At 38.9% G+C, this 576,716-nt stretch overlaps 6 protein-coding genes and 1 pseudogene across 9 annotated transcripts in view; 3 read left to right on the plus strand and 4 right to left on the minus strand.

Moving 5' to 3' along the window:
* The window catches only part of LOC101611943, a 19,720-nt pseudogene extending 16,992 nt beyond the window's left edge, over positions 1-2,728 (minus strand).
* Positions 2,729-87,514: 84,786 nt separating this feature from the next.
* On the minus strand, positions 87,515-322,635 carry Shroom4 (shroom family member 4). Of its 3 annotated transcripts, XM_045140084.1 has the most exons (10): positions 322,519-322,635; positions 212,874-213,025; positions 140,074-140,208; positions 133,250-135,713; positions 125,028-125,089; positions 104,467-105,270; positions 99,401-99,550; positions 98,401-98,581; positions 93,289-93,558; positions 87,515-92,392 (listed from the first exon to the last, which is right to left on the minus strand). In XM_045140084.1, exons 1-10 carry the CDS (start codon positions 322,633-322,635, stop codon positions 92,123-92,125), a joined length of 4,605 nt encoding a protein of 1,534 aa, XP_044996019.1. In that variant the 3' UTR covers positions 87,515-92,122. The 3 variants fall into 3 exon arrangements, with proteins under 3 accessions (XP_044996019.1, XP_044996021.1, XP_044996020.1); XM_045140086.1 differs by lacking the exon at positions 212,874-213,025 and having other exon boundaries at positions 322,519-322,622; XM_045140085.1 differs by lacking the exons at positions 212,874-213,025; positions 322,519-322,635 and adding an exon at positions 145,016-145,286.
* A 78,775-nt stretch (positions 322,636-401,410) lies between these two features.
* Bmp15 (bone morphogenetic protein 15) lies at positions 401,411-408,899 on the plus strand. The gene is given in 8 exon segments (XM_045139867.1): positions 401,411-401,554; positions 401,556-401,620; positions 402,546-402,703; positions 407,725-407,905; positions 408,047-408,152; positions 408,154-408,218; positions 408,427-408,849; positions 408,851-408,899. Coding segments are annotated over 8 exon segments (1,191 nt in total).
* A 44,890-nt stretch (positions 408,900-453,789) lies between these two features.
* Positions 453,790-454,132, minus strand: LOC101597562 (60S ribosomal protein L37a-like). The gene has a single exon (XM_004670056.3). It carries the CDS (start codon positions 454,125-454,127, stop codon positions 453,849-453,851), a length of 279 nt encoding a protein of 92 aa, XP_004670113.1. The 5' UTR covers positions 454,128-454,132; the 3' UTR covers positions 453,790-453,848.
* Positions 454,133-465,273: 11,141 nt separating this feature from the next.
* LOC101597259 (diphosphoinositol polyphosphate phosphohydrolase 3-alpha) lies at positions 465,274-471,158 on the plus strand. 2 transcript variants are annotated; one of them, XR_006634648.1, is made up of 3 exons: positions 465,274-465,918; positions 468,639-468,718; positions 471,090-471,158. XR_006634648.1 is itself a non-coding variant. In XM_004670055.2 (2 exons), coding segments are annotated over exons 1-2 (498 nt in total). In that variant the 5' UTR covers positions 465,274-465,421; the 3' UTR covers positions 468,640-469,784. The 2 variants fall into 2 exon arrangements, 1 of the variants encoding a protein (XP_004670112.2); XM_004670055.2 differs by lacking the exon at positions 471,090-471,158 and having other exon boundaries at positions 468,639-469,784.
* An 81,974-nt stretch (positions 471,159-553,132) lies between these two features.
* On the plus strand, positions 553,133-555,061 carry Ezhip (EZH inhibitory protein). Its single transcript, XM_045139868.1, has one exon. It carries the CDS (start codon positions 553,133-553,135, stop codon positions 555,059-555,061), a length of 1,929 nt encoding a protein of 642 aa, XP_044995803.1.
* Positions 555,062-572,368: 17,307 nt separating this feature from the next.
* Nudt11 (nudix hydrolase 11) overlaps positions 572,369-576,716 on the minus strand; it is a 6,863-nt gene continuing 2,515 nt past the window's right edge. Inside the window, exon 2 of the mRNA XM_045141105.1 lies at positions 572,369-574,063. Within this exon, the coding sequence (XP_044997040.1) occupies position 574,063 (1 nt within the window). The 3' untranslated portion in view covers positions 572,369-574,062. The remainder of the gene's footprint in view (positions 574,064-576,716) is intronic.

A 576,716-nucleotide genomic window follows, 5' to 3' on the forward strand; every position in this document is an offset into this window, starting at 1 on the left:
TTGTATGTTTCACATCATGATAATCTTATCCTATATGACTGTAATTCTATATTTATTTATCTGTCTCCAGGCTATGAGCTCTAAAAAGCAAGAGACCATGTCTTGGTCACAGTAAAATCTCCAGTACTTTGTACAGTGCTATCCACATAAAAAACACCAAGTAAATATGTGTTGAGTAAATGAGTTGCCCAAGTTTCTAACCCATGTGGCTTAAGACATCGTTTTGCTATTCTGAACATACAAAATAAAAATGATGAATGTTTTTTGTTTTGTTTTGTTTTGAGGTAGGGTCTCTCTGTAGCCTACATACATACTGTCTCAGGGTGGCCTTGAACTCAGAGTGATCCTCCTACCTCAGCCTCCTGAGAGCCGGGATTAAAGGTGTACACCACCCTGCCTTGTCTGAAGATGAAGATTTTTAAATGAGGACAGACCTAGGAAATATAGTTCCTTTGATGGCAAGTTCACTTGTTTGAGCGGTTTCTTACATGTACAGAGAGAGTTCCTTTGAGAGAACAAATTAAGTACTGTAATTCACTTCTGTTTCGCATCACCTCACATAGTGTGCAATTCATAGAAACGTTTCAAATAGTACTTTTGATTTATAGCTAATATTGGAGACGTTACAAAATGATAGATAATATTGGAGAATTGTTTTTCCCAAATGTAATTTGATGCTGCATCCTCTTATTTCAGTGAGATGGAGAGCCCATGTTTCTCGTCTTTTTTATGGCCCAACCTTTCTTGCAAGCACCTCCACTTTTGCTCATTATACATTTCAGGAACTCTCTGCTTCCTGACTCTTAGAGATGGAAATTGAGGTGGCAGATTGATTCTTCTCAGTTTTCAGCCCACACAGATGGTACCAGAGACCAAATGTGGAGGATGAGTATGGGCTCCTGGCCTAACAGCCTGGATCTCATAGTAATTCACTGGAAAACTCCCTTTCCTTTATGAACCATGTTAAGGAGAGGATTTAATTAGATAATTATTTTTTAAATAATATATGAGCTTAATAAATGCTGTTTATGACTTCTTCAAATTTACATAGTATCCTAACATATGCCTTGTAAACTACAAAAACGCATCCTAATAATTTACAATAAGTATTATTGGTAAACAAAATGGAAAACAAAAATTTACAATTGTTAGAATCACAGATATTCATATTAAGGATATATTGACCTCTATATTCATTTACTATTTGTCTCCTTAAGTGCCTTGCAACCTTGGAATGTTCATTGTGAAAGGCACCAGTGCACAGTATTTCCTAAATTCTTACAGTGTTATTTAATTTCTGATCCATTTGGTGAACTAGGATGGGGAGATGGTCAAAGGCAATGTGTCCTCCTCTTGTCTGACTAAAACGTGAAACAATCACATCCACTGGCAGGCTCCCTGTAGCCTCTCCTTTTCCTCTGAACTGGCCTACTAACCTATAACCTACTAACCCTATAGTATGTATCTCTTCATTAATATGCATGCCTTCTCCATTGTTCAATTCCCTTATATCAGGGATTCTTGTGGCTGAAGCCAGTGTAAGGCCAAATATATCAATATCAAAACTCAGATAGAATAGCCTTTGTCTTTTGCCAATATTTAGATCAAATGTCTATTCCATGACCTTCTGGGTACCAACTCAATCAATGTCTCATGAAAAAATACTGGATGCCATAGTTCTTTAAAATAAAATATTCAGGAGGACCCACATCTCTTAGGCCAACGTATATAATACTTAGAGAAGAAATACAAAGTTTGATCTAGGAAAATCCTGGGAGTTGTGATGCCTTGTCCTGTACTTCTGTGAGGGGAAATGAGACTGGTTGTCATTGGAGATACCCTGATGAAATGGTGAGGGGTTGTTGTATTAACATTTTCTGAGGAGACATGAGAAAAATATCTATTCACCCCAGACCAAGCCCTGACAACAGACCAAAGAAATGAGTCTGCCCAAATCTATCTCAGTGAACCAGTGAGTTTATTGGCGTGGATGACTCTAAGGTAGCTACATAACCATAAATCCCATCTCAGCATAGGTGAAGCCTATGTGAAACCACATCCTTGGAGCTCACTGCAGGACTTCTAGGCAGCTCCATAGTTGGGAGTATTCCTCTCCCTAACAATTATTTCCTGCTTATATAACCTAAGGGAGGAGCCTTGTGAATATTGCAATTTTCTGAGCTTCCTGAAACTTGTGAGTTTCATTAGCCTCCCTCTTCCCTCCAGAAGGGAATGAATGTTTCAATTAGGAGGAAATTTCTATAGAGAAAGGATGTATTGATGTCTGCACAAACATCAATTCAGATGACACATAGGTCTGGGCAATGCTGGGCATGGTCACTAATGGTACTGATTGCCAGACTGTGGTTTTCTCCCATGGTGACACAGCTGTACACAGTTGACCCAGATTTACTAACACATCAGCCAGTTCCTGGTTGACAAGGTCCACTGAGCATGATTCACTATCTGCTTGTTGTGGAGACCATACTTGGGAATTAGAGCAAAATTCAAATCTCCAAAATCTTTTATGTGGCAACCCAAACTATAGAACCTCTTCAACAAGCCAGCATCTCTAATGGCAGCTGGTCTGTATTTCACTATTTTCCTTTTCTGCCCTTGAGATAAGGAGGCTCCTACCACAGCCACAGAGTAATGGCTTTCTTCAGGAGGGATGCACTGGAGTCTGGAAGAGACACATCAGACTTCCCCTCAGAGAATGATTGGCAGTTCAGGGATCAGCAGAGAGCAGTGGCTCAGTGTGAGTCTCAGGATCAAGTGCTTGATGATTCTTTTAATCTATTTTGAATCCGATTCTCTTCTTTATATTTTTATAAAAATTTATTTATTTGCAAGAGAGAGAGAGAGAGAGAGAGAGAGAGAGAGAGAGAGAGAGAAAGAGAGAGAGAATGGATGCACCAGGGCCTTTGCTACTACAAATGAACTGCAGATACATGTGATGCTTTGTGTATCTAGCTTTACATAGCTACTGGGTAATTGAACCCAGGCCATTAGGTTTTTGCAAGCAGGCTCCTTTAACCACTGAGCAATCTCTCCAGACCATTTTCTTTTGTGATTTTATTTTTCACAGTACAATATGGAGCTGTCCCTGGGGCTTCCAAGTTACATCAAATTCTGTCACACCTCAGCTTTTAATCATAGCAAATAGATCCCTGGGAAGCCTCTTAGTATATATGAATTATTAATTTTTCCACCATACATTCTCTACATGAATATTTACTTATATCACTGGGTATCTACTCCTGATAACAAATCATCATTTAAATGGTTTACTGGTTTTTTCTTCCCCTCAGTGATTCTGCACATGTCTTTCTTTAACCTTGAGGATTGTGTGATTCTTTCTTCTCCAATAAGACTCTGACACTGAATAGCAAATAGAATGTCAACATCTGAATTCTAAATCCTACCATTACTGGTCTTCCTATTTCCTTTAGAGATTGTTGGATTTCCTCCCAATTCTGTATGTTCTTTCAACCCTGACTGCCTCAAATCATTTCCATATCTAGGAGTTCAGATTTTGCCCTCCCCATTCCATAGTTCCAGGAGCTGTAGCCACAGTACTACTCAACAAGGTTCTTAATATGCTCATTGATCTACTTATTCCCCAAAGTGGGGAAAATATTTTCAGATATATCAGCCCTGTGTTATGGGACTTAATAAGCAGCTGCTCCATCCTGCACACTTTCTCCCTGGTTTTGACTCTTCAATATTTATCCTTCCATATGCACATTTATCTCCTTCCTTCCATATCTCCTTCTTCATTTTATTTCCCACAACCATTGCTTGTTTCCTTAGAACTATCATTTTCACTGCTCATGGGAGAAGCCCCTTTATTCTCTACTAAGCCCTCTGTGTTAACCTGCCTTTAGTGCCTCCATCTTGGCTGAGTTTGCACCACTTTGATCTAATTAAAGATGGAATGAAGTCAAGCTGCAAAACGTTTTGAAAGGTAATTCTCTGGCTTGTTATAAATCACTCTCTGGACTGCCTTGCAAAATTGAAATTGTAGGGGATCATGTAAATGCTTCATTTCTTATGCACAATAGAATTGTAGGTGCATGCTTTCAATTGCTGTATGCTTTTCTGTAAGTGGGGAAAGGGGGGTCTCAACCATCTTCATGGGGGGTCTGTTATAATAAACTCAATTCCAAATATGTACATGGACCTGAGTTGGATGACATTGAGTGGCATGTCAGTAATTACTGCCATGATAGACAGAATTGCATTTTGGAGAAATAGTCTGGAACAGAAGTCATGATAAAGGCTCTTGGTCTCCTCCATTTGCCTATCCATTAAAATCAACTAATGGACAGTACTGAAACAATTTACTAAAATAATACTAAAAACATCTTTGTTTATAAACAAAACCATTCAACAGAAATGAATGGTAAGTAAGAGGGTATGGTTAAGAGGATATAAGGATTTGACAACCCACATCAGGACAAATCAATTGATCTGTTGGCGGAAAGACTGGAAATTATAATGGAATTGGCTTTGGTCCAGAATATTTTTTCACTTCTTAAATTGTATCTTTACAGCCTAAAAATAGAAATGTCACCCCTTCCCTACCCCAGCCCATGCTCTATTCATCAAATGAGGATGGAATTGGGACTGGAACTGGTTCAATCTTCTCAGCCCAAGACTTTGTTCATGATTAGCCTAGTGGGCCTCCTGGTTTCTCAATCTGAGATATATATATATATATATATATATAGATATCTATCTATATCTTTTTTTCCTGGAGATTCATCAGCCCACTCCTAATCTCTTCTGTTTCCACTACGTGGAAGGCAGGATTACATTACACCTGTTTGGGAAAGTTAGGGATAGCTACTAATTCATCAGTTCTCTTCCATTCTTGCAGTGGAGACTGCATATACCGTTCTTGTAGTTACCTTTATGTCCTACTACAGTTTGACTGTGGCTTTCAAAAATCACATTATATTTTGGGGACATTGAAAATAGTATTATAGGAACACATTTAACTATGATCCTTAAAGGGGATACTCCCTCTGTTAACTAGTTCTCTTTGGTGTGATATTCATTGTAGATAGCAAATAGGATAATTAAAAACAAATTTAGAGTCCTAGCATGAATACTTATGCAGTTTAGGATGCAGGGAGGTTGTCATAGTGCTATTCCCAAAACAATGATAATACCCTTGTTGCACTCATGAACAAAAATTTATGAGTTCTATGAATGATAACCTGCTATATATCTACCATTCTAACCTCAGAATAAAGCAGAGAAATAAGAGTTAGTAAGACATGCTGATTTTCTCTGATGATTCCATATTTCATTTTTATCTTTCAAGTCTACTTACCCTAACCAGTCACCTTTACAGGAAGCATTTGTGCTAATGGCTGGTAGGAGTACGAAGGCAAATGTCTCCTAGATAACTGGGTTTTAAATGGTAAAGCAGTAATGGATATGATTTAAAGACAGATGACTTGTATTTGAATTTTGTCTCCATTTTTTTGTTATGTTGTCTAGAGTATATCATTTAACTTCTTTGTCTGTTTATTATCTATAAAATAAGTGATAATATAATGTTTAATTGGAGCAGTTGAAAGGACTAAATAACAGTATAAATGTAATACCCTAAAACATATTTGCTACATAATAATCTGTATATAAATATTGGCTGTTAGTATTCATGGAAAGAACCCTAAAACTGAAGTCAAACTGAATTTTGTCATTTGTAAGTCCCTTTGCCTTCCTGTTCTCCCTATTCTTGCCATAGAAAGACAGGAAATACTCATATCACATGATTCCTTTGGTGTCTAAATGAAGTAACACACATAAAACATTTGGCACTTAGCAGGCATTCTATACCTGGGAATTCTTTTTATGTGTGTTTTTGAGGTAGGATCTCAATCCTGGAGTTAACTATATAGTCTCAGGCTGGCCTTGAAGTCACAGTGATCCTCCTACCTCTGCTTCCCAAGTGCTGGCTTTAAAGTGTGTGCCACCATGCCTGGTAAATTCTCTTTTATTACTGTTCCATATTTTACATCTTATAAAAAACCTCTAATTCAAGTCCTGGTTATTCTATGTCCCTAAAACCCAAGATCTTGTTTCTAACTTGCTTTCATAAAGATTTTATAATTAAATTATCTCTCTTAACTCTAATCCCTTTGTAAGATATTTATTTAGGTAGTGACATTATTGCCAACATATATGCTTACACTTACTGAAATCGTACCACAGAGAAACATTCCATAACACTCTCCCCCTGCCCTCTATCTCATAGTCAATTATTTTCTCTGTGCTCTCCCAACATGCTATGCATATATTTACCTCAATTAGAATGTGTTGGGTGAAAGAATGGTAAAAGAAAGACAAAGACAAAAAGGAACATCTCAAGTACTAGAATATGCAGACCTCACCCTGTTACTAATGGCTAATGGAATCAATGATTGTTCCACACTTTTTAAATATAATTTCTTCCATAAACACAATTCATACTTGTTTCTGTTTTTCAAGATGAAATTGTTGCTTAAATTGGAATCCATTTCTTGTGAAACAGGCACTTTATGATGCTATTCCTTGCCAAATCTATGCTACTAGGTACACTCGAAATATGATAAGACCATTTTTTCCTTGACATCTTCTAATCAAATGGAGTAGATGAGAGAAATGTATGAAGAGAGGCCCAACGACATGAATCAGTGGAATGGAATGAAGTGGAATGGGGTAATGTCTTGGGATTTTGATGTAGACACCGAGACTTCCAGAGTACAGAGACAAAGAAGTCAATGTATGCAAGAGAGCAAAGCATTATGGTTTCATTTTACAAGGTAAAATTTCATTTAGGCCCCAATTAAGGGAGTGATAAAGAAAATGAAATGAATGTACAGAATGGAATAAAGTGTATGGAAAGGTAAGTTGGGGCATGGTAAATTTAAGAGACAATGAATATAAGAATGAAGGAGGCAGTTCATTCAGATGAGAATTGGACAATAAATGAATGGGAAAGAAACCTCTAAAAAATACATTCAGACTGTTCAAGTCCTAGATCTATCACTGCCTTAGTCTTATTGGTCATTCTGAAAGGCACTGTTATGAGGATTTCTTATGAATGAACCTACCTGATCCCCACAATGACTTTATCATGAAGGTCCTATTATTTCATGCTTATTATAAGTGGATAAATTATCATAGAAAGGTTAAATAACATTATTAATGTCATATAGAGAATAAGTGATGGAAGCATGATTGAACTCAAGCAGTATTTGTGGACTTGGAAGCCCAAAGAAAAGCTTAAAAGTTATGGCTACGTGGTCTTAAGTTTAGGTATACTTTATTTTAGCAGGTATATCTACTTAGACTGTCCCTCAGCTAAATGAAGAAGCATAATTTTTACCCTGTATTAAACATCAAAATTCTATGAACTGGACACTTTTAAATCCTTCATATACATATTTTCTTTGTCATTGAATCTCTAGGAGGTATAAGGGACTATTTTTCTCCTCCATTTTACAGAGGCAGAAATTGAGACTCAGAGAGGCTCATATGGCAGAACTGAGATTAGAATACTGCTGATTTTTCCATAACCTGGGACAGTTCACCAGAGAGGGATTGAGCTTTGGAGAAACCTTAGGTCTGGGAAATAAAGCAAAACCAACCTGAGTGGTGACAAAACTGGTCTTTTGTGCTTTTTCTGGGTCTGTATCCTATTTCTCTTCCCTGATTACATGTTTGTATTCCATTATCTATCTACTGGGAAGCATTTTAATATGTTCCTCACATGTTAAAACAGGCATATAGGAGACTATAAGCATATGAACGGAGGTCACCTTTACAACATTCTGTTTGCTACAAAGAATAAATTTACAATGTCAAGACAGACCCTTGCCAGCCATCTACTCCGTACCCACACAGTGACTCACTGAAAGACTGTTTTTTTTTTTTTTTTATTATAACTGCCTGTCAGCTCTGTAAGAGCATCCTGACAATGCTCAGTTGATATCTTACAAGAATGAAGGAAAAGACATTCACTGCCTTTCCTCTTACTGTTGGAAAATATGGTTTTCCAACTAATAATTGGTTTAGCTTAAATTCATATTCACATAAAAATATCAAAGTCTGGCTATTATATCACATAATTATTATTCTACAATATTATATTAAAGAAGCTTGAGAGATCTCATATCTCATGGAAGCACAAATAAATACAACATACTGAAGGAAAATTGAAATCTTTTTTGCCTATGTTGTGTTCGGTCTCTAATTCTTGTTGTGCATTCTGAGGCCTCAGACAATGACTAGATTAATTCTAGGGGCTCATCAGTGATATGAATTATGAATTTTGTAAAGTTGTAAATTGGTTACAACATTTTTTTTTCTAGTAAACAATTTTCATTACAGTATTATTATTTGGGTCCATTAGGCAGAAGTACTTTATATTAGAAAATATATCTCTATTCTATTTCTCTGTTAGAATGACTTGCTCATCTGTACAAAAAATCAGCATTATTATTTATCTAAGAATGTTCAACTGCTCTTTTTATTTTGTTCAATGTAGGATCTCACTGTAGCTCAGGCTGACCTGGAATTCACTATGTAGTGCCAGGGTGGCCTTGAACTCACAGAGTTTCTCCTATTTCTGCCTCCTGAGTGCTGGGATTAAAGTAGTATGTCACTACACCTGACCTCAACTACTCTTTCTAAAGCAACCATTACAATTCCATTCCTTCCCATGGCTTCCCATATTTCACAAAGGAGAGAAAATGGACAGGAGGCATTGGTTCCCCATTGGAATACAAAGCTTCAGGGCTGGAGAGAGGACTCAGCAGTTAAGGCACTTGCCTGCAAAGCCTAACAATCTGGGTTTGATTCCCCAGTATCCATGTAAAACCAGATGCATAAAGCGGCACATGTATCTGGAGTTTGTTTGCAGCAGCTGGAGGACTTGGGGTGCCCATTCTCTGTCTCTTCTTCTCCCTCTTTCTCTCTCTACTTTCAAATAAAAAAAAAGTATTTTTTAAAAATATAAAACTTCAGAAGCATTTTCCTAAGTGAAGCCTGTTCGATATATTTTGCCAACAGTGAATCTGTTCTAGAAACAAGAGGGAATGGTGCCTTTTTCTTGAAGAATTGATACTCTTTAGTAATTGAGAAGACCAGACAAACACTGTGGTGTTTCATTCACGTGTCCCCCCCCCCCCGCATTAACTTAAGTATTTTGAATGCTAGTCTCCCCAGCTGGTGGCAATGGGAAATTAAAGCCTCCTTGAGGCAGTGTATTGTTGGGGGCAGACTTATGGATGTTATAGCCAGTTTGCCCGTGCTAATGTTTGGCACACTCTCCTGTTGCTGTGGTCTATCTGTTGTTGGCCAGGGGGTGATGTCCACCCTCTGCTCATGCCATTGTTTTCCCCCACCATCATGGAACGTCCCTTGGTGTCTATAAGCCAAAATGAACCTTTTTTTACCCAAAAGCTGCTCTTGTTGTATGACTTCTGCCAGTAATGTGAATCTGAGTGAAATAAACACATATAAGAACAAATTTCAAGTAAATGCCAGATTATTATGAGAGGAAAATAATATAATTAGAAGCATCCTTCACACCTAAATTTGATAAACTCTCTGAGGGACCTAAGGATAAGTTACCCATTAGTAGAAGTTCAAAAGAGTCTCCAATATTCATGTGAGGAGACAGATACTTTAATGTGCTCGGTTGTGGCAATCATTTCACAATGTATGTGTATGTAAACATCACATAGTCCACCTTCAATATATATAATGCTTTATGTTTAAAATTTAACAGATATACATGTACATATATATGTAGTGTATATTGTGATATTTCAATGCATATATTCATTGTGTAATGGGAAAATCAAAGGTTATATAACTTTTCTCATGCATATCTCAATAAAGCTGAAAGAAAGTGCCCTCAAAATAGTAAGTCTTCTACCACCTACTCCCTATGAAAACTGTTCTAAGTATCTGCTCACTAATTCTCCAGTGATATTTATTTTTGATGGTGTTTCAAATTGTCCTATGTAGTGGTGTAGATAGCTTTGGTCAGGTGTCTGGAGTAATTGATTTTTCCCAGAAAATATTTATTGAGTATTAGTTACATTTCAAGTACCATTATAGGCACTGAGGCTATAATAGGAAAGAAAACAGATCAATATCCCTGCTCTCACATGGCTTTTCATCCACTGAGCTTATGCTAATAATCCTGTCACCATATAGCAACATTATGTGCAAAAGTACATATCACAATCACATGCTCAAAGAAGAGTTATTGAGGCAGAGACCTGAGTAGTGTCAAGAAGACTTGAAGTAAGAGTTCACCATGCAGAAGGAAGAGCAAATGCCAAAGTATTTGCACAGAAATATTCAAGGAGCAAGGTAGGGGAACAGGGTCAGTCTAGTATGCCTGGAAGTGCAGAGAAGCAAATGGATGGATTTATAGTTTTCTTGAGTACCCACTATATGTTATTCACTGTTCTAAGCCTTAGGGATATGGTAGAAAGCAAAATAAAACTAGTACCTGACCTATTTGGGCTTATAGTCTAATGAGGGCAATAGACATAAAAAATAGATGTTAACATGTAGGTCCAACTTTGAAAAGTGCTAGGAAAGAAAATGTAGACACCATGTGAAAGAATAATGCAAGGGCATAATTTAGACACACATATCAAGTAAGGCTGCTCAGAGGGAATTGCTATGTAGTAGAGATACGAAGAATGAGTGGGAGTTAACTGAAAGGCCAGTGTAATTTAGTGCAAAAATGGGGATGTCTGTTTTGAGGTCATTATGCCTGTGGTGTAGAGTAGATGGACTGAAGGTGGGAAATATGCATGTGGGAAGATCCTGAGGTAGTACAGATGAAAGATATTGATAGTTTGAGCTGGAAATGGATCTTTTCAGGGTATGTTCATTGCAGAGAGCTCACAGAATTTTCTGATGCCATGTATGTAGGAACAAAAGGAAATATGTTAAGGAGAAGTAACCATTCTTTTACCTGGTGCAGATGGGTAGGTGTTGTTGTTATTCACTAACATTAGTAATACACTAAACTGATGGACCATAGTTTAAAATGGAAGACCTTGAGCTACACACACACACACACACACACACACACACACACACACACACACACATTTCTGTGTATTATACTTTTTTAAATTTTATTTATTTGCAATGAGAGAGAGAGAGAGAGAGAGAGAGAGAGAGAGAGAGAAGACAGAAGAAGACAGAGAGAATGGGCATGCCAGGGCCTGTAGCCACTGCAAATGAACTCCAGACACATGTACCCCTTGTGCACCTAGCTTACATGGGTCCTGGGGAATCGAACCCGGGTCCTTTAGCTTTTCAGGCAAATGCCTTAACCGCTAAGCCATCTCTCCAGCCCTGTGTATTATTCTTTATTCAACTTGATTGAGAGTGCTACCACAGAAGATCATATACATTTAGGTCACTCCCATATTTTCTATTTATGGTTATGAAATTCTAGACCCTCACATATGTCTATAAATCTGGCTCCATCTAATACTTAACATCCAAGTTATTCATTCTAGTAATGTTCCCTTAAGTGCAGTCTGGATATTTTTTGCATTAATGCTCCACTTTTGGTATTTTACTTGGCCAGGATGCTTTTCTGTCCTATCCATAAAGCCCTTTGCAGAATTTTTAGTATGTATGACTCTCTTCATCTGAATTCCAATAGCATTTATTGGTTGCAAATTATCTGACATTTATCAATCACAGACATGTCATGGTTAATTTAAAAATGACCTAGGTTTCAAATTCATATGAAGCAAAGAATTAATTTTACTATAGAAAATCTTTTATAAATTGTTATTAGTTCTAAGTCTAGCCATAAAGCCAGCTCAGTCTACAATGTGGCTAAAGAATGGAGATATTTGGGGCTGGAGAGATGGCTTAGCAGTTAAGTGCTTGCCTGTGAAGCCTAAGGACCCCGGTTCTAGGCTCGGTTCCCCAGGTCCCACGTTAGCCAGATGCACAAGGGGGCGCACGCGTCTGGAGTTCGTTTGCAGAGTCTGGAAGCCCTGGCGCGCCCATTCTCTCTCTCCCTCTACCTGTCTTTCTCTCTGTGTCTGTCTCTCTCAAATAAATAAATAAATAAAAATTAAAAAAAATTAAAAGAATGGAGATATTTGTAATTACAAAGGGATAGAAAGTAACAGTCTTAAATGAATAAATAAGAAAACAAAATTGAATGATAAATTATTTTATGTAGTTTGGATATTAGTGCTTGAAGAAAATCAGGTGTAATTAGAGGAGGATGACATGGTATACTGAGAGTTTTGCAGAAATTCAACAGAGCCCTTCTGGAAAATTTTTTGTTTGTTTGTTTTTTCAAGGTAGGGTTTCACTCTAGCTCAGGCTTTCCTGGAATTCACTATGAAGTATCAGAGTGGCCTTGAACTCACGGCAATCCTCCTACCTCTGCCTCCCGAGTGCTGGGATTAAAGGCGCATGCCACCACACCTGGCTCCAATTCTTTACTACACATAATTTCATTTTAAAGTTTACCATGGCACAGGATTTTTTAAAAAGACTAACCATGTATCTGGAGTTGTTTATAGTTACAAGAAGCCCTGGAGGACCCATTTATCTCTTAAATAAATAAATAAATAAATATCACCTCAGGAAGTCTCTTACTTTTCATTAAAAAACCATTATAAAAATTTGTGTTCTAAAGCCGGGCATGGTAGTGCATGCCTTTAATCCCAGCACTCGGGAGGCAGAGGTAGGAGGATTGGCATGAATTCGAGGCCACCCTGAGACACCTTCATGAGATCCAGGTCAGCCTGGGCTAGAGTGAGACCCTACCTCAAAAAAACCAAAAAAAAAAAAATTGTGTTCTAGTTATAAGACAATTGCTGATTACTCCAGAATAAAAAGTTTGGAAATTACAAAATAACTTTTCTGAGCATAAGGACCTGTTTAATACTATTGCAAAACTTAGTGGCTATGCATGACTTGACAATTGGGCTTCATATGATGTCAGTTGTAGTGGATGAATAAAAGGTCAATGATCTCGTTCATATAACTGGTAAATTGGTGTTGGTTGTTGGCTGGGACTGTTAGCCATGGACTTGGTTTTCCTTCATGTTGACCTCTTTATATAAGTGCTTGGGCTTTCTTGCAGCAGGTTCAAGAAGGGATGCCCAGGTTTGAAAGCAGATATTTTGGGATTAAATTTCAAAAGGTACAAAACATCATTTCTGTCACTTCTATTGGTATAAATGAATCACAAGAACACTATGAATGAAAAGTGAGAAAGGCTATACAAAAATGTTGACAGTGGGAAGTATGGTTCACTACACATATTATTTGCAGACTACTTTTACAGAAAATTTTCTACCTTTGATTTTTGCTTTTCTGCAGCCATAACTGAAATATTTGTGGAACAAGAATTGCTTGCACTTTCTCTCTCTGTGTGTGTGTGTGTGTGTGTGTTGGGGGGGGTGGTCCTTGACTCTATTAATTACTTTATGTATATCCATGCTACCAAAAGAAGACTGTCTCTCCCCATCACTCATTTACTCACACACACACACACACACATACACACACACACACAATCACAATAATCCAATTGTACCTTATAAATAGGAAGCTCTTAATAACTATCTTCCCCAAATCTTTGAGAAATAAGAAAGTAATGTAGAGAATTTCAATCCAACTAATTTCTGTTGTGATACTCAATTTCTAGAAGAGTAGGCTATTTCCAGATTCTTTATTAGAAACTTCAACTTCATTCTCAAGTTTTAAAAATATTTTTTAATTTTTATTTATTTATTTGCAAACAGAGATAGAGAGAGCAAGAGCGGGAGAGAGAGAGAAGAGAGGCAGACAGAGGATGGACGTGCCAGGGCCTGTAGCCACGCAAATGAACTTCAGAAGCATGTGCCCCTTGTGCATCTGGCTTACGTGTGTCCTGGGGAATCAAACCAGGGTCCTTTGGCTTCACAGGCAAGGGCCTTAACAGCTAATCCATCTCTCCAGCCCCATTCTGAAGATTGTAAAAAATTTTGTTTATTTTTATTTATTTATTTGAGAGTGACAGACAGAGAGAGAAAGAGGCAGAGAGAGAGAGAGAGAGAGAGAGAGAAAGAAAGGGAGGGAGAGAGAAAGGGAGGGAGAGAGAAAGGGAGGGAGAGAGAAAGGGAGGGGGAGAGAAAGGGAGGGAGAGAGAAAGGGAGGGAGAGAGAAAGGGAGGGGGAGAGAAAGGGAGGGGGAGAGAAAGGGAGGGAGAGAGAAAGGGAGGGAGAGAGAAAGGGAGGGAGAGAGGGAGAGAATGGGCACGCCAGGGTCTCCAGCCACTGCAAACAAACTCCAGATGCATGTGCCACCTTGTGCATCTGGCTTACATGGGTCCTGGGGAATCGAGCCTCGAACCGGGGTTCTTAGGCTTCACAGGCAAGCTCTTAACCACTAAGCCATCTCTCCAGCCCCCCATTCTCAAGTTTTATACCACTATGTCAAATAGCCTTCAATTCCCACCTAGGTGCTTAATGTTTGCATTTGCTACAAATAGTCTTATTTTAGTATTCTAAACTCAATCACATTAACATTCCATTATCTACCAGCAGTACTATAATTCACCCAGTTACCAATCCCCCATCATCTTTGTCCCTCTGATAATCTCTTCTATATCCAGCCTTTCACCCAAGGGCTGATCTTTCTTCTATTTTCTATTCTTGTGGCTGCTACCATAGGTTAGATCTCACTGATCTTAACTTTTTTAAAAAAATTAATTTATTAGTTTTCTTTTCAGCAAATACAGGCAGTTTGGTGCCATTGTTTAGGCTCATCCATGACCTACCCCCTCCCAATGGCCCCTCCTTGTTGATGTAAATGGGTCATGCACTAGGGAGTTAGCCCACAGTTATTGGTAAGATAAATGTCTCTGCATATCATGACCCAACATGTGACTCTGGCATTCTTTCTGCCCCCTCTTCCGCAAAATTTCCCTGAGCCAAACTTTTAAATCTCTCTCTCACTGTGTGTGTGTGTGTGTGTGTGTGTGTGTGTGTGTGTGTGTGTGTGTGTATGTGCGCATGTGCATATGAATACACACATGCCACAGCATTCATGTGAAGGTAAGAGAACAACCTTGTGTGTTAGTCCTTGCCCTCCACCATGTGGAGGGTTTCTTATTATTTGCCTCTACATATGCCAGACTATCTGGATCACAAGCTTCCAGGGATGCTCCTGCTTCTACCTTCTATCTCACTGTAGGCACAATGGGATTATAGACTTATAGACACAGTACTGTATTCAGCATTACATGGGTTCTGGTGTTCCAAACTAAAGTCCTCACACTTGTGCAACCAGTGCTTTACCCACTAAGCCTTCACTATAACCCTCTTATTTATGTACCAAGTGGGCAGCCTAATCTCAAAAAGATGTCAAATTTCTTATGTTCTAAAAATCTTACATGACTTTTCCCCCTACCACTTATCCAGTTACATTTCCTACTAATTCTTGCCTCCTCCAATTTTTCCAATCACGTATACACTGAGCACTTACTCTGTGCCAGCTGCTGAGGATACAAAAGTGCTTATGACCCAGTTTCTGTCTTTGCAGAATTAACAGTCTCATTGAAGGCATATAATGGTTGTGTTATTGGAATCTATTAGTTCTATCAGAGGTAAGGTGTTAAAATAGAGGTTGGGTTAGTCAGGGTTCACTAAAAGATCAGAAATGATAGAATGAATATGTAATATAAATGGTGTTTACTAGATTAGCTTACAGGCTGTAGTCTAGACAGTCCAAAAATAGCTATCTGTAGGCTTGAGAGGCTGAGAAACTGGTAGTTACTCAGTCCACCAGGCTGGATTCCTCAGCAGTCCCAGTATGACACTGAAGACCTGGAAGATTCTTGGTGAGCCATTGGTCTTCAGTCTATATGGAAAGGAGCCTGATAAGAGCAGTGAAAGGCTATGGCATTTGAACTAGGGACTGCAGCCATTCTGACAGTTCTGTCATGCACAGCTGTTTCAGCATGCTTGGCTGCCAAATGGCTATCTTATTTTACCTGACCCCCTAGGTGAAAGAACTATTTTGGGTGTCCTTGGAAATTGATAAATATTGTCAGATCCTGTTTTCTACAACTCTGTTCTGAGGAAGGTTTATACTGAGTTGGAAGAGGCAGTCCTGTAACTCCCGCTATGTAGGAAGGAGGCAGACAGAGTAGCTAGTGAAGGTAATAACTCCCTATCCAATTTGCTGCACAGGGTTATGTTATTGGAAAGATATTTCTTTGCATTTGGCAGTGAAGAGGTAGCTCTTATCTTTCCAAGATTTCCACGGAGGAACATGTATTTCTGGTGGAATAAATGGCCAGTGAAATTGTAAATCCCATCCTTCCCAGACTTGTTATAGAGCATACATAGTAAGCAATGTCAACAGCTAGGGTGGCACTAAATTCTCTTGTGCATGTGTATATGTGCATGTATGTGAATGCACATGCACATGTGTTGGGGTGGTCTGCATGACCATCCAGTGAAGTCATCAATGGTGAGAACAGTAGACACTGGAAGTCTCAAGTTTGGCCAGGTAGGCCAAATGAATGAATGAGTGCAATAGTGGCATGTCTGCTCTGTTGGAAACCAACTGCTTTCTAATTGTACTGAAGGTCTTCTCTATGGGAGGGAAAACATGCCTGGTACTGAAAACCTAATCAAAAGCCTATGGCAGGGGAGGTCATGAGACTTAGGGGTATAAAGCCTACTCTTGTCTGGATAAATGTATATATTACTCTCACCAAATTGCCCTGAAAGCACTATACTTAATGTTCATATTCATATATTAATGCTACTCTCACTTCTGGTTAGAGCAGCTTCTCTTTTCAGATGGAAGTGACCACTGGGTTAATCCAAAAGGCCACAGAGTGCTGAGAAAGGATGGAGGAGTGCCCATCACTGAAACATTTCACACCCTCCAAGGTTCAGGGTCCATTGTGGAAGAGGTGGCAGAAAAAAATATAAGAGCCAAAGGAAAGGTACCACTTCTTACATACAACTGTCTGGACAGAAATTGCCTTGATATCTAAGACCTCGCAGTGCCTAGCAATACCTACACCAAGACCCTCATAATTGGAGAAAAAGATGATGACATTAAATTAAAAGAGAGACTAATGGAGAGAGGGAGGGTATATGACGGAGAGCAGAGTTATGAAGGGGAAATTAAGTAGGAGTGGGGGAGGGGAAATACCATGGTTTGTTGACTGTAAGTATAGAAGTTGTCGATAATATTTTAAAAAAATCAGACAATAGAATCTCTCTTTGAAGTGACCAGATACTGACTTAGTGTGGGAGGGGAGGAAAATACCACGGTTTGTTGTTTGTAAGTATAGAAGTTGTCAATAATATTAAAAAAAAAAAAACAACCAGACAATAGGAACTGCCTTTGAGGTGACCAGATACTGACTTAGTAGACAAAAGCTTCAAAGCAGTAAGTAATTAGAAGTAAAATAAATTTTCCCAGATGGTTAGCCCATGTAGTGCTGGAAAGCATTACATGTGCTGCTGGGGGAAAATGGCCAACAGCGTTGTGAGAAATCAAGGGATGCTGCTATACCAAAGCAACCATCCTGACAAGACATGCACACTGTGCGATGGTGGCACCTAACCTTGGTGGGTAACCAATGGCTTTCTGATTGCTGAAGAGATCCACTTTGTGGAAGGAACCCACAGCTGGAACTGAAAACCGAGTCAGAATCCCATGGAGACCAAGATTATGGACTCTAATAAGAAGTTTCCACTAGCTTTTGGCCAAAAGAGGGGCTACATCCTTCAAAATCTTTATAAATTAACAATGCTAATTCCCTTTAACCTATGCTGATCTCCTCTCTGTTGGGGGATCTATTTTTATTTTTCACAAGGCAGTGAGAACTGAAGACAACAAAAATTTATCAACAACACAAGAAAAGATAGCTGTGACCCTGGCAGAAGGTGAGTCACCACTCACACATCAGCTAAGGCCCAGGTGAAACCACAGAGGAATCAGTGAGATGAGAAAGAGTTCTGCTTCCATGGTGAGCCTGACAACCTGGGACAGTGTAAAGGAGACAGACACTGAGGATACTCAATATGTACCAAAGCAGAAATCCATAGCTTCTGAGAGCACAACACTAAAGCAGACTTAAAACACACCTACTACAGTTCAGAGATTTTTGTGGAAGAGGAAGAGAAACATTGTAAGAGCCTCAGAGTGTGAAGGAATATTCAGGGTATTGACTCCCCTGCACACACACAATGATTGACTACTACTTTCACAACTCGTAACCCACAATGCCAGGGTGAATTCCAGCAACCCCACTGAGGAGGGCCCTAAGTGGAATGGGAAAAGGGAGGAGGGAAATGATGATAGCAACACATGATATGTTCATACAAAGTCTCTACTTAACAAAAACATTAATAGAAACCTTACAAAGAATTAAAAGAAGGTATGATGACAGTATCTCACAAAATAGAGAAGTCAGTTAAAAGATGTTAGAGGGATGAAATTTAATTTATGCATTTGAAAACTCCTGTGTTCAAAATGAAAATTATTCAGCAGTAAATTTGAGTTGACAAAAGGATTAGTGAATTTGAAGATAAGTTAATAAGTATTATACAATCTGAACATAAAGGAAAAACAATAAGAGAGAAGAAATTCAGATAAATGTAAGACTTAACTATAACATCCTGTATATAGTAGGGAGACAAAATATAAAGAAATGAACAAAAAAGTTAAAAAGTAATGACTGCAAGTTTCATGATTTTGATGAAAAACATTAATCTACACATGCAAAATTTCGAACTGCAAGAAAAATAAAAGCATAAACACAAAGAAACAACATAGTTAAAATAGTGAAGCTAAAGATGGGAAAATTTTGAAATGAGTAAGAAAATGTACTCATTAAAGACAAGGGATAAACAATATAATCAACACATGACTTCTCATCAGAAACAAAGATGGACAACAGACAGTGGGGATATCTTCACACTGCTGACAAACCAAACCTACCAAACAAGGACCTCATACTTGGTAAGAATATGTTCTACAAACCAAGAGGAAATAAAGACATTCTCAGATTAACAAAACCATATTTGTTTTACTGGATAAAGTTCTTCAAGCTGGAAGCAAGTGTCACCAGATAGTAATTCAAATCCACAGAAGTAAGCACTATGACTAAAATTAATTGAGTGGGTAATTAAACATAGCAGCATAGCTGATTTATATACAGTTGTAGAAAACAGTATGATTGTATTTTATACTTATAAAATACAGAAAGTACTCTATTCCATAATAAAAAGAGGAAGGATGCAAGTAGAATAAGCCCTGATTTGGAGTAAGCAAACACTACCAGACAATCAGACACTATTTGAATACACAATTGGAGACAAGAAATGAAGAAAGCTATAATATTAAACTATATAAATATGTATATATTTGCTGTCCTTTCAATTTCTTTCAAATGTATAATATGAAATAATTATAATAATCTTTTTTATTTTTAATATATAGATGAAATAGGTATGATAAAAAAACAGGGATACATATAAACCTATTCTAATAAACTTTATATAACATACTGAAATTAAATTTAAACAAATCTGAAGCAGAGCAGATTATGGTAATGTAGCCACGCCTAGCCTAAGTTGTATATGGTAAGCCCTAGAGAAAACATAAGAAAATAGCTATATATGTAAATATACATTTATAACATAATTATATGCACAATTAAACTGTTGCATTAGTAATACTCAATGAAAACTATTAAAAGAGGAATAAAAATATAAAAGTGAAGTACAAGGAACAGAAAAGATCTAAGACATACAGTAAGGAAAAAGCAAAATGGCCAATATAAATCCAACCTGTTTCTACAATCATTCAGTGTTAATGAATTCAAGAGTTCAATAAAAAGTAAGATCATTAAGCAGGGCATGGTGGCGCATACCTTTAATCCCAGCACTCGGGAGGCAGAGGTAGGAGGATCTCTGTGTATTCAAGGCCACCCTGAGACTACATAGTGAATTCCAGGAAAGCCTGGGCTAGAGTGAAACCCTACATTGAAAATCAAAACAGAAAAAAAAAAAAAGTTCATCATATTGTATTACAAACAGACTTGCACAAAGTACCTAAATCTTAAAATCATGGAATGCTTTTCCTTCCCTTTATGCCTAATCACAGCAAAACAGTGTCTCATTATACTATAGTGAGGTATAAGACAAAGAATTTACAGACTCTTGGTACAATGGAGTTCAAGGAAAACAACAGAAGAAACTAAAGCTCATGATACCTATAACTACAGAAAAATGTTAGGCACAGCCTAGTTCCTCATCTGATAAACATAAAATTTTATACTAAAGTCACAATTACTTCTGCTCCTATTATTTTTTTCAATGAAAAATTATGAGGAAAAATAAAAACGAATGCACAAAACATCATCAAAACTAGACTCAGATATGGTAGAAAGTTTAGAATTATCGAACTGCAAATTTGAAATAGCCATGCGCAATTTTCCAGGGTCTCTAATGGAAAAAAGTTGACACAAACAAAAAAAAATAGAAAATGTAAGTAGAGAATGAGAATCTAATAATGAATTCTAATAGGAAAAAATAAATTCTAGAATTCAAAAACACTAAGAGAAATTAAGTGTATCTTTAATGAGCTCATTGGGAGACTAGACACAGTCAAGGAAGGAATCAATGAACTTGAAGTTATATCATAATCAAACTTCAGAAAATGAAAAATGTAAGTCAGACAAAAAACAAAATGTCATTACTATAGATGGAGTAGAAACAAGACTCGCCAGGTTCTTCCCTTCCTAGAGAAGGGTTTAAAAAAGCTATGGACAATGAAAACGATAATTTGTTTGACATTGCAGGTTAAATTACTGTTATATTTAGCTTTATTGCATTTAATATAGATAGAGTTTACCAGATCATGAAGAGACATAGAGGGGATATTTAAATTTAAAACCTATACTTGTACATTCTTCAAAAAATAAAAGAGATGGGTTGAAGAAATTGCTTAGTGGTTAAGGCACTTGCCTGTAAAGCATAAGGACCTAGGTTCAATTCTCCAGTACCCTAGTAAACCAGATGCACATGATGGTGCATGCATCTGGAGTTCATTTGTAGTGGCGATAGGCCCTGTTGTGCCCATTCTCTCTTACTCCCTCCCCTTCTCTCTGACTCTAATAAATAAATAAATATATTAAAAATAAACAAAAATAAAAGAAATAAATACTTTATCTGTCCAATTAAAATTATAGGAGCAGGCTGGAGAAATGGCTAAGTGATTAAGGTGCTTGCCTGCAAAGGCCCAGGTTTGATCCCCCAGGACCCACATAAGCCAGATGCATGAGGTGGCACATGCATCTAGGGTTTGTTTGCAGAGGCTAAAGGTCCTGGCATGCTCCCATTCTTGCATGTGCACTCTCTCTGTCTCTCTTTCTCTCTCTCTCTGCCTCTTGCATAAATAAATAAATACTTAAAAAATTATAGGAGCTTGTTACTAATAGACTCACCTTGCAAGAAATGTTATAATAAATTTTTCAAAAAAATAACAGGTCTAGGGAAATAACTCAGTGGTTAAAGACACTTGCTTGCAAAGCCTGCTGGTCTGGATTTGACTCCCCAGTATCCACATAAAGCCAGATGCACAAAGTGTATGTATTTCCTTTGCAGCAGCAAGAGGCCCCACTTTGCTCATAATCCCTCTTCTTGTCTTCTCCTTTCTTTGTTCTCCTCTCTCTCTTTTGCAAGTACATAAAAATTTAAAATTTTTTGAATGAGGAAAATTATGTAGGTTAGAAACTCAACTCAGATTTGCATAAAGAAAGAGAATTATTAAATATAGGTGATATAAATTTACTTTTCTATTTATTTTTACTATTCCTAGTTTATCCTAGATGTTACTGTTCAAAATAACAGTAGTAGCAATATATTTGGTGACTGTAGCTTATGAGTGAGTGACAGCAATGTTATAAGGGATGAAAAGGAGGAATTGAGATTAGTCTGTTTTAAAATAGCTATACTGCTGTCAGTAGTATACTGTTATTTGAAGACAAGTGCCTTAACTGCTGAGCCATCTCTCCAGCCCTTATACTGTTATTTGAAAGTTGACTTCACTGTAAATTATATTAAATTGGAAATGTATCAAGTGCATTACTAAAATTTATAGACAATTGATATGCAAATATGAGAGAAAATAGAATTTTGTAATTCATTTGATTGAAATTAAAGAAGTGACTACTTGGCATGGTGATACATGACTGTAATACCAGTATTTAAAAAGCTGAGTCAGAAAGTTCTTGAAATAGATGTCAGTATGGGCTACAAAGTGAGTTCTATATAATAAGACTGTATCTCACAACAACAAAAAAAAAAAATCAGAGAAGTCAAAAAACAAGGGATTAGTAAAACATTTACAGAATAAGTACAACAAATATAAAGGACCTATCAGTATGCTAATTGTATCACTAATCACCTTAAACATGCATGGCATAACTACATAAATTAAAAGACGGAGACTAGCAGAGATTAATTAAAAATGTTATAGCTGGGACTATAACTGGAGAGATTGTTTAGTGGTTAAGGCACTTACCTGCAAAGCCTAATGACCCAGGTTCAGTTCTCCAGTAGCCACATACACCCAGATGCACAAGGTGGTGCATGTGTCTGGAGTTTGACTGCAGTGGCTAGAGGTTCTGGCGCATCCATTCTTTCTCTATCTGCCTGTCTTTCGCTCTCTCTAAATAAATAAATAAAATTTTTTAAAATGTTATAGCTATATGTTTTAAAAGATATCTTTAAATATAAATATACCATTAAAAATAATGTGGTAGAAGAAGATATTACAAATAAAAGAAAGCTAAGTTATTAACACTAATTTCAGAAAGCAAAGTTCTTAGCAAAGAATTATTTCAGGGGCAAGGATGGCTATCCTATAATTATAAAGGAGTAAATTCTATAAGAAGATAAAACATTATTGAATGTATATGTACACACAAAGGATCATAATACCTTAGTAATAAACAGACAGGCCTAAAAGGAGTAATAGATGAATTCATTATCATAACTGGAGACTTAAGCAACTGTTTATTAGTAATTGACAATTTCAGTTGGCAGAAAGCCAATAAAAAATATAGTTTAATTCAAAAGCACCATCAATCAACTAGATGTAGCTGACATATATAGAATACTTCATCCAAAAATAGCAAAAAACATTTTTTACTCAATTTTACATGGAACAATACTAAGAGAGGGAATATTCTAGTCTATAGAACACATCTTAAATTTGGAAGTCCTTACAAACTATGCTTTCAGTCCACATTGGAGTTGTACTAGAAATAAATAACCATAAGATAACAGAAAAAACATGGAAAGTATTTGGAGATCAAGCAACATGCTTATATAAACAAATCATTGATCAAAGAGAGTTCTAAGAGAAATTTTAAAATATTTGGAACTGGATTTAAATTGAAAATAAAACTTGTCATAACATGTAAAAAGATACATTAAAAGCTGTGTTTAATTTCAGGCTATCTCCAAGGCTGTTGATTGCCCACCATAAGTAGATGGTTAGATGACCCTATTACTGAAGACTCTACATGGTTGGGCTGCAGTTCACTGAAAAATCAAGTTGGAACTGAGGTAGAAGCCTCCTTCCTGTTGTCTAGTTGTCAGGATGCTGGAAAGAGCTGTGCAGTTTGTTGGGGGAGAAAAGTCATCAATAGTCCTAACCAGCAGTGGACCCTGAAAGCTCTACTGCTGGCCAGCCAAGCCAAATATATCAACTGGTGCAATGGTGGCATGTCTGTTATGAGGGAAACCAACTGTTCTGATTGGATTTGAGGCCTGCTCCACTGAAGTTTGACTATTTGTTTTTTTTTTTTTTTGACAAATGCATAAAAGCAATCCAATAGGGAAATGAATGATAATGTTTTCAACAAATAGTGCTTGGACCTTTGTATATTCAAACATAAAATGAAAGAATGTTTACGTAAGACACACACAAAAGTTCAACTAAAGAAGAGCATAGAACTTCTGCAAAATTTTAAAATAGAATAACAGGTAAGAACTTTAGTGACCTCAAATTAGGTGGCAAATACCTAGACATGATACCAAAGGTACTATCAATAACAGAACATAGATAACTTGGAATGCATCAAAGTTAAAAACTTTCACTCTCTTAAAAACATTCTTTTGAAGCTGGGAATGGTGGTGCATGCCTTTAATCTCAGCACTCGGGAGGCAGAGGTAGGAGGATCGCCATGAATTCAAGACCACCCTGAAACTACATAGTGAATTCCAGGTCAGCCTGAACTAGAGTGAGACCCTACCTCAAAAAACTGAAAAAAAAAAAACAACCATCCTTTTGATTATGAAGACAGAAACTTCAGATTGTGGAAATACCTTTTAAAATCACATATCCAGCCAAATACTTGGATTCAAAATTTATAAAGGACTCTCATTCTCAGTAATGAATCAAAAAAACTCTTAACTAAAGGGGGAAATACTTGAACAAACACTTCACCAAAGGGATATAAAGAAGTTCAATTAGCACAGAAATGTTCAACATTATTAGCCATTATTAAGGGAGTTTCAAGTTAAAAACCATAATGACATACCATTATACTCTTGTTAGATGACTACCAGAGAAAAGTACAACACTGTATTAGTTACTTTTTGCATTGCTCTGACAAAAGACCTCACAAAAGCAACTTAATTTCCCTGGAAAATAAAAACAAACAGACAAAAAATACCCTCCCCAAATTTTGTTCATGCAAAGACCTGTACACAGCCATTCACTGGAGTTCTATTCATAATATCCCAAACTTCAAAGAATTCAGATGACTATCCACAGGTAAACAGACAAATCTTTATTTATGCAGACAATGAAATACTACTCAGTAATAAAAAACCAACCAACCTGGGATATATAGATTTTATCTCAAAAATGAGTTAACTAGGCTGGAGAGATGGCTTAGCGGTTAAGGTGCTTACCTATGAAGCCTAAGCACCTATGTTAGACTCTCCAGGTCCCATGTAAGTCAGACACACAATGTGATGCAAGTGTGCAAGGTCACACATGCACACAAGAAGGTTCATGTATCTGGAGTTTGATTACAGTGGGTGGAACCCCTGATGTGCCAATTCTCTCTCTCTTTCTCTGATAAATAGCAATAACAACAATAATAAATGAGCTAACTATTGAAACATGCAACAATATGGAGTAATTTTAAAGAAGTGCTAAGTGAAAGAAACCTAGTCTTAAAAGGTTACATATGATGGCTGGAGAGATAGCGTACTGGTTAAGCACTTGTCTGTGAAGCCTAAGGAACCCTGTTTGAAGCTTGATTCCCCAGTACCCATGTAAACCAGATGCACAAGGTGGCACATGCATCTGGATTTCTTTTACAGTGGCTGGAGGCCCTGGTGTACCCATTCTCTCTCTCACTCTCTCTTTCTCTGTCTGTTGCTCTCAAATAAATAAATAAAAATAAACAAAAAAGGTTACATATTGTAGTAATCCATGCATACAATATGTTTAAAATGTAAGTGTAATGGTGATTAGTAGTGTAATGGTTCCCATGGGTTAGAAATGTGTGTGTGTATAGTATATATGTTGGTCTAGATGTGAAATTTGCGTGTGTGTGTGTGTTTATATAAAGAGATAGACTAGACATTTTTTTGTGGTGAACTATCTTACATTTTGGTGCAGATAGATGCATACATTTCTTAGAAGTAACAGAATAAGGATGACTTCAATCTCCCTGCTGCTCTACAAGAATGCAATATGCTTGTCACACTCATGAACTAACAGCAAATGTGTTCTCTTGCATAATATTGAACCTGTTAATATCCCATAATATGTGGGAAATGGACTCATGAGACCCTACATCTCCCAGAGTAGCTAGTGACAACTGTTGATTGCTGGGAGAGGGGAAGTCTTTCAGTGTGATAGCCACTAGTGAGTTGCCCATACTCCAGTAAATAACCTACCACCCATAATCATGCAAGTGACCCTCCTTTAACTCAGTGAATGAAAATTTGGCATGAAAGTAGGATGGAGATTAGATGGGGGAAGGAAAGGTTGTGCTGAAAGGGGGGAAATGAGAAGTTAATTGGGTGGATTGGATCAAAATGCATTTATGAAAGTATCAAACAATTTAAAAATATTAAAAATAAAAGTTTATTTGGCTTATGAGTCTAGAAGCTTGTAAGTACAAAACCATGACACTAGCATCTGCTGAGGGCCTTGAAGCTGCATCATAACAGAAGGGCAAGCATGAATGAGACCATACGTTTCAGTCACTTGGCCACATCCTTACATTGTCTCCCAACCCATGTTTTCTTCTTATTTATATAGTCAGGTGGGGAATTTTTCAAATTTGCCTTTTCTGCTCTTCTGTATTCTGTCTTTAAGTCATGTCTTTCCTCTCTCATTTCACTATAAAAATTTAAAGGTAGCCATGTTACTACTTCAGTATTGTTTTGATTAGAGATTTCTTCCATCAGATGCCCTAATCCCTAATTTTGTTTCAAATTCAACTTCATTAACATCATCAGGAATAGACACAATTCAAACAAATTCTCTGTTGCCTTCAAGCAAGAATGGTCTTTACTCCAGATTTACATAGTTCGTTCCTCATTTCTATCTGAAACCTTGTCAGACTTGCCTTTGCCATTCATATTTCTATCAATAGTTTGATCATAAGTACTTAAATTCTAGTTAAGATGTTACAGATATTTACTACAGATCTCCTCTTCTGAGTCCTCACCAGAATCACCCCTAATGCCTAATGCTGTGTTCATGGCAACACAAGCTTTTTCTGGCCTGGTACTCTAAAATCTAACAGCCCCTATTCATCACTCAATTCCAAAGTTATTTCCATATTTGTTATACAAATCATCCCAATACTCATTACCAATTTACTAACTGGTGATAAATGTCACAAACCAGGCAGAATTTTTATGTTTATAGACAACAGAAGTTTATTGGCACACATATTAGTGGAGCCTGACAAGGTCCTTCATATCATATCATATCATATCATATCATATCATATCATATCATATCATATCATATCATGGCATGACAGAAGGGCAAGAGAGCATGTATGAGATGAAGAGAGGGGACAAAAGGAGGCCTAATTTGTAACAAACTCATTTTTTGGATAATGAATCCACTCTTATGATAATGATGTTAACCTATTCATGAGGGTATAACTCTTGTGACCTAGTCTCCCAAAGATAACACTTCTAAATTTAAATGAGCTTTAAAGGGGAAATTCAAACAATAGAAGATGATAACTGATTTTTAATAAAATAAGAAAAAACCTAAAGTACCTCTTAAAAAGATTAGCCCACTTCTTACAGATGCTTTTGAAGGTTTGAATAAAGGCATCAAGTGTAACAGTATGGGAACAGTCTAAAAATGCTGATAACCTCTACTAAGGTAATAACAGTGGACATCTAAGTGAAAGGTGGTTGAATTTGTAATATATTTTGGAGACAGAACCAAAGGACTAGATAGTTGATTTGATGTGTTGATGATAGGTACGCTTTCATTTATTCTTTCCTTTGAACTTTATTTTAGAAATCAATTGACTTCAGTTTTTCATTTAGTATCTGTCACTGAGTAACTTATTGTTTTCAGGTTTTGTCCAGAAGGTTAAAGGCCTAGAAATTACCAGGCGAGAAAGATGACTCATGCACAATTCTTGCTTTTGAGGATCTCAGAGTTTAGTAGGAGACAGACTTATCAAAGGGAATTTCTAGTCTACTAAGAGAAGATTTATATGATGGAACTGAGACCAAGGAGTTGTGGAAGCCCAGAATAGAGGAAATTATTTCGTGCTTGACTCATCTGAAGCCTCACAGATGAGGCTTCCTATTTACATAGCAAGGGAAAATAACAAAATTGTTAGTAGAATATGTTTTATTTAATGGTCTTTACTATAATTATACATATCCTCATTTGATTAATAAACATTTCAATATTAATATTAATTTGGAGCAGTGTAAAACATTCAAATGTGCATAATATGTCATTTCTCTATTCAAGAAGCTTGCAGCCTAATATAGATAATGATATAATTTGAAAATATATACAATGCATAGAATAAAGAACATTATACACGATGCAAGACAATAGAGTAGAATTCTGAGCTTCCTTGTCATTTGCTTGACTTTGGGCAAGTTACTTAATACTGTATAACCCTTGTTTCTTGAATCTTAAAATGAGGATAAAAGTACTTACCAAGTGGGATCTTTGGAAGGATTGAATGTAGTAATGCCTATCTTAAAGCCTACCATAATACTGAGGTAGCACTCAAAAAAGTTAGGTTGCCAAGGAAAAAAGTTTGTTGAAAAGATGGCATGGAGATTGTGAAAATGGAGCTTGTCACTGACAAATAGGGAATATTAGAAGGTAAGAATAGAGGCAATGTCTTTCATGACATTTAACTTAGAACAAGCTAAACCACTTAAGTTAATTTTCTACCTATAGAACTACCTTGACACATTTTGGGCATTTTTCAGCTTTAATAGTTCAGTAGGGATGTAATCCACGTACAATAATATCACCTACTAAAAGTTCACAATTTGGTGATTAATATAAACCAAGACTTATAAGCCATCAATAGTATTTAAGCTTAAAATATTTTTCACCACCCTCCACAATGAAATGTCTTGGGTTCATGCTTTTGAAAATATGAAGACATACATTTCTTTACACTTCCAATTATAAGCAGATAAAAATGGTGGGCATAATATGTAACACAAATCTAAAAGTATCTAAAAAGTGAATAAAAGATGACAGAAGTATTAGGGACATTGAGACCCAATGAGTAGCCCAAATGCCACTGATCCTCACCCCCCACACACATACAAAATACCCAGAAGTAACAATGGGTTCTTTCCCACAGTGGATCAACAGAAGCCAAATGGAGAACCTGATTTCTCTATCTGTCTGTAAGCTCTAAAGCCGCCTCATTCACCTCCAGAATGGTGTTAGAGATGAATAATAAAACACAAGATTTAAAGAATCCAGACTTTTATAACATAAGTGAACGACCAGATTGTCACTGAAGTTATTGATATAACAAAACTCATGAAGATTTGTATTTGTTGGGTGTTTTGTTTTGTTTTGTTTTGTTTTGTTTTGTTTTGTTTTGTTTTTCTAGATAGGGTCTCACTCTGGCCCAGGCTGACCTGGAATTCACTATGTAGTCTCAGGGAGGCCTTGAACTCATGGTGATCCTCCTACCTCTAAGGCATGTACTACCACGCCCGGCTGAAGATTTATATTTGAATAACAAAATCAATCAGTACATGCTAACAGAAATACTAGAATTATATGACAAAAAATGAAGCCACTATCATAAAAATATTTCAATAAGCAATCATTAATACACTTGAAAAACATGAACAAGTAGAAAGGCCCAACAAAGAAAAAGAAACCTTAGAAATGAAAAAGGAAAATTCAAATTATAAAGCTGATAACCAAAATTAAAATCTCAAAGTTTGCCTCAACAGAAGAAATGATAAAACAGCAAAAAAGAACTCAAATATAGAATAATAAAAAACTCCAGTGTAAAAAAATAAGGGAAAATTGGGAAAAGTTCATAACCTTAGGACCCATAGAACTATAACATTAGAACTAACACTTTTTTGTTTGTTTGTTTTTTGAGGTAGGGTCTCACTCTAGCCCAGGCTGACCTGGAATTCACTATGTAGTCTCAGGGTGGCCTTGAACTCATTGCAATTCTCCTACCTCTGCCTCCCTAGTGATGGGATTAAAATCGTGCACCATCCCGCCTGGTTCTGAATAGAGGATTTCTGAGTTAATGCTAACATATAAAAAACTCAGAAGTTTTGACTCCTTCATAATAAAAAAAAAATAGCTGAAATTGACTGAAAATCAATGATTGTTCTTAGATCCATGAAAACATTGAAGTTATAAGGGCAAATTGTCACCAAAAACTTGAGTAATAAGTAATAATTATTAGAAGGTTGGTATGGACTATCTTGAGAGTCAAAAATGCCCAGGGCACAAAAGATGACTACATATGTTCTGGGTTTTAATTACAAAATCCTTAATCCTCTCACTGTGAAAGAAATGTCTACCTTTTTTGGCTAGACAGAGGAGAAATGCAATGTACTGGTTTTCTAGGGTTGACCTAACAAACTATTATTCCATCTTAGGTGGTTTAAGTAGTGGAAGCTAGAAGTCTGAAATCAAGGTGTTGGTAAGTTTGGTTCTTTCCAAGAACTGTAAGAGGAGAATCCATTCCATGATGTTCTCTTTAATATGTAGATTTCATTCTTCATAGTCTCATAACATCTCCCTTGAATTGTCACATCCTTCCTCAGTGCATGTTTCTGAATTCAAATGAATAAGGATACCATTCATATTAGATTAGGGCCCAATCTAATGATTTCTCTTTATCTATTTATTTGTGTGTGTGTGTGTGTGTGAGAGAGAGAGAGAGAGAGAGAGAGAGAGAGAGAGAGGATATGAATGAGCACATCAGGGCCTTCAGCTGCTACAAACGAACTCCAGACACATGCACCACCTTATGTGGGTCCTGGAGAATTGAACCTGGCTCCTCTGTTTTTGCAGGTAAGCAATTTAACCACTCAGCCATCTCTCCAGCCCTTCTCTCCCTCTTTTTTTTTAAAAAAACCTTTTTATTGATAGCTTCCATAAGTATAGACAATGAAACCATGACAATTCCCTCCCTCCACTCCCATTCCCACTTTCAAATCTCCCCTCCATCAAATCTCCTTCCCCTTCCAATTAGCCTGTCTTTTGTTTTGATGTCATCATCATTTTTTTTATTATTAACAAAATACCCTCCTCAGTGGGGTTGCAGGTATTCCCCATGGTATTGTGGCTTATGCATTATGGGAACAGCAGTCAATTTCTTTGGGAGGGGGAATAAATGCTTCTGGCCATGACATCCCAACATGTGGCTCTTACAGTCTTTCTTTCTTTCTTTTTTTTTTTTTTTAAAAAAAGGAAGCACGCTTTATTCATTTTTATTTATTTATTTGAGAGTGACAGAGAGAGAAAGAGGCAGAGAGGGGTGAGGAGAGAGAGAGGGAGAGAATGGGCACGCCAGGGCTTCCAGCCACTCCAAACGAACTCCAGATGCATGCACCCCCTTGTGCATCTGACTAACATGGGTCTTGGGGAATGGAGCCTTGAACTGGGGTCCTTAGGCTTCACAGGCAAGCACTTAACCACTAAGCCATCTCTCCAGCCCTCTTACAGTCTTTCTGCCCCCTCTTCTGCAAAGTTCCCTGAGCTATGGTGGGGGAGTTTTAAGTTTACTTCAGTGATGAGCTCTTAGGAACTTCTGGATCTCTGCTTTGGTAATTATTGAATATCCTCAGGGTCTTTCTCCTATACCCTGGCACTGATTGTCAGGCTCACCATGGAAGCAGCACTCTTGCTCTGATATCATCATCTTTTCCTCCTGTTATGAAGGTATTGTGGAGGTTGGGTCAGGGAATGCCAGGTCATGGATATTAAGGGTGTTATGCATCTGAATGATTGCATTGTAAGTAGTCCTGCCCTTCCTTTGGCTCTACATTCTTTCTCCCACATCTTCAGCAGTGGACCCTGATCCTTGAAGGGTGTGATAGAGATTTCTGAACACTCGACTGTCATTCCTTCTTAGAACCATGGTGACTTTTGTATTACCCCTGTGATTACCACCATCTGAAAAGAGAAGTTTCTCTAACCAAAAGAGATAGTAGCATTAATATATGGGTATAAACATTTTAAAAAAGCGCTTAGAGGGTACTTCAGTGGGCAAAACATGCATTTAGCCAGACAACAATAGGCGTTACTCCCCTAAGGCTCATGACCACCCTAGCCATAGGCTTTTGTCTAGGGTTTCAGTACCAGGCATGCATTGCCTCCCATGGAGCAGGGCCCCAGTCCAATTAAAGAACAGTTGATTTCCTCCATAACAAACATACCCAATTGCATCAGCTGACACATTTGGCCTGTCTAGCCAGTCTTAAGGCTTGTAGGTTCCACTGCTGTTTAGCATCATTGATGAGTTTTCTTCTCCGTAGGGTTGCATGCAGCATAGCTCTTTCAAGCTGACAGCTAGTCAGTAGGGAATAGTTTTCCAGCTCAGCTCCAGCTTGCTTTCTCAATGACCTGCAGCCCCAGCATGTGGAATCTTCAGCAATAGGGTCTTACCATGTAGTTCTGGCTTACCTCTTTAAAGTCCCTATCTCACCTGGCTTGCCAATTGTGTAGCTCCCAGAGTCCATTGCTAATGACTTTTCTTCCCCAACACAGGTAGCCAGCAGGAAGAAGACTGGTGATCAGTTCTAGTTTGATTTCTCAGTGTCCTGCAACCTATGCATGTGGTGTCTTTAACAGAAGTATCTTACTGTATAGCTACAGTAGGTAACCATGAGCATTGCCCATAGCTTTTATTGTTTTGTGAGCCTGATGAGATACTCTGACCAGGAGTTCACTGGGTGATATTCCACCAGCCTTCCAGACAAAATATTGGTGCATTAGTGGCCTAACTATTATGCAGTTAACTGATTGCTCTTTGGTTGGATTTGAGGCCTGCTCCATAGGAGGGACTTCATTCTTAGTACTGGAAACCTAGTCAAAAGCCCTAGTGGGGAATGGGCTATTGTTTGGCTAAATGGATATGTTGTGCCTTCTAAAATATTGTCCTCTAAAGACCTGGCTGGAATCTGGAAAAAAGCCAGATTCCAGACAGCCCATTTAGTGCTGGAAAGTGCTATATGAGCTACTGAGGGAAAGTGGACAACAACAGTCTGAGAAACCAGAGGTCAAAGCTACACAGAAGCAAACACTCTGACAGGTTGTATACACCAGTATAATAGTGGCACACAGCCTTGGTGGGTAACAAGTACCTTTCTGATTGGTTAAGAGATCTGTTTAATGTAAAGGAACCCATATCTGGAATTGGGAACCAGATCAGAATCCTATGGGGACAAAGGGTATGCTTTCCAGTGTCAAGCTCTCACTAGTCTTTGGCTAAAAGACGGGTTACATGCATCAAATTCTCCCTAACTTAATAATGCCTGTCCCACTTAAACTATGCTGACTTCACTCTCTGTTGGAGAACCTGTTCTTTTTCAGAAGATAGTGATACAGGAGGAGATAAATTACCCCTCCAACTTCAGCCAAGCCATAGCTGAAACCACAGAGTAATTGGAGAGAAGAGCAAGAGTGCTGCTTCCATGGTGAGCAGACACCACCAAGGTGAAGGAGACAGACCCTGAGGATACTCAATACTCGACACCTACCAAAGCAGGCTCTGGATCCTCCTAAGAGCTCCTCACTGAAGTAGACTTAAAACGCCCACCACAGCATAGGGAATTTCATCAAGAGTGGATGGAAAAAATGTAAGAGCCACAGGGTGAAACATCATGTCCAGAGGCATTCCCCCCCCCAAAAAAAACGGACTGCTGCTCCCATAACACATAACACAAAACCCCATGGGGAAGACCTGCAATCCCACTGAGGAGGGTCCAAGTAGAATGGGGGCAGGGATGAGGGAAAAGAGGGTGCCAACACATGATGTATCCATATAAAATATGTTGGTAATAATAATTAATTAAAAATGTCCTCTATATTTATGACCACATATTAGTGCTGCTCTCACTTTTGATCATAGAAGCATTTTTTTGAAGTTGGTGGTAACAAATAGATTCAAAAGTTGCCAAAGTGTGGAGAAGAAGTGACAATTGAGTGCTCAGCACTAAATTAGATACCTCAATCACACACTCCAAGGCTCAGGAAACATTATGGAAGAAATGGCAGAAAGAATGTAAGAAACAAAGGATAGGGAAAAGTACTTCAGAACACTGACTTCTTTATACAAAGTAGCCATTGCAGTCATGACCTCATAGCTGCTATAATTACCTACTTAATATTTAACTTAATATTTAGGCCATCAGCATGTCATCATGCTTGATGGAGGAAAGCAAAACTATACATCAAAATAAAAGGGACTAGTTGGAAAGAAGGGATTCAGTAGAAGAAGAATGGGGGAGAAGGGACAAAAGAAAATAATGGGAAGGGGATATGATCAAAACAAATTATGTACATGTATGGAAATTGTCAAATATGTTAAAAATAACCTATCTCAAAATAAATTCACATCTAAGATACTGAAGTTAAAGCTTCAATATATGAAATAGACATGGGAAATATAATTCAACTCATTTTAAGTAACAATTTTAAATAAGTCCAAAATGTCATATGTTCCATAACAAATGACTTTCCTAAAGGGGAACATCTTTACTAGAGCTTTATCTCATATGAAAGAAAGGTAATTAGACAGTTGCAGCCCCCTATATTCTTATAGGCTCACTTAAATTAGAAAAAAAAAACCAGTATGAACCTATAGGAGTAAAGGACAATTAAAAGACCTAGTTATATATTATTGAATGCTTCCCTTCCTACAAAAGTTAACACAATATATAAAGTTAACATTCACTAAATGCCTAGTTTTTTTTTAATGAGAAAAAACTATTCTATAAGCTACAAATATTTCATCACAGTTATAGTCCCTAAAAATCCAAACAAAGTAGGTATAATTACTCCCATTTTATGGATGAGAAAAATACAGTTCGTAAAAATTACTTGTCTATAGTCATACAATTATCAGGAAGAATTGGAATTCTATATTGTTATTATTATATCATTTTAGTTAACATACAGCATAATGTGTTTCATTATAGCATTTTCATACACATATATCATTGTACATTGCCCATATTCAACCCTCATTGCCTTTCCCTTATTCCTTCTTTTCTCTTTTCATTGATGCTCTTCCTTCCTTTCCCCCAGTAATTCCCCTTCTACTTGCCTGTTAAAAAATGTGGGCCGGGGAGATGGCATAGTGGTTAAGGCCCTTGTCTGCAAAGCCAAAGGACCTAGGTTTGATTTCTCAGGACCCACATAAGCCAGATGCACAAGGTGGCCTATGCATCTGGAGTTCGTTTGCAGCAACTGGAAGCCCTCGTGTACCCATTCTCTGTCTCTCACTCTCTCCTCTATCTCAAACAAAAATATTTAATATATATGTGTATACATATATGTGATATGTATAATGTACATATGACATATGTCATGTTATATATATATATATATTTGACTGGACATATGAAAGAAAATGATATGTTTTTCCCTTCCTCCATTAACTTCTCTTTTCCTTACTCCTTTTATTTATTCATTTTTCTTTCTTCTTTTTTCTTTTGGTTTTTCAAGGTAGAGTCTTGCTCTAGCCCAGGCTGACCTGGACTTTACTATGTTGTCTCAGGGTGGCCTTGAACTCATGGCAATCTTCATACCTCAGCCTCCAGAGTACTGGAATTAAAGGCATGCACTACCACACTTGGCTTCTCACTCCTTTTAGATTTTCTTTTTCTTTACAGTGACCCTTCTACTTTGATGCAATATATATGTAATATACATAAAATATATAATATGTATTTGTATTTAAATGTAGATTCCATATATAAGATAAAACATGTGGTATTTGTCTTTCTGAGTCTGGCTTAGCCTTGACATGATGATCTCCAGTTTCATTCATTTTCCTGAAAATGTCATGATTTCATTTTTTATGGCTGAATGAAATTCTATTACATGTATACAGCATATTTTCATTGCCCATCCATCTGGTGATGAGCATCAAGCTGGATCCCTATCTTGGCTGTGGTAAATAGTGTGGCAATAAAGTTGGATCTTTGTGGTACACTGACTTTGGGTATATACCCAGAAATGCCATAGTGGGATCACATGATAGCGCTAGTTTTCATTTGAAGAACCTCCACACTGTTGTCCAAAGCAGCTGTATTTTTCATTCAGTTTAACTCTTCTTTTGCCAAATCCTTGTCAGCATTTGCTGACGATTCTTTTCCTAATGATCACCTTAATGGAGTGGGATAGAATTAAAATGTAGTTTTAATTTGCATTTCCATGATAACTAAGGATGTTGAACAGTTTTCAATTTCTACTGGCCACCTGCATTTTGGGTGTTTTTAAATTTATTTTCAAAGTCATTAACTGGATGATTTGTTTGGGGATATTAATTTTTAGAATTCTTTATAGATTATAGATATTAATTTCCTGTTGGAAGATGTATAGGTGGCAAAGGATTTCTCCCATTTTTGTATGCTGTGTGTTCACTCTAATGATTGCTTTGCTGTACACAAGTTTTATAATTTCATACATTTACATTTCTCAATATTCATTATTTCCTGAGCCATTTTAAGAATGTTTTTACCTATTATCTATATTTTAAGTCTATTATTTCTATTTTCCTCTAGTAGTTTTAGAGTTTAAAGTTTTATATTAAGAACTTTAAACCATTTTGATTTGATTTTAATTACCATTGAGAGATGAGAATCTATTCTTTTACACGTGGATAGCTAAATTTTCACAGCACTGTTTGTTGAGGGGGCTTTCTTTTCTCCAATGTATGTTTTTGACAACTTTGAAAAGGTATATTATTTATTTCTGTATCCCATATTCTATTACACTGGTCTACACATATATTTCTTACCAATACCATGATGTTTTTGTTATTATAATGATGTAATATAATTTGAGATCATGTGTTGTGACACCTCCAACATTGATATTTCGGCTTAGAATTTCTTTGACTATCTAGGGTCTTTTGTGCTTTTATACAACTTTTCAATTTTTTTTGTACTCTATTAAAAATGTCATTGAGACTTTTATGTAGTAATACATTGATTCTGTAAATTGCTTTTGGTAATTTAGGCATTTTAATGGCATTTATTCTGTGAATTTATGAGTGCAGGTCTTTCCATATTCCTTCTTTTCTTTAGTTTTAAAAAATATTTATTTATTTGCAAGCAGAGAAATAATGTGTATATGTGGTCTCTCTCTCTCTCTCTCTCTCTCTCTCTCTCTGTGTGTGTGTGTGTGTGTGTGTGTGTGTGTGTGTGTGTGTGTGTGTTCATGTTCACACATGCATGTGCATATGGAGCCTCCAGCCACTGCAAATGAACTCCAGATGCATGCACTACCTTGTGCCTCTGGCTTACGTGTGTGCCAGGGAATTAAACCGGGATTGTTATGCCTTGCAGGCAAGCCCATTAACTTCTGTGGTGGTTGGATTTAAGTGTCCCCCATAAACATATGTGTTCTGAATGCTTAAGTCCCCAGCTGGTAGCAGTTTTGGAATTGAAGCCCCCTGGAGGCGGTGTATTTGTTGGAAATAGGTTTATGGGTATTACAGCCAGCTTCCCCTTGCCAGTATTTGGCACACTCTCCTGTTGCTGTTGTCCATTTGATGTTGGTCAGGATGTGATGTCCACCCTCTGCTCATGCCATTGTTTTCCCCTGCCATCATGGAGCTTGCCCTCATGTCTGTAAGCCAAAATAAGCCCTTTCCTCCAACAAGCTGCTTTGGTTCAGTGATTTCTGCCAAAAGTACAAACCTGACTACAACAACCACTGAGCTATCTCTCTAGTCCCCTCTTTAGTATTTTTTTTTTTTGAGGTAGGCTCCCACTCTGGCTCAGACTGACCTTGAATTCACTATGTAGTCTCAGGGTGGCCTTGAACTTGAGGTGATCCTCCTACCTCTGTCTCCCAAGTGCTGGAATTAAAGGTATGCCCCACCCTACTTGGCTTCCCTCTTGAGTTTTTTTTTTTCTCTTTAGTTTTTTAGTGTTTTATTTGTAGTGATCTTTCTCTTCATTGGCTAGGTTAAGTGTCATGTATTTGTGAAACTTATGAATGAGATATTTTTTCATATATATTTCTCAGCAAGTATTTTTATTATGCACACAGAAAATATTACTGATAGTTGCATGCTGATTCTCTATTCTGTTATTTTGCTGAAAGTATTTATCAAGTCTAAGAATTGTCTGGTGAAGTCTTTCAAGTTTAGGATCATGTCAACAGCAAATATGGATAGTCACTTTTCCTTTTCTATCTTCATCCACCTTGTTTCTTTCTTGTGCCTCCTTGCTGTAGCTAAGATTTCAAATACTAATTTGAAAATGAGTGAAGAAGGTAAACATCTTTATTTTCAGGTACACTTATTTCCTTCTTGATTTTAGAGGAATTACGTTCAATTCCCCCCTCTATTTAGTATAATTTTTTTTAATTAATTAATTTATTTATTTGAGAGTGACAGACAGAGAGAGAAAGACAGATAGAGGAAGAGAGAGAATGGGCGCGCCAGGGCTTCCAGCCTCTGCAAACGAACTCCAGATGCATGCACCCCCTTGTGCATCTGGCTAACGTGGGACCTGGGGAACCGAGCCTGGAACCGGGGTCCTTAGGCTTCACAGGCAAGCGCTTAACCGCTAAGCCATCTCTCTAGCCCAATTTAGTATAATTTTTGCAACAAGTTTGTCATATGTAGCCTTTATTATGTTGTGATATTGTCTTTCTTTTCCTACTTGATTTCAGGGCTTGTATCATGAAGGGGTTTTGAATTCTGTGAAAGGCATTTCCCATATCTATTGAAATAGTCATGATATTTATGTCATTATGTCTATATATGTGATATAGTCACATGTATTGATTTCAGTATATTAAACCACAATAACATGGTATGTTCTTCCTAACATGTTTTTAAATATGGTTTGTACAGTGGCTTGCATGTAAAACAACCCTCACCTCAAGTGTTTGTGATTAAGTTTCATAGTTGGTCCCCATCTGGTGGAGACTTTGGGAGGTGGAGACTTGTTTGAGTAAGTGTATCATTGGTGGGAGACCTTGAGTTTGCTAAGTCCAGTCCTACTGGATGGTGATAGCTAGCTTGCTCAGACTATTCTTTCTGCTGCAGCTGCTGCTGTAGTATGATGTAAGCCATTTGCCATGCTTTCCTAGCCATGGTGAAGCTTACCATTAAAACTGTAAGCCTGAAATTACTTCTGATCAGGTATTTTGTTCTAGCAACAAGAAGGTTATTGTTAGGTTGGGACAGGCTCCCAAAATGGAGTCACCAAGGCCACCAGGATGGCCACAGAGACTTATTCACATTTCCCAAGAATCTGCCCACCCATTATCCATTCCTTTCAATGCCCCCTTATATTGTAAGTCCTCTACTTACTGTTCTGATATCACACCCTAGCTATTTGAAATGGCTAATGTAAAAATCAAAGGAGTTCTTTTCCCTTCCTCACCTTCCCCCAACTGAGGAAGCTCTATAAAGCCCACTATTTGGGAACTCAGGTGGTCTGCACTCCTCTCTTGTGAGCCAGCCCTGACAGATAGTGTTTTTTTTTTTTTCTTGAATAAAAGCTTTCATCTTTGCCTCAGCATGGTTTGTGTGGTCTTGGTCACTCCAAAACCTTACATCTGGTACAGTGACTCATATAGGAGGCTTCTGGTTGCCATCTTGGACAGCAAGACCTCCTTTCCCTAGACCAGACCACCGAGCTGCCGTTGACCCTCTGAAGGCTTCAGACCATCTCTACCTGGTACCAGTTTTCACACCCACCACAATTTGGCTTCACTCTTCTTCCCTTCTCCATCTCCTCCCTCCTTCTTGGTAAGTGTCCTTCTTGGGGTGGCCTGCTCTTGGGTTTAATCCCTCCTCATGGAAGTCATGCTGGCATGACAGGCTACACTTCTCAGCTGCTTTTGGGCCCCAACCTCAGGTCTCAAGAAAGATGCACTCTCGACACCTCAGGTCTCTCACTCTCTGGTCTACTGTACCCTACGGGGTGGCTTTTGGTTCAATTGCACCATATCAGGACACTCTCCCCCTCCCTCATTAGGTCTCATCTTTCACTGCCAGCCACTTTCACCATTGGGAGCACAGTCGCCCACCTTGCTCATTAACGGGCTAACAAGCTGACAATTTCAGCCAGGCATGGTGGTGCACACCTTTAATCCCAGCACTTGGGAGGAAGAGGTAGGAGGAACACCATGAGTTCGAGGCCTGAGACTATATAGTAATTTCCAGGTCAGCTTGGGCTAGAGTGAAACCCTACCATGAAAAAAAAAAAAGGCTGTACAGTCTCTATCAATGTGGGAGGTACAGGCCCCATTCACCCTAATGGGCCAGGGAGTCATATTGGTGTTCTGTGTAAACCCAGATCAAGCCCTGGTTTCTTTCTCTAACTCTTGTTTTTCTCTTTCCCTGTATCCTTAAGAACTTACAACCTCTATGACTCTTGGATGACATCTTATCTTTCTCTGCAACTCTGTCTGGCTACAATATAAGCTAGACAATGGGTACACTGCATGCACGTCCTTATCTCTGTTCTACCAGCTCTTCTCATCAGGTCTCTCTAGCCAAGTTCTCAGGAATGTGCTCTCACTCATCCCCTCCTCCATACTTGTCCTTACCCTCTGCTTTTGACCTGGAAGCCATAGATGACCTCACCCCAACAGCTCCTCTGCCTCCTCTAGCTCCCTCAGCCTCTCCTGCCCCCCTGCCTGGTAACAAGGTTTGATTTTTATCTCTGGAGCTGTAAATAGAATAGAAATTTAAAATGGGAATGTATAGCTTCTGAATGAATGAATATATAAATGGGAAAATGGTTGTCTAGCGTCTGTATGTATAAGAAAATTCTAAGCAAGTTATGTTTTGATTTAAGATGTAATTCCCCCAACAATCAGTCTTAATGTTTTAAATTTAACTTACCTCATTACTGAACAAGTTTTCCAAAGTACCACAACCAGAATTATAGAGTTAATTAAGGTTTAAATAGTTATAGATTGTGTCATGAAATTTTTTGTATATTTGGAATTCAATATAGTTCTATAAAATTAATTTGGAGGAGATTAGAAATATTTCTTTTTGGCTCAGCAGGTAAAGGTGCTTATTTGCAAAGCCAGATGTACATAGTGGAGCATACATTTGGAAATTGTTTGTAGTGGCAAGTGGCCCTGGCATGCCCATTCACTCTCTTTTCCATGATATTTGTCTCCTTTTTTCATTAGATCATGATAGTTTAGTCCAGTTCCTCTATTCTTTGGGTATGTTAGATATAGCTGAATTAATTTCAGAAACTGACTTATAGATTGGATGGACATCTTATTTGGCTTTTAAAAGTGCTAAATCTCCTCATAAAATGTATAAATATTATATAAAATAGCCCAATTCTGATAAGCTTTAAAAATTGTAAAATTTTTCATGTCTTCATATTTAAGCCAAAATGTTGCTACATAATATAGGTTTCAATTCTCCTAGCAGATCTTTTGTTCATTGTTTACTCTCTGTAGCCTCATATGCCTTAAATATGTGAACTGTACTTTTTGTAAATATCATACTTTTACAGATATCAGAATATTGGAATTTGGGTTATGCAAAGTCCATGATGTTTGGCTCTCAATAAGCAGGCATCACCATGCATGGCTTAAATTCTGTAATTTTAAGATGGTTCTTTTCTTGTTCATGCTGGTTTTACTGGGTGATTATCACTGAGGTTATAATCTAAGTCTTATAAAATGTGGCTTATTGTGATTTTGTTCTTAAAAAAAAAACTGAAGAAGTTCCCCATGTCTTAGGGAATTCCACTATATACAAATAATATTAATATAGTTTGTCTGAGCTTCATATAACAGTCATATTTCTTTAGTTAAGCCTTAAAATTGTTTGATGGCAAAAGGTACTTATTGAAGAAATTATTTTGTGTCTGTCATATTGTCTCTAATGTATGTTATAATAGGGCTTGCTTAACTCAACAATGACCAAGTTTTATTTTATTCTTGAGCTATGTATGAATAATCAGTCTCATTCAAGGCTTCACTTAATTAATTGTCTCATTTCTGGTATCTTTAAGTTTATTGCTAACAGAGATATTGATACTTAAGACATGTTTCCTGCCCTAGAAAAAATAATCTTAAATTGCTGTTCTACTTCCAGTTTGGGGAGTAATTGGTACTTACATTGGTATACAGAATAGCCAAAGTTGTTTTTAAACACAGATAACAGGTTTTTATACTGTCTTGTCTTTTTTTTTGTGTGGGGGGGTAGGGTTTCACTCTAGCTCAGGCTGACCTGGAATTTACTATGTAGTCTCAGGGTGACCTCGAACTCATGGCGATCCTCCTACCTCTGTCTCCTGAGTGCTAGGATTAAAGGCATGTGCCACCACGCCCGGCACTGTCTTGTCTTTTTCGTGGCATACAATTTCTAGATTAAATAAATTGCCTTAAAGTTACTGATAAAATAATTTATAAAATGTTTTCAGGGCTACGAATATGTTCTGTCTAAACTTATAACTGACAGATACCTAAAAAAATAAAATGTGTATGGTTTCTCTGGTCCAGATATCACTTATACTATCACCTGACAACTAAACTTAAATATTAATTAGAATGATTTTAAACTATTGTGTCATTCTCTAACCAGATCTGCTTTGCTAACCAAATAGATTCTACACCTTTTTAACTAATCTGTTTTGCTACTCGATATGTACAGTCTCTCTGAGTGATTAATAACCATATATAGAAGCCAAAATCAGTTGGAGACACCGGAGTTAAAAGGAGAACCAAAATTTTGGTTCCTGCTCCCAGGTTAGAAGGCCACAGAAGATGATGGGACACTTGCTAACCTCTAGCCTCTGATAAGTTACCTGTCTTCTTGATCAGAGAGGATATGGAGACATAGACATAAATTCCAAGTCAGTGTATCTGCAACAGGAGAGTCACATCAGAGGAAAATCAATCCTCCAGGCTTCCCAAAAGAGGGAGGGCCACTTGGTCAGCACAGCCTTGACTTATCCTAGCAGATGACAATGCTGAAAGTCATAGAACTCCTCACAGGTCCCTAAAAGTCTCTTCTACAGTGTCATTATTGACCTCCAAAATATACAGCTAATTCTGGAAGCCTACATGGTCTTAATCACCCAGCAAGATAAATATAACTACAATATAAACAAAAATTCAGACTAATGGGCTCCCCTGCCTGATGCTGGCTTACAATATTAAACTCTCACATTAACTCATGCCTTCTGCATGTCCCTGATTCCTTCTGAACTTCATCTACCCTGGCCCCACCTCCTCCCACTTGCCTTAGCCAGAATCAGAACTATTCCTTGGGCTCTCTCTTTCCTTAGCCTTACCCTACCTCATCCAGTGATAGGTACACCATCACCCCAATGGACACTCTCAAACTTAAACTCTCTCATGTTTCTATTCTTCCCCTGATCCCAAAATGCTCATCTTAAATACTCTGATGCCCCTCTGCCTCTGCTGTCTTGCCCCAAGCCCTCTATCCCTCACCTCTGAGTGCTCATCCTCCCCTTGCACCTGGTGTTTTGATGTCATAACTGTTGACAAGTGTAACAAGCTCCTTAATTCTTCCTTCTGTCCTCTCATGGGTATGTAAAACCCATCTCCCTCACATTTTCTATAACAGATTTTACCAGCGACTACCCTGAAGCCAGCTCAATACAGGAATGGTACAAGAGAAGTCTCTGTTCATTGAAGACCAAGTCATAACAGCATGCTACGCTGGTGCTATCGATCTTACCACTTTACCACCTCTAGCAACCATGAAACTGTCTCCCCATCACCTTCCCTGAAGGGAAACCCATTGACCACATTATCCAGCCTCTCCCATAAAAACTCATTGCCCATATGCTCAGCATGAAAAAATTAACCTTCATCTCTTATCATTAACAAAAGGCTGAAATGTTAGGTCAGGACAGGCTCCCAAAATGGAGTCACCAAGGACAGGAGGATGGCAACAGAGACTTACGGACATTCCTCAAGAAACCAACAAGCCATTATCCCTAACAATGCCCCCAGGGTTATGGTTTCCTGCCCCCTTATCCCTTAAGTTGCCTGTTCACTATCCTGGTCTCAAACCCTAGCTATTTGAAATGGCTAATGTAAAGAACAAAGGAGTTCATTTCCCTTCCTCACCTTCCCCCAACTTAAGAATCCCTATAAAGCCCACTATCTGGGAACTCAGGTTGGCTCTGTTCCTCTCTTGTGAGCCAGCCTTGGCAGCTCATGTTTTTTCCAGAATAAAAGCTTTCATCTTTGTCTCAGAGTGGTTTGCATGGTTTTGGCCACTCCCGAACCTTACAATTACCACCTCAGATAATTGGTACCAAAAAGTGGGGTTGTGGGCTGGAGAGATGGCTTAGCGGTTAAGTGCTTGCCTATGAAACCTAAGGAAGCCGGTTCGAGGCTCGATTCCCCAGGACCCACATTAGCCAGATCCACAAGGGGGCGCATGCATCTGGAGTTTGTTTGCAGTGGCTGGAGGCCCTGGCGCGTCCATTCTCTCTCTCTCTCTGCCTCTTTCTCTCTCTGTCGCACTCAAGTAAATAAGCATAAACAACAAAAAGTTGTTTTTTTTTTTTTAAGTGGGGTTGTTATAACAATGAATCTGGCTATGCTTTTTGGTCTTTTGGAATTTGTTGGCAGGAGGAATATGAAACTTTATAGTAGAGAAGACTTGCAGCACTGTAAGCAGAGCTTTAACTTGATGTGCCATTATTTGATAGTTTGATTTTTTTTGTTTGTTTTTTCGAGGTAAGGTCTCACTCTAGCTGAGGCTGACCTGTATTTCACTATGTAGTCTCAGGGTGGCCTCGAACTCATGGTGATTCTCCTACCTCTGTATCCCAAGTGCTGGGATTAAAGGCATGTGCCACCATGCCCAGTGAGTTTGAAAATCTTAAACGCACAGAGATGTGTAGACAGTAATTGCCTGGCTTATGAAAGGAATGTAAGAATTTTGTTGCAAGTGGCAAAAAGGCTAAGTGCATTATTCCCATGTCCTAAGCATTTAAGAAAAGTTGAATTTAGAAGTAATGGAATTGTATTTGACATAAGAAATTATAGAGCAAAAGATGTGAAATATGTAAAGTCTAAAGTCATAGGCACAGAGACTAGGTTTAGTCCACTTAAGGTATAATTGCTAAAGAAATTAGCACCATTAAAGATGAGTAGCTGTTATGCATTAGGATAATGGAAAAGATACCCTAAGGCTGAAATCTAACCCACTGAAAGCTCAAACTAGTAAGAATGCAAATTGTTTTGAAAGAAGGATTCTAAAACATGCTAAAAGAATATCATACTTCTCAAGGTAAAGCTATATCCCCCCCCCCTTGATTTACAAATTTGGCAATGTCACCCCCAACATACTGGTTTTGGAAGCATGAGAACATCAGGAGAGTCATAAATTGCATAAAGTTTTGAAGATGTGAGGCAGAGTTGAAATCCCTTCATGGAGATGCCAGGACTGTGGGGAGATTTCCAAGGAAACCTGTTTTCTCTGACTGGTGGATTGGCATGGAAAACAAGCAGCGCAGTGGAGCATCATATTTTGTCCTTTTGAAGCCAGAAGACTTCATAAATGGTCCCATATTCCAGACATGGAGTTGCAGGATTTTATGTTTGCTTTGTTGGTCATTGATCTTATGTTGGTCCATGCTTTCTTTTTTTGCTTTTTCTCCCCGAGGCTGCTTTGGCATGGTTCCTACGCTGCCATCTTAACCGGAAGTTTGGTTCCTTCTTTAAACCCCATTCTTTTTTCTATTTTTTAATTTTTATTTATTTGAAAGTGATAGATAGAGGGAGAGAGGGAAGGAGGGAGGGAGGGAGAGATTGAGAGAGAGAGAATGGGTGCCCCAGGGCCTCCAGCCACTGTAAACAAACTCCATATGTGTGCACCCCCTTGTGCATTTGTCTAACGTGGGTCCTGGGGAATTGAGCCTTGAACTGGGGTCCTTAGGCTTCACAGGCAAGTGCTTAACCACTAAGCCATCTCTCCAGCCCCCCATCCTTTCTTTATTATTATGCCTTCTTGTTGTGATGGGAATGTTTGCTCTGTGCCATTATATGTTGGAAGTATGCAACTTGTGTTAATAGTTAACACTTAAGAGACCATCTTAATCTCAGGTGAGATGACTGGACTTTTGATTCTCTTTATTTTATTTTTGCTTATTTATTTGAGAGAGACATATATAGAGAGAGGGAGAGAGAATGAGTGTGCTAGGGCCTCTAGCTTCTGCAATCAAATTCCTTATGCATGTGCCTCCTTGAGCATATGGCTTACATAGATTCTAGGGAATTGAACCTGGGTCCTTTGACTTTGTGGGCAAGCCCTATAACTGCTAATTCATCTCTCCATCCCTGAGATGACTGAAATTTTGAATGGTATTAGGATTGGTAAAAATTATGGAGACTTTCAAAGTTGGACTGACTGCATTTTGTAGTGGGTGATGATCATGAATCTATGGGGGTCAGAGAAAGTATGTGATAATTTGAATATAAAATGCTCCCTATAGCTTCATGTGTTTGTAATTTAGACTCATAGTCAATCCTTAGTTCATGGCAATTTGGGAGGCAGAGCTTTGCTGGAGGAGGCGTGTCACTTGGGTTTGGCCTTGTGGTGTTATAACCCAAGCCCCCTTGTTATAATTCCAATTATTGTATGAAATTAAATGTTATAGCATATTCACAGGTATATGAACATTTAGAAACTTTGTACACTTTAGATATCACTGGCCTGCCCCAAACCCTCTACATCCTTGTCCCTAAGCAACAATTATATATTTCCTGTACTTCTAAAGTTCTATTTTTATATTAATATAATTACAATCATATAATACATGATCTTTTGTGACTGACTTCTTTTATAAGGCATAATGATTTTAATATTCACCTGTGTTATACTGTGTATCACTATTTCTTTTCTTTTAAAGACTGAATATTATTCGATTTCATGGCTATAACATTTTCTTCATTCTTCAAGTAATAGACATTTGTGCTCTTTTCACCTTTGTCTCTTGAGATGAATACATATTGTTTTGTGTAGTATGGTATTGTATAGATGTTATGTTGGGTTGGTTTAGATTTTGTTATTATCTTCTGTTTAGTTGTTGGTTCATTATTGATTAGGAGTATTACTGAGTTGTTTATCTCTCCCTTCATTTCTTCAGTTTTTGCTTCATGTATTTTGGTAATCTATTGCGGCATCATGAGCATAATTAAAAGATAACTGCAGTAGTTTGAATGTGAAATGTTCCCCATAGTCTCATGTGTTTATGATTAATCCTCGTATTTGATATATAGCTGGTAACAATTTGAGGGTTAGAACCTTAGTAGAAGAGGTATGTCACTGAAGGTGGACCTTAAGGTTTATTAGTACAGCTCTGGGCCCAGTGCTGAGACCACTTCCACCTATATATATGAGCCAGCTCATTTTTACAGCTACCTCCCAGCTGTCTGCCATAATTTCTCCACCATGATGAATCTTCGCCATAAAAATATAAGCTGAGCCAGTCATGGTAGCACCTGCCTTTCATCCCAGTACTTGGGAGGCATAGGTTGGAGGATCATCTTGAGTTCAAGGTCAGCTTGAGACTACATAGTGACTTCCAGGTCATCTGGACTGCAGCAAGACACTACCTTGAAAACTTGTATGTATGTATATATATACAAACCCTTTCCTTTCATATGCTCTTTTTGGTCAGGTATTTTATCCCAGCAATGAGAATCTAATTATAACCATAATATGTGGAATGAGAAAAAGTGCGAGTTACCTAATTGTTAAATGGTGTGTGTATGGAATATATAAAGGACATTTGATAATACATATCAAAATAGTGCCATTAAAATGGGAAAGAGATCTGAATAGACATTTTCATAACATATATATGTATACATATACATATATATGTGTGTGTGTATTATATATATACGTGTGTGTGTGTGTGTGTGTGTGTGTGTGTGTGTGTATTCTAAAAGGGACTAGGAGATAGCTAAGTGGGTAAAGTGCCTGCCTCATAAGCATTAAAAACTGAATTTAATGCTTTATATTCATATAAAATGTCAAGTATGGTGGATTGCACCTATAATCCCAGAATTGGGGAAGCAAAAACAGGAGGATCCCTGAAACTTGCTGGCCAATCAGACTAGCTAATTTGTGAGCTCTAGGAAAGTGAGAGACCCTATCTCAAAGGTAATGGATATTGTTCCTGAAGATGACACCCAAGGTTATCCTTTGGCCTCCATATGCATACATAGTAGCATATGCCACACACACATACAAACATGTATGTACTGCACACATACACATGCACACACACACACACACACACACATTCAATAAAACCCAGAAAATAAAAAACCTCAAATGACCAATAAGTATAAGCAAAAATGATCCATATTATTAGGCATCAAAGAAAATGCAAATTAAAACCACACTAGCTAAGCTGGATAGAATAAAAAAACATAATAACTTCTATTGATGAGAATATGGAGAAACCAAAACCCAAATACACTACAGGTAGTATTATAAATTGATCCAACCACTTTAGAAATCTGTCAGTTCCTCAAGTGACTAAACACAGAGTTATCACATATATTCAAACAAAACTTGCACATGAACATTACAGAAGTATTATGTGTAATGACCAAATATGTAAACAACTGACTCTCCTATCAAGTGATGAGAGAGAGCCAGTAGTTAAACCAGTTTTGAGCACATTACCACATGGAAATCATTAATGGGAAGGCAATAATTGATGCTCTGTGAGTGAAGGTGATTAAGAAGATAGGGTACAAAATGAGATGAGAAGAAATCCCAGGTATTGGATTATGAAGAGAAAGCTTCAAAACTTCAAATAAGAATATCTCAGTGTCCCATGGGTCAGTTTTATTTTGGTTTTCAAATGGAAAGGTGGGTTTTTCCTTCTACATAGCTAAGGAACCTAGTCAGGAAAGCAAGGCAAATGATTGTTCATTGGCTTCCCAGAAACCAGGGAGAGAGTGAGAAATGAGCAAGTTTCTGAGGCAAAAAAAAAAAAAAAAAAAAAAAAATCCCTCTGAAATACAAGTCTTGTTCATGTACAGGAGAGGAGTGCATGGAGAGGTCTGGTGATCATAAATATCTTAGGAGAGGGGAAGTGTTGAAGGTTAGCTAAGAAGTACCTATGTGCTGAGATGAGGGAAAGAACTATCTTGTAAATAAAGTATATTAAGTAGGAAAATAAATAGGAATAATAATGATTCTCACTTAAAAAATTCTTACTTGACATGGGCATGGTGGTACCTAGCTATAATTTTAGCACTTGAGAGGCAAAGGCAGGAGGATTAGTGTGAACTCATAGCCAGCCCGGTTTACATAGTGAGCTTCAGGCCATCCAGGCCACATGGTGAGACCTTGTCTTAACAACAACTAAAAGGAATTCTTAAGATATGTGAAACATTTTCCTAAAAGGATTATGTACACTATCTCATTTAATTCTAAAAAGAGCAATATGAAGTAGTTACTATGACGCTAATTTTACATCATAGTTAAGAGGTAGTAAATGTGCTATGCATCTAAGCAGTCAAACTCTAGAATGTACAATTTTAACTAATACCCTATCTACCACCTAGAGTTCACAGGGTGTTTATATGAGGGTATGTAAAAATAGAGGCCCAACAGGAATACAGTGTGCTAGTCATTGGATGGGAGAGTTTGATTGGTAAGGAGGGAGTTAAGGGAACTTTAATTCTAGAGACATTTGCACCAAGTATTATAGAAAAAAAAATCATAGCAGGCTCAGCTTTCTATTGGGAATACTAATTCTGTTGATTAGTTATGTGATGAGAGACAAAGTCAGGGGTGACCTTTCTTTCCTCATCTTTCAAATGGATATGTCAGCTGTAATTTTGTACTGTTGCAGAGATCAAGTGAATAAAATTGTGTACATTTTTACAGAGTAAGTCACATAGGAGGCAATATTTATTATTTCTTTATGGCTTACAGAGTTCTCAGCATAGCCCTCAGAACAATTATCTTAGTATTCTCAGTCAATGATTCCTCAAAGGCCCATCTAAATGGAATTCTTTGTGAAAATACATTTGTTATTTAAAGTTACTTTCTCACATGGTGGTGTATAGATCAATTTATTAGGCATTTTATATCTTAAGGTTGCTGTTTTTCTTCCTGTTAGCAAATACCATTGAAAAGTAATACGGGGGGCTGGAGAGATAGCTTAACGGTTAAGACACTTGTCTGCAAAGCCAAAGGATCCCAGTTCAACTCTCCAGGACCCACATAAGCCAGATGCACACGGAGGCACATGCATCTGGAGTTAATTTGCAGTGGTTGAGACCCTGTTGTGCCCACTCTCTCTCTCTCCCTCTGTCTCTCAAATAAATAAATAAAATATGTTTAAAAAATAAAAGAAAGGTAACATGGGTTAAAGAAGCTATGCCTAGACTGGAGAGATGGTCTAATGGTTAAGGCACTTGCCTGCAAAGCCAAAGGACTGAGGTTCAATTCCCCAGTACACACGTAAAGCCAGATGCACAAGGTGGCATATGCATCTGGAGTTTGTTTGCAGTGGCTGGAGTCCCTAGCATGCCCATTTTTTCTCTGTCTCTACATAAATAAATAAATAAATACATAAATAAATAAATATTGTTTGAAAAAGAAGCTATTCTTAAATGGCTAATGTTCCCCATGTGGTGCTACCATTGAGCTGGGAACAGCTAAAAAAGAAATAGTCATTGGTGGTTAATATTATCAACATGAAAGAACCTAGAATCACCTAAAAACCAAATTCCCTGATTGTGTCTGTGAGAGATTTTCTAGATTAGGTATAAATTGAGGTGGGAAAACCCACCCAGACTGTGGGCAGCACAATTTCATGGGTTAGGATCCTGGACTGAGTAAAAGGAGAAAGCTATCTCAGCACCATGATTCATTGCTCTCTCCTTCCTGGCTGTGAATTGAATATGATGACCTGCTTCATATTCCTATTGTCATGTGCCCTACATTCCCCCATCCACCATGGGCTGACTGTATCCCCTTACACTGTAAGCCAAAATAACCCCTTCCTTCCTTAATTTGTTCTTGTCAGGTATTTTGACACAACAAAGAGACTAATTAATACAATAACAGTAACTAATACAAAAGAACTATATGCCAAGTCCTCTTTCTGCTATCAGATATATGTCATGGGTGGACTCTGGTGATGCACACAATAATCAGTCATTTTCATCTCTACCAGTTCATTTCTGGACAGATAACATTGAATAACTGGTACACATGGTCCAAACACCCTGCTGTGACACTGAACTTTCCCTATTTCCTAGTATACCTTTTTTTTTTTTTTTTAAGATGAAATGTCACACCCCACTCCTTTTAACCTACGGAGCTGCTAAAGAAACTGAGCCTGCATGATATCTTCCTGGGAATGTAATTGTTAGAGTCATGTAATTAAAAGCATAGCTAGGATTAGCTGCTATCCTCAAGAATCTTGAAGCTGTAAATCCTGGTAGGGCACAAAAAGCAGGGAAAGGGGAGGAGCCAAACCCTTGACTTTTCACATATCTGCAAATGTCTGGATGTACTACAGCTGTCACCTAAAATAGAAAACCAGTGTTTTCTCTACTAGCTTGTAAATATCAGCCTTTGGGCCTGCAACACCTCTAAAAAGTAACCCACCACAGGTTCCCCTACCTGGGGTCCTACCTGCAGGTTACAAAGGAGGCCTCTGGTAATTATATGCAGTAGGGGCCAAGGGAGAAACACTATTCTTTGTTGAGGCTGCAATGGTTGCATTACTTGGTGGTAATTGAATGTCTGTAGCCTCAATTTTTCTGAAATGTATCTTTTCTTGCTGTAGTCTTGGAACAGGAAATCAGATTGGGATTGTCAAGCCAAGTTGCCTGACATCCACAGTGTCACAATGACTGCTGCCTTTCACTCTTTCCCATAATTGCCTAGTAGCACATAGGCAGCCAGCTACACACATGCTCACAATTGGACTGAAATAAGCATGGGAAGAGAGAATGAAAATGGATGCTTCTTGATCAAAGCAATTCTCGAGTTCCATAGGGAGACTGAACTAGAAAATTGTGACCTTTCTCATTTTTAGAATACCTCACAATTATTCTTCTCTCAAGACTGGGTCTATATTGAAAACATGTTTTAATTTTTCTCACCACCACCATCACTTTGTTCCAAGCCACTATTTACTTACTACAACCTCCTTATTCATCCTCATGTTTGTACCTTCTCTTAAAGCAGCCAGAGAGAGAGGTACTTCTAATTTTCATGTCAAATCACATCACTTTTCTGCTCCAAAGCCTTGGATGTTTCATTCACAGTAAAAGTGAAACCCTTACAGGGGCTTACAAATCACTGCCTGTTTGTTTCTTCATTAGCTATTGCAATATCATGTCTTACCACTTTGTTTAATTAATTAATATATTTCCAAGGAGAGATGAGAATGGGCATGCCAGATGCTCCTGCCACTGCAAATGAATTCCATATGCATGTGTCTTTGTGCATCTGGCTCTATGTGGGTACTGGGGAATCATACCTGGGCCATCAGGCTTTGCACACAGGTGCCTCCAACCACTTAGCCATCTCTTAGGGCCCTTACTTCTCTGTTTTATGCTCACTTTGTTTCAACCATATTGACCACTTGCGTGGGTAGACATGCTTCAGTCCCAGGGCCTTTATAAGATCTGCTATTTTGACCTGGAAATATTCTTCCTCAAAACACTCAAATAGGCCGGGCATGGTGGCACACACCTTTAATCCCAGCACTTGGGAGGCAGAGGTAGGAGGATCACTGTGAGTTCGAGGCCACAAATGAATTCCAGGTCAGTCTGAACTAGAGTGAGACCCTACCTTGCAAAACAAAACAAACAAAAAACCCCAATAAACAAAAAACACTCAAATAGTTCATACCTTTGCCTCCTTTAGATCGTAATTAAATTATGTCCCTTTTCAGTGAGATTTTCCTACTACCCATACTCTGGGTTTCTTTCCCATTTTATTTGTCTCATAGTACTCATCAATTTCTAATATACTATATTTATTTCATTAATTTATTTATAATCTCTGTCTATAATATAACTTCTATGAGGGAAAGGATTATTGTTATTGTTGTTTTCTAGATCATTAGGTATCCTCAACATGTAGTACCAGGCCTAGCTTTCTTTAGTAGATGTTTAATAAATGTGGATTAAATGAATCTTCTCAAAAGATGTCCATGGCTAAGGAAAATGCTCTTTTTTCCTAGCTAAATCTCAGTTTCCTTCATTGATAAAATTGGTAGGTTGGATTGGATGATATCTCAGGCCTCATGGATCTCTTGGATTAAATTTGGAATACTGGTTACAGTCATAGTTTCTGAAGCCAGATTTCTTGGGCTATTCCATTTGGAACCTTAAAGCTTACTTCATCGCTCTGGGCTTTTTGATTTTGTATGCAAAATGAAGATGACAAAAATAGATTCTGTCTCACACGGTTACTCTGGAGATTAAATAAGATCATCCATATATAGCAAATAATGTAGCACATGGAATTCAATCAACATTAATTATTGCTTTTAGGGTAATCGTGAAGAAATAGCCTTCCTTAGACTCAAAGTCAGCTTCAGTTGCTAAAGGTATGAAAATAAAATCTAAGCAACCTCCATAACAACAATCTCACCCGAAGTTCATATGCAGCTTGTACGCAAGTCATATGCATACAGCTGTCCTTCCCTCTTCCCCCACCCATTAGTAGGACAGAAGAACAGTTTGTTCTCTTGTAACCTGATGTCCCTGGATAAGAGGGAGGGGAAGAAAGGCAACATGTGATTGCCATGGCCACCCGTGGTGCCCCAGCATCTGTACAGCAGCAGAGCATAGGGGCTTATTTCACAATCACCCCTAAGATTGACATGAGTGGCTTTAACCAGAGAGTGTCGAACACAACTTGTCTGAGTGCTAGTGGCAAATTATACAGGTTCTTCTAGATTAACAAAGAATGCAGTTCAAAGCCACCACTAGCAGACATGATTCAGATAGCCAACTGGGACTTTGGGGCGGAGATACATGTGTAGGCTTGCCAGAGGAAGGCAGGTTGTGGGGAGGTTACCAGAATGGAAACTAGAAAAGGTACCAATGAATAATCCTAATAAGATGATAAGAATATTAATTATTTTACACTTCCTGTGCATTGGGTGTGTACCAGCTGTTTTATATGTTTTAAATTCATGTAATTCTCCAGTGAATTGAGTATTTCTCAACTCTATTCACACATTGGAATGCTTCAAGAAATATCAAGGTCCAGGCAACACTGTACCAATTACATCAGAATTTCTGACAAAAAATGTTCTTTTGAAATTTTCTCAGATAATTATATTGTTTAGCTAGGTTAGAGAACTACTGTATGGAGAAATGAAGTTCAGAAATGTTTCTCCAGATTATTACTTTAATAATCATTACCAGATATCATGAGTCTTGTTCAGTATCACACACTGGAAAATATATAAAAAGCTGTATTGGGACTTGGAGTCAGAACTTAAAGTGATATGTTCTGATACATGATGGGGCCACATACGGCTTGAAATGGATTACTTTTGTGATATAGGCATCCTAGGTTCAAGTCTGAATGCCATCTTCTAGAAATTGGTGAAGTAGTAGTATGGACAACTTCTGCTGCTTGGGAGAACTGTTTTATTGGCAGTTTTCATACATGTACATAAGTGTATTTTGATTATAATCCCCTCTCACTGCTTTCTTTTGCCCCCACCCCATCTCCCTTCCACTGAACTTCTTCTTCCCAACTAGTTTCTCTTCTACTTTGATGCCTTATTTTGCTTTCTTTCGTGTTATTTCTTTAACCATGGCAGATCTATTGTTAGAGGCACATGTGGTGATTTAGGAGGTAAAATAATTGTTTTTAACTTCAACAGCTTGAAATGTATTAAAAAAAATATATGTATCTCCAATACAAGCAGCCCATGATTTCAAAGACATTAAAAAACAAGGCTAAACTGGTTTAAAACGTTGACAAGTTAGCTATGTTACAGAAACATATTAAGTAACTAATCATAATCAAGGTGGTTGACCCAAGAATATAGCTCTGAAATTCAGAATGGGACAGATAAATAGTTGAAGTGGAAGCAACACTGGAGCCATTTATTTGTTCACTCATCATTTATTCATTTAATAACTATTCACTGGATGATAGTTGTGAATCAGGTAGCATGTTAGACACAATATAGGGATGAATAGAGAACAAGAAATAGTTCCTTCCTTCAAGGATCTCATAGAAGAGAAAATATCTCAAGGCAGTTCTGAATGAATAATCACAGCATATAGCAGGTGTATGTTGTTGGGTAGCTAATAACAGATTTAATAGTATTTGGAAAGATTTATAAGAAAGGGTAGCTTAGCCATGCAAATGAGAGGAAGGAAGAGAGTTATCATGATGAGGGTAGTAAGAACAAAACACAGAAGTGAGGAGCAGCGGGGTGTAAACGTATAATGGTTAGTTTCAGGGGAAGGTAATAGAAGAACAACTCAATTACTAGAACAAAGAAATACAACACAGAGGTGTAGAGATGTGAGGAGAAAAAAATGCTGGAAAGATCTGCTGGGACTGCATCATTGTACTAAGAAAAGGAGCTTGAGTTCTGTTTTTCATGAAGACTTAGCTTGGTATCTAGCAAATCATATACATATCCTGGGTCTATCATTTTTATTGTCAGTGGGTAAGTTATCTAATGTTTCTGAACTTTGTTTTTCTCATCTTCCAAGCAGGAAAATCAATAGTACATCTTTCCTAACCTTGATTATAAATAATTATAATTATAAATAATTTTTGTGGTTCTTGCACACAAAGTAAGTCCTATTTCTTGTCTGTTCTTCCACAGTGGAAAAAAAGAACATATCCTTTGCAGTTTTCATCTTTAAAGATGTCAGCAGCATGGTGTTTACAATATGAGCCTGTCTGTATGACTCTCTCATTTCATTTCCATATTCAGCAAGCTATTAAAGAACATCTGCTGTGCAGCAAGACCTTTTACCTATTTTATTTTACTTAATTTGCACAAGAGTTCTGATGACAGGATGGCTGTGTTGTGAAAAGTCCAGCGTAAAGGGCATAGCTCCTATATTATTCAGATGTCAACTAGAGCAGTGATTCTTTGGTTTTCACACACTTAAGGTGCAATAGGTGTCACACTTCTTTGTTAATTCTTCTTGTTGTATTTATTTATTAATTTATTTGAGAGCAAGAAAGAGGCAGAGAGAGAGAGAGAGAGAGAGAAAGAGAGAGAGAAAGAAGGAGAGAATGGGCACGCCAGGGTCTCCAGCCACTGTAAAGAACTTCAGATGTGTATGCCCCCTTGTGCATCTGGCTTATGTGGGTCCTGGAGAATTGAACCCAAATCCTATGGCTTTACAGGCAAATGCCTTAACCACTAAGCAATCTCTCCAGCCCATGTTAATTCTTAATAAATGAAGAAACATCATTGTTTCTGACTCTGGGGAAAGAAAAGTAGCTGAAGAGTCAATATGCTAGAAATTAATTCCAGCATCTCTGCTAGCCTGTGAATCAGGAGACACTCTTGGCATCTTCCAGAATTAGCTGCTTTATCATGTATGATTCTGTTTTTATAAAGTTTTTTAAAATCTATTTATTTATTTGAGAGAGAGAGAAAGAGGCATAAAGAGACAGAGTGAGAATGGGCACGTTAGGGTCTTCTGCCACTGCAAACATATTCCAGATACATGTAAAACCTTGTGCATCTGGCTTATATGGATACTGGGAAATCTAACCTGGGTCCTTTGGCTTTGCAGGCAAGTGCCTTAACTGCTAAGCTATCTCTCCAGCCCAAGATTCTTCTTCATCATCACAACAAACCCAGTATAAGATATAACATCTTAACAACTTTATGTGTACAATTAAATAATATGAATCATGTTGACATTGTTATGAAATAGATTTCTAGAGTCTCACTTAAAAATATTTTATTTCTTTATTTATTTGAGAGAGAGAGAGAAGGCAAAGATAGAGAATGGGCACACCAGGGTCTCTAGCCACTGCAGATGAACTCCAGACACATGCACCACCTTCTGAATCTGACTTATGTGGGTACTGGGAATTGAACCTGGATTCTTCTTTTTGTTTTTGTTTTTTGGTTTTTGTTTGGTTTTTCAAGGTAGGGTCTCGCTCTAGCCCAAGCTGACCTAGAACTCACTATGTCATCTCAGGATGGCCTCGAACTCATGGCGATCCTCCTACCTCTGCATCCTAAGTGCTGGGATTAAAGGCGTGTGCCATCATGCCCAGCTTGGGATTCCTTGACTTCAAAGGTAAGTTCCTTAACTGCTAAGACATCTCTCTGGCCCAATTCTCAACTTTTTTTGTTGTTTGGTTATCACACTGTTTTATTTTTATTTAAATTTTTTCTCTTTTAATTTTTTTAAAATTTAATTTATTAGTTTTCTTTTCAGCAAATACAGGCAGTTTGGTACCATTGTTTAGGCTCATCCATGATCTACCCCCTCCCAATGGGCCCTCCTTATTGATGTACATGGGTCGTGCATTGTGGAGTTAGCCCACAGTTATTGGTACAATAAGTGTCTCTGCATATCATGACCCAACATGTGACCCTGACATTCTTTCCGCCCCCTCTTCCGCAAAATTTCCCTGAGCCATGTTGGGTTCATTTTTGGTGTGCTTCAGTGCTGAGGTGTTGGGGGCCTCTGAGGCTCTGGCTCTCTGATTTGGTAGGAGTTGATTTTTCTCTGTGTTGGTCTCCTTCCCCTTTGTGCTGGTATCCGGTTCATCAGGAAAACATCACCCTTGCTTGTTTTGCCAATTGTCCTTAGTTTCAGTCGGGCCCCTTTTGAGGTATGTTGGGGCAGCTCTCTCCTTAGGATCTGCATATATCTGAAAAAGAAGCAGGTTCTCCAACGGAGAGTAAGTTAGCACCTGGAAAATTGAGATAACAATTACTTTTTTGATAGAGAGTTTGACAGGTGTAGGCCCTCTTGTACCCCATGATTGATGGTAGCTTGATAATGGAGAGTGGGCTTATGTTTGGGTATGGTTCTGACTTGTTTCCCAGCTCCAGCTATGGGTCTCATACCACTGAGGGAATCAGTTAGCCAAATCAAGAGCAGTTGGCTCCCCATCATGGCTGTGTGCCACTATTGCACTTGTGTGGGCATCACATCAGGTTATTTGTTGCTAATTAGGGTAGACAATGAGTTGCTTGGACAGATATTGGTCCTTTCCCCCAGTCGCCCATGTAGCACCTTCTGGCACTAGACATGCTGACTGTCTGGGGACATTAGGCTTAAAGAAGCTAAGAGTTTTTCTTATGATCACATTATGAGCGTCCAAGAGCACATGGTATCAGGCCTTTCTTTGTATGCTTGTGTGAGTGTGTGTGTGTGTGTGCAAATGCATGCCACAGGACAGCCTCCAGTGTCCTTCCTGAGGTGCCTCCCACCATTTTCTTTTAAACAGATTCTCTGTCTGGCCTGGAACTTGCCATGTAGGCTAGACCGGTTATCCAATGAGGCCCAGAGATTCTCCTGCTTCCATCTCCCTAGTTTGGGGATTTTAAGCATGTATCATCACATCCAGATTTTTGTTGTTGTTGTTTTTAAAATATATTTTATTTATTAATTTGAGAGAGAGAGGCAGACAGAGAGAGAATGGGCATCAAGACCTCTAGCGACCACAAACAAACTCCAGTCACATGTACCATCTTGTGCATCTGGCTTACATAGGTACTGGGGAATTGAACCTAGGTCCTTAGGTGATCCTACCTCTGCATCCTTTGTGCTGGGATTAAAGGTGTGTGCCATCATGCCCGGTTTAGGATTCTTTGACTTCAAAGGTAAGTTCCTTAACTGCTAAGACATCTCTCTGGCCCAATTCTCAACTTTTCAAACCCAAGGTAATATTATACCAATGTGTTCATTTTGTGATAATTAGTATATTTTACGTTCATTAACTTTTTATGTAATTATATTACACTTCAAAAAAGTTTTTTGAATATATACCATTGGCTCAACCAGTTAATTTTTGATGAATAATCCAGTTCTTTATAGAAATTAGACATGACACAAAGTTTCTTAAGAACGATTATTTTATAATGTTCTATGCAATTTAGTAGATGTAGATTAGTTCAATAGTAATGAATTTAACTGGCACAAAGAGAATGAAGAGGTCTTCTGTATCACATAGATGGCATATATACACTCATTTCTGCTCACTCTTCTCCATAATGTATAGTTAGCTATACATTCTGGAAATAAAATCCTTTGTTCCTGTGGGATGTGCAACTCCCTTGGACGTGCAACCAAGAGACACTTGCTATCTTGCAAGCATCTTGATCGCCTGCAAGGGGGTTTCTTTCAGAATATGTGACACAGTCTGGAAGAAAATCTTTGTGATCGTGGGCCTGAGAATCTACCCCAACAAAAGCCAGGTTTCCCTGAATGGGTTGTGGAAGAGATTGAATTATGCACAATAATGGTCAACTATAAGAAGCTTTCCTCTTCTAAGAGATTCACTTTTTCCATTTAGAGGTACCTCACAACCTCTGCACTACCCCTAGAGCATCGTCTTCCTCCATAGATAGTAGGCACTTCAGAGGCACAGGTAGATGAACAGCTCAAGACATAGCAAAGGCTCTGGAAATTAAACTGTCATTGGAACCACAGCACCAATAGTAGGCCAGAAACTGCAAGCTAAGGAATTCTCCTAAGCAAGGAGAATTTCATTAGGACTGAAGAGGTTAAAGCAATAGCAAAAATGTAGGTAATTTTGAAGAATGTATTAAAAATCACTTGTCACACCAAGGACTAAGAAAATATAATGAGTCAAACAAATGACACTAATAGTGAGATGAATCATGTTAGAATTATCTGGTAAAGATTTTAAAACAGCCATCATAAAATATCTAAATGTCACATCAAGTGCATGGTAGGAACACAGGAAAAATAGAAAATCTCATCAGAGAAATAGAAGTTAAATAAAAAAGAACAAAATGCAAAATGAAAGGTGCATTAATGAAATAAGACACTGAAGATAATTATGCTGAATGAAAAAGCTAATATCAAATGTTATATACTCTATAACTCCATTTATATAGCAGTTTTGAAATGACAACATAATTGAAATTGGGTAGAGTTGTGAAGGTGTAGGTTATTCTGGGGAAGGAGATGGGGTGTGGTTAGAAAAGGACAACATGAAAATTCCTTGTAGTGTCTTGTAGCTTGACTGTCAAGGTAGACATACAAATCTACACACACACACACACAAACACACACACATATATTGAACTATATAGAGCTAAGGAGACAGAACACTCAATGATCAGAAATGTTCTTTTATGTGTGGGGGGTATATATGTATATTTTCATCTGCATTTGCTTTTAAAATGCAATAAAAATAAGGCTGGAGCGATGGCTCAGTTGTTATAGGTGCTTGCTTGCCTGATGGCCTTGGTTTGATTCCCCAGCACCCACATAAAACCAGATGTACAAAGCTGCACATGTGTCTGAAGTTTCTTTGCAGTGCCAGGAGGCCCTGGTGTGCCCATATTTATTCTCATTCTCTCTCTACCTCTTTTGCTCTGTCTGTATTTTTCTCAAATAAATAAATAGAAATATTCCTCAGATATAATAATCTGTATGTATTAAGTTAGAAAAATATACATTTTACGTTAGTTTCCACTCATCAGAGCTGTCTAGAAACTCAATATCAATTGTTTTATGTAATCCTTTTGTTGCTGATCACCTTGCTGGGTTCTTTTTACTCTACCTGGATAGAAATTGTGTGTTGGTGAAGAGCTTCTACTGTTAACATTCCTAGGCCCTTGAGTAGGCTGGATAGGCCTAATATAAGTTAGAAATGTGACCAATCACATTTGTAGATGAACAACATTGTGTTTCTACTTCCACAAGCTAGATATCCTTGGTAGAGGATATCCATCTGGCAGACCCAGATGCTTGCAACCCTAAGTCTGAAGGCTAGGGGCTTATTGTTCCAGTCTTTAGAAACCAGAGACATGGCTTTAGACACTCATGTTAGAGGCTTATTGTTCTGAGACTGAATTACCAGTTGACCTGTCACTTGGCAGCTATTGTAATCTTTGACTTCAGGAGACAATCAACGGCAGCAGCAGCAGGCAATGCCTACTTGTGTTACATGTCCTGAATGAGCTTCTGTTCTTGGGATCCTCATTTCCTACAGCAGCTAGTGTTATAGGTTTCCAGACGAGGGTGACAAGACCTTTGGCCCTTGAAGTGACTCGTGTTACACTTTGTGGGCTTAGGGTGTTAAGGCTTGACAGCTACATAGAAATCTTATCAGTGACTGGCACCTATTACTAATGATAAAGATTAAAAACACAAGAAAAAATACTGGAGAGAAGCTTTTAAATAAGAATAATGTGCTGGGCATGGTGGTTTACACCTTTAATCCCAGCACATGGGAGGCTGAGGTAGGAAGATTGCTGTGAGTTCGAGGCCAGCCAGAGACTCATTCTAGGTCAGCCTAGGCTAGAGCAAGAGCCTACCTTGAAAAGCGCAAAAAAAAAAAAAAAAAAAAACCCACAAATAAAGAACAATGCCACAATACCAGAGAGAAGCACATGAAGATATCTCTGGAGCTGACTTGAAAAATGAGCTGAACAGCCCTTAATGCAAATGAAGGATTTTGGTTGGATGAACTGGAGAACAAAACCCTTCATAGAAGTGAATGATAATGTTCTTCAGTCATGGCACAGCTGTACAATCAAATGAAGGATATGCTTTCAACAATCATTGTACAGCCTTCCATGCAAATGAAGGATTGTCCTTCTACCAATCACAGTACAGCTTTCCATGCAAATGAAAGATTATAACTATACCAATTATGGCACAGTTCATCATGCAAATACATAGTTCTTCCACAAATTACAGTATTGCTTTCCATGCAAATAAAAGGTTATAAATGTACCAATCATGGCACAGCTCATCATGCAATGAAGAACCCTGCTTCACCAATCACAGTACAGCTTTCTACGCAAATGAAAATTATAACTACACCTATCATGGCACAGCTCATCATGCAAATGAAGAATCCTGCTTGCATCAGTCACAGCAGAGACCTTTACACGAATGAAGTACTTCTTTCCTGACCAATCCTGGCACAACCTTTCATGCAAATGAAGCATCATACGTCCACCAATCACAGCACAGTCCTTTCTGTAAATGAAGTGTCTTCCCTGAGCAATAATGGCACAATGCTTCATGCAAATGAAGACTCCTGTGTCCACCAATCCCAGCAAGTCATTTATGTAAATGAAGTGTCTTTCCTGACCAATAATGGCACACTTCATGCAAATGAAGAATCCTGCATTGACCAATCACAGCACAGCTTTATATGTAAATGAAGAACTGCTTATTAACCAATCATGGCAAACCCTTTATGCAAATGAAGAATCCTGCTTCCACCAATCACAGTGCAATCATTTATGTAAATGAGGAGTTGCTTATTGACCAATCATAGTAAAACTTGTATGCAAATAAAGACCTCTGCTTTCACCAATCACAGTGCAATCCTTTATGCAAATTAAGTGCATTTCTTGACCTATCATGGTAGACCTTTTATGCAAATGAGGAATCTTTCTTTCACCAATCACAGCATAGCCCTATATGTAAATGAGCTGTTTATTGGCTAATGATGGCAAACTCCTTATGCAAATGAAGAATTTTGCTTCCACCAATCATAGCACAGTCCATTATGCAAATGAAGTGCTTTTCTTGACCAATCATGGCAAAAACCCCTTATGCAAATGAAGAATCCTACTACCACCAATCAGAACACAGGCTTTGTGCAAATAAAGTGCCCTTCTTGATCAATCAGGGTAAACCCTTCTTGCAAATGAAGAATCCTGCTTCCACCAATCACGGCACAGCCCTTTATGTAAATGAGGGGCTTATCGACCAATCATAGCAAACCCTTCATGCAAATGAAGAATCGTGCTTCTACCAATCACAGCACACCCCTTTATGTAAATTAAGGGCTGCTTATTGACCAATCATGGCAAACCCTTCATGCAAATGAAGAATCCTGCTACCATCAATCAGAACACAGTTCTTTATGCAAATAAAGTGCAGTTCTTGACCAATCATAGCAAGTCATCCATGCAAATGAAGAATCCTGCTTCCACCAATCACAGCACATTCAATTATGCAAATGAAGTGCCTTTTGACCAATCATGGGAAACCATTCATGTAAATGAAAACTCATGTTCCCACCAATCACAGCATAGCCCTTTTTGTAAATGAGTTGTTTATTGACCAATCATGGCAAACCTTTTATGCAAATGAAGAATCCTGCTACCACCAATCAGAACACAGTCCATTATGCAAATTAAGTGCTTTTCTTGACCAATCATGGCAAACCCTTCATGCAAATGAAGAATCCTGCTTCCACCAATCACAGCACAGGCCTTTATGTGAATAAAAGGCTGTTCCTTGACCAATCATGGCCCACAGTTAGATTGGGTTGCCCCACTTCATTTGACATAATCAATAAATTTCCTCACAGACATGTCTAGAGATTTGTCCCATAGGCAATTCTAGGTCTAATTAAGTTGACAAGAGTTTAACTGTAATCTTACAGAGTCAACTATAAGTTACCAGTTCTATGCTGGCAAAAGAAATTGATTTAAAGTAATCATTGCTGTAATGGTGCCTTTTGGAGCCAGACTTACATGTTTGTAGTAACTGGAGGTAGTTGTTATGTAGCTTCCTAAAGGTATCCATGAAGTGTTTAAAACAGCTATGCTGACTAGAGAATAGTCTGGCTGGCTGACAAAGAGTAGTTGGCTTGGCAGATACTTCTCTCTTCAAGGTGGTCAGACATAAGGGAAGCGCCCATCAAGTAGCATGCTCTTAACAGTTTTATTCATTCACAAAAAGCATTAAAAGGTTATTTATAATGCAGATTTAATGAAAATTCAACAAAGAACTAATAAATCCATCTCATTTAACATTACTTAACAGTACTATCTCAATGTCCCAGGGAGAGGCGGATCTCTCTGACAGGTTTCCCTTTCACTTCCCTTCAATTATATCAGAATGATAGTGTTTTTATAGTTCAGGATATAAGAGAAGGGTCCTGGTTATCAGACTCAGATAACAAGGATCTAGTTGTATCTATTCCAGTCCAGTGTGGTTGACTGTAAGATAAGCTATGTTGTTCTCTTTGTGCAGAGTTCTTCAATGGCGCACAATACTATGTTCTTTACACTATATGTATGTTCTTTACATTATAGTACTTAATACATAAACATTTAGACTATCTGTCACCCTTGATGAGCTTTGTGTGAGAAGAGGCAGAATGAAAAACCTGGTGGTTTTAATTCACTGTTTATAAGATGCACATCTTCCTGCCTTTGACAATACAGCTCCATCTTCATGATGAGCTTGGATGAAACTTCAGTGTATTTCAGAATCACATGGGAGCTTTACTGAAGTGTGCTAGAAACTGAGACTTACTCAAAACCTCCTAATTCCATATGTTGTTTATTTGTGCATTCCATTAAAACATAAAATATCAAGGACAAGAATTAGGACTATATTACCATATATATATATATATATATATATATATATATATATATATATAAAATTTATTTGAAATGAAATGAAATGTAATACACGCATACAGTAGGATATGACATATATCCTACTAAAAAGAATGAAATGTTTTCATTTGAAGCGACATGGATGGAACTGGCTATCATTAGATTCAATGAAATACATCTGAAACAGAAGGACATTTATTATTTTAGAGAGAGAGAGAGAGAAAAAAAATTGGCATGCCAGGACCTCAGCCACTGTAATCAAGCCCCAGACTTTTGCCCCACATAGTGGGCATGTGTAACCTTAAGCTTGCCTCACCTTTGTGTGTCTGGCTTACATGGGATCTGGAGAGTCTAGCATGGGTCCTTAGGCTTCACAGGCAAGTGCCCCAACTACTAAGCCAACTCTCCAGCCCAGAAGGACAAATTTCTATGTTCTTTCTTATTTGCAGAACTAGTTGATTTTGTAGAAAGATTGGAAAATACAAACTGGAATGGATATGGGTAAGGTAGACAGAAAGAGTTCATTAAACATCACAAAAACACAGAGTGAAAGAATTAGTATTGGTTTTAAATAACACACTAGGGAAATTATATCTGTTATGTACCAGCCAGCTGTGGTGGCTCAAACCTGTAATCCCAGCATTTGTGAGGTTGAGATAGGAGGATCACCGTGATTTTGTAGCCAGCCTAGGCTGCAGAGTGAGTTCCAGGTCAGCTTGGACTAGAGTGAAACCCTGGCTCAACCGCCCCCTCCTAAATATCTATGTTATATTTCAGAGTGACTAGAAGAATACAAAATTCCCAAGACACAAAATTTTTAACAGTTGAAGAGATAAAAATTTTTATTATACTTATTTGGTTATTACACATTATATACATGTATGAATTACAATAATGTACTCCATAAAGAAATACAAATACTTGTTTTCAATAATTGTTTTGTAATTTTTTATGAGAAAAAACAGAGAGAGAATTGGTGCTCCAGGGTCTCCAACCACTGCAATCAAACTCCAGACATGTGCACCACCTTGTGCACATGTGTGTCTTTGAGTATTTACATGGCCTTGTGCATCTGGCTTATGTGGGGTGTGGAGAGTCAAACATGAGTCCATAGTGCCTTAACCACTATACAATCTCCCTGGCCTAGTTTTCAATAATTGTTTAGGACATACAACTGTGACTCATGGATCCAAAGCCAGAGAATGCTAAATATCTTCTTTGCAGCTTACTCTTTTTTAGTGGACATTTGGTTATTTAGTTTAGGATCTAAGCTGAGTAATGATGGGTCCTAGACCCCTCTCTCTGTCTCTCATAAAAAAATCAAAAGTTTAAAAGAGAGAAAATGTTCTTATTTATTCTAATTATTTTCAGCTAGAAAGAAGAATGAAATTATGTTGAAATTAGAGATAATCTTAAGTGAATTAAGTCAGACTGAAAAAAATATTGCATGTTTTCTCACATTTGTGGTTTCTAGACTTTATAAATATATAAAATCATATATGTACCGATATTATTAGAGTAGAAGCAAAACTGTCTACAGAAACAAAGGGAACTAATGGGAAGGTATAGTGGTTACTGTCTCATTGCAGTGACCCATACCTGACTAGAAACAGCTTATGGAAGAAAGGATTCATTTTGGCTGACAATTTCAAGGGGAACCTTCATCATGGCAGAGAAAATATGACAAGAGAAAAGTCAGGTGGGCATCACATCTCAGCAGCAGGAAGGAAGAAATAAAATGAGGTAGCTTGCATTGGAAAGTCGGAGCTGGATTATAAAATCCCACTGTCCACATCCAGTAACATACCTTTGCCAGCAATGCCCCATCTCCCCAAGGCTCCACCAGGTAGGGCTCACATATAAGGCTTAATCATAAATACATGAGGTCATGAGGGACATTTTACTTTCTTTTGACACAAGGAATGATAAGAAAGAGAAAGATGGTGGGTTATGGGAGGAATATATTCATAGTATTTTTAATATTTTATTTTTATTGATTTATTTGAGAGAGAGAGGAGGCATAGAGAGAGAATGGGAACTCCAGGGCCACTAGCTACTGCAAACAAACTCCAGACGTATGCACCATCATGTGCATCTGGTTTACATGGGTACTGAGGAATTGAACCAGGGTCATTAGGCTTTTGAGGTAAGCACCTTAACTGCTAAGCCATTTCTCGAGTCCCACAGTGTTTTTATTATTGTTTTTTTTTTGTGTGTGTGGTAAACTCTTGCTGTAGCCCATGCTGACCTGGAATTCACTATGTAGTCCCAAGCTAGCCTTGAACTCACACTGATCCTCCTACTTCTACTTCCAGAGCACTGGGATTAAAGGCATATGCCACCACACTGGCAGTTCATGGTATTTTGACTAGCTCTTTTCACTTTGCATGATTCATTTGACATTCATCTAGACTGTATGTATAAATAATTTCTTCTTTATGTTGATGTGAGTGGTATTCCAGTCTATGGGTGTACTATTATTGTCTGTTTGCTCATTCTTCCTCTGAGGGATAATTGTCTGTTTCCAGTTTTGAGCAATTATGAATAAATCTACAACAAATATTTGCATATATATTTTGTATGGATATAAGTTTTATTTCACTTGGTAATTATCCATAAGTGAGATTATTGGGTCCTAAGGTAAATACATATTAAAAAGAAATTATCAAGTTAGTAGTATAGGAAAGGATAAGATAGTATAGTATAGTAGTATCTTTTATTTTACTTTAAGTACGGTCAATAAACCATGACAATTCCCTCACCCACTCCCATACTCCCCCTCTTAAATCTACCCTCCACTGAATCCCTTCTTTCCAATTAACCTCTTTTCTAATTTGATGTCATCATCTTTTCCTTTTAGTAAGGTAATGAATATCAATGAATATCAAAGCCATTTTGTGTCTGGAAGATTGCATTATAATCAGTCCTATCCTTCCTTTGGCTCCACCACCTCTTCCACAACAGACCCTGAGCCTTGGAGGGTATGATAAAGATGTCTCAGTGGTAAACATTCCACTGTCACTTCTTCTCAGTACTATGGTGACTTCTGAGTTATTCCAGTGGTCACCACCATCTTCAAAGAGAAGGTTCTGTAACCAAAATGAGAGTAGCATTAATATATGGGTATAAACATAAATAAGTGCTTAGTGGTAGTTTGGTGGGCATAATATATACATTTAGTCAGACAACACCAGTTGTAACGCCCATAGAGCTCATGATGTGCCCATCCTTAGACTTTTAACTAGGATTTCAGTACCAGGTATGCATTCCCTCTCATGGAGCGGCCTCTAGTCAAGTTAGAGAGTACTTGGTTCCCCACATAATAACCAGTTGGCATATTTGGTTTGGCTGGTTTGCAGGGTACACTGGTTTCTAACACCATTAATGATGATGACCAAAATGCTGCATGCTGTATAGCTCTTTCTAGAATTCTGAAAACTAGTCAACAGGAAAGAGGTTTCCAGCTCAGCTTCAGCTTGATTGCTGAGTGACCTGCAGCCCAAGCATGTGGAGTCTTCAGCAATAGGGTCTTAAGTAGTATCTTATTATAGTTTTAATTTTCATTTCCTTAATGACTAATGGTAATGAAATCTATTTTTACTTTGCCAGTCATTTGTGATTTTTAAATAAACTTTATCTTTAGAGGAATTTTTATTACAAAGAGTTGCATAGATAGCACAGAGAGTTCCTATATCTCCCACACTCAATTTCTACCTATGATTAATGTCCGATATTAGTAAGGTAAATTTGTTATAATTACTGAATGATAATAGAATACTATTAAAGTCCTTAATTTATTCATATTTTCTTGGCTTTTGCCTAAATCCTCTTCCTGTTAATGGTCCCATCCCTGCTATTACATTACAATTGGTTATCATTTCTATGGAGGCTACTATTTGACTATGGTGGTTTCTTTTATTTTAATGTTTATATTTTACTTATTTATTTATGAAAGAGAGAGAGGCAGCTAGAGACTCAGTGGGAATAACCAGGCCATAGTGCCATTGCAAATGAACTCTAGATGCATCTTGCTTTATGTGGGTCCTGGGGATTCAAACATGGGTCCTTTGGCTTTCAGGAAAGTTCCTTAACTGGCTAAGCCATCTCTCCATCCCTAATGGTTTCTTACATGTTCCTTGTTTATATATTGAGAGTTTTGAAAAATGCCAGTTAGGATTTTTAATTTTTTTTTTATTTAATTTATTAGTTTTCTTTTCAGTAAATACAGACAGTTTGGTACCATTATTTAGGCTCATCTGTGATCTACCCCCTCCCATTAGACCCTCCTTGTTAATGAAAATGGGTCGTGCATGTGGAGTTAGCCCCCCGTTATTGGTATGCTAAATGTCTCTGCAAATCATGACCCAACATGTAACTCTGACATTCTTTCCGCCCCCTCTTCCGCAAGATTTCCCTGAGCCATGTTGGGTTCATTTTTGGTCTGCTTCAGTGCTGAGGTGTTGGGGGCCTCTGAGGCTTTGGCTCTCTGATTTGGTAGGAGTTGATTTTTCTCTGCGTCGATCTCCTTCCCCTTTGTGCTGGTATCCGGTTCACAGGAAAACATTACCCTTGCTTATTTCGCCAGTTGTCCTTAGTTTCAGTTGGGCCCCTTTTGAGGTATGTTGGGGCAGCTCTCTTCTTAGGATCTGCATCTATCTGGAAAAGAGAAGCAGATTCTCCAACGGAGAGTAAGTTATCACCTGGAAAATTGAGATAACACTTACTTTTTTGATAGACAGTTTGATAGGTGTAGGCCCTCTTATACCCCGTGATTGATGGTAGCTTGGTGTTGTAGAGTGGGCTTGTGTTTGGGTATGGTTCTGCCTTGTTTCCCAGCTCCAGCTAAGGGTCTAGTACCACTGAGTGGATCAGTTAGCCAACTCAAGAGCAACTGATTCCTCACCATGGCTGTGTACCACTATTACACTTGTGTGGGCATCACATCCGGTTATTTGTTGCTAATTAGGTTAAACAATGTGTTGCTTGGACAGATCTTGGTCATTTCCCCCAGTCACCTATGTAGTGCCTTCTGGCACTAGACACGCTGACTGTCTGGGGACTGACTCTCTCCTGGCTTCTAGCCATGTCATTCCATTTTACGCGTCAGCTGCGTATGGAGTCTTCAGCAATAGGGTCTTACCACTGGCCTTTGGTGGGTCATCAAGTACTCTGACAGAAGTCTGTCATTGTTTTGGGAAACCTTGTAGGTTTCTCTGATCAAAAGCTCATTGTGGATGGTAGGCCCAAGCTGGAAGTGGGGGTTACAGGTCAGTGTCCACTATTAAATTGAGGAAAAAGATAACTAATATACAAGAGTTAGAGAAGAGAGAGAGAGAGGGGAGAGGGGGAGAGGGAGGGAGGGAAGATGTAGGAGATTTAGGTCAGTCTTGATCCTACCCTCTCCAGTGTCTTGTGGTTCAGGTGTTTCCTGTAAGGGTCTAGTGAAGGTTCAGCCATTTGGTCTGTCTTTTAGGAAGTATAATTTTATGGTACCATTGCCACTTGGGTCCGGATTACTGTTTTCCACCCTTTTTAAGTGTAAGTGAGTCAGCTTATGTTTCCTCTCCCCTGCCCATATTCTAGTGAGGTCCCTCCTCAGTGGGATTATCAGGATTCACTTTGAGTTCATGAATATACTACTCTATTGGGGGGATGGTGCCTCAGGATATTCCTTCCCACCCTGTGGCTCTTATAATCTTTCAGTCCTCTCTTCCACAAAGTTCCCTGAGACTTGGAGGGTGGCTTATAGGTTCCCTTTAGTGTTGTGCTCTCTTCATCCTCTAATTTTATGCTTTGATGAGCTTTTGAGTCTCCTCAGTGTCTACTGCTGGCTCCCTGGAGGATGTTCTCAGGTTAGCAGTGAGAGTAGTACTTGTGTTTAATCTGCCATTTTCTCTGTAATGATAGAGTCTTTGTAGAATGTTCCTCAATTGGGATGTTTTTTTTTCAATTGGGATTTTTGAAAGTACTTTTAAAAAATATAAGAAATAAAGCTAAAATTTATTTCAAACATTATTCTAGGAAGAAATATCAAGTAGATATTAAAATTGTAATTGTCAGCCAAGCATGGTGATACATACCTTTAATATCAACACTTTAGAAGCTGAAGTCCCAGGATCACCATGAGTTTAAGGCCAGCCTGGACTAGTGAGGCCCTGACTCAAAACTTATAGCTGTAAGGAATATTTAGCAAAGTGGAGGAATGAGTCATACTATAATAATAGCCTGTAAATTATACATGTATGTCTTATAAATGTAATTTGGATTTTATGAAGCTATTGTAATAATTGTATCAGAATTATTGATTTTTGGAGATAACTAAAGAGGGCACAGAGGCCTCATAGATACTGTTGTCGTGACTTTTCAGTTGATGTTAACTTTGATTACATAGTTGAAGTAGTGTTTGTCAGGTTTCTCCACTGTAATAGTACTCTTTTAAGGACTCCTTTCTATGTAATAATCTTTTGGTGGGAAGTCACTATTCATAGGCTATAATTAAAGAGTGGAAGAGTGATGTTCCATCTTGGTGGTGGTGGAGCACTTACAGAAATTATTTTGAGTTCTCATGCAAGGAATATTTGTCTTCCTTCTACTTTTTATCACTTATTTATATCATTATTTTATACATTGATTTATAATCTAATACTAGTTCACTTTCTTGCTCAACTTTTTCCTTGTCGGGGAATTGGGAGCTCTTTCAACAGGTTTCTTTGTCTTTTTTTTCTCAATTTTTATTAACATTTTCCATGATTATATACAAAATATCCCATGGTAATCCCCTCCCTGCCCCCCCACTTTCCCCTTTGAAATTCCATTCTTCATCATATCTCCTCCCCATCTCAGTTACTCTTTTATTTTGATGTCATGATCTTTTCCTCCTCTTATGATGGTCTTGTGTAAGTAGTGTCAGGCACGGTGAGGCCATGGATATGCAAGCCATTTTGTGTCTGGAGGAGCATGTTGTAAGGAATCCACCCTTCCTTTGGATCTTACATTCTTTCCGCTACCTCTTCCACATTAGATGCTGAGCCTTGGAAGGTGTGATCGAGATGTTACTCAGTACTCCAGTCACTTCTTTCCAGCACTATGATACCTTCTGAGTCATCCCAAGGTCACTGCCATCTGAAAAGAGAAGATTCTCTACCTAAAGTAAGAGTAGCATTAATATAAGGGTATAAAAATTAAGAGAAGTGCCTACTGGGCAGTTTGATAAGCATAGTATATACACTTATCCAGACATCAGCAGATGTTACACCCCTAGGGCTCATGACTACCCCTGTTTTAAGTTTTCAGTATCAGGGATGTATTCCCTCCATGGAGCGGGCCTCCAGTCCAGTTGGAGGACAGTTGGTTTCCACCATGACATTGCACCCGTTGGCTCATTTGACTTGGCTCGCCAATATAAGGCTTGCAGTGTCCACTGTTGAGTATCTTCACTGGTAGTATCTCTTTCTCCCATTGAACTACATGTAGAATGGCTTCTTCTAGCTCTCTGTCAGCTGGTCTACATGGAAGAGGTTATCAGCTCAGGTCCAGCAGGATTTTTCCGTGGGCTTACAGCCCAAGTATGTGGAGTCTTCAGCAATAGGGTCTTACCATCTATTCCTCGTGGGAAACCAAGGACCTTGGCAATGGCCTATAATATTTTGGGGGCATCATGGACCTCCCTGGCCAACAACTCACTGGAGGTATCCCATCCCTGGCATTGAAAATTTTCTAACAACGATCTATGGCTCCTGAGTGTTCCATTGTCCAAAACTGGAGGATTCCATATGATTTATTTGCATCCTCTTAGATTTTGATTAGCCCTCCCTCCACCTTTCCTTTACACAATCTCTTCCCTTGACCTCACTTTGGGCCTTTTCACATCCATTAATCTATTCTTCTACTTACATATATACAATAACAACCTATTAAGTACCCTCCTCTCCAGCTGCTTGTGCCACCTAGTGGGTATGTGCAGCCTCCCACTTGCCTCACCTTTTTCTGTCTGGCTTACTTGGGATCTGGAGAGTCAAACATGGTTCCTTAGGCTTTGCACGCAAGCAGCTTAACTGTTAAATCATCTCTCCAGTTCTTTAGTTTATTTTTGTATAAAATTATAAGAGTTCATTTTAAATATATAGGTGTGCAAATTTTCTAGCACTATTTGTTGAAATGAAAACTCTATTAAATTGCCCTTTGCATTTTTGCCAAAATTCAGTTGGCTCCATTTGTTTTATTCTGCATTTTCCATTTTGCTCCATCTATGTATTTGTTAATATATTTGCCAAGAAAATAATTACCTTGATTTTTGTAGCTATAGGTGATGTCTTAATATTCAATAGAGTGATTCTTCCAAATGTCACCATAGTGAACTAAGATATTGTGAGTTTTTATTTTTTTTAAAGTAATTTGGTTATTTTAGGTCCCTTACCTTTTAGTATGATCATAAGAATCAATTTGATAATATATAGAAAACTATGTTGACATTTTAATTGGATTTGCATTAGATCTATAGATCAATTCTGGGAGAATTTACATCTTAATAATATTAGATGTTCCAACCCATGAACATGGTTAATTTTTCAGATATGTTTCCTAAATATATAGTTTTTATTATATATACTCTTATTTTGTCATTTTTCTATTTTATTTTTTTGATATTATAAATTGTACTTTGTAAAATTTTGTTTACTAGTATATAGAAATATGATATATACATATATACACATATATCCATGTTTTATTCAAAGAGCTTACAAAAACTCATTTTATTAGTCCTAGCAATTATTCCATAAATTTCTTATATTAACAATTATGCTCTTTAAGTAAAGATAGTTTATTTCTTCCTTTGCATCTGATATTTGTTTTAGGTCTCTTTCTTGTGATATTGACTAAGTAGAATTTTCAATATATAAGTAGGAGTAGTGAGAATGTGGTCATAAAGGGAAGGTATTTAATCATGCAGAGTATTAACTATGACATATGTATATATGTATATATGTATATATGTATATATAGTTGGGCTAAGGAAGTTCCTTATGCTCCTACTTAGCTGTGAAGTATTTTGAAAAATAATTTTATTGGGCTGGGTATATAACTAAATGGTAGAGCATTTGCCTAACATGTGCAAGGCAACTAGAGGAGGTTTTACCCACTGGTTCTTTGAATCCCAAGTCCCAGGCAACTTGTTTCCTTTCCTAGTATATTATCTTTCCCTGGATGATTAATGCTCATGTTTTTGGATTCAGTCACTTGTTGTGGTGGGATCTCCCTCTTCTCAGTGAACAGTTGATACAGCTCATCAACCATTTAAAGACATTGTGAGCTGAACATGCACTGACAGAATGGAAAGGGAATCTAAAAAGTAAAAGGATGACTCAGTGGTGTTGATAAAGAAGCCATTCTTTGTACTAGCATCAATCTGCATAGGTGAGTGATTTTTGTTTGTTTTTTTGAGGTAAGGTCTCACTCTAGCTCAGAATGGCCTCGAACTCACAACAATCCTCCTCCCTCTGCCTCCAAAGTGCTGGGATTAAAGGTGTGTGTGCCATCAAACTCAGCTTGTCTTTTATTTTGTTTTATTTTATTTTTAGCAGCTTGGAGTAAGGGCAGTTGGATGCAGCACTTATAGGATAAATTTATTAAAAACTTTAATGTTTTGTTCTTGTCTTTTCTTCTATTACTTACATACCTACATTATCTATTATTTTATTACAAAAATAAGGAGAAATATCCCAAGCCATAGCTATCAGTGTCTATGGACATATCAGAGTATATTAGGGCCTCAAAATCTATGCTTGGTTAAATGGGAGAATGTTAAAGAGAGATGAAGACAATGGTGCTTTCCTGTAACCCCAACACTTTCAAGGTTGAGGGAAGATCAAAACTTTGAGGCCAGCCTTGGTTACATACTGAGTCCAGGCCAGCCTGAGCTACATAATAAGAACTTGTCTCAAAAAAAAAAAAGCAAAACAAAACAAAAATCAGGTAAGGATCCCCTTGATCATTAGATATTCACTCCTCCGTCCAAATCTCCAAATGTGATTATTACAACCTGGGGACAATGACTTTTCACAGTGCTGCTTTGGTCAAAGACTTTCAGGATGAAGCCTTGATCCCAGCAGTTGCTTATAGATTATTAGCAATTGGGAATGATTGGTTTGTTCTTTCCATCCTTTAAACACACTGAAGCTTACACAGATGAAGAGAGAGAAGGTTCTGGTAGCATATTTTTATATTCCCAGCAGTTGGAAGATAGAAGCAAAAGGGTTACCCAGACAGACTGGGCTGCATAATAACATCATGATTTAACACAAGCTTGGGCTGTAGGTCACTGAGAAGTCAAGCTGGAGCTGAGCTGGAAGCCTCCTCCCTGTTGACTAGCTGCCAGGATGCTAGAAAGAACTATGCATATGCAGCCTGTTGTGGGAGAAAATGCAGCAATGGTCTTAACCAGTAGTGGACCCTGAAAACCTTACAGCTGGCCAGACAGGCCAAACATGCCAACTGGTGCAACGGTGGCATGTCTGATTTGGGGGAAACCAATGGCTCTCTCACTGGATTGAAGGTCCGCTCCATGGTAGGGAATTTATACCTGGTACTGAAAACCTAGTCAAAAGCCTATGGCTGGGGAGGTCATCAGCCCTAGAGGGGAAACAACTCTACTGTTGTCTGGCTTAATGAATATGTATATATGTATACATACATATATACATATGTGTGTGTGTGTGTGTGTGTGTATAATATTCATTTGTTTGCTTAGGCCATATATATATATATATATATATATATATATATATATATATATATATATAATGTATATAGTTTGCTAGACAATATATATATTGCCTAACAAACTGTCCTCTAAACATTAATGTTTATGCCCATGTATTAATGCTACTCTCACCTCATTTTTGGTCAGAGAAGCTTCATTTTTCAGATGGTGGTGATGTGAATGACGCAAAACTCACCATAGTGCCAAGAAAAAGTGACAGTGGAGTGTTGAGCACTACGTGAGACATTTCCTTCACACCCTTCAGGAGTCAGGGACAATTGCAGAAGAGGTGGTGGAAAGAATGCAAGAGTCATAGGAAGAGGAGGAGTCCTTACAATACTGTCTTCCAGATAATGGTGGCCTTGATATTCATGACCTCACAGTGGCTGACACTACCCACAATACATATATAACAATGACATTAAAATAAAATTAGAAAAGTGTCTAATTGGAAAGTAGAAGGGGTTCAGTTGAGGAGGGCATCTGGGAAGTGGATATGAGGGCCATTTGGAGAGGATTATGATCATGGTATATTGTCTCTACTTATGGACGTTTTCAATAAAAAGTCAAAAGAATGGATCAAAAAATGAGCACACACAAGAAAGAAATTTAATACACAAACACTAATCTAGACTATATCAAAATAAATCACAAAAACAAATTTCTCAAACTTTCAAGATGGAACAATCAAAACTCCTTCAATGGAAAAAATTAAACTTATATCTGGCTTCTTATGAGCAATACTAAATACAACAATACAATGAGTAGTATTTTAAAGAAGCAAACTTATGTTATTCAATGACTTTAAGCCAATAATTTTATATTCATCTATTTTCCTTTAATTTTTTATTTTATTTACTTATTTGAGAGAGAGGAAGAATGGGCACCTCAGATCTACTTGCCACTGCAAATGAAGCCCAGGTTCCACTTTGTGAATCTGGTTTTATGTGGGTACTAGGAATCAAACCTGGGCCAGCAGACTTTGCAATCAAGCACCTTTAACTGCTAAGCCATCTTCCCAACCCTATTTTTTTGTTTTAAATATATAAGATTAATTTTCAATATCTCAGAAAGCTTGCTACACAAAACCCTCACTGAAGACAATACTGAAGAAAGTAAACAAATTAGACAATATATGAGAATCCATGAGACAGGGAAAGTAACGAGAACATATATATATTATCCTGTCTTAAAAAATTAAAAACACAAAGAAGAAAAGAAGAAATATATATATTTATAGATTGAACAAAATGCCATTCAATGGGAAAGATATGGTGGGAGCTAAAAGACATTAGAAAATTTCTAAGTACTTGTATGAAGCAGAAAACATATTAATTAATACTATAACATGTTAACTATTTTAGTGAAGTAATATATTAAATTACATATTGATATTAAGTACAACCACCATAAGAACAAAAGTTGAAAGTATAACTTATATACCAGGAGAAGAAAATTTAATCTATCCTGTAGAAATTAGGAAAAAATAAAGATAAATGAGTCAAAAATTATTTGCAATATTTTCTTCTCTAAGTGGTGAAACCATCATGGATGTCACTGTCTGAAGGAAAGTAGACTTTAGGCATTCAATGGAACTGAGACTGTAAGGTGCTGGTGTCATTTGCATAGTTTCATTGTCAGAAATGAAAAAAAAAAACTTCCTTTAAGACTTCCATCTCTAGGTTTTTCTATCTTTTTAAAAACACCATAATTTATGAAGAATGAGAAAATGAACAATTTTTTATCAGGAAGGCTGCATTGAAAGTATATTATTCAAGGTAATTACTAAATCTAAGTTAAGGAAGGATATGGACAAAATGTTCAAATAAGAGGGGCCACAAAAAATTTTATGCACATTTTCATGGCTAGAAATTGTTTTTCTGTGCAAAAGTTCCAGGGATAACTGTGGAAAAGTTGAAAGAGGGAAACTGATAATTAGGTAAACAATTCATGATTAGTTTATGAGCTTAGAAAGATGATAGACCATGGTATGAGAGAAACTTGTCTTTGAGTGATTCCTGGGGATTTTAAGTATGAAATTCACAGATGCTACTGGCTTCTCATGAATGCCAAACATTGCTTCATTTTGTTTCGTATCCAAAATAAACGGAATTGTTAGGTAGTAATCAACCTGCTACTAATACTGGGAAGCTTCCAATTCCTAGAAAGCTTGCTGTGTCCAAATCATAGATAGAGTCCCTTGTTATCGCCATCCTTGTTCTGTCATTTTTATTCCTCTCCACCTCTTCCTTCTCCCTCACATCTCATATCACATCTCTACTTGGGACAGTTAGGTGGTTAGACCATCAGATACACTCAGTGTAACCATTGGTCAACTCTAGGGACGTAAGTCAATGGTCGCCACCTTGTGGTTGGAGAAAAATTAGCCAAGATGAGTCGGGTGAAAAAATGATGCGTATTGAATTTAATCTCAGATTTGAATGCACATTACAGTTGCAAAGAGATCTTGTTGAACACCAGCGATGGACTTTTCTCCCATAGTTTCTGATTTAGTAGGCCTGGGTTGAGACTCAAAAATTCACATTTCTAACATGTTCTCATGTAATACTAATGTTATTGCCTTAAGGATCAGACTGCATTGTAACTTGGAAATAAAAATGTTACTGTTTGGGCAACATCTCATTTGTTTCTACGTCCCTAGTGGTAAATACTTAAATATTAGAAAGAGTGACATCCATTCTCTTTACATGGGGTGGATGTACCATGATGCATTAAATAGAATATTTCCTTTTCCTGTTGGTCATGTAGGTTGCATCTTGGTTTTCACAATTATTAGAAATTGTAAAGGTAGTTCCTTTGTTTGTAAAACTAATTCCTTTGTTGTTTGTTGATGACCTCTGAGAGAACAATTTTAATGAAATCTTTTTTCCTTAATGCTAAAATCTTCTTCCCATGAGGGGTAATATGGGTAGTAGTGAATAGAATATGGGAGTCAAGAAACCTGTTCTACAAACAGTAGCACTATGAACAAAACTGGACATAGGCTCCTGTTCCCTTGCAAATTACAATTTAGCACAAGATTGAAATATTAACAAGGTAGTCATATGAATAAATGTGCCTTTGTTTTTTTTAAAAAATGCTATGGCTGAAAACTGAAAAACTATGGTAACCGGTATGGCAGTATTTAGAAATAGTTTCCAGGTTGTAATGTTAAACTTTAAAATAATTTTTCTATGATTAATATTTTGATGTAATTTCAAATTTATGTCTGCATACCACAAATTTAATGTATAATGAGGACTTTGGGATTTGGTTTCAGCTTTGATTGAATATTAATTTTGAAGCCTGGCCAAGCAGTATTTGGTCAGATTGGAGATTAGGTGAACCTTTACCACCTACGTTGTACCATCATGCCTCTTTGTGAAGGACAAATTTTGAGGTTATCTTTATGTTTTTCATCTCCTGAAGTTCACACTTCTGTGTAATCTTGAGTGAAAGTGAGACTTAAGGCAAGTTTTTAACCAACAGACTAGGGCAAACACATTCATGATTATACTATAGAAGACTGTCTCTTACTCATAAACTTTCCAGATTCTACTACCTCCCTCCCTCCCCTTCTTCTCTTCCTACTTTCCTCCATTGCTGGCTTGGCAAAAGTAAAATATTATCATAATTCCTAAAGAACAAAGAAATGATTTTATCCAACAACTAGAGCTAGCTTGCGGGCTCTTTAAAACTCTAGATGAGGATTAACCCTGGACAGGACCTTGATGGCATCATTCCTGAGGACCCAGACAATCTATTCCTATAATTTTCAGTCACAGGAACTGTGGTATTAAAAAAAATGTATGTTTTAATCTCGTCTAGTCATTGTGGCATAGTAAACAAATATACACTCCCCTCAGCACCTACACCTCTCTCATTTGTGTTCGGTATCATTGTTTTACATGTCACCCCTTATCCCCAAAAGGTTTTCCCTGTGTGCTGTTACACTTTTGCTAAGCTGACTCCTTTGGTTTTTTGCTGCATTGTTACCTCCTCTGGAAAGAGCCTTTTAACTTCCATTTTAGATATTTTTCTTCCTTGAAAAATTCGAGGTGACATACTGGGTTGAAGCCATTTTTCTTGAGATGTAAAACATTGGCAACTAAGACATGTTTTTCTTGAATGAAACATGGGAATATTAACTAAAAACAAAGTATATATTGAAAGGTTATATTTATTTATTTATTTATTTATTTATTTATTTATTTATTTATTTATTAGGTGAAAGAGGCAGATAGAGAGAGAGAGAGAGAATGGGTGCACCAGGGCCTCCAGCCACTGCAAATGAACTCTAGATGATACATGCACCACGCTGTGCATCTGGCTTTAGTGGGGAATGGGGAATCAAACCTAGGTTCTTAGGCTTCACAGGCAAGTGCTTTAACTGCTAAACCATCTCTCAAACCATATTGAAAGGTTATTTTGATGTTGTTAATGCTGTATCTCAGACAAGTCAACAATTTAGAATTATAGAATATAGAATTATATATCCATCTTGATAGTGTTTTGACTTTTTTCAACTTCACAGTGGTGCTAAAGTAATACTTATTCAGATAAGTATAAAAACACCTCTAGGGGCTGGAGAGATGGCTTAGAAGTTAAGGCACTTGCCTGTGAAACCTAAGAACCCATGCTCTATTTCTCTCCAAATCCCATGTAAGCCAGACATACAAAGATGATGCACGTGAAAGGTCGCACATGTCCACTAGATGGTGCAAGTGTCTGGAGTTCAAATGCAGCGGCTGAAGCCCTGGCGTGCCAATTCTTTCCCTCTCTCTCTCTCTCTCTCTCTGGAGAGTTGTCTAGGATTGTGTGAAGAATTATTGTGTTAATCCATGTAAAGTACTCATATAAGTACTTAGCAAAGTAAGTACTCACTATTATAAAGATAAAATAGGAAGTAAATGAGGTCCTTGCTAGAGCTGGACATTTTGTACATCTTGTGCACATGGTGATTTCTTTCTTCACCCATCCTGCACTGTGTACCAGACAAAGATTTTCCTTTGGACTTGTATATAAAACATTCCAGAATCGGGAGTTCCTCATAGTAATGAGAATAGTTCTTACAAACAGCATTAATTATCAATTCCTTTACTCTTACAAGAAGAGGCATATTTATTTTTCAGTTGGTTGATCAATTAAAACATATGAGATTTTTCTTTCCATGTTATATCTGGAAAGTATATTATATATATATATATATATATATATATATATATATATATATATATATATATATATATGATATCTTTATTTGAGAGAGACAAAGAAGCAGACAGAGAGAGAGAAAGAGAGAGAGAGAGATGGAAAAAGAGAATATAAGCACACCAGAATTTCCTGCCACTACAAATAAACTCCAGATCTATGCACCACTTTGTGCATGTGGCTTTACATGGAAAATGGGTTTTGAACCTGGGCCATGAGGCTTCACTAGCATCACTTTTAAATGCTTAGCTATCTCCCTAGCCCCATGAAAGCTACTTTTAAAAAATCAAATGCCGCCGGGCATGGTGGCTCACGCCTTTAATCCCAGCACTGGGGAGGCAGAGGTAGGAGGATTGCCATGAGTTCAAGGCCACCCTGAGATGACAGAGTTAATTCCAGGTTAGCCTGGACCAGAGTGAGACCCTACCTCGAAAAACCAAAAAAAAAAAAAAAAAAAATCAAATGCCCAGGGCTGAAGAGATGGCTTAGTGGTTAAGGCACTTGCCTACACAGCCAAAGGATCCCGGTTCGACTCTCCAGGACCCACATAAGCCAGATGCACAAGGGGTGCATGCATCTGGAGTTCATTTGCAGTGGCTGGAGGCCCTGGCACACCCATTCTCTCTCTCTCTCTTCCTCCCAAATAAATAAATAAAATAGATTTAAAAAAATCAAATGCCCAGTGCATAATACAGCATTGCTAATTATAGTCCTCCTAATGGATATTAAATCTATAGATGTGTTAATCCTATATATACACATCTTTGTGTCCTTTGACTAACATCTTCCACCTTCCTGCCTCTGGTAGCCACCATTCTATACTCTGTTGTTATGCATTAAACTAAAGTCTGCATATAAATGAGATCATGCAAAATTTTTCATTCCATGTCTGATTCATTTTATTGGTAATAATGTTCTTCAGGTTTATTCATGTTGTCAGAAGTGGCATGAATTTACCTAAAATATTGAAACAATGTTGGTGAAGTTATACAGAAAAGGGAACCCTTACATATCATTGGTGAAAATGTACATAATACAGCCAGCCATTTTAGAAAACAGTAGGAAAGTTCTTTAAAAATTAAAAATACAAAATATGACCCAGCAATTTCAATTGTAATTAGGTAACCCAAGGAAATTAACTTAATATCTTGAAGAAACATCTGTATGCCCATGTTCTTTGTATCCTTCTGTGCTAAAAATTAATGTAAAATATTCTAGTTATTTTATAACAAAAAGATTCATGAGTTTAGCCAAGTGCTAATAGCTGTGAAAATTAAGAACGTGTTTTTGTTGCTGTAATAGAATAAAAATAATTATGTATGTATATACAGCTTTATATAATGAATGCACAATTGTAGATTGACTTCTTTATATTTATTTACCTCTCTGATAGGATGGAAATTCCACAAGAATAGGTGCTTTGTCTATCTTGTCCATTGCTAAATTCCTGGAGTATAAGACAATACTTGATATCTTTAGTCAATGAATGGGAACAACAAGGAGTTATTTTATTTCACTTTCAGATTGCTCATTAAATTTTGTGTATTGCTATGGTTTAATATTTTTTTTAATTCAATCTCTATTGCAGTGGTAATGAGAGGTGGATCCTAATATGAGGCATTTAGTTCATGAGGGTTCTGTCCTCATGGCTATATTAATATTGATTATTAAAGGACTTATGGCTCTGAGTTTGATCTTTTGCTTTCTCTTTCAGTGCTTCAGTCAGGGAATGGTACAGAAAATAACTCACCAGCACTTCAGTGATCCTTGATTTTGGGTTTGCTGCAGTCAGCTTCATGTTGCTGGCACAAGAACCTGACCAAGAGCAGCTTGTGGGCATCAAAAGGTTTATTTGGTTTACAGACTCAAGGGGAGGCTCTATGGTGGCAGGGGAAAATGATGGCATGAGCAGAGGGTGGACATCACCCTCTCACAAATATCAGATGGACTATAGTAAGAGGAGAGTGTGCCAAACAGTGGCAAGGAAAAGTTGGCTTTAACACCCATAAGCTCTACCCCAACAATACTCTGCATCTAGGAGGCTCCAGTTCCCAAATTGCCACCAGCTAGGGACCTAGCATTCAGAACACATTGAATTTATGGGGCACACCTGAATCAAACTACCACAGGATTGTACATTTTTGTTTGTTGTAAATTATCCAATCCCAGATATTTTATTATAGCATCACAAAATGGACTCAGAAATGCATTAACCTTACATCTTGCAATATTACATAATTCATCTCAGCAGACAGCTATGAGAAATATGAGAAAAATAAGTAAGGGCAGAATAAATACTGTAACCTTGGCTACCCTTCACTAAGTATGTTTGTAACATGCTAGTGCTTTCCAAATTTTAAATTTTAATATGCATGTGAATCTCCCAGAAATATAGTTAAGATTAAGAGTGTTATTACCAGCTTTTGGGAGTGTGGTATTCTACCTTTCTAACAAGACCTCAGTAAATAGCTAGAAGCCTTTATTTATTATTTTCAAGTTAAAACTCTGCAATATATTATTTCCATTTTAGAGATAAGAAAATGGAGCAAGTAACAATAGTTTTTATGGTTAATCTTCATTGCTAGCTTCACTGGACTTAGAATAACCAGGAAGACACACCTCTAGGTGTGTCAGTAAGGATATTTCCAGAGAGGTTTATCTAAGGAGAAAAGACTAACCCTGAATGTGGGTGACTATCTCATGGACTTGGAACCAGGATAGAATAAAAAGGGAAAAACGAAGAAGCCAGCTGAAGGCTGGTATTCCCTTCTTTGCTTCCTTGTTGGTAGCAAAGATCAAGATGCTCCTGCTACCATGTCTTCCTGTCTTCCCCTCCATGATGAGCTACTATGAACTGTTCCTTCCTTTGTCAGGTATTTGGTCACAGTGACAAAAAGGTAACTAATATACAGCTTCATAGAATGTAACTAATATACAGCTTCATAGAATATGCAGAAGAATAATTTAAATACAGATAACTCAAATAACAAAGCTGAGCTCTTCCCACTCTACCACACCAGATATCTGTAGTAAGAGGAGGGGATTCCAGGTATAAGCCAGACATAAGTCACATAAAAAGCAAGTTTAACCATATAATTGGTGCCTAGGATATATTTGAGTCTAAATTTTGAGGCTGTCCTGCATTGTTGGTCAGCAAATCCTTTGTTTTTCATGGAGCTGAAGGCATGACACTTAACTATTAGCTAGAGAAAAGGCAACATGAGTATATAGAATCAACATAGAAGGCCCAGGTGTCTTACTTCTGATGTGGTTTGATCCAAAACTGGAGTTTGTATACTGATAAGGTCTATATCTGAGATTACCCCTATTGCTGGATCTTTTGAATTCTAAATTTTGGGAGAGACTGAGGTGTTGCCATTGACAAATGCTATATTTCAGATATGGTGTGAGTTTGCCTCCTAAAGGTTAATGTCTTTGTAGCTTGATTCTCAGCATGGAATTATTAAAACATGGAGCTAGGTGGAGGCCCTTAGGTCATTGGTAAATGCTCTCAGAAGTTATTAAAGTAGTTTTCATGAGACCCTTCAATTATTCTTTGGTTTTCTATAATAATCATATGGTCCTTCCTTCTTATACATACTCTCACCATGTGATGACCTGATGGCAGCACTGTCTATAAAATGTCAGAACTATGAACTAAATAAACTTCATTTCTTTTTTTAAAAATGATTGTTATTATTATTACCAACATGTTTCATATAGATTCATCATGTGTTGGTACTCTCTTTCCCCTCATCTCTGCTGCCATTCCATTGGGGATGCTCCTCAGTGGGTTTGCAGGTATTCCCCATGGGGTTGTGGTTTATGCATTGTGGGAGCTCCAAACAGTTATTTTTGGGGGAAGGGAATGCCTCTGGGCATGATGCTTTAACCTGAGGCTCTTACACTCTCTTTGTCCCCTCTTTTGCAAAATTCCCTGAGCCGTGGTGGAAGAGTTTAAGTCTACTTTGGTGATAAGCTCTTACGAGCCTCTGTATCCCTGCTTTGATAAGTGTTGAGTATCCTCAGGGTCTGTCTCCTTCATTCTGGCACTGATTATCAGGTTCACCATAGAAGTGGCATTCATGCTCATCTCCCACTATTCTTCTGTAGTTTCAGCTGTAGCTTGGCTGAAGTGCGAGGGGTAGTTTATCTCAGACTTAGGTTTTGTGCTACAGTGAAAGAAAGGTAGATCACTGCAACTATTCAAAGAAGAAATGTGTTTCTAAACTAAAGGTTAGAGTTTGTGGTCAGAAGGATGGAAGATATAAAGTTTACCACAAGGAAAATGAGGACTGGATTTAGGCTGCTTAACTATAATTGTTTAAGATATTGTCACCATTGATGGGCCAACTCTTTTGGATTGGGAGACTATAACAAATGCTGATTCTTTAGAAAGGAGAAGGCCTGGAGAAAGAATGCTGAAGGGGTTTCCCATTCCTCAAAAACAGGCTCATCCCTACTGGATTATTAAGTCTACAGTGTTCCTGCCTTGTGCTGGTTTTAGAAGTATGACAAATTCAGGAAATAGAGGGTCATGCATCTGTGATTCCTGGAAGCTGCTTAACCTGGACAGTGTGGGGCAGGGTCAACATTTCTTCAGGAAGGCCCTGAAAGGCCATTGTGTGAAGCTGTGAAAATGAACTATAGGTTGTGGTGAAGGTGTCAGGATTTTAGAGATGCCAGGAATATAAAATAGCTGTCAAGGAAATCTGCAGCCTCTGGTAGATCTGTTTGAGCTGCAAGCAGCACAACTGGAGTGATGGAGTTGCCCAAACCTTTTCGTTTCCAGAGGATTTCATCACAAGCACAAGGTAATAGATGTGGAGCAACAGGATTATTTTTCCCTACTGATTTTTATCTTACATTTGTCCATCTTTCTTTGCTGTGCCCCCATTTCTCCCTTTTGGCATGGCCATGCTCACTCTGTATCATTGTGTTGGAAATGTGTAACTTGTTTTGATATTATAGGGATTATAGTGAAGAGATTGTCTTGAGTCTCAGATGAGATTTTGAGTTTTGAACTTTTGAACAGTGCTGGGGGTTAGGCTTATCACAGAAAGAGATGAAAATCTTGGGCTGGAGATGGTAACTGATTCAGCTGCAATTGTTTGATAGATTATCACCATTGAGGATGGGTCAGCTGTTCTGCACTGGGACAAGAGGAGTAGTGCTGATTCTACCAAAAGGAGGGGCCTTATTAAAGAATGCTTAAGGATTTTCCTGCTTCTTAAAGTCATCTTTATTTCTCATTGTATTAACAAGATTGGTAGCTCACCTAGTATTTATTTTGGAAGTATGACAAATGTAGGAAAGAAGGATCAGGAGGTGCATATGGTTCTGGAGATGGCCAGTGGGCAATATGGGACAAGGCTGAATTGTCTCCATGGAGGCCTTATGAGGCCAGGATATGTAGCCTTGAAGAACCATGCAGTACAGTGGAGACCACAGGACTTTGGAGATGCCAGGACTATGGGCCTGGCAATAAGGAAAGCTTCTTACTGTGGATCAGGTGCATCTGCCAGAAAACAAGCACCCAAAGCTAGAGGGGCAGAATTTGGTGCCTAGAGGTTTCATTGTATCAGTTGTTGGGCATGGAGCTGCAGGATTTGATGTTTACCCTGCTGGTTTTATATCGTGCAATATTTCCTTGCTATACTAACTTTCTTCAATAGGAATGTTTACTCTGTGCCATTATGTGTTAGAAGTAGGTGACTTTTGTTATGATTTTATACAGATCAGTCAAAAGACTGTTTTGAGTCTCAGGTGAGTCTTTCAACTTTTGAATAGTTCTGGTATTGGTAAATCTGTAGGGACTTTTAAAGTTGGGCTGAATTTATTTTCTATCTTGAGATGGTTGTGAGTCTGTGGGGATTAAGAGTGTAATGTGGCAGTTTGAATGTAAAATATCCCCCATACTCTCATGTGTTTGTGATTAAGCCTCATACTCAATCTCCAGCTGGTGGCAATTTGGAATATGGAGACTTGCTGGAGGAGATGTGTCACTTGGGATTGGCCTTTTGGTGTTTATAACCCAAGTCTTCCTGGCAAGATCTAACTCACATTTGCTGTATGCACCCAGCTGCTGTGAAACGGGATGCTCAGTCTTTGCTCTGCCATGCTTTTCCCTACCATGATAAAACTTACTCTCAAAACTGTAAGTTGAGTATACTTTTCCTCCCATGAGCTGCTTCTGATTGGGGGTTTGTCCCAGGAGCTAGAAGGCAACTGCCCCATAGGTCTATAGGAAAAGATTGGTGGGCAATAAGAAGTATCAGCACTAACCTGCATGACATCACTTTTAGGGAAGGCCATTGGTGTTTCCATAAACAATGCAGAATTAATTCCCTTAGGAATGGCAGAGAGGGCAATATTGCAGGCATGGGGGTGGGGATATATCTTCTGTTAAAGGTGAGGGAACTAGGGCTGGAGAGATGGCTTAGCAGTTAAGGTACATGCCTGCAAAGCCTAAGGACCCAGGTTCAATTCCCCAGTACCCATGTTAAGCCAGATGCACAAGGTGGCCCATGCATCTGGAGTTCGTTTGTGGTGGCTAGAGGCCCTGGAGTGCCCGTTCTCACTCTGTCTCTCTCTCTCTCTCTCTCCTTGTCTCTAATAAATAAATAAAAATAAAACCTTTTAAAAAAGGTGGAGAAACTAATTCCTCTGGCAAAATAAACCCACTAGAATCTGTATTTTCTGCCTCATCAGGGTTCTCCTATATATCTCCATCACAAATTATAGGATCCCACAATCTTCTAATCAGTGTCGTCATGTTAACTGTGGACATGGCTCAAGGTTGGGATTTGAACTTGTGTTGTAAGTCGGACATTCATATGATGAGGGATTGGTTTTTATTTTTTGTTGTTTGTTTTTGGTTTTCTTTTCCTTATGGCTGCTGGAGAAAAGATTCTCTTTTAAGGCATATGGAGATACCTTTAGATTCTTGTGTGTATCTGGAAATTGGAAATTCATCTCAGAGCTCATTCTTTTCCTTTGGTATTTTATCCAGAGATGCTAGAAGCAACTGTACATCATGATATTTGTTCTTTTCCACAGATATTCAAAATTTTTATATCATCACTAAATCATTTGCTCTTCCAAAGAGGTGGGTCAGGAATATTAAATACATTTATCTTGCATACTTTTAAAAATAGTGCCAACTGTGGATTATAAGAACTCCTTAGTAACTGTAGATTTAGTTGGGGTGTCAGCTTTAGGTACTACCGAGCCCACTAGAGGAATTCATCATTATAATTCTATTTCTCTAGAGCTCCACCTCAGGTGCTACACTCTGTATTAGTCAGAGTTCTTTAGAGGGACAGAACTGATAGAATAAATACATATTCCAAAGGAGATTTATTAGATTGGATCACACAATATGGGATGGGCAGTCTAGCGATGGCTGTATGCATGTTAGAGTGTCTGAGAATCTGGTAGCTGCTTAGTCCATGGGCTGGATGTCTCAACAGTCCCAACTTGGCATTGAGACCTGGGGGATTTCTGGCAAGCTGCTGATCTTCAGTCCACAACTGAAGGACAAAGGTGGGTTCTGATGTCAGCAAAAGAAGGCAGGAACAGGGTAGGTGTATTCACCAGTAAGGAATGAAGGCAAAGAGCCAAAATCACTACTATTTTTCTCTCAGATCTCTTAACATCTCTGCTGCCTCCAGAAGGTGCTGCACACTCTGGAGGAGGGTCTGCCTCTCCTGTGTTTATTCTTCCTAGAAATACTCTCACAGACCAGCCCAGAGTTACTTGATTCCTAATATAATCAAATTGGTAATTGAGATAGCTAGCGCACAGACCTTACTATTTTGCTGGAGATAATGAACAACATAGTATTAATATCATTCCTAAGGGGTCAGGATAGAGGTTTAGGAATGCAGACAAGGCTCTGATCATATAGCTATCTGTGAAGGACTGTGGTTGTGTGACCAAATTCCACTCATTCTTTTTAGCAGAATATTATGGAATCTCTAGTCCCTAAGTCAAAATACATGAGACAATTATTTTTGTCCTTAGCACCTTTTATTGAAATATGATTCTTGATGACAATCTGGTAGGCATATTAATGTCAGCCAAGAAGGAAGTGGTGGAAGAGCCAAATGGTAAAACAATAAAATTCAGAAAAATATCATATGGGATAGCTAAACCTCTAATGTTGTACAAAGCACTGGATCTTTATCTATACAAACTGTCCCATGCCCTATCCCCTCTAAAGATCAACTAATCTTCAAATAATATAATATGCTGCTCACAGAAATATTATTGTCATAGACAACTCCCCTGACAGAAACACAGGGAGATGCCCAGCTTCAGATTGGTGAAAATGACCAGAAATGTGTGCAACTTCCTCCATCTGAGGCTTGCTACTAGCAGAATAGATTCTTTATGGAGGCTAGTGCTAGGGATGTGGCTCTGGTACCCTGTAAGTAGTCTTTCAGCCATGAGGTTAAATGGAAATCTGAATGTGAACCAGATTTTGAAAGAGGTTTTTCATCTTTTAACCCTCTCTCCTTTCTTCTGCTTTCAAACTCTCCCTTTCTATGGCTTTAATTTCAGTGGTTGTGTTTCGTTCTTTTGGACTCCAGTTCGGCATTTACTTGTATATCTTATCTGAATCTCTAGTGGTGAGACTCAAGAAGACTCAACTATCTGGGGATAGGGGAAAGTAATAGGGGACATATGATAGCAATCTTTCACCAATTCCCTTCTATTTAATCACCACCCTACTTACCTATTATTCGATGGGGTTTACGTAAGTATTTGAAGAGAAAGAGTGGAAGACTTTGGCAAATCCTTTGGCTTACCTTGCATACTGAATTCGCCTGGAGGCTTTGGAAGAGGGCTGAGCCCCAAAACCAACATAAGGGAGAGTTATTTCAGCTCGAGTAATACTGGCAACTTTGTAGCACTGGCACTGTCAATGGGACTTCCACAGCAGGAGTGTAGCATGTCATTCTATGTTTAGTAAATCACCTTGTCTATTGAGCTTCATTGCTCAGAATAGTTTTGAGGTTATGCTTTAAATACTTTGGAAACTGAGTATCCTTGTATTCTGAATCCAACTCTAGAAATCCATTTGAGGTGTGATGAGTGAAAAATGTGAGAATTAAGGCTGGGGTACAGCACATTGGTATAGGACCAGTCCAGTCATACAATACTTGCCCAACATGGATGTACAAGGCCTTGGGTCCTACCCATAGTACATCCCAAACCAAGAACAAACAAAAATGGCTTAAGTAATAGTATTTTGCTACCATAAACTTAAAGTATATTTAACCTAACAATGGCTAAGCAATATCCAGACTATTGCCATGGTGTTCAGTTAGGTGACCATCCTTTCCCTAGACCAATATTCCCCCCAAATCTACTCTTTTCACCCTAAATAAAGTATGCTTATTGTTTGTCCTAGGACCTGTTAATAAAAGAAGGTAAGGCGACTGTGGTCTTCATTCAAAGCATTCCTCCACCTCCTTCAATATTCCTTTGGGTAAACCTAGCCTTTTCTAGGCTCTCAGTGTTGCTGAATATAATAGAATAGAAGCCACTGAGCTTAACTGCTCAGAAGAGTTTTGAGGTTATATTTTAATTACGTTGGAATCTTCCACTGGAAGGGAGAACGTTTGACATACTAACAGTGGTTCTGGTAGTGGCAGCAATACTAAAAGCATACCCAGGGCCCCACAGAGAGGGTTACCATCCCTCTAGGACACCCTTCTGGCCAAAACTACTTTCTCATACTTTTCAGGCACAGTAGAGAAGAAGTAGAAGCTAATTAGCAGTATTTGTAGTAGCAGCAGCAAAGTTCTTTGGCAAATTCTTTGGTTGAATGAGGTTCCCCTGCTGCTACAGTGAACCTCCATGGACCCTGAGGAACTCAGCAGTAACGAGTAGTGATGAGATGGTTTGGCTGTGCTGAACTTGGATGATATGAGGAGATAACACCAAGGATTGATCCAAGTTAACAAGGATGAGAGAATCGAGAGAGATAAGAGATAATTCCCTTCTTGCCATTGTCCACCTGAATGCTTTTCCAGGAGAGAAGCTGGTGTCAGGGTCTTAGCAGTAGTAGAAGCCTTAGTTCTTTGTACATTAGTCCCCCATTATGTGTGTGTTTTCACTTTCTGTAGCTTCAGTTACATCAGGACAATCATGGTTTGACAATATTACAGGAATATTATAGAAATAAACAATTGGCACATTTTATATTGCATGTCATTCTGAGAAGTGATAAAATTTTGCTCCACAACGCTCTGTCACACATGGAGTATGAATTATCCATTTGTCCAGTGTATCCAGGTTGTGTAGTTATTCTCTCTTTAGTCATTTAACAGTTTTCTCATTTACCAGATTAACTGTAGTGAAATATACATAGATATGTATATATCTATATACATATCTACATATACAAAAATATGGGCTGGTATTATCTAAGGTTTAAAGTATCCACCAGGTAAGGGGGTGTCTTAGAACATTACTGTCTTCTGCACCAAGGATAAAGAGGGCTACTGTGTGTCTAAGCTCCTGGCTAGATCATGATTTGCTCGGGGCCTGGCTTTAGCTGCAGATGCCAGCTGCCATAGTTTGGGTTCCCTGAGCCTGGCAACAGGCTGAGGAAGCAGTTGAAGAAGCAGAGGAGTACCTCCTGAGCTCATTTTCACTTATCCCACATGGTTTGGAGATAGTAGAAAAAAAATGAATGACCCTTGTAAGATTTAGGAGACTTCTTTGGTTTCAGAAATAGCATGCAAAAGGTAAATACTACTCAGGAATGCTAGGACATGGCCATCCAAACCTTTAGGGAAGCCCAGAGCCAGTTCATGGTAGGGAGGCTAGGATATCAAGGGGAGAGCTCCTTTTTTAGACAATTGTATTTATGGTGGGAAGAATTCAGTGCCTTGGCATTCGCATATCTAGGCAGGGTAGATTCATGCTGATCAACTGAAATTTTTTCCTTCTGGGCTAACTTTTCCCTCTTCATTTCCTCCTTACCTCATTAGTTAAAAAAAGAAAAAAATATATATAAATATACAAAAATAAGAACCCTCAATAATGAAACTATATCCAGATGTCAGCTGTAATAGAGCTATGAAAGGCTTATCATATGAAACTCTGGTTTGTGACTCCTAGAAGTCACAAGCAATATAAAGTGGCAGGCCCCAAAATCTTAGGATAGGAAGAAGGCTGTGCTAGCTAAAGCTGAGTGTGACTTCTTCCCTTTAACCTACCTGCTAGAGAAGATACAAATGGAGCCATTTTGTTTGAGCCTGGCTTTTCTTGCATGGTGACATTAAAACTTTGTTCTCACCCTATTACATGTGTCTTTCACCACAAAGCTTTTGTGAGGCCCTGAAATAGGGGGCAGGTGAATGTGCTCAAGACAGCCAGATCTTTATGAGAAATACCTGAGCCCTGAGCCCTGGATAAGAGGAAGATGCACAGGCAGCTTTGTTCTGAGCTTCAAGGGCAGTTATGGCTTGGAGGTTTGTGAAGTCTTTGGTGTCTTAGTACAGAGATGAAGGCACTTTTGTTGGTTCTGTGAGCATCAAGTGCTTCCTGTGCACTCTAGGAAAGAACATGGTTGGTCTGCACTTTGCTATGGCTCCCTAGTATGGAAGTTTGTGATCTCTTCAGGCTATACTAGCTGACTGACCAGGGTAGAGGCTGGAGCAATCTGCTAATTGTTATCTGCTTGCTTACAAACTGCTACTGAAGACTGAAAGCACTTCCCACTGAGGCTAGGCAGGGGTGCAATGGCAGACTGTTGGTAGAATTAGAAATTGCTGGGCCCCAAGAGTAGGCTCTCCCTGAGGCATTTGAGCTGCTCTTCCCCAAGCTTGATCTTCTCCTCCAGTTCTCTCTGTTCAATGATGAGAGCAGATTTCATCTTCACAAAGTGCTGGTAATCTTGGAGCTGGTCTGGAGGCAGATAGCGGGAGACCATGCTGAACACCAGCTTCTCCCTACGGTCCACGTGTTCCTTCAGCTCCTTAGCATCTGCCAACTGGCCTGTCAGCTGTTGCTTCTTCTCCATCAGCATCAACTGGGGAGAAAAAGATCCAATTAAGGGCTGTGTCAATCACAAACCATCTGTCCCATAATGCTTCATCAGGGAGGTAGCCACAGAGCAGCTATCCCTTTTGTTCACTGATCAATCCTAGCTTCTTTGCTCTGAAGTCCACCTGCATGCAAAACCCAGTAGTTGGAAGATTAGCATGACAGTGATCTTGGACAGGGATAAACAATCACCGCTTTCCACCTCCAAGACTATCTTTAATCTGTGGACCTCCACTGGGTTTGGCATTATGGAAGGCTCTGACAAAGCCCTCCTGTGTCCCTTCCATCTACTGCACACTGTGCTGATTCCTTCTATATGGTGTGTGTCTCTGCATGAGTGGACATGAGTAAAGGTGTGTGTGTGTGTGTGTACATGTGAACACACATGCATTCTTAGGGTGGATTCAAAACCACTTATTTAGGGAAAAGTAAGGCAATTTACTTCAGGATATGGTCATAAAATGAACCAATTTGTGAAACTGAATGCCTTCTTCCAACTCTAGGGAGACCACAGGCAAAACTACTGCTGCTGTTGCTTCCTTTCCTACTCCACTGGCACATTGCACTGATTCCATATTTGCCCTGCTTTAGGCCTTCTTTTAAGTCATTAACTTGGATTATCTAAATCCTCATAGCAACCCCCATGAGGTAGGTAGTATATTCATCTCATTTTACAGAGGAAGCAATTAAGACAGAGTGAGTTTAAGTGAATTGACTATAATCACACAGATAATATGCAGTAAAAGCAGAATTTCAGGGTACTTAAATGCCAGTGTTCACACTGCTTCTCTGTACCTTTTAACAGCTCAACTTGAAAGAGGTAGATGACAATAGGTAGATGACATATTTTTCCAGCTATAACCTCAGGGACCCCAACTCTACCTTCTCCTGGTTGGCCTCTGAATCGATGCTATTGAGAGCATTTTCCACTCGGGCCAGTCGTCCAGAGAGGGACAGCAACAGGTTGACAACTTTGTCCAGGTCCCCAATAAACAAACGGTACTTTTCAAATTCATTGGATTTGCAAGAAGCTTTTAAGTTGGCCTCCACTTCTTCTCCAAGGGCAAAATTGGCATTGATGTCTTCCAGCAGCCCTCGTTGAGCCTCCCTCAGGACAGAAAGCTTACGGCCAATGCTTTCAATAAGTTGAACCTGGGGTCATTAAAGAGAAGAGGAAACAAAAGATGAGCATGGGCACCCACACAAACCAATCTGAGCCTAGTTGGGAATGGTGGTACATACCTGTAATTCCAGTACTGAGAAGAAAGAGGCAAAAGGGTTGCAAGTTTCTAGCCAACCTGGGATATACAGTGAGACCTTTTCTAAAATAAATTAAAAAGGAACAAAGGGAAACGAGAGGGAGAGAAGGAAGAGAGGGAGAAAAAGAGGAGGGAAGGAAAAATTGATCTTTGGTTGTAATCTCCATTTTGGGATCCAAGTGACAGATTTTAGGCTATACTTTGGTCACTGGAAACAGGAAAACTTGGAAGTGCAGGAACAATTCTAATTTTCTGGGTAGGAACCTTATCCACCTATGTGGTAGGCATCTTCATGTCACCAGTAAGTGCTACCTATTGACTAAGCCACCTTTGCAAAATGCAACAGCATAAAAAAGCATAAAATTATGGACTTAAACATGCATAGCTCCCTCGGGATTTTTGTGAAGATGAATAGTCAAACAGTTTTAATAGCTAATCACATATTTGAAATTACTATGGAGTACTTGGAGACAAGAATCATTTTTTCTTATCCTACCCCAACAGAAAAAGAGCTTTTACTGTAGACAAATTGTATTTGAAAATGGTGTAAAAAATTAAAGACCAGCATAAGAAGAGGGGAAAATGATGACATCAAAATAGAAGAGAGGGGCTGGGGGGATGGCTTAGTGGTGAATGAATTTTCCTGCAAAGCCACAGGACCCAGGTGTGATTTCCCTACGACCCACGTTAGCCAGATGCACAAGGGGGCACATGCATTTGGAATTCATTTGTAGTGGCTGGAGGTCCTGGCATGCCCATTCTGTCTCTCTTCCTCTCTCTCCCTCTTTATCTGTCAAGAAATAAATAAAAAGAAGGCTTGGAGAGATGGTTTAGTGGTTAAGCGCTTGCCTGTGAAGCCTAAGAACCCTGGTTTGAGGCTCAATTCCCCAGGACCCATGTTAGCCAGATGCAAAAGGGGGCGCACACGTCTGGAGTTCGTTTGCAGAGGCTGGAAGCCCTGGCGCGCCCATTCTCTCTCTCTCTGTATCTGCCTCTTTCTGTCTCTGTCACTCTCAAATAAGTAAATAAAAATGAACAAAAAAAAATTAAAAAAATTAAAAAAAAAATAAAAAAGAAAAAAATTAAATAAAAATAAAATATTTTTTTTTAAAAATGGAAAAGAGAATAGTTGGAAAGAAGGAATTCAATTGGGGGACAGAGGAGGATGGTGGGAGGGGGTTATGGTCATGGCATATTGTGTAGGTGTATGGAGGTTGTCAGTAAGTTTTAAAGGGTCTGCAAAAGTTCTCCTGTGACAGTCATGGGCTGAAAATGTGTTGGACAGTGATTCTAATGAGGGATAGCATAGCATAAATGAACCCGATTCGCCACACACACACACACACACAGTCCGGAAAAGATAAAAAGTACTGAATCTGCAGTGAGCTTGTGTCCAAAGCAGTGGTACATGGTTCTCTTTTAGCATAAGGAAAAATTAGGAGAAAGTGAGGGAACATAAGAATATAACCCAGTGGAAACATGAACAATTTGTAATATACTAATATATTAAAGTTCTCAATAAAATGAAAAGTAAGGGCTGGAGAGATGGCTTAGTGGTTAAGTGCTTGCCTGTGAAGCCTGAGGACCTCGGTTTGAGGCTAGATTCCCCAGGACCCACGTTAGCCAGATGCACAAGGGGGTGCACGCATCTGGAGTTCATTTGCAGTGGCTGGAAGCCCTGGCACGCCCATTCTCTCTATCTGCCTCTTTCTCTCTTTGTCTGTTGTTCTCAAATAAATAAATAAAAACAAACAAAAAAATTAAAAAAAATAAAAAGTAGTTGTTGGTGTTTAATGTGAATATTATGCATCTGTCTTCTAATACACCAATCAATACAAATAAATATTTCTGCAAATAACATGCATGCATGAAAATGTACATGCAAGTTTGTTTATATCTGTTTGCCAACAACATGCATGGCTTTCAGTTCTTAAATGAAGATGACAGGACTGATGTGTATTATTTGTGTGAATGGTTTTGTTGAATACACTAAGAATAATTTGAATTTTGTTTAACATAAAATATAAAAATAATTCTTTGAAAGCATTGTCAAGAGGGAATAATGCAAATGGAAAATGTTTTACCTTGCAACCATTAATTGTAGAAAAGTTAATTTTAGGATAAAGTGGTTGATACAGCTAAAGTAAAACTTAGGAACTTTCAATGATCTTTTTTGTTTTTGTTTTCATTTAAATATGTGAAAACTATATTCAAACCATTTACATAAGATCTGTTATAGTAATGTCACACTTAATAGAAAGTTTATTGCATTTAGAATTGGTATTCATTACATAATTTTGATACTTTCTTCTTAGTAATTTATTATAGTTACTCATTTAAAAGTCCATCAACCAAGGATATGAATAAAGAAAAGTCCTACATTACTAAAAGAAAAAAAGTACCAATTTCATAAAGTAGGTATGAGAATTAAATGAGCTAATACACATTACATGCTTAGAATAGCACTCCTACATAGAGAGTTTGCTTCTGTGTTTGATTTATTATTATGCTAGCCTAGACACTATGCAGTTTTCTAGAATGTGTTCCTCTACATTAGTTTATTTAGAAATGTCCAAAGTGATCATGACTGAGGAAGCATCCTCTGGGTTTCAAGGCCTGCAGTAACAATTTAGAACTATTGGAGAATCAGGAGATAATCACGATTGTGTTCTGAAGTATAACAGATGTTCATATAGGGAACCTTCTAAAACCTACTAGGAATTGGAGCTCAGTGATATGAATGAGGAAATGTAATTAGATGGCAAGACATTCCCAGTTACATTGCCACTTTCTACTCTCCGAAATAAAATTCAGTGTCAGGGTTAAGGGATGAGCCACTTGGATTATCACCTACCCATCAAAGATCAAAGGCTCGGGGGTTGATGAAAGAATAGAAATGGAGAAAACCCTTTATTTCTCACCACCTTGGCTCTCCAGCTTGAATTTCAGACCTGAGGAAGGTGTAGCATATTTACAGTTGGGGAGTCATCACAGAGTCAGACAGAGCTAAGCTGTTTTCTGGAATATTACAAATTGGTGATCTTCTTCATCTTTATTCCCCTCAAACACAAAAACTGTCCTACACCACCCACAGTCAGTTTAAATCACTCTCTGTTATCCTGTCAGTTGCCATTTCTAATCACCTCTCTCCTCTTGCCCAGATGTTTATTGTGTTTGTCCCTGGAAAGGCCAGGTTCATGCTCAAGGAACACAGAATCCAAAGAAGAGCATCTAGGTCAATAAAATGCCAGATCCTCCATGCTTCCAATTCCTTTCCTGACATTTTTGCTTCAGATGGGAAATTGGAGGGAGCACTTCTGCAAAAGGGCTTATGTTTTCCTATAGCTCATGTCCTGAGCACGAAATATGTGTACGAGAGCAATTCACATGGAGTTTACATGTCTGCAAAATGAAAAATTGGACCTTTGATGTTGCCATAGTAATCCTATTTGCTTATGAAATAAAATAGGTAAGTGCAGGGAGGGGAAAATGATTCCAGGAACTTGATTAGAAAACTAGGCTACTGGTAGTTAGAAGAAGAAAGAGAGGCTTGGAACAACAACAATAACATCTCCATTTACCTATTTTGTATTTTTAAGAGATAATTGACCATCATTGCAAATAAATAATAAAGTCTGCCAGCCTGTAATTTGTCCCTATTTTCCTCAGCCAGTCTGTTCTCTCTCCCCAAAAGTTACAGAGAATACAAATTAATGATACTGATGTTGGCTAGAGCTCAGTGGCAGAAAGTCTGATGTACTCTGAACAGTAAGTTTACTACAAGGATTGCTTAGGTCAGAGGAACAACGTGGTAAATTAAAGAAATTCAGTGTCTTAACATCAAGGTTGGGGCCTATCAGTTAGTTTATAATCCTTGGGGAAATTAGTTCCTTCAACTGGTAAAAGCAGGAATAATAATTTCTTTCTTTTTTTTTTTTTAAATTGAGGTCAGGGTCTCGATGTAGCCCAGGATAACCTAGAGCTCACTCTGTAGTCCAGACTGGCTTCAAACTCATAGTGATACTCCTACCTCAGCCTCCCAAGTGCTAGGATTATAGGCTTGAGCTACCACACCTGGTAAAAAGGGGGGGGGATAGTAATACCTACTTTCCGGGGCAGTGTTAAAGCACTAGCCTGGCATATGCAAAGTTTTTGTTCAACCCTTAACACACACACACACACACACACACACACAAAATGAAATCAAGGAAGGAAGGGAGAGAAGGAGGGGAGAAGGAATGAAGGAGGGAAGGAAAGAAGGAAAGAAGGAAGGAAGGAAGGAGGGAAGGGAAGGGAAGACAAGGGAAAGGAAAGGGAAAGAAGGAGAAGGGAAAGGAAAAGAAGGAAAAGGAATAAATGGTGTAACTTAGTTTCAACACATTGTCTGATACATGTAAGGCTCTGAGTTTGGTCTTGAATGCTACAAAACGTTCTACTGTGAGTCTTTCAGATTGAGGATGTAGATCAGTGGCCAAGCATTTCCTTAGCATGTATAATGCCATGAGTTCAATTCCTATCACCACAAAAAAATTATACTTTGTTGGGTTATTCAAAGAATTAGTGAGAGAGAGAGAGAGAGAGAGGGAGAGGGAGAGGGAGAATAAGAACATACAGGATGTTTGATTTACATAATAAAATATAGGAGTGAGAGATATGTTAGAGGCATAGGGGCTGGTTGCCCTGCAGACATATTTAGCTAAATGCTGAAAATATCTAGGATATACCAAAACCTTACCTTCTTATGAGCCAGTTCATGGTCAACTTCCTCCTCACCCAGGCCAATCTCTGCCATATCAGGCTGGTCTTTTAATTTATTCAGCAGCTCAGCCTTGGCCACAGAAATATTGTAATATGCTGAGTAAGAGGTAGGAATTCCTGGGGCTCCTGGAGGAGGTGAAAAGTGCTGAAACTCTTGTCTGTGGAAACAAAGAATGGCCATATGAATACTTCTGATTCCTTAGTTTCTCTACCTATAAAATGTGATCCTGTATTACCAAGAAGTTGTTTAAAAATGGACCAGATGGCACAGCTCAAACAAATAGGTCACATGAAGGCTTTTGAGAAGCCAAGTAAAGAAAAGCAAACTTTAAAAACGTAAAAAGCTATTTCTATGCCCCTGACTTTGATAGCTGGTAAGGCTATTTTAGCGATCACTTGGTTTGGTTGTTAATACACTATTAAAATCCAGAAAAACTAATAGTCTTTCAAAGCTCTTGGCTTCTGATGATAAATGATTCCCCTTGGTTCATGGTCCCTAGGGAGGGGCTAGGTGGCAGAGAATTATCTGGGACCCTAGCAATCGGTGCTTCAGGCCTGTTGCCCTCCCTCTTATCCATGCACAGACTCCCACCCAGCCAAGCTCTATGTAATCTACTTGCTTTGCAAAGGCACCCTGTGGCTTTCCTGAATACTCTCATCTTTTCTTCTTTTCTGATGGCACTCCTGCTTGACATGATCCCTCCACTGCAGTTGTCCCACAACAGAGGTCACCCATGACCTCAGCCATGTTGGAGGCTGGGATCAGCCCCCCTGCCAAGGACTGGCCCATCACATCTCTCATGAGCTCTTCTGACACTGTCTCCTATAAGGCAGCCCTTTAGCCCAAGAAGGGATCACATCTCTCCACTTCTGTTATCATCCCCAATGGTCCCAGCCTCCTTCATGGTTGCAGAATGAAATAGGAGGGGGGAATGGAACTAGTGACACCCAGGATCTTGACAAGCATAGCAGCAGACCCTGTAGTCTTGGGTTCACCAAAGCCTGTGGGGCTGAGGTGTTGCTTCTCCGAGCCCCAGCCCATGAAAGGTAATTTCTCCTCAGGAAAGAAGTAGTTCTGGCTCCATGCTGGCTTGGTTTTGGTCTCTTCTGTCATCGAAGCTTCTGGTCTGGTAGAAGGAAGAAAGGAAAGAAATGCTATGATGTCAGGTTTTAGTAATGGAGGGGTAAATAATTCTACTCAAGGTTTATGCAAGGGGAAAATCCACCCTGATTGACAATATTCTTTTTGCCTACCAACCATTCTAAATCTCTAGCTGTCTGTGTCACTAGCTCTTTGCTAACCTCTAGCTATTTGAAACAGAAAATAGAAGAAACTCATTAGTCATTTTTGCAGCTATTTGCAGCTCTTAGATAAAGGTTAAACATAATGGCTAAAAAGGCTTCATAGCTATTTACTGCTCCATGTTACACTGTTTCCTAATTTATCCCACAAAAGCCTGGGCATGACAGTATTCCTCACCCTTGAAAAATTTATTTTACATGTATGTATTCAACCTCAGAACTGTAATAATATTAATATCCACACAGTATATACATACCATCCCCCAAATTGTCCTAGGATAGATAATATACATGGGTACAGGACATGTCCATGTACACACACATACAACTGTAGGTGTAAAATAGCCACTTTACAGATGAGAAACACGAGGCACCAAGAGTTAAAGTGATATTCCCAAGGTCACCAGCCAGTAAATTTCAAACCTATGATTTCTAACTGGGCAAACTGACTCCACAACCTGTGTTCTGAGCTATCATATTATGTGATACTACAAAGGGGCCACTTGATATCCTACAAACTCCTATGTGTAAGAAACTGTCTGTATGGTGTATGTTTATGTTAGCAGAAGAGAAGAGAAAATATTCTGTAGGGAATATGAAAGTAAGAACACAGGGAATTCTTATGCATAAGAAAACTTTTAGGGCATGTATTGAAGTTCTGACTCACAAATGGTAAAGAATATAAAGGATATGTTACATGGAAATTAAGTTCCTCAGCAGTCATAGCTTTAGGGTTCTTTCCCTCATTGGCCCCATGAACAGAAAAGGGAGATTATAGGAGATCTACAAGAATGTAATCTTGGGCTGGAGAGATGGCTTAGCATTTAAGGCACTTGCCTGTGAAGCCTAAGGACTCATGTTTGACTCCTTAGGTCCCACATAAGCCAGATGCACAATGACTCAAATGCACAATGTCACACATGCACACAAAGGGGCACACACATCTGGAGTTCTACTGCAGTGGCTGGAAGCCCTAGCATGCCAATTCTCTCTCTCTCTCTCTCTCACACACACACTTACTCACTATCGCATAAAAAAAGAATGTAATCTCTGTATTTGAACAGAACTATCAAAGCAAAGATTAGAAGTCCTTCCTCAGAGCACTGAGAGGAAGTTCTCAGAATCTATAAAGCAAGCTCAGCCTACATGGGAATCAGAGTTATTAGACTTGGTCAAATTTGTTAGTTCTAATGGCTTTCTTTTACGTCTATTCCAGAATTTAAAATGAATAATACATGGATTGTAGAGATACTTTGGTTTACCTTGGATGAAATTTGGATGTCTTTGTTTGTATTTTAGAGTAAAAACATTACATGTCTCCTTGCGCTAATATTATTCTCCCTTAAAAATCACCATTTTGGGCTGGAGAGATGGCTTAGCGGTTAAGCGCTTGCCTGTGAAGCCTAAGGACCCCGGTTCGAGGCTCGGTTCCCCAGGTCCCACGTTAGCCAGATGCACAAGGGGGCGCATGTGTCTGGAGTTCGTTTGCAGAGGCTGGAAGCCCTGGAGCACCCATTCTCTCTCTCTCCCTCTATCTGTCTTTCTCTCTGTGTCTGTCGCTCTCAAATAAATAAATAAAAAATGAACAAAACAATATTTAAAAAAAAATCACCATTTTTTTGTTTTGTTTTGTTTAGGATTCTGTGCTCTTCTAGAGCCTGGAATGAAATCTTCAGGATCCCAGAAGTCCTGACATAATGCTGTAGGCATAGTTAGACAGAAGTCCTGGGTTCTGGTTACTTGTGGTCTTATGATAAAGTTATATTAGTTCCCTGGGCTTTACTTTTTTTTTCCTCTAAAAATGGAGGGGAACAACTGCAACTATTTCATATGGTTGTTAAATAGAATAAATCAATTATATAGATGGTCTTTAACTTAATGTGGGGTTATGTACCAATAATCCCATTTTAAAGTGAACATATCATAAATTGAAAATGCATGCAACATACCTATCTGCCAAGCCTCTCAGTTTAGCAACACAGCACATCGTAAAGCATCTAGTGTCTCCCCTCATGATCATGGTGCTGACTGGGAGCTGCTGACACTGCCTGGCATCTTGAAAGTGTATTGTACTGCCTCTCCCTACAACCTCAGGAGAAATTCAAAATCCAAAATATAAAGTATGCTTTCTCCTGGACGTATGTGATTTTAAACCATCATGAACAAAAAAAGGAAGTAGAATCATTATCATAAATCAGGAAATGTGTGTGCATGACAGTGCTTAAAGATTCCAGGCACAGCTGGGCGTGGTGGCACAAACTTTTAGTGCCAGCACTCAGGAGGCAGAGGAAGAAGGATCACCATGAGTTCGAGGCCACCCTGAGACTACATAGTGAATTCCAGGTCAGCCTGGCCTAGAGCGAGACCTTACCTCAAAAAAAAAAAAAAAATTCTGGACACATAATAGGCAAAAAAGTCAGCTATATTGGGGATGGTGTTGTTTCTTAAACCTCCATCAGTCAAAGAAGTATCTATAATTGCTTTTTTGTAGCTAGAAGCCAAGGTTGTATGCAAATCAATGTTTCCCAAAGATCTCTGGAGTGGGTTATAATAAAATGTCTAGTAATAGCATTTTTTTTCTCATCAGGTCAGGCATATTACCTGCATTTTCAATTTATGATACTTACAATAGGTGCCAGGATGATGGAGGCATATAAAAGAAGAAGGTCCAGGGCTGAAGAGATGGCTTAGTGGTTAAACGCTTGCCTGTGAAGCCTAAGGACCCCGGTTCGAGGCTTGATTCCCCCAGAACCCATGTTAGCCAGAGGCACAAGGCGGTGCACGTGTCTGCAGTGTTTTTTGCAGGGGCTGGAGGCCCTGGCACTCCATTATCTCGCTATATATATCTGCCTCTTTCTCTGTCTGTCTGTCACTCTCAAATAAATAAATAAAAATAAACAAAAAAAGAAGAAGGTCCAGGGTCTGTCCCTGCTACCTTTGGTACACACTTCCATACAGGTAAGAAGGTCTCCTAGAATTTTGGCCTTCTTCAAGAACAGCCTCTCTCGGAGAGGCTGCTGAAGAGGCAAAGCAAGCCTTGATCTCAGACAGATCTGGCCTTGAAGCTTTGCTGGGGTACTGAATTAGTTAGTCCCTTGTTCTGCTAAACTTCAGCTACTTCATCTGTTAAATGGAGATAATACTGGCCAACAGGGCCACTGGAAGTAGAAACTGAAGTAATAGACATAAAATAACTAGCAGTGTCTGGCACATAGTAAATGTTAAAAAATAGTTGTTTATTTTGTCTTCTGAAGTATTCATTCAGCGCCTACTATGTGCTAGGTCACCTTCCATTCTCCTAGTTGTGATATATAGCAATCACTGTACAGTTACTTTCTGAAAAAAAAAAAATCCAATTGCAACAAGACAGACGGCTTGAGAAGCAGCTACATGGGATCTGAAAAGAGCTTTTTCCACAAGTTCCTAGAGGCCAGGATCTAGAAAGGCTATGCTGTAGCACCTCAGAAAACTGCTCGATCAGCTCCAGATAACCAAGTAACAAGATGTGCCTGCAACATCACCAAGACAAAAATACTGCTAATAGCAACTCCTCCCAGGCAAGATTCTACTACAAAGGGATTTACAGAAAGCACTTAGGAGACACATACCCACAGATGAGCTCTCTGAAGGAGTGCAGGCAGAGCTGAGAGCCAAAGCACTGAGCAATCGAGGTCCTAGAGCTTTAGTTTGGAAGCCAAAAGTACAAGCAGGCACTGTGATACACAGATGAGCACCACACAGTGGACAGACAGCAGCACTCCATACTCCTGCTTTGACCTACCTGCCCAAGCAGTTTACCCTGCCAACTGCCGCCTCCTGCTGCCAAACAAATACAAAGAAAAAGAGAAACAAGGGGATGGAGGTGGAACAGATGAACAGTGCCTTTAGCAATTATAAGGAATAGTCAGAGCATGTGTGCCCTGCCCCAGGAGCACCTTTGATACTGGGGTTGGCCTAAAAGTTTAAAGGACATAGCAAAAAGAAGAAAAGATACTGTTTTAGGTTGATGGGAAAGGTCCAGTACAGGCAAGAAAGGTTTAATGTTTTGAGGATCAAGGGCCAGATAGTGATCTTAAAGAAACTTTGAGAAGTAATAGCACATTTTAATAATGATATTTAAGTATAAAAAGATAATGTCTCCATTTACAGAATACCTACTATGTACTAGGCATGTATCTAAATCTTTCACACACATTATCTTTTTTTTTTTTCCTTTTTTTGGTCTTTAGAGGTAGGGTATCACTCTAGCTCAGGCTGACCTGGAATTCACTATATAGTCTCAGGGTGGCCTCGAACTTACAGCGATCTTCCTACCTCTGCCTTCAGAGTGCCTGGCTCAAGGAGGGAAGAGGAAAGGAGAGACAGGGAGGGAGAGAGAGGGAGAGAGGGAGTGAATTATTGAGTGTAGGGCCTCTAGCCACTGTAAATGAACTCTGAATGCATGCACTACTTTTTGTATGTGGCTTTATGTGGATACTGGGGAATCAAACCCAGGTTGTTAGGCATTGCAGGCAAGCACCTTAACTACTGAGCCATCTCTCCAGCTCCATCACACATTGTTTTAATAGTCACAACCAGGTGTAGTGGAACATGTATCATCTGGCTAATTTTCCAGTTAGGAAAACTGAGGCTGGAAGTAGTTTAATTGACCAGCTCCAGGTCAGACAGTTAGCAAATTGTAGAGATGAAATTCAAGTTCATGATGCCCATCTTCTGAGACCCGTCTTTCACAAACACTTACTTGGGGGACTCAGTAGCTTCCTTCTCTGTGGTCCTCCACAGCCCACGAGTTCCATAGCAAGGAGGCTGAACCTGCTCAGGTTGGGATCCTCGGTGGCCCCTTATAGGAGGCAGGAATTCACTGGTATGCAAAGCAAAGGACTCTTGCTCTGGGAGGCTTTGTGAGCCCTGACTTGATACCTCCGAGTGACCCTGCCTCAGGGTTTGTGGCTGCTCCAGGCTCTCCTCAGGATTGGGGGCACAGGAAACAATGGTTTCTGAACTAAAATACTGAGGTGGTCGCTCCTCCTCTTCTCCTCCTTCCTCCACTTCCTCCTCTTCTTCCTCTTGGTGCTGCTGTTGCTGCTGTTGCTGTTGCTGTTGCTGCTGCTGCTGCTGCTGCTGCTGCTGCTGCTGCTGCTGCTGTTGGGCTGCACGGAAGAGTCTATATTTTTCCCAGTTGGGAGGAGGAGGGCGAGGAGGAGGAAAGGCCTTCTTCCGGGCCCCAAGAAGATCTGACTGAGTCTCATCACTTTTAGTGAAAAGGTCCCTTCTATGCTGTCCCCAGGCCCGAGTGCTCTGAGGCTCTAGGCTGATGTGACTCTCTGAAAAGGCTCGGCTACGCAGTGGACGAGACATGGAGGCAAGGGAACTCGCATCGTCATAAACTGAAGATTCTTCTGTCTTTTTAAAGGCAAGTTTGAAGTCTCCGAGAAGGTCAAGGGAAGAAATTGCTCGGTGGCTTGACAAGTCCAGTGCTGGGTTCTCAAGGCAAGTATGGAAGGGATTGGTCCACAAAAAGCTGCCTTTAGGATGTGCCATTTCCCTGCAAAACAGCAGATGAGGGTTGACTCAGACAAGTATGTAGTGGACAGGTCTATATTTTGGATGACACCATTTATGTAAAATTTAAAATTGATGTAAGACACTAATTAGTGTAGAAAATGAAATGAACCTAGTAATAACAATATAATAATGACAACTCATACTTTGTAGATACTAAGTGCCAGACATTATCTGAAGTGTTTTCCATGTCTTCATTTATGTAATCTTCACAATAAAACTAGGAAGTGGCTATTACAGTTCAGATTTTACAAGTTGGGAAACTGAGACAGAGATAGGCTAAGTAACTTACCTGGGGACAGAAAGCTCATAAGTGCTAGAGCTATAAATCTCCAAAGTCTACACATGTACACACTCCTCCAGTCTGTATATAACACTCAGACTGGATATGCTGTTCTGGTGTTTACAAGACTGATTATATCTATCTGTTCATTTCCCTTTTTATTATGACAAATTTCTATTGTTTAAAAAAGTACAGAGGGGCTGGAGAAATGGCTTAGCAGTTAAGGCACCTGCCCGTGAAACCTAAGGACCCAGGCTCAATTCCCCAGTACTCACATAAGCAAATGCACAAGGTGGCAAATGTGACTAGAGTTTGTTTTCAATGGCTAGAGGCCCTGGTGTGCTCATTCTCTCTCTCTTTCTTTCCCCCTCTTTCTCTCTTTCCCTCTCTCAAATAAATAAAAAAAAATTAAAAAGTACAGTTAGACACATTCCCACTGGCCATCCAGAATTAGCACATTTGAATACTTTACTACCTAAGGTTCATGAATTTTTCATAAGAAATAATACCTGTTTGTGTCATTTTTCATGTCCATTTCCCTACTGCTTGTCTAAATGCAAACTACATCATGAATGAGATACATACAGTGCCTCTGTTCTTACATTTCTAATAGACAAAAACATCAAGCAAGCCATTCACAAGTATCTGCTACTGTGGATTTAAAATATTTTATTCTGATATATGATAATTAGAAATGTTAACAGGAATCATTATAGATTTTTGTGAAAATTAAGTTAAAACAAGGCAGAGTATTAAAGAGTAACCTGCTACAGAAGAATTGAAGCATGATAAAAAAGGGATTAAAGATATTGTAAAATAATTGTAATTAGAAGTAGGCTATTGAACAACAGAACAAAATAAAAAACCCAGAAACAAAACAGACTATCTATAAAAACATAAATATGTATTTGTATAAAATAAGAAGATAAAGATTATATAGTAAGTATTTTTGAGATAACTGCAGATATCCATGCCATTTGGAGTTACATTAATTATATAACAGAATAAGTACATGATTAAGAGTTAAGGAGATATATATATATATATATATATATATATATATATATATATATATCCACACACATATATATTTAATATACTATATGTATGTTATATGCCTATAAATATTATATGTATAGATGTATATTATGAGGAATCTGAAACATTTTAAACATGATAACATAATTTTTTAAATTATTGAAGAAAATTTCCAAAGAAAAAGTCCAAGTTTATGAATATGTATAAAATGTCAAACGTGTACTTAATAAGAGCTATCAAAGTTAAATGACATCTCATCAGCTAAGTGTAAAGAGGTAAGCCATCTAAGCCTCAGATCCAGAGGTTCAACTGGATCACCAGGCAGAATATTCATTTAATGATCAGTATGAAGACTGGGAATATTTCTTTAAAATTATAATATACATAGTACTAGCCAAGCTCAGAGTGAATGGAAAGCGAATGTCCTTCTCTCATGTCCACCTCCCACACTAGCTAAGTCCTTACTCACGTGGATCAGAAATTTATAGCAAGATACCTCTATTCTCTTCATTAGGGCCTTAGCCTACCTGAAGAACCCTTGTGCACAAATTGTCCAACTTGGCCTATTACCTCAAGGAAAACATATAAACAGAAAGTAGTGAGTAGAAAGTTAAAGGAAGACAAATAAATACCAGGCACAGACTTCCTTCCTGATTACAGATGACTTATCCTCAGTTGTACTTATTCTACTGTATATGCATCCCTGAAACACATACTATGTCACAAAACTAGTTTAACTTGTTAGTTTTGCATTCTTCTCTCTAAAATGTAAGCTCCAAGAGAGCAGGGTTTTTGTCTGTTTTACTTTCCTGGTCTTCAGGGCTCAGTAAGTAGTAGGTGTTCAATAAAAATGTTTGATAAATGAATTAATGTCAACATTTTAAAAAACAAGTTATGACACTCATACTATTAAAAAAGTTGAATTAAAGGCAAAACCAGTAAGTAAAACAAAGAAGTAGAATACATAATGAAGATTATCCTGAATTTTCCCCCCTTTTCCCCTCTCTCTTTTTCTTTCTCCTTCCCTCCTCATTGTGGACCAAAGGGAAAAAAAAGAAGGGGATGCTGGAGAGATGACTTAGCAGTTAAAGCATTTGCCTACAAAGCCAAAGAACCTTGGTTTGATTCCTCAGATGCATAGGCTGGTGTATGTATCTAGTGTTTGTTTGCAATAGCTGAAGGCCTTGGCATGCCCATTCTTTCTGTCTCTAATAAATAAATAAACATTTAATTAAAAAAACTCATAGCCAGATGTGGTGGTGCACGCTTTTAATCCCAGCACTTGGGAGGCAGAGGTAGGAGGATCGCCATGAGTTCAATGCCACCCTGAGACTACAGAGTGAATTCCAGGTCAGTCTGGGCTAGAGTGAGACCCCTCCTCAAACCACCTCCTGAAAAATCAGAAAGTAGGGAATATGCTTGGCTAAAGCAGTAGTCTAAGGAAAAATTTCAGGCTTAAGTACTTATGTTAAGAGATAAGAACAAATCAAAATAGGTAAATTGCTGGGCATGGTGGTGCACACCTTTAATCCCAGCACTTGGGAGGCAGAGGTAGGAGGATCACTGTGAGTTCGAGGCCACCCTGAGATTACATAGTGAATTCCACGTCAGCCTGGGCGAGAGTGAAAGAACCTGCCTTGACAAACCAAAAATAAATGAATAAAATAAAATAGGTGAATTAATAAAATGAATACAATAAGGGGCTGGAGAGATGGCTTAGCGGTTAAGCGCTTGCCTGTGAAGCCTAAGGACCCCGGTTCGAGGCTCGGTTCCCCAGGTCCCACGTTAGCCATATGCACAAGGGGGCGCACGCGTCTGGAGTTCGTTTGCAGAGGCTGGAAGCCCTGGCGCGCCCATTCTCTCTCTCTCCCTCTATCTGTCTTTCTCTCTGTGTCTGTCGCTCTCAAATAAATAAATAAATAATTAAAAAAAATAAATACAATAAGAAAGCAATCTAAAAGTTAACCTAAACAGAAAAATATTAAAATATAGCAGCTTATGCATATTTTATCTTAGTTCATTCTCTTCATATTTTTTCAAAAGCCTTTTTCACAAGATTTCCTTTAAAAGTTATGTTTTGTTAAAAAATATTGACAGAAACAAATACAGTATCAAATATGTAACAGAACTAATAATAAAAACCAAAGCTAGTCTTAAAAATACAAAAAACATACTATGTTACAGATGGAGAAATAACTACAATGACAGAGTAAATACACAAGAGGATACTTTTTAGCATAAATATAAATTTGAAAACTTAGAACAGTTTTCTAAGCAAATATAAATTACATAAATGGGTGAGAGAAGGGACTACCCAATAGTTATCATAGAAAAAATAATGACAGATTAAACCAAATTACTGCACCTTCACATAGCCTTAGGTTGTACTATCAACTTTCAAGGAACATTAAACATTAATTTTTTTATACTTTCTAGACTCTAAAATATTAGAGAAGAAAGATCCCTGCCTAATATTGATTCTAAGTGGTAACAACTTGGAAATAAACAAAAGAAAGCTAAAGACCAAGTTCATCTAAGAATATTGATGCAAAAATTTAAGAACAATACTGGCAATGTGAACCTGATGCACCATAAATAAGCAGATTCATCTTAGAAGTAAAATATTGGCTTAGTTTTCACATAGTTGGCAATACTAATAAATCAAAGGATAAATTCCATAAGACAATTTTCCTAATTCTAAAAATATATTTAATCACAATTCTAAAACACTTCCATATTTTTTAAAAATGCAACTAGCATGGAAATATGGTTGTTTCTGTAAAATCATCATTACTATCATACATTTTTAATTTTAATGCAGTACTAAGGACTTATATCCAGGACCTGTATATTCTAGGCAAGTGTTTGCCAATGAGTCCAGCATCATATTTTTTTTTAAAGTCAACATTCTGTTTAGTGGCAAAACATTGGAGACATTCCTATGAAAACTGAGAACAAGGCCAAACTGCCTACTTTCCTTGCTAGCATTTAATATTATTTGGAGAAAGTATATATATATATATGTATGTATATGTATATGTATATGTATATGTTTATGTTTATGTATATGTATGTATAATTTGACATGATAAATATGTAAGAAGTAGAAGATAGTATTATAAATAGATAATATTACTTATTGAAAATTCATGAGAAATAACTGCAAACCTAATACCAACAGCAGGAAAATTCAATAAGGTGTCAGGTTGCAACATGAATATATAGAATTCAACAACTTTCCTATGAATGCACCAATCAGAAGGTATAATGCATGGTAGAATCACATTTGGTACAACAAGTAAAAAAGATAAATTGCCTAGGAATAACTCTAAACAAGGAATATTCAGGGCCTACATTCAGAAAACTTTAAAATTCTGTTGAGGGGCATAAAACAAGATGTACATGAATGAAAAGATACACATTTTCATAGCACAGATGACTTGGCATTGTAAAGATGCCAACTCTACCTAAATTAACCACCAATAAACTTAATGCAAACCCAATAAAATTGTCAACAAATGGTATGTTATAACATTATTCTAAATCTCGTATGGGAAAAGTAAAGTGAGAATTGCCAGGAACAGTAGCAGATGAAAAGTGATAAAATAAGACATGTCCATAAAGATATTTATCATAGCTTTGTGTGCAATTACAAGAGCGGAAAAACACTAAATGCTTTTCTATAGTTACTAATTAAGTAAAATAAGAATAACTAAGGGCTGAAGAGGTGGCTTAGGGGTTAAGGAGCTTGCCTATGAAGCCAAAGGACCCAGGTTCTTCCCCAGTACCCACATAAGTCTTATGCACATGGTGGCATTTGCATCTGGAGTTTGTTTGCAGTGGCTAGAGGCCATGGCATGCCCATTCTCTCTGTCTGCCTCTTTCTCCTTCTCTCAAATAAATGAATAAAAATAAAATATTTAAAATAGCCAAATATGAATGATATAGAGCTATTCAGTTAATGTAGATCTGGATGTGACCTATAGAAAAATCACCAAACTAAAAAAAGATATAGAATAGAAAAATGTGTAAACATATTTATATACATTAATTTTCTGGAAATACACACAAGGACGTGCTAAAATTTTCTGTACAACGTTGTACTGATGAAGTTCTTCTAGCTAGTGTGTGAGAGCACATGTGCTTACATCAAATACTATTTTTTTCAGTTAAATGAGATCAAAGTACCTAATATACTTGAAATAAATCTTCTGCATGAAACTCATCTCTATGTACAATAAATATATGTCAATAAAAAGAAACATAGAAATCCCCAAAATTAGTAATATTCAGGGATAAAATAAAACATAAATCTGATTATATATTTCCCTGCATAAATCTATATTATTCATAAAATACAGACCCCTTTTATGGTTTTATAATGTCCTTGAAGATTCTACCATTCCTATACCTCACGCCTTTTGTGCTTTTGAATGTTCTGTTTTTTTAAATATTTTTTTTAACTTATTTGAGAGACAGAGAGGCAGATAGAGAGAGACAGAGCCAGGCATGTTGGTGCACATCTTTAATCCCAGCACGCTGGAAGCAGAGGTAGGAGGATTGCCCTGAGTTCAAGACCACCTTGAGACTACATAGGGAATTCCAGGTCAGCCTGGGGTAGAGTGAAACCTTACCTCGAAAAGCCAAAAGAGAGACAGAGTATATGAATGGGCATGTCAGGGCCTCCAGGCAGTGCAAACAAACTCCAGGTGCATGCGCCACCCTACTCATCTGACTTATATGGGTACTAGAGAATCAAGCCTGAGTCCTTAGACTTTGCAGGCTTGACTTCAAAGCCATCTTTCCAGCCCTCTGGATTTTTTGTATGCTTGTTTGTTTTGGCTTTAGTTTTTGAGGCTGATCTCTGCCCAGCTGAATTCTCTGCTTGTCATGAATTATTTTCTTTCCATTTTGTGAGTATTGGGGTATTGAATTTGGTTGTTAGGCTTTGCACGTAAGCACTTTAACCACTGAACCATCTCTCCAACCCAGTCTGAGGTATTTCTGATTAAGCTTACAACTTCAGACTCCAGCTGTCTGCTGAGGAGGTGTGACTGGGGGTGGATCTTTTAGTCTAGACCTAAGGTATATAAAGAGCGATTTTGAGCTCTGGCTGTTTGTGCTTGTAGGGGCTAACTGTTATCTCTTTGCTATAGATCTGCACAAGTGAACCAGCTTCTTCTGCCATGATGGAACTTCTCCTGGATTCTGTAAGCCTGAAATAAACCCTTTCCTCCCATAAGCTGCTTCTGGGCTGATGTTTTCCCTGTGACAAAACAGGTAACTACAATCACAGGTAAGGTAGACAGTAGCTTCCAACTTCTCTAGAACCTACCTAATTGAGGTGCAGGGGGTAGTTTGTAGGCTGGCTGTGTTTGTAGAAAAAGTATAAAAATGGGATTTTTTTAAGTTGATGCAAGGTCATAGAAATGAGTTCTTTGATCAATGTTATCATACCTTCTCAATTTATTACTGGGCTGATGTCTGATATGGCACTCAAACAGCATTGTATTCCTTCAAATGAGCTCACTGTGTGTCATTGCTATGATCAAGGCTGGTGCCTTTTGGAAGTCTTTCTTAGCTACACTTCCCAAAAGATATGTTGCTTCCATAAGACACCTCTTTCTAGTTGTTATGGTTTGGATATGGAATCCACCCCAAAGGCCCATGTGTTAAGACTTAGTTTCAAGCTTAGTGCTTCAGATAGGTGAAAACTTGTAGAGGTAGGGCTTACTAAGAAAACATATGTCATTGGACATGTGCCCTCAGAGGAAACTATGGGATGCTCATCTTTTGCTTTTACACCCAAGATGAAATGAACAGCCCTCCTACATCATGTGTCCCCACCATGATATACTGTGCCACCAAAGGTCCAAAGCAATGGGGTTAATTGATACTAGACTAAAACTTTCAAAATTATGAGTCAAAATAAAGCCTCATACATTTTCTAATGTTTGTTACCTAAATCCTGAGGATTGGATCATTATTAACAATAACACTGGGACCTTTGTGGTTCTCTTTTCCTCCACTTCAGAGTATAAGTCATCTTCCCACTGTAGTTAGGCTTTTAAAATGTGATGATATTCCTTCTTCAAACTAAGATCCAAACACTTGCCCTGGTGGGCCCATACTTACTCACTCTCTCTCTCTCTCTCTCTGCCTGTCTGTTTCATAAATAAATAAATAAATAAATAAATAAATGTTATTTTCTAAAGAAATTAGGCTGGGCATAGTGGTGCACCATGGGGGGCAGAGGTAGGAGGATCACAGTGAGTTCGAGGCTACCCTGAGATTACATAGTGAATTCCAGTTCACCCTGGGCTAGTGAGACGCTAACTTGCAAACCAAAAATAGAAAAAGAAAGAAAGACAGACAGACAAACAGACAGACATTAGTACATATAAGAAACATGTTGAAGGTCCAAATTCAGATCCATCTTTATGAAAATGGTGCATGAGCCAAAAGTTGAAAACTCCTGGTCTTGGACAGAAGTCCTTAGTCAATGTGACTCCTATTTTGAATTACCTGGGAAGTTGTTTAAAATGTAAACACCTGGTCCCCATCCAAAAAACTGGGATTTCAAATCTTTGTCATAGGCCTTAGAAATCTGAATTTTAAATAACTGACTAAAAATATTTTAAGAAAGTAGTTCAGGGACCATGTAACATAAACAAATGTCCATAGTAAAAGGGTGTAAGGGTTGTTGTTTGGCCACACAGCCATTTGTTCCAATTAGGCTGGTTTCCAAGCTATTAATCCTGTCTCCACTCTTCACTACACATACTGAGTTGCTCATTCTTACCTTCTGTCCCTGCATCTCTCCCCATTTTCTACCTTTCTTTTTGCATTAGATCATATGAAATGCAGCAGTATCTTCCAAAGTGTCCCATTTCAACACTTTTTTTCTTCAGGTACTAGTGCCAGGAAGACCAAAGCTGTATGTGGCTTTGTTCCCTTTTGATCTGGCCATATTATAAGATATTGATATATTGATTATAAGATAATGTTTGGTGAGAATCTATTGAAGCAATGTCTTATCCATATATTGGCTGAGATAACATGATTAAGGGTGGCTCTTTCCATTTCTAGATTCACTCCTGTTTCTGCCACTCTGATGTAAGTGGCTCTTCAATATTCAGGATGGTTCTAAACAGGCCAAGTCAATTGGAAGCTCTGTTCACAAGGAAATGGAATCAACCTAGATATTCAGTTCATTACTTGATAATGAAAATGTGATACACATACACAATGGAACTTTACTCTGCTGTAAATAAAAGTGAAGCCATGAAATCTTCAGGAAAATGAATAGATGCGGAAAATATAGACTAACTGAGGTAACTCAGGTCCAGGAAGACAAAATTCACATGTTCTAGATCCTAACTTCTGTCTAAGTATGTGTGTGTATATATGAGAGAGAGAGAGAGGGATGTGATTGTGAGTATAGGTTATGAATCTAGATAGAAGAGCACAAGAGGGGGACAAGAAGTGTTTAGAAAAGAGGGGAGAACAAAAAGATACATGTATGAACACAGAAAGTAGGCTACATTGGGGGAGGGCACAGGAGTGAAGGGATGGAGTGGAAAGTCACTTCATGCATGTATTTCAATTAATCTTCATGACAACACATGGAACTAGGCACTATAGCCCAGTTTATAGATGGAAACCCCGAGGCTTAGAAAGGACAAATATTTTGTCTGGCAAGTAAGAAGGCACAGTGTCCAGCCTGGAATTTGCCTTGTCTGGCTCTGAGGGACAGTCCCAACACAGGTAGACCAGAATAAAAGGGACTTGCAATACACCTGTCTCCAGGTATCTATGAGGACTTTACTTCCTCACTGAAGAAAGGAGAGAAAACATGTTAACTAAATTAAGAGGAAAGGGCTTTGTTGATACCAGCAAAGAGACTACATCTCAAAAACAAAAGCAAATTTCCTGCCAAGGCTTGGGCTGTTCTCTTTTCCTCTTGGCACAGGTTGCCTTTTCTCCTGACAAATACATTTTCCCCTTTGTTAAAAGATTTGAGGGGGCTTAATTAAAAATAAAGACCATTACTGGCAGAAACAAAAAAAATTTTCTCCTGCCTCTTCCTCATCCCTTTTGAAGTTTTCTTGCTTGGAAGTTTTATTTTTAAGCTCACCACAATAGCTTGGCATTCCAGGATCCCAGTAGTGAGCACACAGGTCCAATCCCTCTCCCCCTTCCCTTCCCTCAGCAGCCAAAAGATAAGACTGCTCCAAAAGAAACAACCACTCCCAGGTTATTGCTGAAGGAAATACTTGCAAGATCCAGGAAGTGAGACACCAGGAGGAAGGAGGACCCAGAGAGCTTGATGCTGTTGTTGCTCCTTGCTCTCGACTCCCAGTAAAGAACAGTAAACCCAGCAACAGCAAATGCAAGTGGCAGGACTCATCCTGATCCTTCTCCAGTCCCCAAGAGCTCTTGTTTTGTTGGAGCTGTACTGGTAAAGTTTAGTTCATTCCCCACCCCCAAGGAACCCTTATCTCTACTTGTGGTCAAGGTATCCATACATATACAAGTTACTGAGGTAGAAAGAAGGTGTTTCTTTGTCTGCAGGGTGCTGAAATACAAACTAGTGCTGGTGATTGAAGTGAAAAGAATGAAAAATTCCCAAGAAATTGATGATGCTGAACCAGATAATACAATACAAATGTAATGCAACAGTGATAGTGGTGTTGACATATGTGGAGATACACAAAGGTTCTCATAGATTTAAATACCAGGAGTGCTGGTTGATGGAGAAATCTAGCAAACCAAATTCTAGGCAGCAGTGTGATCAAACATGTCTAGAAAGAACTAGTCTGTCATTGACATAGGGATTTTTCCAAAAGCCTTTGAGCTCTATCTTCCTTGACCTAAATCAAATTAATGTAGTTTGCCACTTCTCCAGATTTTTTTTTATCAATTCAAACATTTTGATATGTACCAAAAGAATACCATGTGCATTCATGTACAGCTAGCTGAGTCCTTCCTGAATTTTTCTTTGCATATAGGTACAATTAGATTCAACGTGTGGTTTAGCGATAAATTTTCTAGGGGTTAATGTTAGGATAAGTACCCATTTCTGTGTCAGATTTAGTATTTGTATATCTGTAATTGTGAATGGAAATTCTATCCTACCCTATCAAGATGGAATAACAGATTAGTAATCTCTTGCAATGGTTATAAGTACCACTGGTATGGAAATCTTTAAAGAAATTAATTTTTCTTAGAGGGATGCTGGATCAGAGTATGTCAAGTATTGTATTCTTTCCACATATTTTCAGAACTGCCCTCTAGGGTAACTGAACTAATTTGTACTGCTTCCAGTATGGTTCCCATACAGCATTGTCAAAGAAAGGTTTTGTAATTTATAGTCATCATTTCTATTGTTGTTGATAATTTAATATGAAGATGGCATTGCCTTGAAGCAGCTTTTCATTTGTATTTATTTAATTGATGGGAAGATTGTACTTTTCTATGGAATGATTTTACTATCTTTACTTCCAAATGTGCACAGCCAGTTGTTTATTTTTCTTGCCCACTTACAAAATCAAATCTTCAAGCCCATTCTCCATACCTGTATCCATTGTTGATATATTTTGGACAGGCAACTGATATTGATGATGTTGATCACAGACATTTCCCCTCATTTTGAAGTTTATAGTTTCATTAAATTTTGTTGTACAAGAGTGTTTTTCTAGCTTTTCTAATACTTGTCTCCGATGAGACCTGCTATTTAATAGATACAAATTTCTCTTGTACTTATGACTGGAATAAATATGCTATTCCACTGGCATTTCTAGACACTATATGCTATGGACTAAGGAAGCTATGTGATATGGAAGTTGATTATTTTCCATGTTGATACTTCGGTGGTTAAGAGCACTTCCTGTGCAAGCATGAGGGTCTGGGCACGCTCAATAGATTATCAGAACCCACACAAACAGCTGGGTGTAGTCATGTGTATTTCTAACCCAAGCATGGTCTGTATCTTCCAAATCGCATGTTCCTAGAATCTCTTTCTACTTCACTATTTGACATTTTTTAAAGTAAGCCAATTAAAAACAATTATTTGTGTGTGTGTGTATGTATGAATGTGCATGCCATGGTGCATGTGTGGAGGTCAGAGGACAGTTTCGATGGTGCTCCACCTTGTTTGAGACAGGATCTCATGCCACTTTTCATCTGATTTTGTGGCTCTCTCTGGTTGCTGGGGCATTGAACCTGGGCTGGCAGACTTTGCAAGTAAGCACTTTTAATCATTGCGCCATTTTCCCAGCCCCTGTTTGACATTTTTTAATCCACTATCACATGTTTTTCATTACAGTCATGTTACAAGGGGCTTTAAAATCTGAGAGTTACAGTAAGTCCACTATCATTACTTTTGGTATTATGGCCCCCTTCTTACATACATATTTCACTATGACCCTGACAAGTTCTATAAAGTATTCCATGCTGCTTCTAATTGTAGCACACTGAATTTGTATATTAGCTCAGGCAAAACTGAATCATTATCTTATAAAGCCTTTCCAAAATGAAGCAGTATATAGATATATACTTATTTTTTACTTTATTTCTCCCATTAGAATAAGATTCCTTAAATAAGCTTTGTGGGCCTAACGTTAAATTACTACCCAATATTTAAACACACTTTATCACACTTGTGAAAAAATCCTTCATGCTTTTAAAGGTTACATTCTTATGTAATAAATATGCTCTTCTTCATATAATCAGATTCAACTTAGAATTATCCATTTCCTTCTATTCAGATGCAAATAGGAAGTACACCCTGTTAGGTCAGGATAGGCTCCCCAAATGGAGTCACTATGGTCAGCAGAATGGTGACAGAAGCATAGGAAAGTAGATTATCCACATTCCTCAAGAAACCACCCAGTCTTTATCCCCACCTTGCCTAACAATGCCAGAGGTCATGGTTTCCTGCCCCCTTATCTCCTAAGTTATATGGTCACTGTTCTGGTGTCACACCCTAGCTATTTTAAATGGTTAATGTAGTGATCTCCCCTGAAGGAACTTTTCTATTCAACTTAACAAACGAGTTCTTTTTCCTTTCTCACCTTCCCCCCAACTAAAGAATTCATATAAAGCCCACTACCTGAAAACTCAGGCTGGCTGTGCTCCTCTCTTGTGAGTCAGCCCTGGCAGCTCATGCTTTTCACGAATAATAGCTTTCATCTTTGCCTCAGAGTGGTTTGCATGGTCTTGGTCACTCCTAAACCTTCCATATCCCATACTTGACTCATGATGGAGCACGACAAAGGAAAGGAAGAGAGCACTTTAGCTGAGAGAAACTGGATATAAACCCTTGAATCTGGTGTCTGATGGCACCTAACCCTGGACACTTTGTGAGCCAGTTTATTCATCTGAATCCTAGGTCAATTAATTGTAACTATTTCATGGAGTCATTAGGAATAATAACTAATGTGATTAATGTAAGTGTATATAAGAGCTTGACATTTAATAAATAAGAAATGTCAGAATAAATGTGTGTGTGTGTGTGTGTGTGTGTGTGTGTGTGTGTGTGTGTGTATTTGGTTTTTTGAAGTAGGGTTTCACTCTAGCTCAGGCTGTCCTGGAATTAATTGTGTCTCAGGGTGGTCTCAAACTCACGGAAATTCTCCTAACTCCTGAGTGCTGGAATTAAAGGCATGTGCCACCATGCCCGGCATTTTTTTCTTTTTAACATTTTATTTATATATTTTCTTTATTTATTTGAGACAGAGAAAGGGAGTGAGAAAAAGATAGAGAGAGTGAGAATGGGCATGCCAGGGCCTCCAGCCACTGTGCACAAACTCCAGATGCATGTGCCACCATGTGTATCTGGCTTATGTGGGACCTGGAGAATCGAACCTGGGTCCTTAGGCTTTGCAGGCATACACCTTAACTGCTATGCCATATCTCCATTCCAGATATTATATATTTTTCTTGCTTGTAATAGTATAATGATAGCTTTCCTGAATTTTAGGTTCCTCACCAGTAAAACAGGAAAAATAAAGCTTCATCTTAAGATGTCGTTAGGATTAACTGTGGCTTAGTATATCAAAAATACTCTATACATTATAAAGTACAATAATGGAAAGAATAACAGCAGGCAACTTTAAGCACAGAAGACCAAGAGATAAACTCCATAAAAATGTATCATTACTTTAAAATACCTAGGATTACATATATCCCCCCCCCAATATATCCACTCTCAAGTTTTCCCTCTCACCAGTATAAAAATAAGCTTGCATTCTCTATGTGTTAACCAAATAACAGTGGAAAGAAACAACCACAAGTATAACTACCTACAATTGTCAGTTCTTTGTAGAGCTTCTAGTTAGTGTGGCTCAAGATTATACTTTGAGAGCTGGAGAGATGGATCAGCATTAAGACTGCTTTCTTCTTAAGTATGAAAGCCTCTCGGGCTGGAAACTGCACCAGAACTCAGGAAAAACAGTGAGCTTGGCCACACATCTGTAATCCCAGTCCATAGGGGACAGAGATCAGAGAATCTTTGTGGCTTGCTAAACAACAGCAGTTCTGGGTTGAGGAAAAGACCTCTCTCAAGGAGATACATAGGTTAAGTGATAAGCACAGCCAACATTCTCCTCTATCTCTGCATGCCTGTGTGTGCAATACACACATTTGCATAAACATGTGCATACATTTCACAACACCATCACACACACCACACTACACACACAAGCATGAAGACATTTTACTGCCCACATCCATCATTCAGGTTGTGATAGAAATGATACAATAATGCGAAAACACATGTGTATGATGGTGAGAAAAAGTGAGAGGAAATCCCATCAGTATGGTTCCTACCAAACATCATCTTCATCCCTGGATTAATCTCTCTTAGTGCTTTTGATCTTGTCTGAAATAATTTTTCTCTTTAAAATTAATTTTAGGGTCATGTGTATGTGTGTGTGTGCGTGCACGCAAGTGCATGTGCACATGACATATGGGAGAAAACATGCAATAACTGTCTTTCTCAGTCTTCCTTATTTTGCTTGCCTAGGCTCATTCTATAACTTATCTGTTGTGAATAGTGTTGCAATAGACATGGATGTGCAGGTATATCTCTTAGGCATGCTGACTTAGAATCCTTCACATATATACTTAGGTGTAGTATAGATTGATCATATGGTAGTTTTTTTTTTTTTTTTTCGAGGTAGGGTCTCACTCTAGCCCAGGCTGACCTGGAATTCACTATGTAGTCTCAGGCTGACCTTGAACTCACAGCGATCTTCCTACCTCTGGATGTTTATAACAGTAATACTCACCAAAGAAAGTGGAACCAACCCACATGTCTATTAATGGATAGATGGGTAGACAAAATGTGGTCTAATCATACAACCAAATATTATTTCACAATAAGGAGGAATAAAGTACTGAAACATGCTACCACTTGGATGAGCAGCTTAAACATTGTGCTCAATGAAAGAAGTCAGACTCAAAAGCTCACACTTGGGTGTGACTCCACTTAAATGAAATATATAGAAAAGACATGTCAACAAAGACAAAAAAAATAGATGAGTGATTGCTTAGGATTAATGGTGGGAATGACAGGTGACCACAAGTGGGCATGAAGGAACTTTGTAGAGTGACAGAATTGTTCTACAGCTGGTTTATGGTAGTGGGGTACATCATTGTGAGTTTATAAAAGTCTTCAAGTTATACACCTAAAACAGGTGAATTTATGTTGTGTAAAGCTATTTCATTTTTCTTTCTGAATTCTTCTTCATAAGCCATTATACTGTGTAATGTCTATGGTAGCCGCTGTTCTAAATTTGCTTTCTTGATGGTAATTTGTGATTCCAAACAGTCAAAGCCATTAATGGTCACCTCTTCTCTTCCATGATGGTGGTGCATTGGCAGATTTCTTCTTTTACCACCAGAGCTGCTTGGTAATTTAGCTTTCCATACTGTCTACTCTTTATATCACCCCCTGGCTGAGTATTGGCCAAGTGTCATCCAAAGTATCTGCTTGTATACCTCCCTAACTTCATCTATAACATATCTCAATTCTAATGTATTATCTTGTCCTCCAAACCAGTTCTCTTTACCAACTGCTCCATCTATGTCAGCAACACTCCCCAATCACTGGGACTCAGAGGTATTTTTGCTTAATCTCCTTTGTTCTAAACCTCCTAGCCCACAATTTTTCTCTTAAAGGTATCCTATATTTGTGAGGAAATAATCTGAAGTAACCATTCACAAGAGAAGCAATGCTAATATTAAATAAATACATGAAAAATGTTCAAACTGGAATCATTAAACATAGCAAATTAAAATGGTAATAGCTACCATCTATACCTATTACATGAGGGAAAGAAAAACATTTTCATGGCAACAAAATTGGGAGGAAAGTAGTATCCTGATATATTGCAAATGACAGTGTAAAATGCCTTCTGGGGAAAGCAGTTTAGTAAAATATATGAAGAGTCATAAGAATATTCATATTCTTTGAACTAGTAATCCTAACTCCAGATAACTGTTTTATGCAAAAAATAAAAATGACCTAGTTATCCAACAATTTATGAATGATTAAGCAAATTAGAGCACAATAAGCTGATAAAATATTATATAGCTATTAAAATTATAACCATTGAGGAAGCCTAAATAGTTACAGAAAAATTATTTATCAAGCAATGCTTAGTGTGTGTGGGAAGGAGGAATCAGGACACAAAACATAGTTACATAGTTATTATAACCATGCCAAAAATGATCTCCATGCCTAAAGATAAAGCTGATAAGGAAATGAAAACAATAAGGATATTAAGAGAGTAGAAATAAGGCTACTTTTTGTGTTTTTAATTTCCTGCAATTATTTTTAGGATAAATACTTTTTTTCTTCAAAAACATCACACTTATGTGTCCTCTCTCCTCCATTTCTACTGCTCCTCCATGACCTCTGCATCACAGCTCCATTGGTCTCCCTCAAACTCATGTACTTTGAAAATGCTGCCAAGTTGCTTATAGAGCCACATTTATTAAGTCACTTACATGACTGATAACTTTTTAAATTTTATTTTGACTGATACATAAAATCCTGAAAGTTACACCTGTTAAGGAGGCATAAAACAGGGTTGGTCTTTACAATGCATAATGTTTAAATCAGGTAAAATAATCTATCTCCTCAAACTTTTATCATTTATTTGTGGTGGGTACTCTTAAAAGCCTTTCTAGCTTTTGGAAATATACAGTTTATTACTGCTATCTGTAGTCACCATGTTGTGTTATCATACAACAGAGCTTCTCACCAATAGTAACTCAGTATCTATTGCTCATCAATGATTGCGATTTGCTCCCATGTTTGCAATTTTACCTAATTCTCAAGGATTCCATATCCTGGTCCAAGGTTTTATCAGTCACCTTTGTTCTCTACACTTGTTACTGAGGCTCCTCACTCTCCTAAGAACCATAGCTAGCATTGATGATGTTTTGTTTTGCTCTGAACAGTGTGTGTGTGTGTGTGTGTGTGTGTGTGTGTGTGTGTGTGTAAAAACTCATTTGGTCCTCATAACAACCATTTGATGTAGATGCTCTTATCTCATAAAGAAGACATAAATATAATGAGATGGAGCAGAGAGAGAGGTGTGGAGGAGGGGCTCTGAGAAAGGGGTGGAAGAGGGGCTAAGGAGGAGAGTAGGCAGGTACTTATTAAGGCCACATTGTTCACAAATAGAATAACTTGAATGGAATTCAAGCAGGACTAACTTGCAGGCCAGAACATAAGCAGTCGAATTGATTCCTTTAATACATCTTGCTTTGTCTCCTGTCTGTGCCTTCCCTCCTGCAGCTCCAAATACTCAGTTTTCTTATATACCAGAGAACTGCTAAAAAGCACAATTAATACTTATCATGTATTGACCCCTTACCACAGACCAAGAATTTCTTGTTTAAACCATGTGTTTGATGGGGTTTCATCTTCTGGCATCTTGTGTAAGGAAAAGCTTGCATGAAGTCTGGGCTCTTCCCTTTATCAGCTCTCAGATGTTGCATGGATAAGTTAGCCTCTCTGAATCTCAGATTTTTTTAAATGAGTTAGTAGTTCTCAAAGTGTGATCCCAGGACCAAATGCACCCACATCACTCAAGAAACCTGCTATCAATGCAGATTTTGAGCCTTACTGCATACCCACGGACTCAGACTTTCTGTAGGCGAGGCCCAACTCATTCCTATATTTCAACAAGTTCTCCAGATGTTTAACACTCAAGACTGGTATACCCTGGTCTAGTAGTTTGTACCTCCCAGAAATGTTGGGAGGTTAAACATAACGTAAGTTGTATAACTCATTTCATGGCAAATGATAATATGTTATCACTTCTGCATAATTTTGTCTGGGCTATTCTTCCCTACAGGGCAGATAGATACCATGCTTATAGCCACTTTTCCCATCCCACCAAGCAAAGGCAATACAACAAGGCTTTTAAAATGACTCCTCATTGACTTGTCAGTAGGAGAAGCATTTTTAGAGAACACTGTAGTGTAGAATAGTGTCTCTGAAGGCAGAATGCGTAGTCTAGTTAACTTACTAGCTGAGAAATTTTAGGCAAATACATGTATCTCTGTGTTCCTTTGTTTCTTCTGTCAGAGAGAGAGAGAGACAGAGAGAGAGAGGCCAATTATACCTACCCCACAACCTTATGGTGAAAATCAAGACTTCTAGAATGCTTTGAATGATGCCTAGAATAAAGAACTGAGTTGAAAAAGAGTTAGTAACTGGGGGGTGAGGCTTAGTGCTGGAGCACTTGCCTAGCATGCACAAGACTCTGGGTTGTTCCAGAAATGTTAGTTAGCATTATTGCTTTTGTGCCTTTTTACCCATTTAGTGGTGGACAGGTTTTGTTTCTTCCTTTGGCAAGTAAATAATAAATATCACTTGAGTAACTTCTCTGTTAGGCTCATAGAATAAGGCTATGCCCAAAGTATGATCTCCTTTTTTGAGGGTCTCAGCCTAACATATTAAACTGGATAGTATAACTAGACTGAAATGTTTTTCTAAAGGACATGACATAAATCATTACAGAGCCAGGGGATTAAAATGAGTCATAGAATCACCATCCATAGCCTAGACTCCTTAGACATAAATGTTGAGGGATCTGCTGAAGGCTTTAATTGTAGATTATAATTGAAGCAGGCATAATGGGAAAAATGTATGAACTTTGTAGTCAGACAGTCTGAAGCCTAGGACTATCATTTGTTGTCTGTGTGACCTCAGCTGAATTATATAACCTCTCTGGACCTGATCTATAAAACGGGCAGCAAAATGAGAGAATAAATGTGATTTTGAGTATAAAAAGGTCCAGTCCAATGACTGACAGTAGATGACTAATAAATATTTGTCTCTTCATCTTTCACACTACATAGTAAAACTAGTAAGTTCCCAAGATATTGGAGTCAAAGAAAAGCCAAAATACTTCCAGACTATACCATCAAATCACAGGACATAATACAGAACCCAGAAAGAATTCTGGACTCTTCCAGGACCAGCAGAACAAGCTTCTCACCCATATTCTTAGGGCCTCTACCTTGGAGGACAGAGGAACAACTAGGAACTTTCTCTTCTGTCTACTTCTTTATTCTGGAGTGTGAATTAAGACTCAATATATTTGAGGGGTCTCTTTTTATCATCTGGCCTGAGGGAAAAAAAATGGCTGAAATGTTCCATGAAAAAGCTCCAGCCCAGATGAAAGACAGTAACCTAGGAAAAGGTGATTTATATCTCTAAGTTATATAGGGCCATCAACCAATGGCACCTTACTTCTAGGAAACATTAATTTCAGGTGCCATGATCCCCACATTATAGGAGTAGATTCTCAACCCTGGGCAAAGTAGTCCTTTTCTTTTTATTCTAGGCCAACTCCTGCAAGAATTGTAACCTCTGGTTATTGTAATTCGTTCTAATGGGAAGTCTTAAGTACTCAGCAAGCCCAACTTATAGAATGTTGGCAGATCCTAAGAAACAGGTCCCTCTAACAAGCATGAGACAAAGACACAGCAGTAGCAGCAGGGCCATGTTCTTTCTTCTCCACTTGCTCCTATTGCCTATGGCCATTGGGAAGGCAGGCAGTTTATTCCTTCTTACTCGTTCCAATACATTCTGATCCTATATGTCTTTGGGTGTGCCTAGTCAGGGATACCTTATGCCTCTAAGACAGTATCACAACTTCCCACAACAATGCCAGACTACTGCCTATTCCAAGATATTCACACAATCAATTGGATCTGTACCCAGCAATTGGGAGGGCAGGGTGGTACACTAGATTATATCTATGGCACCAAGTCCTTGGTGTGGATACCAGACCAGTTTCCTCAAAGGAAATTAAGCAAACCAAAGATCATGGCAATTTCTATAGAAACCCCAGAGGCACAAAATCACCCCAACTCCCTGAGCAGTTGCTTACCTCCCTGACGGGCTAGTCTTCCTGTTTCCTGTTATTGGTTTCCATTTGTCCCCAGGAAATTCCTGCAAAGGAAAATTCTGGTAAGTTAGGGGGTTCTGAACAGCCAGGTAGTTAGACCGTTTCAAAAATATCAGTCAGGAGCCTGTTCCTGGCCAGGATCTCTGTCTATACCATGTCCCCTTCCAGAAAGGCTACAGAAATGTATACCTTGACGGCTGCCTTTCTGCTGGGGAAGGGGCTACTGAGCTACTGTACCATAGACACCTAGAAAGCACTTAGGGACCTGGACACCATAGGCAAGAATCACTGAATTTCCCTCTTGCTCTGTTACCCTCCTGAACCATGGCAAAAACCAGTTTAGCATGTTTGCTGTTTGTTCTGCCTCTTTCCTGCATTGAGGGATGAAGGGCTTTTTGTTTGTTTTATGGAATGAACCTGCTCATTCCCTTTACTTCTACTAATACAGAAAACATCTTCTTTGAAGCCTTGGACTCAAGGGGGCTTTGAGGGCAGAGTTTCCTACTGAAGCAACCTTCTTTCAGAGTGAGCAGAGGGCAGACATGCCAGCTACCTTCAGTCGCTCTTCCTCCTCTGCCCTTATCTGTTGGCAAGGGCTGAGGTGGGTTCATGTCTAAAGGACCAAGTACAAGACTGCATTATTTTTTATACTATGGGAGGAGAATCTCCAACCTGGGCATGTTTTCTTTAATCATCATGCCCAAACAGCTCTTTACTCCAAGACATATGTGACATTTGTAAAAAATTTTCTACCTTATTTTTCAAGTCTACTACAGGATGCATATTTGCTTTGCAGATTCTTCACCCTCTACCTAGAGGTGTATTCAGCACCCTCTACCTAGAGGCTCAGAGCTTAGCCTGTGGGGATGCAGTGTTTCCTAAGCCTCACTGATCTTCCAGATGCTTTCTTTCTCTGGCACGATTATCACTAGGGCCCTTCTAAGCTTTCTTTTTTTTTAATTTTTTTCACCTTTGCTCCAGCAAGCCTCCCCTTTGAGGTAAGATATCTGCTGAAGCAGAATGAAGCATGCCTTTGGTGTCAATCATACTGGCTAAAACATTTATGAACTGTATTATTTAAGGGGCATTTTGTCACCTCCCTGAACCTCAGTTTGCTTTTTGTCAAATAATGATGTCAGGGTGATCAAATGAGCTATGAGAAAGGAATACTTGGCACAGTGCTTGGCATGTAGAATGCTCTGCAGTCCCAGCACTTGGGAGGCTGAAGCAAGAAGATTCCTTGAGCTCAGGAACTTGAGATCATCCTAGGCAAGACTCTGTCTCAAATAAATAATTATACAAGAAGATTCCGGATATTTGTAGCCTTGAAAAAGGTGAGACATATGCCCTGACTCCATCTTTCACAAAACCAGAGTGCAGCCTCTACTTGTTTCTGGGACGTCTGAGCATCTCTAATAATTTGTATTTTATACTGTCTCTTAACCCTAGAGAGATCTTCTTGCCAACAAAGGCCCCATAACTTGTTCAGCTACAGTGTCAGGATTTTCTTTCCATACGATAATGTTCAGAAAACAGCAGTAATCAAACCTAATAAAACCCTTTACTCACTCATATCTGCCTTCCCAAATTCCCAGTTCCACCTTGCTTCCATCCTCCAGCCACACAGGATACTATAAATTGCCTGCCTGTCTTCGAACCCAAGAGGCAATAATTCCAAGAACAGGTAGCAGGTGAGGATTGTGGTGGAACTTGCTGCCTGCCTGGTGGAAGTGGTACTGCTAGAAGATTTCTTGCCTACCACATAAGAGAGCCTGAGCTTTGCACTCACTTATGGAGAGGTAGTATAGCACACTACAGAGCAAGGTCTCTACAGTTAGAGGTGAGGCACAGCTTCAAACCCCATAGCAGCCCTTCACTGTGTGGTGTCAACTTCTTTTCATCTTAGTTTCTCCAGCTATACAGTAGTGTATTCACAAACAGAGTATTTATTTCTTGATCACTGGAAGACTCAAATGGTTGATACATCTAAAGCACCCAGAAATATACCCTATGCCCAGTGGACACCCATATGCCAATTGTTTTGATGTTCAAATGCTAGCTTAGCCAATTGTGAAATGTGTGACCTTTCTGAGACTTAGGTTCCTAATTTGTAAAGTTGCCTCATGCAAGTGTTAAGTGAAATGATGTGGTAACCTATGCAAAATTAATTTGCATGAAGTGTGTAGGATATGTGTGCTGATTTTAATTCTCTGAATATCATTGAGCAGAATCCAGTTAGTTCTCCACCCTTGTCCTTACAGAAAGACCAGGATTTGCTGACTAGCTGCCACAGTTCTGAAAAGTACTATGCAGGCTGATGAGGGAGAAAAACCATCAAAGGCTTAACCAGCAATGGACTATACAACTGGCCAGCCAAGCAAAATGTACACAGTGATATAGTGGTGGCATGTCTGTTATGGGGGTAACCAAATGTTCTTTGATTGGATTTGAGGCCTACTCTATGGAAGGGAATTCATGTATGGTACTGAAAACCTAGTCAAAAGCCTATGGTTGGGGTGGTGGTTTGATTCAGGTGTCCCCCATAAACTTAAGTGTTCTGAATGCTAGGTTCCTATCTGATGGAGATTTGAGAATTAATGCCTCCTGGAGGCAGTGTGTTGTTGGGGGTGGGCTTATGGGTGTTATAGCCAGTGTTCCCTTGCCAGAGTTTGGCACACTCTCCAGTTGGTGTGGTCCATCTGTTGTTGGCCAGGAGGTTGATGTCCACCCTCTGCTCATTCCATCATTTTCCCCTGCTAGCATGGAGCTTCCCCTTCAGTCTGTAAGCCAAACTAAATCTCTTTTCTCCACAAGCTTCTCTTGGTTGGGTGATTTCTTCCAGCAATGTGAACCTGATTGCAACAGTTGGGAAGATCATAGGCCATAGAGGGGAAGCTAATTACTGTTGTCTGGCTAGAGAGTATACTGTATACATCAAATCTCTCTCAAAATATTTATGTTTATGACCATATATTAGTGCTGCTCTCACTTTTGGTCAAAGAAGCTTCTTTTTGCAGATGGTGATGGGATATGCTGGGAAGACTCAAAACTTGTTAAAGTGCTGAGAAGAGATAGTTGAATGGTCAGTATTAAATGAGACATCTCTATCACAAGGCTCAGGGAACATTGTGGAAGAGGTGGCAGAAAGAATGTAACAGCCAAATGATGGGAAGGAGAGCTCTGAAATGCTGTCTTCTGGACATGAAGTGAATGCTGCATTTATAAACCCACAATGTCTGCCATCACTTGTATAAGACCTGCATAATACTGGTCCCATCAACATGTCATCATTGATAATGGAAGGCAAAAATGACATCAAATAGCAGAGGGACTAGTTGGAAAGAAGAAGGGGTTCAGTGGTAAGAAGGGTTCAGAGGAAGGAGGAAAAGAAAGTAATGGGATTAAGATGAAAATACATTATGTTTATGGATGAAAACTGTCAATAAAAAGTTAAAATTAAAAAAAAACAAAGCAGAATATCAGCTCTATTTCATATAGCCATAACCACAACTACCTTCTTTAGTCATGAGAGAGAGTGTCTGAATATACGCTGTAAGTATTCCCCAGATTTTGCAGAGTTGGGGCTAGAGGGTTCAGCTGGCAAGGGTAGGAATGAGCACACCGTGGCTCTGAGGCAGCCTCTCACATATCAGAAAGCCTAGTATCAAACAGACTGGCTTAGCCAGTCTAACAGGCATTAGGAATCCATTATGACACTCCCTTCAAATACAAAAGGGATGGCTTAAGCACAGGCTTACCTGTATCGCTACTGCCAACTATTGCTACCTGCAATTACACCTCATTCCCTTACAGGGATGCTAATTCTAGGATGACATTTTTCTAGCCATCATAGCTCTTCTTCTTCTTCTTCATCATCATCTCCTTTCCCTATTATCTACTTGTGAGTACTTATATTAGCCAAGATTTCTTAAGATAAGCTCACATTTTCCTTTATCTTAAAAATATATTAAATATAAGATGATTACTGTTTGATAGTCATTATTTTAAAGGCCTTGCACAGGTTACATCATATAATCCTCAAAATCAACTTATGAAGCAGCTGCTGTTTCTACTCTCATTTTTAATTACTTTAATATTACTTAAAAGTGAGAGAGAATGAGAGAGAGAGAGAGAGAGAGAGAGAGAGAGAGAGAGAGAGAGAGAGAGAGAGAGAGAAAGTATGGACACATGGACACACCAGGGCCTTTTTTTGATGTTGCAAATGAACTCCAGATGCTTGCGTCACTTTGTGAATCTGGCTTTATGTTAAGTACTAGGGAAACAAACCCAGGCCAGGCAGGCTGTGCAAACAAGCAATTTTTGTGTTTTTTTTTTTTTTTTCGAGGTAGGGTCTCACTCTGGCTCAGGCTAACCTGGAATTCATTTGTAGTCTCAAGGTGGACTCAAACTCACAGAGATCTTCCTACCTCTGCCTCACAAGTGCTGGGATTAAAGACGTGTGCCATCATGTCCAGTGCAAACAAGCACTTTTAACTGCTGATCAATCTCCTTAGATCTACTCTCATTTTTAGATGGAGAAAAATAGGATCCCAGGCAGTCTTGCTCCAGCTCCAAAAACCTTTAACCATTATTTTGTATTTCTTATTCTCTTTTTAAAGCATTGAGTATATTTTTAAACATATCAAAAACTTCTTACCAGACCAGAGATACAGAGGCTCCTAAGAGCTTACCACTGAAGTAGACTTAAAACTCACCCACCATGGCTCAGGGAATTTTGCATAAGAGGGGGCAGAAAGACTGTAAGAGCTAAAGGTTGAGACATCATGCCCAGAGGCACTCCCCCCACCAAAAAAAACTGACTGCTGCACCCACAACACACAAACCACAATCCTATAGGGAATACCTGCAACCCCACTGAGGAGGGTCCCCAGTAGAATAGGGGCAGGAATGAAGGAAAAGAGGATACCTACACATGATGAATCTGTACAAAGTATGTTGTTACTACTACTACTACTACTAATATTAATAATAAAAGAAAAAGTTGAAAGCAGTTTATAGTGCGATCCCATATGCATACCACCTAGATCCTACAATTAACATTTTGCTATATTTATCTCATCATATATTTACTTCTCTACTCATTAACAATTTCATCTTAAATTCTTGGATGTACATCAAAGTAAGTTCCAACAATTTTATCTACATTAACATGAAAACTTAAATGAATTGAAATAAGTCCTTGAAAGACACAAACTACCAAAGTTCACTCAAGAAGAAATAAGACAATGTAAATGACCATGTATCAGTTAAGGAAGTTCAATTTGTAGCTAATATTTCCAAGAAAATTTCAGACCCAAATGACTTTAATGATGAATATGAGATGCTTAAGGAAGAACTAATACCAATACTATACAAACTGTTTCTGAAAATATAACAGGAGGGAAGGTATTCCAATTCATTCTTTAATGTCAGCATTACCTAGACACCAACTGCAAAGATTTTACAATAAACTACAGACTAAAATCCCTGATAAATATAGATGAAACACTCCTAAATAGTAATAAATCAAACCTAGGAACATATAGAAAGGGTATTATATCATGGCCAGGAGGGAGTTATCCTGGTAATGATATGCTGTTGATTAGAACTAATCAATTTTATTCACTATATAATTAAACAAAAGAAAAACTATATGGCAATCTTAATAGATACAGAAAAGGCATTTGAAAAAAAATCCAAAAAGGACTCCTAATGAAAATTCTCTGGAACTAAGATTGAAAAAGTAGTTTCTCAACCTGAAAAAGGACAACTATAAAACAACAACTCTATGACAATTAATGTTCATGGTGAAAGATTTAAAACAAAGCACAAATGTTTGTTCTCATCATGTCTTCTGAACACTGTATTGGAGATCCTAACCACTACTGCAAAGCCCCCTTCCCCAGGAAAGTACATACCTAGAATAAAGTAAGTTTTCAGCCATACTACCCTGAACATGCCTGACCTTGCCAGAGTATAAATAAAGGTGAAATTCCTTCTTTTTCTTTTTTAAAAAAAATTACTTTTTATTTTCCAAGGTAGGGTTTGACTCCAGCCCAGTCTGACCTGGACCTCACTCAGTAGTCCCAGACTGGCATCAAACTCACAGCAATCCTCCTACTTCTGCCTCCCTAGTGCTGGGATTAAAGACATGCGCCACTATACCTACTTAAGTTTTTTTTTTTTTTTTTTACAAGTTGATGCGAATGCCTATGTACAAAATCTTCTGTAAGCTACCAAAAAGCTACTAGACTTAATCAGTGTGTTTGGCAAGAGTGTAGAACACATGGCTAATATACAAAGTTCAATTCCATTTCTATGTTGAAGTAACAGAATTTGACCTTGACACTATGAAAACAATGTTATTTACAATACCATCAAAACCATGACTTCTTAGGGATATGTATACCAAAATATATGGAAGATTTGTATGCTCAAACTATAATTTGTATACGTCAGTATATGTCAAGAGCACTTCAACATTCAAATACCGTTCTTATAACTTGTTAAAGCAAAAATTGCTTCTTGTGACATGAACAAATATTAAGTATACATTTGTTGGGTTGATATGCTCATGTAAATCTAACCCCTATCATGATACTGAGTATGCTTTCATGCCCTTTGGCTGTTAAACTCTGTGCCATTCCATGCTGGTAAACACTGTCCTGCATGTTTTGTTTTGTTTTGTTTTTCCAACAGAAGAGCCATTTTATACATTCACCTTTTGATGAACATCTAGACTGGTTCCATTTCTTAGCTATTGTGTGTAGTGTAGCAATAAACATGGATGTGTAAGTATCTCTGTGGTAGGACTTTTAGATATTACACAGAATAGAATTTTATTCAGCTATAAAGAAAAAAATGAGATCATGACATTTGCAGGAAAATGGATGGAAATGGAAATTATTATGATAAGCAAAATAATTCAGACTCACAAAGGTGAATACTTCATGTTCTAATGTTTTATGTTATATATGGATCCTAGTGATCTCTCATATTCTCTCTTTCTCTGTCTCTTTCTCATCATAAGCCAAGAAAAGGTACCATGAGAGGGAAATAAGAGATATTAAGGTATGAGGAAAAAAGAGAGGTATGAAGAAAAAAGAGAGGGTATCATAATACATGTGACATTAAAGCAGAAAGGGGGCTGTTAGGGGAAGGAAAGGGACCAGTGGGAAGGGAGTAAGGGGATGGGAGAGAGAGTGAGGAAGAACAAGAAGAACAAAGTATGTATAAAAATGCCATTACTTTGTATGCTAATTTTAAAGACTAATTAAAAAATTAAAAAGATTACTTCTAAATGAAAAAGAGATATTTTAGAACATGTTATAAAAGGAATTTAGGAATTTTGGAGTGTCTACTCTTTGGTATAAGACTTAATTACACTTCCAAAGTTCCTTTTATTAAAGATTATAGATTGAGGGGGTTCAAACACAAAGCCATCTCAGAAGTATTTGTCTGTGAAATAGCGAAATAGCACTTCAGTATGAGAATTAACATTTGATTTGTCTGCAAGAGCCCAAAGCTATCACTAGAGAGGCCATGGCAGTAAGTAGGCAAGGGCATATGGGAGCCTCCCAAAAGTACCCTGAGGGATGGCAGGATATTGTGTTTAGGGAGGTAGGTTATGAATAGGGTAGAACAGCAGCCAGTTTAAGTCTCCAACAGAAACAGGCTAGAGAATAGGGAAAACAGCTGTCTTTGAAAAAATGAAACTATAAGTATAGTCTCTATAAGCAAAGTCTGCTATTTGTAAATTCTAAAGCTCCAAATGTTTTTTTTTAAGTAGTAAATACAAAGCAATAAGTGCTGTTTCAAACCATGCACTGACAGACAATTTTATTTTATTTTAAATATGAGGTAATAATACTTTTCTTAGTGCTGCCTATTTTATGAGATGAACATATTTCCCTTTAAAAATCATATAACTTAAAATTATAATTGGTTGCATGACTTGTTTAAGGTCACTAATACCAATTTTACACTCAGGAAACAAATTCCATTTCTGTTTATTTATGGGAGCAAACATTACTTTTCTTGAACTCTCAAGTTGCACAGGTATATTACAATCTTGGTGGAGGAGTCTAAAGAAAGGGCTACAAATTTTAAAGGAATTATAGTTATTATAATCTCAGATGATTTACCTAGCCTCCTTCTCACAAAGAGACTAATAAAGCTCACCCACCCAAGAACCAAGTCCTCACCTGTACTGCTGGCTTCCTGGGTTTCCAAGCATTGCTAGGTGCCAAGCTGCTGTCTTCCAGGACACTGCGCTGAGGATTATGATAGCAAGCTGTGCACTGGATGCACTGGTGATGGTGGCACCTGCAGTTGTAGCAGTTTGGCATCATATTTCTCTTTAGCAAGGCAGGGCAAATTTCTCCAGAACAATAAATGCAAGAGTCGTGGACTATAGCTCCCTGAGCACTGCAGGAGTAAGAGCAGGTCCTGTGGTAATCAAAATCACCACAATGTAGTGGTTTACAACACAAAGAATTTTCTAGGCCTTTGCTAGCAAAACATTCTGAGTAAGTGGGAGTTTCTGACCGAAGGGATGACATGGAATGATATGATTGGTCTGTAACAAGATATGATTGGTCCAGGGGATGGTGTCTTAATTCCCTATAGCTAGAACTCATTGACTGGAAGTTTTGGTCTATAGCTTTTGGTCTTTGGGTAAAAGTCTTATTGCTATGAGTGGTTAAACCTGGTAAATGAGATGTAGACAAGGATTTGCTACTCTCCTCAAAGAACTTTCTTCTGTCTGCAAAGGGCAAGAGGATGGCTTCCTCCCCACCTTGGGCAGTAGAAGCCTTCAATTCTTTGTTGTCATCTGGGCTGGAAGGGCCTTCCATAGATAGTGTCATATTTGGCTGAGAGTTATGCTCTGGCGACCATCTCCAATGAGTTCCACAGACTCCATGGTGAATATTTGCCTCAAAGTCTGAGGGGGCTGGGTCAGATGCTTTCCACCAAGTGTTCAGGCCCAAGGAGGACTGACCAGGCCTCTGGCCAGGGCTCATTCGTCCCTCTAAGCCTACCCTAGATTTTGGGCTCTCAGGGGCTTGGCTAAGACATTCTGAAGACCTAGCCCTAAGGAGCATACTTTCTTTGAAGTGCTTGTCTCTGCGGCTATGCAGATTTTTATATGAAGACACAAGAGATGGGTTAGAGGCAGGGAGTGGAGGACTTTCTGGAGGCTCCTGGGTCTCTTCCACTGGTTCCTTAGTGTCACAAAGTTGTGACAAAGGACCCTTACTCTTCTGAAGCTGGGCTTTCCTCCTCTGAATTTCATTACGCAGATTGGTAGCAAACCGCTCGCTCTTCCGCCGGTTTTGGATGGAGCGGCCCCGAGGGCCTCCACTTTTCCTACCACCCATCCGACCACATTCCTTGGGCTCATTGTTACCTTCAGAAGTTGTCTTTGTACCACATGCTATGTTTGTGGTTGAAGAACAGTCTCTGGTTTGTTGAATGAGGGAGCCAGAGGCTGAAGCCTGCTGGCTAGCCAATTCATTGCCTTCTCTATTTGTTCTGCTTGGGCTCAGGAAAGTTTGTTCTATAGGGTGTCCATCAGTCTTTTTGTGTGCAGAATTGCTTTGGCTCTGGTGCCCTGAACCCAAAGGCATATCATCCATTGGTGTGTTCTTCCTTTCTTTGCTGGGATGGTCCTGGGTGCCTCCAGGGGCAAGATGTGGACTTTTCTTCCCTTTGAGGTGTAAAGGGGACAACGTCCATTGGTGTCCATCCTGCACAATTGGTACCTCTATCCCTTTGCTGCTCTTAGGATCCAAGTGCACTTGCTGTAGGTGGGATGCCAGCAGCTGTTCAGGAGCACTATGACGATGTTCTATGGGTCTTGGGAAGTGTGGAGGGCTGCCAAAGGATGAAGTCTTAGCCAGGTCTGTAGAAGCCTCCATAAGTGGGCTGAACTCTCTGCTGGATGCTTTTTCATGGGCTTTTGAAGAGCTGGAGGCTTTGGAGGAGGTTTCTATCAGAAGATTCTCAGAGTCCTGGTGGCTGGATTCAGGAGGCTGGTTGAGCTCACAGTTCTGATGGTTTTCATCTTTCAGTTGGTCTTGCCCACTGAGGCAGCAGAACCGGTTAGGGTTCCTTGGTGGTATCGATGTCTCCAAGCCTGTTTTTTCTTTCTGTTGTATGGGTTCCATAGGCTCAGAAGCCTGGAGCTGCTCTCCATTGAGGAGTTGGGCTCTTGAGGCTTGAAGGCTGTCTCGCCTCACTGGAGGTTGTGGTGGGCCCCTGACCATCATGGCAGGCCCTGAGTGATGGTCCTCCTGTTGGCAAGGTGATGTCTGGGAGGTAGGGGTTAGATGGCCCCCACTGATGTGTTGGCTATTTCCTGAGGTCTCAGACACATTAGGTCGACCATTGATGGCTTTAGTTGGCCCCTGGCTTGGTGTAACACAGTCTGCTGAAGGTGGCTCCTCTGGCCTGAGAGAAAGGGCACAGTCAGAGGCATTTGAGCTAGCTGAGAAGGAGCTGTAGGCTGAGTCACGCTGGTTAGGGTACATGTTCTGGTCAATGGGCAAGAGGTGGCCCTCATAGGTGACTTGGCTTTGTTGCTCAAGGCTCTCCATGCTGCCAATGGAACTGCTTTTCTCAGTGCTGCAGTGCCGAGAGATGGGACACCACTGTACACACACGTCACTGTAAGACACAGGGCATACTCATTAGGTAGCCAAGCAATCAGACCCCTTTTCCACATTAGTCATTCCTGCCAGGGTAAAAGGCAGGAAAGCCCAGTGCAATACATGTCCCAAGTGCAAGGGCAATGGGGCAAAAGAGGAAAAAAGAGAAATAGGTAAGGAAATTGATACTGGGACACCAAAGGTACATGAGAATATAGGTAACAAGATGAGAATCAGAACAAGGATGAACAAACATTGCAAAGAATAGGAGAGTGCCATGGATTTATGAACTATGTTTCTGCTAATATCAAGCCTGAAATTGCTTTTGAGCTGTCCCTATGTCAGTATTAGAGGTGATACCTATAGCATGGATGCAATTTTAGCCAGTCCATTTCATGAACAGGGATTCTTAAACCTGAATGTACATCACAAAAACATGGAGGGTTTGTTATACTATCTTAGACTTTCAGGTCTAGCTACATCCTGAAAATTCATACAACTAGCGATTTCCCAGGTGCTACTTGGGCTTCTGGTCCAGAGATCATACCTTTGAAAGCTACTGGTGTCAATAAAGCAAGCTCTATAAAGGGAAGTGACTTTGAGAAGGTAATTTTTACAAGCTCTAACTAGTGGCATATTCAGGGTTGTGATTTCAGCGTTGCTTTATACTATTTCTATTCTATTTGTGGAGTTAGGGAGGAAACAGAGGCCTGGTACATATTAGCCAAAAGCTCTACTTCTAGGCTATATCTCTAGATAATTCTATTTTTTTCTAAATAATTGTGATCCTAGGTATTTACTGAGAACGTACAATTTGTCAGACACTTTGAAATCTTTTATTTTAAGCCAAGGTGGGGAGATTATTACCCTCACTTAATAACTGAGAATACTGACAATTAGACAGGCAAATCAAACTGACTAGTTTATCGTAGTTCACCTCTGCTAAAGAAGCTGAACTGCAATTGGAACCCAGGTCACTGTGTGGTAGTTTGAATAGATGGCCCCCAATATATTCAGTGTTTTGTTAGTTTGTACTTTGGATCTGCAGCCACCTGTCTGAAGGAGGTGTCACTGGGATAATCTTAAGGTTTGGTGGTGGGTTTAAAATTCCAATCTAAAGATATACAAAGTGCCTCGTTTCACCTAGGAGATCCTGAAGTGTGCTGTGTGGGTTTTGGCTTGTGGCTCCTCTCTCTCTTTCTTTCTCTCTCTCTCTCTCTCCTTGGACCTATGAAAGTGGACCAACTTCTTCTGCCATTATGGGACTTCCCCTGGATCTGAAAGCTTCAATAAATATCCCTTCCTCCATAACTGTACCTGGTCTGGAAGTTAATCTCAGTGAACCTAAAGTTGTCCACTACAGAAATTGGTACCACAAGCAGGGTGAGATGAACCTGAACATTTGGATATTGGTCTTTTAGAACTTTTGTTTTGGAGGATGGTCATGGACTTGGTATTTACAACTAAATACACCTTCTGGAGTGGTAAGCCAAGTATCATAGACTATTCTGATGGGACTTTGAGAATGCTAAGTGCAGACAGTATTGAACTTCAAGGCTTGGCTTATGAGCTTTCTAAGGGGAAGGAAAAACTACAGGGGACTTTGTTGAAAGTGGGCTACTGACCTAAGGGCTGGCTGCATTCTGCGGCCCAGGCACAGATTGTTTGATTAAGGTTAAATTTGTAATGGGCTCATGTGCTTGGCTGAAAAATATTAGACTGAGAGATTTAAGATTTTAAGTTTGAGAACTTCAAGCAAGTTAAAATTACAGGAACTAAGACTGGTTTTAGGTTACTAAAGCTGCTATTATCAACACATTAGCAATCTTAAGGAATATCACCCAACTACTTTACAGTAAAATAATAAACAGGATGTCTGAGGAAAGACTATAATAGAAATGCAAACTCTTTTGGGAAAGAGTTAAGTGGAAAAGAAATCTGCTTTTCAAGGTTACAATTTATTTTGTCCCTGAATTAAGAATATGGCTGTGTCCTACACACATGGTATTAGTTTTGGGAAAAAAATACATGGAGTGAGTCAAAATGTACACACACAGCTCCAGGAGCCACTGCTGATATGCAGAATAAGATAGGGCATGATAACTCTGGTAGACTGAAAGAGCCTTTGAGAGAAGGACCGTGGTTTACATGGAGGTCTAAAGATGTTTTGGATATACCAAGACTGTACAAGGGCTACCATGGAGGCTGTTAGCTAGGGATGGAAGTTCTCCCTGGATACAGCTAGAGGGGTGGCATTGGAAAATCCGGAGACTGACAGTCACTGGACTTAAACTACAGAAGTTTGATGTTTGCTTGATGTGGTTGAGTTTACTTTATTCTACTTGCTCTTTGCTATGCCTTAAAGCAGTTGAAAATTTAACTCTGTGCCTTTGTATGCTGAAAGTATATAACTTGTTTGATTTTACAGTACTTGCAGCTAAGAGACAATCTTAAATCTCAGATGAGACTTGGGACTTTGTTACTATCTTAAGTTGGTAAAGATTTTGGGGACCTTTGAAATTGGACTGAACACAATTTACAATATATTATGGTTTTGAATCTATTGGGGGCCAGGGGGAAAATGTGGTAGTTTAAATAGATTGCCCTCGATATATTCTTTTTTTTTTTTTTAAGTTTATAGTTTGTAGTTTGGATCTGCAGCCAACTGGCTGGAGGCAGTGTCACTGGGATAATCTTAAAGTGTGGTGGTGGGTTTAAAATTCCAATCTGAAGATATGCAAAGTGCCTTGTTCTACCTGTGAGTTCCTAAAGTGTGCTATATGGCTTTTGGCTTAGGGCTTCTCTCTCTCTGCCTGATCCTTTAAGAGGGGGCCAACTACTTCTGCTATTATGGAACTTCTCCTGAGTCTTTAAGCTTCAATAAATATCCCTTCCTCCATAACTCTGCCTCTTCTGAAAGTTCTTCTCAGCAAACATAAAGCTGTTCACTACACTCTGTGTCCAATATTTTGGTTCTTTTTAAAAAAATCTATTTATGTATTTGCAAGTGGAGAGAGATAGAGAGACAAAGATAATGGGCACACCAGGGCCTCCAGATGTTAGAAATGAACTCCAGATGCATGTGTCACTGTGTGCACCTGGGTTTATGTGGGTTCTGAGAGCTGAACCCAAGTTGTTAGGCTTTGCAGGTAAGTACCTTAACTGCTGAGCCATCTCTCCAGCCCTTAGTTCCTTTTTGATACCATCTTTTAAATGGGACAATAGTAATATGTAAAGCCAGAAGGTTGCTGTGTAGATGATATCAGATAATAAATACAAAACCCTTGTCAGAGCACGGGCAGCTGGTAAGGGTTCATTACATGTAGTAGCTCCTCTCTTGTTGCAATTATTCTCTATGTCCTCTCTACTAATAGGACTAATGCTACAGTTGTCTTTGCTCCTCCAAAGGTAGATAATTTCTCTCAGAAAGCCTATAGCCCAGCTATAACCACAGCTGAGCTAAGACAGCATCTCATAAGACCCTCAGACTAGCTCCCTTTTATTATTGTTCAGTACATGGTCCTTTAGTCATCGTACTCACTTTTGCTCCGGGATAGGAATACATTAGTTTCTTGTTGGCAAGGAACCTGTTGCTCACCCCACCACCCTTCCTGCTGAACAAACTCACACTCAAATGCAAGCCAAGCCCCAAATGTATTTCTGTATGTTCTTCTATAATAAGACTGCTACTGCCCCAAATTCTTGACTTCCAATGCCAAATAAATTCACCAAGTTGGGACAAATGTGAGTTTCCCTTGCCTTTCCTAAACTTCCATAACAGAAAGCCCTTCTTGGATGGAAGATTTAATATTGAAGGGAAAAGGCAGAAAGCACTTTGCCTGGCTCTTAGTTGGCTATAAAGTGGGCTTTCCTTGAATAAGTGTTTCAACAATAAGAGGTAACACCAAGGTCCCTGGATTGAGGTAGAACAGTGACTCAGAGAGGTCGCTATTTTGGAGGCTTTTGCTCTGTGATGAAAACGGGAGCATGCTCCTAGTGAGTGACTAGATAGAAAAGAGTTCCAGAAAAGAATCCTGGGTTTGTCCTACACTAAGAGAATAGTGAGAAAAAAGCAATGAAGAAAAGAGAACACGTCATAAAATAGGATATAATAGGATGAAAAGGGTAGTGTGGTATTTTTCAAGCCAAATGAGATATTTCAAGGAACATTTTCAAGAAGTAAAAGTACAGATACGGATTGGTACAAAGTCACATAGTTAGCAGTATGCTTACACAAGAACCCAGGGACTCTGGGTCTCCATACCATTTTCCATTATATCACTTTTGGCTCTAAAATATCCAGAAGGGATCAAATCAGACAAGGAGTGGTTAGGTTGTCCACATTCCAGAATATCTTGAGGGAAGGGCCCTAGACTCACCTTGTGTTACAACCAGAATGCCAGGACAAACTGAAGGTTTCAGAAGGGAAATTCATGGTGGTGGCCACTTCAGGGCATCCCTCCAGTAGCTTGGCCACATGCCATGAGTGTGGCCTACCGACAGGGGCGTTCCTCCTACAGCAAGAAAAAGACAGGAAGTCATCTTAAGGAACCAGCGCTGAAATCACTTCCCAGGCATCTTCCGCCTCCACCCTTTCTTTTGCTTCAATGAGGTAGAATACCATACAAGCAGCTAGTGTGGGAATCTGAGTGTCCCCCCAACTCTAGTACTCCAATCTTCTTCATTGCATGGATAATTACTGGAGATATAGAATGTCAGTTTCATAGTCATATTTTGTTCATGAAAGAATCCTAAGTGTATACACTAATGCTAGATTACATATTATATTCTCAAATATGCTCACATATTTTATAGATATATATAGTTGTAGAATATTAGCATTGATGACTAATGAATAGTTAGCCTACCCTCAGAAGAAAAAACAAAAAACAATCTGACCAATTTTCCCATTTTATTTTCTCCAAAAGGTAGAGGCAAAGAAGTTTGAACAAGTCAACATTATACTGTGAATTCTCCAATATTTCTGCATTCATTCTATAAGTGTCTGTTATGTGCTTATTATATACCATCTGCAGTTCTGGAAGTATAGACATGAGCCAAACATAAACTGTGCCCTTTAGAGCCTGCAGATTCATGAGTGTGATTGAGCTAATTGCAATAAAGCATGGTAAAGAACTTAAGTGAATGAAGGCTAAGATGGCACAGACATGAGACACTTATATTTGTAGGCAAATTTGCATCAAGGAGGTCCAACTTTTTTTTTTCAAGGTAGGGTCTCACTGTGGTCCAGGCTGACCTGGAATTAACTCTGTCATCTCAGGGTGGCCTTGAACTCATGGCAATCCTCCTACTTCTGCCTCCCGAGTGCTGGGATTAAAGGCGTGCACCACCACGCCCGGCTGAAGGAGATCCAACTTTTGTGAGGGGACACAGAACAAAGTGATGAAGAGCAAAGGGAGACTGAAATGGCTAAAAGAGGAGACTGACTGCTCAACAGACCAAAGGTGAGGAATAGGAAACACGTCCGAGGCCAAGGCTCCAAATGCAGTCAGAGATTCTGTCTGGTGCTGAAGACAACGGTCATGATTTTTGTGCTGACTTGCTTATACATGAATCATTCTTGTCCCTTGGCATACTACACATGATATGGTTAGTTGCCACCCCTGCAAGTAAGGAAGAGCACATCTGGAACATGGTAAGGTCAGGAGAAAGAGATGACTGATAGAAGGGAGAATGGGAGAGGGAGAAGGAGGACTCATGAGAACAGGGAGAAAACAGCAGCAGGCTAGGTAGATGCTACAGATGAAAAAGAGGTCATGGTGGAAAGCATGGGAGAAAATTCTGAGAACACTTGGGGGAAATATATAGCAGAGGTAAATAGATGATAGACTAACAGCAATGTCAAAGAAATGGGTGTAAAATAAGTAGATAACAGGGAGATAAGTCCATGATTGATTATTTACTAATTTATTCAAAGGCTCCATATTAGACACTGATCGTATAGATAAAGGTTCCTGTTGTCAGCAAGCTTGCTACATAGTGGGACAATTGAGCTGTCTACCTCCAAAAGCCTGGTGGGCAGAGTCAACAGGAAAGATCCCAGCTCTCTGGAAATGGCACTCCTTTAGAAACACAACAGAAAATCCAGGCGCTGTATGACCAAGGCCTAAAATGATAATCATGAGGAGCAGGTCTTGCTAGGGCCATAAGATTGAATGGTAATGGGCCAGACAGTGACAAAGTAAAGGAAAAATGACAGAGAAAGCTATTTGTCAAAGGTCAGAGCCACAGCAGTAATGGGTAAATTTTTGGGGGGAAGAGATCTAGGGCAGCAAACTATCTTCATAATCACATTGTTCTTTTATGGAATAGAGCACACAACAAGGTGGTTGAAGGTGACAGAAAGCCACGTAGGTTGTGCTTGCTTTGTATTTGCTTGGAAACTCACACATAAAGCTATGGTACTGGGAAATCTCTATAGGTGCTTACCCAGTAATCATGTGGCCAATAAATGTTGATCAAGCATGTACCAGTATAAAAAAGGTTTACTACTATGGCTATATGCTATGTGCATCTACTATGTCCTATGCTTCCAAGCACTGAGATTATAGTAAGAAAGAAGATACCTGTCCTATTTTGAGTCCTTTTCCCACATAAAAAACTGAAGCTTTTCTGGGTCCTATATTGTATAAATAGTCAGCATTGATTCCACTTTCTTCCCAAGCATCTAACCCAATACCAAATTCTATTAAATCATCTTTTATGATTAGCTCTGCTTGAATGCCCCATATCCATCTGATCATCCTCACCCTGTATTTCTCTCCCTCTTTCTTCCCTCTCTCTTACATTCTGTGACTCTTACACAAAATCTGAGATCTCCTCCCAGAATCCACCACTACAACCTTGTGTTCTAGTACATGCCCTCAACATGGTGTTCAATATACTATGCCAATATGCCAGACAGTCCCTCCTTGTCCATGTCCAGTCCCAGATTTTAGATTCTATCAAGTTATATACCACCTGGACTAGGGGCACTCCCCTACTCAAGAATCTTCACTAGCTCCCTCTTTGTCACCTTGTTCTCCTTCAAATAGAAACTCTGTTAGACATTTAAAGCCTCTATAGCACACCTCTATCTTATAGCACAGCTCAATCTCTGGACTCCAATCACACCCTGCAGCTGTTTGCCTACATTTCTAATTCTGTGCCTCAGCTTCTAATTTTCCAGTAGAATTTATCCTAGGCTTTGAGGCTAGAATTCTTTGGTTTGAATCCCATGTCTACTACATACTAACTTCTGTTCCACTAGACAAGTGGCTTACTTCTTAAAGTGCTCATTCCCATGGAAGTCTCATTGCAGACCCATCTCCATTTGTCATTAATTTGTATATCTTTATAAAAATGAGACCCTGAAGTTATACAGATTACAATAAATAAACACAAGCTGCCCAAGTGCAATGTCTTCCAGCGAGTTTGTCCTGTGTAATCTAGCCTTCACAATTCAGTCCACAATAACTTGCTCTTTTGCATTATTCACTATCATTTCCATGTGTATTAGATGTGTTTTACCAATTATCCTAAATCATAAGGCAATGAGACAACGACAAATGAGAATGATTTGGTTCAAATTTTAACTCTTTAACATTTCAGATGTCTAATTCTATGTAAGTTAAAATCATCTGAGTTTCAGTTTTCTACTTGAGAAGTTATTATGGGGATTAGAGAATTCTCATCTGATTAAGTTATTGTAGGAACTAGAGATAGTATTCTTAAAGAATCCAGAGAACATCTTGGTGTAAATAGCAGGTACTATCATAATGACTATTAACTCTCACATCGTTTTAAAAGGCTCAATGTTACTCCCGCCAAAGGTACTTAACCATCTACTATCAATAGTCTGCTGGACCATTCCTTGTCAGACTAAAACATAGACTACAGGGCTGGGAATATGGTTCAGTGGCTAAAAGTACTTGTTTGCAAAGCTTTCTGGCCCGGTTTTGCTTGCCTAGTACCCACATAAAGATAGATGCACAAAGTGGAACATGCTCTGCAGTTAAGCTTGCAGTGGCAACAGACCTTGGTGTTCTCTCTCTCTCCGTCTTCACAAATAAATAAAAACATTTTTAAAGTAGCTTTCAAAGGTCACTTACTCTCTCCATGAGTAAGGAAACAATCACAAAGGAGTCAGAGGAGGCCAGTGAGGACTTTAGGGATACGAGGGGAAGAAAAAGAAAGACTCAGAGGAGGAAAATCCCAACAGAAAGAAATGGAACCAGAGATGAAATTAACTCTAGTTTGGGAAAGAGAAGAAACTCTCTTGTAGGGTCCAATATTTGGCCTCTTATCATTTATTAATTGCCCTAGACTCAGTCAGCTCATACTTATGTTAAAATCCTAGTTGCATGATCTTAGATAAGACATTTTTCTGAGTTGCATCCTTCTTTTGGGGCTGGAGTTGGAATCCAGGGCATTATACATGCTTAGGGAAGTGTTCAACTACCAGTCTTTTCAGTTGCAAGTTCTCTACACGTAAAATGAGGGAGACGAGAATATATTTTTCATGAGCTATAATTTAGATAAAATGTGTCCCATGGATAAAATCAATCAGCACAATGCCTGACAAAGATATTCTATAAACTTACAAAAAGACAACAGTGGCACTTACTGAACACAATGAAGAAGTGTGAGGTACTAAGTGCTTTGCATATATTAGTTTGTATAATCTTTACTCCAACCTCATGTGTAAGAACTATTTTTTACACTCAGTTCACAGATAAAGAAACAGACATGCAGGAAAACAGCTCGTGACCAGTAGAATTGAGATCAAAACTCAGATCCTCCAGCTCTTTCTAGATTATCACATGATGCTTTCTGCCAAAGGGATCTATTTTAGAAAGCTTACATGTCTGAAGCTTACTATATCAATTTCCTCAAGAAGTGGTCATAAAAATGAGATCTCTGGGGGAGGGATGGAATTACCATGGGTTTTTTTTTTATAATCATGGAAAATGCTAATAAAAAGTTAAAAAAATAAAAACCCAAAACAAATAAGTAAATAAAACAAAAAAAATGAGATCTCCATAGTCTTGGACTTGAAAATATCTTTTGTAGTGGATAAAGGGGATAGTGAGAGATAAGGAGAGTCAAGAGAAAGTTTTGACCATCAATCATGCAGCCTAGGACCCAAAATAGGGATGACTCCATCCCTAATCCTTTCTCCTAAGGCTAATTCAGGCACTATCACTGAATATACTCTATCATTTATTACTCCAAAATGCCTGTATTATGAAGAAAACAAAGATATTGAAGAATGATAGCAGGAGAGGGCAGGAAAGTAGGAGCCAAGGTAGCCATACCTACCATGGAAGTTGCCCAAGGTGGAGAGATGGCTTAGAAGAGAACGAAGAATCCAGTTAGCTTACACTTTCACCATCATCTATTCCAGTCAGCATCTTCTCTTAGCTGGGACTCATCTGCTCTCTAATTAAAACCTCCTAGGGTACAAGACCAGCAGTCTAAGATCCTAAATGTCAACCAAGGTACTCAGGCACAGCCAGGTTCCCATTCCAAGAATAGTTACGAGTAGCATGCACAGCAAGGTATGACTATCAGCCTGCTTGGGCCTTGCTGTGGCCACAGCCTTACTGAATGACAGCCAGTGTCAAGGGCTCAATAATAATGAAGACAGTGCTCCAGAAACCAGAAACCAGCCAGTTCTCTGATGGCAAAGGGAAAAAGGAAAGGCAGTTCTAGCAGCATAAACAGCCCCCTCCTGTTCCTGACTCCCACCTTCTCTGAGTTCTGGCCCACCCCTTCCACAGCTCAAAGACCAATAAGGAAGCTGGACCCTCAGCTACTGCTAGAACTCAGGAAAGGAGCAAGGAAATGATGTTTGGGAAAGATAAAGCGGGTGTCTAAAAGGAATTTTTAAAAATACACGTAAGTGAGAGAAAAAATACTCCAGATACATACACTTAAAAGAATTCCTGAACTTCCTGGACTGAGTTGACCCCACCCAGCCATCTCTTCAGGTCCTCGGAGCCTCAGAAAAGGAAAGCTCAGAGTATCCAGGCTTAGCAGTTCCCAATTCCAAAGGAGTGGCACTACAACTGATTTTGCAAAGCTGGGGACCAGTGACTTACACATTTTCCAAGGTGAACTTCCTCTGGAATATAAAATACTTATGAATGTTCTGCAGCATATTTATAGGCTCTTCACTTACAAGAGACAACTGAACATCTGCTCTTTTCCAAAGAAAACTTAGTTTCACACTGACTTCTGCTCCAGAAAAGGTGTCCATTAGCAATGTAAAATAGTGGTGTTTGTGATAAGCATCCCTAGGATCTGCCATGAAGTTACTCTGACGTATGGCAATTCCTCTCCTTAGGCATTCTGTTTCCTTTCTCAAAAATACAACCTTGAAATCAGTTGTCATGAGCAACCCTTCCAGCTATAGCATAATATAATGTACTGGTTGTAGGTTCAAGTCTGGTGCTCTTAATGATATGCTCTCTGATCAGTGTGCTAGCCAGAACCAAGAACAGTCCTATATATACTTTTTTTTGTACCTCTAACTCCAGGCTCATATATCAGAATTTAATTTCTCTTGGGGATATAGAGTTAGGGTTTTCCTGTCATAATTCCCTTTATTCTTACTCTAGTTTCTCTTGGCCTTTGGCTCTAAATCCAGTAATTTATGGTTCTTGCAAGAGCTTATGCAAGCTTCTTCAGAACAGAAAGTATGTTGGGGCCTTTCTCTCTGGGGAAATTAGGACTGGGTACCCCTTCCCCTTTATTTCCTCTGTACCTCTTTGGGAAGTCTTGGTTAGCATTTATCTTCTTATTTTAGGGTAGCATTGAGGGGAAATGTTGAGGCTTTCAGGGGCTTATAGATTTGGCCAGGAGCATTGGCTTTACTTCTCACTGATTGTTTGTCTTGGGCATGTCACACAATTTCAACTTCATCATGTATAAAATATGCCTGGCATGTGGCAGGCAAATAATAAAGGATAGCTATTATTAATATTAAACTTGACCAAAAGATAATCATGGTTATAATACTGTTAGCAGAAAAAGAGAGGACTTTTAAAAATCCAAAGAGATGAAAGAGAAAGGACTAGATAAGAGATGGCTCAAAGCCAAACTTAGTACTCTCAAGCAGCACTCTTCAAACTTTCTTGAGCATATGGGTCATGGGAGGTCTTGTTAGAATCAATATTCTCACTTAACAGGTTTAGAGCAGGGCCTGGACTCTGACTTTATAGAGTTTGACAGTGATACTATAATCACATGTTAAGTAACAATATAACAGCAAATATCCCTTGGTCCAGAAAAGCACCAAGAGAAGTAATCTATTCTTATGTCTGGCCTCAATGCCTATCCTTCCATAGTCTTCTGGAAGCCAAACATATTCCTTCTGCTACTCAGTAACCCAGGCCCTGCAAATGCTTGGCAGATGAGGCAAGCTGAGCTCTATGACTGAGCAAAATAAAGAGGAGTCTGACACTGTAGATGGTCAGTTGAGGCTGAGGGAACAATGACTACAGGTACAAATAAGTATGCTTCTAGGAGTGGCCAAGGTAGGGAGGCAGGGTGGGGACAGAAAGTTTCCAACTGAAGTGATAAGCAGGTGGGCATAGACAGAGAAATCCTTAGGCAAGGGAAGATAAAAGAAAGTAAGCCACAGTTTAGGATTTTGTGAAGAGGTTAGAAGATGGGTGGGGGAGTGAGCAATTGAGCACTTGTCCGAGTAGCATTCCAGAAAAAATAAAATAACCAAGTATAGATACCTCTGGGTCAAAGAAAGGAAGGCCACTTCTTTCCCAAGTGCTGAGACAACCAGAATTTGGCATGGGAGCAGAGAAGGATGGGAACATGCAGGTAGAAGCTGAAGATCATTCAGGACTTGGCTCACAAAAGAGTCCTTTGAAAGACTAATTATTGAAAGAACAAATCTCCAGCTGCCCTAGTCAGCTGTCATCTCAGTATCTTCTTATAGTACCATCTATCTCTGGAGCTGGCTTAGTAGACCCCTGAAGAGACAGTGGATGGGAAGGGACAATCAAAAGGAGAATCATGGCTCTGTTGTACTGAGAGCAAGAAGATAATGTGACCCCTGTTACTTGGGGTTGTGCTTAGCCTGATGTCTGGGCCATAATGTAGTGTGGGATCTTTCCTTTTCTGAAAGTAGCTAAGAAGCACAAGAGTGTCCTTGATTAGCCCTATTTAGTTTCTGTGGCTCTCCTACCCTCCCCCCATCCCAGCATATTTCACCTGCTCCACATGAAGGAGTCCAAGCACATTCTGGCCTGCTAGGCAGGAAGAGAAGTCTACAGATGAGGGGGGAGAGGGGTGGTAGAACAATGCATGGCTTGTTTATCAGACATAAGCAAGGAAAAGCTGCTTGGTCACCATGGATGCACACAGAGCTCTGAAGGCCTTCCCCCACCCCATTGCTGATTGGGGGAATTTGTAGCCTGGTGATTCAGAGACTTTTCCTTACTATAGACCCAACCAAGGAAGGAAAGTTTGTGTGTGTGTGTGAGAGGGTGGGGGATGATTTTAAAGAAAACTTTTAGAAGAATAACTTTGCCATTAGCCTGTGAAAGTTATAATCTGTGTCATCTTGGAGATAGTTACTTTTTGAAAAAGGAGCTTTTGTCACTCAGTTTTGCTTCCACAACTGCCCTCCTCCCCTCTGAATAGCCTGGACAAGTTCTATGTAAATCTTCTGGATCTCCATCTGCGCTTTGTACCTCAGGATCCATCTCTATTTATAAACCCAGGGTAGGACATGAGAGAGGATGGGGATGTTGGGGTAAAAATAATGACTTCAAATACCAGAGTATGTGTATCAGGAAGGTAGATTTTGCTTTCCAAATGGGAAGCAATAACTTCACTTGACTGGGACCATTACATTGAAACTTCTGGTTCTGTTACTTCACTTTCATGATAGAATCTTTAAAACATGGGATACCTCTTTCTTCCAAAGAAAATTTGAAGAAGCAACTGTACAGATGAGCTAGGAGAGCCTTGTAAGTTTCAAGGGTTAGAAAGAAACGTAGAAGTTTAGAAAGATAATACTTATAATTCTAGGAACAATGTTTAGCTTTTCTATATTGACTTATAAAACATATTCATCATAGTATCTCTTGTCAATGATCCTAAAGGCAGAGATGGGTGGTATAATTTTTTAGCTTCTAGAAGGAGAGGCCCAAAAAAATCTGAATAAGGAAAGAGGGCATTTTCCTCTCTTTCTATACAGAAAAACTAAGGGTATGATATGAGAGAGCCAAAGAAGACCTCATAGGAAATAGTGGTAGTACACAGACTACCATTTAACTCAACATATGGTTGTAAAGCTTTTGCCAGGATACCCAATTTCCTAAATCAACTCCCAAAGTGATAAATAAGGTGGAGGCTGTTTGTTCTCCAGTTCTGGATTCTATGACTACTATTTTTAGTAACTCTTGAGAAAGAGGCAGCTAGAATAATAGAAGTATTCTTTTAATCCCCTTTTAGGTCTATCATTTCCTTTAGCTCACACCTACTATTTGGCACACCACTTTTTAGACATCCAATGAGACTCACAACGGTTTTTCCCAGACATAAGTCTTAAAGTCTATATAAGTACTTTTGGCAACTGCATGAGTCACCTTTCCTACTGAAGACATGGAGCCCAGGGATACTAGCTAACAGTGATGATCCTAACAGAAACAACAGAACCTATCCACACTGCTTTGGGCAAACATGAGGAGGAGGAAAAGACATCATTGAGCAGAGCTGGAGCCCCATGAGAAAACTGAACATTAACAGAGATAAGTGGGGAGAGGGAATAAAAGACAGGTCATGGAATTTTCCAAAAATTTAAAAGTTGCTTGAATTATATTCTCAGTGAAATAGGAAGCTGCTTGAGGTTATAAAGTAGAGGACTAGGAAGGGATAAGTTTTACAAAGATCTCATTGAGCTGATGGATTTGGGAGGGGAGATAAGAAGCCAGGGATCTGTTTAAAAGGTTGAAGTAGGTTGCTTTGGTTGCATGCAAGACACTGAGAAATCAAGCTAAAACTGAGCTGGAAGGTTCCTCCCTGCTTACTTGTACTGGAAAGTGGTATACATCATGAATTATCATGAGCTTTAACCAGCACTGGACCCTGCAACCTACAAAACTGGCAACCTAGGCAAGATGATATCAATAATCATTGTGGGGACATGGATGTACCAGTCAGTTCCTGTGGGGAGGACAATGCCTCCCAGTATACCTTCTTACCCTATGGCTCTTATATACTTTCCACCCCATCATTTGCAATGTTTTCTGAGCCTTGAAGGGCATATTAAAAGCTACTTTAGTGTTGAGCTTTTGGCAGCTTCTTATTTTCTTCTTTGATGAGTTTTGAGTCTTCCCAGTGTCTATCACCATGTCCCTGGAAAATGTTCCCTGACTAGCCATGAGGACAGCAATCATTTAATCTACCACTTTCTCTAAAATGTTTCCTGGGTCCCAATGGGTGTGATACAGGTGACTCATCCCATGCTAGACACCTTTCTTTGCTTGCTGTACTGATGGGAATTGGGTTTCTCCCAGTATTCACTGTCATCTATTAAAAGAAGGTTTTCTAACCAAGAGTGAGAATAGCATTAAACAAAAGAGACCAATATGTACGTTTAGAAGACTTTGAAGGGCATAACCTCTCCATTTAGCTAAAGAACAATGTGAGCTTCCCTATAGGGTCTATGACCATAGCCTTCTGACTTGATTCTCAGTACTAGGCAAGAATTCCCTCCCGCTAAGCAGGACTCATATCCCATTAGAGAACAGCTGATTGCCACTATTGCACCCATGGGTACATTTTGCCTACCTGGTTTATTCTTTAGTTTACAGGATCTACTGCTAGTTCGAATTAATGGTCACTTTTATTTATACATTTTGATTATTTACAAGAGAGAGAGAGAGAGAGAGAGGGAGGGAGAGAATGGGCACACCAGGGCCTCTAGCCACTGTAAGTGAACTCTAGGCACATGTGCCACCTTGTGCATCTGGCTTTACATGGGTACTGGGGAATCAAACCTGGGTCTTTTGGCTTTGCAGGAAAGCACCTTAACTGCTAAGCCATCTCTCCCACCACTATTGGTGACTTTTGTCCCCCCAGAAATTCATAAAGTATTTTCTAGTGCTGTCAGCTAGCTGGCAAGGAATTGGCTTCTACACGAGTTCAAACTTGATTTCTCAATGCCCATCAATCATAGTCTGTGGTATCTTCAGCAATACGGTTGTATTATCTAGTTCTGGTGGATAACCAAGTCTTTTAGCAATGTCTTTCATTATTTTGGGGGCCTCATGGGTGTCCCTGACCAAAAGTTCACTGTGGGGGTAAGCTAAGTCTGGCACTGGGATGTACCAGCCACTGCCTATGCTTTCAGGTAAAGCTTTTTCACTCTAGCAGCATACTCCTGTCCAATTCATTGCTCTTGTGCTCTCTGTCTCTTTAAAGAGAGTTTTATCTTTTAATTAGCTAACGGAGTAGGATTCTATAGTACTAATTCATGCCATTTTTATCCCTGTTTCCCCAGGCTCTTCCATTCCCTGTATTCTGTCCCTTCACTAATCCTTCCCCACTTCTTCAGTCTCCAAACATCATTCTAGCTTCCTAACCAGTTATACTGATGCTGACTACAATTTTTAAACAAATCAACCTATTTCATGCTAGGATCTGAAAATGAGAGAGAACATGTAGTATTTGTCTTTATGAACCTAGAAAATCACACTTATAATTTTTTCCAGGTCCATCCATTTTCCTGTAAATTTTGTACCTTCATTTTCTTTACAGGTGAATAGAAATCTACTGTATATATGTACCAACTCTTCATGTTATATTCATCAGTTGACAGCAGTTGATTCCATTTACTAGCTACTGTGAATACAGCAGCAATAAGCAAGGCTGAGCAATCATCTCTATAGCAAAGTAGAGCCTTTAGGGTACATAATAGAGTCAAATGGTAGATGATTTTAAAATATTTGAGACACCTCTATACTGATTTCCATATAGCTGTCCAAGTTTGTACTCCCATCAGCAGCGGATAAGGGTTCCTCTTTCAGCATACCCTCACCAGTCCTTGTTTTCATTTTATTTTTTAAATATTAATTTTATTTATTTGAGAGACAGAGAGAATGGGCATGCCGGGTCCTCTAACCATTGCAAATGAACTCCAGATACATGTGCCACCATGTGCATCTGGCTTACTTGGGACCTGGAGACTTGAACCTGGATCCTTAGGCTTAGCAGGCAAGTGCCATAACCACTAAGCCATCCCTCTAGCCCTCATTTGATTTTTTTAATGGTAGTCATTCTGGCTGAAGTGAGATGGAATCTCAAAGTGGTTTTAATTTGCATTTCCACAATGGCTAAAGACATTAAACATTTTTAGATGTCTATTGGTCATGTATATTTCTTCTGTTAAGAAGTATCTGTTCAGCTCCTGTCAAATGTTTTGATTGGGTTGTCTGACTTTTTTTTTTTTGCAGCCTGTGCTACTGAGTTGACTGACTTTTTTATTGCTTATTTTGAGGTCTTTGTATATTCTAGATATTAAACCTCTGTCAGATATATAGCTGGTGAAGATTTTCTCCTAGTCTCTAGGTTGTCTGACTCTGTTGATGATTTTCTTAGCTGTACAATAACTTATTCGATAAGATTCCAATGGCTGAATGTCTAATCCCTTAGGCTACTGTAATCTTATTCAGAAAAGGATACTTTGCACCTATATTTTGATGTGTTTTCTCTACTATTTCCTTTAGTCATTTTTCACAGTTTCAGGTCTTATAATGAGGTTCTTGGTCCATTTGGATTTGATTTTTGTGCAAGGTGAGATAAAAGGATCTAGATTAATTCCACCACATGTGATTATCCAGTTTTTCCAGCACAATTTTTTTGAAAATGCTGTCTTTTCTCCAGTGTTTGTTTTTGGCCTCTTTGTGAAATTATCAGGGGGCTATAGTAACTAGAACTTATATGGCTTTGTAATATATCTTGAAATCAGGTATGGTGATGCTATAGCAGTATTCTTCCTAGTGAAGACACTTTTGGCCTTCCAAAACAACTTTTGTTCTTCCATAGGAGTTTTGATATTATTTTTCTACTTCTGTGAATGATGCTGGTATTTTGATTGGAATTGTATGTTGCTTTTGGAAGGAGGGCTATTTTAAGTTATTAATTCTTCCAGTGCATGAACATAGGAAATTTTCTATCTTTTCCAGTCTTCCTCAACTTCTTTCTTAAGTGTTTCATTTTATTTTTTTCATTGTAGGTCTTATACTTCCCAGGTTAAGGATATTCCAATATATTCAATTTTTTTGTGGCTATTGTAAATGAGATGGTTTCCTTGATGTATTTCTTAGTATGTTTGTCATTGGTATATATGAACACTACTCATTTTGTGTGTTAATTTTTATACTCTGCCACTGTTGAAAGTGTTTATCAGCTCTGGAAGTAATTTGATGGAGTCTTTAGGGTTTGCAAAGTACTGAATCATATCATTTACAAATAAGGCTAGTTTGACTTCCTTTCCATTTTGCATCTCTTTTATTTCTTTTTCTTGTCTTATTGCTAAAGCTAAGACTTGAAATATTATGCTGAAGCCAGGGGTGGTGGCTCACACCTTTAATCCCAAAACTTGGGAGGCAGAGAGTTCAAGACCACCCTGAGACTACATAGTGAATTATATAGGTCAGCCTGGACTAAAGTGAGACCCTACCTCAAAAAAACATATATATATATACACACACACACACACACACATACATACATACACACACACACACACACACACACACACACACACACACACACTCATAATGCTGAATAGCAATGGGAAGAGTGTACATCCCTGTTTTGTTCAAGATGTAAGTGCAAATGCCTAACTTTTTTTCATTTAGTATGATATATAGGCTGCAGATTTGTTGTATGTACCCTGTACTGTGTTGAGACGTGATACTTCATCCCTATTCTTTCCAGTCTTTTTATCATGAAGGGATACTGAATTTTGTTGAAGGTGTTTTCTGCATCTATTGAGATAATGATGCAATTTCTGTCCTGAAGTTTATTATGTTCACGAATTTCCTTATGTTGAACCTTCCTGCATCCCTAGGATAAAACCTACTTGATTAATCTGGATAATAGTTTTGATGCAGATTCCATTTGTAAGAATTTTATTGAGAATTTTTGTGTCTAAGTTCATCAGGGAAAATGGTCAATAACTTTTTTTTTTTTCTTATTGTGACCCTGTCTGGTTTTGGTATTAGTGTAATGCTGGCTTCATAGTAGGTAGTTCAGGAACAATCTCTCCTTTTCAATTTTATGTACTACCATGAGAAGCCATCATTTTAATTTTACTATAAAAGTTTGGTAGAAATCAACATTGAATCTGTTTGTGCCTGGAATTTATTTTTGGTTGTTAATTACTGCTTCATTCTCATTAGCTATTATAGCTATGTTTTGATTACTTACATCATTTGAGTTTAACTTTGGTGTCAAGGAATTCACCCATTTCTTCCAAATTTTCCAATTGGTGGAATATAGGGTTTGGTAACATGTCCCTTTGAATTTTTTTCAATTTTGGCATGCCCATTCTCTCTCTCTCTTCCTCTTTCTCTCTGTTTGTCTCTCTCAAATGAATAAATAAAAATAAACAAAAATTTAAAAATAAATTATCATAATATTTATAAATTTTGGAGACCTGCTTTTATACCTAATATATCATCTATTTTAGGGAAGGTTGCATGAGCTACTGAGAAGAATGTGTACTCTGTAGAGTTTGTATGGAATATCCTGTAGATGTTTGTTATGTCCCTTTAATCTATGGTGTCATTTAGCTCTATGATTTCTCTATTAACTTCTTGTTTAGATGATCTGTCTACTAGTGATAGGGGTTATTAAAATTGTCCACAATCAATGTGTTGGGATTTATGTCTGATTTAATGTCTAATATATACTGCTTTATAAAATTCAGTGTATCTGTGTTTGGGGCACAGACATTTAGAATTGTAATACCCTCTTGTTGACTTGTTCCCCTGATGAATAATAAGTGGCCTTCTTTATCTCTTTTGATTCCTATTGGTTTAAAGTTTATTTTGTAAGATAGTAGTATAGCCCCACTTGCTTGTTTCCTATTTCCATTTGCTTGGAATATCTTCTTCCATTCTTTTACTCTAAGGTGGTATCTTTTTATGATATGGTGTTTCTGGTATGGTGGATTTTTTGAAGACACAAAATGAATGTTTTCTGACCCAGCCTACTACCTTGTGTCTTTTGACTGGGGAGCTGAGACCCTTGATATTCAGAGTTATAACTGAAAGGTATAAATTAATCCCTGTCATATTGAAGATTTGTGCAGTTTGGTGTTTTTTGATCTTTATTTGCTTTTCTAGCTTTTATTATTGTTTATGCCCTCCTATAGCCTCTTGAGTATGTTTATTGTCTTCAGTATACAATATTCCATTTAGCATTCTCTGCAGGGCTGGCTTAATGCTCATGTATTCATATAGCTGTCTTTTATCATGAAAAGTTTTTCTTACTCCTTCTATTATGAGGGATCATTTTTCTGGGTATAGTAGTTTAGGTTGGCAGCCATGGTCTTTTGATATACAAAACATTTCATTCCGAGTCCTTATGGCTTTGAGAGTTTCCATTGTAACATCAAATGTTATTCTGATGGGCATATCATTGTAAGTGATGAGTTAATTTTCTTTTATATCTTTTGGTACTCTTTTGTTTTCTGTGTCTCCTGTTTTAACTATAATATGACATGGTGGAATTTTTTTCCTCTGGTCCTGTCTATTTCTTTTTCTGTATGCCTCTTGTACTTGGATGGATCTCTCTTCCATAAGGCTAGTAAAATTTTCATCTATAACTTTTGAAGAAATTTTACATGTCCTTTATCTGTACTTCTTCCCTTCTTGTATGCTCATGATTCAAATACTCGGTCTATTTAACACGTCCCATATTTTTCTGATGTTCTGTTCTTATATAATTTTGAAATGTACATTGACTTTGGCCTTCTGATCTATTTCCCCTTTTTGTCCTCATGTCTTGATATTATGTCTTCTACATAATCTATTTTGTTGGTATTACTTTGGAGCCTTTTAACTTAGTTATTTAATTTTTATTTCTTTATATCTTTATTTTAAAATTATTTATTTGAGTTAGAGAGAGAGAGAGAGAGAATGGGTGCTCCAGGACCTCCAGCCATTGCAAATGAACTCCAGACATATGCACCACCTTGTGCATCTGGCTTATGTGGGTCCTGGGGAATTGACCCAGGGTCCTTTTGCTTTGCAGGCAAATGCCCTAACCACTAAGCAATCCCTCCAGCCCCTAGTTATTTCATTTTTTAAAAATATTTTTGGGCTGAAGAGATGGCCTAACAGTTAAGGCACTTGCCTGAAAAGCCTACAGACCTATGTTCAACACTTCAGATCTCATGTAAGCCAGAAGCACAAAGGCGAGGCAAGTGAAAAGTTGCACATGCCCTCTAGTTGGCACAAGTGTCTGGAGTTCAATTTCAGTGGCTGAGGTCCTGGTGCACCCATTCTTTCTATGTGTCTTGCTCTCTCTAAAATAAATTATGTGTGTGTGTGTGTGTGTGTGTATTACTTGAGAGAGAAAAAGAGAAAAAGAGAAAGAGAGAATGGGTATGCCAGGGCCTCTAGCCACTGCAAATGAGCTCCAGACACATGTGCCACCATGTGCAACTGGCTTATGTGGGTCTGGGGAATTGAACCTGGGTCCTTAGGCTTCATAGGCAAGTGCCTTAACCACTAAGCAATCTTTCCAGGTTGGTTATTTCATTAAATTTTTTGGCACTTCTGTCCCTTTATTATATTCCATTTTTTTTTCATTCGTTTTACTTTCTCATCACATTTGGTTGATTGTGTTTTCTTGGAATTCATTCAGGTGATTGTTCATGTCCTCTTTGAATTCACTGAATTTATTCAGCTGTTTATTGCATCCTTTTTGTTCATTCTCTAGTTACTTCATTCAGTCATTTGTCCATTTCTCCTTTTTGTTGAATATGCTTATAATAATTGCATTTTGGAATGCTATGTCTGGAGTTTCCTCCAAGCAATTCTTTTTTTAAATTTTTGTTTATTTTTATTTAGTTATTTGAGAGCAACAGACAGAGAGGGTGGGAGGAGAGAGAGAATGGCTGTGCCAGGGCTTCCAGCCTCTGCAAGCAAACTCCAGACACGTGTGCCCCCTTGTGCATCTAGCTAAAGTGGGTCCTGGGGAACTGAACCTCGAACCAGGGTCCTTAGGCTTCACAGGCAAACACGTAACCACTAAGCCATCTCTCCAGCCCCTCCAAACAATTCTAAATGGAGGCTTCTGTACATTCTTGGTGAGGATATCTTGCCTTGGTTTCTTGGGTTATTTGTTTTTCACTAGGGTTTGACCATCTGGAGATGATGAGAATGTATGCAACAGTAGCTCCACTGAGGCCTCTGTTGAACAGCCTGTTTTACCTTGCTTTAGGAGAGTTAAGAGTATGGAATGGTGCTATACCTGAGGGTTTGGGAAGGGAATGGAGTGAGCCTATGATCCTGCTGTCTGGGGATCTAAGGATCTAGTTTGCCTTGCTTGGGGTAGCAATGTGCCAGAGGTTGTGCCTGTCTGAGTTGGGCCTATAGGAGCTCTGACCATGCATGATGTTCTGGGTGGGTGGACTTGAGAGGTTTACCTGCCTGTATGGAGTGTGGACCAGGCTTAAGAGTGAACCTGTGGTGATCCTTTTCAGGTGCCTGTGGTCTTAGTCTTCCATGCTCAGGGCCTGATTGTTGTACCAGTATGTTTTAGCTGGGTGTATTGTGGATCAGGACCAGACTTCTGTATGGGGGTTTTGGGCAGGTTCTTTTTTTGCATGGCTGGGCTGCATACAGAGGGAGGGCTCACCTAGGCCCTGTGGGACCTAGCCCACCAAGCACTTTGGGTGTGCTTGGGCTGTCTACACATGGATCCAGGCAGGGCATGGATTTGAGTCTATGGTAAAGGTTGCTGCAGACCTAAGGGCCTCGTCTGCCTATTTTTTTTTTTAAGTTTCACGAAGGGGTTTAATTAATTAATTAATTAATTAATTAATTAATGAGGAGCGAGAATGGGCACACCAGGGCCTCGAGCCACTGCAAACAAACTCCAGAAACATGCACCACCATGTGCATCTGGGTTACATGAGTCATGGGTAATCAAACCTACATCTTTAGGCTTCACAGGCAATTGCCTTAACTGCTAAGCCATTCCTCTCGTCCACCTATTTTTTTTTTAATAAAGCCTTTAAAAAAATAGGTCTGGAGAAATGGCTTAGCAGTTAAGTTGCTTGCCTACAAAGCAAAGGACCCAGGTTTTTTTTTAAAAAATTTTTTATTATTTATTTATTTGAGAGCGACAGAGACAGAGAGGAAGACAGATAGAGGGAGAGAGAGAGAATGGGCGCGCCAGGGCTTCGAGCCTCTCCAAACGAACTCCAGATGTGTGCACCCCCTTGTGCATCTGGCTAACGTGGGACCTGGGGAACCAAGCCTCGAACCGGGGTCCTTAGGCTTCACAGGCAAGCGCTTAACTGCTAAGCCATCTCTCCAGCCCAGGACCCAGGTTTAATTCTCTAGGAGCTATGTAAGCCAGATGTACAAGGTGGCACATGCATCTGGAGTTTGTTTGCAGTGCCTGAAGGCCCTGGCATGTCGACTCTCTCCATCTGCCTCCCCCCCAAATAAAATAATAAAAATTAAAGCTTCATGTAGGTAAAAGAGGATGGTAACTTGGCACTATCAAGGTGGAAGTAACCATAGAAAAAGATTAGAGACAGAAGAAGTAGGTTGACTGTATCTCTTGACAGATTAAATGCAGCAATCAAAAGAAAAAAAAGTAAGAGTTATGACACTTGGGTTATCTGGCACATGTACTACCTCAGTATAGTGCCCTTTCCTGAAATGAAGTCATTAGTAGCTCTAAAAAAGGCAGTCAGAAGTTGTTGCCATTATTTTATCCAAGCTTAACAAAATGAAGAAAATATAATCCCTGTCATTAAGTAATTTATAGCATCATGGATGGTGGTAGAACAAAAGACTTAAATAATCACTAAATAGAACAGAATGGCCAAAGCCTAAGAAAATAATTGATGACAAAAACAGAGTTCTGAAAACATGTAACTGTTTGAATTTTGGAAGACTTGGTAATTTTTCAGCTTGAGAAGACTATGAGAGAGGAAATTTGAGGTTTACATGAACAAATGTGGGAAAGGCATAAATACAGTAGTGGAAGAACACAGTTTCCCATCCAACTACTAACCAAACCTAATCCTGCTTAGCTTCCCAAGATCAGATGAGATCAGGGATGTTCAGGGTAATATGGCTGTAGACAAGAACAGTTGCTATCTGGCACATAGGAAGTAAAATTAGAATGACTCAAGAGCATGGGAGGCCTTGAGTGTCATACGGAAGCACTGGCTTTTATATATTCCCTTGGTAAAAAAAAAAAATGCCTTGGAATTTTCAAAGTATAAGCAGTATTTCAGGAAGGTGATTCTTGTAGTTATATACAGATATAAATATTGGAAGCATGGAAAATTTTGTGGTCTACTGTAAAAGACAATAAAAGATCTAATTAGAGTAATAAGAGTGAGGTTGGAGCAGAAAGGAAAAATAGGAAAGAGAATCACCAGGATAGGTTTACTGGGGAAGAGTGAGGAGATGGTTGTGAAGCACCCCAATAGTGGTGGTATCACTGATCTATGTAAGAAAGTTGGGAAAAGGAGTTAGCTTCAAGGAAATGGGAGTTTGATTCTATCCATGAGCTTGTTATGTTGAAAAATGATATAGGCAGGCATCTCCAGTGAGCAACAGGGCAATGTATGGACAGGGTATGGACATACAGTCATTATCCACAAAGACAAGGCTAACATATTAAGTGAAATAAGTCAGATGCTGTGGAAATGGTAGTGGATGTGAATGCCAATGATGAATGTTTGCAAAAGAAAGAGGAATGATGGCAGATTTCTGCAGAATATTTATACTTTAGGCAGGAGAGGAAGAAGTGAGACAAAATAGTAAAGCATCATCTTCAGTGATATTGGTATAATTTTTAACAATAAGTTTCAGCACCCAGTCAGAATGGCTAGCATTAAGAAAGCAAACAACAACAAATGCTGATAAAGGTATGGGGGAAAGGTAACCTTTATTCACTGATGGTTGGAGTGTAAACTAGTACATTCACTATGGAATTCAGTATAGAGTTTGCTCAAAAAAGACTCAATATTGGACTAGCATATGACCTAGTCTTACCACTCCTGGGTATATGCCCAAAGTAATTCAAGTCAATATATAACAGAGATATTTGCTCATCAATGTTTAGTGTAGCAACATTCACAATAGTCACATTATGGAATCAGACTATGTTTCTGTCAACAGATGGGTAAAGAAAATACATATGGAATATATATACTGGAGTTTTATTCAGCCATAAAGAAGAATGAGGGCTGGATAGATGGCTTAGCAGTTAAGGTGCTTGCCTGTGAAGCCTAAGAACTCATGGTCAAATTTCTAGGTCCAACATAAGCCAGGCGCACAGTGACACAAGCACCCAATGTGGCACATGAGCACAAGGGGGCACCATCTGGAGTTCATTTGTAGCAGCTGAAAGCCATAGCAAGCTCATTCTCTCTCCCTCTCTTTCCTTCTTTCAAATAAATAATAATAATAAATACTAATGTAATGGCTGGGCATGGTGGTGCACACCTTTAATCTCAGCACTTAGGGAGACTGAGGTAGGAGGATCACCATGACTTCAAGCCCACCCTGAGTCTACACAGTGAATTCCAGGTCAACCTGGGCTAGAGTTATACCCCACCTCCAAAAAATGAAAAGAAGAAGGAGGAGGAGGAAGAGAAGGAAATAGTGTCATTTGCTGGAAAGTGGATGTAACTGGAAATTATGATATTAAGTGAAATAAGCCAGATGCAGAAAGGCAAATATGCTTTGTTTCTTTTATGGACCAAAGAATTCATTATTTATATATAAAACCTGCTGAGATGAACATCTAAAGCAGACACAGTTTAGGGGAGGAATGGATTTATTTCAGGCGTAATGATCCAAAGGAAATTCCATCAATGGTGGAAGAAGCTGGCTCCCATTCATAAATCCAAGGAGAGAGATAAACCACCAGCAGCCAGAACACACCAAAAAGTAACAAGCATGAGCCAGCAGTAAGCAGGACCCAGGAGCTCAGACCTCTCAGCATACCTTTGGACTGGAATTCAGATCTACTCTCAAACATACCTTTGTACTGGACCCCAGGATCAGCCCCCAGTGACACCTCATCCAGTCAGATGGCTGAAGACCCAAGTTACGAGCTTAATAAAACAAACACCTGAGTCTATGGTGAACACAGATTCACATTCAAACCACCATATTGAACATGTGTACATACATACATACATACATACACACACAGACACACACATATGAATGAAGCAGAAGGGAGGAGACTAATGGGGAGTAGAGGAGGAATGAGGATTAAAGGAAGAAAATAGGTGGAAGAGAGTAAATAGGTCAAAGAACATGATATGCTTGAAAGAAATCATCTACATGAAGTCTAACAGTATGTATGATGAATATATGCCATTTTTTTAAAGGAGAGATACATTAGTGGCAGAAAGTATGTGTAGAAATAGGCATCTTTATAAATTGTTGGCTAGGAATGGAAATTCATACAAACTTATTACTGGTAATTTTGCCATATTATGAGACTGGGACAGATGTTCCTTCTGTGTTTACTTTGGCTGACATAAACTGTTATTTTGGGAGGGGGATAGTGGAGGTTGAACCTGGGATCTCAAACATGCAAAGCACGGGCTTGATAACTCAGTTACATCCCTAGACCCCCAATTGATGGGCTTTTATTTACAGTATTAGCATTAAGAACTGCTCTTTGCTATAAGATTAAACCACTGCTAGAAGAACAAGGAGAAAATTTAAAGGTGGCATGCCAGAAGAAAAGGGAAGTCAAGTCAAGGACACAATGAAGGTTATTCTCAGGGGGCTTAGTTCCTTTCCAGATGCCAGATGGATTGTGACATAAGATGGGTGGAGAAAGAACAAAATACAGGAAAAAGTGGTGGGTGGTGACATCAAGTACCATTTGTGAAGCTGTCAAACAGCTAATATTTTTATGTGATTGTTGTAGTTCATAAAGAATTTTCATAGATATAAACCCATTTAATTCCCACAATGACTTCATAAATTCTGCTTTAGAAAAATAAATTAAGGCTTATAGAAGTGAAGTAAACTATGTATGACTTGAACACAATTTTTTTTTGTTTCTAGATTCCTGTGTTTTTTTTGTCTAAACATTAGTTCTCAGATTTTTTTTTTTCTAAAGACTAGCATCAACTTCTCCAGGAAATGTGTCAGAAATAAAACTCTAAAGCCCCCCCTCAGAACTTTTGAGTCATAAATTCAGGAGTGGGGACACCACTTTGAGTTTTTTTCAAGCTCTCTATGTGATTCTGATGCATGCTCATGTGTGAAAATTATTACTATAAATTTTAGAATGGATATTCAAATTGTTTTTTCAAAGTATTGTAGATGGCTATTGGCTCCTGTTTCTCAGACATATGTGAAATTGTTATAGGCATAATGGACAACAGCTGCTTGTAGAGTACTGGGTCTCCAGGGCTAGAAATGCACTCCTTTACATCAAGGAATGTTTCAGAACCAAAAAGATAATTCCTGGGCCACAGCTGTCTTTGTCAGGAGGACATGTGGCTGGTGACCTACGAGTCATGCATAAGCTTCCCTTGTGAAGTCTCACCTAGTTCAATAATAGTCTGTGCCCATGGAACATTTTGCAGTCAGATGTATTTATATTTACCAAACTCTAGTTCGTTAAGCTTTCTATTACCTTGGTTTTCTTTCTTTTTTCATCTTATTAAAATTTAGTTAGCAAACACATTATATATAGTATACATGATGGCTTACATATGAAAGCATTATGAAATGCTTGAATCAAGCTTATTTATGCATCTGCTACCTCACATAGTTTGTGTGTGTGTGTGTGTGTGTGTGTGTGTGTGTACATCTGCTAATATTTGAAATGCTATTATATTATTGGCCCAGTGTGGAGGCTGAGACAGGAGGATCTTTTAAATATACATTGTAAAACCCTGACTGTGGATCCTGCAAGCTATAAAATCATCCAGCCAGGCAAGATGTACCCAGGATAATAGTGGTAATCAACTGCTCTCTGACTGGATATGAGGCCCACTTAGTGAGTGGCAGGAAATACACTGCCAAATTTTATAAGACCTTTAAAAAAGATTTAATATCAACATTCCTCAAAGTATTTCACAAAATAGGAAGAGAAGGAATAGTATCAAACTCATTCTTTGAAGCCAGCATGACCCTGGGCAGTAGTTTGATTGGAATGACTTCCATAGGATCATATGTTTGTGCACTTGGCTCTGGCACAGTGGTGTTATTTGGAAAGGTTGTGCAGCCTTTAGCAAGTTATAGCCCAGCCCCACTTGCTGTTCCCTCTCTCTAGGTCTTCCCTGCTGATGTGAGAATGTGATGCCAGTTTCCTGGACCTGTCATGCTTTCCCCAGTACCATGTGCTCTATCCTCTGGAACTGTAAGGTAAAATAAACTCTTTCCATCCCCAAGCACCTTCTGGTTGAGTATTTGGACACCAAAATCATATAAAAACATAAGAGCAACAAAACCTAACAGATTATAGGCCAGTTTCCCTGATGAACACAGACACAAAAATTCACAACAAAATACTTGCAAACTAACAGCATGTTAAAAATATACAACATGATTAAGTTGGTTTCATCTCAGGGATGTAAGAATGGTACAACAACATATGCATCAATACAGAAGATATAGTACATATGGACAGAAATAACATGATCACCTAAATAGATACAGAAAGGCCTCTGATAGTGATTAATATCTCTTTATGTTAAAACTACTGAAGAATAGATGGGCATAGTGGCATGTGCTTTTAATCCCAACACTTGGCAGGCTGAGATAATAGGATTATTATGAGTTTGAATCAAGTCTGGGGCTACAGAGTGAGTTGTAATCAGCCTGGGTAAAAGTGAGACTCTACCTTGGGAAAAAAAAAAAAAGAAAAGCACTGAAGAAACTAGGGATAGTAGGAATATACCTTAACCAATTAAGGCCATATATGACACAACTATAGCTAACATTACTAAATGGGGAGAACTTGAAACCATCTCCCATAAATTAGAACTGAAAGCCAGGTATGGTGGCACATGCCTTTAAAACTAGCATGTAGGAGGCTCACCATGATTTCCAGGACAGCCAGGAGCTACAGAGTCAGTTCCAGGTCTGCCTGGGCTGTAGTGAGACTGCCTTGAAAAAAAAATGTAAAATTAGAACTATGTCTAAGGTGTCCACTCTTTCCATTCTTATTCAATATAGTGTTTGAGGGGCTAGAGAGATGGCTCAGTGGCTAAAGGTACTTGCTTGTAAAGCCTCACAGCCTGGGTCTGATTCCTCAGTACCTATGTAAGCCAGATACACAAAGGGGCACATAAATCTAGAGTTCGTCTGCAGTGGCATGAGTCCTGGTGCTCCCCCTCTCTCTGTCTCTCAAATAAATAAATAACATAAAAAAGAAAAAAAGGCTGTGGTGACATGCACTTAGAATCCCAGCATTGGGGAGGAGACAGGTAGATTTTCTGGGGCTCACTGGCCATCCACTGTAACCTATTTGGAAAGTTCCAGGCCAATAAGACAGCCAGTTTCAAAAATAATGGGTGCCACCCATAGAACAACTGAGATTGTCCTCTCTCTCTCTCTCACACACACACACACACAGGCACATAGAAAGAAAGAATATAGTGTTTGAAGTCATAGCCAGAGCAAAAAGGAGAAAAAAAACAAAAGGGATGCAGATAGGAAAGGCAGATGTTAATTTACCCCTTTATACAGATGATGTGATATACATAAAAGACCCTAAAAACTCCACCAGAAAAGCAAATACTTTCAACAAGTTATCATAATAAAAATCAACATACAAAAGACAGTAGCTTTTCATTATGCCAATGACAAACATTCTGAGAAAGAAAGCAAGAGAAACATTCTATTCACAATCATCTTAAAACCTATGACAAACTCAGTATTGTTCTTGGCATCAACATTTTGACATAGAGGATGGAAGAAGAGGACAAAGCAAAAGAGATATCAAAACAGAAGAAGTATTACTTGGAAAGTCGAGGATCAATGGAAATGAGGGTATGAGAAGGAAAAAAAAAAAGAAGATAATGGGAGAGGAATGATTGAATTACAGATAATTTATTCATAAAAGTTTTCAATTAGTAAAAGAAGAAAACTATTTCAAATAATCCTAAGGAAGTGAAAAACTCTACAATGAAAACTTAAAAATTATTAAGAAATACAATGAGTGCCAGGTGTGGTGGCGCACGCCTTTAATCCCAGCACTTGGGAGGCAGAGGTAGGAGAATCAGCGTGAGTTCAAGGCCACCCTGAGACTACAGAGTTAATTCCAGGTCAGCCTGGACCAGAGTGAGACCCTACCTCGAAAAACCAAAAAAAAAAAAAAAAAAAAAAAGAAATACAATGAATAACATATGAGAATATGGAAAGACTTCCTGTGTTCTTGGGTAAGAAGAATTAATATTATGAAAATTGCTATCTTACCAAAAGCAGTCAACAGATTGAATGCAATTATACCAACATTCCAATGACATTCTTCACATGACTCAAAAAAATTCTAATATTCATGTGGAAACATAAAAAAAAAATTCCAGGCAGCCCAAACAATCTGGAGCAGAAAGTACAATGCTGAAGCTATCACAATACCTAATTTCAAATTATACTATAGTTATACTAACAAAAACAGCAAGATACTTGCACAAAAACAAATGTATAAGGTCTAGGGAAATGGCTCAGCAGATAAGAGTGCTTGCTAAGCAAGCAGAAGACCTAGGTTTGATTCCCCAGTACTCAAATATAAAAGGTGGACATAGTCACAACACTCCTGTAACCCTAGCTGGGTGGTGGGAGGTGGTGGGGGGTGGTGTGGGGTGGAGGCAAGAGGATCACTGAAGCTCCCAGGTCAGCTAGAATAACTAAAAATCAGAACACGCTAGGTTCAGTGACAAACTCTGTCTCAAGGAAATAAGCTCAATAGTGATAGAAGAGCATACTTAAAGTCTTCTTTTAGCACAAGCATTGTGTACATAGGGCACAAGTATCTGCACACACATGTGCATACACGATATGCATACACACACACACACACGATATGCATACACACACACACACACACACCTCATTCCACACAGACACATCAAAAAATGTCATTCCACACAGACACACCAAAAAAAGTACATACTCCAATGTAATAGAACAGAAGATCCAGAAATAAACCCATGCAGGTATATTCAATTGATATTTGGTGAGAGGGACAAAAGCATGCATTGGAGGAAAAGAATATCTCTTTATCAAATGGTCCTGGGAAAATTGGATATGTATATTTAGAAGAAAGAAAACTATTTGGCTATCTTTTACTTTGTACAAAAATCAATACAAAATGGATCAAAAACCCTAATGAAAGAAATGAAACTTTAAAAATGCCAGAGGAAAACTTAGATAAATCATTTCAAGATATAAACATAGGTAAATTTTTTTCTTAAAGGACTCCAATAGCTCAGGAAATAACAGCATGGATTGACAAATAGGGTTGTAATGAAATTAAACAGCTTCTGGAAAGCAAAAGAAACATTCAGCAACATGAAGAAACAGCATACAGAATGGGAGAAATTGTTTTGCTGGCTATAAGTTTGACAGGGTATTAATATCTAGACTACAAAGGACTCCAAAATTAAATGTCAAATCATTTGATTAATAAATTGGTAAGGGACTGCCAGTACCAGAAATTGATTGCTACCCACATTGAGCTGTTATCAGAGAGACCTACGAGGTCCCCAAAACAAGACAAGCTTCTGTCGAAGCACTTGATTACCTGCCTGTGGTAAAAGCTAAGGCCTTATTACTGAAGACACCATATGCTGCTGACACAGAATACCGAGAGAACTGGCTGGAATCTGGAAGAGAGCCAATCCCCAGACAGTTAGCCCTTCTAATGCTGGAAAGAACTACATGAGCTACTGGGGGAAAGTGAACAACAACTTTTTGAGAAAGCAGGGTTCTAAGCTACTCATAAGCCACCAGCCTGACAAGAAGTACACACCAGTGCAATAGTGGCACTAAGGAGTGGGTAACCAGTGGCTTTTTGATTGGCTAATACAGCTGCTCAGTGGAAAGGAACCCATATCTGGAACTGGGAACCAGGTCAGAATCCTATGGAGACAAAGATTAGGGTCTCCAACGATAAGCTCCAACTAGTCTTTGGTCCAAAGAGGGGCTACCTCCATCAAAATCTCCAATTAACAATGCTTATCCCATTTAACCTATACTGACTTCATTCTCCCTTGTAGAATCTGTTTTTCTTTTCCAGAAGGCAGTGAGACCACAGGAGATAAACCACAACTCACACTTCAGCCAAGGCCCAGGTGAAACCACAAAGGAATTGGTGAGATGAGCAAGAGTGCTGCTTCCTTGGTGAGCCTGACAATCAGCACCAGGCTGAAGGAGAAAGATGCTGAAGATACTCAACACTTACCAAAGCAGGGGTCCAGAAGCTCCTGAGAACCCATCACTGAAGTAGACTTAAAACATACCCACCCACCATGGCTCAGGGAATTATGCAGAATAGGGGGTGGAAATATTGTAAGAGACACAGATTTTGACTTCATACCCAGAGGCATTGTCCCCCTAATTACTGACTGCTGCTCTCACAATGCATAACACACAACCCCATGGTGAATACCAGCAACCCCACTGAGGACAGCCCTCAGTGGAATGGGGACAGGGAGGAGGAAAATGATGGTAATAACACATGCTGTATCCATACAAAGTATGTTCTTAATAAAAAATGGTAAAGGAATTGGAAAAATAGTTCTCAAAAGAAGGAATAACAAGGATCAGGAAATATATGTAAAACACTTTCAAAAGCCACCAGGAATATACAAGTCAAAACTACATTGAGATTACATCTCACCCTGGTCAGAATGGCTGCCATCAAGAAAACAAACCACAAATGCCAATGATGATGCAAGGGTAAAAGAATATTTATATATACCTGGTGGTGAAGTGAATAAGTGTAGCCACAATGGAAATAGTTATGGATATTCCTCAAGAGACTAAAAATAGAAATAACATGAGTCAACTATACTTTTCCTGGTTATATACCTGATGGAGTCCGTGTCAGTATACTACAAAAATACCAGCTTGTGCATGCTTACTGTAACACTATTAACAGTATGCAAGATAGAGGATCAGTCCAGATCTCCATAAACAGATGAATGGATAAAGAAAATGTGGTACACATGTGTATGTGGAAATTTATTCAGTCATAAAGAAGAATGAAACTATATCATTTGGAGGGAAATGGATGGAACTGGAGATTGAAGGTAAGACTGTGGGAGTATTGAAGATGAGGGATAATAATGGAAAGGGGACAGCATAACAAGAATGGGAAATTGGAGTTGGACGTGGTGGCACGCACCTTTAATCCTAGCACTTGGTAGGCAGAGGTAGGAGGAGCGCCATGAGTTCAAGGCCACCCTGAGATTACATAGTAAATTCCAGATCAGCCTGAGCTAGGATGAAACCTTACCTCAAAAAAAATATGTATATAGAATTAGAAAAGATAAATTTTGTTTTCTCTCATAAAGTGGAATGTTGATTTAACAATAAATCTACATTTTGCATATAAAAGACACATACACATATGGGTATGAATATGTTCAAAGTATAATGATATACATGTATGAAAATATTATAATGCTAATTTTTGAATGTTAAATAGCCCACAATACACGACCCATATTCCACAACAAAGAGGGTCCCTGCAGGGCGGGGCAGTCAGGGAGGAGGCTAGCAATGGTGCCAACTTGACTGTATTCACTGAGTACAAAACTAAGAAAAAAATTAATATATATAAGAAAAGACTACTTGGGAAAAATCTTTAAATGGACCTAATGATACAATGCCCAGGGGAAAGTATAGAATAATGTCTCTCAGCTGACTCCAAAGGTAATCCATGTGGCTGGGAGATTGCTAAGTGGTTACAGGATTGGCCCATCTTTAATTTCCCACCCACCCACATAAAACCAGACAGATATTTATTTGTAGCATCACAGGACCCTGGCATGCCCCACCCCCACACATGTAAATAAATATTTTTTTTTAAAAAAAGTAAGCCCAAAAATCTGTTTACATGGCAAAGGTGTTTGTGTTAAACATTGCACAGTCCTTCACACAAATGAAGGGTTATGTTTTCATTAATCCAAGAACAACCCTTCATGCAAATAGGGGATTGGTCTTCACTAATCACAGTGCAGTCCTTAATGCCAATAAAGAACTTGGTCTGTACCAATCATGGCCCTGACCTTTGTGAAAATGAAGGATTGTGCCTACACCAATAAGCATACAGCTCTTCATGCAAATGAAGCATTTTTAACCAATCATGGCACAGTTCATCATGGAACTTTAGGATTGTATTTGCACCAATCATAACTATGCTGATTTACCAGGAAGGAAAATTCTACTCCTCTGGCATTGGAAAAAATCACTGTAGTCATCTGGAATTCATAGAGGTTCACTATACTGGGAAATAAGTCAGAACCATGTACAAAAATCAAGTCTGCTCTCCTATATCAAGCTCCCACCAATCTTGGGCTACAAGAGGGCCTACACATACTAAATTCACTCTAAAATAATAATGGTTATCTCATTTATCTGGTGCTGACTTCACTCTCCACAGGAGAATCTGCTTCTTCTTTTCAGATGGACACAGAATCTGAGGAGAGATTCAGCCCATTGCACCTCATCAGGGCCTAAGCTGAAACCACAGAGAAATTGGGGAGATGAGCAAGAGTGCTGCTTTCTTGGTGAACCTGGTACCAGCACAAGGGTGAAGGAGATACACACAGAGAACACTCAACTCCTACCAAACCAGGTATCCAAAGACACAGAGGTACCCAATACCTCATTATTGAAATAGACCCAAAACAAACCCAACATGGCTCAGGGAAATTAGTGGAAAAGGGGGCAGAAAGATTGTTAGAGCCACATGTTGGGATATTATGCACAGAAACATTGCCTCTCCCATAACTGATGGCTACCCCCATGATACATGACCCACAATCCCCAAAGACGAGGCTCCCTTTGGAGGGAGAAGGACAGGGAGAAGGCTAATTATGGTACCAACATGGCTGTTTGCACATTGAGTATGCACATAGCTAATAAATAAAAAAAAAAAACCCAGAACAGAAAAGAAGAGGTAACAGAAACAGAACATGGGGAGGGTAAATAAAAATATCTCATATTCTGTAGAATCTATACTCAATATTTGTACATATGTGTGTATATATTATAATGCACACAGATATACACATAAATACATATATGCATATACATGAGACGAAAGTAGAAAGGGGAATTATTGTGGGTGAAGACAGGGACCAGTGAGACAAGAGATGATAATGGGGGCATGAATATGAGTAAACTACAATGATATATATATATATATATATATATATATATATATATATATATATATGAAGAAGTCATAATGAAATCCATCATTTTGGGGTCTGGGAAGATAGCTTAGTGGGTAAAGTGCTTGCCTTGCAAGCATGAGGACCTGAGATAAATCTTAAGTACACACATAAAATGCTGAGTATGGTGGCACATGCTTATAATTCTAGTACTAGGGAGGTAAAGATATGAGGATTCGTGGAATTCATGGGCAAGCCAGTCTATCCTAATTGGTGAGTTCTAGGTCAATGGGATATCCTGTTTCAAAGATAGGCAAACAACATCCCTGATGATAATACCTAAGTTTGTTCTCTATGCCCCCACATGCATGTGCTCACAGATGTATGCATACGCACATGCAGCACACCCACAAATGTGTGCCCACACATGCATACACACTTGCATATTACATAGACACATACCCCAAAAAGGGAGAAATCTATCATTTGGTACATTAATTTAAAATGTTTTCTTTTTAAATTTTATTAAGTTAGTGTATAGCAATCACACACAATGATGTGTTTTATTGTGACATTTACATATGTTCCTGTAAATTACTGTAGAAAAATGGATGGAACTGGAAAGTACTATAGTGAGGTAACTTAGCCAGAAAGACAAAAATTGCATGCTTTCTTTCCTATGAGGATCCTCACTCTTAATGCTAATATGCTGTAAATAGCTGGTGTGCAAGTGAGTCTAGGCTATGAAACAAGATAGGAGACCACAAAAGGGGAACAAAAAGTGTTGCAAAAATGGGAAAAGGCAAAAAGATACCTGTGATATGGAAGCTACCAGTGTAAGGTATTAGGAGAAAGGGGAATGGAAAGAAGGGAGGAGGCAAATAACAAAAATTTCAGAAAAATGGAGGGATCTGGAAAAGATTAAATGAGTTAACTCAGGCTCAGAAAGTCAAAAACTGTATGTTCTTTTTCATATGTAAAACCTGGCTTTGTGTGTGTGTGTGTGTGTGTGTGTGTGTTAGGGTAATAACCAGTAGCAGAGGCTGTGAAGATAAAAAGGGACCATTAGGGAAGAAGGAGAGGGGAGCACTTAAAAGGAAGAGATAGTAGATATATAAGCAGAGGGCTGAAATATTGTGAATAGGATGGTTTAAGTGAGGTTAGGGAGGTGGATGGAGGAGAGGAGGGTTATAAAGTGGGTTAATCAAAACTAAATATGTTGGGCTGGAGAGATGGCTTAGCGGTTAAGCGCTTGCCTGTGAAGCCTAAGGACCCCGGTTCAAGGCTCAGTTCCCCAGGTCCCACGTTAGCCAGATGCACAAGGGGGCGCACGCATCTGGAGTTCGTTTGCAGAGGCTGGAAGCCCTGGCGCGCCCATTCGCTCTCTCTCCTTCTATCTGTCTTTCTGTCTGTGTCTGTCGCTCTCAAATAAATAAATAAATATTTAAAAAAAACCTAAATATGTTATATATAAGCCATATGGAAGCCTACTTCTCTGTTAGCTATTTAAAATTTTATATGTGTTTATGTGTGCACACACACGTGTTTAAAAAAAGTCTCAGGACACGAACATAACATCAAGCCTCACACAAAATGCTAGCCCAGTCCAGGCAAAGCTTTTTCTCACCCTCATAAGCCAAACCTTACAGTTCATAGTTCTTACTGCATTCAGGTCTCTCAAGTCTGACCAGAATAGTCCATCAAGCTGTACTTCCAGCACTGCAAGGCATCTCTGAGGCCAAGGCATCAAATCCTCCCACATTCCTCTGGAAAATCAGCTCCAAAAGGCCAAAGCCACACAGTCAGGTGTCTAGCAGTAATCCCACTCCTTGATACTACTTTATGTTGCAGTCAGGTTCGCATTGCTGGTAGGAATCACCCAACCAAGAGCAGCTTGTGGGAAAAAGAAATTTATTTTGGCATAGAGGATGGAGAAGGACAAAATGTGATAGCAAAATAGAGGAAAGACTAGAATGGAGGTGAGGGAGCATGGAACATGACCAAATTATAATATGTTCATATATTAAAGTGCCTAATAACGTTTTTAAAAAGAGAGATAGAGAGGTTGGGCAGAAGTACCTTGTGTGTGTGTGTGTGTGTGTGTGTGTGTGTGTGTGTGTGTGTGTAAATGCTAAATCTAGAAGCCTTAAACTGTTACTGAAAAAATTCAGTGTCATGGTTGGGATACCTCTCAGTGTGTTATTGGTCAGAGAGGTCCTGGAGGTCCCCAAACATTAAAGGCTATTGCTAAGGCTCCTGGTTGCCCACCAGAACTAGATGATCAACTGTATTAATAAAGACACCATGTGATCTGGTGGCAGAACATTGAGAAATCAAGCTAAAACTGAGCTGAAATCCTCTTCCATGCTGAGTAGTGGTCATACTGCTGTAAAGTGCTATACAATATAATGTGGGAACAAAGTCCTTGGTGGTTGTTGCAGTCAGGTTCACATTGCCAACAGAAATCACATTGTCTCCAAAATTTATTCTACATAAGTGAAACTATGAACTATTTAACAACCATGTTCCCATTTCTTGACTCACCCTGTATGTCCTGGTACCACTACTTCATATTAAGTTTCTGTGAGTTTGCCTTTTTATTTTTTAATATTATATTTTTATGCCTTTATTTGATCAAGAGAAGGAAGAAGGAGGAGGAGGAGGAGAAGGAGAGAGCGAGAATGGGCCTGCCAAGGCTTCCAGCTGCTGCAAAAACAAACTCCAGATGCATGCACCACTTTGTGCATCTAGCTTACGTGGGTCCTGGGGAATTGAACCTTGGTCTTTTGGCTTTGAAGGCAAGTGCCTTAACCACCTTCTATCTAGCCTGAGTTTGACTTTTTTAGATTCCATGTAGAAGTCTAATCATCTGGTTTGTCTTTCCATGCCTAGCTTATTTTATTTAGCATAATGTCCTTTCATTTCATTTACATTGTTGCAAATGAGAGAATGCCCTCTGTGTCAAGGCTGACTTGTATCCCATTACACACATATATTTCTTTATCTATTTATCTATCAAGGACATTCAATTTTATTTCATATATATGATTATTATGAATGATGCAGTAGACATGGATATTTTCTTGAGACATTCATTTTATTTGCTTTGGATCTATATCCAAAAGTTTACTTTGCTAGACTTATGATAGTTTTACTTTGAAGTTTTTGAAGAGTCTCCATACCACTTTACATGGTAACTATGTTTATTTACATTATCATCAAACAGTATATGAGGACTCTCTTTTTTCCACATTCTCACTAGTAATTTTTTTTAAAAAATATTTTGATTGTAGTCATTTTAACAAGTGTAGGTGATATATCACTATACTTCTGATTTGTTAAGCATGCTGTTACATGTGGGTTTTTCATATATGTTCTTATACATTTTTCAAAGTCTATATTGTTAAAATTCTTTTCTAGTGGAAGTATTTTGAACTTTATGAAGTTATTTTATGTATGTATTGTGCTATCATATTATTTTATTCTTTAAGTTGGTGTGATATATCACATTAATTTGCAGATATTGCATATGACTAAGTGAAGCAATTGTGTAAGGAATGAATTAATGAGGTGGATATAGAAATAATATTTTGTTAATAGTGGGTTAATTCTGGGGTGTAATGGCAATCCTTTTTGCATTTTCTAGGTCTTTGCATTATTTGAATGATGTTTGCATTTTGAGAGAAGCATTACTTTAAAAAACATACTTGAGCCAGGCGTGGTGGTGCATGCCTTTAATCCCAGCACTTGGGAGACAGAGGTAGGAGGATTGCCATGAGTTCAAGGCCACCCTGAGATGACAGAGTTAATCCCAGGTCAGCCTGGACCAGAGTGAGACCCTACCTCGAAAAACCAAAAAAAAAAAAAAAAAAAAAAAACCTTGAAAATCAATCTGTCCTAAACTGAACTAATTCTCTGCCCTACTTTACTGCTGATGCTAGTGAGAAGTTGTACCAGTTACTAAGGTATCTCTTAGTGGCTATAAGATGGAGACTATACAATTCTCAAATTTGGCCCTTCACTTATCCCTGAATCATAGAATCTTCTATGAATATTAGAATTATAGAATATTAGAATCATAAAAATTTCAATTCCTAACTGGCCTACTGTATCTCTTATCTCCCAAAATGCCAATAGATATACTTTTCCAAAATAAGACATGATTGTGGTGATTTGATTCTGGTGTCCTCCATAAAATTAGGTGTTCTGCCATACCTGATTTTAACCTATACTACAGAGCCATAGTAACAAAAACAGCATGGTACTGGCACAAAAACAGACATGTAGATCAGTGGAACAGAATAGAGGACCCAGATGTAAGCCCAAGTAGCTATAGCCACCTGATATTCGATAAAAATGCCAAAAATACTCATTGGAGAAAAGACAGCCTCTTCAGCAAATGGTGTTTTGAAAACTGGATAAATATCTGCAGAAGGATGAAAATAGATTCTTCTCTCTCGCCATGCACAAGAATTAAGTCCAAATGGATTAAAGACCTTAACATCAGACCGGAAACTTTGAAACTGCTAGAGGAAAAAGTAGGGGAAACCCTCCAACATATTGGTCTTGGCAAAGACTTTCTAAATACAACCCCAATTGCTCAGGCAATAAAACCACAGATTAACCACTGGGACCTAATGAAATTACAAAGATTTTGCACCGCAAAGGACACAGTGAAAAAAGCAAAGAGGCAACCTACAGAATGGGAAAAAATCTTCGCCAGCTATATATCGGATAAAGGATTAATATCTAGGATATACAAAGAACTCAAAAAGTTAACTAATAAAGAATCAAACAGGCCAATCAAAAAATGGGCTAAGGAGCTAAATAGAGAGTTCTCAAAGGAAGAAATACGAATGGCATATAAGCACCTAAAAAAATGTTCTACGTCACTAGTCATCAGGGAAATGCAGATTAAAACTACATTGAGATTCCATCTCACTCCTGTCAGATTGGCCACCATCATGAAAACAAATGATCATAAATGTTGGCGGGGATGTGGAAAAAAAGGAACCCTTCTGCACTGCTGGTGGGAATGCAATCTGGTCCAGCCATTGTGGAAAACAGTGTGGAGGTTCCTAAAGCAGCTAGAGATTGATCTACCATATGACCCAGCTATAGCACTCCTAGGCATATATCCAAAGGACTCATCTCATTTCCTTAGAAGTACATGCTCAACCATGTTTATTGCTGCTCAATTTATAATAGCTGGGAAATGGAACCAGCCTAGATGTCCCTCAACAGATGAGTGGATAATGAAGATGTGGTACATTTATACAATGGAGTTCTACTCAGCAGTAAAGAAAAATGAAGTTATGAAATTTGCAGAAAAATGGATGGACCTGGAAAGTATTATACTAAGTCAGGTAACCCAGCCCCAGAAAGCCAAGCGCCACATGTTCTCCCTCATATGGGGATCCTAGCTACAGATGACTGGGCTTCTGTGTGAGAATGAAAATACTTAGTAGCAGAGGCCAGTAAGTTGAAAAGGAGACATAAAGGGTGGAGAAAGGAAGGGAGGAGGATACTTAATAGGTTGATATTGTATATATGTAATTACAATGATTGTAATGGGGAGGTAATATGATTGAGAATGGAATTTCAAACGGGAAAGTGTGGGGGTGGGGAGGGAGGGAATTACCATGGGATATACTTTATAATCATGGAAAATGTTAATAAAAATTAAAAAAAAAAAATTAGGTGTTCTGAATGCTAGGTTCCTAGCTGATGGAGATTTGGGAATTAACCCCTCCTGGAGGGAGTGTATTGTTGGGGCGGGCTTATGGGTGTTATAGCCAGTTTCCCCTTGCCAGTGTTTGGCACACTCTCCTGTTGCCATGGTCCACCTTGTGTTTGTCAGGGGGTGAAGTCCATGCTCTGCTCATGACATCGTCTTTCCCTGCCATAGTGGAGCTTCCCCTAGAGCCTGTAAGCCAAAATAAACCCCCTTTTTTTTTCCCACAAGCTGCTCTTGGTTGGGTGATTTCTACCAGTAATGCAAACCTGACTGCAACAGTAAAGTGGTACTGAGGAGTGGGATTCCTGCTAGACACCTGACTGTGGCTTTGGTCTTTTGGAGCTGATTTTCCAGAGGAATGTGGAAGGATTTGATTCCTTGGCCTCAGAGATGCCTTGCAGTGATGGAAGTCCAGCTTGATGGACTATTCTGGTCAGACTTGAGAGACCGGAATGCAGTAAGAACTATAGACTGTGAAGTTTGGCTTATGAGGGTGAGAAAGAGCTTTGCTTGGACTGGCTGGCAGTTTGTGTGAAAAGCTTACTGTTTTGTCCTGAGAAGTTGTATAGGGTTGCTTTGCGTAGAAATGAACTGGTGTGAGCAGAGGGATATGGCACAGAAAAAAAAGAAATTTTTGGGTGAACTGCTGCCCGTTCAGCTGCAATTGAGAGATTACAATCTTTGAGATTGGGCCAACTGATCTGCACTGGGGCAACAATAAGAATGTAACTCTTTTGAAGGGGCCTGAGAGCTCAAGGAGTGTCTTGTTCTTCAAAGTCTACTTGATCCCCCCCCCACCCCCGCCGATTAACAAATTGTCACTCTTTCTGGTATTGTAGAGTATAAGCAATGCAGGAAAGAGAGGGTCATTGAGTTTGCAACACGGTTTTGTGTTTTGGAAATGAAGACGCCATGGGCAGTGTGGAGCAGGTTTGCTGGATACCTGCATGGAGACCCCAAGGAGGAACTCTAAGTAGCTTAGCTGGAGGGGTGGAATTGGAATGCCAGAGACTTGCTGGTTAGAATTATCAGACTTGGAGATTTGTCACTGGCTAGACTTGTTTGACTTGAAGCTTCAGAGTTTGATGTTTGCCCTGGTTGTTTAAAATCTTGTATTGGTTGAATATTTCTTTGCTATGCCCCATGCCATCTTTTGCAGTGTGAATGTTTATTCTGTGCCATTGTTTTTAAAGGGGGGAATTTTTTGGGATTATAGCTCAGTTAAAAGATATTTGACTAGGGGGATGTATGAACTCATCTTTGGAATTGATAAAAACTATGGGGAATTTTAAAGTTGGATGAATACATTGCATTTTCTATGATGTATAGCTATCAGTTTATGGGGGTCGGGGTGGAATGTAGTGGTCTGATTCAACCTCATAAACTTAGGTGTTCTGAATCCTAGGTTCCCAGATTATGGAGACTTGGAATTAACCCCTCCTGGAGGAAGTGTATTGTTGGGGGCAGGCTTCTGGGTGTTATAGCCAGTTTCCCCATGCCAGTGTTTTGTACACTCTCCTGTTGCTATTGTCCACCTTATGTTGGCCAAGGGGTGATGTCTACCCTCTGCTCATGCCATCATTTCTCCCTGCTATTGTGGAGCTTCCCTTAGAGCCTGTAAGCCAAAATAAACCTCTTTTTCCCACAAGCTGTTCTTGGTTGGGTGATTTCTACTAGCAATGCAAACCTGAGTGCAACAATGATCCTGCCACTTTCCTACTTAAAATCCTTCAAAAACTTGTCAACATATAAGGGAAAAGTCCAAATTCATCAGGCTAGGAATCTAGAACCCCATATTCTTAACCTTTAATATAACCTGCATTTGTACAGGTTCAATAAGAAAGATGGGGGGGGGATGATGAATTAAAAAATATAGATAAAAGGTGGAGCCTTTCAATACTCCCCAGTGGTTAAATAGAGTGGTAAGATCCAGGGAGGGAAGCTTAGGGAAGAAGACCTTGATTTGGTCATGAAAAAGACCTAGATAAGCAGGCTAGGGATACTACATTCATGTTGGGGAATGGAGAAACCATAAGAAATATGAATGTCTAGCATTTTGGCAAGAGTGCTTTAACACTAGAGACATTCCCTGAAGAATGCTGACAGACTGTGGAAGTTCAGGGTATCCTGACTTACATAGTGCAGAACACATAATATTTATAAAGTCTTCATTGATGGGCATCTACATAAAACAGATCATACTCAGTCTCTGATGTTCAAGGGTGGTATGGAGTTGACCCACATGAAAGGTGTATTATTGTAGAAAGAATAGTATATGAAAATCATGGAAATATGAGGAAAATAATATACTGATGGTAGCATATCAAATGAGAAACAGTAGTAGGTTGTAGAGCTAGAGAGGCAGATTCTGAGGTTTTCAACATGCAACTATTGACATTTTATTGGGAGAGGAGTGGCAGGAGAACCGGTTAGGAAATGAATGCAATAGTCTAGGTGATGTGTGATTCAGAGATAGAGTAAAGGAACAGATATGAGAACTGACTACATTAAGAGGTAGAACCAATAAATGATGGTTCCTGTCTGGCATGGTCTGGGTGTTTATCCCCTCTCAAACTCATGATAGCAGTTAATCCTCACAGTCATATTTTATTGGTAACAGAAATAGGTCTTTGAAAGGTAGTTAGGATTATATGTGGGCCTGGTCATTGATTCCTAATGATTGTGTTAATATCTTTATGAGAGGAATAATATGTAATCTCTCTCTCTCTCTCTCTCTCTCTCTCTCTCTCTCTCTCTCTCTCACACACACACACACACACACACACACACACACACACACACACACTGCTTTGGCTTAGCCATGTAGCATCTCTGCTTCATTTACCTTATCTCTAAAATAATATATAGTAATGGAACACAAAAATTATAAAACTCTGAAGTAACCTTCCTGTTGATGAATATTTAACAATATAGCTTAGAGACAATTTCATATATGCAAATACTTTTCAAAGATTTTAATAATTGCACAGTATTTTATGAATTTTTCAAAGGCTATTTAATTTTATCACCTGAGGAATTAATATGGAGATTATTTCTAAATTTTCATTAATGGAAATAATGCTGCAATGGATATTTTTGTTTGTTTTCACACATACATCTTGTTACATTTGAGGCAATAAAGTCTACTAACATCTGAAGAAGTTATATGATTTTCATTTGCACACAAATGCATTAAGGCAATGCTTTTTAACTTTTCATGGACATCACCTGGTGATCTCATTAAAATGCAGATTCTGATTTGGTAGGTTTGAGGTGAAGCTGAATTTCTAATTGGCTCTTCATGCAGATACTCCTGGTCCAAAGATCATACATACACTGTGTAGTGATTTATATGAATGCATGTTTTTCTTCACTCTCACCAAAAAAATACATGTAAAATATTCATATTTTTACTAATATCATAAATTAAATTTCTATCTTATTCTTTTGTATAATTTTGTTTGTTTTTTGAGGTAGGGTCTCACTCTGGCTCAGGCTGACCTGCAATTCACTATGTAGTCTCAGGGTGGCCTTGAACTCACAGTGATCCTCCTACCTCCACCTTCTGAGTGCTGGGATTAAAGGTGTGTGCTACCATGCCCGGCTTCTTTTGAATAATTTTTATTTGTGAGTGTATGCATGCATGTATATGGGCGCAGCAGGGTCTCTTGTCACTGCAAATGAAAGTTCAAACAACTTTTTGTGGGTGGCTGGGGAATTGAACCCAGGCCAGCAGGCTTTGTAAACAAGTATCTTCAATCACTAAGCCATCTCTCCAGCCCAGCCCCATATATCTTGTTCTTTAAATTAATGTGTATTCCTTTAATTATCATTGTTATGCTCAAGGCCAGGATAGTGTATGTATTAAGTTCTAGGTCAGTCTAGACTTTGATGTAAGAGACTATTTCCAAAAAGTAAAGTGTGGTACAACATCTTTATATACACACATTTCATTCATTTTATTTTTTGTTTGAAATGCCTGTTAAGTACTTTTTCCTTTTATTTTAAAATATGTGTGGTTATGTTCAGGTGTACGTGTAGGTTGCATGTGTGTGTGTGTGGGGGGGGGTGCATATGCATGTGGAGGCCAGGAGACAATCTTGGGGGTAATACCATGTGAAGGCCATCCACCATTTTTTAAGACAGGGTTTCTTATTACCCAGGAGTCTGTGCTGGGATTACAGGTACATGCCACTGCAGTCAACATTTTACAAGGATAGACAAGAACTCAGATTCCTAAGTTCACAGCCTAAGCACTTTCTGACTAATATATCTCTCAGCCTGTTTTCCCTCTTTAAGAATGGCTTTATGATTATTTTTTACTCAGTATTTCTCAAGATCTCTTTATGTGTTGAAAGGAACAGCCCCTTGCTATATTCTTGGAAAAAGATGAAAACACTTGTCCACATTTTTAACTTTGTATTTTATTTATGTATTTTATGATGTCATAAATGTTAACTATGGGCTGGAGAGATGGCTTAGCGGTTAAGCGCTCGCCTAAGAAGCCTATGGACCCCGGTTCGAGGCTCGGTTCCCCAGGTCCCACGTTAGCCAGATGCACAAGGGGGCGCACGCGTCTGGAGTTCGTTTGCAGAGGCTGGAAGCCCTGGCGCGCCCATTCTCTCTCTCTCCCTCTATCTGTCTTTCTCTCTGTGTCTGTTGCTCTCAAATAAATAAATAAAAAATGAACAAAAAAAAAATAAATGTTAACTATTTTGTAGTCAAATTTAAAATGTTCTCCATTATACCTTCTAGATTTTATTTCTTGTTTAGAAATGTCTTTTATATTTCAAAATAAACTCATATGCTAAAAGTTATATGCACTTACCCTTTAGTATTTGTGGGTGATTGGCTTTAGGACTCTTCATAAATACTCAAATCCACAGGTGCTCAAGTTCCTTAAAAAATGTTGAAGTATTTGTATGTAACCTATATACATCCTTTAAATCATTTCTAGATCACATGATACCTGCTACAATGTAAATGTCATGTAAGTAATTGTATGCAACATTGTATATAGATAATTGTGGAACAAAAATCCTATACAGGGCTGGAGAGATGGCCTAGCGGTTAAGCGCTTGCCTGTGAAGCCTAAGGACCCCGGTTCGAGGCTCGGTTCCCCAGATCCCACGTTAGCCAGATGCACAAGGGGGCGCATGCGTCTGGAGTTTGTTTGCAGAGGCTGGAGGCCCTGGCGTGCCCATTCTCTCTCTCTCCCTCTATCTGTCTTTCTCTCTGTGTCTGTTGCTCTCAAATAAATAAATAAAAATTTAAAAAAATCCTATACATGTTCATTTATAGATTTTTTTTCCTGAATAGTTTTGATCTGTGATTGACTGAACCTATAAACAGAAAGCCTGTGAATACAGAAAGCCAACTGTATTAAATTATGTTTCTAGACTCAATTACGGTCTATTGATCTGTTTCTTCATGGGCTAGTACTAAGACACTTTAATTATTATAGTTTTATAATATAGTTCAACAAGACTAGATCCATTCTCCTTTAATACTTTTTGTTCCTCCAAGATTGTGCTAATCTCATATAAGTACTTAAAAAGAAGCTAGGGCTTATTGGATCATGATGTGTATAAGAGACAATATGCAGTGGAAAATGATAATATGGAATCTAGGCATGCAATATTCTCAGGATATGAAAATCTGGGAGTTGGGCTGGAGGGATTGCTTAGTGGTTAAGGCATTCACCTGCAAAGCCAAAGGGCCCAGGTTTGATTTCCTCATGCACACAAGGGGACACATGTGTCTGGAGTTTGTTTGCAGTGGCTGGAGGCACCTGGCATGCCAATTCTCAATCTCCCTCCCCCCTCTCTCCCTCTCTCCCTCTCTCCCTCCCTCCCTCTTTCAAATAAATAAATCAATAAATTATTTTTTTAAAATATGGGAGTCATCAGTGGTACCTGAAGCCCCTCAATAAAAGTTCATATCAAGAAACGGTCTGAAATGGAACTGTAGTGATTTTCAATGCTCTGTCCTCAGATCAGCAACATCAGCATTACTTGAGAATTTCTTGAGCTTCTATTAATCAGAAACTCTGGAGAGAGGAGAGTGACAATATGTCAACTTACAAATCTTTCAAGATGGTTGAGTGCACCCTCAAGTTTGAGGGCCATTTCTCTAGGGCATAGTAGTGACTCAGAAAAAAAAATTAAAGAAAAAAGGCTCAAAGTAAAGGATAGGAAGAAAACAAGGGGAAATGGAGAAAAAAATCCAGAAAGAAATACTCAACAATATCTAATTCTGCAATGAGAGAGGAACTAATATTAATCAAATAGTTTCCAAAGGGCTATGTGAACTGTTCCATTTACTCATATGACTCTGTGACATGGCTGATATCATTATTCCTATTTTATAGATAAAGAAACTGTGATCGAGTAACTTCCTGAAGGTAATAATAATGAGGAAAATATCTTTGTGCTCCCTAAGTATTCTTGTGCTACAATGCAAAGGGAGAGGAGATGTAGTAGGTCATTTGTCATATGTTCCAAAAGTGAATTGTTGTTTGACATCTGGAGAAAATGACAATAGGGAGACCTTTGAGAAAAGCCCCTGAGGTCAATCAACTTATAATTGACTCTCAAATACTCATATTTTAGATATTTTTGTTGGTATTTATAATTTATTGTTTTAAAACACTGTGAAATAATCTATTGGGATATGTTTCGCTGTTAAAGATGCCTATAAATGCAAACATGCACACATAAAGTGAAACAACTTTTTATGACAAACAGTAGATATGTCACTAAAGGGAGATTTTATTCCACCAATGCAGTAAGCCACACATGATGAGGTATACATTGGTTTAAACACACACACAAATACACAAACACATGCTTTGGAGTCAATCTGAACAGACTGGGAGAAGACTAGATTAAAAATTATGTTTCAGTAGGTCCTAAAGCACACATTAATCAACATAGTACACTCCAAAGAAACCAAGAGGAATGCAGAATATAAATGACATTTTCCATTGACTGAGACTGACCTAGGCTCAGATTGGAAAAAGATGTCTTCCCCCAACAGATATCTTTGATGTCTTCATGCAAGTATCCAGTGACCATTAGTTCAGTTGCTAAGCAGACCCATACCTAGAACTTTAACTATGACCCCATACAAAAGTAAATCATCTCAGTTTATTTTTCTGTGGAGACTGGCAACCATTCCAGGGCAAGGGAAAGCTAAAGCCAGAATAACTGAGAAAGACTCAATTATCATCTCAGATGAATTTACACTTTCTTTGTTTCTGAACAGTACAGGGATAGGGCAAGGTTACTGCCAAGGATAACATTCACATGGTAAAGCAAAAGGAAGAAAGTGTGCATTTCCTAGGAATTTTTAAACAGATACAAGTCTTTCTGAAGAGTTTAGCTAAATATGCATTTTAAAGCATCTGAAAATATTACTGGGATAGAAGTATATAAGAACCAACTAATGTATTATAGAGAGCATATTAGATATGAAGTCAGGACTGGAGAGCTGGCTTAGTGGTTAAGGCATTTGCTTGCAAAGCCTAAGGACCCAGGTTTGATTCCCCAGGACCCACTTAAGCCAGATTCACAAGGTAGGCATGCTTCTGGAGCTCATTTGCTATGACTGGAGGCCCTGGTGTGCCTATTCTCTCTCTCTTTCCCTCTTTCTCTCTCTAATAAATAAAATAAAAACAGAACAAAAATTAGATAGGAAGTCAGACAGACTTGGTTGCGAGGAAGTAGGCATATAAATTTCTTCATTTCTTTGGACCTAAATCTCTTCATCTGTAAAGCAAGGGTGTGTATTCATCCCTATCCCTAACAAGAGTTATGCCAGTGAAATGACATGATACACTTGACAGCTATTAGCTGAGATAAAGTGAAGGGCGTTTAATTTTCTATTTCGTTTTCCCCCAAAAGCAAACAGAAATTACCCTATATAACTTCTCAAAGACCATTCAAAGGTATATTTTAACTTTATACTTAAGAAAATTGAAGGATATTCTGCATCCTCATTACAGGGAAAAAAAGATTATGTCTTTGCATTAAGAGCCAGATATAGAATCATTTTTAGCTGCACAGAGATGTCAGAATGGCCAGCCAATGCTTTCCCCTTGATTAGTTGGAAAGCAATCAATGCACTTTTGCTAGATTGGAGCTTTCCCTTAAAATAGAAACTGGCCTGAAGTCCATAGAGCTGGCAGTTCAGAGACAATTCCCTGCAACGGGTCTTAACACTTGCTCTAAGATCCAGAGTTGGCAAGCTTATCAGGGCCCAAGTTTAAGGGTGATGTTTGAAGACCTTGTTAAATTATAAGGAGGCGTATCCAACATCTTTAGTATTTACATGTTTCTTTCGTTAGCTAAAAGCAGTTAAATGTTTAAGCATGGCTTTATGTGGCAATTTTAGTGAAGGCATTTGATTGTTAATGGAAGCATTCATTTAATTTTCAATTTATAAAAATACATGAAAATGATGCATATAATTGTTAAGGTAAGGCACTAAAACATTATTGAGTCTTCTGCTTCTGGGAAAATGGAGATGGAACTTTCTCCTTTTCCTTTCACAAGGATAACCAAAAACTTTGGATATTATATGAAAAATAAATATAAAAACACTCCCGTCTGAATGTCTATGATACCACTCATTAGGAGAAAACCTTTGTAAACACTTTGAGAAAAATCTTTCTAAAACATCTGACATGGAAATAATATTGTGAATTCAGGAAGAAATTCCAGAACTCATTGTAAACCCAAACAAATCAATTATAAGAATCGTAATGTTTTAAAGATGACTTTTATTATGTGAAGAAGATAAAGCAGCTAGGAAACATTGGTTTCCAGAGCATGACATGGTGGTGAATTCCCTGATTTTTCTTTCTACTGCGCATAGTATAGATTTAGGCTGAGAAACAACAATGTAGAAACACTAGTGGCACAGACAAAATCAACCCAAACAGAAGCTCACTCTCGTATCCAAAGGACAAAGAGTATCCTAGCAGGATGGAAACCTTTTAGACAATAAGTGCTCTACCCAATCAAACACTACTGAAAAGTTGTGGCTCTATCCTCACTCATGGTAATCAAGGCTGAACTAGGAGCCTAGACTTCCGTTCTAGCCAGGCTTTAACGAGGTAACTAAATCCTTAAGTCACTCACTGAGGTGACTGGCAAAAAAGGCTGAACACAGAGACAAGACTTCTATCCATACTAGGTAGCAACAAGCTTTCACTATCCACAAGTCAGTGAAGAGCATCCTGGTAGGAGCAAAAAGCCCCTCCTTCTAGCTGAGGTTGTGTCAGAAGAGGCCACATATGGAGCAGCAAGGGAAGTATGAGTAGAAGTCTAGCAAGAACAATGAGCCTCCTTCCTTGGATGAAATATAGGACATGTAGAGAACCTGGATTTCTATCTCCACATAACAGCTACAGTGTACCTGGCAGGATGGTGTTAGAAGCTGGCAGCTAAAATGAAAAGTTTAAATAAAATTCATAATTCTCTAAAGTCTGAATTTCAATTGAAAATCATTCATTCTACTATGAATCAGGAAAATATTAAACTGCACAAAAAACACAAAAGATAACATATCAACACTAAAATGACAGACATGTCAGAAGTATGTAATAAAGGACCTGTGATAAAGACACTTCAGTTAGTAATTACAAGTTTGTATAAAATGAGTGGCAAATAAGAACATCTCAGAAAAGAAATAGCATATCTTGGCAAAAAAAAAAAAAATAGAACCCAAAAAACCACCAAATGGCATTTTTACAATTTAGAAATACAACATTTGGGCTGAAGGGATGACTTAGCAGTTAAGGCTCTTGTCTGCAAAGCCAAAGGACCCATGTTTGACTCCCCAGGGCCCACATAAGCCAAATGCACAAGGTAGCACATGCCTCTAGAGTTTGTTTGCAGAGGCTGGAGGCCCTGCATGCCCATCCTCAATCTCTCTCTCTCCCTCTCTCTAAAAATAAATAAAAATAAAAAACATTTAATTTTAAAATCCCTAACAGCAGAGTGAAGAGGATAAAAAAATCAAGTAAACTTGAAGATAGTGTTAGAAATCACCTAATATGAACAGAAGGAAAACAGATTGGAAAATGAATAAAAACTAGGGAATCTTTGGAACTATAGGGAAAGAATTAATGTTCATATTATCTGAGTAATAGGAGAAGAAAGGAGAGCAGGACTAAAAATGTAATGAACAAATAACTGAAGAAAATCTCTTGATTTGACCAAAGACATTTCAAATGTGGAAAAAAAGAGAATTAATTACTAGAAAACCTATTCTTTTATTTTACTGTCTTTATTGACTATTTTCATACATGAAAATGATGTAATTTTATTATAATTCCCTCCCAAAAGCTTCTTTCCCCCTTCCATTGAACTCTTTCCTTCCAACTACTCCCTCTTCTAATTTTGATGACTTCTTTTTTTTTTCCCTTGGCAACAATTTATTGGGTTATTATTATCATAAAAGGAAAAGCAAGAATAAAAATAGACAAGTGGGATTACATCTAATTAAACACCTTTTATGTGCATGAACCATGGAAACAATCAATAGACCCTTCCTCATCCATGTTGAAATGTTGATCAGCTCAATATTGTTCAGGACATGTGAGATAACAACAACTTCTGTGAGTTAAGCAACAACTAAAAAACAATGGCTAAAGGAAGTTCTCTAAACAGAAAGGAAATGCTCGATGAACTCTAGAATATCAGAAAGGAAGAAACAGTAATCACATATTATTTATATATATGGTGTATATGGATAAAATGTTTGTAAATGACTAGGTTCAGAATTTTATTAGTAGTAGAAAAGGATATGGGAATGTAAATGAATTTAAAGGAGAGTAAAAGGAGAGTAAAATTTTATACACCAGTCAACATTGTAAAATGACATTAACAGATTGCTAAGGCAGAGAAGAAATACTGCCTAAAGAAGAATTAGCAGCAATTATATATAATATCTTCCTTGGATTTGTAAAGTTGACAATAGTTTCTCTAAACTACTACATATATCATAAATAATTAATGGCACAAAAATTCTTATGAAAATATTAGGGAACAGCATTCTTAAATATACAAACAGAGTAGATGATGTGGTTGGTGAAGCAAAACTCATTACTTGTGATGCAAAACCAGTATTTAAAAATCAGTTAGTATGGTATGTTGTATCAAGAGACTAAAGGAAACTCATAGAAATTATCATATTCATTCATTCAAACACATTTCAATATTCATTCCTAAGAACCTTCAGCAAAAAAATGGAATAAAAGGGAATTCCACCACATTATAAACTGCACGTATGAAAACTCTCCTGTTAACATCATATTTAATGGAAGGCTGACAGTTTTCAGAAACAATGGAAGGATATCCACTTTTCTCAGTCTAATTCAAAAAACTCCTGGAATTTACAGTCAGTACAAGAGGATGTTTTTTAAAAAATGGAACACATTCACATTGGAAAGGAAAACATAAAAACTGTAATTATTTACAGGCGATATGTCAAAAATATGGAGGACAGGGAGGAGGCTAACAATGGTACCAACTTTACTATATTCCCTGAGTACAACACTAATTAAAATAAAGGAAAAGAAATAAGTGCAAAGGGCACTGGGGTGTGTCAGTGATAAAACACTTGCTTCCCATGTGCAAAGCTCTGAGTTCAGTTCTATCCCCAACACCACAAATAAAAGAACAAAAAATATGTTTTCATAACAAAAAAATACAGAGAAATCTTAAATAAACTTTTAGAACTAATAAATTCAGCAACAGTGTTGGGCGTGGTGATGCACGCCTTTAATCCCAGAACTCGGGAGGCAAAGCTAGGAGGATCACTGTGAGTTCAAGGCCACCCTGAGAATACAGAGTGAATTCCAAGTCAGCCTGGGCTAAAGTGAGATTCTAGCTCAAGAAACCAATAATAATAATAATAATAATAATAATAATAATAATAATTCAAAAATAATTCAGCAATACTAAAGCATAATTTTATGAAACATTTTTAAAATTTATTTATTTATTTATTTATTTATTTATTTATTTGAGAGTGACAGACACAGAAAGACAGATAGAGGGAGAGAGAGAGAATGGGCACGCCAGGGCTTCCAGCCTCTGCAAATGAACTCCAGACGCGTGCGCCCCTTTGAGCATCTGGCTAACGTGGGACCTGGGGAACCGAGCCTCGAACCAGGGTCCTTAGACTTCATAGGCAAGTACTTAACCACTAAGCCATCTCTCCAGCCCTAAAGCATAATTTTAAAAGTAATCAAGTTTCCTTTACCCTGGGGGCCCTCCACAGTGGGGTTGTTGACTGTGGGGTTATGAAGGCCTCAGTCAGTCCCTGTGGGTTAACAGAATATGGGAGCTAGGGTGAGGAGATAGAATGGATAGATAGATAGATAGATAGATAGATAGATAGATAGATAGATAGATAGATAGATATGAGATAAAATTTAAATTTAAAAAAAGCAATCAAGCCAGACTTGGCATGGTGGTGCATGCCTTTAACCCAAGCACTTGAGAGGCAGAGGTAGGAGGATTGCCATGAATTTGAGGCCAGCCTGAGACTACACAGTGAATTCCAGGTCAGCCTGGGCTAGAGTAAGACCCTACCTTCAGAAAACAAACAAACAAACAAAAAATCACATTTTAAACAACATTGCCAGACATGTAGAAACAAAATTAAATATAATACTACTAATAATTGTTGAAATAATTAAAATGTATAGGATGTATACGCTAAAATCTATACAATACTGATTCAAAAATCAAAGCAGATCTAAATATGTACATATATACTGTGTTCATGGATTAGAAGATTCAATGTAGTAAAAATAGCAATTCTCCCCAAGTTCCCATACATATTTAATGCAATTTATATTAAATTGTACCAATATTTTTGTAGATAGGATTATTCTACAGAGGCAGAGGAACTACGATAATTGAAGTAAGCTTGAAAAAGTAGAATACAGTGAAATGAATCTATCAGATTTAAGACACAATGACAGTAATCAAGACTGAGTGGTATTAGTGGAGAGTTACATGCTGTTCCATAAATGGAACCAAATAGAAAGCCCATACATAGATATAACCCCTCCCACAGATATATAACAAACTTATTTCTGAGAAAGTTGCAAAAAAAGTTCCAATGGAGGAAAGGTAGCTTTTTCAGTAAATTGTGCTATAAAAATTCAAAATCGCATGCCTAAAAGTGAACCTAAGTCTCATATTCACACACAGAAAGCCTCAAAATGGTTCATACATTTAAATATAGATATAAAACTATAGATATTTTAGAAAAATAAGAGAAAAAATTGGTAACAAATGGTTTACAAAGATTCTTTACACTGGGCTGGAGAGATGGCTTAGCGGTTAAACGCTTGCCTGTGAAGCCTAAGGACCCCGGTTCGAGGCTCAATTCCCCAGGACCCACGTTAGCCAGATGCACAAGGGGGCGCACGCGTCTGGAGTTTGTCTGCAGTGGCTGGAAGTCCTGGCATGCCCATTCTCTCCCTCTCTCTCTCTCTCTCCCTCCTTCTCTCTGTCACTCTCAAATAAATAAAAATAGACAAACAAAAATTTTAAAAAACTCTTTACATTTGACACCAAATAGCAAGATTTGTTAAAAGAAGAACTGATAGAATGGATTCTAAATTAAATAAGTTATTCAGTCATTTTTAAAATTAATTTTTAAACATAAGTTATAGTATATTCCCCCCACATCCCCATTTCCCTACAAGCTCTCTTCAGTAGGGTTATTGGTGTTCACAGTTCTTATCACAAAATATTATGCATTAGGTGTTGCAACTTTAAAGATGTTTAAAGTGCATTCCCTGCCTTCAATGAACTCATCACTTAGTAAGGCAAAGAGATTCCCTACACTGATAGGCATGTGCTAAGTGCATAAAGCACAGAACAACTGTCTCCTGTGGAAATGAGAAATGGCTGGAAGGCTTTAACCAGAGAGGGGAGAAACTATTCCAAGTAGAGAGAATAGCATCTGCAAAGGCAGGATCAGAAGAACACTGTTCCTAAGGACCGGTGAAGAGGTTCACAGAGCTAAGAGAATGAGATTTGAAATAAGACCTGGCAGGATTTGGTCACTGGTGTGATAAAGTGGGCATCTGAGAGAAGGGCAAAATCAAAATACTTGAGGGGAGTAGATCATTTAATGTGATCAGGAACATGAAAGAAAGACAGGGAGTGTTTTTTTAGAGGTAGAAATATCAAGATATATTGGATTTGAGGTACTAATGTTTCCAGGTAAAAATATCCTACAGGCAACTGGAAATATGTTATTGGTATTCAGAAAACAGTCTGGGGATAGAAATGAAGTTGCATTAGTATTCAGTAGCTGAGGCTATGGTAGTGAATTATGTTTTAGACTGAAAAGCCAGAATGTGAATCAATTCCCCTCTTTCTCCCTCCCTCCCTCCCGCCCTTTCTTCTCTCCTCCCTCTCTTCCTCTCTCTGTTGCCCTCTCACTAAGAGCCCCCCCCAAAAAAAACAAATAACTGGTAGAGGAAAAGTCCAATGTTCTTTTTTTTTGACTACTTGCCACAAAAGTAGTTTAGAGTTCCCTCAATGCATTAACAATTAGAGAGTAAGACAAAGAGATGAAAAGTCTGAAGTTCATCCATTTCTCAGCCACTGCTGCCAACTCCCTTATCTTCTGTCCAAGTGAAGCTTCTCTGGGGAAGTAATGATCAGCTAAGGTCACTAAAGAAAATTCCATAGCTTTCCTTGGTGAATTAATACTGACTACAGAAAGTGATTTGGAAGCCCCCAAGAAGACTCAGTAGCCACTGCAGCTACAAATGCAACCACTCTCTTGCATGTATCTCAGAATTGTGGTTTTTGGTACGTACTGCATGGGAAAATAAATGTGCTTCAAGCTTGTGGGAGGTCTTAGGGTTGTAAAGGGAAATGGGTAGAGGAAGCCATATAACTCAATTCCTGGCATTTTAGAAGAAGCAGATTTTCTTCGTAGAGAAATTTTCAGTATATAAAAGCAGTTATTAAATCACTTCTTTTCTTACAAAACAAACACATTAAAGAACAAATTGGATGGATGGTACGCTCTTGGAATCCTAGCACTCTGGAGTTAAAGAAAGGAGGATTGTAAATTCAAGGCCAGCTTCTACTACATATTAAGAAGTTGTTTCAAAATAAACAAGATAAGATAAAATAAAATAAAACATAGCTCACTTATTTTGTAAGGCAAAATTATCCTATTGTTATAAAATGAATTAAGTTGGCATTATTGTTTATTTTTGTTTCATTAACCCAGTCATGCAAGTGGCTATTTTTTCTAATGAAATGAAAACTATCTCTTCTAGGATAACCTTGATTCATTTCCAAATATTTCATTTGGATAACTTTTCTATCCATTAATAATTTTATAAAATGATTAAAAATAATTCCTTGAGTATTCACCAAATTTTCTGCACCCATGTTTGGCTTATGATAAGATCATTTTGCCTCTCTGATCAAATCATGTTTAATTATTTTTCAAAACATTCTGTTCTGTTGAAGGGATATATGCCCTTAGGAAAATAAAACATTTCAGGAGGGAAAATGTGTCAGGCCCTGTTGTTAAAGGAAGTGAGCTGCTCTGGGATATTAATTAAGTCCAAGTATTGTTATATTAAAGTGGTATCTTCTAACTCCAACTGTATATAAAAAAAAAGAATAAAAGCAAAGCACCAAGGTGGAAGGAAGAAGAGAAATGTAAAAAAGAAACAGCTGAAAATATCTCCTGCTTAAGGAATAGAAAGGAATTTTCATACATTTAGTGACATCACTTCCTTAATGAAGCTATTCTTTATGAGTTTTGTCTAGTGGGGAAGGACAAAAATAATAGCAGAAGGAATTTAGAGAGCATAGAGTTTGAACAGATAAAATTAGAGCTTCCCATTGGTTATCACCAACAGCCAAAGCCAGAGAATAGCATTTCTGTGGCCAAGATAGTATGAATGATAGTCAATCACTGAGAGAGGTAGACTTGGGTATTTGAGACAGTCAAAAGTTTAAAGGGAAAAAATATGATCAGAATAGCATTGTTATTTTATTTAGACTTGTAGCAAGTTGGTAAAAACCGACTGAAAGACTGGTAGTTTCAGGCATTTTTTTCCCTGAAACATTGCTTTAAAATTGCTTGCAATCATTGGTTAATGTTAAGCTAAGCTGTTTTAATATGAATACACAAACATTCGTGTGTGTGTGTGTGTGTGTGTGTGTGTGTGTGTGTGCGCGCGTGTGCGCGCGCACGCGCGTGCACGCATGTGTGTGTTTTAGGAAAAAAGGCAGATTTTTGTCTCTTCTCAGTGTGATAAAACTTAGAACATAAAATTTGACATACATAAAGAGACTGAGTCAGAAAAATGGACAGAGAAGATGGTACAGATGCTTGTTCGGATGCTAAATTCCACTATGCTTAAATTTCAGCCTTAGAATAAATCATTGAAAATAAAATGAGAAAAGTGACTTAGAAATCCATTCCTAAACTATCAGTTCAATCCTATCTTATATTCGTATTATTTGGTGTTCTGCCCCAGTGTTACTCATTTATCAGTCATTTATTTATCTGTTTTGCTTATTTATTTATAAAATAATATTATCTAGGCACTGGAGCCCAGTCCTGAAGACCAATGGTGAATAATACAAGGTTCTAACTCTATGGAGCTTTACCTGTCTGTAAGTAAGTTTTCAAAATTGAGGTGTCCCCTCTTTCCATCTATAGTATAACTATTCTACATTTTGTTATCTGTCTAATCAATGGAAATTCAGTTTGAAGCCGGGCGTGGTGGCGCACGCCTTTAATCCCAGCACTCGGGAGGCAGAGGTAGGAGGATCGCCGTGAGTTCGAGGCCACCCTGAGACTCCGTAGTGAATTCCAGGTCAGCCTGGGCTAGAGTGAGACCCTACCTCAGAAAACCAAAAAAAAAAAAAAAATTCTGTTTGTTGTATGTCTGTAGTCAGCTCATGTATGACTCATTCAACAGAAGGGAAACAAACAAAATGATCAACTTGTTTTTTCCCTGATAAAATCAACCAAATTATTGTGGGAAAAGGTATTAGGTCACATCCAGTCCATCCCTCTGGCAACAGAGCAAAAACAACTCCTTGCATTATGCTACATTAATTTTCAGCAACACTATCCAGTCTAGTTGTCAATTGTTTAAATGACTCAGTGGCAGTTTCCACTATTTCCTCTCAAAGGTTAGTCAACAACCTAGTAGTCTTCAGTGTCAAGACAGTTTCTCTGGTAATTAACATAAACAATTTCTTTGTAGCTTTTGATACATGGTCTCATGTATCCTGGCCTCACATCAAACATCAAACTTGCTTTGCAATTGAGGATGATCTTGAACTCCTGCTTCCAGCTCCCCTGTGCTGGGATTGCAGGTGTGTACCACGATACCCAACTAACTTAAACAACTCTTGTCTTGATTTCCTCTATGTTCTAATCTATCATGATTTCATTCTGTATTAGTCAGGATTCTCTAGTATAACGGAACTGAAAGAATGACTATGTATAAGAAAAAGGATTTTTACTAGATTAGCTTACAGGATATAGTCTGGGCAGTCCAACAGTAGCTGTCTGCAGGCTGGATGGTAAGACAACCTGGTAGCTACTCAGTCCCAGGGGCTGAGGCTTGATGCATCAGCAGTTCCAATCTGGCTGGCACTTAAAGCCTGTAAGTTTTCTGGAGAACTGCTGGTCTTCAGTCCACATTGAAAAGCTGATGAATGATGTCCACGAAGGCCAGAAGCAACAGGGTACAGGCATGCATCAGCAGGTAGCACAAGTAGGCAAAAGGCCCTGTGTGCTCTTGGAGCTTCTGTATATATAGTCCCCCACTGGAAATGTTACCCTCCATCAATCCTTCCTGGAGACAAGCTCACAGACCCACCCAAGAAGCTTGTCTCTTAATAGCTAAGCTGATCAAGTTGACTATGGAACTTAATTGTCACATATTCCATACAATTCCCATTTGTTACTGCATTTATATCCTTCAAATATAGCTATACACCAATTATAATCATTTCCCTTCTCTCTCCACCATGGCTGACTATAAAGCTACCCTCAGAGGAAACTTACCCCATACAACTTCTAGACATCTCAGTATTTCCTACTGCATGCAGAGATACACCCACTAATTTCTTGCAGTTCTGGCATTAGACAATCCAGATCTCTAGCTATGTTGTAGGAAAGAGATAGGTATCTAGAGATCCCAGATTGTATTTATACTACTGCCTATTATCTCCACTATTTTATTTCTCTGCTATGCCAGAGCATGTCTTCAGAGATTTTTTTTTGTATCCACATGTATTAAAGAAGGAACAACAGATATAATGTTCTCAAATCACACAAAACAACAACAACAACAACATCAACAAAAACAATAAGTTGGTGTGGTGTGTATGCATTTAGTTCCAGCACTCAGAAGGCAGAGATAGGAGGATCACTGTGACTTCCAGGTCAGCCTAGGCTACAGTGAAACTTTACCTCAAATAAAAACAAAACAAACAAACAAAAAAGCACTTATTCGAGTTTATTTCACTCATGTGTTTGCTTTCATACTCAGTTTTTGTTGGAAAGTAGCAGTGTGATATCCTGGGCAAGTCACTATAGATATTCCATGTGAATTGGACATGCTCATCTTCCTAAAGAAATTCAGTCTAATAGAAGAGATAACTGGATTCCTCTCAATAACTTATCCCACACCACTTTCCTATTCTAAAAAGACTGTTGGGATGGAGAGATGGCTTAGCAGTTAAGGCACTTGGTTGTGAAGTCTAAGGACTCAGGTTCAATTTCCCAGATCCCACATAAGCCAGATGCACAAGGTAATGCATGTGTCTGGAGTTGATTTGCAATGGCTGAAGGCCCTGGCATGCCCATTCTCCCTCCCTCCCTCTCTCTCTCTCTCAAATAAATAAATAAAATATTTAAACAAGAAAAGATTGTTGCTTATACAGCATGCACAAGGCCTTGGGTTTCATCCTCTATATGGAAAAAATTGTTTAAGGGGGTTGGAGGAATGGCTTAGTGGTTAAGGTGTTTGCCTGCAAAGCCAAGCGACCCAGATTCTCCAGGACCCACATACGCCAGATGTACAAGGTGGTACATGTGTCTGGAGTTCATTTGCAGTAGCTGGAGGCCCTGGTGTGCCCATTCTCTCTCTCTGTCTCTCTCTCTATCTCTCTGACTCTCTTAAATAAAATTTAAAAAATTAAAATTAAGAAAAATTGTTTAAGGTGCAATTCCTTATCTTCTATTCATTTCTTTAGTAGGGAGCAGTGCTAGGAATGAAGTCAAAGCCTTTTGTTTGTTAGGCAAGTGCCCTACTAATGAGCTACACATTCAGATCATTTGCATTTCATTAAAACTGAATCTATGTGTTAATGAAGGCATTTTTGTTAAAGTCAACTAATAGCATCTGAATTATCCAACTCAATAGTCTCAATTTTCAATAGCCATTTAACTTTAACAATATTTTCTGTATTACTTCATAACTAAACTCATAGAGACTTAATGACTTTACCTCCCATTATTCTATAACACAATTAGTTCAGAGTTTTGATTCTAATATCCCATTGCTTAGGTTATAGGGATTTCCATATTTACAGAATCAGTAATAAATTCTCAGAATTGATATCTCATTCACATTTGACATGTCTGAGTAATTCCTCATTCTTTAATCTAGACTTTTTCACTCATAGATATTTCCTCATACCTCAATGAACACTTCTCAGTTCATTCTTTTGGTTGTTTTTTTTTTTTTTTTTTTTTTTTTTTTTTTTTTTTTTATTTAAGCGCTACACAGAGAGAGAAAGGCAGAGAGAGAATGGGTGTGCCAGGGCCTTTCAGCCACTATGAATGAACTCTGGATGCATGTGCCCCCGTGTGGGCATGCATAGCATTGCATGCTTGCATCATTGATTCTAGCTATAAGTGCGATCTGGAGGACTCAAACAGAGTTCTTAGGCTTTGCAGGCAAGCACCTTAACCCCTAAAGACCTCTTCAGACCATTGGTTGGTTCTTTTTTTTTTTTTTTAATCTACTCTAAATATCTGAGTATTCCTGAGCCAAGTCAAGGATTTCTCTTCTTTCCTGTTTGAATTTAACCCACCCGTGATCTCCCCCATTCTCAAATCTTAATAAATAATAAGTTGTCCACTAATTCTTGTCCACACATAACATCAGAATACCAGTTTATTTGGAGGTATATTCTTTGAAGATTAATTAGTTGAGTTATGCTTATAATGTAGGCCCCAAATCCTATGAACCCATATGAAGGCCATTTTGACACAGAGATATGCTATGACACCAAGGAAAATGCCTTATGGTGATAGAGGCAAACGTTAAGGCTAATAGTAACTACCAGAAGCTACACAGCGAGGGGTTCTTTCTTAGAGCTTTCAGAAGGAGCATAGCTATTTCATCACCTCAACTTCAGACTTCCAACCTCCTAACATATGGACTTCTGTTGTATTAAAGCACATAGTTTATAATATTTTGGTATGGCACATCTAAGAAACTAAATCAGAGTCAAAGTATGATTAGAAGGAAGAGGAGTTCATTACTGTATATAATTAACAAAAGCACTGGTCATATTAAGCAGTCATTTGAGGGATGTGGTAGGCGAACAAGTTATATCATTACTAGTGTAAATGGAAAGTGAAAGCGGAGAACTAGCAAATAAATATCACTTGTCAAGTAGCTTAGCTGTGAAAGAAAAAAAGAAAGGGCATTCCTAAAAGTGATCCCAGGTCTAGCAGAGATTGTTTTCAAAATGGAAGAGACCTGTGTACATTTGTATACCTAGGTGAAGAATTTAGGGCAAAAAAGACCCAAATGAAGCAAAGAGGAATATGAAGAAGAAAAGGAGACAGGTTTTCTAAGAAACAAATGGCAATAAGATCTAGGACATAAGTTAAAGAGTCAAGCTTTTTTGAAAAAGACATATCTTTTTGAATTTCAAGAAGATCAGGATAGAAAAAAGCCATTTAAATCCAACTATATGGGGTCATAAAAGCTAGGACAAAGTATTTGAACTTATTTCTAATGGCAACTGGGGTATTTTTGAGAAAGGGAGTAACATGACCCAGGCTGAGCACAATAGAGATCTCATAACTCATGAGATTTACCCGAAGCACAATTATTACTGATTGAAATAAATACTGAGATGTATTTTAGGAAGATTAATTTGGCAGAAGTGCAAAGAATAGGTTGGAGGGCATCCAGATAAGAAATAATGAGTCTCTGGCAATAGCAGGAAGAAGGCGAAGAAGATGGATGAGATGGTTATTATAACAGTGTAGAGGGAGCCCAGACAGGGAATTGAAGAGGATTCTACAATTGTGAACTTGAGTTATGGAGATGGGAAAGACACCATAGCTGAAAATCGATACAGCAGGACAGAGGTAATGCACATTTTGGAATGGAAATCTGGAACTGAGGAAGGAGAAGCTGGGGGCAGGACCTGGCAGTCTCCTATAGCCAGGAGAGGTGAACTTATATGCAGATTACTGCATAAAAGAAGATTTGGCAGAGAAAGAAGTTAAGGTAAAGAATAGAGTTACAAAAAAACTTTACATACAAGAAGGAGTTGTTTCTCTCAAATACAGGAAGGCCCTCTACAAGAAGTAACAAATTTGAGACTTTCCAGAAACAGTTCAAATACAGCTGGTCTGGACAAGCAGAAGCTGGTAATCCTTCTCCTGCTACCTCTTTTATTCTAAGTCATGTGGTCTTTGGAGTGGAGTCATGGAGTTCATTAATTATAGAGGCATCTTTTTTAGCTCTAGCAACACATTTGTCTTTGACTGTGGCTTCACACTGCCAGTCTTTGGTTTATCAAGAGGAATAGGAAAGTTTCTAAGTTGAGAAACAGCATACAAAATGCAAAGTGTGGGGAAACTGGGTGTGTAGCTCAGTGGTAGTGTGCTTTGCTTGTCATGTACAAAATCCTAGCTTTCATCTCCAGCACCAAAAATAGAGAAGAAAGAAAGAAAAAATAAAATAAAATAAAAAGAAATTTCAAATCAGTTAGTGAGGACAATCTTTTTCATGACTCAAGCTATTCCACATAATGATTATTCTGATTCACAATTTTTAAGATTCTGTGATTGATAATAAAAACCAATGTGTGTAATCAAATGTATTAGCTAATTAAAATGAAAATTTGCAACCAATTACTATACTGCCTGCTAAATTCAGTACTCGCAGATAAATACTGTCTTTCTTTTTTAGTTCCCCAGGCAAAAGAAAATTTATTAGATGCATATCCCATTTCAGGTACTTACCTAAATGTATTTACCTAAAACCTAATTCCCGTCGGGTAAGATTTCTTTTTAATGTGCTGTACCAACTATGGTATCAATACTACTGGAAATAGTGCTTAACACCAATAATATTCATTTTGCTCCATATCAATAAAAATATAGCCCATATTTTAAAACTTAACTGGGAGCTAGGAAGATTGCTCAGTGGTTAAAAGGTACTGGCTTGCAGAGTCTGTCAGCTTGGGTTAAACTTCACAGAAACAACATAGAAGCCAGTGGCGTACACATTTATGATCCCAACATGTCTTTGATAAAGGGAGGTAGAGCCAAAAGAGTCTGAAGCTCATGAATATCTTTTTTAAATTTTTTGTTTATTTTTATTTATTTATTTGAGAACGACACACAGAGAATGGGCGCGCCAGGGCTTCCAGCCACTGCAAATGAACTCCAGATGCATGCGCCCCCTTGTGCATCTGGCTAACATGGGTCCTGGGGAATTGAGCATCAAACCGGGGTCCTTAGGCTTCACAGGCAAGCGCTTACCCGCTAAGCCATCTCTCTAGCCTGCTCATGAATATCTTATCTGCCATTCATTTGCAGCAGCAAGAGACCCTGTCTCAAAGAAGGTATAACACAGACTCCTCAAGGTTGTCCTCTGATCTCCACATGTTTGCCCCCCAACACACAATCAATTTTAAAAATGAAGAGCATAATTGAAATTCAAGAACTCATCAATTTGTCTATCATATTGTTTGTTTAAATAACCTCTGATTTTTAACTTATTCCCTCTTGTAGACTATGGAGTATCTCTATCAGTTTTTTAAACCTTTAAAGATAAAGTTTCAAGGTCTTCTTTTTGGAGGATACTTTATATCAGGGATAGCAAAGTGATGTTGTAAAGGGCCAGGTAACAAGTATTTATAAAAATATAATTTTTTAAAGAGAGAGAGAGAGAGAGAATTGGAATGCCAGGGCCTTAGCCATAGCAATTGAATTCCAGATGCTTGCATCACCTAGTGTGCATGTATAACCTAGCACTTGGGTCACCTTTATTTTCCTAGCTTAAGTGGGATCTCGAGAAAGATCAAACATGGGTCCCTAGGCTTTGCAGGCAAGTGTCTTAACTGCTAAGCCATCACTCTAGCCCCCAAAATATAAATATTAAAATATTTTGTAAATTCAAAATTGAGGTGTCCCCTCTTTCCATCTATAGTATAACTATTCTACATTTTGTTATATGTCTAATCAATGGAAATTCAGTTTGTTGTATGTCTGTGGTCAGCTCATGTATGACTCATTCAACAGAAGGGAAACAAACAAAATAATCTGTCATGTACCAATGTAATACTAACTTCAAAAACATCTTGAAAAAAATCTAACATTTTCAAGTCTGCTGTAATAGTATTGGGTATGGCTATTCCTAGAACTTTGAAGGAGCCATTAATTAAAAATGTCTTGGCCTTAGGACAAGCTTCTGCAATGCCTGGGTTCAATTCCACAGTGTCCATGTTGATAGGGCCAGATACACCAGATGGTGCATACATGTAGAGTTTGTTTGCAGTGTCTGGCGGTTCCAGCACACCCCCCCCTCAAATAAATAAATTAATTAATTAGATTTTAAAATTATCTTTCATAATACAGATTTTTTCCCATGAGGAAACCAGACTAAAGGAATTTATGAACACTAAGCTAACTTTACAGTGGATAGTAGAAGGTATACTTCAGACTAAAGAAAAGAATAAACACAATCAACAGATCAGAGGAAAAATTAATAATCAATGCTAGGTCAGTTGTCAAGCAAATGCAGACCAAAGAAAACACCAAACATCAAAAAATCACCAACATGCCATAGGACTTAACTCACATGTTTCAGTAATAAATCTGAACATTAATTGTCTCAATTCCCCATTCAAAAATGTATAGACTAACAGACTGGATCAGACAACAGTATCCATTTCAAGAAACTCACTTAACTACCAAAGACATACACTACCTTAGGGTGAAAGAATAGAAAATGATATTCAAAACAAATGATGGAATCAAGAGCAAAGCAGGTGTTGGTATTCTAATATCTGAGAAAACAGACTTCAAAACAAAATTAGTCAGAAAATATAAAGAAGGGTACTTCATATTGATCATAGCACAACCCACCAAGAGGACATATGCACCAGACACAGGGGCATTTAACTTCATTAAAAATACTACTGGATAGTAAGTCACAGAGAAACCCCAAAACAGTTATAGTGGGTGATTTCAAAATATCCCCATTTCCAATATCCAGGTCAATCAGACAAATAAAAGAGCCAAATGATATCATAGAGCAAACAGAACTAACATTTGAATAGCATATTCCACCCCAAACTTGAAAATACACATTCTTCTCAGCAGTCCATGGGACTTACTCTAAAGCAGATCACATATTAGGATATAAAGCAAGTCTCAACGAGTCTAGAAAAATTGAAATAACTCCTGGTATTTTATCCAAGCACAATGAAATAAAGCTAGAATTAACAACAAGAAAAATTACAGTAAAGACAAAGTCCTAGAAATTAAACATCATTCTACTGAATGGGTCACTGAAGAAATAAAGAAGGAAAAAAAATTATTCTAGACTTGAATAAAAATGAGAACACAACACAGCAAAACATGTGGGATATAATGAGATAATCTTAAGAGGGAATTTTATGACTCTAAATGCTTATATTAAAAATTAGAGATGGCTGGAGAGATGGCTTAGCGGTTAAGCACTTGCCTGTGAAGCCTAAGGACCCCAGTTCAAGGCTCGACTCCCCAGGACCTACGTTAGCCAGATGCACAAGGGGGCGCACGCGTCTGGAGCTCATTTGCAGAGGCTGGAAGCCCTGGCACGCCCATTCTCTCTCTTTCCCTCTACCTATCTTTCTCTCTGTGTCTGTCGCTCTCAAATAAATAAATAAATAAAATTTAAAAATATTTTTAAAAATTAGAGAAATATAAATAAAAAATAGGGATATCTAAATAACTTAATGATGCAATGGAAAGCCTTGGAATAATAAGATCAAACCAAACTTCTAAACAGAAGGGAAGAAATAATTAAGGTCAGGACAAAAATTAATGAAATAGAAACCAAAAGAAATAATAAAAGAAAGAGAATTAGTGCTTTGAAAATATAAACAAGATTGACAATCTTTTAACCCAACTAACCAAAATAAACAGAGAAGATCAAAACTAACAAAATTAGAGATAAAAAGGGTGACATTACAACAGACATCAAAAATTTTAAATATCATAAAGACATACTTTAAAGTCTATTCTCCATCAAATTAGATACTCTAAAAGAAAGGGATGAGTTTATAGAGGCGCAAGCTCTATCAAAATTAAGCCAGTGAGGGCTGGAGAGATGGCTTAGCAGTTAAAGCATTTGCCTGCAAAGCCAAAGGATCCCGGTTCAATTCTCCAAGACCCACATAAGCCAGATGCACACATGGGGGTGCATGTGTCTGGAGTTCATTTGCAGTGGCTGGAGGGCCAGGTGTGCCCATTCTCTCTCCCTCCCCCCCTCCCCCCTTCCCCCCTCTCTCCCCCCCTCTCCCTCCCTCTCCCCCTCTCCCCCTCTCCCCCTCCCTCCCTCCTTCCCTCCCTCTCTCCCTCTCTCCCTCCCTCCCTCCCTCCCTCCTTCTCTCTCTCAAAGAAATAAATAAAAAAATATTTTTAAAAACTTAAGCCAGTGAGCTGGAGAAATGGCTTAGCAGTTGAGGTGGCTGCCTGCAAAGCCCAAATTCCATTCCCCAGTACCCATGTAAGCCAGATACACAAGGTAGCACATGTGTCTGGAGTTCATTTACAGCAGCTAGAGGCCCTCATGCGCCCATCCCCCCACTTATATCACACTCTTTCTCTCTCTCTCGAGTATTTAAAATAAAACAAAAGTAAGCCAAGATGAGATCAATAATTTAGATAGATCTATAGTAAGTAACAAGACTACAGCAGTTATTTAAAACTATCCCAAGCAGAAAAAAAAAATCCCAGAACCAGATGGATTCACAGCAGAATTCATTTGAACCTTTAAAGAACTAAAACCAGTATTTCTCCAGCTATTTCATAATAGAGAGAAGAAAGGAATATTTCCAAACTATTTCTCTGAATCTAGTATGATCCTGGTACTAAAACCATACAGGCACACTAAAAAAGAAAATTATAGCCAGGTGTGATGGAACATGCCTTTAATCCCAAAACTTGGGAGGCAGTGATAGGAGGATCATTGTGAGTTTGAAGCTACCCTAAGGCTAGTGACTTCTAAGCCAGTCTGGACTAGTGTGAGGCCTTATCTTAAAAAAAAAAAAGAAAGAAAAGAAAATTATAGACCAAGGAAGCACCTTTAACTGCTGAGCCATCTTCCCAGCCAAAATTGTAGACCAGCATCCTTGGTGAAGCAAGATGTAGTTATTATCAATAAAAAACCCTATAAATCAAATTTGAGAACACATAAAGAGGACTATATACCGCAATCAAGTGGGATTCATTCCACGGGTTCAGGGATGGTTCAACATACATAAATCAATAAATGTAATAGATTACATAAACTGATTCAACAACAGAAATCATATGAACATGTCAATTGATGCAAAAAAGACCTTTGACAAAATCCATTTTCTCTTTATGATAAAAGTTCTAAAGAAGTTTGAGATAGAAGTAACATATCTCAGCTTAATAAATAATAAATAAATAATAAAATTTCCCAGTGCCCATGTAAAGCCAGATGCCCAAAGTGGCACATATATTTGGAGTTTGTTTGCTATAGCAGAAGGCCCTGGTATGTCTATACTCTCTCTCTCTCCATCTATCTCTGCCTCCTTCTTTATCTCTCTCTCAAATAAATAAGTAAAAATATTTTTGTAAAAAAAAAATAGCCTATGACTTGAGGAAGATCACAGACGCTAGAGGGAAATCTAAAATTGCTCTTTGGGGGCTGGAGAGATGGCTTAGTGGTTAAGCGCTTGCCTGTGATGTCTAAGGACCCCAATTCGAGGCTCCATTCCCCAGGTCCCATGTAAGCCAGATGCACAAGGTGGTGCATGCATCTGGAGTTTGTTTGCAGAGGATGGAGGCCCTGGCATGCCCATTTTTTTTTCTCTCTCTCTGCCTGTTTTTCTCTCTCTCTCTCTGTCTGTCGCTCTCAAATAAATAAATAAAAATAAACCAAAAAATTGCTCTTTGGATTAATGGATATATCCTCCATCAAACTTCCCTCTAAATGTTTATGTTTATATCCATACATTCATTAATGATATTATTACCTTTGGATAAAGAAACTTGTTTTATACATGGTGGTGACAACTGGGCAGACTTAAGACTTGTATATGATGAGAAGTAGTGATAGATGCATGCTCAACACTGGATGAGACATCGCTATCACACCCACGATGGCTCAAGGACCATTGTGGAGAAGTTGCAAGAAAGAATATTATTGCAGCTTTCAACCACTGACCAGACCAACTTCTCTCTGAAGATGGCAGTAGATACTGAGGACAGTGAGATTCATCAAGGTGCTGATAATAAGGCTTGTTGAGAGCTCATTGCTAAATTAAACTTCTTTATCATGCTGTGCAAGTCTCAGGGAATATCACAGAAGAGGGTAGAAAGAATGTAAGAGTCAGAATGCGGGAGGAGTAATGTGGAACGGTATCTTCTTAACATGAAGTGACTGGTACATTCATGACCTCCCAGCGCAGATCACTACCACTATAAGACATGTACAATAATGACCTCTTCACCATTTTGGCATAGTTGAAGGAGGTAAACACACACAGAGAAATAAATAATAAAAACGAGATATCAAAATAAAGAAGAAATACTAAGAATGAGGGGAAGTTCAGTGGAATAGGGATTGGAAAGGAAGACAGAAAGGACAATGGATTGGATTATTATCAAAGTACAGTATATTCATCTACTAACAATTTTCAATTAAAAAAAAGAAAGAAAGAAAAAGAGGGCTGGAGAGATGGCTTAGTGGTTAACCACTTGCCTGTGAAGACTAAAGATCCTGGTTCAAGGTTCAATTCCCTAGTACCCATGTAAGCCAGATGCTCAAGGTGGCACGTGTATCTGGAATTCATTTGCAGTAGATGGAGGACCTGGGGTGGCTATTCTCATTCTCATCCTCCCTCCCTCCCTCCCTCCCTCCCTCCCTCCCTCCCTCCCTCCCTCCCTCCCTCCCTCCCTCCCTCCCTCTCCCTCTTTGTCTGTCATTCTCAGATAAATATATCTTTCTTTGTTAAAAAGATAAAGAAAAATAAACAGGATCTGAAGAAATTGCTTAGTGGTTAAGAGAGCTTGTTGCAAAGCATGCCAGGCTGGGTTCAATTCCCTAGCTATTCATGTAAAGCTAGATGGGCATTTGTTTGCAGTGGCAAGTGACCCTGCCACACCCCTACACCCCACATATACACACACATACACATGCAAATAAATAAATTTTAAAAATGAAAATAAAAACCAAAAACAGATAATAGGGCATGGTAGTGAGGATACAGGTAAAGAGGGGTCATTATGCATTGTTAGTGGGATGCCATTTTGTATAGCCATTATGGAAATCAGTGTGTCAGTTTCAAAAAGCAGAAAAAAGCAGAACTACCTTATGAATCAAGTGTACCACTTCTGAGCATATAGCATAAAGAGTCTACACTTTATTACAGAGATCTTTTCTCAACTATGTTTACTGCTGATCTATTCACAATAGCTAGAAAATGGAATTAGTCTAGATGCCCATCAACTAATGAAGACATTGTGAAGATGTGCTACGTATACACAATGGAATTTTATTCTGCGGCTACCTTTCAATGTCTAGACTAGTGGGTATCACTCAGGATGAGTGTCTGTAGAGGCCAGGGAGCTGGATAGGGGGTCATGGAGGAGAGATGTTACATGGGGATAACTGGATACATGGGATACTAAAGTAGATGGGGCTAATTACAGGAAGAAAAGGCTTAGGCAGGGATGGGGTGAGGGTATGAGTGGAAGATGAGCCCAAACTAAGGGCATGTGAACAAGCCATATGTAAATCTAGTAAGCTTACTTAAAATATAGCTTTTGTTAAAATGTGTTGAAATGAAGGTTTCCTACAAGGGTGGATAAAGCTGATCCCAGAAGCCACGGAGCATTAATTGAAAATCCTAATGCCAGGGATGAGCACCTCCCAATGAGTTGTTGGTCAGAGTGGCCACAGAAGCTTCTAAAGCAATACTGGCTATTGCTATTGCTCGTTAACCCACCAAAACTAGATGGTTAAGTCCCTATTGCTGAAGATACTACATACTTTGGATGCAGGACCAAAAGAAACCAAACTGGTACTCAAGTGGAAGCATCATCCCTGCTGGCAAACTTTCTTCATGCCAGCAGGTACTATGCAAGCTGCTGCAGAATAAAAATCATCAACGATCCTACCTAGGTGTGGGCCTGGGTACTTCACCACTAACTTACGTGGAATGATGGCCACAGTTGCAACAGTGGAATGCAAGTTATTGTAGTAAATAAGTACTCTCTGATTGGAATTGAAGCCCACTCCACAAGAATGAAATCATGTCTGGTAATATAAATCCAGCCAAAAGTCTGGTTAGGAACTTTGGCCCTAGTGGGGAACCAAATACTATTGGGGTTATGCTAATGAGACTGTATATCAAACTGCATCCTAAATATCTATACTTGTTCCCATAGATTGGTAGTGTTACTGCCTTGAACACAGAAGTTTCTTTATGCAAAGGGCAACGGTTGATGCAGAAATGTATAGCTGGCAAAGTTACCAAGAATATGTGACTAGTGAATGCCCAACTCTAAACATGACATTAAACGTACGCCCTCTGGAATGGATAGAAGGTTTAGCAGCTAAGGCACTTGTCTGCAAAGCCTACAGGCTCTTGTTCGACTCTCCAGATCCCACATAAGCCAGAAGCACAGTGATGCAAGCACACAAGGTCCCACTTGCACACAAGGGGTTACATGCATCAGAGTCTGATTGTAGTAGCTGCAGGCCCTGGTGTACCAGTTGTCTCACACTCTCTCACCCTAGCATAAAAAGGCAGTCCATTGGGCTTGTCTAAAAAAAAAAAAATATATCACTCTCCAAGGTTCAGGGAACTTTGTAGAAGAGCAGACTGAAAGAATGTTAGAACAGGAGGATAATAAGTGGTGCTATGGAATGTTGGCTTCAGGATATGGCAAGTCCACTACACTCATAAATTCACAGCAGATGTGCACAAGATTGAGCCTGTCAATAATTTGTCATAGATGAGGGCAGGGTCCACGAGACCCCACAGCTCCCAGGAAAATAGTGGCAATCAATAATTGCTGAGAGAGAGAGGGAGTCATGTTCGTTTAGTGGTGTAGCTAATGGTGAACTGCCCATTCTCCATTAAATAACCTCCCTCCCATGATCATGCAAGTGACCCTGATTTAACTCAGCTGGTAAAAATCCACAAACAAAAAACAATGTGTAAAAGTAAGATAAGGATCTAAAGGGAACAAGAAGGGATTTAGGGAGAAAAAGAGGGGAAGAGAAAGGGTAATTACATCATATACATGTATGAAAGTGTTGAAGATACCTCTGGCCTAAAATATTTTTGGAAATTTATGTTTCACTCTGATTGCTTTCCAAGTTTGTTACAAAACAATTTAGTACACAACTTTTCAATAGTTTTGTGATCTACAATTGTATTAGGTATGTTCAACTTCTGTGAGGTTTTCACATTTCCTATACATAATTATAGCACTGTGTATTTAACTTCAGAACTTCCTTAGTACATTGTTACTTTCCATTTATCATTTAAATTTTATTTATAATTCATCTTTGTTGTCTTGATTAAATTTGCTAGAAGCTTATCTATTTAATTATTCCATCCCCCTAAAAGCCTAGCCCTTGGCATCATATTATATTGGATTCTTTGTTACATTATTTCAGTCTTCATCTTTAATAATAAAATATCTAATGTTATGAATTTGCTTCTGAATAGTGATCTCAAATTTTGATAAGCCATGATTTCATCTTTATTATTTTTATTAGTCTGCTACTGTTTCTCTGAACTAATATTTGCATATAAATAGTCTAAACATTAAGGTAGTTGAAGATTTTTGTATAAATTTGTTCAGAAACTTGTAAAACTCATGCATTATCATCAGAAAACCCACTATTATTTCTATTGTTAAAATATTTCCCATAAAAACTAAAAATACACCTACCATATGACTCAGCTTTCCAATTCCTGAGCAGTGGACAAGAGAGTGCTCTTATACACTACTGGGTAAACTTGCTTAACGTCTATTGAAATCATTATGGGGATTCCTCAAAAAAACAGGCTAGAAATAGATCTGTAATACAATAGCTATGGATAAAGAAAATGTATATATAAACACAATGACATTTCCAGCCAATAAAGAATGACATTTATCGAAAAATGAGTATAACTGGAGGTAAGTATATTAAGCGAATTTAAGGCCGTCTCAGAAAGACAAATATTACTTGTTTTCTTTCATAATTCCTAGAGAGAATACTTATATACAATCACATATGTACAGATGATCTGGAAGTAGAAGAGAAACTGTCTAAGGAAATAAAAAGTTCTAATGGGAGAGGTAGGGGCAAAAAAAAGAGGGTAGTGAGGTGTGAGTAGAATATGCTCAAAATGCACTGTATACTTGTATGAAAATGCTTTATGAAACCCAGGATAATAAAGTTTAAAACTCTAAAAAGAAGAAAAAAAGAGTTTGCAAAAGTCTTCATTATGGTCTAACATATTCTCATTTTTAAATTTTCTGTGAATATTTTAAAGGAGAGTATATAAACTCTCTCTCTCTCTCTCTCTCTCCATATATATATATATATACACACACACATATATATACATACATACATACACATACATACATATACATACATACATACATATATATGTATATATATATATTTAGAGTTCATTACTTTAAATTTTAATATTTTAATTAATAGATTTGACATTTACACACATAACTCTTTTATCACCTGTACCCCACATTACCCTCCCTTATCACCCTTAGTCCTACTCCTTTTCATCACTTACCAACAGCAACACATGGAAAATAATTACTCCCCCTCGTTTGACAACCATTAACTGTCATTAGCTCATTAGTAAAGAGAATGCCCTTTCAAGCCCCTCCCCTCTCCATAACAGAAGCCCTTCCATCATGTGCAGAACATGCTGTGAGTTCATGAGTGCAATGAACTTGTCTTATCCAGATGACAGTACCACAGCACTTCACCCTATCACCAGGTCTTTCATTCTTTCTGACCCATTTCTACAATGCTCCCTGTACCCTGGAGGGAATGATATATATGTACCATATAGAACCAAGCATTCAGTAATCACTTATTTTTAGTATTTGACCAGTTATGATTCTCTCTTCCCAGTGCCAAAAAAGGAAGGAAGGGAGGGAGGGTGAGAAGGAAGAAGGAAGGGAAGCAAAACCTTTTCTGACCAGAGGGACTGAGAATAGAATTATCTATAGGTATAAAAAATATCTAGGAGGCAGTTTGACCACATATCTGTTTAGCAATTCAGCAATAGTAGGCTCTTCCCTATGGTTTACATTCTTCCAAGCCATGGGCTTTTGTCCTGGTTTTCATTACCAAGCATGAATTCTCTCATGTATAGTGGGTCTCATATACAATCATAGAGAAGTTGGGTAGCTCTGTAGCAGTCATGCCATTATTGCAGTAAAGAGCTAAAATAGAAATTTTAAGTTTTTTAAATTAGAACTAATGAACTATACATTTAAACTCTTATTTACATTTTGGAGTCCTTTATTATGTCAAAATCTCTTAAAAGGACATTTCTATAACTTTTCTTTCTGTACCACTAAGAAGTTTTTCTTTATTTAGATGCTACTTCTGTTAAAAGCATTTATGAATACAATGTCTTCAATATAGCTATATCTTACATCAATACATGTTGTATCTTTTGAGAACAAGCATGGCTATATGGTTCTTCTTCCTGAGTCTTTGTTTTTTGTTTTTTTTTTTCAAGTAGAGAAATGACCCGCTTGGATGCTTATTTAATGGTTGAATTGATTGGAAGGAGGTGAGACTGATTGCTGAGAAGCCAGTGGGAAGTCTCTTAAAATAGTACAGGTGATAAATCATAAGTGATTGAATTAAAACAAAACAAAAGAGAAGTTTTTAGCAGGTTAGGGATGTCAGGGCTTTGAATTACTTGGATTGGAAGAGCGTATCAAGAGTTGAGAATGATTTCTTACTTAGTTGACTATCATTTAGAGGGTAATATGGGAGACAAGATAGATTAACTTTTCAAAATAGACAATTTTCTAAAGCTTCATTTTTAATGTTAATCTCCAAAGATTCAAGCTTAATCCCAATGCCCAGTATTAGATTTTGGCTAGTCAAAAACTTAATTAAGCCAAAGTTCTTATATATTTTGCTCAAAATACCAGAGTGAACATTTTTAAGCTGCACAGACATCACATTTATATGTGCTATTGTATAAAGAGCAAAGAGCTCTTTTATAAATAAGGAAGAATTTGGACTAAACAAGAAGGAACTAGTTTCCTACATAACATGCCAATTGTACTTCATAAAAGAAGGTTAACTGTTCCACAAGAGGGCAGCATTACCTCATGAATTATTCATTGAAAGCATTCACTAATAGGGGCTGAAGTGGGGGTGCTGAAAGGGTAGATACTGTAGGTTTAGGGAACCACAGTTTGTCACACCATGTAAACCAAAGGTCATGGCTATCTCCAAGCCCATAAGTAGGGCCAATCCTAAGTGAATGGCTGTGAGAGATACTGCTACAGTAGGGATAACGAAGATAGGGAGCTTGACAAGTTACCATAAATGTATAAGACACCAGAACCCTCACATTCTCATGAGACCGACACAGAAAAACTACTCTGCATAATGTCCACACATTCTTAAAACGCTACTGTTTCAGTACAACCAAAATCTCATAAGGGGCTATATTTCCTATTTAGATCTTTGCCACCCTTGCTGGTGTCTCAGTGAATCATGCTCTGTGTAGATTACGGTCCAAATCACATACTTCTGATGCAGTTCCCATTAAACAATGTTTGGTTACTCCACCTAAACTTCTTTTATACTTCACAGAAAGAAATATCACTGAAATTCCCCGAGAGACCATATAATAGGTATTTTGTATAAATTGTTCTATATCTGGAACTAAACACACACACAAATGTACAAGACAATCAGTGACATGTTTCTATTATATGGTAAAAGGCATTACTTAACATGCCAACTCCTATCCAGATCTGTGTAAGACTTAATCTTATGTACCAGAAAATAGTGTAATAAATCACAGTGATGCTATAACCTCAAATGCTTCCTTTTCTCACATCAGTGTAAGATAATTTTCAAGGTGGGGGGGCATGAAACTATGGAGGAATTGAAGATTTCTGTTTCTGGTGTGGTTTGCTGAATGTACTGCAGACTTTGTCACCAAGATAGGGAACTTTGGGGGAGAAGAAGGCAACATGTTAGGCTCTGAGCATGCTATATCTACAATGCTATAGATACACTTAAATATAAATTCCCAACAGAAAGTTAGTTTTATTGTCTGGGACACATGAGATAGAATCATCCACATATAGAAAGCAATTGAATCTAGAGGACTAAGATTTTTTCATGGTATAATAAATTTAGAAAGGGTGGAACTTGGAAAAAGCAACATTAGGAGTGGCAGGTAATAAAAGAGCCTGGTTAAAAAGTGCACAAGGAGATAGGAAAGAAACAAAATATCTTTAAATTGTTTTTTGTTTATTTTTTATTTATTTGAGAGTGACAGAGAGAGAGAGAGGGAGAGAGGGAGGAAGGGAGGCAGGGAGAGAGAGAGAGAGAGAGAGAGAGAGAGACAGAGAGAGAGAGAGAATGGGTGTGCCAGGGCTTCCAGCCACTGCAAACGAACTCCATATGCGTGCGCCCCCTTGTGCATCTGGCTAACGTGGGTCCTGGGGAATCAAGCCTCAAACCGGGGTCCTTAGGCTTCACAAGCAAGCACTTAACCACTAAGCCATCTCTCCAGCCCAAAACAAAATATCTTGAAAGTGAGAATATCATACAGCAGGGTACAATCTGGAACAACCATACCAATGCCATCCATATATCATAAATGATAAAGATTAAAAATAACACATTGGCCCTGATGATTAGGAAATTGTGACTTTTTTGTGGTTTTGGTTTTTTGAGGTAGGGACTCGCTGTAGCCCATGCTGACCTGTAATTCACCATATAGTCTCAGGCTGGCCTCAAATTCATAGCCATCCTCCAAATTCAGCCTCCTGAATGCTGGAATTAAGGGCGTGCACAACCATGCCCAACTTATTTGTGACTTTTGATACAGTCATTTTAGTAGAACTCTAGGGGGCAAATCGTGACTTCGGGGACTAGAAAGCTAAATGGAAAGTGGAGAAGTGTATGCAATGAGGCCAGACTCTGCTTTTGAGACAAAATGCAAACAAAAAGAGGAAACAGTACAGCAGCCAGAGGGAGAAATATTGAGGGAAGGTGATTTAAATTTTTCTCTAATAAAAATAACTATGATGGGTAAACTTAGGCATAAAGGAAATAAATACATAGTATAGAGGAAACCAACCAATAAAAAGGGAGATGTGTGATCTCCAGCAGTACAAAACAGAGATACAGCAAGAAAATGAAAGAAAAGCCATAGGCTGAGGGTGTAGCTCATATTTAAGAGCATTTGTCTAGCACCATGAGGCACTTGGTTCCATTCCAAGCACTGTAATAAAAAGAAGTCATATTAAACAGATTCTTTGGCATGACTATGCTCAACTATGTCCTTACCTTCCTTCTGCCTAGGCTATCCACTTACCCAGAATCCCTCCCTTTCTAATGGTCTATTTTTCCAATTAAACCTAATGTCTAGCTCAAATGCCCCATCTTCTATTAAGTTTATCCTATGAATTCAATATGACATTTTTCTCTTTAATAGCAGTTCCTCTCTGAATAATCCATTTGACAACCACATACCACCCTGTGAAACTTTTTATTGTTTATTTAAAAAGGTATTACTAATTAATTTGTCACGTGCTTTCCTCCTATGCTAGACTATACACTCTACAAGAGCATGGTTTCTATCTTAGAGTTTGCCATAGTCTCCAGAGTGCATACCATGTCTGGCCTTGGGATCTGTTTAAATCTCTGTTGATATGTGGTTAACAGTGGCTGCCTGCTATGAAGACTTTTTGAAAAAGAAAAATTACTGGATTACTACATAGACCCTGGTGTGCACTGAATCATTAAGTCGTCAGAGCAACGAATAAATTGTCTTGAAGGGCAAAATAAATATATTTGAAGGGATATGGCTAGCATGTGGCAGTGTCAATATGGGAACTTAAAGGCCTTTTGACATTCTGCTTCAGTTGCCCACAATTCCCATGAAATACCTCTCTCCTTGATAATGACAGAAATGTCACTCTACTGAGAATTCATTGCCAATCAAGAAGTTTCAGTGGCCTTTGTACTTATACCTTACCTCCTGACAATCAGCTTGAGGATCCGGAAGGAGCCTTTGATAAGGATGAGGGCCTCTTGGCGGGAGCCATACAATGGAGTGCCATTGATATTCACCAGCTCATCACCCGTCCTCATCTTCTGAGACAAGGCTGCCTTGCCTCCATCTTCAATCTGTGTTGTAAAGAATAAAACAAAAAGTAGGTGGTGAGGGGACTTGTTCCCCATAATCTTGCATGCTGGCTTCTCCCAACCTTGGAGCCACAAGTAGAACTGGGGTATGGCTGGCTGTACGTAGCTCCAGGTGGAGCTGAAGAGTTGATCACAAGCCATTGCTTATTGAAGGCAGAGCTTGGGCAAGCCCTTGAGAAAGGAGGCCACACAGAAATAAGGCAGTTCCTTCCTGGAAGAATGAGCAGTCCATCTGGAGAGACAGGCATTTCTAACAAAGAAAATACTTCTTGGAAGGAAGCCCACAATGTAGCTTAAAGTAGCAACATGGCATTGAAAAATGTGCACACAAATTAGAGCCAGAAGAGCTAGGTTCCAGTAAAAATTGCCAAGTCTTTTCCTATCTTTGGGCAGGCTTTGAAGTCTGATAAACTTAAGTTTCAATTCTGACTTTACTACTTTCTAGCTGTGAGATCCTGAGCAGATTACCTAAAACTTCTGTGTCCCAGTTATATGTAAAGTCTAGATAACAAGAACACTGGGGTTGTTAGATTCAATGTTTGCGAGTTGTGTGAACTCTGATTACTATAACAAGGGAGTCAATGTTGAAGACCTTGAATGTGATCTCCAGATAAACATTATGCGTATGGAATTGCAAATTCAAATGATAAAAAAAATAGGTACATAGTAGTTGCTTATTGATCTATGTTTCTTTAATAAGTAAATAACACTGGTTTCAAGCAGGCACTCAGCAGAAGCTGGAAATGTGAATGTTTACTGTTTTACCACAGCCTAAATATTCACATTGACCAAGACAATCTAGACCAAAAAGTTATTAGGTCAAGGATGGAGGCTGTGTAAACAAAAGTAGTATTAGCCACTAGACTCGGCAACAGCAAAGTAGAATGCCCCAAGGGTTTTGCTTAAAGCAAAGTTTATATGTAACATTCCACTTGCCACAAAGGTGAGTTCTACTTATTACAACACCAATTCCACCTAGGGTAATAGGAGTCATTTAACTCATCATTAACTCATTCTTCAAGTATTTAGTATATTTATATTATGCATAGGAAAATAAACATACTAATTAGTAGAGACACAGACATAAACAGAGCTCATAGCTCCCAGCCTCAGAAGGGGGTTACTGATTAATATTTATATCTCTACTTTGAGAATCACGGTAAACAAAGGTCAAATATACCTACATGAAATGTTTTCGGGAATGGTGAAAGACCAAAGTAATAAAAGTGATTAAATAATAAGTTGTTTAGAGAAAAGAAAATTCTAAATGGAATAAATGAGAGCTAACCATTACTAAAGATGTGTACAATTCTAATCTCATTGTAATCTTTCTTTCATTTTTTTAATTTTTTAAACATTTTTAATATTTATTTATTTATTTATCAGAGAAAGAAGGAGAGAGACAGAAAGACAGAGAGTGGGTGTACCAAGGCTTCCAGCCACTGTAAACGAACTCCAGACACTTGTGCCCCCTTGTGCATCTGGCTAACGTGGGTCCTGGGGAATCGAACCTGGGTCCTTTGGCTTCACAGGCAAATGCCTTAACTGCTAAGCAATCCCTCCAGCCCTCAATTTTTTATTTTTTAATAATTTATTTTTTATTGACAACTTCTATAATTGCAGACAATATCCCATGGTGATTCCTTCCCACCCCACACGTTCCCCTTTGAAACTCTACTCTCCATCATATCTCCTCCCCCTCTCAATCAGTCTTTTATTTTGATGTCATGATTTTTTTCCTCCTATTATGATAGTTTTGCGTAGGTAGTGTCAGGCACTGTGAGGTCATGGATATCCAGGCCATTTTGTGTCTGGAGGAGCACATTGTAAGGAGTCCTGCCCTTCCTTTGGCTCTTACATTCTTTCTGCCACCTCTTCCGCATTAGACCCTGAGCCTTGGAAGTTGTGATAGAGATATTTTAGAACTAAGCACTCCTCTGTCACTTCTATTTTTCATTTTTTAAATTTAATTTATTTTTATTGCCAAATTCCATAATTATAAACAATAACCCATGGTAATTCCATCCCTCTCCCCACTTTCCCCTTTGAAACTCCACTCTCCATCATATCCCCTCCCGTCTCAATCAGTCTCTTTTATTTTGATGTCATGATCTTTTCCCTCCTCTTATGATGGTCTTGTGTAGGTAGTGTCAGGCACTGTGAGGTCATGGACATCCAGGCCATTTTGTGTTTGGAGGAGCACATTGTAAGGTGTCCTGCCCTTCCTTTGGCTCTTACATTCTTTCTGCCACCTGTTCCCCAATGTACCCTGGGCCTTGGAAGGTGTAATACAGATAATTCTGTGCTGAGCACTCCTCTGTCACCTTTTCTCAGCACCATGGTGTCTTCTGAAAGGTCACTACCATCTGAAAAGAGAAGCTTCTCTAACCAAAAGTGAGAGTAGCATTAATGTATGGGTATTAACATTAAGAAAAGTGTTTCCTGGGCAGTTTGGTGAGCATAGTATGTGCATTTAGCCAGACAGCTGCAGACGTTACACCCCTAAGGCTCATGACTACCCCCGTTGTAGGTTTTCAGTATCAGAGACATATTCCCTCCCATGGAGCTGGCCTCCAGTCCAATTAGAGGGTGTTTGGTTTACCCCATAACAGACATGCCACTATTGCACCCATTGGCTCATTTAACCTATCTTGCAGTGTCCACTGTGGAATATCTCCACTGGTGATTTCTCTCTATCTCCTATTGAACTGCATGCAGTGTAGCTTTTTCCAGCTTTCTGTCAGCTGGTCTACATGGAGAAGGTTTTCAGCTCCTGAGGATAACTATTTTTGGCCAGAGAGAGATAGAATCTCCAAGTGGTTTTAGTGTGCATTGTCCTGATGGCTAAATATTTTGTTTGAACCTTTTAAAAATATTTATTATCCATTTGTATTTCTTTTTAGAGACTCTGTTTAGTTCATGCCACATTTTTGATTTGGTTATGTGGTCTTTTACTACTTAGTTTTTTTGAGTTCTTTATATATTTTAGATATTAATTTTCTATCAAATACTTATCTGGAAATGATTTTCTCCCATTTTTTAGGTTGTCTTAGATGTACAAAAGCTTTTTTTTTTTTTCCTTTTTCTTGTGGCAGGCTTTCACTGTAACCCAGGGTGACCTGGAAGTCACTCTATAGACAAAGGTAGTCATAACTCATAGAAGTTCTCCTACCATAGTCTCTGGAATGAGGGGATTATAGATATGAGCCACCAGGCTTGGGTGGCAAAAGTTACTTTTCAATTTTATTTATTTATTTGAGAAAAGGGTAGACAGTGAAATACTACAGCCACCGAGGGCCTCTTGACACTGCAAATGAACACATGAGTTACTCTGTGCATTTGGCTTTACGTAGATATAGGGGAATGGAAGCTGGGCCAGCAGGCTTTACAAGCAAGCACTATTAACTGCTAAGACATCTTTCCAGTTTCCAGCCTTTACCAAAATTTGTTGTTTTTTTTTTTTGAGGGAGAATTGGCACACCAAGGCCTCATCCACTGAAATCAAACTCCAGAGCTTGTGCCACCTGGTGGGCATGTGCAACCTTGCACTTCCCTCACCTTTTGTGCATCTGGCTTACATGGAATCTGGAGAGTCAAACATGGGTCCTTAGGCTTCACAGGAAAGCACCTTAACTGCTAAGCCATCTATCTAGCCCCAAAAGTTATTGTTTAAGTGTTGTCAAGTGTTAATTTTAAGTGTTAGCCTTAATACATTTAATATGTCTGTGATTTGGCTCAGTATTTCAATTTTTAAAAGACTTTGAAAAGTTCAGAATTGGCACTTTTTTTCTCTGAACTCAAGCAATCTTATCTGCCAACCAAAAACAATATTCTAACTTCCATGGTGTGGTGGTTTGATTCTGATGTCCCCCATAAACTTAGATGTTCTGAACACTAGGTTCTCCAGCTGATGACAATTAGAAATTAAAGCCCTTGGAGGCAGTGTATCATTGGGTTGGGAACAGGCTTATGGGTGTTATAGCCAGTTTCCCCATGCCAATGTTTGGCACACTCTCCTGTTGCTATGGTCCACATTATGTAGGCCAGGGGATGATGCCTATCCCTTGCTCATGTTGTCGTTTTCCCTGCCATCATGGAGCACCCCCCTCGAGCCTTTAAGCCAAAATAAACCTCTTTTTACCCCACAAGCTGCTCTGGGTTGGGTAATTTCTACCAGTAATGAGAATATAACTGCAACACATGGTATAGAGACCAATTCAGAAGGTGCTATAAAATATGAAAGACCCTGTTGCTGCAGACTCCACATACTTGGGCTGCAAGGTCACTCAGAAATCCTGCTGGAGCTGAGCTGAAAATGTTAATAAATGTGAGTGCTTACAATTAAAGTCAGATAATGGGGCCAGGTGTGGTGGCACATACCTTTAATCCCAGCACTTAGGAGGCAGAGGTAGGAGGATCACAATGAGTTCAAGGTCACCCTGAGATGACTACAGAGTGAATTCCAGGTCACTGGACTAGATTGAGATCTTACCTTAAAAAAATAAGATAATAGGTTGGGAAGATGGCTCTATGAATAAAGCACTTGCTTTGTTAAGTGTAAAGACCTGAGTTCAGATCCCCAGCATCCATGTAAATGCCAAGTGGGTGTTACAGCCTGCCTGTAATACCAATATGGGGGAGATACTGACAAGGGAACCCTGGGGCAAACTCTGGACTCAAATGAGAGACTTTACCTCAGTAAATAACATAGACAGTGATCAAGGAAGGCACCTGATGTCAACTTCTGATCTATACACACACCCCTACCTGCACATGTGTACCCACACACATTTGAACACTCATACACACATGCATGCAAAACAACATACACATTGCAAAAAGATTCGCCTAGAGCTCAAAAAACTAATAAGATGATATACATTAAGGCCTTAGAGCAACAAAATAAGCCAAACCCCAAAACAATAGATGGTAAAGTAAGTATAAAGATCAGGGAGAAAAATAATAAATGGTGACTAAAAGAACAACACCTAGAATCAGTCAAGTAAAAACCTACTTCTTTAAAATGATAAACAAGACTGAGAAGCTCATAAATAAACTAACAAAAAGAAAAGTGATGGAAAACTGAAATTAATAAAATTAGAGAAGAAAGGGGAAATGCTACATAAAGTTGTAATGAAATCAAGAGGCTCATTAAGAAATACTTTAAAAACTTATATTTTAAAAATCTGGGGGGTTGGAGAGATGGCCTAGCAATTAAGGCGTTTCCCTGTGAAATCAAAGGACCCATGTAAGGTTTGGTTTCCCAGGACCCATGTAAGCTGGATGTACAAGGTGGTACATATGTCCAGAGTTCAATTACAGTGGCTAAAGTCCCTGGCACACCCTTTCTCTCCCTCCCTCTCTCTCTCTCTCTCTCTCTCTCACTCACTTTTTCTATCTCTCTCAAATAAATAAAATTTAATTAAATTTTTTTAAACCTGGGAAATCTAGAAGAAATACATTTCTAAACACACATAACCTACCAATATTAAATCAAGAATATATAAACAATATATACAGAGACATAATAAACCACTGAAGCAATTACAAAAATTCTTCTCACAAAGAAAGTCCCACAACCAGATGGATTTACTGCAATTTCGACCAAAACTTCAAGTTAGAACTAACATAAATACTCACAAACTGTTTCACAAAATAGAAAGTGAGGGAATATCACCAAATTCATTCTACAAAGCTATCACCCTGATATCAAAACCAGATAAGGACACACAAAAAAAGGAACTACAGACCTATTTCCTTAAAGATTATAGATGTAAAAATAATTTGTAAATTTTTTTCAAAAAATGTGACAAAAACAGGAAGGACAGAGACCATTATATACATATACACATATATGTGTACATGCACGTACATATATATATATTGCCTTTCAAAGGTTTCTTTTTCCTTTCTTCACCATTTGGGTTGGGGCCCAAGGATGGTGTCAGGGAGGGAGTGAATCAATAAACTTGCTGAAATAAACATACTTGGTGTGGAGGAAGGCTGTATACTATCATATGATGCTGCTCATTCAGTAAAGCTGGTTGATTTTCCAGCTCTTCCTGAATCAACCTTCAGGGTAACAATTCTCTTTCAGTTAAAGTGTTATGAATGGTAACATTATTTGAACAACTGTCATGATCAACACACATCACAAAACTCAATATAAATGATGGTGAACTTATATGCCATTTTGGATTATCTGAAAAGATAGGTGTAAGAGCTTGCCAGATTGATACAGAGGCCAGTATTAGCCATTAGAATTGGCTCCTGGTATCATCTTTTTCTTACTGAGTATAAACTTCATATGGTGGGACAGGGAGGTTTGGAAGCTTTTGATAGGGCTTTAGTAAAGCAGTGAATTCTCTGAAACACACAATGTGATTAGTGACCCCTTTGAGGGTAAAAGCAAAGGCAAACAGACAGTACTAGTTAGCTTTCTGGTAGGTTTTATCTAGTCAGGTATGAACAGATTCTTGCTTGGGTCTTTTGAATAAAGTTAGGAAATATACAAAAGTGGTGAAATAAATAGTCGATTAGGTTCACATTTTAAAACTTCATTCAGTAGGAGAAATACCAGCTTCAACAGTAAACCAACAGGCACCAAATACCTATAATGATAGTGTGTAAGCTACTTTAAATGTCAATGACGAAATACAAATGGCCAATAAATACATGAAAAACTGTTCAACATCTTGGGACATCACACAAACATAAATTAAAACTACATTATGGGGCTGGAGAATTGGCTTAGTGGTAAAGCACTTGCCTGTGAAGCCTAAGGACCCCGGTTTGAGGCTCAATTCTCCAGGACCCACGCTAGCCAGATGCACAAGGGGATGCACGGTGTCTGGAGTTTGTTTGCAGTGGCCAGAGGCCCTGGCGTGCCCATTCTGTCTCTCTCTTTATCTGCCTCTTTCTCTCTGTCTGTCGCTTTCAAATAAATAAAAATAAACAAAAATAAACTACATTATGGGCTGCAGAGATGGCTTAGCGGTTAAGCGCTTGCCTGTGACACCTAAGGACCCTGGTTCATGGCTCGATTCCCCAGGACCCACGTTAGCCAGATGCACAAGGGGGTGCACACAACTGGAGCTCGCTTGCAGTGTCTGGAGGCCCTGGTGTGCCCATTCTCTCTCTCTCTCTCTCTCTCTGCCTCTTTCTCTCTCTGTCACTCTCAAATAAATAAATAAAAATAAACAGAAATTTTAAAAAGTACATTGCAATTTTATCTCATTTCAGTAAGAAGACCAATCATCAAAAAATGGAGATGAAAATTTTGGGGACTGGCAAGCCCTACACACTATTGGTGGTAATAAGGATATGAGGGTATTACTGGATATGTTGAAGGAGATAAGGAGAAGTGAGAAGGGGATAAGAAAATAAGAAAGAGTAGTATAGGGAGTGAATAGGATCAAAGTGCATTATATGCATGCATGAAAACGTAATGAAACCATGTGTACATTTAAAAAACCCTACTAATAAGGTAAAAGTATAAAAATATATATTATGATGATTACCTCTGCTTTTTACAAGAAATTTGTGGGAAAAGGTAAGCACTGAGTGAAACTTTCTTGGCTAGTTCTGAGCTTTTAGCTAAATTACCAGACCATCTTCCTCCTTCCTCATCAATGGTTGTAAGAAAGCAGACATCACTGTCAATTGTTTTGCAGACAGAAAAGGTGAGCCCAGAATACAGTAGTTCTACTGCATGCATATATGTATATGCATATATAGTATACATATTCTGAATGTCTTTTAGCATGTTTGAAAGATTTTCATCCAGGTTTTATTTTATTTTATTTTTTATCTATTTGAGAGAGGGAAAGAGGGAGGGAGAGAGAAAGAGAGAGAATGGGCACACTAGGGTTTTCAGCCACTGCAAATGAACTCCAGTTGCATGCGCCATCTTGTGCATCTTGCTTACATGGGAAATCAAACCGAGGTTCTCTGGTTTTTCAGGCAAGCACCTTAACCGCTAAGCCATCTCTCCAGCCCCTCAACCAGGTTTTAATAACACTCTAAACACCTGTTCAGCAGATGCACACAAGGTGGCTTTGGTAAGTTCAACTATTAGGAATTATGTATAAAATTACAAGCAAACCTTAGACTGGGGGCTGTTGAGAATCTCTCTTCACTACTGGAATCTCTTAGGATCTCTTGTAACAGACACTGGCTGTCCTATCTTGTCTCTTTCACTAACTCCCTTCCCTGAACATTCCTTTTAAAATTCCAAAGCAGTCTTGATAACAAATATTAACCAAAACTTTCTGTTGCACCTAAGTTCATCTTCCCCAGCTTTCCAAAATGCAAATCAGAAATCAAACACCTATCTCTTATACATATAAGGGTTCAAAAACTAATTTAAAAGCTATAAGTAGACCTTTTCAAAGCAATAATCCACATATGTAGCTAGAATGAGGAAATGGACACCAAGGGAGAAGCCATTCTTGCCCTCTGCCAGCTAAGAATCCAATGCCCAAATTCTACAATGAGCTACCCCAGAGTGCAAAGCTCTGTGGATCAGGCTCAAAGACTCCCCTGATCTTGAGACAATAGAACTCTGCTATGTCTCATAGCATCACCTAGCCCTATAGACAATGTTTTCTTCCCCAGCTGCTTAATCACCTTCTTTACTAATCCTCACAACAAAGGCCATTAAAGCTCTGATTCATTAAATTTCTCTAGGGATTAGGCCAAGTCACATTCTAAGCATCTTTACCAAAAACTTTGTCAGCTCGGGGCCAGGCTCAGCTCTAGGAATTTGGTGGTGAAGTCAGAGTAAGGGATTTAAAAGCACTTTCCTTACTTAGTAACCAAAGGTGAGACTGCTTTTTCCCAAGTAAGACTGAGACAGACATGACTTCACCAGAACAATCCCAGAGTCTAGTCCATTAGCTGGAGCCTTGTTTACATTTTATCAGCCCAAGACATTTGTTTACAATAAAGTTTTCTCCTACCATGAATGTTTTTGAAAGTGTATTATATTATCCACAAATAACATTTATATACATATGTATATACATATACACACTATACATACATGGATGCATGCTCAAAACAATTTTACTGAAATGCGTGTGTGTATGTATGTGTGCACTCACACACGTCAGGATTTCTTGTCATTGCAAATAGAACATCAGACACTTGCTCCACTTTTTGCATAAGGCTTTTTATGGATGGATGGGGAATTGTACCTAGACCTGTAGACTTTGGAAGCAAGTGTCTTTATCCATTGAGCTATTTCCCCAGCTATTTCTGAATAGCTAAAATTAATGTGGCTGAAAATAGTAGCCAGTGGCAACAGTAACAAAGAGTAAAATGCAATTTGAACTCGATTCACTATTGGTAATATTGAACAGTTATATGATAACTCTGGAAATGCACACATTCAGCAATTACACACCTAAGGACCCCCAAGAGAAAGGAATGCATGTGTTCATAAAAGATGTACTTGTTCATAGAAGTTTTATTCACAGCACACAAGAACTAAGAACAGCCTAGATGTCTATCAAAATGTACACCAGAGCTGGAGAGATGGCTTAGCAGTTAAGGCATTTGCCTGCAAAGCCAAAGGACCTCAGTTCAATTCCCTGGGATCCATGTAAGCCAGATCACAAGGTGGTGCATGTGTCTGGAGTTTGTTTGCAGTGACTGGAGGCCCTGGTGCCCCCCCCCTTCCTCCCTCCCTCTTTCTCTCTCACTCTCTCAAATAAATAAATGAATAATTTTTAAAGTACACCAAGTGACATACCATTCAGCAATAAAATAAACAAAATACAAATACATGTAATGAAATACCTGAATTTCAAAAATACTATGTTGAGTGAAAAAGATCTATCTAGTATATCATTCCATATTACACACGTCAGGATAAGCTTAGTCTGTGAAGAGTACCCTGATTGTGAAGACACAGAAGTAATTTTTTGGGGATGCTAGAAATGTTATACATATTCATCTAGTTACTGATTCTTTATAGACCTATATGTCTTAAAATTTATTGCTATTTATGTGTTTTGCTCTATGTATATAAATCCTTAAATTAGAAGAAAATTTTCCAAAATTAAAGCTTCTACAGTACACAGCCTATATTTCTGCAAGGCAAAGGATTTCTCTTAAATCTTATGCCTCCACCTTACATATTCTCACATTTCTTGCTTTTCTTTGCTGTGGGAAAATATTCATCCTACTCTTTCCCCAGGGTGGACACTTTCAGTAGGAAATGAAAATGAAGACAAACACTTCATTTTCTTTACTTGTCAACTTCACAGTCAAAATTTCTGTTTTGGTTTGCATCTCCAACCACTTTGTGTCATGATATATTCTAAGCACAGTATCAGTCTTCGCCAAATGTTGGAGTCATCATCTGATGCTCCTCTATCCCAAATATGTTACTTTCTTATGCACCAGAATTACTGGCATCCATTTCTAGAAGCTTACCCTCATCAGACCAAGTAATACAGGTTAATACCTCTTCTTAGGCATCATTATTGGTCTTACTAGATTGCTTTTGCTTCCTGGTTGTACAGTAAGATGGGAATTCAGCAGTAAACCTGATCAACGAATCTTACAAAGCTTATGTGGCACAAAGGTGATGTGGCAGTGAAGGCTCAAGAAGACTTTCTTGGAAGAAATGAAAGGAAAAAGGATGGCTGGGTTCAAAACTCTTAGCTCCTGACTTCTAGCATAAGTTGTTAGTATCTGAGTTCACTATACACAACTATGATATGTTCCTCTGTTAAAATCACCTGGGACAAACCAGAAAGTCTAAGTTTTCTCTAACACTTAAACACTTAGCACTCTGTACAAACCTAGTTGGTGAGTATAGGTGGCTGAAAGAGCCAGTAAACTTATATATCATCCAACATAAAAGTACTGTGAACTAGGCATGTACTTCAGTGGGAGAACACTTTTCTGGCATATACCAGACCCTGGGTTCTGTCCCAAGTCACCAAAAAATGTAAAGACATAACAATTCATTGGCATTTTTGAACTATACATGAGGATGAAATTAAAATAAGGTGTGTTAAATTCCAACAGATTACTAGAGAGAGGTGGAATTAATACTACTTGAATTATACAATCTTTACTTCTCCAGTATCAACCCATTGCTAATGTAAGAACTCTTCATCAATTTGGTCAAATCTTTCTTTTTAACTTGCCAATGGACTGGCTGTTAGATACAGCCTTCTAGCCCAAGAGGATTAACTATTGGGAATCTGAACTAGCCCAAAGGTAGCTTCATTGAATAATTAATTACTAGTTCCCTGAAGCCATTTATTTATAATCTATTATACAAAAGATCAAAGATAGTTTCTGAAAAGTGCACAAAGTCAACATTAGTCATCTTTGTCTGGGAAAGATGAATATATACGAAAACCCCTTCAGAGGGGGGACAAAAGGCTACCTGTGGAAACACCCGGCCTGCTCTGCTTTGTGGAAAGTACTTGCCCATCTTACTGGGTACCTATATTCCTCAACCAGACTTGAAAGAAGCAACATGGGTTTGCTTTCTACTTGCCAGTATGGGGCATTTTCATTTTGTCCCCAATTCTCAGCAGTGATTGGGATCTCTGTTCTTCATTTAGCCCTCTAAGCCAGAAGGAAATGAGGAAGAAGAAAAGTAGCATTTAACTTCCTCCCATCCTTCTGTAGGGATGCCAAAGCAAACAGCTTCCACAGAAAGAAGGAACAAAGCATATGTGTATGATAAAAGGGCAATACAGGGGACTGAAGATAGAGCATGTAAGTAACATGGCTCAGTGGTTAAAGGCACTTGTTTGCAAAGCCTGAAGGCCTGAGTTTGATTCTCCAGTATCCACATAAAGCCAGATGCACAAAGTGGTGCATGCAACTGAAGTTTGTTTGCAGTGGCAAGATGCCCTGGTGTACCCTCTCCCTTTTTCCCCTCTTTCCTTGCAAACAAATAAAATAAAACCATTTTTAAAGACTACAGTAACAACAGTATCTATTACTGGTCTTAGGACAGATCCACCTTGGAAATGAACTGGCACATTTGCTGCTGCTTTTATAGAGGGCTGCAAATGTTGGGAAAAGCAAGCCATTATATCATCAGTTTTGAACATCCTGTTCACATGGTGACTGTGAAATAACATTTCACCTATCACAGTTACCTTTTCATTGCTGGAACAAAATACTAGAAGAAAATAAGTTTAAGGGTAGGAAGGATTTGTTTCAGCTTACAGTTCCAGGTTACAGTCCATCATGGTGGGTAACTCACAGTAGCAGGAGCTTGAAGCAAAGCTGATCACATTCAGCTCGCAGTGAGGAAGCAGTGAGTGATTAATGCTGCTGTTCAGCCAGTCCCTATCCTTTTTATATAGTACAGGACCCTAGACCCACAGTTAAAGTGGACCTTCCCATTTCCATTAACTTAATCAAGGTAATCCCTTATAGGCATGTCCCGAGGCTAACCTAATCTAACGCAATCACTCACTCACAGGTGATTCTAGATCCTGTCAAGTTGACAATCAATATAAGCCATCACGCTATCTCCTTCCTATTCAGCAAGATATGTAGATTAGTGACTCATACAGCTGAGATCATTCTTCCTGTGTAAGGCCAGGGGTAGCTTTGAGAAACAACTGAAGGAGGAAATGGTGTGCTGGGCATTTGACTTTACAGACCTGGGGAGTCAACAAGGGTTAATAGTGCAGAAGCCATGTATTCTGACATGAGAGCTTCTTTTTATGTTAAGTTTGGGTTAAATGAGAGAAGCAGGTTTTTAGCTCCTGTCCTGTTTTGAGCTTCTCTATCCTTAAGCACAAGTAAGGAGCCTTTCACCCTACCCTGTAATTATGGAACCCCTCTGACAGCAGACTCCACACACCTTGGCTGTAGGGTAGAAGTATTCAGCCAAGGGTTTTTTTTTGTTGTTGTTTTTTGTTTGTTTGTTTGTTTTTTTGGTTTTGGTTTTTCGAGGTAGGGTCTCACTCTAGTCCAGGCTTACCTGGAATTCACTCTGTATTCTCAGGGTGGCCTCGAACTCACAGCAATCCTCCTACCTCTGCCTCCGGAGTGCTGGGATTAAAGGTGTTTGCCACCACGCCCAGCTATAGCCAAGATTTTGTGGTGCTTTTTCTCTGCCCATTCAGCCCCCAAATTTCTTTCTCCAACCCTTTCTAATAACCCCTCTACTTCTCTTCCACACTCCTGCTGCTGACATTTGAGCTTGCCTTATGTATCATAACCTATCCCTGTGTCCTCCCAATTCTCCCCTGCCCTGGTCCCTCTCCCATGGGCAACCTTCAACATATTATTAACGTTTGGCATTCTTGTTCATTAAGAACATTAGACAGACCAAATAATGATTCCTGCAGTGTAAATAGCAGCAGATCAGAAACTCAACATGATCTTGCTATGCACACCTTATTGAGCTCCTTTCATACAACCTCTCCCCCCCACATATACACATACACATACTAGAGTCATACCAAACTTTATGTTCTGCAGAGAGATCAAGAATCACAACCTTTGCATTTAATGCCCATCTAGGATGAGGAAATGCTTTATCTAGATCTACATGTAGCTCCTTTCAGCATTCAGGTATCAGTTCAAATCTTGCTTCCTCACAGAGGTCTTTCTTGACCTTCTCTGTTTTCCTCAGCATAATCTCCCTTATGTTCTAGCACATGTTTTACCTTCATTATAAAAGTTATCACCATTTTATCACATATTGTTTATTTCTACATTGGCTAACTTACCATCAGGATACTAACAGCAGGAGAGAGTCTTTTAAAAACTTTTGTACTAATATCTAGTTAAACAGATGTCTGTATTGTGCATTTTAATATTTTTTGAAATTAGAAGATAGCTCAGGATATCATCACATTTATTTACATGGTTCTGCACATATACCATTATTTCCATTTTGCTGATCATATAAGTGAGGTTCAAAGATATAACATGACTTTCTCAAGACAGAGTATTTATTAAGTATAATGCATTTCCTTCTATGAAGCTATGATGCAGACTATTTGTGTTTTATGCATATATTACATATATTATATATTTATGCATGATCCTTGACTAGCAACCAAAAGAATTTCTACGAAAGAGCACTTAAGGTTTCTTAAATAGCTTAGCATATTCCAGAATAATTTCCCATGAGCTAAATATCCCTTGGTTGTCATGATGCTCCCAGAGGTATATGTGACAGACTCTCCTAATTTTGTGGAATGAAGCTTTTAAGGAAATTTAGGTCCACAGCAAAAATACCTTTTGTCCAGGTATGAATCTGCTTAGATTTTGACATTCCTAGCCTTAGGATGTTAATTTAATGCATACACTAGCCCTCACAAACAGATTATAAACACAGAGATTTAACTACTCCTAGCATCCAGAAATTCAAAGTAACATTGACTCCACCTGGCTGTGTACAGACATTATAACAGGTTCCTTCAATCTACCATCTCTGAAAATTTTTAAAAAATATATAAACAATGGGTACAAACTGGATTCTAAGTTGATTTAGTGTCTAACCAGTTACCTCAGACCACTAAAAATTGTAGGCATGGGAGCCCTTGCCAATGCTTGGAGGAGAGTTCTCCCTTTCCTTATTTCATGTGATTATTGCTATTGTTTGAAAAATAACGTCTTTAGAGGATTTAGAGTTTTGTACCTTTTTGTGATTTTTATGTATATACCTTTGTGAAGTTTTTCATATAACAAAATTTACAAGATAAAAAAATCTTTTGCCAAGCCTGTTTTCCTGATTTGGAGTTTGGAAACCATGGCCCTCATGGATATGACTAACATAAAAACATCTAAATAAATACCTGTAGTATACATTAAGCACTAATGGACAATAAATGATGCTGAAATTTTGTCAAGTCTGATTCAGATTACCTGTGGCTGTTGTGAATTATATGGAATTATATGGAGTTTAATGGTTCTCCAGCAATTTGCCTTGGCTCAAAGCCAAGACAGCTTAATGCTTCAATCAAACTGTTCTCCCCACCCCCACACCAAGACAGTTTCTGTTCCTGTCTGCATATATCTGTCATGAGGCCTTCAATGACATTTTCATACAAATGCCAAAGGGTTGCCTCCCTCATGTCTCATTCTCTTCCTGTTTTAGCTTCTTTATGGCTGAACATATTAACAGATTCTGGAGTTTTACCGAGACAAAAGGACTGGCTAGCTGTTAGGAAGAGAACAGCTTTAAAGATGATGAACACAGAAGAACCTAGAGTAAAGACAATAAATACCAGTTTATCCCATCCCTAGATTCAATCCAGCCCTGGCCCCACCCTGCAGCATGATTTGAAATAGCAACCCTCCTGAGCCTCAGGACAACTTAGGTACGCATCCCACCTTGGGCAGGTGGGCTGCATGACAAAGAGTGTCTGTGACAAATTACCATTCTGTCCTTAGGAGCTAAATTTGCCCTAACTCTAGGATTCTGCCCCAGACTGCTGGCAACACTGGGACTGGCCAGTGAGAAAAGACAGAGCCACAAAGGACACAAAAGCCCTCTAAGAATTTGCAAAAGAGGCATATATAACCCTGTGAGGTGCATTTGCCTTATGACCTGATCCCACTCATCAGTCCCTGCCTCACTCTTTCTCCTCTCTATCTCTCCTAAAACCTCTAGTGCGGCCTCAGCACTAGCAACTCTTGTTATTTGGTGATGGTAATGCCTAGACCCTTTGTCTAACTGATTCCAAACTCCTGCTTACTGGCTTCACTAGGGAGAAAGCTCATTTTAAGAGAATAGCTGCTGCAGAATCAGCAGGAGGCAAGGGCAGAAACCACAGGATTCCTACTCTGCCCTGATTGCTGCTAACTCATTTCAGCTGCTAAGAGGAGGAGGAGGCTCTGTTGGGAAAGCCACAAGAGGAAATGGGTTCCATGTACAGTCCACCTTAAATTGCTCACAATTGCATACTCCAAACTAGTCTCCACTAAACATTTAGCATCCCCATTAGCACTAGCTCTGTAAAGCTTAAGTTTTGCTGCTCTGTGTGCCCAAATTGCCTGAGCTGCTTTCCTATGACACAGATGAGTAAACAGTTTGCAAGTCAGGTATGTGCAGGAAGGATAAAGGAGTCATAAGGATGATTAAACCTGGACCCAGACATGATGGTTTAATATGATTTTTAAGCACATAAAGGATTTGGAAGATGAGGACCAAGTGTGCTCGGGACAAGAAGTTGAAACTGCAGTAAGAGAGACTAATGTTAGCAAGAAGTAAGAACTTCCGGGGAAAGTAGGTAAATATCAGATGGAGTGGAGGGGGTCACTCACTGAAGGTTATACAATATTCTTTGAGTGTTTCTTCTGTCTGGGATATTTTTGAGCAATCCTTCCATGGGTGAGGAGAGGAAGAAAGAGGCAGCTAGAGGTTCAATTCACCCCCACACCCCACCACCACCACAGCACGAAGAATCTTTCCCTTGTTACATTCCAGGATCTTAACAATAATCATTGAGACCCTTGTGGGGAAAAAAAAAATGAAGAGAAGGAGGAGGAAGCAACAAGCAGCTTGCTGCTGAGCTCAAATGTTTAGATACACCCCAACTTTATAGCCCTCTCTATGAGCCCAGCTTTTGCTTCAGCCCTCACAATCTCAAGAAAAAAATGCAAAGACTTCCTTTGACTCCACAAAACCCCTAGGCCATGCATATGGGAACGATATTTTCTGAATCCAAAAAGTGGGACATGGTCTGACAATTATATTTACGAGGCCGAAAGGATAGAATATGTGAAATCAGAGCTGTCCTGGGAAATCTGGGACTTGTGGTCTCCATAGCCACATATTATTTCTTTCCGAGGGTCCCAATACAGGAAGGAGTTAATTAAAACTGTACTTTGTAGTCTGGGACCTGGGTTCTTTCCTTGTCTATAGCAAGATCACTTAGGACTGTGGAAAACTAAGGTCATAACAAACCCAGTACAAACTGAAATTCCTGCTCTGCATGTTGGAGAAGGGTAGTCTATATGATCCTCATTCTAAAATTTATCATGATCCAAGAGGCATATCTATTTTATCTTATGATAAATACTGTTGTGGTTATGAAAGGAGAAGATATATAATACAACTACTCCGTTAATTAATTCCTAAGACCAGTGTTTCTCAAAGAGTAGGCCCTCGACCAGCTTGTTAGAAATACCAATTATGGGCTGGAGAGATGGCTTAGTGGTTAAGGTGCATGCCTGTGAAGCCTAAGGACCCAGGTTCAATTCTCCAGGTCCAACATTAGCCAGATGCACAAGGTGGCACATGCATCTGCAATTTGTTTGCAGTGGCTAGAGACCCTGGTGTGCCCATTCTCTCTCCCTCCCTCCCCCCCCTCTCTCTCTCTCTTCCCCCTCTGTCTCAAATAAATAATTGAAAATAAAATAAAAAATGTTTTATTAACAAAAAGAAATACAAATTATCAGGACCCATTCTAGACCTACAAAATCACAAATTCTGGGACGGGGCCAGCAATATGTGTTTTAAAGCTTCAGGTAATTCTGATGAATGCTAATGTTTGAAAAATCTCTAGATTAGACATCCTCTTGGTATTGCTTTCATTGCCAATGAGCCATTAACCAAAAGGATGAAAGCCACAAGCATATTTGCTAAGGGCAGGCATTAGCCCATTGTTATCCTGGCCAATTATAATGTCTTTCAAAAGCCCTGGATCACGGAATTATATGGTACCTACTACATACCAAATTATAGTTGGCCTTCACTATACATAAGTTTCACATAAGCAAATTCAGCCATCTGTACATGAAAAAATAATTTGAGTGGAAGGTATCGTCTCTCTATTGAACATCATGGACTTTCCCCCCGTTCACTATTCCCCAAACAGTATAACAACTATTTAAACAGAATTTACTTTGTATTTGGTGTTATAGGTAACCTAGAGATGATATCCAGTATCTGGAAGGTGGATATGCATAGATTCTGTGAAAGTACTATGTGTGTAAAGGGCTTGAACATCCATGAATTTTGTTATTGGGCTTTGGAGATTTCTGGCACCAGTCCTCCATGGATATGGGACAAGTGTACTTAAAGTCTATGTTTCAAGGGGGTAACTTGGCTTCTTTGTTCCAATAGTTCTTTTTTTGAAATACTTATTTATGAAAAAAGAGAGAAAGAATATGGGCACACTAGGGCTTCTTGTCACTGCAAACAAACCCCAGATGCATGTACTAATTTATGCATCTGGCTTTGTGTGGGCACTGGGGAATAGAATCCTGGACATCAGGCTTTGCAAGCAAGCTCCTTTGACCAATAAGCCATCTCTCCAGCCCATTAGTCCTTTTTGAAATAGGCCAAATATACTTTGGGTTTCTTATCTCAATGCTACACACACACACACACACACACACACACACACACACACACACACACACAGAGTTTTGAGTGTTTTGTGAATATTTTATTTACTAGTCTCAAGGTGAATCTCAGCATACTGACTAGACTCACTTTTACTCTGAGGATCCAGTAGGGAACATTTTATGCTTAGCAGCATTATTTTTACATTTAAGCACACAGAAATGAGAGAGTCCCTGCTGAAAAGAATAAGCACTTAATGCTAGTCCTCATACCTTACTAAGATGAAAGTACAATGAAATAAAATAATTATTGTTTTACCTTGATTTAAACTGATAAAATTAATCACTATTAACAACAGGCAACCTTTCACAAATATTGGCTTGAACAGAAAGAAAAATGAAGGGACCAAATCTTGTTACATGACACTGGCTCATCCCTACAGCATCAGTTTGTGAAGGAAGAAACTTTAGCACAGCCTTGTAGATAGTCAATAACTTCTGGCTACCAACAAATCTGTTGTTTCATGGGTATAATCCACACATGAAAATTTCTGCAGTGATGGTTGTATTCTGAAAGTGGACAGAGATTTGGGATACATAGGTACGTGGTGTTTCAAAACTCACCCAGTGGTTCACTTAAGATTTGCGTATTTTCTTATATGTAAATTTTTTCAATTATTTATTTGAGAGCGACAGACAGAGAGAAATACAGATAGAGGGAGAGAGAGAATGGGCGCGCCAGGGCTTCCAGCCTCTGCAAATGAACTCCAGATGCGTGCGCCCCCTTGTGCATCTGGCTAACATGGGACCTGGGGAACCGAGCCTCGAACCGGGGTCCTTAGGCTTCACAGGCAAGTGCTTAACCACTAAGCCATCTCTCCAGCCCCTTATATGTAAATTTTGCCTCACTAGGAGAGAATTGTAAATAGTGAGTACTAGTAAGCGATACACATGCCAAAAATTTTATGAGGACCTGTACTTTTGTCCTCAGTTTTCTTTGAAATGGGTTGGAAGCTAAGAGGAAGTGATGAACAGAGGAAATCAGTAAACGGATATGTGATTAAAAAACACAAGTATATATTAAAAAAAAAAAACAAGTATAGGGCTGGAGAGATGGCTTAGCGGTTAAGCGCTTGCCTGTGAAGCCTAAGGACCCCGGTTCGAGGCTCGGTTCCCCAGGTCCCACGTTAGCCAGATGCACAAGGGGGCGCACGCGTCTGGAGTTCGTTTGCAGAGGCTGGAAGCCCTGGCGCGCCCATTCTCTCTCTCTCCCTTTATCTGTCTTTGTGTCTGTCGCTCTCAAATAAATAAATAAAAAACACAAGTATAGTAAAATGTTATGAAGAGAATATAAGTGATGGACATATGAATATTTAATATAAAATTTTCTTAACTTTATATTTCTATATAAAAGTTTAGAAATGCAAATAAGACTGGAGAGATGACTCAGGTTCAATTCCCCAGGATCCACATAAGCCAGGTGCACAAGGTGGCACATGCATCTGGAGTTTGTTTTCATTAGCTGGAGCTGGTGCACCCATTCTCTTTCTCTCTCAAATAAATAAATTAAAATAAAATATAAGAATATTTTTTAAAATTGAAGATATTTTAAAAAATAATAAAAACCACTTGGTTTAATTATAAAACAGACTTTTCATTAATTAATGCATCTACAAACAATACATATGAGCTGAGACTGCCGTGTTGCACGCACAATTTCAAATTTGGACTCTCCTGTTTAATATAGCAGTATGACCTTGGGTAAGTCACTTTATTTTTCTGGAACCTGTTTATCTGTTAAATGGGAGAATAATGAGACCTACCTCATAGGGTAGTTATTGTTAGAACTGCATTTAAATTGCAGGCCACTCAGTGAGAGCTCCACTAGTTAGGGAACTCTCAGTGAAATGCTTCTTATTCATCTCCTGTGGGATCCACAAGGTCAAAGTCAAGGAACTCCTTTTGTGTCAGCCTCAGCTTGATTGTTGAGCACCTTGTTTCTTAGAAATAGTTTATCTAGCCAGTATTGTGGCTAAGGCAGGAGGATCACTGTGAGCTAGAGGGCCTGACTGGGAATATAGAGTGAGTTCCTGGTCAGCCTGGGCTAGAGCAAAACCCTACCTCAAACAACAACAACAACAACAAAAAGAAATTGTTTACCAATGAGGACATTACATTGGATTATGGTGTATGCACAGAACTCACATGCTTCAACTCACTTCCTAACTTTCAACCAAGTTTTGGTTTGCAAATTCCTCATTGTAAACAAACAAAAAACTAGAAAGACCACAGAACAAAATTCAAAAGAAAAAAAAGTGAGATGGCTCAGTGGTTAAAGGCACTTACTTTCAAAAAGTGAGGATGGGAAGCCGGGCATGGTGGCACATGCCTTTAATCCCAGTACTTGGGAGGCAGAGGTAGGAGGATCACTGTGAGTTCGAGGCCACACTGAGACTACAGAGTGAATTCCAGGTCAGCCTGAGCTAGAGTGAGACCCTACCTCGAAAAAAAAAGTGAGGATGGAGTGTGACCTACCGTAGTCAAGGTGCTTGATCTCCAGCTTGCTTTTTTTGCTCTCTTTCTCCCTTATCTCTAGTACCTTCTCCAGTTCAGGGATGATAGTCAACAAAAAGGGATCCTGTCATGTGGATAACATGCTTTCCCCCTGCCCACTGATTTCCTTTTCAGTTCCTATCCTGGAAGGATTCTTTCTTCATTCTTTCTCCTAATGCAGATCACATCATTCACTAGGTGGTGTAAAGAGGTAAAACACTCCACTATGCAAGGCCAGGCCCACACTCCTCTGGCTTTGGTGTCCCCTGGCTGTTTCTGAGTAGCACGGAGGCTAGCTGTGACCCCAAGGGAAGCATGGTTAAACTTTAAGACCCAGGAAAGCAGCTGGATAATAGGTAGGTAGGTACGTGTCAGTCTCAGGAGGTAATAAAGCATAGAAACTGCCAAGTGTAAGCACAGAGGCCCAAGTAGCTGGTCATGATCGTATTTTGTGAAGGTGCTGAACAACTGGTCTCTCTGTAGCTCAGAAAATCATGCCGCCGCCAAAGTGCAGACAACTCTTTCAGGGCCAAATCCAATTAGGCTATAATTAAAGCATTTTAGAAAGTAGAGAGGTTTGGGCAGATGTCTATACAAGACAGTGGTGTTCAGTAAATTTCTTTCACTGGGCCTTAGCATCTAACTGAGTTTGGCTTCAGGGATTAGACGTCACACTCACAGCACCACCAGCAGGCTTTGTACAGCACAGGAGACTCATAGAGCTCATGAAAACAGCACTTGAAAACCTGAACATGCTGCTTCATATTTATTTAAGGAATATTTGTCATTTTAAAATGCACTTATGATGTAATTTAATTATGATACCTTATAATGTAATTTAATTTACAGAATGTTAAGATAGCCACACAGAGTAGATGGTTGCCATTTTTAGTGACAGGAAATATGATACTATTGTTTGATAATCTTTTCTGGAGAAAAAACTGGTATGGATGCCCCAACCAGTCATTATGGACCCAATTGTCTGCAATTTCTAAAGACCATGCTACAGAAGATCAGAAGGCAATGTCAGAGAAGCTTTTTCTGCCAGTGAGGATCAGTATGCAGTGACACTTTGAGAGCATGTTACAGAGAGAGGCTTAGATTTCAGTCTGCTGATTAGGAATGCTAAGAGCCTTGGAAGTTCACCACAACAGATGGTGAGGAGGAAGAAAGAATTACAATGTATTGTACATTTGTCAATCACTAACAGAGTCGATTTTAAGTGTTCTACCACAAAAATTCTAAGTATGTGAGGTCAGGTATATGTTCATTAGCTCAATTTAGCATTTGACAATGTGTATATATTTTAAAACATTCTGTCACGCACTATAAACATATACATTTTTGTCAATTAAAAATAATGTATTACATTTTAAATAAGCTGGGTTTGGTGGCACATGCCTGTATTCCAACTACTTGGGAGGCCAAAGCAGGGAGTGGGGGATTTTAAATTCAAGGCCAACCTGGCCAATAAGGGGGATCCTGCCTCATAAAATGTAATGTAATATAATGTAATGTAATGTAATGTAATGTAATGTAATGTAATGTAATGTAATGTAATGTAATGTAATGTAAAATAGAGTCCTCGAAGGTGTGTGAGAGAGCAACAGTGTGTGAGAAAGAACTGGCACACCAGGGCCTCCAGCCCCTACAATTGAACTTCAGACACATTCACCCCCTTGTGCACATGTGCAACCTTGTGCACTTGCATCATTTGTGCATCCATCTTATGTGGGACCTGGAGAGTTGGGCATGAGTCCTTAGGCCTCACAGGCAAGCACCTTAACTGCTAAGCCATCTCTCCAGCCCAGGTCTTGAATTTTTGATCCTCCTTCCTCATTCTCCCACAAAGCTGAGATTATGGTCCTCTACTATAGAGCCTGGCTCAGAAGACAGAATTTCTTGTAGCTAGGATTCAATACTACTCAGTCTGGCCTTCACTGCAGTACTCATAGGTTTGGTTGTTATTGCATGGTATTCCTATGGGATGGGGAAACTAGGGCTTAGAGGAAGGGTATCAGAGAGGTTCCTGAAACAAAAGTTAAATTGTGCAGGGTGTGGAGGCACACAATTGCATTATAATCATAGAGGCTAAGATAGGAGCATCAACATGAGTTTAAGGCCAGCCTGAGCTACACAGCAAATGCCAGGTCAGCAAGGGCTACAGAGTGAGAAATAGTCTCAAAAATATTGCTTAAGGGCTGGAGAGATGGCTTAGTGGTTAAGCGCTTGCCTGTGAAGCCTAAGGACCCCGGTTCTAGGCTCAGTTCCCCAGGTCCCACGTTAGCCAGATGCACAAGGGGGCACACACGTCTGGAATTTGTTTGCAGAGGCTGGAAGCCCTGGCACGCCCATTCTCTCTCTCTTCCTCTATCTGTCTTTCTCTCTGTGTCTGTCGCTCTCAAATACATAAATAAAAAATTTTAAAAAAATATATTGCTTAATAACTATCACTTATTAAGTCTATGTTAATTTGTCGAACCAGAAGCTGATTACCAGATCTGAAGAGAGTTAATGTATTCTCCACTTCAACCTCATCACCCTTGTCTCTCTGGGCAGTGCTAGCAGTGAAGAGGCAAGAACATTCCCATTCATATCACTTCTAACAGGTAGTCTTTCTTAGAGTGTAATCTGACACCACTACAAAAGGCAACAGTCTCCAATTATTCCCATTAGGGTAGAAATTTCCACTCCTAAGTCCTAAAGACCTTTCTAGTACAGCGGGTAAAGAAAAGTTTCAAAGAGATGACTACGTCTCTGTTGTATGAAACATTCATTGTCTGGTTGAGTCATAGTCTTGGAATATGTCCATTTCCCCAGTAGTAGAATAGAAATAGTACTGGTTCATTCCCTTGCAAAGAAATGTGAATAATGTTCATGAAATATGTATGAAGACCTGGAAAGGGTCTCGTACCACCATTAGGTCACAGCTCTAGAGGTGTTTACAGGTATGTGAACAGGAGAGTTCTGTCTGCAAGCATCCACTATGGAACTAATACACAAATAATGAGGTGCCACTGTGTGCTGGGTCCAGAGTTGGGCCTTAGAATATGACAATTTCAGTGTTGTTAGCATTTGTGCAGAGAGATATTTAGACATGAAGCCAGAAAAATAAGATGAACCATGAATGTACAGGAAATCGTCAAAACATTACACACACACACACACACACACACACACACACACCATAATAGGAGCGCCAACCAACTAACTAAGGAGAATGAATTCAGATCAATATATGGGACAGTGTTCCCCACGCCCCCTGCTGAGCTGGGAACTAGAGTATGTGTCCAGAAGAAAGAAGGAGGTTCAGTTGGGCTAGGAGGAACAGGAGGCTTAGAAGTGTCAAAGGAGGGCTGGAGAGATGGCTTAGCGGTTAAGCGCTTGCCTGTGAAGCCTAAGGACCCCGGTTCGAGGCTCGGTTCCCCAGGTCCCACGTTAGCCAGATGCACAAGGGGGCGCATGCGTCTGGAGTTCGTTTGCAGAGGCTGGAAGCCCTGGCGCGCCCATTCTCTCTCTCTCCCTCTATCTGTCTTTCTCTCTGTGTCTGTCACTCTCAAATAAATAAATAAATAATTAAAAAAATATATTTAAAAAAAAAAAGAAGTGTCAAAGGAGCAGCAGGTATCCATGTATTCTCCAATGTTGACAAGAATTGTGGTCATATAACTGCATACCAGTTCACTATATCAGTGCTTTGGCATCAAGTAAATGAAAATGTCTAATATCTTGTGGTAGTCCAGAAATGTTATATGGATTGGAGAGAGCACGTTAAAAGCAGCATGCAGGATGGAATGGATTATAGAAACATAAAATCAGGAGGACAACCAGGCATGCACTGCAGGACATAAAGGAAGGTGGATGATGGCCTGTACTACTGCAGTGGCAACAGAGCACGCAGTACTGTAAGGAGGTTCAAAGGCGCATAAGCACATCCAATTCTATAGACCAGCCTTGGGGTATTTTGTTTTATTTGCTTGTTTTTTGAGGTAGGGTCTCACTCTAGACCCAGGCTGACTTTAACTCACTTTTTAGGCCCAGGCTAGCCTCAAATTCATGGCAATCCTCCAACAGCAGACTCCCAAATGCCATCACACCTGGCCTCTTTGTTTTTAAGAGTTGTCCAGTCTTCTGGATCTCATGGCTCTTATCTCTTATTACAGTGTAACCTTACATATGTACAGACACACATAGGTATATACTTGTGTGACATATCCTGCTTGAGTGTGAACACTCAACCAGTAGCTAGAAGGCTATATTTAGAGCAGGCCACAGTCCTTCCAAAAAAGGTTCATTCAAATACTGTGGTCATCCTACTCCTAGCTCTAGGAGAGTAGCTTCAATATAAACACTTGCTTTCATGATCTCAAAGTATATTTTAAATAGACCTCTACTTTTCCAAGCCCACTTACACAATTATTTATTCTCTTAAGATGGTCCTCTGAGGTCAAGAAGGATGGTAGTATACATCACTCCAAATTATAGATAGGAAATCTGAATTTCATAGAGAAGAAACTAGCATAAAGTCACTCACAATGAGATTGTAGTGGCATTAGTACTAAATAACTATCTCTTGGTCCCATGCTACTCTTGAACTTCCATATACCTTGCTTCAAACACAACTTCAGATTGTTCTTGTTCCCACGTCCTGCAAATTCATAAGTTATTATATTCATGCTAATTGCTATTTATAAGATAATATTTAGATGTAGATGCTAACAAAAGTTAGAATTAATACTTAGATTCAGATGCTAACAAAAGTTAGAATGCATAGATAATTCAATAACACCCATCCCAGGTCTCATCATCCCTATCTCAAAAATTTTCCCTTCTGACTATAGTTCAGTAACCTTACCCTATTCTCCTTTAGATATTTACCCCCTGTATTATCACCTTAGTACTTCACTCTTTCCAGTTGTGTTCTGATAACTCTATCTGTGTCTTACAGTTCCTTGGCTGCTTCTTCTATTCATCCCTGGCACAATGCTGGATACACAAGGGAACACTTACTGAAGTGCTCTTCATGGATGGCCTGTTCCATTAAAGCCAAGGCCTGCAATTCCCAGTTTATAACAAGACACTGAATATGTTTGTATGTGGAGAGGGTTATGTGCATGTGCATATGCATTCATTCACCCCTCATCCAGTGACCCTGAGGGTAACTAACTAAATGCTGTCAAAATGTAGCATCAGCACATAGTTATTTTACATTCCAGCAGGAATTGCAGAAAGGAAACTTTACCCCTAATTTTTCAAAATAAATATTTCTCCGGTTCCAAGGAGTGTATTTTTGACATCTTGTGTACATTTCTGAAATCAAGCCCAGATGAGAAGTCAGTTCATGTGTATGTCCATCCCAATCTAAGAACAGATTCCTGCTCATGGACAATCTATAAAACACAAAATGAATATTGAAAAGTAGTTCTATGGCAGCAGGTTAAAGGAAGAAGGGAAGCCAACATAGGAGAGATTGCTACATAAACTTCTTGAAGTTTGGGACATAAGTAGAAAGACTGAGACATGGAGAAGACAAGGAAAGAGCACTATAAACTCATCTTCTCCTTATCATGCTTGCCTACACAGGTATCTAAGGGCAATAAATGAGAAAGCAATGAAATTTTGCTCTCAAGAAGGCAAGGCACTTGCAAGACATACTTTAGACACAAAGATGGCCAAGGGCACATGGATCCCAAGAAAATAATTAAGCAAATAGAATCCAAAGAATAACGACCACTTGGTTACACGAAGAGCAACTACCTATAGTCCCAAATAAGGGTGAAAAAAGAACTTTTCTATTTTTTTTAACAATATTCAGTATTGCCTGTGTTCCAGTACGATACTTGACAATATAAGTATCAACTCTTTTTTTCCTTAGGGATTCTTATTGCAATTTTACAGATGGAGTAATTGAGATATTATGTCAGTTACTCATTATTACAGTTAGTCTGACTCCATATTCTAGGTTCTTCCCAATGAGCTACTGTGCCTTCCCCAGTATGTTCAGACACTTGGTCTAAATGCAGAGCAAGATACACTCTAGCAGAGAAAAAGAGGAAAGACATTTATTCCTGGCTGAAGACTAAGAGGTGCAAAGATACTAATGTAAGAAAGAAAAGACAATGTTCAGGAAAATTCAGGAAGTTTTGTAGGGCTCCCTGAGGAGAAGTCCAGGTGGAAAACATGAAGTAAGACCAGGTGAGCCAGATTATAAAGGGTTTCATATCCCACACTAAGGAATGCACAATCTTAAAGGAGAGAAGATAGGCTAGAAGACAGGAAAGAACCAGGTCAGATCTCTTGTTTGCAAAGCCATGGTGACAGAGATGTGGGCAAACAGTTTGGGAAAAGCACTGACTGGCCGCAGGGACAGAGAGAAAGGAAAATATGGGAATAGCCAAACAAATGGAGGCCCAGCTCTGAAAATGCTGCCTGCAGAAAATTCACTGTGTATCTGCTTCAGTCTTTAACTTAAAAGAGAGGCCTGCAGATTTTGCATTATCTATCCTCTGAGCCCTTAACACTCCATTTATTGCTTTAGCTTGCAAACAAATTACATGTTTTGTTTGATTCTTTGGGCCTCTTCATTTGTCTCTATTTTCTAAGCTATTGGCTTTTTGGTTCCCCTGGGCCCAGCCTAGCCCAGATGGCTGGGATAGATGGAGAGAAGTCAGGTAGACTCCAAGTATAATGGGCCTTGATTAACACATGTTTCACATTCCCCACATTGCATGGCAAATCACAACCAAGCCCTACAAAATTGTTTCTTGAAAACATTTTGGATGATTTTAAGACTTCTTTTTCTGCCTTTTTAAAAAAATAAGTTTGTGCCCAGTGTGATAGCACACACCTTTAAATCCAGCACTTGGGGAGACAGAGGTGGGAGGATCACCAGAAGTTCAAGGCCACCCTGAGACTGCATAGTAAATTCTAGGTCAGCCTGGGTTAGAGCGAGACCCAGTTGGTTTCTGGACTGTGCCTACTTTCTCTGTCCTTGAGTTAAATAATAACAGAAGGGAGGAGAAAATGAAAGTTTATAGCACCTCAGAAAAGATGCTTCTAAAGAAGTCCAGAGTAAAGAGGGAAATCTAGCAAAGAGGAAAACGGCAATGTTCAGTGAAGGCTAGGGAATATGGATGCTGGGGGCAGCAGGGAGAAATGAAGTTCCGGCTAGCATAAGTATGTAAAAGTTAGACAAAAGCCTACATAAACTTATTGGGTGCTTGACATGCAGGCCAGCTCCAGTCCTTGGCTTAATTGCAATCTGTACACATTCAGCTGAATTTCCTCTGGTCATGTTCATTTATTCTATCCCCTAGATGTGTACTGTCCCCATTAGCCAAGGAAATTAAAACATACTAAAGAGCAACATGAGAGCTGGGAAGATGGCTCAGAAGTTAAAGGTACAAAGTTTTCTGGCCTGGCCTCAATTCTCCAATACCCACATTAATTCCGGTACAGAAAGTGACAGTGTCTAGAGTTCATTTATAGTGCCAAAAGTCCCTGGTGTGCCCATTTTCTCTCTCTCTCCCTTTCTCTCTCACACACATTAATTGATTAATTAATTTATTAATAATATTTGAGATTTTAAAAAATACCAGCCACATAGGTAAGGGCAGCCAGCAACTTGCTCATGGCAAGCTTACCCTTCCTTAAAAAATGAGAAGTTCTTACGAAATCTTCTCAGTTCTCTATTTTTATATATAACCTACATTTCTCTTCTTCTCTTCTTGTATTATTCATTGCAGTTATACAAAATAATGGGTTACATTATGGCATTTTCATACGTGTGGAACTTTGTACTTTGCTCATATTTGTCCTCCATCACCTTTCTTTGCTCTGCCTCCCACTGGTCCCCTTCCTCACCCCAAGTAGTCCCCTTACTACATATATATATACATATACATATATACATACATATATATATATATATATATATATACATATATATATATATACATATATATATATATATACACATATATATATATAATTATAATGTGTGTATTTTTTCAAGGAAGCCAAGATCAGAACCCTTTTCATATGTAGTATATTCCTATACATGAGCAATTTCATTCTTGAAATTTCAATTGCAGCAAAAAAAGATGAGGAAAGGAAAGGAGGGTTTTTTTCCTTTTTTCTCTCCTTTCCTGTCATATTTCCTTAAAGTGTGTGTGTTCAATAAATTTCAATTGAAGTATTCTTTTAATACATAGAATGTAGGAAACATGCTCATTTTACAACTAACAGCTTTTTTGAGATATAATTTACATACTAGGACACTGCCATGCCATATAATTCATCCATTTTAAATGCAACTCAGTGATTTTTAGTATAATTGCAGAGTTGTACAATGATGACCAACATAATATCATTTTAGAACATTACCATGATCCCCAAAAGAAACTTTTAGCTCACATATAGCCACCCTTCTTCTAACACCCCACCCTAAGTCATCACAAATCACTTTCTGGCTCTATTTATTTGCCTTTTCTTATAAGTGGAACCATAAAGTATGTGCTCTTTCATGTCTGGTTTCTTTTAGCATAATGTTTTCAAGGTTTACGTATGTTGTAGCAAGTGTCAGTATTTCAATTCTCTTTATTGCCAAATTATAAGCGATAAGAAATATATGCCACATTTTGTTTATCTACTTGCCACCTGATGGACATTTGGGGTACCTCTGTGTTTTTACTATTGTGAATAATGCTACTAAGAACTATCATATACAAGTTTCTGTGTAGAACTAATTTCATTTCTCGTGTGAGAGAGAGAGAGAGAGGGAAGGAGGAAGAGAGATGTGTGTGGTATATATGCTCATGTGGCACCCCATGCAGTCGCCTGTTGGGGCAGGCAGGAAACTGGGTGTCTTGTATCACTCTTCCGTCCATTCTTATTGAACTAGAGTCCCTTACTAATCCCAGAGATTACTGGGATCCCCCCCAACACACACACAACCCACCCACCATAAACCCTGTCAATTCTCTGGTTTCTGTCCCTCATGGGAATGGGGTTACAGATGAGCATGACCATGTCCAGCTATTTATGTGGGTCCTGGGGATCAAACTCAAGTGGTCTCTCAGGCTTCCTTAGCCCCTCATGCTTGTACAGGAAATGCTCTTAACTGCTGAGCCATTTCTCCAGTTCATATTTTCATTTTTTGCAAGCTATTTAGAAGAGCTAAATCATAGGTCAATTTATGCTAATGAACTTTCAAACTGTTTTACAACATCCTGTTCAATTTCATAATCTGATTAATATGTATAAAGATTCCAAACTTCCTCATCCTCACCAATACTTACTATCAACTGTCTTTTTAAAAATTATAACTTTTTGAGTGAGTGAAAAATGGATCTTTTTGATTTTGATTCCATTTTTCTAATAAATAATTATGCTAAGAATTATTTACTGTGATTACTGGCCATTTGTTCATTCTATTGAAAGATGTCTGTCCAAATCCTTTGCTAGTTTTCAATGCACTATTTGTCTTTATGATTGAATTGTAAAATGTTTAATATTATAAATGCAAATTCCTTTTACATAGACAGTTTGAAAATATTTTCTCCTAACACACCAGATGTGATAGGTAAGATACTTAGCCTCCAAAGATGTCCACATCCTAATCCTTGAATCATGTTAATATATTACTTCACGTGGCAAAAGAGGACTTTATGGCTATTATTTATTAAGGAACTTGAGATGGTCTGAGAGAGATGTGACTATACAAGATGAGTCAGAGAGACACAATATTGCTTAGCTTCAAAGATGAATGAAGAGAGCCATGGACCAAAGAATGTGGCTACCTAATAGAAGATGAGAAGATGAGAAAGGCAATGAAGTAAATTCTGTAGGGTTTCCAGGAAAATGTAAAGTCCTGTTGACACTGGTTTAAGCCCAGTAAGCCCTACATTGGTTTGAATGTCTCCACCAATGCTTCTTTTGAAATTTAATTCCTGCTGTGGAGTAGTAAGGGGCAGGTGAGATCTTTAAGGGGTGATCCAGTTATAAAGACTCTGTATTATGAATGGATTAATAACTTGGGATTATATTGAATGGATCTGTTACATAAACCAGTTTGCTCTATCTTTTCTATGTGCTCCTCTCACAATTTAATGTCCTGTTTGATACTTTGGGACTATGCAGAGTCCTCATTTGCAAAAATGATGTCACCATATGAGACCCATCCACCCCCAAACTCCAGAAGCATGAGATGAATAAACCTTTATTCCCTCTAAATTATGCAGTTTCTTGTATTCAGTTATAGCAACAGGAAATGTACAAAAACCCATGTCCAATTTCTAATCTGTAAAGTGAACTTCATTGTTTTAAACTGCCAAGTTCATGGCAAGCGACATCAATACAAAACTAAATTTCTCTTTAAGTTTTCAACATTGTCTCTCAAAGCATAAAACTTTTAAACTTTTACTGTTTATTACTTATATTTTCAGCAGTTACCCCTTTGGTGTTGCAGCAAAATTTACTGCAGACAGAACTTCCATAATAGAGCTATAAGGATTTTGGTAGATTTGTTTTTTGTCCAGAGGGGGGAAAAAATGTTTAGCTAGTGAAAATTATGAGAGCTAACTATTTAAGGACTTGGAAATTGTCCTAATGACATATGTTAAGTGAGGAGATAGATAGTTAGATATATGTACTGAATAATGATAAGAACAGCCTTGGGAATCAATGGCATTTTAGACATGACTTGTTCCTACTGAACCTCTACCCCAATGCTATGGAAGCTCTCCTCCAGGAGAGCTGACTAAGAAAACATGTACACGCCCTTTTTTATAGCTCTTAAGTGCAGATGAAGGGAAGGTGCCACCTTTCCTCCCCTTTTCTTGTACTCATGGTGTGAATGCTTTGCTTTAGGCACTAGGATTTAAATCACCCACCACAATTTGACCATGGAACATATGTTTTATGCTAGGGGTAAAAACAGAACATATCACAGGCTCCTATTAGCCTCCCAGGTCTTGCTTATGCAGCAGGGATGTGACTCCAAAAGAACAGGCCACTGTTGCCTCTCTCAGTTCCAGTACAATGATGCAGGCATTTTAATCAGGGGAGAGGAAGGTCAAAAACAGAAGGTTTTAACAACTCTGCCTAAGAGGACTGATTTTATTTGGCATACTATATATCTAAGGGTTTATCATAAACGATGGAGGTCTTGGTTAGCAATTAAGAGGCAGCTGGTATTAGTAAACATTGAGAGGGTAAACTGGTAAAAGCTTAAGAAAGAAAGAGATGGCTAAGCAGAGCCTTCCTGGGATCATTGACATCTGGTCATACATGTGCACATACACTTACTCAAGAGCAATCAGGTGAGAAGAGAGGCAGACTTGAAAGTATTCTCCAGGCCACACACAGAACCATCAGAGCAAGAGATTTATACAGAATCACTAGTAAAACACTGGTTGAACAATAAGCCACTGCAAACCAGTGGCTGCTCACAGAACGCTAGCCCCAAAAAGAAAGGCACATTTAACTGTTGTGGTCTGCAGGCAAATGCTCCACCACTGAGCTATATTCCTAACTGTAATGATCTGGAACACTGTGTATGTGCCTGAGGCTGTGCCCTCACAGAAAGAACCAGATAGAGAACATCTGGCTAAATTCAGAGAAAAATCCTAAATGCTCTTGAACTATGAAAACAAACTTCAAGTTACATACACAGTTGAAAGTAAGGAGTCAAAGTCTAACCAGCCATAGGGAGTAAGAACAATCCTTGATGAATAAATTAATCATGTAGACCCAAATGTGACCTGTTGAAAAGTGAAGATAAAAGATGACACAGAAAAAAAAAAAAGAGCATCAGAAGATGTGTGTAGTAGTGGGAACAGACTGCATAAAATTAATCCAGATAAGTTATCAAAAAGGAAGCAAATGATCTGACAAAACAAATAAGTCCCAAAAAATATGTGGAGATTATGCTTAAACAGGTACATACTCTCAGTGGCAAAGCACATGATCAGCATATACAATGCCCTGTGTTCAATCCTCAGCATTACAAAACATGATAAACATTGCTACACATCCTATTGATATGGAAGAGTTAACACATTTTAAATGTACAGGGTTTTAAAATTATGTCATGAAAGAAACAGAAAAGTGTGACCTGTACATAGTAAAAGTACCAGACATTGAAACCAGCCTTTAAAGGAGTCCTAATGTTAGTCTTACCAGAGATCCCAAATAAACTATTATGTACCTTTTTCTTTTTGGTGTATGGTTAAACCAGAGCTATGCATTTCCTATGCAAGTGCCCTGCTGTTATAACTTTAATATAAGTCCCTCATTAAATCAGAAGTTAAAATTAAACTTGTAACTTGGATCTCCAGCTGCCTGGCTGGAGGACGTATCACTGTGTGTGCATGCTAGAGTCCAGCCCTAAGTTGTCACTGGGGACAGCCCAAAGATGTAGAGAGCAGTCAGAGCTCTGGGGTTTCTGCTTGCTTCCAGTTCGTGCTTGCTACTTTTTGGTGTTTGCTGGTTGTTGGTGATTTCTCTCTGTGTTTGGAATTATGAATGGGAGCCAGTTTCTTCCATTATTGAGGAAACTTCCCCTAGATCTGTCAGCTTGAAATAAGTCCCTGCCTCCCATATACTGTGACTGGTTTGGACATTCATCCCAGTATCTTGGAGCTGATTACAACAGAATTTGGTACAAGAAGTGGGGTGTTACTGCATAATGAATCTGGCCCTGTGGATTTTAGTCTTTTGGAACTTTTATGAAAGAGGAATGGAGCAGAACTTGGTACTTGTTGACTGCAGAAGTCTTATAATGTGGTAATCCAAATTTTATGGGCTTTTCTTATGAGACTTTGAAGATACTGAAACAGAGAGAACTGTGTTGGTTTATGAACTTTCAAAGGGGAAGAAAAGACAACAGAGAACTTTTCTGGTACTGGGTTACTGGCCTAAAAGCTGGCTGCATTATTCTGCCCAAGCCCAGACAGCTTAAGCAAGGTTGAATTTAAAAGTATAGACTGATGTGTGGTTTTGGAAAATAAAGAATGGAAAAAATGTATGGTTTATCACAGGAAAAATTCAAACAAATTTAAAATTACATGCACAAAGTCTGGTTTTAAGTTACTGAAGCTGCTATTGTCAAGAATATTACTACCATCATTAAGGGTGGCCCAATTGCTTCACATTGAAACAATGGAAAGATGTTTGAGGTAATGTCCACCCAGACAAGACTAAATGGCTAGGAATGCAAACTCTTTTGAAAGGAGATAACTAAAAGGAAGAATTTTAAAAAATAACCTGTTCTTGAAGGTTATAATTTATTTCCTCCCTGGATTAACAAAATGGCTGTGTTGCTGCACATATGGTATTGGTTTCAAAAGCATGAAAAAACATCCATGGAAGTGGGTCATGAAGTGCACACAGCTCTAGGAGCTGCTTCTGAAATGTGACATGGGAAGAAGTGATGGATCCCTTTTATTAGAGGCCAGTGAGGCAGGCCATTGTAAAATGAACCATGGTTTGCAGTGGAGACAAGAAGATATTTAAGATACATCAGAACTGTGCAAAGGCTACCATAAAGTGCCGTTGGCTAGACATGGAAGTTTTCCTCAGCTACTCTCCCCAGCTGGAAGGATGAAATTGTAAATATAAAGACTCTTGTCACTGGTTATGGATGTCAAACTTGAACTACATGTGTTTGATATGAACCTGGTGCTTATGGATTCTTGCATTAGCCTGGGATCTCCTTATTATGTCTTATAGTGATGAAAATGTTTACTCTGTGCCATTATATGTTGGAAGTATGCAATTTATTTTGATTTTATACGATTCACAGTTAAGAGACAGTTTTATAGGTGGTAAAGACTATGGGTATCTTAGAAGGTGAACTGAATGCAATTTACAATGTGAGATGATTATGAGTTGAGGGGGACCAGAGGTAGAATGTAGTAGTTTGAATGAATGCCCCTAATAGACGCATGTATTTTATTAAAGCTTGTAACTTGAATTTCCAGCCAACTGGCTGAATAGGTGTCACTATAGATCCTGGAGTCCATTTCTAAGATGTCATTGATGGTGGATCTGATTTCCAGCACAAAAGTGTGGAGAGCAGTCTGATCTTGGGGGGTTCTGTTTTCTGCTTTTTGGTGTTTGCTGGCTGGTGGTAGCTCCTCTCTTTGCTTGGATTTATGAATGGGAGCCAGCTTCTTCTGCCATTGATGGAACTTCCCCTGAATCTATAAGCTTGAAATAAATCCCTGCCTCTCATAAACCATGTCTGGTTTGGATGTTCATACCAGCATCATGGAGCTGACTACAACACCTGTCATTGTGCCACATATTAGGCCCAGCAGCTATTATAAATGTGACCAAATGACTAAAAGAATGTATATTTAAAGAATGAATGGAAAGTGTGATTATAAAACTCATCAGGGGCTGGAGAGATGGCTTAGCATTTAAGGCAGCTACCTGTAAAGCCAAAGGATTCAGGTTCAATTCCCCAGGACCCATGTAAGCCAGATGCACAAGATGGAATATGCATCTGGAGTTCATTTACAGCATCTGTTGGCCCTAGCAACCCATTCTCTCCCTCTCTCTCTCTCTCTCTTCCCCTCTCTTTCTATCTCTCTGCCTCTCTCAAATAAATAAGTAATTAAAAATAAAATACAAAAAACTTATCAAGTAGAGGATACCAATAAAAGCACGAAATATAAAAAGAATCACATAGAATTCTAGCGTTCAAAAGTACTCAAATGGAGTAGTCACTGGAGGGACTTAAAAGTATATTTGAGTTGGCAGAAAAAAAAAAATCAATGTACTTAGAGACATATTAATAGATTATACAAAATAAAAAACAGAAAAAAGTGGAGGAAATGAACAGAGCCTCAAAGAAATGTGGGATATTATTAAATATACCAATGTATGAATACTGGCAACACAAAAATGAAAAAGAAACTTTAAAAATATTAGAACAATAAGAAAAACCTTTGCAAAAATTGATAGACAAAGACAAATTCAATAAATTAAATCTTCAAATAGGAAAAACATAATGGTTCAAGCATATCATACTCAAAACGTTACAAAGAGAAAATATTGACAGCATCAAGATGAATGTTGTAGTCAGCTTCATGTTGCTAGAAGAAAACATGCAACCAAGAGCAGCTTGTAGGAAGAAAGGGTATATTTTGGCTTACATACTTGAGGACTTATAGACTTCCATGATGGCAAAGAAAATAATGGAATGAGCAGAGGGTGTACAGCATCTCCTAGCCAATATCAGGTAGAAAACAGCAGCAGGAGAAGCTGAATATAATACCCCAAAGTCCACCTCTAAAATACACTGCTTCCAGGAGGCTCCAATTCCCAAATTGCCACCAGCTGAGCACCTAGCATTCAGAACACGTAAGTTTATGGGGCACATCTGAATCAAACCATTACAAGGAATACGACTTCTCATATACCACAGAACTTCAGTAAGATATTTTACACTGCACTTCTTATAGGAAAAATAATAGGGAGCAAAAAGTAGCAGAATGACAAATTTAATGTGCTAAAAGAAAATAATATTAACCATTTATCATATAGTGAGTAAAGTCATCTGTTGAAAGTAAAGGCAAAATGATGTTCCCATAAAATTAACACTGAAAAAATACTGACAGCATATCTGCTTTATAAGAAAATATAAGGGAATTTCTTTAGCCTAAATTAAAGTACCATCAGACAGTAATTTGAATCCTCATAAAAAAGAAATAATGTGGTAAAGGTAATTATGTAGGTAGTGACAACAGATGTATTTGTCATTCACTTGTTAAATGATTTTAAAAGTGCATTAAATAATTACTGTGAAACTTATTCTTGTATGTATAGCATACAAAATGCAATACATATGACAATCATCATATAGAAAAGAATAGAATAAAATAAAATTGCTACAAGGAAGTGATACCACATGGTAACTAAAATTCACAGAAAGAAATTAAGAGAAAAATAAATAATAAATGGGAAAGTTATTTTTAAAAGCCGTAAGTGTATTTGTGTTCTCTTTTCCTTTCTTAGCTTCTTTGAAAGATATAAGAGTATGAACTACAGTCATTATAAAAATGTATTGCTGGGAGATTGACTGTTGGTATGATAACATGAATGATAACATGAAGAGCACTGCTGCTCTGCTGATACCATGTTTCAGTGAAATAAGTGAGAAATGCTTAATAAAAACCCCCACCAATTTAAAGCCTCTGGAAAAGGCTGTAAAGACAAGAAGCAAATGAAGAAATATTTCTGAAGAGAATCTATGAAAATTGGTTAGAAAGGCAAATCTATGGTATCTAAAACTCAACTGTTTCCTCCTGCCCTCTCCCCTTCTTTCTTACAGCTACCCTCCAGGACACAATACTCTTTCTTCCTCATTCCCAGCCAAATGGCTTTATTCTGGGAAGAACAAGCCTGCGCAATCATTTGCCCACAGCTGTGCATGCTGAGGATAAGTTCCAGGTTATTAAAGTCAGAAGGTGGGAATCACTTCTTCCTTCCTTCCCCATGTAGGGAATGGAGGCTACATTGGGCATAGTTTGCTGACAGTGCCAGAGTCCCAGTGTTCCTTCACTGTGAAGTTCACAGTAGGGCAGAAAACCCAAAGGATTACAGACCTGTCCCCACTTACAATTCATTTGCAATAGTCAGAGTGTCAGGCAGGAAAAAGTGCCATTATCCTCACCGAAGTAGAGACTCAGATATTTTTACCTGCGGAAAGAAGCAAGCCAAAAACTGATAGCTCCAAATGAGCATGGTTGAATACTTCTGTATTTCCAGCACTGGACAGGCATAGGCAGGAGGATCACTGCAAGCTCCAGGACAGCCTGGGATATATAGGAAGAGCCTATTAAAAATTCAATAACAGGGACTGGGCAGATGACTCATTTAGAAAAGTGCTTGCCCTATAAACATGTGGATCTGAATTCAACACTCAGAACCCACATTAGAATAAAAGGCAAGGCATGGTGTCATATACTTATAATCTCAACACTGGGGAGCTGGATATGGTAGGATCCCCTGGGACTCACTGGCCAGCCAGTCTACCCTACTTAATGAGTCTCAGGCTATTGAGAGATCCTGCCTCAAAATATATGGATGGCAATAAGTACCAACATCCAAGGCTGTCTTCTGACCATACATACATACAAAATACACCAGCTAATCCTGGTATGTGAACCTGTAGTCCCAGCTATGTGGGAGACTGAGACAAAAGGATCCCAAGTTCAAGGCCTGCCTGACCTACACAGTACAAAGGAAGCCTGGGCAAGTGAAGCTTGGCTGTGTCTTAACAAAATAAATAAAGGGGGTTGTGGGATGTAGCTCTGTGGTAGAGCATGTTCCTAGCATATGTGAAACTCTAAGTTCAAACTTTAGTACTGCAAAAAAAAAAAGAAAAAAAGAAAAGAAAAAGGAAAAAGGAAATGAAAACAACAACAAAAAAAGCTTGCTAGAGAGATGGCTTAGAGGTTAAGGCATTTTTCTGCAAAGCCAAAGAATCCAGGATCAATTCCCCAGGGCACACTTAAGCCACATGTACAAGGGGCACATGCGTCTGGAATTTGTTTGCAGTGGCTACAGGCCCTGACATGCCCATTCTCTCTGTTTGTCTCTCTTCTCTCTCTACTTTCAAACAAATAAATAAAAAATTTAAAAACAATTGATTTTTAAAAAGCTTCATATGTCCTAATACTCTTCAAAAGAAGCTGCCTTGGGCTGGAGAGATGACTTAGCGGTTAAGCGCTTGCCTGTGAAGCCTAAGGACCCTGGTTCAAGGCTCAATTCCCCAGAACCCACATTAGCCAGATGCACAAGGGGGCGCACGCGTCTAGAATTCGTTTGCAGAGGCTGGAAGCCCTGGCGCGCCCATTCTCTCTCCCTCTCTGTCTCTCTCTCTGTCTCTCTCTCTCTCTCTCTCTGCCTCCTTCTTTCTGTCTGTCACTCTCAAATAAATAAATAAAAATAAACAAAAAAATTTAATAAAAGAAGCTGCCTTCATACTCAAGACAGTATAGACAAGTATAAACCTAGGAGTATTCTCAAAAACTGTGCAAGTCCTGGAAGAATGAGCTGGGATGAAGCTCATGGCTCTAATAAAGATGCAGTCAATACTGTAATCTTCCTACTTTACAAGTATGAGCAGAGAGACGCAATAGCTCTAAGTAGTCTTCTTGAGGTGAGAAGAAACAACATACACTGATCTCAAACTACCCACTGGAAAAAGCCACAGTTGGATTAGATTTGTAGACTTTAATATCCCAGGACACAACTATAAACAATAGGACAATTGGCAATTGATGGGGCTTAAGAAAAGAGGATAAGAGTGCTATCAGTGCCACTGTCATCTAAGGGTTGCTGTGGGCATTTTTAAAGCTGTGCCTCCCTGAAGAGCAATATCAGAGATAACATAGCATGTGGAGTTTGACTTAAAATAATCCAGCCACATCCCTCAATGGGCCATTTATATCAGTCCCTCCAAGGCTCAGGAAACATGGCAGAAGACCAGGCAGAAGATACAGGATAAAGAATTGCTTTCTTAATGTTTTATACAGTCTCCCACAATAACAGCCAGCAAATGGGGAGGAGTACTGTGGAATGCTGCCTTCTGAACATGACATGTACATTGCAATCATAAACACAGTAGATATTGTTATGTATGTAAAACCTGCAAAAGAGTGGACCCATCAACACTTCATCATGAATGGGGGAAGGGTTCACGAGGCCCCACCTCTCCCTGAGGAGTGCTTATCAGTTAATGGTTGTTGGGGAAAGGAGTCATTCTCTTCAACTCATGCTTATGCAAGCAACCCTAACTAAACTCACCAAAATGTAAAATAATGAAATAAAATAATCTACCCCATCACCAAACTTGTTGGCATAAGCGGGCCTCCTATCAGCTTCTCGAGTAGTTGGCACTACAGTCATGTACTACCACACCTAGTTGAGGATTTTTTGCTTAATATAATAAAGAGGCCAAGATTTTATTTAGTTAAGGAAAAAAATAAATCTGAGAAATTTGACAGAAGAAAAAATGCAATGTATATTTAACTCTGAAATTATCCATTACCAACCTTAAGTTATATCTTCCACATTCAAAAATCCTACCATAAAAGATAATTCCAAAGTGTCACTAATTTATAAAATATTTTTATTTACTTATTTGCAGTGAGTGAGAGAGAAAGGGAGAGAGAGAGAGGAAGGGAGGGAGAGGGAGAGGAGAGAGAAAGAATGGAAAACCAGGGCCTCTAGCCACTGCAAATAAACTCCAGATGTATGTGCCACCTTGTGCATCTGACTTTATTTGGATACTGGGGAATCAAACCCAGGTCATCAGGCCTTGCAGGCAAGTGCCCTAAAAACTGAGCAGTCTCTCCATCCCACAAAAGTGTCATTTTTTTATCAGTGTCACCTGGGTCTTCATATTTGTATTGCATTTATACAAGCACAAATCACCTTGTCAAGAGAATTAAAAGCACCAATTCATTTAATTGCCCTGCCTCCTAAAGAACACCGGTCACAAACACATTGTCCAGAAAAACCCATGAATGAACTCAGATTCAGGCTGTTATTTTGGCTGTTTACATAAGAGTGAGCCATACACTGTGGATCCATGTTTAGCCCTTTGAGATACTGTAGTGTTTTAAATGTTCTCACAAATTGCTATCCATGAAATGTAGAGCTCTAATTTGTTTGTGATGTGTCAAGAGTTGGCAAAGATGCCTTCTGAAATACTTTTATAAGGGTCACTTCAAAACTGAAGCCTTGGGCTGGAGAGATGGCTTAGCGGTTAAGCGCTTGCCTGTGAAACCTAAGGACTCCGGTTCGAGGCTCAGTTCCCCAGGTCCCACGTTAGCCAGATGCACAAGGGGGCGCATGCGTCTGGAGTTCGTTTGCAGAGGCTGGAAGCCCTGGCGCGCCCATTCTCTCTCTCTCCCTCTATCTGTCTTTCTCTCTGTGTCTGTCGCTCTCAAATAAATAAATAATAATAAAAAAATTAAAAAAAAACTGAAGCCTCATGGCTATATTCCAGTTTATGTTGTATGTCATGCAGGATAACCATTTGTCTAAAGGGCTAAAACTGAATCCAATGTAACTAGGCTTCTTAGTTTAAAGCAGTTACTGACTCTCCTCAGTAGAGGGCAGTGGTGGTCAGGGTAAGGATGGCAGGAAGCAATAACGTCTAGAGTACCCACCCACTAAGTGCTCAAATATAATACTTGAAGCTTTACAGATAGTATCTCATGTATCCTGACAATGGCTCTTGAGGGAAGAACCATTAATCTTTTAGCTTCAAAGAGGTTAAATGAACTAAACACAGATTTGGTGCCCTCCAATTCAACTACATATTTCTGTTTGCCGAGAATTGTTTAATTCCAGACTCCTGTAATCGGCAAGTTATATTGATGAACTAGACAGAGTAGGGCCCACATACAATGGAATTTTAAAAGATATTGGCTGTCTTGAACAAAAATACGAGCTTAACAAAGATAATTTATAAAAGTTATAACCTTTAGGGCCAATAACAGAATAGAAATTATGTAGAAGCACTTCAGAGGACAGAACCATTCCCCATATGGATGACAGTTGAAAGACCTGGAGAAAATTAAAATAGAGTATCTGGCACTAGGAAGGTATTCACGCATGTTGAAGAAACTGAATGTAGAAAATATGTTATGAGGAACATAACATTTGTCTTTAACTACCCAGAAAGAAGATAGTTACTTTAAAAAGCACAGGTCTGGGGAGATGACTTAGTGGTTAAAGGTGCTTGCTTGCAAGGCCTACTGGTGTGAATTCAATTCCCTAGTACCTATGTAAAGCTGAATGCATAAAGTGGTGCATGTGCCTGGTGTTTGTTTACAGCCCTGTTCTCCCCCCGTGCCCCCCCACAGACATACACACAGAGAAATTAAAAAGAATTAGGGGCTGGAGAGATAGGTTGGTGGTTTAGACACTAGCCTGCAAAGTCAAAGGACCCAAGTTCAATTCTCCAGGACCCACGTACAGCTAGATGCACAAGGTGGCTCATGTGTCTGGAGTTCGTTTGCAGTAGCTAGTGGTCCTGGCATGCCCATTCTCTTTCTCTGTCTTGGTCTCTCTCTCCCTTTCTCTCTCTGAAATCAATGAAATTTTTTTTTAAAAAAAATAAAAAGCACAAACTTGGGCTGAGTAGATGGTTCAGCGGGTAAAGTACTTGGTGTGTAAGGATGAGTACCTGAGTTCAGGTACTTAGCATCTATGTAATGGCTGGGCATGGTGATAAGTGTGCACAATCCCTATCTGGGTAAAGAGAGAGTCAGGTGGATCCATGGGTCTTACGGGCTAGATAGTCTAATAGAATAGGTGGATTCTAGATTCACTGAGATACCCTGTCTCAAAAAAAAAATAAGATGGAAGGCAGCTGAAGAAGATACTCAGCATTGACTTCTGCCCTCCACACACATACAAATATAATACACACACAAGTACAAACTGTCTTGTATAATTCAAAGGATAGTACCTTGACCACTTATACACAGATTTTAGTTTCTTAGTAGAGCTGGTCTTCTGATAAAGAGAAAGAACCTCTAGAAGAGAGATCAACTCAAAACTAGCATAAGTTGCTTTTTGAGGATTGGTGATAAAAATGACCTCCAGAACCTCTCCTACTCTAAGAAGCTCAGATTCTGAACTAATCAATATTCCTAGTGGATTTTGAGTTGATTAGGAGTCCTCATTCTGGTCAAGTGAAGATCTTAAAGCTTCCCAAGAATAGAAGAATTAGCATGTTCTCAATATTTAAGGGCTAAAAATTCAAATCACTAGAACAACTCTCCTTAGAGGAAGTTATATATAGGTCTCCTAAGAAATTATAGTGGAGATTCTGAGACTACCTCACAAGAGGGAGCCAGTGCTGCTTCATTGGAATATGTGCAATGGACCAATTTGACTGAAGGTTACAAATGTGCCTTTTGTTCAAAGAAGGAAATCCATATGGTTAAGAGTTTAAACATTTCATTAAAGAAATCCCTGGGCTGGGAATGTAAATCAGTGATAGAGCACCTGTGTAAAATGTGTGAGGCCCTGGCCTCAATCTCTAGTAGAGGAAGAGGAGGAGTTCTTGAAATGTATACATGTAGGGTGTAATAACAAAACCTAATGATTATGCAATCTAAAGTTATGGAACTATAGTCATATTGGGATAAATAGTTCTACTACTCAAGAGGTATTTACCTGGTTCTGTGTCTTATATGCCAGTCCCTGTTCTGGCTAATGAAGATAACAGAGATAAATTAGGCACGATTGCCAGCTTTAAAAAGTTCACAATTTAGCCAGGCCTGGTGGCGCAAGCGTTTAATCTCAGCACTCGGGAGGCAGAGGTAGGAGGATCATCATGAGTTTGAGGCCACCCTGAGACTACATAGTGAATTCCAGGTCAGCCTGAGTTAGAGTGAGACCCTACCTCGAAAAGCCAAAAAAAAAAAAAAAAAAAAAGAATCACAATTTAGTAGAGATAAATGTTTGTAGATAGTTTATTTTCTAACATGAGCAACGCTAGAATGGAGATTAATACAATAGTTTTGTGACTACAGAAAAAGCATAGGCATAGTAGAGGATTTTTATATTCTCAAGAGAAAAACATCTAAATAACATGATTATAACAGTAACAAAGATATGATTCACTGTTCAGTATGATGTCAATGAAAGTGATGCTTTGTTTTTATTCTGTAAATCAACTCATCTTTTAAGTAAAATATCATATCCAAATCAAAAAAAAAGAAAGAAAAAGAAAAAGCATAGGCAAATGAGAGAAAGGTTGTAGTGAGAATATATCATTGGAGCCTGACCTTGAAGGACAGCTGTGTGTTCAGCATGTAAAAGCGGGAAGGGAGCATTTTAGGAAGTAGGAGAATATGTACAAAGACACAGAGGTAGGAAGATGTTGGTATGCTTAAAGAATTAATTGCTTAGTATCCTAGAAATAGAAAGTCTACACAGTCAACATGAGCTACTAAGGGTCTATACCTTTAGTTCCAGTGGGAAACATCCAAAGCACTTCAATCAGGTATCTTGTCGATATTACACTCTTGTACCTAAAGAGATGATGTCCTGAGGATGGGAATTTAGCTCTGTGTTACAGTACAAGGCCCCAGGTTCCATTTCCAGTATCCAGCACCAGAAAATAATAAAGAAGGGAGAAACTTCTGAATTTATGGGTAGCCATTTTCCTAAAAAGGTTCAAAGACCTCCTGTCTTTACTACTATGTCTATTCTAAAACCAGTCAAATTTGAATTATTTCTAACAACAGAACTTAAGTGACCTCAACTAATTTTAAGGACTATAATGGAACAAATCTTACTTATAATATCCATTTTTCACCACTTTGAAGCACATGGTAGGCAGTACTACAGTGGTGGGCATTTAATAACAGTTCTCTAAATACTACATGGTTAAGGTTGTCCTGAAATGGGCTGCTACAAAAAGCTGGACATCATGACTTGTAAAGCCATTAAGACAGCATTTAGGCTAGATGTGGTGGCACATGCCTTTAGTGATTTGAGAGGCTAAAGTAGGAGAGTTGCCATGAATTTCAAGCCAGCCTGGGCTACACAGTGAGGTTCAAGTCAGCCTGGGATAGAGTAAGACCTGCCTGAGAAACAAACAAACAATGAAACAGACAAACAAAAGACACATCACTTAGTATGTCACTCCATATTCAACAATATGAGTTTGTCCTGTGTAAAAAGTGGGGCATATTTCAAGACTTATCTTCACTCAAACTTTCATAACAAATGATTTTTTTTAGTGCTAAATTATAGCTATCTTTATTTATTTGTTTAAACAACTCGTATTTTTCTGTTAGGAACTATGAGGTAGCCTTTAAATTTTGTTGTGCTAATGGAAATTATGGAGTCATACTAAACACAGTCTAGAACATTAACAGATCTATGTGGTACCACCACTTCGGTCTACTGTGAAACTATTGTTCTGAGAATAAAGTAACAAAAACTAAAAATAAAATAAAATAAAATAAAATAAAATAAAATAAAATAAAATAAAATAAAATAAAAAAGAAATCAAACCTTCATCTGCAGAACTATCCAGCATTAAGTCCTTAGCTATATCTCCTGTGGGAACAATAAAGAAGATGAATATTTCTCCATCTACCAGTTGAAATCAGATCTACTTTTTTAATATTTAAATTTTTATTTATTTATTGGGGGTAGAGAATGGGGACATTAGGGCTTGTAGCCACTGCAAATGAACTCCGGATGCATGTGCCACCTTGTGTATATGGGTCCTGTGCATTGAACCTGGATCCCTTGGTTTTACAGTCAAATGCCTTAACCACTAATCCATCTATCTCTCCAGCCCTGAAATCAGATCTATTTTGTCAAAAAAGTATCTATCACTATGATAAAAGAATGTAGGTTAAGAAATTAATGATATTCTATACATCAAGAGTAGCTGGGGTTCACCATCACATTTGGGTCAAGGTTTGATTATATAGTGATTTAAGGAGAGGATAACAACAGATATTTCCTTCAGTCTCAGTGTGCTAGGTTGTTTACAGCTTCTTATCTGTTATTTTCACTACTCAACACCATACTGGCCCACACCATCAGAGAAAATGGAAATCTGCCCTAATTTTAGATGTGTTTGTGATTATGCCAAGTGCATACTGTCTCAACTTTGCTTAGCAATAATTAATATAGTATTTTATTTTCTGTAGCTGATTCTTGAGAATAGAATAAATTAGGGTTAGACTGATGATGGCTCAATGGTTAAGGGAAAGTAGAAGACATGCTTCTAGCTAAACAGAAATGTTTAACACAGCAGTATAAGGCAGCAGAAGGATAGGCTTTGGAATAAGGCATATCCCAGTTTGAAAGCCCCTACCCCTGAGTAGCTATGTAAGTACTATGAGTATCAGTCTCCTCATCTATAAAGTAGAGGAAAGTCTGTCTGAATTATTTTTTTTTTTTGCATGTCCTGGATAGATCCATTTATTTCTTTTCAAACCTTTACACTTTCAACATTGGGATACAAAAGAACCATATTATGTAACTATTAAATGTATATTAATAAAAAAATCTTTCTCAAATTGAACCAAGTACCTGTCTCATCAAAAATAGATTTCCTAGGATATATTTATATGTACAAGTGGATATTTTTGCCCTCTTTCTCTTGCACTTTTCTTTTAATTTTTATTAACATTTTCCATGATTATAAAATATATCCCATGGTAATTCCCTCCCTCCCCACCCCCACACTTTCCCATTTGAAATTCCATTGAGGTAGGGTCTTACTGTAGTCCAGGCTGACCTAGAATTTGCTCTGTACTCTCAGGGTGGCCCCCAACTCAGTGATCCTCCTACCTCTGCCTCCTGAGTGCTGGGATTTAAAGGCATGTACCACCATGCCTGGCATCTGATTTTTTTTTTTGTTTTTGGCCACTTGTCTTAAATAAAGCCATTTTGAAATCTGTAATATCTTAACCCATTCTTAGTTATTCTGTTACTTAGATGTTATAGTATTATTGGTAATATATGATCTGAAAGTTCACATTAATAATTAAGATTGGGTTAAAAGAACCTGTGTTTGCCAATGGCTATAGCCAACAATAGAAATTAACAAATCTTGCTTAATTAAAGGTAAAATGAAATTGATACCAATTATGAATACATTGTTATTCAATGAAATCTTACATGTTAAGAATGACACAAACAGGGCTGGAGAGATGGCTTAGCAGTTAAGCGCTTGCCTGTGAAGCCTAAGGACCCCGGTTCAAGGCTCGGTTCCCCAGGTCCCACGTGTCTTTCTCTCTGTGTCTGTCGCTCTCAAATAAATAAATAAAAAATTTAAAAAAAAAAAAAGAATGACACAAACATAACTTTCTCTATTTTTTTTTAAATAGACACAGAGAGAAAGACAGAGGGAGAGAGAGAGAATGGGCGCGCCAGGGCTTCCAGCCTCTGCAAACGAACTCCAGACATGTGCGCCCCCTTGTGCATCTGGCTAACGTGGGACCTGGGGAACCGAGCCTCGAACCGGGGTCCTTAGGCAAGCGCTTAACTGCTAAGCCATCTCTCCAGCCCAACTTTCTCTATTTATGACAAAGTTCATGCACAATAATATCTGAAGTAGGCCATATGATGATATCCCTTTAGCTTTACTTTTAGCTGCTTCTTCAAGGCAGACTAAGATCTCTGGGAAATGAGTTCAATGAGTTCCATAAAGAACTTCCTATTCTGACAGTGCAGACAGGTAAATCTTACCCAGAGCTTAACTCTAAGGAATGTGCCTTTTCTTCTTTTTTTTGACATACTGGCCCAAAGCCACATCTTGGCCACTTGCCTTAGTTTTCAGATTAGTAACCCCATTGGCCAGACTGAGAGGATGACTGACATGGCTTGAGGGTTGTTGTGAAGGGTGCCTCCTCTGACATACTTCCTTTCATTTGTACATAAGAAGATTAAGAAAAGGAAACTGGCCTTCCTTAAGAGCCTTTATTTTAAAGCAAATTGCTAAGTCTCCTAATAAGGGAAAACTACCTAAAGCCTAAAAAAATTTTTGAAAACCCTTTATATGATAAAATACATTAAAACTATTGTCTTCCAAAGGAGAAAAATCACACCCAAGCTTTGAATCTTCCTTTGTGCCAAACAGTCCCTGTGACTAGAGGGAAAGTCTGCCACAGAATTTCTTCATGTCAGTTCACAGCCTAAATTCCAGCTCCATTCATCTATATCTTCTTCCATGAGGCAAACAAAGAAGAATCTTTTTTTTAAGTTAATTTTACCATTTATTTGTGTGTGGAGGGATGCCAGGGTCTCTTGCTGCTGCAAACAACTACCTATCCAGTTTTACATGAATGGCTGGGGACATGAAGTTGGGCTAAGAAGCTTTACAAGCAAGCACCTTTAGCCGCTATGCCATCTCCCAAGTCCCCTGGAAGAGTTTTGCTAACTGACTATTGCTTTACCTTCCACCCCTAATATAGCTGATCCGTGATAGCACATCTATAGCCAAAAGCACATTCACAGATCCTGACAAATAACCTAAAGAGGAGAGAAAGGGAATTCCAGAGACATGGAATGTCCTGGAAGATGAGACTTTACAATGAAGAATAGAAGAGGATAGAGAAAAGAGAACTAATTCCCAGGGAATAGTTAGTATTTTGTTAAGTCTTTCTTCTGAATTACTAAAAGGAGTTGACAGCAGGTCTGTGCAGGTCTATGACTTCCATGCTTCAGAGAATAAAAATGATAACCTGTTTTAAGAGTTACTCTCCCAAAATCAATGGGAAAGACTTTGCAGGAACTTTAAAAACTATTAATATTATATTCAGTTTTAACCTTGTGATGTGCAGCCTATGAAAATCAAATGAAATGACATCAAATAAAAGGACAGCTTTCTGAAAAATAAATAATCACTAGGATCAATCCAGTTGGTGTGCCTTTTCTCATTGCTTCGTAAAAAATGTAATATTCTTCAGTATCCCTGGGAGCAAAGCATTAATAACTTTTTATGTTATATAGATGTTGAAATGTTAAATGTTTTAAATATATTTGAGTTAAATAAATTACATGATTATCCCCCCAGTTTCTTTTCATTTTTAATATGACTACTTGAAAATTATAAATAGAATATTTTTAGCACTCATTATATAATTATCTTATAATTATTATATTAATAATTATTATATTCTAGGTTCACTGCTGACCTAGAATCTTGCCTATCACACAGTTGTTGTTACATAAGTGTGTGAATTTACAAAGAAGACAAGACCCTTAACCAAAGTATCAACAAATGGTGTGTTCATCTAACCCTTTTTCTATGTTCTGCGTTCCCAAGCCCCAAGGGGGGGAGCTGTATTGTTGAGACTCCTAACATGACTCTTTAAAGCCCCCTTTTACTACTAATTAGTGGAATTTGCTCCTTTACTTTTTGCAGTGCTGGTAATTGAACTGGTGTTTTATACATATGAGGCAAGTAATCTACTTTTGAACTACATTCCTCAGTCAGATTTTGAGGGATTTTTACCTTTGTTTTTCAAGAAGTTCTTTTGGTGTGCTCAAGTTGTGCATTTTAAAAACAATTTTATTGTGCATGTGTGTGTGTGTGTGTGTGTGTTGGGCACGCCCACATGCATGCACCAGGGTGTACATGTAAAGGTTAGAAGACGTACTCAGGTGTGTTGAGCTTTGCCTTCCACCTTGTTTGAGGATGTGTCTTATTCACTGCTATGTACATCAGGCTGGCTGACCATGAGCTTCCTGAGATTCTACTATCTCTGCCCCCCATCTTGCTATAGGAAGGCTGGGATCACAGACACTTGCTACTGCTTGCTTTATGTAGATTTTGGGGATCCACACGCAGGTTGCCATGCTTGCACAAGCAAGGGCTTTGTTCCACTGACCCATCTCCCCAGCCCTAAAGAATGTTTTTTAAATATATTTTAAAATTTTTATTTATTTATTTACTTGAGATAGGGAAGAGAGAGGGAGATTGGGTGCACCAAGGCCTCCAGCCACTGCAAACAAACTCCAGACACCTGTGCTGTTATGCCCAGTTCTTGGCACCCCCAGTGACCACCAAGGAGAACCAAACACATATGCAAGAGCAAGGAGCTTTATTTCGGGCTTAAGCTCGGTCTGTTGACTTCACCAATGCAGTGGATTCATACAAGAGTCCCGAGTAGTGGGAGGGTAGGGTTTTTATAGGGATTTGAACATAGAAGAGGGGATGGGTACATGATTGGTTGATTTAAACAGTGTACTCCTCTGGTTGGCTTAGGATTTTGGCGGGCAAAGTTGGCAGGCTGGGGCTAGGGTAATTGAACTTATCTATGACTACAGGAATGTATAGCGTAATCAAATCAATTTCCAGTAAGTGTTAAACCCACCCTTACCAGAAGATAAAAAACTAGACCTTGCTGTGAAACAGAAACTTAGGCGTACTGAGGACTCGGAAGCCTGTCATGGCGTCCATCTGGTTCCTGAGTCCTTCAGGGCCACCCTGTACATCTGACTTATGTAGGTCCTGGGGAATCAAACCTGGATCCTTAGGCTTCATAGGCAAGATCCTTAACTGCGAAACCATCTCTCCAACCCTAAAAAAATATTTTTAAAGAACAGCTGTATACACATGGATCTGACTCATTTGATATGAAGTAAGAATTTTCTTGATCACATCTCAAGTACTGAAGTGCCCTGACCTGGACCCCATTAAAAAGGACACCTAACACTGTGGTAGAGACAGTCCCATTGACCTGTTGAAGCAGGAGTACAGGGCTGTGGTTAGGTCCAGAGGCCTGAGGGGGCGGGGGGGGGGAGGGGAAAGCCTTATTAAATTAGCATATGAAAGAAACAAATTGACAAAAAGAAGGTTGGTAATCCTCTAAACCCTGGCCTAAAAGAATAAAACTAACTGGCCTCACTGTTGCAAGTACAGAAGCCCTGAACAAAGTCTGAAGGTGACCCATGGCTCATTATAAGACTAAAATGCACACCCTTTAGGTGTGATTTAAGATGAGGCATGCAATGCATGAAGTTGTATGTAGAATGACATATAACAGATAGGGCTTGCATAGAACCAAAAATCCCATGCTAAGGTAACATAAAAGACAGCGCTTTGAACATGACACCATTTGAGCTAACTTTTTCTTTACTCCAGCCTGAATCCTCCATTGGAAATGTATCTTTTCCTAATAAACTTTCTTTGTTTTTGCAGAAACTATGTGTCTGTGATCAATTCCAAATTTGTGGATGCAAGAACCTGGAACCCCTCTGGAGATGCACTCCCAACCCTGACAGTAGCCAATATCAGTTGGCCCACTAGCCAGGAGGTAAAATGTATGATTCTCATCTCTTAAATATTCTACTCATTCTGGGTGTATCTGAGAGGAGCCACTCCAAATTATGGGCATGGGTCAGGTAGCTAAGCACCACTAGAGTACCCATCACTTAAAAATTGTGTGACCAGGCTGGAGAGATGGCTTAGCGGTTAAGCGCTTGCCTGTGAAGCGTAAGGACCCCAGTTCGAGGCTCGGTTCCCCAGGTCCCACGTTAGCCAGATGCACAAGGGGGCGCACGCGTCTGGAGTTCGTTTGCAGAGGCTGGAAACCCTGGCGCGCCCATTCTCTCTCTCCCTCTATCTGTCTTTCTCTCTGGGTCTGTCGCTCTCAAATAAATAAATAAATAAAATTAAAAATAAAAGTAGGTGTGTAAGTATATATAAAAAAAACTGTATGACCAAATAAAAAATAGCCCTTATGGACTGGAGAGATGTCTCCGAGGTCAAGGCACTTGCCTGCGAAGCCTTAGTACTCACGTTCAACTCTCCAGATTCTCGTAAGCGAGACACACAAGGTGACACAAGTGCACAAGGTTGCACATGTGCACAAGGTGGTGTACACGTCTGGAGTTCAATTGTACTGGCTGGATGCCCCGGAGCTCTCTCTCTCTTTCTCCAATAAAAAATAATAAAAACGATTTAAAGAAAAAAAAATAGCCCTTTGAACATGCCAGAAAATGCTCACACACACTGTAAAATCATGCACCCCTATGTCCCATGGCAGCTTCTTTGTAAAGAATTCCAAAAGAGCCTGAAATGTTTTCCTTTATCTCTCTCTATGAATTTCTCAGCAAGCCCCCCTCTCTCGCCCCTTCCCTTCTTTCCTTCACCACCTTCTTGCGCTTTCCCTGAGGCCCACAGGGAAGGCAAGTGAGGGGCAGCAAGCAGGCTGCCTGGGAGCTTATTTTGGTCAGTTGCCAAGGGGCCGGTGTGCCAAGGTGGCATAGTGCCAGGGAAGTCAGGCATGTGGGTTCTTGGCTGGCTGGCTGGTTCTAGACAGTGTTGGTATAGCCCCAGGTCTGGGACATACCCATCCACTGGCTCCCTCAAGTGCTGCCTGTGGCTCAGGCTTTCCTGTACTGTTGTAGCTTCAGTTGCCTCTCCCAATTCTTGCCCTTTTTGACCCTTCTCACTAATTTTGCTCTAGAATTCTCTATCACATTTTTGTGTTACTATAGTGTTCACCATGTCTTTTCTGCTCATTTACTATAGACAATTCAATCCTAGAAGACAGGATTGAATCTTCCAAGAAATTACCTTGAATATGAGGTCCTAGGGAAAAGACTGCCTTTTGCATTTTAATTAAATTAAAAATATTCTTATTTATTTATTTGGAGGAGAAAGTGAGGGGAGTATGCATATGCCAGAGCCTCTTGCCACTACAAACAAACTGCAGATGCATGTGCCACTTTGTGATCTGGCTATATGTGGGTACTGGGGAATGGATCCTTAGCTGGCAAGCTTTGCAATCAAGCACCTTTAATTGCTGAACCATCACCCCAGCCCCATTTGCACTTTTAAACTAGGTGGCAATCTGAAAAATAAAAGACAAGAGCCTTTTATGCAAGCAAGCCTCTTCACTGAAAAACCTAGCCTTTCTACAGCCTCTTAGGAGACAGACTTTGTCCCAATGAGGTAGAAATAAATAATCTCAGAGATGTCCATATCCGGGCTTAGATCCCAGTCCTGGAAAAATTATTGTAGGATATGGTACCTGGAAAGACAACACTCAAAATTTGTTCAACCCTTGCTGAGGATGCGCAGAAGGGTTTGTGACTCAAGCCAGTGTTCAGTGTTTCTAACATTACAGTAGGCTCTACTCATGTGATAATTAATCTCCATTGTCAACTTAATGGAATTTAGAATCCTCGTAGGAACATACATCTGTATTTATCTGTATAAGTACCGTGTACTAACTGTTTGCACCATTGGAGCTCCATGTCCATGCTTATCTATTGAGGATGTTTCCAGAAAGATTTTTCCAGAGCAGAGAAAGCATACCATAGATGTAGGTGGCATTTCATAGGCTTGGGGACCTGGACTGAATAAAAGAAAGTGAGCTAAGCACCAGCATGCCATTATCTCAGCTTTCTGGTGACAGTTAAAATGTGATCAGATGCCTCATGCTCTTGCCATCATGACTTTCTTGCTATGATGGACTATACCTTCAGGTTGTGTGCCAAAAAGTAAGTGCTTCCTTCCTTAATTTGTGTTTGTCAGATAATTTTGTTGCAGCAGCAGGGAAAGTAATATAGCTTGGTTCACCAAGGATAACTAGTGACTTAATGAAATGGGGAATGCCCCAACCTCTCAGATCTTCTTAGCATTGCAGAAGTGGGGGATGTCCCAATCCATCAGGCCTTGAGGGACCCACAGGTATACACTGATAGTAGGGAGCCTCAACGCATGGATTACGATAATATTAAGAAACCTGTTAATTACGCTAAGATCAGAGAGGTTATTAAGGGAAGTGAGAAAAATCCATTCCCTGTTTCACAATAAGCTAGTTGAGGTCTTTAAAAAAATAAAGGTTACCTCAGTTGCCTGCCCCCACTGTTTATCTCTTAAAGAGGGAAAGATATTAAAGTCTATATAACAAATTATACTTCTTGATACTTTTTGTTTTTACTGGGCTTTTCTTACATCTCAAAGAAATAAAGACACAAACTTTCTATTTTTTTTTAAATATGAGTACACTATGATTTAATATAATTGTGTCATGTGTCCATGATCACTGTTTTCATGTAATTGTTTTTCTCTGTAGTTTTTTGGCTAAAGCAGCATGGGGTAAAACTCAATCTTCCCTAAGAATTTCTGAAAATAACTGAGTAGCAAAACCTGTGGCCACTTCATCTTTTACTTTTTAACATATTGCACATTAAAATTACTATTCTTGGCATGCATGCTTTGGGGTGTGTGCATATGTATGTACATGAAGATCAACATTTTTAAAATGATTTTTTAACTTGCAATTATGCAATTAAGGTACAACAGCTGTTGACTGTTTGCCTGTGTTATCCTGTGCCTCACCCCACCTGTGCTACTGCCTCTTTAAAATACACACACACACACACACACACACACACACACACACACACACACACAAAAACAAACAAACAAAAAAACAGGGTATTTAAGGTCCTTAGTGAGTTTCTGCCCCTGCTGCAAAGACAGAAAATGGATTAAAGGAGGATGTCCTACCATCAGGTCCCTTAAAGACTGAAACTACCTGAGGTTTCCTAGTAAAAGTCCCACTCAAATAACTGCACATATGCATCAAGATGCCTTGGGTAAATCTTGAATAGCTGGTAAAACGCTAATTTTCTTCCCAATACTAAGGCTTTTTTTCTCTGGCTTAATTTAAATAATAGCCCAGGGCCCCTTATTAAATAAACTTGTATAGTAATAAATGTTGAGAGTAATGGCCAAAAGCCAAGAGAGTTATTGTCCACCTTAGCCTTTGGAAGCACCCTATACATGACCTAATCATAAAGCATAACAGTGGGGCTTGAGGGATGGCTTAGCGGTTAAGGCATTTGCCTGCAAAGCCAAAGGACTCAACTTTGATTCTCCAGGACCAACGTTAGCCAGATGCACAAGGGGATGCATGCGTCTGGAGTACATTTGCAGTGGCTGGAGGCCCTGGCATGCCCATTCTCTCCCTCCCTCCCTCCCTCTATCCCCCTCCCTCCCTCCTTCCCCCTCCCTCTTTTGCTGTCAAATAAAGAAATAAATAATAAAATATTTTTTAAACATAAAGCATAACATTGGGATAGTCACCTGAAAGTTAGGGGATAGTCTTAGACCTATAGATTATTTGTCAGATATTGTATAACATGCAGATAACTATAGCAGTTATAGAAATGCTACTAGAGGAAACCTACCAAAATGGCTAGTGTTATTAAGATAAGAAGAAAATTTTGTGGCTCACTGTAGTACGAAAACACATACTACCAGATAGAGATTTAAGATATTAATAAGGCCGGGCATGGTGGCGCATGCCTTTAATCCCAGCACTCGGGAGGCAGAGGTAGGAGGATCGCCGTGAGTTCGAGGCCACCCTGAGACTACATAGTGAATTCCAGGTCAGCCTGAGCCAGAGTGAGACCCTACCTCAAAACCCCACCCCCCAAAAAAGATATTAATAAGACATATGATACATGAAGTTGCATATTTTCTACCTCAGAGTAGTTCCTGGGTCAGTATATCATAATGTTCAACTAGTAATTGGTTAGAATCACCTTATGCTTTTTAAGCTCTAAGGCTTTAGAAATTTGATGAGTCTCTAGGTGGCTTACTTCAAAATTATTCTCATATTTAAGCTGTGACTAGTAGCTCTCAAATGCCCAGTAGAGTTGCTTTTGAGCCAATGAAATACATCACATGTGTATACCTTTCTGACTCACAGGAATAAATGTGATTTTTTTCCAGCTCATTTTAGCTATCTTTTTTTCTGTTAAATATTTGCCTGGTCTCCTTCATTTATTGCTTCTAGTTTTATGATACTATTTATTTCTCACTAGTTGTTCAGCATGAAGAACTCTATAATTTTTAAAACAGCTTACTGACAATTTTGTAACACGTATTTGATGAATTTCGAGCATAATTCTTTCCCTATTACCTTCTGTTGTTTCCCTCCTCAATCCCTCCTCCACTGAGCTGCTTTGCTCTAAGGCTGTGGAGTGATGGTTGCTAACCTGGAAGACAGTATCCCAAAGTATTTGTTCCTATCCTCTGACTTTTACATGTTTTCCACCCCCTCTTCCACAATATTCCTTGAGCCTTGGAGGGCATGATAAAGATATTTCATTTAGCAGTGAGCACTCAATGATCACTTATTCTCAGGAGTTAGATGAGTTCTGAGTCTCTCAAGTAACCTCCATCATTTGCAAAAGAAATTTCTCCAACCAAAGGTGAGAGCAGCAATAATCTATGGACATAAACATAATATAAAGATTTAGGGGGCAATTTGATGGGCACAATATATCCTTTGAGTCAACTAGTGCTAGTAGCTTCCTTCCTAGAGTCTCTGAAGTTCCCAACTATACGTTTTAGACGAGGTTTTCAGATCCAATCAGTGACAACACCACTCTAACAGCCATACCACGATGATACCAGTGGGCACATCTTTTCTGGCTAGTCAGTTGTACAGTACACAGGGTGGATTCATAGCTGGGTAAGCATTTCCCTCCCAGTAGGCTACATAGCACTTTCCAGATCTGTGACAGCTAGCCAAGAGAGAAGAGGCTTCCAGCTCAGTTCCAGCTTGATTTCTCAATGTCCTTCAATCAACACTTAGGTTGTCTTCAGCAATAGGGTCTTGCCATATAACTCCTTCTATTTTAATATCTTTTTTAAAAATTTTATTTATTTATTTATTTGAGAGCGACAGACACAGAGAGAAAGACAGATAGAGGGAGAGAGAGAGAATGGGCGCACCAGGGCTTCCAGCCTCTGCAAACGAACTCCAGACGCGTGCGCCCCCTTGTGCATCTGGCTAACGTGGGTCCTGGGGAACCGAGCCTCGAACCAGGGTCCCTAGGCTTCACAGGCAAGCGCTTAACCGCTAAGCCATCTCTCCAGCCCTTTAATATCTTTTTTGACAACATGTTCAGGAATGAGTTCTTCTATGTTCTGCTTTAAACAACATCAGTTTGGTTAGTAAAACAGCTGACTTATTAGTCCCCTAGTCTTGTTTAGAATTTATTTACTACCTCAATGGAGTAAAGGCATGGCAACAGTCTGATTCTGAGTGATATCTCCACCCTAAAAGCAGGAGGTAGAGGGTCAGGGTATGGTACTCCCAATATTCTTGGTGGACCCCTCTTGATATGTAACCTCTACAAGTAAGACCTGGGAAGAGGGCTTCCATCATCTTGACCATGCTAACCTAAAATAGAGCTTTCATAACCTTAAGTTGAGTGTGGTAGAAGAAATACAATAGTGGCTTGTCTCTCCTGGGGTGAAACTGTGGCCTTATTGGTGGTAATAAATTGGAAAGAGAGTCCCATAGTCTTGGCTACACCTATGTAGACTAAAGCTTCTATAACATATGGAGGTGATGACAGCTTGCTATACTCCCATTGTTGTTATTGGGACTTTATAGATTTTTCTTGAATAACTACTTCTCAATTTGGTGTATTCTCTTAGATCAATTTCCCCAAGACTTTAAATAGTTGTTCTGTTTCAGTTAATTTTTACCAGTGAAGTGGTTGTTTCACCCAGAACATGGTATGTAAGGCTCCCACACACAGCCATTCTGGAAGCTTTGCTCACAAACAAAAATTTAAAGCTTCCTATTAGCTTCTCTAGGCATCAAAGCACTTAAATTTGCTGATTCCCTGGATCTATTTACTGATCATTTAATTTCTGCACTGTAGGCTTCCTGAATATCAACCAACAAACATAATGCTCACAAGAAGAAAGGAAATACCTCTCAAATTTAGTAAGTGAATGTTCGTGGAAGTAGCTACATTCAAAATAATGGTGTGTCATGCCTACTGGCACTTTCACTTTTCCTACAGGTAAGACTGAACTGGTTTCCTATAGTTGAATTCTACAGCTACAGTAGCTTTCTTCCTTAGATATTTCATTTTAGCCATTTCGGTGGACTCAATCTAAAATGTCTCCTAAGCAACCTACACAAAATGCAGATAATGTTAATTTGAGAGAGAATGAAAGATTGCTGAAAAGGAGCCAGATGAAATGTATGAATGATATTACAGAGTTTCTCAATTATAGACAGGCTCCAACATATGAATAGACACTTTAAAAAGGAACTACTGATATTGCCAAGAAGCCCACATATCCAAAGGACACACATATCTACTTCATTCATATTTCAGAATAGTTTGGTGAACTGATATCCACTCTGATCAAGGCATATAAAACTTCTCTATTTTCAAACAATAAGAGAGAATACCTCCTCTTGCCATCCAAAGTCCATTTATCATTGGCCCCCAACTTTCATTTCCAACAAGTCTCTACCATTCCCTAACTTGTAATTTTTTCTAATCCTATCTATGTCTCTCTCTCTCTCTACAATCTTACGCTGGTATGTTTCCTTGCTATCATCTTGTCTTACTAGACTGAGAAGTCCGTGAAAACAGGAACTTAATTTCATCCATCTTTATCTCTAGTGCCAAACACAAGTCCTAGTAGAATAGTCACTGTGTGCATTTTTATGAGTTTTATTTTTTTGTAATTTTATTTATTGGAGAGAGAGAAAGAGAGAGAGAAAGAGAGAGAGAGAGAGAATGGGAACACTAGGGCCTTCAGCCAATGCAAAGGAATTACAGACACATGTGTCACCTTGAATATATAGCTTATGTGGGCTCTGGGGAAATCAAACCTGGCTCTTTTGGATTTATAGGCAAGTGCCTTAACCACTAAGCAATCTCTCCAGCCCTGTGTGCATTTCTGAATGAATTAAACGCTGTTATCTGACTCCTTTTAAAATGTCACCCCTACTTTGAATCCTTTTCTTGCTTCATTGGGTAGAATCTCACACCTTTTAAAATTTCCAGTTTCCTGCCCTTAACATATGTGTGTGTGTGTGTGTGTGTGTGTGTGTGTAGAGTTATGGAGATCAAACCCATGGCTTTTTGCATACTGGGCAAGCACTCTAACTTTAAGCTACTTTAAGCTATACCACCATCTCTTGCTCCTATTTTTTTCTAATAGTATTCCTTGTGATTTATTATATCTGCAAGTATATACCAAATTACTAACACTTCTGCACCTTTTCTCTTCAGAGAAAGATGGAGAGAAAGAGATAGAATGCCAAAGGCATAAACACAAACATGAAAATACATGTGTAAATACAATCACAGACTTAGAGTGCACGGATCCTCCTTCATTTAAAGAAAACCCTTTTTGCAGTACTTAGTATATAGGAGGAGTTCAAGCAATATTTGCCAAATAGAATTGCTAAAACATTTGGATATCAGTATGGAGATTTTACTTTAGATCCATACCTCATACCATACACTTCAATAAATTCCAGATGGGTCCAAGAATTAAACATAAAAAAGAAAACACCCTGGGGGAGTGGGGAAGACAAAATCACATATTTGTCCCAGCTGTGGAGGAGTGGCAAATTTCTAAATATTGAAAAATGAAAGAAACATCACAGACAGGATGGATGGATTTGAATATATAAATGTAAAAAAGAATACTTTTGCATAGTGAAATACGATAAAGCATACATAAAATGAAAGCAATAAAATTGGAAAAATATGTGACAAATATAAAATGATAAAGTTGACTGTCTAAAATATAAGGATTGGATAAAAATATACAAGACCAATGCCCAGATTGTACTTAAAAAGTACAGGAATAAGGAAATAGATTGAAAATTATGATATTATGATATTAAAACTGAAAATCCTCATCAAATAAATAAAAATGGAACAAATCAAGAGTACATTTACATACCTATTAACTAGTGAATATATTGAAATGATACATTCAGTGTGTCAGGGCTCTGTGAAATCAGGCACTCTCACACAGTATCATATTTGGGGAATACATCTGGCAACACATAATAGGACCTATAAAGCAGCTCTACCTTTTGCCCTGGTGAATATACTTTTGGCAACATACCAGAAAGCAAAAACTATCAACAGAAGAAATGCAAATTGTACAGAAATCATTCCCAGCATCATATTTCATAAAAGTGAAAATTTTAAAATAAAATGTCTAAACAAAATGTGGCATATTAATATCACAATCTTAAATTTTAGTGTACACTCTGACTATTCTGTATTGCTTGCCTTTGCCTTTGTGGTTTTTCCATCTTTGTTCTCTGGAAATAAGCACAGTGAACCCACCCAAACTGCCACCCTTAATTCCAATTTATTGCTTTGATTCTGCTATAACTAAGGAAGTAGCAGGCTCCCATTAAAATAATGCAGTCATGCATGCCTGTAGTAGTCCCAGTGACTAGTGAGTCTGAAACAAAATGGATTAAGTCCAGGAGTTCAAGGCCAGCCTGGGTAACATGGGGAAACTTCATCTTAAAAATACAAAAAAAGGAAAGAAGGCAAGGCAAGACAATGAAAGGAAGGTGGAGGAGAGTATAAGGGAAGGACAAAAAGGATAAGAGAGGAATGGGGAAGGGAGGAGGGAAGAAGAGAGAAAAGAAAATTAAGGATCAGTAGGTCTCTCTGAAGTCAAGACATAAAGGTCACTTCTGTACTATGTGCTTTGTAGTAGCTGTTTCAAAATGTCAAAACCATTTTTTTTCTTTTTAAACTGATTACTGGAGTCCAAGCTATGCTATGTATTTCAAGATAAGCAAGGCATTACAAAAACTGCTTTGCCTTAATTAAAGCCTCATAGTAAGTGTTTGCATTTTGTGAACAGTACATATTTGAATAAAACAATTCTATTTCATATTAAAATAGTTTTAATATGGAAACACTACTGACCAGGAAAATAGAATTATATTCTATACATTATAAGTTTTGAGGATATATGTGTCCACATTATGAACACAGAGGGATCTGGGAAAAGACAATAATAAATCCATTTATTACCATCATGCTCATTGGCTTATTATCAACTCAAGTGCATCTATGTTTTAATAGAAGTTTAGTTTATTAGAGCTCATTATTGTTTCAAAATAATGTGCCTGAATTCACAAATATATAAGAATTCCACACCAACATCTTGTCATTCTCATCAATGGTCTGATCCAAACCTTATTATTTATTATTATTATTATTATTATTATTATTATTATTATTGGTTTTTCAAGGTAGGGTCTCACTCTAGCCCGGGCTGACCTGAAATTCACTCTGTATTCTCAGGATGGCCTCAAACTCAGGGCATTCCTTCTACCCCTGCCTCCCAAATGCTGGAATAAAAAGCACGCACCACAACACCCAGCCCAAACTTCATTTTTTTTAAGCAAACTGTTAGTTCTCCTTAGAGTTGGAGGTTTTACTTAAGGTCCTATGTAAATTGCCTTCAAGACTGAAATCAAAGCAAGGCCCAGATACAGACTTCCCATAATTGTATTAGAGCATTTTTTTAAATGAAAAACAGCCGTACCAAAGAAGTTAGTGTGCATATTAAAGGTAATTAAAAACAAATAGATATAAGAGAACACTTGGCAGAAAAAGTGATGGCTGGCAATGTAAAGGACAGCATCCTTATTTTGAAAAGTAAAACAAATAAAATATTCAGATGAAATTTAAGCTGTGAAAAGTTGGCTGTCATGACAAGAAAATAAAAATGTGAAGAATTTCCTAACTTGGGATCTACTCCCTAGATGGAGTTAAAAGTGTTAAAGTTTGCTTGTGTGACACTGGAACAATCATCTTAAAGAGTTCTGAAAGGAATTGCTGAATGACAGTAATGCTTTTAATTTCGTCATTCTGCAAATAGCTTCATTCCTTATATGCAAAAACACTGTTCCAGAATTTGAACATCTTTTTTTTACCTATGAATATGAGATGCTTAGTGCTTTGATCAGTGACAAATAGTATATACACTATTAATTTTGCTTTAATGGGTCCAATGATTCCCATGTGCTAAGCATCTGAAGTAAACATGCAATGAAGGTCGATGGGCAGGAAAGGAAAGAACTCATAGATCCTTAGCGGCAAAACTCCCTTTCAGAATCCAGATTTGCTGAGGTCTGGCACTGACAGTCTGGTAAACATTTATATGAATTAGGTTGGCAGGCTAATAGATTTCTCATTGCAAAGTTGAGTTTCTTGAACTTTCTGGAAACTGAAAGAGAATATTTGAGCAATCATACCACCAGCAGCAGGCCAGGAGAGTGAGACCTGAAGATGTTGGCTAAGCCATTTACTGAGCAGACTCGAAGGGAATGCTTTCAATTATTCTCATACAATGGGCCAGATGATTCCTCATGCCCCAGCCTAACTGTTCTCCCCAAACAAAGAAGCCGAGAGAGGGAAAGAAAGAGAAAGGAGAGATGAAAGAACTGAGGAGGGAGGGAGTGAAGAACAGGAAGACAAGAGAGAGGAGGAAAGGGAAGATAGGTGGGAATTGAGGAGGGAAGGGAGGTACAAAAGAAGGAAGACGGGGAAGGAAAGAAGGGAGAGAGGGAGAAGAATGGCATTATAATTAAGTCAAAGGATTAACAATTGTAATAAACATAAAGGTTACTTTTGCATAAAATGAAAATAGAAAAGGTCAGTTCAGGAAATGTTAACATGCTAGCTCCGTCACTCTCAGCTCATAGGCCTGACTTGTTGGGCTTTGCAGGACCAGGGAATATAGCTTTGTTGCTTGGGCTTTTATGAGGCATATCTGTTCTAGTGGTAGCTAGAAGACTGGCAGGGCTACAAACTGGCATGCCCTAAGGTCATAAACTAATTATGGCACAATCATTCACTTGTTCTAGCCATTCTGCCAGTTACTTCATGAGTGGTAAGGGTGGGCCCCTTGTCTAACCCTTCCTTCCTGAGGAGTTACGTAGGAGTCCACTGGGGTATCAAGCGTCCCAGAAAGCCCCCGCTGTTGCTTCTCCTGCCTTCATATTCTGTGCATCGTTGCTATGTTTGTGTTGTTATAGAGCTGGTATGAAAGTGAAAATGTAAGGAAGAAAGCACCTACAAATGGGGTTGAGGAAGTTAAGAATCATCCAAATCATTTGTTTTTTTTTTTAACTATTTTTTGTTCATTTTTTATTTATTTATTTGAGAGCGACAGACACAGAGAGAAAGACAGATAGAGGGAGAGAGAGAGAGAATGGGCGCGCCAGGGCTTCCAGCCTCTGCAAACGAACTCCAGATGCATGCGCCCCCTTGTGCATCTGGCTAACGTGGGACCTGGGGAACCGAGCCTCGAACCGGGGTCCTTAGACTTCACAGGCAAGTGCTTAACCGCTAAGCCATCTCTCCAGCCCCAAATCATTTGTTTTCTTTAAGACTACCTATACATTGCAATCCCTCAATTTTTAAACTAAAAGATCCTATTAGAATTTATATACAGTGAATTTATCAACTGAGTACATTCCACATCCTCTAGGGAAGAGGAAGGAACATGAAAATATTTTCTTCCAGGTTGGTGTAGTATTCCATTTTTGTCCAATAATGAGGGATAAGCTTTACTTTCTCCAGGATCACACTGCAATTAAGGACTTATGAAAGCCTACCCAAACAAGAGAGTGTAAATCACTTGTCTTCCAAAGTGACACCTCCCCTGCTCCCAGGTCTACTTCACATTCTCCCAATCATAATGCAAACAGATGTAACACATGCCTTCACACATACATGCCTGTACAGCATCAGGGAGCTAAGCATGTATACCAAGATACAAATGCAAACACATGAAAAGCATGCACACTCATTTGCGTACAAATAGTTGGAAGAAAAAATAAACAGACTGCTGAGGGCTGGTGAAATTTCACAGGTCAGTGTGCTGGAAATCTGGGTAGAGAGGATGAATAAATAAGTCAAAAAACTCCACAGGGCGTTGTTTTCCAAGGCAGTGCACTCAGCACACACACAGCCAGCAAGTAGTGACAAGTGAACTGCTAGGGCTGGAGAGTATGGATTTGTGTAGAACTCAGGAAACGGTTGAAGGATCAATAGGCCCCATCAATATAGTATGCCAGGTCTTGGAGTAAAACACTTCCATGCCCATTATTGCTTATGGCAAACATCATCCAATTCAGACTTAGATGTTCAAACAGTCCCAGCTCCCTAAAACACATCAGGAAAACATTCCTGCCAGGAGCACTGCTTGTTAGGTGGAGCTTGGCCAATCACACAAGCATTTGCTCCCCTCCATAGTCACATATTCTCCTTGTGCCTTTCCCCACCTCATATAGGCCCCACAGTCTGTTTGCATTCCCACACCTGGCTCCACCTTCTAACAGAGGCCAAGAGCATCATTCCTGGACCAGTGCCCAGCCTTTGAAGTCAGAGAGAATGTAGCTTGTTAGATGAGGAGATCCAGATTCAAGACTTCTCAACACACACTTCCCCGCCTCAACTATGCTTACAAAAAAGTTACACTCAAGAGCACTCTGGCCGCTAGCAAAATAGGAAGCCAGAAAAGTATTTCTCTCTAGGCTGGCCTAAGCCCCATGGAATGTCAGGAACCCTGATGAGCTGAGTACTTTTACCAAAGGGGTGACCAAGGACACTTTAAACTGGATATTGAGCCATACCCGAGAGAGACTTTCTTAACTGGGTATAGTGGTTCATGCTTAATGATCCCATCACATGGGGTGGAGGCAGAAGGATCAGGAGTTCAAGATCACCCTCAGCTAGTGAGTTCAAGACCAGCATGGGGTAGATAAGACCTTGTCTCAAAAACTCAATGTTTTTTCCTGTAGCATTAGCCCCACCTACACACACACACACACACACACACACACACACACACACACACACACACAGAGAGAGAGAGAGGAAAAGAGAGAGAGAGAGAGAGAGAGAGAGAGAGAGAGAGAGAGAGCGCTCCACAAGCTTAAATTCTGTAGAGTGTAGAAGAATACTCAAGTAGATTTTGTTTCTCAATTCAAGTGCTTTCCCAAAATTTGATATTGTCAAAAAAAAACAAAACAAAACAAAACAACAAAAAACATTTGCATGATTGGGCATGGAGTGCATGCCTTTAATCCTAACATTTGGGAGGCAGAGGTATGAGAATCACCATCAGTCCAGGGCCACCCTTAGACTACAGAGTGAATTTCAGGTCAGCCTGGACTACAGTGAAACCCTACCTCAAAAAACAAAACCAAACAAAATAAAAAAGTCTGCATGGAAGCAGCCATATATAAAACAATCTTTAAATCTGTCTCAATCTTAGCAGTTTGGCAGGGAGACTGGGGATGTATAGCCTTTAGAATAAGCAGTAACTGTTCATTCATGCATGCATGTTTATCTATGTGCATTTCATAGGATTCAGAGAAATCAAGCTTTATACCGTCTCTTAGAAAAATAATTTAATAAGTGTATGAAGATGAGTATATAAATGGCCACTGTTATATTGGCTAAACCAGCAAAAAATTAGAAGCAAATAAGTGTCAATATGATCCTGGCTAATACACATGTAGTATTTATGTAGTTAACATGTGATACTGTGAAGCCATTAAAATGATTGCATACATAGAAGATAGTAACAAATTTTTATATCATATATATGTATAAATTAATTATATATAAGTATAAATTGCTATTTTTCCAGTGGTTGTTACTGTAGGAACGTGGCCAGTTATATTTTCTTAAATTTTATGTATTTCCTAAGTTAACATCAAAACAATAACATTATCATCTTTAACAATATGGAAAAATAAAGCTATATTCATTTTGAAAAGTAGCCTGAGGACTGGAGAGATGGCTTAATGGTTAAGGCATTTTGCCTGCAAAGCCAAAGGACACCACTTCAATTCTCCAGGATCCACATAAGCCAGATGCACAAGGGGGCGCATATATCTGAAGTTTGTTTGCAGTGGCTAGAGGCCCTGAGCTGCCCATTCTGTCTTTCTCTCTCCCCCTCCCCTCAAATAAATAAATAAAATATATTTCAAAAAGGAAGAAAAGAAGCCTGAGATATGGTATATGAAAATAAGAACAGCCAACACATACTGAACAAGTACTCTTTAGTGATGTCTTTAGTATCCGAATATTTTAATCAAATTTCAACCTAATAAGGTACGTTATATCATTTCTCATTTGATTCAAAGTTTTTCTTACTCCATCCATTCACCTATTCTTTCACTGAGCACCTATCATGTGCTAGGATCTACAGAGGATCGAGCTGAATAAGACTCTGACTCCACACAGTCTGGTCCACAGTGGGAAAGAAAGCATCATAGGTCTGTTCACCTGAAGGCTTATTTGAGAACAAAGTCAATGATGAAATGTGGTCAGTGACCAAAAGGCCACAGCAAGAAACTTGACAAGACAAGTGACTGGATACTTCCTTACGATACTTAATATACGTGTGTGTATCCAATTACCTAAATCCAAAAATGTTACTGATCAATAACTATGTACCATGCTCTGTGTTAGATACTGTCACATATCTTATTGTACCACTATTAACAGGTAACATTGTATAAAACCCTTACTGGTTATGAAAGAAACCAGGCTAAGTGCTTTTTATACAATGCAAGTTTTCCCAACTATAAATCTAATTAAATGGATCGAGAGTGAAGCTTAATATGAAAACAAAATGAAACATATCCAACAAACAATGCCTCCAGAATTCTCCTCAGATCCCTTATTTGGTACTGAAAACTTGATGACTATCTTAAAGGTAGAATGGTTTCAATAACCTATAGAAGTATTTTTTGGTCTTTAGTATAACTTACAAACAACAAATTGCTATATAAGATTCTATACACAGGGGCTGGAGGGGTTGCTTAGTGGTTAACATACTTGCCTACAAAGCCTAAGGAACCAGGTTCAATTCCCTAGCACCCACGTAAGCCAATGCACAAGGTGACACATGCACCTGTTTGTCTGCAGTGGCTAGAGGCCCTGGCATGCCCATTCTGTCTCTCTCCAATAAATAAATAAAATATTTTTTAAAAAAGATTCTGGACTAGGCATGGTGGTGCACACCTTTAATCCCAGCACTAGGGAGGCAGAGGTAGGAGGAATGTCATGAGTTCAAGGCTACTTTGACACTACATAGTGAATTCCAGCTCAGCCTGGGCTACAGTGAGACACTACCTCAAAAAAGGGGGGGGGCTGGAGAGATGGCTTAGTGGTTAAACGCTTGCCTGGGAAGCCTGAGGACCCTGGTTTGAGGCTTGATTCCCCAGGACCCACGTTAGCCAGATGCACAAGGGGGCACATGCGTCTGGAGTTTGTTTGCAGTGGTTGGAGGCTCTGGCGTCCCCATTCTCTCTCTCTCTCTCTCTCTCTCTCTCTCTCTGCTTCTTTCTCTGTCTGTCACTTTCAAATAAATAAATAAACATAAAACAAAAGAATTTAGAAAAAATACAAAAAAGATTCTATGTATAGATATAGTACTCTTGTACTACTAGGGCTATTCAATAATCATTTCAATTCATATTTTTATGTGCTAATTTTAGTACCTAATTCAAAGGGTTCATCAGACAATAATGATTCTAAAAATACTATATATGTCCAAAAATGATAGACAGTGTATTAAAAATCTTCACATTAACCCTATCAGGAAGATGCCTACTTTACATTTGGGGAAACAGAGTTCAGAGAAGTTGATTCTCGGTGCTTCAGTGTAATAAAGCCAAAGATTAACCTCATATCTATGCTCCTTACATCAGCTTCATGAAAGGTACTTCCCTTCTGGTAAATGATTAGGTAAAAACAAAAGCCAGGGCAAAATGAGCAAGAACGATTGTAAGAGATGAACATGAAGGCATATCCAAGAACGAGTGATGAAGAGAAAAGGGACATTATCAAAACTGAGCTTGAAGGAAATGAACCTATGCCAAGACAATGTTATCTCTTATTTTTCAGTTGAGTAAAGGGGGAAAAATAGTCTACAGTAGAAAGCCCTTTTGCTGATGAAAGCCCACAAGATTCTTCCAATGAAAAATCAGTTGTCTCCTTGAATTTCCAATCTGAGGAATTACATTTATATTCTTAGAGGTGACACATGAAGCTAAAGTACTGGTTCCATGACAGTGGATGATCAAATGCATTAATTGTAAACATCACACTGGTCATAATATGGTCAAGTAATGGTTGTCCTTTTGTTGACATGTACAGAAGGTGCCGTTTTATACATAAATTTCAAAAAAGAATGTCCTTGCCTAAAGGAGACTAGAAATTTTTCTCATATTTCTGACAACTACTAAGACCCGCAAGATGACCACTTATTTCCAAAAGATATTAAAAGGTTTTTTAATAAGAGATCTAGGCATATAGCTCAGTTGTGGAGTGCTCAGCACTCAGCTAGCATGTGCAAAGGCCTGGGTTTCATTCGCAGCACCACACAGATGATACTCAAGAGAAAATTTTGGCTAAGTACAAAGATCAAGAGTTGAAGGAAGTGTTAACCAGTAGATACTCTAGTTTGCAAAAACAGTGGTAGAACAAGAACTCCAAAGCTCAAAGGAATGTTGGACTTTAATATGGAAAGTCCCAAACTCACACTCCAGCTCTCCAAGACCTGGAATAGTCCAGAGACTAGTAAAAAGAAAGAAATGGCATGTTCATGAGGGAAGTTTCATGAATGGGAGGTAAAGAGAACAGAGGTCTAGAGAAAATGATTCTGAAAAACATTTTAAGTTATGTTAAGACACTCACATGTGACTCAGGTGACAAGTATGATATGTAACAGCCCTGATTCCTTGTCCACCAAGGTGAAGCACTAGACAATGTGCTAGGTGGAAAGGCAGACAGAAATCCCAGTCAGAAAAGACAGAGAAGTAATAATTTGTCCTCAACCATGGATCCAATAGCGATACACTTACCTTATTTCCCCTAGTTCTCCTTTCAGCAATCCTGCAACCTAATTATGATGGCCATTTGTCAAGGGAGGAAACAAATAGATGGAGTTGCTCAAGGGTACTTGGCTAGGAAAGAGAATTTCCTGTATTTTAACCTAGATGTTTGTGGCTCCAACAGTTGTACTCCTCAACTCAATAGCTGCTCAACAGAGCCAGTTCTACATAAAGAATCAGGTCCTGAACACTGGTGTGTGTGTATAAGGAGGTTTGGGGCATACTAGTGTCTGAGAAAAGCTGCTTTTCAAAGGTACAGCCAGTAAGAATTGGAATTCTATATTTTATTAAATGTGTGCCAATTCTAGTCTACATATAATTACCTCTCCATGTATATTTATACATTATAAAGTGAAATGTTCATCTGTTATATACTAGCTTATGAATATTATTGTTGTGTATATGATCATTCCCATGTTTGTGCTTATGAGTGCAAGCATGCACACGCTATACTGTTCATGTGCAGGTCAAAGGGCAACCTCAGATGTGCTCTCAACTTCTACCTTGTTTGAGGCAGGGACTTTCATTATTCATTGTTGTGTTCAACAGGCCATGTGGCCTTCAAGCCTTTCATTATAGGCTGGGATTACAGGTGTCCACTATTGCCTGGTTTTACATGGGGTCTGAGGATCCAAATTTAGTTACTCATGCTTTCATGGCAAGTGCTTTATCCACTAAACCATCTCTCCAGTCCATATTATGGATAGGGCTCAATATTTTATAGCTATGTATATACAGGTGAACATATAACAATATCGGGAATACACATTATAATATAAATAAATTCTTTATATAGAATGTGCAATATTCATTCAGAAATATAAATCTATGATTATATTTATAACTATTTATAAAAATGTAACAAATAGTGCATAGTTTTATAATTGCTATTTATTATATAAAAATGCTTAGCTATATATAATACATGTTATACATATTATACATGTATACTTTAAAGCTATTATTTGAATAATATTTGGCCATCATGATAATACTATGTAGGACTTATTGAGCATAACTCTAGGTCAGGTACAGTAAACACTAAGTGGCTTAGTTTATTTCCACACATCAGAATATCTCTATATTAACTGCATTATTACCCATAATTCACAGATAAAGTCTTAGAAACCTTGAATACCAAGTAGTGTGACAATAATCTAACAGTATTTGAGGATAATTATAGTTTCTGTGCATTCACATTTAAATATTTGTTGAATTAATGTGTCATTGCAAAATATAAAAACCAATAAAAGGGGGGGATTGAATAACTACCCAGGCTAATATAGAAAAATGACAGAATTTAAGTTTAACTGTCTCAGTTTCTAGATTCATATTATACTGCCTTTCTATATTGTCTCTAAATCACTGAAAATATGGATTAGTACAGTACCCCCACCAGGTGATCTGTATGTACAGCAAAGTTTCCAAATTGACCTAAAAAGCCCTGAAGTTGGCAGATTAAGGTATGAGCACCTGTAATCTGTTGACAGATTTATTTAAGTTGTCTTTATGACTCCTGTGTGTTTATCTGTTTCCTTTCTTAGATGGTAAGATCATCATAAAGTAGTAACATGTCTTTCTCTTCCCTTCTCCAAATTCCTGATATCCAAGAGGCCCTCAGTAAGTGTGTAGCAACTAAAAATAATTTTAAAGACTTTATTTAAAAGTAGCCATAGGTATCTCTACCATAGCACCATCTTCTTAGCATTACCTGATGCAAGAAAGCCAAGTGGAGGACAGGCTAAAGCTAAAAACACAAGGAGGCAGAGTTCCAAGTAAACTAGCTTGTGAACCCAAGGCCAAAGCAGCAAAAGCAGCATGAAGAAAGGAATGATGGAGGCCCAGGACGCTGGTAAAAATTGTTAGGAGTTCAGACTACTCTCTAGAATTTGTCTGTCAGTGAATCTAGAACTTCTATTACTACCCAATCACCAAGTTCCTTCTTAGAGACTTAAACTTGCTCATAACCAAAACAGTCCCTATTGTCCTTTCCTTGATACCTGTTGTATTCTGTACTAGTTTTGCTTATACTTGTGGCTGAGTGGAACATATAAAAATCATTCATTTTGCTGTCTTAGATGAATAACCAAATCATAAAAACGAAGCTATAAAACTGACTTACTTTTAACTTAATTATTAAGACTATGGAATCTGAAGCCTGTCAGCTTGAGTTCAAACATCACTTTCCCACATGTTCCAGCTGTGTGACTTTGAACCTGTAACTTAACCAATATATGCTTTGATTTATTCATATATAAGATGAAGATAATAATCCAACCTCAAAACTGAGTAAAGAGATAGGAAACTTTTACAATTAACATCTGATGTTATAACTATATTGTTTTAGGTATTATGTATCATAGCAGATAATTACAGTATTTCACAATTTAGGCTCTTAGTAATCATAATCAAATTGGGTCCATGATAGAATGTGCCCAAAGTTAACATATTGAGCACTGACAGCTTCCCATAAAGACGAATAGTTCTATTTTTTGAGGTAAGGTTTCACACTATATCCCAGGCTAACCCTGAACTCACTATTTACTTCAGGCTGCCTCAAACTCAGCCTCTGAAGTAGTGAGATTACAAACGTGAGCCATAACACTTGACAATTTGAAGGATTTCAGAATCCATGTTCTTAAATGTTTTCAAGTAATGGATTTTATTGATAATAGATTATTAAAGAAACACTTGAGGAGTTCCCAAGATAATATAGAATGTAAAAGTTGATGATTTGAGGCCATTCAGAGTGCTCATATTTTAGAAAACCAGGATCTAGCTTTATAAGTGCTTACAACCTCACCAATATAAGTAATTAAAATAGCACTGGAGATACTTTACTTGATGACCTAAATCTAAAGTGAACAATTTTTGGAGAGCAAGCCAAGGGTAATCAATTGGGCCTCTGGGACTTTCTCCTTCAGTACTCCAGATCAACAAATTATTAGTGGAAACTTTGTATTCCCAGCTATCCAGAATACAGGAATTAGGGTATAGATAATTCTAGATAATTCTGTACTGGAATCAGGAAATCTGGAACACACAGAAAGGATGAGGAGAGAGTTCCACAGTATGCTTCTAATATTGCATTTCTTAATGTTGCTATCTCTGGTTCTTCCTTACTACTTTAACAGATGTACCCAGCCATCATCGCCAAGCATCACCAGTTAAAGCCAACTTCTGCTCTTACCAGGAGCCAGAGGAAGATAACACTTAGGATTATAGCCAAAGTTGTGGAAGCAGTATATTATCTCTTCCTGCTTGGGGTGAATTTAAAATCTGATGGGGATAGAATACCAATATATTCCCTGAAGCCAGGGACCATGCATCCTTTGTATTTCCAATTCTAAACCTTAGAAGAATGAACAGTTATTTTATTTTGGTTTTTCGAGGTAGGCTCTCACTCTAGCCCAGGCTGACCTGGAATTCACTATGGAGTCTCAGCGTGGCTTTGAACTCATGGCAATCCTCCTATCTCTGCCTCCCAAGTGCTGGGATTAAAGGCATGCACCACCACACCCAGCTTTGAACAGTTATTTTAAATAGTCACTCTTCCCAGCTAAAAAGCAGAAAGAGAAACAACTATGTTTCAGAATTGGGACCCTTGCACATAACAGATGCTCAGCAATATTTACTGAGTGCATACATAGGTTAGGGTAAAATAAGTTAGGAGACACACATGGACTATACTGTGTATGTACACAAGCACAGGGCCAATTTAATTGTTATGTACTAGGATTCCACTTTTGTTCTCCCACACTAAAGTCTCAAATAGAATTTATGTTCAGGCACAAACTTCTTTACCCTATCTCTACCCTTCCACCTACCAGAGTTAATTTAAAATCACCTGAGTATACATCTGTCACAAGTAGAAAACAATTTTTTGTTCATTTTTATTTATTTATTTATTTGAAAGCAACAGACAGAGAAAGAGGCAGAGATAGAGAGAATGGGCATGCCAGGGCCTCTAGCCACTGTAAATGAACTCCAGATGCGTGCGCACCCTTATGCATCTGGCTAATGTGGGTCCTGGGGAATCAAGCCTCAAACCAGGGTCCTTCGGCTTCACAGGTAAGTGCTTAACCACTAAGCCATCTCTCCAGCCTGACAATTTTTTTAAATTTATTTATTTATTTATTTGAGAGCGACAGACACAGAGAAAAAGACAGATAGAGGGGGAGAGAGAGAATGGGCGCGCCAGGGCCTCCAGCCTCTGCAAATGAACTCCAGATGCGTGTGCCCCCTTGTGCATCTGGCTAACGTGGGACCTGGGGAACTGAGCCTTGAACCGGGGTCCTTAGGCTTCACAGGCAAGCACTTAACCGCTAAGCCATCTCTCCAGCCCAAGCCTGACAATTTTTAAGTTTGTCAACAAGCTCAGCTACAAAATTTCCTTCATTTGAGATCAAAGACCGACCAAGCTCACAGTAAGGTTAACAGTGAAAGATGGTCTAACATAAGCATCTTCTTTTCATTTTTGTACATCAAAAGTACTTCTTTTTGGTCTATACTTTGTATGGTTTGAATATTTTCCCAAAATTTTCATGTGGTGAAAACTTAATCACCAAATTCATATATGTATATCATTTGAAGGTGGGGATCTGAGGAGGTAATTACGTTAGATGAGGTCATCACTGCAGGCATGCTAGTTGAGATTAGTTATCCCCCTTGACATATTACTTCACTGCAAGTTCAGAACCAAGGAAATCAAGTGACAATCTTTCTTCTTAATTTGTTAGTCTTGGGTATTTGAGATGATTATGAGTTTCTGGGGGCCAAGGGATGAATGTGATAGTTTGAATAAGAAATGTTTCCCATAGTCTCATGTGTTTGTGATTGAGCTTCATACTCTATCTCCAGTTGTTGGCAATTTGGGAGGTGGAGTCTTTCTAGAGGAGGTGTGTCACTAGGGGTAGACCTGGAGGTTTATTAGTCCAGCATGCCAGGCCATGTCATAGTCTTGGAATCTCCAAACTCCTGGGGACATCAATGAAATCCATAGTTCACTTTTATTCCTTCAAGTCATGGCCTCACAGGGGCCTCTGTGCAGAGATTTCAACCCTGTCCCATATTGCCTAGTAGCCATCTCCAAATAATCATGTTGCAAATTCAATGATATTCTCTTTCTTGCATTTGTCATACTTCTGAAACCAGTAACAGATGGGCTAACAAGTTAATATAGGGGGAAATAAAGCCAACTTTGAAGAGCAGGAAATTCCTTCATCATTTTTCCTTCAGGCTCACTCCTTTTAAAAGAGAATTAGAATTCTTCCTACTGTCCCAAAGCAGAACATCTGGCCTAATCTCAGTAGTGATCATCTCTCACAATTGCAGCTGAACCAGGTTGCACTCTCTGGTCCAAAACTTTCATTTTTTTCTATGCCAACTTTACATCTTTAATATCCTTCTGTTCTATGTTTTATGTCTGCCAAAAAACAGTCCATTAAAAATTCAACTTTCCTCAAGTTTTGAGGACACAAGGAAAATGTAACCAGAATAACATATGAACTACTTTTAGCTCCATTCTCAACAAAGTTATTTCTGTTCCTTCTAAAACCTCATAAGCCAAGCCTCCACAGCCCACACTCCTCTTTGCAGAATGTCCATCAAACTCTGCTAACAACACTGCAAGGCTTCATTAGTCCAAAGTTCCAAATACTTCCATATTCTGTCTAAAATCAGTTCTCTAAAAACCAAATAAACACATAATCAGGTTTATTGCAGTAATGATCCTACTTCTGGTAACAATTTTTTGTTGTAGTTGGTTTCTGATTGCTGGGACAAAACACTCGACCAGAAGCAGCTTATGGGAGGAACTGCATTATTTTTGGAGGGAAAGCATAGAATGAGCAAGACAGCACAGAGAACATAGTCCACATGAGCTAGCTAGCACTGGAAAGCTGAGCAAATAAACCTCGTGGCCTGCCCCAATTAACACACTTCCTCAACCAAGGCTCACCTTCCCAAATTAACACCAGCTGGAGTTCAAGTATGAGGCTCAATCGCAAATACATGAATCTATGGGGACATTTCACATTCAAACTATCACATCACAGCAACAAAAAAATCTACTATATTGTGCAATGCTCTCCATAATGTTAGAATGCTCTCACAAGATAAGGCCCTTTGATTGTTCATGTACCAGTCTCTAAAACTATGAGAAAGCAAGAAAAAGCTCTCACCAGATGTGGGACCTTGATCTTGGACTTCCCATACTCTAAAGCTGAAAAATAAATAAATATCTTTCATATACAAATTATTCAGTCCCAGATAAACTATTGTAGCAACACAAAGCAAAGGCAACAGAGGTCATATAACAAGCTAAAGCCCACTGTGTATTAGGGATGGACAGGCAGCTCTCTAAATACAAACATATTTCCATGAAGGACTAAGAAGAGCAGATATGGTACTGCAGTGAGTGGAGGTGGTTGGACTCTTTCAGGTAGGCTTTTCTATGACCCTACATACTTGTGATAGGATGCTGAGAGACCAAGAAGCCTTCTAGATATTCTAGATGTGGTTTTAGTATCTCAGTAGACGCAAAAATAAGCTAATTAATGTTTCCTCCGATGACTGGGTTGCAGAAGAACCTATCACTGGACATATGGGCTCCAAGCTATCAGATCTAAACAGGAAAATGATTTGGAAGTCATTGTAAACTCTTTCCTACAGACATCAGCCCAATATGCTGTTCCAGCCAAAACAATTATTGCTCTTGTCAAGTAGGAAACAGAAAAGGCAAGGGAAGCTGTTCTCTCCTCTCTCTCTCTCTCTCTCTCTCTTTCTCTCATTCTCTTCCATACCTTACCCTGTCCTAAGTCCTTTATGGTTTTTCCTCACCTGAAATACTGTGTGTAATTATAATTACTATAACCAAGGGATGATAGCAGCAAGCTGAAGAAGCTCAAATAAAAGACTTAAAATGACAAATTTATAATCATTCCAATAAAGTACAATTTAATCCAATTAGTAAATTTAGAGAGCATATCACACCCAAGGTTTATAACAGGTTGATTATACATTTATTTTTTTTCCTTTGTGTATATTCAGATTAGTTATTTGATGATAGAAACTAAGAAAGAAATAAGTGCAAAGGAACATAATTTTGATATTTTTTAATAGGAGGAAGATCAAGATTTATGAAGTTAATATTCTGGCAGTTCCTTTGCTGGGAACACTGTATATGTTATCTCAATTAATCCTCACACTAAATCTTCAAATTTATACTATAATGATCCCTATATTAATGATGAGGATATTGAGGTTTAAGAAAGGTTATATAGAAGCAGCTATCCCATCAAAGATAAAGGGATAAAGTGTTGGGTTGAAGAGATGACTTGGTGGTGAAAGATGCAAGTGTGACAGCCCTGGTTCAATTCCCAAGTACCCATGTAAATCTAGAAGCACAAAGTGACTCATGTGTCTGGAATTCATTTGCAGTGGCAATAGGTCCTCACATGCCCATTCTCTTCCCCATCTCTCTAATGAATAAAAAATTATTTTATTTATTTATTGAGAAAGAGAGAAAAAGGCAGAGAGAGATAATGGGAATACCAGAGCCTCTAGCCACCACAAACGAATTCCAGCTTCATGCACCACACTGTGTATCTGGCTTATGTGGGTCCTGGGGAATTTAACTAAAGTCCTTTGGCTTTGCAAGCTAATGCCTTAACTGCTAAGCTATCTCTCAAGCCCTAAAAAAATATTTTTTAAAGTAATATACACACAAATACAGATACATACAATTAATGAAATAGTATTCAGTCTCTATAAAAGAAGAAAATCCTGCAGCATAAAGAAAACATAGAAGAACCTTAAAGATACTAAGGTAAGTGAAATAAACAACTTACAAAAAGACAAATATTAATAGATTCCAATGGCATTAGATATGAAAAGAATAAAACTTATATTAACAAAGAAGTGAATGATGGTTGTGATGGGTGGAAAGGGAGGCAAATAAGTTGCTAAGATCAACTGGTAAAAATTTCAAGTTGTACAGGAAGAATAAGTTTAAGAAATTGGATGTACAACTATAACCACAGATAACAAAACTATATTGCATATTTAAACATCATGGTAAGTGTTCCTACCACAATGAAATAAAATGAGTAGCTACACATCATCAAGTTGTTCATGGCTCATCAAAGTCAGATTTGGACATAGGTTTTGGAAAGGATACAAAATCATTTTTATTTGTATTTTAAGTATTTTATTTATTTATTTGAGAGGGAGAAAGAGGCAAATATAGAATAGGCATGTGAGAGCTTCTATCCACTGTAAACAAACTCCAGATGTATGTGCCACCTTGTTGCATCTGGCTTACATCGGTACTGGGGAATTGAACCTGAGTCCTTAGCCTTTACAGGAAAGTGCCTTAACTTCTAAGCCATCTCTCCAGGCCTCCTTTTAAAATATTTAACTTATTTATTTATTTGTGTGAGAGAGAGACATAACAGAGAGAATTATTTGTATGTTATATGGACAGTTATGTAGAAAACTCTAAGGAACCTACAAAGTAGCTTAGTGATGATAGATAATAGACTGGTTGTTGTGTGTGATTGTAGAGCTAGAATACAAAAGGACACAGAGAAACTGGGATGTGATAGATGTATGTACTATTTATGATACTTGTATGTACTATTTAATTATGATACTATAATTAAATAGTACACAGAATCATGAGCATTGTCCAAGTCACCAATTTATATATGCATTTTCACATGTGTATTTTATTTCACATCATTTCTACCTCAATGAAGATGTAAAATCTAGTCAAGATTTCCTCAATAATATATAGAATATGCTTTTATAACAGAACAGATTTCCCAAATTGAAAAAAATATATATATCAGCATCTTGAGTGATGGCAGCAGAATGACCAAATAGGAAACCCTGAACTCTCCCTCCTAATTAACATATCAATTCAACATCAGAACACAGAAAATTTCTCTTCGTAAGAAATGCAGAAATAATTGAGCCTCTCCTAAACAAAATTGAGCATGAGACAAGCCATATCAAAATCAGAAGATAAATTTGAGACATTTTCTTATCATAATCCCTACTCATTGTACAATGCTATATGATTGATAGGAAATTCCCCAGTTATAGATTTTCCTCAAGAAGGGAAGAAACTGGACCAAATATACAACATTCTGACTTTTCCAGGGGTTTCTGAAAGATGAAAATCTATCCTGTTTGTCTTGGGGTATTGATGAGATTAAACATCCTCAGAAACAGTGCCTTAGATGGACAGCCACCTCAGCTTTGCCCTTCAGAAAGCAGAGCCAGCACCTGAAAACCCCTTGATCCCTATTTCTCCCTGTGAGGGAAAGAGTCATACCACCTGGCTTATGTCCCAGCTTCTTTGGGGGATGCACAAAGGACTGATATACTGACAACACCTGGCATAATCTACCACAATCAGATCAGTGCATTCTCAAATGACAATTTTTTGCTAGCAGTTTTCACAGAGTCACCAACAGGTTCAGCACAGGCAGAAAGCTCTAGTTTAACTTTGGGAAGGATAAAATATAAACAGTATCTACTGAGACAGTTTTTCCAGAGGCTCTTCCAGGCTTTGGTATTACTGTCTTAGAGTACTGATGGGACATTGGAATATTCTTGAGGCCACTAACAGCAAAGAATACAGTTTGGATTAGCACAAATATTAGAACGGCCTCCAAAGCCTAGAGACGAGCTAAATTGTAGGAGTCTGTTTGTCTGATATGTACAAAAACAGCCCAGGGAAAGCAAGTCCTAAAAGGAACAAAATAAATCTCCTTAAACCAATCAAACAAAATGGGTATTTATGATTTATCTGACAGAATAAAAACAACCATCATAAAGATACTTAACAAGGTCAGAAAATAAATGCAAGCACAAAATAAATTTTTCAACAAAGAAATAGAGAATTACTTAAAAATCAAAAATCAGGCTGGGGCAGGGCTCAGTGGATAAAGTACTTGCCATGCACATGTGAGTATCTGAGTTAGATCCCTAGAACCCATGCCTACCTACAATGAGGAAGAAAGGCAGAGACAAGAGAATCTGCCAGAAGTTCATAGGCCTGCTAGCCTGCCAAAGGTGGCACTGTGAACAGGGAGAGAACCTGCCTCAAACAAGGTGGAAGGTAAGGACCAATACCCAAAGTTGTCCTCTGACCTCCAGATGTACAAGTGGCAATACACACCTGCACTTATACACATGAACATCAACACATATATACACAACACACACACACAAAGAGAGAGGGATCTTGGTGCTGAAGCATATAACTGAACTGAAGGATTCACTAGAAGAGTTCAACAGCAGACCAAATCAAGAAGAAGGGATTACCAAAGTCAAAGACAAATTTATCAGAAATTATCCAGTCAGGGGAATGAAAAGAAAAGAGAATGAAAAACAGCAAAGGAAGATCAAGAGATTTATGGGACAACATTAATGGGATCAATATATGCATTACAAGAGTTCCGTAAGAAGAAGGTAAAAATGTTTCCAGAAAGCTTTTTAAAAATTAGTGGTCCATAATGCCCCAAATGTAGGAAAAGAAATGGACATCTAGAACAAAATGTAAATTAGTGGGTGGAGGGATGGCTTAGCAGTAAAGGCCTTTGCCTGCAAAGCCAAAGGACCCAGGTTCAGTTCCCCAGGACCCACGTGAGCCAGATGCACAAGGGGGGTACATGCATCTGGAGTTCGTTTGCAATGGCTGAAGGTGCTGGCACGCCCGTTCTCTCTCTCTTCTTCTCTGTCAAATAAATAATTAATAAATAAAATATTTTGAAAAAAAGGTAAATGAGATAAATTCAAAGAAATCCGTGCTAAGACACATGAGAGAGTTTTGGAAGCAAAGACAGGAAAACAATTTGTCTTATACATGGTAACTTCCATAGGATTGTCAGTGCATTTCACAGCAGAAATCATTTGTTGTTGTTGTTTGTTTTTTTAAATATTTTATTATTTATTTATTTATTTGGAAGAAGGAAAGAGGTAGAGTGAGAGAGAGAAAGAGAGAGAGAAAAAGAAAGAATGGGTGCACCAGGGCTTCCAGCCACTGCAAATGACTCCAGATGCATGAGCTACCTTGTGCATCTGGCTTACATGGGTACTGGGGAATCAAACCGAGGTCCTTTGGCTTTGCATGCAAGCGACTTAACCACTAAGCCACCTCTCCAGCCCCTATTTATTAGTTTTTGAGGTAGGGTCTTATTCTAGCTCAGGAGAACCCGGAATTCCGTAGTCCCAGGTTGGCCTTGAAATCATAGCAATCCTTCTACCTCTCAGTGGTGGGATTAATGGTATGTGCTACCATGCCCAGCTCACAGTAGAAACCTTACAGGCCTAAAAGGAATGAAAAATAACTCAAAGTACTTAAAGGAAAAAAATGTTGCCAACTAAGAATAATGTTCCTAGTTTTAAGGAGATACAAACTTTGAGAGGGAAGGAAAGAGGATATAAACGAATAATACAACAGAATAAAATAAATTGCTAAAAGACCAGTCTTAAAATAAATGGTAAAAGAATGGGTTGAAATGCAAGGACATAGGAATAAAAAAGTATGAATTTATGAAACTAACTGATGAAGGTAAATATATACACATTACAGAATAATAAGATAGTGTCACAATATTGGTAAAACACTTTGAATTTGAATATAAAAGTTAAAAGCCAGGCGTGGTGGCACACGCCTTTAATCCCAGCACTTGGGAGGCAGAGGTAGGAGGATCACCATGAGTCGAGGCCACCCTGAGATGACCTAGTGAATTCCAGGTCAGCCTGGGCTAGAGTGAGACCCTACTTCGAAAAACCAAGCAAAAAAAAAATAAGAAATAAAATGTTAAAATAACTGTTTGTCAATTGATAGAACACAAAATATGTAAGCTATGACATCACTAGCATAAAGTATGTGAAATAAGTAAAACTGTAGTCTTGGTATGTGATTCAAGTTAACTTGTTATTAGCTTTAATAGGCTATTATAGCCACATGGTATCTTATATAAACCTCTGGCAACCACATCTGCATGGACATATGCCAAATAACATACGTATAGAAAATTCACAACAGGAAAAATGAAATAAACCATACCATGATCAAAAACAAAAAGAGACAAAAAAATTAGGGACAAATGAGATGTAAGTCAAAGCAAATATAATGAAAATAAAGCCAATACTAAGTCATTTCCTCCCAAAAATCACTTTATTAAATGCAAGTGCTTTAACTCCTCAATCAAAATATAGTGGGAAAAAATGTAATGGCTGAATGAATAAGAATCAGCCTAGAATTATCCCTAGATAGTCACAGGGGCTTTGTTCCAGTATCGTCCCCTCACCACCACATATAACAAAGGTGACTCCCGTATGTTATCAAATATGGAATAATATTTGCAGATAACCTAGGCACATTCTCCTTTATACCATTTATCAACTCTAGATAACTTATAGCGTATACTCCGATGTAAATGCTATGCAAATAGTTGTTAAATTGTAATGTTTAGAGAATAATGACAAGAAATAAAATCTATACACACTCGATAGAGATAGGGTTTTTGTCTGGATATTTTCAATCCATGATGAGTTGAATCTGGGGATGTTGAACCCATGCATATATATGGAGGGTGGGCTGTCTAAGCTGTTCATAAACAATTCATATTAAGTTTAAGAAGAGAAATGGGCTGAAAATAAGATAGAAAAATGATAATCCAGCAAATGGTAAGGAAAGTTGACAGAAGTGACTACACTCCTATCAGACAAGACAGACTTCAGGCCAAAAAAGTATCCAAAGACATGAAGAAGGACATAATATAATGGGAAGAGGGTCAGTTACTTGAAATGGAATGAAATTAAACATATAAATGCACACAAGAAGCTACCTAAATAAGCCAAGCAAATAACTGAAGGTAGAAATACTGAAGATAGCAATACTGTCATTGTAAGAGGTTTCATTATCCCATCTTCAATAATGCATATAATATCAACGTAGATGATCAATAAGGAAATAGTGGGGCTGGGGAAATACCTCAGTGGGTAAAGTGCTTGATGTGCAGAACCCACATAAATCTAGATGCTATTGTGCCAGCAGCTGTAATCACAGCACGTCTATGGAGAGAAGGAAGGAAAGATATGAGAATCTGGAAGCTTGTAGGCCAACTAGACTATGGGTGAAGAGGTAAACAATGCCAGGCCCTGCCTCAAAAAAACAAGGTAGAAGGCAAGGACTGACACCCCAAGTTGTCCTCTGACCTGCACAAGCCTCCATGGCATGTGAACACTTGTACTCATACACACTCATGAACATGCACACGTTCATACATACACATGCACACATACACAAAAAGAAGGAAACCGTGGATTTGAACAATACTACAGACTGAGCAGATCTAAGAGACAATGAAATTTTATTCACCCACAAATAAAAATAAAATAATGCAATTTTCTGGCAATGGATGGAACTGGAGATCATTATGCTAGCAAAATAAGCCAGACTGAGAGAGATAAATATTTAATATCCTCTCTCATATGTGGAAGAAAGGGAACCATTTGGAAAGAAGAAAGTGAAAGAGCAGGAAGCAAAGAAGGGACAGGAGAGTAATGGAAAGTAGATACAGTCAAGATACATGATATACTTGAACAAAAATGTTATGAAACTCATCACTGTGTACAATATGTGTTAATAAAAATTAATGAATAAAATAAAGCTAGATGCATCACATATTCTAATTTCAAACTATACTGCAAAGGAAAAGTAGTCAGAATAATATGGTACTGGCATAAACATACATAAACCAATGAGCCAAAACAAACTCAGAAAACAAACCCATAAGGCTCAGGGGTTTTTGACAAAAGTACCAATACTACACACTGGGGAAACACCAGTCTTCAACAAATGGTGCATGGAAAATTGGATACCTAGATTTAAAAAAATTCAATTAGCCGGGCGTGGTGGCGCATGCCTTTAATCCCAGCACTCGGGAGGCAGAGGTAAGAGGATCGCCATGAGTTCAAGGCCACCCTGAGACTACAGAGTTAATTCCAGGTCAGCCTGGACCAGAGTGAGACCCTACCTCGAAAAACCAAAAAAAAAAAAAAAAAAAAAAGAAAATTTAATTGAAGCTGTTTCCTATACCATATGCAAAAATCAACTCAATATGGATTAAAATCTTAAACTTTCCTGGTAAAATTCCTGGAAGATACATGGTAGAGCTCCTTGACATTGATCTTAGCGATGATTTTTAAAATATGAAAATGAAAGATGGACAGGGAAAAAAAGGACTACATAAAACTATAAGCCTTCCAATTAATAAAGGGAACAAAGAGAAAGACCAGCTAGTGGGCAGGAAGACAATATATGCAACCACTTATCTAAAAAGAGATTGATAAGTAAAATATATAAGGAACTTAAATACTTCAATAGAAAAAAATCAAATAGTTTGATTTAAAAAATTGCAAAGCTGGGGCTGGAGATATGGCTTAGCGGTTAAGCGCTTGCCTGTGAAGCCTAAGGACCCCTGTTTGAGGCTCAATTCCCCAGGACCCACTTTAGCCAGATGCACAAGGGGGCACATGCATCTGGAGTTCGTCTGCAGTGGCTGGAAGGCCTGGGTGCACCCATTCTCTCTCCCTCCCCCCACCCCTCTCTCCCTCCCTCTCTGCTTCCTTCTCTCTGTTGCTCTGAAATAAATAAATAAAAACAAACAAACAAATTTTAAAAATGGCAAAGCTGGACTACACAGTAATCTAGTTTCATGCTACTAGTGAGACCCTTTCTCATAAAAACAAATGGGAAAAGGACATGAGTAGACATTTCTACAAAGATGGCATATAGGAATATGAAAAGATGCAAAATGTCACTCGCTAGCAATTAGGAAAATACAAATCAAAACTACTGTGAGATATTATCTAATACTTATTACAATATTCACAATACTTTTAAATTATTTATTTATTTATTTATTTATTTGAGAGCGACAGACAGAGAAAGAGGCAGAGAGAGGATGGGCGCGCCAGGGCCTCCAGCCACTGCAAACGAACTCCAGACGCATGCGCCCCCTTGTGCATCTGGCTAACGTGGGTCCTGGGGAATCAAGCCTTGAACTGGGGTCCTTAGGCTTCACAGGCAAACTGCTAAGCCATCTCTACAGCCCCACAATACTTCTTTTTTTCAAAAAAATAGGTATGCAGGCCTTGGTGAGGATGTAATGAAAATGTAAAATGGTGTGACTGCTTTGAAAGATAGCCTCATATTTCTAATGGTAATTCTAATGGTAACTAAAAACTGACTACTACAAATATACACTCGGTATTTGAAAATTAAATAGTAAATATTGAAGATAATCAGTTATTGGGCTGGGGAAATAACTCAGTAAACGCTCTTGTGTGCAAACACCTGCCAGGCTGGATTTGATTCCCCAGTACCCATATAAAGTCACACGCACAAAGTGACACTTCAGTTACAGTGACAAGAGGCTCTGATGTACCCACACTATTTCTCTCTCCCTCTCCCTCTCCCTCTCCCTCTCCCTCTCCCTCTCCCTCTCCCTCTCCCTCTCCCTCTCCCTCTCCCTCTCCCTCTCCCTCTCTCACACACACACACACACACACGTAAATAAAAATATTTTTATTTAATTTTTATTATTTAGTATTTATTTGGAAGGAGAGAGATTTCTACCCAATCTGTCCTTCTAAGAGGTGGTAAAAACTTAGTTTATTGGTGACATGCCCTTACAGGGTACTGTGGAGCCTTGGTATTTTCTTCTTACTGCTTTTCTCCCCTCCATCTTTCTCTCCTCTCCTCTCCTCTCCTCTCCTCTCAGCCTTCTTCATATCCTGGCCATGAGATGAACAGTTTTGCTCCATCATGAGGTCCTGCCAGGGCGTGCCACCATAGGATCAAACAGGACTGACCAATTATGGATTGAAACTTCGAAAACTGTGAGCCCCAATAAAACTTTACTCTTCTCAAGTTGATTTTATCAGACATATGTAATGGATATTTTGGTATACCATAAATGTAATTTATTTTTAATGTGTGTGGATGAGTATTATGAATATATATATGCCACAACTCACATGTGGAAGTCTTGAGTACAACCTCGGGGTGTTTATCTTCTCCTTCTATTATTTTCTTTTGCTTAAGAAAGGGTCTCCCTTTTTGCCCATTGTGTGCACCAGTCTTACTAGTCTGTGAACTTCCAGATTCTCCGGGCTCTACCTCTCATTGCCATAGGTGCATTGGGATTACAGAAACATGAGCTACTTGATGTAAAGCTTTTGTGAATGCTGGGGAATGGATATCTGGCTGGAAGGCTTAAAAACAAGTGCCTTTAACCACTGAGACATCTCCCCAAACCCCACAAATATACTTTTTGGAGCTGAAAATTAAATTAAAAAGTAAAGATTGGAAACAATCAGCACCTTTATTTTGTAACCAAACTTTACCCAGTGGCACAATCCACTCTGGAACAGGAGACTGCAAATAATGACTCCCAGACCCTTCTAATACAGAATACTGCTAGTAAAAAAAATAATAATAAGGGGTCATGAAAGCTGCAGTAACTTGTATTACCCTTCTGGAGAACAGATTTCAGGTGTTAGCTGAAGGAAAAGAAGAGGGCTTTGGCTTTCTTGGATGAAGGAATTAAAGTAGGGCTACCTGATCCTAAGTCTTTCAGTAGTTAAAAAGAAATATTGGGGCTTTTTTGATCATTTAAGAAGTCATAACCATTATTCAGGGGGATAAAGGAAAAATAAAATGTGTGGCTCCCATATGGTTCAGTAATAATCACAACCAGTCCTTAAGGAGTCTGATGAAATATGTGAAGGGAGACAAAAAAGGAGACCCTATGAAAATTGTATAGTGTGGGGGTTGACATACAGCCAGAGCGAGAAATTGAGGGTGAAATTTTACTTTGTACAACCAAACTAGAGACCTTTAGGCAGATGGCTTATACTCATATAAAATACCAGCAAATCCATCAACTGAAAAAAAAAAAAAGATATTCACTAGTGATTTATAGTTAATAGTAAGTTGGAACACTACAAGTGGAACTACTTAAATTTTTCTGACTTCTGAAATGTAATTAAATTGCTACACACAGGGAATTAACAGCAGTATCATGATCCTTTAGAGAACAATATGTTACCTGTTGAATTGGCATGTCTGCCTGGATAGTAAATCATGTTTCTGTCTAGTATAGATAAGTATATCTCACTCAATCTCAGAACATGGCAAACTTTTGATAGAAACCATTTACAAAATATACATGGGAAGTCATAATCAGCATGAAATTATGGAGGGTGAAAAGAGAAGGAAGAGATAGGAGAGGAAATTCTATAGGATACATTATTTTAAAGAGGCTTTCTTAGCACGAGACAAAAAAGCATTCTTTTTTCTCAAAAAACACTGATCACCATGCCCTCCCCTCCATATCCCCCCAACACACACAGACACAATGCAAGAAAATTCAGTTTCCTGACTGATTAATATGTCTATGTCTGTCTATCTCTTTCTCTCTCTCTCTCTCTCTCTCTCTCTCTCTCTCTCTACACACACACACATACACACACACACACATATATGTATATGTATATGTATATGTATATGTATATGTATATATGTATATATATATATATATATATTTTCGAAGTAGGGTTTCACCAAACTCACAGTGATCCTCCTACCTCTGTGTTGCAGTCCGGTTCACATTGCTGGTAGAAATCACCCAACCAAGAGTAGCTTCTGGGAAAAAGAGGTTTATTTTGGCTTACAGGCTCGAGGGGAAGCTTCACGATGGCAGGGGGAAACGATGGCATGAGCAGAGGGTGGACATCACCCCCTGGCCAACATAAGATGGACCACAGCAACAGAAGGGTGTGCCAAACACTGGCATGGAGAAACTGGCTATAAAGCCCTTAAGCCCGCCCCCAACAATACACTCCCTCCAGGAGGCATTAATTCCCAAATATCCATCAGCTGAGAACCTAGCATTCAGAACACCTAAGTTTATGGAGGACACCTGACTCAAACCACCACACTCTGCTTCCAGCGTGCTGAGATTAAAGGTGTGAGCCACCATGCCCAACCATATCTATATTTTTTAAAAGCAAACATTGGGCTGGAGAGATTTCTTAGTGGTTAATGTGCTTGCCTGAGAAGCCTAAGCACCCATGTTCTACCCTCCAGATTCCAGGTTGGCCAGATGCACAAAGGTGAGGCAAGTACCAGGTCACACATGCCCACGAGGTGGTGCAAGTGTCTGGACTTCAATTGCAGTGGCTGAGGCCCTGGCGCACCAATTCTCTATCTCTCCGACTCTCTAAAAAGAAAAACAGCAAAAAACTTATCAGATTGTCCTAAGCCCAGTTAAGAGCAATGGGGAGAGAAGATGAGACTGCAGGTAACAGATGTAATAAAATGTTTCTTCTTTATGTTGCTTATCATTCAGCTCTGAACACACATATGCACTCATACATAGGGAAAAAGAAAGAGAGATACATGCATATAAATATATAAATTATGACTATGAAATGAATCACAATATTTTTATTGTTTTTTTACCCTGTCACTGATTGTATCTGGAGACAAATGTAAAAGCATGTGCCAATCAGAGAAAGGAATTTGGAACCTACAAAAATAACCTTTGATTCAGAAAGAGGAGATTCATGAAACCTTAAAATATGAAAAGGAGGGGCTGGAGAGATGGCTTAGCAGTTAAGGCATTTGCCTACGAAGCCCAAGGACTCATGTTCTATCCCCCAGAACCCACGTAAACCAGATGTACAAGGGGCACATGCACCTGGAATTCATTTGAAGTGGCTAGAGGTCCTGGCATACCCGTTATCTTTCTGACTGTCTCCAATCTCTCTCTCTATGCTTGTAAATAAATAAATAAATAAATATAAATATATGAAATTTATGAAGTATAAATATATGAAAAATAAATAAATATACGAAAAGGAGCATTTCAAGTCTTATAAAAGTTCCTAAAAACTAATTGTACTTGTTGAATATTTTGCATGTGTGTAAGTTCTGTCTTCAAGAAGTGCAAATATCCCATGAAAGATATAAAACAAATATGATTAGAAAAATAATAAGATGAAGGGGATGGAGAGTTTGCTTAATGGTTAAGGGACTTACCCAAGGACGCAGGTTCAACTCCCCAGTACCCACATAAAGCCAGATGCACAAAGTGGCACATGCACCTGGAGTTAGTTTGCAGTAGCTAGAGGCCCTGGCACGCCCATTCTCACTCTGTCTCTGTCTCTGTCTCTGTCTCTTTCTCTCTCTGTCTCTCTCTCATTGATAAATAAATTTAAAAAAACAGAAAAATAATAAGATGGCCTGGTGGTATAGATCAGTAGTAAAGCACATTCTTAACATGTAATAAGGCCTTGGGTTTCATTCCTAGCACCATCAAAAATCATTTAATAAAACAAAACAAAAAACTGTTTTGAAAAGCTGAATGGTAAGTGCCAAATGAGAAGGAAAGGAAACCACAGGATTTTGTAGGGAGGAATAAAAGAAGATGGAACATAGAATGAATAGGACTAGAAGGAAATATTATTAATCGTTTCATTCAGTAGGTAAAATGTATTCAGGTGGATAGGATTAGAAATGTGCTTGAGGGCTGGAGAGATGGCTTAGCCATTAAGGCACTTGCCTGCAAAGCCAAAGGACCTTTGTTTCATTCCATAGTACCTACATAAGCCAGATGTACAAGGTGACTGGAAGCCCTGGCACATCCATTCTCTCTCTCTCTCACTCTGCCTCCTCTCTCTCAACTAAACAAATAAATAAAATATTTTAAAAAAATAAATGTGCTTGAGATATCATGATGCACAAAGCACTGAGCATGTTCAAGAATAGTGAGTTCTCACATTGGGGGCTAAGAGTATATGACAGTGACAATGAGTCTGGAGATCGTCTAAGTTTGAATCCTGACTCTTCAGTTTATAATGAGAGTCTACATCATTCATTTGACTTTCTCTATGCCTCCTTTCCCTTATCTGTGAAATGAAGAATGATGATAAAAATTCATATGACTGTTATGTGAATTGAATAACGCATAAAAATCACATATTGTTTTATATCTAACAAATACTAGGTAATTTTCATTTAGATAAAGTACAAAAGAAGTTTCTAAGACATAAGGATAGAATGAAGAAAAAAAGCCAGTCGGGTGTGGTGGCGCACGCCTTTAAGCCCAGCACTTGGGAGGCAGAGGTAGGAGGATTGTCGTGAATTAGAGGCCACCCTGAGACTCCATAGTAAATTCCAGGTCAGCCTGGCCTAGAGTGAGACCCTACCTCAGGAAAAAAAAAAGGCCTTATTATAGATAACTTTGGATGCAAGTGAAATGGGCTTAAACTTAAGTCAAGCAGGTAAAGGAAGATTTAAATAATAGCCAAACAAGAAGCCAGGTGAATTGGTGTCAGTGAGTGGTTGGAGATCTGCAGCCACCTGACAATATAAAAGGCTGGCCTGGACGAGTGCCTCTCATTAGAAGTGTGCAAGCACCACCCCTCCAAGTGAATTCAGAGTGCTAAGTGATACTCCGGCAGTGGCTCACTATAAGTGTGGACAACCTGCCTCTAAGACTCCTTTCAATTTTAAGTTGATTAAAAATAAACAGTCTACAAAGGGTATAAAGGAAAGTTCAATTCCTAGTCACAGCAACCATTTAAGAGAGAGGGGAACATAGAACTGGCAACAGTGGGAACTGGGGATACTGTTTGGGAATATTTCTGGTTGAGAATGTCAGAGATGGGAAGAACTACAGAGATCAAGCTTTTAGTTTAGCTTACTCATTGTACAGAGAAGGCAAGCAAACTTCTCAAATAGAGGAAATGACTAATAAGATAAATTTAAAAGGAGTAAGTCTAGAAGCAGGGAAGCCATCCAGCAATGCAAAATCCAGACATAAACTAATAAGGGCTCAAGGGAGGGTATGAGTAGCAAAAATTGAAAGGAAGGGCTATTTTGATGGAAGAAAGAATGACAGGATGTGGTAATTGGCCTGACATAGGGATGCATAAGCAGTGACTCCAAGATTTCAATCTTCGTGAGTGGGAGTTAGGGAGGGCAAAGACAGAGCCTGTTTGCGAGGGGAAGATAACAAGTTCAAGGTTTTACACATTCAGGTTTACAATTTTTAAAAAAGAATATTCAAGTAGACATTTCCCATCAGATAGTTGAAAGCGACTAGAAATTTGAGGGTCTTGAGATCTCTTCATTGCTTTTCTGAGATAAAGAAGAGTATATATAAAAACATAAGCCTGTAACTAATGGTGATGATAAATAATTGAAAGATAGGTAGATAGAGAGAGACAGACAGGTAGATAATAGGTAGATGGATGGATGATAGAGACAAAGAGAAAAATAGAACAAGTAGGAGCTGAAATCTAATCCTTGATTCACAAAGGGAAATGGAAAAAAAAAAACAATGAGAAGATGGAGAAACACAACAGCTAGGTGTCACAGGAATCATGGTGGCAGCAGGGCTTGGGGAATAAAGTTAGAATGTTATACTGGAAACAATGCCAATGGTAATGGATACTGAGGACTGATTAAATGGTTACAATTATGTTGCTGTTTAAACAATGAAGGTAGAGCAGGGAAGAGGATCCTGTCAGTAAAGTGCTTTCTATGAATGCATGGGAGAACCTAAGTTAGGATCCCTAACACACATGTAAAAGTTGGTCATGGGAACATGTGACTGTAATACCAGTGCTGGGGAGGCAAACATGGGACTGGTGTTTGCTTATTAGCTAGTGTAGCTAAATCAGCAAGCTCCAGGTTCAGTACTGTATATATGTAAGTAGAAGAATAAATTAATGGGGGTGGAAAGGCCTAAGGGAGGCCAGGAGATTGAGAAAAAGGAAAGGTGAGGGACAGCTAATCAAAATCTAAGAGGGTATAAATAAGTTATATGGAAACCTACTGTTTTAGACAATGGAACACTCAGAAGCCATAGATTGTTACTAGAAAATTTTCAGTGCCAGGGATGGGATACCTTCCAGTGATTTGTTGGCCAGGGAGATCCCTGATGCCCCTGAAACATTACAGGCCAATGCCAAGGCTCTTGGTTTTCCACCAGGAATAGATGATAATACCCTATTGCTGAAGACTCCACATACTTGGGCTGCAAGGCCACTGAGAAGTCCTGTTAGAGCTGAGCTAGAAACCTCCTATGTGTAGACCAGCTGACAGAAATCTGGAAAAAGCTATGCTGCATGTAGTTCCATGGGAGAGAGAGAAATCACCAGTGGAGATTAAAAACAGTGGACACTGTGAGCCTTAAATTTGGCCAGACAGGCCAAATGAGCCAACAGGTGCAATAGTGGCATGTCTGTTATGGTGGAAACCAATCACCCTCTAATTGGACTGAAGACCCACTCCATGGGAGGGAATACATCCCTGATACTGAAAACCTATGATGGGGGAAGTAATGAGCCCTAGGAGTATAATGCCTGCTGGTGTCTGCCTAAATGTATATACTATGCTCTCCAATCTTCCCAATAACCACTTCTCTTAATGTTCTTATGCATATATTTATGCTGCTTTCACTTTTGGTTAGAGAAGGTTCTCTTTTCAAATGGTGCTGACTTTGGAATGACTCAGAAGCCACCATAGTGCTGAGAAGAAGTGACAGAGGAGGGCTGAGCAGTGAAACATCTCTATCACACCTTTCAAGGCTCAAGGTCCATTGTAGATGTGGAGGAAAGAATGTAAGAGCCAAAAGAAGGATAAGACTCCTTAAAATGCACTCTTCTAGACACAAAATTGCCTGGATATCCATGACCTCGCAGTGCCTGATACTACCTACACAAGACCATAATAAGAGGAAAAGATGGTGACATCAAAATAAAAGAAAGATTGATCAGAGAGGGAATGGTTATGACATAGAGTGCAGTTGAAAAGGAGAAAATGTGGGAGGAGGGAATTACCATGGTTTATTGTTTATAAGTATGGAAGTTGTCAATAAAAATATATAAATAAAAAAGATAGATAGATAGATAGATAGATAGATAGATAGATGATAGATAGATAGAGAACAAGTAGAGGGAGATTGAGGAAGATATTAACACTGACCTGTGGCCTACATATACATGTGCATACATGTCATGTATATCTGAACACACACATATGCCCACATACATACAAAACCACACACAAGTGCATAACACACACAATACACAATTTTTTAAAAAAATAATGGATGCAGCCCTTTGTCCACTGGGAAGAGAAAGCTTCCCAGGACATACAAATGAAAATAAAAATAATAGCAAGGTACAGAGGATTGTCTTGGCAGGCTATGTTTTGTGTAAGAGGAAAGATAAAGCATACACATTCACCTTTGCTTATGTGTGTGTAGACACTCTGGAAAGGTACAAAAAGTAAATTCAGTTGGGAAATGAGATGAGGCAGTTCCAGGACAATGATGGACAGAAAATTCTTTGCCTGCCTTTTCATGTAAAGCAGCTTTTAAGCCATATAAATATATTACTCATTCAACAAATAATTGAAAATTAAGCCAGGTGTGGTGGCACATACCTTTAATCTCAGTACTCAGGAGGCAGAGGTAGGAGGATCACTGTGAATTTGAAGACAGCCTGGGGCTACACAGTGAGGGCTAGGTCAGTCTGGGCTAGAGTGAGACTCTACCATGAAATAAATAAATAAATATAAAATAACCGTACAGAGAACAGGAATGAACACAGGAAAAAGGCCAAATAATCTGGCCTTCGGGATGAGGGAGAGGGCCAAGAGAATGTCACAGGAAGGTATTATGATTAAAGTACATTATATACATATATGTAAACTGTTTTTTCAATTTTTCTGATAAAACAATCTTGCCCTTGGGAAGAACTGAATTAAAGTACACCCAAGGGGACCAAAAGAAGATAGAACCGGGTGTGGTGGCACAGACCTTTAATCTCAGCGCACTTGGGAGACAGAGGTAGGAAGATCACCATGAGTTCAATACCACCCTGAAACGACACAGTGAGTTCCAGGTCAGCCTGGGCTAAAGTGAGACCCTACCTTGAAAAATAAAAAAGACAAAGAAGAAGGAGGAGGAGGAGGACTATGACGATGACACAGATAACATAGGCAGTGAGTTTATAGGACCACTAAGAATATACAACACACCTATGTGCAATACATGTGTAAGTACCTTTGGAAAGTATATAAGGAATTGGTAATAGCAGTTTGCTTCTATGAAGGGAACTTAGATAGTTTAGGAATAGAGATGGTATAAAATCTATCTATCTATCTAAGTAGATAGATAGATAGATACTAATCTTCTTCCATGAAAATTTAGCACTTATCCCTAAAATATCAATTTGAGCAAATAAATTATTCCAGGAAGAGGAGAGGGAGGGCAAACAAAGGAGGCAAAGGGAGGAGGAAAGCCACTCTTAATTTAAAATGTGTAGACAAAGATAAGAAAAGTAAGCAGAATAGGTTTATATCAAGCCCAGTGTTTTCTTTATTCCTGACTCCTTCCCAGTTTGAAAAAAAAGAGAACTAGAAAGAACAGGAACTCAAAAATCAGATAAACTACATTTTGAATATCAGTTCTTCTAGTTACAGATTGAATGAATTTTGGTAAGTGACTTAAGCCTTTTGGGGTCCATGTGTACATCTTAGATAGGAACATTATTAAGTATCTCTCCTGCATTATATTATTTTTTTCTGAGAGTGAATGTGAGGCAGTAAAAAGGGATCTTTGAAACAAAACTCAGAAGTATAGTGGTTCAAGTATAGGATTTGGGGTTATAGCTTGGTTCAGATCATAGTTTTACTGCTTACTGGCTCTCTTACTTTGAAATCAGCCCTTCTGAACCTTGATTTTAAATCTGTGAAATAGGAATACAACTATTTAACTTAAGGCAGATGAGATTGTAGTTTATGCATATATCATTTCCAGAGCATAATAAGCATTTAATTAATGATAACCATGATCATTCCTAGCCTCTAGGCTCCCAAGCACAAGAAAACTGCAATGCCAATTTCCTATTGTACATTTCCATTCCTCTTGCCCCTTCAAGCCAGCCTTCAAAACATAAAAGCAAATCAGCTAACCCTTTGATTTTTCAAGCACCTATGGGGTCACCCAAAGAATTCCCTCCTGCCCTTTGAACCTTTCTCAAATGATTTACTGGCTGCCTGGCCTCTAAATGACCATGCAAGCAGCAATGATCTTCCTATCTGAGGCTCTGTCCCTTTGATAAAGACAGTTCTCTTGATGGGGTTTACCATTTCCACACCCTTAAGTACATGCCTTTAAGAAAACGCAGCAATAAGAAGCATACTCACATTCTCAGCATCCCCACCAATGTATATAAAGACCAAATGAGCTCCTATGTAAGGCTGCCTCTATTGTTGTACTTCTTTTATACTTATGGAGATCTGATAGAGAAAGGCACTTCTTAGGTTCCTTTTTCTGGCCAGTTCCAAAAATCCATCCTGATGAGTAACTCTCCAGCACCTGACTGGTCAGTAGCAAACTATGAAAGCCCCATGGCATATACCATACTAGCACTGTGAATTTCAACACTGACTCTTTACCTGTTCCCTCTAGGCCTTTGACATAACCTAACTGCAGCAGAGGTTAACACCCACGAGGTTAGAGTCTATTAGGAAGGAAGATGGAATCAGTTCCTTCTGGCCTTTTTTGGTTTCTCGCAGCTCTGCGTAAAATAATCAGAAAAGGAATGTCATGATCAAATAATGAGGACACTTACTTAAGACATTAGGTATAAATACCAGACAGTGACTCATATGCAAGGCTAGTTAGGGCTTGCTTAAGTAAAAGTGAACACACACACACACATACATACACACACACACACACAAACACGTATGTTGATTTAAAGTTACCACCTTTCAGTTGAAGGAGTAAAGCACTTGAATCAAGCATAAGACTCATGCTATACTCACTCTGAACACATAGCAACAAGTGGGTTGGCTGTTGTGTTAAGACTCTCACAGCAACACTTCCCAACAGCATGAGGAATCCTGCAGTCATCTGCTAGCAGGCCTCTCTCCCATGCAAGTCAGGAGAACACCCTCCCTGCCACCCAATACACACAGAGGGCTGTAGCAGCCAGACAGGCTGAGGACAAGCAAGTAACCAAAATGATCTCTCAATGCTACCATTCCTGTTTGCATCCAAGGCTGCCTTGGGGGTCCCCAACAAGAATTTACTTGAACCCCAACAAGAATTTATGTGCTCCCTCCATCTCTTCCTTACATGTTGGTGTCATTTGAGGCTCATCCAACTTCTTACAGATATTACACTGAAACCAAAAAAAAAAAAACAACCTTGGAACACAAGCCAAGATCTTCAACTTATATCCTTATTCTAACTTAGGGATAGGAGTAGAAAAAAAAAGAAATATTACCAATTACTATCTCCAAAAGTTTTGTTTGACACTTGTTACGTATTCTGTCAACATGCAAAACATTCTGACGAGTCTACACTGTTTTGCGCCAAGGATGACAAAGATATAGAAGATAAAACCATTTCCAACAAGATGAGACAAAAGGCAGCTGAAGTATACAAAGATAGATGCTGGAATATGAGAACTCCAGCATTCCAATGCAGAAATAGTAATTTCTTATCTAAATAATTTTATTTATTTATTTGCAAGCAGAGAGAGAAGAGAGACAGAGAGAATTGGCATGCCACGGCCTTCAGCTGCTACAAATGAACTCTAGAAGCATGGACCACTTTGTGCATGTAGCTTTACTGGGGAATCAAACTCAGGTCGTTAGGCTTTTCAGGCAAGTGCCTTAACCACTGAGCCATCTCTCCAGCCCAGAAATAGTTATTTCTACCAGGTGCAATCTGAGGTGATGCTGTAGAGGTTTAGAGCCATTGGAAAGGGGTAGAGGAGAGATGAGATGAAGGCTTTCCAAGAATGCAAGGTGAAGCACAGCCACTGAAAGGAAAATAAAGATGAGCAAATCTGAGGCTGGAGAGATGGCTCAATGCTTAAAGGTGCTTGCTTGCAAAGCCTGACTGTCTAGGTTCAATTAACCAATACCCACATAAGGCCAGCTGCACAAAGTAGTCCATGAATCTGGAGTTTGTTTGCAATGGTGGCAAAAGGTCCTGGCATATCCATTCTCTCCCTCATACCTCTCTCTATCTCTCTCCTCACTTTATCTCTCTCTCTCTCTCTCTCTCTTTCTCTCTCTCTCTTTTCACTCCTTCAAATAAGTGAAAGTATATTATTAAAAGATGGGAAAATCAGAGGGTATCAATTCCCAGTGAGCTTATGATACAAATATAGAAGCACAACTAGAGCCAGGTAGAAAATAGATTATAGCATTAAGCAAAAGTAATTTGGGCTCTGTTGTGCAGACATCAGGGAACCATTAAATACATTTAAAAGGGTGTAGGGATGATCAAAAGGAAGAAAACCATTGGGGAGACAACTACATTAATGCAGTTGTTTCAGAAGGAGGTTTCCTCCTGTCTCTTGTAGTTTTTTTCAAAATCTTCCTTCAGAAGAAGCTGCCCTTTCCTATCTGAGCTCACTATCTCATTAACATGCATCTCCTTTGAGTTGAGAAAGAAATCAATAACATTTTTTATTCTGAATGAGGTTCATATTTTTGTATGGAAGTTGGGTCAGGGAATTGAAAAGGAAAATCTTGTGTGAATTTCCCAGAGTAGACAGAAGGAAGTATGATGTACTATTTCCATTTCTACAATAATATCAGCTCGCTCAGTCCCTGGTGTCCTGGTCTCCTCTAAAATCTCAACGAGGTGGGAGGGAAAAGATGAAAAGAATAGGAAGAGTGAGAGGGAAGAGGATAGTTAGCATAAGGCAAACCCTGCCTATGAAGGGCTTTACTAGGACCTTTTACAGGTCACTGTCACTTACAGACATAGAGGAGAGTTCACCCTTAATTTAGAGTTCCAACCTAGGGAAAGGGAGATGGAAGTGCCTGGTACTTAGCAGTGGGAATTAACTCTCCTCTCTCCTCAAGCCTTGATTCTTTTGGCTTTGATTAGTGGCTGAAAGGGGAGAGGGATGAAATTTAAACCCTAATTCAGCTGAAAAAGGGCTAAGAGCCAAACTCTTCCTTAAGCAGATACAGTATGTACAGGACTTGGGTAAGTTTTAGAACACTGCACATTTCTCAAGCCAAAAGCACAGAGAAAACACGAAAATTACATATTGAGCCTTTTATGTCCAGAGGAGGAAAGTTGCCCTCCCACCTAGGCTCACACAACAGAGAAGTTAGCAAGCTGGTTCTTGTAAAAGCTAAGCACTCAAGCAAGCTTTTTCACAAAAATCTCCCCAGCAGCTATATATTCGAATGGATTTCAAATATAAATTATAGGTGACTTCACCTGGTCAGAGAGAAGAGCCAAATTAAATAACCTACATGCTCATTAACAGTATACCAAGCAGCATTGTTTGGTCTACAAGGAGGTAGGGAGTGAATTTAGACCAACTTCAATAGCATAAACATCTTTACAACACTCTCAACTTCAGTTCCTCACTCTGTGGAAAAGCAGTAACAGATCTATAAGACCAATCCCTGTAGGATGGGGAGTAGAAGAGATGTCAGGCCCATCTGCATGCAAATTGAACATTTCCAAGGCATCAGTGCCATAGTTTTGGTTAAATAATCACTCCAAATTTTCAAAATTTTCCATAATACAACAATGTTTTCCAGCCAGATCTTTAGTAAATGAATTTGTGAAATAAATCCCTATCTCCTCTCTATTTTTATGAGGTGAGGACACTACCTCAATGAAACTACAACAATGAAATCACACATGAATCACATATGAAAAGTTTAGCAATTTTTTTAAAAGATCACAATGAAGATCATTTACTATTGCAGAAACATTAACAATCATACAGATTAATAAAACTACACTAAGCGGAAAGGATAATATTTCTAACAATGAAAATATAACACAGTCTGGAAACTCCAGTGGTTTGAGGTTTGCCTCTTGAAGCCACCACATTGTGTTTTTCATATACAGAAAATAACCCTTAAACATCTTAGAAAGTCAATTGATGCTTTTTAGCAGCCTCAAACTATTTTAACATGATGGTTTGAGGTTTGGTGTTCTATTTTTTCTTTCTTCGATTGATTTTTCCACTTTCTCGTCACTTGCAAAGTATTCTAGCTAGCAACACCTCCATTGACTGGGCATCCTGCAGAATGGAGGAGATAACAAGAGAAATCTGTGACCTAGAAGGCTCATTAAATAATACAGTAGGCCTCTTTTCCATATCTTTGGTGCAGGAGATTGTCTGACAATTAACTAATTTCCAGTAGATTAGTAAAGTGTTTGTGTGTGTGTTCCAACCATTGTGTTCCAAACTTAATGACTTGTTGTTTTAAGGATCAAGTCCCTAAGAAAACAAATATATACAAACCCTATTCTCCCTGCCCACCTTGCCTACAGGCACACACAGTTATCAGAAGATCAAAAACTGAACTAAAGACTGGTTTTCCCATTCCCAACCCCCATCATGGCTCACAGCCTTCTATATTAGTGATCTTATTTCTGATTCCCTCTTCTGCTTCATTTCTTCAGTGATATACACTATTGTTATCCTCTAGTCATTTGACAAGTCAGTACACTGTCAAGATGACATATTCCTTCAAATTTCCCCTTCCTATCCTTCCTATTGTTTAGCTCAGGTCTTTCCTCATGTAGGCAATTATGCAACTGACACTATAGTAGGTTCTTGGTTTAAATGTTAATTCTCCAAACAGAAATGGTATCTACATTCAACCTGCATGCATTCCACAGTTCACTTTTCTAGAATATTTGGCTCCAATGTATTCATTTTCATTATCCATTATCATGGATCAGCCAAGTAGTACCCTACTAACTCACTTATTCAGCTGTACAAGCAGTGACATTGTGCAAATTACCCAATCTTTCTATGTCTCAATTTCATCATCTATAAAATGGGATTAGGGGCTGGAGAGATTGATCAATGGTTAAGGTGCTTGCCTGCAAAGCCTAAGGAACCAGGTTTCATTCTCCAATACCCACATAAAGCCAGAATGACGCATGCATCTGGAGTTCATTTGCAGTGGCTAAAGGCTCTAACATGCATATCTTCTGTCTATCTGCATCTCTCTTTATCAATCCCAAATAAATAAAATATGAGGCTGGAGAGATGGCTTAGCAGTTAAGGTGTTTGCCTGAAAAGACAAAGGACCTCAGTTCAATTCCCCAGGTCCCATGTAAGCCAGATGTACATGGTGGCACATGTGTCTGGAGTTTGTTTGCAGTGGCTGGAGGCCCTGGAACACCCATTCTCTCTCTCTTTCTCTCTCTCTCTCTCTTTCTCCCTCTCTCCCTCTCTCTCACACTGTCAAATAAACAAAAATAAATAAATAAAATATTTAAAATATAAATAAATAAAACATTTAAAATGTGTTGACATAAACTAACTTGCCCAGGGTACATGCTATGAAAATATTTGTTAGAAAACAAACATGATATCTATGCAGCTCTGTGCTGGATTCACAGACAATAGAAAGAAGATCTCAGCTTCTGGAACAGTCAATCATAAAAAATTTAATGAATTAATTAATAAACAATAACACATACTCTGCCCTTGTGCTATTAGCTCACTGTGGGATGACCCAAATGACCTTATCCTTCCTGTCTTCAGAACATGTAGGGCTTACAACAACTGAAATGTACTCTCTTCTCTGCCACCCCTACCCTACTTAAATCCCATGTATTCCTCTAGGCCCAACTTCAATTCATTTTACAACAAAGTTCCCATCCACATTAACCACATGAAATTTCTTTTAGGGAAATAAATGCTGCTATTATATCCTACCCCATGGTTTCAGCACCTAAAGTTCTTTATTCCCTGGGCTTGCACTAAATGCTACTCTTCAACAAACTTGTCATCTTTTTGAGAATCCAAAGACCAGGTCTTCTATGGTGGCCTCTCTTAAATTCTCTCTTTAAGGATAGGCACTCTATAATGAGCTCCATAAATCTCTGTTGACTGGTTGGTTGATTGATTGACTGAAGTCTTAATTGAGAGTTGTTAGGACAGCCAAACAAGCTTTAACATAGTCTTATAAAGTGGTGGCTATTTGGACATTAGCCAGAAATCATGTCCTCTCACTTCTGGCAGCTGCAAACATCACACTAAAGCTATCCTGACAATTAACTTGAGTCTAGATAATTTGGTAACTTCAAACACTTATGTTTTAAGGTCAAAATTCTTTTAATAAAGGACACCTGGGAAATTTTCTATTTCCTTCTTCAACCACATATACCTTTGGTATTTTATTAAACAAAGGATAATAGGAATCACTTTCCCTTTGGAAAACGGTGCAAGTTTTGTAATTTTCATTTGCAAGTAAGGACACCGCAACATAAAGAAAGAAGTGACTTGCACAAGAACACAGACAATGAGTGGCAAAATTAAGACAAAACTTCAGATTTTCTGAGGGCTGTGGTTGGAGCTCAGTGGAAGATTGCTTGCAGCCCTGGATTCCATCCCCAGTATCACCTCATGCCCCCCAAAAACACACTTTTGAGTCTTTTGAATCCCAGCTCAGTCCTCTTACCTAGATTAGAAATTCAAAACAAAAACCTTCCTTGACCCTGAAGCCCAAGGTGCAAGCATTTATATGTGAAAAGCCCTAAGTTCTATCCACAGCTATGAAAAATAAAAATACTGTAAATTAAACCAGTATTTTTGTGGCACTGTGGATCAAACCAGGACATGCAAGTGCTCTACCACTGTGCTACATCTCTACCTCCCAAAATATTAAAAATTTTAATGTAATTTACTGTGTAACTTGCAGTCTGTCACTTAACTTCTCCACAGGCTCTATCCCTTCATTCCCACAATTAGGACATCAATGTCTACCTCAAAATGTTAATGTAAAATTTAAATGAAAACACATAAAATACCTAAAAGTATTTGCCACAGGATTGGTTCTTTGCCTCTCTGATACCACCATATCTAAGCTTTGATAACTTGTTAAGTTCAACAGGTTACTGAAATAAACCCAAAATGTAGGACCTACATTCAGTGAATGCTTAGAAGTATCCAAGTCCTTGCCTGAAACCCTTTCAGCCTATGGTTTCGATACTTATTTGTCTCTCAATCAGAGACAAGATGCCATTAAACCTGCTTCCCTGTAGAAGTTTTCAGTGGAGAAGGGACTTTGATTTCAGTCAAAACAAAAGAAAAATAAATGGTATATAGTAAGACAGCCCAACAAAGACAAGGCTTTAGCTTGTCATGCTACCATAAGCAAAGATGGGACTGTAGCTCTGAGTCTCTAACCCATTTCCAGAATAACTAGTCTAACCAGCTTTACTTCTAGCTCTACCTCATCTCACCTCCAACCCCCTCTCTCAAAAGAAATATCCTTTTCTGATAGACAGTGAAAGGCAATATAGGAGAATCATTCAAAATGGCCCTTGTCAGAGGCTCATGGGGAAAAAAGATCAAAACAGGTAGAAATCAGTTGAGTGGCATTAGAGGGCCAGAAGAAGGTCTATTCTTCACTGAGTTTAACCCTTGATCCTGTCAAATGAGTCCTACCTCCCACATTCCTCATTGATGTAACATTAAAAGACTTGAGTGAAAGTTAACAGACCATGCTGTCCCTGAGAACATACCAGGAAATATCCACTTGTGAAAAGATAGGAAGCAGTAGTGTGGGGAAAAGCAATACACTGTGAAGAACTGCCTGCTGTCAGTTGTCCTTCACGCTTCTATAGCAAAACCAAGCAAAGACTCTAGAGCCCTTCGTAAGCCTTCCATAAAGCAGAAGCCTTCCATTTGGAGGATATGAGAAGATACAGGGGCAAAAGTAGGTGAAGGAAAATTGGTAAGAGATAAGAAATGAGAGGTGAAAGTTCTCTCCACTGAATTAGCATAGATTAAGTACAGTTTGAGAAAACTTCCCTGATTCTAGTATAATTCATGAATGTTTTCAGATTCATCACACTCACTCTTCTCTCTCTTTTTCTCACATGTATACACACACACACACACACACACACACACACACACACACACACACACACCAGAAATATTATCCAGCTAAGAAGGACAAAGCTGGTACAGGAAACTATAAGGACTCACTGTGACCAAAGAAGCAAAAAAAAAAAAAAAAAAAAAAAAAAAAAAAAAAAGCTTTCTACAGAGGGCGGGGCAGTCAATGAATAAACAAAGAGGTAATGGTACTTGAACAAGAGTCCAAACTGTCCGCCTTAAGCCACTAGTGCTGGTGGATGGGGGCTGGGATCCAAGAACTGGACATGAAAGAAGGATAGCCCAGATGCATGATAAATGAGTCCATGGCTCCAAAGCAGTATTCATTCTGTGGCAGGGCACAGACATAGACTCACACTGAGAAAGGAGGGTGTGGAGGTGAAGTGAAAAAGGGAGAGGTTAGAGCTTACTTTGAGAGATCAACTCATCTTGATCCTTGCCACTTCAGTGCCCAGGCAGGATGGCTCCGCCCAAAAAAACATGCCAGTGTGATGTGAGGAAGAACGGATCATCCCTTGCAACACTGACATGCATGACAATCTTTCCACTTGGCCTATTTACACTGGATGAGCCTACAGGGCATAAGGAGACAAAATTTTATTTCATCTTGGTCCTTGGAACATAATCTGTAGCCAGGAAAAGTCATATCTCAACTTATTCATCAATGACTTAATTGAAATTTGTCACAAGGGAGTATTTCAGGGAGTATCAGGAAACAAAATATTTGGTTCCATAGATGCTAAGTGACAGTGTTCTCATTACCAACATAACAAATTAAAAAGGCCACTTGCTGAGTGAGTGAAAGATAATTCTCAGGTATAGCTGGAGTTCAGTTTCCAGGGAAATGGAACCCACTTCTAGTCCCAGCATCAAGGCTATGAGAACCTTGGTCTCCAATGATATAAAAAAATCCCAAAATTGGAACCAGGCATGGTGGCCCACACCTTTAATCCAAGCACTCAGAAGAAAGAGGTAGGATCTCTGAGCTTGAGGTTGGCTTGGAACTACAGAGTGATTCAAAGTCTGCTAGAATGAGACTCTACGTCAAATATATATCTCCCAACGTTACCCAGATCTATCTATCAGAACTATGTAGAACACTTATAGACGGTGATGTGTTGTTTTCCAAGAATATCTTCTTTAAGCAAGCATCTTGGAGCACTTAATACCTCCTGGAAGACAGAGTATTATACAAGATGGCTACATTGAGCAATTTCATTGGTCAAAAAAGCTATGGAAGAGCAGGGCATAGTGGTACATGCCTTTAATCCTAGCACTCGAGAGGCTGAGGTAGCAGGATAGCTGTGTATTTGAGGCCAGCCTGAGATTGTATAGTGAATTCCAGGTCAGCCTGGGCTAGAGAAAGACCCTACCTCAAAAAAATAAAGCTATGGATTAAATAGATCTCTCTAGAACTGTTCTGAAAAATCGTAACTACAATCAATTGTCATGTCAGTGGGGACATGTTTTCTAGATATCAATTATCTTTTCTCCTAGACTTTCATTCTCCAGTAATAATGAGAATTAAGCCCTCTTCCAATCCACATCTTTTTATTATTTTTTATTTTTTGAGAGAGAAAGAGAAAATGGGCACACCAGGGCCGTTCAGCTGCTGTAAACGAACTCCACATGTGTGTGCCCCCTTGTGTGCACGTGTGACATTGCATACTTGCATCACTTTTGTGTCTGGCTATACATGGGAACTGGAGATTTGAACAAGAGTTCTCAGGCTTCACAGGCAAGCGCCTTAACTGGTAAGCCATCTCTCTAGTCCCCAATCCACATCTTGATTGAGACTTTAATAGTAAAGAAAGTTATTTTCCCAAATCAGATGACTGGTGAATGTGAAAAACACAACAGACAAGCTTGTGCACCTAAGACCTCCAGCAGGAGTTAGGTTTATGGATATTCTAGATCCAAACAGAAGACTCTAGAGCCTCAAGATTGCTGGAACCATTGCAGTCAGTGCCATTGGCAGTGTACCTGATAGTACATGGGGAAGACACTTCTGTCTCTAAACTTCTACACTCCATAGGTTGAAGACTACTTATATGTCATATGTGGTTGGCATGTTCAATCTTAGAGATAACTGTTTTCCCAGTAGGGGAAAACTACATTCATAGAACTAAATAGGGAAAAAAAAAGGTCTAGAATTCTAATTTTGGCATTAATTATTGAATTCTACTTTCTCTATAACTTAATAAGCTTTTTTTTGGTCTAAATATATATGCTCCTTGAATGCAAGGTGTATGTCTTCTCTCTCCTAGAGTTTCTTTTCCAAGTCTTGTGTGGGCTATGAGTAGGGTCATATAAACAGTAGAAGAAGAAAGGTATCCCACCAAATTTATATGACTGCCTCCCACGACTATGGGCAGGTATGGATTAGCATCACGACAGGTACTTCCACGAAGAGGCTTGGTTTGATACAGTTTGGTATAACATGGCCACCAGCTACTTGTCTTCAGCTGCTATCTTCTTAAAAGAAATAGCAAAGGATATAGCTCAATGGTAGAACATATGCTTAGCACACGCAAGTCACTGGGTTTAATCTTATTCAACATTGATCATTATCTTCAGTTACTATATGTTGCTGTGGGCTCCATAACATAAGAAAACTGTAAGGGCTAGGGATGTTGCTCAGTGGCAGAACACTTATCTAGCATGTGCACCAGAAATATTGAAGGAAACAATGGATAGACTGAAGTGAATCCAGAGTGGGATAAATAAACAGGAGAGGAGGATGAATACAAGATCTCATGAAAAATAGTTAAAAGAGGACACAATTTTTATGTTTAGTTCTTTCAAGACCTGCCCTACAACAAAAATGCAACTTTGTTCTGTGTGGTCCAAGATTGTAGAGCATGTCCCCACAGATTACAGGTAGAGGAAAATATAAAGGAAAAGCATAGTCCCAAACTGCTAACATTGAAATTAACAGGCTTCAACAGACATGAGACCCCCCCCCCATGACCACTGTGTCACATGCTCAGAGACATATACAGGGGGTGCCTGATTAGTCTTAAAGTAGATGACTACCCAAAGACTCTTCTCACTTTGAGATTCTATGCTTCTAAGTCTCCACTAAGAACAGCAGTAGCAGTGCAGCAACTGAGTTGTGTGCCCTTTGGTGCTTGGGGGCAGTGGACACTGAGATCATACCTCCCTGTAACTTCTGCTATTCTCCATTAACTTCTCACAGGTGGGTCAGCATATTTCCCCTGTTTCTGAAGAAGCATAACTATAAACATCATAATATTACTTCCAGACAATCACCCTTTAACCAGCAATCTCAAGTCTGAGATTGTCTCTTTTTGTCTTTAAAGAAATCCCTTGGAGGGGATGGGAAGCGAAAGGAGGGACAACATTTGAAATGTGTAAGGCGCAATGTTCAGGTGTCTTCCAACCAGAGTCGAATTATTCTCTTCGAGGTTTTGAAGTAAGAAAACCCTATAACAAACATGGCCATTTTCCCTTAGGGATACAACTGTATGGATTTCACAAGAGTACTGGGTCCATTATGTATAGCAGATCAACAGGGACTAAGGTTCTACGTACTCAAAAGGTTAGCCAAGTTTTACCAGACATATCAAGTGCCTTTCTTGCTCTACCTCCCTCCCACATTCTTTGGCTCTCTCTAGAGTCCTGTCCAATGCCCCTAGAAGCCTTCGTTCTGGAATAAGGCAGCAATTACACTGAGGCAGTAGGAATCTTTGCTGATTCTAGAAGATGAGAGAGGGATTCATGTAAGTAACTGTGCAGGATTCAGCTTATAAAACCATATCCCATGAACATAACTCTGAGATTACCAAGCCCTTGGCTGGAGTTGGGGCTGACCTGTGATACAGGTGCTGCAATTGTTCATATAACCACCTCAACCAACAAGAACTCAAAATCACAGTAAATTCACCTCAATCCTCAAGAAAACTTCAATCTAATCATTCAGGTCCTCTTGCAATCTCAACTGCTCCTTTGTATACTTCCAGAAATAAGAGCAGGTATGAGAGAAGTGCTTAAAACAGCTTAAAGAGCATGACCTGCCATTGTTCTAGGTTAGGGACAGCAAACAGTATTAGGGTTTGCCCAACTGATTCTCACATCATCTGTGGTAATGAAGATGTGGCAGGCATGCCTACCATCACTCTGCAAATTAAAACTTGGACCTAGTGAGGGCAAAATAATGGAGGGATATTAATGCACATTACATGGATTTTTTTTTTCTCCAGACTGCCCCCCTAACTCCACCCTACTTTGTTAGAGGCTGTAACGCTCTCACTTCTCTCACTTGCCAGATAACATTTACCATAAACCAGCCAGGAAAAGGGTGACTATGAAGGATGAGCATAATCATCTGTCCTCCCCAGTTTTCTTCCTTCTCCTTTTCCTGCATCCCCATGTGAGTCCCAACTCTTTCTTTCCTCATTTAACTTCAGGAAACACTTCCAAGAACTTTAAATGTAAATAGGAGGCTGGAAAGATGGTTTAGCGGCTAAGGTGCTTGCCTGTAAAGCCAAAGGACTCAGGTTCGATTCCCCATGTAAGCCACGCAAGGTGGCAGATGCATCTGGAGTTCACTTGCAGCTGCTGGAGGCCCTGGTGTACCCACACCCTTCTCTCTGTCTCTCCCTTCCTTCCTCTTTCTTGCTCTTAAATAAATAAATACAAATAATTGTAAGTAAGTGCCTCAGGCTATAGTAGTGCTCTGTCCTCCCTGACTCCTGCATACAAGAAGGATACATTAATCTCTAAGGCTTCTAAGAGTCCTATATGATGCAAAATCATTGGTTTGAGAGTCTTAAAATTTACCTATTCTCAAAGAGAACTGTTTTCCAACGCTAGGAGTTAATTCATGGATGACTATCAACACTGTAGACAAGGAATACTAGGTAGCAAAACACACACATGATTAGAAGAGAATCCCCATTTTATCCAGATACACCTCCAGATCTAATGTGGTAGTACAAGAAGCTAGCCAAATAAATTCTAATGTCAGAAGTCATGAGCCCAGTTCCCTTGTGACCATATTTATTTCATTTATTTATCATGACCTTAGTAGTAACACCACAACATATGGAAAAATAATAAACTGCCTCCTAAAACTTGATCATCAGTTGTATATTTTAACATTTTGTCTTTTTGCCACTTAATTACCAGTAGATGGCTGCAGAAAGCATAAATCGGGCAGCTGAATTTCCCACATTCAAGGAACTCATATCTGCTAGTAGGAATTGATAATTTTCTCAGCCTAATCATTGCCTGGTCCAAAGGTTTCTCATGATAAATAAGAGGAAGATGTTTATATCCCATGCCTTCTTCTCTTACTTTTTCTCAAATTCTCTTACTTCCCCAATGTCTCTGCCTTTTCTACCTTGGCCTACAAGCAGATATTATACACTATTCCAGACCCAAACCACTTTTGTATTTTCCCAACACCAAAGGAGATTTCCTGCCATTTTGTACCTTAGTCCTAGCATCTTCTGTCTCTGCCTGACCTAAGTGATTTGAGGTAACCGATATAGCTCTCTCCTCCTCCCCAAGCACAGTCCTCATAGAAGACTTTATGGCATGGAAAGCATTACCGGGGTGGGAGGCTGAGAATACTAGATATATCTCTGAAAGTTATCATTACATGCTCCCTCACAACCTGCAGTAGTACAGAAGAATCAAGAGAGTCTCTGAGTCATAGAAAATAAATGGGTTTGGAGGCTGACATTGATTCACTACATGATAGACTAAGGCAAACCACTGAATGTATCATAGCCTCAGTTTTTCCATCAGTTTCTCTGCAACATTAGCTGCCTATCTCACAGTGTGATTGTAATAGGCTGATGAAATATGGAATATGAAACACCCCGTGAATAGTAACACACTATACAAATGGAGCAAAGTCATCCCCTTATTCCCTGTGTAATACTTCTGATGAAAAATGAGGCAGAGCTAGTATAATGGATGTGTTACCAGATTGTCATAATGCCATTTGAAAGGCTACGTGATGCCTAGGCCAGAAAAGGCAAGTGATATAACCTTAATTCCAGAACTAGAGTGACAGAGCAAGGACTGGAAACCAGGTATACTATTTACTAAGCCAATTATCCACCAGTGGACACAGACTAACAAATTTACCTTGGGGGCAATTGCTGTATGGCCCTCAAGCATAAAGGAAAACTTAGAAAAAAAATAAAATTGGATTAATGAAATACAGCAAACAGAATCTTGCCAAGAAAAAAAGAAATATTGCACTAAAAAAATACTCCCTTTATATAATGTTCAGGTTAACCCAATTATAGCTGGGTTTTACTGTAAGGAACCAGGTTGTTTGAGAAGAATGAGTAAACTGATTTTAACTCCTGCATATCCAAAGGTACATAATGAGCTTCATATAACAGGGGCCAAGTGTACATTCAGCAGAAAGGGAATCATTAAAAGGCACCCTGCCTCTCCACACACAAGGCACTTCCTTAACAGTGTAGCCACAGAAACCCTCATCTATCCTCAAATAATCCCCCAGCCTAACCACAAATTACTGGCTGCCCCACACTTAGTAACAGCCCCTGCCATACTCATGTGGGCTCACAAAATCCAGGACCACAATAACAAGTGTCCTCACGGGTGTCTGGCAGGTTGGGTCACCCCTGGACTGAGCTGAAAAATGACTTCTGGGGCAGGTTGTCTAAGCAGACTGAAAATTCTGTGGGCAGCCTGAGGAGGAAAAGAAAGAAGGAACTGCCAGACTATGAAAGTCTGTACATCCCATTGTGATCTTGGTGGAAATAGAGGAGAAAGGGGGGAGTTGGATTTGAAGAAATTCCTCAGGGCTAGGAAACTCCTCTTCCAAGAAGTTGTTAGAGAGTTGTTTCTTGTTTTTTTTTTTAAGTTTTGCTGTAGAGAACACTTGGAGGTACAGTGCCTTAGGGAGGGGTGTGAGGGTGGATCACATAGACATCTCAGTCTACTGAGAAATACATGACAAGTACAAAGGGTGCTGGATGAAGGTCTGAGCTCGTGGGAGGTGAAAGATCCCAAGGGTCCCTGTCACCAGCCTCAAAATGTTGTCTCATTATATCTCAGACAGCTCAAGCTGATTGGTATACTCAGAACACCACCATTACCTCCAGGTCTGAAGGACCTCCACCCAATTTAACAAGCCTTTCCAATGCAAAGGGAAAGCAACAGGGGTTACTGCGTGTGTGTGTGTGTGTGTGTGTGTGTGTGTGTGTGTGTGTGTAGAGAGCTGCTAAAGTCATGCTGCCATGTTAGCAATATTAAAAAAAATTTAAATCAATAACCACATCTGTTCCCTGAATGATTTTTCTTTAAAGATGTTTTTCTATCCCCTACCCTAATATCCACAATTTCAACTGCAATTTTAGTGGTTTTAAGGGGAGAAAGCTATCCAAATACATAAGAGAACCAAACAAAAAAAATTGGCTAAAAGCTCATTAAGTCTCATCACCTGACAACCTGGTCCCTCAATGTGAGTCTTACAAGCCACTCGTCCCGGAAACAACCCCAGGCGCTCTCACCCCCACGCTGAAAGACTGGATTTGAAAGTTCCAGAGCAGTCCAGAGAGCTACGCTTCTCTGGCCTCCACTGCAACTTAGTTCCAGCTGATCACAGTCTCCTAACCAAACCAACCCGGGCGGCAGCAGCGACTTCTGCACAGCGGCACTCCACGGCGCAAAAAGTTCCCTCCAACTTCTTAACGTGCAGGAAATCTCACCGGCTCTGGGCAGGACTCTGGAGTGAGGGAAAGGCCGAGTGGAACCGGCAGCAGCAACGCCCCAGAGCTGAATGGACGTGTGCGCGTCCGGCTGTGGGAAGAGAGGCTGACGAAAGACCAAAGCCTCATCTCGGTTTCCCACACCAGACCCCAGCCCAGCAACCTGCCCCGGCGGGGACAGCCACAGGGAGAACCAAAAGAGCTGGCAAGCCGCGTTTTAGCCTGCGCCTTCATCCCCTCACATTCCCGCCGGCGCAGGGGATTCCAAGCAGAAACCCCCAACAGCCGCCATTTCCTCCAGCCCAAACTGAGGTGAGTAGCCTCCCCCGCCGTGGGGGGAGCCAAGTGCCTCAGCGCCCTTGAGAGTGTGACTGTGGGCAAGGCTTGGGTCAGCGAGCTCTGGTCCCATCCTCCAGCCGCTCTTAGGAGATGTCTGCGCCAGCGGCAAGCCCTCCCCTAGCTACTTATGCCCCTGGAGGTTTTTGTTTCTTTTTTTTCTTTACCCAGGCCAAGTTTCAAAGTGGGTCTGAGGCCCAGACCCGCGCAGCCAGCGCACCCGCTTTGCCCATTCAAAGTTGGACGCTACCGGGACCGAGCCGCCAGATCTTACCTTAGACACTGTGAGCGGCTCGCAGTGCTCCAAACCTCCCTTGAGGGTGAAGCCCCAGGGCGCCCCCCCTTGCAGCTGCACCGGGACGTACTGGAAGGACCCAGGCCGGCTCTCCATCCTCGGCTCGGCACGGCTCCGGCGCCACGGGGCTCCTTTTCCGCGGGGGCTACGTAGCCTCCGCCCCCAGCAGCTCAGCCACCATCGCCCTCCAGCGCTGCGCCACTCCGCACCGCCCCGCTCCGCCTACTCTCTCGGCTGGAGACACTGGGGCAGCTAGCGAGCACAAGGAGGAAATGACACGGAGCTGCAGAGAGGGGGAGGCGGGGGGAGAAAGTAGAAGAAAAAAAAGGAAAAGAAAAGAAAAGAAAAGAAAAGAAAAGAAAAGAAAAGAAAAGAAAAGAAAAGAAAAGAAAAGAAAAGAAAAGAAAAGAAAAGAAAAGAAAAGAAAAGAAAGAAGGAGAGGCGGAGGGGTAGCGCTTAATGGACAAGAAAACGGAGCAATAGGGAGGGGCAGTCACATAGAGCTCGCCTATAGGAGCACTGGGGAGTGGGAGCTAGACGAGGCCTCACATCAATTGTTACATTGTTTCATTCAAGCAGGCCCCCTCTTTGGTCCTCCCTTTTACTTTAGAGCTCCTCGCCCTTCCCTCCAGAGATGAAGCGAGAGGAGGAGGAAAAACTTTTTAGTGTGCATGGCCCGCGTGGCCAAGTGGACTTTTCTGATTAGCACCTTCATGTCTCCCTGACTGCCTTTTTCTTCTGAATGTATTTAGAAGCAAGTCCTGGGAGGTGATACAAGGCTGTTAATCTGTGAGCCTTGCCTAAAGGAGTGGAAAGTGAAGTAAGCAAGCCAATGAATACAGTTAGGTTGTACATGTAGGCTGCACTGCATGTAAGTGCTAGGTGTGTGGGGTCATTATGAAACATTGCCCAGGAGCATAGTTTAAATAAAGGAACACTTTGAGGATGTCCCCTGTCCCAGCTCAGCGATATGCTAGCTCTGCACTGGCATGAGCACTATGCCAGTCATCTGGAAGTACTGGCACAGCCTTGCACTTGCTCCACCGAGATTGACAAGCCAGAGATCCCCAAAATGTATGACTATCAATATTATCTCCAACATACAAGAAAGAGTATCCATTGATAAACTGGCAAGTTAATAATGTGCCTCTGGGAGAGACTGGCTTTTACATAAGACCTGGGGCATCTCTGATCTGGTCTCACTTGAGCCTGTTGCTTCTCACCTAGGCTTGTAGAATAGGCCAAACAAACAGCTATAATAACAGTTCGGAGCAGTGAGTGTATTATTACATCTCACCCTTGACCTGAGTAGAGTATTTTCCCTCTCCACGTCTGTTTCTCCTCAGCCACTAGTGGACAGTGGGTTTTTTAAGGACCTTATGTTAACAGGAAAAAGGTTGACAAGTCAATAATGAGTCAACAGGACATTCCTACATTGTCTTGCTTCTTAAGTTCCTTTTCCCATTCGTATGCAGCTTATTATTTGTTCAGGCAAACACTGTGGTTCCTTCCTTCCATGGCCAGCGTTCTACAAATACTGATTCCATTCCCTGTGCCCATTTTCTCACCTGTCACTGCTGCCTGCCCTATGCCCTTTCAAGCCAAGGAAACTTCTCTTATGGGCCCCCAACTTCACCAACATTATTTTCTCAGCCCCTCTGGAATGTCTGCATTATTTAATGCGGACCCCACTTTAATATGATGGTTCTTTATGTATTTATAGTCTGCCTTTTATAGTCCTTAGAGATGATTCACATAGGAAACTACCCCCCCAAACTTTTAGATGTTCAGGCCTATGAAAACTACCTTGAGTATATGTCTGGACATCAGAAAATATCTCAAATTGTTGATGCCTGAGGATGGAACTTTGTTAATGTCAAGTAAGTATCCCCTTTTTAATATTGATATTTTGGGTGCTGGGAATTGAAACTTGTGCATGTGTTCATGTTTGTAGTGCTGTGAATTGGCCAGGGCCTTTCTGAAAGCTACACAAGCACACTAAACACTGAGTTATATTTCCAGCCCCAACATGTTTATTCTGAATTGTACACCAGCCTATGGCATAGCATGTTTTGCTTTATCCCATTTGAAACTAAGCATTCTTTTTTTCTTGCTGAGATAAAATTCCTGATTATCACTTAGTAGAACTCAGTATGTTTCAATGTCAGCATATTGAAATCTGTAAATTTCCATTTTCAGGGTATATGCTCATCACCCAAGAACTACCAAAATTATGTGTCTAGACTAGAAGAAAGTGATTTGGAAGCAGAAGATGCACATCTGAGCTCCAGCTTGTCACTAATTAGATAGATGACCTTGGACAAATCACTGAGTAACTCTTTTCAGTCTTATTTTATTCATATGTAAACTTTAGTTAACAAGCTCTGACTTTTCTACCTCCCAGGCCTGTTGAGAGACTAAGATGAAATAATGCATATGAAAATACTCTGGTAAAGAAAAATTTTTTTAAAAATCTCCTCTACCTTATTATGAAAGCAGGCCAAGCTAGCTTTGAACCAACCAATTTTCATTCCAAGCCTGATTTCACAGTGCTGTCACTTGGATTTCCACCTTCTGCTTTTCATCATTAAATGAGAAGATGATGAATTACCCTTGAGCAAATAGCACCAAAGTAATAGACATTTTGTACATAGAGCGGAGAGATCATCTTGCTTCTTTGCTGATAAAAATCATTGTGTTTCTTTAAAAAAAATTAGAAGGATCTTGCTGTATAGGCCAGACTTGTATCACCTCTCTGAGTTTCCTCAGTACTATGATTATAGGCAAGCACCACCATGACTGACATGAGGTACTTGGTTTTTAAGTTGGTTATTCCATTAGTTATGTGATATGAACCGAGTCAATTCTCCCTTCTGTAAAATTAAAGAGGATGAACTACTTGAATTTTTATGTTCTTCTATAGTTTTCATATTCTGTGGCAACTTGCTGGCAAGTGCTTAAATATACGATATATACAAAGACTTGATGATGGAGATGAATCAAATGATAATAAAGCAATTGAGGACAACTGGCTAGTGTAGTGTTATTTTCTCTTGCATGCACATTAGAACTACCTGGCCAGGGCTGGAGGGATGCTTAGCAGTTAAGGTGCTTACCTGCAAAGCCAAAGGACCCAGGTTTGATTCCCCAGGACCCACATAAACCAGATGCACAAAGTGACGCATACTTCTGAATTCCATTTGCAGTAGCTGGAGCCTGTGGTACACCCATGCCCCCTCCCTCTTTCTCTCAAATAAATAAATAATTTTTTTAAAAAAAGATCTACCTGGCTGATGATGAAAGCATGTTAAATTGCCTGGGTAGAAATGGTGAGAAGTCAAATAGGCAGGTAAGAATATAAAATTGCATATCAACAAAGTGATGGTGATTGATAATACACACTTGGATTGTAGGTGAAACCATTTGGAATGATAAACTCACCTGGAGAAATCAATGGAGAGAAAAGGAAAATTTAGTGGAAACTTGGATTATGTTAATATTTAAAAGTTCAGAAGGATAACAAAGAATCTAAAGAGGAACAGCTAGAAAAGGCTGGGCTCACACTTCTATCTCATTTGAAAAGTCCTCTCAACAGTTTTTTCTTCATTAAAAATCCATATGCCTTCTTGGAAGAAAGAAAACTGAAATAGCAGTCTTTGGAGATTTTGCAAAGTCTCCTATGGTCAAGTAAAATTTTCATGTAACATTACACATAGCAATGCCTGCCTATGCTTCCCCTTCTAAGCCCTTTTGAGAGTGTAGTGAATCCTATGCACTCTTTACTCAAGAGCTACATGTAGAAGGAGGTACCAGTGGTACAGCACTTGCCAGCCTGTGAGTGTGAGGCCCCTAGCTTCTATCCCTTGCACTGAAAAGGGAAAAAAAAGGAAGCCAGAGAAAAGGAAGGAAGGAAGGAAATACACACAGTAACAATTTCACAATGTTGTATGGAATTTGGGCTGGTATTATAGACCCTAGCTTCAAATCCTTAGTGAAAAGGTAAGGTATGATTTTTGTACATTTTAAAAACACAAAATAGAAGCTACATTTGTAATTTTCAATGTACACTATAGTATTTAATCCATGTGCACATTGTTGTGGAGAAGATATCTAGAACTTCTCTTGCATTTGTCCCCTCCCTCAGCCCTATAGCTAGCATTTTTGTGTCTGTTTTGATGAGTTTGGCCATATAAATGAAACCATATAAATGAGATTATGTGATGTTCATCCATCTATGCCTAGCTTACTTTGCTTAATATAATATCTTCAGCGTTTATCCATGTTGTTGCATATGACAGGATTTTCTTCTTTAGGAAGACAAAGTAGCATTCCATTCTGTGCATCTATCTTTCGTTTTGTTTATCCATTTATAATTTTAGGATTTTTCCAGCTTTGCTGGAATATAATTGTCAAGTAGAAATATATACATATGTGTGCATACATAATTTAAAATATATGCAACATGACCTGGGTAGGTTAAAGACACCTGAAGCCCCAGTGCTCAGGAGGCTGAGAAAGGAGGGTCATAAGTTCCGCTCAAAATGGGTTAAATAACACTTATGAATGTTTCTCTGATGGACTATGTTGCAGTCAGGTTTGCATTGCTGGCAGAAATCATGTGACCAAGAGCAGCGTGTGGGGGAAAAGGGTTTTATTTTCAGCTTACAGACTTCAGGGAAAGCTCCATTATGACAGGGGAAAATGATGACATGAGCAGAGGATGGACATCACCCCTTGGCCAACATAAGGTGGACAATAACAACAGGAGAGAGCACCAAACACTGACAAGGGGAAACCGCCTATAACACCCATAAGCCCACCCTAAGAATACACTGCCTCCAGGAGGCATTTATTCCCAAATCTCCATCAGCTGGGAATCTAGCATTCAGAACACTTACGTTTATGGGGGACACCTGAATCAAACCACTATATTCTGCCTCTAGCCCTCATAAACTGATAACCATCCATGATGTAAAATGCAATGCATTCAATCTATCTTTAGAAGTCCCCATAGTTTTTAATCAATCCCAATGATGGTCAAACATCTCCATAGTCCAAAGTCTTTTAACTGAGCCATCATACCAAAAATAAACAAAGAAACCCATGATGGCACAGAACACACATTCACACTGCAAGAGATGGCATTGGGCATAGCAAAGAAATATTCAAGATTTAAACAATACATGATTTAAACAGGGCAAACATCAAACTCTGTGGCTTCAAGTCTATCAACCCTAGTTAGTGTCAAATCTCCAAGTCTGATAATTATAACCAGCAAGTCTCTGGAGTTCTGATTCCATTCCTTCAACTAGGCTACTCACAGTCCTGGAAAACTTCATTGGGGCCAGCATCTCTCCTTAGCAGCCATCTTGTGGTACTAGCATCTCCACTGGGTCTCCACTGAAACACACAGTCCAAACTCAGGGCTCCATCTGTCTTCATGCAGGCATCCAGCAAACCTACTTCACACTGCCCATGGCTGTTTCCAAAACACAAGACCAAGTTGTAATTTCAATGACCCTCTCTTTCCTGCATTTCTATACTCCATAATACCAGGTGGGGTACTGATTTGTTAATCCAGGGGGGAATAAAGCAGACTTTGAAGAACAAGACACTCCTTCAGCATTCAGGCCCCTTCAAAAGACTGCATTTTTTCCCGTGGTCCCAATGCAGGCAAGCTGGCCCATGGTTCTAATCTCTCATATCACTATATTTGTGTGGGCAGTTTGGGCGCAAAGATTTCATTTTTCAAGTGTAATTTTTAAAATTTTTATCAAGTTATTAATGACAGATTGAGAGAGAGAGAGAAAATGAGTGCACCATGGCCTGTAGCCACTGCAAATGAACTCCAGATGCATGTGCCACATTGTGCATTTGGCTTATGTGGGATCTGGAAAATCGAACCTGGATCCTTAGGCTTCACAGGCAAGTGCCTTAACCACTAAGCCATCTCTCCAGCCCAAGATTTCATTTTTCTGTGCAATTTCCCTCTGCTCACACCAGTCCATTTCTATGCAATGCAACCCTGTACAAATTCTCAGGACATGGGCATAACAGCAAGTCTCTAACACAAACTGTTTCTAGCCCAGTCCAGGCAAAGCTCTTTCTCATCCTCATCAACAAAGCCTCACAGTCCATAGTTCTTACTACATTCAGGTCTCTCAATTCTGACCAGAATAGTCCATCAAGCTGTACTTACAGCACTTCAAGGTCTCTCTTAGGTCAAGGTTTCAAATGCTTCCACATTCTTCTTGAAAATCAGCTCCAAAAGGCCAAGCCACATAGTCAGGTGTCTAGCAGCAAATGACACCACCCTACTCTCGGTACCACTTTACTGTTGCAGTTAGGTTCACATTGCTGACAGAAATCACCCAACCAAGAGTAGCTTCTAGGAAAAAAGGTCTATTTTGTCTTACAGACTCAAGGGGAAGCTCCATGATGGCTGGGCAAAATGATAACATGAGCAGAGGGTGGACATCACCTCCTCACCAACATTGGGTGGACAAAAGCAACAGCAGAGTGTGCCAAAACTGGCAAAGGGAAACTGGCTATAATACACATAAGCCTACCCCCAGAAATACACTGTCACCAAGAGATGTTAATTCCAAATTCTCCATCAGCTGGGAACCTACCATTCAGAACACCTAAGTTTATGGGAGACACCTGAATCAAACCACCACAGACTAGATGCCTCCTGTGTATTCATACATCTAATACCAGGTAGTCTGTGTAGGAATTGGTCTCAAGCTCTATGTGGTTCTAAAAGAGTTTGAGTTGTCTAGGTTTGGGAAAAGAGGGAAATAGAATGAAGACATGTTCTTTGAACTTAGAATTTAGGGTCACCTTTGCCATAATTTTAATGTTTTTTGTTCTTCACAAAAAAAGCAAGTTTTGCCTGGAGAGATTACATGAGACCATTTCTTTTTCTTGCCTTCTAAGGGCAAAAATTTCCCTCTTCCCATCAGTGTGTTAGCAGTGTTAAAGAAAGAGTGCAGTAGTATTTCAGAACTTCTTGCTGTGCTGGCTCAAGGATTGTTTGGCAGATTGTAAACACACCAGGATGTTCTTATTTTTCATAGACAAATTACCATACTAGAGAAATCTAGCCTGTGTTTTGTGATTGCTATCTCATGTACTGTGGAATATGCTTCTACAATAGTTGAATGAATTTTGTCAAACCATCTTAATTTTACTTTCATGTAAAAAATAAATATGGTAAGAGTCAAAATTATGACCACCGTTTTGTAGATGAAATCAAAAGTACAATAGGTACATTGTTTTGCTAATCAACCCTCCAACAGTTTTTTAGAATCACTAGTGTTGGCAGACACAGACTATTCCTAGGCCACATGGCTCTTGGGGAAAAGGGGACCCAGACTACTTTTTTAGTGAAACAGATCTTATCAGAAATAAACTTAAAAGAATATTTGTTGTTTTTGTAGTGCTGGGGCTAGAGCTCCACTAATACTAGGCAAGCATTCTACATCCCAAGCCCAAATTATGTTCAGTTTTAGTCTTATCAGTTATATCTATTGGACCATTGTACTTGGATGTCTGCGCCCCTTTTCTAACTTTGTTCATATACCTTACTCTGACTCTTCTGGGCTGTTTCTCTCACACACACAGAGAGAGAGATCTGGGGCAGTGATAATTGTAAATGAAAATAGAAGTAAAGACACTGACATATCAGGTATTATACATGTGCAGTCTATGAAAATAACAGCAAGTTCCTCCATAACTTCATACATATCTCAGAGTGTGAGGCAGGTGGAGGCGGAAAGGTGTGGCAAAGGGCAACTCTAAGTAGATCATCCTACTAAAGAGTGCTTATCTAATTCCTAGGGAATTTTGCCCAGAGCTAGGGGAAGATTTGTGGTTGAGGCCTATTTCTTCTGAATGAAAGCTACATTGGTATTAGCATATAAAGTGCCATAGCCTGGACACCATTTAAATTAAATAAACCATTTTACTAACATACTATTAGAGAAGTAATGTCTTTGTTTCTCCTTGGGTAACTATGAAAATTACTTCTAATGTCTAAATATGCCTTTTGGGACATCCAAATGATTTTATGTTTTTATCCATTCAGTAAAAATGCCAGTGTTTTCATAGAATCTCAAAAATCAGTGGCTTATTATTGGATTTGAAACTGTAGCTTCTGAGCCTCCTCATTTTCCTTGAGCTCAGAATCTAGACAATGTTCATGCATGTGTGTGTGTGTATGTGTGTGTGTGTTTCCTTCATATTGTCCTTCAATACTGGTAGGGGAGCACAATTAAGCTTTGATAGTGGTTCTGGTGATATTCTAGAAAAGCACACTATGAAGAACCTAAAGAAGTATATATGGTGTCACAGTGTCACATATGGTGTCAAGGACACACACACACACACACACACACACACCAAGAAGTGAAAGGTGAAGTTGAGCACAGTGATACATTACTATAGTGCTGGAAATTTGGGAGACTGTGACTGGAGGATCACGTAAGCTTATGAGTTTGAGGCTTGCTTGAGCAACATAAATAAATTAACTAAAATATTACAGAAGTGAGGAGTGAGACATTAGTAATTTTAGAACTATGGATGGGAAAGAGATGGGAAGCACAAATATTTGTTTCATGTATTTTGCCCTTCTATATATCAGAAAATAGATACATACATACACATTCTTTTCTCTGGTGGTCTACTTTTACTTTAAGTAGATATAAACCTATTTATGAAACATTGACTAAAAAATAAATCATTTTGTTCAGACTCAAATTCAGAATTGCTAAGCCCAGTGAGAAAAGAATAGCCAACTGTCTTTCTGCAAGAATAGTAGATGAGTTCTGAAAAGGATTATCTTCTCCAAGTGTTTCCTTTGGAGAAAGTATTCACATGCTTGGGTATGTACACATATAGATACATGGACAAATCCAACCGTAGGATTTATGTTAAAATTTGAGAACATCTAGCTAGTTTCCTGAGGATCTGGCAGCTCAAGTTGCTAAAGGAAGAGGGTCCTGAATCCTCAATAATTGTCAAGAATTTCTTTAGGGAGAATTTTTTTATGTTCTAATATAATGGAGTACTTGCACTTTTTTTTTGTTGTTGTTGTTGGTTTTTCGAGGTAGGGTCTCACTCTGGTCCAGGCTGACCTGGAATTAACTCTGTAGTTTCAGGGTGGCCTTGAACTCATGGCGATCCTCCTACCTCTGCCTCCTGAGTGCTGGGATTAAAGGCGTGCGCCACCATGCCTGGCTTGCACTGTTTTTATTTCTTCCATTAGCATAGAATAAACTTCAGAAATATGAGCATCATTTAACTTACTGTTCTTACCATATGTCACTACCATCGATACAATCATGGTCATCTCTAGTCATAAATTAGTTCTCAAATCCATCCACATTTCTGTATATCTACTATTACTCCGTCATAATCTCCCACCTTTATACAGGGGTTAACTTATGTCTGCAAGGCTGTAAAGATGCTTATAAATCTACTCTCCAGTTTCTAGCAGATGTGTTCTTTCTAAAGCACAAATAAAGATAAAACATATGTGCCCCTTGTGATTTTTTTCTAATGGCAATTTTTCAGATTAAGAATCTTCTTATATACATCTTTCCTAAATATCCAGCACTAATCTCCCGTGGCATACCCAGTTGTATGTCAGTCTCCCACCCCCCACTTGGCTCTCCAAAAGCTCCAAATTATAGTCAGTTGGGAAGTTCCCCAAAAGCAGCCTGTTTTCTTTTTCTTTTTTCTTTCCTTATTTTTTTTTTCAAGGTAATGTCTCACCCAGGCTCATTTGGAATTCACTATGTAGTCTCAGGCTGGCCTCGAATGCACAGTGATCCTCCTACCTCTGCCTCTCAAGTGCTGGGATTAAAGGCATGTGCCACCAATGCCTGGCCAGCCTGTTTACTTACATTTCTGTGTCTTTTTTTCTGGTGGTGTTGGAGATGAACTTCAACTCAGAACAAAATTCCTATGTACAGAAGAAACTGTTTATGACATCTTAAAGCAGCTTTGGTCCATTCTTACTTGATATTTCCACTGTTCTCTTCCTATCTCCTTTTTGTGACACTGCTCTTATTTTATTGTAATTTTCTCTTCCCTTGGGCTGTACATTCCTTGAGTATTGGAGCCAAGCTACCCTGTGTAAGATAGGATCTGGACATAGTTCTTGCTCAGTCATTTCTGAACACATGACACTGAATGTGGAAGTCCAAATTCAGTTTTAGTTGTATGAGAAGAAGCTTTCTGGATAGCATGCTGATATATCTCTCAATCATGTAGTAGAAAATGAGGATTACTTCATCTAGAGAAGCCAGCAAATAGGACACCTCGAAGAAGCTACTCTAGTAACTCTAACCTATAAAAGAATCCTGAAACTGATCAAGCTCCATGCTTATAATACTTTCTCCATTGATTCTGTTTATTGATGCATACTGTTGGAGAATTAACAATAAAATGAGAAAAAGTAAGACTTTGGCTGGCTGTGGCAAGAAGTACAACACAAATGATATCATTAGCAATTGTTTTTTTTTTTAATCTTTCCGCTCATATTTCCTCTGTTTTCAGGCAGATTTTCTTCCACATGATTAGCAAGACAGACACAAAGAGTCTTCTCCATTAGACTGTGAGTTCTTATGTCTATTTATTCCATATTGCTAGAGACAGAAAAGTGATTTGGTTTCTAGGAAATGTTCTCAATAAAGGATGAGTGAATAGCTCTGCTGTGCCTTTTTAGTAGATGATTAGATTATATGATGCCATACTGAAGACTAAGTCCAGACAAATAGTTTAATCTGATATTTAGACAAATTAACAACAAGACTCTAATTTACTGCATTAAATGCACAATTGTTATCAGATTCAATGGTAAAGAACTTGTTCATTCAGTATTCCAGAAAATTATGCAATAAATGCTCTCTATGTGTCAGGGCTATTCTGGAGACTAAGATTGGCCTCTGGCTATTAATTAGATCATTCCTATTAATGGAAGTCAGTATAGTATAGTGAATGTATGTGTAGGCTCTAGGGCCATGAATTAAAATACTAGCATTTATAGTCAATAGCTTAGGGGCCTACAGCTAGTTTCTTAACCACTCAGTGTTTACTCACAGGGAGTTTACTCTTCTCCCAAATATAAGTAGTACCTACCATAGATGCAATTATGAGGATTAAGTACAGAGATGGATGTGAAATAATTGTGCATAATTCATGGAACAGTACATGTTTCAGAAATATGAGATCATGAATATTAATATTGGACCCTTCCTACTTAAATGTCATTCCCCCCATTATACTTCATCAGAAGCAAGGTCTTGGTTTGAGAGCTTAAAATTTAGTTTAAATACAAGTTCTGTGCCTTAAGAAACTAGAATAGAGTAAACAAAAGAGAGAAGAGGAGAAAAAGAAAAGAGAATAAAACCTCATTTTAATCTTGAAACATCATAGTTTGACATAGAACCCAGGATCTTGGTGTTTTGGGAATAAAATGATCATACCCTAGGACCAGGGGTGTAGTTGAGTGGCAGAGCATAGGAAAGACCATGGGTTTTATACCTAATGCTACCAATGAGTGAGGGATATCAGACTAATGCATATACAGATATAGGAAGTAGTTAGTTTTCCCATAGAAGGGCAGGTGTTCCATAAGGGCCAAGAAGTGACCACTAATCAAGGCTCAGTACGAGGAACAGAGATCAAATAAATTATCCTGTGTGCCTGCAGAGGCTGTGGAAACAGCATATACTAGTTCTAAGGTAATGGACAGAAAATGTTGCTGGATTCCCCCTGAACAGCCCTTGGGGGTGGGGGTAAAAAGGTGCAGAGTCAATGACACAGACTCAGGGAGTCAGGTGAGAAGCTGAAAGCAGACTAGTTTATTGAGGAAAACAGACATCTCTATATACCCCTTTCCTGCTTCCCATTGGTCCTTTCGTTGTTTGGCATTGTGTTGTCCCTTTTTCATTGGCTCATTTCCTGCGTCAGTGGTGTCCAGGTGTTTAGGCAGGATTTAGGTTGGCTCACAGGGGAAGTAGCAATCACACATGTGTTGTAATCTCAGGGCCTCGTCCCAGCCCCCCTCCCCCCCCACCCCACCCCTGGCTATGCTTCTCCTACAAGAAAATGATGTTTGGAGGCCAGTAGACTACAGCTGGGACCTAGGCTTTCCTTTTTATTGACATCCTTTTTATTAGCACCTTGGGTCATTATTTCAGTACTCATTGTGTGCCAGTCACTGCTCAAAGTGCTTTGCATATATTACTTCCTTTAATTCTTGAAAGCAACCTTACAAGGTAAGTTTATCCTATTATTCTTTTTTCTTAACCAATAGAAGAAATCAAAGGAGAGAGAAATTAAATTATATGCCGAGGGTTGGTGATTGGAGAAGGCAGGTTTTCAACCCAGGTACTTTCTAAAAAAATATTTTATACTAATATATATTCTGTATACTTGACACCTTATATCTATTACATTGTAATGGTACCATTTTTATTAGTTATGTACACAGTGTATACAGTCATGTTGGTAGCATCCTTAGCCTCCTCCCTGACCCACCCCCGCAGGAACCCTCCTTGTAGGGGAATATGGGTCGTGAATTGTGGGGTTAGCCATCAGTTATGGGTAAGAGGCAGTGTCTCCATGCATCATAAACCGACATGTGGCTCTAACATTCTTTCTCCCTCCTCTTCCACAAATTTCCCTGAACCACATTGGGTTCATTTTAGATCTGCTTCAATAATGAGGTCTTGGGAGCCTCTGTGTCTCTGGATCTCTGGTTTGGTAGGAGTTGAGTGTTCTCTATGTTTATCTCCTTCACCCTTGCGCTGGTTCCAGGTTCACCAAGAAAGCAGCACTCTTGCTCATTTCCCCAATTACTCTTAGTTTCAGCTGAGGCCCTTTTGAGTTGTGATGGGCTGGTCCTCTCCTTAGAATCTGCGTCTACCTGAAAAACAGAAGCAAATTCTCCAACGGAGAGTAAAGTTAGCACCAGATAAATGGGATAACCTTTTTTTTTTTTTTTTTTTTTTTTTTTAGAGAGAGAGAATTTAATAGGTGTAGGCCCTCTTGTAGTCCATGATTTGTGGGAACTTGATAATGGAGAGTGGTACTTAGACTTTAGAACCTATATTATTAACTGCCACTTCACATTGTCTGGCCCTGCCCGTCAAATTCTTCACTGTAAAATTGATTTAATTGTACCCAACTTGTAGGGCTGTTGTGCAGAATAAAGATTAGCTTGGAGAAATGTTTGGCACAGTACTGGACCTATAGGTACAATTCTCAGAAGGAGATTTAGTGTCACCTAGTCTCTCCATTGTCTCTGAAAGCATCAAGCTGAACTTTCCTTCCAGTGTTATTTCTTGGTTTTAATCATTCTAAATATAAATGAGTTTTGTATAAGAGAGTTAGGCACTTCTACATTATTTACCATGCTGGAAACTGAAGCTAAGGATCTGTCTTACCTCATTTATAAACTGACTCTAAAGCTGGGAGTGGTGGTGCCCACCTTTAATCTCAGCACGCAGGAGGCAGAGGTAAGCGAATAACTCTAAGTTTGAGGCCAGCCTGGGACTACAGAATGAGTTCCAGGTCATCCTGGGCTATAGTGGGACCCTACCTCAAAAAAAAAAACAAAAATAAATAAATAAACAATTCTACCTTCTGTTTCCTAGTTACATGTGCCACTCACCAGGTTCTCAGATGCTTGGTGAAGTCTTCCCACTTTCCTCCTACCCTTTCCACCAGTGCTCCTGCCAAGCTAGGTTTCACATGATGGAAAAGTGGACCTGAAAAAGACTAAAGTGTCAGCCTACTGGGAGATACAGGACACAAATACACCTGAAAGGTATTATAAATTGTGGCAAGTTACTCCACCCTTATTGATCATTTTTCTTTACGTGGCACCTTCAAACCACTCAATATCCCTATTCATGGAAATGATAAACATTAAGACAAAACTAACAACAAAAAAAAATTTCAACTAAAAATCTTTGTTGCCCATGATGAGCTTACATTCACACAACTACAATGAAAATAGGGCTTATTCATGTCAATCAGTTTGGTAATTTTCATTTAGAACAATATTTTGGGGTCTAGGGAGATAACTCAATGGTTAAAGGTGCTTATTTATAAAGCCTGTCTAGCTTCAAATCTCAAGCTATCTATGTAAAAACAGATAGACATTCATTCTTAGTGGCAAGAGACACTGACTTGCCTGTATACACACACACACACACATACACACACACACACACACACACACACACACACACACACACACACATAAAAAATAAATAGGTTATAGACCATTTCCAAGGCCCTTGGTTTCCCACCAGGAATACATGGTAAGACCCTATTGCTGAAGACTCCATATACTTGGGCTGCAAGGCCACTGAGAAATCTTGCTGGATCTGAGCTGAAAACCTCCTCCATGTAGACCAGCTGACAGAAATCTGGATAAAGTCATTCTGCATGCAGTTAAATGGGAGAAAGTGAAATCACCAGTGAAGATACTCATCAGTGGACACTGCAAGCCTTATAATTGGCCAGCCAGGCCAAATGAACCAACGGGTGCAATAATGGCACATCTGTTATTGGGGAAACCAACTTCCCTATAACTGGACTGGAGGCACACTCCATGGGAAGGGAATACATTCCTGATACTGAAAACTTAAAGCGGGTAGTCATGAGCCCTAGGGATGTAACGTCTGCTGTTGTCTGGCCAAATGTATATACTATGCTTATCAAACTGCCCAGTAAGCACTTCTGTTAATGTTCACACCCTTGTATTAATGCTACTCTCACTTTTGGTTGAGAATCTTCTCTTTTCAGATGGCAGTGACCTTGGGACAACTCAGAAGGTATCATGGTGATGGAAAGAAATGACCACAATGCTCAGTATTGCAATATCTGTATCACACCTTCCAAGGCTCAGGGTCTAATGCAGAAGAGGTGGCGGAAAGAATGTAAGAGCCAAAGGAAGGGCAGGACTCCATACAACATGCTCCCTCCAGATACAAAATAGCCTGGATATCCATGATCTCACAGTGCCTGACACTACCTGCATAAGACCATCATATGAGGATGAAAAGATCAAGACATCAAAAGTAAAAGAGAGACTGATTGAGATGGGGAGGGGGTGTGATGGAGAGTAGAGTTTCAAAGGGGTAAGTGGGGGGGAGGGAGGGTATCACCATGAGGTATTTTTTTATAATCATGGAAGTTGTTAATGAAAACATTTAAAAAATAAAATAACAATAAATAAATAAATAGGGCAAGAGAGATGGTTAAGGTGCTTTCCTGTGAAGCCTAAGAACTCATGTTCAAATCTCTAGGCCCCATGTAAGCCAGCCGCATAGTGACACAAGCACACAATGTTGCACATGTGCACAAGGGAGCACATGCATCTGGAGTTTGTTTGTAATGACTAAAGGCCATGGTGCGCCCATACTCTCTTTCTCTCTGGCTCCCTCCCACTTTCTGTCTCTCAAAATAAAGAAATAAACTTTTTTTGAAAAAAGAACCATAATTTTGTTCCTGCCCTTTAACACTACAATTCCTCTCTGGAGATTCTATTCTAATGATAGACTAAAGTAGTAGGAAAACGAAAGTCTTCAAGCACCAAGGTTGTCAATGCAATATTACTTTTAAAAATGAGAAACTGGAAATATTCCAAATGTTAAGCAACTTGACATAAGGACCAGCAAGGAAGTGAAATCTGCATGATAAATGTTTGCTTTATAATGTTGAATGAATATAAAACAAAATGCAGAATAGCAATCATGTTATAAAATTGTGTTAAGTGCATACAACCTAGAAAGGACTAAAGAAATTACCAAAAATCCTGTGTTGACAGCAAGCCAAGCTATATTCTGTTTTTTTTTTGTTGTTGTTGTTGTTACTCGTTATCTTTTATTTCTGACATTAGAATTTGAATATTAATATGTGCACGGGTGGATGATGAGCAGTAGAAAGAAGTTCGAGAAGGAATTTTAAATTCTAGCCCCCTTAACCCTATTTCTTGATCACCATTTTACAAGCAAGACATCTAAGGGATTGACTTAATTTTATACATGATTTTTGTGTGTGTACACATGTTGTATGCATCTAGACGTGCATACACTGTGCACATGTGTGTGGAGGCCAAAGCAAGTTATCAAGTGTCCTCCTCTACCTCTCTTCTGAATTAATTCCCTGAGACTGTCTTTCATTGGACCTGGAGTGCCCTGTTTTCTGGTTATCCTAGCTGACCAGGGAGCCTCGGTGATCCTCTTTACTTTATCCCTCTCAGAGCTAGGGTTACAGGCATGCATGGCTATGCTCTGCTGTTTACTTGGGTGCTAGGGATGGAACTCGGGTACTCATGCTTTTGTACCAAGTGGTCTTACCCATTGAGCACTCTCTCCAGTCCATAATTTATCATTAATTTTACAAGATATACAGTAGCCCTATACACCCATCTGATCAGAAATGCATACTCAATCTGGCTTCCACTCCCCAATCCTTCTTTTTCTTGTCTAATTGTGTTACGTTATAGGATGTAGAAACAGATGCACTCGTGTTTCCATCCCCAATCTGCTACTATTTGTGGTGTGAACCAAAACATATTACTTTAAGTTTGCTAAACTAAGGCTTATTTAATCAATTCTACAGTGTTATTCACATTGTGGTTGGTGTGAGAAATAATTAAGTTCATCCATGCAACATGACTAAGTCAATATTCTTTGTAGACTTAATGTCCCTGGATCTCTCCTCTAAATTCAAATATTGAAACCTAAACTTCAGTACATGGGAGGGGGGCATTATAGGGTGATATGTCATGAATAATCTCTTTAGTAGGTGAGATAGTAGAAAAATTGTCCCACCTCTCTGTTCTGTGACATGTGAGAATACAAGATTGTCATTTCTGAACCAGGAGGCAGGCTGTCACCAGACACTGAATATAATCTGGAAACATGGCGGGTGGCCATGGGGGGGGTGGCAGTGCATTGATCTTGGACTTCTCAATCCTACGAACTGTGAAAAATAAATTGTATGTTGTTCATAAGCCCCCAAATCTATGGTATTAATTATAGCAGCCCAAACAGACCAAGGCACAGTATATGGTACCACATCAATGTTCAATAAGTGTTATTTTTTTGGCTACAAAACAGGAATCCATTTGGAGTTGATTTTTGTGCAGGGTGAGTGTTGCCATTAACTTGTATTGCTGGGACAAAACACCTGACAAGAAGCAGCATGTGGGCTATTTCAAGGGGAAACTTCATCATGATAGGGAAATCATAGCATGGGCAGGATCCTGTTATGTATTTGGGGAGAAGTGGTCTAAGTACCGGGCTTGGAACTAGGCTAATAAACTTCAAGGTCTGTCCCCAGTGACCACCTCCTCCAGCAAGGCTCTACCTCCCCTAGCTCTACCAGCTAGGGATAGAATATGAGGCTTACCTACAAACACATGAAGCTATAGGGGACACTTCACAAACTACCACAATAGGATTACCTCAGAGGGTTATAAAAATGAAATTAGAGGATAAATATCAAGCCCTTGAGCAAACACATGCTTAATATATGATAGTTCTTGGCATCAAAATTATTGTTCTGGGCAGTTTCTTCCCATAACAATATTATTGGATGAGGTAGGCATGGTGGCACATGTCTACAGTTCTTGCTACTGTGGAAGCTGAAGCAAAAAGATTGTTTGAGCCCAAGAGTTTAAGGCCAGCCAAAACAACATACTGAGTTCTCATTTCAAAAAATAATCATAATAATTACCACACCCGGCATTGTGGCACATGCCTTTAATCCCAGAACTCAGGAAGTAGAAGTCGGAGGATCACTGTGAGTTCGAAGCCAATTTGGGACTACAAAGTGAGTTCCAGGTCAGCCTTGGTTACAGGAAGACCTTGTCTTGGACAACCAACCCCCCCATGTTTCCAGATTATATATGGTAATGTTCATGAGGACAGAAGTGGTGTCAGAGTAGTGCCTGAAAAGATGCACTTGTTAAACATATTAAGCAAGCATAAAGAAACAAAAGGCCACATGAAAGTTGAACAGAGAAGAAGGTGGTGATCTGGCAAGGAAAATATGCACAGAATAAAGACAAATGAAAAAACTAGAAAATAAGCAAGATGATAGAGATTGTAGAAATTCATAGCAAAGCTCCCGAAAGAGTATAATGAGACTTCTGCGATACATCATCTAGAAAATCTTCCAGCCAATTTGAAGAGATTTGAGAAAAAGTAGGAGGTACTACATGAGCCCAGAAAATAAAGGAAGTAATAATTCAGCTAATACGTCATTTCTATTGAGAACGTACTGTGTCAAGCATTATGATAAGCAACTCATGCACATTATAGAACTTTTGCCGTTTGTGAGGTGAATTATTATTATTATTATCTCCACATTATGGTTTGGTTTCAGGTATAAAGCATTACATTTTACCAAGTCTCAAAAGAACAGCTTCTGGAAATAAGCTATTGAATAAGGGTTAGGCATCCAAAATGGAATTCATCATCGTCCCTTCAGGAAATCCATTATTCATTCTGTACTGAACTACCGTCTACCAAATTACCTACTTCAAAACTTAGGAGACATTTTGGATTTTTCAGCAGTCACTAAGACCTTACCATTTTATGCTTTAAATATTTCTAACATTAATATTTTCCTCTCCCCACCTCCCTTGTAATCCGGGTCTTTATCTTCTTTCACACAGACCTAGTCTAGTAGTGTCTTGTCTGGATTCTCTCTTTATTTTGACTTCCTTGTAGGCTAGTCTAAAACTATAGCCAGCATGATCCTTTTGTACTTTTATTATACTAGTAAACCTTATAATATGCAATCTGAGAACTATCAGTTTTTACATAATTACCCTCTGAGTGATGTCAATGACATGACTTCCTGTAATTGTCTTCTGCCTCTTCTAAAGGCATGAACTTTGGGTAGTTGGTTCTTACTCAGAAGTTTATGGTCTTGCAACTTTGCTTATATCATTTCTTCGGCCAAGGTCACCATTTCCAATTCCTTTGCTCTGAGCCCTTAGATATCAACTTAACACATCCAGAAAGCTTTTCCTCACATCTACTTACTCTAAATGGTTCTTTTCTATCCTTTGCACTCCTTATCTCATATCTAATCACCTACTATAGTAAAATAAAAGAAGGTCCCATACAGATTACGTCTTTTTTATAGCCCCCTCAGAAATCTAACAAGTACTTGATCCATAGTGGTTTGTCTATATCTGACTTCTTTATTTTGACAATTTTGTACATGCATACAATGTACTTGGATTATATGCACCTTCATATGCATCTTCTTGTTTTCATTCTACTCCTATTGAACACCTTTTTCCTTCCTATTTTGTCCTTTCTCCTACTTTTGCATCTTTTTTTTTCCTCCTCCCCCTCCAGTGCTGGGGATTGAACTTAAAGCTTTGCTTATTCTAGGCAAGTATTCTGCCATTAAGCTACATCCCTAGGTCTTTCATGTTTCTTTTTCTTTTTTTTATGACTCACTGAGTTAAATTAAGGTTGCTTGTAGGAGCGTGAGCTGGGGATTATTTGCTAAAGCACAAGTAATTTACCAGTGGATATGCCACTGAAAAAAAATGACCCCATCTCCCCTTATAAAATATTAACTGACAATAGATAGCCCCTCTGGGAATGGTGGGTCAATTAGGGAATGTTGATGGCCCAGTCTTGTGCAGATCTTTTGCAAGTAAATATAGCTGCTGTGGGCTCATGAGTGCAATTGCTATATTATGTCCAGAAGGCAGCATTTCGTGGTTCTCCTCCTCATCTATCAGCTATTACATGCTTTTTCCCCCTCTTCCATGATGTTCCCTGGGCCATAAAGTGGGTGATATAGATGTTCTATTTTGTGTTGAACACTCACCAGTCACATATGTTCAGCACTTTGCCCAGTTATGAGTCTGCATTCACCATCAACCACTGTTAAGAGCTCTAACCAAGGCTGACAGCAGTACTAGTCTATGGGTATAAACATATATATTTAGCAGGCAGTTTGACAACATGTTAACTTAGCAAAAAGAATAGTAGTATATTCCCTTTAGGGCCTACGTGACCAATGTAGCCATGGCTATTTTTTTTTAACAGTACCAGGCATAAATTCCCTCCTAAGGTATAGCCCTCAAATCTAATAAGAAAGCAGCTCGGTTACCCCTATAACAGCCATGCTACTATTGTACTAGTATACATATCTTGTCTTATAGCTCAGTAATTGTATCATGCAGGGTTCACAGATGGGTAAGTCATCACCCCACCGTGTGAATACTACTTTCCAGCACTATGAATGCTAACCAACAAGGAAGAGGTTTCTACCTTAGGTCCAACATGATTTCGTTCTGTCCTGCAATGAAAATCTATGATGTCTTTGGCAATAGGGTCTTACCATCTAGTTCGGGTGGGCAACCAAGGGTAATAATCTGTATTGTTTTGGGGACCTCAGGGGTCTCCATGATCAAAAACTTGGAACTTGGAACTAGAATTTTCATTTAATAACCTATCCCTTCTGGGAGCAGTATTACCCACCCATGCAGGGTACTTTCATTCAAAAATCTTTTAAAATATTTTTACTTAGCTTAGAAAGTTTCCATGTGGCTTTTTAATATACCCTTAGTTTTGGATAGCCCTCTTCTCCATCTCATTATTTGCCTTACCTCCATCATTGTTTAAACATTTCACCTATCAATATCACCCCTCTACTGTCATATCAAGTGTATTTTATAGTCCCCCACTCTGAAGACATTTAATTTTCACCCTTCTCATTACTCGTTTCTTGCTTCCTGGCCTCTATAAGCAAATCACTTCAACTTAAACACAAAAACTAAAAAATTGAAGGTAGGACCCACATACAAGAGATAACATGTGAGGTTTTTCTTTTAGAGTTTGGGTTACCTCGTTCAGTCGAATATTTTTCAGGTTCACTATTTTCTTGTAAATTTCATAATTTCATTCTTCTTTATGGAAAAATAAAATCCCATTGTGTATATGGTCTACATTTTTATTATCCATTAATCCACTGATGGACATTTAGGCTGATTCCATTTCCTTGCTTTGTGAATAAAGCAGCAATGAACATGGATGCAGTTATCTCTGCTGCAGAATGTACAGTCTTTGGAGTATGTGTCCAGGAGCGGCATAGCTGGGCCATATGGCAGTTCAGAATTCTGAGGAACCTCTACACTGATTTCGATAATGGCTGTACCAGCTTACATTCCCACCAACAATAAATTAGAGTTCTAGGGCTGTGAAGAAAGTTCAGTGGTTAAAAGTGCTTGCTTGCAAAGCCCGCTGGCCTGAGTTTGATTTCTCAGTACCCACATAAAACCAGATGCAAAAGGTGGCACAAGCATCTAGTGTTTATCTGCGATAGCAAGAGACCTTGCCACCCTGACATGTACAAGTAAATAAATATATACTTTTTAAATTTCCTTTGTCCACATCATTGCCAACATTTGTTGTCATTTGTATTCTATTTTTTTCTTTTTAGAGAGAGAGGGGGAGAGACAGAGAATTGGCATGCCAGGGCCCCAGCCACTGTAATTGAACTTCAGGCACTTGCACCACCTAGTGGGCATGTGCCACCTTGTGCTTGCCTCACCTTTGTGTGTCTGGCTTACATGGAATATGGAGAGTCTAACATGGGTCCTTAGGCTTCGCAGGCAAGTGCCTTAACCAGTAAGCCATCTCTCCAGCCCCTGTCATTTGTATTCTTAATAATAGCCATTCTGACTAGGGTGAGATGGAAACTTAAAGTAGTTTTATTTTGCATTTCACTGATGAATAAGTATGTTGAATACTTTTAAAAATATTTATTAATCTTTGGTGTTTCTTCTTTTGAGTAGTCTCTATTCAGTTTCATACCTCACATTTTGTTGGGTTGTCTGTTTAATTGGTTGGCTTTTTTCTTTTGTATGAGAAAGAGAGAGAGAGAGAATTGGCACACCAGGGCCTCCAGCCACTGCAATATGTAACTTGCACATATGTCACTTGTGCATGTGGCCTATGTGGGATTGGGACAGTCAAATATAGATCCTTAGGCTATACAGACAAGTGCCTTAATTGTTAAGCCATTTCTCCAGACCAGTAGGTTGGTTTTTGATGTTTAGCTTTCTAGGTCTTTTGTGTATTCTAGATATTAATCCTCTGTCTTATATATAGCTGGAAATTTTTTTTCTAATTTCTGAAAGGTATTCTCTTCACTCAAAGAACAGTTTCATTTGCCATACAAAATCTTTTTACTGTTGGGAAGGTCCCATTAATTTTAATGTCTTTTGAAACTGTTGCAAACATTTAGGATATATACCTAGCTAGTCTTTTAGGTATGCAGAGCTAAAAGAAATAGAGACTATTTCAAAAGCCTAGACTATGTGAAGACCTCTGAGTCTGATTGGCATTCACTATCCCCCATCTATCTATCTATCCAATTTGTTGACATAGTACTTATTGCTCTCAGTCATCTCACACATTTTACATTTTGTTTATCAGACATTCCTACTACAGTAGACTAGAAGTGTTTATACTTGCTCACTCCTCAATGCACACAGCAAAGCCTTATAATGGCTATCAGTAAAGAGTATTTTTGTAGTGCTGGGATGAAACCCAAGGTCTCGGACATGCTAATCAGTCTACAACTAACCTGCACTTTCAGCCCACTAAATTCTTTTTGTTTAAATAAACATGGTAGGAGCTGGGCATGATGGTGCATGTCTTTAATCCCAGCACTTGGGAAGCTGATGTAGGATGATAGCTGTGAGTTTGAGGTCAACCTGTGACTACATAGTGAATTCTAGGTCAGCCAGGGCTACAGAGAGACCCTACCTCAAAAATAAAATAAATAAATGTGATATATGCTTTACATGTATAATCTCATCTAGTCCTCTAAAACAACCCTTCCAAACAAGTACTAATAGTATTAAAGTTTCTATTTTGTAGTTGAAAATGTGAATGTCACATTATATCCACACAAAATGAGAGATTTTTAGTAATTGGTATTGTATTAGTTACTTTTGCTATTGTGACAAAATGCTCAACAGAGACAAATTAAGGAAGGAAGGATTTATTTTGGATCACAGTTTGAAGGGATATGGTTCGTAATAGTAGGGAAAGCATGATGGCGGGCAGCTCTCTGGTGTAGGAGTTTGCAGCAGCGGCTTATTCACATCTCTGCAGTTCAGGAAGTAGTGTGATGATAGGAATTGGAGCCAGACTATAAACATTAAGGCATAGTCTCCACACCTACAGATCCACTTCTTCCAGCTGGACCTCACCTTCCAAAGGTTCCACAATGTACTCAGAAACAAGTGTTCAAACACATGAGCCTGTGGGGGGGAGGGGAGATTTTACATTCAAATCACAACTTTCCACCCTTGGTCCTCATAGGCTTATGACCATATCATAAGGTAAAATGTATTCCATCCAACTTCAAAAAGTTACCATAGCGTTAATAGATTCAGTATTGTTCAAAAGAGAAAATGAGGGGGAGAGGAGAATCAAAGGATATCAAGGATACACTGGACTAAAGCAAGACCTAAATCCAACGTGGTAAATACCAAACCCTGCAGCTCCATGTCTAGCATGTGAGGCTCATGGTTGTATCCCCTGAGTTGGGGAAGCCCCACACCTTGAGCTCTACCACCTCTAGCACACATGGCCTTTCAGTATACATAGCTTTCCCCAGTGGATGCCCCATGTTCCTGGCATCTGCAACATCCTGAGATCTCCATTGTAACTTGGGCTTCATGACTTCATTCACAGCCCACTCAGGAGCTCCATACAGGGAGTATGACCCGGCTATCCATCATTTAGTCTCAGTAGCTTTGTGGAACCATGGTTAACCTTGTAACTCTTGCATTTTGTATGTATATATAACCAGGACCATGTGGACAATGCCAAGTTCTTCAGGCATAAGAAGTAGCTTGGCCCCTTAGGACCAAAACTGTAATGGCCTTTATGGGCATTCATAGCTGAACCTGGGAAGACACTACGGTAGGTGGCACTGCTCCACCAGGGAGTCCTAGAGGTTTTGTCACCTTGGGAACCCTTTCATGCACTTTCTTTTTCAAGTACTTTGTATTCTTCCACCCTGGAGCCATGGGGCCTGAAGGGAGGCGGGGTAGGTCCTTGTCCTCAAGGCATCTTTCTTATTGTCCAGGTACAAAGTGTTTCCTTCTGCTTTAATGGCTCTAGGTTCTTTGGTAATTGCAACTGCTTTGTCCTCACCAGCTTTGCCCACAATCTTAACTAGATTCAAGTTCCTTTCCTTACCAACCTGTATAGTTTTCACATCTTTCTGCTTTTCTTTCCTTTCTTTCTCCTGCAAAACTGGCTGAAGGAATAATCAATAACTACATGGTAACCTGTATGGTATACTGTCTTGAAATTTCCTTCATCAAACAAATTCACTCAGTGCTTTTGAATTCAACCTTACTCAACACTTCAGGACACAGGCAGAATATAACCAGATGGTTTGCCAAAACTTAACATGAAAAGCTTCTGACACATTTCCGGATGGAGTTTTTGTTCTCCTAAAATCTTCAATAACACAGTCTTTATTGTCCTCATTTCTAACAACATTCCAGCCTTCTAAACTCCTACAAAAATGATCATTAATGTCTACTTAAAGAAATTTAGGGTTTATATTGCCCACAGCTCCAAACTCTTCTACATTCCTCCCACAAACCAGTTTCAAATGCCTAGGAACCACATGCATGCAACACAGCAGTGACATCACTCTCATTATCATTGTTTGTGTTAGTTAATTTTATTGTTGCTGGAGGAAATGGAGCAAAGGGCATATAGTTAATTCAAGGCCACAGAGGTAGAAAATAATAAAATGTGTTTTGTGAGTTTTAAATGATAACGAAGTCCAGACTTACATATCTTGCCTTGTGTTAGAGATCTGTGTTGAGCTATCCCATAGGCTCTTAAAACTTATGCTATATGGGCTGGAGAGATGGCTTAGCAGTTAGGCCCTTGCCTGTGAAGCCTACGGATCCTGGTTCGAGGCTCAATTCCCCAGGTCCCATGTTAGCCAGATGCACAAGGGGGCGCACGCGTCTGGAGTTCGTTTGCAGTGCTGGAGGCCCTGGCGTGCCCATTCTCTCTCTCTATCTGCCTCTTTCTCTCTCTCTGTTGCTCTCAAATAAATAAATAAAAATAAGTGAAAAAAAATTAAAAAAAAAACTTATGCTATAACAACACACTTATGCTGCACCCCACCTACAAAATCAATCCCTATCACAAAGAATGGATCCCTTATCCATACAGATGTTCAAGTGAGAGACCTAGGATTTAATCTTGACTTCGATTTCTATGATGTCTCTTGAACATGTTCTCTCTTTAGTAATCTCACTGCTCCACTACTATATGCCAAACTCTCACCTCTTCTCATTTGAACTCATAAGATAACTAGCTTCATTAGCTTCTTGGGCATAATTACTATCCTGTTTCATTCTCCAAGACAGAGGGGCTTTAATAAGCTACAACTAAGCTAGGAGTAATGGCGAGTGCCTTTAATCCCAGCACTCGGGAGGCAGAGGTAGGAGGATCGCCATGAGTTCAAGGCCACCCTGAGACTTCATAGTAAATTCCAGGTCAGCCTGGGCTAGAGTGAGACCCTACCTTGAAAAACATATACATGTATATATGTCAAGGCACAACTAAATCAGGTCATTTAAACTGTTTGATAAACTTGCACTGCCTTCCCAATAAAGTAAGATTTCATTAGCTTGACATGGCATCATCCTTCTCTCTACATTCCCAGACATGAACCCTGCTCACTACAACTGAAACTTGGAGTTTCATAAAAAGGACATAGATATTCTGTGCCAGGTAGTGACCTAAATATATCATCTCTTGTAATTTAATCATCAGCCAGTGTCTTATGTGGTAGTTGTTGTCATCAGCCCTCATATGGCAGACAAGTATTTAAGACAGACAAAGAGCAGTTAACTTTCTTAAATTAATAAGTGGAAGGTTTGGGATTTTACTCCAGGCAGTAGTCTAAGTGTGTTCTTAACATATACTCTATCACTCTCATTCCTTTCTATTTGCCAAGAATGTTCCTTCCTCCTTCCCATTGCTCACTAGGCTCAACCCTTCAAGGCTTAACTGAAAAGTCTTCTGTTGGAAATGTTCCTTGACTTCTCCACATTCCTCTCCTACCTCTGATTTCCACCCTTGGTTGGATTAGGTATTTCTTTTCTGGCTTCGCTTAGAACCAGTGCACACCTCTAATTACAGACCTAACACACAGCTTACATATATGTTCATTATTGTCTTAAGGTCAAGGGTCTTTGCTTAGTTGCCTTTTAGCTCAGCATGGCTGAGCCTGGCATACAGGAAATGCTCACTGAGGAAATCTTCTTCTGGAAGTTCTCACACAAACAATTGGTGTGAGTTCATGTTTCCTAAGACATATAAATCTACAAGTGACATCCTTCATTATTCAGGAACCCTAGAATCTCACAAGGAAATGGCAAGTGTTTGGCTTCTAAACAGGATAGAATGCATCATGAGTTTATTTTAATGTTTTATTTGGAAAATTTTCCAAAAGTACAGAAGTTATATAAACATAAATTGGATACTCATATGTCATTTACTAAGATTCATCTATTGCTAACATTTTTCTTTTAATTTTTCTATTAATTTATCATCTTTCACACATATGTAGCAGCTGATTCTTCCTGAAGCATTTGAGAACATGGTATGTGTATCCATGGCCCTTTGGCTCATAAATATGTTTCAATTTTCTTACACCACATCAGAATAATTGTAAATATCATTAATTATTGATATGATACTATCTAATTTACTTTCTTTTTAAATATTAAAAAATATGTTACTACCACTACAAACAAATGCCTTTCTGGCTTCACATGGATGGCTGGGACATTGATGTTGTGTGGGCAGGCTTTGCAGGCAAACACCTTTAACTGATAAACTATCTCTTCAGCCCCTATAATCTATTTTCTTTAAAAAATTTTTTGTTTATTTATTTATTTGAGTGAGACAGACAGAGAAAGAGGCAGAAAGAAAGAGAGAATTGGCGTGCCAGGGCCTCTAGCCACTGCAAACAAACTCCAGACGCATGCGCCCCCTTGTGCACCTGGCTAACATGGGTCCTGGGGAATCGAACCTCGAACCAGGGTCCTTAGGCTTCACAGGCAAGCACTTAACCACTAATCCATACCTCCAGCCCCCTATAATCTATTTTCTGTCTCTTACATATGGAACAATTCATATTTCACTTGATGCTATCAACTATCATGTCAAATTGTGTTTGTTTCTGCCAGTAAAGAATCTCATTAGGACAAGATATTGAATTTTGTTGCCATGTATCTTTACTCTCCTTTGATCTAGATTCTGTAACATCCATAGCATTTCTTTGTCTATTATGATATTATCATTTTTGAGGAATATAACTCATTCATCTCCTACCTTTAATATATATATAATGTTCTGTTCTTCATTTGTGCTTATCTGGAATAGCCTCAAAGTTAAATGTAGGCCCTACATTCCAGGCTGTAATGTAACACAAATGATATTAAGTCCATCCTAGAGGATCATATATGAGTGAGTAGCTTATCTCTAAGCTTCAATTTTTTGTTTGCAAAATGTGGGAGATGACACTTGCCTTTAGGTAGACATTGGAGGATTAAGTGTGGAAATTTAGGTAAATGTGTCCTGGTATATGGCAAGTGCATATAGAACACTCCCCTTTTCAAATTATTAAGCAATTATTGATCAAATTAATATATCAGTGTGAATAGACCTATGGGCTTTGAGATCAGGATGCCTACTTCAGTTCACAACAGTTGCTTACTAGTTAGGTGGTATATACAAGTTAAAAATAATCTCTGGGGAGCTATGCATGGTAAAGCATGCCTTTAATCCCAGCACTCAGGAGGCAGAGGTAGGAGGCTCGCTGTGAGTTCGAGGCCACCCTAAAACTACATAGTGAATTCCAGGTCAGCTTGGGCTAAATTCCTACCTCAAAAACTGCAAAATAATCTCTAAGTTTCAAGCTCTTTACCATCACTTAGAGACAATACAATTGTCTACCTCAATCGTATTCCATTTGACAATGCACTTAAAATTTCTTCTTGGATAAACATTTGTAAATGTTAGGGGTAATCATTTCATGTGATAGATATCTAGAGGAACAACAATTATCAAACCCAAACTTAAAGAGTTAAATAAATTTTTTCTTGCTCTTCACTAGAAACTTTTAGACAAAATCAGGAAAGAACCTCTCATCATCTTATTACAATTAAACTACTATATAAACTTTATAATAATAAATTCACAGCATTTCACTGACCTTAATTGCTCTGCATCTCCTCTCTGTATATGGTACAGTAGATTTCCAAATTAGACTTCTTGCTAGTAAAGTGATTAATCCCAAGTCTTATGTCCCCTTTCATAGACTAAAGATGTGTCAACTAATCAGGGAAAAAAAAATTGAAAACAGTTAATCACTTTCCTTCTTAGTAAGAACTGGGTACTAGACAGCCCTCTTATGTCAGTCATTATCTTGCAGTATCTGGATCACAGAGAGGAAATGGAGGGCTTTGCATAGCACAGCAAAGAGTTGACTTAACTCTTTAAAATCTCTTATCACTGCCCTAGAAAAGAGTGCCAATGATACCAATAACACAGATATACTGTCCAAATTGAATGATGCCTATGTTCTTGGATTTACCATAAGTTGTGGTATTCTGTTGTTGCTCCATTTATAAACCCAAGGTAGGGTTGAAAGAGCAGTCATACTATTTTTATGCAGTTAGGCTAGAGGATTTCCAACTACTTTACATTCTTCAAAAATAGGTGACCTATCATTTGTGAATGGAATATAAAAGGTTAAGCTGCTTACATTTCTCCAGCTTCTTTTGCTGTGAAGCTGGCAGTCTCAGCCTGTTCTGTTTTCCTCCCATGATAAGGGTCAGACTCAGAATGGTGTACAGGACAGGAGGACACTATGGGGACTGCTGCTGAATGAGCAGCCCCTAGTGTCCTGAGGAGGTAAATGTTCCAGCCTCCCATATTGAGCCCCACAAGCTCCCCTTGGTCACCCCAGAAATGGAAGGAGTATTAAAACCCAACAGCCAAGAAATATACAGGGCCAAAACAAGACTACAGAGTGTCTAGTGAAGAAGGGGCCTAGAGGCCAACTCTCCCACATTTTCAGTCCTTCTCCCCCTATGCTCTTCCCAGACACAGACAATAAAATCTCTCAGCTCACTTGCCTCCTATAGGCCTTTCCTCCCAACCTTGCTGCTAAGTGTTTTCTTCTAAGCTAACTGGACCAGACCTAGAAGTTCCCTGCCTGTGCAGGTCCACACTTCTTGTCCTGCAGGCGAGACCTAGCCTGTTCCTCTGTGACTTCTGGCTCTTCACTCCAAACCTATACTCAGGATCACTGGCCAGGCAGGATAGCACTTTCTCAGGCATGTTCCTCACATATGTAAACATAGCTACCTACCTTACTCCCTAGCCAAAGTCTACTCCTCTTCCAAACAAATTCACTTGTGTGAATATTATAGCATTCATATGTATTCTATGTTTCACCCATCTGAATGTACAAGTCAGTGCTTTAATTTTTTTTTCACAGTTAGGCAACTATTAACACAATCAATTTTAGAAAATTTTCCTCACTCCAAAAAGAAATCCTATACCTCTTTATAACCCATTCATTTCTAGTACCTGACTCCTCGGCAACCAATTATCTATTTCAAGTCTGTATTTATTGTCTATGCTCTGAACATCATATAAATGGAGTTCAATAGTATGGGTTTGGCCCCATGTAAAACTGAGAAATACACCTTTTTTGAGTTCAGTTTCCACTTTATAAAAAGAAGCAATATTGGATTCCACCTCATTATGTCACAATGAGACTTAAAATCTTAGCAGGGAGCTTGATTTTATTGCTGCTTGTTATTTTTGGTATTTTTGAAGTAGGGTCTCACTGTAGGCCAGGCTGACTTTGACCTCACTCACAGCCATCCTCCTACCTCTGCCTCCCTAGTGCTAGGAGTAAAGCCATGCACCACCATGCCTGGCATTCTTATTGTTGCTTTTCACAAAATTATTTTCTTGACTATTGCTGTCATTTTCACCTGGTATGTTCTCACTGGGCAGAAATAGAGCAGGACACAGGGTAACAATGCAATTAATTTAGGTATATATCTCCATTAAAGCTGAGTGCCGAAGCAGTTCCTATAGACTTTTAATTGGTCCTGACACGAGGTCACTAATTTCTGAACTGTGGGGAGGTCCAAGGAGTCGTTACAGTAATAGAAAAGGCACTTGAAGGATATGGGGATGCTGCTCTTTGTCAATAAGTAAGGGCATATTTTAATGCTTTAATACCTATTATAGATTGCCATGTATTGATTGGATGTCAGGCCTAAGCAGGACTGTTATCTTCCTTGTTGTGGGCAACACACTTCTGGTCATTCAGAATACAGTCTGTCTGATTTTTAATAGGCACACCACACTACACTTGGTCCTGAGATTAAGTCTCATATTGTTTCTATTCAGACTGTTGCTACAATCTATTATTCCTTAATAACTTCTACTAGGCTGTGTTTCCACCCAATATTCAGAATCTTAGATCTGTAAACATAAGTCTTGCTGATTTTTAGGCTCCTTGTATGCGTGTGTGTGATTTTTAATAGACCTTTTAAATCTTCTTCAAGGCTTTCAGGCAGCCAGGCAGGTCTGTGAATGACACTGACCACACCTGGTCTCTACAAATGTTTTTGTCTCCTCTAAAATAAAAAAGGAATCTCTTTAGCCTTGCCTTTGACATTGGTCAGTGTGTGGAAAGGCAAGACCCGAGGGAAGAAAAGATGGAAAGACTCCTGTCAAGGACAAAATCTCCAATCTAAACAAGGATATGGCCAAACCAGTCCCAGTGCTGATGACTAGAATCGGCATCAGGTGGAGACTGATCACAGATCAGCAGACAGAAAGGAGGCTTCAGAAGTGCAGGAAGACTGAACCTCAGGGGAAGCAGAAACATTCTGGGAAATCATAGTAGAAACCTAACTGGAAAGAAAAACTGTGAGTAGGGAAATGTCTGTGAAACCAGAATGGCAAATGGGCTTCTGAGAGGGTGGTGTGTCTGTGAAGTAGTGGGGGAAACAGGGGCAGGTAAATGGGATTAAAGTGATATTTGAGTCTTTTCTTTTGGGACCCAGACCAGCAAGAGATTTCAAATCTCATCTCTTTGAGAGTTGTTTTATTTTGTTGTTTTTTGCTTTGTTAAGGTAGGGTCTCACTCTGGCCCAGGCTGACCTGGAATTCACTCTGTGGTATCAGGCTGGCCTCAAACTCCCAGTGATCCTCCTACCTCTGCCTCCTGACTGCTGGGATTGAGGGTGTGTGCCACCATACCCAGAAAGAGTTGGGTTTTAAATTTTAATATTTCTTTGAGGTAGGGTCTCACTCTCACCCAGGCCAACCTAGAATTCACTATGTAGTCCCAGGCTGGTCTGGAACTCACAATGATCCTCCTACTCCAGCTTCCAGAGTACTAGGATTAAAAGCATGTGCCACCAAGCCCAGCTTTAATTTTAATTTTGCTTTTGTTATTTGACTGGCTGGCCTCGCAATGGTGCCGCAAATGAAGAGAAAAGTGGGCCAGTGCATGGAAGCTGAGTCCATTGGGGTGAGGACAGGCAGTTGGGGAGGCTGTGTGTCAATATGGGCAGCCTGTCTAGTGAGGAAAGAAAGGGATTCCTTGAAGTATGTAGCTGTGTGCTGAGGACTGTTGAAGACTGCAGACTGATGGAAAAAAAGAGTATTACTTCAGAAGGAAAAGGGTAGAACTGCCACATAGGTATTGCAGGGTGGATAGCAGATATTCATGTATACATTTTCTGTGCATCCATCAGAGCTAATGCTCACCAATGCTGATTCCAATTATATATTCTTTCTTTAATACTATGCTCTGAATACTGGCTGTGTAAAACCTTGGGGCATATAACAAGGCAAAGGTATATTTCCTAAGTGAAACCTCCAAAGGTAGTTTGAAACTTTTTCTTCAGAATACACTTTCTTCCCCAAATCACTTTATCTTTGACTTCACCTAGATTCATATAATGATTAAAAGCAGGGCTGAGGAGGTTCAGAGGTTAAAGGCAGTTGCCTACAATGCTTGATGGTCTGGGTTCAATTCCCTAGTACCCACATAAAGCCAGATACAGAAAGTGGCACATCATGCATCTAGAGTTCATTTGCAGCAGCGGGAGGCCCTGGCGTGTGTACACGTATACACACACACACACACACACACACACACACACACACACACACATTCCCTCTCTCTTTCAAATGAACAGAAAAATAATCTTTTAATTTTTATTATTTATTATTTTTATTTTGAGAGAGAGAGAGAGAGAATTGGTGTGCCAGGGCCTCAGCAACTGAAATTGAACTCTAGGCACTTGAGCCACCTAGTGGACATGTGTGATCTTGTGCTTGCCTCACCTTTGTACATCTGGCTTACGTGGGTTCTGGAGAGTAGAACATGGGTCCTTAGGCTTTGCAGGAGAGCACTTTAACTACTAAGCCATCTCTCCAGTCCAACAATAATTTTTGAAAAAAACAGAAAAGTAGGTTATGTGTCCATGTTTAAACTCTACACATGTTATTTTCTTTTTTTATTCTCCTAGCAAGTTGGTTGGCCCGATCTGTGACTCAGTTTCCCCAACTGTAGAGACATTATAAAGCACCTGCCTCATAGCAGTATTGTGAGAAATCCCCACACATCAAGTGCTTTGAATAAGTTAGAATGAACAAAAAGTTCAATAAATGTTACAATTTGTGTTCTGACTAGGACTAAGCTTGGGCCTTTTCTGCTTCATGACTTTTGTGTTTCTGATAAGCCACTGAGAAAAATGGTATAAATATAAAAAGGAATCTTTCTTTCCTGCCACCTTCACTCTCAGTATTCTGAGTCTAGCACCTTCAGGTACATATGCTGTGGTTTCATCTGTCACCCCTGCTGCACTTTTCTGGTGCTATTCCTCACGCCCTTCTTCCCCCCAGGAGGCTGCTCCTCTTCTTCCTTCTGCCTACCTTCTTCTTCCTCCACTTGCACTGCCACCAATCTGTTCAGTCCTACAAGCCTGATACTTAACTCATTATCCTAGATCACGGGTCAGCAAACTTTTCTCTATAAAGAGACAGACAGGAAATATCTTAGGTTTTAAGGGTGACACACAATTACATCTACACACAAACACAGCCATACATCATACATAAATGAATGAGAGTGGCTATGTTTCAATAAAACCAATAAAAAGCATTGAATCAGTTTGGTTAGCAGACTGTAATTTGATAAGAATTATTGCAGAGCATAATTTTTTCCTTAAAACTATTCTCTTATCAATTTCACAAAGATTTCAAATTTGTTCACTTCATGCCAACTCTTTTACCACTTCTGTGTACCAAGCTGCTATTATCTATAATATTGACCATTCATTGCAGGAGCATCCTGATTGGTGTCTCTGATTCTGGTTTTGTCCAACAGTCCATCCCAGCATCTTGAGTGTTCTTCCATAGTTCATTTCTGATGACATTACCTTTCTGTTTATAACCATTCAATACCTTTGCCAGTACCTTAAGAAAAGACTCAAGTCTTAACACAGTTTGTAAAATGCTGTATAATCTCACCCTGCCTGTCTTTTCAGACTTTTCTATTACTGCCCTGCCAGTGACTATGTCTTAGCCACATTTCAAACATGCTAAGCTCTTTTATACCACAGAGTCTTTGTGTAAACTGTTCTATTTACTGAATACCTACCTTCTTCCCTTCTGTCCATCTCCATTAATACATATATAATTAAAGACAGTTTATTCATAAATCTTCAATTTAAAGCTCATTTGCTTAGGAAAGCTTTTCTTAATCATTGACAGACTAGAGAAGGGCACATATTAATATATTTTAGAGCTCTTCATAATTTTCCTCTCTGAAATATATTCCTGATTATAATTATGCTGTAATTTGTGCTATTATTTGATTTAAAGTTTTCCTTACTAGGATATAAGATCTATGACAGAGGTAAATGAGTTTTTGACACATGGGCTCACTATGTAATCCAGCTCCATACTCTGTGTTGGCTTCAAACTGCAATCTGCCTACCTCCAGAACCGGAGTACTAAGAGTACAGGTGTGTGTATCAATCACTATGCTGGACTAGGTGTATCGACTATCTTGTTGATGAGTGTAGACCCGGTCTTTAATAAAACAGTTTTTTTTTTTTTTTTGAGGTAGGGTCTTGCTCTAGCCCAGGCTGACCTGCAGTTCACTATGTAGTCTCATGATAGCCTGAAACTCACAGCAATCATCCTACCTCTGCCTCCTAAAAGTTGGGACTAAAGGTGTGTGCCATTACACTTGGCTAAAACTGGTATTTAATATGTTCTAATTGAAAAAAATGTTGAGGTATAAATAGGATAAAATAAGCTGTACATATTGAAATGTACAATTTAATTTGATTAATTTAACAAATTAATTTGACATTAACCTTGACTACAATGAATATAATGCTTATATCCATCAACCCCAAATTTCCTCATGCCCTGTGTAATCTATCCCTTCAAAATGTAGCCACTGACCTGTTTACTATACAATAGAATAGTGCATTTTCAAGTTTTGGGTCTTGCTTTTATAAATAGGTAGCTATTTTTCGTGTCATGGTATTTTTCTCATCCAATTCAGTCACCTCCTTCCTCTTTTTGTAGTAAACTTTGCCATTTTAAGTATACAATTCACTAGCAATAGTTATAGACACAATGTTGTACAACAATCACCATTATGTATTTCCAAAGATTTCTTGTCAAACAAACAGAAACTATGTAAGTTTTAAGCAATGACTGACTCCCCGTCATTATCACCTGTCCCTAGACACTGGTAACTATTAATCTAATTTATATGCTTGTGAATTTCCTTTTGTAACTATTGCATATAAATTAAATGAAAATATGTCTTTTGTGTGTGGTTTATTTCACTTAGCTTAATGTTTGCTACATGCATGCAAGTTGTCATATATACCAGAATTGTATTTTTTTAATCTTGCCTGGATAAAGTCCTAAGATATGTATATTCTATAATTTTTATCCATCTGTTGATAGACACTAGCATTGTTCCCCCTTGTTTGAAATGTGTTTTGAAATTTTTTATACAAATTCTTCATCTATTTATTTAAATGTATTCCTAGGTATTTTGTTCTTTCACACCCTATATTCATTTTCTTATTTTTTCAGATTATTATACAAATTTATAGAAACACATTCTTGCCATTCAACTGTATTAGCTTTCTTCTATGATATCATCTGCAAGTAGAAATAATTTTGCTTCTTTCTTTTAGGTGTGGGTTCTTTATCTTTTTTTTTTCCTGTCTAATTTCTCTGGCAATAGCGTTCAATACACTGTTTAGCACCAGTGGTGAGAGGGGGCATCCTTGCTTTGCTCCCGATTTTAAGGAAAAATATTTTTTTTTACCAATTAATATGGATTAGCTGTAAATATTCATAAATGTTCTATACCATGCTGTTAAAAATATTTTAATTAAGAAAGGAATTGAGCCCGGTGTGGTAGTGCAGTGTCTTTAATCCCAGCAGATAAAATTCTCCTCTATTTCTAGTTTTCTGCATATTTTAATCAAGAAAGGAATTGAACCAGTTATGATGGTGCATGTCTTTAATCCCAGCACTCACTCAGGAGGCAGAGGTAAAAGGATCGTTGTGAGTTCAAGGACAGCCTGAGAGTATGTATTGAATCCAAGTCAATCTTGGCTAGAGTGAGACTCTCTCTACCTCAGGGGAAAAAAAAAAAAAAGAAAAGAATTGAATTTTGTCAAATGCTTTCTCTGAGTAAGTGAAGATGATCATAAATATTTTTTGCTCTCATCAATTAATGTGGCATATTACATGGATTGATTTTCTTTTGTTGAATCACTCCTGGATTTCTATGATAAACCCTACTTTAAAGTGGCATATACTCCTTTGCTAGAAGTTTATTGATAAATTTTGCTTGAATGTCCATAAGGAATATTGGTCTGTTTACTTTGCTATCTTATGTGGAGTTGGTATTAGATTAGTATTAACTTCATAGAACAAATTTGAAAGATGGTTCTTCCTCTTCTACTTCTTGGAAGTGTGGAAAGGATCGTTTGGTACAGGGCCAGGTAGCTGCTCAGTGGGTAAAATACTTCCTCACAAGCATGAATACCTCAGTTTGGTCCCCAGATCTCATTTAAAAATGCCATGTGTGGGCTGGAGAGATGGCTTAGTGGTTAAGCGCTTGCCTGTGAAGCCTAAGGACCCCGGTTCGAGGCTCGGTTCCCCAGGTCCCACGTTAGCCAGATGTACAAGGGGGCGCACACATCTGGAGTTTGTTTGCAGAGGCTGGAGGCCCTGGTGCGCCCATTCTCTCTCTCTCCCTCTATCTGTCTTTCTCTCTGTGTCTGTCGCTCTCAAGTAAATAAATAAAAAATTTTAAAAATGCCATGTGTGGCAGCACATGCCTGAAATCCCACTGATGGGGAGGCACAGACAGTGGATCTCTGAGGTCATTCTGGCCAGCCAGTCTAGCCTAATTGTTGAGTGCCAGGGCAATGAGAGATCCTATCTCAGAAAATGTGGATGAAGGTTTATCCTCTGATATCCACACATGTGCATACACACGCACACAAATATGAACTTGCATACAACACACACACACACACACACACACACACACACACACACACACACATGCACACATGCACGCACACAATTTTACAGACTTTCCTATTGAAGCTATGGGTCCTGAACTCTTATTCTCTGGAGTTTTTAAATTATTATTTTAGTATTGCTGGTCTCAGTCTTTTTCAGTTTTTGTAGGTATGTTGAGATTTTCCATTTCTTCTTGAGTTAATTTAAGTTGTTTGTTTTGAGTAATTATACAACTTTTAGGTTATTTAGTATTTGGGTATAGAAGGGTTCATTGTACTCTTTTATTTTATTATTATTTTGGTTTTTGTTTGCATAGGTGTTGAAACTGGGCCTTGCTGAGTACTCCAACTTGGCCTTGAACTCATTATCCTTCTCCTTTAGCCTCCAGAATGCTAATATTACAGACATGTGCCACCATAATGAGCTCATAGTTCTTTTTTTTTTTTTTTTTACTATGTTTATATATTTGCAAGAAGAGAGAGAGAGAGAATGAGAATGAGTTTTCCAGGGTCTCTTGTGGCCACAAACAAACTCCAGATGCATGTGTCACTTTGTGCATTAGGCTTTATGTGGGTACTGTGGAATCTAACCCAGGCCATCAGACTTTGCAAGCAAATGCCTTTAGTCACTAAGCCATGTCCCTAGCTACCATAGTATTCTTTTTTTTTATATATGTTGACATATTTATTGGCTACCAATGGGCATAGTAAAATGGCCAAAATGAACAAAGGGTCAGGAAGTTCATGTAGCATGCAGTCCCATAATTTGCAATACAAGATACCCTCATCTTATTGCACATCAAAAAAGTTTCACAATTTCCCCAAATGAAGTAGAAACATGAAATTATGTAATTCTATACAATAATGTTCACCAGCAGTGTGGGATGTATTGGTTGAACAGACCCAGTGCATGAAGAAGTCCAAAGTTGCAATTTTTTGCCTGTATGTGCAATTCTCTTTTTTTTTAAATTTTTATTAGCATTTTCCATGATTATATAAAAAAAATCCCGTGTTAATTCCCTCCTTCCCCCCACACTTTCTCCTTTGAAATTCCATTCTCCATCATATTACCTCCCCATCACAATCATTGTACTTACATATATACCAATACCAACCTATTAAGTACCCTCCTCCCTTCCTTTCTCTTCCCTTTATGTCTCTTTTAACTTACTAGCTACCATAGTATTCTTTTATAATCTTTTTAGATTCCTGTATGATTGGTAGTAATGCCCAAATGTTATTTATTTATCTCTCTCCTTGACACGATAGCTAAATACTTATTACTTTCTTTTAGAAAGAAACAACATATGGGTTCATTGATTCTTTTTAACAAATTATTTATGTGTTTAGTTATTTATTTCAAAGATGGGGAGAAGAGACAGGAGAGGATGGTTACATCAGGGTCTTGTGCCACTGCAAACGAACTCCAGACCCAAGTACCACTTTGTGCATCTGGTTTTACATGGACACTGTGAAATTGAACCCAGGCCATCAGGTCTTGCAAGCGTCTGAACCAGTGAGCCATTTCTCCAGCCCAATTCTCTGTTTTTCAGTTCTACAGTTTATTTTTCTCCCCTCTAGTTTCTGTTCATTCTTCCTTTTGTTTTAGCTTTCTTTTCATTTTCTGTTTCTTCAAATGGGTTATGATTTGAGATTCTTTTTTAATACAGGCATCCATAACTATAAAATTTCTCTTTGGACACTGCCTGTGGTGGTTTGAATAGAATAGATGGCCCCCAATATATTCAGTTGTTTGTTTGTAGTTTGCATCTGCAGACACGTGGCTGGAGGCAGTGTCACTGGGTGGATCTTAAGGTGTGGTGGTAGGTTTCAGATTTCAATCTAAAGATATGCAAAGTGTGCCTAGCTGGAGTTCCTGAAATGTGCTGTGGCTTTTGGCTCTTTAGCTTGTGTTTCTCTGTCTGCTTGGGCCTGTGAAGGCAGGCCAGCTTCTTCTGCCATTTATGGAACGTCCCCTGGATCTGTAAGCTTCAATAAATATCCCTTCCTCCATAACTGTGCCTGGTCTGGAAGTTCATCTCAGCAAACCTGAATCTGTCTGCTACACTGCATTTGCTGCATCCTAGAAGTTTTGGTATGCCCAATGTATTCATTGAAGAGTCTGTTTCTTAGCTTGTATCCAGCTAGCCTTTTAACAGAGGTTAGCATAGGGCTATCTCAGCTATTAGACCATGTGCTTTGCCTTTGATATACAAGCAGCCTTCTAAGCTTCACTGCATGTATAGTTCTTTGGAGTGTCCCAATTTCCCTAAGAAACTCTTCTGACTTTAAGTTCCATTTTAGGCAATCTGCTGTAACGTTTTGAAAGTAGTCTGTTACCCTAAAATCTTTGGGTTTCCCATTTATCTGGCAGTGTTTCACAGAGTGGCACATGTTTTCCCTCCCTGAATTCTAGGTTAAGTGAAAGATATTTGTATTCTGGGTCTTTCCTTCACGTAACCCCCAGACAAGTCAAAACAGATATAGTGGGCTGGAGAGATGGCTTAGCGGTTAAGCGCTTGCCTGTGAAGCCTAAGGACCCCGGTTCGAGGCTCGGTTCCCCAGGTCCCACGTTAGCCAGATGCACAAGGAGGCGCACGCATCTGGAGTTCGTTTGCAGAGGCTGGAAGCCCTGGCGCGCCCATTCTCTCTCTCTCCCTCTGTCTTTCTCTCTGTGTCTGTTGCTCTCAAATAAAAAACTAAAAAAGTTTAAAACAAAACAAAAAAAAAAAAACAGATATAGTAAGTAGTTTACAAATAAGGTCTCATTTTATTCTTCTGGGACTGGGTACCAAGATCTCACACTGGACATGCAGACTAAGACTGATAGTATATATGAGCAAAATATGGGGGAAAGACAAATCAAAATGCCACAAGGCTTTCCTTTCACTGTTAACTTGTGTTTTTCCTAACTGAACATTCACTTGGTTGTTGCAAACCTTTGAATGCTTTACAAAATTCTAACAAAGTTGGTTGCAATAATTTTTACTTACTTATCAATATTTCTTTGGAAGCACTATGTAAGTTCAACTGATATAAGTTCTAGTTGTAAACTTCTGGTCTACATATATCACATAGCTTTCAAGGTATAGCTTATTGTCCTATTGTATAGATAGAGGCTTTGGGAGATTATCTAGTACCTCTGTGTCATGATTCCTTGAGAAATCCAGAATATGTATCTAGTTCTGTCTTGCTCTCCATTCTTGTCTCTCTTTTGTATTATGCCCAGAGAATAATCATGAACATTGACCATCATAGCACTATGCTAGTAGGTTTTGTACATTGGTGAAGTAAAATTTGCATAACTAGACAAGATATAGCTATAAATTTTAGATTAATTTCATTCTATAGAGACAATGTTGCTGGTCTTAATAGCCATGCAAAAAAAAAAAATATATATATATAGGCCCTAAACTTAAATACTGATAAAATTCCAGTATTGAGGATATGATGTTCCAGGGCAATAGATACTCCTAAATTTCCAACTAGAAGAAGCTTGGATAATTGTTTTGTTTGTAGATGTGCAGGGTGAGGGCTCCAAGTGTACAGACAATGGATTATTCTGAATCTAGTCATGTTTTCAAGATGATTTTGGAAGACTCTAATGGACAGTAAGGAATTTAAAGCACTACGTCCAGCCTAATTCCAACCAAAATTTCTCTCTCTTGGCTGTCCCTAAGTTCTCTTGACCAATAACACCCAATCGTCTGAAGAAATAGACTTGCGGGGGTAAAGGACAAGCTCTATGAGTCAACAAAACTGTCCCACCTCATTGTCCAGGGACAAGGTTTGCCTACATAAAGTTTTAAAATGAGAGATTTAAATTGGAGTCACCAGACTTGAAGGCATGTGCCTCAGGTCTTCTGAGCTCATGTGGTCTTTTTAAAAGTCCACATACCTCACCCCATCAACTTCTGTGAGCTGAAACATAGCGTAATTCTACTCTAAAACAACAATAGCAAAGCATTAATTTCCAAAACAGGACAAGGTCACAAGGGAACACCTATAATAATTAACTAAGTCCATGGAAAACTCATTTTAAAATACCCCCCATGGAGTTTTAGGACAAAACAACAACCTGGTGAACGGTTATAGTTTATAGCTATTTCTTTTGCCCTTGATGCACTATTGTGATTTTTCAGCCTTTTCCTTGCTCAGCACTAGTGATTCAAAGATTAAAATCCAGGTGTGAAAATGAAGTTACCTTATTAGCACCCTTGATATGTACCTTCATCTGATCCCAGGGCACCTATGTGCTGAATTTTGCCAGTAGTTACCCCGGAAAAGGGAACAGAGGTATACCAGCTGAGAAAACGCAGTTTATTTCAAGGGTCCACACATGAAACTTAATAAGGAGAACAAGTTGAGAAAACCAAAAGACCTAACAGAAAAAGTGAAGCAACTCAGAGATTAGCAATAGTGGACACCTTTCTACTACTTATAGGGCTGCAAGAAGGTAAGGAGGAAATAAAATTACCATAGTTCAGGTGTCAAATGATTGTATAAGTTGCTGGGCAGAAGCTATAATAATGAAGGAAAGCCTTGCTGGCAGAAACTAGAACTTAGAAGGATATCCAGTCTATAGCCAGAGATCCCTCTTGAATTTGAAGACACTGCTAGATATCTTTTTTTGTTGCTTAACTAACATCCCTTCTGACTTCTGATTTCTACACCATGATTTTTTTTCTAGGCATCTAAGCATCTCACATTGGGTGAAGTTGTGGTGGTACTGTCAGTCAAGGTGCTTTGGCCAACCCTTGCCAGGATGTGGGTGTACATGTAAAACACGTCCTCTCTCAGGAATTTGAACCTTGGGCATAAGAACAGAAAATATTTGGAAATGTTTCAGCCACGTGATGGTGGTGATTTGAAAAATAAAACATTAATCCATTGCTATCTACCTAGATCCTCTGGGATTCTGTAGTTTATATTTTAATTTTCCTAAAGGCTCTATTAATATATCCATTAAATTATTTTATTTGGTCGACATTACCTAGGCCTTACAATTTTAAACTGCCATTCCCTCTTCTATATCAAGCCTCTGTTTCTATTTATCATAATATCTTTTCATGCTTCCTTGGCTTTAAGAATGTCTATTCATGCTTCAATACTCAATCCAAATATCACTTCTGCAAAAACATTCCCAATCCCCACCTTCTTGAAGAAAGTTTACTTTCTTATCTCCCCTGGCTCTCCATAATACTATGCATATCTGTTTCAGCATATGTAATATATGATTATACTGTATTTTACTTCTCTCTTTCCATTCTAGACTGTGAACGTCTTGAGGGAAGAGGCATATTTTAATTTCTGTCAGAATTCTCAATATCTATCTGCTTAATACATAATAGCTGCTTGATTAAAAAATTGCATGAGTGTATGAGTAAATGGATGGGTTATGTTGGTAGTATATCATTATTGTGAAAACTAGATTTTTTTCTTTCCATTTAAAAGGCTTTAGTGCTCATGATCTTAAGAGCTTAAATGGGAGGAATGAATTTAATACTCCCAATAAGAAAAAAACTATATAAAGAGATACTTTTTTAATAAAGACAGAGAATAGAAGTGAGTATAGAATGGAGGAGACAGGTTATGAAGAATAAGTGGAGAGTAATAGCTGATTATAAAGCTATACAAATTCCATTTGAAGGCACAGAGATATTGAGAGAGCTCTTGGTGTTCCACTTGAGATAGAACCCCTTGAGACTAAAGGGAGGTAATTCCAAGGGTATACTGGTAAATATTTAACAACCAGCTCTCTGAGGCAGAGAAAGCCTTTTTCTGTAGAGTTTGTTGCTGTACCTCTTGTAAATAGTCTTGCTCTCACTCTGGCAGAGTTCAACCTACAAATATGGCATCACTGAATGCAGAACTGAGGAGAAATGTTCTGTGGTATGCCATTACATAATAACTCTACCATATGGATGAAACAAATTTATACAAACAACTTCAAAATCATAGGCAATAGTTAACATTGTAAAGCAATAAATTATTATTAATAATTATTTAATTGTAAGTTTATATATTTCAAGTTTGAATGATGAACATGTTTAGTAGCTTCCTTACAAATGTCATAGAAATTTATTTAATTATGAGCTTTCAAGAGTAGCTGTAAACTAGTAGCATACCACTGTAGGTGACCCTATCCTTGGGCTACTTAGGGAGTCAGAAGTAACCCAAATAGGCAGAGTTATAGCAAGGTAAGATAAGAATTGCTGGTCAATTGTAGTATCATATCCAGGCCTGCTTTAAATATTAGATAGTTCCAAAACAGAATACCTCTAACTCATACATAATTTTCCTTATTGCTGAAAATTTACATCTATTGAACATCCCTGAACTGTAATTATAGACCTATACTGAGAGCCATACTTTCTGAAATTTTGCAATCGAATGTTTGGCTTCCTTTCTATGGTGTCCCCTCTGATAATTAAATAAGAAAAAATGAACACTGATTTGAATTTTAGCCATTCAACAAAAAAAAAAAAAGTGGCAGTGATTGTAGTTTGCCAAGAAAAACTCACCTTTGAAAGCCCAAGTTGTCTTTGCAATGAGTTGAGCAATTACTGATTTCTCACTTCATCATTATATTTCATCAATACATTATATTGGTCTTCCTTAAGCTTATATGCTACCATCATAGGATAGACATTTTCAGTACTGAAATGAACAAAGAGGAAATAGAGTTCAATACTGAAACACCTAGAAGGTACTTATCACCATATATATATATATATATATATATATATATATATATATATATAATATACTTTATTATATTATATATATATTAATTTAACCCTAAAAGTACTGAGCATGGTAGACACATCTACAACTATATCCAGCACTCTGAGGAGGATGAGGCAAAAGTATCACAAATCGAAACCATCCTGTGCTAAATAAGGTTCAAGGCTACACATTGGAAACCTGCATCAAAAAAATATATAATTTAATTCAAGATCCTCAACAAATGTGTACAATCATTTTTCTTTTTGCTGAATGAGGAAATTGCAAATTATGAAAGCAAATCACCTAGACTAAAATCACATAGCTCACAAGAGCAGAGGTGGGATTTAAAGCAAGATTCTGGTGCTCACCTCTCACTGACTTACTGAATACTCATGCTGCCATAGTAAATGTTACTAGATTTGGGGACTCTAGGTTGGGAGAGATGTGAGGGATGGGGGTTTATCCATACTGTCAAAGGATAAGTAAGAATGTATGTGCTTTCTGGAGAGTCATGAACTCAAACCTGTAAGACTTATAAGTATAATTTATGGCCTCACCTCCTTATGTCAAACATGGCTGAGAGACTTCAGGATAGTGATTGAAAACATCCAATTATTGCTAACTTTTCCAGGGATAAAATTGGAGCAGTGGGAGAGTAGCAATCTTTTTGTTGTTGTTGTTGTTTTTCCAAGGCAGGGTCTCACTGTAGCTCAGGCTAACCTGGAATTCACTATGTAGTCTCAGGGTGGCCTTGAACACATGGCAATCCTCCTACCTCTGCCTCCCCAGTGCTGAGATTAAAGGCATGCACCACCATGCCCAGCTTGAGAGTAGCAATCTTTTAAAAATATGTTATTATTTATTTATTTGCATGGAGAGAGAAAAAAAATAGGCATGGCAGGGCCTCCAACCACGGCAGAAGCACTCCAGATGCATGCACCCCTTTGTACATCTGGCTTTATGTGAGTACTGGAGAATCAACCCCAAGGCTTTGCATGCAAGCACCATAACCACTGAGCCATCTCTGCAGCCCTGGAGTATCTATCTTTTAATATGGGTGACAGTCTCAGAAGCTGCACTCCTAGCCTGAATGAAAAGGAATAAAGGGGCTGTGGCTCAGTTGGTAAAGTGCAACTATGAAGACCTGAGTTCACATATTCAGCACCCACATAAATGCTGGGTGTATGTGGCAACCCCTGTGTAAATCCAGTGCTTGGCAAGCAGAGACAGCAGACCCCATGGCAAGATGTTAGCTAGACCAGCTGAAATGAATAGCTCTGGGTTCAAGTGAGATACCTTGCCTCAGTGAATAAGGTGGAGAGTGATCAAGTAAGACACCTGATGTCAACTTCTGTTCTATGCACACATGTGCACACACACACAAATACAAACATGTGTACACATTTCACACATACATATGCAGAAAAGACAAAGTAAGATGAGCACCAGCATTTATCTGTCTGCTTCCTGGCTATGGGCAAAATGTGATCAGCCATCTCATAATCCTGTTAGCATGTCTTTCCCAGGTATGGACTGTACCTTCAAACTCTGAACTAAAATGAACCCTCCCATTTTAAGTTCTCCTCGGGTATTTTGCCACAATGATGAAACAAAGGAACTAATGAAAATGGTGAAAAGAAACTTGGAAAACCCAGAGACTTCAGAGAGTGGAAAAGAGAACACCAAAGAGTGAACCATCACTGAGTAGTGCTAGTGGTGAGAAGACATAGAGGTGAAAGAAAGTGGAAGAACTCAGAAAAGAAATTCAGAAAAAGAGAACATGTAGACCTCAGAAGTGTAGCCTAAATAGATAGCAGACATGGAATCTGTATAGCACACCAACACTGGGGAAGTCCTTTCTTCTTCCCAGCATATAATCCTATTAGAATGTCACAGAGCCAACTTCAGAAGGCCTTGATTGAGTTGGTGCTTTAGGAGTCCAAGATCACATTGTCCCTGGAAACTATTTAAAAAGCAGGTGACCCAGGAAATGTGGCTTAGCGAACCAGTTTGGCTATGGGGAAAGACTTTGAATTGAATGCGATGAGAGCTACATGCATTGGAAAGCTGGACTGAGACAAAAGGAAACAAAAGTTGCTTCCCACTTATCATAAATTTGGGAAGCTACCTTATGGGAACTCCAGGAAGGTCATAACAAGAGGTCACAAGTGGTTATGTGTAGGAGCTAAGCTTCAGAACAGCAGATAAGCACAGGGAGGAGCATATATGGAGAAGGAGCACATGCTGGGGGACAGGTACACTCTGGATTCCATACTGCTATCCCTTCAGTACAGATGTTTGCAACCTTATAGTATTTGCTTATCTCACCAGACATCATGGTGGCCAGGAAGAAGACAGAGAGGATGTCCATGTCAGTTTTTTTCTTTTTTTAAAAAAATATGTTATTTTTCCTTATTTATTTGAAAGAGAGAGAGAGAGAGAAATAGTCAGGGGGAGAAAGAGAGAGAGAGAAAAAAATGGGTGTTCCAGGGCCTCCAGCCACTGCTAATGAATTCCAGATGTGTGTGCCTTGTTGTGCATCTGGCTTACGTGGATACTAGGGAGTTGAACCTGGGTCCTTTGCCTTTGCTGGCAAGCATCTTAACCGCTAAGCTTTTTTCCATTTTTATTTTTTTCCCATTTTTATTTCACATGAGTTCACATGTTATAGGATAGTACTGTCCACATAGAAGGGGTCGATTTCTGAGATGGCCTCAAGCTATCTTTTATATTGTCTAGATAGAAAGCCCATGGCTTTGTTTTAATGGCCCTAATGTCTTCAGCAGCAACATTTTCCTTGACTCCAACTTTTTATTTTTTTAAAAAATATTTAGTTATTTATTTATGAATGAGGAAGGGAGAGAATGGGCATTCCAGGGCTTCCAGTCACTGCAAACAAACTCCAGATGCATGTGCCACCATGGGCCTCTGTCTTACATGGGTTCTGGAGAATCAAATCTGGATTCTTGGGCTTCACAGGCAAGCACCTTAACCACTAAGCCATCGATCCAGCCCAACTCCAACTTTATATGTACTTCTTTTGTGGGTAAATTGAAAAGTTTTTCAGACCTATTTTCCTATTCTCCTTTTTGCTCAAAATTCTCACTATAAACTTGGCTAAAAGCAGCAATCAATACCCATGCTACAGGCTGAATGCTGGGGTGCTTTGAAATTTCCTCCACTAGATCTATCAGTCATCTTTAAATTTAGCCTCACAGAAATGCTGAAGGCATGCAAAAATGTAGACAAATTCTTTTCCACAGTATGTAAAAAGGCCCAAACTCTAATTCCCAATAAAGCCCTTGTTCCCACCTAGAAATGCATGAACCTGAACTTCACTATCCACATTCCTATCAGCATTCTGGTCTTCTGAGTGTACTTCCACCAGAATTGCCCATTAAGTTCTGTTTACAGCATTCTGGGCATTCTTTAGCTTGCTTCTCCAGACTCTTCCAAATTCCTTCCACAAGCCTGTTCTAAAGGTTTCTCAACCACAAGGGAAGGTGATCACAGCATTGGCCCTACATTTCTGGTATCAGTTTTCTATATTAATTAAGGGTTTGTTGTATTTTGGTGACAACATACCTGAGAAAAATATTTAAGGTACAAGAAGATGACTTCAGAGGTTTCAATCTATCATAATGGGGAGGACATGAAAGAGCAGTTTAGCTCAAATAATGGCAGCCCAGAATCACAGAAGCTGAGTGCCTACACTAGTGGTTTTTCTCCTTTTTCACCCTTTATTTCATCTGGACCCCTATCCTTGGGATAGGACCACCCATACTTAGGACAAGTCTTCTCTCTTTAGTTAATCCTATCTGGAAATTACTGTAAGCATGCTTTACTTATCTCCAAGGCACTTCTGAACACAATCAAATTGACTCTCAAGATTAACCATCACACTCACAAAGTAGATTTCAAGCCAAAATGAGTCAGAAGAAAAAAAAAAAGTCACTCTATATTGATAAGAGGATAGCTCATAAAGTGCATAGAAAGATTGTAAATATGTGTGAAATATAGATGTGTGCCTACATTAAAAATATCAGAGAGGGCCTATGTAACCTTACAAGAGTAAGATCCAGGACTTTCAGGAAAGATGGCAGCATAGTAGTTGTGGTGGTTTGATACAGGTGTCCCCCATAAACTTAAGTGTTCTGAATGCTAGGTTCCCTGCTGATGGAGATTTGGGAATTAATGCCTCCTGGAGGCAGTGTATTGTTGGGGGCAGGCTTATGGGTATTAAAGCCAGTTTCCCCTTGCCAGCGTTTGGCACACCCTCCTGTTGCTGTGGTCCACCTTCTGTTGGCCAGGGGGTGATGTCCACCCTCTGCTCATGCCATCGTTTTCCTCTGCCATCGTGGAGCTTCCCCTCAACCTGTAAGCCAAAATAAATCTCTTTTTCCCAGAAGCTTCTCTTGGTTGGGTGATTTCTAACAGCAATGCGAACCGGACTGCAACAGTAAAGTGGTACCGAGGAGTGGGATTGCTGCTAAACACCTGACTGTGTGGCTTCAGCCTTTTTGGAGCTGATTTTTCAAGAGGAATGTGGAAGGAGTTGAAACCTTGGCCTAAGAAATGCCTTGCAGTGCTGTAAGTACAGCTTGATGGACTATTCTGGTCAGAGCTGGAAGACCCGAAGGCAGTAAGAACTATGGACTGTGAGGTTTGGCTTATGAGGGTGAGAAAGAGCTTTGCTTGGACTGGGCTAGCAGTTTATGTGAGAAGCTTGCTCTTATGCCCGTGTCCTGAGAAGTTGTGCAGGGTTGCTTTGTGTAGAAATGAACTGGTGTGTGCAGAGGGATATGGCACAGAAAGAAAAATCTTTGGGTGAACTGTTGCCCATTCAGCTGCAACTGAGAGATTACAACCTTTGAGACTGGGCTAGCTGACCTGTGCTGAGGCAACAAGAAGAATGTAGACTCTTTTGAAGGGGCCTGAGTGCTCAAGGAGTGTCCTATTCTTCAAAGTCTGCTTTATTCCCCCCTGGATTAACAAATTGGCACTCTACCTGGTATTGTGGAGTATAAGAAATGCTGAAAAGAGGGTCATTGAGTTTGCAACACAGTCTTGTGTTTTGGAAATGGCCATGGGCAGTGTAAAGCGGGTTTGCTGGTTGCCTGCATAGAGACCCCATGGGGCCATGAGGATGAACCGTGGCTTGCAATGGAGACCCAGTGGAGATGCTGGGACCATGAGATGGCTGCCGAGGAGCTGCCGGCCCCGATGAAGTTTTCCAGGACTGTGAGTAGCCTGGCTGGAGGGGCGGAATTGGAATGCCAGAGACCTGTTGATCGGACTTGAAGATTTGTCACTGGCTAGTGTTGTTGGACTTGAAGCTACAGAGTTTGATGTCTGCTGAATGTTTCTTTGCTATGCCCAATGCCATCTATTGCAGTGTGAATATTTATTCTGTGCCATTATGGGTTTTTTGAGGTTATTTTTTGGTATTATGGCTCAGTTAAAAGATCTTGGACTATGGGGATGTATGAACATCATTGGAATTGATAAAAACTATGGGGACTTTTAAAGTCAGACTGAATGCATTGTACTTTACATCATGTATGGATATCAGTTTATGGGGGCCAGGGGTGGAATGTGGTGGTTTGATATAGGTGTCCCCCATAAACTTAAGTGTTCTGAATGCTAGGTTCCCAGCTGATGGAGATTTGGGAATTAATGCCTCCTGGAGGCAGTGTATTGTTGGGGGCAGGCTTATGGGTATTAAAGCCAGTTTCCCCTTGCCAGTGTTTGGCACACCCTCCTGTTGCTGTGGTCCACCTTCTGTTGGCCAGGGGGTGATGTCCACCCTCTGCTCATGCCATCGTTTTCCTCTGCCATCGTGGAGCTTCCCCTCAACCTATAAGCCAAAATAAATCTCTTTTTCCCAGAAGCTTCTCTTGGTTGGGTGATTTCTAACAGCAATGCGAACCGGACTGCAACAGTAGTCATGCCAAAGTAGACTAAGAAGGGAAATAAGCAGAAAAGCAGAAAAAATACACTCTTCTACTGAAAAGTGAAGGTTTATAAGGAATTATCAACCACAGCAAAGAAGCAGGAGAGACTCAGATCTTCTAGCAAGCAGGAAACTGGCCAGAATACTGATGAGGCACCAGTGGTCCCAATATGCATGCCTTCCCAGCTGGTGCAGAGCCATAGGAGCAGAAGCCAGGTGAAGGGATTTTTCACTCACACCATCCTCCTCACAAAGTCAAGAAACCTGAAGGAGAAGACAGCAGGGACCAGATGAACAGCTACTGAAGGAGACCACAAACTGAGCAGCTGAGCAGCTCTGGTACAACTCCAGGCATCCTGCATAGCCTGCCATCCCCCAACCTCCAGTGCCACTAACCACCTGAGATCTCATCCATCCCCCATCCACACGACATCCAGCACAGCCCATCAGAACACTAGATCCAGGGATCCAAGCAGCCTAACCAAGTTAACAGTGCAACAAGGAAGGATCAGGGTGAGCACTCAGCATTGATGAGATTGGAAATCATCCCAAAAGGTAACAGGACCTACTTACACAAAGCCAGGTACATAGGCCTGCCCTGGAAGTGCTAATCTCACCTTCCACAGTAGGGAAAGTTATGTGTTAGATTTGATTGATGTATTCTTGGTCATATTTACCATTATCAAATAAGCTGTATTTTGGTGTTGAGTATTGTTGCCTTTGATCTTTCCTATTTTATAGGGCCTTTGTCTTTTTTTCTCTCATTATTGGGGGTAGGGTTTGACTCAGCCCCAGGCTGACCTAGAACCCATTTCTGACCAGAAATCTCAGCCTCCCAGTTGACAGGACTAAGGGTGTGGGGAAACACACACCTTTAGGGACTTTGGTTTTATTAGATTATTGTTTGTTTTACTCCCCACTCTTGTATACTCTGTGCTGGTTTTGATTGAATGTGTATATTGCTCAGTTGATTTTTAGAATGTGCCAGTAATTTTCTCCACCCAGCATATTAGAACACTTGAATAGCAGGGAAACTTAACACCAAGGGTTACATCTGCTTTTACTCTGGGAGTATAAGAGCTATAGCCAGCACCTTAAATTCCTACCCTGAAGATATATAAAGTTGGATTTACACAGCTAAGAACAGTTCAGGTAATTATAAAATGCATGCATCAAATTAACTCAAGATGCAAAAATTCTCTACATTATTATACAAGAAACACAAAAAAGACAATAAAATTCCACCAAAAATTATAAATCCACAGAAATGACTTCCGCTTAGACTGTTGTAGATGAAATGCCTCACAAAGATTTAAAAAAAAACAAAAAGATTACATCAATGCTCAAAGTATAAATCAAAGGAATCAAAGAAGGAAACAAACTCCTGAAGGAATCCCAAGCAAACACAGAATACCAATTTAATGAAACAAGGAGGTCAATATAGGACATAAGTAAGGAAATAGATATAATGAAAAAATACCAATCAGAAATGCTGGAAATGAAAAACAGAGGAAGTCAAATAGAAAATTCTGTAGAATGTCTCACAAGTAGAATGGATCAAGGAGAGGACAGAATATTTAACTAGAAGATCAGGTGGAAGATTTAATAGTGTCCAACAAAGAGAAAGACAAACTAATAAGAATGCATGAGTGGGAATTTCAAGATATTCAGGACACATTGAAGAGATCAAACATAAGAATTCAGGGCATAGTAGAAGGCGAAAAATTTCATACCAATGGCATAGTAGATATTTTCAACAAAGTCATAGAAGAAAATTTCCCCAAAATAGGGAAAGTGATGTCAATAAAGATACCGGAGGCCTTTAGAATACAAAACAGACAAAATTAGTAAAGAACCTCTCACTGCCATATTATAATTAAACTACAAAACACACAACCAAAGAAAATATATAGAAAGAAATTATAGAGAAAAATCAAGTCACATACAAAGGCAAGCAGATTATTCAACACAAATTTTAGAAGTGAGAAGGGTTTGGAATGATCTATTCCAAGTTCTGAAGTATAACAAATGTCAACCAAGATTACTTAATCCAGCAAATCTATCCATCCAAATTGATGGAGAAATAAGGACATCCCTCAATAAAAACAGGCTAAAGGAATATATGAACACTAAACCAGCTCTACAGAAAATACTTGAAAGGATCCTCTAGGTGGAAGAGAAAGAAAAGCACACACATAAGTAAACAGGAAAAAATAAACCATATTCAAATAATAGTTAATACAAGAGAGTAAAGGAAAAACTGCAAGTACTACAAAATAAGAAGAATGACAAAAATTGGGCTGGAGAGATGGCTTAGCGGTTAAGCGCTTGCCTGTGAAGCCTAAGGACCCCGGTTCGAGGCTCGGTTCCCCAGGTCCCACGTTAGCCAGATGCACAAGGGGGCGCACGTGTCTGGAGTTCGTTTGCAGAGGCTGGAAGCCCTGGCGCGCCCATTCTCTCTCTCTCCCTCTATCTGTCTTTCTCTCTGTGTCTGTCGCTCTCAAATAAAAATAAAAAAAAAAAATTAAAAAAAAAAAAAAGAAGAATGACAAAAATTAATACATGCCATTCAATAATAACTCTTAATATCAGCAGCCTCAATGCCCCAACCAAAAGACACAGGTTTATGGACCGGGTTAAAAAAGCAGGATCCTTCTATTTGTTGCCTCCAAGAAACTCGCCTTTCCATAAAAGATGGACACTATCTTAAGGTGAAAGGTTGGAAAATAGTATTTCAAGCAAATGGGCATAGAAAACAAACAGGTATTAATATCCTAATTTCTGACAGGATAGATTTCAAACAAACATTAGTTAGAAAAGAAAGGGAAGGTCACTTTATATTGATGAAAGGAACACTCTAACAGGAAGACATTACAATTCTAAACATATATGCATCTAACATGGGGACTCCCAGTTTTATCAAACAAACACTATTGGAGGTAAGGTCACAAATAACACCAAAGACTATTGTATTGGGTGACATCAATACACCACTATCATCAACTGACAGGCCATTTCAGCAAAAACTAAACAGAGAAGCATCTGGATTAAATAAAGTCCTAGAACAAATGGACCTAACAGATATCTACTGAACTTTCATCCAAGTGCTGCAGAATACACATTATTTTCAGCAGCACATGGAACATTCTCTAAAATAGACCATATATTAGGACACAAAGCAAACCTTAACAAATACAGAAAAATTGAAATAATTCCTTGCATTCCATCTAATCACAATGGGATTAAACTACAAATAAGCAGCAAGAAAAGCCTTAGGATATACACAAAATCATGGAAACTAAATGATGAATGGATCAATAAAGGAATTAAGAAGGAAATCAGAAAATTCATACAATCATATGATAATGAGAACACAATATACAAAAACCTTTGGGACTCAATGAAGACAGTCCTCAAAGGGAAATTTATAGCTTTAAGTGCCTATATTAATAAATTAGTGGGTTGGAGTCATGGCTTAGCTTTTCAGACACTTCCCTGCAAAGCCTAAAGACCCATGTTCTACTCTCCAGATGCCACACAAGTCAGATATACAAAAATGTGAGGCAAGCACAAGCTCATACATGACCACTAGATGGCAAAATAGTCTAGAGCTCGATTACATTGGTTGGAGGCCCTGGCATGCCAATTCTCTCTCTCTTTCTAAAATAAAAAGGAATCAAAAAGGTCACAAGTAAACAACTAAATGTTTTACCCTAAGGCCTTGGAGAAAGAACAAGGCAAACTAAGTCAGTAGGCCGGAAGAAATAGTAAAGAGTAGGGCTGAAATTAATGAACTAGAAGCCAAAAAAAGAAAGAAAAAAGAAAAAGCAATCAATGAAACAAAGAGTTGGTTCTTTGAAAGACTAAACCAGATGCACATGGTGGCACATACATTTGGAGTTCGTTTGCAGTGGCTAGAGGCCCTGGCATGCCCATTCTTCCTCTGTCTCTCTCTCTCTAATAAATAAATAAATAAAAATAAAATCTTAAAAAAAAACTCATTCACAACAGAAATTGCAGAAGATGCTAGGAAATGGAAAGACATCTTATGCTCTTGGATTGGAAGAATCAGTATTGTGAAAATAATAATGTTACAAAAGTGATCTACATATTTAATGCAATCCCATCAAAATTCAAATGGCATTCTTCATAGAAATAGAAAAAAACAATCCTAAAATCCATTTGGAATCACAAAAAACCTCGAATATCCAAGACAATTTTGAGCAATAAAAAGAAGGCTGGTGGTATCACTATACCTGATTTTAACCTATATTACAAAGCCATAGTACAAAACTGGCATGGTACTGGCACAAAAACAGCTATAGCCACCTGATCTTTGACAAAAATGCCAAAAATACTCATTGGGGTAAAGAGAGCCTCTTCAACAAATGGTGCTGAGAAAACTGGATATCTATATGTAGCATGATGCAAATAGATCCTTATCTCTCTCCATGCATAAGAATTAAGTCCAAATGGATCAAAGACCTTAATATCAGACCTGAAATCCTGAAACAGCTAGAGGAAAAAGTAGTGGAAACCCTTCAACTTATTGGCATATCAATGACTTTCTGAATATAACTCCAGTTGCTCAGGTAATAAAATCACTAATCAACCACTGGGCCCTCATGAAATTACAATGCTTTTGTATAGCAAAGGGCACTGTGAATAGATCAAAGAAGTAACCTGCAGAATCTTTGCTGCTATACAACTGACAGAGGATTAATATTTAGGATATACATAGAACTCAACAAGCTAAATAATAAGAAATCATAGGCCAGGTGTGGTGGTGCATGCCTTTAATCCTAGCACTTGGGAGGCAGAGGTAGGAGGATCGCCATGAGTTCAAGGCCACCCTGAGACTACATAATGAATTCCAGGTCAACCTTGGCTAGAGTGAGACTCTACCTTGTAAAAAAAAAAAAAAAAAGAAGAAAGAAATCAAACAACCCAATTTAAAAATTGGCTATGGAACTAAACAGAGAGTTCTCAAAAGGTAGCCTATGAACATCTGAAAAAATGTTCCACATCCTTAGCCATCAGGAAAATGTGAATTAAAACTATTTTGAGATTCCATCTCACTCCTGTCAGAATGGCTATCATCAAGAAAACAATGACAATAAATGTTGGCAAAGATGAGGAAAAAGAGGTACCCTTTTACGCTGTTGATAGGAATGTAAACTGGTATGTATAGCCATTGTGGAAAATAGTGTGCAACTTCCTGAGACAGCTAAAATAGATTTACCATATGACCCAGTTATACCACTCCTAGGCATATATAATAAGGACTCTTCTCACTACCTTAGAGATACTTGCATATTCATGTTTTTTGCTGCTCTATTCACAGTAGTTAGGAAATGGAACCAGCCTAGGTATCCCTAAACTGTTGAGTGGATAATGAAAATGTGGTTCATTTATACAATGGAGTACAATTCTGTGGCAAAGAAAAATGAAATCATGACATTTTCAGGGAAATGGATAGACCTGGTAAGGATTATACTAAGTGAGGTAACCCAGACTCAGAAAGCCAAGCAACACATGTTCTCTGTCATATGTACATCCTAGCTACAAATGTTTGGACGTGTATGTGAATTGGAATAAAACTCAGTATCAGGGACCAGTAAGCTAGAAAGGGGCTATAAGGGAGGGAGGAGAGGGGAGGACTTAAGGGGTTGGTATCGTATATATGTGAATAGATGAACAAATTACTGGGAGTGGAAAGGTCTACGTGAGGGCAGGGGAAGAGATTGAGTAAAGGAAGGGGGGAGGGTTAATCAAAATCTAAGATAGTATGAATAAGCCATATGGAAACCTACTGTTTTGTACAATGGCACACCCAGAAGACATAGATGGTTACTAGAAAAATTTCAGTGCCAGGGATGAGATACCTTCCACTGAATTGTTGGCTGGGGAGGTCCATGATGCCCCCAAAACATTACAGGCCATTGCCACGACTTTTGGTTTCACACCAGGAATAGATGATAAGACACTATTGCTAAAGATTCCACATGCTAGGGATACAAGATCACTGAGAAATCTTGCTGGAGCTGAGCTAAAAACCTCCTTCCTATAGACAAGCTGACTGAAAGCTGAAAAAAGCTATGGTGCTTGCAACTCTATGGGAGAGAGAGAGAGAGAATTCATTAGTGGGGATAAACAATGTGGACTCTACAAGCCTTAAGATTTGCCAGCCAGGCCAAATGAGCCAATGGGTGCAATAGTGGCATGTCTGTTATAGGGGATACCAACAACACTCTAATAGGACTGGAGGCCTACTCCATGAGAGTGAACATATGTGTGACACTGAAAACTTATGATAGGGGAAGTCATGAATCCTATGGGTGCAATACCTGCTGGTTTCTGGAAAAATGCATACATTATGCTCACTAAACTGCCTGGTAAGCACTTCTCTTAATGTTTATACCTGTACATATATTAATGCTACTCTCACTTGTGGTTACAGAAGCTTCTCTTTTCAGATGGCAGTGACCTCTGGGATGACTCAAAAAGCACCACAGTGTTGAGAAGAAGTGACAGAGGAGTGCTCAAAACTGAAACATCTCTATCACACCTTCCCAGGCTCAGGGTCCATTGCAGAAAAGGTGGAAGAAAGAATGTAAGAGCCAAAGGAAGGGCATGACTCCATAAATGCACTTTTCCAGAAACAAAATGGCCTGGATATCCATGACCTCACAGCACCTGGCACTACACAAGACACTCGTAATAGGAGGAAAAGATGATGACATCAAAATAAAAGAGAAACTAATTGAGGGGGAAAGTTACATGTTGGAGAGTGGAGTTGCAAAGGGGAAAAGTGAGAGGGAATTATCATGGCTTATTGTCTATAATTATGGAAGTTGTCAATAAAAAATTTTAAAAAATAAAGAAAAGAGCAAAAAATATCAGAGAAATCTCAAGTAAATGACCTGATGAAGTATCTGAAGATATTAAGGAAAAAAAAAAATAAGAAAAGTAAACTGAAAACCAGTGAAAGGAGAGAAATAATAAAGATTAGAGAGATCACCTCCTTCCTCTTAGATTAGCTTTCATCAAAAACAGTGAAAGATAGGTTTGGCAAAGATGTGGAGAAGAGGGAAACTTGTACTGTTGGTCAAAATGTAATTTAGGGGGCTAGGGAGATGGCTTAGTGGATAAGGCACTTGCTTGCAAAGCCTAAGGACCCATGTTCAACTCCCCAGATCCCACGTAAGCCAGATGCACAAGTTGAATCATGTGTAAGGTCACACATGCACACTAGGTGGTGCTAGCATCTGGAGTTTGATTGCAGTGGCTGGAGGCCTCCTGTGCCAATTTTCCCTCTTCCTCACACTCCCCCTCACTCTCTATCTATCAAAAACCCAAAAACATAATTTAGCCACTATGGAAAAAATACACAGTATCTACAAAAATAAAGAATCCTCCAATCTCCCTAAAAGGCACATATTTAAAGAAATTATGTCAGAATATAAAGGATGCACCTGCACTCCTATGTGGCACTGTTCCTAATTGTCAAGAAATGGAAACAACCTATGTGTCAGTGCATGCCCAGTGAAAATGCAGTGCATATTTGTGGATAAAATCCTAAGCATGTGACCTACTAAGATTAACTCAGGAAAATAGAGATTACATAAGCAGATGTATAGCAGGCAACAAGAATGAAACAGTAATAAAAAAAGTCTTCTTAAAAAGAGTAGCACAGGTGAGAATGAAAATACTTAGCAGCAGAGGCCAGTAAGTTGAAAAGGAGACATAAAGGGTGGAGAAAGGAAGGGAGGAGGATACTTAATAGGTTGATATTGTATATATGTAATTACAATGAGTGTAATGGGGAGGTAATATGAAGGAGAATGGAATTTCAAATGGGAAAGTGTGGGGGTGGGGAGGGAGGGAATTACCATGGGGTATATTTTATAATCATGGAAAATGTTAATAAAAATTTTAAAAAAAGAAAAGAAAAAAAAGAGTAGCACAGGATTCACTGCCGCATTCTACCAAGCTGTTACAGAAGATCTAACACCAATACTTCTCAAAGTGATCCACAAAATATAAAGGAAAAAAGCACTACAAAATTCATTCTATGAAGTCAATACTACCATGATATCAAAATTAGATAGGCACACAAACAAAATTGAAAACTATAGACCAATTTTCCAGATGAACACAGATGCAAAAATTCTCAATAACCTACTGATGATTTGTTGGGCGTGGTGGCACAAACCTTTAATCTCAGCACTCGCAAGGCTTAGGTAGGAGGATTGGTGTGAATTTGAAGCCAGCCTGAGACTACATATTGAATTCTAGGTCATCCTGGGTTAGAGCAAGACCCTACCTCAAAACACACACCCACAAAAAATACTTATGAGCTAACTTTAAGAACACATTAAGAATATCATATACTGCTGGGTGTGGTGGTTCACACTTTTAATCCCAGCACTTGGGAGGCTGAGGTAAGAGGATCAACATGAGTTCAAGGCCTATTTTGAACTATTAGAATGAGTTCAGTTCAGGATGGGCTAGATGGAGAACCTACCTTGAAAAACAAATTAGAAAAAGAATATAATACACCATTACAAAGTTGGTTTCACTCTAGGGATGCAAGATTGGTTCAACATACACAAATCAATAAATGTATTACATCATGTAAATGGACTCAATGACAGAAATGCCATGGGCATAGAAAAAGCCTACAAATTTCATCATCCATTCATGATAAAATTCCTGAAGAAAGTAGAACAGAAGGGTATATTCCAACATAATAAAGGTTACATATGACAAGCCAACATTATATTAAATGGAAAAAAAACAGCATTTCTTCTAAAACCTGTAATAACACAAGGGTATCTACTCTCCTTTTCTTTATTCAATATAGGACTTAAAGTCTTCACTAGAGTAGTAAGATATAAAAGAGATAGAAATAGGAAAGAAAGAAGTCAAAATATCTTTATTTGCAAATCTTGTGGTACTATGCTTAAATGACCCTGAGGACTACACTAGAAAAATTTTAGACTGGATAAACACTTTGATCAAACTACAAAGTACAAATCAATATACAACATGCAAAAATCAGTACCTTAGAGAAACATTTTTTGAAACAACTTACTTATTTAGAGAGAAATAGAGTGGGATTTTTTTTTAATTAGTCCCATTTATTTATTTATTTATTTGAGAGCGACAGACACAGAGAGAAAGACAGATAGAGGGAGAGAGAGAGAATGGGCACGCCAGGACTTCCAGCCTCTGCAAACGAACTCCAGACGCGTGCGCCCCCTTGTGAATCTGGCTAACGTGGGACCTGGGGAACCGAGCCTCGAACTGGGGTCCTTAGGCTTCACAGGCAAGCGCTTAACCACTAAGCCATCTCTCCAGCCCGGGATTTTTTTGAAATACCTTATTTATTAACTTATTTAACATTAACATTTTCTTAAGATAGGGTCGTTCTATGTTTTCCTGCCTGTACTTAAGCTCCTTAAACTCCTTGGTTCAAGTGATGTTCTGACCTTAGTTCTTCTAGTAGCTGGGACTACAATTACTTTCCACTATACTATGCTCTTACTGCAAGCCAGACAACTATCTCAGGGCAATGGTGACACACATGTTGATCAATCAAAACCCATCAAACAGAAATCCAGAGGCACTGGTGAGCTTAACACTAAATCAGACTGACAACAGACCTGCCATGGCTCAGGGAATATTGGGGGAAAGTGGACAGAAAGACTGTAAGAGCCTCAGAGAAGGCATGGTTCCCTCACTACCCCACAGGGACTGACTGAAGTCTTCATGACCCTACAGTGAATACCATACCACCACTGAGGAGGGCCCCCAGGGTAACAGGAGCAGAGTGAGCAGATAAAAGAATGTAGCCTGTTACATATAAAATAAAATATTTTTTAAAAGATCAATGGTGTTGAATGGAGATTATGTACAGTATCCTTTCAGAGCAGTATTGTTCTCTGGGCTTGACTCTACTGCTCAACATTTTCCTCTATAAAACTTTATTTTCATATGTCAGTTACTTGGAAGGTGATATAATTAATTCTCCAATAAGGCCTAACTTTCAGAAAGCTAATAGAAATGTAATTTATAGCCCTATCAAAGGGATTTGCATTGCAACATTTTTCTTAATAATTTGTTACTTCAGAAATCCAAGGATATATAATATGTAAATATATATATATATATATATATATATATATATATATATATATATATATATATGTGTGTGTGTGTGTGTAGTGAATACAAATGTTCATATAGACCCCCATTACCCTCTTTTTCCCCCTTCCATTCCCACTGAACCCCTTCTCCATCTGTCTTCCCCATGTGCTAGTAGATACATCATTGAAGGGAATGGCTCCCTGGCCTCAGAAACCATTGCCTACCAATAACTCCTCAGGGAGAGTTGTGGTCTAAAAATTTCTCCTCTGTCCATGACAGAATGGATACAGGTCCTTCTTGTCCAGGTTTTATGCAAGTAACCACAGATGCTGTGACTTCATGTGTTCAATGCATATTTCATGTCCAGGCAAGAAAGTTCTTCCTGTCCACCCTCTAGCTTTTACATTCTCTCTGCCTCCACTTCTGTGATACATTCCAAGTCTTAGAGGATGTTGACATAGTTGTCCTATGTAGGGTTGAGCACTCAGCCATTTCTTATTTTCAGTACTTGGATCAATTATAAAGCTATGCATTAACTGCAGCCTACTGCAAATAGTAAGCTTTTTCTGCACAAGGATGAAATCAGCTCTTTTCTGTGAGTATAAACATAAAATATTTTGAAGTTAGCTTAACATCACATCTGTTTAACAAAACAGTAGTAGTAGGTTCCTTCTTTAGGGCCTATGGCATCCAAAGCTGTGGCCTTTTGACATGCCTTACAGAATTGGGCCTGTATTCCTTCTTGTAGACCTTCAAATCCAAGTAGAAAGCCATTGGTTACTCCATAACAGTCATGCCACTATTGTAACAGTGGGCTCATCTTGCCCAGAAGGTCAGTATTGTGGCTCACAATGTCCACAGCTAGTTGAAGCCAATGATGACATTAATTCCCCAGCAGCTAGCAGAGTACCTTGTAGCACTATGAGAGCTAGGGTATGGTGGAAGCTTCTAGTTCAGTTCCAGCTTGATTTATCTATATCCTGCAACCAGAGGGTATGGAGTCTTAGCAATGTAGGTACTTATTGTTCAGTTCTGGTGGGTGACCAGGAGCAACAGCATTATTATGTATTACTTCGGGAGTCTTTGGCACTTTTCTGACCAACAACACATGGGGACATATCCTACACCTGGCTATATTAGTTTCATTTAACAAATAACCCTTGGCTTTTGGGAGCAATAATATCCATCTGAGTATGGTATCTCTATTCATTCTGTCAGTTCTTTTTCAAAGCAGGTCTCACTCTAGCCCAGACTGACATGGAAACTCACTCTATAGCCTCAGACTAGCCCCAAACTCATGGTGATTCTCCTACCTCTGCCTCCCAAGTGCTAGGATTAAAGGTGTGTGCCACCACACCTGGCCATTGTGTTATTTTTATTTTTTATTTTTTGGTTTTTCGAGGTAGGGTCTCACTCTGGTCCAGGCTGACCTGGAATTAACTCTGTCATCTCAGGGTGGCCTTGAACTCATGGCAATCCTCCTACCTCTGCCTCCCGAGTGCTGGGATTAAAGGCGTGCGCCACCACGCCCGGCTCATTCTGTTAGGTTTTTTTTTTTAATTTTTATTTATTTATTTGAGAGTGACAGACACAGAGAGAAGGACAGATAGAGGGAAAGAGAGAGAATGGGCGCGCCAGGGCCTCCAGCCTCTGCAAACGAACTCCAGACACGTGCGCCCCCTTGTGCATCTGGCTAACGTGGGACCTGGGGAACCGAGCCTCGAATTGGGGTCCTTAGGCTTCACAGGCAAGCGTTTAACCACTAAGCCATCTCTCCAGCCCTCATTCTGTTATTTTTAAATTATAATTTTGAAATATAGTCTCACTTTATCCCAAGATAATCTGGAACTCTCTCTGTGGCCTAAGCTGGCCTTAAACTCATAGAGATCTTCCTGCCTCAGGCTCCCCAGGACCAGGTTTAAAAGTATGTACTACACCCATCTTAAATTAGATTTTTTAATTAGTTTATTGGATAGCAGATTTCCATATGGCCTTTTCCACAAGTTTTTTTTTTGTTTGTTTGTTTTGTTTTTTGAGGTAGGGTCTCACTGTAGACCAGGCTGACATGGAGTTCAATAAGGAGTCTCAGGGTGGCCTCGAACTCATGGTGATCCTTCTACCTCTGTCTCCCAAGTGCTGGGATTAAAGGCGTGCACCACCATGCCTGGCTTTGTTTTTGTTTTTTGAGGTAGAGTCTCACTCTAGCCATGGCTGATCTTCAATTTACTGTGTAGTCTCAGGCTGGCCTCAAACTCACAGCAGCTCTCCTACCTCTGCCTCCCAACGACTGGGATTAAAGGTATGCACCACTAGGCCTGGCTTCACAAGTTTTCATTAGCCCTCTCCTGTCACTTCTAACACTCACTTTCATCATTGCTTAACCCTTTTCATCCCCAATATTTCCCCAATTATCTTTGTATCACTTGTGTTCTGCTATTCACCCTTTAAGGGTTATTCCCCACTTACACAGCCCTGAACCTTTTCTACCTATCTATATTTCTGGTGATAAGATATATATATGAGAAAGAACATATGATATGTGTATTTCTGGGCCTGTGTTACCTCACTTAGTATAATAATTTCCAGATCCATCTTTTTTCTTTTTGGTTTTTTGAGGTAGGGTCTCACTCTAGCCCAGGCTAACCTGGAATTCACTGTTTAGTGTCAGGGTGGACTCAAACTCACGGTGATCTTCCTACCTCTGCTGAGTAAGATTACATTGTGTATATGCACTACATTTTCTTTATCCATTCATTTTTAACAGATATTCAGGCCAATTCCATCTCTTTGCTATTTTGAATAAATGTGATGTACACATATCTCTATGGTAGGATATCATGTCCTTTGGGTATATACCCAGGAGTAGTATAGCTGGGTTATAGACTTATTCTAGTTTTAGCTTATTGAGAAACCACACTGATTTTCATAATGACTGTACCAGTCTACTCTCCCACCATCAGTTAATAATGGTTCCTCTTTGTCCTCATCCTCTTGAGCATTTGTTGTCATTTGTTTTCTTGATCACCATTCTGACAGGGGTAAGATAACTATCTAATTTCATTCTTCTAATGTGGAGATCCAGTTTTCTCAGCAATATTTGTTAAAGAAGCTATATTTGGGCTGGATAGATAGCCTGGTGGTTAAGGTGCTTGCCTGCAAAGCCAAAGGACCCAGGTTCGATTTCCCAGGACCCATGTCAGCCAGATGCACAAAGTGGCACATGTATCTGGAGTTCATTTTCAATGACTGGAAGCCCTTGTGTGCTCATTCTTTCTCTCTTTCTCTGCCTCCCTCCCTCTCTCTCTCTCTCTCAAATAAATAAATAAATAAAATATTTTTAAAAGGAGCTATATTTTCTCCAATATGTAGTTTTAACATCTTTGTCAAAAATCCATTAAATGGACATATGCTTTGGTCCTTTATTTAATCCATTTATCTACACATATGTGTTAAGTACTGTATTATGTATACATTGCATATTGACTGCTATTCATAGGAGCTTAAACTCAAGAGGGAAAGATAGATAAAAGGAACAAAACTAAAGTATTATATATGGCTATTAATAACATGCATCTCATGCTCAGTATATATAGTTTCAAATCATAATACCGTACATAGTAGCAGTAGGCCCTGGAACTTCATATCTCATCCATAAAACAGACATGGTAATATCAGCTCAATTTTGATAAGATTCTTATGGCCGGGCGTGGTAGCGTGCACTCAGGAGGCAGAGGTAGGAGGATTGCCGTGAGTTTGAGGCCACCCTGAGACTCCATAGTGAATTCCAGGTCAGCCTGGGCTAGAGTGAGACCCTACCTCGAAAAAAAAAAAAGATTCTTATGATAAGGACTTAATATATTAATATGTGTCATGGGCTTATAATGGTGTTCAGCATGTAAGTTGGGTGTTATAGGTTTCTCTTTTATGATACAGTGCCAATTGGCTAAGAGAAGGCCCCAAGCCAGTGTCTGAGAAAGACAGAGGACATTTTCAAGAAAGATCAAGTTGTATATAATCAATTTGTATCTATAGTCTAGTTCCCTCCAGCACAAATCAAATGTGTTTCTTCTAACTCAAGACCACAAAACAGAATGGCAATAATTTTTGGAGCTGACTTCTGAAAGGTAAGTATTTGGGAGAAAAATAGGTGGAGAAAAAAGAGATGAGCCATTATATTGGGTGCTAGGTAATCTGAGGCCAAAGGAGCTATATACCTTGGGGATTTGACTTTTAAATAGCTTGAGATGTTTCAGCATGCTTCCAGGGATAGATTATTCTCCAGTTTTTTTTTTTTTCTAACATGTGACCGATAAGTCAGTGTCAGTTTTTACAAGCGCTGAAGGTTTTCATTGATTGTTTCTTACTTTCTCTATTTTTCAAGGCCACCTTCTTTAGCTACTAGGCTCTGGAGATTCCAGGAAGAAAAGTAACAATCATTCCTCACATTGGTATCATGCTTTTGGATTAACAAAGAACCCTCATACTCACTGAATTCCAAAGGATTCTTGAGGGAGAGCCAAGACAAGCAATTGTGTAGTCATTAAGACCTATTTTACAGATAAGCCACCAAAGCAAAGAAATTGGAAGGAGCATACCCAAAGTCACACAGTTAGGTAGTGGTGGAGCCAGTACTCTGTATTTGTTTTCAATGTCAGATGATATCCCAGCATAGAGCTTTATATACTGGTGAATACTTTCCATCTTAGCACTTGAGAGGAGGAAGCAGGAGGTTCATGAGCTTAAAGCCAACCTGAAATACAATACAAGCTGGGCTTTTTGGTGCCCACCTTTAATTTCAACCCTTGAGAGGGCTGAGGTAGGAAGATTGCTATGAGTTTAAGGCATGCCTAAGCTACAGAATGAATTCCAGGTCAGCTTGAATTACAGTGAGACCCTGGTTCAAAAATGAATATGGCAGGAGAGATAGCTTAGCTGTTAAGGTGCTTGTCTGCTCTAGGTTCAATTCCCTAGTCCCCATGTAAGCCAGATGCAGAAGGTGGCACATGCATCTAGAGTTCATTTGCAGTGGCTAGAGGCCCTGATGTTCCCATTCTCTCTTTCTCTCTCTGCCTCTTTTTTTCTCTGTCTTAAATAAATAAATAGATAAAATATTTTAATGAATGAATAAATTAACAAATACAATCATGGCTTATCTGATTTCTCTACATAGGTTATTACAAAGTCACAATCAAGATGTTGACCAAGGCTGAAGCCACCACTAAGTCCCTCCTAATTACCAAAATTGTTGGCAGTATCCAGTTCCTTGTAGTAATAGGGTTCATGACAGTTTGCTTCTTTTTAATGCCAGCAATGTTAGTGAATAGGTTTGCTAGCAATATAGTTTCTTATGTAACATAAGGTAACCACAGAATAACCTCTCATTATCTTTGCCATATTCAGTTGTTTAGAAGTAAGTCATAGATTCAACTCAAGGGAAACGTTTACGTAAGTATATGAACATCAAGATGTGCAGATTCTTCCACATTAAAGGTGTTTGCCATAGGTTCCTGCCAAGCTTTGTCTGGTTCACTGGCTTTCAGTAGTTTTGCCACTAGTCATGTGTGACTTCTATTCAGGCTACTCCCATAATGTACATAGTACCATTCAAATTTGCATTTGCTAGAAGAGAGTAGAGGAAACCTAATAAGCCAGGTCTGTTTTTAATCTTGAATCCTGGGTCACACAGCCTAGAATCCTAGGCAACAAACATATGGACACCCCCTCCCACTTTCTTAACTGATCAAAAAGAAATCATCACTCTTTAAGATCAAATGTTGGTTTGGAGCAATTTTTGCAAACCCTGGGCTTGTTATCTTCAAAAACAAAGCATGTCTTTCCAGTTTAGGAAACTTCAGCTCTTAACCTGACAATTTTTAAATTACTTAGAAAAGCAAAAGGAACCATCCTGGCTTCTTTTGCTTTTGTGGCTAAGTTCCATTATTTTGATCATATTATTGGCTGTCAGAAAATATAATCTTAGAGGAAATGGGTCAAAAAGAGTTCTTTCAATCTCCCAGCCTAGGTCAGAAAGCTCTCTGTGATGGCATCTACAGTTGGCCATGCCAACTTTTCATTTTATTCATTCATTCAGTTAATTTAGTAACAATTATTTATCTAATACATATTGGAAAATACACCATTCTAGGCATGTTATATCTGAAAACACCATTCCTATATACAAGAAAATGATACTGAGAACTTGGACAAGAAATCAATTTTTGCAAGGCCATAAATTTTTTTGCTGTTTTTTTTTAAATTTTTTTTTGATTGAGCCACAGTAGAATTTGAGAGTGGAAGAGCATCTACCAAATACTGGGGAAAGTAAGAGTAGGTGGAAGGGGAGAAATTGCTTTGTGTAGAATTGTTCTTTGGGAGGTGGTTGCAGTGTACATTTCTGTATATGTGCATGTGTGTGGAGGCCATATATTGACATCACATATCTTCTTTGATCACTTTCCACCTTATTTATTGAGACAGGGTCTCTGATTTGAACCCAGAGCTTGCTGATTCAACTAGTCTAGCTAATTTAGTTGCTCTAGGGATCCCTTGTCTCTGTTTCCCTAGTGCTGGGATTAGACATGCCCCCATATCTGCCCATCATTAAGATGGGTATTGAAGGTCTGAACTCAGGTCCTTATTGCTTGTACAACATGCACTTTACTGACTGAGCCATCTCCCAAGCCTCTAGAATTGTTTTAACGGAGCTGTACTTTGAACTTGTTGGGCTTTGTCTGATTGGATAAGGGAAGATATGTGCTTGCTTAGGAGTGCAACCAAAAGCTTCTAGAACCAACCAAATTAATTTAAAAGGTGAATATATGGAGTAGCAGAATGTATACCAAAATAGAGTAAACTAACAACCAAAACCAGCAAAACACCATGTGGTTCTAATAAAACATGGCCTGCAAACTGCCAACTTGTGCCCTAAGTTTAGACAAAGAAAGTTATATTTGTGCTGAGATGGAAATGATAATAGCAAGCCCTTGTACAGAGGTTACTGTGAAGCAAATATTCCTGTAAACCTTTTAAATGTCTTAACTTATTTAGTCTTCATAACAAGCTTATGAATTAGGTAAATTTATTAGTTCTATTTTATTGATGGAGAAATACTCAAAGAAACTAGACAATTTGCCAAAGGTCACACAGATAATAACCATAGTTGAAATTTAAACTCAGGCAGTGTGGGTTCAGAGTCCATGCACCAAACTTTTATGCCTCTGTTAAGACATAGCTTAATATTTAAAATGTTGCTAGACAGCAAAAGAGCTGGCCATGCAGGGGAAAGAGCATTTACAAAGGTGTAGACATGATGATTCTGAGGGATTCCAGAGTACATCAAAAACATACTATTTCTATGTTAGCAAAGGTATGCCTTGTGGTAATGATGGGGATGGTAGAGGGATGGGTGGAATAAGATGAGATGATGAATCGAGAGGAATAATGCCAGACAGAAAAAGCCAATAAGTCACTCATAATCTACACAAATAACTTGTTTGGTCATTGGAGAGATATTTAGTAAGCCCTCCCAAAGTGATAGACACAACATTACACTAAATGCTGAGACACATGTGGGCACAGTGTTTTGGGGTTGAGAGAAGAGGCTTCAAACTCACGATGAGGAAGTCTGAGAACACCTCTCAGAAAAAAAATTAGACTTACCTAAATGTCAGAGCTTGGCTTGGCAAGGAAGACAGGAGAGGGCATTGCAAAGAGAGAGAGAGAGATCAGAGTATTTGAGGACATTTCTTGAGTCCTATTAAAAACAGGATGCCTTCTGGTTTCAAGTTTACCCCTTTCTCTGGGTTTTGTTGTGTTTTGCTTATTTGTTTATGAGGTAGAGTCTCCCTATGTTGTCTCACTTTCCCAAGTAGCTTGTACTGTAGGTACACACCATCACTCCGGGATTCCCACGTCTTTACTATCTTGTTACCTATTCACATGCCATAATAAGATATAAGACCAAGAAAAATCAAAGCCAGGATTGCTTCATAGGTGTTCCTCATTCTAGTGTACTTCTCATGTACAGAGGCAAGGGGGCAGAAGGTCAACTGTGGTTAGAATAACAGTTTGTGCTCAGGTATTTTTATCAACATTGAATTCAATTTAACTCAAATCATCACATCAACCCTACACATTTTTCTTTTTAATTCTATATTTTCTAGAAAAGGAGATGGAGGCTCAAGGAGATGACATCTTATACTTCTATAGTAAACAGCATAATTTTACCTCAACTCTAAATCCAAAGCCTGATTTCTCATGTCCTCAGCCTCTGAGGGTTTGCTTTCAATTGACAATGTGCTTCTCACTATAACAAAAGCTAAAAATCCAGATCCGGGAGTGGTGGCGCATGCCTTTAATCCCAGCACTCGGGAGACAGAGGTAGGAGGATCACTGTGAGTTCGAGGCCACCCTGAGACTACCTAGAGAATTCCAGGTCAGCCTGAGCTAAAGTGAGACCCTACCTCAAAAAAACAAAAGAAATCCACAATTCCAAACTACTTGCTTCAATATATCATTTTTCTGAGAATTGGATTTCTCAGATAAAATATAACACTATGGTGAAAACTGCAATTATTCACCAATATCATATTCTTTTCTACTTTTGACAATACATAGATATTACTCCTTTTATCCTCTTGAAGTTACTTGGGTCATAGAAGAAAACATAATTATAGGTAGCGTGCATTTAAGAGATCATGTGATTCTTTAATTTTTCTCTTCTACCAAACAACATTGCAAATGGTAATACTGGCCTTGTACTGGCCTTGTTTTCTGTTGGAAGATTATACATACTAGAGTTCTCCACTGGTCTGCAATGGGAATATAGAATGTAGTTATTGAAATTCTTGGGTTACTTCAGCATAATATAATATTGATCTTTATCTCATGAATTTGTGGCAAAAGTCAAGGAAATAATAGTAATAGAGGTAGTAGTGCTTTATAAGTTATGAGTTCATGTGTCTATGCAATGTATTAGTACTTGCCAAGTGGTATATCTGGATGCAGGTCAAGGTATATTTTAATGAATTATCACGTTCTAGGTAGCAGATTTTATCATAGACATTGTATTTCTGTGCAAAGGAGGCATATGAGTCCTCCCTTTTATAGATAGGAAGAGAATCAACCATAAGAACAAAAGTTGATATCTCAGGAAATCCAGGTGGTCATTTTGATCAAAACAGTTACTAGTTGCAACTTTTAATCCTATATAGACTCAATGAAGCAATTAGGGAAACCAAAGCCTGTTCCTCCTAGAGAAACTCTGATTTTACCCATTCTAGAATAGAGTAAAGGCATGTCATACCTAGACCTGATAGTTCTAATCATTAGCCCACCCTTAAGGCGACTTGCATGCATTAGCCTGCAAAGGCTATGACATTTGGCTTGTGATGTGGCTTTGATGGTTATAATTTTTGGCAAACCCCACCCCTCCCCAGGTCTGTCTAGTCATCCCACATTTTGACCTTGCAGTCTCACTTCTGAGAGTCAATCCTAAGGGAAAATAATCAATAGAGAAAGGCAAACTCTATCTGTGAATAATTTTATAATAATAAAAATAGAAAATTATTAAAATTCGCAACAGGATAAAAGTCATATAAATTTAAAAGTGTTAGGAAAAGTGTGGAAACAAGAAATCCTATGTTAGAGGTAAGAAAATACATGCCCAGGAAACTCAGATAAGCTCTTTGAGTTCGCCTGATCAGGAAAGAGTAAAACTGAATGTTAAATCTAAACAATGCAATATCAAGATCTGTAGATACTCTATTCTGCTTGGACTTCCAGTGTAGACTAGCACAGACAAACATTTATTTTCTCTCAGTTCCAGAGGCTTGAAAGTGCACAATAAAGAGTTTGAAATGGTTAAGTTTCTAGAGTCCCTCTCTTCCTAACTATGTCCTCAAATGGTAGGGAAGAGAGATCTGGTGAATCTTATTTTGTCTTTTAAACTTTAAAAAATATTCATTTGAGAGAGGGAGAGAGAGAGAATGGGAAAGCCAGGGCCTCTAGTTATTACAAATCAATTCCAGATGCATGTACCACCTTGTGCATCTGGCTTACATTGGTCCTGGGGAATTGAACCCGGGTCATTTGGCTTTGCAGATAAGCACCTTAACCACTAAGCCATTTCTCCAGCCCTGTCTTTTAAACTTCTTATTAACAATTTTCATACATTTATATAATGTAATTTGATCATAATCCCCTCCTATACCCTTCTTTTATCATCCTTCCCCACACTCTCCACTTACCAGCCTCCTTCATAATAGCAACTAGTCCTATTTTGTCTTTTCTTTTTCCTCTACCATCATCCATATCAAAGTGCTGAGCTCAACACGAGCTTTATTTATGCTATGTTTTGTAGATGGTAGTGACTACTGTTGATACTCAAAACTTATCTGTGCAGAGAATACGTGACTGTTGAGTGCAGTGCTAGTTAAATAACTTGTCCTCTTTTGTACTTACAGAAGTTTACCAAATATGTTGGCTTTTAACTGTAATACCAACATGGGAGGCTAAGGCAGAAGGACTGTTCAGAGTTCTGGACCAGCCTGGGATAAAATGGCACTGTCTTAAAAAAAAAAAAAAAAAAAAGCACAACTCTCAGATCAGGATATGATGGCCTCATTTAACTATAATTACCTCTTTAAGTGCTCCAATACAATACATAGAAATTAGGAATTTAACACGTAAATTCGTTGGTACAAGTTAGCACATATCATTTTGCCCCTGAACCCCTAAAATTTATGTTGTTGCCGAATGCAAGATATATTCATTTCACCCCAGAAGCCCTAAAAGTATCTAAGTATCAAGCCTAACTCCTAAAGTACATCTGAAGTCTCACCTAAACATGATCTAATTTGGACATAAGTGAGACTTGAGATGTGATTGATCCTGAGGCAAAATACCTTTTCATTTGTGAACCTGTGGAAGTAGACAACTTATGTGCTCCTAAAAATAGAATGTTTGACAAGCATAGGATAGGAATTCCCATTTCAAAGGAACAATTCTGAAAGAAGGAAGGGGTATAGGACCCCCATTCAATCCAAAATCTAGCAAAATAAATTTCATTATATCTCAAAACTCAAGAATAATTATCTTTTGGGCTATGGGTATAGCTTGGTAGTATAGCACTTGCATAGCATGTTCGAGGCCCTGAGTTGCATTCCTGGGACTAGTAAAAATAATCCAAGAATATCTTTGTGTTGATGGCTTGATACTTACCATCAAGAACCCCTGGGGTGGTGGCTAAAACCCCACTGCTCAGGCCAGAAGCTGTATGACCTATTAAAATTGAGGTAATTGTCACACCCTTTGAAACCAACGCGGCAGACCTAGTGATCTCTGAATTGCCTTTGGTGTGATTCTTCCCTATCCTTGAAGATCAGAGTACATCTATAGTCAAATAGCTCTGTGATCTGGTGTTATAGGCTCTAAGAAGTCTGACAGAGTTCCCCCATTTCTTTTTTGAGATCCTTCATTTTTTCTTACTTTGTTTTCTCCTTCCTTGTCCCAGCTGACAATGTTTCTGTTGGTTGACTCCCATCTCTCTTCTTGGTTTCTATTACAGTGGTTTATTAAATCCATGAATGGCAACTATAATCTCTTTATCAAATGGTCAGTCACTGTGGTGGTTTCAATTAGGTGTCCCTTGTAAACTCATGTGTTCTGAATGTTAGGTCCCCAGCTGGTGGTAATTTGGGAATTGGAGTCTTGCTGGAGGAGGTGTTTTGTTCGAGGTAGGTTGATAGGTTTTATAGACAGCTTCCCTTGCCTTTGGGTCACACTCTTGCTGCTGTTGTCCAACCTGATGTTGGCCAGGAGGTGATACCATGTTCATACCATGCTTTCTCCTGCTATCATGAAGCTTCTCCTTGAGACTGTAAACCAAAATAAACCCTTTCTTCCCATAAGCTGTTTCTAGTCAGATATTTGTTCCAGCAATGAGAAGGTACATGTTGGGTGTTGCAAATGAGTATTATTCTTCCTTGTTTCATTTTGTCCCTAGGGTTTTCCTGGGATTTCCGTAGGAAAAAAAGCTGTTTATTTTTTTATTTTTCTGAGGTAGGTTCTCACTCTAGCCCAGGCTGACCTGGAACTTACTCTGTAGTTCCAAGATGGCCTCTAACTCACAGTGATCCACTTACCTTTGCCTTCCAAGTGTTGGGACTGAAGACATTCACCACCATATCCTGCTTCTAATTTCTCTTTTACAAAATACTTTTATTTATTTAAGAGAGAGAGAGATGGGGGAAAGACAGAGAGAGGGAGGGAGAGACAGGCAGAGAGAAAGACAAGGAGAGAGAGACTTGTATGTGTGTGTGTACATGCACACACCACACTAGGTCCACTTGCCACTTCAAATGAATGCCAGATGTATGCATCACTTTGTGCATCTGGCTTTACATGGGTACTGAGGAATTGAACCTGGTCCAGCAGACTTTGCAAGCAAGTACCTTTAACAGCTGAGCAATCATCCCAGACCCAAGAAAAAGCTAAGAATAGATGAAAAGAAAGCACTATAAAATTTGACCTTCTTATTGATAATCCAAAAGATTTGAAGTTATCTCAAAGACATGCCTAAAGTTTTGGATTTTTTCTAAGTTTAGGAAACCAATTTATCTTGAACTAATTCAAGCTTGGGTTATAGGTTTTCTTTCTTCTTCAACTTTCAGTTTTAATGTGTAAGAGTGTTGGGCTTTCATCAGGTATCAAATGTAGTAGTAAACTTCATGTGCCAGGTGTGGTGGTGCACACCTTTAATCCCAGTATTTGGGGGGCTGAGGTAGGAGGATTGCTATGAGTTTGAGGCCACCCTGAGACTACATAGTGAATTCCAGATCAGCCTGGGGCAGATCAAGACCCTACCTCAAAAAGTCAAGAAAAGAAACCCCCCAAAAAACAAAACAAAAAACCCACAACAACAACAACAAACAAAACAAAACAAAACAACAACAACAAATCTAAGTAGTAAACTTTGGAGCCCAAGGTAGAAAAGCTGATAAAATTGATCTGTGCTTCTAGATCTCATGATACTCAGTGGCTATGGCCCAGATTCTGGCTCTCAGATCCATGTGAGTCTTACCAGAAGTAGGGGGAAATGAACACTTATTCTGGACAGTGAAAGAGAAACAGCAATTTGTGTGCTTTGTTCCAGGCATCAGAAGCAAAAAGTGTGACTAAAGTATTTCTGGCCCCATATGATTCCAGTAGGACAGTGTCTTCTTGTTCTGCTTTGGAGAACCTTTCAAATCCACTTCAATCTAGCCTTTTTAAAAATTTTCAGGGCAATATTTGCAAATCTTTGAGCTGATTTAGAAATGGCATAGCTTCTTTTCTCCATTTATCAAAATCCTATAACTAAGGACCCAATTCAAGTCTTTTTGGAATCTTCCAGACATGCTCTTAGATATAGCCTAGAGACAGGGAAAGATTCAAGAAAGTGATGCTTGAGCAGAGATATGAAGGCTGAGTGGGAGTACATGGAGAAGATGAGAGGCGACCATATTTTACACAGAGGAAACTTCTTTTTTTTTTTTAAAGGAAAGTATTTTTTAATTAATTATTTATTTATTTGAGAGCAGCAGAGAGAGAGAAGGAAGCAGAGAGAGAAAGCGAGAAAGAGAGAGAGAGAATGGGCGCGCCAGGGCTTCCAGCTACTGCAGACGAACTCCAGAGGCGTGCGCCCCCTTGTGCATCTGGCTAACGTGGGACCTGGGGAACCGAGCCTCGAACCGGGGTCCTTAGGCTTCACAGGCAAGCGCTTAACCGCTAAGCCATCTCTCCAGCCCAGAGACAGTTCTTTAGGTAACAGGCAATCTAGTTTTTTGGAGAAAAAAATCTGTAAGAAAACCAGAAAACCAGTGTGACTAAATCAGAGAAGGCCAAAGCCTTACAAATACTGTTCAGTTGGCACACTACACAAAGGTGCCCTGCTAAGAAGGCATTTAAGATTGAAATCCAGCCTGCATTCTCTTTGCAGAATCCAAACAGAGCTAGTCCAACCACAAGTGATACAATTTCTAATTTGTCCTCATTGTTTGACTTTCCAGAAAGATTCACCCTGCTAACAGCATCCCTTGCAAGGCCATGTAGATTTTGGCTCCTGCTTACCATACCATCCTTGTCTTGAACTCTGTTCTCTGATCTCTTTTTGGTGCCCTAGTCATACATGTCTTCTTAATTCTCAGGGCCTCTTTCTATATTTTCATTTTTTATTGGGTTTTGCTGTCATGTATGAAACACAATGCTTGATACAAGACTGAAGCTTATTAAATGTACTTTAATGCACAGTTAAGTCACCTGAGGTTGATTTGGCTCCTTCTAAGTCTATACCTGAAACAAATATAGTTGAGTTAGACTTTCTCTGGTCTTCAGACTAGGGAGGCTACTGTAATATTTATTTCTTACTTCTGAAACAGTGACCTTTCTTACTGTATATGCATGGTACCTGGGAGATGCTTTCTTTTCTTCTTTTTTTTTTTTTTTTTTTTTTTTTTTTTTTTTTTTTTTTTTTGGTTTTTCGAGGTAGGGTCTCACTCTAGCCCAGGCTGACCTGGAATTCACTATGAAGTCTCAGGGTGGCCTTGAACTCATGGCAATCCTCCTACCTCTGCCTCCCGAGTGCTGGGATTAAAGGCGTGCGCCACCACGCCCGGCTGGGAGATGCTTTCTTAAGGACCTCTAGAATCTTTAGGGATAGGTGAAAGTTACAGGGACTTGTTAATACTGGCAATAATTATTTTTTCCCCTAAAATGGTTGAAAGCACTGGAGAATGTGATTGGATCTGTTTTTTCTACCTCAAAATGCAGGAGCACTTTCTCTGAAGATACTTTGAATTTTCTACAAGAGCTTGCCCACCAACCTACATTTCTATAAGAAAGGTCTTATTTGGACATTTACTGAGAACCTACAAAAGTAGATAAAATATGTGTGATATTGGGCCTCATAGAACTTATATATTAGTGCCACATTTGCTAATCTCTGTAGAACTACCTTATAGGAGTACTATGTCTCCTTAAGGGGATAAATGCTCATTAGAAGATTCTAAAGTGAACATGGGTGTAAGAGAGGAGATTTGAGGTCAGCCAACCAGAGGTCTAATTCTCAGTAGAGTTCACTATTCAAGTACTGTGAAATTTTGAATAAGTTACCTTTCCTGACTTTGAAGTTTCTGTAAGTGATAATGGTACTTAATTGGAATTTTCATGATTAAGTGGCATATAATATATAAAAGGATATATCCTAGTTCCAAATCAATAAATATTTTTTATAAAATATACAATGACCTTTCTGCAGAGGATTTAAAACTTAAACATCTAGGAAAAAAATCATTTTCAGAAATCAGAACAGCAATCAAAGGGATTATATGCCATGACTATAGGAAATGTTTCATATTTATTATGCCCCTATCTAGGTGGTATCTTCTTAAGATACACATTATTTTATCTTGGTGTACTCCAATTGATGCCAATGCTTTGCACAGTGCCTGAAAGTGCTGCAAATGTAGAACTTCCCTTATTAATTCTGTACTTCAGAGGCTGAGAATAGTATCTACAACACAGCATGCTCATTATTTATATGAATTCAGTTCATCTTCACAATAGCCTTCTGAAGCTATTGTAAGTATCCATATTAATAGGTGAGGAAGCTGTGACACAGAGATTAAGGCAACTACCCCAAATTACCAAGCAAGGTAGGAGGTAGAGCTAGAATTTAAACCCAGCAGTTCTGCTTAACATCTAATACCTTAATACCTAACACAACCATATTAGATATTTGTTGAATGAATACAGTTGTGACAATATGAAATATAATCACGTTTTGAACACAATAGCATCCTTCCCCAAAATTGTATACAAATATATTCTTTGTAAATTTTATGCTTTCATCCGGGTGCTCAACACATTAGTACTTGGAAAAATTGACCTACAATGAACATTAAGCATTCCTGCTGCTTAGAGCATCTTGCAGTGACCCATTTTGTTACATTAAGAACTTCTTTTGTCGTGCCAATAATTCTCTCCTAAATTGCCCCATATATACAGTTTATTTTTATTTTTTAACAAACTGGCTTTTTCTAAAGCAAGGAAGGCTGGTAAATACAAGTTCATAGATTTTTTTCCCATTCACCACCTCCCACCTCCACCTCAGAACTATTAGGCTAGACAGGCAGTTGGTGCCCTCTTCTGGGGTGTCTAGGGCAGTAACATATATTGATCTGACCGGGGTGCATTTCTAGAACACAGTCATGTCAAATTTCTTCTTTTTAATTCTAGTGATAAGAATGGACTTGGCTTGGGGATCTTTTTCTAAAATTAAGATATCTGATCTATACTTGAAGGCACATGGTTGTAATGCAAGCTACTCCAGAGGCTAAGGCAAGAGAATCACGATATCAAGGCTTCCTGGGGCTACAGAGCAAGCTCAAAACCTGCCTGGGCAACTTATAGAGCACCTGTCACTTTGTAACCTTTAAAAACAGCTATGTTTCTACAAAGTTAGTTGAGTTAATGGTAAATAATTGTGCAAATCACTATTCAGATAATTTAAATATAAATTTGATTTTCTCCTACAAATTACAATGTACATAAGTGTTTAGAATTGTACAAATTAATAATTAATGACAAATTTACTTTAATAAATAAAATATAAAAAGCAAAACAAAACAAATAGGCTGAAGATATAGCTCAGTCATAGCATGCTTGACTGGCATAAGCAAGGCCTTCAATTCTATCCTTGGTATTGGAAAAAAAGTATAACCTATTAAGCTAGGTGTGTAGAGAATGACTGTGCATATCAAGCATCATAAGAACCAAGATAGCTTCTTGACATGTGTAAAGGGAAATAAATGATCAGGAAAAGAAGAAGCTGTGTATGCCCATCAATAGATGATGAATGGATGAAGAAAAGTTTTGTTCAGCCATAAAGAACAAAATTATCTTATTGACAGGAAAATGGGTAGCACTGGAGATCATCATATTAAACAAAATAAGTCAGGCTCCAACAGATATCATGTTCTCCCGTATGCATGCTCTAGATATATCCATATCTATATCTATATCTATATCTATATCTATATCTATATCTATATCTATATCTATATCTATATCTATATCTATATCTATATCTATCTATATCTAACTATATCTATCTATCTACCTATCTATCTATCTACCTATCTATCTATCCATCTATCTCTCTATATAATGTTGGTTGAAGGTCATCTATTTGTGGGTAGGACAAAAGAATAAGGAGAGAGGACAAAGAGAGGATAATGGAGGCATGGACAAAATCACACTTTCTCTGTGGCATGCAGACAGAGAGCAGACTATTTGGGGCAAGGAGGAGGACAAAAGCACAACCTATGGGGAGCAAATATGAACAAACTACAATGGTACACATGTATGAAAATGTTATAATAAAGCTCATTATTTGGTACACCAACTGTGAACAAAAATAGAGGAGCAGGAGGAAAGGAAAACTAAAGAGCAAGGTACTTGGGTTCACTTGAAGCGCCAGCCTGTTGTGCCCAGGAAGCATACTTTGGGAACCAACTGAAAGGGGTTTGAGTTGCTTAAACGTATGTTCTGTGAATTCATGGCCTAATAGATTTTGGAAAAATGGCAAACCCTCTGGTCTGTGAAAATAAATATCACAACCAAAAACAAGCAAAGCCTCTGCCTGCTCCAAAACAATGTTGCCTGTCCAGAGAAAGTCTCATTATGAGGTAAAGGACTCCCACAAATCAGGCCTGCCTGATTCACCATCTTCCAGAGGTGTTCTCAACCTGCAGCCTCATCTTCCCTACAAGCCCCAAAAAACTTGGACAAGAGTAGATTTTTTTAAAATATTTTATTTTCTTTTAATTATGAGCGAGAGAGAATGGGCTTACCAGAGCCTCTAGCCACTGCAAACAAACTCCAGACACATGCATCTGGCTTACATGGGTTCTAGCAAATCAAACTTGTGCTTTGTAGGCAAGCACCTTAACTGCTCAGCCATCTCTCCAGCCCAACAGTAGTCTTTTTTTTTTTTTTTTTTTTGAGGTAGGGTCTCACTCTAGCCCAGGCTGACCTAGAACTCACTCTGTAGTTCCAGGCTGGCCTCAAACTCACAGCAGTCCTCCTACCTCTGCTTCTTGTGTGCTGGGATTAAAGGCGTGTGCCACCATGCTGGCTAAGAGAAGGTCTATACTCACTATTTTTCTACAGAATCATGGCCTAGGGATGTAATTGATCCAGTTCTGTTGCCTCCCATTAGATAGCCAGGCCACTTGAATTCCCACAGATTCATCTCTTACTCTCTCAAGTTTCTCTGAGGAAGCTCACTCAGTACTTCCCGTTGTGAACCACAAAATTCTCAGTTGGAGTTCTCAAACTGAACTACACATTAAAATAACCTGTGAACTAAAAAATAAATAAATAAGAAAGAAAGAAAGAAAGAAAGAAAGAAAGAAAGGAAGGAAGGAAGGAAGGAAGGAAGGAAGGAAGGAAGGAAGGAAGAAAGAAAGAAAGAAAAAAAAAAAGAAAGAAAGATAGATAGATGATGACCTTGTAACATCCCAGACTCAGGCACCCAGGATAAATGAAGCTCCTTTGGTGATTCCAGTGTATAGCCAAGATTGAAAACCATTTCTTCAAGCTCCAGCCTCTATACTCACACAGTGATTTCCACATTTTATTGTTTGTAGGGACATCTTGACACACTTGCTAAGTCCCTTTTCCAAAGAATCTCTGTTTGGGTGGACACAGAAGTTTGCATTTTTAACAGTCATCCCAGATAGTTTCTCTATGTGTCAGCAGCAAGGCACATTTTTGGAGAATGTTATATGGCATGAAAGTGGGGTAGAAATAGGTCTCTGTTCCTTTAAGACCTGATTGAGGGGTTGCCTTTATAGCTATAGGGCAGAGGAGGGTAAGGCTGCTCCTTTTCAACCTATTAGGTTGAATGAATTCACCAGTCCTGGCACAGACCTTTTTGTTTAGATTACTTCTGCTTCCCTAAAAGATACTATGTTGCTCCTAGCACTAGAGAGTGGGAAAGGCGTGCTCCCTCATCTCATCTGCTCTTTCTGTTTGTTTTCATGCCAAGGGCCCTAGTTAGGAGACCTGCTTTGACCCAGGACAGAATTCCTACAGGAAGCAACAGTCTGTGTCTGTCTGCCTTTCTTTTATTTCTTGCCTCAGTCTTGGTGTTTGTTGAGCTAGGGTGTGGTTTCCTGAATGAAAAGAAGGGGTCAGGGTGGTGTCCTTTGAGCTTAGTTTGGAGTCTGTTGCTGAATAGCAAGCTTTTCAAGATGGCCCTTCTCATAATGCTTAAAATTTTTCTCTGTGAACTGATATTTGTTAGGGAACACAAGGTACAAATGACAAAAGCAGGGTGGCCCTCCATTGACCCTACTGATGACCCTACCTTACACCTTATTCAAGGAACAGCTAGAAAAAGCCAATGGCAAGGACATGAAGTCACGATAGCAAGGATGTCCCTTGCTTTACAAGCTGAAATTGTACCAACATTCAGCTTGAGGGAGCAAGGTGGTTCTTTTTAGGTAGTAAGCTAGGACAGGGCCCAAAGAGGGAACCCAAAGAGATGTCACATGCATGCTGCAGCAGAACTGGAGTTCAGCATCTGGTCGAGTCTCATACAATCAGCTCTCGCTTGTCACCTACTCAGGTGTGCTGGCCTTTCTCTGAGCCAGCCCCCTCAGCTCTCTCCTGGCTCCACTTGAACCAGAGGGTAAAGCCCACCACAATCAAATTAGAAATACATGATTTGGGAGGGGGAGAGCTTCCTCTACTTTCCCTTCTTGGTTGCTCATCTATCTTTGCCTGAACCTTGGGGGTCCTAGTACCAATAAGACAATACCCCTCAACTCTGGCAGTCAGGCTACAAGAGATATTTTTTTTCTACTCTTTTATTATCTTTTTTTGGTTTATTTTATTTATTTATTTGAGAGCAACAGAGAGAGAGAAAGAGGGGGGGAGAGAGAGAGAGAGAGAGAGAGAGAGAGAGAGAGAGAGAGAGAGAGAGAGGGAGGGAGAGAGAACGGGTGTGCCAGGGCCTCCAGCCACTGCAAACGAATTTCAGATGCGTGTGCCCCTTGGTGCATCTGGCTAACGTGGGTCCTGGGGAATCGAGCTTGAACCAGGGTCCTTAGGCTTCAAAGGCAAGTGCTTACCCGCTAAGCTATCTCTCCAGCCCCTTATTATTCTATTCTTTTTTTTTTTTAAGCTCTGGCCATTTTAAAAATTTCTCTGAAAACCTCCTTTCACATTTGCCTCCATACCCACGCTCAGTTTCCTGCATGGACTCTCAGGCCTCAAGGGTGTATCCAGCCTTGATTCACAGACTCTTCCGAACTCCTCTGAATAAATATAATAGTTTATAATATATCCCTCTGAGTTGTTTACTTCAAGTTGTTGTTAAAACAGAGAAAAAATTCTGGGGATTGGAGTTCAAGAACTCTTCTTGAACCCTAAAACCTCATTACAAGCTGACCTGCATGGGCAAACCAGGGAGAACCTCACGAAAGGAGATACCAATGTAAAGCTAGCAAAGACCCTGCACAATACAGTAAGATTTCTGAGAGGTGAGGTCTCATGTTACCATACTACTTTGCAGAAGAAAGGAAGAAGAGTATAGGTAACGAAAGTCTGGGTGGGTTGACTATCAGTCCTCATTGCCTGGAGGTTGGATTGTTTCCTCAAGCATAGTTTTCAAAGGATGGCAAGTTGAAGGATGGCAAGCCTGAGAAAAGCTGGCTCTAAACCTATTCCCCCTTAGGGCTCCAATTTAAGAACATATTGCTTTGGGGCCTATTGAGCAATTTTTCCCAGGCCACAGTGAATAATGTGTTGGTCCCTATATGTCATAGAAAGTGCTATTACCAGTTTTATCTCCGAAAACCAATCAAAATTACCCAGCTACATTCTTGTGTGGGTGCTGTTTATGTGATGTTTTCTCTCTTAGAAGGCATAGTACAAGACACTGAGTTAGATACTGTGTATGTAGGAATAGACAGAAACAAATTAACACCTGAAAGTCTTGTGTACCTGACTTTGTGACCTTCTGTTATTATGTTTAATCCTTAATGAAAGCAGCTATACTTTACTGTCATAGGACATTAAGCTTAAATTTAAAGATAAGAAAAACAAGGTACAAAAAGATTAGCTCTATAGACAGTGGGTGGTAAAGAAGGGATTTGAGCTCAAGACTGCTTGACTCTAACATCTGTGGATAACTTCTCAAACCTGTAACTGCACTATTCTGGGATTTTGGTATTATGGTAGTTTGAATAGATGCCCCCCCCCAATATAGTCAGTGTTTTATTAGTTTATAGTTTAGATCTACAGTCACCTGGCTGGCAGATGTTTTACTACATGGATTTTAAGGTGTTGTGGTGGGTTTGAAATTCCAATTTAAAGATATGCAAAGTGCCTGAGTTCCTTCTGAAGTGTGCTTTTGGCTTTTGGCTTTTCTCCCTGCTTGGACCTGTGAAAACACACTAGCTTCTGTCATTATAAAACTTCTCCTGGATCTTTAAGCTTCAATAAATATCTCTTCCTCCATAACTGTGCCTGGTTTGAAAGTTCATCTCAGGGAATCTAAAGCTGCCTACTACAGAAATTGTACCAGAATGTGGGGTGAAATGAATCTGACCATATGGATTTTGGTCTTTTGGAACTTTTGTTATAGAACAGCAGGCATGGACTTGTTTAAAACTGAAGGTTTGATTCAGGAGTCCCCCATAAATTTGTGTTCGGAATGCTAGGTCACCAGCTGATGGTAATTTGGGAATTAAAGCCTCCCAGAGGCAGTGTATTGTTGGGGGTGGTCTAAGGAGTGCTATTGCCAACTTCCTCTTGCCAGTGTTTGGCACACTCTCCTGTTGCTGTTGTCCATGTGATGTTGGCTAGGAGGTGATGTCCACCCTCTGCTCATGCCATCATTTCCTCTTGCCATCATGGATCTTCCCCTCAAGTCTGTAAGCGGAAATAAACCCTTTTTCCCCACAAGCTGCTCTTGGTCAGATATTTTTTGCCAGCAATGCAAACCTGACTGCAAGAGGTATGTAGACTCCTCTAGGAGCTCTTAATAATGTAGAGTGGATAAACAATTACATAATGATGGTACAGTATGATGAGTTCTTTGAAGAGGTTAAGCAAGAGGGCTCTCAGGACTCCAAAGAAGGAATGGTTTGCCACTCAGAATTTTAAAAAGGGAAGCAGGCGGAATATTGGAAAGCCTCACTGAGAAAGCAATTCTTGAGTTGGGACTTGGGTGAGAAGTAAGAAGACTGGGCACATATGCAATGAAGTATGTTATGACAGAGAAAATAGTGTAGTGTGTAGAAGTTCATTTAGCAAATATTCAATTACTAAGGGATAGGAATAAAAATGTGATTAAGATAAACATATCCCCTACTTTTAAAATTTTATTTATTTATTTGAGAGAGTGGGAGAGAGAGAGAATGAGACAGATCAGAGCCTCTAGCCATGACAAACAAAGTCCAGATGCATGTGCCACCTTGTGTATATGGCTTACGTGGGTCGTGGGTAATAGAACCTGGGTCCTTAGGGTTTGCAGGCAAGTGCCTTAACCTCTAAGCCATCTCTACAGCCTACAGCTTCTACTTTTATGGAACATGTGTTCTTATCTATAAGATAAGTAAGCAAGCAGTCAATAGTTGCAAATTATGGCTAGTGAAATAGTTGTTATGATAGAGAAAAGTAATGAATCATCTTTTTCAATGGGGTTGTCAGAGAAGTTATCTTTGAAGAAGTGACATTTGAGCAGAGGCCTATAAGAAGTTGTACAGTTGAAGATTAGAGAGAAAAGCCTAAATAGATGGGCTAATATATGAAAGGCCTAGAAAAGAGAATAAGGAAGAAGTGTGCTCTACAGAAGGATCAGTGTAGCTGGACTCTACATAGTGAGCATTGTAGAGAATGGCAGGAATTGAGGCCAACTAGAGACCATCGAAAGGGATCTGGATTCATTACTAAGTACAGCAGAAAGCTGTATAAACCAAGTGTGTACAGATAATATGAGGCTTTAAAGGAAGATAACTAAACTTACAAGTATCCTGGTCTGACTATGGAATATTCTGGTGTCCAGGGATTGTGGAAATGGTCCAGAAATAAATGTCAGATTCATTCACACAAGATGTGTGAGTCATCTCAGACCCTTCCTGGCTTGGGTCCTAAGCAACCCCACCCTACTTCAGGAAGCATGTGATGTCAAGGTCTGAAAGGAAAGATCAGTTCCTCACCAAACAGCCTGCTAAAGTTTTGGGTTGAGTTCATTTTTAGGGTGGGGCAGGTATATGTGTAGGCCTTTTGGCAAGAGTACTGGAAGGTGGGAGTGTGGGATAACTTGAGAAAGTTTGACTTGGGTCTGCTGTGAACTATGGCCCCAAATCTGAGGGTGTGTTAAGTGTGAACTGGAATGCAAACTTCTAAAAATATTTTGGGACATCAAGATATTAAAGAACTTCTTTGTTGAAAGTGCCAGTTCTCCTGGAGAGTTTTAAGCCTGCACATTCAGCAGAGAAGGAAAGTTACATGAATCATATACAAATTCACATGGATATATCTACTAAGGTGTTTGAATGTGAGACTTTGTCCTGTGATGCTCGATTTAAATAGTTTGCTCTCGTCCTTTACCAAGAGGAGCAGAAGTTCAAAGCTCTGTAAAGCCTTCCTTCCAAACCATGGCCACTGGGTGTCAGCACTGCAGTTTGGATGAAAACTCTTAATCACTGTCACAGACATGAAGCTTTTAGCAGACCTCTCAGCAAACAAAAATATTCATGCAATTAGAGTCTTGTAATGATATTTGTGGAAATGGTGGTAAAACTGAATGGGTCAAATGGAAACCTGAATGAAAAAGAGAGACTGAGTTGAAAAGGAAATGGACAAATGAGGAAGTGATATTAAGCAACTCTTGAAGTTGGTAGAAGGAAGACAGGCAGGGATGGTAAAAAATTTTAAAGTGGCTGTCCCCACTAGTTGCTTAACAGATTAAATTATTTTGTGATATCTTGATACTGGTTATAAAATGATGGAAGGCATAACATCTAATATTGGATTTTGCTCCAAATCTGCATTTGTATAATGATATGACATGACAGTTTTCTTAAGTGATCACTTTTTACAATAAATTAATAATATAACTGTTCTCCAATGCATATAGTACACACAAAAATAATTTTCTGAATTTTAAAGTATAGAATTATTTAATTTTGTATTTTGAATGAGATAAGAATTTTCTTTAAAGTCAAAAGACTTAGAATCAAATATTAACTTTACCAGGTGCTGACTTCATGTCTTTTCTTTTTCACTACAGGGGATAGAATCCAGGGTCTTGAACATGCTATGCCACATCTCCACCCTTTTTCTGGATGTCTTTTGATATATTTTCTGTGAGCCTCAATGTCCTTTTCTAAAAATAGTGCTAATAACTATAACATAAGACTACTGAGGATTAAAACAGTGGATACTGGAAGCCTCAAGTTTGGCCAGACAGGCCAAAGGACCTAACAAGTGCAATAGTGGCATGTCTGCTCTTTTGGAAACCAACTGCTCTCTAATTGGACTGAAGTCCCGCTCTATGGGAGAGAATACATGCCTGGTACTGAAAACCTAATCAAAAGCCTATGACAGGGGAGGTCATGAGCATTAGGGGTATAAAACCTGCTTTTGTCTGGACAAATTTATATATTACTCTCACCAAACTTCCCTGAAAGCACTACACTTAAGATTCATATTCATATATCAATGCTACTCTCACTTTTGATTAGAGAGGCTTCTCTTTTCAGGTGGCCCAAAAGGCAACATAGTTCTGAGAAGTGATGGAGGATTGTCCAGCACTGAAACATCTCTATCACATCCTCCAAGGCTCAGGGTCTATTGCAGAAGAGGTGGTGGAAAGAATGTAAGAGCCAAAGGAAGGGTACCACACTTTACAATGCAACTGTCCAGACAGAAATTGGCCTCGATATCAGTGGCATCACAGTGCCTAGCAATACCTTCACAAGACCCTCATAATAGGAAGAAAAGATGATATCAAAATGAAAGAGACACTAATAGAGAGAGTGAAGGGATATTATGGAGAGCAGAGTTGTGAGAGGGGAAGTGGAGGTGGCAAATATCATGGTTTATTGTCTGTAAGTGTAGAAGTTGTCAATACAAATTTAAAAAAGTGTTTATAATGTAATAAATAGTACATTAGTAAGTGCTCAATAAATGATTGGTGTTATCTTGAGTTAATTTTAGGGCTGATTTTAGCTGACAGTTTCTATTGAGATTTTTTTTAAAATTTATTTATTTGAGAGAGAAAGAGGGAGAGAGAGAAACAGAGAGAAAGAGAGAGAGAGAATGGGTGTGTCAGGGCCTCCAGCCATTGCAAATGAACTCCAGATGCATGCATCACCTTGTGCATCTGGCTTATGTGGGCCCTGTGGAAGCCAATCAAGGTCCTTTGGCTTTGCAAGCAAATGCCTTAACCACTAAGCAACCTCTCTAGCCCAATTGAGAAGTTTTGTAAGCGTTGTTCAGGCAAGTGGGTAGGAAACAAATGAATTGTGCCTGTTCTCTTGTATTTGTGCAGGTCCCTGGCACATACAGACCCTGGACAAACCAGGTGCCATATCAACTAGCCAAAGCCACTTGGTTTACTGTCATCACCTTCACTTAGATCACTGCTATCTCTCCTGTTATGTGGATATCTGGATCTCCAAATGCCCAACTAACTACTTTCCTTCTTCAGAAACAGGTTCCTCAAAGCCTTCTTTCTTTTTTTTTTTCTTTTTTTTTTTTTTTTTAGCCCAGGCTGACCTGGAATTTACTATGTAGTCTCAGGGTGGCTTTAAACTCATGGCAATTCTCCTACTTCTGCCTCCTGAGTGCTAGGATTAAAGGTGTATACCACGACAGTTGGCTAAAGCCTTCTCTTATATTTAAAGTCTGGACTGTATTCAGCAAAGACTCTGCAATCGCAAGAAAGGCAGAGTCCTATGCCTCTGTTTCATATGTGTAGCAGTAGAAAGGTAATAAGATTATTGAGCTCCAGTGGCATGGCATTTCATCCTTGGACATTGCCATGTTGCTACTCTTTCTTTTTTTATCTTTTATTTATTTGCAAGAGAAACGCAGGGAGAGAATAGGTACATCAGGGCCCATTGCTGCTATATCCAAACATCAGATGCATGTGGCACTTTGTGCATCTTGTTATGCATGGGAACTGGGGTATCAAACCTGGGCCATCAGGCTTTCTAAACAACTGTCTTTAACCACTGAACAATCTCTCCAGTCCTTTGATACTCTATTTCAATGGCATTCACAAGAGTTTTCAGAAGGCTAAACTTCCAAAAGGACAGGAGTTAATGAAAAGGGAATTTTCTCTTCCCTTGTGGAATGCCCAGCATGCATGCAGCATTGCACCTCAGTTCCTGTGTCCTTCCCAAGAACATGATGGATTTGTAAATAACAAGTATTCCCTCCACCCTTAAAAAGTCAGCTTCCACTGGCTGGAATGGGATCACTGGATCAGTGCTCCTCATCTCTACACCCCAAATTAATGTAAATGAATGTGTACTCAGGTGTTACCCTATGGCCTCAATTTCCCCAACCACGCTGTCATCTAGAGCCTTGTCAATGAGTTGGTAAATCACAGTCCACCTCCATGCTCCTGGGTCCCTTATAAATTTCTCCCTATGTGCATCCTACTAATTGAGGTACAAGAAGTATGAGAGTATGATTGCACAGTCTTATACATTAAGGTAACAGTGACATTACAGCTAGCCCAAGTTTCCCAGGAAACTAAAGAAGGGTTTAAAATAAATATCACTGTTAAAGCTGCCAGTGAAATACCCAATCTATAGGTTCCTTATCTTTTAAATCCACAAATATTTTGTGTTTAAAATTTAAGATTGGGCTGGAGAGATGGCTTAGTGGTTAAGCGCTTGCCTATGAAGCCTAAGGACCCCGGTTCGAGGCTCGGTTCCCCAGGTCCCACGTTAGCCAGATGCACAAGGGGGCGCACGCGTCTGGAGTTCGTTTGCAGAGGCTGGAAGCCCTGGAGTGCCCATTCTCTCTCTCTTCCTCTATCTGTCTTTCTCTCTGTGTCTGTCGCTCTCAAATAAATAAATAAATAAATAAATAAATAAATAAATAAATAAATAAATAAATAATTTAAAAAATATTAAAAAAAAATTTAAGATTATTTAAAAATCTATGAGCACAATGCCAATAACACATCTTATTAACAATAATCTAAAATATCATAAAATAGTTGTCTTAAGCACTGTTGTTTGTCTCTTCAGTTTATTAAAAAGTAGTTCTAGAGCCAGGCGTAGTGGCGCACGCCTTTAATCCCAGCACTCAGGAGGCAGAGGTAGGAGGATCACTGTGAGTTCGAGGCCACCCTGAGACCACATAGTGAATTCCAGGACTACCTGAGCTAGAGTGAAACCCTACCTCGAAAAAACAAACAAACAAAACAAAAAACAACAAAAAAGAAAAGTAGTGCTAATTCCAATCTCCTAGCATGAATCAGTATGATTTAACTGTTAACCAGAACTCTCAATGCTTAGGTAAAATATGCCTTTGGACATGTATGTTCTATTTTGTCTTGTTTTATTGTAAATTTATCAAATGCCACTCGTCCTTGGTAGTAGAACATATGGAATACTAGAGCTGATCTCAATCTGGGTTTGTCTGTTTTGTGGGTCTAGTTGGGCATGGGTGTCAGGGAGTAGACTTGCTATTGGGTGGGGTATTTATGTGTGTAACTCTCCCTTGGAGTAATTGCTTGCAGTGTCACTCCTTAGGATTACGTTTTTGTGGTGCTGAGTGGTAAGCTTGGTAATGGTAAGCAAGTACTCAACTACAACGTGCTGCATTCCCAGCCCATGGTGATTCCCCATGCTGTATTTGAAGTGTTGGGAGTGCATTCTGAATAAGTCATGTATTTGTTGTAAAAGCACTTTGTGAATGCTTTGGGGATTGGGAGGGGGGAAGAAAGACTTTATATCCTTTGCTCCCTCTAGCTATGACTCAGAACTCAACCCTAATCCCCAGGGAGACAGCTGGAGGTGCCAAATTCCACTCTCTCAAGGCAGCGCTAGTAGTCAGCTGGTCTCACTAAAATACCTGTTAAAGAAGTAGTGCATCTTTGCATTTGCCTAGCTGTTCTTTGACTAGTATTATCACCTTTCTCAGATGGAATTGGGGTAGGGTGGTGCATGTGCTTGCCAAATGTTAATTTCTATCTCTTTCTCATCCATCATAAATTATTTTATATTATTTCCTCCACAATAGTTCATTCATACTAGATTGAACAGTGTGCAAGTCTATACTTGTGCAAATTTTATTTTCTTGTTCAAGTAGCTGTTCTGGTTTCCTTCTGTTTACATATCTACGTAAGAACCAGTTCAGCCATTATTCTTTGCTTCTTTAGTACTTCCCTGACACCCCTGTCTCAGGTAGGTGTCTCTTCTGTGTTCTCATAGTGGTAGATATTTTCCTTTAATATACTGTGCTGTTATTGCCTTCACTGAGAAAAGATGGAGCTCCTTTTGAAGAGTTCATCTGTCTCATTGTGTGTTCTGTATTATTAGAGCCTGTGAAGAACATAAACACGTAACATTAACATTTTGTAAGGGATACATTCTCCCTGACACAGAGTACTTCAATTGTCATATAATTTTTGTTCAGAATAAATGTAACATATATCCTTTGCCCATAAAATACGGTGATTTCAAAATTGCATCAGCTATGTTCTTGGATAAGACAGCTTAGGAAATCATTATATACCATAAATTGAACCGAGAGAGGAAATTTTAGCTTCCCATCTAGCTTTTTCTTCAGCCACCCTGGTATAAACACAAAAACATAACAAGTCTGAAAATGGATCCTTGTTATAGAACCAGGCCATGAATTCAGCCTCTTGGCTTTGGGGAATTTCAGAAAGTTATTATCTCCTAGGCTTGTGAGTTCTGAGTATCTGTGAAACTTAATCTGTTTATAGAAGGCTCAGGGTTAGGTGTCTGTGTTATCCATTAAGCTCTGAGTTGGCAAAGCACCCAAGGAAAACACTGGTGGAATGGGGATGGTTGTCACTACTGTTATAAATTTTCTTTTCTTTTAAAATATTGCTTTAGTTCAACACCTTTTCTCAGGAGAGATCTAGAGGTCTAAAGAGATCTTTCTCTAATAGCAAGGAGGAAGGTTTACTAGTGAAGAAAGGTGTGTGAATGGGGAATCTGCTTATGGAGGTGAGTGGAGAGAAAAGGTTACTTAGTTTGGACAGGGAAATTGGGGAATCAGGAGAAACTTACCTTCATTTTCACCAAATATTTTGGTGGCAAATCTTGCAAAACAGTATTTCATATGTCTTCAGTTAATTCTCTCAATGGTACTATGGTGAGGGAGATATTAGCTCCATTTAAAATATAACTTTCACTGATGTATAATTGATATACTATAAAAGTCACCATTTTAGTAGTTCTTTTATTTCAAGTATATTCATAGTTGTAAAAAAAGCGACATTATATTCTAATTTCTTTTTTCACAATGCAAAAATGCAGTTTATTTTCTTGAATAAAATGCTATAATCATATCTATACAAATAATTATTACAACCATTAAAATGTTATATTTAACAATAAAAATTTCAAAACTTTAAACAAGAGCATGATTTGGAACATTATATGTGTGTGTGTGTGTGTGTGTGTGTGTGTGTGTGTGTGTGTGTAGTACATATAAAAATACACACATTATACATAGTAGAATGACTAAATTGAGCCAAAATTTTGGACAAATTACCCTATATGATTCATGGACAAGCTTATTACTAAAGTCTTTAGCATGTCTGGCCTGGCACATGGGTCAGCAGTTAGGTGTGGGCCTGGATATTGGATCTACTAGGGTGGAACTATTGATCATGTCTGCTTGAGGTGATCCTGAAACCTGTGTCCCTGGGTCCTGGCTTAGCACTAGGATAACTCCTGAGCCTGAGGTTTTTAGGGGCTACCTACATATTGGAATCAGACTGGAGCCTAAGTTTAAGAGCAAGCCTGATGAATAGGGCTGTGAGTGAGCTGGGCTAGTGCTAGGGCCATAGGTATTAGCCAGATGCTGAGGAGCCTAGAGATGATCTGGCCCTTGGATATTTTTAGAGACTAAGGTTGTAGGAACTTTCCTGTTGTTGGTATGGACCTGATTTGTACCACTGGGATTAGTAGTTATCACTGGGATTTATCTAGCTGCGAGCAGTCTAGAGTCTGGATTACTGAGGTCAGTTTAGCAGTAAGCAGACTAGCAATCAAGTCAGAGGTGTAGGGCTAGAGTCTGAGGTTGTGATATTCAGCCTGGCACTAGGCTTTAGTGGACACAGCCCAGTGTTAGACTTCAAAACAAAGTGCAGTGTTCACTTCCCTCTTTTTCCATGTGAAGGGTATCTTTCTCCACACTCTGTGGCATTGTGTTCTCTCCTCTTTAGTGTACCTTTTCTTTTTTATTTTTTTATTTACTAGAGATGGAAAGAGAGAGAATAAAAACATGAGTGAGGGCTGGAGAAATGGCTTAGCAGTTAAGCGCTTGCCTGTGAAGCCTAAGGACCCCGGTTCGAGGCTCGGTTCCCCAGGTCCCACGTTAGCCAGATGCACAAGGGGGCGCACGCGTCTGGAGTTCGTTTGCAGAGGCTGGAAGCCCTGGCACGCCCATTCTCTCTCTCTCTCCCTCTATCTGTCTTTCTCTCTGTGTCTCGCTCTCAAATAAATAAATTTTTTAAAAAATTAAAAAAAAAAACATGAGTGAATCAGGGCCTCTAGCAACTGCAAACGAGCTCCAGATGCCTATGCTATCAATGTGCATCTGGTTTATGGGGGTTCTGGAGAATAGAACCTGGGTCCTTAGGTTTTGCAGGCAAGCACCTTAACCATTAAATCATCTCTCCAGCCCTAATGTACCTTTTCTTACTCTGGTATGTACATGAGTTCTGTGGTCACTAACTACTTGGTTTCTTTAATTCTTGTGAAGATATTTTGTCTATAGATGTTTTTTATATCCCCTCCAAAAGAATATGGAAAAGGAAAAGCCAGGTGTGGTGGCACATGCCTTTAATCCCAGCTCTCTGGAGGCAGAGTTGGAGGATTGCTATGAATTTGAGGCCAGCCTGGGACTACAGAGTGAGTTCCAAGTCAGCATGGGCTAGAATAAGACCCTATCTTGAAACAAAAAGATATTTTCCATATCGATTTTTCTGCATGGAGAGGTTTGCTGGAGAATCCACGCCACCATTTTGCCCTACACTTCTGTTAACTCTCTACACTTTTTACTCATTTTTTTTCTCTAAACCTAAGACTACTCTAGAGTATTTTAAGATGAAGAATTTGCAAGGAACAAGATCTGAGACATATCTTACAATAAGGATAACTCATATGACTCAGGTTACATAGTGATATTTTTCTGAAAATAGAGCTTTGGGGGAACTCCAACAGTCTTCCCCTCTAGTGACTCTTATGTTATTGATTTTCTCAACTACTAGCTTTGTCAATCTGTTGGTTTTCAAGGTTACTGTAGAGGTAGGGGTAGAGAGATAAGAATAGGAGAAGTTCTTACAGGAGTTAGCAATATGACTCAACAAATGCCCCTTAAAATAATGTGATTAATGCAAGAATTCTAAAAATATTTGTTTTGATCAATTTTCACAGAGCTGTGATTATTTTTATTCTACTGAAGAGTTTTGTAGGTCTTTCTCACCCTACTCTTCCCCAGTTGCTCTGCTATTAATTCCTTTTCACTGTGACTTACCCCAGAGGCCCACACCAGTGATTCACAAGTGGATTTGCACAGATAATACAGTATTTCTTATCATTCTATGAGATACTAAACAGCATTAGATACAAGGGGCATGTATATACTTGTACACAAATATGCATAACTCTCATTTCACATGAACACGAATTTATACATCTATCACATGAAGAATTTCATTTGAAAGTAGAGTTCATTGCTAGTGTTAATGTGGAAGAAGGTTGTGTTCTTACAATAGGCTGTGCCATATCAAATGTTTATATCAAGTTTTCATCTTTGTAGGTTTGAGTACTTTTTAAGCATTATTTATTTATTTGAGAGAGAAGTAGGCAGGTAGGGAGAGAGAGAGGGGGTATGCGTGAGAGAGAGAGAGAGAGGGAGAGAATGGGCATGCCAGGGCCTCCAGCCACTGCAAATGAACTCCAGATGTGTGTGCCCCCTTGTGCCTCTGGCTTATGTGGGTCCTGAGAAATCAAACCTGGGTCCTTTGACTTTGCAGACAAGAACCTTAAACACTAAGTTATCCCTCTGGCCCTTGAGTACTTTTATACTTTTATGTTTAGTAAGAAGATGAACCTTGTGCCGGGCATAGTGGTGCACCTCAGAGGTAGGAGGATCGCTGTGAGTTCAAGGGCACCCTGAGACTACACAGTGAAATAGTGAATTCCAGGTCAGCCTGGGCTAGAGCAAGACACTATCTCAAAAAAAAAAAAAAAAAAAAAAAAAAGAAAAGAAAAGAAAAAGAAAAAGAAAAAGAAAAAGAAAAAGAAAAAGAAAAAGAAAAAGGGGCTGGAGAGATGGCTTAGCGGTTAAGCACTTGCCTGTGAAGCCTAAGGACCCCGGTTCAAGGCTCAATTCTCCAGGACCCACGTTAGCCAGATGCACAAGGGGGTGCACGCATCTGGAGTTCGTTTGCAGTGGCTGGAAGCCCTGGCGTGCCCATTCTCTCTATCTATCTACCTCTTTCTCTGTTACTCTCAAATAAATAAAAATGAACAAAAATTTAAAAAAAAAGAAAAAGAAAGAAAGGAAGGAAGAAAGAAGGAAAGAGAGAAAGAAAGAAGAAGATGAATCTTTAAACTAGTACTGTTTATTTGACTGTAGAAAGATCAATGAAAAAAATATAGAAAGCAAGAAAGGAGATCATTTTGGTTGGAGAGGCAGGAAAAAGGAATTTCTCTAACCTGGAAATGATCAACTACATGCACAGTGGCTATTAGGTCAGAGGAGCAATCTCAAAGGGAATTGGGGGATGGGCTACAACATATAAGGAGACTCATGACTTGCACTGCTTTGCACTGACATGACAGAAGATTAACTGATAACTTTTATGGCACTGCACTGTACCCTATGATGATTATGCTGTATTTTGTTGTTGCTTTTGGTGCCTTAGTTGGTATTATAGAGGACTTTACAAAGTGAAAGGTTGAGAGGTAGGTAATATGGAAGTTGAATATTTGATTGAGTCTGCTTTTTCTTTTTTTTTCTTCTTTTGTTTTACAGTTATTACCCCACTCAATGAAATACTATCTGTTTTGAAGATGTGGCAGAGGTTGTGGCAAAATCACTAGATGGCATAAGACTTTCAAGTAACTCCATGTAATTTGGATTCTCCAGATTGGAGAAACCTGAAGAAAGTCTGTTGAATTCCTATACTTGGATCCTAGGGTATATAACTAGATGCTGCTTTTACAAGCCTCACCTCAGGGGGCTGGAGAGATGACTCAATGGTTAATGTGCTTGCTTGTGAAACCTAAGGACCCAGGTTTGATTCCCCAGTACCCACATAAGCCAGATGCACAAGGTGGTGCATGAGTCTGGAGTTTGTTTGCACTGGCTGGAGGCCCTGGTGTGCCAATACTCTCTCTCTCTCTTTGTCTCCCTTCCTCTTTCTCTCTCTCAAATAAATAAAATATTTTAAACAGCCTCATCTCAGCCTCTGTTCTCTGCCTACTTCAAGCTAATGTGCTGAACTTTAGGTTCCCCAAGGTTCAGATGACCCTCTGTTTAATCCTTTTTGGAAGGAATACTGTGTAGTCGAAAGCAGTAGGGAATGAATATGGTCAAAGTATAGTGTATTGTCAAATGAAAATGTCATTATGAAACTCATTACTTTGCCCAATGAATATAAGCTAATAAAAATAAGAAATTGAATTAAATTTTAATCACAGTTTATAGCAGTTACCTTTTCACTGATGGGCAAAACACCCAACCAAAAACAGCTCAATAGAGGAATGGATTTATTTCTACCTTATTCTTTCAAGGGGAAGTTCATCATGACAGCAGTAAGCATGGTAAAAGGAGACAACAGACTAGTGGCTATCACGAACTCTGAATGCCCAATGGGACTAAACTTAAAACTTCAAGGCCCAGGCCAGTGACATACCTCTTCTATCAAGGCTCCACCACCAAAAGGCTCTATCAATTGGAATCAAATATGCGGCTTAGTCACAGATACATTTTACATCCAGACTACCACATAGCATAACTTTTCTTAAGTGCCAAGGGAAAAAAGAGACATAGAACCATGAAGGGAGCTGAATATTGCATTTGTTATCCTTATTCCCATGTCAATAGGCTTAAATAATTATGCATAATTTATTTGGGCTACAGAATATTTTATTGTATATTACTGGCAATATGTACACTTTTTTAACAGGCTGGGTTTGGCTTGGATGGTTGAAGGATGGGAGGAAAGACCAAACCAGCAGTCCATTTACTCTAAATCCATTGTGTCCTGGGACTGTCCTACTCATCTCTTAATACTCATAGGTGCCTGAAGAGACAGAATGACAATGACTGAATTATTTTACTCAGAAAATGTGGTTCTGCCTTGACAACAGTTCAGTATAACAAGGAAGAAGGACAGCTTTTTTTGTCACCATTCCAATCCTCCAAGTAATAAGACACATGTATATTTTATCTGTTAGAAGCTAAGCAATGATGAGAGGAAGAAGGGCTATAATTCTAACAAAATTCCCTAGACTTCTACATTTTATTTAGCTCAAAATTTTTTCCACCCCATTCGCCCATTCAAATACATGGCTTCTGTGTCATATGACTCATTTTTCTGTCTTCTCCACCCACCTCCATTGAAGGCTTATAATTTCCAATGAGATGAGTTATTTCCCCTTCTAGAGTGGTAGTCACACAATATTGTCTTTTCATCCTTCATATCAATTCATAAACCAAGAGTGAGTATATTATATTATTATTCTTATGTGTGAATCTCTACCCCTTACTGTATCCTTATATCCAGTGGTCTAGCACCCAATGTATTATTGCTTAGAGGACTGGAGAGATGGCTTAGTGCTTAAGCGCTTGCCTGTGAAGCCTAAGGACCCCAGTTCGAGGCTCGGTTCCCCAGGGCCCACGTTAGCCAGATGCACAAGGGGGCGCACGCGTCTGGAGTTTGTTTGCAGAGGCTGGAAGCCCTGGCGCGCCCATTCTCTCTCTCTCCCTCTATCTGTCTTTCTCTCTGTGTCTGTCACTCTCAAATAAATAAATAAATAAATTCTAAAAAAATATTGCTTAGGGTTGATATCAAGGGGGCAGATGATCAGCAACCAGGTGGCATGGATGTCTGAGTGCCATAAGTGTCATAGAGAGGGTGGTTCTCTTCAGGAAGCAGATTATCTCCTTAAATGATATGTAGAAAGCTTGGGGTGGCAGATTAATGAGGATCATTAGGCCACAAGCAAGCTGCACGCTTGTGTAGGCAGAGTAAATCAGAAGCTTCACCCATGGTGAAGGTTTTGGGCATGGATGCTGGAAGGAGGCATTCTGATGCTGGTACTAGTACAAAGTTGGAGATCTTGTGTTTCTCTATTGAGAGGGCTGTAGACTATTACCAGATACTAGTTCCTCAGTTCTGGGCCATTTGCTGTGGGACAGAACCATCAAATGACTTCATAGCTATACCATTGAATCATCTCTGCTACTACTGAAAATGGAAGGGAAGCATCTTCCTTCTTCAATGCTCCTCCACTGACTGCTTAACACCTTACTTACTTGAAAAGAGTTCTGCTTAATAGAATAGCATTATCATAGAGCAGATGTGTGCCTGCTGCTGGGATGAATCTCCAAACCAGACGCAGTTTATGGGAGGAATGACATTTATGTCAATCTTACAGACTCAGGGGAAGTTCTATCATGGCAGAAGAAGCTGGCCCCCTTTACCAAATCCACACACAGAGAAAGACCACCACCAGCACCACAAGTAAGCACACTCTGCATATATTAGGCTAGAATTCAGATTTGCCCTCAGTCACACTGCCCCCTGTTAACAGGAGTCTGCCTGACAGGGGCAGAAGCTGTAAACTCAATTTTAATAACACCTGAGTCTTTTAGAGGACATAGATTCAAATTACTACAATATGCTAAAAGATGCAGTCAGACTGGGAGGTAATAAAACTGACAATTAATGCAAAGACCACTAAAATAAATCTAACAATGGAAATGAACATGCAATTTAATTTAGGGATACTAATGTTATATCCTGAACAGCATATGTTGAAGTTCTGTCTTGATACCTCAAAATGGAACCTTTTTTGGAGATACATTTGTGGCAGGTGCAATTAAGGCGTGGTAGTTAGTTTCAACCCTAGTGTCTTTATAAAAGGTGAAATTTGGGAACAAGAGTAGACATACATAGAGAAAAGACCCTGAGGAAAGGCACGGAGAGAAGTAAACATCTATCTACAAGATAAGGAATAACATGTGAGACTGATTTTCCCTCACAATGTGAAAAAAGAAACCAACACCTTGTTTCCACCCTCCTGAACTGTTCGACAATCAGTGCTGTTCTTGCCACCTAGCGGCAGTATTTTGTTATAGCAACCCGAACACACAAATATTGGTAGAGAAGTGGGGTGCCAGTATTTAAAAAACAACAACAACAAAACAAAACACCTAGAATGTATATGTGGCTTTGGAATTGGGTAAAGCTAGAGTAGAGCAAGTTCCCAATCCAGAATGACTAGCATTCTTACAAAACAAGGAAATTTGGATATAGACAGGCAGGAACACATCAGGGGAAGAATGGGTTTATATTTCTAGGCAACAAGGAACAACCAAAAAGAACAGAGGCATGAAAAAGATTTTGCCTTACAACCTTCAAATGGAACAAACCTCAGATACATCTTAATCTTATACTTGTAGCCTCCAAAACTGTGACATGATAAATTTCTTTTTTTTTTTCTTTTTTTCTTTTTTTCAAGGTAGGGTCTCACTCTGGTCCAGGCTGACCTGGAATTAACTCTGTAGTCTCAGGGTGGCCTTGAACTCATGGCGATCCTCCTACCTCTGCCTCCTGAGTGCTGGGATTAAAGGCGTGCGCCACCACGCCCGGCTTATAAATTTCTTTTTAAATCATCCAACCTATCGCAAACTAATATGAATATTACTAATAACTTCAATAAATAGAGAGAAATGGTAAACTCACTATGCTTACTGACTGGGAAACAATAGTATCCAAGTCAGGTTCTCTCTGAATGATTTTAAAGACAACATATTCACAAAAACTCCAAAGTTATCTGGTGTGGAATTTGACAAAGTGATTCTAAATATTTTACAGTAGTCACCCCCTCTTATCCATAATTTTGCTTTTCATGGTTTATTTATCTGTGGCCAACTGAAGACATTAAATGGAAAATTCTAAAATAAGAATCATAAGTTTTGAGTTGGGTGTCATTCTGAGTACCATGTGAAATTTTACAGTCTAAGTCCATGTCACCCAGGATGTGAATCATCCCTTTATTCAACATATTTACATGGTACAATGATCCACCCATGATTACCTTTGTAGCCATTTTACTTATCACATTGCTTGGTACCATAGTTAATGTCAGTACAAATTACAGTACAATCTGAAACTACACAAAGTGATCTTAATAATGAACAGGAAGCAGTATGATTGTCCTGTGGCCTTTAAGTATTTTGTCAATAATATTCTGATATATATATATATTCATTTAAATGTTAATAGATAGAAATATAGATAGATGCATACATAAATACATAAATACTACATATGTTTAGTAAACTCATGCTGCACCATAAAAACATTATAGTATCCATATAAAATGTTTATTTTTAGATTTTTTTTTCTTTAAAATATTTGTATTCAGGGCTGGAGAGATGGCTTAGCAGTTAAGCGCTTGCCTTTGAAGCCTAAGGACCCTGGTTCGAGGCTCGATTCCCCAGGACCCACGTTAGCCAGATGCACAAGGGGGCGCATGCATCTGGAGTTCGTTTGCAGTGGCTAGAAGCCCTGGCGTGCCCATTCTCTCTCTACCTATCTCCCTCTCTCTCTCTCTCTCTCACTCTCAATAAATAAAAATGAACAAAAAAATTTAAAAAAAATATTTGTATTCAGTCTGGGACTCCAGTCCATGGAATATTATTGCCCACAGTTTTGGTGTGTCTTCCCACCACAGCTAACCCCATGGGCATGCCCAAATATTTGTGTCCATGTTAATTCTAAATCTTTTCAAGTTGATAATTGAGATTAGCTATCAAAAATCCAACCCTTAGCCGGATGTGGTAGCACATGCCTTTAATTCCAGCACTTGGGAGGCAGAGGTAGTAGGATTACCGTGAGTTCGAGGCCAATCTGAGACTACATAGAGAATTCAGCCTGGGCTAAAGTGAGGCCCTACCTCAAAAAAAAGAAAATCCAACCCTTGTCCACTTGACACTCAAACACAACACTTTTAAGCCATATTCTCCTACCCCTTGGCCCCACAGGTCCAGAGCCATCTCATAATACAAATTTAATTCATTCCAACATCAAAACTCCACATAGTCTTTAACATTGTAACACTGGAAGTGTCATTGTCAGAGCAGAGTGTCTTCTAGGACTCAGGAAAACTCTTAACTACAAGGCCCTATAACATCAAAAATGAGTTACATACTCCCAACATGCATTGGCATAAAGTAAACAGGCCCCCAATCCAGAAGGGAAGAATGCAGACATAGCAAGGAGTGATCATTTCTAAGCAAGACTTAAAGCTATCAGGGCAAACTCCAAATCTTTCAGCTCCATGTGTAAGACTCCTATTAAATTCTCTAGGTTCTCAAAGGCTTACATAGCTCTGCTCCTCCAACTGTGCTTTCTGTAGCCTCTCTCATAAGTTGAATATGCTCCCAATCCATAGTTTTTCTTGGCAGATGTCCCATAGTCCTGTCACCTTTAGCATCCTGAGGTCTCTAGTGCAACTTAGGGTTCATCTTCACAGCTTCAAATAGTGTCTTCACAGAGTCTCCATGCAGGGATGCTGACCCTGACTCACACTGCTCAGCCTCAGGTGACTGTCTATAACTGTGAGAAAATATTCATAACCTTGTACATCTTACACCTTTCATTCTTCTAAAACCAGTATCACACAGGCAATGCTGTCAAGTATTGCTGTCAGATCAAGATGAAGCCTGGTATCCATGGAACACAGCTTATAGCAGTCTCTGTATGCTGACCCCAGGGAACAGAAATTTCCTTTGGTATTCTTCCTTCATGCCTTTTGCTTTCAAAAGAATGTTAGCTCTTCCTATCTTGAGCATAAAGTGGGTTGGATAATGCCCTCAGGGCATCTTTCCCATTGTTCCAGTGCAGAGAAATTGGCTTACTTTTACTGATAGTAATGCCTTTAGTAATTTAGCTGAAGTTTCTGTGCCTGGGACATTAAATTTACTCACATTCCATTCTATGCCAAACTTTTTATTTTTTATGTCATTCTTTCTTGTCATTTTCTTTTATCATAGGTCTGAATCAGAGCAGCCAAACTAAGCCAAACAACAGATTCCGTGCCATTCTGCCTTTAAATTCATTCTGTTAAACACATTAGTCCATTACTTTAAAATTAAACTTTGCTCAAGTTCTTAGGTATACATAGGTAGAACACAATCAGTTTCTTTGCCATAATATCACAAGCATTGTCTGTAGCCCAGCTTTTCCCTTCTGAAACTGCATGAGTCAGGCCTTCATAGTCCACATCTCTCTTGGCTTTCTGGTCTTCCAGATTCATACCAAAATGGCTCATTAAACTCTGCTTATTGCATTGTAATTTTGAACTTTTCTAGTCCAAATTTCCAAATCCTTGCACATTCCTCCTACAAACCAGTTACAACAGGAAATGTACCACATAGTCAGGTTTATCACAGCAGCAGCCCCACTTTCTGGTACACATTTTCTGTAACAGTTGTTTATTCATTGCTTGGACAAAATATCCAACCAGAAGCATCTTAAGGAAGGAAAGAGTTTATTTTCAGCTTACAGTTTTGAAGGAATGTCCATCATAGCAAGAAAAGCATGGCAGGAACAGGAAGCTGACATCACATTGTCACATCAGAAGGGAGGAAGTAGGGAGTGATGAATGCTGGTGCTCAGCTACCTTTCTCCTTTTTGTATTGCCTAGGACCACTCCCCACACCCTGCAGCCCAAGAAATGGTGCTACCAGTAGTTAAAGTGGGTCTTCCCACCTCAATTAATCTAGTATAGAAAATCCTTAACAGATATAAAAACAGATTTGCTTCCATAATGATTCTAAATCCTGTCAAGATGATAACCAGAGATTAACCATCACAAGGTAGGACTCCTACTGCCTTGAGACTGACCTCTTGAGTTAAGTACAGTGCTCATAGAGAGTCACCTGAGAAGGATGAAAGGTCCTTGCTTGGGACCTCCATGCTTGAGGACAGTGCTCAACATCTGTGGGATTCCATTCTGTTGTGAGGTAAGTTGCACCTTTCTTCCTGATCAGGGTTCCTACCTTAATACCAGACAGGGAATGAGTCCCTCTTCCATCAACTGAATTGAACTTTTCTAGTCCCTTATTCAAGGTTTAATCATCATGTTACCTTTTCAGGGAGATGAGGGAACATTCCATCCTGCTACCTCTCCCTGGACCCTTTCAGAAGTAATGATAGGAGTAGAGCTTTGTGTCATATTCAAGGTCTTGGAATGATCAAGCATTAAAGGTCTTGCATGAAGCCACAGAATCTTTTCTTCAGTAGAAGAATGCGATCTGTATGGCCTATTATCTTTTAGTTTTGATTTTAGAATTATTTATAACTAATAGATGGGGATGGGGAGATTGCTCAGTGGTTAAAGACACTTGCTTTCAAAACCTTATTGCCTCAGTTCAGTTTCTCAGCATCTACATAATACCAGACACACAAAGTGGTACATGTATCTGGAGTTCATTTGTAGTGGTAAGAGGTCCTGGTGTGCCCACTCTCTCTTTCTCTCTCTCTCTCTCAGTCTCTTATCTCTCATTCACTCTCTCTTCTTCAAATAAATATTTTTAAAAGCAATATAGGCTGAACATGAAATCTGACAAAATATAGATAAGTCATAACCAAATTGTTTGAGGAAGAAAATAGAAAAATATTCTGGATCTATCTATGATATGATTAATTGATCCACTGCACTACTGATGATGACTTGAGCTATTACATTTATGATCACTGTCAGTAATGCTGCTATAACCACCATTTTACATATCCTTTCTTGGACATACATACTCATTTCTGTAAGCTATAGATCCAAGAATTGAATTGCTGGCATAGGGTATGTGTTTGTTCAGCTTTAGTAAATACAAGAACTCATTTTCTTATGTAATTGTACCAAATTACTAAATTACACTTTCAAATTCCTTGAAAGTACTAATTGCTCTACACCCTTTCAAACACTAGGGATTTTTTCTCTATTTCATTTTAGTCATTCTATTGTTATGTAATGGTACCATATTATAGTTTTATTTCATTTATGAATTAATGATTAGTATAGTTTTATATGAGTTGACTGCAGTGTCTTCCATATTCCTAATGACTAATGATTAGTTTTTTGTATGATTATTGCTCCCTTTATTAGGTTATAACTTAATATTAAATCCAGAATGTCAGCTGGTCTAAATATACTATGAATGCTAAAATTAACATTAGATGATTAAAGCCCCAGTAAGTTGGTCACTCTGATATGTTAAGAGACAAATAGTGTAAGGCTGACCTTCTCACATTAATATGCAAATTTCTTTAGAATAATGCTACAATTATGGTAATCATATATTGCTCCCCTCCAAAACTTTGATTAGGTAGACATATCTACTAGTTCACCCAAGGTCCCCTCTCAACCTCCTACTTGTACCCACACAAACTTATTATCTCATTTTCCTTTATTCAATATCTTATCTATGTTACGTATTCACATTTCATTGTCCAGGTACCCAAGTGTTTTCTATAGCCAATCATCTGAAGACAAGGCCACTCTTTCTAAGGCCAAGAGTAACCACTGCCATCCCCCAAACCACTCCCTGCTCTCTGTCATCACTCTTAAGTGTTCTCATGTCATCCTTATTAGAGAGGTAGTGAGTAAATGAGTAATCCTGGGACCATAGACCTTGTAGGACAGTATTGCTATATAAAAATTTCAAGCTTTTGGGCTGGAAAAATGGCTTAGTAGTTAAGGCACTTGCATACAAAGCCTAAGAACTCATGTTCAAATCTCCAGGTCCCACATATGCCAGATGCAGTGATGCAAGCATGCAATGTCACACATACACACAAGGGGGTGCACATGTCTGGTGTTTGTTTGCAGCTGCTGAAGGCCCTGTGTGCCCATTCTCTCTCTCTTTGTCTCAAGATAAATAATAAAAATTGAAAGCTTTTGTTTCCAAAATTATTACTGTAGTGATCATTTTATCTGAATGAATTATTTTTCCAAAAACGTATAGTAATCTTTTCACAGTGCATTATCTCCTGTCCTAGGAGACAGGAGGATCTAGATTTGCCTAATTGTGAGTTTGAGGTCTTTGTTTTGTTTTGAGACAGGATCTCATAGGCCAGGCTGGTCATAAACTCAATCCTCTCACTTTAGCCTCCTATGTACTGGGATTATACTCTTGAACCAACATGCTATACCAAGCTTAGATTTTTGCCAACTCAGCCCTATTTCTATTTGTCCCTCTCCCTATTAGTCAGAATAGTAAACCTAGACACTCACTTATGGAATCCTAGAACGCCCTTTTGAATGTCTGTAAAGCCCAGTGTTTGTGGAACCAGAATATGGGGTGTAAGGCTCACTGCCTTGCCAACAAAACAAAACAATAACAAACATTTAGGCAACAGAAGCTAGTAGAGGAGATGGATCTATTTACAATTTTGGCCAGAACTAGGGAGAGAAAAATTCATAGCTCACCCCTCCTTTCCTATATCAAGGGTACAATTTTATAGGGAAAAAATGCAAACAGGGCTGGAGAGATGGCTTAGTGGTTAAGCCGCTTGCCTGTGGAGCCTAGGGGCCCATGTACTACTCTCCAGATCCCACATTAGCCAGACACACAAGGGTGAGGCAAGCATAAGGTCACTAATGCTCTCTCTCTAAAATAAAATAATAAAAAAAGAAAAAAAATTAAAGCCAGGAAATATGCATATGGAAATTTATTTATGAGGTGAGTTATCAGAACTGTGAGTGGTCTCTTCCTGGAAGGAAGGTCCCCTTCAGGTACCATAGCTTCTGGCTGTTCTCATCCCCAATTTGGAATATCCTATAGAAATTTTAATTCCTTAAGATGCATTCTTCCAGGGTGCCTATTTTCCTGCTACATTTGGAGACCTTCCTCAGATGCAAACATCCTCAACATGTATCTACCCTAGGCTGTTGGCTATGAACTCCATTTCTCTTTTTGTTTTTTTGAGCACGCTCAACAATCCCTGATACATCTCACAATCATTTTTCTTTCTCTTCTTTTTGTTGCTGGGGAATGGAGGAAACCAGAGCCTCTTATATGGTCAGTATGCACTCCTTCATACTGAGCTAGACTCTCAACCCCTCACGATCACTTTTCTTCTTTTACCAATTTTCCTACCCGTATTCCTTGTTCCCTGTATATACTGCATGGAAGCTTCCCAGCATGTTATCACTCCATAGGTTCTCTATCTTCTCACTGTGCTCTCCATATTCTTTATTTCAAAAGCGTTCTCAGTTTTCCTTGTAGGTATATTTTATTCTTTTAGCAAACAGACAGGGGAATCTTGTGCCTTTTGCATTCATATTTTGCTTCCTTTGCTTAATATAGACTTTCCAGTAGTTTTCACTATAGTGTACTTTTGACTGAACCCAGAGAAGAACATAGCAGAGGGACCTAGGAAATTTCTCATAAATCAAAATAAATCCTGGTGACAAGGCCTTTTAGCAACAGCTCAATCAACATGTTCACTGAAGTGGAACTGATTAATGTTTTTGATTAAGTGGCCAGAAAAGAATTGTGTGACTGTTGTTCACAGCACTTCTATTCCCAGTGTGACTACACTGGGAGCAATGACTGCTTTCTTAAATGCTGGGTGGATGCTAGCTATTCCAGTCATTCTCCAGTCACTAATGCAGCAGTCCAGGAACTGCACAAGGCAAAAAAAAAAAAAACCTCAAGCTTGATCTCAGTTACAAAGAAAATGTAGGCCTTTTCCTAGGCCACAGAAACATGCACAGGATTCTTTATAAGGGTCCAAAAGTGGTAGCAGCTGAAGTAGGTCACAAGGTGGCAGCAAACCACTTTGTGATGCAGAAGGAAGATGAGGTGCTCCAGAAATCTGTGTAAATCCATTTTTTGGCAGTTCTCATAAATGCGGATATGCAAGGCCATGGTGTCATCAGAGGACAGGCTCAGTACACAGGAACATCGGCAATAACCCCATTCTCGAAATCACCTAGAGCATGGGGAATTGGGATGAGATTGAAGGTAGTGATGTGTACCTCAGAAGGAGGCTGAGCTTGGTGTGGTAGTTCACAGAGGAGACTGTGTGATATCTTCTCCTTGGCTCTGAGTCAGTACTCAGGGGAGACTGGTTATATGGTTCTTGGCTGGGAGGTCTTGCTAAGGTGAGGGTCTTATTCCAGGAGAAGCCCTCTGGTGCTAAAAGAGACTGTTAGGGAGGAAACGGGCTGTTAAAGCAAGCAATTACTTTCTAGATGATCCATGGAAAGGGAAAACTAATTCCAGGGCACACCTCCAAGTAGCCTCTTTCTTGCCAAAATCTCTTCATGAGCTGGCTCCAAACTATAACTATTTAGATCAGATACCCATATTGTATACTTCATATCCAGGACCTCAGGTAGTGAGGATGGGTTTTAACTGCTTGAGGTAATACTCCCTCGCTGGGATACTCTTTGAATACACTACCTTCTACTTGCAATTTGCTTTTTGTAGACTCTAATATGACACATTGTCTTCTACTTCTCCATCTCCAGTTCCCACATTGAAATTGCTGGGTCATCGGCCATATGTATGTTCAAGTTTATTAGATCATTCCAACAATTTTCTGAAGTGGTTTTACAAATCTATACTCACACCAGCAATCATGATACTTCAGGCTGTCCCATATTCTCCCTATAAAGTACTTGTTGTGTGACACCATTTTGGTTCTGTGAGAAGCAGCATTAATTTGCATTTTCCTTGGGGATTGTGAGGTTAAATGTTCCTTTGTACCAACACCATGGTGTGTTAATTGCAATAACCTTGGAAAGGTTTATAACACCTGCTACTCTTGTTTACTAGCTTTGTTCACCTTCGATATTGTTTTGTGTAGCCTTTATATTTTGAATTTCCACATCAGTTTTAGAAACTGTGTTCAAATTCCACAAAGATTCTGGATATTAGATAGAATTGTATAAAATTTATACATCAATGCAGGGAGAATTTGTACTTTAGCAGTAATGGACCCTGTAATCCATGACTATAGAAAATACTATGACTAGAATATTTGATAAACCCTTTAAATTAAGCTTATTTGAGCTAGGTATAGTAGGGTATGCCTGTAATTACAGCACTTGCAAGGCTGAGACAGGATCACCATGAGTTTAAGGCCAGACTGGGCAATATAGTGAGTTCCAGGCCAGCCTAGACTACAGTGTGAGCTCCTGTCTCAAAAAAAAAAATCTTATCTTAATTGGTGTATCATATTTCTGTAATTTCTATAAACTCCAGCAATATCATTAAACATCTAGGCAAGTCAGTATTATATGCATCTTTCACTGTCTTGGCATTTGATATTAATTATGAAAATGCAAGTTATTACTTTTTAAAAAAAACATTTATTAAAATAAAGGTGCTTGGGATGCACCCCTCTAGAGTCCCTGACTTAGTAGGTCAGAGTGCAGCTAAAGAATATACATTTATGGGGCTGGGGAAATGACATACTGGTTAAAAGCACTTGCTTGCAAAGCCTTTTGGCTGGGGTTCAAGTTCCTATACCCACATAAAGCCAGATATACAAAGTGGTGCATGTTTGGAGTTCATTTACAGTAGCCAAAGACCCTGGCATGCCCAATCTCTCTCTCTCTCATAAATAAATGAATAATTTTTTGTAAAGAAAGAACATACATCTATAACAAGTTCTGAGATGATTCCAGTGCTGCTGGTCACGGGATCATACTTGAAAAACTCCTGTCTTAAAGAATGGCAGAGGAAATGCCTGTACTGTATACTTAACCATGGCCTCTTTATTCTATAGTCTCTCAGGCAGGACCACAGCAAATGACCATAATATTAAGTACCTTGTTAATTTAACCTATCAATGTTGGAGATCAGAAAAGCCTTTTGAGGGGAAGACAACAAAATGTTGTGTTTAACTTAATGGAAGATTCTCTACAGAGTAAATAACAAATATTTTTAATGTGTGGCTGTCTTCATATCAGGGAAATATGAATATGTGAGCATAAATATATGATGAGAAATTATTGTGAAATATGGCTTTGTATTTCATGATACAGTCTGGGCAATCCAACAATGGCTATGTTCAGGCTACAGAGTCTGAGACCCAGTAGCTGCTCAGCCTACAAGGCTGGAAGTCTCAGGAGTCCCAATCTAAAATCTTGGAGGATTCCTGGAGAGCTACTTGTCTTTAGTCCATGTTGGAAGGCTAAAGAGGTTGGATTCTGATGTCCATACAGGATTGAAACAACAGGAAAAACGCACTCACCAGCGAGTAGCAAGAGCAGCCAGGCAAAAGACAACGCTTTTTCTGGAACTTCTTTAGAGAGGACTGCCCACTCTGAGAAAGAGATTTCCATCCTCTGTTAATTGTTCCTGGAAATGCCTTCACCAATCAAGTTGACAGTAGAAATCAGCCATCACACATGTCAATAGAAATATGGCAGTCATGCAAAACTACTGACATATTCCCATGATTTTAAGTTCATTAAATTCCTATGAAGAAGAAGAACAAAACATAAAACAAAACCATATTTCAATTATGACAGTAGTTGTGACTATCATTCATAAGTACAATAGAGATATTGGCAAATAATAATGTTAGAAATAAAATTTTATTTTTCTACATAGGTCATTTGAAGGACTCAACCACTTAATTTCAGAACTAATAAGAAAAGAAAACCTAAGTGAACTCTTGTGTCATTGTACAAACAGGAAGTGTTGTTCTATATATAAGAAATATACAAGATCCATATATTATATAGCCATGCATATATAAGCACCAACTACAAGTAGGAAAGCATAGCACATAAATGAAAGCTGTAAAAGAAGGCATTGATCACAAGAGAGATACATCCTATATTTTTGGGGGGGGGGTTCAAGGTAGGGTCTTGCTCTAGCCCAGACTGACCTGGAATTCACTCTGTAGTCTCAGGGTGGCCTCAAATTCATGGTGATCCTCCTTCCTCTGCCTCCCACACAAATGCTGGGATTAAAAGTGTGCACCACCACACCCAGTATCATCCTATTTCTTAATGAGATGGATGGTTATTTCAAGTGAATTTATATTTATATTCAAGATTATCCCAAAATATATCAATAGTTGATATATATGTGTGTGTGTGTGTGTGTGTGTGTGTGTGTGTGTGTGTGTGTGTGTGGCTTTTTAGAAGCTGAGGATATGGCTCAGTGGTGAAAGGTACTTGCTTGTAAAGTAATGGCCTGGGTTCAATTCCCAAGTACTCATATAACGCTATATGCACAAAGTGATACATGTATCTGAAGTTCATTTTCAGCAGCACTAGGCCCTGGATCCCCCATTCTCATTCATATTCTCTCTTTCTCTGCTTGCAAATAAATATATAAATAAAAATATTTAAAAATAAAGCTCTTTAAAGATGTCTAATACAAAATGATGTGAAATATTTTATGTCATCAATATAGACAAGAGAACAAAGAAACTTGATATGGTGGTTTGACTGTAAATGTCCCATAGCCTCAGGTATTTTTTATTATTTTTAAGTTTTTGTTGCTTTTATTTATTTGTTTCAGAGTGACAGACAGAGAGAGAAAGAGGCAGAGAGAGAGAGAGAATGGGAGCGCCAGGGCCTCCTGCCACTGCAAATGAACTCCAGACGTGTGTTTCCCCCTTGTGCATCTGGCTAGCGTGGGTCCTGGGGAATCGAGCCTCTAATCAGAGTCCTTGGACTTCACAGGCAAGTGCTTAACCACTAAGCCATCTCTTCAGCCCAGCCTCAGGTATTTTTGATTAAGTTTCCTACTTAGTCTCCAGCAGGAGGAGCAATGCTGGAGGAAGTGTCTCACTGGGGGAAGATCTTGAGTCTAGCCTGCTGTGTGTTCAGAGTCAGCTCAGCTTGCTGTCTCTTTATGCTATGGACATATGATGAAATAAGACAGCTTATTCCACCATGATTGAAGCTTCCCCTGGAAACTGTAAGCCTGAAACAAATCCTGTTCTTTCATAACCTGCTTCTGGTTTGGTGTTTGTCTAAGCAACAAGAAGGTAACTGCCACACTTGCTAAAAGATATAGAATGTGGGGGCTGGAGAGATGGCGTAGCGGTTAAGCGCTTGCCTGTGGAGCCTAAGGACCCCTGTTGGAGGCTTGATTCCTCAGGACCCACATTAGCCAGTTGCACAAGGGGGCGCATGCATCTGGAGTTCATTTGCAGTGGCTGGAGGCCCTGGTATGCTCATTCTCTCTATCTCTCTATCTCCCTTTCTCTCTCTGTCTGTCGCTCTCAAATAAATAAATAAAAATTTTAAAAAAGGTACAGAATGTGGGTAAATTGAAAATAAGGGTCAAAGTTTTAATAATTTAAAAAAGACATCAGTAATAGCAAGATCAGATAATTATGTCTATGGGAAATATGAGTTTATAGATTAGACTCATTATGGGAATTTGTTTTAAAGAAACACTGGAGGAAACTTGGAATAATTTATTTTAATGGTGTGTGGAAGTAAGCTAACCATTTTGGAAGAAATTTGTGTGATTATCTCCCATATTGTCCATCAACTAGCATGGTCTCTATTTCAAATAGCATGGCATCTTCATCATTCTCTTTCTTCCACAGTTCAAATAAGTTCACACCTACTTAAACTTAGAGTCCTGTATAGCTGGGTCATATGGTAGTTTTATTGTTAGCATTTTGTGACACCTCCATACTGAGACTTCCATAGTGGCTGCACCAATTTACACTCCCATTATCAGTGAGGATTCCTCTTTCCCCATATTCTTGGCAACATTTGTTGTCATGTATTTTCTTAATGTTAGCCATTATATTGAAATGTGATGAAATTTTAAGTTAGTTTTACTTTATATTTCTCTTGTGGTTAAGCATGTTAGACACTTAAAAATTTATTTAGTTAATTAATTTATTTATGACAGAGATAGAGAAGCAGACAGAGAGAGAAGATAAGTATGGGTGCATTATTGCCTCTGGCCACTGCAAACAAATACCAGATGTGTGTGCCACTTTGTGCATCTGGCTTTATGTGGGTACTGGGGAATTGAAGTCAGGCAGTCAGTCAGGCTTTGCAAATAAGCACCTTTAACCACTGAGCCATCTCTCCAGCCCAGGTGTTGGACACTTTTTAAAGATATTTATTGGACATTTGTTTTACTTATTTTGAGAATAGTGTATTCACTTATTGGTCTATTTATTGATTAAAAGATTTATTTTTTGGTTTTTGATTTTTGTAGTTGGTCATATATTCTAGATGTTAGTCTCCTGTCTGAAGTATAGTTAGCAAAGTTTTTCTTCTAGTTTGTAGGCTGTCTTTCCTAGCTGTTTCCTTTCCTGTGCAGAAACATTTTAATTCAATTCATCTCATTTGTCAGTTCTTATGTTGTTGTTTTATTTTTCCCCTGTGCTATATAGGAGTGCTTTTAAGAAAGTTATTACTTGGGTCCATATCTTGAAATGCTTTTCTACAACACTTTCATAATATCAGGTTTTGTATTAAGGCTATGTGATCTATTTTGAATTAATATTTATGCAGGGTAAGAGATCTAGATCTAGATCTAACTTTGTCTCTTCTCCAGTGTATGTTTTGACAATTTTGTCAAAAATTAGGTGGCTATAGCTTTGTGGCTTTATTTCTGTGAATCCTATTCCATTGTATGAAAAAAAAATTTGACAAAATTCAACAAACTGAAGAAAAGAGGATAGAAGGAACATGTCTGAACACAAGAAAGGCTATTAACAAGGATCATTTAAAATCAAACTCAGAAAAGCATCATTATACCAAATGGACAAAAACTGTGAGGATTTCCTTGAAAATATAGATGAGATAAATTTGCTATAGCAGACAGCCTCATGTTGCTGGGATGAACCTCCAGACCAGACACAGTTATGGAAGAAGAGAATTTATTGACGAGAGAGGAAAGTTCCATAATGGCAGAAGAAGCTGGCCCATTTCGCAGGTCCAAGCATAGAAAAAAAATTTACAAGCTACACCAGCACCAGAAACAAGCACGCTTAGGAACTCCAGGTAAAGCTCAGACACTCTACATATCTTTATACTGGAATTCCATATCCACCCCACACCTTAGGGCTGGACTCCTGTATCTACCTACAGTGACATTTCCTCCAGTCAGGTGGCTGCAGATCTAAATTACAAACTTTGATAAAATCCTGAATATATTGGGGGCCATTTATTCAAACTACCACAGTTGTTCACTCTGCCCACTTGTTTAAAACAGTGCTCAATGTCTTAGCAAAACAATGGGAAAAATAAAAAGATATAAATATAAAATAAAGTCAAACTTTATTTTCAGATTGCATGATCCTATACTTAAAAGACCCCAAGGATTCTACCAGAAAACTCATAGATTTGATAGACACTTTCAGCAACATTGCAGGATACAAAATCAGCATACAAAACCCAGTAACATTTATGAATTCCAATAACAAAGTTGCCAGGAAAGAAATTAGCAAAAAAAAAAATCACATTTACAATAGCTTCAAAAACACCTAGCAATAAACTGAATCAAGAGGTTAGATATCTCTATAATGAAAACTTTAAGATACTGAAGAAAGAAATTGAAGAAGAAAGAAGATGGAAAGACTTCATGTTCATGGACTGTAAGAATTAATTTTGTGAAAACGCCTATATCACTGAAAGTAGCCTATAGTTTCAATGCACTACGTTAAATTCATATAAAAACACTAAGTACCCTCCAAAATCCTAAACGTAGCAAATAATTCTGGAGCTATAACGACATAGAACCTTAGTGACAAAGACAGCATAGAACTGGCACTAAATGGACTTGTATGCAACCTGGGCATTTGGTCATCTCCCACCTCCAAGCTTCCTGTTATCATCTAGCAGTGCATTTTCCCCATTTACTGGAGGTTTTTCTGGCGTGCTTAATGCCATCTTCTAAGCACCAGCAAGTCCAAGAATTCTTTCTAATAGTCATTTGTTCTGATTTGCTTAGTTATTCACACTTAACATGTATTCCCAGGGGGTACGTCCCTGTTTCTATCAGTGCATGCCAGCTAATCCTTGGATATTGTAAGATCTATGATTTCTTTCCTTCTTTCACAGCCCCATATTCTCTTCACCAGCATTATGCTGAGATTTAACAGCAATTTTCATCCTTGAACCCAGGAAAATAATCCATTTAAGTAGCCATCTATTAATTTTCTGACACTCTGCACTTTGTTCTGCACAGTAGAAATTCTTTTCATATCTAGGGAAGGGTGCTTCACTTCTGCATACCTAAAAGTATCCAAGATCTCCAAGGACATATATCTAAATGACCTTATCAGAGTGCATTTTAATTTTTTTTTCATTATGGAGAACACTATGAAATTCTGGCATGTGTGTAGAGTATGTAATGATCATATCACAGCAGTTAATATTTGTATTTCCTTAAAATTAGTAATATATTTTTATACAAGTTCTCACTTTGTAGCCAATACTGACCTGGACCTCACTATGTAGCCCAGGCTGACCTTAAACTTGAAATCATCCTGCCACACCTTCCAAGGTGCTAGATTTATAAATCCAGTTAAATTTTTCTTTTACATTTTCAAGCAGTTAAATTTTTTAACCTCATGTGTGTGTGTGTATGTGTGTGATGGTGCATGTTTGTGGATGCCAGAGGATAACCTTGACATGATGATACTTGTTTTTCACTTTGTTTTAGAAGGCATCTCCTCTTGTTATTTGTCACTGCCCACCAGCTTTGGGATTCTCCTGATGTTTTTCCTTTTATTGCTTTAAGCAGGTGTTGTGATTATAGATGCATATACTATCTGCATCCAGTTTTAGAGGTTCTGGGGATCTAAAATTTGGTTCCAGGCTAGTACAGCAAGTGCTTTTAAACACTGAGCCATCTCCCTAGCCTCCTTAAATTTATAATTAACATAATTCTACATTTTGTGAAGTGCAGTGTGATATTTCAATTGATACATACAATGTATGCTGATCAACTCAGAGTAATTGACATTTCTATTTCCTTTATCTTTGGAGCCATTGAGCTCCCCTCTTCTAGTGATTCATAAAATAGGCAAAAGGTTATAGTGTCCTGTAGTCATCCAAGCATGCTGTAGAATATAGAATTTATTAAACTTCTTTATCTCTCCCCCTGTCACAACTCCCAGTTCAACTAAACAGCCTCTCCATATAGGAGAGGGAACATGCAACATTTGTCTTTTTCTGACTGACTTAGTTCATTTAACAGGTTTTGGAATCCTAATCCCATCCTGGATTAGCATTCAAGCAGCTGCAACGCTCTATAGCTCACTATCACATCTTCAAAATGCCTTTTGAGTGTCTTCTCTTCCTACATGGGGAACAGGGACCCTTTAATATGCAACAATGAGGGTCTCTGGTTTTTCACACCCTTTATTAACTGTTTTCTATTAGCAAAGAGTCTCTCATTTTTCCTATGCAGTCATCAATATCACTTAGCAGTAAGAGGTCAGTTCTACTGCATTTGTAGGCAGTTTTTCTCCCCATATTTTCTAGGTATTTGAATTGGATTACCTATCTCAGCATTCCCATCTATTATCATATGTGCCTAGATCACTAGAATTGAAATATTCACAAACATTTGTGCCTAGAGCCATTTTGTGTTATGTTCTCCATCCTTGGACCAAGATTCCAGCTTCATGTCCTACCAGGAAGAGGATGAGCCAGTTCCAAGTAGAGTCTTATCCCCTTTTCCAGAGCGGTCCTCACAGCATTCAATAAGGAGATTACTAGACCAGATTAAACATGCAAAAATTATTTAAAAAATGGCTGTGTGGAAAAACAGAGGGAATCAAGTGAAAGCTGACCATCAGACCATAAAACATGACTGAGCCTGAGGGAAGAAGAGAGAGAGAGAGGAAGAAAAAACGTGTTAGGTTTCTTTATAGTTTATGAAAGATATGAAAGAATCCTCAGAGAACTTCAATGTGATATTGACTCTCAGAGAAATCCTATGTCTCTCCAGAGCAAGTCTTTCATAAGAAAAAGTCCTTTCTGTAACTGGTTCTTGGCTAGGAGAAGCCTGCAAGACGTAATCAGTGAGCATACAAAAGACTAGACAAACACTTTAATGCTTTAATGAACTTGAGCGGTTCCTTTCTCCTACACTGTCAGGCTTAAATCACAATGAAGTTATATGCTCTTCTTGTGACTTCAATATTGGTAGAACTTACACTGGAGTCTTCTCTTCACTAATGAGAATTGATGTCATCTCTATTTTATTCTATTAATCTGGTTATTAGTTTATTTTGATTTTTTTTCTTTTAAAATGAGCAGTTAGTTTTACTGACCTTTCATCATTTTGTTTTTATTCCTTTTACTTTACTCCTGCTTACCTTTAGATAGGAATTTAATTTGTTTTTCCTTTTTATTTTAACTCAGTTCCAAAGAATTTTAATTTTTTAAAATAATAAGTTCTATAGAACTGTCAGTTATTTATCAAGTAGTAAAGTGTTTTCTTGATTTTTTTCTCTTAGCAATTCCTACTTTATTACATTATGTCTTTATATTTCAGTCCTGTTAATCTTAGCATATTTGCTACATATACATTTTAAATTTTCAATAATATTTACTGTGTTGTAATAAATAACTTAGCGTAATAAATGTAATTAAATTTTTATGAAATATTTTGGTATGTATATTTTAAATAAGAGGACATTTTGTCTGAACAAAATTATTATACTATTATTATACCTTCAAAACTAAGAAGTTCCCCAGTATTATCAGCCTGCATTTAGATTCGTCTTTATAATTGTTTTGAATTGTGGAGGTTTACAAAATATTTGTAGAATTTTAACATGATTTCTGGTTTTGTAAATTTATTTTATTTATTTGCAAGCAGAGAGAGAGAAGAGAGACAGAATGAGTGCACTAGGGCTTCCAGGAGTTGCAAACAAACTCCAGATTCATGCACCACTTTGTGCATCTGGCTTTATGTGGTACTGGGGAATTGAACCTGTGACATTAGGCATTGCAGGCAAGCACCTAAACCACTGAGCCATCTCTCCAGCCCATGGTTACTATTTTTATATGAATAAAAATTTATTTTTATAAAAAATTGTGTTGGGCTGAAGAGATGGCTTAGTGGTTAAGGCATTGCCCTGCAAAGCCAAGGATACTGATTTGACTTTCCAGGACCCACATAAGCCAGATGCACAAGGGGGTGCATACATCTGGAGTTCATTTGCAGGGGCTAGAGGCCCTGGCATGCCCATTCTCTCTCTATGCCTCATTCTCTCTCCCAAATAAGTAAATATTTAAAAAAAAAATGTGTGTGTGTGTGTGTGTGTGTGTGTGTGTGTACGTGTGTGTGTGATGTGGGTATGTGTTCATGTGTGGGGATACAAGTGCATATATGATCATGGTTCATGTGTATGTATGGAGGTCAGATAACAACTTCCAGTTTTAGTCCTCACATTTTGCCTTGTTTGAATCAGGGTCTCTTTACTGTTCATCACTACTTATTTAAGGCTAGCTAGCCTGAAAACCTCCAGGCTTATCCTGTCTCCACCTCCCATCTTGTATGAAGGCTATGAATATAGATGCTCACTACTGTGTCCCACTTTCTATGGATTCTGGGGATCCAAACACAGCCCATCATGCTTATATAGCAAGTGACCAAGGTTGCCATCTCCTCAGCCCAGAAATTCTACAGTTTTAAATATTTGTTACTCATTAAGCTATTTCCCCTTATTTTTAGATTATAATATTTTCTTATGGAATAAAAGGGTAGTGCTTTGTTTTAGAGACTTTCAGAAAAAGGAAAGAACATTGAAAAAATGTCTTACAGTTATCACTCTTAACTGTAGCCATCCTTTACAGAATATACAATTATAAATATTATTAAAAATTTCAAAGATTGGCTGGGGAAATTGCTCAGTTGGTAAAGTGCTTCCCATGCAAGCACAAGGACCTGAATTTGGATACCCAGAACCTACATAAAGGTTGAGTGTGATGGCATGCACTTGTAATCCCAACACTGGAGTAGCAGAGATTGGAGGATCCTTAGAACTTGCTGCTTATCTCATTTAGCACATAAACACATGGATTCAAGGTTCATGGAGAAAAATTGTTTCACAATATAAGATGGGGAGTGATGGAAGAAGACACCTGATGTCAACCTCTGAAATCCACTTGCATGTGTACACATGTGCACCCATACGCATATAAACACACATCCCACATATACATGCAAAAGATTACAAAGACAAGTAGATACAACATATAATGAAAGCCTTTGTACATTTTACTTACCAACAACAAGCATTACTATTGCCCTTCTTGTTTTCATGAATTCCATTGCACTCCTATTAAAGTAGTATACTTCAGAAATATTGAGTCACTTCCTTTCTGCTATATGAACAGATTTCACATAATAATGATGATACCATTATATGAAACCACAAGAGAATATACTAAGCCTTATCTTGTGACTGGAACTAAAAATAATGATAAAGGTGGAGCTCACATTTATTTTCAGCACTCCAATGACAAATGATTCTATGTGGCACAGGGAAGCACAGACATTTGTATATGGCCTATATTTAGGATAACATCAAAGACATTGTTAGTCATATTGGTCATTTGAATAGAGCTGTGAACTTCCAACAAAAGACTCCTAAGTTTTGGAGACGTGTATGAAAATATTTGAATGCAAAATATCAGAAAATGTGAGCCTATTTTATAAGGTTAAAAATCTACTGGGAGTCCTCTCCCTATATTTCCATATGAATGTAATCCTTTCCTCTTTTTAAAAATCACCTTCAGAAGTCCCTGTAATTACTTTTGTTTTTTTGTTTTGCCTCCTCCAGGTAATCCAACTAAAAGAAGGTAGAAGAATTTTGGAGACAGTGGAAAATCTACAGTAATTTGTATATTTTAAGTACCTGAGTTAGGTCTGTAGCTTGGGGATAAGGACAGTGTTAAGAGCCAATTCTCACAATTCAGGTGTTTAGAAATTATACAATTCTGCTTTTCATCACATAATTTAGTTCTGTAAACCATCATGTGTGTGGCAGTTTGGATGGATAGCTTCCAATATATTCAGGATCTTATTAAAGTTTGTAATTTAGATCTGTAGCCACCTGGCTGGAGGAAGTGTCACTGGGTGGATTCTCGGGCCCAGCCCTAAGGTGTGGTGATGGATTTGGAATTCCAATTTAAAGATATACAAAGTGCTTGAGCTTTGCCTACAGTTTCTGAATTATGCTTGCTTATGGTACTTGTGGGGGGTTGTCACTTTTTTTTTCTCTCTGCTTGGTTCTTCAGCAGGGGCCCAAATTCTTCTGCCATTACAGAACTTCCACTGGCTCTGTAAGCTTCAAATAAATCCCCTTCTTCCATAACTGTGCCTGGTTTGTATGTTTATCCCAGCAACTTGAGGCTGTCTGCCACAATGTCACAGAATTTGAGAAAGTAAATACTATAGAAGGTAAATTATTTTCCTAAATTGTTGCTTCTATTTGCATATTCCACAGGCATGTAAGTAACAACTGTTATTAGATAACCTTTCCAGAAATAATTCACTCATATACAAAAATGAACCCATGGGAAGAAGGTTAATCAAAACTAATGATAGAAACCCATATGGAAACCCACTTTGTGATTAGCTAATTAAAACTATAATTTAAGAAAAGCATTAGAGTAAGACAGGAATTAATGAGGAAGAAGAAGGATGTTAATGTGATAAGGTGGAGGATGAGAGGGTAATTGCAAGAAATGAAATCAAATGTGGAAAAAATAATGAAAATTTGTAATATAGAAAGAACTAAGACTTTAATGGAAGTATCCTATGTATATAGATACTGCTGCTCACCAACAACCTAAGTTATTAAACAAAAATCCTAATGCCAGAAGTGAGTTACTTCCTATGGGTTATTGGTCATCAGAGCCCCTGATAGACAAAGCATTCCTGCTCTGTGTCAGCTTGTTGAAACGAACAATAGCAAAAGGTACCTGTATACTATTCTGGTTTCTAATGATTCTTTTTATTTTATGAAAATATGTGGCAATTATGCTAGGTTCCTTGGTATGTGCTAAGGCCAACAGGATGGATACATTAAGGTTTATCTTTTAGGGACCCAAGGTGTTAGCTTCTGTGTTACAATGCTAGGGACTGTGGGAGGGGGACATGAAAGCAGTGAGTCATAATTCTTTTAAATTAGTTTGGCATTATCCATCTTATATTTCAATTTTCATCTATTTCATTGAGAATTCTTATAGGTCTCCCTTTTTACTTTCTCCATAGATACACTGAGGATCATCCTGATGTAATTCAAAGGAAAAGAAAGTAAGATTCAGGTTAGGAGCTGTAGACGAGTGAGACTGTGCAGCTATTATCTTTCTGTGATTGGGTGTGTTCCCTAAGAATTATCTGTTCCAGTTCAGACCATTTTTCTTCAAATTTCATTTTGTCATTTTCCTTATTGCTGTGTAGAATTCCATCACGTATATGTACATCTTAGTTATCCATTCATCTAATGATGGACATCTGGGTTGATTCAAGTTCTTAGCTATTACAAATTGAGCAGCTATAAACATGGTTGAGCAAATCTCTTCAAATTAAGGCATGGAACTTTTAGGGTAAATGCCCAGTAAGGGAATAACTGGGTCTGTTGGTAACTCTATAGTCAACTTTTTAGGAGTCTTCATATTGCTTTCCACAGTGGTTGTACCATCTTACATTCCCACCAACAGTGTATGAGAGTTCTTATTTCTCCACATCCTCACCGGCATTTATTTTTGTTTGATTTTTAAATGTTTGCTATCCTTACTGGGGTAAGGTGGAATCTTATAGTTGTTTCAATTTGCATTTCCCTGATGATTAGGGATGATGAACATTTTCTTAAATGTGTGTTTGCTGTTTGTATTTCTTCCTTTGAGAACTTCCTGTTCATCTCTTTGCCCCATTTTGTGAGTGGGTTTTTTGACTTTTTATTGTTTAGGTTTTTGAGTTATTTGTAGATTCTAGAGATTAGGCCTCTGTCAGTTGGATATTCAGCAAATATTTTCTCCCATTCTGTGGGTAATCTATTGGCTCTGCTTATTGTATGTTTGTCTGTGAAGAAGCTTTTCAGCTTCATGTGATCCCATTGGTTGAGTGATTGTTTAAGATCCTGTGCTACTGAGATTTTGTTCAGGAAGTCGCATAGTCTCACTCATTACAGCTACTAACCTGAATCTACCCAAGATGCCAACAATAGGGTGGGTGGAAAGGGAGGGGAGGGCAAGTGAGGGAGAGAGGCACACAAAACTGGTCCCAAATGGCAATAGTACCATAAAATTCTACATCCTAAATTACAGACCAAGTGGTTGAACCTTCATCAGGCCCTTAGAGGGAACACTTGAATCACAAGGTCCTAGAGAGCAAAGACTGACCTTAATCTCCTTCTGTTTCAGTTTCTCTCTCTCTCTGTCTTGCTGTTCCTCTTCTCTCTATCTCTTTTACATTACTTGTCTTCTTCTTTCGCTCCTTGGGCGCTGACCTGTAACTCCCAGTACTAGCATGGGGCTACCATCCACAATGAGCTTTTGATCAGAGAGACATCCAAGGTTTACTAAAAGAATGACAGATTTCTGTCAGAGTACTTGATGACCCACCAAAGGTTAGTGGTAAGACCCTACTGCTACAGACACCATATGCGGTTGACACATAAAATGGAATGGCATGGCTAGAAGCTAGAAGAGAGTCATTCCCCAGACAGTTAGCATATCTAGTGCCAGAAGGTGCTACATGAGCAACTGGGAGAACATGACCAATATCTGTCCAAGCAACTCATGGTCTAAGCTATTCATCAGCAAATAACTTGATGTGATGCCCACACAAGTGAAACAGTGGCGCACAGCCAGGGTGGGAAACTAACTGCTCTTTATTTGGCTAACTGATCTGCTCAGTGGAATGGATCCCATAGCTGGGGCTGGGAAACAAGTCAGAATCACATCCAAAAATGAGCCTGCTCTCCACTATCAAGCTCCCACGAATCATGGGCTACAAGTGAGCCTACACATATTACATTTTCTCTCTTTAAAAAAAAAAAGGGTTATCCCATTCATCTGGTGCTAACATTACTCTTCATCAGAGAATTTGCTTCTTTTTCAGATAGCCATAGATCCTAAGGAGATAACCACCCCATCATACCTCAAAAGGGCCCCAGCTGAAACCAAGAGTATTTTGGGAAAGAGTGCTGCTTCCTTGGTGGACCTGGTATCAGCACAACAGTGGAGATAGACACAGAGAATACTCAACTCCTACCAAACCAGATATCCAGAGACACAGAGGATCCCAAGACGTCATCACTGAAGCAGACCTAAAATGAACCCAACATGGCTCAGGGAAATTTGAGGAAGAGGGGGAAGAAAGAATGTCAGAGCCACACGTTGGGTCATGATACACAGAGACATTGCCTCCTACTCATAACTGATGGCTAACCCCATAGTGTATGACCCATATTCCACAACAAGGAAAGTCCCTGCAGAGGCAGAGCAGTCTAGGAGGAGGCTAACAATGGTACCAACTTGACTGTATTCACTGAGTACAAAACTAATACAAATAAATTAATTAATTAAAGAAAGAAAGAAAGTGAGATTCAGGGCTGGAGAGATCATTTAGCAGTTAAGGCATTTGCCTGCAAAACCTAAAGACCAAGGTTCTATTCCTCAGGATCCACATAAATCAAATGTACAAGGTGGCACATGCATTTGGAGTTCATTTTTAGTGGCTGGAGGCCCTGACATGCCCATTCTCTCCCTATCTGTTTGTTTCTCTCTCTCTAAAATGAACTAAAGAAAATAAAAGAAAGTATGATCCAGAGGCAAGAGGTCCTTACCCTGTCTTGTGTAGATCTCCAGAGAAGCTACAGTAAGTGAAGCAGGTGGGTATTCAGAGTCACCTGAATCAGAGCTCTATGAAAAGGATACTGTGTGTTCAGATAAAGTTTTTTTTTTTTCCACAGCAGAATGGAGGGATTCTGAAGGGTGGAGTTGATTAACAGGATGATTACTCTAGGCCTCTTGTGGCAAGGCCTGCAATCAGTAGTGTGAGGAGGAGAGCAGAAAGTAATGGAGGTTCTGGAGATGGCTGTAAAGCAGCATCAGCAAGGTACAGTAGTGGAATCATAGATGAGCAGGATGCTCATTATTAGGGTGCCTGTGGAGGAAACAGAAAAGAGTTAGATTCATCCCTTTCCTAGAAACTCTATCCTGAGAGAGCATGAACGAGGGTCTTAAGGCATACAAGTCCTCTGCACCTGTTTCTACTCTTTATTCTTCACACTTCATTTCCTACTTTTATATTCTTGTCTTTCCTCTCCAAACTTGGTTTGATTTTTTTCCTTCTTTTATTCTTCCTTCCTGTCTCCCTCTTGCTGTTCTATCATCTTCTTCTCCTCTACTTCCCAAATGCTCTTCCTTCTGTACCTTAACCCTGTCCCATGCTGTTTTCCTTCCTTTCTTCTCCTAACTTCTTACCCTACTCTTCAGATCATCCCTTCCTTTTTCTCCTACCTTCCTCTTTTCCTACTGAACCCTTTCTCCTATTTTTCTCCTTCTGCTCTCCTTTTTTCTCTTCTCCTCATCCTGATCTCTCTCCTCTTGCTTTCTTCTTTCCTTGTTGAGGATCAAACCTGTGATTAAGTGAATGCTAATCAAGCATTCTGTACTCTTTCTCCTTCCCTTCTCTCTCTCTCTCATTCTCTCTCTCTCTCTCTCTCTCTCTCTCTCTCTCTCTCTGTGTGTGTGTGTGTGTGTGTGTGTTTAACATTCATCACCCTCTTCTTCAATCACCTGTGTTCAGAATGATGGCAGAGATGGAAAAACTGATACTCATTTCCTCTCATTTCCTCTTGCATCATCCCAGAAGAAGGAGCCATCACTAAAGAGGAAGGGAGGCCAAAGAAATAGGGGATACAGAAATAGAGAAATAGAAAAGGTGGTTGTTTATACCCCTAAATTCATGCATCATCATGAAAAATGAGGCAGGCAAGTATGTGGCTGCTATATCCTTCCTAAGCACATTGTTTAGAAATAGCATTTTTGCAAAGAATGTAGCTGGTGTATAGGAGCTCAGGCAGTGGAATGCAGGGAGGTTCTGGCTAAAGGGTGTTGTATTAGGGTACAAGAGACCTCCATGCCCTAGACCCCAGCATACTCAGGCCCAGATAGAAACACATTCCACCAACAATCTAGGAGCCAGAATGGACACATACCTTCTCGCAAAGAGATAAAAACAATAGGGCTCAAATGTATTCCATAGGAAGCTACTGATTTTTAAGATGAGATTTAAGTAAATTATGACAGTTTCCATGATTTTGTCTATACACAAGTGAACCTTGTTTTACTTCCATTCTTATACAAGTGTGTGTTTATTTCCCACTGAATAAATTGTTGGTGGGACTTCTAACACCCACCAAGGCTCAGGGAACACCATAAAAGAGGTGGCAAAAGAATATAAGAGCCATAGGGTGGTTTATTCTGAGACACTGACCCCTCCCAGCAGAGACTAACCATTGCATTCATGACTCCACAGAGAATACCAATAACCTAACTGAGGAGGGCCCTCAGTGGAATGGGTGCAGAGGACAGAGGAAACAGTAGAGTATAACTTGATAGGAATATGACCAATTTGCAATATGGTCATATAGTAAAGTTTTCAATAAAAAGATTTATCTTAAGTGTTTTTAATTTTAAAAAAACCACTTTTTAAAATAAAAAAAATGTTTAGAACATGTTTAACACCTGCCAAGTACTCCAGGGAGAGGTGGGTCCATCTTACCTGTCTCAGGAACAGAAGCCATGACACGCAAGCCAAAAGTCTTTTGAAATGGGTGAGGTAACAGGTCTTAAATGGAAATGAGATTTATACATTTCATTTCAAGTGACCAAACATCCATACTACTCAGCTGGGATAAGTCATGTTTTTAATACTCAGAGTACCCGTAGGAATACTATGTCATGTGAAGCAAGCAAAAGAAGTAACAGCAAATCTAAAATACTGCTCAAAATGACCCATATGTAGGCAAAAATAATTTTCAAAAGGATAAAACTGGAGTAAATAAAGAAAAAATGGACAATAAAATGACAGTTTTGTTAAACTTGCTTATATTTTTTTGGATGTCTTCAGGAATTTCATCCATTATATCTAAGGTATCACATTTATTGGCATAGAGTTGTTAATAGTATTATTTCATTATTGTTGTAATGAGCATGGTCTCAGTAATCATCAACCTTCTTTTATCTGTGGTATTGTTCATTTATATTTTTTCTAACTTCTTGGTTGTCTAGAAGTCTATTGTTTAATTTGTATTTTCAAATAATCACCTTTTGGTGTTGTTTGATTATTTTTGTTTCTATTTTATAAATTTCTACTCCAATTTTTATTATTTCTTCATTTAATTTTCCTCTAGGCTTAAATTATAATTTTCACCTTTATAAGATGGAAGTCAAACATTTCCAGTTTATATATTCTTACCCAATACCTGGATTTCATGGTATAATATCCAACTAATTTTATGGTATGTCACAAATTATGAGAAAGTTATAATTCTAATAAGATTATTTTTCATATGTACCAGGTTTACAGAAAAACTGAGGAGTTAGTATAGAATTCTCATCCACCTTGCAATACTTTTACTTATTGATATTCTATATTAACATGGCTGGGCATGGTGTTATATGCCTTTAATCCCACTATTTTGTAGGCAGAGGTAGGAGGATTGTTGTGAGTTCAAGGCCAGCCTGGAGCCACAGAGTTCCAGGTCACCCTGGGTTAGAGTGAGACCCTATCTCAAAAAACAATCTATACTAGTGTTATAATCAGGTTCACAGTGCTGGCAGAAAGCACCCAACCAAGAGCAGCTTGTGGGAAAAAGGTTTATTTTGGCTTACAGGCTCCACAGGAAGCTCCGTGATGGCAGGGGAAAATGATGGCATAAGCAGAGGGTGGACATCACCTCTTCACCAACATCGAGTGGACAACAGCAACAGGAGTGTGTGCCAAACACTGGCAAAGGGAAACTGGCTATGACACCCATAAGCCCACACCCACCAATACACTGCCTCCAGGAGGCATTAATTCCCAAATCTCCATCAGCTGCATCAGCTGGCATTCAGTACACCTAAGTTTATGGAGGACGCCTAAATCAAACCACCACATTCCACCACTGGCCCCCATAAACTTATAACCACATGGTATGTAAAATGCAATGTATTCAGTACAACTTTAAAAGTCCACATACTTTAAAAATCTCCCCAAATCCATAATGGTACAGAATAAATATTCACACTGAAAAGATGGCATTGGGCACAGCAAAGAAATATTCAACCAATACAAGATTCAAACAGGGCAAACATCAAATACTGTAGCTCCAAGTCCAACAACTCTAGTCAGTAACATATTTCCAAGTCCAATAATTCTAACAAGCAACAAGTCTCCGGAATTCCAATTTTGACCCTCCAGCTAGGCTACTTGAAGTCCTGGGAAACTTCATCTGGAGCCAGCAACTCCCTTAGTAGCCATTTTGTGGTCCCCTGCATCTCCACGGGATTTTCACTGCAACCCATGGTCCATCCTCATAGCTTCATTGGGTTTCCATGGCATCCAGCAAAGCTGCTTCACACTGCCCATGGCCATTTCCAAGACACATAACTGTGTTGCAAATTCAATGACCCTCTCCTGCATTTCTTATACTCCATAATACCAGGTAGGGTACCAACTTGTTAATCTGGGGGGCATGGGTAATAAGATAGACTTTGAAGAACAGAACACTCCTTGATCATTGTTGCAGTCAGGTTCCCATTGCTGGTAGAAATCATCCAACCAAGAGCAGCTTCTGGGAAAAAGAGGTTTATTTTGGTTTACAGGCTTGAGGGGAAGCTCCACAATACAGGGGGAAATGATGGCATAAGCAGAGGGTGGCCATCATCCCCTGGCCAACATAAGGTAGACAATAGCAACAGGAGAGTGTGCCAAACACTGGCAAGAGGAAACTGGCTATAAAACCCATAATCCTGCCCCCAACAATACATTTGCTTCTGGAGGTGTTAATTCACAAATCTTCATCAGCTAGGAACCTAGCATTCACAACACCTAAGTTTATGGGGGACACCTGAATCAAACCACCACATTCTGCCCCTGTCCCCCATAAACTGATAACTATACATGATGTAAAATGCAATGTATTCAAGGGGGCACACGCGTCTGGAGTTCGTCTGCAATGGCTGGAAGCCCTGGCGTGTCCATTCTCTCTCTCTTTCTGCCTCTTTCTCTGTCTGTCGCTCTCAAATAAATAAAAATAAGCCAAAAAAATTTTTTTTAATGCAATGCATTTATCTAACTTTAAAAGTCTCCATAGTTTTTATCAATTCCAATGATGTTCATAGTCCAAGATCTTTTAACTGAGCCATAATACCAAAAAAAAAATAACCTCAAAAAACCCATAATGGGACAGAATAAACATTCACACTGCTGAAGATGGCATTGGGCATAGCCAGAAACATTTAGCCAATACAAGATTTAAAACAACCAGGCAAACATTAAATTCTGTAGCGTCAAGACCACCAACTCTAGCCAGTGACAAACCTCCAAGTCCTATAATTCTAACTAGCAACAAGCCTCTTGTATTCCAATCCCGCTCCTTCCGCTAAGCTACTCACAGTCCTGGAAAACTTCACTGGGGCCGGCAGCTCTCCTTAGCAGCCATCTCGTGGTCCTAGCATCTCTACTGCAAGCCACAGTTCATCCTCATGGCCCCATGGGGTCTCCATGCAGGCATCCAGCAAAGCTGCTACACATTTCCCATGGCCATTTCCAAAACACAAGACCATGTTGAAAACTCAATGACTCTCTCTTTTCTGCATTTCTTGTACTCCACAATACTAGGTGGGGTGCCAATTTGTTAATCCAAGGGAGAATAAAGCAGACTTTGAAGAACAGGACACTTCTTGAGCACTCAGGCCCCTCCCAAAGAGTCTACAGTCTTCCTGTTGCCCCAGTACAGGTCAGCTGGCCCAATCTCAAATGGCTATAAACTCTCAAACAATTTTCAGGTGAACGGGCAGCTGTTTAGGCCCAAAGATTTCATTTTTTCAATGCCATATCCCTCTGCTCACACCAGTTCATTTCTATGTAATGCAACTCTGCACAGCTTCTCAGCATACAGGCATAACAGCAAGCTTTTCACACAAACTGCTAGCCCAGTCCAGGCACAGTTCTTTCTCACCCTCATAAGCCAAACCTCACAGTCCATAGTCCTTATTGCGTTCAGGTCTTTTAACTCTGACCAGAATAGTCCATCAAGCTGTACTTACATCACTGAAACGTGTCTCTTAGGCCAAGGTTTCAAATCCTTCCACATTCCTCTTGAAAATAAGCTCCAAAAAGCCAAAGCCACACAGTCAGGTGTCTAGCAGCAATCCCACTCCTCGGTACCACTTTACTGTTGCAGTCAGGTTCGCATTGCCCAACCAAGAGCAGCTTCTGGGAAGAAGAGGTATATTTTGATTTATAGGCTTGAGGGGAAGCTCCATGATGGCAGGGGAAGACGATGGCATAAGCAGAGTATGGACATCACCTCCTGGCAAACAAAGGTGGACAATAGCAACAGGAGAGTGTGCCAAACACTGGCATGGGAAAACTGGCTATAAAATCTATAATCCTGCCCCCAACAATACACTTCCTCCTAGAGGTGTTAATTCCCAAATCTCCATCAGCTGGAAACCTAGCATTCAGAACACCTAAGTTTATGGGGGACACCTGCATCAAATCAGTACAATTAGTAAAGTTCATTTATCACAACTAATGAACCAATTCTAGTGTATTTTCATTATTGTTCAATTATATACCCTTATTTTTCCCCTAATGCTGTTTTACTACATTACGTTTGGTTTTCATGTCTTCTTAAGTTTCTTTTGTCTGTGGCAGTATCTTAGACTTTGTTTTGATGACCTTGATAGTTTTGAGAAATAATAGCTAGGTATTTTGTTGAATTTACCACATTTAAAATTTGACAATTTTTTTTCTCATGATAGTTCCAGTTAATAGATTATTTTATCAAGAATATATCATTTTCATAGGATTTGTGATTATTAGTACTGACCTTGATCATCTTCATGACGTAATTTTTGTCATGGTTCTCCACTATAAAAGTCCCAGATCTTAAGCTGGGCATGGTGGCTCACACCTTTAATCCCAGCACTTGGGAAGCAGAGGTAGGATGATCACTATGAGTCCGAGGCCACCCTGAGACTACATAGTAATTTCCAGGTCAGCCTGAGCTAGAATGAAACCATACCTTGAAAAACAAAACAAAACAAAACAAAACAAAACAAAACAAAACAAAACAAAACAAAACAAAACAAAACCCTCCCTGATCTTTCTCTAAGTGTAGAGACTCTTTATATGCATACTGTTTAGGTCTCTCTTTCTTAAAGTCCTCTGTACAAAATTATTTATATTAATATTTTGAAAATGTTTTGCATTAGAGATTTTTCTCTTATTTATCAATTTATTAAATCAGTTATTACATTATTATAAATTCATAGGTATTTGTTTTGTATATGAGATTATAATCCAGTAATAATTTATTTTGTTGCTCAAATTGTTCTAGCTTTTGCCATTACAAGATATTTCTACTGGTATGAGGACTCCTTTGATAATAGTATTCTGTGTGGTGGGCTTTTGTTTACCATTTGTTTTGTTTTGCTTTGCTTTAAATCGTTTCTTACTTTCTGGTACTAGAAGAAATATATGTGTTGATCACATATATTTCATTTTTTTGGTGCTGGCAATTAAACCCAGGGTCTTGCACATACTAGACAAGGGCCATATCACTGAATGAAATAAATACCCAGCCCATATTTTATATTTTTCCTGACCCAGTTCTAGAATTAGAAATTTCTCAAAGGAGCCCTGATTCCTTTTACTGTAGAACAGTATTAGAAAACAAGATCTGGATTCTAGGAATACACTTTGCTACCTGTCATTTCTTTCTGACCTTAGCAAACATAGAATAAAATATGTATTTGTAATAATCTATATATATATACCAGTATATATGAATATTTACTTATTAATTTGCATTTATATTAAACAAAGCATGAGCTTATACTGGCATTTCCAACATTAATCAATTGTCAAATAGATCATTATAGTATCTTTCCCTTACTCATTTTCAAATTTAAAAACTTGGGCTAGATAGATGGCTTAGCAGTTGAGGTGCTTGACTGCAAAACCAAAGGACCGAGATTCAATTCCCTAGTACCCACATTAAGACAGAAACACAAAGTGGTGCATGTGTCTGGAGATCATTTGCAGTGGCTAGAGACTCTGGCATGCCCATTCTCTCTATATATCTGCCTCTTTCTCTCTTAAATAAAAAAAAAAAATTTAAAAACCAACAAATCAGGGCTGGAGAGATGACTTAGTGGTTAAGGTGTTTGCCTGCAAAGCCGAAGGACCCACTGTTGAACATGCACATCAGGTGGCGCTTGTGTCTGGAGTTGATTGCAGTGGATAGAGGCCCTGGTGCACAAATTCTCCTCTCTCACTCTCTCTTGCTCTGTCTCTCTCATAAATATAAATTAAATAAAAAACAACAAATAAAATTTAAATCCTTGCATTCATAGATTTTGTATTTCAAAGTGACAAATACCTACATATATGTATTACAATTATTAACCCAATAGAAGATACAATTTCATCAGATGGAGTTTATGTGTCATTACTTTACCCTTTATTTATATAGCTTCCACTTATTTATACAGTTAACATCTCCCCCTCCACTTCACTGAGATTTTTCAAACACCTGTGGTATATTTAGCTCATCCTGTCCCAGTCTACAACCCTTTGTATAAATCCTTGACCAATAGGATTTTGTTTTAAACACACAACATATACATATACAATTATTTTTATTTTGTATATTTATTAGAGATAGAGAGGGAGATAGAGAAAGAGAGAGAGAATGGGTGAGCGAGGGCATCCAGCCACTGCAAATGAACTTCAGGTGCCTCTGGATTATGTGGGACCTAGAAAACCCAATCTGAGTCCTAGGCTTCACAGGCAAGCGCCTTAACTGTTAAGCCATCTCTCCAGCCCAAACATATATTAAGGTTTATTATTTATTTAGTAAAGTTTAATGATTTTTTCATAGATATATAATATCATCTATCCACCATTACAGTATTATGTAGAAAAAATTTATTATTCTTATAAAATCAATTTTTAGCCTGATGTGATGGTGCATGCCTGTAATGCCAGCAAATGGGAGACTGAGTTAGCAGAATCTGCCATATTAGATCAGCCTGGGTTACCTGGCAAGACCCTATGTTAACCCCTTCCTCACCTAAACATTGTTACTTGCCTCACACATCTAAATGCATGACAATCACTGATCATTTAACTGTTTCTTTAGTTTTGATGTTACTCTGTCATATAATTGAAATTCTACAATATGTGGTTATTTTATAATGGCTTCCTTCACTTAGAAATGCACATTTAAAATATTGTCATGGGCTGGGGAGATTGCTTAGCAGTTAAGGCTCATGCCTGCGAAGCCTAAGGACACAGGTTCGATTCTCCGGGTCCCACATAAGCACATGGTGGTACATGCATCAGGAGTTCATTTGCAGTGGCTAGAGGCTCTAGTGTGCCCATTCTCACTCTCTCTCCCTCTGTCAATCTCTACTAAATAAATAAAATCTTTTTAAAAAAAGAAGGAAAAAGAAAATACTGTCGTGTCTTACAATGATTTGATCAACCATTTTTCTAACTGTATAGCATTCTGTTTTATGGATATACTACAATTTTCTTTTATCCCTTCACCTACTGGAGCACATTTTGGTTGCTTCTGGGTTTGGCATTTATAGATAAAGTTGCAATAAACGATTGTGCACAGGTCTTTTTGAACTCTGTTTTCAAATTGTTGTTTAAATATTTTTAAAAAATGATTGCTGTGTCTTTTAACACTAAGAGTGCTTCTACCTATGGAAGAAACAGCCAAACTATCCTTCATAGAGGCAATATCATTTTGCAATCCTATCAGCGATGAAAGAAAATTCTGTTGTCATCCATATCATTATGTGTGTTTTAGCTATTTCCCGAAGCACATTTCAATGTTCATTACAATTTTAGTTTGCATATACCTGATGATAAATGATGCTGAGCATATTGTCATGTGCTTACTTACCAACTCTGTGTCATTCAGCCTCTGATCTGACCTTGTAAGTGAACTTAATTTAGTAATTAACTGAAAAATTATCAAGTATAAAATGATTGCCAGGCATGGTGGCTCACACCTTTAATCCCAACCCTCGGGAGGCAAAGGTAGGAGTATTGCTGTGAGTTTAAGGCCAGCCTGAGACTATATAATGAATTCCAGGTCAGCCTCGGCTACAGCAAAATCCTACCTCAAAAAAGATTGATTCTTTCTCCTCTTGTTCCTCCTTTCTTATCTTCTTCTTCCTCCTGTTCATGTTCCACCTCACTGTTGAGTATCACAGTCCTAGCAACTCTGAGGTTTTCTGGTGGAATCTCATTGACAATTTCTTATAGCAACCCACATGGTCATGTCACCTTTTTCATCAAGAGTCTTACTTTGGCAAAATTTATCATAATGCCTGAGTCATTCATGTAACATAATGTTGGAATATACATGATATACCAAAATCTATTCTAACATGTTTTAACAAGCTAATTCATGCTTAACTCAAATAAATTCATTTAAAATAAAATTTTAGGGCTGGAGAGATGGCTTAGCAGTTAAGTGCTTGCCTGTGAAGCCTAAGGACCCCAGTTCGAGGCTCGATTCCCCAGGACCCATGTTAGCCAGATGCACAAGGGGGCGAAAGGGAGTTCATTTGCAGTGGCTGGAGGCCCTAGTGCGCCCATTCTCTCTCTCTCTTTCTCTCTCTCGCTTTGCCTTTCTCTCTGTGTCTGTTTCTCTCAAATAGATAACTAAAAAAATGAATACATAAAATCAAATTTTATATCACTAAGGGAAAAGGACATGTGTGTATTATGTGTTATGGTCAATAGTTTAACAATAAAATGAAATATAATAAATACGAATTTCTAAAAATAAAAAAAGAAATAAAAGCTAATAAATGTAATTGATTTTTATTTCACTATGTACTTTGTAATTGTGTAATTTGATCTTCATAATTTCCTTTTCATAATTGTCTTTTACAGACTTTGAGTGGCACTCAGTTAATCTTTGTAACTTATCATTTGCTTGAGTGACACTATGGAAAGCCTGTATGTGGAAAAGAAGAAGCTATTTGAAATTATACAGAATTACGTTTAGTAAATTTCAAGTATAAAAGAAATTATTATTAACTAGATTTACTGTGATAGTCATTAGATTGCCAGAATGTTTTCTTCTAATAAATGAAAGCATTTACCCTTTGGAAACATTCCCTATTTCCCTACACACCTTAAGCCCCAGAAACCACTTTCTAGTTTATCTTACTGGGAATTCATCTTTTGAAGATTATGGAGATGAAATCCTTGGTTTTTTGAACCTGGATGGTTCTCATTAACAGAATGCTCCACAGCTTGATCCATAGTATTTCAAATGGCAACATTTCTGTCTCCTTTAGTATGAATACTATTCTTTGGGTGGAATTTCCATGTAATTCTCATCCAGTCATTACTTGGGATTAGTAGATTATGGAGAAACAGAGAAATTGAAATTGAGGGGCACACACTTTATCAAAATCAGAAAGTCATAAAGACGAAGAAATCTGAAGATTTATTTCAGAAGGAGGGAAACTAAAATTAAAATAGCAATGGAGTGCAGTGTGATCCAAGGCTGGATCATTGACCAGAAAGTTAGAAAACATTATATAGGGCTGGAGAGATGGATTACTGCTTAAGGTGCTTTCCTGCAAAGCCAAAGGATACAGGTTTGAATCACCAGGACCCACGTAAGCCAGATGCATACAGTGGTCATGCATCTGTAGTTTGTTTGTAGTTGCTAGAGGTCCTGGAATATCCATTCACTCTATGCATATATGCCTCTTTCTCTCTCAAATCAATCAATCAATAATAACAAAGAAAACACTATATGATGGACATTGCTGGGAGAATTGGTAACATAAGAATAAGGCTCACAAATAAGATACTTATTGTACTGTATCAATGTTACTTTCCAATTTTTTTTGTTACATAAATTAACCCATTTATTGCAGGCCAGGGATGTCTCAAATGATAGGGCTTCTACTGGTCCTTCAGTTCCTTCAGCCTTCTGATGGCAGACTTGACTGTGACAGCAGAAGTCGTGTTGTAGGTCCAGGCCCCGCCAGCCACCGTTTTCATGCAGGAACCGCAATGCCAGATGCCTACAGCCCGTCGTTTCATCTTGGTTTTGCCACAGAAGGAGCAAGTGTACTTGGCGTGCTGGCTGATTTCAATTTTCTTCACCATTTTCCAGAGGCAGGCCCCATAGCGGGTCCTGTACTTACCGACAATGCTGACCTTCTTGGTGCGCTTGGCCATGTCGCCGTGAGCCAGGCCAGACCACAGAGAGCACTTTCCAAATTTTGTAATTGCGCTGTTTATGTAAGAGATGGCCTTTGACTCAGAAAGTAACATTGAAATATTCAGAAATGAAAAGATATGTCTATAGTTTACTTTAAAATGGCTTAAAATATGTATCTTTGTGTGTAGAAAGAGGAAACAATAATAGAGAGAAAAGATGGTGAAAACAAGTTTAAAAAATCTTAGCAATAGTGATATTTGCATAAAATAAAGAGGGGGTGCCTTGCAATAGTCTTTAAACTCTTTGCAAGTCCAAAAATATTTCCAAATAAAAAGAATGTTTCTCTGTGAAAGGAATGTGGACTCTGGCAGCCAACTGGGTTAAAGTCCTTGCTCCTTCACTTATTTATTAGCTAAGGGATCACAGAAAGTTACTTAATTTCTCAATTCAAGGGAAGTATGAGAAATACCTTTTCCAAGGGAGCATCTGATAAAAGCTAACTATCATTAGTATTTTAAAGTTATTTTTGTTTTGAAGTATATCTTAATTTAGACATTTTCAATTTGAAGTACTTGGACTAACTATCACTGAGCTCAGAGTATTTCTTGGGCATATAGTATAAATGAAAGCTTATATTATACATTGTAATTACTACTCAGAATATTTTGTCCATAAAATATTCAGGGCAGAATATCCAGTTCAATTTTTTAATCAAAATTCATTTCTTGGGCTAGGAACACACACACACACATTAAATATGAACAACTTTTCTTGTGTTTTAAAGTATTTTCTATTTTTTATCTTTATTACTTAACATAGTGCGTTGATAAGTGTCCTATTTAATGTTTATGTATTTGTGAAATTTCCCATCTTCTTTTATATATATTTATTTATTATGTAGAGTGAGGGAGGGAGGGAATGAATATGTGTGCACCAGGGACTCTCGGAACTGCAAAGGAACTCCAGATGCCTGTGCCACTTTGTGCATCAGGCTTTATGTGGGTACTGGGGAATGAAACACAGGCTGGCAGATATTCCAGAAAATGCCTTCAACTGGTGAGCCATCTCCTGGGCCCTTATTTTCTTCACATATTTCACTTCTAGTTTCTTTCCATTGTGATCACAAAAGATACTGGGAATTACTTCTGTCTTCTTAAATGTGGCTCATTTTCTTGAGGTGTCTATTTTCTAGTTTTACACCTCATTTCCTCTCCTCCTGCTCCCACATTTCCATCTGCAGAAATACTAAACTAGCCTTTGGCTTATTTACCCAGCAAGGTATTCCTTAGTTCTGCATCCAATCTCTCCTCCATACATCAAAATTTCATGCAATTCTCTGTTTATTAACCAACTATCACTTTTGTCCCTACCAAAAATTTTAGACATCCTGCTGCTAATTTTCTGTCTGTTGGCACCAGAATGGGAAGTCAGTGAGTGTATGTGATCTGTGCTGTGCTTACTGCTGTATACTGAAAAATCTAAAAAGTCTATGATAAGTGATCAATAAATATTTGACTCATTAATTATCTGATCTGTGAACCAGTCTTAGATACACAGCCTGGTGCACATGTGTCTCTCATTTAACCTCTGGCAGACATAGGACCTGCACAAGTTAATCTTTGAGAAAGCCCAGGTTCCAAAGAGACCAACACAGCCAAGCTTCTCCAGTCAGAGCAGGAAGGGATTCTGCCTCTAGCTCTTACTAGTTGCTATACCACCATGGATATTTGTCTACTTCTCTGAGCCCCAGTTGTCTCCCCTCAGATTCCTTTTCTTGGTTATCCAAGTGAGCTATTTGAAATTGTTCAAGTTGTTCTCCGTTTAGCAAACGTTTACAAATGGTTTCTACCTGACAGTGTTTGCCTCATCTAACAGGTCTCAGTCTGAGGAACAACATGTTTACATTCCAGTGTGGATGAGGACATTACAGGGGAAGACTGAGTTTCTAGTAGTACAAGCTGTAGGAATACTTGCTGATCTTAAACCTTATGCTGCTATTATCCTTCATATTTCTATTTCTGAGAGCTGTGTGATACTATTTGCATGGACTTAGCCTGACAAAGCTAACATTGTAATTTTTATGTTTTGCCCAGACACGAGTCTCACTGATTATTTATAGTATTTAATGGCAACAAACTGGTGATGAAATAACTACCATTTGTTTTCAAATGCACTTACCAGTTATTACTTTTATCATCACCATTATTATTCTTGTTATATGACACATTCTCCTGCTCAAATATTCACATTTAATTTTTTAAAATATTATTTATTTATTTGCAAGGAGAGAGAGAGAATGGGGGTGTGTTTGTCACTACAGATGAACTCCAGATACATGCACCACAATGTGTACCTGGCTTTACATGGGAACTTAAGAATTGAACCCAGGGACGGAGGTTTTGCAAGCAGTGCCTTTAACTGCTGGGCCATCTCCCCAGACAAAATATGCACATTTGAATAAGTATTTCTGTTCCAGACACTTAACTACATATTTCAATTGCTTTATCTATTTAAGATTCACAACATACCCATGATAAAATCCTATTTTACACTCAAGAAAGGAAAGCATAGTGGGTTGTAAAGTGACATTGTCACTGGAGGTAGGTATCTCAGCATGTCAACCAGATAACAATTGCCATTATGCACTAAAGGATTCTAGAGCTTCTTGGAGAAATACCTGTTTTGAGGTCAAGAGCAGGGAGTGTTAAAAAAAAAAACCAACTAGGAATATCCTGCACCAAACAATAAAAATCTATTCAAAAGAAGTTGTGGGCCTGTCAAAAGATACAGGGTTCAGCTACATTAGGTTTCTGGTGATCCAAGCTAAGCCAAATTGAGCATTAAAATAAACAATAATGTTAATGGTTATCCTCATGAACAAATTGTGTGTGTGTGTGTGTGTGTGTGTGTGTGTAAATAAAGATGGGAAATGGAAAGCTTCTTCATTATAGCATATTACTAACTTACATAAACATTTTTCAGGCCATCATGTGGTAGATTCAATTAAGAATCATCAATGGACCATAAAACAGGGTAATTAAAAAATGGAAGCAATTTGTTTAAAAGTGCAATTGTACCACATATGATCATATGCTCCTTTAATCCTAGCACTCAGGAGACAGAGGTACCAGGTTCATTGTGAGTTCAAAGCCATCCTGATACTACACAGTGAATTGCAGGTCAGCCTGGGCTAGAATGAGACCCACCTCAAATAAAAGTGCAATTGAAAAATGATGTTATATTGAAGAAAACTGGTGCATACAACCTTAACTTATTGATTAAACATGTCATTGCCATTTATAGAATAAGTACATTTTATGTGCAACTGGTCTAATGATTTGAGAAGAAAATGCTGTTATTTTTATGCTACTCTTGACAGACTGTATGAGATGAATCTATTATGGGAGAAAAAAAAATCAGTAAAATTTAAATGCAAGGACACTCTAGTAAGTTGCCTACAGTTTAAGAAGTTCTTATGGTCATGAAAAAAATATAAACAAAGAAAATCTGTGGCCTTGTTCCAATCTGAAAAAGATTAAAGTGAAGCCCAAAATAAATCAAAGATATGAGACTAGGATGAGTCACACACCAGAAAACCAGGAACTTTTCTCCAAATGACATTACTGGGAAATCTGGCTGAATCTGAATAAGGACCATATATGAAATCAGGGAAGAGTATTGTATCAATGTGAAATGTCTGATATTTATAATCAAACTGTTTATGTAAGAGAATGTTCTTGTTCCCAAGAAGAAAATTTTAAACTACAAATAGTTGCATGGATAATGGAAGAAATAGGATTGGCAATAGGACAGGGAAATAGCAAAATCTGAAGGAAGGCATTAAAATGACTCCATGACGATTGTATCAGTCAGAAGGGGCTTGGTTGGTTGTTCATGGAAGAAAACACTGGTGATATCCAACTAAGCACAGGGTGTGAGAAAACACTACCAAGTTACTTGAAGTACTTCTGGATTAATATGTCCATCTTGAAAGATGTACAGATTGGATGATGTTGGCCTCATGCCATGAACAAAGTATATCTATGCAAGACAGATGAAGGTTGTTCCCCCTTCATCCTCTGGCTCCTGGGGTACTATAACCTATTTTTTCTCTCTTTAATTACTGTGGAAGAGAAATCAGCCCACTTTCAGGTATACATACTCACACACAACAGTCATTCCAAGGTCTTCACGTGTTTCATGGGATATCATCATTGACTCCCTATTTTCTATTTCCCCTCTTGTTCAAATAAGTCAGTTATGGTAATTCCAATATATTTATATGTTGTGCTTATAATGGGTAAATATTCTGGGAAGTATTGTGCCATGGATCCTGAATCTTTAGACAGTGACCCTGGAAGACAATGTACCTTTTAGTCTGCAACACTAACCATGTGTGGACTGGAGGCATGGAAATAATAAAGCCCTCTTGAGACCAGAGTGATGATGACTGTTCATTGAGAAGGAATAGAATCTGAATTTTTCCAAAGAAATATTATTGTTCATAATTAAAGTATACAATATAGTGATATGGGATACATTTGTACAGTAAACTGTATGCACTAGGTCCTAAGTAATTCATTTTTTTCACGTTTGTAGAGGGTTTGCATTTTAACCTTTGTAAGAGCTTTAAGAAGGAAGTTAAATGAGGCTGTTCCCTAACTTGACAATAAACCCAAAGTACATATATAAACACACACACACACACACACACACACACACACACAGAGAGAGAGAGAGAGAGAGAGAGAGAGAGAGAGAGAGAGAGAGAGAGAGAGAGAGAGGGAGAGAGAGAGAGGGAGGTAGAATGCACACGTAACAGCCCAACCCAGCTAACAAGTTTCAGCTTGGCAAGAAACTACCCTCAGAACTCAGTTTATTCGTGGCAGACATATGACCTATGGAAACTGGGAAAATGTGTGCTGACTTAAGCCGGTAAGCTTGTGATGAGTTTTCCTGTAGCGACAGAAAACCAAGACACAGGTGTTGCAGTTATTGATGCATTGAAGATGTTTTGGTTAAAGTAACTCTCTGAATTATCCAATACAATTCTGTGTGTTATCTGGAGTGCAAAAGGAATGGTTTTTGGTTCAGCCATAACCACATATATCTAAGGTATAAATTAAAATAAGCACACCTTGAGGCTTTAGATGGATTCTAAAGTGTACCAGCCCTAAGGTGAGAGTTTTAGAATGTTATAAATGCATGCGTGCATGTGTGTGTGTGTGTGTGTGTGTGTGTACGCGTGCAACTATATTAGTAAAATAAAAGAAAAAATACAAAAAGCAATGGAGTTATGATCTGCTTGCATGGTTTTCTGCATTCAGATGGATACAACAAGCCTCAGTGATGACCACTCCTCCACCTCACTAACACCACTACTTATTGAACATAGAGTCGGGGGGGGGGTTCTGGTTTTTGCCATGACTCCCATTTCCAGTAGCTCTGGTAGTAGGGAATTGCTGACTTCCATAATCAAAGTCAGCCTTTCTGATAATCTTGTTTTTGGAAATGTTTTTGCATGGGCCTATTTATGAAATTCATCTAGGTTTTACAAATAAGGTGACTGAAGCATAACAACAAAAATTAGCAAGAGAAATTAGGAAATTGTATGTTAGTCTGCTGGATGCTCCTCATTCTTCTCATGCTTTTATTTCATCTTGTTTTTTAAGTGACTATTCTTTTATCCTCCCACCACAGCTACAGTATTCATACAATTCACAAATTTGACTTTATTTTGTCTTTGCCTTGGTTTTCTGTGAGGTAGCTATGGACCAGGACTCTATTTTGTTGGCCATGGCATATTCTGTATCAAATACTCTCCGTAACCCACAGTAGGCATCTTAGAAGGTTTACTGAATCAATTTATTTCATACTGAAAGATGGATAGCAAAATCACCTGTTGGAGGCAGTACAGGTGATGTTGATCCATATAAGTGCATGGGTATGGCTTGGGGGTACCATCTGCCATATAAACTCAATGGAAGGTGAATAAGTAGATGTTGGAAGACTAGATATTGGCCCATGTGCACACTCATCCAACACATAACATAGCATTCAGCATACAATATGGCTGAAATCCAAATTTCTCATTTCTTAGTCATCATATGTCTTTTCAAATCTGTCTAGCCTCCAACTGAATATTACAAATGTAACATTCGAATGGAAACAAAATATTATCTGGCATGAGCCAAATTGTACAAATATATATCAGGATGGCATGGGTGTCATACACAGTTTTTGAATTTACATTGGTGGCATGAACACAAGAGTGTTATTTTACAACATTAAAAAGAAATTCATGGATACAATACGCTTTTCCCATCCTTGTCCCTTCCTAGCTCTGTGGTTAAGAACAAGTATTTTCTATCCTCCTAAGTTTTCATGTCCTCATCACAGAGGATATGAAAGATCACAGAGATTCTAGGAAAACTGTCAGTGAGATATTAAATATACCTGACACATGATGAAGCCTCAAAGAGATAACTGTGCATCTCCTGATAGTACAGGTAAAAGGAAAACCCTGGGATAGCTTTAACATAATTTTGGGACCTGTACAGAACATAAGGCAATCCCGTTCAAGTCACAAATGGAGGATGGGTCCTTCTGGGATAGCAGCAAACACTATAAGATTGTAAAAAGAAAAGCACAAATAAGAATCTGACTGCTATCCTTTCCTCATACCTCTGATTTATATTGTGGAAAACTGATTACAAAACCAGTGATTTTTCAAATAAGCCATGCAATAAATAGCTTGAAAGATGAAAAGAAGAGTGGAGAAGGTTCTTTCATTCCGGTCTTGGATTTGCTGGAAATGATGCTGAGTCAGAGCCCACAGTCAGAACAGTGCTGCCATGTGATTTCTGGTGCAGCTTCTCAGAACAGGCCACTTGATTTTCTATGGGAGTGCATTTCCCCTATTCACAGTTTGATATCAGGCATTACTTGCTTGTGCCCCATGTTCATCAAGTGAACCTTTACTATTTTATTACATGGGGACCCTGGTAAGCCTGGTTAAGGGAGGTTGGGTTCATTGTATGTGGGGCCTGTGGATGGCAGAGTGATTGATAGATAAAACATCTTCCCTTGGAGCTTGGTTGGGCTTTGCAGAAGGGAAGTGGTGTCATACACAGACATTATCTCTGCAACAAAAGACCATCTTCAAGATTCACCCCCCTCCAAAGCATGCAGACCTTCTCCAGAACAAGTGTGTTTCATCTCTTCAGAAGGAACTGAGACAGTCCACTTCCATGGTAACAGCAGGAATTGTTGCTAAATTTAGCACCCTTTGGCCAAAGGAGCTGGAAAGGATGCTCCAAGCAAGGAGATTCTGAGAGCCTGAGGACAAGGAGGAAGCCCTGCAATGAAGTTACTAACCATTACCCAATCAACAACTTACTTAGGAAGGCAACTATAAGCATCATCAGACAAAGCCATCATCACCCACAGATCTAGATTTAAAAAAAAAAAAAAAAAACCTTGTAACAAGAGAAAGTGGTTTTGTGGCACCACCCTTGACTTGAAAACCTTGGTTTTCTGTTCTTTAAAATGGACATAATGACTGCCTCCACAATAAGAGTTAAGGGGATGACAGGTACAGTAAATACAAGGCTTAACACAGAGTTTGCCACATAGACTGTACTCAACTAATATGACATGGCTTAACCTCATCTCTTACCTTCTGACTCCATGTGATGTTAAATACCATGCAGAGGGTAAATTCATTTGCGGACCTCTATTTTCACTTCTGTTTCAGATTGTGTTTTGATCACAGTTAGTGGTCAAAGTTGTTTTGCTTTTAATCAGGGAACTCTTAATGTATGGCAAAACACCTCAAAATGTCAGGTTTTTTAGACAGGAATCCATTATTTTGTTTACAATTCTGTTGGCAAATTATTTTAGCTGGGCTCCAATGAGTGATAGTCTTGCTATCCTTGGCTAGGCTTATTTAAGCGTTTCTGTTAAGTGATTCTGCTGGGTGATGGATGGTCTGCAATGTTTTCCTCTATACATTGGGTGACTAGCTTGCTGTCTGCTGGAGTGAGTAGTGAGTGAATGCTCCCGTGGACCAGCAAGTCCGTGTTTGTTCACATCGCTGTCATAGTGTTTCCTGTGCTAAACACACACACATACACACACACACAAAAAAAAAAATAGGCAGATTGCAGTGTCAAGCACTTTTCAATGCACTGCTAGCTTTGGGTTTGCTATTGTCAAAATGCACAATGGGAGTTGCATCAGAAAACCTAGAGACAAGGGACAGAAGGGCAGGGGTACCTTTGCTATTGTTATTGTTAACAGTTTCTGCCACACAGAGCTGTGAAGCACCCTGATCATCATTAGAGAACAACATAAATATCAATAAACCAGACAACAGAAGGCCTTTAGCTTAATGATGATCTTCACTCCTCTTTACAAAGTCATGGCTATTGGTGCCTTATTTATCTAATGTGTGAATAATAAAACCTCCCCATGAAATGCTTGAATGAATGAATCTCAAAATGTCCTTGTATTTGTTTGAAACTCAAACTTGTAGATCCCATTTTACAGTAGTTTTGTCCTATGATTTTTCCCCCATAGGCAGTCCAATCTACAGCTCTTTACACATTTTGTGTTCCTATTCATCCCTTCCTTGTCATCAATATGCCCCTAGAGAAGGCCCATTATGGAAGCAAGACACTCCACTGCAGTGGTGGAGTAGACTAGGAATTGACAACTAGAGAAACAGTATCTCCAACGTGAAATGGAAGTGCAGTTTGGCCTGGTTGGACCACACCACAGCGGACTCCAGGGCAGTCTACTCGCTTCACTCCTGTGCCTTCAGCTTTACCTGAAGCATCACTCCAAGCTCGGAATAGAACTTTTAACATTTCTATTACTAAGCACTCACCATGGCTTTTGAACTTCTAGGTATCTTGCTTGATTTGTGGTATACCAGCATTTCCCTCATTACATTTTTCACATGATTGTTGCCAGCCCACATTGAAATCTCAATGTTCCATTTTTCTGCTTTCAAAAATTAACTTTGTGTGGTTTAAATAGGGATGTATCATCCATAAGTTACATTAAACTTGTCTTTCAACCAGTACAGTAGACTTTCATCTATTTCCAACCTCATTCCACCAGAAAGAACAGTTACAAAGTGTAATAATTCTAATGACAACGGACATTTGTGTACATTATGATGGTAAGGGATTTGCTTTTACTTTTTGTGTGTGAGAGAGAGTATAGTGTTCCTGAGGAACACAACCTGGTGGTTCTTTCTGTGTTTGTCTTTAATCAGAGGCTTTTGAGGTCCTCAAAGGCTCTTTGATTGCCCAGTCCTATCTACAATTTTTTGAATAACAGGAGTGTCTCTATTCATTGAAGCCATTGTCTCTGACTTCATTTTATCATGTTCTTCCTAAATGAGCCTTTTTCTGTTTCCTCCTCCTCTTCTTCTTCCTTCTCTCTCTCTCATTTATCACATCACATTCTGGACACTTCCCCTAGTCTCTGTCCTTGGGAACAGGATAGTTTTTACTTGTGCTTCTGTTATATCCAGAGTGGAGGAGATGGGAGGATATGATGTACAGTTATTTGAAGACTGGACTGTGTTTCACAACCACTCTCCATGTACATTTTAGAGTTCATGTCCCTTTGATATAAGTAGTGAGGATTTCCTCAAAACAAGTGGGTTTCTGTGACCACCCAAACCCCTCCTTTGCCTGTGGGGTGTTTTTCCTTCAACGTGCAATGGGCTGAAACAATGTGGTGAGAATTGTCTGGCGGGGAAACTGAGGAACAGAGCAGAGGCGGTGTGGGACTTAAGCGCGGATAAATTATGGCCTCGACAAGCAAGATGCTCGGTGAGGCAAAGAGAACCTGTTGCTGAAAGAAAAGTGCTTGTGATTCAGCAAAGATGGCTGTGCCAAGCAAGAGTGCCTTTGGTCATTTTATCGACACGGGGCTTCTTCTCCCCCTCCCCCCAGGAACACCGTGGCCATTGCTATTGGTGTGAGGAGAAGCTGGTGAGGATGTGTTTGACCACGGGGTACAGAGACATGATCAGCAGCGTGCTGCCGCGTTGGGGGGCTGGGCCGGCGGGGCGGAGGCAGACTGTGCGGCTGAGGCACCGGCAGTAGCAGCGGCACCTGCGGTGAGGACCCTGCGCACAGTCACAAGCGGCGGTGAGGACCCTGCGCACAGTCACAATGGGCTGAAAGCGCACTGTGAGCAGGCGAGGCCCGGCCCCAAGGTGCGGGGCGCCTGCGCAGTGGGCCCGCGGCGTCGCGCGCTGCGGGAGTAGGAAGACCCCCCCGCCCCCGCCCCTCGCCCTCCACCGCGAGCGCGCGCGCGTACGCGGGCCGGACCGCGCGCGTGCACGCGGACGCGCGTCACCTCGCTCAACCTCAGGCAAGGGCGGCTGAGGGAAGCGAAAAGGGCGAGCGGGACCCTCTAGCACCGGGCGACGCGGGGGTTGTGCGGGATCCCTGCCTCTGGGCTGCAAACTGGAGCGGCAGAAGCAGCGCCTCCAATCACAGGGCGGACAGGAAACCCGCGGCGCGTACCGCCGACGGCGCTGCCCGCCCCGCGCCCAGCAAGACGCGCAGGTTGCCCCCGCGCGCCCTCCCGCGCCCACGCGCCCTCGCCCGCGCCCTCCCGCGCGCCAACCCGCGCGGCCCCCCGCACGCCCCCCCCCCGCGCGTCCTCGAGTTTGGCGCCGACCCCGCCCAGCGGCCGCCTGATCTTCCCCTGCATAAGCTCGGGCTTGGTTGGCCATTCCATGTCCAGCTCCGGCTCCGGCACGAGCACCGACTCCGGCTTGGTCTCCCGGCCCTCCGTCTGTGTCTCCCTCCGCCGCCCCCTGCCCCCGCAACAGCTCCCCAGCGGCGGCTGCGGCCCGTCGTGGTGAAACCCCGCAAACAGCAGCGGCGACGTAGAGACTCAAGCAGCAGCAGCAGCAGCAGTGGCAGCGGCGGCAGCGAAGGCGGCGCCCGCGACAGCGTTGGCGGAGGAGGAGGTGGCGGCGGCGCCCGCGGCAGCGTCAGCGGCGGCGGCGGTGGTGGCGGCGGCGGCGGCGGCGCCCGCAACAGCATCAGTGGCGGTGGTGGCGGGGCCAGCGGCGGCAGCGGCGTCCACCGCCACAGCTTCCGCGGCAGCTTGGGAGGCAGCTTGGGCGGCAGCTTGCGAGGCAGCTTGGGCGGCAGCTTGGGCGGCAGCTTCGGCGGCAGCTTCGGCAGCAGCTTGGGTGGCAGCTTCGTCGGCATTTTCGGCGGCCTCTTGAGCGCCGTCCTTGGCGGTGGCAGTGTCGACGGCGGCGGCTCCCAGGATGAAGTGCAAGCCGAACCAGACCCGGACCTATGACCCCGAGGGCTTCAAGAAGCGCGCCGCGTGCCTGTGCTTCCGTAGCGAGCGCGAGGACGAGGTGCTGCTGGTGAGCAGCAGCCGCTACCCGGACCGCTGGATCGTGCCGGGCGGGGGCTTGGAGCCCGAAGAGGAGCCGGGCGGCGCGGCGGTGCGCGAGGTGTACGAGGAGGCGGGAGTCAAGGGGAAGTTGGGCCGGCTGCTGGGCGTCTTCGAGCAGAACCAGGACCGCAAGCACCGGACCTACGTGTTCGTGCTCACCGTCACCGAGCTGCTGGAGGATTGGGAAGACTCGCTGAGCATCGGCAGGAAGCGGGAGTGGTTCAAAATCGAAGATGCCATCAAGGTCCTGCAGTGCCACAAGCCCGTGCACGCCGAGTACCTGGAGAAGCTGAAGTTAGGAGGCTCCCCGATCAACGGAAAGCCCACGGTTCGGGCCCCGTCCCCACCGAGCAAGCCCTAGTATGTACCGCTCCCGCCGGCCGGGACTTCTGGCCGTCGCCTCCCCGACCCTGCCTCCCGCTCTGCCCTGCTCCCTGCCCTGCCCTGCCTGCCCTGCCCTGCCCCGAGCAGGAGCACCTCTCCTGCCATGTGCGGTCGCACGAGCAGGAGCGAGGAGGCTCCTTTTGTTTCCTGGGCAGGCAGACCTCTGAATCACGCTTGCAAACTGTCTCGGTTGGTTGCCAGGCAATGTTTTCAGACAATCTGCACGCTTTTCAGATGCTCTGAAATCGCTCCTTGGTGGCAAGTGTGAAAGGTGGCCACTGCCATGGCTGCATGGGGTTGCGTTGAAAGGTGCCTTAACTGCTTGCCCTGCTTTTGGCGGGGGAGTCGGGTGGCGGTATTGGTGGCGGTGGTGGTGTGTGTGTGTCCATCCATCTGCCCTGTGCTTCTCTGGGTTTTCTTTCCCTTATCTGTATGTCAGTGTGTGAGTCCGTGTTAGTGCTTTTGATGCCAGCCTGGGGGCTTGGTTTCGAATGGAGGCCTTTAAAGTCATTCTAGCACTTCTTTATCTTTTTTTCACCTGCTTTCTCATTCACAGCTTTCATGCACTGTCAGTGGGTGGTATCTTTCTACCCATAACAGTTAACATCTCAAATGCAATAATAAATATAGAAGCATAATGACCATAATTTAAGTATTTTATTCTATAGTTTTGCTTTTTAAAATAACACAGTATTTTCGTGTTTATAGATTTCAGTCAGCTGTTTTTAAAATAAGGTGTTATATATATGTGTGTGTGTAAGGAAATACATGTGTTAATAAAGTTAATATTGTCAGAGGAATAAAAGTATTAAATAGCTTTTGAAATGTTACCTTTTATTAATTATGTAACTTCATATCCTAAATCATGCATAGTAACCCCACTCATAAACTAAACGGTAACCTTAGTACCCTGAAGTTCTTGAGAGATTAACTATTAGATAAACTTGATTATTGCTTTATTTCTGTTTTTAATTCATAAAAATACCTCCAGTTTAAAAAATGTCACAGATACTTAGGATGTGGCATTCTTGGAGATAATAATGTACAGTATTATGATTTGACTTTCAAGTTTTCAATTACATATTTGACCAATGGGAAAAATGTGGTGGTGGTAAGCAACTTTAACTGCTGTCCTATACATGTTGTTTCATTCAAAAGCACGTGTATTGGGCATTACTGCCAGGTAAGACTTTCTTTAGCATGCACGTATCTTCATTTTATGTAATTTACAAAATTTCTTCTGCTTTCCTTCTCAGATTGCAACTAAAGGGAACATTTCAGTTATCACACTTTTAAGCTTTTAAATTTGCGTATGTGCTTCTTTTTAAATGTACTTCTGAACTTCATTCTAGAAAAATAAGTGAAAGAGCCCAAATGTTGCATTTTAAAGTATTAATCCAAGCACAGTCAGGTAAAACAGACACAGGTAAACATGCCCCTCCATTGTCTAAAAGTTTGTAGCACAGATGGCATTTTTCTCTCATTGCTGCTTATGCATTTTATGTGATCATTACAGCTAAAGTTTTCAGTTCATACCACCTCCATCCAAAATCCAGTGCTTTGATCAAACATAGTCAAAACTTTTAGGTAAGATAGAGAAATTTGTTTTTAGCATGCTATTTAAAAGGGCTGATTTATCTCCCCATGGGACAAGTGCCTACTCTTATCCTTTAAAAAGCTTGAAGAAAACTTGCTTGAGTAAATGTAATTTTAAAATGCTTGATACAAAATTAACATATCTTCTTAGAAACTTATGTTCTGTTGACCAGAACCCTGTTGAAGTAAAAGGTGAGGTTTGGTTATAAATAATTCTTTTGTGTAGTTTCATCTGAGGGAATTATAAAGAGTTGAAGCCTCCAGTGGTGGCACATACCTTTAGTCCCAGCACTTGGGAGGCAGAGGTAGGAGGATTGCAGTGAGTTCAAGGCCACCCTGAGACTACATAGTGAATTCCAGGTCAGCCTGGGCTAGAGTGAGACCCTACCTCGAAAAACCAAAGGAAAAAAAAAAAAAGAGTTGAACATTTTATATGTAGAAGCATCAGGAAAACTTGAAGAACTGGCAACTTGTAAACTAGTAAGGCCAACAACACTCCTGGGACTGATGCTTAAGGGCTCTGGGTCTGGAGTTGCTCCTTAACACATTTCCCTTTAAATGGAGTTAAAGAAAGAAAAGTGCCTCCCCTTCAATAGTTGTTACTTGGGAAAAGGTGGTGGTGACAGTTTTTATAGTAGATCATACTAAAAGCTGGCCAGAACTTATTTTTTCATAGTTTCTTTTATGGAAGCACCAAATAAAGCACGTTTTCAGCATATTATATTGTCATCATCTTTCTGACTGATGTACTACAGAATATGACTTCTGAGGACTAGAACCCAACCAGCATCCCCACGCCCCCATGTCCACAGAGCCTGGAATAGTAGCTAAAATTTGGAGACATTTGCCACTGATTCACAGAATATATATGTCTACTAGCAGTAGATTTCTGATTTCTCAGTTTCATAATGTATCTGGAACAGTTTGTTTAATTCCCTTAGGTTCTTACCTGGCCTCACAGGGAAATTGTACTGGATACTTCATTGAAGGCTCTTTTCCAGTATAAAAATGAGAACCATAGTAAATTTTCAATAAAAATTTGTTGTCTATGGGAATGGATAAGCTAGTAAAACCTTATTAATAAGATTGTCTTTTTTTAGGTGAATGGAATAAATGTTGTTCAGATTTACTTTGAAAGAATCAAGTATGTGAACCCAATGAATGGAATTGTGAAGCACAGGTGAGCTCTTTGACATCCCCAAGGACACAGCTCATCCTATGCTTTTGGACACTTCTTTCCTGTTAGTAACAATAGCTGTTCTTCAGGTTGTTGCACTACCACTGTATCTGTACAGAATTATATTCGGTACCTGTGGCCATTTTGTGCTTTTATGATTATGTGTTTGTATTTCCCACCAGATATGACCTTGAATGCAAAGAACTTGCTTTCTTAGTCCTTTTATATATCTAGCATACAGGACATCACTTGATATATGGTAGATATCACTGAATATTTGTTTAAATAATTAATATTTTATAATAATACTGATTAGTAAAACATCAGACATTTCCTCTTCTAATCTCCCTAGCATATAAATGGCTTTTGTTTGTCAAGTGTCACATAACTATTTCAAGGCAGCTGTGAAATATTAGCAAAAAATTTAACTTAATATGTCTTTTGTCCCAGACATTATGTACTTCTGATATTGGCTAGAATTTTGAATCTAAATTTGACCATTCCTTTGAACATAATTCATATTCTATAGAAAACACAGGAGACAAAAAACAAATTACTCTGTATTACACAGATGAGATCAGTAGAATCCTAACTTGGGAGACTACAGGACAAATGATCCAGTTTCTTTAGCAGATAAATTACAAGGATGAAATAAAGAGATATGGAGTATGAACCTACAGGCTGAAAGAGGAGTGAGATGCTTACTGACACTTGAATGATATCTTATTTGGATTCTGATTTGATCAAATTGTAAAGTCAATTCATTTATTGGACAACTGGAGTAATTTGAACATTGTATATTCGATATTATTATAATGGCAATGTGTTTTTTTAAATAAATAAAAACAAGAATTCTTACCTGCATTAAAATATTTACCAAGGTGATATAATGTCTGGGATTTACTTCAAAATTAAAAGTCTGCATACTAAATGTATTGGGCATGTTGAAACAGGATTGGCCTTTATGATTGCTGAAGCTGAATAATGGTTAAATTATGGTTCATTATATATGTGTATCTCTGCTTTTGTATGTTTGACATTTTGCATAATAAAAAAGTTCATAAAATTATTGGAAATATTGTAGTTTCTCTAATTAAGGGTAGTATAAGGTAGAAAAAAAAAGAGAATGGAGAATTTTAGATTGTTTGTAAAATGTTGGCACCAGGATATCACTTCTGCCTTAGATGCCCAGAAAGAGAGGGAAGACATGCCCTGGCATGGTTAGTAGTCCCTTTGTTAAAAGACCAATGCTTTAAGTTTCTCTTTGAATTTGTTACATTGAAACAAGAAAAGTTAAGTGTTTGTTTATGCCTACTGGAAAATGATAATGGATTCTCATGCTGCTGAGAAAGGGTCTTGACAGGGACTGTCATGCAATTCATACCAACATGCAAAATCAAAGGGGTAGGATCTCTAAGAAGTTCATGAAATTTTTGTGTTAAGTCCACATAACATTTTTTTTTTTACTAGTTTTTGGGGGATGCATCTACCTATAGATGGTTTTGTTGCATATTAATTAAATTTAATGTATTTGAATGTAGGTAAAACAAGTAAGCAGTTAATATTTTTGACTGCAATGGACCATATTGCATTTCACAGGCTATGGTATTCTTCCAGTCCTGGATTGTCCAGGATTCTGCAAATTTAGGACATAGGCCAGAATTAGTGAAAATGTGCTTAGAGGCCTCGGATCAGGTCTGATGTTTGTAGGTTAAGAAGGGATGGACAAAGTTAAAGGAATATAGGAGGCCTCCACCAGGGAAGAGTTTCTTCCTTATATATAAAGAAAGGTGAATCTATAGCTACTTCTCTCTGTATTGTGATCTCAAGAGCAAACAATTGCCTTGAAACAACTGCTATCTGAAAAAGGAGAGGTACAAGGTTGACCTTCAAGCACTTTCCCACTCACAGCAGGGTAGACCTTTCAGTTATAAGGGCTCCCTGTAATGTTTCCTTGAGTATAGCATTCTTTTATGAGTTCCCAGTACCCCAGTGCTCTGTTGTGGCATAGTTCTTATCGGTAATTTTATACTTACTAGCCTGAATGTCTTTACCTTCTGAACTATGGGGTCTTCTGGCACTGAGACAACTTGGACAATTGTCCCTGCTATCTAGAATCTGACACAAAGCCTGAAACATGGCATCCAAGGTGCTTATAACATGCTTATTATATAAATGGTTGTCTCAACTTATGCTTATCAAAAGAAGTTGCTGTTATTTTTCCAGGTATTTTGTTTACTAGAAAACATAAATATTAGACACCACAAAACTATGGTCTGTGCTCACATTTCTATTTATTTTGAAGAACATTTTGTCTGTGAGTTATTTTCCAAACTTCTTAGCTTCATTAACCTGTTGTGTGATTTTCCATCAGGTGCAGAACTGACCACACACAGCTGCATAAGACAATTTAGTGAAGGCCTCCCAGATACAAATCATTAAAGGACATGGTAAGCCCACAGTATTTAGTCAGTATAAAAAAAAAAAACAAACTGCTGAATTGTTATAAGTATGCTAGTTAGTTTATAAGTAAAAGGCATACACACAAGGGAAAGTCTGCTTGATTTGATTGGTAAAGATATGGGACTTACATTTCAATTTCATCAGTTCAGGATTTAAATTAACACTGGACAAAACAATAAGCCACAGGACTTCCTATGCTCATATTCTACACACCTTAAAAGATGGATAAAGCCAGGCGTGATGGCACACACCTTTAATCCCCACTCAGGAGGCAGAGGTAGGAGGATTGCCAAGAGTTCGAGGCCACCCTGAGACTACATAGTGAATTCTAGGTCAGCCTGGGCTAGAGTGAGACCCTACCTTGAAAAACCAAAATTAAAAAAAAATCAAAAGATGATTTTAATATAAGTTGTAGGAAAGTCTGTTGTAAAGGAGCCAAATCTAATTTGGGGCGGAGTGATTTTATATTCAGCTGTATTCTGACAGGAACAGGATAGAAAGCCCTGTGCCATATCAGAAATGTGAGGTTAATGAAAAACTGGTTCAGGATAGAAGACCATAGGAGAGAAAGGAGAGAGAGGTAAGTGGCTGATAAATGGTGTTCTACAGCAGTTCCTTACAGGTTTCTACATTTTGCTATGGGACAATCACAAGGCATTTAACCAAGACTCATTTTAGTAGGGTGGCCAAGATAGGTCACCTGTTGAGAACACTCCAGGTACAGAATGTACTCCAACACAAAATTCAGTTTAGATAATAAGCCTGATAATGTCACAGATCAATAGGCCATTTAAAAATCTACTCTTGACACAAAGAGACTTTTTTTTGTTGTTGTTGGAAGAGTAGGATAGAACTTTAAAACTAGTTTGACAATTTCTATAGTAGGGGTGTCCAAACTTTTGACATTGCAATATGATATTGTCAATATGAATGTATTTGGTTGCATTCGTAGCTATTCTGGGATGCTTGTGGCAGGTGGGCCAGGGGTTGGACCTGCCTGGTCTAGAGAGTGAGGGAAGGAGATTGGCTTGGAGTAGTTATTGTGGTTGGGGTGTTAGGCCAGAGTTTCAGTGCCCAGCTGGGGACTTGCATGGTCTGAAACTTCCTCACTCAAATGAAAGAACACCCAGTGTTTTTATTAGCTTGCTCAGATGTAGGGTTGAAGGGGAAGAAGATGAAGCTGGTGATACATGAGAGGGACAAATATTTGGCTTTATCCTATAGCAAAAGATTTTGGTTACTGTGGAAGATTTATATTGTGCTGATTTTAAGATCTATCTAAGGCTGGAAATGGAGGGTTATGTGCTAAGGACATTTGAGAGCATTTTTCCAGGATCACCCAGGTGCAGCCAGTAGGGGTTCCTCTAAAGACATCTAGCTTGAAGTCTATTGTGGCATTTTCTTCCATCAGAAGATAGTAGGCGTTAATGGCCATCATGAACAATCCAAAGACTAAAGGCATGAGAGGAGATTGCTAAATCCTCTCTACTAAAGGAGTCTCCAGCAACAGAGAGCATTAACAATAGTTCCTATAGTGTTGTATATGAAAATTTCTACAGGATTTGCATGGAAGTTGAGAATATTTGCATGCAATAATATAAATGAGACAGCAAAATGTATAAGTGAAGATGTTGCCTCCAGAACTCAAAAAGGTCTAAAAGATATTGAAATTATTTTAATGTGATGAGTGCTAAGAAGGCTATTTTTGTTTTGTTTTGTTTTTGGAGGTATGGTCTCACTCTAGTCCAAGCTGACCTGGAGGTCACCATGTAGTCTCAAGGTGGCCTTGAACTCACGGTGATCCTCCTACCTCTGCTTCCCAAGTGCTGGGATTAAAGGTGTGCGCCAGCATGCCTGGCTAAGGAGGCTATTTTTGGCAATGCTAGGAATAGAGCAGCTCTCAGTTTACCAAATTGTTTAGAAAATTTAAACAAGATACTGCTGTCTTGTCTGTGGAGTGATGGCTTATCCTATTTTATGAGTTTGTTTATTAATGTTGTACAATCGGCCCTTCATATCTGTATGTTCTGTTTCCATGGCTTTTGCATCTGTGAATCAAAACAATTTTTAAAATTACACCTGTAGGGCTGAGGAAATGGCTGTTGGTAAACTGCTTGCTGCACAAATATGATGACCTCAGTTTAGATTTTTAGTGCCCACACAAAAGCTGGTCATGACAGCAGAGGTGGAAATCGGAGGATCCCTGTCAACTATTCCAGCTGAATCTGTAAGACCCTACCTCACAAAACAAGGTGGCGAGTGATTGAGGAGGACACTCCACATCCACCTGTGTCCTCCACATGCACACTCACACGCATGTGTGCACATACACACACGTATGCACAATGCAGTAATATTTACACACATATGCCACACGTACCCACACAAATTGCATCTGTATTGATTATGTTCAGACTCCATTATTCCATAAATAATACAGCACAACTACATGACATTTAGCGATGATACATATATTGTAAAATGTATGTAGGTTATATGCAAATTACATGTTATTTTATATAAGGGACTTGAGCACATAAGGATTTTGATACCTGGAGGGAGGAGCAGCCATCTAGGAACCTATCCCCCTGGATACTGAAAGAGGACTTTATGACCTGAGTATTTCTATGAAATTCTATTATAAAAGGATGCCATCAGTGTATTACCGTGTCTACACATAGAAAATCAGATTTGGCTCAGGTCTTACCAGCAAAGATTGTGTAAGATGGGAGAGTTGTGGAGATACTATCTGGGTATCTTGGTGAAAGTGTAGCATGTCCTTTGGAGATGAAAGAAAGTGGGTCACTAGGCTGTTTGAAATAGGCATTCAGGAGAATGAATTAATCAAATCTGTACTAGCAAAATAGTGACTGGTTGCCAATTGGATGTAGCAATAATTTCCATAAGATAATACTAGTGTAGAGGCCTAGGTGGGTGAGACTATGACATTAAGGCTATGCTAATCCATCAAGAAGATTTATTCATTCTTTCAAAGTTTAAGAAAGATTAAATTAGACTGTTAAATGAAAAACAGTGCTAATAATTACTTCCTTATCTAAATAGGTCTTATATAATGGTTTCAATCATTAAAGGCCCTCTTTTATTTTGGGGCATATTAACTATATACATAGGAAAGAAAATTGTCTATGGATATTTATTTCATTAAGCTATTTTATACATTTCAAAGATTTGATCTAGTTTGATTTATTACTCAATGAGTCAAACATTAAAGGAGTTATATAATTAGGGCTTTCATTGGTGTGGTGGTTTGATTCAGGTGCCCCCCATAAACTTAGGTTTGCTGAATGCTAGTCTCCCCAGCTGATGACAATTGGAAATTAAAACCTTCTAGAGGCAGTATATTGTTGGGGGCGGGCCTATGGGTATTATAGCCAGTTTCCTCAAGCCAGTGTTTGGCACATTCTCCTGTTGCTATTTTCCACCCTATGTTGGCCAGGGGGTGATGTCCACCCTCTGCTCATGTCATTGTTTTCCCCTGCCATCTTGGAGCTTCCCCTTGAGCCTGTAAGCCAAAATAAACCTCTTTTTCACCATAAGCTGCTCTTGGTCGAGTGATTTCTGCCAGCAATGATAACCTGACTGTATTTATTCTGGTGAATTCAAAGGAGAATGTGTTTCCTTACCTTTACCATCTTCTCAAAGCTACATTATTCAGTGGCTTGTGAGCCCTACCTCCATCTTCAAAGCCAGCAGTATAGCATCTTCTCTCTTTTTGCTGCTTTCTTACATGGATTGAAATGATTCTTGTGTTTACATTGGGCTAACCTGAATAGTATAAATGATCTTCCCATTTCAAATACACTTAACTACATTGCTTAGCTCATGTTGTCATGTAACACTGTCAAAGTTTCTGAGGATTTAGAACACTAAGAGAGAGAGTTTCGAGCATTCCATACAGGTTATGTCTATACCAGCATCTCAGTGGCTTGTGTGTCAGTATTCATCATGATTTAGAAATGCTGTCAAGTGCTCAACACATCTTCATCAGTATATAATGCTCTTAATCTCTCTTAGAGAGGTAAGGACCTGACCTCATCCTCTACACTAGTCCTGTTTTTTGTCCTAAAGTGGATGGACTTGAGTAAAGAAGTGTTGAAAGTGTTGGATCAATACTAACTTTCACAGCACAAATTTCAGTAAGGAAACTAAGTCCCCTTGGCCTATTCCTGATTGTCCACTATAAATACCAGCATTGGGCAGAGATACTGCCTTCTAGAGCTAGGATCTTTAAATTTTGTGGTCTTCATGTATCCTGATAGAGAAAATTTGCCTTATGAGAAGATTATCAGTTTCCTCTTTAGCACTTTTTAGCATAATAGTGAGTTTCATAGGTCCTATGCTCTAGAGTCTAGGCCTCTCATTGGGATCTTTATCTTTACTCAAAGGACTCTCTCTGGGCTACCATTCTGGAAATTGTTTCCTAGGAGCTAAGTACTTTTACAGAGACTATCTCTAGACCATGAGAAAAGATTTTATTGTCTGCAGTAGCCTGATGGTGCCAACTGAATAGACCATTGCATCTGGCTCTGAATGACCATATCTCTTATTATTGTAGAGCACATTTTCTCCATTACAAACCCAGTCTGTTGTTAGATTAGTCTTAAAGGAAGTTACATCTTCTCCTGCTATCATCCGCAGATCTTTTAATAGATGATAAAAATGAATGTAGAGACCCACTGCTGCAACAGACCCTGACTGGTCTTAATATGCACATGACCAGGCTGGTTTGGAGCATGGGGTCAGTTTTTAGATTAGTTATTTCTATTCCTTTTCATTCATCAAAACTGTCATAAATCCTTACCTGCTAGTCAGAGGAACCAAACCTCTACCCTGTATTTTTCTCTCATTTCCAGCTCATTATAAGAGCAGATCTATTTGGGAGGATCAGACTATGTTTGATTACCAGTGTGTATTTTGCTAATGGGTATGTCCATTGATCAGAAGAAACCCCAATTTTTTTGTTTATTTTGGGATGGGGTCTTAACTTTGTTGTCTAGACTGGCATTGGGCTACTGAACTTGAGGTATACTTCCATTTCAGTCTCTACAGTAGTTGAGACTACAAGCATATGCCACCATATCACCAACCACCATGCCTGGCCAAGGAAGAAATTTTTTCTCTCCTTTTGGCATATAAGGGGCAACCATGTTATATTTAAGGTTTGCTTTATAGGGTTGCTATTTCTTAGCTCTTAACAGTTCATAAGAGATCTCAGGAAATGTTGTTAAGGACCACTGTCCCCCTTTATCACCATATTCTTCAGTAACCAGATTTGCTCTTGTTCTCCATCATGCTACACTTGGGGTCTCAACTGTCTTTGTTTCCTGAAGGACATTGCAATCTTATATGCCTCTAGGAGGTAGGGATCAAAAATTGTAATAGAGCTGGGCATGATGGCACACATCTTTAAACCTAGCATCCAGGAGGCAGAGGCAGGAGGACCACCATGAGTTCTAGGCTAGCCTGGGAATATAGAGGGAGTGCCAGATCAGCCTGGGCTAGAGTAAGACCCTACCTCAAAAAAACAACAAAAAAAATTGTAATAGAATCAATCTGTCATGAACTAGTAGGGTCAAAGCTCCTAGTAGTGTGGCTTCTTTTACCATGATACAAATGGCTAACTTTTATAGGACTTACAGGTTTTCTATCAGGAACATACACGTTTATAGTTTGCAAAAGACAGAAGTTTATTTCTATATATCAGTGGAATTTAGTGTTTAGTGCTTACAGTGTTTCAAAAATTTTATTTGGCAAGCAGGATTTGAATTTGGAGGGAGCTTATCAATTTCTACTTCTAGGCCAAGGTTACTAAGAATTAGACCTTTAATTTGTCAACCACCAAAATACCATTATGAATAAAAGTTTAGATATCAGAGGAATTTTCTATAACTTTATAAACAGATATGGTCCACACCATGATGCATACTTCAACCCTTCAGAAGATGAACTAGCAAGTCTGCTTTTAGCATGCAGATGATTTGTGTTATTTAAAAAAAGAAAGATTTTTTTTTTCTTTCAAAGTATGGTTCTGTCAAAGAAGAGACATGTTGATACAAACAGAATTTGCCTAATAATTTGCAATGTATTAAGCACTTAATGTATACTCACATTTATTTCTCACAGAAATTTTCAAATAAATATTTTCTCTATTATTTGAATGAGAAGATTAAGACCCGTACAGGCTATTTCTGGCCTCAGTCAAACCCAGAGTTATTTCATTACCAAGCCACAAGAATTGTGTTATAAGAAATCTCTAATTTGATTATGCTCTGGTTTCTTATTTTCTTTCTCGTTTTAAACTGATATGGCTCACTAACCTTTTTATTCCATCTCCCAATGTTTTAATACTATTCATCTCCTTAGACTTTTCCTTAAATCTACGGATACACACTTCCAGGTTTCAAAAATATAAGTACTTAAAATATGAATTATTAAATTAACTATATTTGAGCTGAGGATGCCTCTGTACTTTGAGTCTGTATGTAATGAACTGAAACCTCATTTTAGGTTAACTAATTTCAATTTAGTTAGCCTGATTTTAATACTCTTAGAACAAATAGCTCAGTCTTAGCCAATCACAGATAGACATCTGATCAGAACATCTTCAAATAAGCAAATGCAGAGTAATGACTAACCAGACTGTTGTATTGCTCTCCTCCATTTTTGGTTTATGAATGATGCCTGCCCACATTGATTTTGAAGACTGTTTTATTAGTGAAACATTGTTTTCTCAAACTCTATTCAATATAATTGTATAAAGATTTTGGGAAAAATAATTATGTTTGATGCCATTATGTCTTTTAGTGTATGGACAGAAAAGGGAACATTGCTTAAAAATTGGTTGAAGCTACATCTAGGAATGCAAACAATGAGCAGTCAGAAAGCTATAATATTTCCTCCCATATACTTCCTAGTCTAGTTTAAGCAGATTCTGTCAACAGCTTTGAGCCATACCCAAACTTTAATGCAGTCATACTAAACCTTTACATGCTCCCATCTCAACATCTTGTTAATTTTTCATATTTTTATTTTTCATTATGATGACAAATAAAATGCTACATGTTTTGATAATTTATTATCTTCACATAATGAAATGCTACTAGATTAAAGAGAGAATAGCTGTGTGTTTTGTTTATTGTAATATTTCCAGCATTCAGATCACAGAAGATTATTGATAAGTCATTGTTGAAGAAATAATTTTGCTGCAAGAAGTGTTGTGGACATGTGAACAAAAAAGCTGCTCTATCTGAACTTGACACCAACAAAACAGGCTTGACTGGGGAGTAGAATTTGACGCTACCAAGATTCTAGAAAAACTGGCCTGTTACACCAAAAGGATATATGTAAGAAGGAAGATCCAGGATTCTTTTGTAGATCCTAAGATAAAATGGCTTCTAAAAACCTAGCATTAACATGAGAAAGAACAGAAGAAGGTCTACGAGTAGAACATCTTACAGATAATAGATACATATCACCAAAATTTATGAGATTGCAGTCATCTTTGTGAAACTCTGAAATTTGGGTTTGATTTGGTCATATTCATCCTGCACTATAAAAGCAGAGTAAAGCAGTGGAAGGTGGTGCTATTTGGCACTCTGCTTTCCACACTAGCATAGTGTCAGGGGAGCCCATTGTGGATCTGAACCTCTACCCACATTTGGTAACTTTATTTATTTATTTATTTATTTATTTATTTATTTTTCGTTTTTTGAGGTAGGGTCTCACACTAGTCCAGGCTGACCTGGAATTCACTCTGTCGTCTCAGGGTGGCCTCGAACTCACGGCGATCCTCCTACCTCTGCCTCCCGAGTGCTGGGATTAAAGGCGTGTGCCACCACGCCCGGCACATTTGGTAACTTTAAGGCAGAATTAGGTGGTGTGAAGCATTGCCAGTTGTCACTCCATTTCTAAAGCTCTCCATACTTGTGATGTCAAAAAGTCCCACTATGAGGCAGAATTTCTTTCCCCACCCAACACCTGTCAGAAATGTTGCTAGTATGCAATCCGCTCACTTCACCCTATGTAGCAGTACTCAAAACACAATTTCCACCTGCAAACATTGGCAATGTCAAATTATGAAACGTTGAATTCGTTTTGACACTGCTTCCCCTACCCATAATAGTTTCAGCAGGGCCAAGCAGAAAACTGAACCTCCACACAGCAGCAAGGGATAAGGAATAAAGCCATGTTAGTTTATACCCCACCCACTTCCCATCTTGCTTTGCATTATAGGAATCACAAAAGGGATGGAAAGAGTGAGAAGCTGATAAGCAGTTTGAATAAATAATGAATTTAAGTATTCCTTTTTTTTTTTTGTTTGTTTTCCAAGGTAGGGTCTCACTCCGGCTCAGGCTGTCCTCGAATTCACTATGTAGTCTCAGGATGGCCTCGAACTCACAGCAATCCTTCTACCTCTGCCTCCCGAGTGCTGGGATTAAAGATGTGTGCCACCATGCTCAGCTTAAGTACTCCATTTTTGGCAAAAGGTATAAATATGTAAAATTCAGACTCAGAAAACTAATTGGATAAACCCAATGATATCAATAATGATATGTCATAGTCAGATTTCATCTAAAGACAAAAATCTTGAAAGTAACTACAGAGACAGTATGTTAATTGATATGTTAAAGACAGATTTTACATATTTTCTCTCATATGTGGTTGCTAAAATATGTAAACCCAAACGTTAAGAGTAATTACTAGTGGCTGAGAAGGAATGCAGGACCAGAGGGAGAGAAATAGGGAGGAATGAAAGGAAAGGAAATGGAGGGAGGAGTAAAAATAATGGAGGGGAGGAAAGAAGGAAGGAAGAAGGGAGGAGGAAAGGGGAATGGAGTAGAAGAGATTGGACAATAATTTTTCATAGTATATATCATGGTAGGTGACTGCAGTATATAATGATCTATTATATATTTTATTAGCTACCAGAAGAGGAGCACAGAGGCGGCAAACAAAAATAAGGGAAGGGCTAGAGAGATGACTTAGTGGTTAAGCGCTTGCCTGTGAAGCCTAAGGACCGGGGTTTGAGGCTCTATTCCCTAGGACCCACGTTAGCCAGACGCACAAGGGGGCGCACGCGTCTGGAGTTCGTTTGCAGAGGCTGGAAGCCCTGGCGCGCCCATTCTCTCTCTCTCCCTCTATCTGTCTTTCTCTCTCTGTCTGTCGCTCTCAAATAAATAAATTAAAAATTAAAAAAAAATAAGGGGATAGAAACATTAATCTGTTTTGACCAGCACATACTGTTCACACATTGAAATATCATAAGTTTTTATAATTACTGTGAGTTAATAAAATATTGAAGAGCTCTGGATACACTTTAGTGGTAGAATGCTTGCCTAGGATGTACAAGGTCTTTGGTTCCATACTTAGCAGCACAGAAATTTACTTTAAATATATAAAGAGATGGAAATATTGAGTAGCCTGATTGGTCATTACACATATTGTACATGGATTGAGTTATCACAGTGAACTCCATAAATATGTACAATGAAACAATAAAACCTAAAAATAACAAAATGGAAGAATTAGTCCTACCAGATGGTATTATTTTATCCAGCATGCCATAAAAATACCACAAACTCAAAGGTTTAACCAACAGATAATAATGTTCTCATACTTCGGATAATGTCAGAGATCAAGATTCCATCAGGGTCAGTTTCTGGAGTGGATTTGTATACTGCCTTAGAGATAATCACCTTCTTGTTGTGACCTTTCACGTCACTTCCTTTGTACGTGTATGGGGAAAAACAGTGCTCTCTGGCATCTCTTCTCATTAAGATAGTATTATATTAGGACCAACTCTAAATGATCTTATTCAACATTTATTACTTCCCTAAAGACACCATCTCCACATGGGGTCAGCACTTCAAGATGTGTACTGAGGAATATTATTCATTCCATAACACAATACTTTATTTAAAAATAAATACCATAGATAACACTGATCAGTGGAAAACACAAAATTGACTTAAAAGTGACTATACATATGTGTGTATGTTCTGGGGTTAAAGGCGTGCGCCACCACGCCAGGGTTCAGAATTCTTGACATACTCATCATATTGAATGTTTAATTCCTCATCAAATACACATGCAATTCACACTGAGTGGCTAATTGTCACAGTTCCTGTTACCCAATACACCATGTCTGGGTTACAGACACACACGTAAGATGCTGAGAAAGAAAGAAAATACAACTTGAAAAGACAGAACATTAAAATCAGTCTCAAATATAACACAAATTCTGGAATTTTAATAGGGAATTTAAGATAACTTATTCTCAATTTCTGAGGTCAAGGATTTTTTATATACCACATGTGAATGAGATAATAAACTATTTTTCTTTTGCTCCTGATTTATTTTAGTTATCATAATTAAATACAGTCCTATACATATTCAAAAACACTAATATTCCATTCATGTTTAAAGCTGAATAATATCCCCTTGTGTATATCTACCACATTTTATTTTCCTATTCATCAGTGGATAGACACATAGGTTGTGTCCATTTCTTGGCTATTGAGAGTTGAATAGTGGTTAGCAAGGGCAGTGGAGTGTAGGAATGAGGGAAGGATGGGGTTAGTTTGGTCAATCAATTTTATTTTACCTAGGACAAAAGTTCTGGGGTTTTCTTTCATTGTAGGATGACTATAGACAACAGCAATAATAACATGTATGCTTAAAAAGCTAAAATATGATTTTGAATGTTTTCATCATTAAGAAAAAGTGTTTGGTGGAGTAGAAGTGTTTAGCCTGGTTTTCACAGTATGGATATACTGAAATAACACATAGCATTCTGTAAATATATACAGTTTTTATGTTATTACGTATCTTTTTGTTTGTTTGTTTGAGGTATGGTCTCCCTCTAGCCCAGGCTGACCTGGAATTCACTGTGTAGCCTCAGGGTGGCCTCAAATTCACTCTGATTCTCCTACCTCAGCCTACCAAGTACTGGGACTAAAGGTGTACACCACCATGCCTGTTTCCTATTTTTTTAATTTAATTAATTTATTTATTTGAAAGAGACAGATAGAGAAAATGGGCACGCAAGGGCTTCTAGCCACTGAAAACAAACTCCAGATGTATGTGCCACTTTGTGCATCTGGTTTTACCTGGATACTGGGGAATTGAACTTGGGTCCTTTTGTTTTGCAGGCAAGCACCTTAACCACTGAGCAATCTCTCCAGTCCAGTTTTGGTTTTTAATGAATTAAATATTCTGTTTCCATATTCCAGCTGATTGACTTATAAACTTGTTTCCCAAGGCCATTTCCTAGAATATAATTAATTTGCTAGAGTGATTCGAACAACAAAAGGAAATACCCACTATTACAATGAACAATAGGGGTCAAAAGTACACAGAAAAATGAATAAAGTGGATAAAACAAGTAAGATGGGAAGGGTGCTGAAGTTTCCATGCCCTCCTGGGTACATTGCCCTCCATGAACCCCTATATACTCAGCTACCTGGAAGCTTCCTGAATCTAGTCGTTTTGAGTATTTATTTTTTGACAAGCTCACATGTATTTGACCATATTCATATCTCATTACCTTCTCTTGTCCCTGACACCCTTCTCATTGAAACTTCATCATCCCAATTTGTCTTACTTCTACACTAATATCTTTATTTTTGGTTACCCACTGAATTTTATTATGATTGCTTGCCTGAGATGGGTGGGGATTATTTACCAGAGTATAAGCAACTTACCAATGGCTATACCAGCGAAGATAATGGCTTTCTCTCCCCCTGCAGCCAATCACTACCATCAGCTCCTTAGCGAAGCTTATGGCCTCATCAGACATTCCCCCATACAGGGTGGACTATTGACAGGCTGAATCTTGTGCAGGCCTTGTGTAGATAACCACAGCTGCTGGTACTGCGTTATATCCAAAAGACACTTTTTCGTGGCACTCCTCTTCTTTTAGCTATTATGTTGCTTTGTCTATGTGGTGTCTTTTGAGTATCCTTACAAATTTTAATATTTTTCCATTTCTGTGAAAAAAGGCATTTTGATTGGGATTGCATTGAACCTGTAGCCTGCTTTTTGTAGGATGGCCATTATCACAGTATTAAGTCTTCTGAGCCATGAGCAGAGGAGGTCTTTTATTTTTTGTTTGTTTGTTTGTTTTCTGAAGCAGGGTCTGCTCTAGTCCAGGTTAACCTGGAATTCACTATGTAGTTTCAGGCTGGCCTAGAACTCATGGTGATCCTCTTACCTCAGCCTTCCAAGTGTTGGGATTAAAGACAGGCACCACCATGCCCAACCATAGGAGGTCCTTTGTTGCAGTCAGGTTCAGCATCGCTGGTAGAAATCACCCAACCAAGAGCAGTTTCTGGGGAAAAGTGGTTTATTTTGGCTTACAGGCTCCAGGAGGAAGCTCCATGATGGCAGGGAAAACAATGGCATGAGCAGAGGGGGGATATCACCCCCTGGCCAACATATGGTGGACAACAAGGACAAGAGAGCTTGCCAAACACTGGCGAGGAGAAACTGGCTATAACACCCATAAGCCCGCCTCTAACAATACACTCCCTCCAAGAGGCGTTAATTCCCAAATCTCCATCAGCTGGGAATCTAGCATTCAGAACACTTACGTTTATGGGGGACACCTGAATCAAACCACCACATCTTTCTGTATTCTAGTGTCTTCTTCAATTTCTTTCTTCAATGTTTTAAAATTTTCATTGTTGAGGTCTTTTTACTTCCTTGGTTATGTGTGCTCAAAGATATTTTAATTCATTTTGAAAACATTGTGAATAGGGCTATTTCCCTGATTTCTTTCTCAGTATGTTTGTCACTGACCTATATGACAGTTACTGCTTTTTGTGTGTTAGTTTTGTATCCTGTCACCTTAATGCAAGTGTTTATCAGCTCTAGGAGTTTTCTGATAGAGTGTTTAGCATCTGTTACATACATAATCATGTCATCTAATAAGGACTTCTTTTCCTATTTATGTCCCTATTTGTCTTACTGCTCTACGATTTTAAGAACTATATTGAATAGGAATGGAGAGAGTGGACACCTTCGTCTTGTTTCTGACCTTAATGAGAATGCTTCAAGTCTTAGGCATTAATATAATATTTTATGGTTATATTTCATGCATGGCTCTTATTATGGTGATATATTTTCCCTCCATATCTAGTCTCTCCAGTACTTTTATCATAAATGTCTGTTGGTTTTTTGTCAGTGGTAGTGAGATGATTATGCATGTGATTTCTGTCATTGAGTTCATTTGTGTGAGGGATTACATTGATGGGTTAACATATGTGGACTCATTCCTTCATTTCTGGAATGAAGCAAACTTTAGCATGGTGAATAATTTTTGATATGTTCTTGATTTCAGTTTGCAAGTAATTTAGTGAGAATTTTTGAATATATGTTCATCAGGGAGATTGGTCTATATTTTTGCTGTTGTGTCCCTTCTGCTGAGTATAATGTAGGCTTCATTAAAAAAGAGATTAGTATCATTGCTTCTTTTCCTAATTTTGGACTAATCTGGGAAGCATTCATTTTAGTTCTTCTTCAGAGGTCTGGTAGGATGTTTCAGTGAATCAATCTGGACCAGGGCTTGTTTTAGTTAGGGGAATTTTTATTAGTGCTTCAGTCTCATTGCTTGCTATAGATCCATGTAAATTATTTAGTTCTTCTTGATTTAGCTTTGGTAGGTAATATACATCTAAAATTAATCCATTCGTTTTAGACTTGCCAACTCAGTGGAAATAAGTTTTCTAAATTTCATTGGTGTCTGCTGTGTTTCCCTTTTCATATCTATTCTTATTAATTCAGGCCTTCTTTCTTGGTTAATTTAGCTAAGGGATTTTTAGTCTTACTTATCTTTTCAAAGAACCAACTCTTGTTTCATTTATTCTTTTTATTATGTTCTTAATTTTTTTCCATCTCATAAAGCCTTTATTTTATTTGATAAAGCATCTATTTACAATAACAGGTTTATTTTTGTTTTATATTATTTATTATTAAGAGCATATTTTTATGGCTACATCATGTATTGGGTACCATCTTTTCTCTCCTCTCTATGCCCATTCCATTGAGGGTCCTTCTCAGTGGGGTTTCTGGTGTTCCTCATAGGGTTGTGGGTTATGCATTGTGTGAGCAACAGTCAGCTATTAGGGGGAGGCAGTGACTCTGGGCATGACCTTCTAACCTGTGACTCTTATAATCTTTCTACCCCCTCTTCTGCAAAATTCCCTGAATTGTGGTGGGTTTTTTTAAGTTTACTTCACTGATGAACTCTAAGGAGCCTCTGGATCTCTGCTTTGGCATATGTTGAAAATCCTTAGTGTCTATCTTCCTTACCCTGGCACTGCTTGTTAGGCTCACCATGGAAACAGCACTCTTGCTTGTCTCCCCACTTCCTCTGTGGTTTTGTCTGAGCCTTGATTGAAATGGGAGTGGTGGTTTATCTCCTCAGGACTAGCTACCTTTCTGTGCACACATCCTCTGGAGCAGGGGACCACGGAGTTGGGGACCCAAGAGCCATTCAATAGGAAGGTGGAGCAAGGGGCCTACTTCTGTAACATGCCTGTAGGGTCCAGGAAGTCTCAAGCTAGCAGCAGGTGTACCTGGACCAGGGAACTAGGAGGTGGGGAAGGAACCAAGAGCTCTTTCATTTCTTTATCATTGACTTCTGCTCTGGTTTTTATTATTTATTTTTATCTACCACTTTTAGGTTTCATTTATTCTTTTTTGTTGTTGTTTTACAAAACAACCAAAGCTTCATGTTCAAGTGGCAGTGATAGATACAGTACCTCTGAAAAAACAAAATGAGATAGATTACAATTCAAGGAATTCAGCATAAGCAAAAAAGAAATAACTGTTTTATGAGGCAACCCAAAGCCCTCCAAATTCCAGGGAATTCAACTTCCAAAGCTAGGAAAGCATTCATTATCCAGGCAGAGCCAAGTATCTTTTGATAGGTGAATTAATGGATCAAAGTGGAGAACTTTCTTAAATCAGAGTAGTTTTAAGTGGGCTAGGCTCACCCTATACCTTCCTTGACAGATTTAACTCAGAGATGCCATGGTACAACATGACACAAGTCGTTGCTTAGAAGTCCTCTCCTATAGTGCTTAAATGAAACTACACTGTGACCTTGAGGTAGATGTTCCCACGCCTTCTTTTTAACAAAGCCCTGGTCATTAGATGGAATGTTCTAGCCTTAAAGCCAGCCTCATGATGATCTCTCCAAAAAGGATGAGAAACTGAAAAAGGTATAAACACTCTGCTAAGTATGTCCTAAATATACAGAACCCACAATAATGTCACACACACTGGACCTGAAAAATAGACAATGCTTTCTAGATTTGGTTTATTCTTGCTTTTCCAAAGGCTCCAGGTACATTATTAACTCATTTGAGATCTCTGATATTTTTTTAGATTTTTATTTTATTTGTGTGCGTGTCAAGACCTCTTGCTGCTGCAAATGAATGCCAGATGCTCATACCACTTTTTGTGTCTGGCTTACATGGGCAGCTTGAGAATCTAACCTGGGCCAACAGGCTCTGATAGGTTTTAGGATGCTGAGTTTCATTTTCATTCAATCCTAGGAACTTTTTGATTTCCTTCTTTATTCAATGATCCATTTATCACTCAATAATGATTTGTCTAATATCCATGAATGTGTTTATTTTCTATAGTTTTGTTTGCTTTTACTTTCTGCCTTTATTCCATTATGGTCAGATATGAATATAAGAAGTTAGCCAAATGTGGTCGCACATACCTTTAATCCCAGCACTTGGGAGGAAGAGGTAGAAGGATTGCTGTGAGTTCAAGGCTACCTTGAGACACGCTGAGACTACATAGTAAATGCCAAGTCATCTTGGGCTACAGCGAGACCCTACCTCAACCTGCCCCCTGCCAAATAATAATAATAGAGGGCTGGAAAGATAGCTCAGCAGCTAAGGCACTAGCCTGCAGAGCCTAAGGGCCTGAGTTCAATTCCCCAGTACTAACATACATCTAGATGCACAAAGTGGCACATGCATATGGAGTCCATTTGCAGCTGCTGGAGGTCCTGATGTGCCCATTGTCTTTGTCTGTGTCGTATCTCTTCCAGCTTACAAATAAATAAATACAATTATTTTGAAGAGGAGTTTGGGCCTGTCTTGTTGGCACACACCTTTAATCCCAGCACTCAGGAGGCTAAGGTAGGAGGATTGCTGTGAGTTCAAGGCCAGCCTGCAACTACATAGTAAATTCCAGGTCAGCCTTGGCTGGAGTAAGATCCTACCTCAAAAAAACAAAAAAGAAAAAAAATTACTTGAATATAAGAAGTTATTTCAATTTTTCTTTATTTTTTGAGGTTTTCTTCTTGTCCTAATATGTGATCTATTTTAGAAAAAGTGTCACTTACTCCTGAGAAGAATATGTATTCTGTATTGTTTGGGTGTAATGTTCTGTAGGTATTTGCTAGGCCAATGATGATGTATGGTGTTATTAACTCCAAAGCTTCTCTAACTTTTTTTTTCGAGGTAGGGTCTCACTCTAGCCCAGGCTGACCTGGAATTCACTACGGAGTCTCAGAGAAGCCTCAAACTCATGGCAATCCTCCTACTTCTGCCTCCCGAGTGCTGGGATTAGAGGTGTGTGCCACCATGCCCGGCAAAAAATAGTCTTTTCTTTTTATTTATTTATTTTTTTTTTGAGGTAGGATCTCACTCTAGCTCAGGCTGACCTGGAGTTCACTATAGATTCTCAGGGTGGCCTTGAACTCAAGGCAATCCTCCTACCTCTGCCTCCTGAGTGCTGGGATTAAAGGCATGCACCACCACACCTGGCTTCTCTAACATTTTTGTCCAGATGCCCTGTATATTGGTGAGAGTGAGATATTGAAGTCACCTAGTATTATTATGTTAGAGTTAATCTGTGAATTCATCTGCATTAGTATTTGCTTTATGAAATTGGAATAGGGGTGTGTGTGTGTTTAGAGTTACCATGTCCTCTTAGTAGATTGCTCCCTTAATCAGTATGATGTGACCATCTTTATCTCTTTTGATTAGTTTTGGCTTGAAGTTTATTTTGTCAAGATATTAGCATAGCAAATACCTGCTTGTTTCCTAGTTCCATTTGGTTAGAATACTTATGTTGATCTTTTTACCTTAATATAGTATCTATCTTAGGTGGAGTTCTGTTTCTTGGAAGCAACAAAAGGTCAGACTGTGTTTCCTGATACAATCTGCTAACCTGTGTCTTTTGACTTGGAATTGAGATAATAGAGTGGTGTGTATTAATTCCAGTCATTTATTGCTTTTGTAGTTTTTGTTATCTACTTAGTCCTCATTTGCTTAACAGCTGTCCTAGCATCACTTACTTTTTCCTCTTGGATGTGTTTATCCTTCTCTTCTGTCTGAACTATTCCTTAAACTATCCTCCATAGAACTGGCTTAATGGTCATAAACTCTTTAGCTTGCTTTTATCATGGGACTTTTTTTCTTTCACCAATTAAGACAGGTAGTTTTGCTAGAGATAGTTATCTGGGTTAATAGCTTTTGTCTTTCCAAACTTGAAATACATCTCTCAGGCCTCTCTAGCATTTGGAGTTTCCATTGAAAAATTAGTTGTTATGTTGATGGGCTTGCCTTTATATGTGACTCAGTCTTTCTTGCAACTTTTAATATATTTTCATTGATCCATAAATTATAATTTGGTATGATGTGGGGAGTTTCTTTTCTAGTTCTATTTGGTGGTCTAGTTCCTGGATGGGTATCTCTTTCCAAGATTTGAAGAACTTTCTTATATGATTTTATTTAAAAAACATTTATGTGCTTTTGCATGGAATTTTTCCTTCTTCTATGCCCATAAATCAGAAATTTGGTCTTTTTATGGTATCTGAAGATCTCACATGTTCAGATTATATGTCTTTAAAATTAGTCATTGTCTTTGACTGAATGATCCATTTTTTCTACTATATCTTCAAGTCCTCAGGCTCTGTCCTTCACATGATTCATTCTATCAGAGATGCTTTCCGCTGAGCTGCTTGTTTGACTAACTGAATTTTTAATTTCTAGCCTAATTTCTCTTGATTGTTTCAGTATTTCTTTATTGAATTATATTTTCATATCCTGATTTAACCTTTTTCTTTCAGCCTTCTGGATGTGTTCCCTTGGAATTTGGGAGTTTATTTCCTCTTTGGATTTTTAGAATCAACTTGTAATCATTCTTTTTGAGATCTTTGGCATTTTGGCTAAGTTTCTGTCATTTTGATGCCATTAGTATAGGATCGGTAATTTTTGGAGGAGATTTTTCACATTGTTTTTGCATTTGAGGACTTGTGCACCTGATGTTTGTTGTCTGAGTCTTTTTTGTTTGTTTGTTTTTGTTTTTTAAGGTAGGGTTTCACTCTAGACCAGGCTGTGCTAGAATTCACTATGTAGTCTCAGGGTGGCCTTGAACTCATGTTGATCCTCCTACCTCTGCCTCCCAAGTGCTGAGGTATTAAAGGCGTAAATCAAAACACCTTTTGGAATGAGTTTCTTGCCACCAGTGTTGAGTATTTGGATTCAGTGCTTAGTGTTTCCTCAACTTATCTGGTCTTAGCTTGGCTAGGTATGTGCTACTTAAAATTCTGTCTTGGAGATTCTTAGTTCTGATTCATGGGTGGGGTAGCTGAAGTAATCCTGGCTTGACTAAGAAGCATATAGCCTCTGATGTCACAGAGTTGGTCTGCATTGTGGGAATACCAAGGAGAGTACAAATGATTTCATAATCACTGGCCTCACAAGGCAAAAGTCCACTGAATGCAGTGGGTTGTGCCAGGGAAGCTGAGTCTACACAGTTTAACAGCAACTAGGTGTCAGTTTTAAAATAACTTTAATTAAGGGCTGGAGTGATGGCTTAGCAATTAAAGGTGCTTGCTCACAAAACCTGATGGCCTGAGTTTGATTCCTCAGTGTCCACATAAAGCCAGATGCACAAAGAGGCATATGTGTCTAGAGTTCATTTGCAGCAGGAGTCCCTGGTGTACCTATACATCCTCCCTTCCTCTCCCTCCCCCCTCTGGCTCTCTTGTTCCCTCTGTTTCTTTAAATAAATAAATAAAATAGTTGAAAAAATAAAATAACTATTTAAAAGAGAATCAGAAGTCTCATCCACAAGGTAAGCCAGGATGCCCTGGTGAAGAAACAGCAAAAGGGCTTTGTAAGCCAAAAAGTGAATCTACTAAAGTGAACAAAGCTTAGCAAACATGGCACATGTGTACAATATAGGCTCATCATCATCTTAAATAATAGAGAATCTAGAAGTTCAACTGACTTTCACTTACCCAACATGCCTATAACTGGCAGTCTCTAACTGTCAAGGGCCCAGAAAGAAGCCACTCTAGCACTTTTATCTTTCGTTTTTCTTTATATTTTGCACCTGTGCTATATTTACTTTTCTTTTTGATAGCCTTATAATATTTTTACTTTACTATAAGTATTAGTTAATTTTCTTTAAATTGCTGCAACAAAATACCTGACCAAAGCAATTTAAGGTAAATGGGACTTATTTTGGCTAACAGTTGGACGGATTCAGTTCATCACAGTAGAAAATACTTGGAGGCAGAACAAGCAGGCAGTTGGTCACATTGTAGTTAAGATGCAAAGGGAGAAACAGGAACTATGGACGAGCTATAATATAAAGCCTCAAGGCTCTCCCCCAGCGACCCAATCATCTAACGCATAACTGGCCCACAACCTTTACAAATAGTATCACCACCTGGAGACCAAATTTTCAAACACATAAGTTTATAGGAAACATTTCACATTCATTCCATAGCATCACATTTAAAAATGATATACTTAAGCTTCTTTTCAATGAGTCTTCTATTTTGATGTTATAACAAAATACAATTTTATTCTCTTCATACGTTCATCAAATTTTGTTCGGTTTTTTATCACTACCCAATCTTTTTTTTTTATCAAAACTTTTAAAATACTTTACATTTAGTGACCTTATGCCCCTTTCATTTGGACTATATCCAGAGTGTTATTTTATTTATTTATTTATTTGAGAACGACAGAGAGAGACAGAGAGAGAGAGAGAGAGAGAGAGAGAGAGAGACAATGGGTGCTCCAGGGCCTCCAGCCACTGCAAACGAACTCCAGATGCATGCACCTCCTTATGCATCTGGCTAATGTGGGTTCTGGGGAATTGAGCCTCGAACTGGAATCCTTAGGCTTCATAGGCAAGCGCTTAACCGCTAAACCATCTCTCCAGCCCCAGAGTGCTATTTTGATGTTATCTTATTTCTAACTTTTTTGATAACCTCCATACATACAGACAATATACTATGATCATAATCCCAACCCACTACCCTCCCATTTCTCCTTCTTGAATACCCCTGTGGTAGTTTGAATGGATGGTCTCCAATATATTCAGGGTTTTATTAAAGTTTTTAATTTATATCTGCAGCCACCTGACTGGAGGAGGTGTCACTGGGTGGATCCTAGGGTCCAGCCCTAAGGTGTGGTAGATTTGGAATTCTAGTCTAAAGATATGCAAAGTGCTTGTGCTTTGCTTGGAATTTCCTGAAGTGTGCTTGCTTGTTTGTGGTGTCTTGGGGCTTTTCTCTCTCTCTGCTTGGACCTGTGAAAGCAGGCCAGCTTCTTCTGCCATTATGGAACTTCCCCTGGATCTGTAAGCTTCAAATAAATTTCCTTTCCTCCATAATTGCATCTGGTTTGGAGGTTCATCTCAGCAACCTGAAGCTGTCTATTACAATCTCCATGCAATCCCTTCTTCATTCCATCTATTTTCTATTTTGATGTCATCATTTCTTTCCTCCTATTATGCAAGTCTTCTGTAGGTAGCACCAGCCACTATGAAGTCTGCATGGCCACTTTTGTGTCCAGAAGACAGAATTGCAAATCACTTTTCCCCTTCCTTAGGCTCTTACATTCTGTCCACCACCTCTTAAGCAATGGTCTCTGATCCTTGCAGGGTGTGATAAAAATGTCTCACTTAGTGTTGAACACTCCATTGTCACTTCCCAGCACATTGGCGTGTTTTGAGTTGCCCCCCCCCCCAGTGGTCACTACCATCTAAAAAGAGAAGCATCTCTAACCAAAAGAGAGTAGCATTAATATATGGGCATAAATGTAAGTACTTAGAGCTCACTTTGGTGGGTATATCTATTTAGGCAGATAACAGTAGTAGTTTCCCCTCCTGGAGTTTATGACCTCCCTTGCCATAGGCTTTTGATTAGATTTTCATTACCAGGAGTCATGAATTCCCTCACATGGAATGGGCCTCAAATAAAATCAGAGAGTAGCAGTTGGAATATTTGGCCTGGATAGCCAACTATAAAACTTGTATGATCCACTGTTGGTTAAATCTGTTGATGACCTTTCTCCTCCAACAGGTTCCATACCTCTTTCCATTATCATGACAGTTAGTCAATAGGGAAGAGGCTTCTAGCTCAACTCCAGCTTGACTTCTCAGTGTCCTTCAGGCCACACAGGTAGTCTTCAGCAGTAGGGTCCTACCATCTAGTTCTGGTGGACAACTGAAACCCTTGAATAGCCTGTATTATTTTGGGACATTAGAAGCTTCCCTGACCAAAAACCCACTGGAAGGTTTCCTATCTCTGGCACTAAAATTTTCTTGTAATAATTTATGGCTTCTGGGCACAGCATTGTCCACCCTACACAGGATACATCTTTCCAAACTCTTTCTTTATAAATATGTATATTATTCAGCTAGTAAAAAAAAATAGTTTTCTAGATGGCTTATTCATAACATCTTTAATTAACTCCCCTCCTACATCTTTCTCTTTCCCCTTCCCCTGGCCCCACTCAGATCATCCCACCCCCAATATTCTGCTCCTCTGCATAAACACACACACACACACACACACACACACACACACACACACACGCATATATATTAAATCCTCACCTCTCCTCCTTCCTTTATGAACCCTTTCTAGCAATCTGGCTTCTACTGATTTCTACTCCAACTTACAACAAATCTAAACACTTGAAGCTAAGATCCACATATAACACAGAGAGAGAAAACATGTGGCATTTGTTGTTTTGAGCCTGGGGTTACCTCATTTAGTATATTTTTTTCTAGATCCACCCATTTCCCTGCAAATTTCATAATTTCATTTTTTGTAACAGCTAAATAAGTCTTCACTGTGTAAATGTACCACATTTTCATTATCCATTCATGAGTTGATGAGCAACTAGGCTGGTTTCATCCTCTAGCTATTGCAAATAAGGCAGCAATAAGCATGAATGGGCAAGTATCTCTATAGTAATGAGTAGAGTTCTTAGGGTATATGCTGAGGAATGGTATAACTGATCCATATGGCAAATCTAATTTTGCATATCCCAGGAACCTTCATACTGATTTCCACAATGGCTATAACACTTTGTATTCCAACCATCACTATAGAAATTTTCCTCTTTGCCCACATCCTCACCATCATTTATTATCATTTGATTTGTTTATTATAGCTGGTAAAGTTTTGATTTTACCTTATTTCAAAAACTCTTATGATTTTATTTATTATTCCAATTTTTACATGTACCTAAGTTTATTCTAGAAGGTTTTCATTATTGAGAAATTTTTGTTGTTCTGTTTTCACTTTTATTTTTTTATAAAATTTTGTCTGTTCTACTCTATAACAATTTCCTTTCCCTTTCTCTTCCTTTAAATTAACCTTACTTCCCCTCTACTATTATTTTACTTTAACAATTTCCTGTGTCCCATTAATGTACATTTGCAACATTTACCGAAGTAATTTCTTATTTCATAGCACATTCTACATTACCTTTTGCCAATTTATGTTTTATGATTATGTGTGATGAATTAGTGGACTTTAATTGACTGTAAGTATAATTCTATATCATGTGTGATTTGATTTTGTTGCTATAACATAGATTCTTTTCTGTGTCATACTGGGGCTCCGGTCTTCAAAGATAGCTGAGAACATTGCCAAATAAACATTACCAGAGGAAATATTCAAACCAACAGATGTGCAAATAGCAAAAACAAAAGCAGGAAACATTGCCACCCTGAGACTACAGAGTTAATTCCAGGTCAGCCTGGACCAGAGTGAGACCCTACCTCGAAAAATCAAAAAAGAAAAAAAAAAAAAAAGCAGGAAACATGACAAAACAAGGTAACAGGAGTCCTCCAAAAAATTCAACTAATTAATTCTAAGACACTTGGCTAAAATGCTTGATGAAGCCTTCTGAAGTTTATTAGTGAAAAGGTATATGATCTCAAAGTGGGTACAAAAAGCAGATGTACTTAATCCATAACCTAGAGAAGAAAGTCAGTAATGTAGAGAAAATATTCAGCAAGGGAACCGAATTTATTTTAAATATCAAATTAATTAATTAATTGATTTATTGATTACTTTGACAAAGAAAGAGGAAGAGAGAGAGAGAATGGACATGTCAGGGCCCCCAGCCACTGCAAACAAACTCCAGATGCATGTACCTCCTTGTGCATCTGCCTAATGTGGGTCCTGGGGAAACTTTGGCTTTACAGGCAAATACCTTAACTGCTAAGCCATCCCTCCAGCCAGGAATTGAAATTTTTGAAAAAAAAATCCACAAACATTTTACAAATAAAAAATCCAAGTAATAAAATAGAAAGTATTACCAATAGGTTTGGCCAAAGAAAAGAAATTGTATCAGAAAAGGAGGACAGGGTTGAGGAAATTCTACATTCAAGTGTTAATTAGAAAAGAAGATAAATTAGCATGAATATAACTTCAAAGAATGCTGAGATACAATTAAGAGAATAAACTGAAGAAACTCTGAGGTAGAAGAACCTGAGATAAAAACAAAATTCACAGGAAATCTATCAAATAAATTATAGAAGAACATTTTATTAGTTATGTACACAATGTGTATACAGTCATTTTGGTACCATTGTTAGCCTCCTTCCTGTCCTCCCCCCTCTATAGGGAACCTCCTCATTGGGGAATATGGGTTGTGCATTGTGAAGTTAGCCATCAGTTATGGGTAAGAGGCAATGTCTCTGTGCATAATGTCCCAACATGTGGCTCTAACAATCTTTCCACCCCTTCTTCCACAAATTTCCCTGAGCCATGTTGGGTTCATTTTAGGCCTACTTCAGTGATGAGGTCTTGGGGACCTCTTTGTCTCTGGATTACTGGTATAGTAGGAGTTGAGTGTTCTCTGTGTCTATCTCCTTCACCCTTTTGCTGGTACCAGGTTCACCAAGAAAGCAGCACTCTTGCTCATTTCCTCAACTACTTTTGGTTTCAGCTGGGGCCCTGGTGAGGTGTGATAGGCTGATTCTCTCCTCAGGATCTGTGTCCATCTGAAAAAGAGAAGGAAATTCTCCAATGGAGAGTGAGGTCAGCACCAGATAAATGGGATAGCCATTATTATTTTAGAGGGAATTTAATAGGTGTAGGCTCTCTTGTACCCCATAACTGGTGAGAACTTCATAATGGCAAGTGGCTCATTTTTTGAATATGGTTCTCACTAGTTTCCCAGTTCCAGCTATGGGTTCCATTCCACAGAGTGGGTCAGTTAGCCAAATCAAGAGCAGTTGGCTGTTTGCCATTATTACACTTGTGTGAACATCATGCCAAGTTGTTTTCTGTTGAGTAGCTTCAACCACAAGTTGCTTGGGCAGATGTTGGTCAGTTTCCCCCAGTTGCCCATGTAACACCTTCTGGCACTAGACACAGTGACTCTTCCAGCTTCCAGCCAGGTCACTCCATGTCTGTACCAACAGCATATGGTGTCTTGGGAAGTAGGGTCTTACCATTAACCTTTGGAGGGTTAATCAAGTGCTCTGACAGAAATCTGTCTTCTTTTGGGAAACCTTGTAGGTCTCTCTGATCAACAGCTCATTGTGGATGTTAACCACATGCTGGTACTGGCAGTTACAGGTAAGCACCAAGGAAAAGAAGGAAGAAAAAGATAGGTAATATAAAAGAGATAGAGAGAAGAGTAAGAGAGAGAGAAAGGACAAGATTAAGGTTAGTCTTCATTATACCCTCTCCAGGGCCCTGTGATTCAGGTGTTCCCTCTAAGGACCTGATGAGGGTTCACCCATGTAGTCTGTCTTTTAGGATATAGAATTTTCTGGTACCATGGACATTTGGGTCCAGTTTTGTATCCCCCACCCCACCTTTACCCTCCCCTTCTGTCCCACCCTTCATAATATCTGGTCCTCAACATGCTTATTAGGTATGTCAGCATCTCAGACAGATTCAGGTTAGGAGGAGTAGATGAATGAGACTGTGGCGATTATCTTTCTGTGATTGGGTGAGTTCGCTGAGAATCATGTGTTCCAGGTTCAACCATTTTTCTTCGAATTTCTTGTGTCATTTTTCCTTACTGCTGTGTAGAATTCCATTGTGTAGATATACCACATCTTGGTTATCCATTTGTCTAATGATGGACATATGGGTTGATTCCAGCTCTTAGCTATTATGAATTGAGCAGCTATACATATGGTTGAGCAAATCTCTCTGAACTGAGGCATGGAGCTTCTAGGGTAAATGCCCAGTAAGGCAAATTACTGGGTCTGTTGGTAACTCTATAGTCAACATTCTTAGGAGTCTCCAGATTGATTTCCATAGTGGTTATACCATCTTACATCCCCACCAACAGGAAATGAGGGTTCCTATTTCTCCACATCCTCACCAACATTTGTTTTCATTTGATTTTTTAATGTTTGCTATCCTTACTGGTGTAAAGTGGAATCTCATAATTGTTTTAATTTGCATTTCCCTGATGATTAGAGATGATGAACATTTTCTTAAGTGTGTGTTTGCCATTTGTATTTCTTCTTTTGAGAACTCCATGTCCAGTTCTTTGCCACATTTTGAGAGTGGGTTGTTTTGACTTATTGTTGTTTAGGTTTTTGAGGGTTTTTTTTTTTTTGTAGATTCTAGAAATTAAGCCTCTGCCAGTAGTATAGTCAGCAAAATCTTTCTCCCATTTTGTGGGTAATCTATTGGCTCTGCTTAATGTATGTTTGTCTGTGAAGAAACTTTTCAGCTTCATGAAATCCCAGTGATTTGAGTAATTGTTTAACTTCCTGAGCTACTGTTTTTGTTTTTGTTATTGTTGTTGTTCAGGAAATCATTTCCCATTCCTATATCCTGGAAAGATCCTCCTATTTTTTTCTTCCTGTAGTAGATGAGTTTCTGGACTTATATTGAGGTCTTTGATCCATTTGGTCTTGATTTTTTGTGCATGTAGAGATGTGTGAGTTGAGTTTCATTTTCCTGCACCTGGTTATCCAGTTTGTCCAGCACCATTTGTTGAAGATGCTTTATTTTTTCCAGGCTGCATTGTTAGGGCCTTTGTTAAATATCAAGTAGCTGTAGTTACTTGACCCAAAGTCCAGGTCCTCGATTCTGTTCCATTGGTCTATGTTCCTGTTTTTATGCCAGTACCATGTTGTATTTATTACTATGGCTTTGTAATAAAGCTTTAGATCATGTATGGTGATCTCTCCAGAGGTGTTTCTTTTGCTGAGGATATGCTTGGATATCGGAGGCCTTCTGCCATTCCATATGAACTTTGAGACTGTTTTTGCTATCTCTGTGAAAAAAAAAATGTTGGTATTGCATTAAATCTGTATATTGCTTTTGGCATTGCTATTTTCACAATGTTAATTCTGCCTATCCAGGAGCTTTGGAGGTCTTTCCATTTTCTTAAGTCCTCCCAAATTTCTTTCTTTAGTGTTTTTATATTTTAATTGTATAAATCTTTTACATCCTTGATTAATGTTATTCCAAGTATTTTATTTTTGTTGTTGTTGTTGCTATTGAAAATTCGACAATGTTGCTGATTCCTGTCTCTATATCTTTGTATTTTGCATATAGAAAGGTTACTGATTTTTGTGCATTGATTTTGTATCCTGCTACTTTGCTGAAGGAGTTTACTGTTTGGTTCAACCTTTTAACGGTTCTTCAGGTTATGGAAAGTTGTAATCATAGACAATAAAGAGGAGAGAAAAATTGTTGGTGGAGAGAGGACAAGTATATGAGTTGTGTGTAGGGAAAGTAGTAGGTCACAATAGTAGACAAGGTAGTGAAAAATACAGAGCAAAATTAAAATACAACTGAGTAATATACTGCATAGAACAAAAAGTAGAAAGATGGAGAATTTGCTTTCTCTGCTTAACTGCCAAGCTGGGACATCAGTCTTTTGCACTTTACTGATTGTTCTTATGACACTGGACCTTCAATTTTGAGACATACCACACGTTTTCCTTGATCTCCAAGTTACAAATGTTAGCTAGTAGGGTTTCTCATCTTTCATAACAACATGAGCTAATTCTACATAATAAATCACATATATCTTCTGTGTGCTGTAATTCTCTGGAAAACTGACTAATACAATTTTTGCTAAACAATGCTAAGGCTAAATTTCCTTAATTGGTTCCTAAGCTTTCAAAATCCTATTAAATTTAAGTGTGATAGCATCTATATTCAATAGTGAAGACCATACTTTTATTAGTCAGGGTCCTCTAGAGGAACAGACCTAATAGAATGAATGCATATTATAAAGGAGATTTATTGGATTAGCTTATATGATATGGGCTGGGCCATCCAAAATTTGCTGTACAAAGCCTGGTTGGAGAACCTGGTAGTGGTCAGTCTACAAGGCTGGCACTGAAGACCTGCGTCTTAGAGAGTAATTGGCCTTTAGTCCATGTTGGAAGGTTGATGATGAAGCTAGTTTCCAAAGTCTATAAAGGACAGCAGAAACAGGATAGATGTACATATCAGCTAGTAGCAAGGGAAGCAAGCACTGTGTTCTGAAGGGTTGACCACTCAGGGGAAAGGTCTTTCTTCATTTCTTCCTGGAAACACCCTCACAGACCTTCTCAAGAAGTATATCTCTTACTCAAGTCCTAATTTGATCACACTTACAACAGAACTTAACCATCACAAGTCCCTTCCTTGTCAACTTGACACTGAACCACATCTCCTTATGTCATGCTTAACTTTCCAATGAAGACAATAACAAGATCTTAATTCTGTCTAAAATGATATAACCATTCCACACACAACCAAAAATACACTATTCTTTCCCCTCAAAAAACATGGCAAAGTCTCTTGAGAAAAGTTTAGTCTCTAGTATCTTAATTTAAATATAGTTTTAACAACACTTAGCTACTGATACTATCTCAATCAATATTAATTATAAAGAAATAGAGGAAAGAAAAGCAAAGATCTCTCTATCTCTTTACATTCCCTCTTGCAACAAAATAGAACATACTCATGGTATGGTGGTTTGAATTGAATTAGATGTCCCCCATAAATTCATGTGTTTTGAATAGTTGATTCTCAGCTGATGGCAACTTGGGAGGTGGTGCCTGGTCGTAGGATGTGTATTGCTGGGGGTGGAGCTTAAGGGTTATTAGCTCCTAGTTTACCATTGTTGGATGAATCACTCTCCTTCTGCTGTTTTCCACCTGCTCTGTTAGAGGTGATGTCCAGCCTCTGTGCATGCCATGTGTTCCCCTGCCATCATGGAGCTTCTCCTTGAAATTTTAATCCAAAGCAAATCCTTTCCTCTCATCAGCTGCTTCTAGTTAAGTGATTTGTCCCAGTATCATGAAGACAACTATGACAAATGGCAATTGCAACTCACATTTTTGAAAATGGTCACATGGCTTTAGATGGGATTTGTAACTACCTTCTTCAATTACCCATCCTATATATCCTCTACTCTCAGCCAGCACCTCAGCACACCTGGATTATTTACCTGGAAGGATAATCCATACCTTCATTCCTGAAGTGTATGGGCCATTTATCACCCTTCTTTGATTGGGTTGTTTTAATTTCCCATTGATCACAGGACATGGTAACTAACACTAAGGAAAACCCTAAGGTTCTGCTTCATGCCAGACATATTCTTCCTTACCTCCATTGTGGAGTAGTCCAATATTACCCAGGTACTCTGGATCAATTGTAAAGAGAGCAAAATGTTATAATTTTCTACATTCCTTTATACCTGGACTAGAGAAATATAGAAGTCAGGAGGCTGTGTTGATGGCAGACAAACAGGAGGCTCTGCTAATATCAGGTAAACAAGAGGCTCTCCTGGGAAGAATAGCATTTCCTGGGGCCTGCAATGTTGAGCAAACTCCTTAAGATAAGCAGGACTCCTGGTCACAGGCCTACTTTGCAACCCCCCAGGTGGTGCTTCCTAAAGGTAAGTAGGATTCCTGGTCACAGGCCTACCTTGCATCTCTAGGTGGCATTTTCTGTAACTGACCAACAGATCCGTTTACAAGTGTTTTTTTTTTTTTTTTTTTTTACTTTGATGGCTGTAACTGTCACATGTAAATTGTGATTTAGGGTTTAACTCCTGTCCTGTATTTTTTTTTTTTTCTAACATCAGGTGGTTATTCCCAATAAAAGCTGACACGCTAAACAGTTCAGGGCTGTTGTTCCCCTGAGATTCCTTCTGAAACGCAGACCTGGCCTACCAGACTATCCTTTTTTCCCCCTTTTTATCTTCTTTTACCCAATAAAACTTTGTTTCACATTCTGTGAGTCAATGGTCTTACTTGTGTGACACCAGACCCCATAACATTTTGAGGGCTTGCCCTAGATCCACATTTCAAGACCCCTCCCGACTCTGGGGCAACTGTACCAGGGAAAGAACCCTTAGTCTTGGCCCAAGAACCATATTTACATTTGTCTGCATATTCCTGGTGTTGTAGTTGATAGCAAGCCATTGATAGGGAACTTTTGCCTAAGACCGCTGGACCCCTCCTTTATTGGGTAAGAAACGTCTGGAGGTGCTTTTCCCACTCTTCTTTTTGTTTTCCTTTTTTCTAGTTTTCTGGTTTTGCAGGTTTTTCTGGGTCCAAGAGGGAAGCTGGATGCAACATTAATTCTCCTGGTCAAGAGATCAAAGGGCCACCTTTGACCCTCCCTGGCTCCGTTCAGAGATTTCTAACTGCGATCTGTTTCTGGTTCAGTTTTGGTAGCCATGTGGCAATGGCAGAGAACGGTTATTGCTAGCATTATGTTTGGTGTTGTGTATGTTTGTTTTGTCCTCATCTTTGAAGATAGGGGTCAAAATCATTCTGTTGAAAAATCTCCTTTAAAACTGGTTAAAAAACTTTTTAAAGATCTTAAGAAAGAAATGATAATAAAATGAACTAGGCCTATTATCCTAGCTTCTTGGGAAGCTGAAACAGGAGGTTCCAATGTAATAGCTTGACTCTACATTTTAAACCATGTGGCATTTTAATTGTTTGATAAAAATAAGTATATAATTTTAATTTGAACTGTGCCTGATAATTCCTCTTTTGTTTGGGCTTTAAACAAATAAGACATTGCTTATAGACACCTTTTGGTTTCTTTATTAATTCAAATCTCTCCTAAAGTTTTTGTTGACATTTGATTTATTTCAACTTTTTTTTTTGTCTTTAAAAGTCATATTTAACTAAACCCTATGGTGAGCTGAAATTTCATGTAAACAAGGCCATATTTTGTTATATGATTTCATAAATATAATTACTGAGTTTATATTTTAGGTCAACTTCAACTTACATAGAAGATTATTAAATGCTCTCTGAGGTGGTGTCTCATAATTTGCCAGGTACTTTAAAAGATTATAATGTCCTGTTACTTAAAAGGAGGAGTCAACTGGCTTAAGTTCTAGGACAGCCTGCCTTAAAATAGAAACAAAAATTTGCTTTAGTTACTCCTAATAAAAGCATTTCCAAATATGTTAAAGGTATTGATAAAGATTATTCCCAAAATTTTTGTCGTGTTTTGCCCTGTATTCTTTGAAAATGTATTTCATGGAGTTTATTAATAGGAGCTATATCAAATCAGTGGGTTATATAAAATCTAAAGTTATATATACTGGTATTATAAAGCAAGTCTCATTGTCAGGTAGAGATTTTTTGATGGTCTAAATACTAAGGAAGGCTTTTTCTTTACAAATTTCCAATAATAAAATGGCTAACTTGTTGAAGCCAGACTACTTGCTTCTTTGTCAATGGGTAATAAGATTAATAAATTTAGTGTAATTTCTCATAATAGTCTTATAAGAAAGATAGTTAATTATGGGGTGAGATGAGTTTTTTGAAGAAACTGGAAATTTATTTTTCAATGTTGGACATAGAATGCTTATTAAAAATCCTTTTTGAGTGGAACTTAGATCATAATGTTAAAGTATGTGGATAAAGATGTGTGTATGTAAAAAGAATGTCAGAGATCTAAAAAGACCAAATTTTGCCTAAAATAAATTTCCTTTTCAAAGGAGCAGAAAGCTAATTCTCAGGCTAAAATATGTTGGGATAGCTTGCTTAAGCTTTATCAAATTTAATTCATAGGTAAAACATAAAATTGTTTAATGTTAATAAAAATTTCTATGATACATAAAATCAATGGCTATCTAGATTAAACTAAAATCAGTGGTTGTCAAATGGTGATTTTTTTTCTTCGCAAACAGATTTGTCAAGGGTTATATTAGAATTTAACTAGCGGGCTGGAGAAGATGGCCTAGCGGTTAAGCGCTTGCCTGTGAAGCCTAAGGACCCCGGTTCAAGGCTCGGTTCCCCAGGTCCCACGTTAGCCAGATGCACAAGGGGACGCACGCGTCTGGAGTTCGTTTGCAGTGGCTGGAAGCCCTGGCGCGCCCATTCTATCTCTCTCCCTCTATCTGTCTTTCTCCCTGTGTCTGTCGCTCTCAAATAAATAAATAAAAAATGAACAAAAAAAATAGAATTTAACTAGCTGTTTTGGGTCAAAAAGACCAGATTCTGCTTTATTATATGTAAAATAACTGTATCATTTCTGGCATCTTAAATCCAGTGCTTATAACAAAATTAACTCTTAAGACATATTCCCTACTTTAGGGTACAGCCTCATGCTCAAACAATGGTCCTCATGTGAGAAAAATAATTTCAAAATCTGTGGTTCTGTTTCCAATGTTCCCTGGGTAATTGGTATCCACACAGGTATCTAAATTAATCAAAATGTTTTCAAACACAGGTGCTAAGCCTTTATACTGTATTACTTGTCCTTTCCTGACAATTTCTAGGTTAAATTAATTGGTTCATTTGTTTGTAACTAGTATTGTGTTTGAGACTGGTAACAGGTTCTGCTTGTATTTATAGCTATTAGATAGTTAAAGTTTAAGATGTGCATAGCTTCTATGCCTCAGATATGGCTTATACTGCCATAGGACAAAAAAAATATCTGTTTTATTTTTTAAATTTTTTGTTTATTCTTATTTATTTGAGAGCGACAGAGAGAGAAAGAGACAGAAAGAGAGAGAGAGAGAGTGAATGGATGCACCAGGGCCTTCAGCCACTGCAAACGAACTCCAGAAGCGTGCGCCCCTTGTGCATCTGGCTAACGTGGGTCCTGGGGAATTGAGCCTTGAACCGGGGTCCATAGGCTTCACAGGCAAGCGCTTAACCGGTAAGCCATCTCTCCAGCCCCCCAAAAATCTGTTTTAAAAGCCATGTCAAATACTGCTGTGCCATTTGATAAACAGTTCTGGAAGAAAATCTCAGCCAGCTCATGCTCAAATGGGCCTGAGACAATCCAATCCTGTCTACCTGGATTCCCTTGACCACAAGAAGGACCAATTTGCTGTGTGCTCACTTCTCATTAACTCCTTACTTTTATTCTTTTTCTCCAATGTTCTCTTCCAAGACTATCTTCCTGTACTCCAGGGTCCATTACAATAGTTTCCCTCTCTGGGAGTGTCTCTCTAACTGCAACAAATCACAACTTTGTGTCCCATTCAGCAGGAAATAGTAAGTGATTTGATGATGTCTTTGTCCTTTGTCCTCTTACTGCAGTTAGAGTGTCTTCTCATGAGAGGGAGAAATAAAGAGTGTGTGTGGGGGGGTAGAATTAGGGTGACTGGACCCCTGAAGGTAAAAAGGGCAGGAAAATTTTTTCTTATCTCTTGCCCAGTTCCAAGGAACTGTTTTTCATGTGTGCTCCATGTCCCTGGCTCTGCAAAGGTCAGGCCTTACCCTCTTTGATTCCAGTCAAGTTATGCCTCTCTGCCTGTCCAGCACTAAGCCGACCAGAGCTGAATGCCTGTTCAGTATTTTCTTAATCAGGACCAGTTGTGTCAAGACATCCACTTTCCTTTGGTGCAAAAGGAGTAACCACCCCATACATAAGTATTTCCTCTCCCTCCTTTCATTCCCCAGTCTTGATTGTTTCACAGGTGTATCTCTGTGAGTAAAAAGCAGCCTACAAAGTCTGCCTGCGCCAAAGGAAAGAGATTTTCATATCTCTGCTGGTGGGCTTTGGCATGACGCTGTCTCTGGGTGCCTCCACTGACCAACAGCCTTGAATCTCTCCAGAGATGACTATACTCTCTCGTGGGTGAGGTACTTCAAAACCATCTAGCCTTAGACCTCATTACTTCTAAACTTGGAGGGATATACATGGTCTTGGGACAAAAATGTTTTTTTTGTTAATGAATCAAATATTGTTCAACAAAAGATTAAAACTCAAATACGTTGCTGTTTGACAACTATAAGCTTGAGGACCACACCACCTGGTTCTCTAAACCTTTAGTTACTTGGTTTCTCCCACTCCAATGGCTGTGAAAGTGAAGGAGACAAAATAAAAGAGGATTAGACTTACTTTTTATAAAACAAGGGGGGTCCTATATATGGCTTTAGATAAAGTAATACTTGGTTTCAGTCTATGTTTAGTTGGTCTCCATGACAACTTCCTTTATCTCTTCTATTGCTCGCCCCGATACTACTGCTCTCAGGCCTTACCATAGGACCCTGCATTATTAATACTTTAATAAATATGTATTAAAAAATAAAATTAGTTCAGCTAAACTTATCGTATTATGGACATAATATGCCCCCATCTGAAACTGAACAAACCCTAGACGTTACCCCTCACAAGTCAAAGATTTAACTCAGTGCTGTGTCAGAGGGGAAAATGTAAAGAGAGCAAAATGTTATATTGTTCTACACTTCTTTATACCTAGCCTAGAGAAATATAGAAGTCAGGAGGTTCTGTTGATGGCAGCAGACAAACAGGAGGCTCTGCTAATATCAGGTAAACAAAAGGCTCTGCTGGGATGAATAGCATTTCCTGGGGCCTGCATTGTTGAGCAAGCTCCTTGAGATAAGCGGGACTGGGGCTGGAGAGATGGCTTAGCAGTTAAGCGCTTGCCTGCAAAGCCTAAAGACCCCGGTTCAAGGCTCAATTCCCCAGGACCCACCTAGGCGAGATGCACAAGGGGGTGCATGCATCTGGAGTTCCTTTGCAGTGGCTGGAGGCCCTGGCATACCCATTCTCTCTCTCTCTCTCCCCATCCCTCCCTCCCTCCCTCTTTCTCTCTCTGTCTGTCACTCTCAAATAAATGAATAAAAATAAACAATACAATAAAAAAAAAGATAAGCAGAACTTCTGGTCACAGGCTTACCTCATAACTGCCAGGTGGTGCTTCCTAAAAATAAGTGGGACTCCTGGTCACAGGCCTACCTTGCACCCCCAGGTGGCACTTCCTATAACTGACCAACAGATCTGTTTGCAAGTTCTTTTTTTTTTTTTTAACTTTTATGGCTGAAACAGTCACATGTAAATTTTGATTTAGGGTTTAAATCCCATCCTTTTTTTTTTCTTCTAACATTATGTAGTTATTCCCAATAAAAGCTGACACCCTAAACAGTTCATGACTGCTATTCCCCTGAAATGCCCTCTTGTATGCAGACCTGGTGTACCAGACTATCCTTTTATTACCTTTTCTATCTTTTTTACCCAACAAAATCTTACCTCACATTTCATGAGTCGATGGTCTTACTTGTGCAACACAGGACCTCATAACACAAATCACCCTTGCTAACACTGGAACTCCTTTCTAAGTCTGTTAATTCCAGGGCATCAGAACACAAGTGACCAGGAGAAAGCCTGAGCTGCCAGTTCAATAGAATGTTTTTTATGCCTCTTGGAAGAAGCACTCTCTCCTTTACAATTAAGATTTTTAGGCTAGCCGAGCATAAAGTTGTGGGAACAGGAAGCACAATCTAACTAGTGGGTCATTTGGGATGACCATTCCTATTCCCACCCCTTGATTCCTAGACTTATGAATCTTGGCTATAAGAACAACAGTATCACCTATTGGATCCTGTACAGCCTTCTGGAAAACCATGCACCAGCCTTCCAGGCTCCTGTCACCTAGTTGGCACTGTAACTGTTTCTTTAAAAGACCACCATTCTATCATGCCAGCTAATTCAGGATTATAGGAAAAATGGGAAGACCAGTGAATTTCTTGAGCATGAGCCCGCTGCTACACTTCTTTGGCTGTGATGTGAATTGCTTGGTCAGAAACAATGCTGTGTGGAATACCTTGATTGTGGACAAAAGCATTCTATAAGTACACAGATGTAGTTTTTGCAGAAACATTATGTGCAGTAAAGGCAATTCCATACCCAGAATAAGTATCGATTCCAGTAATGAGAATACACTGCCCTTTCTACAATGGAAGTAGTCAAACTGCCACCAGATTGCTGTCTGGTCACCGTGGAGAATCGTGCCATATCAAGGACTGAGTGTTGATCTCTGCTACTGGCAGATTTGGCACTCGGCAATAGCCACAGCCAGGTTAGAGTTGGTGAGTGGAAACCCATGTTGCTGGGCACATGCATATTCTCCATCCCTGCTACCATAGCCACTTTGTACATGAGCCCTTTGAGCAATGACAAGTATGGCCAGGGAAAGAGGTTGACTGATCTCTACAGAATGAGCCATAATGTTTTTATTTATTTATTTATTTATTTGAGAGCGACAGACACAGAGAGAAAGACAGATAGAGGGAGAGAGAGAGAATGGGCGCGCCAGGGCTTCCAGCCTCTGCAAACGAACTCCAGACGCGTGCGCCCCCTTGTGCATCTGGCTAACGTGGGACCTGGGGAACCGAGCCTCGAACCGGGGTCCTTAGGCTTCACAGGCGAGCGCTTAACTGCTAAGCCATCTCTCCAGCCCCCCACATTTTTTTTTATCAATCCTAATGATGTCCAAAAATCCCCATAATCCAAGGTCTTTTAACTGAGCCATAATACCAAAAAAAATCCCCTCAAAAAAACCCATAATGGCACAGAATAAATATTCACATTGCAAAATATGGCATTGGGCATAATAAAGAAATATTCCACTAATACAACAGGGCAAACATCAAACTTTGTAACTCCAAGTTCACCAGGTCTAGTCAGTAGCAACTCTCCAAGTCTGATAATTCTAACCAGAAACAAGTCTGTGGAGTTCCAATTCTACCCCTCCAGCTAGGGTACTCTCAGTCCTGGAAAACTTCATTGGGGCTGGCAGCTCTCCTTGACAGCCATCTCATGGTTCTAGCATTTTCAGTGGGTCTCCACTGCAACCCACGGTTCATCCTCATGGCTCCACCTGCTTTCCATGCAGGTTAAAGCACTTGCCTAAAAAGCTTAAGGACCCAGGTTTGATTCCTTAGTACCTATGCAAAGCCAGATGCACTATGGTGGCACTTGTGTCTGGAATTCCTTTGTAGTGGCTAGAGGCCCTGGCATGCCATTTCTCTATCTGTCTGCCTCTTTCTCTCTATCTCTCAAACAAATAAAATATTTTTAAAGAAAAATTAGGAATTTTGGAACCTAGCCTCCATTTTAGAGGTTTTGGGTCCATAAATTGGCTCAAGTCTGGAAATTAGCTAAGGGACAGTAAATCTCTGTTTATGAATTTTTCTGCTTATACACATTGAAAAGAACTTAGTAGGCTTCCAACCTATCTCATTTCTGGGAACACCATGATTAATCAGCCAGTACCAAAGGTGTACATGAGTCATACTATTATTATGAACATTGCTTTGACTATGTTGTCCATTATGTTAAATACACTTCCATTGCCTTTGCCAATTCAGTACTGTCATGTTTCAACCCTCATCCTCCCCTCAAAAAAAGTGTGGGATAATTATGGAAAAAACATAAAGTTGTATCAGAATAAATTTAAAAATACATTCTCATTACCACAGATGGTGTGTTTAAGGTGGATTCAGGGGATTAACATCCATCAAAATATGGCTCATGACAAGCAAACTGGACATGCCATATCTGTCTTAGATTAATGCAGAGTAAAGATTGAAAAGGCATAAGGAGATTGGAATGCTGCTGTGGATCTGTCATTTAAGATCTCCGTTTTTTTAAATTTTTTTGTTTATTTTTATTTATTTATTTGAGAGCAACATACAGAGACAGAAAGAGGGAGAAAGAGAGAGAGAGCGAATGGGCATGCCAGGGCCTCCAGCCACTGCAAACGAACTCCAGATGCATGCACCCTCTTGTGCATCTGGCTAATGTGGGTCCTGGGGAATTGAGCTTTGAATCGGGGTCCTTAGGCTTCACAGGCAAGCACTTAACCACTAAGCGATATCTCCAGCCCAAGATCCCCATTCTTTTTACTAATACTGACAGACATTAGCTACCTTTGCATTGCTGAGACAAAGACCTCAGTTCATCTTGGCAGGGACGATATGATGGGAGAAGTTCAGCTCATGTCGGTGGAAATATGTGGCAGAGGACAGTTCACATGGTGGCAGACCAGGAAGTAGAGTGGGGACCAGAATTAGAGGCTGAACTAACCTTCAAAGGCTTACCCCTAGTGACCTACTTCCACTAGTCTGTTCCGATCTCCTAAAGGTTCCATGTCTCCAAAATTATCACTGCTTACTAGGGAACAAGCACTTAAAATATAACTCTATGACCTTCCTTTTCTATAAGTCACATATTATGGGGCAAACTTCACTCCAGCAATTAAGAAATCTAAATACAATGAAAGTAACTGTGCCTCACTCAGGACGACATCATTATGTAGTAGCACTCAGCCATCAAAGACAAAGTAGGATGGGTTATTATAGTGAGCAAGACTCACAACAGTAATCAGAATAGTATGACTCACAGATATATAGTGTTGGCTATACCAGCCAGTTTTTTTAAAAATATAGTTTGATATCAAAGCTAATAATTATGAGGTCTCATCATTACTTGAATGGAAGATCACCTGAGAATTCTGGCGGCTTCACTCATGTCAAGCCAGATGCATAAAATGGCACATGCATGTGGAGTTCATTTGCAGTGGCAGGAGGCCCTGGTGCACACATTACCCCCCACACAAAAATAAAAACATTAAACAGTGGTAAAAATATTGACCAACAGAATAAAATACAAGGTCCACAAACAGAGGTATAGTAAAATAGGGGATAAGTAAGATTCTTCAGGGACGATATGATCCCTTGCTATGGAAACACCGATTTAAACAACTAGCTATTGGTGCACAAAACTGACCACAGGAGCTAAATAAGATAGCCCAAAGACAACATTGCTTGAATTTAGTATGACAATAGAAAAACACACGTCAATGAAGGCAGGTAGGAAGGAGTTGCCCTTATTAGCCCTCTCTCAGCTCTGAGCAGCAAGGAGAGAAGTGACTTCTGACATGGGAAGGATGAGGAATTGAGTCCAAATCTTAGACTTGAAATTCAGCACCAGGTTCCCTACAATAACACCTAGTGGCAAGTAGAGACCCACAACCTCTGCATGGGGCCTGTACCCATAGACTAAACTTCTAGAACTCCTTTAACAATGCAGCCAGACGATTGGCTGTACCAGCTCTCCTGTAACATTAGGCGGCAGCGCCACCTGCTGGAGAACAGAGCATAAACACAGAGCTTTATCTTAGACCTTAGTGCCAGGTTCACAGATCCAGCACCAGGCAAAAACTAAAAGCCTAAACACAGACCAAAGCACACAGAAGCCTCTAGACTTGCCATGACATCAAGCAAAGACCTGCATGATGTTAGGACAGAGTTGAGATTTTGCTTGCATCATTGCTGCCCTGGAATGGGTAAGGGGCACAATTGCACTCTTCACACTGTCTAGGTTCCTATGGCTGTGAGATCTAGTACTACCCAATTTAACATTAGCCTTGGTCTGCATTGGATTGCTTCCATAACTCATGCAGAGACCTCAGACAGCATACCTATCCATAGGTCAGTGCTCTCAGAGGAAATTACAGCCTGCCCTAACACCAGTCAGAAATATGATACATGTTTCATTCTGTATTATAACCAGCTTTTGTGTGGGCCTCATTGTACTATTGAGACTATGCAGTTCCTTGCATCTGTGAGACTCGGGAATGACACAGCTTACCATCAGCCTTGGTGGCCAAGGGGCTATCTTCACTAACACTATCCTAAACTCAGGTAGAATACTGTGAACAAAGACACAATTCATATGGGTAGGACAGAACAGTAAGCAAAGAACTTTGCCTTGGTACTCAGTGCTAGGCTGGTAAAATCTAAAATTATTCAGATATAGTCCTCATCACAAAGATGAGTTCTCTAGAACAGCTCTTTTGTTAGAGGGAGACATGCACCCCCAGTGTATCAGACATACATTTCAACCAATGGCTGGCTTCAGCAGCCCTAGGCTAGGGTCTACTATAGCAGCCCAGCGTGGGCAAGAATTGTTTCTACATAATGCTATCCTGTTCCCAGCATGCTGAGGACACATCACAGCATTGCATTTGTGTCAGGGCCATGCATAATGCCACAGTCCCTGACACAGGCCATTGACTGTAGATATGAGGTGTTTGGCACTATGCATGGGATGCACAGATGATGCAGTATACCAACAAAGCACAAATAAGTTTTAGGAAGGAACTAGGGGTGTAGCTCATTGGTAAAGCTCATGCTGAACATGTAAAAGGCACTGGGTTTAGTCTCCAGTTGAAAGGAATGGAGGGAGGTGGGAGGAGAAAGGCAGATAAAGAAGGAAGAGTAAGAAAGAAGGGAGGGATTAAGGTAGCAAAAGAAAAAGGAAAACAAAAGAACTTTCAGGAAATAATATCCCTCACTTAATCATTACAATAAGTGCTATACATTGACTGAATAGCAAGCAGTATGGGTGAACTCTTGTATGGAGAATTTTAAAGCTTAAGAAAACCACAAAGAAACAATTGACTATTCTAAGAGAAAAAGTTAACATGAATATGGAAGCAAATTTTAAAATCAAATATCTTGTGCTGGAGAGATGGCTTAGTGGTTAAGCGCTTGCCTGTGAAGCCTAAGGACCCCAGTTTGAGGCTTGATTCCCCAGGACCCACATTAGCCAGATGCACAAGGGGGTGCACATGTCTGGAGTTCGTTTGCAGTTGCTGGAAGCCCTGGCGCGCATGCCTCCCTCTCTCTCTCTCTCCCTCCCTCCCTCCCTCCCTCCCTCCCTCCCTCCTTCCCTCCCTCTCCCTCTTTCTCTCTGTCACTCTCAAATAAATAAATAAACAAAAAAATTTAAAAAATAAATATCTTTACACTAAAATCTCTACTTTGCAAAACTTAAAATCATAATTAAATAATTTATAGTACACCAGGTCAAACAGAAAAGAGAATTTGTAAGCTTGAAGGCAGGATATTTGAAAACAAAACATTTGAAGAGAAAAAAATGGGACTAGAGAGGAATGAAAAAGTATTAGAAGAACTTTTATATATAATGAAGAAATGAATACTATTGGAAATTCTAGCAGTGTTTTGTAACAAGATTGCCAATGCTTCAGTAAAGGACTTTGAAAATTCTTAAAAGCTCTTTAGATATGCTAAGGGAATAAAAATACTGAAATAAGACCAATCTGAAATAAAAGTAATGAAAATTACAGTAAGTCAAATAAAAATTCCATAGAGGGCTGTCAGAATGGCTCAGTGCTTAAAGGTGCTTCCTTGAAAAGCCTGATAGCTCAGGTTTGATACCCTAGTAACCACTGTTGTGACCATATTGTTGGTCTGTGTGTGTCTCCTTTTCTGTCTCTATAAATAAATAAAATGTATAAAACTTCCATAGACAGTGTTACCAACAGAATGATTCAAAAATGTCACAATATTTAAGCCTGAAGACAAGGTAGAGGATTTGTAAGATTTCAATAAAAGGAAAGGTAAATTAACAAGGTATGAATGGGATTTTCAAGGCATTTGGGACACTATGAAGAGATCAAATCTAAGAATTTTGGCATAAAAAAAGGAGAAGAATGACAGTATAAAGGCATACTATTTCAACAAAATCATGGAAGAAAAACTTTCAAAATTAGGGAAAGTCATGCCAATAAAGATACCGAAGGCCTTAAGAACTCCAAATGAACCTACCATTGTCATATTATAATTGCATTATTAAGTACATTGATCAAAGAAAATCTATTGAAAGAAGCAAGAGAGAAGAATCAAGTGACTTTTAAAGACAGGACCAATAGAATAACAACAGATTTCTCAACAGAAACTAGAAAAGTCAAGAGATATTGGAATGATGTATTTTAAGTTCTGAAAATAACTGCCAACCCAGACTATTATACCTAGCAAAGCTCTTTGTCATGATTTAAATAAAGAGAACTTTCCGTTATAAAAAAGCTAAAGGGATTTATGACCACTTAACTAGCTCTGCAGACAATACTTGAAGGAATCCTTCAGACTGAGGAGAAGGAAAAAGCACATATGATACCAAAGGAAAGAATAATCTGTGCTTGAATAATAGTTGCACAAGAGAAGAATGGAAAAACACCAAACACTATAAAATCAATAAGAATGACATGAGTTAATACTTTTCAATACCAACTCTGAATACAAATGGAATTAATTCCTCAACCAAAAGATACAAAGAAAATGGATCTTTCTGGACTTAGTCCATAAATAAAAGTCCATTATTTATGGGCTAAGACAGGATCTTTCTGTTTGTTGCCTCTAAGAATGAAACTATCCACAAAAGACAAACAAGGGAAATAGGAAGAAAAATTGTATGTTAAGCAAATGGACTTAGGGAAAGAATATTTGAAAGGATAGACTTCAAGCCAATATTAGCAGAATTGAAGGTCATGGTATATTAATTTAGTGAACAAGCCAACAAGAGAACAATTATAATTCTAAACATATATGCACTGAACACAGGTGCACCCAATTTCAGCAAAGTGTCAGGATATAAAACAAGCACACAAAAATCACTAGATTTCATATATATCAATAAAAAAATATGGAAAAAATCATGGAAGGTTTCCCTTTTACAATAGTCACAAAAAAATATTAAATACCTTGGACTCTCCCTAACCAAGAAAGTAAAAGACCTATACAATGAAAACATAAGAACATAGAAGAAAGAACTAGAGGAAGACATAAGATATATGATCATGGATTGGAAGAATTAATATTGTTAAAATAACCATTCTACCAAAAATAATATACAGATTTAGTGTGATCCCAATCAAAACCCCAGCAACATTCTTCACAGAATTTTTAAAAAGTTTCATAATTCATATGGAAGCATCAAAGGGCTCAGATAGCCAAAAATGTATTCAGGTAAAGGAACACATCTGGTGATATCACCATGCCTGATTTCAAGCTACACTGTAAGGCAATAGTAATGAAAACAGCATGGTATTGGCACAAGTACAGGAACATTGATCAATGGAACAGAATTAAAGATCACGTTTTGAGTTTGAATAACTACAACTACCTGATCTTTGACAAAGTGGCCAAAAGTGCTCACTGGAGCAAAGACAGTTTCTTCAGCAACTAGTGCTGGAGAAACTGGATAACCACATGTAGAAGATTTAATTTGGACCTCCCCCTTCTCACCTTGCACTAAAATCAACTCCAAATGGATGAGGTCCTCAATATAAGACATGAAACTCTAAATCATCTAGAAGAGAAGGACCCCAAGATGAAGGTATAGGGAAAGACTTTTTGAACAAGACCCCAGTGGCCCAGGGAATTAGGCAAATACTCAACAACTAGGACCTCATGAAAATAAAAATCTATTGTGTAGATAAGCAAACCATCAACAGACTCAATCCACATCTTACTGAGTGGGAGAAAATCTTCAGTGGCAATACCTCTAACAAAGGTTTAATATCTAGAATCAACAAAGAATTAAAAACCTAAACAATAAAACATCAAGTACCCCAGTCAAAAAATGGGGCAGGGAATTTAAGCAGAATGTTCTCAAAGGAAGAAATACAAATGACCACTAGACATCTAAAGAGATGTTCAACATCTCTACTTGTTAGGGCAAATTAAAGCTACTATGAGCTTCCATTTGGCCCTAGTCAGAATGGTAACCATCACAAAGTCAAATGACAGCATATGCTGGCAGAGGTGTGGGGAAAGACGAACCTTCATCAACTGCTGGTAGGAGTGCAAACTTGTACAACTATAATGGAAACCAGTATGGAGACTCCTCAAAAGGCTGAAAATGGAACTACCATATTAGATAGATCTATACCTCTTTTGGGCATATACCCTAAAGACTCTACTATATACCACAGAGATACTTGCTCAGACCTTTTTTATTGTTGCTGTATTCACAATAGCCAGAACTGGAAACAGCTGAGATATCCATCAACAAATTAATTGCTAATGAAGATGTGGTACATATATACAATTGAACTCTACACAGCAGTAAAAGGGAAAAAAATGAAACAATCAAATTTACAGGAAAATGAAGGGACTTGGCAAACAAGCTGAGTGAGTTTACATGGGCTTGGAAAGACAAATGCTGCATGACCCCTCTCATATGCAGTTCCTAATCTGGTCCAGTGTCTGTTAATTGTAAAGTGTAATAAATATCTATAATATAGGCATGGCATTAGAATGAAGATAGGAAAAGGGGAAGTAGGGACGGGAGGATGGGCTACTGGACAACAAGTCAATTATCAGTAAAAAGAAAGAAAGAAAAAAGGTATGGAAAGGCCTAGGGGATAGAGGAAACAGAGGTGTTGGGGGGGGGGGATACACAAAACCAATGACAACATGAATCAATCCCATAGAAACCTTTGGGATACCACTCCACAAATCATTACTCTCAATAAGGGGGAGGCAGACCCAAACAGGAGAACTCAATAAAAGGTTGAAAAAGCATTACCCTAAAACCATGGGTGCTGGCTGTTAATTCCCAAGGCTGAAATTGTGTCTCCACCCACAGTGAGCTATTGGTCAGGGAGACATGAGGTCCCCAAAATAATACAGGATATTACCAAAACATTTGTTTACCTACAAGAGTTAAAGGTATATCTCTATTGCTACAGACATCACAGCCTGCAGCCACATGACATCAAGTGATCATGCTGGAACTGAGAGGGAATCCAGTTCCCTCCTGGCTAGCCCTCATAGTGCTGGAAAGTACTATGAGAGCATTTAGAGAATAACAGTTGCCAACTGATTGATTAAGCAGGAGATCCTGACAGTTACAAAATCAACCAGCCAAGCAAGAATTATGTACTTGTGCAATATGGCACACAGCTGATGTAAGTAACCAACTGCTCACAGATTGGGCATAAGACCCACTCAGTGGGGGTGAACTCATATCTAGCTTTTTGAACCAAGCCAGATTCCCTAGAACAGGAAACCAATAGTCTTCAAAGAGGGCCTCCACTGCTCTATAACTAAGAAGAATAAATATACACATAAATATATCTTTCTAATGACCAGGCTTATCAGCTTTTATTCAAGCTGTTCTTTTTTTTCTTTATTAGTTATGTACATACTCAGTGTGTAAACCATGTTGGTACCATCATTAGCCTCCTCCCTGTCCTCCCCCTAAGAAGGGACCCTCTTCATTGGGGATTGTGGGTCATTCATTGTGGAGGTAACCATCAGTTATGGGTAAGAGGTACTGTCTTTGTGCATAATGTCCCAACATATGGCTCTAACAATCTTTCCACCCCCTCTTCTGCAAATTTCCCTGAGCCATGTTGGGTTCATTTTAGGACTACTTCAATGATGAGGTTTGGGAGCCTCTATGTCTCTGGATATCTGGTTTGGTAGGAGTTGAGTGTTTTCTGTGTCCTTCACCCTTGTGCTGGTACCAGGGTCACCAAGAAATCAGCACTCCTGCTCATTTCTCCAGTTATTCTGTGGTTTCAAATGGGGCCCTAATGAAGTGTGATGAGCTGAATCTCTCCACAGGGTCTGAGGCCATCTGAAAAAGAGAAGCAGATTCTCCAATGGAGAGTGAAGTCAGCACTGGATAAATGGGAAAACCATTATTGTTTTAGAGGGAATTTATTAGGTGTAGACCCTCTTGTAGCCCAAGGTTGGTGGGAGGTTGATACTGGAGAGTGGACTCACTTTTTGGATATGGTTCTGACTTGTTTCCCAGTTCCAGCTATGTGTTCTGTTCCATTGAGAAGATATGTTAGCAATTCAAGATCAGCTAGTTGCCCACCATGGCTGTGTGCCACTATTGCACTTGGGTGAGTATCACATCAGGTTGTTTGCTGCTGAGGAGATTAGACCACGAGTAGCTTGGACAGATGTTGGTCATTTTCCCCTAGTCGCTCATATAGCACCTTCTGGCACTAGACAAGCTAACCCCTGGGGACTGACTCTTTCAGATTCCAGCCAGATCTCCATGTTCCATACCAGCAGCATATGGTGTTTTTGGCAGTAGGGTTGTACCATTAACATTGGGTGGGTAATCAAGTGCTCTAACAGAAGTGTCTCTTTTTTTAAATTTTTTAAAATTATTTATTTATTTATTTGAGAGCGACAGACACAGAGAAAGACAGATAGAGGGAGAGAGAGAGAATGGGCGTGCCAGGGCTTCCAGCCTCTGCAAACGAACTCCAGACGCGTGTGCCCCTTGTGCATCTGGCTAACGTGGGACCTGGGGAACCGAGCCTCGAACCGGGGTCCTTAGGCTTCACAGGCAAGCGCTTAACCTCTAAGCCATCTCTCCAGCCCCAGAAGTGTCTCTTCTTTTGGGAAAACTTGTATGCCTCTCTGATCAACAGCTCATTGTGGATGTTAACCACATCCTGGTACTGGGAGTTACAGGCCAGCACCAAGGGAAAAGAAGGAAGAAAAAGATAGGTAACATAAAAGGAGAGAAGAGAGAGAGAGAAACAGGAGAAAATTAAGGTTAGTCTTCGTCATCCCCTTTCCAAGGCCCTTTTTTTTATTCAGGTCCCTCTTATGAACTGATCAAGGTTCAACCTTTTAGTCAGTCTTTCAGAATATAGGATTTTATGGCACCATTTCCATTTGGGTTCAGGCTTGTGCCCCCTCCCTTACCCTCTTACCCCACCCCACCCCACCCTCCCTATTGTCTTGTCCTCAATATGCTTATTAGGTACGTCAGCATCTAAGGCAGATTCAGGTTAGGAGCCACAGATGAGTGAGACCATGTGACAATTGTCTTTCTATGATTGGGTGAGTCTGCTGAGAGTGATCTGTTCCAAGTTCAACCATTTTTCTTCCAATTTCATTGTGTCATTTTTCCTTACTTCTGTGTAGAATTCTATCATGTAGATATACTACATCTTGGTTATTCATTCATCTAATGATGGGTTGATTCCAGTTCTTAGCTATTATGAATTGAGCAGCTATAAACATGGTTGAGCAAATCTGTCTTACCTGAGGCATGGAGCTTTTAGGGTAAAATTCCCAGTAGGGGAATAACTGGGCTTGTTGGTAATGCTATAGTCAACCTTTTTAGGAGTCTGCATATTTCTTTCCTTAGTGGTTGTACCATTGCATTTATGACTTCATAGTGACTATCATTACCTTCATAAAGTTGCTCAATATTGGGTCCATCAACATTCTATCATGGATTATTGAGGAGGACAGGCTATATGTATCCCTCCCTCAGGACTTTTTGGCTGTTAATAGTTGCTGGGGATTGGGAGACTTTTTTTCAGTGTGATGCAGCCTTTGGTCCATCGCACATGCTTAAGTAAATAATCCCTCCCACACCTATACTCAAGACACATTTCTAATTAAACTCAGTGGGTCACATACACATGAATAAAAAAGACATTAAAGGGGGATGAAGGACTTATTTGGAAGAAGGAGATCAATGGAAGGGAGTTGGGGGAGGAGGACAAGAAAAGGTAATACAAAGGAGTATAATAAAAAATACATATTTCAGGGTTGGAGAGATAGCTTAGCAGTTAGGGCTTGTGAAGCCCAAGAACTGGTGTTCAAATCTGTAGGTCCCATGTAGTCAGATACAGTAATACAAGCACGCTATGTCACACATGTGCCTAAAGGGACATGTGTTTAGAATTTGTTTGCAGCTTCTGAAGGCCTTGGCACACCCATTCTCTTTCTCTCTCTCTCACTCTCTCTCCCTTCCCCCCTCTCAAGATAAAATTATATGTAGATTGATGATAGATAATCTCTAATGTCCAAATGATGTCTGATAAAACTACTAGCTAATATTTACTGAAAGCATGTTGACAAATAGGCTGCCAGATTTGGCTAGCAACAAATACTCTTGGATTCAGTCACTTTATGATTCAACACAGACAAGAAAGACAATATTAGCATTGTGGCAGTTCCCACTAACCTTGATTCAGAGGATGGTATCAAAATAGGTTAGATGATATCCACAATTAGCAGTGAGAAACTATTGATGAAGAGCAATTTCCATGCTACAACTATGGAATAGACAGTTCTAGATCCTCTATCTATGTTGTACATGTGAGGTGGAGCAAAATGTAAAATCTTCTACCTCTCTTGAAGTCAAGGATGTGAAAAGAAACTGCTTCATGGCAGCATCTCTCAAAATGACCTTATAGCATGTTGCAGTTAACTTTTGGTGCTGGGACAGATCATCTGACCAGAAGCAGCTTATGGGAGAAAGGGTTTATTTCAGGCTTTTAGTTTCAAGGGGAAGCTTCATCATAGCAGAGGAAGCTGGCTTATTTCAACATATATCCATAATAGTGAATGAATAGCTAGAGCTCAAGTTGGCTCTGAACACATAGTAGGTTACATTCAAGATTCACTCCCAGTGACATACTTCCTCCAACAAGACTCCATCTTCTGGATACTAAATGGGAAGCTTAATAAAAAAAAAAAAAAAAAAAAAAAAAAAAAAAAAAAAAAAAAAAAAAAAAACAGGCTAGGGGAGACATTTACATTGAAACCATCATGTAGCAGCATCTCACATATCAGACTCTCTCTCCATGTTGTATGTGCTTGGAGGAATAGAGCATTCTTATCTAGCCTTTGGGCAAACTGTGGTCGAACCTTGCCTACATGAGCCATATAAAAGTTTGTCAATGGGCTGGAGAGATGGCTTAGCAGTTAAGCGCTTGCCTGTGAAGCCTAAGGACCCCGGTTTGAGGCTCGGGTCCCCAGGTCCCACGTTAGCCAGATGCACAAGGGGCGCACGTGTCTGGAGTTCGTTTGCAGAGGCTGGAAGCCCTGGCTCGCCCATTCCCTCTCTCTCCCTCTATCTGTCTTTCTCTCTGTGTCTGTCGCTCTCAAATAAATAAATAAAAAATTTTTAAAAATGTTTGTCAATGTGGTGATGTGAGAAGTTCTCCTTTATGTATTGTACATTTGAAATGCTTGGTTTATCCTTTGCAGGCATATTTTATTATTCCTAAATTGCAGGTGGACAAACAGACTCAGAAGACTAGAGGATCTTTGCTTCAAGCACCAATTTAATATGTAGTTGACATTAGAGTTGACTCAAGAGATCATTCCCTTTACCCTACACAAAACTGCTTTTACTTTTACCAGTGTACAGAATGACCATTGCAACTGTATGATATTTGAATATAGAGAGCAAAATTTAACTTTGCCTTATACCACTGGTTCCTACTTCAATGCAAAGGAAAGTAGGTGCTAATGTAAACACTGTTGACTCATCCTTGGGTGATTCATTGCACTCCTAATACATTTAATCACCTCTAAGGGTAAGTTGTTATAAAACCCTGTAACATGGGGAACTTTTGCTACTAATTAGGTAATTAGAATTACTGTATAACTTGGTTATGTTAATAGTTCTCCTTGTTCCAAAGAAAGACAAACACAGAGAGAAGGGAGATTGAAAGTGAGGAAGAAGCTGCTCTATCATAAGCAAAGTTACATCACAACAATTTGGCTATGGATCTAATTCTATGCTCTTAGGTTTTGGCAAATGAACAGGCAATCTTCCTAAACATGTCTACTATGGCGTGAATATGGTTTGTTTCCTCCAACAATTATGTTGGAGTTTAATGTGACATAATAAGAGAATAGACACTCAAGACTATACTTTTAGGGATCATCTCTATAGTTCATTGTGAGAAGGTAGAAACTTAATTCCACCATGGTGTTTAGATATTTCAGAATGATTGGGATTAGATAAGGCCATCAGGACAGAGCTCCGATGATTGAATATCAGTGGCTGTATAACACACACACACACACTCACACACACACACTGTCTGGCTGTTTGATATCCTTTTTCCCCAGTATTTTATCACCAAAGGCTAATTAATACCAGATGCAGCCCCTTAATGTTTTATCCAGAATTATGATCCAAAACAAACCTATTTTTTGATAATTAGCTCAGTCTATTGTGTTGTTAGCAACAGAAAACAGAATAACCACACACTCTGTAGCAGTTATGTTCTCATTTCTTTTTTTTTTAACTTGAGGTCATTTTAATTAGTGTAATAAAAATTATTAGACAATTTTACACTACAAGTACCACGTTTTGCAGTTGAAATTCGGCTCACTTAATTATTGATTCATTTTTCCATTGAAACATAAATTATAGTTGTTTTCAGTGTTCCAAGTTTGATTTTTTTTCCCAAACACTTTATTTGGATTGAGGAGATTTAAAATAATGCACAGACATGCCTCCAACTAATAAAATGTCCTCATATCTTGGACAAAACACTCAACCCAAAGCAGTTTATGGAAGGAATGTGTTTATTTCCAGCTTATAGTTTCAAGGAGAAGTATCCATTATGGCAGGAAAAGCTTGGTATGAGCAAATAACCAGCTGTCACGTCTTCACACCAGCATGCAGGAAGTAGAGACAATGCGTTGAATGCAGCAAGTAGGGCTGGACTAAATCACTTCAAGGCCCTCCCCCAGTGACATACTTCTTCCAGCAAGACTTCACCTTCTAAAGGCTCCACCAATTTCCAAAACAGCACCACCAACTGCAGATCAAGCCTTAAAACACATGGGGACATTCTATATTCAAATTGTCACACTCTCAATATCAATAATATCTCATCTTTAAAATGTTGAGAAAAACAGTACTTACTTTTAGGAGATATATATATATATATATATATATATACACATATACATACATATACATAAGTGTGTGTGTGTGTGTGTGTGTGTCTGTATGTAAACAGTGAATGGCAGGCACATTCTTTTACATTTTAAAATTTTCTTTTTTTTCAAGTCACCTCCAATTAGAGTAGCAGCATAATTGCTGAGATGTGCCTAACAAATGTGTATTTCTTCATCTCATCCTATTTGAGGTTTCAAGTCAACCTTACATTATGGAAAATAATGTTTTAATTTAAAAATACATGCATACATGGATTATGGACCAAGTTTTGTCTCCACCACATTTCATATGGTGAAACCCTAAAGCAGTACCTCAAGGTGTGACTGTATTTGGAAACATGGCTTTTAAAGAGTCATTTACATTAAAATGAGGTTTATAGGATGTACACTAATCTAGTCTGACTGGTATTTTTTATAAGGAAAGGTAAGAACAGTGAGAGAAGACATATGCAAGCCAATGAGTGATGGATGACTCGGGAAAAACAAGTCCTACTGACACCTTGATCTTTTTTTTAAATTTTTTATTTATTTATTTGAGTGTGACAGACACAGAGAGAAAGACAGAGGGAGAGAGAGAGAATGGGCGCGCCAGGGCTTCCAGCCTCTGCAAACGAACTCCAGACGCATGAGCCCCCCAGTGCATCTGGCTAACGTGGTACCTGGGGAACCGAACCTCGAACCGGGGTCCTTAGGCTTCACAGGCAAGCGCTTAACCACTAAGCCATCTCTCCAGCCAGACACCTTGATCTTTGACTTCCAGTCTAAAAATAACTGAGAATATAAATTTCTGCATTTTAGGCTATGCTGTCTGTAATTTCTTGTTATGATGGTCCTAGCACACTCATATGTGTTTCAATCTCTGTAGAGTAAGAAATTTATCCAATTCATCTCCCTTACTCCAGTGTCTAGCTTTGTTCAATATAAAGTGTCAATATAACAAAGTAAGGAGGGCTGGAGAGATTGCTTAGTGGTTAAGGCATTTGCCTGTAAAGTCAAAGGACCCCGGTTGGATTCCGCAGGACCCACGTTAGCCAGAGGCACAAGGGGACACACACATCTGGAGTTTGTTTGCAATGGCTGGAGGCCCTGGCACACCCATTCTCTCTCTCTCTCTCTCTCTCTCTCTCTCTCTCTCTCTCTCTCTCTCTCTCTCTCTCCCTCTCCCTCCCTCCCTCCTTTCCTCCCTCCCTTTTTCTCTGTCAAATAAATAAATAAAAATAATAAATTAAGGAAAGTAGTTACCATTTCTTGATAATTGAAGATGAAAGAATTGGAGGTTGAGGAGTAGGCTAAATGCAGGGGGTTTTGGACTTATTTGTGAATTTGACTCTCCACCCCCATATTCATAGCTGAGAACCTTTCCTTACATTAGCTGACTCATAGAGCACAGGCTGTATGATTCATATCAGTTTCATTACCAACTTCCAGCGTGACCATGGAAACCTCTCTGAACCTCTCTCTGTGTGACTCATTCCCTTTACCTTCAGCTAAGATAACAGTGATTGCCACATCTTAGGACATGTGAAAATTAAAGGAAATGATGAAATATTTAAGTGCTTAGAGATGCGCATAAGTCAGTACAAGCAGCCACTAAAATTTAACTCTTAAAGATACTTCAATATTATTATAAGTAATAATATAAATATAAAATTGGTAAGTATTACTATTTCATGGCCCAGCTACTAACATTACTTCTTTTAATCATTCTAACTGCTCAACTATATGATAATTTTGGCCTGTTATAGAAACTGAGATGTAGGAGCTGGGTGTGGATGTGCATACCTGTAATCGCATCTCCCAGGAGGCAGAGAATCATGAGTTTAAAGATACGCTGCTGGAGAGATGGCTTAGTGGCTAAGGCACTTTCCTGTGAAGCCAAACGACCCAGGTTCAATTCCCTAGAATCCACATAAGCCAGATGCACATGGAGGTGCATGCATCTGGAATTCACTTGAAGTGGCTAGAGGCTCTGGTGTGCCCATTATCTCTTCCTCTCTCTCATATATACACTAGAAAAAGATGTACTGGACTACACAGCAAGATGCTGCCTCAAAAACAAAATAAATAACTAAAGTAAAAAGTAAAGGAGGAAAAAAAAGTGTAAAGGAGGGGGCTGCAGAGATGGCTTAGCAGTTAAAGCACCTGCCTACAAAGCCAAAGGACTCAGATTCGATTCCCCAGTACCCACATAAGCCAGATGCACAAGGGACATCATAATTACACACCCACATTAAAAACTACATAGTGTTTAACTTCATAGACTTGAGACACTAGCTAGACAACGAATGACAAAAGCACTGTAGCACTAATGAGATGGTTCAGTAAGTAAATATTTGCTGTCTAATCATGAGGACCTATGTTTGGACCCACAGAGTCCATGTAAAACGATGGGTGTGTTAATGCAGGCCTGTAATTCCAGCACTGGGGAGGTGGAGACATAAAGATCTCTGGGCTTACTGGCACTAGTCTAGCCAAACCAGTGAACTCCAAGTTCAATATGAGACCCTGTCTCAGAAAAATAATGTGGAGAGTGATTGAGGAAGACACCTGACAATGCAAATGAACTCCAGACACACGCACTACCTAGTGCATCTGGCTTTATGTGGGTACTGGAGAAGTGAAACTGAGTCTTTTGGCTTTGCCAACTAGTGCCTTAACTGCTAAGCCATCTCTCCAGCCCTAACAAGTACCTTTCTATGCTTACCTTATTTAACCTAATACAATGTCCTCCAGCTCCAGCCATATTACTGCAAATGAAGAGACTCCTCCTTTTATGGCTGATAGTATTCCATTGTATTTATACCATATTTTAAAATCCATTCATTGATCACTGTATGTTTTGGTTATTTCCATATCTTGGTTACTATGAATATTGACACAATAAACATGGGAGTATCTCTTTGATATATTGATTTTAATTCCTTTGTATATAGATCCAATAGTATGATTACTGGGTCATATGATAGTTCCATCTTTATTCTTTTAACAAAAATCAGCACTGTTTTTCATACTGGATATATTAACTTACATTTCCAATAGCAAAGTGTAAGAATTCCTCTTTCTCCAAATTCTCAACATTTGTTATTTTGTGTCTTCATAATGATAGCTATTCTAACTGGAGTGAACTGATACTTCTCTGTGTTTTTTTTTTAATTTGCATTTCCCTGATTAATAATGCATGTGTATATTTTATGCACTTCTATATGCATGTATGCTTTAGTTCATCATTTTAATAAAAGAGCAAGAATGGAGCAGGGTGTGGTGGTGCATGCCTTTAATCCCAGCACTTGGGAGGCAGAGGTATGAGGATCACCAAGAGCTCTAGGCCACCCTGAGACTACATAGTGAATTCCAGGTCAGCCTGGGCCAGAATGAGACCCTACCTCAAAAAACAAACAAAAAAAGAGCAAGAATGGCTCAAATTTTGAAAAACTAACCATTTAAATTGTTGATTAAAAGGTGGAAGAACTGGAACGGGAAGGCATTATTAATTATCAATTAATGCAATTATTTAGAAAATCCTTTGGTACCATCTATAGCAGCTGGCCATATATGCCAAGTATGAGCCAGTGATTCTACCTTGAGGGTTCTACCTATCAGAAATGTATACACAATGTCATGCTCAGTGCTACACACCTGTAAGCTCAGCACTTGAGAGGCACAGGCAAGAGAATCAGGAGTTCAAGGTCAGCCTCCACTAGATAATGAGTTTAAGGCTACTCTGAGCTACATAGATCTTATCTCAAAAGTATGCACACATCTAAACTGGGTGTGGTGGCCCACGCCTTTAATCCCAGCGCTCAGGAGGCAGAGGTAGGAGAATTGCTGTGAGTTTGAGGCCACCCTGAGACTACATAGTGAACTTCAGGTCAGCCTGGGCTAGGGCAAGACCCTACCTTGATAAACCAAAAAAAAAAAAAAAAAGTATGTACACATCTAGAAATATGTATAAGCATAGCAGTTATAAGGGTATTTATTATTCATAGATGTCATTAACTTGAAATGATTCATATGACTTTCTTGCTGCATAAGTTACTTTTTTCTAATTTTTGAGGTAGGGTCTTTCTCTGGTCCAGGCTGACTTGAAATTCACTATGTAGTCTCAGGATGGCCTCGAACTCACAGTTCTCCTACCTTGGTCTCCCAATTGCTGGGATTGAAGCTGTGTGCCCCCACACCCAGTGTAAGGGACTTCTTTAAAAAAAAAACTATTTTATTTTCATTTATTTATTTGAGAGAGAGACAGGCAGATATAAAGAGAGAATGGGTGTGCCAGGGCCTCTAGCCACTGCAAACAAACACCAAACACATGTGCCACCATGTGCATCTGGCTTTATGTGGGTACTGGGGAATCAAACCTGGGTCCTTAGTCCTCACAGGAAAGTGCCTTAACCACAAAGACATCTCTCCAGCCTATAACTTACATCTTAAGAGTGCCTTGAATCAGAAGCTTTTACAAATCACTCAGGCAAGGCACAGCGACAATGACCTTTTTGGTTCCAGGATTTCTGGGCCATGGCTGGATAATTCAAAGCTGGGGATAGAATAATCTGGACCATTCAGTCCCTTATCTGGTAAGTGATGTTGGTTTTCAGCTGGGGTCGACTTAGTATTGTAAGATGAAATGCTTACAACATGGCCGGCACATGAAGTCTGGGTTTCTTCACATTGAGGTGAGGAGACCCCAAATGTAAGCAGTCCAAAACAGAGAAAAGAAAGTGACAGCTTTTTATGCCCCATCATTGAAAGTTATAGTACCACTTCTATTAAATTCGATTTAAAAGGCAATATACATTCTAGGAGAGGAAACATAGTTGTTCATCTTTTGTACCATCACAATTAGAGATATAGTATGAGAGACATACTGATTATTAGTTTTGAAAGATGTCATCTACCTTGTCACATGATAGAGAGCTACATAATATTAAAAATAAGTCATGATTTCAAACACCATTCAAAATGTAAGAAGAGTAATTCCAGCTATGAGTCTGATGAATACAGAGGCACAAAAAGGGTCAGAGATTTCCTGTTGGTCACACTGGAAGTTAGTTATGAGTCAGGCAGTCTGACTTTGGCATGTGCCCTATGAATCAATTTTATCTCATCCTCAATTAAGAAGCTCAATAACATGGAAAGCTAATCCATAAATATGTAAGTTCAGGTAAAGTTTGCTTTGGTGCTTAATGACTAAGAATAAACAGAAGGGCTGGAGGCATGGCTTGGTAGTTGAAGTGTTTGCCTGCAAAGTCAAAGGACCCAGATACAATTTCCCAGGACCCAGGTAAGCCAGGTGCACAAGGTGGTACATGTGCCTGGAGTTTGTTTGCAATGGCTGAAGGCCCTGGCATGCCCATTCTACCTGCCCCCTCAAATAAATAAAATAATTAAATACTGTTTTTTTTTTTAAAAGAAGAAACAACCCGGGTATGGTGGTGCATGTCTTTAATCCCAGCACTTGGGAGACAGAGGTAGGTGGATTGCTGTGAGAACAAGGCCTCCCTGAGACTCCATAGTGAATTCCAGGTCAGCCTGGGCTAGAGTTAGACCCTACCTCAAAAAAAAAAGAAAGAAAAAAGAAAAGAAAAGAAAAGGAAAAGAGACAGAAAGGAAAATTATGCAGTCTAAGTAATATTCAGTTTCTTGAGGTCAGTGATGGTTACATTAGTGTGCTGGGTTCTTTTTGAAAAAGAAAAAAAATCAATTTGTATATTTATGATTTGTGTAACATTGTTTACTCAAAAAAAAATTAAGATTGACTTCCATATCAGACCAAGATCAAGATATTCCATATCTACTAAAAGTATGTATGGTCAAAAGGTGGCTGCTTTGTCAGGGGCGGAAGCAGACATTGGGAACTACCAGCAACATTGCTTGTCTGCTGACTCACACAAGCATCATCCTCTTATTCTCTATTTCAGCTTGCCTCAGGTAAGTCTTGGATAGGAGGTTTGAACATAAGGTTACAAAAAGATGGCATGATCTATGTCTTTTAATTCCTACTATGGCATTCAAAGGCCTTGATGATGGTAAATCATCTCTCTCAACCCTTTTCATTCAGGTTTAAGAGACTGCGTGAATCTCCTCTTCCCTCATTTATAATTCTGTTTACATGCTCTTAGCCATCACTCGTACGATTTTTAAAAAATATTTTATTTGCAAGCAGAGAGAAACAGAGGGAGAGAGAGAGAAAGAGAATGGGTATGCCAGGGTCTCCAGCTGCTGCAAACAAATTCCAGATGCATGTGCCATAGTACATGGGTACTAAGGAATTGAACCCGGGTCATTAGCTTTGCAGGCAAGCACCTTAACCACTGAGCAATCACTACAGCCCTGCATACAAATTTTGGTCTGTATTAATCCCACTTCCTGTTCTTTCTTCTACATATCCACACAGATGAGATAGTAACTTTCAAAAACTCTTTTACAACATTCACCATACTCTAATGAAAATTTCTCTTCATTTATTTGTTTTTCCCACTATACTATGTGCATTTTGAGAACATGTGCTTTATCTCTGATAGTTTCCTCTAGCTCATTGGATAGCAGGTATTTAATAAATATCTGCTTGTATACCTTATTTTCTCATTTTTGGGAACAAATATCTGACAAGAAGTACCTTATAGGAGGAAAAGGGTTAAATTTGGTTCGTAGGGTTCAAGTGGATTTCATTGCAGTGAAAGAATGGCAGAAGGATGCTGTCACATCATCACATCAGGAGGAAGTAAAGTGTGATAAATGCCCAGTCAACTCTCTCTTTTTTATGCAGTCCAGGACTCAAGTCATAGGATGGTGCCACCACAGTTTCCAACTACAATTAACCTAATCAAGATAATCCCTCACAGGCAGGCATAAAGGCTAACCTAAACTAACCTAATCCCTCACAGTGATTCTACATCTTGTCAAACTGACAATCAGTCTACAACATCACAATTCTATACCTTGGTAACTTGACACCCAACCATATCACAATTAAGCCATAATCTCCCACCCCTTTTTCCATAAGTTTGTGGGCATCTCATAATGCAAAATTCACTGTGTTAAACTTTAAAAGTCCTTAAAGTCTTTAACAGTTCAAATGTTGTTCAAAAATCTGAATTCCTAAGTCTCATCTGAGAATCAGGGCAGTCTTAACTGTGAGCCCTGTAAAATCAAAACACAAGTCACATACTTCCAACACATAATGGCATAGAGTAAACAACCCCATTCCAAAAGGAAAGAATGAGGGTGTAGCAAGGAAATATTGGAAGAAAACAAGACCAAAATCCAGTAGGGCAAATACCAAATCCTACAGTTCAATGTTTACTATTTAGGAATTATGAGGAAATTATCTGGGCTCCAAAAGGCTTGTGTGGCTCTGCCCCTCCAGCTGTGCTGCTTGTAGCTTCTTTTGTGGGCTGGATCTGCCCCAAGCCCAAATCTTTTCTTGCAGAAGTCCCATGGCCTTGGCATTTCTAGCACCTTGATGTCTCCATTACAACTTAGAGATTGGATTGTCTTCACAGCTTTCAACAGCAGCCTTTCATGGACTATGTGCAGGGACTATCTGACTCTGTCTCACATTGCTTAGCTTCAGTGGTTCTCTGGGACCATAGTGTAATATTCTATGACCCCTTCCATCTTTCAATTTTCATTCTTCTAAAACAAGTACCACATAGGCATTGTTTCCACATTCTGCTGTCATATCAAGATAAAGCCTAATGTCCATGGAATACAGCTGTAGCAGCCTCTTTATGCTGATCTTGGGGAGAAGAGGCCTCCTTAAGCATTCAGGTCTTTTCTTTTTTTCAAAAGAATTTGAATCTTGTGCCTTTTATGGGTTAGGTCATGCTCACAAAGAATTCTTACCGTTATCCTAGTACAGAGCAGTTGGCTCACCCTTAATTGTGGTAATCAACCCGAAGATTAGAAAGCAAGAAATACAGAAACAAATAATAAAGAGAAAACTTGGATTGGGTGACCTGCAGGCTCTGATGAAGATACTTCAGCCCCACCTAACAGGCCTAGATTATTTTATACACAAGTGAGAAGGCTTCAAATGTAAACATCTAAATTCTTTACCAAACAAGGAAGAATCAGAACACTAGGGGAAAGGGCAATTATGTGCCCAGGACCATGGAAGTTGCGGTTCGATGCTCTACACGTACTGTTCTTTGTACAAGGTCAGGCTTACACAAATAGCCCTTGAGAAGAAAATAAGGAGGGGCTGTGCCTTGCTCCAAATCAGCTTGTGGCTCCGCCAACTTCAGCTGAAGATAGACATGGACATGCATATGTTAAGTGCCTCTCGCAGGATGTGGCTCTGCCCAGCACACAGGCCTTTCCCAGGAATGCAGATTAGTATGATAACACATGCATCTCTCTACTCTCTTTATCAATTATAGACAAAGTGGCTGCAGTCTCTGGGACTAGTAATTTTAAATATGATTGTTTCTTTCTATGTTAAATTTTATATTTTTGTATCAGTTTCTGCTATATATTTTGGTTTCTTTGTAGAACTGAATCATGGTAGCAAAGAAAAAACATACAACAAACTCAATACTTTTCTGCCTTGAAATTTCTATCACCAAGCATATTGGTCCATTTCTCTTAAATTCACCTGTACTCAAGTTTTCAGGATATGGCACAATGCAGCCAGTTTCTTTGCCATAATATCACATGAACTGCCTCTAGCCCAGTTCCCAATAAAATATTTCCCCCCTTATGGAACTCTTTTTGCAGCATTGTAAGGCTCATCTGGACCAAAGTTCCAAATCCTTTCATATTTCTTTTGAAAACCAATTCTCAAAGACTTGAGAACTGCATAGTTAGGTTTATTCCAATTTTTTTTATATCCATTACTTTCTCATTGCTGAGAAAAAATACCTGGTCAGGAGCAGCTTATAAAAGGAAAGGGGTTTAATTCAGCTTCCAGTTCCAGAGGTTAGAGTTCATCATGGCTGGGAAGGCATAGCAGGATCAGTAAGCCAGTGTCACATCATCATATCAGCATGGAGGAAGTATAACATGATGAATATTGCTGTTCAGGCAACTTTCTCCTTTTTATACACTCCAGGACCCCCTGTTGCAGTTAATTTTTCATCGCTGGACAAACACTCAACCAGAAACAGCTTATTAGAGGAAAGAGTTTATTTTAGACTTACAGATTCCAGGGTAACACCATCAATGTGGAAGGAACTAGATTATTTCCACAGATCCAAGCAGAGAGGCATCATTGAACATCCAGCAAATATCAACCAACAAGCATGAATAGTCAGAGGTGCAAACTGCTCTCCACACATCTTAGGGCTGGACTTAAGATCTTCCCCCAATGATATAACCTCTTCCCAAGCAGAGCTCTGCTCACTGTATACTCAAGTTGTAAGCCTAAGGGGCCATACAGTCAAACCACCACAGTTTCCTCCTGGCCACAATAGACTCATGATCATCTTACAATACAAATTTTATTTAGTCCAACTTTAATATTGCTCAAAGAAACCAGGCATAATGGCACACACATTTAATCTCAGCCCTTGAGAGACAAAGGCAGGATGATCATCATGCCTGACAATACATAGTGAATTCCAGGTTAGCCTGGATTATAGTGAGATCCTATCTTTTTTTGACAGAGAGAGGGGGGGAGAGAGAGAGAGAAGGGGCATGCCAGGGCCTCCAGCCACTGCAAACGAACTCCAGATGTGTGCGCCCCCCTGTGCACCTGGCTAACGTGGGTCCTGAGAATTGAACCTGGGTTCTTTGTCTTTGCAGGCAAATGCCTTAACCGCTAAGCCATCCCTCCAGCCCATGAGACCCTATCTTGAAAAAATATATTATTAAAAATCCTAAGTCTTGGGCTGGAGAGGTGGCTTAGTGGTTAAGCGCTTGCCTGTGAAGCCTAAGGACCCCGGTTCAAGGCTCAATTCCCCAGGACCCACGCACATGTCTGGGGTTCGTTTGTAGTGGGTGGAAGTCCTGGCGTGCCCATTCTCTCTCTCTCTCTCTCTCTCTCTCTCTCTCTCTCTCTCTCTCTCTCTCTCTCTCTCTCTCATGCACCCTCTTTATCTGTCACTCTCAAATAAATAAACCAAAAAATTTAAAAATAAAATAAAAGTCCTAAGTCTCATCTAAGATTTAAGATTATTTCTTAACTGTGTGTCTTGTAAAATCAAAACATGTTACATGCTTTCAACACATAATGGCACAGCATAAACATTTCTATTGTATAACATCATAACAAGGAGAAGTTAGGCCAATGCAAAATCAATAATCAGTAGGCAAATATAAAAATATAACTGCAGCTTAAGTCCAACTTCTGTAATCAGTGAAGAAAGTCTCTGGATTCTAATTCTCCCCTTCCATTTGGCATCTATTCCATAGTCCTGGTATATCCAAAACATCTTTTTACACTGCAAACCATGGTCCATCTTCATAGCTCCATATAATTGACTTATTTGTCCTCCAATCTAGGGATTTTAATCCTGTTTACCATTATTGTATCTAAGCAGTGACTGGAACTGGTTCATCTTTATACAATTGCCATATTAGGCCTCCATAGAGGGCTTTATCCCAACTTCACATCCCTAGAATTCTGTACACTTAGTTGCCCATTTCACTGAATTCTTCCTGTTTCCAAACCAATACTAGGTATATAGCATAGTCAAAATTGTAAATCCAGGGAAGAGTAAACTTTGCTGTGGAAGAGCAGGTTAGTTCTTTAGAATTCTTTAAGTCATTTCTTTCCAATGCCTCACCCTAAGGGTCTCATTTTTTTTTAATTTAAGCAACATTTTTTATTAGATATGGACATATTTTGTATGTAAACAACACATGTTGGTACTATCCTTTCCCTCCTCCCTGCCCCTTTTCTGAAGAGACCTTCCTCATTGGAGATGCAGGTCAACCCCATGGGAATTTGTTTCAGTGTAAAACAGTTGCCTCAACCTTGGTGGTTGTAATCTGTTTAACAATTTTAGCTTCAGACATGTGCCTATAACTTTAAACTTGAAATTTGTATTAACTTTTCCTGTGATAAATCATACATTTTTTTATACCTTTCTGTTCTATATCTTCAGCTAAGCACACCAGTCCATTACTTTTAAATTTAACTTTGATCAAATTCTCAGGCCATGGGCAGAAGGACTGGCTACGCTTTATGGCAGTAGCTCAGTTTTAACAAATTTCTTATACCCTTTAAGAAATGATAAGCCAAGCCTTCACAGTACACAATTCTCTCTGCACTTTGAACTTTTTAACATTTAAAAAAATTTTTTTGTTTGTTTGTTTTTTATTTATTTGAGAACAACAGACAGAGAGAAAGAGGAAGATAGAGAGAGAGAGAATGGGTGGGCCAGGGCCTCCAGCCACTGCAGACGAACTCCAGACACATGCACGCCCTTGTACATGTGGCTAACGTGGGTCCTGGGGAATTGAGCCTCAAACCTAGGTCCTTAGGCTTCACAGGCAAGCGCTTAACTGCTAAGCCATCTCTCCAGCCCTTTTTTTAAACCTTTTTTTTAAAATTAGAGATACAGAATTGGCATGCCAGGGCTTCTAGTCACTGCAATTGAACTCCAGACATATATGCTACCTTGTGAGCATGCACAATTTTGTGCAAGCATTACCTTATGTGTCTCGCTTACATGGAATCTGGGGAGTCAAACATGGGTCCTTAGGTTTGCAAGCAAGCACCTTAAGTACTAAGCCATCTCTCCAGCCCTGCATTCACCATTTTAAAACTCTCATTAGAATAGCCCATCAGTCTCTTCTTACCACACTGTTGTGAGTTTTCTCTAGTCCAAAGTACCAAGTCCTTTCATATTCTTCTAAATCTGTATACAATTTCCAAAATACTACAGTCCACATGGTCAGATTTATCGTAGCAACAATCCACTCGTGGCACAAATTCTACTCTTACAGTCAGTTTTTTGTTGCTGAAATATCTTATGGGAGGAAATGGTTTATTTCAGGTTACAATTTCCAGGGAAATACCATGAATGTGGAAGAAGCTGACTAACTTCCATAGATCCAAGCAGAGAAGAGAGATATTACCAAACACCAGGAAGCCCAAACAGCCAGAGCTCCAAACTACTTTCTATAAACCTTAGGTCTGGGCTTAAGTTCTACTCCCAGTGATATACCTCTTCCCAAGCAGGGTTCTACCTGCTAGAGATCAAGTTGCAAGCTTGAGTCTATGGGGCCATACTTGCAAACCACCAAAGGCACCAACCCATGTAATGGTGCCACCAACAGTTAAGGTGTGTCTTCTAACTTTAATTAACCTAATCAACTTAATCTTGGGCTCTTTTCACCTTTAAATTACTGGCCATAGTTATAAAAAGAAATGAAAATGATACAAATAGGAAGGAAATAAACCAGGTTATCCCTATGTTCAGGAGATATGTTTTTATATTTAAAAGACTCTAATTACTACACCAAAATCCTCTTATATCTAATAAACACTTTCATCAAAGTAGAAAGATACATAATGAACACAGAAAAATCAGTAACTTTTCTGCATAACAGTAATATACATGGCTACATTACCCAAAGTAATCTATGCAATCACAATCAAAATTCCAATGAAATTCTTCACAGAGAGAAAGAAATAAAATTCATACTGAAGCACAAAACGTCCCAAATTGTCATAACCATCCAGAGAAAAATATGCAATGCTATATGTGGTGGTTTGAATAGATGGCCCCCAATATATTCAGTTTTTTATTGTTTGTAGTTTGCATCTGCAGCCTCCTAACTGGAGGCAGTGTCACTGGGTGGATCTTAAGGTGTGGTGGTGGGTTTGAGATTTCAATCTAAAGATATGCAAAGTGTGCCTAGTTGGAGTTCCTAAAGTCTGTTGTGTGGCTTTTGGCTTTTGGTTTGTGCTTCTCTCTCTGTCTGCTTGGTTCTGTGAAGGCAGGCCAGCTTCTTCTGCCATTTGTGAATCTTGCCCTGGATCTGTAGGCTTCAATAAATATCCCTTCCTCCATAACTGTGCCTGGTCTGGAAGTTCATCTCAGTGAACCTGAAGCTGTCTGGTACACTATAATTAGCACAATACATTATTTCAAAGTATAAAACAGAGCTACAGTAACAAAACTCACATGATAATGGCAGAAAACCAAACATATGAACCAATGGAATAGAATTGAGACCCTGGGGGGTGGGCGAAATGATTTAGTAAGTAAGAGAGCTTGCTGGTCAAACATATGAGTCTGAGACAACTCAAGCTGAGTTTGATCCCTGGCACTCACCCAAGATATAGGTACTGCAAATTCTTCTTTAATAGTTCTATAATAGCTCAGGAGATACTAGCAAAAATTGATAAATGGGAGGGTATTCCATGAAACTGTGTTTGCACATTAAAGGAAACAACGATGTGAAGAGACAGTCTATGGAATGGGAGAAAATCTTTGACAGCTATTCATCCAGCAGGGGATTAGTAGTGATCATATGCAAAGTTTTTTAAAGTATTTAAAATCAAAACTAAAAGAACAAAGAATTTAGTTTAATAAATGTGCTGAACAGAAATGAAATGAAGTATAAATGACCAATTCATATCTGAAAAAAAATGTTCAGGATTGGGAAGATAGCTCAGCATATAAAGGGGCTTGCTTGCAAAGCCTGCTGGCATTTGGATTTCCCAGTACCCATGTAAAGCTAGATGCACAATATGGCACATATATCTTGAATTTATTCACAACAGCAAGTGGCCCTGCCATACCCATGTGCTCTCTCTCTCGTCTCTCATAAATAAATAATATTTGGCCATTAGAGAAATACAAACCAAAAGTACACTGATATTTTATGTCACCTAATCAAACTGACTATCATCAGCTTAAAAACAGAACAGAACGAAATAAAACCCAGATGCTGATGAAGATGTGTGGCAAAAGAACCTCTACATACTGCTGGTGGGAATATAAATTAGTCAAGATAGTATATAAATCAGCATGGGGGTTCCACAAAAATAAAAATAGAATTACCATATGATCCAGTACAACTGCCTACCTATGTTCATTGTAGCACTGTAACATCCAATTATGTGATCAGCTTAGGTGACCATCAACAGATGAATGATAAAATGAAAATGTAGCATATATACATATATATCTCTATGTACATATCTATAACATATATGTATGTACACATAGTGGTGTATTACTCAGCATAAAGGAAAATGAAATAATATTTTGGAGGGAAATGCTTGGAATTGGAGATAAGTATATGAAGTCAAATAAGTCAGACTCAGAAGTGTTTTCCCCCAAACACAGTCTAGACTTGAAAGAAGACATGGAAGTAGAAAGAGGCCTATTAGAGAAGAATAAGGGAACCAAGAGATCAAGGAAGGGGAGATAAGAGAGGATAATGGGGATCAATGTGAATAAAATGGTATATGCATGTATGAAAACATAATGAAATCTGTATTTTGTATATTTAATATACAACAAAATAAGAAAAATTGGAGTGGAAAGCCGTAAGAGACTTCTAGTAGTATCATTGACCTAAGGGGAGAAGGCAGGTAGAGACAGGAGAATTTCTTGGAAGCTTGCGGACCAGCTAGGGTACAGAGCAGTAAACAGCCTTAAGCAAGGTGGAATATAAGGACCGACATCCAAAAGTTTTCCTCTGATGTGCACATATGTGCCGTTTGCAAGCACATTCCCACATTTACACCTAACATAACACACACAAATACACACACCCCAAAGTGAAATTGCTTATAAAAAGATTATAGATGTCATTCATGGTTATACTGAAATAACGAAGCATGTGCACCCAGAGGCTGGGCATGATAGTGCATGGTTTTAATTCCAGCACTAGGGAGGCTGAGGTAAGAGGATTGCTGTGATGTCCATGCCCAGTCTGCAGCTACAAAATGAGTTTGAGGTTAGGCTGGTTGCTTTTGTATAGCTGTGTCTCCTGTTAGCTCACAAGGTTGTTGGCTATTTTCCCTCAGCACCTCACATAGTGCTTTCCAGACCATCTGTGGACTGACTTCCTTCCAGATTCCATCTAGATCTCTCCATGTTTTGTGTTGGCAGCATGTGATGTCTTCAGCAAATAGGGTCTTACCTTTTACCTCAAGGTTAGCCTGAGCTACAGTGAGACCCTACCGCAAAAGAAACAAAGAATGTGACCCAAAGAACTGTGAGATTCTTGAATATGTCTAGATGAGTTCTACACTGACAAGAACCTGGTCTTTTGCCCTTCCTGTTTATTCTTTGGCCATTTGTTCCTATTCTATCCTAGCCTGCAGCTTGTTCTTCTGCATCTCTATGTATTCTCCTAATACTCCACAGTAAATTCAAACTCTTCATTTTAAGTCCTTTTTGTAATTTGTCTGCCACACTAGGCTGTCAGCTATTGGAGGAAAAGGCTCAAGTTATGTTGGCTGTTCTTCATTCAGCAATTAGAACATCGCCTTAATTTTGGTGTAAAGGAAAACTAAAAATAAGTCCAACAAAACTTTTTCAGCATGCCAAATTATTGGAAAATTAGTTGAGGAATACACGTAATAAATCTAATACATTTTTGTACTAAATATTTCAACCATGTTCTTGTATTCACTCCCTGCTACACCTTTGTAATTAGATGTTTTTTTTCTCCTTTTTTACATATGTGATTACAGAAAACTGGAGGAATTTCTACATATTTTCTATCCTATAAGGGAAGGTTTGCAGCAGAATAAGGATGGAAAATCCAGGCATGTGATGCCAACACACAGAAAGCTTATCTACAGGAATACAAAATCTCTTAGAGGGGCTACACATGTAGTGCACCAGTGTCATGAAGCAAAGTGGCTCAGTAAGCCTTGCTTTCTCCCTTACCATCCCTACAAAGCCAAGAGTTTACTAGTTTGGAGTTTATTACTGAAGATGCCAAGACTGCTAGTTTTGAGTTTATGACTGAGGATGCCAGGGGCAGAGGAAGAAAGACAAAAGCTGCGAAACCGCACAGCCAAGGTAAAAATCTCTGCTCCTGATCCGCACTCCTACCCTGTCAACAGCTCCCTTGGTTATGGGCTCCTTGAGAAAGTGGAAGCCTGAAGTCTAAACTAGCTCCAGGAGTTGAGCAGCAGCATAGAGCTCTACTGAAGATATAGGCAAAGATCACAGACGCTCACACCATCTGGAGCTTGCCCTTGTGCATAGTATTCTCCAATGAGATAGACCTGGGTGCACAATGCAAGTGCTGGCAGAAGCTGGAAGCGTCCAGGCCTCGGCAACTGTGTCTGTTCAGCCAAGTTGCCACAGGACAGTGGGTCTTTAAGTCCTGGTCCTATTGGACGGCCCTGGGGGTTGCCACTGAAGTACCCGTTTAATTCTGAGCTCTGTCCTTCTGCAGCCTGGTGTTGTAGCTACAATTATGCAGGAAGAAGCAGCACTTGTGCTTGCATTTAGCAGCCTTCATCCTCTTCCTCCTCCTGGGTAAGGGGAGCACCTAGAGCTGACCCAGCAGGCACTCCATGCTGCAGTTGTATGGTAGTTACCACATACAGCTGCCTCTGACCCCCTGCTGGATATCCTGAATACCACTGCTTTGCCTGGACAAAGGAACATTTTTCTCAAGGTAAAGCCCAGGGACAAATGTACTCACTGTCCCATTCGGCCACATTTAGCATCCTACATGTTCTGTGTTATGGCCCTGGAGGCATCTCAGTTGTGACTCTAGATAAGCTTTCAGAGTGGTGATTTACTCTGCAATCTCAGTTCTGTTATGTGCTTTTTAAAGCCTTTAGTTCCATTTGTCCAGTGGATTCTTTGTGTGTGTGTGCGTGCGTGCGCGTGCATGCATGCGTGCGTGTGTGTGGGGTGTGTGTGTGTGTGTGTGTGAGAGAGAGAGAGATTTCTCATTTCTTTACATGAAGGAACTGAAGCCAGAAGTGGTCGTTTTTTGCAATATACTACAATAAGCATGAGTCTATGATTTGGGAATATCGTAGAAAATTTCTGAGAAATGGGGGGCAGGAGGCAGGAATTGTGGGAGGGGTATAAATTTAGAATCAGATTATTTTTCAGTTAATGAAAGGTTATCATTACTGTTTGGTGTTTAAGATCATATATCGAATTTTGGGAAAGAGTACCTGTTGCATTTTGTGTAGAAATGATTATAAAACTTCTATATGGAAAATGCATAGAAACATGAGTGGACACGTTTGTGCTTTTCTGCAATGTCACAATTTGACAGTAATAAATTTGAAATACTACATCAATTTTATTGGCTTTCATTCAAAAAGCACTACTGGCTTCAAATCTTTAGTGATGGACATTGACAAACACATATTCATTTATTCTGATTTAAATTACTGACTTGAAACTCAACTCGTACAATGGATATATATGCTACTAAATGGCTAATTTCTTAGGTTAAGGAGGCTACAGGGTTCAGAGAGGCTTTACTTAGCAATACATAGACAAAGAAAGGATAAAGGGGCAAGAGAAAGTCTCTTTAGGGGACCAGGTAAGAAGTTTTAGAACATAGGATGAGGTAGAGTGCTATTCTGCACACAGAATTGTCAGGTCCTAGTGGCAGGCCAGTTGGAAATGGACTATTTGTCAGAGGCAGAAGACACCGTCCTTCATTGGAGCTTGGAGATAGGGCAGAGACCCTTTGCAGTGGCAATTTTCCTGGATGGTGCTCATGACTACTGACCAGGTGACAAATCAGCATGTCTGCTGTGTCTCAGTATTGGGGTACTGCATCTTTTATAGTCAAGGTGAGTGATTACACCATTCATTAGTCTGGGGTGCTCAATACACCTGGCTTTTCTGCTATGGTTTTAAGATGTCTATATGTTCCTGTTTTGATCTGATAAGCTCATAGGTGGTAATACTTCATGTAAATACAGTATCAGACAGTGCCTGAACAAATGGCTCTTATTTATTTGTACAAACAACATGCAGAGTCATGCTGCTTTGGCATTTCCACTCAAAATGAAGCAAACTGTTTTATAAAATAGGGCCACTCAGGGCAAAGTACAGACAGAAAGTTTCTGGTCTATACAATATGAAATGACTTAGAGCAGAGCACAGCCTGGTCTCTACAGCTGAGCTTAATTTTAAGAGAATGAAAGAAATGCTCAAATATGTATACAATTTTTTAAAATGGTGAATCCTGGCACTTGTTCGTGTTAATTCATGTTCTACTATAATATGATATCTGTGCATTAATTGACCTAATGTGAAAATTGCACTTAACTATACTTTAATATAGCAATATAAAGGGGATGGAGAGATGGTTCAGTGGTAAAGGCATTTGCTTGCCAAGCCTAATGACCTGAGTTCAATTCCTCAGTACCCATATAAGCCAGATGCAGTAGCTAGAGGCCCTGGTACACCCATACTTTCTCTCTCTTTCTCCCTCCTTCTCTCTGTCTCTCTCTCCTTGCAAATAAATAAATAAAATATTTTAAAAATCAACACAAAGGAGAGAACTATATTTCTATTTTGCATACAAAAAATCTAGGGCTGGAAAATTCATCTTAAACTCATGTATAAAGTAAGTACTTGAAACTGGAGTAGTCTTCTAAGTCTATCTGCTATCAACATCTGATATCTCAGTCTGTCTATCTCCTGTGTGCTATTGAATAACCACACTTTTCTCAGAATATGGTGTTACTATATTAGCGGGACTGGGAATCAAAATTATTATAAAGATTCAAGGAGAGTTGAATGGGATCCTCTAAGTCTTAAGGAATCACACATTTCTAAGCAAGTAAAAATGGTTTACAGAAAAATGAAAAAAAAGGAAAATGATTTAGAAGTTAGAAACAAAATTTGAAATTTCCAAATCCATTTAATGAAGGGAATCTAAACCATGAGTTCAATTAGTATACCACACAAACAGGTCAACATGTTTATGGATTAATCTATGTAATTAACAAATATTTGATATTTTGTCAGTAAAGTTTAAGTGAACAAAATTCAAGAGTAGATATAAATATGCCACATCCTGGTCTGATCCTAGTGATCACAACATGATATAGTGTTAGAAAATATCTTAATCCATTGTATCAATAAGACAAAGGAGAAAAAATCATATTATTCAAGAATTCAATAAAGTTTAGGCTGGAGAGGTGGCTCAGCAGTTAAAAGTACTTCCTTGCAAAGTCTGTCAGCCTGGGTTGGCCCAGGTTCAATTCTCCAGTACCCACATAAACCAGATGTGCAAAGTGGCATATTTGTCCTAATAAATAAATAAAAATATATTTTTAAGTCTCTAAAGGGGGGCTGAAGAGGTGGCTTAGCAGTTTAAGGCACTTGCCTGTGAAGCCTAAGAATCCATGTTCAAATTTCCAGTGACACAAGCACGTAATGTCACACATTTGCACAAGGGGGCACTCATGTCTGAAGTTTCTTTGCAGCTTCTGAAGGCCCTGGTACATTTTCTCTTTCTCTCTCTGACTCTCCCCCTCTCTCTCTCTAGTAAATAATACTAATAAATAGTTTCTAAAGGGCTGGAGAGATTGCTCAGTGGTTAAGGTACGTGTCTGCAAAGCCTAATGACCCAGGTTCAATTCCCCAGTACCCACAGAAGCCAGATGCACTAAGAGTCACATGCATCTGGAGGGTTGTTGTTTTATTTTATTTTATTGCAGTAGCTAGGAACTCTGGCACACTCATGAGATTTTGTTTTTTTCTAGTAACTTTTTTCCTTAAGTATAGCATTCAAATAGTAGAGTGCATAATTATAAGGAATGCCAAATTGATGACATTTTTCAAAGTAAGTACATGCATGCAACAGCTACCAAGCCCAAGATATAGAACATTATTGAGACTTAGTCATTCCCTATGAAAGTTAAAATCTATTTTGACGTCCAACTAAAGATTTATTTTGTCTGTTTTATACTTGCAAACATAATTATAAATCAGGAGTATTCTTACGCCTGGTTTGTTTTGCTTGCTATTAATGCTTTTGAGATCTGTTAATTTAGATTGTCATTTGTGATTATTTCCAGTAACACCATTATGAACATCCTTATTTATCCTTCTTTATGTCATTTGGAGAACAAGCATGCCTGTTGGATATATACTTTGATTGTATGTTACACATAATTCTACAATGTTTCTCAGTGACCCTTGTCTTTATAACATTACTTTTGATTAAGTAGAGGTGAAATCTATGAATAGGCTTTAAAGTCACTCCGGTTTTTGAGTTTTATGGCAAAAAGATTTTGCAGACGTAAATAAGGTCATAGTTCAGTTGTCTTTAGGACAAATATATCATTGGGAATGGGCCACACCTAATCAGGTGAAACCTTAGATGGCTACTTAAGACATTTTTTTAAAAAATGTCTTTGGAACTAGGCAAAGGCTAGAAGGATTTTAAGATACATGATAAAGAATGCCTAGGTCATCTTGGAAAACACTTTAATTAGCTTGGACAGATAGTTGAAATCAATGAAATTTCCATGCTGCTTTGAAACTATATATGAGGAAAGAAATTTTGCATATGTATTAATGTCCCTACCTGTGGCCATTTCATTACAGAGGTTATCCTGGATGAGCTAGACTAATCAGGTAAAGTCTTAAGCTCTACTAGCCCTTTCTTGGGAGACTGGAAGCATAAGAAGGACTATGGAAAGAAGGTTATAGCATGAGGCCTCTAGGATGTGGAACTGAATTCTGCTGGAAGAGTGTGATATAAGAATTTTTTTTTTCCCATTCCTAAGACTTGAAAGGAGTGAAGATTGATTTTGATTTATCCAATATAAAAAGCTGGAGAGATGGCTTAGTGGATAAGGCACTTACTTATGAAGTCTAAGGACCCATGTTCAACTCTCCAGATCCCACATAAGCCAGATGCACAAGGTGATGCATGTGTCTGAAGTTTGATTGCAGTGGCTAGAGGCTTTGGCATGCCAATTCTCTCTCTCTCTCTCCTTCCCTCCCTCCCCCCCTCTGTCTCTCATAAAAAAGAAATTGAGTTGTTCTGTTCATATTATCATTAAACTAACATTGGTTTAATTGGGATTGTAATGCAGAATCCTAAAATGGAAAAAACTGCAATTTGGAGAGAGGGAAAAGCTAACTTATGAACCAGTGTGTAAACATTTTATTATCATTGGCATAATAACATTAAATAGCCATTTAAAAACTCAATAAGCCCAGAAATATGTTCTCCCCAGAGCCTCAACAAAGACATCATGCTTTCAGTGACAGGGCTGAGAATGCAGCTATGGCAAATATGGGCCTCTGTACCTACAGAACTGTGAGGTAATAAATGGATATTGTTTTAAACCTATATATTTGAGGCGATTTGTTATGTAGGAGGAGACTTAACAGAAATGCAGTTGCTGGGTTATAGAAAAATGCATGAATTGAGCTTAAACAGATACTGCCAGTTTTTCCAAGTATTGGTAACTTGTACCCTTAGAGTTTCAGTTCATCTATGTTCTCCATGCATGGTATCAGTTTGGTTTTCCTTATAGATGTCTGTTGCAAACTCACTATAATTTCAGTTTGTACCAAAAGATGAGCATTTGAACAGAATTTTATTTATCAGTCAGTTTTGACCCTTTTGTGAAGTACCCGTTGAAATATTATGCTGTTTAATTCCATCCTCTCTTTTCTTGATTTTCTCTGCTCTGTATGTGTAATAATGGTTTTTTCCTTCTATACCATTAATATATTTCATGTCCTATATGATATTTAAAATATAACCTTTATCTTCTGGAATCAAATTTTGTGTATGGTTTAAGTCAGATGCCACATTTATTTTTTTCCTCTATGGCTTGGCATCCAATTAGTCCAGCTCACTTAACTTAAATAATTTTTCTTGTCATTACTAGGTTTGCTATGAGATGGCCACTTAAGTATGGCTGTTTGTGGACTTTTGGTTCTTTGATGTTCTATATGTCTATTATCAGTTTCTAAATAAATAAGGTTGTATCTATTTTTATTATTGTATAACAAACTATTCTTATACTAGCCTTTTTTGCAAATCACTGTAAATGTCCTTCAAATTTCTTTGTTCTGGATGTCTTTGGCTGCTTGGGGATCTATAATAGCCATGCGTATTTTAGCATCAGTTTTCCAGTTTTTACTGGCATACAATCTGCTAGGGTTTGATGAGAATACTGTCTTTAATTTTCCTAATATTTTTTCTAATCCCTGGCCAATTAATCTGTGGGTTATACCTCCGTACGGACTCATATAACTGCATTTGGGTGTCATGAAAAATTCAACGTCAGGAAAATGTGCACAATGACCAAAACTTAATTGAAAACCCAATACATAAAGAACCTGAGGTGATTCTGACAGAATGTACCTGTGTAGCATCATACAACTTATCTGCTAATATGGTTTGGGACACATATGCATGCTGTGAGCACTACACATGCTGCCATACTGCACAGTGCCAACCACTGCTGCCTAAAACACCTTGTTAAAGATTTTGGGGCTGGAGAGATGGCTTAGCGGTTAAGCGCTTGCCTGTGAAGCCTAAGGACCCCGGTTCGAGGCTTGGTTCCCCAGGTCCCACGTTAGCCAGATGCACAAGGGGGCGCACGCGTCTGGAGTTCGTTTGCAGAGGCTGGAAGCCCTGGGGCGCCCATTCCCTCTCTCTCCCTCTATCTGTCTTTCTCTCTGTGTCTGTCGCTCTCAAATAAATATTAAAAAAAAAATTAAAAAAAAAGATTTTGGACTATTGCATAATATAGATTGCAGTATTTTTACTGTGTATACAAATTTTCTGCTCTTGTTGAAACATGATGGTTTAATTATAGAAAATTAATACAGTGTGTTTCCACAGTCATTCCTCAGCATAAAACTATCATGTTAGTATATTTGGGATTAAATTGTATTAGAATGTTTGATTTTTTTAAATTGCTGTTTCTGGTGTTGACTTGCATGCCAAAAATATCATTCAGTGAATTTCTGAAATGACCCTAACTTCTTCCAATTTGTATTATATATTTATGTAAAGCAGCATTCTTAGCATTAAACATTATAAAGACCTATTTTCGACTATCCAGATCCTCCTGTAAGCCAGATGTACAAAGTTGAGGCAAGCACAAGGTTGCACATACCCACTGGGTGGTGCAAGTGTCTAGAGTTCGATTACAGTGGCTGAGACCCTGGCATGCTAATTCTTTCTATCTCTTTCCACCATATATATATATATATATATATATATATATATATATATATATATATATATATATATATACTGAGCAACACTGAAGATGTTCTGTACTACCATAACAAATATTTAGCCATGATTTAATTATTTAGTATGCAAGTTTGTTTTTAATCTTTAAAAATGGCAAAAATCTACTATATACCAAAAAATAATTTTAAAAAATTCTTTAGAATTTATTAATAGTACATGTAGGATTTGTATATTCCTTATATATCCAGGGTCATATAAAAATTTCTTGGGTGAGAAGGGGCCATAAGTGAAGAAGTATAAGAAGCCCTGTTCTAATTCAGAATAGCTCATGCTATACCTCTGGTTATATCATCTTTACTATCTTTCAAAAATATTATGGAGATTTTTGGGCAAATGTCTAGTGTTGTTTCTAGTTTTGTTCATAAGTGATTGATACTTTCTTATACTGTAGGAAGTGACTTTTTTTTTTTCTTTTGGGGCTCGGGAGATTGCTTAGTGGTTTAAGACACATCCTTACAAAGCCTGTAGACTTGTGTTCACTTCCTAGCACCCATATAGAGCAAGATGCAAGAGTGATACATGCATCTGGTATATGTTTAAAGTGGCAAGAAACCCTAGTGTGCCCCCCACATATGTAAATTAACAAATACATTTTAAATTTTTTTCCTTATAATTTTGATATTAGTTTATAGAAATATAATTCAGTTTTTAAAATTTATTTTATTTTCTCAATTTTTTAAGCATTTTCCATGATTACAAAAAATATCCCATGGTAATACACTCCCTCCCCTCTTTTCCCCTTTGAAATTCCATTCTCCATCATACCACCTCCCCATCTCAATAAGTCGCTCTTTTATTTTGATGTCATGATCTTTTATAATATTGATCTCAGATAGTGTTCATGTTAAATTTATTTATTAATTGCATTATCTGATAGATACATTCATAAGTTTTAATGTAGACACTTTCTTTAGGTAGAGTCTCATTCTAGCCCAGGCTGACCTGGTGTTCACTATGTAGCCTCAGAGTGGCCTCGATCTCACAGTAGGCTTCCTACCTCAGCCTCCCGAGTGCTGGGATTAAAGATATGAGCCACCACACCCAGCTGTATATCTTTTTTTAATAGTTGGGAAACCTTGCCCCAAAGACATTAAAGGATATGCATCTTTCTCATTGATTACAACTGAGAAATGTCTGTTTTCAAACCAGTCACTAAAGTGGTAGTGGGATTATGATGACCTAGTTAATGAACCTCTCTTGTCACACAGTATATATGTTGCATTATGACATATATATTATTCAGATATATGAAATTTTAGAAATTAATGTTTTGATTAGAAGCTCCAAGATCATGAGCTATATGATGCAATTATTTTTATGTGGAATACCCTCCATGTAAATGAGATATAATTACAACTTCTTTAAATTTTTTTTCAAATTTTTATTAACAACTTCCATGATTATAAAATATATTCCATGGTAATACCCTCCCTCCCACCCCACTTTCCCCTTTGAAACTCCATTCTCCATCATATACCCTCCTTATCTCAATCAGTCCTTCTTTTATTTTTTTTTTTGCTTTTTTTTTTTTTTTTTTTGCTTTTTCGAGGTAGGGTCTCACTCTAGCCCAGGCTGACCTGGAATTCACTATGGTGTCTCAGGGTGGCCTCGAACTCATGGCGATCCTCCTACCTATGCCTCCCAAATGCTGGGATTAAAGGCGTGCGCCACCACGCCCGGCCTTCTTTTATTTTGATGTCATGATCTTTTCCTCCTTTTATGATGGTCTTGTGTAGGTAGTGTCAGGCACTGTGAGGTCATGGATATACAAGCCATTTTTGTGTCTGGGGGGAGCACGTTGTATGGAATCCTACCCTTCCTTTGGCTCTTACATTCTTTCCACCGCCTCTTCTACATTAGACCCTGAGCCTTGGAAGGTATGATAGAGATATTATAGTACTGAGCACTCTGATCACTTCTTTCCAGCACCATGATACCTTCTGAGTCATCCCAAGGTCACTACCATCTGAAAAGATTCTCTATCCAAAGTGAGAGTAGCATTAATATAAGGGCATAAACATTGAGAAGTGCTTACTGGGCAGTTTGATAAGCATAGTACATATGTTTAGCCAGACAGCAGCCAACGTTACACCCCCAGGGCTCATGACTACCCATGTTGTAGGTTTTCAGTATCAGGGATGTGTTTCCCCCCATGGAGCGGGCCTCCAATCCAATTAGAGGGCAGTTGGTTTCCACCATGACAGACATGCCACTATTTCACCTGTTGGCTCATTTGGCCTGGCTAGCCAAATATAAGGCTTGCAGTGTCTACTGTTGAGTATCTTTATTGGTGATTTCTCTCCCTCCCATTGAACTGCATGCAGAATGCCTTCTTCCAGCTTTCTGTCAGCTGGTCTACATGGAGGAGGTTATCAGCTCAGTTCCAACAGGATTTCTCAGTGGCCTTACAGCCAAGGTATGTGAAGGCTTCAGCAATAGGGTCTTACCATCGATTCCTGGTGGGAAACCAAGGGCCTCGGCAATGGCTTATAATGTTTTGGGGGCATCAGGGACCTCCCTGGCCAACAACTCACTGGAAGGTAATCCCATCCCTGGCACTGAAAATTTTCTACCAACAATCTATGGCTTCTGAGTGTTCCATTGTCCAAAAACGTAGGATTCCATATGATTTATTTATATCCTCTTAGATTTTGATTAGCCTTCCCTCCACCTTTCCTTTACTCAACCTCTTCCCCAGACCTCACTTTGGGCCTTTTCACTCCCATTAATCTACTTCCCTTTATATGTCTTTTCTAGTTTACTGGCCTTTGCTACTGAATTTTTTTCCTACTCACATGGAAGTCCAGTCGTCTGTAGCTAGGATCCACATATGAGAAAGAACATGCAGTGCTTGGCTTTCTGGGCCTGGATTACCTCACTTAGTATAATCCTTCCCAGATCCATCCATTTTCCTGCAAATTTCATCACTTCATTTTTCTTTACCGCTGAGTAGAACTCCATTGTATTAATGTGCCATATGTTTATTAATCACTCATTAGTTGAGGGACAGCTAGGCGGCTTCCCTTTACCAGCTATTGTGAAGTGAGCGGCAATAAACATGGTTGAGCAAGTATTTCTAAGGAAATGGGATGAGTCCTTAGGATATATGCCTAGGAGTGCTATAGCTGGGTCATATGGTAGGTCAATTTTTAGCTGTCTTAGGAACCTCCACATTGATTTTCAAAATGGCTGAAACAGATTGCATTTTTTCATATCAGCAGGGAACAAGTACAGAAAGCAACTGGACTGGGACCTGGGTTTGATTCCCTGAACCCATGTAAAGTCATGTGTACAAGGTGCTTTTCCTTAGAAATACTTGCTCAACCATGTTTATTGCCGCTCACTTCACAATAGCTGGCAAATGGAACCAGCCTAGACGTCCCTCAACTGATGAGTAGATGATAAACATATGGCTATACCACTGCAAAGCTCTCCCCCAGAGATACAATGCCTCCAACAAGTCTTCACCTCCTAAAGGTTCATAACTTTCCCAAATAGTGCCACTAACTGGGAGTTAGTATTCAAACACATGAGCCTATAAGCACATTTTGTATCCAAACAAAGTCTTCTTAAATTACATATGAATCTTAGGATTTTTTTCCTATTTCTGAGAAGAATGTAATTAGTATTTTGATGAGAAGTCCACATTTATTAGAAAAAGAAAACATGTAAGTAGCTAACAGGTATATTAAAATATCCAACATCACTAATCATTAGGAAAATGTAAATTGGAATAAACATGAGGGATCATCCCATCTGGTTAGAATAGCTATCATAAAAAAGAGAAAAAATAGGGCTGGAGGGATGGCTTAGCAGTTAAGGCATTTGCCTGCAAAGCCAAAGGACCCACGTTCGATTCCCCAGGACCCACGTTAGCTAGATGCACAAGGGGGCGCATGCATCTGGAGTTCATGTGCACTAGCTAGAGGCCTTGGTGTGCCCATTCTCTCTCTTTCTTCCTCTGTCAAATAAATAAATAAATTTTTAAAAAGAGAAAAAATAGTAAGTGCTGGTGAGATTTACAGAGAAAGAAAATTTCATGCACTGTTAGCAAATTAATACTATCAGTACAGGGCTGGAAAGATGGCTTAGTCATTAAGTTCTTGCCTCTAAAGCCTAATGGACCTGGGTTTGAATCCCTGAACCCATGTAAAGTCATGTGTACAAAGTGCTTTTCCTTAGAAATATTTGCTCAACCATGTTTATTGCTACTCACTTCACAATAGCTGGCAAATTGAATCAGCCTAGATGTCCCTCAACTGATGAGTGGGTGATAAACATATGGCACATTTATACAATGGCGTTCTACTCAGCGGTAAAGAAAAATGCATCTGGATTTCATTTTTCAGTGGGTAGATGCCCTCTCTCTCCCCCCTCTTTTCTCTCTTTCTCTCTCTCCTTGCAAATTAATCACATTCAGTATGGAAACCACTATGGAGAGTCCTCAAAAACACTAAAATACTACAAATATAGGTGTCTTTTGACCTAAAAATATTACTGTTGCTTATATATCTAAAGAAAAGGAAATCTGTAGGCTGAATTTGTACTTCGCGTTTATGGAAGTACAATTCATAATAACCAATGTATGGAGCTTACCCAGGTGTTCAACAAATAACTAGACACAGAAAATGTTAGTGTGTGTGTGTGTGTGTGTGTGTGTGTGTGTGTGTGTATGTGTGTGTGTGTGCGCGCGCGCATATATATGAGACTATTACTCAGATATATAAAGAATGAAGTACATTTGTTTATAGGAACATGGATGAGCTTAAAGGACATGGAGGACATTATATTAAGTAAAATAAGTGAAACAAAGAATGAAATGTTCCATATTCTCATACAGGAAAATGATAAAAAGTCAAATCAGAGAAGTAGATTGTAATGGTAGTTTCCAAAGGCTTGGAAGGGTAGAAAAAAGGATATAAACAGGTATAAAATTATACTTGGATAGGATGACTATGATCACATCTTCATATCACAGTAGAGTAGCTATTAATAATAATAATATCCTGTATATTTCAAAATGGTTAAAAGATGATTTGGAATATCCCAGTGCAAATAACTGATAAATGTTTAAGGTAATGGATATGTTAATTGCCTTGATGTAATCAGTGCACATGGTACACAGTTGTCAAAATAAAAATTGTACCCCATTAATATATACACTTATTAGCATAAATGTAAATAACAATGACAGTGTAATCACCTTTGGCCATATATCATTGTGAGTATATGTGAGTATTTAATTAGCATTTGTGCCTGGAAGAGGAATTGTAACATCACATGAATTTATGAAAGTTTTTTTTTTCATGTATCATATCACAAATTTTCACTTGGGAAGATGAATTTATAATCACATGCAATAATAAACTAGTCTAAAACCTAAATAAACCATTTTGTAACTTTTAGTGTTGGTTTTCTAAAGTAGAGTCTCACTCTAGCTCAGGCTGACCTGGAATTCACTATGTAGTCTCAGGGTGGCCTCGAACTCATGGTAATCCTTCTACCTCTGCCTCCAGAGTGCTGGGATTAAAGGCATATGCCACCACACCCAGTTGTTTTATAATTTAAAATTATATAATGCAAACATGTATTTTTATTATGAGAGCAATGTATGCTCATTGAAAATATTTAGAAGGTACAGTGTGAATGAAATTAAAATCACAATCACTCTTCCATTTATTTTTCTGGAAATACATCATACATATAAACATATACACATATACATACATATATACATATATGTGAAAAAAATATACATACACTTTTCATTAAGAATGGCTATATACACTTTTTAAATGGGATGGGGTAATATAAAAGGAGAGTGTATTCAAGACACCAATAGAGTTAAAAAGGGGGACACACTTCTGCCCAGTGTGGTGGTACATACTTGTAATCTCAGTACTTAAGTGGATGGAAAGGAGGATTGCAAGTTGGGGACAAAACTGGACTGCATAGCAAGTTTGTACCCAGCCTGGATTACATAGCAAGGCTTTATCTAAAGAATGGGGTCTTTTTAAAGAATAATTTATATATATAAGAGAATAGCTAGTAAGGAGAACATTCAGATAAATGTATAGACATAGATATGAATACATGTAAATGTATACACATATATATGAATACATTTATATGTGTTCATCCACTTAGAGAAAAGACAGGGGTGAGTCATATTTTACTTATTACTAAGTCAAGGTTATGACTAAACCACACAGAGATTCTAGGTAGGAGGAAAGATCATAGACAGTAATTGAAAATGATTCCTAAGAGGAAAAACTAATGAAAGTTCATTTCACTTATAGAACCAAGACAATATTATGAGACAAATTGCAGTTTATACTCCTAAGTGTATAGAACAAGTATGTAGGGTATAATGGCCAACATTGTCTTAACAAAATCACCATTTTTTTTTTTACTATTCTTTAATCTTCTCAACTTTCCTTATTTCAGTGACTAGCACATTCAGAAACCAAAATATAGGAGACTTCACTTACTACTCTCTCTCTCTGATGACCACAAAGCCATTCAAGCTTCCAGCTGAAGTCCTAAGCCCTCCCCATGATCTGGATGAACTTAATTCTAAAAAAGATCCATTAAAACTGGGCGTGGTGGCACACACCTTTAAGCTGAGCACTTGGGAAGCAGAGGTAGGAGGATCGCCATGAGTTCAAGGCCACACTGAGACTACATAGTGAATCCCAGGTCAGCCTGAACCAGAGTGAGACCCTACCTTGAAAAACCAAAAAAAAAAAAAAAAAAAAAAAAATCCATTAAAATTATAAAATGGAAGTTGTTCAACAGCACTAAATTACATGAAGGTACATAGCCACAACCAACCCTGTTCACTTATTTTTCACTTAAAGTGTGTCCTGTAGTTTCTCAATATTTTTGTTTCTATATTCCTTTCTTTTTGAAAAATGTACTCTTTTTATTTATTTGAGACACACACATGCACAGCGGGGGGGGGGGGGGAGAATGGGTTCACCAGAGCCTCCAGTGACTGCAAACAAATTCTAGATGCATGCACCACCTTGGGCATCTGGCTTTATGTGGGCTTTGTGGAATCGAGCCCAGGTCATTAGGATTTGCAGACAAGCTTCTTAACTTCTGGGGCATCTCTTCAGCCCTGAACTTTTTTTTATTTTTGAGAAGGATCCTACTATGTGGCCCAGGCTGGTCTTGAACTCACTATGAAGTCCAGTATGGTGTCAAACTTAAAATCCTCCTGCCTCACCCTTTCAAGTGGTGGGATTACAGGTGGGAAGCACCTCATCTGTCTCCTTGTGGACATTTATTCATTGACATGGAAAAAATTTTTCCCATACTCCCCAAACAGGTTACAAATCAGTGTATATGCATAATTTCATTTTAATAAAAATAAGAAATATGTATGTGTCAAGATATGATTTAAGGGATGGAGAGATGGCTTAGCATTTAAGCACTTGCCTGTGAAGCCTAAAGACCCCAGTTCGAGGCTCAATTCCACAGGACCCATGTAAGCCAGATGCACAAATTAGCACATGCATCTGGAGTTCATTTGCAGAGGCTGGCAGCCCTAGTGTGCCCATTCTTTCTCTATCTGCCTTTCTCTCTGTGTCTGTCACTCTCAAATAAATAAAAATAAACAAAAAATTTTTTAAAATATATGATTTAACTTATCAGTATTTGCCTGTGGATGTATGAAAATTCAGGTTCTGGTGTTCTTATATTTGCCTTTTTGATTTGGGTACTGATAATGTAGCCATTTATAATAACTAAAAATGTATGCAAAATTTAATCCAATATTAAAGTTAGTGTGAAACAAAATATTCATAGTAGAAGAAATTAGAGTAACCCAAATCAATTAATGTGCATTCATCAGTGGAGTCATCAGTGCATACAAGTGTTGACATGTGTAAGGAAAGTAATTGAATGTTAGGCAACCTGACCTGGGCCTCTCGATAAGGTAGAGAGAAGTATCTAACTGGAAAACTGTAAAGCCCAGTATGATATGTGGGACCTAAAAGAGGCAGCCCAAGCTGATACAGTGTGAACCTCGTCCTCTTTGGTGCCACCCTCAAGCCTCTCACCAACCTTAAAAGTATCAGATTGAGCTGGTCGTGGTGCACTCCTTTAATCCCAGCACTCGGGAGGCAGAGGTAGGAGGATTGTCGTGAGTTCGAAGCCACCCTGAGACTCCATAGTGAATCCCAGGTCAGCCTGGGCTAGAGTGAGCCAAAAAAAACCCCAAATAAACAAAAAGTATCAGACCACAAGTGTTATATCACCTGGCTGTAACCAATGGAGCCATGCATTGCCTAAGAATAGAGCTGTTGGTCAATGTGTAGAAAATCTTCCATGTGATCCTGAGACAAATTCACTACAGTGGTGTTGACAAAAGTTATCTGGGATGCCTCAAATTATATAGACGTCCCCAGCCCCAAACACTCTGAAGACTGAAGCAGAAAGCTAGTGACTATTAACACTATTGGCCCTGGGGAGAAGAACTCAGAGCACACCAGAAACCACTAGAAACAACTAGAGGCTGTCTGCTGCAGCTGGAAGCAATGTATTCCTGACACCTGAGGGTAAAGGTAGTACAAGGTACACATTCACAAAGATGGGTGGCAGCTGGTCAATCAGAGACAGCGATTTGACCAGCTCCACCCAGCCTCCTACTCTACTACCCTGGTTCTACCCAAGCATCCCAGTAGCTTCATTGTTTTATTTCTGACCAAAAGAGACAATATTATGGCCACCCACTCACTAGCAGATACTGAACAGAAGGGCAGACATGGTCAGGTTCCTAGGGGGACAAAGGAGGAGGACATCCTAGCACCTGGAGATATCTGTAGGACTGATAGTCAAGATCCTGATGCACCACACCCAACATTCTGGAGCTTCAAGTCTGTGCCTGGCGATGCCACCAGAAGCAGCAGCAGTTCCAGAATGGAGGCTTTTGTGGCTATTTCTTTGGGTGGTGAAAACCCAGTGCCACCGTCAATAGTGTCCATGCCTGAGAAGCAGTGTTCTGACCTCCAGGGCAGCCCTGACCCACACACTGATCCTAGCAGTTTGGGGACCAAGTTGGGCAGCCAGGCCCAGGTAGGGCAATCTCCAAAAGGCCTTAGCTTGCCCAACCAGCACCCAGCTAAGACGAAGAACCCACAGAGCAATCACAGTGGGAAGCAGCCCACCTGGGACCAGACTACAAAGCCTCCAGAGGGCGTTCGGCTTCAGGAGGCTTTAGCATCTCAGTCTGCGCCTGAGCAGACTTCCACTCTGAAGTCTAGGCCCAACAGGAGAGGCCATCCTCAGTTTTCTGCAGAGAGTCTCATGTCCACAAGTCCTGCTTTCCGCAGTGGGGCCACCATGTCAGACCCATCTCTCCAACAACACCAGTCTTCTGCGGGTCCTGATCTCCACCAACTGGCCACTCTGCCAGACTCTGGTCGTCAGTGCAATGCACCTGGGTCGAGCCCTGATCTCAGTGGTGATGCCACTCGAACAGGCCGTTATTTAGGACGACAGGCCACTTCTCCAGAGTCTGGTCACCGCAGCACTGCACCTGGGACCAGTTCCGATCGTGGCAGAAGCACAACCCGAGCAGGCCGTGAGTTGAGGCGACAGGCCACTTCTTCAGAGTCTCGTCACCGCAGCACTGCACCTGGGACCAGTTCCGATCGTGGCAGGAGCACAACCCGAGCAGGCCGTGGACACCACCCTCGGGCCACTCCTCCGGAGTCTAGTCGTCGCAGAAGTACACCTCGGTCCAGTTCTGATCGTGGCAGGAGCACAACCCGAGCAAGCCGTGAGTTCGGGCGACAGGCCACTTCTCCAGTGTCTGGTCGTCGCAACAGGGCACCTAGGCCCAGTTCTGATCGTGGCAGTAGCAGCACCCGACCAGGTCGTGGTCACCACCCTCGGGCCACTCCTCCAGAGTCTGCTCGTCGCAGAAATACACCTGGGCGCAGTTCTGATCGTGACAGTGGCACCACCCGGACAGGCCGGCGTCCCCGTCCCATGTGGAGAGCCACTCTTCCAGTGCCCGCTGCCCATGGCAGTGCCAGTCCTCCAGGTCCTGATCGGCAAATCCCAGCCACACAGTCAAACCCAGATCTCCGCGACAGTGTCTCTGGGCCTGGCTCTACCCTCCATCAGAGTGTTTCTGCACCTAGAATTCCCAGCACTACCAGGAGGTCGAGGGCAAAGATTGTCAGCAGGAGCCGCTCTGCCCAGCGGAGATCCACCTTACCGCCTGGGCAAGCCAAAATTCCTAGCTCTGTCGCTGCCTCTCGAAAACGTATCTTTGGGAGAAACTCTTCTCAGCCTCAGGCCAAAAACCAGTCTGGTTGGCATGCTGTCCGTATGCGTGCCTCCTCCCCATCACCTCCTGGTAGGTACTTCCCATTAGTTAACCTGAGAAGTGAAAGCTCATCTTCCTCTGCCTCTCCCTTGCCCACCAACAATTCAAGTCCCTCCTCTTCCGACAGTATGTCTTCTGACCAGAGCTCCCGTTCTTCTTCTAAGTTTGGTGGCCTGAGCTCTATCTCTACTCCTAGCCCTGATAGCCTTCAGCGTGCTTTGATGCCTGACCTGGATGCCCTGAGCTCTGCCTCTCTCGGAGGGGAGAAGGAAACAGGCAATGCACCAGGCAGCTCTACACCATTTGAACCGTAACCCTTTTATAGTTTTATCCTCCTAGACTCACAAAAGGGATAAGCACTTACCCATTCTTTGAGTGGTTGCTCTGTGCTTACCTGTAAGGTCTCTAGTTTGACCCAGTATTTCCCAATATCCTGAGCAGCCTACTGTTCTTCTGGCCCCTCTGCACAGCACTTGCCTGCTGCTGTCCTCTGATTCCATGCTCCCTTACCCCTCAATACAGCCTGAGAGCTCTGTTTTACAAGCTGCTTTTATGTAATTAAATATTTTAATAAAAATGTTCATTTCATATAAGAATATTTTTAATTGCTGTTCAGTAACTTTTCCAATGTGTGTTTTTTGTTTTGTTTTGTTTTTCAAGGTAGGGTCTCAGTGGCCTCGAACTCACAGCAATCCTCCTGCCTCTGCTTCCTGAGTTCTGGGATTGAAGGTGTGCACCACCACGCCCAGCTCCAATTTTTTTTTTTTTTTTTACGAGGTAGGGTCTCACTCTGGCCCAGGCTGACCTGGAATTAACTGTGTAGTCACAGGTGGGCCTCGAACTCACGGCAATCCTCCTACCTCTGCCTCCCGAGTGCTGGGATTAAAGGTGTGCGCCACCATGCCCGGCCAATGTGTTTTTATTGAGGATAAATTAAAGATATTATCATGTTATCTGACCATTTGGAAGGCATAAGGAATAAAATACTGCCCTAGTAGTCACGTATTTCCCACTGTATGAAGTGGAATTCTGCATAGCAAGTTACCACTTAAGGACACCTGTTTAGCATCTTATCGTAGTGATTTGTAACTTGGGAAAGTTTGGGTCTTCTCATTTCCTTAGTCTCTCATTCATTTCTTATTGAGTTGTGATTCTACCCCAGCAGACTCATAATTTTAAGTTCTTGGTATATGAAGGTGCTTGAGGTATTAACAGTGCTATTCTGCTCTGGCACCATTAGTGTCCCTTGATCTGGGCCTCTTGCAATTGCCTGGTTGAGAAAAGGGAAAGACCACCTCAGTTTCCACTGCTATTTTCAATAAGTTGTCTAGTGTATGACTCTTTCTTTTCTTTTTTTTTTTTTGTTGGTGTTTTGAGGTAGGGTCTCGCTCTAGCCCAGCCTGACATGGTATTCACTATCTAGTCTCAGGGTGGCCTTAAACTCACGGTGATTCTCCTACCTCTGCCTCCCCAGTGCTGGGGTTAAAGGCATGCACCACCATGCCTGGCTGTTTCTCCTCTTATCCAGTTAGACACTGTCCCGTTGCATTCATCACTTGGTAACTGCAGGTAATTGATCCCAGGAATCCTGTTGGCTACAAAAATCTGCAGATATTCAATTCCCTTTATAAAATAGAACAGTAATCAGTCATAGCGTTATATGGCTGTGGCCCCAACTATTTAGGAGGAGGCTGAGGAGGCATTGCTTGAGCCCAGGAATTTTGAGTCTAGGCCTGTACAATAGAGACCACCACCTCAAAAGAGGAAGAGGGGACTATTACAAATAACTTTTGCATATCCGGAATAGTAATACTTTTTAGATATTCTCTAGGTTACTTATAATACTACATTTGGTGTTACATAAAAAGGTGTTATGTTATTTAGGGAATAAAAACAAGAAAAGGCTATGTACATATTCAGTGAAGATCAAGTTTCCCTGGACATTTGCAACATGAGGTTGAGTCTCTGGGTGCAGAACCCACAGATACAGAGAGATGAATGTACTTCTTTTCCTCCTGTACAGATCCTGATATCATATAGATGATGGATGTGCTTATCCAGATGCACCTGAATTTTTAGGTATTAGGTGATATCTTGTAACCTAGATTTGTTAAAAATATAGTTGTGGTTTTGGGGTGTGTGTGTGTGTGTGTGTGCGTGCGTGCGTGCGTGCGTGCGTGCGTGCGTGCACACATATGGAGGCCAGAAGACAACTTTGGGTGTCATTCCATAGGCACTGCCTATGTTTGCTGAGATAGGGTCTGTCAATGGTCTGGAACTCACCAAATTAGGCTAGACTGATTGTCCAAAGAGCCCAGGGATCCCTCTCTGCCTCACCAGTACTGGGATTACAAACACGTGCCACTGGACCTAGCTTTATTTATTTACATGGGTTCTGGGGATGGACCTCAGGTCCTCATACTTGCAAGGCAATTACATCCCTAACTAAGTATCTACCTAGCTCTAGTGCTCTGTTTTTATGTGGAGAGGCTGAAGAACGATGGGCCACTGCTGTCACTACCCTCCCCAGTTATTTACTGCCAAATGTCCCTTTTTTCTTTAAAAATGTGTCCCTTCTTCCTTGTGTATTTCCACAATGCCTGATGATAAAGAAAATATAGTCATACATTTCATAGTTATCGACAGAATACAATAGGATCCATCATCTCTAAAAAAAAGATTTATATTCAGACATGAGAATAAAACATATGGGATATGTGGTCATAAAATATATTTGAAACATATATTTTTAAAGACCTTACTGTTATATTTCTTTTTCTTGAATAATTTTACACATTTCCAGTAGCTGAGAAAAATAAAGTCTCTCCCTCTCTCTCCGTGTGTGTGTGTGTGTGTGTGTGTGTGTGTGTGTGTTTGATGTGGAGGGTCAAACCTATGGCCTCACAAGTGCTAAGCAATCCCTCTACCTCTGACCTGTACCCTGAGTTCTAGAAATAGAAATCGACAAATTTAATGCATAAGTCTTCCAAGTTACAATTACTGATGGGACTACATTTCTTGGCACTTTACAGATGTAGAAAATGAGGATCAGGGAAATTTTGTGACTTTTTTCCCCCCAAAGCCTTAATGCTAACAGATTGGCTCTGGAGCCTATATTTAGAGCAATTCTAATTTCCTTCCAGCTTCCTCATTGCCTCACAATCTGGTCCTTGACAAGTTAGTTAAATTGAGATACCATGTCCCTTCTGTCAATTGGCCACAGTAGAAATGTGTGATGGTTAATTGTTGGTTATGAACTTGACGGAATTATGAATCCCTTGGCATATATATGAGGGATTTTGTAGATTAGATTAATTCAGATAGGGAGGCCCATCCTAATTGTGAGTAGCACCATTCTATGCTTGGAGTCTTGGCTGAATGAAAAGGAGAAAGAGAGATGAGCAGCAGTATTCAACCCTCTCTCTTTCCTGACTGGACACAGTGTAACCAGCAGCTGCATATTTCTGTTGCCATGCCTTCCTTGCCATGATGGACTATAAACTTGAACTGTAAGCCAAAATAAACCTTAAGTTTACTTTTTCTTTAAGTTGCTTTTGTCAAGTATTTTGTTATGGCAATGAGAAAAGTAATACCAGGTCATGCCTCAGAGATTGTTGAGAGAATTAAAATGGTGCATGTTAATTGCTCCCAACAATAATTGGCATATAGTGAAGACCTATCTTGCTATTAGGATTATAATCACATGTACCTGGATAGTTCTGACTACAACAACATTTCACTTGTCTTTCCCAAGCAACAATAACAAAATTAAATTGACTATTTCAAAAATTAAAAGAGTTTATTGTACTTACTTTTAAAAGGAATGTTCATAGGCTATTGATCAACCTTTTTTGATACATATTGGAAGTCACTGAGCAGAAAAAAAAAAAGTATTGAGTCTCTAAGGCACAAACTAAGAATGTATCAAATTTGGACTTGAATTAATTAGGGGAAATGCTTTTGAGAATAACAGTTTTTAAATATATATATTTAGGGCTGGAGAGATGGCTTAGTGTTTAAGGCACATGCCTGCGTAGCCTAAGGACCCAGGTTCAATTCTCCAGGTCCCATGTAAGCCAGATGCACATGGTGACACGTGTGTCCAGAGTTTGTTTTCAGTGGCTGAAGGCCCTGTCATGCCCATTCTCTCTCTCTCCCTCCATCTCTGTCTTTAATAAATAAATAAATAAATAGTTATATTTGTGAGGAGGAAAGAGAGGGAGAGAGCAGAGAATAACAGCATTCATTGGGATGTTTTTTGCATCTTAGGTTATTTAAAGTTTTCATTTTAATGGGTGAATGTAATACACCTGTGGTTAACGTTATTGACTGCAAGTTATTGTTACATATTACAGTGCATGGAGATCTAACAGGTCCACATAATGATATGCTTATTTGTGTTGAGTATTATTTTAAAGTTTATACATTCACAATATTTAATATGCAAAACAGCCTTAAGAAGTAGACATTCTTATTGAGCCCATTGTATAGATGAGACCATTGAGGAGTAAAGACCACATAAGAAATATTAAGGTGCTATGGACTCTGAAATGGTCCTTTGGAAGGGCAGAGATTTCCTCTTGTGAAATAGACTATGATATGCCCTCATAGAGCAGTACAACTTCACCAAGTGTGAAGGTTTGGATACATGCATGTACTGCTGTTTACTATGAGGAATGGATTTTTATTGTATAAAATTAACACAAATTTCACATGAATGGTTAAAAAGCCTAGCCCAACCACATTAAACCCAAATTTACAAGTGAAAATGGTCAATAACAGGTTATATTTTGTGTATGAAGATTAAAATACCTTACAGGCATGAGCAGGTTGAGAAAGTGCCAACAGCTTTCCATGTTTCTTTTGAATTTTGGTACTCTATCTGTAGCTGCCTTTTGTTTCCCTGCTCTCTAGATGGTGACCAATCCCCAGAAACTTGGGAACAGAAGTAAAATCGTTTATTCCAGACCCCTGCACTACTTATAGTTGGCTATGTTTCACCTCAGGGTTATTCTGTGGGGAAGAACTAGGGACTACCTGAAAGTCAACAGTCTTTCCCTGGAGGTTGCTGGCCAGTCAGCTACAGTGTAGATGGCTAATTTCATGAATATGTCACCTATGCAGTTGTATAGGTCCTCACTTGTTATAATGATATGTTTCTATCATTAAATTCTAAATCATTTTTATTTATTTATTTTTATTTTTCCTGCGGTAGGGTCTCACTCTGGCCCAGGCTGCCCTGGAATTCACTATGGAGTCTCAGGGTGGCCTCGAACTCATGGCGATCCTCCTACCTCTGCCTCCCAAGTGCTGGGATTAAAGGCATGCACCACCATGCCCGGCTCTAAATGATTTTTAAACAAGTAGTCACACAACATTTTCCCTTTTTTCTCCCTCTCTTCTCCTTACCCTCCTTCTCCTCCTTTTTTCTTTTAGACAGGGTCTCATGTATCCCAGGCTAGCATTAAAATTTCTGTGTAGCAGAGAATAACCTTCAACTCTTGATCTCACTGCCTCCACCTCCCAGATGCTGGGATTGCAGCTATGAGCCACAAATGTCAGCTCCACATTTTCATTCTAAACCAAACTTCTCAAAACATGAGTTTCACCCTAATACTGTATATTGTAGGTTTAAAACAATACCATGGGGCTGGAGAGATGCCTTAGAGGTTAAGCGCCTGCCTGTGAAGCCTAAAGACCCCGGTTCGAGGCTCGGTTCCCCAGGTCCCACGTTAGCCTGATGCACAAGGGGGCGCACGCGTCTGGAGTTCGTTTGCAGAGGCTGGAGGCCCTGGCGTGCCCATTCTCTCTCTCTCCCTCTATCTGTCTTTCTCTCTGTGTCTGTCGCTCTCAAATAAATAAATAAATAATTTAAAAAAAAAAAGGTGTGCGCCACCGCACCCGGATTTTAAGGAAAAAAAAACAAAACAAACAACAATACCCTGAACCAAGCCCCAGAAAGAGCAGCTAGTGGACAGGAATAAAAACAGATGTCATTGTAATAGTGAGCTCAGAGTGCTATGAACTACATGGGGCACTGATATTAGAGAGGCCTGGGGTTGGAAGCTGGCCACATCTCAGCTTTGCTGTGTAACCTTGAACAAGTTAACCTCTCTGTTCTTCATTCTTCTAGTTTATGAATTTGAGTCAATAATAGTATCAACTTCATAATCACATCCTCTAAAACAGCCCCCATTTCTCTGGATAAGGATTAGGTTTTCCTCTATGTTGTATTTTCAGAATTCCTTATTTTTAACCATGTCAGACCCCTTGCTACACAGTTTTTGAAATTATATATCTATATAGCTACCTTACTATTAGACTTCATTGACTTGAATGGATCAAGGATTTTCTCAGGACTCTTGGCCCCTTATATCAGTTACATTTTCATTGTTGGAACTAAATAGCTCAACCGATAGCAGCTAAAGAAAGCAAAGGGTTTATTTTCAGCTTACACTTGCAAGGGGAAAACACAACAGGGACAGCCAGCCAGATGTCACATGGTCACACCAGCAGGGAGAAATAGAGCACTAGGACTGGGCTGCAACACCTCACAGCCTGTCCCCAGGACCCCTTCCCTCCAGCAAGGTTCCACATCTTTCCCAAAGGGCGCTACCAATTGGAGATTAAGCATTCAAACACATGAATCTATGGGGGAGGGAGCATTACATTCAAATTACCATACCCAGGATCTCCATAAAGAGTTGTAGCAATGTTAATAATATAAGCTACATGGTCAATAGAGTATCAATTTACAAAATACTTGTCAAAAATAATTTATGAGTAACGTGTCAACAGGATACTTTCCATGTAGTCAAATAGGCTTGTATCTTTTATGCTTTTTCAGAATCATCAAGAATAAGTGTGTTCCTCACAGCCTCACTTCATCATACATTTGGCACCTCTGTCACTCCCCCAGCCTTGAATCTGTCTTCACAATGTGACTACATTAAATATTGTACTTCAAGTTTTCCAAACATATTACCAATGCTAAACAGACCCTTAAGAAGTATTTGTCAAGTGGGTGCTTTGTTGAATTAACAGAAGGCAGCTAAGTATGTTGTTTCATTTTTTTAGGTAAATGATAAACTCACTGATTTCTAATAATGTAATAAAGCATCTGTTCTTAAAAGTTGTAAGAGGTTGCAGTCTTATCCAAGTTCTCTTCTGTAGCTAGGCTTGGTAGCTCACACCTGTAAATCTAGCACTTGGGAGACCAAGGTAGAGGATTGTATGTTTGTGCATCTAGCTCTACATGAGTCCTGGGGAATCAAACCTGGGCCAATAGGGCTTGAAAACAAGTGTCTCTAATGGCTGAGCCAACTCCCCAGGCCAGATTGTAAGTTTGAAACCAGTCTGGGATACATAGTGAGATCCTATATCAACAACAAACAATCCCCCCGGCAAAAATCAACCTTGCTATGTAGATGAAAATGACCATGAACTTCTGATTTTCCTGTCTCCACCTCCAAAGTTCAGGAATTTATGGTGTGAACTACCTATCATGCTTTTTTTTTATGTGGTGCTACGGATCAAACATAGGAGGTTGTGCATGCTTGGTAAATGCTGCAGCACCTGTGTCGTATCCCTAGCCCCCACCTTTCATTCCCTTTTCTATAGCATTGTGTTACAGTGAGTAGTGCAGTTTTCCCAGTACACACGTTAAGTATAGTGTTTCCCAAACCTCCGGCACTCTCAAGAAAAGTTACAAACATTTCTTTCCTTTTCTCTCATTTTCAATCTCAGACTCTCTTCCTTTCTTGTTTCTCCTCCCTCCCCTTTCTCTTCTTCACTCTCCCTTCTTTTCCCCTTTTCTTCTTTACATTGTATGAACATTCCCCAATTTGATTTTATCTAAAGAAATGTTGGTAATTATTTTGTTTCCATGTTTTAGTTATTGTGACAAAGTAAGTATTCATGTGGAGATAGTTGTAGAGACAAACTTTCCTTCCTCTTGAGTCAATACTTAATAGTGAAATAGATGAATCACATGATCAATATCCAGTTAATTTTTTGTTCTGCAATGCTAGATGGAGATGGAACTCATGGACTTGTATGTGTTCAGGAGTGCTCTAATCCTCAGCTATAGTCCAAACTTAATATTTATTTCGTTTTTAAAGAAATGATTTTTCAAATTGTATGTAGAGTTTACATTCCCACTGGCAGCACATGATTCCAGTTCCTGTTCATCTCTGCTAATAGTTGAGAAAGGCCAAGCATTTTAAATTCAGATATTGTAATCTATATGTAATTCATTGCCACATTTATTTATTCATTCATTCAGCTAAGTTTTGCCTTTTATGAGACAGGATCCTACTATGTAGCTCAAGCTTCAGCTGCTTCCCAAATGCTGGAATTACAGAAACTACTGTGTCCAGGTTTCTTTACATGAGTTTTGGGGTTCTGAATTTGGGTGGGCAGGCTTTCACAGCAAGTGCTTTATCCACTAAGACATCTTCCCAACTCAAATTGTGGCTCTAATATATACTTCTGTAATGGCCAATGATGTTGAAAATCTTTTTCACATGCTGATGTAAATACATTGGCAGTTATTAATTGGTTATTTCTTCTGAGAGTTGTTTTTATTTTTTATTTTTTGAAAGGGTCTTATTCTGAAACCCAGACTCCTTGGAAGTCACTATGCAAACAAGGCTGGCCTTAAACTTGAGGTAGTTAATTTTCCTGCCTCAGCCTCACATGTGTTGGGGTTACAGAAATAGGCTACCACACCTGGAAAGTCATTTTATCCATTTTATGGTATCTTCTTTAAATTTTTTTTTTTTCCCGAGATAAGGTCTCATTCTAGCTCAGGCTGGCCTGGAATGCACTATGTAGTCTCAGGGTGGCCTTTTTAATGCATGCATGTCTAGGAGATGAATGACAGCTATATCTTTTCTTTAAATAATTTATTTTATTTTGTTTTATTTTATTTATTTCAGAGAGAAAGTGGCAGAGAGAGGGAGAGAGTGCAAATGAACTTCAGACACATGTGCCCCTTTGTGCATCTGGCTTATGTGGGTTCTGGAGAATCGATCCTGGATCGTGTGGCTTTGCAGGCAAATGCCTTATCTGCTAAGCTATCTCTCCAGCCCCCATGATGGCTATATCTTTACTGTTGTAATAAAATTGCCAAATATTTGTAATATGATGGTGTCATTTTATAGTATCATCATTAGTTATGGGGTTTCCTATTCCTTTACATCCTTATCACCATTTGTTATGGTTAGTATTTAATTTTCACATTCTGATGTGTGCTTTTTCATGTTTATTTGTCATAAGTTCATTTTTATCTTTGAAATGCCTGCAACTCATTTTGCATTTGGAAGAGTACTGTAGTGTTTTGAGCTAAAGAAGTTCTCATTATACAACCCAGGCTGGTCTCAAATCCCCAATCCTCTTGCCTCAGTTTGGGATTGCCTCAGTGCTTGGGTTACAGGTGTGCGCCACCACACCTGGCTTTGGTATTGCCATGTTTTGTTTAATTGGAAACAGAGTCTTACTTTGTATCTCAGGCTGACCTGAAAGTCATGATAATCCCACCACCTCAGCCAGCTGTCTTTGGTTTTCTATAAGAATAATGTTGGGGGCTAGAGAGAAGGCTCAGCAGTTAAGATGCTTGCTTGCAAAGTCTCATGGCCTGGGTTTGATTCCCCAGTACCCACATAAAGCCAGGTGCACAACATGGTGCATACATCTGGAGTTTGCAGTGGCTAAAGACCCTGGCATTCCTATCCTCTCTTTTTTTCTCCCTCTCTCCCCCCTCTCTCCTTGCAAATAAATAAGTAAAAAATATTTTTTTAAAAGAATAATGTTGTAATCATATAATGTGTCAGGAAGCATCTCTTGAATTTTCTGGAAAAAGTTTTGTAGAGCTGGAATTGTTTCTCTCTTGAATGCTTTGGTAAAATATAGCATTAAAGGGCTGGAGAGATGGCTTAGTGGCTACATGCTTGCCTGTGAAGCCTACGGACCCCAGTTCAAGGCTCAATTGCCCAGGATTCATGTAAGCCAGATGCACAAGGTGGCACATGCATCTGGAGTTCATTTGCAGTGGCTGGAGTCGCTGGCGCACCCATTCTCTCTCTCTCTCTCCCCCTCCCTCCCTCTTTCTCTCTCTGCCTGTTGCTCTCAAATAAATAAATAAAAATAAACAAAAAAAATTAAAAATAGCACCAAAACCATCTCATCTGGTTGTTTTCCAATGAGAAGGCTTTTAAGTTTTTTAATACATTTAATTTTTATTTAATAATGAAAAATAAAATGCCACATTTTAGAATGTGGAAGGAGAGAACCAATACCCTGAGGTTGTCCTCTGACCTACACACAGTTGGTGGCATGCACGTGCCCATAGACAAACACACACACACACACACACACACACACACACACACACACACACACATACACATGTGCACGTGCGCACACACAAATTTTTAAGCAATATTTTTCTTCATTTTCATTTATTTGTGAGGAGAGAAAACAAATGGCACATCAGGGCCTTCTGCTACTACAAACAAACTCCAGACACATGTGTCTCTTTGTGCACCTGGTTTTACGTTGGTACTAGGAAATTGAACCCATGTTGTCAGGCTTTGTAAGCAAATGCCTTTAACTGCTGAGCCATCTTCCCAGCCCTAAACAAAAAATTTTTAAATCCACATTCAGCGACTAGAAAGATTGCTCAGTGGCTAATTGTGCTTCCTATACAAGCATGAGTAGCTGAGGGGGGCCTGAGACCACCTGCATTTGAATTTCCAGGATCCACATAAAACATCTGGGCATGCCCATGCATATCTATAACCCTAGTCCTATGGTCTCAAGGGTAGCAGAGACCAGAGAATCACAGGGGTTCACAAACTGCAAAGTCTGAAATCAGTAACAGACGCTTTTGCAAGGAAACACGAGCAGATGATTGATGAAGGGGACATCTGATGTTCTCCAGCCACCACTTGTGAGCACACAGGGTGCTGCATCAACCTAAACACATGCATATACCACAACACACACACACGCCATTCGTACCACACCACACATCATATGCATATGAAAAGTAAAAGTCACATTCTGGACATGAAAATCAGGATTTTTACTATTTTTCCTGAACCAACCTTTTTCATTAGGAAAGCCATTACCACAAGATATATTTCCTCATAATATTTTTATTAATATATGTCAATTATACATAATAGTGGATTTCATTAATAATTTTTATACATGTATATAATGTGTTTTGGTCATACACCCATTACCCTCTCATATTCTACTCTCACTCACACTGATCCCCTTCCTTTTTACAACTAGTTTACTTCCACTTTCTTAGGTTTTGTGTGTGTGTGTGTGTGTGTGTCCGTGTCCCAGTGAGTTTCATTAGGGTTGCTTCCAGGCACATGGGCCCCTTACTAGTGGCTATACTACTGAAGAAAATGTTTCTCTCTCCCTACACAACTATTAACTGCTTATATATAATCAGGGAGTCTTAGGGCCTTGTCCTCTCTCTAGCTACCATTATCTGCCTATAGGTACTCAGGGAAGGGAAGGGCATCATGGACCTTTCCTACTCCAATGCCAAGATGTTGACAGGCCCAGTCTTGTACAACTGCTGTGAAGTCAAGAGTGCAATGTCAATGTCATGCTCCAAAGGCAGTGTTCTACCCCAATCCATATCTTCCTTCAAATTTCACTTTCTTCTGTGATGTTCCCTAAGCCATAGAGGGAGTGATCTTTAGCTGAGCATTCAACAGGCACTTTTTGTCAGGACACTGATCAGTTATGAGTCTCTGCAGTTACAATTGCCTACTGCCAAAAGAGCTTTTCTGCCCAAAGCTGGCAATAGCATTAATCTGTGAGTATAATTATTTAGAGTGCAATTTTAAATTTTATTTTAGAAGAGAGAGAGGGAGGGAGGGAGAGAATGGGCATGCCAGGACTTTCAGCCACTGGGAATGAACTCCAGATGCATGTGCCCCTTGTGTGCATATGTGACAATGCACGCTTGCATCACTGTGCATATGGCTATTGGGGACCTGGAGATACAAAAAAAATGAGTTCTTGGGCTTCACAGGCAAGCGCCTTAACCGCTAAGCCATCTCTCCAGCCCTAGAGGGAAATTTTATATGTGGGTAATGTCCATTTAACAAAAATAAGAGCAGTAGCTTCCTTATTAGTGTGTATGACCTCCCTCGCCCCAGGCTGTTGAACAGACTTATAGTACCAGATGTAAAGTCCAACCTGTGGAGTGAGTCTCAACTCCAGACAAAAAACAGATTCTGGGCTCGAGAGATGCTTAGTGGTTAAGCGCTTGCCTGTGAAGCCTAAGGACCTGGGTTCGAGGCTTGATTCCCCAGGACCCACGTTAGCCAGATGCATGAGGGGGTGCATGTGTCTGGAGTTCATTTGCAGTGGCTAGAGTGCCCATTCTCTCCCTCCCTCCCTCCCTCCCTCCCTCTCTCTCTCTCTCTCTCTCTCTCTCTCTCTCTCTCTCTCTACCTCTTTCTCTGTCTCACTCTCAAATAAATAAATAAAAATAAGCAAAAAAGGGGGGGCAGTATGTACGACCTTAAAAAAAAAGCAGATGCTTACTCCAATTATTGACTTGCCCATATTCCATCAGTGAGCATTTTTGCCTGGCAAGCAGGTAGCAAAGCATGCAGGGATCAGAGCCAAATAAGATAATTTTTTTTACTGTTTTAATATTATTTTTGTTTATTTTTATTTATTTATTTTGAGAGTGACAGACAGAGAGAGGAAGAGGCAGAGAGAGAGAGGAGAGAGAGAATGGGCGTGCCAGGGCTTCCAGCCACTGCAAACAAACTCCAGACGCGTGCGCCCCCTTGTGCATCTGGCTAACGTGGGTCCTGGGAAATCGAGCCTCGAACAGGTGTGCTTAGGCTTCACAGGCAAGCGCTTAACCGCTAAGCCATCTCTCCAGCCCTTTTTTTACTTTTGATAATACATATGTATAATGTATTTTGATCATATTCACTCCTCAAACTGTAAGCTAAAATAAATCTTCCCTATTTAAGTTGCTTTTGTCAAATATTTTGCCATAGCAAACTAATACAGAAAATTGGTCTCAAATACAAGAAAATTGGGGTTGTTACTGTGATAAACCTGATTCTGTGGTTGGAAACTGGTTTGTACAAGAAATTTGGAAGAGGTTGGCAATTCTACTGTTCCTTTCGTTTTTATAACTATAATCAACCACATATTCAGACATAACTTCTAAGCCATCAACTTCCATGGAAGTCCTAAAATCAGTTCTCTTAATTGAATACAGGTATATGTGTGTGTGTAATTGAATTTTAAGTTTTTTGTTTTTTTTTAATTTTATTTGTTGTTAGTTTTGGGGATGGAACCCATGTTCTTGGGCATTCCTAGCTGTATTTTTTTTCTTCTTGAGTGAGGTTTGATATTTTGATGCTTTTAGCATATTTGTCTGTTACTTATAAATTATCTAATTCATTAGCATTCACTTGTTCTTGTTATTCTCTTACCATAATTTTAACATTTGTAGAATCTGTGCCTTTTTTTTTCTCCCATTCTACAAGAGGTTTGTCCACTTTTTAGTTTTTTCTCTCAAAGAAATAGTATTTTGTTTTGTTTCTTTTTTCTTTCTTTTTTTTTTTTTTTTTTTTTTTTTTACTGTTGAACATCTCCTTAAGTGTGTAATAGCCATTTGTATTTCTTCCTTTGAGAATTCTCTGTTCAAATATCCATCCCATTTTTTATTGGGTTGTTTGTTTTTTGTTGTTTAGTTTTTTGAGTTCTTTGTATATTCTAAATATTAGACCTTTTTTGGAGGTATATCTGGCAATTTTTTCTCATTCTGTGTGGTGTCTGTTGATTCTGTTCCTGGTTTGCTTGTCTATATAGTAGCTTTTTAGTTCATAAGGTCCCAGTGATTCAGTTTGGATCTAATTTCCTAAGCTACTGGGGTCTAATTCAATAAGTCTTTCCCTATCCCTGTATCTTGGAATGTTCTCCCTTTTTTCTTCTAGATTTAACTGTAAACTAATTTTTACTGAAAGACTTTTAAATTCTGAGTGTGGGGGGGTAGAGGAAGAGAATGAGCACACCAGGGCCTCCAGCTACTACAAACAAACTCGATACATGTGCCACCTTGTGCATCTGGCTTTAAATGGGTCCAGGGGACCTGAACCTAGGTCCTTTCCTTCATAGGCAAATGCCTTAACCACTAAGTAATCTCTCTAGCCTTTTCATCTTCTCTAATGCTACCTTTTATGGGAATAAAATTTATTCTAAGTGTGGCTTTATTGAATCCCACAGATTTTAAAAGAAATAATTGTGTGTTCATTTAGTTGAAAATTCTTCTAATTTTGATTTTGATTTGATGGAGACAGACTGGCCTAGAACTCACTATATGGCTCATATGGACGTTGAATAGCTACTCTTCCTGCCTCAGCCCCCAAATACTAGCATTATAGACTTGAACCATCACACTTGATTTTACTTGATTTCTTATTTTTATATATAATTTCTTAGAATAATAATAATTTCTTATAATTCTGTGTTATTCAAAGTGAATAATGAAATACATCTATGAAAATGTTATAATTAAACTCAGCATTTTAAGGACAGTGGTAGAGCACTCAGTTAGTATGTGCAAGACCTGGGTTTCCAACATACACACAGATGACTTATCACAGTATAGAATGAATATGTATTAGTAATTAAAAAAGAAATGGCTTTGTTTAGTTTCCAAATATTTAGAAAATTCTCTATATAACTTGCTAGTATTTTGTTATATTCTGGTTTTACTACTGTCAGACAGTACAGTTTATATGATATATATTTAAATTTATTGAGACTAGTTTTGTGGTCCATGGTATTGTCTACATTAGGAAATTCTCCATGTATAATTGAAAAGAAGATATGTTATTCAGTTATAGAATGGGGTGTTCCATAAATGCCTTAAGTGTTGTTTGAATATTCTATTTTCTTACTGCTTTCATTTTTTTGTTTCCTAAATTATTTAGAAAGTGGTATTAAAATCAACTATATTCATGAACTTTTCTGTTTCTTCTTTGAGTTATATCATCTTATTTTCCAATTCTGTTGTTGAATTTAGGATCTTTTAACCTTTTAATGAACTGTCCAATTTTCTATTGAAGTCGCCAAGTGATCCTCATTACTTTAACTGTTAAATATACTTTTTGTATTGATAATGTAGGTACTCTAGCTTACTTTTGATGAATGTGATATTTTCCATACTTGTTTCAAGCTTTTTAGGGATTATTGTATAGTTAATTCCTATTAAGTAGGGTGATAATATTATTTACAATTATATATATGTATTTTATTTTATTTTTATTTATTTGACAGAGAGAGAGAGAGAGAGAGAGAGAGAATGAGAATGAATGGGCATGCCAGGGCCTCCAGCCACTGAAAAGAAACTCCAGATGCATGTGCCCCCTTGTGCATCTGGCAAACGTGGGTCCTGGGGAATCCAACCTGGATCCTTTGGCTTTGCAGGCAAATGCCTTCACTAAGCCATCCCTCCAGCCCTACAATTATATATTTTGACTTTTATTTTGGATACATTATATACAATGCATTTTAAATACATATCTCTCCAATTACCCTCTCTCATAACCCTTCCACTAAAACCTTTCTTCCCATTTAATACCCATCCTATTTTTTACTCTCCTAGGAATCATCTGTTGCCACTAGCTACTCTGGCAGCAGTCAAGATCTCATGAACCTCTCCCTTCCCCACCCATGATGAAATCTGACAGGCTCAGTTTTGTGCAGGAAATCTCATCTGCTATGATTTCATGAGTGTAACAGCCATTTCAGATCCAGAAGACAGTATTCCACAATGCCTCTTCCCATCATCTTGTTCTTATATTCTTTCTACCTCCTCTCCTGTGAGGTTCCCTGAGTCTTGGAGGCTATGGTTTACATGTCATATTTAGGGTTAAGCATACACTAGTCACTCATTCTTGGCAACTTTGCCAGTTTTGCAGCGCTCATTAACTTCTGCTCTGTGCATAAAGAAACTTCTGTGATAGAGGCTATAAGCAGTACCAATCTATAGCAACATAGATATTTGTAAGGCCATCAATGGAACTTCTCATGGATCTGCAAGATTCAAATAAATTCCCTCCCTCCCATAACTGTCTGGTCTGGAGGTTCATCCGAACATGAAGCTGATTGCAACAGTGTTCATGTGAAACTTCTTCATGCTCTCCATTGTTGGTAGTGATGGGAGTTAGGAGATTGGAGAAACTCCTCCAAGCCATTTGGAGTCATCTTATATAAGCTAATGTTCTAGGGTTGGGACCTACAATCTATCTGATCCTTCAAGTGTATATTGTCTACTAATTGTTGTGTTCTTTTTATTACATTTCCTTCAGATAATGTGGTAATCTTTAGTAAAATCTCATTAAAAGTCACAGATTGGTATCTAATGAGCTATAAGAAATTAAGGAAAGGTGAGGGCACATTTTAGGTTAAAAAAGTAAAATGGGAAAGCCGGATCCCCTACCCTTACATCAGTGGTTTTGTCCTTGTTTATTACCTCCCACTAGAACCCAGTGTTCAGAGGAGTAGCAACTGCAGAGTTATATTGCTGAACACCCAGAGGAAACATTCTGTAAAATAGACAAGGGGATGGAAGCCCTACTTTTTGACCAGTATCTTTCAGTTGTGTGACTTCAGAAATAACCCATCTTAATTCATGCCTCAGCTCCAGTTTCAGAGCTTACTGAGTAGAATCTCTATGAATTAGAAAACAAAAACAAAACAAAATAGGGCTGTGTCACTGGAATAGGGCATAGTAAATACAGCTCTACTTAGATTTTAAGCCCAAGTTTTCTGCTTTTGTGAAGGCCAGAAGCAATACAAACTGTGTTGGCCCTAAGCATTAGACTAAGAAATTATAAGAGTATGGTTCCTATGTGGAGCCTGTTCAACAACAGAAGTCATGAACTTTCAGAAATATTCTGGTGAATGGTACTCATTGGTGCCATTCTCATTTGCTCATTTGTTATATTCATACATGCAAAGACTGAAAATTTACTCATACACACACACACACACACACACACACACACACACAAACTTGGCTTTCTTTTAGTAGAGGGATAGTGTGTGATTTCTGATCCATTTTTTCCAAAATTTTATAATGACCATATTTTGCAATCAAGAAAATATCGTAAGCCAGGCATGGTGGTGCATGCCTTTAATCCCAGCACTCAGGAGCTTGAGGAAGGAGGATTGCTGTGAATTCTAGGCCAGTCTGAGACTATATAGTGGATTCCCAGTCAACCTGGCCTAGAGTAAGACCCTATTTTGAAACCTCCTACCCGCCAAAAAGAAACTTTATTTGTAAAATTAGGAATGTTGTTCCATCTGGGACTTAAGCTCATGTAAACCACCAGGGTTTTAAAGTTTTCTGTTCCTATATAGCACACTGATGGGATCAAAATCTTTTTGTATTTGTAAATGGGTCTTCCAAAGGAAAAACATTATACTAAGGGAAACACAGAAAGAAAAGCTAGGATTTTGGAGGAGGGAGGAGGAATGACTTGGTATTCTGACCAGCTATGCATATTTAAATTCTAAGGGAGAAGAAAACTCTGTAAGTAAACTCTGAATAATACTTTTTTTTTACAATTTTTATTATGGAAAATTTTAAACATATACAAAAGTATAGAGAATAATAATGAATTCTCAAACATCTATGACACAGCTTCAACAATTAGCAAATCAGAGCCAATCTTATTTCATCTATGAACTTGTTTATACTGCCCTGATTACAGTGAAGCAAATACCAGTAGCATATCAGTAATTTTTCAGTACAGATTTTATAAGGTCAAGATTTCTTAAAAAAAATATAACCACAGTACCATGTCACACCCGAAACTCCAATAAATCATAAGATGTGTTGAAATTCTTTAAGATGTGGGGACACAATATGTTTCACTGGTACCATGAAGAATGGTGTAACACGAAAATGGAGTTCAAGCTTTTCCGAATGTAATACGTTATAATGCAAATTACAAAAAAAATAAAGACTAGAGCCTCTTTGGGACATTTGTAAGGAACTGAGGACAAGTGTTGACATACACTGTGTGGCAAAACTGTGAAATTTCCTTTAAACATCTTTATCCTTTTATTAAAGTTGTTCTTCTAGAAAGACCTAACTCAACCCTCTCATTTAAATCCTTCATTTTGTGCCTCCCCCTATACAGCAGTTTGTTTTTCAAAAGCCTTTTCTAAGGAACACCAATTTAGTACTTTCATTACCCTCTGTATTTCCACATGCAGAAAGTAGGTGGCCTTGACAAGCTATCTGACTGTACCAGAAAGGGATAAAAATCAAGGCCAACTGAAATCATGAGAGAGGTAAAAGATACCTAGACAAATTCAATGGCATAATTCACTTTGAAAACTGCCTATGCTGCAGCCTTTCTTGGTACTGGCATCAAATTTATTATACTGAATCTGTAAAATGGAAAATACCTGTATTTCCTTCAAAGAGATGTTAAGGTAACATGTAAGAAGCGATTAGGACATAGCAAAAACTTAAATGCATTATTTGCATATCATTTTAAAATCTTAAATAAAAATTTACAACTGTCCATTATATTTTTTAAATTACTTTTTTAGCAACTGATTTTTTGAGTATAACTTAAAGCAAATTAATAACAGTACAAAAACACTAAAGTTGTTACATGAAGGAATGACTATAAAATGTTACCTTAAGTGATGGCATAATACTAGAATTGTGTCAGCCACTGTGTATGACATAGAAATATGAATAATCATTCTTTTCCTTGAACATCTTAAACTGTCTTGAACTATTTCAGAAACACCTCATACACAAAAGCCACAAACATGGTGCTTACACATCATATACTCTACTAGCACCATATTAGAAGGGAAATATTTTGCCACAAAGAGACTACAAAATATTAATTGAATCAAAGATGCCCAGTGATGCCAACCTTATTTCAAGTAGTGTCTTGGATGCAGAATATGCAAAGAGCAAGGAAAATAGTCTTTACTTTCAAAGATACAGTCTAATGGAGAAGGCAGACACATCAAAAAAAAGCACAACAAAAGGCTATAGGTGCTGAATTAAGAGTCTGTTCAGGTACAACAGTACAACAATTTGAGCAAGAGAATTCAGTAGAACAGATGGAGGGGTGTCCCAACAGGTAGCAGGGAAACCAGATGAATTGTCTCCTTGAGAACCTTAGTAATGCTCACACAAATCTTACAATTCTATTGAACACTGGATTCACATCAATGATTACTTTAGAGCAATCTTGGCCTTCTTTGCTGTTCATCTAGAAAAAGAAACCAATATGCAGTTAGCAGGCTTATATTAAAAGTTCTTCCAACTGACAAAGTTATCAAGGATATATTAGGTACATCAATCACATTATATTTAGAAGGCCTTCTTAGAATCATCTAATGCAAATGTAATGTGAACCTGGATCAGTAGCTAAGCAAATTACAAACATATATTTTTTATTAATATATGCTTATTTATATTGCCATACATATAGAAAGTCAGGAAAACAGTGATACCAATAGGAAGAAGAATAGTTAAAGACTAAAAACTTATAAATTCTATGGTTCAGACTAGGCTAAACAGAGTAACTCAGCTACTGGACACACAGTCATGCAAATACATTAAGTCAAATAAACTGTAAGAACCATCCCACAGAAAAGGATTGCTTAGGTAACTCAGACGATCAAAGACAAGATTTTTCATTGTAAATGCTTATGAAGTATCTATTTATATTATATACAATGACAGATTATATTTCTTAAAAAAAAAATACCCTAAGCACCAGATAATTAGATAACTTGGATGAAGTTACAGAGTGATTTTTTTAAATGACTAGGTCTGTCCTACTTCAAAGCCCCAACATGGTTTCTACCAAATTCAGCCATCATAAAAAATGCCAAGTTTTATAACAATGACCATACTGACTTCTCATAGCGCTAACTGCTGAAAAAAATGTTGTAAAATCTGGACATATAGTATAGTATCATATCAGGAGACAACTATCAGGAAAAAAATAACCTGAAGGAAAATGTATGTATATAATTATACTTAATATATTTTATAAACAAATAATCATATATGAATGTTTCAACCTTTGTATTAACCACTTCATGTGAATCAATGCAAAGTAATAAAGCAAATTAATAATAATTTCTTCTTATATCTGTACACACATTTCTAATTTGTATGTGTATCTAAATAAATCTGTTTCCTCTTGGTACATTTTCAAGAATAAAACACTTGACCAGAAAGCTGGGAACATAGCTCAGTGGTAGAGTTCAGTATACATGAGCCCTTGGAAACAATCCCTAGTTACTACTAACAACAACAACAAAAGCACTTGAACAAGAGCTAGAGATATAGCCAAGTGGTAAAACACAATGCACATCATGGGTGAATTCCTAGGTTCAATCCCCAACCAAACAACAGCAAAAACGAACACCTGAACAGATGAAAATGGTAAATAATAGCTATTATTGAAATTTGCTGAAATTTCTGGTTCTTTTCTCAAAAATATTTTTGTTGTTTATTATTTATTTATTTAAGAGCGACAGACAGAGAAAGAGGGAGAGAGAGAGAAAGAATGGTCGTGCCAGGGCTTCCAGCCACTGCAAACAAACTCCAGACATGTGCACCCCCTTGTGCATCTGGCTAACGTGGGTTCTGGGGAACCGAGCCTCGAACCAGGGTCCTTAGTCTTCACAGGCAAGCGCTTAACTGCTAAGCCATTTCTCCAGCCCAAATTTCTTGTTCTTATTTGTAAACCACCATGATCTGATGTGGTCTCCTTCTTTTATTCAATTGAAGAATGGCCATAAAATTTGGCTGTGCATTTTAGTGCAATCATAAATATAACATATAAATGACCTCTCATGTTCTCAAAATAAAAAAAAATACCCAGTTATAAATCAGTTTTTAGAATGGTGAGGTAGTAGTAATTAGTTTAATATCTCTGGTCACCTGTTTTAGCCTAAGAATAGTGCCAAAATCCTGAAGAGAAAAGCAAAAAACCAGAATTTCCTGGGAGATTTTATTGTGACAAGACTATTTTTCAGAGAATATTTTACAAGAAAAAGAACAAACAAACCTGAAAGTTAATCTTAAAAATCACCATTATTTTTAAAAAGGGGAGGCTTACAATTTATTTGTAGGCTAATGATTCTTAAGAATTGGTTATGGCTGGGCGTGGTGGCGCACGCCTTTAATCCCAGCACTCAGGAGGCAGAGGTAGGAGGATTGCCAAGAGTTCGAGGCCACCCTGAGACTACTTAGTGAATTCCAGGTCAGCCTGAGCTAGAATGAGACCCTACCTTAGAAAACCAGAAAAAGAAAAAAAAAAAAAAAGAATTGGTTATGAATAGTGTGTATTTTTGGCTTTGCAAGATACATAACTTAAGAACCAAATAGGATGATACATTATTGTGTCTAGTTAGTAGCATGTACAAGGTAAGCCTTCACTGTATTAGAGACAACATTTGTATATAAATATTCTAAAACAGAATATCTGCTATAGAATTTAGAGTATTCTTTTTTTTTTTTTTTTTGAGGTATGGTCTCACTCTAGCTCAGGCTGACCTGGAATTTACTATGTAGTCTCAGGGTAGCCTCACACTCATGATGATCCTCCTACCTCTGCCTCCCAAGTGCTCGGATTAAAGGTGTGCACCACCTTGCCTGGCTCCTTAGAGTATTCTTGAATAACTAGATTATTGGGAGTAAAATTCCTGATGTATATGAAAGTGTTTAGTAAAAGTCAATTTGATTCTACGTAAAAATATGTGCTTCAAATCTATGTGCAATACATGTTACTTTGCTAGGGGAAACAGAAAAAATTCTAACTATATTTGATCAGATTGTGTAATTCAGACACTACTGTCACTGGTTTTAAAAGCTGCCTGTTTCTGACTTTATTATTTCCTTTGGTA

Source organism: Jaculus jaculus, chromosome X (genome assembly GCF_020740685.1).
Source record: "Jaculus jaculus isolate mJacJac1 chromosome X, mJacJac1.mat.Y.cur, whole genome shotgun sequence".
In the NCBI taxonomy this organism is placed as follows: Eukaryota; Metazoa; Chordata; class Mammalia; order Rodentia; family Dipodidae; genus Jaculus; species Jaculus jaculus.

Coding starts and splice junctions, on each gene's coding strand:
- Shroom4 (XM_045140084.1), bottom strand. CDS start 322,635: ATGGAGAGCCGGCCTGGGTCCTTCCAGTACGTCCCGGTGCAGCTGCAA. Junction 99,551..104,466: donor GAAGCTACTGAGTCCCCCAA/GTAAGTGTTTGT, acceptor TCCTTCTACCAG/ACCAGAAGCTTCGATGACAG. Junction 98,582..99,400: donor GGTGAACCCAAGACTACAGG/GTCTGCTGCTAT, acceptor TTGTTTCCACAG/ACAAGAGTTTCAGCACTTTT.
- LOC101597562 (XM_004670056.3), bottom strand. CDS start 454,127: ATGGCCAAGCGCACCAAGAAGGTCAGCATTGTCGGTAAGTACAGGACC.
- LOC101597259 (XM_004670055.2), top strand. CDS start 465,422: ATGAAGTGCAAGCCGAACCAGACCCGGACCTATGACCCCGAGGGCTTC.
- Ezhip (XM_045139868.1), top strand. CDS start 553,133: ATGGCCACCCACTCACTAGCAGATACTGAACAGAAGGGCAGACATGGT.